Genomic DNA, 506,219 nt, shown 5'->3' on the forward strand with positions numbered 1-506,219 from the left:
TTTAGGGACTGTTTGAGTTTGAGTTTTGCTTTTTTATTTTAATATCGTGGGAACCCTTTTCTAACAGCTCAACAAATGCACTTGATAATTCTTTCTAATCTTAAGAGAATTGCTTGTAAACATAATGTATCACATCTGTTTGGAGTCTTTGGGACCCCAGAGGTAAGACACCTATGTACTGGATCTGACAGTGATGCTGACGGCAGTTTTTACCCTAAAATCAGTGTTTGGATTTCAGGTATGGAACAGTTTGAGGTCAACAGGAAGTTAGACCTCAAACATGCTGTATGTAGGATAACACATTTCTCTGTCTCTGAATGAGTTTTGGCAAATTTATTGTTAACATGCAGCTCAGCTCACGTAAAACAACATATTTACTTATTCGGTGTAGTAACAGCGCTGTATGGTCATTTCTGTTTTGCAGGTATTATTTTTATTAGCTGTGCTACAGATATGACTTGAGGGATTGCACTGTCAAACCTTTGGTCAGTCCACCACTTTGTTCTAATCTGAAAAACCAGCGGCTAAATTGTCAAAATATTTTGTACAAGCATTCATGGTCCCAGGAGATGAAGCCTTGTAATTTTAGTGCTTGTAACTTTTGAGTGACACCACTGTTTCAACTTATCAGAGAAATAACCAACATCCATGATGGATTGAAATTCTGTGCAGATATTCATGGTTCTCAGAGGATGAATCCTACTGATTTTGGTGGTTCACTGACTTTTATTTAGTGCTGCCATAAAGACGACTTTTTTTAAATGCTGAAATTTGGTACAGACATCGATTGTCCCCAGATGATGAACCGTAATAACTTTCATTTCTAACCTTTCCTCTGTCACCATCACCTGGTCAAAACATTATTGTCTATTACTTTGACAAAATACGTGCAAAACTAAGCACATTCACATCAGCCTTATTTGTGTTTGCCAACTAAACATCAACATGTCAGCATGCTGACACTGGCATTTAGCTCAAAGCACGACTGTGCCAAAGTAGAGCCGAACGAAGCCGCCAGCATGAGTGTGGACTCTCAGTCTGGTTTTAACATCAACATCTTTTGTGAAATTATTTGTGACACCAGTCAAATCATAGGGTCACCACCTCAACACTTTTTTGGGGTTTTAAGGAGGTCAGAAGGAAAGAAAACCACATGTAGGGGAAATGCCATCAGAATCCAAACGTTGATTCAAGATATTGAGTCCAACTGAACATCCAGTCCAGAGAACTTCTCTTTTCACAAAGTAAGGTAACATTTAGGACCAATTTTCAGCAAAAAAAGATAGCCCAGCCTTTGCATGGGAGCCCAAACCTGCAAGGGAGATGTCTCCGGATGATTACCCTGGAATAACATGCACAGTGGGAGAGCAGGAGGGGTGAACCTTTTCAAAACCTTCATGTAGGACAAGCTTACAGGGGCCTTACAACTGATTAACAGTTATTTTTACAGCCTGAAAAAAGGGGCTGTCATTGAGCTGCATGCGCTTCGGGTGGTGACGCGGCGGAGGAGGTCTAACCAGCGGCACCCTCTCTGCTTCCTGTCGGGGAGAGGCAGAGAGGCTGAGAGGCTGAGAGGCAGGGAGGCAGGGGACCCTCCTCATATATCCAGGACACTGCAGCTCTGTTCAGACGCATCTTCCAGTCGAAGCTCCGGAGAGAAACAGCCGTCGCTTCTGCTGCGCCCTGCACGCTTCTCCGCAAGGATCCGCTCCAGAGAACCGCGTTAACAGCCACCGGGCCGGGTGAGGAGACTCAGGGGTTCCCCCAAAGATGGTGGAGCTTTCTCTGTGTCATGTTTCTTTTAGATGACAGATATTTGAAGGAAATAATCATTTTTTTGACTTTGGAAGAAGTGGCTGCTCAGCGAAAACGGATAGCCATATTCATTAGAGATTAAAACAATACGTTTTAACCTGAGAGAAATATGGTTTATAGATTCATTATAGTTTACATTTTCATTCATTTTAGGAGAAATAACTAAAGCAATCGTGTGAAGAAAGGGGTCAAGTGCCACAGAGAACATGAGAGAGCCTCAGTGGGAGATAAAATAGATCCTTACGTTTAATGAAGTTATATAAAGGAATAAAGAGGAGAAAAACATCAATCGATTTATTATTGAATCAATATAAATATATCATAAATCCATTGATGATTTTGTAGACTGACCCTAGCCCATAGCAGACAAAGCCTACCTAACACACAGGACACAGGGCACAAGACACTGCTTGCCCTGGCTGACTGATGAGTAAGTGTTAATTTGGTTGGATAAAAGCTTGTACAGCCTGAGGCTAAAGGCTTTATGATGTGGTGCAGTGAAAATCAAGTGATGCAGAAATCTCACTAAAGAGATCAATGGTTAACTGTGTGAGCAAGAGCCAGAATATCATTTGATCTGAGGACATGTCCGCGTTATTTAAACAGCTGTTCTGTCTCATCAGCGCTGGAAAGACTTGAAATGAATGAAAGGTTCATTTTGGTGACTCATTTATCATTTGAAGTCATTTATTAAGCAGAAATGAAAAAAAAAACATTTGCAGGTCAAAGGCTCAAACATGAGGGACTTGAGGCTTTGATTGATATTCACCATGAATTCCTGCAGTATCTGTAAGGATGTGTTGTTTTATTGTGACATATCTGTGTGTGGAGCAGCGTGGATTCTGTTTAGGGCACTTGATTTGAGGAGTTTCATGGAGTTGATGAGATATAAGTGAAGACAGAGGAGAGCAGACCCAGATTACAACCACCACCCAGGGGTGATGACACTATGAAGTTGCTTATGTTGGTTCTTTGGGGTGTACACGGCTGCAGGGGGATAACTTTCCTCACGATAGGGGCATTTGGTGGCCATGGCTAACAGGTCAGAGGTGTGTTGGCAGCTTCAGCCCCCCGCCCTGCAGGAAACCCTCCATTTGTCCTGGAAAAAAACAAACAAACAGCTTCTCCACATGCAACAAAAGATCCATTTTTAGGCCAGTTAAGCAATTAAGTGATGAGTTACAGATTTTCAGGTTTTAGTTGATTTAGTGCTGCAAGCAACATTTATTTTCATTATCAATTAATCTGCTGATTATTTTCCCAATTAATCAATTTATTGTTTAGTCTAAGAGACAGGGAATGGAGAAAAGTCCACGATCACGGCTTCAAATGTCTTGTTTTGTGTGAGCAACAGCCCAAAGATATTCAGTTCACTGTCACAGGAAGATAACATAATCAGCATCTATAAACACTTGAGACACTGAAACTAGTAAGTTTTTGGCATTTTTGCATTAAAAAAAAAGTTAAATAAGAAAAAATAAAATTCAAAACTGTAGCTGATTATTTTCTCTAGACTGATAAATTGATTTATCGACTGATCACTTGCTCCTCTGTGGATCAAAATAAAATCTGCAAACCTCTATGTAAACTCAGAATCAGATTAACCAATGCTGCGGCTGAGGAGTTTTTCCTCTGACACAGACTTCACTAACTAGAGCCACAGAGGCAGATCCAGCTGCTGATCATCTGCTGTGGTTGGTGGCTGCAAGCCAAACCACAGAACAAGCTGTTGCACCAGTTATCGTACGTTTAGTCTGATGATCGGTGCCCGAAGATCGACAATAAATCATCCCCACACACTGTTTTATACACTTGGAAACGTTTTAGGAAATGCTGCAGGGCAACAACACACAGATGTTTACAGCCTCTCAGCCAGAACTGAAGCTGATGCCTTTTTTCATTATTGTGTTTTGGTCAGGGACCGCTTGCTGTCTCTTTCTGCCACTATAGATCTTTTCTGTATATGTTGGCTTGTGTCTCACATCAATTACTGTTTCCACTCTCGTTGCCCTGGCTTGTTTCTGGAAAAGTTGCTCAATGTGTAATAGCCTCCATTAGTCACAGTGACTAACTCTGGATGTCTTTTCTTTTTTTTTTCCCAGGGAACAATGAAGATGCTCCTGACTCTGGTAATCCTGCAGCTGCTCTTGGCTCCAGCGCTCACGGTAAACTCCCAGTGGATCCACTGAAAATTAATACTCCAATAAAAAATAATGAAAGTTGCGTGCAAAGTCCCCTTCCACCAGAAGCTCAGACTTCAGTCCCTTTATAGGATTACGTTTTCTGAAGTGTATCTAAATTCCCTTGATGTCCTTTAAATCCGTGCAGTGTGTACAGTATTTAAAGGTTGTGTAAACCAGATTTTAAACAATAATATAAAGCAGTAATGGCGTCCTGAGCAGAGGACGAAGCCACACACCCCTGTTTGAGTTGTAATCTGAGTTCCTGAGTTCTTTGGTTTGGTATCTGGCCCCGCCCCTGCATTTATAAGCACACAGGGCCCGCCCACACACAGGTGGCACAGTGCAGTAGGAGTAGTTCAGGTGAAAGTGACCCTCCAGAATTTTCTCCACCAAAGAAACCATGATTTTGTCTAAAAAGAACAGATAAGACCAGAACACAAGCGGACTGGCCGTAGGGGCCACTGGCTCAAATCCTGGACAGCTGGTGGACCTCAAAACATCCATGATGTTTCTACCAGCTCGCCCCCGCTCTTTACTACCGGACTCTGCCATTGTCCTTCGTGCAGCCTGGTCCCAGCAGATAAAACCAAGGCTGCATTTCTGTCCTAGTCCGACCGTGGAGCTAATGCTGGTCTGGCTTTACCAAGATGCTGAGCCCTGCGAGCTGGTCAACGGCTCCATCCAGACTCAGAACTGACGCTTCTTCTCCTCCGTGTGCAACTTCATGGCTACAGATGTTACATGTTATGAATGTGTTTGGCAAATGTTGCTATAGCTAGCTGGCAGCATTACTGTGGAGCATAGCATGGCAATGCTAGCATAAGCTAACAGCTGTGGTTATGTTGTTTTGTTGTTGGCTGACTTGACTCAGCTGTGCTTCTTGCCTGTTTAATGGCCACTGTCACTGAGCTTCTTCTCTTTGCTAACTGAGATCATGGAGGGAGCGGAGAGGGGGAACCCGGAAGTGGAAGCGTCTGTTTTGGTCTGATGCTGGTGGCCTAGTGTGACGTCTAATGGTAGTGACGATCATTTACAGAACCTCTAAGGTGTAACGTACAGCTGCAGTGATTAGTTGCTCAACAGTATTTATTTATTTATGATATTTTTTGGGGCCTTTGTGCCTTTATTTGATAGCACAGTGGAGATTGACAGGAAAGGGGCAGAGAAAGCCGGATGGATGAAACCAGACATAAAATGGCATCATCTTTGGCTCATTCTGACGTTCACACTTCAATTCATTTGTTTTCCGATGTTTTATTGACATTAATGAAATTAAATTATTTAAATAAATAACCATTTCTTCTAGCCCTAGAGTAATGATGACATTACATAACAGCAACAAAAGTGTTATTGCAAATTACGTGTAAGTGACATTTTGGCTCAAGCATACAGCAGTTGTATATTTAAGAGAACTGGTGATGTTGTTCAAAAGATAAGGAAACAAAGGACTCACTTATTTCACAAATAAGTTTCACAAATTTCTCTGTGTCGTTTCAGATAAGCAAAATGCTTCCAAAATAAGATTTATCTGAATCTAACCCGTAACCAGTGTTTGAATTGGTCTGAAAGCAAAGAAAACAACAAACAAAAGAGGTTAGAGTAGATTTTTCCAATGTGATGTGGTGTATAAACTGCTGTTGTGTGTGCAGGGGCCCAGTGGGGATTACTGGGACTCTTGGGGTCCCTATGGAGAATGCAGTCGCAGCTGTGGCAGCGGTGTGACCATGAGGACCAGACGTTGTATCACTCACAGGTAATTTATCTAGTCTTCATCTACACATCTGCGAAGGTGTACAAACAAACACACTGCTCCTGAACTCACAGCCACTCTTTCTTTCACAAACCCGGCTCATTGTGAGGCGCTGAATACACACACACACACACACACACACACACACACACACACACACACACACACACACACACACACAGTTTTTTATCCTGTGTGAATAAAGCTAATTGTGAGGTTCACGGGCACAGACTGTATCTTGATGGGAAAAGAATGCCTTGAAGTCACAGGGACGTGGGCTTGTCTTACATCCAGAGCGGACTACAGGGAGGGGCCCTTTAACATTAAAAGGACTTCTCTGTAATGGGTGTTGGCTGCTGGAGAAGCTCGGATGGGGAGTGAACATTTCTATCAGAGCTTTTTTGGCCTAAAAGACTTTAAAAGTGGTTTTAAAAAAAATCAACATCAGTTTGTCTTGTTTCTTTAATGCAGATGTTTTAGTTTTTTAAAGAATCATTTTGTCTAAAAATGGTTTGTCTCCCCTCTAACATCACAGGACACACTGAGCCGTCATAAAGTGCTGTTGCTGTCAGCTTACATTGTGAATGCTCTGTTCATATCTGTCATTGCTGGAATCCAGCCGACATGTTGCCTCATGTAACACATAAAGAGATCTGTATTAATGAGGTGAGCAGTGGTGTCTTATTTTGATAAGTATTCAGATCCTTTCAGGTACCAATATATTGATGTAAAAATACTCAATTAGAAGTTAAGGTACTAAAAAGGGCCTGAAATGTCCCTGTGAGTGATATATTGTTATATTTTACATTATGAGATAGTTCATTCTGATGCATTGGTGTGTAAGCAGCATTTTAATGTTGTAGCTGTTTGAAACTGAACTATAATTTTAACTGCTTCATATACAGTTCAGTAGTCCAGTCCAGTGGTTCCCAGTCTAAGGTTTGGGCCTCTCCAAAGGGTCGCGAGATAAATCTGCTTTATATTTATATATATATTTATTTATTTATTTATTTATTTTTATTTTTTTAACTTTTCTCTAGTGTTTTTTTGTTTGTTTGTTTGTTTGTTTTTTATGAAATGTTGAAAATTATTGTTGAACAGTTATTGAAATGAAACCATCTGTAGTTTAAGGGAGAGCTGTGTCTTTGGTGGAACTGATAACATCTTATCGACACCTTAAATGTGACAGGGGCCCAGACTAGACACTGATCTTTTTTTTTAAATAAAGGGTCAGACATTGGGAAACAGTTTTAATTTTTAAAAGTGTGCAGTGTTTTATAAGTGAATCACATGTTTTTTTGATGGAAACTCTGTTTCTGTAGAGTAACTATAGTTTTCAGATAAAATGAGAAGTGCAGTATTTCTCTTAAAGTACCTAAAGTACCTCAGAAGTGTTCTTAATCACTGCCCTGAATGTCTAATTAAAGGTCACTGCAGCTGTGATTTCTTCCTAAACTTTTAAAATAATTATATTATTTTCTACTTAAGGTCTATGTCATTCATCATCATCATCATGCATTTGCTGTGTTTGCAGACCTTCTTGCCATAAACTGCTGAGCAGAATGTAGGTGTGCCTCATTCATTGGGCAATAACTCAGATGGAATTTGATAAAAAAGGACATCTTCTTCTTTTTGGGAAGGAAGATGTCCACCAGACAGAACATGTCTATAATAATATTTCCCTGACATGTCCAAACAGTTTTCTGATTCACCTTGTCTGATATTTATGTGACGGCAAACTGTTGGAAAATGTAGTTTTTTACATTAAACATTGTTAGAAAGGAAACAGTGTGTGCAGAACAAGGTACCAGCAGCTCTTTCCTGTTTGATCTTTTCCATGGATCCAGTTACCCGTGCTGTATTAGATGCTGCCTTTAACATGTCCATGCAGCCAGTCAGTGGGGCAGACAGTCTGCTAGTGAATCTGTTTCCCCTCTCCAGCTAAATGATGAATAATAGGCAAGAAGTCCTGCTCACTGCTACCTAATTGGATGAACTCTGTCATATCTTGCCTGCTAGGTTTCCCTGAATTACACCTTTTAAATACTATGATTCAACAGGCTGAATCACTGTGTGCTTTACAGGAACTCCTGTTTCACCATGTATTCACGTCAGCATAAAATTACCTGATCTCCATCCAGAGGCCTCACACTCGAGGGCGTTGCAAGTGGTTGTTATTGAATTAAGCTTGTCATTTTGTCTTTGTAAATATCTGTCACTTTTTCCTCCATCTTGTTATGTGATATTTTAAACCTAATGTACCAAATGTTTCATTTTGATTCCCAGGTGAAAAGTTGAGGGCTGGATGTTGTGAACGACTGTTTCGACATGTTTTCGTTTCAGTTTTGGCGTGCTGACAGGAGCGTGTCTTGTTTTAAGGCTTAAGGGCAGGTACTTTTTGGAGGTGACTTAATCATGAGTTATCAGCATGGCTGGAAGGGAGGGTGGCAAAACAATCTGCCGTTTCAAGGTTCACTGCTGTGCAAGTGCGCCGATGTTTGTGCAAGAGTCTGAGTTCAGCAGTGTTGATGGTGAGGCTTCGGCTGTGCTGAGAAGTCAGTTTTTTATAGGCACAGATTAAAGAGGAATGCCACTTAATGTCAGAGCTGTAACTGGTTATTTCTGAACTCCCAGACAGGCTGTATTTGCATATGTGTGCTGCAGTCTCACCTAGTCATTAACCGCTTCTGTGTCACAGGGATGATACATAAAGTTTTAATGCAACTTAAGTCAGAAAATATGCAGAGCTGGTTTTTATAGCACCCATGGAGGTGATAAAGAAATGTATTTGTAGCCTAAAGGAAGGCTCCACTGACACATGAAGCTCTCTCAGTTGTCAGGAGGCCACACAGAGAACTACTCAGTCTGTGATAACAATTGTATAATGTCCTCTGTGGCTCTGAGGATCTTTCCAAAGTTTGGAAAGGTAAATCTGATGGTTCATGAGCATTATCTCAGCTTAAACCTGCATCACAACCCAGAGGTGTTAGTGGGTATTTAGGAGATATAAGGGAGGTCGGGGTCTGATGAAAGAGGCTGTCTTGTTGTATTGTGGGAAATGCAATGTTTTTTGTGCTTGAACTAAACACCAGAATACCTCACTTTGCTGCATTGATTTGGTCCATTCCTCTTTTCATCATCTGTCTTCCACAAGTCCTCCAACTTTATTTAAAGTACAGTGCTGAATCACTGGAGTGCCCCTGTAAAAATCTGAGGATAATACTACAACATGTGTGGCTTATTTTACTGAGGCAGTCGGCTCTTGTAGCTTTAGAAAGATGAAAACATCAGTCAGTGGTGTCTCATATTCATGCTCCATTTCCTGCACACAGGACTGATGGAGGACACAACTGTGTGGGACCAGATAAGTCGTACCGCTCCTGCAACATCCAGGTGAGCAAACAAAACTTTCACATGTTTGAGAGCCAGCGTACGGCCTGTAAACGTGCTTATGGCTGAATGACAACCAACATCAGTGAAGTAGATTAAAGCATGTACATCCTCCCTAATTAGACGAACCAGATATGTTATTTTAGACAAATTCTCTATTGGATGTTTAACTTTGAAGTCTTTTTTTGGCTTAAATGACCTTTGACCTCTCTGACTGTTCTCTCAGGACTGTCCAGAGGGATCCAGGGATTTCCGTGAGGAGCAGTGCTCCCAGTTTGATGGGACTGACTTCCAGGGGAAACAACACAAGTGGCTCCCATATTATGGAGGTCAGAGTGGAGTGGAGGGTCTGGGCTGTTAGTTTAGGACTTTATAAAAATGGGCAACACAAACTAGCCGAGATACATGTACAATACTCAGGCCCAATGACTGTAGAGCATAGAATAATAGATATAAAATGATTGTATTAATTGAAAGATTTGACCTTCATTCTAAAATGAGTCTCGTCTCCCTGACAGCTGAGAACCCCTGTGAGCTGAACTGCATGCCAAGAGGAGAAAACTTTTACTATCGTCACCGCAGCGCCGTGGTCGACGGTACGCCCTGTCACCCAGGACGGAGGGATGTTTGTGTGGACGGAGTCTGCAAGGTAGGCGGTGCAGAAAATGAAAACACAAGTAATATCTGATAAAATACCACGAAATAAAAAGTGAAAAAACTGCAAGAAGAAAAAAAATCAGGGAGGCAAAGAGAAGGTTTCACTACTAGTAGTTAAGCCTTAATGGGCAAAATGAATTATCCCCAAATGCGACTATAATAACTTCCTGCAGTCTCTACTCATTTCTTGCCAAAATCTTAGAGCCAAGAAATAGTTCAGCACATAAGCCCCTTTGGTTTTTGTAACGGATTAAACAAATGAGACATGACCTTAATTAGTTAGCTTTGGAAAGGCTGTTTGTTGGATTTTGATACTGCACAAATAACCACAAAGGCTAGACGGTGAGAGATGAGAGAGGTATCGACCTTCTCATCTAACTCTCTGCCAGAAAACGAAATGTCCCAAAATACCAAGTAATTCCTTTGAAGGGGAAGGAGCAAAAAAGAAAGAGGCACCTCTGCCCTTAGCCCTAAGTTCAAAATATCACTGTACCTGAGTTACCCAAAGAGGCAGTGAGGCTTCTTAAACCCTGAACCTGGTCTTCCAGATGGAGTTTCCCACATATACATTATATGTGCACTACAGAGCTGCCATCCATTTACATTTCATTAGTCTCAACATTTCCTTTCTTGACTTCTCCTCAACTTCTTTTAAATACAGATGAATCCTCTAATAACTCAAGTGAGTTGTGCATGACCCTTGATCAATGATTTAATGATTAAATAAACTCACATGCAAGGTTTTCTTACTCAGTCTTTTGGGCTTTGTTTGTCATTATCAACAGTTTTTTAATTATTAGACCTGAATAAATCCCGTTTAAAATGTTCTGTTCCACCCTCTGCTGTACAAGTGGCCTCTGGTATGAAACGCTGAGGAGAGGTGAACAAATCATGTTCAAGTACAGTGAATAAGTGTGGAGATAGAAGAATATTAAAAAAAAAAAAATCAACCAGTTTCCAAAATGCTGTTGCAGTTGTATTGATTGACGTGATGAGTCCGTCCATTCATATTCTTATAGTAAATCAAAGTCACAGGAGTAAAATGTCTCAGCATGGCTTCATTAATCAGAGTGGACACAGTCAGAGGAGCTGAGCTGCAGGGTAAAAGATTAGTTTCACTCTGTGCTAATGTCAAACACGTCTCCTGTTCTAACTCTGCTTTTATGTAATTATTTCAGCAACCTGTTGACCTTGTCCTCATCAAACACCTCATCTATTTAACCTCTGACCTCGAGTCTTCAACACCTCCTCTGTAGAGAGCATCCGTCTGAAATCCACCCTCTTCCCTAGATGTATTTTTGAACGTTACTGTTCATATATTTTAAAAAAACGTTCACAACCTCCAGCTCCAGGTTTTTGACGCCTGGTTTTAGGAGTGGTGCTTTCACTGACGCTCCGTGTTCCCACACACATTTTATTCTTATCTTTTTAAATCAGGTCTTGTGTTGGTTTTGGCCCTTGACCCTGCAATTCAGTGATTTTACTGTTGCATTTTGGAGGGTTTATGTAGTAAAGCTGACTCGACACCCACTGGACAACTTTTATTCTTGTGTGAATAATCTTAACTTTGCCAACTTGTTTTGATTCTTTTCTCTTTTACAAAAATCTGTTGAAAGTTTTTTGCTTACTGGAATAAAGTGATGATGCTGCTGCGTTTCTTAAAGCCAACATCAACATCAATAAACTGTCTTTGACTCTAATTAAAGAGAGTAATTAAACACTTTTGAGACAAGCCACAGCTGATGATTTGAGATAAAATATGAAGTTTGGAGGTTTAAAATGAAGACTTAACAGCTGTGAGACTGAAATGTTTCTGGTTTTTCCTTCTCCAGCGTCTGGGCTGTGACAACATGCTGGAATCTCCTCAGCAGGAGGACCCCTGCCTGCAGTGTGGGGGCAACGGACAGTCCTGCCACCGCGTCCAGAACAGATTCTCTGTACGAGACCTGCCAACCGGTAAGATGCACACTCTTTACTTTACCACCTGTTATCAATCATAAAATCTGTCACCACTTATTCTAAACCTTGCGTCGGTGTATGAGTTTGCAGCCTCTGTAGTTTGTATGTGTGAGAGTTTAAGGGTTATGTCTTATTTTCATGTCAGGCTACAACCAGATGTTCATCATCCCTGTTGGAGCCACCACCATCAGCATCAGAGAAACGGTGGCTTCACGCAACTACCTCGGTAAAAGTCTTTGACTTTTTAGAAAACAACTAAAGATTCAGAAAAAAACAGTACGTTAGAGTCTGTGCAGGAACGGACTGACTTTAACTGCTCTGCTTGTCCAGCTATCAAGAACCTGCGTGGGGAGTACTACCTCAATGGCCACTGGGTAATTGAGTTTTCCAGGGCAACACCCATCGCTGGCACCATGCTGTACTACCAGCGAGGTGCTGAGGGTGACAACGTCCCTGAAACCATCATCGGCCGCGGCCCCACCACTGAACCCCTTGTTGTTGAGGTAAGATCACATACAGCTGAGACCTGACTGCTTTTGTCTACCATATATTAATGCCAATGTCCCATAAAGGCAACAACGTTCATTGCAGCCCACATTTTAAAATATTGAACAACATATTGATTACTTTTTTTTTTTATATTACCATGGATATTTTGTGTAGAAGTGAGAATTTGAGTCTTATAATTGGACTTCCAGAGTTTAGAAACACCAAAAATATTAGGACTCTACCTCTAGGGAGCATGAACATCCACAGATATTTCACAGAAGAGTGTTCAGATATATTATCAGGGGTAAAATGTTCATTTCAAGGAAAGATCAGAACAACAGAAGGGTTCATCCTCTGAGGATCACGACTCTGAACCCATGACTGTGGCTGGTTGGTCAATTGATCAATTGATTATTAATCTTCATGTACAACTTTCTTCTCTCAGCTGATCAGCCAGGAGCCAAACCAGGGGGTGGAGTATGAATATTACCTTCCCAATGGACGCTCCAGAGATGGCTACTATTGGAGCTTTGGATCCTGGTCTGCCTGCAGCAAAGAGTGTGGATCAGGTCAGAGTCTCACAGAGACACTACTTGAAATCCTTATGTATTTCTCTTGTTTGAATCTTTATAATCCTGCAAATAAACAACTCAGTTCTCTTATCTTTTTCTTCGTTAGGCTACCAGTCTCGGCTGGTCTTCTGCACCATTGATAACGAGGCCTATCCTGACTATCTCTGTGCATCTCTGCCAAGGCCCCAGTCCAACCGTACATGCAACCCGCATGCATGCCCACAAACCCGCAGGTAAGTTACAGCCAGAATTCCTCTGAACTGATAAACTGTGTGATTTTAGAAGATTTTGGCAGCATCCACAGTTCATTTCTCTTCCATTTTAAGTAAACAGACAGAAGATGAGCCGTTTTGTTTGTGCGCTTAAATTTTCTCAACTGCCAAAAGAAACTTCCAGAGCAGTTTTTGACTGTTGTTGGTGTGTTATGACTGTCTGAAAGGATGGCGTACCTGTATCCGCCACAGTTGTGGACATCCTCAGAAAGACCCAGAGCCCGTGTGTTCAGGTAACCCAGGGTGTGTAGCTGTAGTGGTAGTTTTAGGTGACTGCAAACACAGTGGGAGATCTGAATCACCAAGCCAGTAGTTCTCACTGATCACTGCTGATTTCCTGAGCGCGCACTGAGATCGTGGTAAATCTCTTAATTAGAATCCACGCACAATATTTTTAGCTATTTGCCTCTAAAAGTGCTGGAATAGTCAAAAATGATTCAGAAGTGTAATAAATGTTGATTAAAATGTCCTTCAGATGTGTTTGTCTGTGTTTAGTACAAAGCCTGTTCCTCCACGTTGGGTGAGAACGGAGGCGTGGGGCAACTGTCAAGCTCAGAGATCTCCTTTCAACTTTTTAATGATGCTCATTTGTCTTCGACACATTTACCGTCTCTCCCCCAGGGAGACCCAACAGTGATTTGATGCCAGATTTCCACCTCCCCCCTCTTTAACCTCCCAACCTGTGGCCCCTGTACCTGATCCCTGAGCTGGGCTGCTGCCTGCTTTCGCAAACTGCTAAACTCTGTCCCCGTCTGTTAATGTAGCCGATGTGCTGTGAGGTGTTCGTAGGTTAAAGGTCATCGTGCAGGGGGGTGTTGGGGACTGTGTACATATGAATGGGACACAGCAGCAGTGGTGTGGTGGTAAATAGCCAGGGCTTCACTCAGTGACTCTCTGGTATTTCCTGCTTCTTGTCTTTGATGCTGCTGCAGCTCAGAAACCTGAGATGTTTATGAAGCTCGGGTGACGCTAACTGCACCTCATTAACCCTCAATTTAAAGATGTGCTGCATGGAAGAGCAGAGACAGTAGATGTTCACCTCAAATGTGAGCTTGTTTTTTGTTTTAGCAGCGCTTTCCAGTAATTACTGCTTCTAGTAAATACTAGTAATTAGTAAAACTAACCAGGAGATGAAAAACTACTTTGTGTCTTCAACTGGGAGCAACTGGTGGCTGGGCTTCCTGGATTTTCTGCAACGCTGCAATCTCCAAAAGGATGTGTTGCTTTTAACATAATGATGTGCTCAGTAGTTTTTTAGCAGCTGAGGATCAGTTTGATTAAAACGATGCATCCTTTTAAAAGCTTATGCATTTGTTTCATTCCAAAACACTGATTTATATCTGAACGAGTAGTTAGCAAACATTTGTCCCTTAAGTTAAAATCTAATTACTGCTTAGGTGATTAGTCAAAAAAAAAAAAATCAATGAATCGATTTGTCTATTGACATAAAAAATAAAAATTCCAGCTTCTCACATGTGAAGACTTTCTGCTTTTCTCTGTTGTAAATTGAAGATCTCTGTGTTTTGAAACAAGCAACTCAAAGACGTCACCTGGGCTCTGGGAAACTGTGATTATTGCACTTTCACTTTTATTTGATGTATCACAGATGAAATGATTGATACACTGAGCAGTAATGAAAATAATCTCCAGTTGTAGCCTTTTATTCAACACAAATCTGTACTTTAATGAGTTTATATGTTAAAAAATTCCCAAGTGACTCTGAGTGACAGTCTTCCCTCATTGAGATGCTGCAGATTCTCCTAAACTTTCTGAGGGAAATTCCCATATTTTGTATTGATGCTGCTCAGAGATATTTACCTGCCAGAGAAAGTGACAATGTAAGCACCAAACCCAAACAGAGTTGCATCTGTCGTCTCTCTCTCATCAGAAGAAAACATATTTTTCTGATTTTTGGAATGAAACTCCTCCCAGCATCTCTTGACCACATCAGTCCTAACCTCTGTCTCCCGTCTTTCCTCCCTCCTGGTGGGCTTCCCAGCTGGACGACCGGGGAGTGGAACGCCTGCTCGGTTACCTGTGGCGGAGGCTCCCAGGTTCGCAGCGTGCAGTGCGTCTCCCATGATGCCTCAGGGCCCCGCGTGGTGGATGATGCCATTTGTGCTGCCTACGCTGAGGCACCTCCATCTCTGCAGACCTGCAACATGCAAAAGTGTGCAGAGTATCAAGTGACCAGATGGAGTGCGGTGAGTGAACCGAGCTGCTGCAGGCGATCACAGAGAGGTGGAGCTGAATGAAATGATATACACCAGCTGGCCAAAGCATCTGTCTTACACCAGCTATATCAAATAATGATGTAAAATCTTCTCAGTGTCCAAAAAACTACCTTTTTCAAACTTGAAACCGTCATAGCTGGAGTTACATGGTTTTAACTGAAAAGATGAAATAACTGAAGATAAGAATAATGGAGATTCATGAACCTCATAATAAATGAGTCATCCAAGAGAAGCAATGAGAGAGGGGGACTTTGCTATTGTATTTTTTTGCTGAATAAAAGATGAGAAAACTGTTTATAGAACAAGTCAAAAATCATCTTTATAGAGCAGCAAAGTGAATAATCTTGGAAAACTCTTCAAAGTAGTAGAACGTGTTGTCAAAGGAGCTGTGGGCTTTCCTAGAGTTTGTGTTTATTTATTTTTTAAATGGAAATTCTCAGCTTCTCTGACTCAAGCATAGTCACCAATGCAGGAGTCTTAAATGTAAAACCAATAATTACACATGAAGCTAAACTGAGGCTTGAAAAACTGAGCCTAAAGCACAACTCTAGATGTAAGGTGGGGAAATTACAGACTCTTAAAGCACAAGCTGCAGATTGGAGTCCAGATTTGTCTTCATATGTTTCCCACCTTTGTAAATAAACTATGGTTTTAAATTTAGCAAATACATTTTCTTCACTTAACTGAAATTACAGACATGGCCCCAAAGTGTTTACATCCCTACACCTCAAGCAAACAAAGCTCTGTTCTTTCGTCACGCACCTGCAAGCTGTAAGTTTGCATAGAATAAAACAAAGACGCTGTGAAAAGAGCAGTGATATTTAAAGCAGACTGTTGGCTTCAGTGAGAATCACAGGTGTCTTCCATCCTAAAATCAGTCATTCAGTCTATTTAAGTGGAGAAAAGGTGAGATTACCTTAAAAAGGTGCACTACAAAATATTAGGTTAAGTGTCCCAATAGTTTTGGCCACGTCTGTAAATGACACAATATAACTTTAAGCCTCGACATTCAAGAGGAGGAGGTGTGACCTGCTGTTGTGTGTGCAGTGCTCTGTGACCTGCGGTTCAGGCGAGCAGACCAGAGACGTGACCTGTGTGGGTTCAGGTGGGATGAGGCTGGAGGAAACATCCTGCAGCGCTTTGCACCGCCCGCTTGCCGTCCGACCCTGTCAGATGGCCGCCTGCCCGAGACAGATCAGCTGGCACGTTGGGGAGTGGGGGCTGGTGAGTTGGATGGCAAACAACGAACACAGACAACACAGAGCGGTTACTGTGGCTGAATCAGAGATATTATGTCATCACCTCTGTTGAGTCATGTTTTTTCCTGTCACACCAGTTGTGCTTTGAGTTGGATAGTTTTCATTGGTTAAAGTTTCTCTCCATTTTTGCTCCAGTGCTCTATGAGCTGTGGCTCTGGATCTAGAGAGCGTCAGGTGATCTGCTCAGACCAAGAGAGGAACCTCTACCCTGGGGACCAATGCAGGGCCCACCCCAAACCCTCCACTGTGGAGCGCTGCAACACTCAGCCCTGCTACAGCCCCCAGGGTGAGTATCAGCTGACTTGGCTCTATTGCTGTCTATTTTTCTTTTACACTTTTTGGAAAGCGTGCATTTCATCTTGCAGAATAATGTGTTTCACATAATTTTTTTATTTTCATGTTATCACCCGTGCAGCTCCACGAACACATAAATTCAAATGTTGATAAAAGCAAAGTAGTAAGCGGTCACATTTACTGAACAGACAGAAAAAGAAAAAGCATCAACAAAAAGCTGAAGGATAAACAGATAACAGCATCATAGTCAGTGTCACTGTCAGACTGCACCAAGATAATCCATCTACATGATGGACTGAGCTCCTATTGGTTTGTGTTTGCTCTGTATGTAGCTGTCCCCAGTGTCCAGGACCCACGAGGACATGACAACACTCAGACCGGCTTCCAGCCCTACGTCCCCGATCATGCAACAGGTTGGTCCCCATCTCAGTGTTTGTCTGTTGATTGGAAACAGTGTCATTTAAAGGGTCTATGAGTCTGAAGAAGGTGATGTACAGACGGTGATCTGTCCTGGGTGCACCCCACCTCTCGCCCAGTGTCAGCTGGGATTGGCTCTTCAAAAGGATGATGGGTGATAGATAAACCCCTGTATCTATCTAATATTTCAATTAACCACAGAGCAAAAAGGGTCTGACTGATGTTTGTATCTCTGTTAACTTTGTGTCCCCAGACAAGTTCATCATCCTTCTGCATGAATTAATAGTGGATTTGTGCAACATGTGAAACCATGTATCATTAATTACTTAAGGGTAGCTACGTTGGGAAAAATCATCTCTACCACTTTGCTTGTGAAAGTTGTTTTTCTGCCTCCTTTGTTTTTAACAGCTTTTTTAGAAAGTGAAGTTTTCTGCTCGTGGTTTGGACCAAAGAAAACTAAATGCATGTGTGTGGCTGCACCTTAATCATTTCTACCCTCCTGTTCTCCTGCACCCCTCCTTCCTCTCTGCTAATATACCACCTGTCACTTTGTCCCCATCAGCACCCCCTCCTCCTCCGTGCCCCCACCACTGTCCCCATGCACTCCCTGTCCCAGCACTAATTATCCGGGCCTGATTGACATGTTTTCAGGGGTCCATGGGCATTTTGTCAGCCTGATTAAAATATTTCCGAGGCACTGAAGTGTGCTAGTGCTGGCTGTGGTGTTTCTGGTATTTTCTGGCACTTTTCAGTCCAGTGTGCTCACAGTGTTCACCTTCTGTGACATTATTTATGATGAATGCTTGTAGGTCTTGTCCTGGTGTAACCTCCACTGTTTTTCTGCCTGATCTTCCCATAAACAAATAGGTTGGTGAAGTTTTAATGTGTGTTCCCGTTTGGTTTCTTTTGTGTTTCGGCTCCCTGTGGAACCTCCCTGTGTGGCCTCAACCACAATAGCTCAGACTCTGTTGTAAATTTGTGAAGCTATGTGTGAACTTCTCTGTTGCTTTGTGTCATCTTGTCTGTTTAAATCACATGAACTGTGGGGTCTCGTCTGCGTGTGTGTGATGTGTGAATTCACCCCCCGGTTTGGTTTCATCTCAGTCCACAGGCCAGAGACAGATCCAACCCAGACCAACACAGTCCACGACCCTCACAGCTCCGTCCCCGCCCTCCACTGCAGCCAGTCATATTATGGCTGCTGCCCAGATGGACGCACTTCAGCTGGAGGCCCCCAGGGTCTGGGCTGCCCACAGGCCCCAGCTGCCACTCCCGTCCAGCCATCCTGCATTCAGACCAGGTATCCAGCTCCAACCTGTCATTACACTGTGGCTGAGGTTTGAGTCTGTTTGAGTCTTTGCCTGGGTGTCACTTTAATGGCGTTAACCAGGGACTGTTTTGCATTATGCATGACCACAGTGACGACCACTAAATGACCAGGCTGAGGTCGAGGTTTTCTTGGAAATGTCAAAGTTGCACATTTTCTGTTATTTTAGGCACAAACGTTCAGTACAGCCTGTTTTATTGTTTGTACCTACTCTCATCTTGTCCTATGTGTCAGTTACGGCTGCTGCCAAGACGGCATGAAGGCTGCTCAGGGCCCCAACAAGGAGGGCTGTGCCGAGTTTGTGGCCCCTGCACCCACTGTAAGCAAGCGCACATGTCATTCTTACAAGTTTATGTGCCTGACCATCTATAATAGAGAGAGTAAAAATTTGTAAAAAACAAAAAAAAAGTATGAAGAGTATGAACAATTCTTTCATGCACGTTGTGTCTTTTGTGCATTATTATACTTAAATGATATTTTCCAGGTTGTTTTATAGCTTCATTAGACAGTGACAGTAGAGAGATGACAGCATTTGCATCAAAGGTCCTGGCTGGACATGAACCTGGGATGGTACAGCTCAGATCAGTGACAAAAAGGAGAAAACAAAAGTAGATCAAATAAAAACTGATTTTCATTCTCAATTTGTTTTAGTGGACATATTTTCTGCTTTATTAATGAGATGATTTTTTCCCCCTATAATCTGTTATGGCATGTTTCCTCAGGTTGCTCCTTCCCTCCCTGCTGAGAATGCAGTGCAGTGCCGAACCACCACCTACGGGTGCTGTTACGACCGCACCACACCTGCAGGAGGACCCAACGGGGAGGGCTGCCCTAACCCACCGAACCACAGTAAGAGACTGAAGGAGCAAGTAACACACCACCACACAACATCTGTCTCTGTCTTGTTAAACTCCTGTTTGTGCAGGGACGCTTTTGTTACTTCTGTCCTCAGCTTCACATTAATTAACCAGCTCAGTACAAACAGAGTCTTCTGCTTCAGTCATTGAGAAGTTCAGAGGTTAAGTGTGGTGCTCATGTATTCTTCTTCTATTATTCTTCTATTGTTCTTTCCAGGTGATCTGGAGTCTTTAACCTCTGATCACATGGATGTGATGAATCGATCAAAAATTCTTTTATATTTATTTTTGGGTCAGTAACTGTACAAAGATGAGGTGAAATAAAAGAGAGAGGGAGAGATGGGGAATGACAAGCAGCAAAGGTCTCTAACTGGATGCGACTCAGGGATGCTGCTACACAGTTAACCCCTTGGCTGCCAGAGTGTCCTACTTTAACTTTTGTGAGGGCGTTGACACCTTGGCAGTGACACAAATACTAATAATAAACTAACTTGTGGCACCAGAGAACTGTTACTAACATTCATGCAATCTAAAGAAAGATGGAGAACAAATATATGATGTTTTATCTTTCCTCATTGAATGCACAGTGCAATTGTACAAGACAAAGCCTCCTTAAGATAAACTGAGTGATACAGTTGAGCCTCTGATCTGGAGTCAGCTGGTAACTCGCCTGCTCTGTGTCTCTGCTGTAGTTGAGCGCTCGATCTGCTCCCTGCCTCGTGCAGCCGGCTCGTGCAGCCGCTGGGTATCACGCTACCACTATGATGTCATCACCTCCAGGTGTGTGCACTTCTGGTATGGTAGTTGCCACGGCAACAGCAACAACTTTATGACCCGGGCAGAGTGCCAGCGGGCGTGTCAGGTGCCTGCGCCGGGCCAGCAGGGCCCAGGGCCGGTCTCTCCCGCCGGAGAGCCAACTTCTAGAAGAGAATCCACCCCTGCAAGGACCTCATCTGGAGCTGGCACCTCATCTGGAGGAGGATCTAGAGCTGGGGGGTCAACAGGTGGGCAGTCGCGCAACATGGGGAGGATTTTCACGGTCCATGGAGGTTCGACCGGCAGCACCAACAGACAGGCCACAAGTGCCGCCACACACGCCCACAGAGGCAGAGTCTACCTGCGGGGGCGCCGGCCTTCCCCAGTCACCGCTGCACAGCACAGCGGCCCAGCTGCGAGGTAAGACCCTGAAGACCTGGGGAGCACAGCGAACAGCTCACTCCCTGCTCCAGCCCCCCCCCACCCCCCCGCTGAAGGAGCCCCACTCCAGCTGCCCCACTCTGATTCTGAGCAGGACCAAAGATTGAGCTCGCCGGCCAAAGACAAATTATGTGCATCATTCACTCACAACATGAAAAAACCAGATCTAGGGTGCAACACAAATATTTTTAAATAATACAACAAAGTTAAAATAAGGATACAGATCTCAGTCAGACTTTTAGATGTCTTCAGTCAAATTTACCAGTGAAGCTGTTTTTGTAAATCTTAGCCTCTTTTTAACTTAAAGAGAAAAACTTATCACCTCCTGAAAAGCTTATTTTTTCTGACCTCTGGTGGTTTAATGTCTCACCCTGTTGGAGTGATGTCACAGTGTACTCCACAATGTGTCAATACACTGTGACATCACTGCTGGCGGTCGTTAAAGGTACAACAAAGCACGCCCAACCTGTGTGTGGTCCGTTTTCCAGACCGGTGTTGAGTTACTCTTTGTGCTGTATTTCATGCAACATGCTCTTCATGTAGACACACATCATTGTTGTGATGCTAAGCTAATCGAAACTCTTGCTTAGTAAACACACTGCAGCTGCTTCCAGCTCCACAGACTCTCACTTTCACGCCTGCTTTAGCAACAAACGTCATGAGAAGTCGAGGACCTCACAGCGACCCCACATGGACACCTCTTCTCTTTCATGCTCCTGGGACTCTTCACTGTCTGTCTCCAGTTAATGTCAGTCACCCTGTGCTTACCTGTGCCTGCTATGTCACTGTGTCAGTCCGCGCCACCTTTGGGCTTTGTGTCCTAACCTTGATGTCATTAGATCAAACTAATAAAGGTTCTGCTGTGAAGCTTCATGTCACTGTATATGTGTCGTCACTCAATCCCGTCCTTTCCCACCTTACATTTGTGTAATTGTAGTTGTGTGTTAGCTACATCCATGGATTAAGCTTTCTTTGGGGCCATTGTTAGTCCACTTCTTGCTGGGAACTTACTCTGGGTTTTATCTGGTAAAGAGAACATTTAAAAATCTCCTTGTGTGTCAACATCACTGTTGATTTTTAACATCTGTCGGTTGGTTGTGTCTAAACTTGTTGCTTTGAGGGGGAGGTTTGTCTCTTTGTCTGTTTGTCTGTTTGTCCCGTGACTTTTCACATTGCATGGGCCTTTTGTTTGTGGCGGAGCTGGTCTCTTTTCTGTCTTTTATCTCTGAGCTTTCTCTGACAAACATCTGAAGCCAGGTTATGGGCGCTCTTTATGCCTGCTTTGGTGACTGCTAATAAAAGAACCAACAGTGGAGCATAAAGTGACTCTTCCTCCTCGTTTTCCTCCCTTCAATCCTCACTTTCTTTGTTTTCCAACTTTGTTCCTCCCTGTTCCTTCCTCCTCTATTTCCTTCCTTCCTTCTGTCCTTGTATCCCCTCATGTCTCCTCAGTCTGATCCTGGGAGGAGTGACCATCGATAAGACAGACCCCTCCACAGTGGAAGCTTTAGTCGGCCAGACAGTTGTGCTGCCCTGCAGAGTCAGCCCGCCCCCGTCCTCCACCGTCATCGTGGAGTGGAGGAGAGATGGCATCCCTCTGTCCACTCATAGGTCAGTAGCACACACACACACTCAGTGGCTTAATACACATTTAATTTATCTTCCTGACAATGTTTATGATTATTCTCTTTGTATTTATTGATATTTTCTTCAGGCATCACCAGCAGCCCAATGGGTCCCTGTTAGCTGGTCCTCTCACTAAGTCAGACTCTGGCTGGTTTTTATGTGTGGCCACTCGGGAGCGGGAGAGAGACCACCGCTACATTTACCTCTCTGTCTCAGGTAAGGTCCTGCATCTGCACTTATTGAATAAATACATTTAATAAAGGAAGTAGATTCACTATAGAACATTTCCTCTAAAGGAATCACTCTACACAGACATCTTAAAACATCTTTTGATTAAAGAGCCATTTAAGTTTATTTTTATTCATGTAATTAAAAGAGTTATTCCGTTAAATTCATGGTCAGAATTTTTTTGAAACAACTACAGATGTGTTACTCTCAGGACATAAATATATTTTTATCATTTTCTTTTATCATCAGTTTACAATTTCTTATCAGTTTTTATTCAGTCAATAGTTAACAGGTTGGTTAAGAGTTAATAAAAAAATAAATATCCACAGAGTCGATAGTTCAGGTTGTGTCTATAAAGATTAGAGCACTTAAGGAAAGCTTGTGAAAACACTTTCACTCGTTAACAATCAGCTAATTGGGGCCAGATTCGGTCAAAACCATAATTTGACCGACTTCAACCCCAATTAGTTCGTCACATGAAAACCCCAAAGACTTTGGTGAAGCCCTGATGTCACAGATGATGTAAGAACATGATGTGTTACTGTGACATTATGTAAGTGAATTATAACAGGAGCACTCAGTTCAATTGTGTGTGTGTGTGTGTGTGTGTGTGTGTGTGTGTGTGTGTGTGTGTGTGTGTGTGTGTGTCTCACAGAGGGACCATCTCCCATGATTCCTACCTCACTCCCCAGAGATGGTCCATTCCCTCGGTAAGATGCGTCTCTGTCTCTCCACACATAAAGAGTTAATTAACTCTTCCCTCTATGGAAGAGAAAGATTATCCACACAAACACCTTAAGATGCATCCAGTATCAGTGAGCTGTAACTGATGAAATGGTCATTGGCACCATTTCTCTCAGGTTCAGTATCGACCGCTCAAGCTCATCTTCGCTGGAAATGCGAGCGGGACAAACTGCCCGGCTGCCCTGCACCATTGTCCCTCCCTCAGCTCTGCAGTCTGTCACCATACAGTGGACAAAGGATGGACAGACCCTCAGTGACTCCAGGTAATTCTCATTCTGCTCTAATTCATCATGTCAAAGGCAAAGTGTCAAAGCCAAGAGAAAAGTGAAAGTAGATTTTTAGAATGTGCAAGATAAACAGATGGCAAAAAGCTGCTCTTATGATCAGAGGAGGGTTACAGGCAGGTTTCAGTATATACACTCTTAGCGTATCATTACACAAAAATCTCAACAGCTCTAATTCTATTCCAGATGTGAAGTTCATATTTGTGGTTTCAGTGAAATGTCTCAACACCTATTGAATGAATTGGCATTAAATTTGGTTCAGACATTCATGTTCTCATCAGGATGAATTGTTATAAGTTTGGTAAGTATTCATCTGACCTGAGTGTGGACAGGGGTCCTGACTGACTGCTGTGTTGCAGGTTCACCCAGCACCCAGATGGCACCCTGATCGTCGGCGCTCTGAAGTCTGATGACTCTGGTGTCTACACATGTACGGCCTCCGGTCCTCAGCAGCTGGAGCAGAGACAGCTGCAGCTCAGAGTCCAAGGTGTGTTTCAGTAAAACATCCAGTCAGTACATGATGTCCGTTATGATTGGCTGAGAGTACGGCCTGAACTGCTGAACTCCAGAGCTCCACTGATGTAGAAGTTTCACACAGTAACCAGAGGGTGGCAGTAAAGGTCAGAAAGGATTCATTATGAGTGACAGTGTTAGTCACCCCCCCAGGTAACACCCAGAATAATAATGTAGGAACTTCAACATGGTGCAACTATTTTTAAATATACAATTTTTAATTTAATGTTTTGTTTTTTTTCTCTGGTTTCACTGTCCAGCGGAACTGAAGATCACCACAGCTCCTACCAACATCCAGGTGTCTGAAGGCAGCACAGCTCAGCTCCCCTGTGTGGTGTCAGGAGACAACATTAATATCGGCTGGTCCAGGTAAAGTGAACATTATGTTGCTGGAGCAGTTTTCTTATCAGACCTCATGTTGAAATGATGCTTCATTCTGAGCCCAAAAATATCAGCACAGCATCGACCAACACTGGAGAGTTTGGTTTCAGAGTAAGACATCTAACAACTGTAAAAGTGACACAAATAGAATAATGAAACTATAAAGGACATTTAACCTTCGAGGGTCTATATGATCCAGTTTATTCAGGTGATATTAGTCTTCCAAAATACAAAATTAATTTTATTTCTAACTTTTAAACATGTACATGATCACAAAGTTTGCAACTCAAAGTCCAGTTATAAACATAAGACAGGAGAAGCTTGACCTTGCAAAAGATTATCGTCTTCTGTGGAGAAACTAAAATGTTTTATTAAACATGAATTTTAAAAAGTTGAAATGAGTCTTTTTCTTCAGATGAGGTTGATTTCAAAGCTGCTATTAAACAACAGCAGTTACAGAAGCTACGAGAAGCTCATGGGCCTTAATTGACTTTTCTTTTTATTCTCTTCTTACGACAGAAATGGCGTTCCGGTGCGTCCGGATGGTCGTAAAATCCTGGTGTCATCTGATGGCAGCCTGATCCTAAATAATGTGAAGCCATCAGATGAGGGAACCTACACCTGTAACGCTTACACTGGCATCTACTCAGTGAGCGCCCAGGCTGTAGTGAGCATCATTAAAGACACACAACAAGGTGAGGATGATAATCTAACTCAGCCGTCCTGATGTTTTTCTGATCACATCTGCAACAAGTGCACATGTAGAAAAAAAATATATGCATATATGCCTTCACACAAACATGACAAACATGTAGCTTTCATATATGGAAAAAAATGGATTTAGTGTATGGTTTATCAGAAAAGAGAACAACTCTCTACATTAGAAAGTGATGGCACAAGCTGCTGATGGCCGAGGCCTGATGATCAGACTGCACTGTCCTTTTATTTCACCTCATTATTCTGAATACTACTATTTGAATTACTGAAAACAAACTGGAGATGTGTGCAGTGATTCAGAGGTCTGCAGCCAGGATAACAAAGCTCCTGCTGTTTAGATGATGTTGGAAATAAAAAAATGAATCTTTTCCTGACAACTCATCAATTAAAAGGTCAGATCTGTGCAGATGCAGAAGCACAAACAAGGAGAAATAAAGATGGCGATTCACCTGCTTGATTCATCATTAATTTACTCTACAGAAGCACCACACCATGTTCTGTGCACTGCTGTGATTTTATGAGGCACAAAAAAAGCCATTAAGAGGGACTGTCTTTCATTACTGCTGCTGCAGGTGGTGGTGATCCTCTGGAGTGCGTGGACCAGCCTGAGCTTGCCAACTGCGAGCTGATAGTTTTCGCCCGACTTTGCTCCAACTCGTACTACTCCAGCTTCTGCTGTGCCAGCTGTGCCAGGCACTCACAGGGAAAGACAGGTTTGGTCGGCTAGGCTTAACCCCCAGAGGTAGGGAGGGAGGTAGGGAGGTAGGGAGGGAGGGAAGGATGGTGGGGTGGGGGTTGTGGTGTGAGGCCGTTTGTGTCTTGGAGGACTGCGTTTTTAAAACCTGGACTTTCAACTCTGAACTGCTGCATTTGCCAAAAGGACTAAAAACACTCACATCTGAGCAGGTTGTGCAGAACCATAATTGCAGATTGCAATAAAAAAAAAAGGGACTGATGGAGGAGTTGTTCCACAGTGAGCGCTTTGTTCAGGGAGTCTGTGCCTTAAAATGTAGGGACCATATCATCCTGTAAAGTCTGTTGAATGTGATGAGGCAAAGCTCAGACCTTCTCTGTCGTTCTTCTGTCACAATTTTTTAATTAAGTTATTACTCACTGGACATACTGTACATGTTCTCTGTTTTTAAGAGAATCATAGCTTTTCCTTTGAGGTCATTAAAAAGATTGAACATATTGTGAAACTACTTTATATCTGCTGTAGTTTTGGCCACTACTCTTTTTTTTAAGCGTCTATTGATACAGGAATCTACTTGTTGTGTAATATACAATGAGCTCCGACCAGACTGTGTTTATTTTTATGTAATTATTTGATAATAAAAATAATATTTTGATAAAACCTCCGGGTGGACATGACTTGTCTTCCCAGTTGGCATCACAAGGGGTCGCTCAACATGAACTGTCTCTTTCAGCTGCTGGAAGCTGAACACGTGGGGAGAGCATTTCTCTTCGAGCCTGTCTGCTGAAGTGTGTTACCTTAAAATAATCAATAATATCTATTAGATAACATGACATTCGTATCATCTAGTAGATATTAGTTAGATAAAGTTTTCAGTTTTACTTTAGAGACATCACTGGGAGGTCGAGATCTCGAGGTAATAAATGTGCCAGATGATTTCTGATCAGCAGCAATAGACGCACTCAACCATTTAACAACTGAATTTATTTCAAAGGTTTAAGGCCTTTATCAAAGAGGGGTTTGTACGTTATATGTTAATGGAAACTGCCTCTTTAAGGAGATTATTGTCCACCAGTTTTCTTTTGACAGTTTACAGAATAGAGAGGAACAGGAAACGAGCGCAGAGAGAGAGAGAGGCATGAAATCTGTATCAAGTTTATCAATTTGAGTATAAAGACAAACACAGTGAAAAGGAAATGTTGTGTGTAACAATCAGCATGTGAAGCATAATACAGCATCAGCATCATTAAAGATGTGTGTAAGAGCTCCGGAGAGAAATGGAGCCCAGACAAAGAGATGAAGAAATATTTAAAATAATCCAATACAACAATATAAGACCAGTAAGTAAATTATATTCAAATAATACATCAGTCACATTACAATGCTTACACATGGTTTTAAGGTGAAACTGGACTCTTTGAAGCCCTTTAACTGGTTTGTTAGGGGTTAAATGTCCCCTATGTGTTTTCTCAGGGTGTGTGTTTCTGTTTCTGACAGAAAACCTTATTTGAATTGAAAACCTGCCGCATTGAGTTTGTTGCTGTGTTTATCTTCCAGTTGGTTTGGTTGGTTTAAAAAAAGCCTGGTGTAATTGTAAGCAGTCAGATTCTCTTAGCACCACAGCTGCCTATGAATCTCCTACACATCTTTCATGACATTTCCAATCAAGGTCAAGGAGAAGAGGTATCAAAATAAGATTTTTTGTCTTTACTTTTCAACCACAGCCAAAATGTCTGCTGTGGAAAAGTCTGCTGATGTCACAGGTGTAGACACAGATAATTTGCTCCACTAATAATTATATCAACCACTTCATTTCTTTTGAAGGTTTCAGGCAAGTATCCAAGTAGGTATTTATTAATGGAAAATGCCTCCTTTAAGAGCTATAATGTCCCAGTGTTGGCTTTAATCTGACAACTGTAGTTTGAAGATGAAGATGTTCACTTTCAACACTAAACATGGCTGCCTTTATTTCAACTCTCCCAGTGGATGAATATCAGTGTGACCTCTCTTTTTTTGCATTTAATCATTTTTCATGACAACAGCATCTGGATGTTGTAGTGAGGCTGATATTTAGCATTAAAGTTCTTGAGGTTTTGTCCGGGACTCTGCTGGTTTGGCTCAGAGCATGTGGCTGCGTAAAGTCCAGGAAGTTGCAGCCTTGCTCCATTAACTGTATCTCAGGCTCCATATTTCTCACTGTTTTTACATCCTAAATTATGGTTCATCAAAAATATTGGGTGACAATTTGCACTGGCTTCCTGTTGTCCTGTTATTATGAATTGATAATATAATAATCTTTAATGTACTTGTGTTTTTACCTTCATGACACAGTTTGCAGTTTCACCCTAGGTTTGAAAACGCACTCATGTGCCTCTTTCAGCAGTGCATGACACAGATGCTGCTTTTTCTGTGAGTTTGAAATAACCACACACTCTTATTTGGAACATGATTCTGTTTTGTAACAGAAGTGGAAACAGCAGCTTATACAGTGATCTGAAGGTCAGGGTTTGCGGGAGGAGATACCATCATCTAGATACAACATGTTTCTGTTGCTGTATCACGCGCTGTTTCCTGTTTATGTGACTGCAGAGAGCACAAACATGTTTTTCAAGGTAACAAATGGAGGAAGGAGAACGTGGTCTTCGTCAGTTTGAGTCCCACTGGAGGTTTTACGGGTCAAAAATAAATGTACAGTTAGATGAGTGACTGTTTGGACAGAAGCATTTAGTGTATGATCAGTTATGTTTCAAATATACAGAATAGTATGTGATTATTGTGGCTGACATGAAAATGGGACAGACTCTTCTTAAATGAACTTAACCTCATAATGTTTTAACCTCTGTGATTGCAGCAAAATACATTTTTCCACATGTCTTATTTACTGCAAATGTGTGCACCAGATCACAGTAAACAGCTGTTGTATATAATACAACACATCCTGAAGTTGATTCTGTAGCTTCAGTTGACACAGAGATGGAAGTTTTCCCAGCTGTTTGCTCAGAGATGTGCAGTGTGGGTGTGAGTTGGTGCAGAGATGCAGGTGCGGCCTGTGAGCCGGAGGTTGTGGTGAAGTGGAAGTTTGCGCCTCTGTCATTTCTCAGCACAGAGAACGATCTGCAGGCTGCTGTGTGACCACATCCTCTCCTCTGCTCTCGCTCTCTGCTTCTGCACAGTTTCAAGCACCAGTCTGTCTTCTCACCAACACCAGCTTTGACCTTCTTTTGTACACGGAGGAGAATGTTGATTTCCTGTTGCTATGTGGTAGACTCACACTCTTAACATTTACTTTGCTTCTGACAGTGTTTGAACTAAGGGAAGAATTTCTTTATTCATGAAGAGAATACAAACGGTTACAAACACTACTTATGTTCTTACAAAGTGGAAAAACGAGATATGACTCAAATAAACCCACATGAATAGGTTCAAATAATTTCACAAAAAGAAAAAACAATACAGATAAGTTGATGGAATTTAATTTATCTGTTACGAAACCTGAGTCACTTTTCAGTTTGTTTGCTGGAAAAACCTGTTATGGACCAAATGAACCTGCCTGTGAAGTTTTCCTGAGCTGAGATGTCTCAACTTATGTAGGTGGAAGATTTCTGAGAAAACAGGCTGGTTGGTGAGCTGCTGAAAACACCTCACACCATCAGTGATGAGATGAGATGTGAGATAAGTGAGGGGGCGATGGTAACTATCTGACTATCAGCGACAATTTGGAGCAACTGACAGAGGTTGTAGTTGATCTTTCTAAACCTTTCATATTCAAACGAGCCACGGGGCATGAACGGTGTCTGATATGAAGATTGACCCATGTCCATTTCTGTGTTGGATACCTGTACATACTGAATGTAAATAAAGTTTTACTGCATGAAGATGAATGGTTTTCAGGACAAGTCACTCAGGACAAACCTTTAAAGAAAAACTAAAGGGCACGTTTGTCAAGATTCCCCAAAATACTTTTATTAAGAAGAAACTTAAGCAAACAACCACCAAATTACAAAATTACACCAAACTATTTGCCTGCGAGTTATAGCGTTAGCAGTGTAACAAGAATAAGCATAGAACTGATAATCTACTGTGTGCAGAATTTCAGTGGCTGCATATACAGAGGACATGCAGATGCACCGTTACATTAAGCTTTATAGAAATATAACTACTATGTTTTCAATTCTAAAAATTTATTTACAGAAAGAATCCATCTCTCAGAATTCTGCCGCAGCTCAGCTCTCAGTGCTTCTGCTTTCCAGTTGAACCCTGAAACAGACAAAAAAAACAAAACAAAACACAACGTCTTAATGTCTTGAGCTCTTTTTGTGAACTGTTTGTTCACATAGTAAAATACATGGAACCAGTTTGTCAAGGACAGTCAATGAAAAGTGTTTGGTTTGACAAACCTGAAGTTTCCACACCACAAACGCCACAAAGGCTCCATAGATGGTGCTCTTGATGATAAAAATACCGTAGGAGAGTTTGGCACTCTGTGTGATCCTCAGATAGTTGTCTGCACAAAGTTCAAACATTCAGATGAGTTACATGGTTCAAAGAGGAAATATCCAGAGCACTTTATATATGTAGCTACTCTTGGTTTATATGTAGATGTGCTAATAGTTCTACATGAGCGTATTTCTTTTCATTTACGTAGGACACTAGTTCTGGTAGAATTGATGCAGTGAAGTGCCCAGAACCACAGGATGATATATTTACCTCTTATCATGACACCCTTAGTTTGAGCTGATGGAAAAATAAGAAATGGATTAGACAAGAACAGATGATTGTTCACATGTACGTCCAACAATAAAATGATCAGGTTTATTTCTTCAGTCAACAAAAACATACCTTCAACACCGCGAATTGAATTTTGGTAATGGGTAGTATCAGTCCCACTGAAGAAGCTGATGATGCAGGTGAATTCATTCTTAGGGTTGTTCCAGTCATCGGCAGGGACCCTCAACCTACTGGTGATTCTGTAGAATTTTCGAGAACTATCAGTCCACTGGGCAGCGTTGTCAGTGGCCACACCTTTGGTCTTATTCTTCCCGTTAACCTGCCAGAACACACTGACATGGTCTGGGTAGAATCCACTGACCACACAAAGTAAGGTCTTCTTCCTCTCATCGTCTTTCAGGTTGCGACACTCGAATGATGAAGGTCCAAACACTTTCACACTTTCATTTGTTGGTGGGGTGACTTCACGGCCTTTTTCTACAAGAACGAAGGAAATAAATCACTAAATTAAAGCTGCCTGTAGATCTACAACAAACACCTGACTGTAAAGAACACAGGAATCTCAACACCAGCATTTAGACATGAAAACAGGGGGACAACAAAACACCAGAGAACTTTTTCACACTGAAAATTACCATCAAATACAACATGATCATTACAGTTCACATAACTCACACTGAGAGGCATCAATATTTCATTTCTTCAGAGAAATGTTTTTTTAAGTTAGTGCAATAATCTTACCAAGAACTGTTAGTTTGGTTCCTTCTCCAAAATAAGCAGGATAGCTTCCAGAGCACGCTGCTGACTTACATGTGAAAAACTGACAAAGGTCTGCAGTATAGGAGCTGCACGAACCTCCAACTACCTCTAACTGTTCTTTACTGCACGTTTCTCACAAGCCAGTCCATACACCATTCACTAAATCATATATATATATCTCACTTATGAACTCATTGTTATTTTTCCCTTAACTTTTTAATGCAAAGAAAGAAATCTTCTGAATGCCAATTTTTAACATAGTATTAACTATACCAGTGATTTTGGGGTCTGAACTGAATAAAGCCTTTCAGCCCATAGATTTATCTTTTGTATTTAGTTGATAGATTTTACATTTTCTTTTGCAGTTTTGGTTGCAAACTTAACTTAACTCAACAATAATGTTGCACGTTTAGATTAAATGAATCACTGAAAAACATTCATGCACATGATTTTTAAAAATCATTTTCTTACCCAATACTGTCAGTTTGGTGCCACTGCCAAAGTAAACTGGGTCATAGTTGTTCACATTGATACGAGGCTACAGAAAAAACTGCTCAACCATTCAGCGCTGAAAGCTGTGGACTGTCTTTGTGCTCTTTTTACAGATCAACCAAAAACTAAAAACCTTTTTGCACACAGACATGTAGAAATACAACATAATCATACATGCATGAGATTAGATACTAACAGCATTTGAATTTAGATTTAAAGTCAGTTTCAGAGGAGAAGATCAAAAACAACCCTCAGCTCTAACCTTGAAGATCAAACCCAACTAGTTTGCAAATAGATTCTATGGAATATTACATTTGCTTTTATTATTTTTACTTTTAATTGTTTCCATCCTCTTACCTAAAACGGTGAGTTTAGTTCCAGCTCCAAAGTAAGCCTCTGACTGGAAACTCACAGTATTTCACAGAGCTGATAAGAACTCACTGAGAGACTGATGCTCTGGGCATAGAGCCAAACGTTTTACTGCCACACTACTTTTACTGCAGAACGAACACTTGTTTTTGGTGGATTGTTCTTCACCGCAACTGTTTTTTGCACTTTTTAAAAAGAAAATACTTTGTTCAATAGAGTAAAATAAAGTAAGGTATTTAAGTATATTTTTAAGACTGGCTATTTATTTAATTCTCACTTACAACAAACAAGCTGTGAAACAATCCAAGGTTATTTTTTGCAGGTTTTCTTACCTAAAACAGTGAGTTTAGTTCCAGCTCCAAAGTAAGCCTCAGTGTTGGAGCACGGAGACTTTGAACTGTAACAAAAACTCTTCCCATTGCCTCTCTTTATCTGTGCCGCATTGAAATTATTCCCACTTTTTCACTCTGTGACAAGTAAAAACTTCCACTTTTATACTTTGAGACAATCATCCTCGACTTATTTTCACCAGGTAAACATCTAGTCGTGTTTTTGAGGGTGTTTTTATGATGATTAATCCTGGTAATGGACATAAACATTAGTGTTGAGGATGTGTTTGAGCCTTAGAGTATCTTTACATTATCAAAACCATCTGAATGAAACTATGAATAAACTTTAAAATGTTTTCTTACCTAAAACAGTTAACTTTGTTCCTCCACCAAAGTAAGCCTCAAGACCACCAGAGTCACAGTGAACTTGATCAGTGCTCAAAACAGCCCAAGATGCTGCTTCTACTTTACTTCTGTACTTTTTAGTTTTATAATCAGTGTAACTGTCCTTTAAAACCAACACCTTCATCCTGTTTTTAAAGTTGGATACAGTACAAACCTCATTTACCAGCCGGTTGGGCTCCGTTTTAACTGCACTACTACAGTCAGTTTTGTGTCTTGGCTGAAATAAGCTTTACACAAACACACTGTTTAAGCTCAAGAAAAAAAACTGTGTGACAGCAAAGAAACATTACAATCACAATGCTGTTTTCAAGTAGTTCTGTTTTCTTACCTAAAACAGTTAACTTAGTTCCTCCACCAAAGTAAGCTTCTGCAGTACCGGAGTCACAGTGAACTTGATCAGTGCTCAAAACAGCTCAAGATGCTGCTTCTACTTTACTTCTGTACTTTTTAGTTTTATAATCAGTGTAACTGTCCTTTAAAACCAGCACCTCCATCCTGTTTTCAAAGTTGGATACAGTACAAACCTCATTCCCCAGCCTGTTGGGCTCCGTTTTAACTAAGACACAGTTTTGTGTCTTGGCTGAAATAAGCTTCATATTGACAGTGTTTAAGCTCAAGAAGGAAAAAAAGCACTTGAGTGTTGTACTACAGTAAAGAAACATTACAATCACAATGCTGTTTTCAAAATGTTGTGTTTCTTACCTAAAACAGTTAACTTAGTTCCTCCACCAAAGTAAGCCTCTGTGCCAGCACCACCAGAGTCACAGTGAACTTGATCTGTGCTCAAAACAGCCCAAGATGCTGCTTCTACTTTACTTTTACAGAAAACTTTTCAGTGTAACTGTTCTTTGAAACCAGCACCTCCATCCTGTTTTTTTAAAAGTTGGATACAGTACAAACCTCATTTACCAGCCTGTTGGGCTCCGTTTTAACTGCACTACTACAGTCAGTTTTGTGTCTTGGTTGAATTAAGCTTCACACAAACACACTGTTTAAGCTCAAGAGCAAAACACTCATTACAATGACAGAATTATTCTCATTTCTTACCTAAAACAGTTAACTTTGTTCCTCCACCAAAGTAAGCTTCACCAACACCACCAGAGTCACAGTGAACCTGATCAGTGCTCAAAACGATGCTGCTTCTACTTTACTTCTTCAGTTTCTAGTTGCTTTAAATGTATTTTATTATCTTAAAATCCCAAAAATCTCATTTGCTGCATTCCAGTCTGGTTTTAGGTTTTAAGGATTTGTGTAACACAAACATTTCTTCCCAGACAACAGACCTGCTTCAGCTTGTTTTGCTTTGTTTTACAGGAAGATTTATGAGATGAAGTTTGACGTCTTACTTACCAAGAACAGTCAGTTTTGTTCCCTGTCCGAAATAAGCTTCGTTCTGACACAGTGTTTAAGCTGAAGAACAAAAAGCTCTGAGCTGAAGTTAAACCACACAGAGCTTGAAAACAGTAACTGTCTTCCTTCAAATACAAGGTTTTTTCTCTGTTTTGTTTTTTAAAATTTAACATTTGATTTCTCACGATAGACCTTATCTTAAACTGTATATTCAACATATGCTTCTTACCTAATACAGTTAACTTTGTTCCTCCACCGAAGGACGGTTCGTAACCAGAGTCACAGTGAACTTGATCAGTGCTCAAAACAGCCCAAGATGCTGCTTCTACTTCTCTTCTTTACTTTCAGTTGCTTTAAAATGTATTTTATTGTCTTAAAACTCAGTTTTAAGACTAAGTCTTGTGTAACACAAACGTTTCTCCTCAGACAACAGACCTGCTTCAGCCGGTTTTGCTTTGTTTTACAGGAAAATTCATGAGATGAAGTTTTGCTCTCTGTGTGAAATAAGCTTCATACAGTGTTTAAGGTCAAGAACACAACACTCTGGGCCAAACTCAAACTAAACTTGAGAGCTTTACTACTTAAAAAAGCATAACGATTACAATGCTGTGATCCATTTGTTCTGATTTCTTACCTAAAACAGTTAATTTTGTGCCTCCTCCGAAGTAAGCTTCACCACCACCAGTGTCACAGTGAACTCGAACAGTGCTCAAAACAACCAAACATGCTGCTTTTACTTTGCTTCTTCACTTTTTAGTTGCCTTTAAATATATCTTATTGTCTTAAATCTCTCTTTTCTTTAAATCCAACAACCATAATTTGCTGCATTACAGTTTGGTTTTAAGTTTGGTTTTAAGGATTTGTGTAACACATATTTCTTCCCAGACAACAGACCTGCTTCAGCTTGTTTTGCTTTGTTTTACAGGAAGATTTATGAGATGAAGTTTGACGTCTTACTTACCAAGAACAGTCAGTTTTGTTCCCTGTCCGAAATAAGCTTCATACTGACACAGTGTTTAAGCTGAAGAACAAAAAGCTCTGAGCTGAAGTTAAACCACACAGAGCTTGAAAACAGTAACTGTCTTCCTTCAAATACAAGGTTTTTTTTTCTGTTTGTTGACATTTGTTCTGATTTCTTAACAAAGACCTTATCACAGACTGTGTGTACAATATATGTTTCTTACCTAAAACAGTTAACTTTGTTCCTCCGCCAAAGTAAGGTTCAAATCCACCAGAGTCACAGTGAACTTGATCAGTGCTCAAAACAGCCCAAGATGCTGCTTTTGTTTTGATTATTTACTTTTAGTTGCTTTTAAAATTTAGTTTATTGTCTTAAATCTGACTTTTCTTTAAATTGAAAACGTTTGTTGACCTGTCTATTTTTTACAAGTTTTATGCAACAAAAACATTTTTCCTCAAACAGCAGGCCTCCTTTAACTCATTTTACTTATTTTAGCGCTGAAATCATGAGAAGAAAGTTGGATGTTTTACTTACCGAGAACAGTCAGTTTTGTTCCCTGGCCGAAATAAGGTTCATTATTGGCACAGCGTTCAAGCTTATCATCAAAAAGTACTGAGCTAAACTTGAACCGAAGTACATTAGGACTCTGAATGCACCACTTCTTTTATAAAACCTACTGCATTTGTTCCATTTTAATCAGTCCTGACTTACCCAAAACAGTCAGTTTTGTTCCTTTTCCAAAGTACGCCTCGTTGATGTTGTCACAGTGCAAAAACACTGAGCATTAAACTCCTGTGTCTTTTTCTACCAGAATTATCTTTGTAAAGTTTTTACTAACACTTCAGTTTCTGATAAGACTCTAAACCAATGTGAAATTTACAAAAATACAGAAATATTTACCTAAAACCGTCAGTTTGGTTCCTGGGCCAAAGTAAGCAGGCTGAGAGCTGGTCACAGTGTTTTCTGTTCAGCTCAATATTTTCATAACAGTTTTTCCTTCACCTTCAAACCAGCATTTGTTATTTTTTTCAAGTTAGTTTCAGTGAAGTGAAGTTGTGAGAGCTCTGACTTACCTAAGACAGTGAGTTTTGTTCCTTTTCCAAAGTAAGCTTCATAAGCATTGTCACAGTGCAAAAATACTGAGCATTAAACTCTTGTGTCTTTTTCTACCAGAATTCTGTTATGTAATGTTTTTACTAACACTTCAGTTTATACTCTGAGTCTAAAGCAACATGAAATTTAAAAAAATACAGTAATAAACAGAAATATTTACCTAATACTGTAAGTTTGGTTCCTGGGCCAAAGTAAGCAGGCTGAGTGTTGGTCACAGTGTTTTCTGTTCAGCTCAATATTTCAGCTTTTTCATAACAGTTTTTCCTTCACCTTCAAACCAGCATTTGCTATTTTTTCCAAGTTAGTTTCAGTGAAGTGAAGTTGTGAGAGCTCTGACTTACCTAAGACAGTGAGTTTTGTTCCTTTTCCAAAGTAAGCTTCATTAGCATTGTCACAGTGCAAAAATACTGAGCATGAAACTCTTGTGTCTTTTTCTACCAGAATTCTGTTATGTAATGTTTTTACTAACACTTCAGTTTATACTCGGAGTCTAAAGCAACATAAAATTCACAAAAACACAGTAATAAACAGAAATATTTACCTAAAACCGTCAGTTTGGTTCCTGGGCCAAAGTAAGCAGGCTCAGTGTAGGTCACAGTGTTCTCTGTTCAGCTCAATATTTCTCCTTTTTCATAACAACAGTTTTTCTTTCACCTTCAATCCAGCATTTCTGTTTTTTAATTTGATTTCAGTGAAGTGAAGTTGTGAGAGCTCTGACTTACCCAAGACAGTGAGTTTTGTTCCTTTTCCAAAGTAAGCTTCACTTCCAGTGTCACACTGACTGTCTCCTCTAGCAAAAAGTTACAAAACTTTCCATAATCAGCATGTTCAGACACAGTCTAATAATCCAGAGAATGGAGAAAGTTTAACCATGCAAGATGGGCTCCATGATGTCCAGAGTTTTTTGTGTGTGTCAAGATGAGTAAAAGAAAAATCCAAATACTCTGAATATAATTTTTCAAACTTTTTTCTGACATATTTCTGTATAGAAATGTGTCAAAGTGACCTGCCATCATACACACCTTCAGGATATTGATGTTTTCTGCTCTAACAAGTGTTACAAGTTGCATGTAGCCGTCTTTACAATGGGTGTTAATGGGAGGAGGTTTTTGTACAGCGGCTCTATAGGATTGTATCACCGTGGCCCCCTGTCCCCACGATGAAAAAGCATCATACAAAAACCTGATGCATTTCTTGTTTTCTCCTCTCTCCTTCCCCCACCCAGCTTCTCTGTATCTCAGTCTCCATCTCTCTCTGTTAGAGCAGCTGCACAGGTTGGGCTGACTGACACTGTTGCTATTTCAGTGTCAACTAAGAAAAGAAGCAAGAACGGAGGGAAGGAAATGAGAGACTGTTTTAGTGTTTGTTTGTAGCTGTTCAGAGGAAGTGACATCTCTCATGGTCACACCTCTTTATCCTCCCAGTTATCAGTGAACGAAGGAGACTCACATTTCCTAAGTACTTTGCATGAAAGAAAAAAAATGGCATAAAATAAATTCAATGTGAAACAACTATTGACCATATAATATAGAAGTTATACCTTTAGAACTGACAAATTTAAAACATGTTATACACTTATGACTTAAGGAATTGTGTTGCAATATTACATTTTTGAAGAGCTCATTACATAAACATTGATGTATATCCACTTAAATTAATATCATCATCACCATCATAAATTAATAATACCAGTGTACAAATACAAGTGAAAAAGCTACAAGTAAAAGTTAGACATCCAGAATTTTAAGTAAAAGTCTAAGCATCAAAATACAATATAGGAAAAGCACAACTCTATATGTCACATATACATTACATAATTATTGATGCATCAGCAGAGAAGGTGGCGCTAAGTTTAATTACTTTATAGACTGCTGGTCTATAATACACCATAATTTATTTGTTGATTATATTTTATATAAATAATGTGAATCTGCAAAGAAACTAAAGCTACCAAATAAAAATCATGGAGTAAAAAACATGATGCTCTGGTCTGAAATGTAGCACAGCAGAAGCAGAAAGTAGCAGAAAGTACATAAACAGTGAATAAACTGAGTGTATAATGTTACATTTCACCACTACAAGTCAGCTTAGGGTATAAATACTATAAAATGTGACATTAGTATATTTAATGAATATCTGTGTTTATATTTGTTCCTATAAAATAAACATTAAAGTAAATATATTGAATATTTTGTTATTATCACATATCAATCTGTCTGTTGAGGTGTTACATTGTAAATTTCTGGTATTAATATAATGATTATTTAACTCAATGATTGGTACAACAGCCAGTGTGTGCTCATACTTAAAATGAAACCTTTTACATTCTTTTATATTTGCTTGATTGAGATGCATAATAAGCATTTCCATGATTTTATGTTATAGTTATGCTGTTGCACTTATATTTCATTTTTCATGTGTAAATTACACCTTTTTGCCAGACTACTTCTTTACAATATTGCCATTTTGTAAACACTTCATTATTTGACTGGCTATTGTTAACTTGCAAAAGCACAAGATGTGTAATCCCACTTGAACCCTGCAGAGGGCACTGTGTGACAACCTCTTAAATCTGAAGTACTCGATTCTTGTCAGGCTGCTCACAGAATTATAGTAAAATAAAACAGCAGAGACTTAATAAGAGTGTGACGCAGATGAGAAACTGTTCAGGACAATAATAGTGAATGTGACAAATAATCTTAACCATGTTAACACCTGCTCACTTATCTGAGCTGATCAGCTCTGTGGTGGTGCAGAATCATCACTGTAACTGCAGAGGAGCAGTTGTTTCAGCTTTAATTAATGAATTAAAGCTCATCAATCAGTTTTTGGAACAACTTTTCTTCCATATATTCCTGTCATTCGATCGAGTCTGTTGTCATGTGATGTCAGCAAAATCCTGACTTCAACACAGTAACCCTTCCCACTCATCCCACCTCCCGGTCATCTCTTCCTGGTGAGGTTGTTGTTTAGCTGCTGAGGCTCTCTGAACCACTGTGCTCTACTAGAAGCACAGTAATACACAGCTGAGTCTCCAGCCTCAACAGAGTGTATCTGGAGAGAGGAGCTGAGCACCGCAGGCCGGGACATGGTGTACTTGGATTCGCTGAAAGGAGCTTCAGTGCTCACAGTATCTTTATTGGCAGAATATGCTACCAGCTCCATTTTTTTACTGCTGCTTTGTCTGTACCAGTACATGTAGTAATATTGACTGTCATCTTGCTCACACTGCAAAGTTACAGTCGGGTCTCCCTTATGACTGAATGCAAGTGGAGTCTGGTGAACTTTTACACAGAAGGAGAAATCTGGAAAACAAGAAAACAGAAGAACAAGTAAATTAAAATCTTCAATTAGGACATTTGTAAAGAAAAAAACACATCACAGTTTTCTATCAGCAGAATTCAAATGTTCTCACCTGTGGAGATTAGAACTGCAACCAGGAGCAGCTTCATTTTCACGGTGATCATATGCTTAAAAGTAACAAAAATCAGACCCATCTGCACAGTCACAGTCACAACTCTGTCTTCAGGCTGAACAGTTGCAAGCGTAACTTAATGAACTGTTAATATAATGTTCTGTACTCTGATCCTCCTCCTCTCTGTTTCTCAGTACAGCTACAGTCTCCTAGTGGCCACCGAGCAGTAACTGCAGCATCAGTGCCTTCTTCAAGCACTGTGTTACAGATGTTAGAGTAATTGTTGCTTCTACAACAGAGATTACTGCAACAGAGACAAACATCAGAGTGTTAAACATGAATTTCTCTCAAGTCTTTTCTGCTGCATCAGACAAACCAGCAACTGTTACGGTACCATAATATGTTTGTACTTTCTGTAAGAGCAAGCAAAATTTTCCAAGTGATCACAGTGGGTGAAACTGTTGATCTTTGAGGCCGTCCCCACAGCAAGGATAGGATTATCAATTGTCGGTTGGTCCACATTTGGGCTAGACTGAAATATCTCAACAACTATTGAATAGATTGGCATTCAATTTTGAGCCGACAATGAATATCACTGATTCTGGTGAACCCCATAGTTTTTCTTCTTTGCTGCCATTTGTGCCAGGTGAGATGTTTTGAGAACTACTTGATGGTTTCCCTGTTTTCCACAAACTGTCATAACTTTGGTGATTACCTGACCAGTGTGTGACATGATGATCAGGTCAAAATTTTGATTTGCCCAATACTTTGGTTAAAGACCAGAACAGTCACAACTGATTTCATAAATTAAGCTCAGCCTCATTTGTGATTCCTGTGTAGTGCTCATCATCAGACTAACATGTTATCGTGCTGAAATAAAGTGGTAAAATAATAGTATACCTGATAAACATTATGAGCATGTGATCAAGGAGCTAACGTCTCTGTTTGGTTTCTATCATGTATTTTTTTCTGGATGATTAACCCTTGATGTTGTGGGTATGTAACACCCACTGAGTCACTGTACGAAAATATTGACCTTTACAAATGAACTTGACATTCAAAGGATTCTGTTCCTATCCCCCACCCCAAATTACTACATGGTCCAAACTCTCTGCTTTTGATGTTTGCTTGCACTCATATTTATCAGCTGATCAGATCCAAATAAAATAACCAATTAAAAGATGTGACAACACAATGTTTTTGACACAGCTTAATGTTTCCTCTGTAAATTTAGCATCAAACCAAACAAACCACAGCTCCTTCCTGCCTTCATATCTATCTGTGACAATCAGACCTGTTATTTGTATGACTGCCTGGTGTGTGTGCATCACTGTGACTGGCAGCACAGTAGTATCTGTTGGTGTCATTGGGAAACACTCCAGTGATTTGAAGAGAGAAGTTGTTTTTGGCTCCATCGATAGACAACTGAAAGTGCCCCTCAGACTTGTCATACTCGTTTAGAAGGAACTCCACTGGAGCTCCGTAGTGTTTTTGTCGGTACCAGAGCATGGTGTAGCTGCTCATGCTGAACCCAGTACCCATACTGCACTCCAGCATCAGTGTGACTCCCGGCTGAGACAGTCGATCTCCAGACTGCAGAACAACAACAGTGAGACCTGCAGCACATGAAGAATAATATTTGTGTCTCACCTCAATATAGTGAATTCACCCAGATATGTAAATGTGATTTGAGCCTTCAAGTGCTGCTTAACTACCCTTTATCCATTATGAGATAATACATAAAAACTCACCTGAGTTTAAAAGAAGTGACAGATACAGGACTGTGACAAGCATGTTAGCAGAGATCTGTCTTCCAGCTGAATGATGCAGAGTCACACTTTCTTCAGCACAGAGGAAACACGAAGTCACATGCTCCCATGATCACATGATTGGAGGGTAAGCTGATTGTCAACTGGCACTTTGCATGGAAGCACATCTCTGATGAGGTTCAGAATTACCTATACTAAATATGATATTTTATTTAATGGAGGAAGCCAGAGTTGTGCTGTGAAATTTCATTTCTGCCATGGAGAAAAGCGTCATTTATTCCATCAGAATACACTAAAACTCTACAATTGTTAGTATTTTAGGTGGAGTGTCATCTCAGGTGCTCTGAAACTGAGGGATATAAATGCCTTTCATTAAATATTTTATTTTAAACAAGTAATAGACCATCAAAAGTCTGAGTAAAATTAGAAAAAGTTCCATTACATGTGAAAAATGACTAATTAACCACTATTATATTATTAGCAAATGCAATTTTGAAACTTTTAGGAGGAATACGCAACAGCTCTCATGATGTCTCTATTGTTAGTTAATGTAATTTAGAAGCTTTAGGACGTAATTAATATACAATAGAGCCCAAAAGTCTGAGACTACTTTCCCAGAATTTATATTTTTTTTATTAAACTGATTATTTACAGTGATATAAACATGATTACAGATTGGTACATGAGTAAATTTATGATGTTATTAAAAAATATCACAATTCTTGCCATACAAGCAGTAGTAAAAGTTACATGTTCAGTTCCTCTATTGTACAATAAATAATTAAAGGCCACACCAATTTGTTACAACACACTGACCAAATCCCAATAAACAGTATAATATGTTTAAAACTCAAATTACTGAAACTGTCAGGAGCTGCCATTAGTTTACCATTGGGGGTTTTTAGTGCAGCAGTGGTATTAAACCACATCAGTGTGTACTAGCAGCACAGAAATACACAGCTGAGTTTGAGGAATCCACTGTGAGAATGATCAGAGAGCCTCTCGTTCTGTCTTCTCTTTTTATCAGGAACTTGTTTCCAGACTGGCCCTCGTAGACCGGGTTACCCTGGAGGACTGTGTACCCAATGAGGCTCATAGACCGACTGCTCTGTTTGTGTTGGTACCACAGCATTGTTTGAAGGTTGCTGTCATCATGGCTGCAGCTAATCGTGAGCCCCTCAGTCGCTTCCTTCACAATCTGAGACGAGGACTGTTCAAAGTTAACACTCTCCACTTTTCCTGTGGAAAAAAAAAAAATCTATAAAGTTTGAATTCATATTTGATTCTTAAAACAATACCAAAGTTTTACCATAACCACACAGTGCTACTCCATTATATTCAGAGAAACGATATATAACGATATATAAAATTAAATCTGACTTACGTGTAAGCATGAACAATAAAAATCCAAATGAGTGTAAAGCTGGAGACATCCTGAAAACTGAACTTAAAGCAAGACCTGTGCAATAAAGACAGATAACAAAAATAACTTTACAACTGTATGCAGCATGTGTTGAAAGCCATTGTCAGAGGTGGAGCGTTTGCATGTTGCTCTAAAGTGTGACGTCTTGCAGATCAAATGAGAGTTGAGTATCTCATCATACATCATACCTCCTTTCTCCCACCTTCTTCCTCTGATCACAGCTAAACTTAACAAAACAAAACAAAACAAAAAACCCTGAAAAACATGTAGATTTTGAACTACAACACTACAGTTATTTCATAGTAATTTTTGTTTACATAATCTATATTTCTGTGTATAGCCTACTACCTCTAAGTCAGTTTTAAGTCAGATTTATAAATACAATTGGTAAAAAAGTTCAAGCAAACAACTCCAATGTAGCGCACCTTCACAGTTCAGCTAAGCAGGCTTTCATTTCCACCAGAAACTAGCAGAATTATCAGATATTTATAATAAAATGAGTTTGAACATCGTTTTCATGTCACAAATTTTTTTTTTTACCGTTTTGGAAAGATATTCATAGCTGGCTATTGCTGAAGATTGACAGCTAACCTTCCTTTAATTGATCTGACATACTTGATTACATGAAGTATCTTTATGCAACTGTATTATTGATGATGGGTATGATTGTGGCGGCACAGTGGATCGGTGGTTAGCGCTGTCGCCTCACAGCAGGAAGGTGGGTTCGAATCCCGGGCCTTTCTCTCATGTTCTGCCCATGTCTTTGTGAGTTTCCCACAGATATGATATATCCAAAGATATGCAGGTTAGGTTGATTTGTGACTTTAAATTGCCCATAGGTGTGTGTGTGGTTGTTTATCCATATGTGTCAGCCCTGCGGAGGACTGGCGACCTGTCCTGGGTGACCTGTCCTGGATGACCTGTCCTGGGTGACCTGTCCTGGGCGACCTGTCCTGGGTGACCTGTCCTGACCTGTCCTGGATGACCTGTCCTGTCCTGGGTGACCTGTCCTGTCCTGGATGACCTGTCCTGGGTGACCTGTCCTGGTGACCTGTCCTGGGTGACCTGTCCTGACCTGTCCTGGATGACCTGTCCTGGATGACCTGTCCTGGATGACCTGTCCTGTCCTGGGTGACCTGTCCTGTCCTGGGTGACCTGTCCTGGATGACCTGTCCTGGATGACCTGTCCTGGATGACCTGTCCTGGGTGACCTGTCCTGGTGACCTGTCCTGACCTGTCCTGGTGACCTGTCCTGGGTGACCTGTCCTGGTGACCTGTCCTGACCTGTCCTGGATGACCTGTCCTGGTGACCTGTCCTGACCTGTCCTGGTGACCTGTCCTGGGTGACCTGTCCTGGGTGACCTGTCCTGTCCTGGGTGACCTGTCCTGTCCTGGATGACCTGTCCTGGGTGACCTGTCCTGGATGACCTGTCCTGGGTGACCTGTCCTGGGTGACCTGTCCTGGGTGACCTGTCCTGGGTGTACCCCGCCCTCGCCCAATGTCAGATATCCGGATAAGCGGTCTAGTGTGCTAATATGTTCAGGTAAATAAATAAAAAAAACACATTTTAGTTAATACATTAGAACGTATTTGTCCGACTGATAAAGATGAACTCAAAAACCAAAGTTGTAGAATTTGAATATTTGAATATTTGAATATTGGGCCTGCTTGAACATGATTGGTCACCGCCTGATTGACAGTCTTTTTAAACGGACAACGCCCCGCCCACTCGCTTGACCGTTATTTTTGATAATTCCAAATCGAGTGCAAGCTACCGGCTGTCAGCTAATAATTAGCTTAATAATTAGCAATTAGCCAGATAGTTTGTGTAGTTTTTACAACAAGAGAAGGACGGGCACAAACACTCGCATGTCAAAAGAGGACTTAACTACCAGCGTTTTGAGGACGAGCTGAGAGGAATTATGATGCCTCTCTCTCAGCTGGGGACCGGGTCGGTTCGACTCACCAACTAGCCGCAAATGGTTGGACTCAAATTCTCACTCTTGCCCTGTGTTTGGCAGCATGGGACTCACTGAAAAAGTTTACTCTTCTCTGAAATGCCAGGAATCACAGCTTCCCCTCACCAAGGTAAGACTGTCCTGCTACATGTTGTTAGCTAACAGCAACAGTTTTTAGTCACATCAACCAGCAACGGTTGTTCTGAATCCTCTCACTGTAAACAGTGGTAGGGTCAAGATTAGGTTAAGTTAAATATAATCATCTTGTTATAGTTAGGACAAAGTTAGGTTCAGGTTAAGCATTTAAGACAAGAGTGGTTAGTGCTAAATTTAGGTTCAGGTTGGGGTAATACCATTTGACCTTGGAGACAGGCCTCACCCTCACACCACAACAGTCGACCACTAGTGGGTTCCTCCATTTTAGGATTAGGGTTGGGACTCTTTCAAAAGGTTTACTGTTTACTGGGGAAGCCATGAATTACATATTAACTTCACCAATTAAGCATTTGCTGCTTGTGCATACATTTATATTATGTGATGCCTTTATTTGGTTGTTTTTGCCTGTTTAAAGTTAAAGGGATACTGACAATTTTTTTGCCACCAATTACCCAGTTTTTGGTTCACTTGTGTGAAAGGGTGTATGACATCCTAGGTAAAGCATCAAGGCTGTTTAAACCTTCTGAAACCTTAATTATATTTGTTAAGTGTTGATTCCAATTATTTTTATTTCCAGCTGTTGTAAAAGGTCTTGAATGCTTTTAAATATACATGACCATTTGCGGCTCCCTGACTGACTGACTGTAATGTGATCACTTTAGCCTCCAATGTGAGGAATCATATTATTTTCTTTCTGGAGAGTTTCACTCACTCTCTGTTATTAATGTCAGTTTTGAGGTTAATTCCACCAGCCTGCCTCTTAGGATTTTGAAAGAGAAAAAGAGAACAGGGTTTTTAGTGATGGGGTGACATTAAACCACAACACTGTGTACTGGCAGCACAGAAATACACAGCTGAGTCTGATAGAGTCACTTTGCCAGTTTTTAGAGCTCCTGTTTGGATATCCTTTCTTGTGATCTCAAACTGATTGTTGAACTGCGTCTCATATTTGGGGTCATTTCCAAAGTTGCTGTATCCTATCAAACTCATCAAACCTCCCTCTTTTTGCTGGTACCAGAGCATTACATAGAGGTTGGTATCATCATGACTGCATGTAATTTCCACGCTGTCGGTTTCCTTGACTATTCTTGGATTAGATGGCTGAAAGGTCACACTCTTTGTTAGATCTGTGGGGAAAAAACACAGATTTTAAAGGTAGTTCATACAGAAGTCACAGTGAAAAAAAACATTTGTATCATTGCTGTATAAAATTGACACCACGCTGGCTGTGTTTTTAGTTAATTTAATTACATGGAAGCAAGATGAGAAGAAATCCAATCACAGCTGGAGACATCCTCCAGGCTTGTGCTGCTGCTGCAGGAGAAAATGAGCGTCCTCCAATGAGAATCTGTTAAAAGAGAGACATTCCTTCTTGTGCAAATGCACACATCTCATTTACAGGAAGAAGATCAGGGCTTTTAGTGGGGGAGTGGCATTAAACCACATCACTGTGTACTGGCAGCGCAGAAATAAACAGCAGAGTCTGACGGGTTTGCTTTATAGATCATAAGCGTTCCTGTTGTTGAGGCTTCTCGTGTGAGCTTGAATTGTCCTTCAAACTGCCCTTCATAGCTGGGGGTGTTTTTTTCATATCCATATGCAATCAGGGTCATAGACAGACTGTCCTTTCTTTGTTGATACCAGAGCATTAATAGAAGGCTGTTATCGTTGTGACTGCAGTTAATCTGAATTTCAGTGCCCTCCTTCACTAACTGGGGAGGAGATTGCTGAAATGTAACAGCGCTCACCTGACCTGTGGAGAAAGCAGATTTACAAAATGTTAATTATTTAGACCATAAACAAGAAGAAAATCTTTTTTTCAACATGATTTTTCAGCAAAATAACATATATAATTAGGACTAGAATTCATGTAATTCAGGATGAAATTTGATTTGACAACTTACAATAGAATGTAGTGCAGATGTAAAGAAAACCAAATGTTTGCATTGATGAAGACATTGTGAGGCACTGATGTGAGAAAAGTATTGCTCTGAGGAAAAATAAGACTCAGGTTGAGGAGGTGGGGTGTTTCTGTGTGTCAGTTAATTCATCACCACATCCTCCTGATAAAAGCTGTATATTATGTGCTCTGCCTCCATCTATTGGTTGAATCTGTTCTTTGGGTTCCTGCTTTACTGTATTTTGCATTCACAATTATAAATAACTCAGTTTTAGCAGACTTTACAGGGCCAGGCGAGTCTGTCATTGTTCATGACATGAGTTTCATTTGCAGTCATCAATTGCATTACATCAGAGAAAATGAATAAAACCATAACATACAGTTAAGTGGTTGGTTAGTCTCTTGGCTACTGTTCTGATAATCAATTCTGATTATTATTGTCAGTTTCTCACCTGTGATGATTTGCTGCCTACCTTTGTCGTATGTGATAGTATTTCTATGGCATTTCTGATAACTTGAGAAGGAAGACTGAAGGAAGCCTACCATTAGTGTAACTGTACTCTGTAAGTGCATAGTGCGTGCAAAACATCCTTGATTTATTTATTATGTTCACTGAATGACAAAGTAGAATTTATCAATGCTCTGCCAGTGAGCATACATTGTTTTGCCCTCACTGCAAAAGGAAATATAACTGAGGACAAGGTTAATGAATGTTGCAGAGCAGTCATAAACTATGTGGTGAAGGCCTCTATAGTCCCGCGGCCCAGCTATTCTATTCCTGTCAGTGTCATTCTTGTCTGCTGATTGGCCCCTGAATCACTGTTAAAATGACCAATTGTGGTATTAATGCGACTAGAAGGAGGTGTTTTTTTATATGTGAAATTATATGATTCATTACACAAAAATTTAATTTTTTTTTAACATTTGTGTTACGGCATCACTACAAAAAAACCTTTTAATCCTTTTCATAAAACTCTTTATATTCAGCTGTTACTTATTCAAAATGCAATAATAATATAACTATTTTCATGACCTTTTTAATTGGCTTTGACTTAGTAAATGTTTGCAGTGCTTTGGCATAAAAGGAACAAAAATTCATATTTTAATGAACAAACATTCATAAGGAAGACTGTGTTTTTTAAAGCTTTGGTGCTGTGTCACATGATGCCATTGGTTTCCTGTTGGTGTCCTGTTATCTGCTACGTCATTATTGAGGTTTTTGAATGACAGCGTCACTGTTTTTATCACTGTGCATACTTGCTGCCCCAAAATATTCTCCGCTGTCTTCAGGGTGACTGAGGCTTTTGATGTGAAGAAAAGCAGTTCCCTCTCCATCTCCACTTACACTGAAGCGGCTCTGAAATGATGTCTCAACACTGGGATTTGTATAATACATATAGCCAATCAGCTTTAGGGAAGTATCTCCTGCTGGGCGCTGATACCAGAGTATTGTGTTATAGCTCGGGATTTTATGAGTAAACTTTAGGTTGACTTCATGATTTGGGTTCTCCAACAGGTCAGCTGGACTCTGAAACACTTGTTTTTCTTTCCTGAGGTAAACTCCTATTAAAAAAAAAAAAAATTGAAGAAACAATATTAAATTTGGTCTGATTTCTTGCTGCGCGCTTGGATTAAATTACTGGGAAACAGCAGTAAGAAATACACAATCAGTGAAAGTGGATATAAATATTATACCTCAGTTCCTCCAAATGGAAATGGAAAAAAGTGGCTTAATGAATGAATAATACCTTTAATCCAGAACACAGTGATGATGCACGTGATGAGAAGATATGGTGCCATGTTGAATATGGAGAACCAACTCGAGCCTCTGCTGTGCTTTGTAGATCAGAGGGAGGGGCAGGAAGTGATGTAGAGAAATCAGAACCTAAGTTGACTTTTCTTTCACTTAGTTTGTTTGCCTTTCCCTTGAATGCAAGAAAACTCTACCTTTCTTAATGTTAATTACAATAATTACCCTCAAGGGTAATTACAGAGCATATGCACTAGGCAATCACACCATTGAACAAATAAAACTTAACTTAATTTGGTTTCTGCTTCATTGTGGTTACTACATAACCATATAGAGACTGACCTCTCAGCAACATTCAGGTATGGCCGCACATAATGATTGTCATCTAGCTGAAATTTTGGTGTTGACTGACAGGTTACCTTGTGTACTGATGCACTAATTTAGTTACAAATAAGTAGACAGTTGACAGGCAAGCAGAAAGTGTTGTGATAAATGCAGCACTGACAAAATATATACTTTTTACAAATTGAGCAGCTAATTTCACTGTTGTTTAGTTCAAGCTGTGAATATATTCTCAGCTAGTTAACCTGAAACTTGTCTGTGGACTGCTACTTCACATTAGTAACATTACCATTACCTCTCTGAGGATCCTGAGGATTAATGTTAACATTAACACCACTGGCACAGCTGTTTATGCTAGTCCTTTTGGGTTTCTTTGTTTTTTTTCTGAGTGGGTTCCACTTAAGATGATGTACAGTTACGTTTTAGCCAGTGATCCATGTTTGCATGTATTCAGTTTCATATCATTGAAACATGTCTGTATATGCTAGCGAGAGGTGCTGCAACAGCAGAGGGCACGCTAGGTGTGTTGTCCAGGACGAAGATTGGTTCGTCTGATGCAGTGCTTCCAGGATCTTCCAGATAGCCCAGATTCTGCATCAATGCAAACATTGGCTGAGCATTATTAGACATTGAGAATACAAAGTACAAAAGTACAAACCTGTTGATTCAGAGAAAAGGCCACATTGCCTTTAAGATGACAAGAGACTAAAAAAACCTTAAGTAATTTTGATTCTTCGTTGCATGGAGATTTAATTCTCTGTAAAAAGGTGATGATGTTTGTGAGACTACTCATGCTATATGACTGGACTGAATATGACAAAACCCAGCAGACATATATGGAAATGATGCAGAAATTGCATGTGAGAGACCTTGACTTGAGCTGGCTGGTGAAGGTCTTTCCAAGACTTTACTCAAAACCAGATGGCTTTTAGTTTTTGTGTTGTTCAAAGGAGATCTTCCTCAATGTGCATATCGAGCTGCGAATTAGTACATTGGGCTGTGCTCGAACTCTTTTAGATCCACTAGAAACAGAACCGTTCTTCACTTTCAGCACTTTTCAGCACAGATCGGGGCAAATTCTTTTAGCAACATTCGTAATTTTGTTTTCCTCCTAAAAATAAAGGAATTGTTCAAAACCCTTACATGATATGTCAGAATACATACAACAAGAGTTTTGCAGATGTAAGCTGCTGAGATGTCTCATGTCACAGTGACTGTGGTACTGTTTAGCGATGGAGATTAAACTGATGCTGGACTTTCAAGAGGAAAAGAAAGTGATAAAGAGGCTGCATTGTACATAAGCTGGCAAAGATGAATGCTTCAAAGAAAATGCAGCTGAATGGGAGGGGTCTGTTTGAGGTCTAATTTAAAACCATAAATTGTGATAAGGGTTAGTAGTTTTTGTATAAAGGGGAAAGAAACTAGAGTCATTGTGCATACCTGGCTGCACAGTAGTAAACAGCACTGTGCTCAAGTCCACTTATCTGGACTTTAAGAGAGCCATTCTTTGCAGCATCTCCACCCAAATCTCCAGTGATATTGAAATGTTTTTTATATGGCTCTTCAATTGTGACACTTTGGTACCAGTACATGAGCCTGTAGTCAGTTTTATCATGGCTGCAGAAAATCTGCACTCGTTCACCAGGTTGTGTGATGAAATCAGCGGGAGACTGATGGACCTCAAGACCCAGGCAAACCTAGAAAAAGAGAGAATCAATAATCAATGCATTTAATTATTCATCAATCAATCATTTATAATCAGTCATCAGTTCAAGTGGTATTCCTGAAGGGTGAACGTGATTACCAATGAACCAAAATAAAATGAATAATGCTGGCATGTTGACTTCCTGTCTGAATGAACACAGAACCCTCAATAGCTCTGTTTGCTGTAGACTATTAAAGTCCTCTTATCAATTCTGCATCAGCTACATCATATTTTATAGCTCTGTGTGTGTTAAGCTGAAGTGTATTTCTTGAGCCTTAATGCCACCTACTGGAAGATCTAAAAGTCAAAACACACGCCAAAGTTTTTGTTCAGCTGCTAATACTTACCACATCACTGTGTTTGCCGACAGCACAAAAATACACACCACTGTCCTCAAGATGCAGGTTTGTCACAGTAAGAGCCCCTCTCTATGTTATCTTTGATTACTGAATATTTATATTAAATGTTTTACTCTGTCTGGGTATTATGGAGGTTCTCTGCTGCCACGTCAATAAATACATTTTCCAAATTAAAATGAAAATCTCTTACACTGTGAGGAAATAAATTCAAATCTGTATTCTTGTACCTTGAGGCACCAGAGATGAGAATACAAATGTGATGAGAACTTGAGTCTTCATAGTGATGCTGTTAACATGAGACGCAGCCGCAGAAAACATGATGAAAATCTGAGAGATGTTAAATACTGAATTGCTCCACAGAGGTAACCTCCCATTAAAATCTCACCCTAGGAGGAGTAGTGATATGTGGCACTGCCATTTAGAATGTTTCTTTCAACTGTCTTTATCTGCACTCTCATCTATCTAACAGTTGATTTTGTTTTCTGCTGGTTTGTTGTGCATATCAGCTGGAGTCATGTGGACTTTGTCATCAAGTGATAAACTTGTGGAAAAAGCATCAGCAAAACCACACACAAATATACCCATAGAAAGTGCTACCAAATGAATTAGATTTTAATGACATAAAACCTTGTATTTTTCTCAAGTCTTGGAGAAAAAGTTTCAGCTTCTTTCATTTCAAAATCTACATTTCAGAGCATATATCATGCTGCAACCATGTCAAATGTCAGCAACCTGAATTTTTGCAAAATAACTGGTGATGCTTGTTAAAGTAAATGTTTATTCTGCACAAGTAAAACCTGTATTGATTAATTAATAAAGCTCATGTAGTATGTGAATTCAGACAGATGGTCAGTCCTGCCTTTAAAGCTTATTTACAATATTACGAAGATTAATACTTTGACATTTTGAGCTATATTCAACACCATTGACACTCATTAAGTGGATCTGAAATATATAAGTTTTTCATAGCTGCATGTAAGGAACCTCCCATCAAAGTCTCTGATCTGGTTTAGAGTGAAGACCAACGTTGGTCAGAATGGGTTAATACAGGTGCAACAGGCTGTGAGCTGCAATACAGAGAGGTACAGAGGTTTTTGTACTGAGGAGCAGTGATATGTAGCACTGTGGTAACAAGCAGCACAGAAGTACACTGCACTGCTGTTCAGGTTGAGCGGTTCAATTGTTAATGTGCAGTTCTGGCCTTTACTTGCACTCCCTTCCATTGTCACTTTCACTCCAGCTTCAGGATTTATACCAGTCAAATATACATATCCAAGGAGCTGCATCTGTTTGTTCTTTAATTGCTTGTACCAAAGGATTTGGTTGTAGCTCTGAACACTGTGTGAACAACGGATTGTGGCTTTTTCTCCTGGTTTGTTGAAAATGTCAGCTGGAGTCTGGTGGACTTGGGCACCGAGAGAGGAATCTGTTGAGAAGACATACACGTAAGACAAAGCACAAAATATGATGTAAGAATGACCACCGGTAATTTTACCAATGTATTCAGGTAAAATGTAATGTAATTCAGTTACAGCTAAAATAGCAGTACTGTATATTCCTGGTTTCACACAGTTAAAATGGTAAAAGATGTTTGTTAAAATGTCTTAAAACATTGATGACATTACCTGAAACCAGGACAGTGTTAAATACAATGCTTAGCAGTAAGATGTTCATGTTTGGTTATTTTAGTTGTTGCTATGAAAGATATTCTCTGTTTATCAGCGATTATACTGATTTATTTCCAACCTCCCCTTTGAGTAAACCCTGTCAGCAAAACAAATTGGAGCACTGTAGTTGGGCGGTGTCGAGGTTTATCCTCAGCTAGTCATCATTCTCATCATGACAGCTACCACTACACACTACTATCACAGTATAAAGGTCTGACTGAAGATATACCGCCACCTTCTGAAAAGAAGGAATACAGGTGCAAGGGGCTGTGAGCTGTAACACTGAGATATCTTATCACCTCCTTATCTGAGGAAACGCTCCAATCAGAAAAGCGGGAAGAAATCTTTGAAAGTGGGAGGTTTCATGGTGGTACCTCCACTTCTAAACATTAAAATCAGCTCGTCCCTCGTTTCCCTTTTGAAAAGAAGCAAAACAACAATGACTATATTGCAAACAATAAGTAAAAACGGTCATGTTATTATTTCTAGGCTGCCGGCATGAAATTCACTTTGACGTTTCATTTCTCTGCTGTCTCCCTCTCACAGATAACACACTCCACACACATCTGGAAGACTCCTGGGTGCGTGTGTGTTGTAGGTGAGATGTTTTATGTCTTTGTATGTGGAGTGGAGGGAACAGGAGTGGGCAAAAGAAGTGATTTCCTCCTTTTTGCATGGAAATTTCAAATTGTTCCAATAGAAATCACTAATGAATATACATTAAACAAGAATGTTTTAATACGAACAAATGCTTCAGGAACTAGAATCATCATATTGGTGGGATTTTATGCATCAAAGGTTTAAATCATGCATTTATGAAGTGCTCTAGAGGAGATTTCAAGATAATGAGACACTCACCGGCCACTTTATGAGATACACCTTGATAGTACTGGGTTGGACCCCCTTTTGCCTTCAGAACTGCCCTAGTTCTGATTGAGATCTAGTGACTGTGTGGGCCATTTGAGTACAGTCTTAAACCAGTTTGAGATGATTCGATTTTTTTGACAGGGCGCGTTATCCTGCTGGAAGCAGCCATCAGTAGATGGGTACACTGTGGGCATAAAGGGAGTGATATGGTCAGCCACAATACTCAGGTAGGCTGTGGTGTTTAAACGATGCTCTGGTGGCACTAAGGGGCCTAAAGTGTGTCAAGAAAATATCCCCAACACAATTACACCACCACCAGCCTGAACTGTTGATACAAGGCAGGATGGATCCATGCTTTCATGTTGTTGATGCCAAATTGTGACTGAAACATCCACCATAAATGTAAGACAAAGCACAAAATATGATGTAAGAATGACCACTGATAAATCCAGCAATATAATGAGATAATAAGATATTCAGTTACAGCTAAAATATCAGCATGTATGCTCCTGGTTGTACACAAATAATATGGTAAAATATGCTGTTAAAAATGTCATATTACCTGAAACTAGCACAGCATAAATTGCAATGCTTAGTAATAAGATGTTCATGTTGTCTTTTGTCTTTTGTGGTGTTGGTGGTGGTTTTGTTTGGTAATCATTTTACTGTTGCTATGGAAGATATTCTCTGTCAGTGGTAATACTGATTTATTTACCTCCTCTTTGAGTAAACCTTGTCAACAAAATAAACCTGAGCACTGTAGGTGGGCAGTGTCATAATCTATCCTCAGTTTGTCATCGTTCTCATTATGCCAGGTACCAGCACACATCACTAGGTCAGTATAAAGATCAGATACAATGAGCAAAAGATCTGTGGTGAACCTGTCCTCTGATTGACTTAACTTTGGAATATGAAGACATATCCCGGTCCTATTCCGCTCACATTATAATTGTCTTTGGATGCATAGCCAGCTAAAACCATGTAATTTTTTCTAGCTGACTGTTTGTACCATTGGATCATATCAAAATTCGTGTTTGAATGCAGTTTATGAGGATAACTTCTCCTCAATGTTTGATCTTGGCAGTGGGATTCTGAAGAACACTATTTTTTAATAGCACTGTGGAAAAGAATATGCAACAAATAACTTCAGTGATGAAAATAAACTTCCTATCCTAGTGTGTGGGTTAACACAGGAAGAGACATTTTAATGCTGATATCAGTGGTGATTTCCTGCTTCAAGTGGTAGTTACATACAGGTGTGCTCTTCTTCAGTGTGAATTTGTGTGGTGGATTATCAGAGAGGGTTTTTGTAGAGGCAAGAAGGTAACTGAGCTGCTGTGCTTACTAGCTGCGCAGTAATACATGCCACTGTCTTCTGGCTGTCTGAGTTTTAGCACATGAAGCTGAGATTTTTTTGAGCCATCTCCTGTCACATTGAAATGCTGTTCGAATTGCTTCTCAAAGGTTGGGTTAGTATATAGAATATATCCAATGAGCTTAAGGGCAGAGTCACCCGTTGGCTGCTGGTACCACAATATTGTAGTGTATGAACTGACTGAATGGCTGCAGCTGATTATTTCCGAACCATGAGGACCTCCTACTATTGATGATGGATCCTGATGGACTTGAGAGTTCAGTGAACAACCTGTGTTGAAGGAGAAAAAACATTAATAAAACAGATGAGGACAAAAATGTAACTTTTAGTGAACAGTTTGAATTCAAACCTACGGGAAAGCCAGAGAAGCAGCACAGTGATCCTGCTGAGGGTTCTGATCATGATGTCTATTACTTTCCTGTCTCTGCATTGACTGACAGACTGAACAGACATTATGGGATCAAGGTAGGGGGGAGGAGATACATTGTGATTTTGTGAGCAATCCTCTTGTTGCTCTCATTATGTGGTTTAGAAGTTCAGTTTATAAAAACCATCCTAATCTTGGTTTCAGTATGTCTCCCCCTGTTGGTGTAAAAAAATACTGTACGTGCAATCAATAAGTAAAGGCTGTGTGAGGTAGGGCCATGACTTTTCAGTTACAAAACAATAGCTGATAGCACCTTCAGATGAGTGCAGCAGCTTGCAGGACTGTCACATGTTTATGAAACCTCAGAAATCTCCCACCAATGATGTTAATATTCATAACTGCAGACTTGATGGAGTTATAAACTATGCCCCATTAAATTATATTAAATTCCTCTTCTATTCATATGTCTGAATGTGATTCAGGGACATGTATCATGCATGACCTTGTTTGTCCTCCCAGAGCAGGGAGGGAAAAATCTACAGCAGCTGAAATATGCTTCTGTGTGAAAACAGATGTTTGCCACTCAAATAAAAATGTCACTTGTGTATCAAGTGGTTTTACGTTGATACAGGTGCGTGTTTGAAACTATAGGCCACCAGCTTTTTGTAAAGGAGCCAGAGGAGTTGAAACACTGTGCTGACTCGCTGCACAGAAGTACTCTGCAGTGTCAGCTGTGTTTATGTTGGAGATTACAAGTCGGGCTTTGCTCTTTGAATGGCCTGTTATATTGAAATGTACTTCAAAGTTCTTCTCAAGGTTTGGTTTTTCATAATGAAGCAGTCCGATGAGGTCCATTGCCCTTTGGCCTCCTGCTGCTGACTTGTACCGGTACCAAAGCATGTAGGGATAGTTGTTGTCTCCGTGGTAACATTCAAGATGAGTCTCTTCACGTCCAGCTTTTATTAGAAGATTTGCTGGTAATTGTTGGATCACAAGCGATGATAACACAATATCTAGAGGACATAAAGGAAGACTGAGGGTAATAAGAAAGATCCTGTTAGTGTCATGAGAAATTATACACAACTCATTACTTACCTGTGAGCAAAAACAGAAAAAAAAGCAAAATGACAAAAAATTTTAACATTTTTTTAAATGGATACAGAAAACCCTCATCTAGCCTTACTGTTAGTAGTGGTTCAAATCTGAACTGTGACTTGGAGAAATGCAGATGAATGAAAAAGTTGAAAACTAATATGTTGCTGGGAAATCAGCCTTGATTGTGAATGCGTAATGAGGAGGGAGGAGCTTATAACTATCTTTTTGTCAAACACTGCTCTCTGCTGTTAAGTGCTTTAATTGTGATTCATACAGAACAGATCAGACATTTGTGTGACTTATCTGAGAGAAACATTAACACACTGCTTTGATAGTGAAATAACATGATATATCCTTGTGAGTCAAAGTCACTGTGATCTCACAAAAACTTTTGGCCGTAACTCAAGAGTACATACACTAATTATGACAAAATTTAATTTAACAGAGAAATACCTGTTGTAAACAGAGTTTGACAGATTATTAATATAAGATTTAATTGAAATTTAAATGAGGTGCCTTACTTTACAGTGAAGCAGTTGTGAGCAAAAAAGATCGAATCATCATGTAGAAATCTCAGTGTCATGGATGTAATACAGCATCAGTTCATTGATGACAGGGTGTCTGTTCTTAGTGGTTTCTCACATTTAAGTGATGCAGGAAGAAGGCGTGGCTTTATTTAGTTGCATTTCAAACTGAGTTCTATATATATGCTCTTTATTTTCACCTGATTCCCCCTCAAAGAGGTTGGATTTTTTTGTGACAGATATTGTTATATTTTAGAGAACAGAACAGAAATAGAAACACAGTTACATTAGCTAATGATGTGATTGCATCAAACTAAAATACAACCACAAGAGCAGGTGTCTGGGAGCAGTTTATTGTGTGTCTTATTCAAGACCACTGATGATAAAAGATTGTGCAGGGTTTTTGTTAAGTTGAGCAGGAATTTTTGTCAGCGTGCTTTGCTGGCTGCACAGTAATAAACTGCACTGTGCTCTTGTGCTAGATGTTTGAATATGAGAGAGCCATTCTTTGCCTTATCCCCACCCAAATCCCCAGAGATATTAAAGTCATTCTTAAATGACTCTTCCATATTGACAGCTTTGAAGTTCAAATATCCCATAAGTTTCATAGCTGTGTCTCCAGGTGAGCGCTGGTACCAGAACATCATCCTGTAGTCAGTTTTATCATGGCTGCAGAAAATCTGCAGTTTTCCATCATGTTGTGTGATGAGGTCAGAGGGAGACTGACGGACCTCAAGACCCAGACAAAGACCTGTAAAAAGAAAGAAGAATTTATTTAAAATTAGAACCATTTTCACATTCATAGGGACTAATTGTATTTGAATAAGTTATTACCTGCAAGACAACTGGAGAAGAGAAAACATATCATTTTGGCTTCCTCAACATAACACAACAAAAAACATTTGCTCACAAGTATTAAGATAACATGCCAATCTGTGTCTTACAGTTCCAAGGATTTAAGTTGCTAGACTCTGACATCAGATCACATCGACTCTCAACTTTAGCAACAGAAATCAACTGATGTCTGACATTGAGCAGACTGAGTATGGAACTGAAAAGGGTGGTTGTTAAACAACACTCTTATTGTGCATCCTGTCAAATCAGGAGCAGCTGGTTGGGAGGGGCATGTTCAAGTTTTAGTTCAAAATTATAGATGGCGGTAACAGATTAGTTTTTGTATTTCTAGCTCCACCTACTGGAAAGATGTAAACATCAAAATTTGGCTTCTAAGAGACCAAATTTATTGGCAAGCAGTTTTTGTTCAGCTGCTCAAACTTCTCACATCACTGTGTTTGCTGACGGCACAAAAATACACACCACTGTCCTCCAGCTGCAAGTTTTTCACAGTAAGAGCCCCGCTCTCTATGTTCTCTTTGATAGCTGAATATTTGTCTTGAGAGGACCCCCCATAGTCTGGCTGCACCCCACTACGTGTGTAGACAATGAGGGTCATGGTCTCCCCTGGACGCTGCCTGTACCAGTACATCTGGCTATGACTAGCATCTTTGTTGTGGCTGCAGTTCATCTCTGCAGATTTGGACACGTAATTCCAGCTGATATCTGGGTATTGGGTCACATCCTGGCAGTGAACTGTGTGGAGAAAATACAACATTCAAACATGATTTGTTTTCCTTTTGGGGGAAAAAGTTCATTCCAACAAATTAGATTTTTATTCATTTATGTTGCATAATATTTAAATGTTTTTAACCCTTGAATTTTTATTTTCCTGCACTGAATATTTTTGAATTTACAGTAATTTGCTCTGTGTATCACATGTAGACATTTGAAAAGATTAAAACATTACAACATTAAAACATTACATAGGAGACTCCATCAGCATATTTCCATCTTAAATTCACAAAATAACAATAAACCATACACTCTCTCACACTGAGGAAAAATAAATTTTTTGTTCTTGTACCTTGAAGCCACAGAGACGAGACTGCAAATATAATGAGTATTGGAGCCATCATAATGATTCTGATGAGATGTGAGGCAGCCACAGCAGACATACTGAATGTCTAAGGCTGCTTTTTATAATGGGAGGTGTGTGTCAACAGCATTGGTCCACAGAAAGGACCTCCCATTATAATCTGTGATTTTAATCAGAAGAAAGAGCAACATTAGTTAGGATGGCTTGTTCCAGGTGTTTAGGGGCTGTGAGCTGTAATACTGAGATGAAAACAGGTTTTTGTACTGAGGAGCAGTGATGTGTGGCACTGTGGTAACTAGCAGCACAGAAGTACACTGCACTGCTGCTTAGACTGAGTCCATTAACTGTTAATGTACATGTGTCGCCTTTATTTGCACCCCCCTCTATCTTTACATCCAGTCCAGTCTCAGGGTTTCCATTGGTTCCTAACATGTGTCCCAGGAACTGTAGTTGTCTGTTTGACTGTTTGTACCAGAGGATTTGGTTGTAATTCTGATCATTGTGTGAACAGGTGATTGAAAGTATCAAAGTGTCAAACAAAATACAACATGAGCTTAAACACTCAACTGAAAACACAACACGAGGAAAGAATAAAGAGTAACAGAAAACGTTAGAAAATGTAGTAACAGCTGAAATAGCAGCAGTACGGAAGGCTGGCTGTGCACATGTAAATCTATACTTTTTTAAAAATGTTCTCAAAATAATTTTGATGACATTGCCTGAAACCAGAATAGCGTTGCTTAGGAAAAACAAAAATAGGACAACCATTTTGTGTTCTTGAGTTTTTGTTTAAACTTTGTTCCTACGAATCATTGTTTTCTTCAGGGTATCAGCAGTTATACTGATTATTTCCAACCATCAGCCAAACAGATATGATCTCTGCAGGTGGGTGGTGTTGTAGTGTTTCCTCTTCTTCACATTATAGCCATCATGTCAACTGCCACTATACACCACTGGTTCAGTATAAAGGTCTGAGTAATGATATACTGACACCTAATGAGAGGAAGGAACACAGCTGCACAGGCTGTGAGCTGTAATATGGAGATAAAAACTGTGATGTGCAGGTTTTTGTACTGAGGAGCAGTGATATGTAGCACTGTGGTAACGAGCAGCACAGAAGTACACTGCACTGCTGCTTAGACTGAGTCCTTTAATTGTTAACGTGCAGGTCTTGCCTTTATCTGCACTGCCATCCATTGTGACATTCAGTCCTTGCTCTGGATATGCTTTGTCTGAATACATGTATCCCAGGAGCTGCAGTTTTTTATTCTTTGATTGCTGGTACCAGAGGATTTGATCATAGCTGTTGATACTGTGTGAACAGCTGATTTTGGCTGTTCCTGTTACATTGTTGATGATATCAGCTGGACTCTGGTGGACTTGGTCACTGAGTGAGGAACCTGTAGAAAAACCACACAACACACAGTCATGGATGATGGTAAACCTGATGATGGTAAACCTTCATAGATGTAAAACTAAAAGAATGGGCTCAACAGGAGTCTTAGATTAATCTGAAAAAAACCCCAAACATTTTCTTACATTACCTGAAACCAGTAGGATATTAAAGCTTATGAAGAAAACAATGGTCATCTTGTTGTGTTTCAGGACTGACTTTAAGAACATCCTTCTTATTGATACTGTGTTTTCATCAGTGTACGTGCTGTTCTACTGAATATTCACGCCTCTGTTTATTCACACCTCTGTCCCATCAGGAAGACTTTTTTTAGGTGGGTGGTGTCATAATGCATCATCCTCTTCCTGGACTGCCACTACACATTACAGACATATGGTACTACTACCTTATGAATGGAAACAAAATAACACACATCTGAAATGAACACTGAAACCCTGGTATAGCATTACAGTGGAGTATCTTATATTTGTTTGTTGCAAGTCCAACTCTTAAGTCTGAATTTTGCAGTTGGGTTTTAATAGAAGAAGCAGTGTATTTGTTTTTTAAAGTCCAATCAGTTTGTTATTTTGAGTGTGTTACATTTTTAACTCAAAATACACAGTCTAAATCATAATGTGTTGTTTATAGTGCTAAAAGCATTTTGTGAGAGCTCCAATCAGTTATGGAATAAAAAAAATAAAAAAAATGCATCCATACCTTATGCATGTTTTACTACATAGATATATAGAAGATACTGACTTATCGGCATGAACTAAGCACTTCTGCTTAGTAACAATATTTAGATCTTTAATTTATAGCATGAGAAAGCATATGTAACTTAGACTTAGTGGCTGTCCAGTGTTGGCCTGTGTCTTAAACACAGCTTGGATGTTTTCCTTTTGTAACCTTTGTCATACATAAACATGGTTTATTACACTACAAAATGGTGCAAAAACGATCGTTGTTTTGACATGCTGTATGTTAGCTTGTGACAGATGCACTCTTGAATAAATCTTACATGTAAATCTTATATCAGATGTGTTCTTGAAATCTTACCTTTTACCCAGAGAACAGTTTTAAAAAGCTTCGCATACCATGTTTTACAAGAACCATTCATTTGGACCTCAGAGACTGCAACTGGTCTAATATAACTGTTAGCATAGTTAGAGATCTAAAAATGTGTAAGTAGGTGTGTCATAGCTGTGATGTTCTGTGATCCTGTTGGCTCTTATATCAAAACCTACATGATGTAACTGGGAGAATCTGTGGTACTTGACGTCCCCCTACAGTAGGAGATACTTGTAACAGTTGTGCCAAGATTGCACTGAGGTTTTTGTTCATCTTTCACATGTGTCTGTGTCACTGTGTTGACTCACAGCGCAAAAATACAAGCCATTATCTTCAGTCACCAGATTCTTCACTGTGAATGTCCCATTCTGATCATTAGGCTTAGTGGCTGAAAACTTCTCTCTGCTGAAACCTCCAAAGTCATGATCTTGGCTGACTGTTGTGAACACAACTAGTTTCATTGTTTGTCCAGGCAGCTGTCTGTACCAGTACATCTGGAAGTAGCCAGCACCCTTGGTGTGGCTGCATTCTATTGTTGCATTGGCCCCCTTTTTCCCCCACAGTGTTGAAGTCTGATGGACATCACTTCCATCAGTCAGACCTGTGTGTGCGAGAGTAAACATTCCCATAAGTCAACATTTAATCTTTCATCCATGAGACTATTTCAAAGCTCTTGTCAGCTTCTGATGGCTGAAATAAAGTTGCTGATCTTACTACTTCACCTTTTATCCAGAGCACAAATACCAACAAGCTGAGGAGACTCTGTTTGATAATGTCCATGTTCCAAAACTTATTCTCATATATAATCTGTCAGTGTGGTTACTGAGCTATGAAGAGTTGCAGGTAGGTGTGTCTCAGCAGAGTGTTACGATCTCTGCTCTTGTTAGCTGCTGTATAAAAACCGAAACTGTCAGTCAAATGCAGATGGGCTATAAGTACAGATGGGGTTAAAAGGGGCCCTTGAGGTCCCCTTATAGTCAGATCAGTAACACTGTCAAATGGAGGAGGTCAGTTTGATGATTTGTAATGTGTTGAAAGCAGTGGAGGATAATGGCAGAGCGTTCTTGACTGTGGTTGATTCCAGGTGCTATTCACTTTCTTTGGCATTATACACAGAAGTGATGGTGGTTTATAGATTATCATGTTTCATTTTCAATATTTAGGCACTTATAGTTGTTGAGCCTGTCACAGGGTTGGGCCTTAAATAAGAACATGTAAGAGAAGACCAACTTCATTTTTTCAATGTTAAGTAAAATTCAGTCTGAAATACATGTAGACAACAAACAGTGAAGCAGGAAAATGAACAAAACCATTAAAATACAAGATGCAAGTTTACACACATTTAAAAAGAATGAATCTTGACACATGAATTAAAGTAAAGCATTAATTTAATTTGTATTGTAGAAAGAAGTCATGCAAGTGAAACTCTCAAACAAAAAAGAGGATACAACAACAGAACTGTAATATGATGAAAATAAAATGGAATTATGTTTCCTCATTTCTCAAAAATTACAGTTGTAAGTGGGATCCCTGCTTATTTGCTATTGTTTTAATTTGAATCTTTTTAAGACAGTTTCTTGTGCATAGGGAGGAATAAGTTAGCATAATAGTCATAATGCAGAGTTACACAGAAAAAAAAAATCAAATAAAATGTAAACCAAAGCATTAAAAGTCAAGGGTTAATATTTAGTTCCTTTTGGTCTAAAGAGAATTGTAACAATTTGTGTAAAGTTCCCTCTACAGTTCATTAAAGGGATTGCTGACTTCTATTCACCATGACACACAGTCGGGTATTTGTGCAGCTGTCTAAGTCACCTGTATCACTGTGTTGACTCACAGCACAAAAATACACTCCACTGTCCCCAAGCAACAGCTTCTCCACAGTCAAAGATCCAGTCTCAGTATTGTTCTTTGTTGCTGGAAACTTGTCTTTACTGAAGCCGCTTTCATATACATGGGGGCTGTATGCAGTTGTGAAAACTATTTGTTTCATTTCCTCCCCTGGCAGCTGTCTGTACCAGTACATCTCTCGATATGCACTGCCCTTACTGTGGCTGCACTTCATTGTGGCAGACTGACCCTCGTTCTGCCACAGCTTAGGAGTCTGGGTGACATCACTCCCATCAGTTAGGCCTGTAGGAGGAAAAAAATCTTGTCATGTTACAGGACCACCAGTTTCGCCTAAATCATGCAAACATGGTCAATATCAAATAATATTTTTAAAATTTCAGAAAAATCAGAAGTATCATGACAGAAGTGTAATTTTTTCCCCTGAGTCCTCAGCATCTTAATGTACAGTACCTACAATACAGAGCAGAGCTGCAGAGAGTTTGATCAGACCAGCTCTGATCATCATTGTGTTCTGAGCAAAGTTAACCAGAGCCACTGACAGTTTGTATGATGGGAGGTGTGATGATTAAACACCAAGATAAAGGGTTGCATATGGGAGTGACAGTAACATATGATGTTCTGTGATTGTGCTTGAAGTCCCCCTACTGTGCAGGAGATAAAATTGTGCTGAGAGTGCACTGTGGTGTTTGTTCAGGTTTCACATGTGTCTAAATCACTGTCTTGACTAACGGCACAGAAATACAAGCCTTTCTGGCTCCAGATTCTTCACTGTGAATGTTGATGGCTGAGAATTTCTCTTTGCTGAAGTCGTTTTTTTTTTTTCGGTTGTTGTTTTTTTGGCGCACTGCCACAGAATGGAGACCAACCGCCACAGAATGATTCTGTTTTTTTTCCCCCCCGTTGTTGTTGTTGTTTTCCCTCTCGTCTATGCTCTCAACGTAATATCGTTCCGTTCATTCATCTCCGCTTAGCACTCTTTCTCTGTCATTCTCCGACACACACGGACACACACACGCACACACACACAGACAAGCGCGCATATGCCAGCGGTGCGCGGGAAAATCAACCAGCGCATCACTGGTGCATTCCCCCAACGGTGTCAGTGGAGCGCCACAAACTGCTACCTGGTCTGTGGGAAACACTGCATCACATGGTCACATCACGTCCGTCTGGTAGACAAATAAAGGATTTTGTATTGACTTGAGGGGAATCTGCAGTACACCTGTGATTTAATGACAGATTAGAAATGGTGAAGCTTGAATGTTTTTAGCCATCTCCGTCAAAGCTGATTTTTCATTTCACATTCACAGATAATGCGATCATATTTTGTTATGCAGTGTGAACAGTTGCTCTCCTTGGTAACTGATTCACCAGCTTTCTTGATGATGAAAGGAGGTCTGTGGAGAAAAACAAACAGTTCAAATTAGCAAAGTCATTACCTGTGCACCATCTTAACTTTTTGGAATACTTTTCTCTTACCCATAATCCACAGCAGATTAAAGCAAAATCTTTGTTTCATTAGGTGCGTGTCTCCCCCTGTTGGTATGAAAAATACTGTAGGTGCATTCAATAAGTTAAGGCTTTGTGACGTTGTGTCATGATTTTTCAATTTACAAAAACGATAGCTTATAGTAACTTCAGATGAGTGCAGCAGGAATAACCTGCAAATTATGTCATAGCTATTAACAACTGAAGTCTTGATGTAGCTTTAGATGTTTTGCCCTATTACGTGATATCAAATTCTTCTTCTACTCTTATGTTTGAATGTGATTCAAAGACATTATGTGTGAAATCAAGTTTCAGAGGTTTGCATCTTGATTGTACTATAGCTCTGGACTCACTGCTGTGTTTCAGGTTTATCCAGCAGATGGCAGCCTGACAGTCGGCCAGCTGAAGTCTACAGACTCTAGTGTCAACAGATGTTGAACCCCCACGCAGGAGCAGCTGGAAAAAGACATATTAGAATCCATGGTGAGTTCTAGTTATGTCTAAACTTTTTTCCCACTTAAATCTTTCTTTATCTTTTAAAATCAACAATACTAAACAGCGTCAGCAACATAAAACAAACAATGCTTGGGAGATGCGGTCCTATAGATGCCTGTTGACGTTGGTAGTTTGAGTCTTGTATACTGTCTATTTCCTCCATTTTTCATCCAATTATGCTTTTTGTTGGCCCAATACGTGTCAGTTTTTCCATTGAGAAAATCTCTTCAACGATCGACAGTCACTGGTCCTTAGTAGAACACATGATGAACTTAACATCTATTATACAAATGCATGGTGAATGTGAGCATGTTTACATCCAGTAGTGGTCAACATTCATGAGTCTGAACCTCACTGGTGGTAAAAATGTAGGAAAGTTGTCAAAATTCTCTCCACTTTTCTTGTTTTTTGGCTTCTAGTGTGTAAGTACCATCACACCTTCCTTAAGAGTGAGACATGCATAAAGGATTATGAGATGTCATTAACACACTTATATAATATTTTTGATAAAATCTGAGATGGCTTGAATTCCACTTTGTGAATCCTACATGACTTGATGTTCAGTTTGCACCAGTAGGGGTCGTTAAACATGTCAAGTGAAATTCAGCTGGTTGAAACAGAACATGTTGGTTCAGCTTTTATGTGTCTTGTTGCTGAAGTCTGTTAACCTACCATTTGAAAACATTGCAGTCTCCCAGACTTCATTACATGTGTTTCCTGGTGCATTTTATCAGCGATGTTCCAGTCCAGACTTGGCCTGCACGATAGGAGGAAAATTTGCAATGTGCCAAAACAGTGTTCAATATTGCAACAAGAATATGACTTGCGATACATAAACAAATAATCCAGACATAAAGTTGAATATGCATGTTAAATAGAAAACAGTCCAGTATTTCACTTCTAAAAATATTGTGTGGTTAATGATGGAGGCACGTTTGCTGCTTCAAATTTTCACTTTCACTCTAAAACCATCAACAGGAGGTGGAGTTTTTGGTTTCTAATAATGTTTATCCAGGTGAGCCAGATGACTGCTTGGTAGTATCAGTCAGACTGATGTCATTAGAAATGTTGATATTCAGCCATATAAATGATTATACGCAGCCATCAGCACATAAGCCTCATGTCAATATGTTCTCACCTTTTTTCCCTCGAAACCTTCCTGACCATTATTAGAGGATTTTATATCTATATCCACCTATTTCAGTATTAATGAGTATTGTCTAAAATATAATTGGAATAATAAGAATTTCAAATGAAATCAGAAATCTGAAGCTGAAAACACATCTCCTCAGTTTGGGTGTTTTGTAGAGGGTCTACAAAACACCCAAACTTTAAATGTGGTATCATGTCAACTTTCCCTTGCATTTACTTTGACCTTCTATTATGAACTCGTAAGGTGATAGTATTGAAGTTTCCTGTTGTTTTTTGAATTTTCTGAGACTTTAAAAATAATGCAGAGCAAGAGTATTGAAGGCCGTTTCCTAACAATTGGATGGAAAGTTTTTGAAAATTGGCCACAGATGTCAGACCATCCATGTTTCTGTTGCCACACACACTTTTTCCTGTTTATCTGACCTGAATAAGCACAAACATGTTTTTGAAGGAAACAAATGGAGAAAGTAGAAAGTGGTCTTCCTCAGTTTCAGTCCCACTGGATTCTTTACTAATGCAAATCAAATTTAGCTGGAGCACAGTTTATTTATTAAAGTATTTACTAAATGACTATAATATGTTTCAAATACAGTCATATTGCATCTTAATGTGTTTGGTAATTCACATAAAGATGATTTACAGAGGAGGTGACAATGATCATTACTGCTGATAGTCTTTAGTCTGCGAGTACAGCAAAATACATTTTACATGTGTCTTATTTACTGCAACTTAAAAGCTTCAAATGCAAATGTGTGCACTAGATCAGCTGTTGTATATAATACAACACATCCTGAAGTTGATTCTGTAGCTTCAGTTGACACAGAGATGGAAGTTTTCCCAGCTGTTTGCTCAGAGATGTGCAGTGTGGGTGTGAGTTGGTGCAGAGATGCAGGTGCGGCCTGTGAGCCGGAGGTTGTGGTGAAGTGGAAGTTTGCGCCTCTGTCATTTCTCAGCACAGAGAACGATCTGCAGGCTGCTGTGTGACCACATCCTCTCCTCTGCTCTCGCTCTCTGCTTCTGCACAGTTTCAAGCACCAGTCTGTCTTCTCACCAACACCAGCTTTGACCTTCTTTTGTACACGGAGGAGAACGTTGATTTCCTGTTGCTATGTGGTAGACTCACACTCTTAACATTTACTTTGCTTCTGACAGTGTTTGAACTAAGGGAAGAATTTCTTTATTCATGAAGAGAATACAAACGGTTACAAACACTACTTATGTTCTTACAAAGTAGAAAAACGAGATATGACTCAAATAAACCCACATGAATAGGTTCAAATAATTTCACAAAAAGAAAAAATGGGAAATGAAATTTAACCTAAAATTAAATCTACTGGTGAAACCTGAGTCACTTTTCAGTTATTTCATTGGAAAAAACCTGTTATGAACCAAATGAATCTGCTTGTGAAGTTTTCCTGAGCTGAGATGTTTCAACTTGTGTAGGTGGAAAATAGTTGATTTCTCAGAAAACAGGCTGGTTGGTGTGCTGCTAAAAATACCTCACACTATCTCTGGAAAATGTGATGTTCATTGTAGAATGAGATGTGAGAGAAACTGACATATGTTAATAAATCCTTATTATATCAACAATGTCTGATAAGCAGATTTATCCATGTCCTTTTCTGATTTAGATACTGAATGTAAATGACGTCTTACTGTTTGGAGATGAGAATGATGAAACTAACAATTCTAGAGAATTTAAAGTACATGATTGACAAGATCCCCTGAAATATTTTATTAAGAAGAAACTTAAGCAAACAACCACCAAATTACAAAATTACACCAAACTATTTGCCTGTGAGTTATAGCATTAGCAGTGTAACAAGAATAAGCACAGAACTGTTAATCTACTGTGTGCAGAATTTCAGTGGCTCATTGATATACAAGTGCAGATGCACTGCAACAACAGTTTTATGACTACTAAATAACTACTATGCTTTTATATTGTATTTACAGAAAGCAAGAGAATCCATCTCTCAGAATTCTGCCGCAGCTCAGCTCTCAGTGGTTCTGCTTTCCAGTTGAACCCTGAAACAGACAAAAAAAACAAAACAAAACACAACGTCTTAATGTCTTGAGCTCTTTTTGTGAACTGTTTGTTCACATAGTAAAATACATGGAACCAGTTTGTCAAGGACAGTCAATGAAAAGTGTTTGGTTTGACAAACCTGAAGTTTCCACACCACAAGTGCCACAAAGGCTCCATAGATGGTGCTCTTGATGATAAAAATACCGTAGGAGAGTTTGGCACTCTGTGTGATCCTCAGATAGTTGTCTGCACAAAGTTCAAACATTCAGATGAGTTACATGGTTCAAAGAGGAAATATCCAGAGCACTTTATATATGTAGCTACTCTTGGTTTATATGTAGATGTGCTAATAGTTCTACATGAGCGTATTTCATTTACGTAGGACACTAGTTTCAGTTTGGTGATAACCCTGGTAGAATTGATGCAGTGAAGTGCCCAGAACCACAGGATGATATATTTACCTCTTGTCATGACACCCTTAGTTTGAGCTGATGGAAAAATAAGAAGTGGATTAGACAAGAACAGATGATTGTTCACATGTACGTCCAACAATAAAATGATCAGGTTTATTTCTTCAGTCAACAAAAACATACCTTCAACACCGCGAATTGAATTTTGGTAATGGGTAGTATCAGTCCCACTGAAGAAGCTGATGATGCAGGTGAATTCATTCTTAGGGTTGTTCCAGTCATCGGCAGGGACCCTCAACCTACTGGTGATTCTGTAGAATTCTGTAGAACTATCAGTCCACTGGGCAGCGTTGTCAGTGGCCACACCTTTGGTCTTATTCTTCCCGTTAACCTGCCAGAACACACTGACATGGTCTGGGTAGAATCCACTGACCACACAGAGTAAGGTCTTCTTCCTCTCATCGTCTTTCGGTTTGCGACACTCGAATGATGAAGGTCCAAACACTTTCACATTTTCATTTGTTGGTGGGGTGACTTCACGGCCTTTTTCTACAAGAACGAAGGAAATAAATCACTAAATTAAAGCTGCCTGTAGATCTACAACAAACACCTGACTGTAAAGAACACAGGAATCTCAACAGCAGCATTTAGACATGAAAACAGGGGGACAACAAAACACCAGAGAACTTTTTCACACTGAAAATTACCATCAAATACAACATGATCATTACAGTTCACATAACTCACACTGAGAGGCATCAATATTTAATTTCTTCAGAGAAATGTTTTTTTAAGTTAGTGCAATAATCTTACCAAGAACTGTTAGTTTGGTTCCTTCTCCAAAATAAGCAGGATAGCTTCCAGAGCACGCTGCTGACTTACATGTGAAAAACTGACAGCCCTGAAGGTTTGAACCTCTAATATATTCAGTTTCTTTCTGTGTGTGTTTTTCACTAACTAATACTCATATAATACTGTCAAAATATTGCCATTATCTTTAAGTATTAATTTGCATAATTGTATAACTACCTATAATTACTTAATTATATATTATATATATATTTTAACTTTCTCCCATCACTTATCGACTAATGCAAGTAAACAAACAACGGAATTTTACTTTTTCTTTTTGGCAAATGTGACAATGATACCTATAATGAATACTTTGTGTTTGTGCCGAATTTCACAGTTTGAAGATAACAAGTTCACTGTAACCATAGCTGAGTGTAATTTTTTGGCAGTTTATACAACAGACCTACACAGCACTTTCTAAATAAGACACTATATATATATATATATATATATATATATATATATATATATATATATATATACACACACACACAGTATATCTATAATTTTATATTAACTATAATTTTGCACATTTAGGTAAGTGAAGCTCAGAAAACGAACATTCATGCACATGATTTTTCTCATTTTCTTACCCAGCACTGTCAGTTTGGTGCCATTGCCAAAGTCAGCTGGTTGGTAGTTGTTCACACTGATGCATGGCTACAGAAAAAACTGCTCAACCATTCAGCACTGAAAGCTGTGGACTGTCTTTGTGCTCTTTTTTCAGATCAACTAAAAACTCTTGAAGACATGCTTGACCCAATCACATCAATGTAAACTTATCTAAAACTGTGAGTTTAGTTCCAGTTCCAAAATAAGCCTCTGACTGGGAACTCAAGGTATTTCATAGAGCTCATGAACACTCATTGAGAGGATGATACTCCGGGCATAGGGCCAATTGTTTTATTGCCACACTACTTTTACTGGAGAACGTAGGCAACATTTGTTTTTTGTGGATTATCCTTCACCACAATTTCTTCTGCACTTTTTAAAAAAACAATACTTGTACTATACTATACTATACTATACTATACAATACTATACTATTCTATTCTATTATACTATTATGCTATATACTAAACTTGCCATTTATTTAATTATCACTTACAGAAAACAAGCTGTGAATCAATCTGAGTTCATTTTAGCAAGATTTCTTACCTAAAACAGTGAGTTTAGTTCCAGCTCCAAAGTAAGCCTCTGTGTACGAGCACAGAGACTTTGAACTGGAACAAAAACTCTTCCTATTGCTTCTCTTCATCTGTGCCACAGATTATTCCAACTTTTTCACTATTTGACATGCAGAAACTTTGACTTTAATCCACTTTAGGCTGCGAAAGAGTCAAATCTTCCTCCAAGAACTTTTACCATTTAAACATCCTTATCTTTTTGTGACTATTTTCTTATTATTTAGCCCAGTAATCATGGTTTAATCATGATATGGTTCGGAGGCAGTCAGAATTAATCTACACTGTCAGAAACATTTTAAGAAAAATTCAAACACGAATATTTAATGACCTTAAAATGTTTTCTTACCTAAAATGGTTAACTTTGTTCCTCCACCAAAGTAAGCCTCTGCAGTACCAGAGTCACAGTGAATCTGATCAGTGCTCAGAATAGCCCAAGATGCTGCTTTTACTGCGCTTCTTCGTGTGACAGTTTTATAGTAAATGTAACTCTCCTTTAAGTTAAACTCCAACAGCTGCAGTGCTATAGTTTCTCTAAAAGTAACCTGTTTGGCTTTTATATATTTTGGTTCTCTTCTAAGTGGATTCATGAGATGAAGTTTGACGTCTTACTTACCAAGAACAGTCAGTTTTGTTCCCTGTCCAAAATAAATAAGCTTCGTACTGACACAGTGTTTTAAGCTGAAGAACAAAAATCTCTGAGCTGAAGTTAAACTATGATGAGATTTTTTACTATAAACCATCTTAATTATATGTACAATATATGTTTCTTACCTAAAACAGTTAACTTTGTTCCTCCACCAAAGTAAGGTTCAAATCCACCAGAGTCACAGTGAACTTGATCAGTGCTCAAAACAGCCCAAGATGCTGCTTTTGTTTTGATAATTTACTTTTTAATTTACTTTAAATGTTTCTTGTTTTAACTCTCACTTTTCTTACAATCTAAAAAATCACATTTGTTTCAATAGTATCTCTTTTACACATTTTATGTAAGACAGAGCTTTTTACCCAAACAACTCATTTTACTTCTTTTACAGCTCAGTTAATGAGTTGGAAGTTTTACTTACCAAGAACAGTCAGTTTTGTTCCCTGGCCGAAATGAGCTTCATAATTGGCACAGCGTTCAAGCTTATCATCAAAAAGTACTGAGCTAAACTTGAACCGAAGTACATTCGGACTCTGAATGCACCACTTCTTTTACAAAACGTACTGCATTTGTTCCATTTTAATCAGGCCTGACTTACCCAAAACAGTCAGTTTTGTTCCTTTTCCGAAGTATGCCTCGTTGATGTTGTCACAGTGCAAAAACACTGAGCATTAAACTCCTGTGTCTTTTTCTACCAGAATTATCTTTGTAAAGTTTTTACTAACACTTCAGTTTCTGATAAGACTCTAAACCAATGTGAAATTTACAAAAATACAGAAATATTTACCTAAAACCGTCAGTTTGGTTCCTGGGCCAAAGTAAGCAGGCTGAGAGCTGGTCACAGTGTTTTCTGTTCAGCTCAATATTTTCATAACAGTTTTTCCTTCACCTTCAAACCAGCATTTGTTATTTTTGTTAGTTTCAGTGAAGTGAAGTTGTGAGAGCTCTGACTTACCTAAGACAGTGAGTTTTGTTCCTTTTCCAAAGTAAGCTTCACTTCCAGTGTCACACTGACTGTCTCCTCTAGCAAAAAGTTACAAAACTTTCCATAATCAGCATGTTCAGACACAGTCTAATAATCCAGAGAATGGAGAAAGTTTAACCATGCAAGATGGGCTCCATGATGTCCAAAGTTTTTTGTGTGTGTCAAGATGAGTAAAAGAAAAACCCAAATACTCTGAATATGATTTGAAAGTAATCATTGAAACTTTTTTCTGACACATTTCTGCATATAAATTGACTTTTCAGTGTCAAAGGGACTTGCCATCATACACACCTTCAGGATATTGATGTTTTCTGCTTATTAAGTGTTTACAGTTGCGTGTAGCCTTCTTCACAATGGGTGTTAATGGGAGGAGGTTTTTGTACAGCGGCTCTATAGGATTGTATCACCGTGGCCCCCTGTCCCCACGGTGAAAAAGCATCACACAAAAACCTGAAGTCTTTCTCGTTTTCTCCTCTCTCCTTCCCCCACCCAGCTTCTCTGTATCTCAGTCTCCATCTCTCTCTGTTAGAGCAGCTGCACAGGTTGGGCTGACTGACACTGTTGCTATTTCAGTGTCAACTAAGAAAAGAAGCAAGAATGGAGGGAAGGAAACGAGAGACTGTTTTAGTGTTTGTTTGTAGCTGTTCAGAGGAAGTGACATCTCTCATGGTCACACCTCTTCATCCTCCCAGTTATCAGTGAAGAGACACATTAACCGAGGAACATTTACTGACGGATGTGACTGTAGTGAAACTTAAATTGCTAATTTTATAATCTAATTTGGAGCTTTCATATTGACACAGCAGGAAGTGTCTGTTTAGTGAGTACTAATTGCAAAAAGCTATTTAAGCTTAAAGCTGCACTCATCAGATAGATAATTTTAACAATAGCTCATAGAACTACATATAATGTGAAAGTTGTCAGATGTACAGATGTTCCCACAGATAGTTAATATCTCTCTCTGCTGCCCCCCTCAGCTCTGTGAAGCATTTCAGGATCTTTGATTTCATTGTTTTTGTTCTATGACTGTAACTTTATTATTGTGGTCTGTCTCTGCTCTCAGAGGCAGCTCCTGGACAAAATAAACCCTGATAAACACACTGTAAACCACAAAGTTTGCATCCACCTGGTAAACATAGTGGAGCCAAAGAACCACATATTTCCCTCAGGAACTGGTAGAGACCAAAAGCTCAATTTGTACATTATTGGAGGAAAAAGACAATTTAGGCATGACATGCAAAAAAAAAAAAAAAGCACCTGTGATTTGGGTTTTGTACTTGGGCATATTGCAATTTCAGTTATATTTTGATTAATTGTGCAGCCCCACTTAGTTTTACTTTTACATGTAACAACATACTCTGACCCCTATGAAACTATGTAGCTCAGTTTAATGATTTTACTGGATACTAGTTTTACATACAGTACTGAACTTTCATTTCAACAACCACATCTATGTGTAATCTCACATGAGCCCTGTAGAGGTCAGTGTGTACTATCTGTATTATCCTCTTAAACTTGATATTCTTTATTATTGTCAGCCTGCACACACCCAATCAAATTATATGAGAAGTTGCAGAGTTGAGGACAGAGTGACACAGTCGAGACACTGTACAGGGCAAAAATGTTGTATTTGATTTATCAACCTCACCACGTTTTCACCTGCTCACTTATCTGAACTGATCAGCTTTGTGGTGTTACAGAAACAACACTGAACTTAGAAGAGGCAGTTCTTGAACCTTCCAATGAACAAGTTTTCTTCTTTAAGTTGATTCTCTTACTCTAATTTCTCATGTCACATTCACATCGGTGATAGGTTATTGATTAATCTCTTGATTGTTTTCTTAATTAATCTGTTAACTGTCTGGTCTGTAAACTGTCAGAATTTAGTGAAAAATGCCAAATGACATTTTTTTATTTCTAGTTTGTCCCTAAGAAAAAGAAAAAGTTTGATCAGAATTGAGAAACCAGAACCAGTATTTTTTGGCCTGTTTTAATTGGAAAATTATTTAGATAAGTAATCGATTATAAAAACATTAACAATGTTATGTCCCACGCCATTTTTTGTGCCACTATAGTGAACACTGAGCAGCAGCTGTTGTTTTCTAGTTCCTTGCTTAAGAGCACTGTGCCAGCAGTGTTTAGAGCTCTTTTAACCACTTTTATTAGGAGATCATGATGAGTCCTGCATTAGTTACACATCAATTACACATGAATGGTATAATATAAAGTATCTGCAAACTCAACCATAGTTAGATTGTGACCTTTATCATAGTTATGGTTAATGACACGAGCAAATACTCTGTTAGGTTTAGTGTAGTGTAGTGTTCACTCACTGAGCACTTAATTAGGAAAAAATACTCCTGCTTATTCATATACTTTTCCAATCAGCCAATTAGGTGGCAGCAGTCCAATGCACAAAATCCTGCAGATACAGTCAGGAGCTTCATCAATGTTCACATCGGAATGGGGAAAAATTTGATCTTAGGCATTTCTGTTCAGTTCTGGACTTTTTGTTGGTGCCAGTTGGGCTGAATAGTGAAGATAAATACATCTTGTTGATGAGATAGGTCAGAGGAGAATGGCGAGACTGGTTGGAGCTGACAGAAAAGCTATGGTAACTTAGATAACAACTCTGAACAACTGTGGTGAGCAAAAATTAATCTCAATGATCAACATGTCCAGCTTTGAGGCAGATGGGCTATGACGCAGAGGACCTTGTTGGGTTCCACTCCTGTCAGCCAAGAACAGAAATCTGAGGCTGCAGTGGGCACAGCTTCACCAAAGTTGGACCGTTGAAGACTGGAAAAACTTAGCCTGGTCTGATGAATCTGGATTTCAGCTGAGCCACGCAGATGACTGGGTCAGAATTTGGCATCAACAACATGAATCCATGAATCCAAAATTCCTTATGTCAGTGTGTAACATGTTTGAAAGTAAAGGGAGGCCCTACCCAGTATTGGTTTGGTGTTCTGATAGTGTTTGGTAAATTGTAGTGTGGTATTGTGTAATATATTTTGTATTTGTACTAAGTGGCCACTTTATTAGGTACATCGGTACAATCTATTGCAATTCAATAGAAATTTTCCACCATCTGATCTTATTATACTTGTGACACTGTTATAAAGATGTTAATTCAGTTATATAGTTTGTTAGTATATGTGAGTATATTTACCTAAAAGGCCAATGTTGTCCCAGTGTGTCTCCACCTATTTTTGACACAAAACATTCTTTATTGTATAAAAACCAAACAAGCCACAGCTCCTTCCTGCCTGCATATCATGTGTTACAGACAGACTTGGTATTTGTATGACTGTCTGGTCTGTGTGCATCACTGTGACTGGCAGCACAGTAGTAAGTACTGGTGTCATTCAGGAGCAGCTCAGTAATTTGAAGAGAGAAGCTGTTTTTGGATGTATCAATAGACGACTGAAAGTGCCCCACAGTTGTGTCGTACTCTTTGCTGAGAAATTCCACAGGAGCTCCGTGGTGGTTTTGTCGGTACCAGTACATGGTGTGGCTGCCCATGCTGAGCCCTTGACCCATGCTGCACTCCAGAGTCACTGTGATACCTTTGTGAGTCACTTGATCTCCAGACTGAAGAATGACAACAGCGAGACCTGCAACACATGAAGAATAATATTTAATTGTCTGCCTTTGATGTATAGAACTGTAGATTCACACAAACATTCAGATGCTGGTTAGATGGTACAGCCATTTTGAGATAGAACATAAAACCCACCTGAGTGTAAAATAAGTGACAGATGAAGGACTGTGATGAGCATGTTGGTGATGAGCCTTCTTCCTACTGAATGGTAGTCACACATCACTTTGTTCAGCACAAAAGAAACATGAGGTCACATGATCATACCACTGGAATCCAAGACTGACTGTTATTTTCATTTGCTGTTAAAGAAATTAAACTTTGAAGCACAGGAAAGATGAATTAAGGTTCTCCCTAACTCATAAGGATGTATTTTTTATTTTTTTTTTGAGACTTGCGAATGTCAAAATATTTTTGCATCAGCTTCCCCATGAGGAATTCTGTTTTTGTTTTTTTTTTTAATCAATATGAATTTAATATAAAAAAAAAAGTGATTGTAAATTGTAATGATAGATTATGTGATAGTTTACTAACTTAATGATAATATGCACCTTTTTGGGTGTATGCATCCTGTCAGCAACCATCATTGAAATTAATTGGGTACATCCATAATTTTTCCAACCCCATTTAGATGAAGCCATGCCCTCTTCTGTATGGTGAAAGGCTTGATCTTAACCACATACAAATGTGGGCAGTGTTTGATTTAGTGATTCCCTTCAAATTATTTAATCTCAAGCTAATGGTGCCATGTCATTGCCTGGTTTGTTGAACGCTAACCTTGGATCAGACCCTAACCAACAGCCACATTTTTGCACATGTCCATAACAAATCTGGTGTCCGGTGTGGCTTGGGCAGCCGCAGTGCACTCTGTTAATATGTTCATGATGAATACATTTTGAGTCTTTGGCCATGGTGGAACATGATTGGGCATCCCTAAACTGGTTGGTAACAATGCTCCATCCACTCTTTTATGGTTTTCATTTAAACAGTACTGCACGCTCAACTTCTCATTGGGACAAGTAAAGGAAAAATTCAGTTTTCTAAACCTCTAGTAAGATTGCCTCTGCGCTGCATTTCATAAGTGTTGGTTGTTACTCACACCAACAGTTGGTCAAAGTTTAAGTCCTAAACAACTTGAGTTTTCCTTTGAAGCTGATTGGTGATGACTACCTTTTAGAATTTCCTGAAGCCCAACCTGATGTCTCTGATGGCTTGTTTTCTCCAATAAATGATCCAAAAGTGATTCATCATATCACAATAGATATTTCTATGTGTGTGTATATAATAGTTTTGTATCCTTATGTAAATTGTGAATTTTGAGACCTACTGAGTGTGTCATCACACTTGGGTAATAAGTATTCTACATTTAGGCAAGCTCTGCCGGCCTGCCTCTCAGGATCCTGAACAACAGAGAGCAGGGTTTTTAGTGATGGGTTGACATCAAACCACATCACTGTGTGCTGGCAGCACAGAAATACACAGCTGAGTCTGATAGATTCACACTCTGAATAATCAGAGCTCCTGTTTGGATGTTTTTTCTTGTGATCTTAAACCGATGTTCAAACGGCTTCTCATAGTTGGGTTCACTGCCAATGTAGCTGTATCCAATTAAATTCATCAGACCGCTCTCTGTTTGCTGGTACCAGAGCATGACATTAAGTCCGTTGTCATCGTGACTGCAATTAAAATCCACTCCATCTGTTTTGCTGACTATTCTTGGATGAGACGGCTGAAACGTCACACACTTTGTTTGATCTGTGGGTAAAACAGAGTTTTAGTAAAACAGCTAATATAGAAGCCATCGTGCAGAAACAACTGTATAAATGCTTAAAAAATTAACAGCAAGATTGAATAGTTTTTTTGTGGTTAATTCCATTACATGGAAGAAAGATGAGAAGAAATCCAATCACAGCTGGAGACATCCTCCAGGTTTATTCTGCTATAGGAGAAACACAACTACCTCAAGTGAGAGTCTGTATAAACTGAGATGCTGCCTCATCTGCAAGTGTCTCAATAGCAGGAAACAGATCAGGGTTTTTGTGAGGGAGTGGCATTAAATCACATTACTGTGCACTAGCAGCGCAGAAATAAACAGCCGAGTGTGACAGGTTTGTTCTCTGTATAGTAAGAGATCCTTTCACTGTGCTTTGTCTTGTCAGAGTAAATTGCTCTTCAAACTGCCCCTCATAGTTTTGGGATGTTTCATACCCATATCCAATGAGAGTCATAGACGAACTGTCCTTTCTTTGCTGATACCAGAGCATTACTACAAGGGTAGTATCATCATGGCTGCAGTTAATCTTGACCTCTCTGCTCTCCTTCACTATCTGGGGAGGAGATTGGTGAAATGTTACAGCGTTCACCTGACCTGTGGAGAAAGCAGCAGCAGCAGACAAGGAGTCAGTACATTGTAGTTAAAGTGATTGTTCAGCAAGTTTAACACAGTTAATGTTGAGTTTCATGTAAATCAGGATGAAATGTGAGATCTCACATGAAAACCAGATGACAAGAAAACCAAATGTTTGCATAGGTGTAGACATCGTGAAGCACTGATGTGAGGAAAGTGAGGCTCGGGCTGAAAAGGGAGGGTGTTGTGTCTGTGTCGGTGAATTCATCACCACATTCTGGTGATGAAAGCTTCATGCCATGTGCTGTGCCTCCATCTATTGGTTGAATCAATTCAGGACAGTCATTTTTATGACTGCAGCACAACTGATGCTTGTCAGAAAAAGACAAACGTAGATCATTTTAAGTGTTTTAACAAATGACCAATAATATATTTTCTAATTTCAGAGAGCAGTTCATTCCATATTCACTTTCTTCTTTCCTAACTTCCATAAATGAAATGACATGTGCAGTAGAGGTCACTAATATCATCTTCTCCACAGTGGTTTGTTTCTTTCCTTCATTTGATTAGTATAGGTGTCAGAACAATAAACAACCTCTCGGCTGTATGTTCTTGTCACAGATCTGAGGTCTGCCATAGCACTGTGTAGACTGGCACACAGATAAACAGCTTCATCTTTCTTCTGAACGCTGGTTACTGTCAGAGACCACTGCTTCTCCTTTGATGTCACGACCTGAAAACCAGATTTGAGTCCTTCTTCAGAGTTTGCAGTGCCAGCTACTAAATAAACCACTAACTGAATATCTTTTCCTCTCAGCTGCCTGTACCAGTACAGATATTGATAGTCAGTGTCATTCTGGTAGCAGTGCATCTCTGCTGAGCCACGGGGAAGCCTGGACATGTCGCGGGGCCACTGAGTGATCAACACAGACAGAATAGCTATTACCCGCATGATAAACACGTCTACTAAGTCAATAATATTAGCTGTATCTTTACTTGTTTTGAAAATACATTAAACACAGGTGAAAGCAAAAGTTCACTTCAGAGCTACATATGATTAAAATGTAGGAATATTTTCATCCAAACTTCAATGAGAAGAGCTTTTAGTTTTGTAGATATTAACTTTACCTGCAGCCCAGAGTATGAAGAAAGTCAAGGTGGTGATGCCTGGGATCATTTTGACTTTGGAGAAGGAAATAAAATGACTGAAAATACAATGAACACTTGAGATCTGAAGGGAGGAAATGACACCAGAATCTCTACGTGTTAAATACACCAAAGAGAAGACCTACAGCAGAGAGTCAACAAGGCTCTTTAGCAATGGAGAGTCATGGGGGCAGTGACTGCAGACGTGACATCATGACATACAGTATATGTCCAGTCTGTATCTTGTTGTATTCATGCATGATTTGGACATGTTTGTCTACATCTCAAGGTCTTGTTTTTATGCCTCCAAGCATTTATTTAATTTTTATTTAGGTTTGCTGGTGATTGTTGGATCATAAGTGAGGTTGACACAATGTCTAGAGGGCATAAAGGAAGACTGAAGGTAAACAGACCTGTTAGTGTCATGAGACATGACTCTTACCTGTGAGCAAAAACAGAAATGTTCATATTATATGGAAACCTTCATCTCCAATTAATTTTACATTTTGTGAATATTTAATCATTCATTTTCTTTTACTTCCTAAATGCACATAGTAAAATGAAACATCCTAATGAAGCAACTGTTATAATGAGGACTTTGCCACATGGTTTCAGTGGCTTCCTGTGGGTGTGCTGTTATCTGCTCCATCATTGTGGAGGTTTTTGTATGAGAGAGTCACTGTCTTTATTACTGTGCATACTTGCTGCTCCAAAGTATTCTCCGCTGTCTTCAGGGTGTGTCAGGTTGAGGATGTGAAGAAAAGCTGTTTTCTGTCCGTCTCCAGTCACTTTAAAGTGTCCTTCAAATTGTGTCTCAACCTTTGGAGTTGTATAACTTATATAGCCAATCAGCTTTAGAGAAGTGTTGCCTGGTGAACGCTGATACCAGAGAATTGTGTCATAGCTTGAGATAAGATGTGTTAAATTCAGGACGACTACACTGTTAGGTTCCTCTACCAGGTCACGTGGAGTCTGAAACACTTGTTTTTCTTTACTCAGGTAAACACCTGTAAAGAGAATATAAAAAACAATGTTAGGTAGTAAGAAAAGTTTATTTGGATTAAAAAGCTAAAGTGTAAAAGGATCAAAGAAAGAAGACATAGATATTCTTCATTCCTTGTTGTTCCTCTATCTGAAAGTATTTTTCAGAGTTTCAAGTGGCTTCATGAATATACAATACCTTTAATCCAGATCAGAGTAATGAGGGATATGATGAGACAAGATGGTGTCATGTTGAATGTGAAGATCCAACCAGAGTCTCTGCTGTGCTTTGTGGATCAAGAGGTGCAGGACGTGATGCAGGGAAATCAGAGCACAGGTTGACAGACAGACTGTTGTAGAGCAGTTCATGGTGTCCTGACAGTGTTCGTTGTGTAGAAACACTTCCTGCTTCATTCAAGAATAAGAAGGGTGGTGCCACTCTTACATCACTGCTTCACAGTAAAGATAGAGGTTTTCAACCAGCTAAATAAATCAGCATTTAACAGGTAGAATTAAGAAGCTTTCGAAAATGTATGATTCTGTGTTTAAAGTGCAGTTGTATTCATCATTACTTTCCCTGAGCTGATCAGCTAGAAACTATCTTCATTTTCACTTTCATTGAGTGATATTCCAGCAGAGAATACAATTGATTTTCTCTTGGAATGCCATGATCACCAAATTACCTTAAGCGTTCAAGGCTTTGGCCTTTAGGAATATTACTAAACTTTGATCAGATGTTTAATGCAGAAAAGAGAGGTGATTGTAATTGAAGCTCTGTTCATGTCAAGTGTCACAACTATTGACTGACTAACATCCAGCTTTTGACGTGTCTAAAGCAGGAAAGGGAAGTGAAATTAGTTAATGATAAACAAAGATGATGAGTTGGTAAATCAGTCAAAGCACAAAGTTCATTGAGGGATAATTGAATCTATTTTCTGAGGGGAGAGGGGAAGAGGTTTTTGTAAAGAGCAGATGGGGGGTTGATGTACTGTGGCTTACTAGCTGCACAGAAGTATGTTGCGGTGTGTTGAAGTGCCTTCAGTTTAGTTATGGAAAGTGAACCATTTTTTGTTTTGTCTCCACTCAAATCTCCAGCTAATTTGAAATGTTCTCTAAACGGTTGTTCCACGCTGTCGTTGTTGAACTGTGCATTTCCATATCCAAGAAGTTTGAGGGCTTTGTCCCCGGGTGACTGCTGGTACCACAACATCACTCTGTAGTCAGTTTGTCCATGTGTGCAGAAAAGTTGTACCTCATCACCAGCCTTTCTGATGAGGGCAGAAGGAGACTGATGGACCTGAACCCCCTGAGAAATACCTGCTGTAAGCAGAGTAGGGCACATTATTGATTTAAGATGTAAATGTAAATACGGTACTTCTTACTTCACAATGAAACAGTTGTTACCTGTGAGGAAATAGCAAAAGAGAAATGTAACCATCATGGAGAGATCTGAACGTCATGGATGTAATGCAGCATCAGTTCATTGATGACAGGGTGTCTGTTCTTAGTGGTTTCTCACATTTAAGGAGGAATGAAGGTGATGCAGGAAGAAGGCGTGGCTTTATTTAGTTGCATTTCACACTAAGTTCTATATATATGCTCTTTCTTTCACCTGATTCCCCTTCAGAGAGGTTGGATTTTTTGTGACAGATATTGTTATATTTTAGAGAACAGAACAGAAATAGAAACACAGTTACATTAGCTAATGATGTGATTGCATCAAACTAAAATACAACCACAAGAGCAGGTGTCTGGGAGCAGTTTATTGTGTGTCTTATTCAAAACCACTGATGATAAAGATTGTGCAGGGTTTTTGTTAAGTTGAGCAGGAATTTTTGTCAGCGTGCTTTGCTGGCTGCACAGTAATAAACTGCACTGTGCTGTTGTGTTAGATGTTTGAATATGAGAGAGCCTTTCTTTGCTGTATTAACAGTCAAATCCCCAGAGATATTAAAGTCATTCTTATATGACTCTTCCATTGTGACTTGTTTGTAGTTCAAATATCCAATGAGTTTCATAGCTGTGTCTCCAGGTGAGCGCTGGTACCAGAGCATTACATAGTAGTCAGTTTTATCATGGCTGCAGAAAATCTGCAGTTTTCCATCAGGTTGTGTGATGAGATCAGAGGGAGACTGACGGACTTCAAGACTCAGACAAAGACCTAGAAAGAGAGAAAATGAATGAACCATGTAGAAAGCACAGATGAAGTGGTATTCCTGAATGATAAAAGTGATTACCAATGAGCCAAGATAAAAAGATGAATGTTGGCATGTTGTCCTCCTGCCTGAATGGACACAGTACTGACAGACTGCATAATCATTTCACTATGCACTCTTTTGTTAACACACTCCCCTCTGAAATGAGTACATGATGTGTCATTGCTGCGTGTGGAGCTGAAGAGTTTCAGGAGTTCCAGCTCCACCTACTGGGAAGTCAAGTCAACATTTGGCTTCTTAGAGACCAAATTTATTGGCAAGCAGTTTTTGTTCAGCTGCTCAAACTTCTCACATCACTGTGTTTGCTGACGGCACAAAAATACACACCACTGTCCTCCAGCTGCAAGTTTTTCACAGTAAGAGCCCCGCTCTCTATGTTCTCTTTGATAGCTAAATATTTGCCTTGAGGGGACCCCCCATAGTCTGGCTGTCCTCTATAAACTGTGTAGACAAAGAGGGTCATGGTCTCCCCTGGACGCTGCCTGTACCAGTACATCTGGCTATGACCAGAATCTTTGTTGTGGCTGCAGTTAATCTCTGCAGATTTGGACACGTAATTCCAGCTGATATCTGGGTATTGGGTCACATCCTGGCAGTGAACTGTGTGGAGAAAATACAAAATTCAAACATGATTTGTTTCATTCAAACAAGTTAGATTTTTATTCATTTATGTTCTGTTACATTACAGTGTTTTAACTATTGTGATTATTTTCCTGCACTGATTTTCATCACAGTAATTTGCTCTGTGTATCACATGTAGACATTTGAAAAGATTAAAACATTACAACATTAAAACATTACATAGGAGACTCCATCAGCATATTTCCATCTTAAATTCACAAAATAACAATAAACCATACACTCTCTCACACTGCAGAAAAATAATTTTTTGTTCTTGTACCTTGAAGCCACAGAGATGAGACTGCAAATATAATGAGTATTGGAGCCGTCATAATGATTCTGATGAGATGTGAGGCAGCCACAGCAGACATACTGAATGTCGAAGGCTGCTTTTTATAATGGGAGGTGTGTGTGAACAGCATTGGTCTACAGAAAGGACCTCCCATTATAATCTGTGATCTTAATCAGAAGAAAGAGCAACATTGGTTAGAATGGCTTGTTCCAGGTGTTTAGGGGCTGTGAGCTGTAATACTGAGATGAAAACAGGTTTTTGTAGTGAGGAGCAGTGATGTGTGGCACTGTGGTAACTAGCAGCACAGAAGTACACTGCACTGCTGCTTAGACTGAGTCCATTAACTGTTAATGTACATGTGTCGCCTTTATTTGCACCCCCCTCTATCTTTACATCCAGTCCAGTCTCAGGGTTTCCTCTGGTTCCAAGCATGTATCCCAGGAACTGTAGTTGTCTGTTTGACTGTTTGTACCAGAGGATTTGGTCATAGTTGTCAACATTGTGTGAACAGGTGATATTGGCTGTTTCTTCTGGTTTCTTGTACATGTCAGCTGGAGTCTGGTGGACTTTGTCACCCAGAGAGGAAACTGTGGAAAAAGTATCAAAGTATCAACAAAATACAACATGAGCTTAAACACTCAACTGAAAACACAACACGAGGAAAGAATATAGAGTTACAGAAAACGTTAGAAAATGTAGTAACAGCTGAAATAGCAGCAGTGTGGGAGGCTGGCTGTGCACATGTAAATCTATACTTTTTTTAAACTTTGAAAATGTTCTCAAAATAATTTTGATGACATTACCTGAAACCAGAATAGCGTTGCTTAGAAAAAAAGAAAATAAGACAAGCATTTTAGTTGAAACCTTGTTGCTATGAATCGTCGTGTTATCTTCAGGATATCAGCAGTTACACTGATTATATCCAACCATCAGCCAAACAGATGTGATCTCTGCAGGTGGTTGCTGTCATAGTGCTTCCTCCTCCTACTCTTACACACTCGACACACTCTCACATACACTACACACCACTGGTTCAGTATTAAGGTCTGAGTAGTGACACACTGCCACCTAATATGAGGAAGGAACACAGGTGTGCAGGCTGTGAGCTGTAATAGAGAGATGAAATCTGTGTGATGTGCAGGTTTTTGTACTGAGGAGCAGTGATATGTAGCACTGTGGTAACGAGCAGCACAGAAGTACACTGCACTGCTGTTCAGTCTTTCAGTTGTTAATGTGCAGGTCTCGCCTTGATTTGCACTCCCATCAATCTTTACATCCAGTCCTTGCTCTGGATAGCCATCCTTTGCATACATATATCCTAGAAGCTGCAGTTGTCTGTCCTTCATTTGTTTGTACCACAAGATTCGGTTGTAACTCTGAATATTGTGTGAACAGTTGATTTGGACTTTTTCTCCAGGGTTGCTGTACATGTCGGCTGGACTCTGGTGGACTTGGTCACTGAGAGAGGAGCCTGTGGGAAAGGGATAATAGAAGCATCTGAGTAAAATATGAGTATAAACACTGGTAACTTGAAAATAGAATAGTAGAAAATGTAAAATAATGCAAACCCAGACTGAAATAACTGTATATAGGATTTTGTTAAAACTAAAAAAAAAAACGAATTAACTAGCCAACTAATTTTGATGATATTACCTGAAACCATAATATTGTTGGTTAGAAAAAAATGAAACAGAACAATCATTTTGTGTTTTCTGAGTTATTGGTTATACTGAAGAAAATGAGATCATCAATTTGTTGCAGCAATGATTGAAGCAGCTATACTGAGCATTTCCAATCTTCTATTTGAGTAAGTCTTTTCAAGTTGGTGGGTGGTGTCATAGTGCACCCTCCTCTTCTAAAAAGTGTAACGAACATGTAAACCACCCCTACACATCACTGGCACAGTATAAAGATCTGAGTAATGATGCACTCAGGAAGGATTACAGGTGTAAGGGGATGTGAGCTGTAAAAAGCCAAAAATAGAATTTAACAACAGTATAAAACCAATAGGTGGCTAAATAATTACAACAAAATCAAGCAGCAACTCTTTCAATGTCCAGTGAAAGTACAGTGTTGATGTCATTTCATGTATACTGTAACATCACTCATGTACCAGTGTACCATGTACCATGTACCAGTATAGATATTGATAGTCAGTGTCATTCTGGTAGCAGTGCATCTCTGCTGAGCCACGGGGAAGCCTGGAGATGTCGCGGGGCCACTGAGTGATCAACACAGACTGAGAAACACCTGAAACAGAAAACAGAATAGCTATTGCCAGCATGATAAACATGTCTACTAAGTCAATGATATCAGCTGTATCTTTACTTGTTTTGAAAATACATTAAACACAGGTGAAAGCAAAAGTTCACTTCAGAACGACATATGATTAAAATGTTTTCATCCAAACTTCAATGAGAAGAGCTTTTAGTTTTGTAGATATTAACTTTACCTGCAGCCCAGAGTATGAAGAAAGTCAAGGTGGTGATGCCTGGGATCATTTTGACTTTGGAGGAGGAAATAAAATGACTGAAAATACAATGAGCCAACACTTGAGATCTGAAGGGAGGAAATGATATCAGAATCTGTACGTGTTAAATACACCAAAGAGAAGACCTACAGCAGAGAGTCAACAAGGCTCTTTAGCAATGGAGAGTCATGGGGACAGTGACTGCAGTTGTGACATCATGACATACAGTATATGTCCAGTCTGTATCCTGTTGTATTCATACAGCATGATTTGGACATGTTTGTCTACTTAACCTTTTGTCTGTTTGGACATTTCTTTCATTCCTTGTTTGTCCTCTCAGAGCAGGGAGAACACTGTGCTAACTCGCTGCACAGTGTCAGCTGGGTTTAGGTTTGAGATTAAAAGCTGGTCTTTGCTCTGTGAATGGCCTGTTAAATGTTGTGCTGTGGCTCTAGGCATTATGTTTTTGAGTTGTCGATCCGTCCGTCCCATTCTTGTGAAGGTTTGAGGTCTGTGGGTGATTGTTGGATCATAAAGTGATGTTGACACAATGTCAAGAGAACGTAAAGAAAGACTGAAGGTAAACAGACAGTCCTGTTAGTGTCATGAGACATGACTCTTACCTTTGAGCAAAAACAGAAATGTTCATATTATATGGAAACCTTCATCTCCAATTAACGTTACATTTTGTGAATATTTAATCATTCATTTTCTTTTACTTCCTAAATGCACATAGTAAAATGAAACATCCTAATGAAGCAACTGTTATAATGAGGACTTTGTCACATGGTTTTTTAGTGGCTTCCTGTGGGTGTGCTGTTATCTGCTCCATCATTGTGGAGGTTTTTGTATGAGAGAGTCACTGTCTTTATTACTGTGCATACTTGCTGCTCCAAAGTATTCTCCGCTGTCTTCAGGGTGTGTCAGGTTGAGGATGTGAAGAAAAGCTGTTTTCTCTCCGTCTCCACTCACATTAAATCGTCCTTCAAATTGTGTCTCAACCTTTGGAGTTTTATACCTCATATAGCCAATCAGCTTTAGAGAAGTGTTGCCTGGTGAACGCTGATACCAGAGAATTGTGTCATAGCTTGAGATAAGATGTGTTAAATTCAGGACGACTACACTGTTAGGTTCCTCTACCAGGTCACGTGGAGTCTGAAACACTTGTTTTTCTTTACTCAGGTAAACACCTGTAAAGAGAATATAAAAAACAATGTTAGGTAGTAAGAAAAGTTTATTTGGATTAAAAAGCTAAAGTGTAAAAGGATCAAAGAAAGAAGACATATATATTCTTCATTCCTTGTTGTTCCTCTATCTGAAAGTATTTTTCAGAGTTCCAAGTGGCTTCATGAATATACAATACCTTTAATCCAGATCAGAGTAATGAGGGATATGATGAGACAAGATGGTGTCATGTTGAATGTGAAGATCCAACCAGAGTCTCTGCTGTGCTTTGTGGATCAAGAGGTGCAGGACGTGATGCAGGGAAATCAGAGCACAGGTTGACAGACAGACTGTTGTAGAGCAGTTCATGGTGTACTGACAGTGTTTGTTGTGTAGAAACACTTCCTGCTTCATTCAAGAATAAGAAGGGTGGTGCCACTCTTACATCACTGCTTCACAGTAAAGATAGAGGTTTTCAACCAGCTAATGTATGATGTATGTATGATGCTGTGTTTAAAGTGCAGTTGTATTCATTTATCCAGAAAAGAGAGGTGATTATAATTGAAGCTCTGTTCATGTCAAGTGTCACAACTATTGACTGACTAACAACCAGCTTGTGACGTGTCTAAAGCAGGAAAGGGAAGTGAAATTAGTTAATGATAAACAAAAATGATGAGTTGGTAAATCAGTCAAAGCACAAAGTTCATTGAGGGATAATTGAATCTATTTTCTGAGGGGAGAGGGGAAGAGGTTTTTGTAAAGAGCAGATGGAGGGTTGATGTACTGTGGCTTACGAGCTGCACAGAAGTACGTTGCGGTGTGTTGAAGTGCCTTCAGTTTAGTTATGGAAAGTGAACCATGTTTTGTTTTGTCTCCACTCAAATCTCCAGCTAATTTGAAATGTTCTCTAAACGGTTGTTCCACGCTGTCGTTGTTGAACTGTGCATTTCCATATCCAAGAAGTTTGAGGGCTTTGTCCCCGGGTGACTGCTGGTACCACAACATCACTCTGTAGTCAGTTTGTCCATGTGTGCAGAAAAGTTGTACCTCATCACCAGCCTTTCTGATGAGGGCAGAAGGAGACTGATGGACCTGAACCCCCTGAGAAATACCTGCTGTAAGCAGAGTAGGGCACATTATTGATTTAAGATGTAAATGTAAATACGGTACCTCTTACTTCACAATGAAACAGTTGTTACCTGTGAGGAAATAGCAAAAGAGAAATGTAATCATCATGTAGAGATCTGAACGTCATGGATGTAATGCAGCATCAGTTCATTGATGACAGGGTGTCTGTTCTTAGTGGTTTCTCACATTTAAGGAGGAATGAAGGTGATGCAGGAAGAAGGCGTGGCTTTATTTATTTGCATTTCAAACTAAGTTCTATATATATGCTCTTTCCTTCACTCTCTTTGATTCCCCCTCAAAGAGGTTGGATTTTTTGTGACAGATATTGTTATATTTTAGAGAACAGAACAGAAATAGAAACACAGTTACATTAGCTAATGATGTGATTGCATCAAACTAAAATACAACCACAAGAGCAGGTGTCTGGGAGCAGTTTATTGTGTGTCTTATTCAAAACCACTGATGATAAAGATTGTGGAGGGTTTTTGTTAAGTTGAGCAGGAATTTTTGTCAGCGTGCTTTGCTGGCTGCACAGTAATAAACTGCACTGTGCTGTTGTGTTAGATGTTTGAATATGAGAGAGCCTTTCTTTGCTGTATCCCCACCCAAATCCCCAGAGATATTAAAGTCATTCTTATATGACTCTTCCATTGTGACTTGTTTGTAGTTCAAATATCCAATGAGTTTCATAGCTGTGTCTCCAGGTGAGCGCTGGTACCAGAGCATTAAATAGTAGTCAGTTATATCATGGCTGCAGAAAATCTGTAGAGTTCCATCAGGTTGTGTGATGAGATCAGAGGGAGACTGAAGGACTTCAAGACTCAGACAAAGACCTAGAAAGAGAGAAAATGAATGAACCATGTAGAAAGCACAGATGAAGTGGTATTCCTGAATGATAAAAGTGATTACCAATGAGCCAAGATAAAAAGATGAATGTTGGCATGTTGTCCTCCTGCCTGAATGGACACAGTACTGACAGACTGCATAATCATCTCACTATACACTCTTTTATTAACACACTCCCCTCTGAAATGAGTACATGATGTGTCATTGCTGCGTGTGGAGCTGAAGAGTTTCAGGAGTTCCAGCTCCACCTACTGGGAAGTCAAGTCAACATTTGGCTTCTTAGAGACCAAATTTATTGGCAAGCAGTTTTTGTTCAGCTGCTCAAACTTCTCACATCACTGTGTTTGCTGATGGCACAAAAATACACACCACTGTCCTCCAGCTGCAAGTTTTTCACAGTAAGAGCCCCGCTCTCTGTGTTCTCTTTGATAGCTGAATATTTGCCTTGAGAGGACCCCCCATAGTCTGGCTGCACCCCACTACGTGTGTAGACAATGAGGGTCATGGTCTCCCCTGGACGCTGCCTGTACCAGTACATCTGGCTATAAGTAATATCTTTGTTGTGGCTGCAGTTCATCTCTGCAGATTTGGACACGTAATTCCAGCTGATATCTGGGTATTGGGTCACATCCTGGCAGTGAACTGTGTGGAGAAAATACAACATTCAAACATGATTTGTTTCATTCAAACAAGTTAGATTTTTATTCATTTATGTTCTGTTACATTACAGTGTTTTAACTATTGTGATTATTTTCCTGCACTGATTTTCATCACAGTAATTTGCTCTGTGTATCACATGTAGACATTTGAAAAGATTAAAACATTACAGCATTAAAACATTACATAGGAGACTCCATCAGCATATTTCCATCTTAAATTCACAAAATAACAATAAACCATACACTCTCTCACACTGCAGAAAAATAATTTTTTGTTCTTGTACCTTGAAGCCACAGAGACGAGACTGCAAATATAATGAGTATTGGAGCCGTCATAATGATTCTGATGAGATGTGAGGCAGCCACAGCAGACATACTGAATGTCTAAGGCTGCTTTTTATAATGGGAGGTGTGTGTGAACAGCATTGGTCCACAGAAAGGACCTCCCATTATAATCTGTGATCTTAATCAGAAGAAAGAGCAACATTGGTATGAATGGCTTGTTCCAGGTGTTTAGGGGCTGTGAGCTGTAATACTGAGATGAAAACAGGTTTTTGTAGTGAGGAGCCGTGATGTGTGGCACTGTGGTAACGAGCAGCACAGAAGTACACTGCACTGCTGTTCAGGATGAGTGGTTCAGTTGTTAATGTGCAGGTCTTGCCTTTATTTGCATCCCCCCCTATCTTTACATCCAGTCCAGTCTCAGGGTTTCCAAGGTTTGTTAACATGTATCCCAGGAACTGTAGTTGTCTGTTTGACTGTTTGTACCAGAGGATTCGATCATAGTTGTCGATACTGTGTGAACAGGTGATATTGGCTCTTTGTCCTTGTTGGACGTAAATTTCAGCTGGACTCTGGTGGACTTTGTCACTGAGAGAGGAACCTGTGGAAAAAGTATCAACAAAGCATCAAACAAAATATAACATTAGTTTAAACACTCAACTCAAGAGTAACACAAAAACGTTATAAATGTAGTTAGAGCTAATTAGCAGCATGTTATGTTATTTTTATGGCATTACCTGAAACCAGAATAGTGTCACTTAGAAAAAACAAAAATAGGACAATCATTTTGTGTTCTCTGAGTTTTTGTTTAAACCTTGTTCCTATGAATCATTCAGTTTTCTTCAGTGCATCAGCAGTTATACTGATTATTTCCAACCTCTTTTCTGAGTTAATCTCATATTCACCAAATCAACATCAGGTCTGGTGGTGGGTGGTGTCATACTGCTTCCTCCTCCTCCCAAAATCATAATCATCATATCAGCTGCCACCAAAAACCACTGGTTCAGTATTATGGAATATAGATGTAGTATCACCTCATGAGAGGAAGGAACACAGGTGTAAGGGGCTGTGAGGTGATGAAAAAATAAGATGTGCAGGTTTTTGTACTGAGGAGCAGTGATGTGTGGCACTGTGGTAACTAGCAGCACAGAAGTACACTGCACTGCTGCTTAGACTGAGTCCATTAACTGTTAATGTACATGTGTCGCCTTTATCTGCACCCCCCTCTATCTTGACATCCAGTCCAGTCTCAGGGTTTCCACTGGTTCCAAACATGTATCCCAGGAACTGTAGTTGTCTGTTTGACTGTTTGTACCAGAGGATTTGATTATAGCTGTCGATACTGTGTGAACAGGTGATTTTGGCTGTTCCTGTTAGATTGTTGATGATATCAGCTGGACTCTGGTGGACTTTGTCACTGAGTGAGGAACCTGTAGAAAAACCACACAACACACAGTCATGGAACATGATCATGGTAAACCTTCATAGATGTAAAACGAAAGGAACGGGCTCAACAGGAGTCTTAGATTAATCTGAAAAAAACATTTTCTTACATTACCTGAAACCAGTAGGATATTAAAGCTTATGAAGAAGACAGTGATCATCTTGTTGTGTTTCAGGACTGACTTTAAGAACATCCTTCTTATTGATACTGTGTTTTCATCAGTGTAATTGCTGTTCTACTGAATATTCACAGCTCTGTTTTTGGTAACTCGCCCCATCAGGAAGTCCCCCTCCTGGACTGCACCTACACATTACAGACGTACGACACTGCCACCCTATGAACAGAAACAAAATATCACATGAATCCTACATGTCTGGTATAACATTACAGTGGAGTATATTATATTTGTTTGTTGCCAGTCCAGCTCTGAGTCTGAATTTTGCAGTTGAATTTTAATGGAAGAAGCAGTGTATTTGTTTTTTTTTTGTTTTTTGTGAGAATGTTACTTTCACCCGATCAATCAATCTGTGCTTTAAGTTACCTTTATTAATAATTTTCGACCATATACTGTATAGACTAATGTATGCATACATATCCAGGAGAATGTGGCTTTTTGACCTAAACTAGCGATTTTTATTTTTCTCCAGTGGTAATAATTCAAAATGTTGGCCTGTTTAACCTTTCAAGCCATAGGCATTTTTTTCCATTGCTGTCTGAAAAAACACCCCATTCAGTTGGTGATAGTTTCTCAACTTCAAGGCCACAATGTAGAACAACTGTAGGCTCTATGTATAAAGCACACTTGTTAGAATTTTGAAACACAGTAAGTTTCCCTGTCTCCAGAGTGAGATTTGTCTCTAAATCAGAAATTTTAATTCTTTCTCCTGCTTAATGAAAATTGGTCCCTGTTCTGGGATCACTAGGGTGGATTAACCCCTGCATGTAGGAATATCACTAACATAAAATGACCTTTAACAGCACAAGACATATGCATCACTTAGACTAAGTTGCTGCCTAATGTTAGTCTGTCTATTAAATAACCTCAATTAAGCCACTCTGTTTCCCTCTTGTCACATTTGATGGACATTAACAAGCTCACATAATGGTGCACATCTTTGCAATGTGATGAATGTAGTTGTGGTTTGCTGTATATTAGCCTGTAACAAATGCATTCATATAAACAATTTTATCTCAATACATGTTTTGTAATGTTTGAACACTATTACAGAAGGGTTATGTAAATGTGACAATAATCTTATCTCCACTTATTAGCAGTTTTTTATGGAGCTTTCAACTATATGTTAAGGTCTTTGGTAAGTGTACTGAGGGTCCAGTAAGAAGCCCCTCAAGAAGCCATTCTAACATTGGTTAGAATGGCTTGTTCCAGGTGTTTAGGGGCTGTGAGCTGTAATACTGAGATCAAAACAGGTTTTTGTAGTGAGGAGCCGTGATGTGTGGCACTGTGGTAACTAGCAGCACAGAAGTACACTGCACTGCTGTTCAGGATGAGTGGTTCAGTTGTTAATGTGCAGGTCTTGCCTTTATTTGCATCCCCCCCTATCTTTACATCCAGTCCAGTCTCAGGTTTTCCACTGGTTCCAAACATATATCCTAGGAACTGTAGTTGTCTGTTTGACTGTTTGTACCAGAGGATTCGATCATAGCTGTTGATACTGTGTGAACAGGTGATATTGGCTCTTTGTCCTTGTTGGATGTAAATTTCAGCTGGACTCTGGTGGACTTGGTCACTGAGAGAGGAACCTGTGGAAAAAGTATCAACAAAGCATCAAACAAAATATAACATTAGTTTAAACACTCAACTCATGAGTAACACAAAAATGTTATAAATGTAGTAAAAGCTAAATAGCAGCAGTATGGAAAACTGGCTGGACATGCGAAAATATATATATATATTATTTATTATTATTATTTTTTTTAAATGGCATTACCTGAAACCAGAATAGTGTTGCTTAGAAAAAACAAAAATAGGACAATCATTTTGTGTTCTCTGAGTTTTTGTTTCAACCTTGTTCCTATAAATCATTGAGTTTTCTTCAGTGCATCAGCAGTTACACTGATTATTTCCAACCTCTTTTCTGAGTTAATCTCATATTCACCAAATCAACATCAGGTCTGGTGGTGGGTGGTGTCATACTGCTTCCTCCTCCTCCCAAAATCATAATCATCATATCAGCTGCCACAAAAAACCACTGGTTCAGTATAATGGAATATAGATGTAGTATCACCTCATGAGAGGAAGGAACACAGGTGTAAGGGGCTGTGAGGTGATGAAAAAATAAGATGTGCAGGTTTTTGTACTGAGGAGCAGTGATGTGTGGCACTGTGGTAACTAGCAGCACAGAGGTACACTGCACTGCTGCTTAGACTGAGTCCTTTAACTGTTAATGTACATGTGTCGCCTTTATCTGCACCCCCCTCTATCTTGACATCCAGTCCAGTCTCAGGGTTTCCACTGGTTCCAAACATGTATCCCAGGAACTGTAGTTGTCTGTTGGCCTGTTTGTACCAGAGGATTCGATCGTAATTCTAATCATTGTGTGAGCAGGTGATTTTGGCTGTTTCTTCTGGTTTCTTGTACATGTCAGCTGGAGTCTGGTGGACTTTGTCACCCAGAGAGGAAACTGTGGAAAAAGTATCAAAGTGTCAAACAAAATACAACATGAGCTTAAACACTCAACTGAAAACACAACACGAGGAAAGAATAAAGAGTAACAGAAAACGTTAGAAAATGTAGTAACAGCTGAAATAGCAGCAGTATGGAAGGCTGGCTGTGCACATGTAAATCTATACTGTTTTTAAACTTTGAAAATGTTCTCAAAATAATTTTGATGACATTACCTGAAACCAGAATAGTGCTGCTTAGAAGAAAATACAATAGGACAATCATTTTGCTACGTTGCTATGAATCGTTGTGTTATGTTCAGGGCATCAGCAGTTACACTGATTATATCCAACCATCAGCCAAACAGATGTGATCTCTGCAGGTGGTTGCTGTCATAGTGCTTCCTCCTCCTACTCTTACACACTCGACACACTCTCACATACTCTACACACCACTGGTTCAGTATTAAGGTCTGAGTAGTGACACACTGCCACCTAATGTGAGGAAGGAACACAGGTGTGCAGGCTGTGAGCTGTAACAGAGAGATGAAATCTGTGTGATGTGCAGGTTTTTGTACTGAGGAGCAGTGATATGTAGCACTGTGGAAACGAGCAGCACAGAAGTACACTGCACTGCTGTTCAGTCTTTCAATTGTTAATGTGCAGGTCTCGCCTTGATTTGCACTCCCATCAATCTTTACATCCAGTCCTGGCTCTGGATAGCCATCCTTTGCATACATGTATCCTAGAAGCTGCAGTTGTCTGTCCTTCATTTGCTTGTACCACAAGATTTGGTTGTAACTCTGAATATTGTGTGAACAGTTGATTTGGACTTTTACTCCAGGGTTCCTGTACATGTCGGCTGGACTCTGGTGGACTTGGTCACTGAGAGAGGAGCCTGTGGGAAAGGGATCATAGAAGCATCTGAGTAAAATATGAGTATAAACACTGGTAGCTTGAAAATAGAATCGTAGAAAATGTAAAATAATGCAAACCCAGACTGAAATCACTGTATATAGGATTTTGTTAAAAGTAAAAAAAAAAAAAAACCGAATTAACTAGCCAACTAATTTTGATGATATTACCTGAAACCAGAATATTGTTGGTTAGCAAAAAAGAAAACAGAACAATCATTTTGTGTTTTCTGAGTTTTTGGTTATACTGAAGAAAATGAGATCATCAATTTGTTGCAGCAATGATTGAAGCAGCTATACTGAGCATTTCCAATCTTCTATTTGAGTAAGTCTTTACGAGTTGGTGGGTGGTGTCATAGTGCACCCTCCTCTTGTAAAGAGTGTAACGAACATGTAAACCACCCCTACACATCACTGGCACAGTATAAAGATCTGAGTAATGATGCACTCAGGAAGGATTACAGGTGTAAGGGGATGTGAGCTGTAAAAAGCCAAAAATAGAATTTAACAACAGTATTAAACCAATAGGTGGCTAAATAATTACAACAAAATCAAGCAGCAACTCTTTAAATGTCCAGTGAAAGTACAGTGTTGATGATGCAATTCCTGTATTCACTGCCTGTCATTTCATGTATACTGTAACATCACTCATGTAAAAGGACATTTCTGTACCTCATATTGAAACACCGGAACTTAGAATCACACAACAGGTATTAAAAAAAATACTGAATAATAACAAAAATCTTTAAGTGCAATTAGAAATACTCAGTCTAGAGCTCCCTCTGTAGTCCATCAAAAAAGCCGTTATCTTCTATTCACTGACTCCAGTTGCTGGGTATTTGTACAGCTGTCTAAGTCACCTGTGTCACTGTGTTGACTCAGAACAAAAATACACTCCACTGTCCCCAGGCAGCAGCTTCTCCACCGTCAAAGATCCAGTTTGAGCATCACTCTTCTTTGCTGGAAATTTGTCCTCACTGAAGCTGCTTTCATATTTATGTGGGGGAGTTGTGGTTGTGAAAACTATTTGTTTCATTCCCTCCCCTGGCAGCTGTCTGTACCAGTACATCTGGGAAAATCTTGCATCCTTTGTGTGGCTGCAGTTGATTGTGGCAGACTGACCCTCGACCGTCCACCGCAGAGGAGTCTGGGTGACATCACTCAGTCATGCAGACAGAATGATAATTAATCATTAATGTTTATTACTGCTGATTTATATCTGCTCCAAGAAAAGTAAGAAATCTCCAGCTAATTTGAAGTGTTCTCTAAACGGTTGTTCCACGCTGTCGTTGTTGAACTGTGTATTTCCAAGAAGTTTGAGGGCTTTGTCCCCGGGTGACTGCTGGTACCACAACATCACTCTGTAGTCAGTTTGTCCATGTGTGCAGAAAAGTTGTACCTCATCACCAGCCTTTCTGATGAGGGCAGAGGGAGACTGATGGACCTGAACCACCTGAGAAATACCTGCTGTAAGCAGAGTAGAGCACATTATTGATTTAAGATGTAAATGTAAATACGGTACCTCTTACTTCACAATGAAACAGTTGTTACCTGTGAGGAAATAGCAAAAGAGAAATGTAACCATCATGGAGAGATCTGAACGTCATGGATGTAATGCAGCATCAGTTCATTGATGACAGGGTGTCTGTTCTTAGTGGTTTCTCACATTTAAGGAGGAATGAAGGTGATGCAGGAAGAAGGCGTGGCTTTATTTATTTGCATTTCAAAATAAGTTCTATATATATGCTCTTTCCTTCACTCTCTTTGATTCCCCCTCAAAGAGGTTGGATTTTGTTATATTTTAGAGAACAGAACAGAAATAGAAACACAGTTACATTAGCTAATGATGTGATTGCATCAAACTAAAATACAACCACAAGAGCAGGTGTCTGGGAGCAGTTTATTGTGTGTCTTATTCAAAACCACTGATGATAAAGATTGTGCAGGGTTTTTGTTAAGTTGAGCAGGAATTTTTGTCAGCGTGCTTTGCTGGCTGAACAGTAATAAACTGCACTGTGCTCTTGTGCTAGATGTTTGAATATGAGAGAGCCTTTCTTTGCCTTATCCCCACCCAAATCCCCAGAGATATTAAAGTCATTCTTATATGACTCTTCCATTGTGACTTGTTTGTAGTACAAATATCCAATGAGTTTCATAGCTGTGTCTCCAGGTGAGCGCTGGTACCAGAGCATTAAATAGTAGTCAGTTTTATCATGGCTGCAGAAAATCTGTAGAGTTCCATCAGGTTGTGTGATGAGATCAGAGGGAGACTGACGGACTTCAAGACCCAGACAAAGACCTAGAAAGAGAGAAAATGAATGAACCATGTAGAAAGCACAGATGAAGTGGTATTCCTGAATGATAAAAGTGATTACCAATGAGCCAAGATAAAAAGATGAATGTTGGCATGTTGTCCTCCTGCCTGAATGAACACAGTACTGACAGACTGCATAATCATCTCACTATACACTCTTTTATTAACACACTCCCCTCTGAAATGAGTACATGATGTGTCATTGCTGCGTGGAACTGAAGAGTTTCAGGAGTTCCAGCTCCACCTACTGGGAAGTCAAGTCAACATTTGGCTTCTAAGAGACCAAATTTATTGGCGAGCAGTTTTTGTTCAGCTGCTCAAACTTCTCACATCACTGTGTTTGCTGACGGCACAAAAATACACACCACTGTCCTCCAGCTGCAAGTTTTTCACAGTAAGAGCCCCGCTCTCTATGTTCTCTTTGATAGCTGAATATTTGTCTTGAGGGGACCCCCCATAGTCTGGCTGTCCTCCATAAACTGTGTAGACAATGAGGGTCATGGTCTCCCCTGGACGCTGCCTGTACCAGTACATCTGGCTATGACCAGAATCTTTGTTGTGGCTGCAGTTCATCTCTGCAGATTTGGACACGTAATTCCAGCTGATATCTGGGTATTGGGTCACATCCTGGCAGTGAACTGTGTGGAGAAAATACAACATTCAAACATGATTTGTTTTCCTTTTGGGGGAAATTCATTCAAACAAATTAGATTTTTATGAATTTTTTTTCCTGTTATTTTTCAGTGATTATTTTCCTGCACTGATTTTTTTAAATTATCACAGTAATTTTCTTTAGTGTATCATATTTAGACATTTGAAAAGATCACATTAGAGACTCCATCAGCATATTTCCATCTTAAATTCACAAAATAACAATAAACCATACACTCTCTCACACTGCAGAAAAATATTTTTTTGTTCTTGTACCTTGAAGCCACAGAGACGAGACTGCAAATATAATGAGTATTGGAGCCGTCATAATGATTCTGATGAGATGTGAGGCAGCCACAGCAGACATACCGAATGTCTGAGGCTGCTTTTTATAATGGGAGGTGTGTGTGAACAGCATTGGTCCACAGAAAGGACCTCCCATTATAATCTGTGATCTTAATCAGAAGAAAGAGCAACATTGGTTAGAATGGCTTGTTCCAGGTGTTTAGGGGCTGTGAGCTGTAATACTGAGATCAAAACAGGTTTTTGTACTGAGGAGCCGTGATGTGTGGCACTGTGGTAACTAGCAGCACAGAAGTACACTGCACTGCTGTTCAGGATGAGTGGTTCAGTTGTTAATGTGCAGGTCTTGCCTTTATTTGCATCCCCCCCTATCTTTACATCCAGTCCAGTCTCAGGGTTTCCACTGGTTCCTAACATGTATCCCAAGAACTGTAGTTGTCTGTTTGACTGTTTGTACCAGAGGATTTGATTATAGCTGTCGATACTGTGTGCACAGCTGATTTTGGCTCTTTGTCCTTGTTGGATGTAAATTTCAGCTGGACTCTGGTGGACTTGGTCACTGAGAGAGGAACCTGTGGAAAAAGTATCAACAAAGCATTAAACAAAATGTAACATTAGTTTAAATACTCAACTAAAGAGTAACACAAAAACGTTATAAATGTAGTAAAAGCTAAATAGCAGCAGTATGGAAAACTGGCTGGACATGCGAAAATAGGTAATGCCATAAAAATAACATTTAAAAAAAAAAAAAAAAAAAAAATATATATATATATATATATATATATAATTTATTTATTTATTTATTTATTATACCTGAAACCAGAATAGTGTTGCTTAGAAAAAACAAAAATAGGACAATCATTTTGTCTTCTCTGAGTTTTTGTTTAAACCTTGTTCCTATGAATCATTGAGTTTTCTTCAGTGCATCAGCAGTTACACTGATTATTTCCAACCTCTTTTCTGAGTTAATCTCATATTCACCAAATCAACATCAGGTCTGGTGGTGGGTGGTGTCATACTGCTTCCTCCTCCTCCCAAAATCATAATCATCATATCAGCTGCCACCAAAAACCACTGGTTCAGTATTATGGAATATAGATGTAGTATCACCTCATGAGAGGAAGGAACACAGGTGTAAGGGGCTGTGAGGTGATGAAAAAATAAGATGTGCAGGTTTTTGTACTGAGGAGCAGTGATGTGTGGCACTGTGCAGCATCATCATCATGATCTGAACGTCATGGATGTAATGCAGCATCAGTTCATTGATGACAGGGTGTCTGTTCTTAGTGGTTTCTCACATTTAAGAAAGAATGAAGGTGATGCAGGAAGAAGGCGTGGCTTTATTTAGTTGCATTTCAAAATAAGTTCTATATATATGCTCTTTCTTTCACTCTCTTTGATTCCCCCTCAAAGAGGTTGGATTTTGTTATATTTTAGAGAACAGAACAGAAATAGAAACACAGTTACATTAGCTAATGATGTGATTGCATCAAACTAAAATACAACCACAAGAGCAGGTGTCTGGGAGCAGTTTATTGTGTGTCTTATTCAAAACCACTGATGATAAAGATTGTGCAGGGTTTTTGTTAAGTTGAGCAGGAATTTTTGTCAGCGTGCTTTGCTGGCTGCACAGTAATAAACTGCACTGTGCTGTTGTGTTAGATGTTTGAATATGAGAGAGCCTTTCTTTGCTGTATTAACAGTCAAATCCCCAGAGATATTAAAGTCATTCTTATATGACTCTTCCATTGTGACTTGTTTGTTGTACAAATATCCAATGAGTTTCATAGCTGTGTCTCCAGGTGAGCGCTGGTACCAGAGCATTATCCTGTAGTCAGTTTTATCATGGCTGCAGAAAATCTGTAGAGTTCCATCAGGTTGTGTGATGAAATCAGAGGGAGACTGACGGACTTCAAGACCCAGACAAAGACCTAGAAAGAGAGAAAATGAATGAACCATGTAGAAAGCACAGATGAAGTGGTATTCCTGAATGATAAAAGTGATTACCAATGAGCCAAGATAAAAAGATGAATGTTGGCATGTTGTCCTCCTGCCTGAATGGACACAGTACTGACAGACTGCATAATCATCTCACTATACACTCTTTTATTAACACACTCCCCTCTGAAATGAGTACATGATGTGTCATTGCTGCGTGTGGAGCTGACGCGTTTCAGGAGTTCCAGCTCCACCTACTGGGAAGTCAAGTCAACATTTGGCTTCTTAGACACCAAATTTATTGGCAAGCAGTTTTTGTTCAGCTGCTCAAACTTCTCACATCACTGTGTTTGCTGACGGCACAAAAATACACACCACTGTCCTCCAGCTGCAAGTTTTTCACAGTAAGAGCCCCGCTCTCTATGTTCTCTTTGATAGCTGAATATTTGTCTTGAGGGGACCCCCCATAGTCTGGCTGTCCTCCATAAACTGTGTAGACAATGAGGGTCATGGTCTCCCCTGGACGCTGCCTGTACCAGTACATCTGGTTATGACCAGAATCTTTGTTGTGGCTGCAGTTCATCTCTGCAGATTTGGACACGTAATTCCAGCTGATATTTGGGTATTGGGTCACATCCTGGCAGTGAACTGTGTGGAGAAAATACAACATTCAAACATGATTTGTTTTCCTTTTGGGGGAAATTCATTCAAACAAATTAGATTTTTATGAATTTTTTTTCCTGTTATTTTTCAGTGATTATTTTCCTGCACTGTTTTTTTTTAAATTATCACAGTAATTTTCTTTAGTGTATCATATTTAGACATTTGAAAAGATCACATTAGAGACTCCATCAGCATATTTCCATCTTAAATTCACAAAATAACAATAAACCATACACTCTCTCACACTGCAGAAAAATAATTTTTTGTTCTTGTACCTTGAAGCCACAGAGACGAGACTGCAAATATAATGAGTATTGGAGCCGTCATAATGATTCTGATGAGATGTGAGGCAGCCACAGCAGACATACTGAATGTCTGAGGCTGCTTTTTATAATGGGAGGTGTGTGTGAACAGCATTGGTCCACAGAAAGGACCTCCCATTATAATCTGTGATCTTAATCAGAAGAAAGAGCAACATTGGTATGAATGGCTTGTTCCAGGTGTTTAGGGGCTGTGAGCTGTAATACAGAGATGAAAACAGGTTTTTGTACTGAGGAGCCGTGATGTGTGGCACTGTGGTAACGAGCAGCACAGAAGTACACTGCACTGCTGTTCAGGATGAGTGGTTCAGTTGTTAATGTGCAGGTCTTGCCTTTATTTGCATCCCCCCCTATCTTTACATCCAGTCCAGTCTCAGGGTTTCCAAGGTTTGTTAACATGTATCCCAGGAACTGTAGTTGTCTGTTTGACTGTTTGTACCAGAGGATTCGATCATAGTTGTCGATACTGTGTGAACAGGTGATATTGGCTCTTTGTCCTTGTTGGATGTAAATTTCAGCTGGACTCTGGTGGACTTGGACCTCTTGTCACTGAGAGAGGAACCTGTGGAAAAAGTATCAACAAAGCATCAAACAAAATATAACATTAGTTTAAATACTCAACTAAAGAGTAACACAAAAACGTTATAAATGTAGTTAGAGCTAATTAGCAGCATGTTATGTTATTTTTATGGCATTACCTGAAACCAGAATAGTGTCGCTTAGAAAAAACAAAAATAGGACAATCATTTTGTCTTCTCTGAGTTTTTGTTTAAACCTTGTTCCTATGAATCATTGAGTTTTCTTCAGTGCATCAGCAGTTATACTGATTATTTCCAACCTCATTTCTGAGTTAATCTCATATTCACCAAATCAACATCAGGTCTGGTGGTGGGTGGTGTCATACTGCTTCCTCCTCCTCCCAAAATCATAATCATCATATCAGCTGCCACCAAAAACCACTGGTTCAGTATTATGGAATATAGATGTAGTATCACCTCATGAGAGGAAGGAACACAGGTGTAAGGGGCTGTGAGGTGATGAAAAAATAAGATGTGCAGGTTTTTGTACTGAGGAGCAGTGATGTGTGGCACTGTGCAGCAGCATCATCATCATGATCTGAACGTCATGGATGTAATGCAGCATCAGTTCATTGATGACAGGGTGTCTGTTCTTAGTGGTTTCTCACATTTAAGAAAGAATGAAGGTGATGCAGAGTCCTTTAACTGTTATACATGTGTCGCTTTTATTTGCACCCCCCTCTATCTTTACATTCACTCCAGACTCAGAGTTTCCACTGGACTCAGAACAAAAATACACTCCACTGTCCTCAGGCAGCAGCTTCTCCACCGTCAAAGATCCAGTCTGAGCATCACTCTTCTTTGCTGGAAATTTGTCCTCACTGAAGCCGCTTTCATATTTATGTGGGGGAGTTGTGGTTGTGAAAACTATTTATTTAATTCCCTCCCCTGGCAGCTGTCTGTACCAGTACATCTGGAAAAGGCAGAGGAGTCTGGGTGACATCACTCCCTTCAATTTACACCTGTGGGGAAAGAATTTTGAATAACCACCAGTGACGCAGTTTAGTCATGTCGACAGAATGATAATTAATCGTTACAGTACCTTTACAGTACCTACTGTACAGAGCAGAGCTGCAGAGAGTTTAATCAGAGGTCACTAATATCATCTTCTCCACATTGTGGTTAAGTTTCTTTCCTTCATTTGATTATTATTAATGTGAGTCAGGTGTCAGAACAATCAACAACCTCTCGGCTGTATGTTTTTGTCACAGACCTGAGGTCTGCCACAGCACTGTGTAGACTGGCAGCACACAGATAAACAGCTTCATCTTTCTTCTGAACACTGGTTACTGTCAGAGACCACTGCTTCTCGTCTGATGTCACTGCCTGAAAACCAGATTTGAATCCTTCTTCAAAGTTTGCAGTGCCAGCTACTAAATAAATCACTAACTGAATATCTTTTCCTCTCAGCTGCCTGTACCAGTACAGATATTGATAGTCAGTGTCATTCTGGTAGCAGTGCATCTCTGCTGAGCCACGGGGAAGCCTGGAGATGTCGCGGGGCCACTGAGTGATCAACACAGACTGAGAAACACCTGAAACAGAAAACAAAATCGCTATTACCCGCATGATAAACATGTCTACTAAGTCAATGATATCAGCTGTATCTTTACTTGTTTTGAAAATACATTAAACACAGGTGAAAGCAAAAGTTCACTTCAGAGCTACATATGATTAAAATGTAGGAATATTTTCATCCAAACTTCAATGAGAAGAGCTTTTAGTTTTGTAGATATTAACTTTACCTGCAGCCCAGAGTATGAAGAAAGTCAAGGTGGTGATGCCTGGGATCATTTTGTCATGAGAAACTGCACACGTCTCAGGACTCTTAACTGTGAGCAAAAGGAAATGTTCACATTATATGGAAACCTGGTTGGTTACATTTTGTAAATATTTAATCGTTCATTTTCTTTTACTTCCTAAATGCACATAGTAAAATGAAACATCCTAATGAAGCAACTGTTATAATGAGGACTTTGCCACATGGTTTCAGTGGCTTCCTGTGGGTGTGCTGTTATCTGCTCCATCATTGTGGAGGTTTTTGTATGAGAGAGTCACTGTCTTTATTACTGTGCATACTTGCTGCTCCAAAGTATTCTCCGCTGTCTTCAGGGTGTGTCAGGTTGAGGATGTGAAGAAAAGCTGTTTTCTCTCCATCTCCACTCACATTAAATCGTCCTTCAAATTGTGTCTCAACCTTTGGAGTTTTATACCACATATAGCCAATCAGCTTTAGAGAAGTGTCGCCTGGTGAACGCTGATACCAGAGAATTGTGTCATAGCTTGAGATAAGATGTGTTAAATTCAGGACGACTACACTGTTAGGTTCCTCTACCAGGTCACGTGGAGTCTGAAACACTTGTTTTTCTTTACTCAGGTAAACACCTGTAAAGAGAATATAAAAAACAATGTTAGGTAGTAAGAAAAGTTTATTTGGATTAAAAAGCTGAAGTGTAAAAGGATCAAAGAAAGAGGACATAGATATTCTTCATTCCTTGTTGTTCCTCTATCTGAAAGTATTTTTCAGAGTTTCAAGTGGCTTCATGAATATACAATACCCTTAATCCAGATCAGAGTAATGAGGGATATGATGAGACAAGATGGTGTCATGTTGAATGTGAAGAACCAACCAGAGTCTCTGCTGTGCTTTGTGGATCAAGAGGTGCAGGACGTGATGCAGGGAAATCAGAGCACAGGTTGACAGACAGACTGTTGTAGAGCAGTTCATGGTGTCCTGACAGTGTTTGTTGTGTAGAAACACTTCCTGCTTCATTCAAGAATAAGAAGGGTGGTGCCACTCTTACATCACTGCTTCACAGTAAAGATAGAGGTTTTCAACCAGCTAAATGAATCAGCATTTAACAGGTAGAATTAAGAAGCTTTCGAAAATGTATGATGCTGTGTTTAAAGTGCAGTTGTATTCATCATTACTTTCCCTGAGCTGATCAGCTAAAAACTATCTTCATTTTTACTTTTATTGAGTGATATTCCTGCAGAGAATACAATTGATTTTCTCTTGGAATGCCATCAGAATCAGAATCAGAATCAGGTTTATTGCCAAGTATGTTTTCACGTACAAGGAATTTGTTCTAGTGAATGGTGCAGAGCGCACCAAAACACCGAGGCAGCCATCTGCGGCGCCATTTAAAAAGGAGGAATGGGGAAAAACAAGTGGAGAGGAGAGGAGAAAAAAATAACAGAACCCAAACTATACTCCTGGGGGGGGGGGCAACATAGGCATATATAAACAAACACATCTTACAACACAGTGACTCAAGACAATTTGCTCCAGGGGAGGGGGTAGAGGGGGGAGGAGGTGATTCTAGTGCAGACAGGCAGCCAGCCGCAGCCGCTGCCATTAAGGCGCAGCTATCGGACCCCGCCCGCCGCGCTGGATGGGAGGAAGCGGCGAAGGCGTGGGATGGGGTTGGGTTGTGAGTTGCATATGTACATGTAAGAGGTGTCCGTGAATGTGTGTGTGTGCATAGGCCTGGGGAGTCGCTTCGTCTAGTTCACAATCAGTGCCTCAGTTCGCAGGGTGTCATCGCGATAACACAGCAAGTTGCCATGGAGACATCCTTGATCGGTTCCTGGACGGAGTCAACAATCCACAGGTGTCCGTGGAGGAGGGGGGGGGGTAGGAGTAGAAGCGTCTCACTGCAGCGATCTCGTGGGGGAGTTGTTCCAGCACCGGTCTTGGCCAAGGCCGGTGCTGCGGGGGCCGGAACGCAGATTAGATTATGATTGTTTGGGTTAGGGCGAGCAGTCGTATTTCAATAGACACGGCTTACTCTGTTAGTCCATTCTGGTCATCTCCATCCATTCTCCTTTCCAAAGCTGCAAGCTTCTCCAAGATGTGACCCATGTTGCGATTTATGACCACAGTCTGAGCATTAACAGCTCTATCTGTTACCACAGAGAGGGTGTTGACAGCTCCTTCCAAGGTGGTTCCCAAGTTGCGGTTCACAATCACAGTCTGAGTGCTTACAGCTTTACTCACTCCATCAATTATGTCGGGCAGCGTGGGGATTGGGACTGCTGTCACCGTCTTCCGAATTTTCCGATACACCAGGGCAATGCCTAATTCAATCAGCAGAAAGCCTGATATCACAGTTCCGAATATATAGAGATCTTCGATGTCCTCAACGGAAAGACTCGCCAGGCACACGACCCTCCAGTCCTCCCAGGAGTCCCTCATGTAGCCAGCGGGGTACGTTCCGCCAGGGCAGACAGGTTCCCCCGAACCTGGGCTTCTCGTCGAGAAGATCCTGTCAATTGCGTTGAGAGACCAAATTACCTTAAACGTTCAAGGCTTTGGCCTTTAGGAATATTACTAAACTTTGATCAGATGTTTAATCCAGAAAAGAGAGGTGATTGTAATTGAAGCTCTGTTCATGTCAAGTGTCACAACTGTTGACTGACTAACAACCAGCTTGTGACGTGTCTAAAGCAGGAAAGGGAAGTGAAATGGAGTTAATGACAAACAAAGATGATGAGTTGGTAAATCAGTCAAAGCACAAAGTTCATTGAGGGATAATTGAATCTATTTTCTGAGGGGAGAGGGGAAGAGGTTTTTGTAAAGAGCAGATGGGGGGTTGATGTACTGTGGCTTACGAGCTGCACAGAAGTACGTTGCGGTGTGTTGAAGTGCCTTCAGTTTAGTTATGGAAAGTGAACCATTTTTTGTTTTGTCTCCACTCAAATCTCCAGCTAATTTGAAATGTTCTCTAAACGGTTGTTCCACGCTGTCGTTGTTGAACTGTGTATATCCATATCCAAGAAGTTTGAGGGCTTTGTCCCCGGGTGACTGCTGGTACCACAACATCACTCTGTAGTCAGTTTGTCCATGTGTGCAGAAAAGTTGTACCTCATCACCAGCCTTTCTGATGAGGGCAGAGGGAGACTGATGGACCTGAACCCCCTGAGAAATACCTGCTGTAAGCAGAGTAGAGCACATTATTGATTTAGGATGTAAATGTAAATACGGTACCTCTTACTTCACAATGAAACAGTTGTTACCTGTGAGGAAATAGCAAAAGAGAAATGTAACCATCATGGAGAGATCTGAACGTCATGGATGTAATACAGCATCAATTCATTGATGACAGGGTGTCTGTTCTTAGTGGTTTCTCACATTTAAGGAGGAATAAAGGTGATGCAGGAAGAAGGCGTGGCTTTATTTAGTTGCATTTCAAACTAAGTTCTATATATATGCTCTTTCTTTCACCTGATTCCCCCTCAAAGAGGTTGGATTTTTTGTGACAGATATTGTTATATTTTAGAGAACAGAACAGAAATAGAAACATAGTTACATTAGCTAATGATGTGATTGCATCAAACTAAAATACAACCACAAGAGCAGGTGTCTGGGAGCAGTTTATTGTGTGTCTTATTCAAAACCACTGATGATAAAGATTGTGCAGGGTTTTTGTTAAGTTGAGCAGGAATTTTTGTCAATGTGTTTCTCTAGCTGCACAGTAATAAACTGCACTGTGCTGTTGTGTTAGATGTTTGAATATGAGAGAGCCATTCTTTGCTGTATCCCCACCCAAATCCCCAGAGATATTAAAGTCATTCTTGTATAACTCTTCCATTGTGACTTGTTTGAAGTACAAATATCCAATGAGTTTCATAGCTGTGTCTCCAGGTGAGCGCTGGTACCAGAGCATTACCCTGTAGTCAGTTTTATCATGGCTGCAGAAAATCTGTAGAGTTCCATCAGGTTGTGTGATGAAATCAGAGGGAGACTGACGGACTTCAAGACCCAGACAAAGACCTAGAAAGAGAGAAAATGAATGAACCATGTAGAAAGCACAGATGAAGTGGTATTCCTGAATGATAAAAGTGATTACCAATGAGCCAAGATAAAAAGATGAATGTTGGCATGTTGTCCTCCTGCCTGAATGAACACAGTACTGACAGACTGCATAATCATCTCACTATACACTCTTTTATTAACACACTCCCCTCTGAAATGAGTACATGATGTGTCATTGCTGCGTGTGGAGCTGAAGAGTTTCAGGAGTTCCAGCTCCACCTACTGGGAAGTCAAGTCAACATTTGGCTTCTTAGAGACCAAATTTATTGGCAAGCAGTTTTTGTTGCTGCTCAAACTTCTCACATCACTGTGTTTGCTGACGGCACAAAAATACACACCACTGTCCTCCAGCTGCAAGTTTTTCACAGTAAGAGCCCCGCTCTCTGTGTTCTCTTTGATAGCTGAATATTTGCCTTGAGGGGACCCCCCATAGTCTGGCTGTCCTCCATAAACTGTGTAGACAATGAGGGTCATGGTCTCCCCTGGACGCTGCCTGTACCAGTACATCTGGCTATAAGTAATATCTTTGTTGTGGCTGCAGTTCATCTCTGCAGATTTGGACACGTAATTCCAGCTGATATTTGGGTATTGGGTCACGTCCTGGCAGTGAACTGTGTGGAGAAAATACAAAATTCAAACATGATTTGTTTTCCTTTTGGGGGAAAGCAAATGTCAATTCAAATAAATTTGATTTATATTCATTTATGTTCTGTTATATTTCATTGTTTTAACTGCTGAGTGATTATTTTCCTGCACTAATTTTTTATTCTTATTTTAATTATCACAGTAATTTTCTTTTGTGTATAACATTTAGACATTTGAAAAGATGAAAAACATCACTTTAGAGACTTCGTCAGCATGTTTCCAAAATAACAATAAACCATACACTCTCTCACACTGCAGAAAAATAATTTTTTGTTCTTGTACCTTGAAGCCACAGAGACGAGACTGCAAATATAATGAGTATTGGAGCCGTCATAATGATTCTGATGAGATGTGAGGCAGCCACAGCAGACATACTGAATGTCTGAGGCTGCTTTTTATAATGGGAGGTGTGTGTGAACAGCATTGGTCCACAAAAAGGACCTCCCATTATAATCTGTGATCTTAATCAGAAGAAAGAGCAACATCGGTTAGAATGGCTTGTTCCAGGTGTTTAGGGGCTGTGAGCTGTAATACTGAGATGAAAACAGGTTTTTGTAGTGAGGAGCCGTGATGTGTGGCACTGTGGTAACTAGCAGCACAGAAGTACACTGCACTGCTGTTCAGACTGAGTCCATTAACTGTTAATGTACATGTGTCGCCTTTATTTGCACCCCCCTCTATCTTTACATCCAGTCCCGTCTCAGACTTTCCATTGGTTCCATACATATATCCCAGGAACTGTAGTTGTCTGTTTGACTGTTTGTACCAGAGGATTTGGTTGTAATTCTGATCATTGTGTGAACAGGTGATTTTGGCTGTTTCTTCTGGTTTCTTGTACATGTCAGCTGGAGTCTGGTGGACTTTGTCACCCAGAGAGGAAACTGTGGAAAAAGTATCAAAGTGTCAAACAAAATACAACATGAACTTAAACGCTCAACTGAAAACACAACACGAGGAAAGAATAAAGTAACACAAAACATTAGAAAATGTAGTAACAGCTGAAATAGCAGCAGTATGGAAGGCTGGCTGTGCACATGTAAATCTATACTTTTTTTAAACTTTGTTCTCAAAATAATTTTGATGACATTACCTGAAACCAGAATAGCGTTGCTTAGAAAAAAAGAAAAAAGGACAATCATTTTAGCTGAAACCTCGTTGCTATGAATCGTTGTGTTATGTTCAGGGTATCAGCAGTTACACTGATTATATCCAACCATCAGCCAAACAGATGTGATCTCTGCAGGTGGTTGCTGTCATAGTGCTTCCTCCTCCTACTCTTACACACTCGACACACTCTCACATACTCTACACACCACTGGTTCAATTCAGTTCAGTATTAAGGTCTGAGTAGTGACACACTGCCACCTAATGTGAGGAAGGAACACAGGTGTACAGGCTGTGAGCTGTAACAGAGAGATGAAATCTGTGTGATGTGCAGGTTTTTTGTACTGAGGAGCAGTGATATGTAGCACTGTGGTAACGAGCAGCACAGAAGTACACTGCACTGCTGTTCAGTCTTTCAGTTGTTAATGTGCAGGTCTCGCCTTTAGTTGCACTCCCATCAATCTTTACATCCAGTCCTGGCTCTGGAAATCCATTTTTTACTGTCATGTATCCCAGGAACTGCAGCTGTCTGTTTTTTAATTGCTTGTACCAGCGGATTTGATCATAGCTGTTGATACTGTGTGAACAGGTGATATTGGCCCTTTGTCCTTGTTGGATGCAAATTTCAGCTGGACTCTGGTGGACTTGGTCACTGAGAGAGGAACCTGTGGAAAAAAGATGATAGAAGGTTTAGAAATAATATAACATGAACATAAACACAATGAAAAACTGAATACAAAAAAAATATACAGCTGAAATAGCAGCAGCACAGGAGACTGGCTGCACACAAGCAAATCTCAAAACAGCATTTATTGGAAACTTGAATAAAAATTTCTTTAAATTACCTTCAATCAGAATAGAATTAAATGTGATGCAAATGAATAGGATTATCATTTTGTGTTTTATGATTGTTTGGTTATATTGAAGAAAATAAGATTATCATTCTGTTCCAGCAACGAGTGAAGCAGTTATTTCTGCTTTAGTCTTTTTGAGTAAACCCTCCCATTTCATTATGTGGGTGGTGTCATTGTGCAGCTTCCTCTTCTACACAATCGTACCCATCACATCAACTGCTATTACACCCTGTGTGAGCTGTAATACAGAGAAAAAAACTGTGATGGTGAGGTTTTTGTACTGAGGAGCAGTGATATGTAGTACTGTGGTAACTAGCAGCACAGAAGTACACTGCACTGCTGTTCAGGATGAGCCTTTCAATTGTTAATGTGCAGGTCTTGCCTTGATTTGCACTCCCATCAATCTTTACATCCAGTCCTGGTTCTGGATACCCAGTTACATACATGTATCCTAGAAGCTGCAGTTGTCTGTCCTTCATTTGCTTGTACCACAAGATTTGGTTGTAATTCTGAATATTGTGTGAACAGTTGATTTGGACTTTTTCTCCAGGGTTCCTGTACATGTCGGCTGGACTCTGGTGGACTTGGTCACTGAGAGAGGAGCCTGTGGGAAAGGGATCATAGAAGCATCTGAGTAAAATATAATATGAGGAACCTGAAAATTGAATAGTAGAAAATGTAAAATAATGCAAACCCAGACTGAAATAACTGTATATAGGATTTTGTTAAAACTAAAAAAGAAAACGAATTAACTAGCCAACTAGTTTTGATGATATTACCTGAAACCAGAATATTGTTGGTTAGCAAAAAAGAAAACAGAACAATCATTTTGTGTTTTCTGAGTTATTGGTTATACTGAAGAAAATGAGATCATCAATTTGTTGCAGCAATGATTGAAGCAGCTATACTGAGCATTTCCAATCTTCTATTTGAGTAAGTCTTTTCGAGTTGGTGGGTGGTGTCATAGTGCACCCTCCTCTTCTAAAAAGTATAACTAACATGTAAACCACCCCTACACATCACTGACACAGTATAAAGATCTGAGTACGGTAATGATACACTCGGGAAGGATTACAGGTGTAAGGGGCTGTGAGCTGTAACAGAGAAAAAACTATGGTGTGATGTGAAGGTTTTTGTACTGAGGAGCAGTGATACGCAACACTGTGGAGTTTTTGATGACCTCAGTTAAGCCACTCTAGATGTTTCCCTCTTGTCACATTTGATGCACATTAACAAGCTCACATAATGCTGCACATCTTTGCAATGTGATGAATGTAGTTGTGGTTTGCTGTATATTAGCCTGTAACAAATGCATTCATATAAACAGTTTTATCTCAATACATGTTTTGTAATGTTTGAACACTATTACAGAAGGGTTATGTAAATGTGACAATAATCTTATCTCCACTTATTCCTGTATTCACTGCCTGTCATTTCATGTATACTGTAACATCACTCATGTAAAAGGACATTTCTCTACCACATATTGAAACACCAGAACTTACAATCACACAACAGGCATTAAAAGAAATACTGAACAATCACAAAAATCTTTAAGTGCAATTAGAAATACTCAGTCTAGAGCTCCCTCTGTAGTCCATCAAAGAGACTATTATCTTCTATTCACTGACTCCAGTTGCTGGGTATTTGTACAGCTGTCTAAGTCACCTGTGCCACTGTGTTGACTCACAGAACAAAAATACACTCCACTGTCCCCAAGCAGCAGCTTCTCCACAGTCAAAGATCCAGTCTGAGCATCACTCTTCTTTGCTGGAAATTTGTCCTCACTGAAGCTGCTTTCATATTTATGTGGGGGAGTTGTGGTTGTGAAAACTATTTGTTTCATTCCCTCCCCTGGCAGCTGTCTGTACCAGTACATCTGGGAAAATCTTGCATCCTTTGTGTGGCTGCAGTTGATTGTGGCAGACTGACCCTCGACCATCCACAGCAGAGGAGTCTGGGTGACATCGCTCCCTTCAATTAGACCTGTGGGGAAAAAATGTTGAATAACCACCAGTGACTCCTCTTTTCATGCACACAGAACAATCATAATTACTGCAGATTTATATCTGCTACAAAAGACTAAAAGGGACAATTTTACTAATGTACAGTACCTACAATACAGAGCAGAGCTGCAGAGAGTTTGATCAGACCAGCTGTGATCATCATTCTGCTCTGATCAAAATGAACTTAGAGACCAGAGTCACTGTCAGATCGTTTGATGGGAGGCGTGATGTTACAACAGAGAAATGAAGGGTTGCATATGAGAAAGTCACTACTGTTTGATGTTCTGATTGTGCTCGAGGTCCCCCTACTGTACAGGAGTTTTAGAGGTTTTTGTTCAGCTTTCACATGTGTCTGTATCACTGTGTTTACTGACAGCACAGAAATACAAGCCTTTATCTTCTGGCTCCAGATTCTTGACTGTGAATGTCCCACTCTGAGCATCAGGCTTAGTGGCCGAGAATTTCTCTGTGCTGAAATCTCCAAAGTCGTGATCTTGTTTGGCTGTTGTTGTGAACACAATGAGTTTCATTGTTTGTCCAGGCAGCTGTCTGTACCAGTACATCTGGAAAAAAGTAGCATCCTTTGTGTGGCTGCAGTTGATTGTGGCAGACTGACCCTCGACCATCCACAGCAGAGGAGTCTGGGTGACATCGCTCCCTTCAATTAGACCTGCGGGGAAAAAATGTTGAAAAACCACCAGTGACTCCTCTTTTCATGCACACAGTCAATCATAATTACTGCAGATTTATATCTGCTACAAAAGACTAAAAGGGACAATTTTACTAATGTACAGTACCTACAATACAGAGCAGAGCTGCAGAGAGTTTGATCAGACCAGCTGTGATCATCATTCTGCTCTGAGCAAAATGAACTTAGAGACCAGAGTCACTGTCAGATCGTTTGATGGGAGGCGTGATGTTACAACAGAGAAATGAAGGGTTGCACATGAGAAAGTCACTACTGTTTGATGTTCTGATTGTGCTCGAGGTCCCCCTACTGTACAGGAGTTTTAGAGGTTTTTGTTCAGCTTTCACATGTATCTGTATCACTGTGTTTACTGACAGCACAGAAATACAAGCCTTTATCTTCTGGCTCCAGATTCTTCACTGTGAATGTCCCACTCTGAGCATCAGGCTTAGTGGCTGAGAATTTCTCTGTGCTGAAATCTCCAAAGTCGTGATCTTGTTTGGCTGTCGTTGTGAACACAATGAGTTTCATTGTTTGTCCAGGCAGCTGTCTGTACCAGTACATCTGGTTGTAGTCGATACCCTTGGTGTGGCTACAGTGTATCTCTGCATTTTCACCCTTGTTTTTCCACAGTATGGGTGTCTGGATGACATCACTCCCATCAATAAAACCTGCGTGTATAACAGTTAGATTAACAGTGAAAATTTTTAAATGAGACCACTTTACAACCATCCTCATCCTCTTTTATCATCCCTAAAAAAAAAAAAAAGTTAACTCTGTGAAGCAACAAGTTTTTATTGTAACTTACCTTCAATCCAAAGCAGTAATATCAACAAGCTGAGGGGACCATGTTTGATTATGTCCATGTCATCAGAGTCTGAGTCTCATACAAACTGTCATGTTCTTCACAGAGATATAAAGAGTTGTTGGTGGGAGTGTCACTGTAGTATGTCATGTCTGATCCTGCAGCTGTAACAAGAGCCTTGTAGTGAATCAGGTTGTAGCTGGGAGTATTTGTGGTACTTGAGGTCCCCCTACAGTACAGGAGAGAGAGGGACAAAGGTGTGCTTGCATTGCACTTGGGTTTTTGTTCATCTACCAAGTATGTCTATATCACTGTGTTCACTGACGGCACAGAAATACAAGCCTTTATCTTCTGGCACCAGATTCTTCACTGTTAATGTCCCACTGTGAGCATCAGGCTTAGTGGCAGGGAATTTCTCCTCTTTGAAGTCAGGTTCATATTCAGTTTTTTTTTCATAAATAAACAGTATTTGTTTCATTGTTTCTCCAGGCAGCTGTCTATACCAGTACATCTGGTAATAGGTAGCACCCTTGGTGTGGCTGCAGTGTATCTCTGCATTTTCACCCTTGTTTTTCCATAGTATGGGGATCTGGTTGACATCATTGCCATCAGGAAAACCTGTGAGTTTAACAGTCAAAGTTAATAATTGTAAACTAAAATAATTTAGATGTGGTCGTTATCAAAGATAACTTCCAATAAAATAACTATCAACTATAATATCATGAAAAACATGAAACAAAAACACTTCAATTTGTTATGAATTACCTGTAGTCCACAGCAAAAAGACTGACAATATGAGGAAGTCTTTGATGATGATGATGATGATACCCATGTTCTAACACAAACACTGCCTGAGTCTCATATATATACAGAGACATGAGGAGTTGAAAGTGGGAGTGTCACAACATTAGGATTATCTGCATGTATGGTCATATAAGTGGTGCTTTAGGTCCCCCTACAGTTCATCAATACCACAACAAAATATGTAATTCAGATCAATAACATTGACCAGGCTGAGGAAGACAGATTTTATTATCTGATGTATTTTGTGATGATCTTAAAGACAGAAAATGGAAGATATTTCTGTAGTGACATGGCAGCACTAGAATATGAGTAAAAATCTACCTTATGATCAAGTCTGATTTTGAGATTCTTGACATAGATGTTTGTTTATCAATAGGCAGACCTGATGAGTTAATATCACAAACATTATGTTCTGCACATCCGAGAATTGTCATGACTACATATTGTTGAACTGTGGGCCTACATCATGACCTCAGAGGGGGTCAGAATTGTGTGAAAAACCGTTGATAAAATCTTCAAAGGCTTGGTTTAGAGGGAGGCTGGCTGCAGGTGTTGAAGTGAACATCTTGTCTGTCTGGTGTTGGGTATTGACTTGAGGGTTTTTGTATTGACTTGAGGAGAATCTGCAGCATTGTGCTGACTGGCAGCACAGAAATACACACCACTGTCATTTAACAAAACATTAGAAATAGTGAGGTCTGAATGTTTACTGCCATCTCCTTTGAAGCTGATTTTTCCTTCCACGTCCTTCTCAGGGGCTGGGAACTGCAGATTTAGATATCCCAGGAACTTTAGCACTTTGTGTTCATCTTGTTTGTACCAGAGAATGCGTTCATAACTTGCGATGCTGTGTGAACATTTGATCTCACTGTCAACAGATTGACCAGTTCTCTTAATGATGAAAGGAGGTGTTTGATCAACATGTTTGGTGTCAGAGGCTCCTGTGGAAAAAGAAGAGATGAGATTTTAAATACAGGAATTCTTATCTGTGTGCAGCTTCTTCCTCTGCTTGTAAAACTCACCCTTATTTCCTGGCAGATAAAGGAAACAAAACACAAAGACCATGAAGATCATGTTGAGCACATTTAGAAGAGAGACTCTAGTAGCAGCCTTCTTGTCCTGTCAGTTGAGCTCCTGTGGTCGAGAGCACATCACTGTTACAGTATAACAAACAGGGAGGTGTCAGATATCTACATCACAGATTTCCACTTCAGAGCTCTATGATATTGTGATTTCTGGGAGTGTGCAGTACATTTTGAAAACTCACTTCATTAGCTGAGGTTTGTCCCCCCCTGCTGGAGTGAAAATACTGTCAGTGCTTTCAGCAAGTAAAGATTTTGTGAACCTGGGTCCATTCTTCCAATTCTCAGAAAAGTACTGACTCTAGGTCTGATAGTAATTTCAGTTCAGTGTTTAGAGTCTTTCAGTGATGTCCTTTACTAATATATATGAGATACAGAGACACATGAAAACAAAACCTGTAACTAAGTTTCCCTCTCTATATTTAGTTATAAAATGTAACTTTTCTACATTAAATGTATAAAGACGAGTAGACCTGTGTTATATATTTTTTATTTTTTATATTTTTTGAGTCGTGTATTTAAATTATGTCTGTCAGTGACGTCATACATGACTGTTGTCATACATGACGTCATTGACAGGCAAACAAATGAAACTGACCGTTAACATGAATAAAATCACATATTTCTCTTGGTTTGAGAATTGCTGCAAACATTTGCCGCGTCATATCCACGAGGACTTCATTAACAGGCGACCAAATGAAAGTGATCTGGTCGGCAACCACAACCAGGCAATGAGGTTGCCTGTCAGAAGCTCAAAATGGACTTTTATTCAGTTTTTAACTAAAAAAATGTAAGATACATTTTTCACACCTTGGTTTCCAACTATATATACTAACTGGATGAAGGATTTTAGTCTGATAAAAGGTGCAGCACCGTCTGTACTGTCACTATCTTCCACGTCTGTAGCTTTCAGTGTCTCTATCCTCCACGTCTCTGTCTTTCACAGTTTTTATCTTTCACAGTCTATCTTTTACTTTCTTCCTTACAATCTCTGTCTATCACTATCTCCACCAATCTATCTGTTCCATAGAGCACAGAACCAACTCTGTGACATCACAGGTTATAGTGCAGCAAGATGGCGGCGCCCTTGAACAAAACATAAAACGGAGCTACTTTTTTTTTTTTTTTTTTATATATTTACATTTGTCATGCTTATTATATAATTGTTGAGTAGAGTGGATATCCATTTAGTGAATAATGTTAATTTGATTGACTGTTTCATATCCACTTTAAGATGTTATCATTCATGTAGGAGAGGAAAACCATAACCACAAAGTCAATTGCTAAAACAAACTTTATTTCAAGCATCACAGATAGTGTGGTGTCAGAGGAGGTCAAAATCGAGTCAGAACAGTTGATCAAATCTTCAAAGACTTGGTTCAGATGGAGGCTGGCTGCAGGTGTTGAAGTGAACATCTTGCCTGTCTGGTGTTGGGTATTGACTTGAGGGTTTTTGTATTGACTTGAGGAGAATCTGCAGCATTGTGCTGACTGGCAGCACAGAAATACACACCACTGTCACTTAAGGAAAGATTGGAAATGGTGAGGCTTGACTGTTTCTGGCCATCTCCATCAAAGCTGATTTTTCCTATCACGTCCTTCTCAGGGTTTGGGGACTGCACATTTAGATATCCCAGGAACTTTAGCACCTTGTGTTCATCTTGTTTGTACCAGAGAATTTGGTTATAACCTGTTATGCTGTGTGAACATTTGATCTCACTGTCAACAGATTGACCAGTTCTCTTAATGATGAAAGGAGGTGTTTGATCAACACGTTTGGTGTCAGAGGCTCCTGTGGAAAAAGAATAGATGAGATTTTAAATACAGGAATTCTTATCTGTGTGCAGCTTCTTCCTCTGCTTGTAAAACTCACCCTTATTTCCTGGCAGATAAAGGAAACAAAACACAAAGACCATGAAGATCATGTTGAGCACATTTAGAAGAGAGACTCTAGTAGCAGCCTTCTTGTCCTGTCAGTTGAGCTCCTGTGGTCGAGAGCACATCACTGTTACAGTATAACAAACAGGGAGGTGTCAGATATCTACATCACAGATTCCCACTTCAGAGCTCTATGATATTGTGATTTCTGGGAGTGTGCAGTACATTTTGAAAACTCACTTCATTAGCTGAGGTTTGTCCCCCCCCTGCTGGAGTGAAAAATACTGTCAGTGCTTTCAGCAAGTAAAGATTTTGTGAACCTGGGTCCATTCTTCCAATTCTCAGAAAAGTACTGACTCTAGGTCTGATAGTAATTTCAGTTCAGTGTTTAGAGTCTTTCAGTGATGTCCTTTACTAACATATATGAGATACAGAGACACATGAAAACAAAACCTGTAACTAAGTTTCCCTCTCTATATTTAGTTATAAAATGTAACTTTTCTACATTAAATGTATAAAGATGGAGTAGACCTGTGTTATATATATATTTTTTTTTTATATATATATTTTTTGAGTCGTGTATTTAAATTATGCCTGTCAGTGACAGTGACTGTTGTCATACATGACGTCATTGACAGGCAAACAAATGAAACTGACCGTTAACATGAATAAAATCACATATTTCTCTTGGTTTGAGAATTGCTGCAAACATTTGCCGCGTCATATCCACGAGGACTTCATTAACAGGCGACCAAATGAAAGTGATCTGGTCGGCAACCACAACCAGGCAATGAGGTTGCCTGTCAGAAGCTCAAAATGGACTTTTATTCAGTTTTTAACTAAAAAATGTAAGATACATTTTTCACACCTTGGTTTCCAACTATATATACTAACTGGATGAAGGATTTTAGTCTTCAGACATCTGGATCTTAAGTTATCGTATTTTATTAAGCATTACTCACACTATGGCTGATAGTTATTTCACTCCTGTGTTGCAGTTTGTAGGAGTGATTTTGGATTGGTCTCTTCTATACTTAAATATCTTTGGCCAGTATTTGTAATATTTAATTCAATAATCAGATGACAGCGTGTCCCTGACCACAGACACAAAGAAAGAGAACCTGTCCCATTCAGTCCCATGAAGGATGAGCCTTTTCAATAATTGGTTACATGAGTTCATACTGTGTGTTAGCTGTTCTCTATCAACTCATATTGTTTCAATAGTCCATACACATCACTTTGTCACAAGTAACAGTGATTTATCATTTAATTAGCACAACAGTCAAATTGAGAAAGTAAAGTGAAACTCGTGATGATACCTAAAAAAGAAAAGAACTGATAAAACTAAATGAACTATGTCAACAATCTCAACTTACATGTTATTATGCAGTTTCAGTGATAAATGTGTTGCCATGGAATTACACAACATTTAGAGAAACTCTAGATCAGAGGTTTTTGTTCAGCTTTGACATGTGTCTGTGTCACTGTGTTGACTCACAGCACAGAAATACAAGCCTTTATCTTCTGGTTCCAGATTCTTGACTGTGAATGTCCCACTGTGAGCATCAGGTTTGGTGACTGAGAATTTTTCTTTGCTGAAATCTTTGCTGAAGTCGTGATCTTTTCCGGTTGTTGTGAAAACTACTAGTTTCATTGTTTGTCCTGGCAACTGTCTGTACCAGTACATCTGGAAGTAGCCAGCACCTTTGGTGTGGCTGCACTGTATTGTTGCATTGTCTCCTGTTTTCTCCCACAGTATTGAAGTTTGATGGACATCACTCCCATCAGTTAGACCTGTGTGTAAAACAGTAAAGGTTTTCAGTTGAAGGATTTTGTCTTTCTCATACAGCAAAACATTTTCAGTGAACTTTTCTTGTTATCCCTCTAATAGAAGCTTATTTCAGTAATGCAGTGTGCTGATGTTTTTGTACTTTACCTTTTATCCAGAGCAGAAATAGTAGCAAGCTGAGGAGACCATGTTTGATAATGTCCATGTTCAGAAAGTCAGTCGACATAACTGTCAGTGTAATCACAGAGATATGAGGAGTTGCAGGTGTGAGTGTCATATATTATGTAGCATGTGATCAAAGTGTAACTGGGAGAATTTGTGGTACTCGAGGTCCCCCTAGAGTACATGAGATTAATAGTTTTAGAAACAGTCATGCAAGTAGTGCACTGGGGTTTTTGTTCAGCTTTCACATGTGTCTGTGTCACTGTGTTGACTCACAGCACAGAAATACAAGCCTTTATCTTCTGGCTCCAGATTCTTGACTGTGAATGTCCCACTCTGAGCATCAGGTTTGGTGGCTGAGAATTTCTCTTCAGTGAAACCTTTGCTGAAGTCACGTTTGGTTGTTATTGTGAACACAACTAGTTTCATTGTTTCTCCAGGCAGCTGTCTGTACCAGTACATCTGGTTGTAGTCAACACTCTTGGTGTGACTGCAGTTTATTGTTGCACTGTCACCCTTGTTTTTCCACAGTATGGGGGTCTGGTCGACATCACTTCCATCAGTTAGACCTGTGTGTATAACAGTAGAGGTGACCACATGTAAACGCTCATATTCACATAGTTTGGACTCACTTCCAATTCATTTCATCACTTCCATTTCAAATGATAAACTGTAATGAATTATTAGAGCAACAACCTGAAAAAATAAGTGTATTTCAACTTTTATCCTCAGTTGATTTTATTATTAATTACCTGAAGTCCACAGCAAACAGACTGATAATCTGAGGAGGCCTTGTTTCATGATGATATTATCCATGTTCTGTCAGGCAGAAACTAACACCGTCTCATACAGTTACACAAATATGAAGAGCTGCAGGTGGGAGTGTCACTTCTTTGGGTGATGTGATGTGGTTTATAGTCAGTGGTACTTGAAGTTCCTCCTTCAGTCCATCACTCCCATCCCATGAACTGTAACGCTGATTGTCAGAGATATTTCTTATTTAATCAAGAAAAAATGTAACATCTGATAAAGTTTGACAAGACTGTGTTTTCACACTCAAACCTCAAGAGTCTAAGAATCTGACACTTTTGAAGTTTCTGTGTTTTGTCATGAAGCAATATTGAGAGATGGTATGACAGTATGGTCTACAAAAGCTGAGCTCTTTGAGGTCACTAACCTAAAGAAACTGCCGGTACTGCCAGTAATAAGACACTCATCTCCACAGCGACATACTGTTCACATTCACTGTCATAAATTTACTGTCTTCTCTCAAGTTCAACAGCTGCTAGTGGTAACTTCAACAAAATGTCAGTTTCCTCTTTGAGTCTGACTGCTGTGCAGCTCACTGAAGGTGACCGCTCTCACTCACTGAGTGTAGCTGAAAGTGAGACAGATGGCTACAGATTTACAGAGCTGTGTTGGTGACTGAAGTAAAAGCACTGAAAGCTACTTCTGCTTTGATATAAGTTGCTAAATTTGTTTTGTTCAGCTTTCACATGTGTCTGTGTCACTGTGTCGACTCACAGCACAGAAATACAAGCCTTTTTCTTCTGGTTCCAGGTTCTTGACTGTGAATGTCCCACTGTGAGCATCAGGTTTGGTGGCTGAGAATTTCTCTTTGGTGAAATCTCCAAAGTCGTGTTTGGTTGTTGTTGTGAACGCAAGTAGTTTCATTGTTTGTCCTGGCAGCTGTCTGTCTAACACTCTAGATGAATGGATAATGAAAATAATCCCCAGTTGCAGCCCTGTTTAAGATTTTATATTTCATGTAGGAGAGGAAAATCATAACCACAAAGTCAATTGCTAAATCAAACTTTATTTCAAGCATCACAGATAGTGTGGTGTCAGAGGAGGTCAAAATCGAGTCAGAACAGTTGATCAAATCTTCAAAGGCTTGGTTCAGATGGATGCTGGCTGCAGGTGTTGAAGTGAACATCTTGTCTGTCTGTTGTTGGGTATTGACTTGAGGGTTTTTGTATTGACTTGAAGAGAATCTGCAGCATTGTGCTGACTGGCAGCACAGAAATACACACCACTGTCACTTAAGGAAAGACTGGAAATGGTGAGGTTTGACTGTTTCCGGCCATCTCCATCAAAGCTGATTTTTCCTTCCACGTCCTTCTCAGGGTTTGCGGACTGCTGATATAGATATCCCAGGAACTTTAGCACTTTGTGTTCATCTTGTTTGTACCAGAGAATTTGGTTATAATTTGTTATACTGTGTGAACATTTGATCTCACTGTCAACAGATTGACCAGTTTTCTTAATGATGAAAGGAGGTGTTTGATCAACACGTTTGGTGTCAGAGGCTCCTGTGGAAAAAGAAGAGATGAGATTTTAAATACAGGAATTCTTATCTGTGTGCAGCTTCTTCCTCTGCTTGTAAAACTCACCCTTATTTCCTGGCAGATAAAGGAAACAAAACACAAAGACCATGAAGATCATGTTGAGCACATTTAGAAGAGAGACTCTAGTAGCAGCCTTCTTGTCCTGTCAGTTGAGCTCCTGTGGTCGAGAGCACATCACTGTTACAGTATAACAAACAGGGAGGTGTCAGATATGTACATCACAGATTTCCACTTCAGAGCTCTATGATATTGTGATTTCTGGGAGTGTGCAGTACATTTTGAAAACCCACTTTATTGGCTGAGGTTTGTCCCCCCCCTGCTGGAGTGATTACAATCTAGGTGTGATAGTAATTTCAGTTCAGTGGAGCAGTTTGCAGGAGTCTGTCACTGATGTCCTTTACTAATATATGTGACATTCAGAGGCCAACACACATATAAAAATAAAACCTGCATCTAAGTTTATCTCTCTAAAAATAATTGATGTATTTTATGGTGCTGCTTAAATGAATGAGGGAAACTTGGGGGAAAGTTAATTGGCAGAAGTGAAAGTTTACAGCAGAGAAAGCTATGCTAAGAGATGCCCCAGCCACATTTAAGTCAAAAGTCTGGGCCCACTTTGGCTTTTATAACATCGACAGAACAAACAAAATTGACAAAGACTATGCGATATGCAAAAACTGTCTCGTAAAAGTTAAGTACAGGGGCAACACCACGAACATGCAGAGCCACTTACAACGCCACCACCCCGACCTCCTCGGTGAGAAAGCGGCTAATGATAACGTTGTAACGTTAAGGCAACCTGCAGCCCTAGATGCAATGTTTAAAGCCATGCTTCCTTTCACGTCTCCGAGGGCTCCTAACATTACAAAATCCATCGCTGGGTTTATTTGTAAGGACCTCCGCCCCCACAGCAAATTTGTTTCCACAGTTGTTCTATAGTTCTGTAATTTTAATCAACAAACTGAAAAACTTGTTCTGCTGCAGAACTGCACTGTTTTCTTACAGTTTGGAATTTTGCCAGTCTGATGGCACATTTTGACATTGACCAGTTACGGTGTGTTTGTAAAACATGGACTCTGCTACTAAGACTTTGTGTGCTGTTTGTTCAGCATTTCATCTCAGTTAGTGTCAAATATTGTGAAACTGACACATGAATAAACTGAAAAGTCCTGCACTTAAACTTTTCACAGGAGTTTCATTTTCATCAGGTAGACAGATATCGTGATGTGTTGCTATATGATTGTCTTGAAGTATATCGATTATCGCAGAATCGTTGTATCATGATATTATCTGTGTCGTGGGTCATGTATCACGTATCGTATCGTGAGGTACCCTGTGATTCCCACCCCTACAACATACATATAAAAATAAAACCTGCAACTAAGTTTATCTCTCTATAAATAATTGATGTATTTTATTTTTATGATGTTTGACTTGAGTTAATCAGTGGATGTTTTATTGTACCATGATGGACTAGTGTATAAATATTATAAAAGTTCTTGAGGTTCGATCCCTGAATGTCAGTGTAGTCACAGATATACAAAGAGTTGCAGGTGGGTGTGTCAGAATTTTGTGTGGCGTTCTCTGATCCTGTTTGCTGCTGTATAAAAATTGACACCATGAATCAAAGTGTAACTGGGAGTATGTTTGGTGTTTGAGGTCCCCCTACAGTACATGAGATGATTAGTCTCGGTGACTGTTGTACTAACTGCACACAGGGGTTTTTGTTCAGCTTTCACATGTGTCTGTGTCACTGTGTTGACTCACAGCACAGAAATACAAGCCTTTATCTTCTGGCTCCAGATTCTTGACTGTGAATGTCCCACTGTGAGGATCAGGTTTGGTGGCTGAGAATTTCTCTTTGCTGAAATCTTTGCTGAAGTCGTGATCTTTTCCGGTTGTTGTGAAAACTACTAGTTTCATTGTTTGTCCAGGCAGCTGTCTGTACCAGTACATCTGGAAGTAAAGATCACCCTTGGTGTGGTTGCAGTGTATTGTTGCATTGTCACTCTTGTTTTTCCACAGTATGGAGGTCTGGGTGACATCACTTCCATCAATAAAAGCTGTGTACAATATAGACAAAGTTACCTCAGCAAATGATTTTAAATGTATACAATATTCTCTGACATCACCTCCACAATCTTGAAATGTAACCCTGAGTCCACAGTAGAGTTTATGGTTAATTACCTGTTGTCCACAGCAAAAAGACTGACCATCTGAAGAGGCCTCGTTTAGTGATGATCAGATCCATGTTCTGACCAAAACTGCCAGAGTCTCATGTAGTTCCAGAGATATGAATATCTGCAGGTGGGCGTGTCACTGCAAGGTATGAAGGGATCCTGTCAGCTGCCTTAAATCTACACTGACATTTCTAGTGAAGTGGAAGTGGAAGTGGAGTTCCCCCTACAGTTCATCTCTCCCCTGTACATGACTTGTACTTAAGATCAGTAACAATGACTAAAGAGGCCAGATTTGATGCAACAGTGTATTCAATGATAAAGATATTCTTAAAACAGAAGATGGACGATCATCCTGTGTTCATGACAAACCAGTGAGGAAGAATTATGATGTGACCAAGTCAGATCTGAATTTCTGGACAAGAATTTTTCTCAGTCAGTAGGTACATCTACATCTCACTTGACTGAAAATTAATTGGCAAGTATTTTTGATTAATTTCAAGCACATGTGGCAAAACACAGGCCTTCACTTTCACAAATGTGAATATTTTCTGGTTCTCTTTGTCTTCTGTGGCAGTAAACTGAGTATCTTTGACCCTTTGAAATGAGATGAAATAAGACATTTGAAAACATCCTAACACTTTGGATGAAATGATAATGAAAATAATCCCCTGTTTAAGATTTTATATTTCATGTAGGAGAGGAAAACCATAACCACAAAGTCAATTGCTAAAACAAACTTTATTTCAAGCATCACAGATAGTGTGGTGTCAGAGGAGGTCAAAATCGAGTCAGAACAGTTGATCAAATCTTCAGAGGCTTGGTTCAGATGGAGGCTGGCTGCAGGTGTTGAAGTGAACATCTTGCCTGTCTGGTGTTGGGTATTGACTCAAGGGTTTTTGTATTGACTTGAGGAGAATCTGCAGCATTGTGCTGACTGGCAGCACAGAAATACACACCACTGTCACTTAAGGAAAGACTGGAAATGGTGAGGCTTGACTGTTTCCGGCCATCTCCATCAAAGCTGATTTTTCCTTCCACGTCCTTCTCAGGTTTTGGGGACTGCTGATTTAGATATCCCAGGAACTTTATCACTTTGTGTTCATCTTGTTTGTACCAGAGAATGCGTTCATAACTTGCTATGCTGTGTGAACATTTGATCTCACTGTCAACAGATTGACCAGTTCTCTTAATGATGAAAGGAGGTGTTTGATCAACACGTTTGGTGTCAGAGGCTCCTGTGGAAAAAGAAGAGATGAGATTTTAAATACAGGAATTCTTATCTGTGTGCAGCTTCTTCCTCTGCTTGTAAAACTCACCCTTATTTCCTGGCAGATAAAGGAAACAAAACACAAAGACCATGAAGATCATGTTGAGCACATTTAGAAGAGAGACTCTAGTAGCAGCCTTCTTGTCTTGTCAGTTGAGCTCCTGTGGTCGAGAGCACATCACTGTTACAGTATAACAAACAGGGAGGTGTCAGATATGTACATCACAGATTCCCACTTCAGAGCTCTATGATATTGTGATTTCTGGGAGTGTGCAGTACATTTTGAAAACTCATTTCATTAGCTGAGGTTTGTCCCCCCCTGCTGGAGTGAAAAATACTGTCAGTGCTTTCAGCAAGTAAAGATTTTGTGAACCTGGGTCCATTCTTCCAATTCTCAGAAAAGTACTGACTCTAGGTCTGATAGTCATTTCAGTTCAGTGTTTAGAGTCTTTCAGTGATGTCCTTTACTAATATATATGAGATACAGAGACACATGAAAACAAAACCTGTAACTAAGTTTCCCTCTCTATATTTAGTTATAAAATGTAACTTTTCTACATTAAATGTATAAAGACGAGTAGACCTGTGTTATATATTTTTTATTTTTTATATTTTTTGAGTCGTGTATTTAAATTATGTCTGTCAGTGACGTCATACATGATTGTTGTCATACATGACGTCATTGACAGGCAAACAAATGAAACTGACCGTTAACATGAATAAAATCACATATTTCTCTTGGTTCGAGAATTGCTGCAAACATTTGCCGCGTCATATCCACGAGCACTTCATTAACAAGCGACCAAATGAAAGTGATCTGGTCGGCAACCACAACCAGGCAATGAGGTTGCCTGTCAGAAGCTCAAAATGGACTTTTATTCAGTTTTTAACTAAAAAATGTAAGATACATTTTTCACACCTTGGTTTCCAACTATATATACTAACTGGATGAAGGATTTTAGTCTTCATACATCTGGATCTTAAGTTATCTTAAGTTATTGAGCATTACTCACACTATGGCACTCCTGTGTTGCAGTTTGTAGGAGTGATTTTGGATTGTTCTCTTCTATACTTAAATATCTTTGGCCAGTATTTGTAATATTTAATTCAATAATCAGATGACAGCGTGTCCCTGACCACAGACACAAAGAAAGAGAACCTGTCCCATTCAGTCCCATGAAGGATGAGCCTTTTCAATAATTGGTTACATGAGTTCATACTGTGTGTTAGCTGTTCTCTATCAACTCATATTGTTTCAATAGTCCATACACATCACTTTGTCACAAGTAACAGTGGTTTATCATTTCATTAGCACAACAGTCAAATTGAGAAAGTAAAGTGAAACTCGTGATGATACCTAAAAAAGAAAAGAACTGATAAAACTAAATGAACTATGTCAACAATCTCAACTTACATGTTATTATGCAGTTTCAGTGATAAATGTGTTGCCATGGAATTACACAACATTTAGAGAAACTCTAGATCAGAGGTTTTTGTTCAGCTTTGACATGTGTCTGTGTCACTGTGTTGACTCACAGCACAGAAATACAAGCCTTTATCTTCTGGCTCCAGATTCTTGACTGTGAATGTCCCACTGTGAGCATCAGGTTTGGTGGCTGAGAATTTCTCTTGGCTGAAATCTTTGCTGAAGTCGTTTTTGGTTGTTGTTGTGAACACAACTAGTTTCATTGTTTCTCCAGGCAGCTGTCTGTACCAGTACATCTGGTTGTATTCAACAGCCTTGGTGTGACTGCAGTTTATTGTTGCACTGTCACCCTTGTTTTTCCACAGTATGGGGGTCTGGTCGACATCACTTCCATCAGTTAGACCTGTGTGTATAACAGTAGAGGTGACCACATGTAAACGCTCATATTCACATAGTTTGGACTCACTTCCAATTCATTTCATCACTTCCATTTCAAATGATAAACTGTAATGAATTATTAGAGCAACAACCTGAAAAAATAAGTGTATTTCAACTTTTATCCTCAGTTGATTTTATTATTCATTACCTGAAGTCCACAGCAAACAGACTGATAATCTGAGGAGGCCTTGTTTAATGATGATATTATCCATGTTCTGTCAGGCAGAAACTAACACCGTCTCATACAGTTACACAAATATGAAGAGCTGCAGGTGGGAGTGTCACTTCTTTGGGTGATGTGATGTGGTGTATAGTCAGTGGTACTTGAAGTTCCTCCTTCAGTCCATCACTCCCATCCCATGAACTGTAACGCTGATTGTCAGAGATATTTCTTATTTAATCAAGAGAAAATGTAACATCTGATAAAGTTTGACAAGACTGTGTATTCACACTTAAACCTGAAGATTATAAGAATCTGACACTTTTGAAGTTTCTGTGTTTTGTCATGAAGCAATATTGAGAGATAGTATGACAGTATGGTCTACAAAAGCTGAGCCCTTTGAGGTCACTAACCAAAAGAAAGAACATTTTATCCGTCTTTCGACTAAATGAACTGCTGGTACTGCCAGTAATAAGACCCTCATCTCCACAGCGACATACTGTTCACATTCACTGTCATAAATTTACTGTCTTCTTTCAAGGTCAACAGCTGCTCGTGGTAACTTCAACAAAACGTCAGTTTCCTCTTTGAGTCTGACTGCTGTGCAGCTCAGGATAATGCAGGATAATGAAAATAATCCCCAGTTGCAGACTTGTTTAAAGGGGAAATGTAACGCGCTATGAAACATGCTAGAAAAAACACCTTGAAAAAACATGCTAGAAAAAACACCTTGGCAAAAAAAAAAATTCCAAAAGTTGTTAAAACCACAGATATGTTAAATTTATTTGTATAATTTCTACCTAGCGATTTAGCTAGCCAGTCGCCATTTTGGAATGACGCGATTTCTTACGTCACGGGGTTGGTTGGTTCCGTTGGTCTGCTAAGACAGTTAAGTGTTACTGAACCTGCTAAAAACAAAAAAAAACTAAAAAAGGTGCAGCACCGTCTGTACTGTCACTATCTTCCACGTCTGTAGCTTTTAATGTCTCTATCCTCCACGTCTCTGTCTTTCACAGTTTTTATCTTTCACTATCTATCTTTAACTTTCTTCCTTACAATCTCTGTCTATCACTATCTCCACCAATCTATCTGTTCCATAGAGCACAGAACCAACTCTGTGACATCACAGGTTATAGTGCAGCAAGATGGCGGCGCCCTTGAACAAAACATAAAACGGAGCTACTTTTTTTTTTTTATATATATATTTACATTTGTCATGCTTATTATATAATTGTTGAGTAGAGTGGATGTCCATTTAGTGAATAATGTTAATTTGATTGACTGTTTCATATCCACTTTAAGATGTTATCATTCATGTAGGAGAAGAAAATCATAACCACAAAGTCAGTTGCTAAAACAAACTTTATTTCAAGCATCACAGATAGTGTGGTGTCAGAGGAGGTCAAAATCGAGTCAAAACAGTTGATCAAATCTTCAAAGGCTTGGTTTAGATGGAGGCTGGCTGCAGGTGTTGAAGTGAACATCTTGCCTGTCTGGTGTTGGGTATTGACTTGAGGGTTTTTGTATTGACTTGAGGAGAATCTGCAGCATTGTGCTGACTGGCAGCACAGAAATACACACCACTGTCACTTAAGGAAAGACTGGAAATGGTGAGGCTTGACTGTTTCTGGCCATCTCCATCAAAGCTGATTTTTCCTTCCACGTCCTTCTCAGGTTTTGGGGACTGCTGATTTAGATATCCCAGGAACTTTATCACTTTGTGTTCATCTTGTTTGTACCAGAGAATTTGGTAATAATCTGTTATACTGTGTGAACATTTGATCTCACTGTCAACAGATTGACCAGTTCTCTTAATGATGAAAGGAGGTGTTTGATCAACACGTTTGGTGTCAGAGGCTCCTGTGGAAAAAGAAGAGATGAGATTTTAAATACAGGAATTCTTAGCTGTGTGCAGCTTCTTCCTCTGCTTGTAAAACTCACCCTTATTTCCTGGCAGATAAAGGAAACAAAACACAAAGACCATGAAGATCATGTTGAGCACATTTAGAAGAGAGACTCTAGTAGCAGCCTTCTTGTCTTGTCAGTTGAGCTCCTGTGGTCGAGAGCACATCACTGTTACAGTATAACAAACAGGGAGGTGTCAGATATCTACATCACAGATTCCCACTTCAGAGCTCTATGATATTGTGATTTCTGGGAGTGTGCAGTACATTTTGAAAACTCACTTCATTGGCTGAGGTTTGTCCCCCCCCTGCTGGAGTGATTACAATCTAGGTGTGATAGTAATTTCAGTTCAGTGGAGCAGTTTGCAGGAGTCTGTCACTGAAGTCCTTTACTAACATATGTGACATTCAGAGCACAACACACATATAAAAATAAAACCTGCGACTAAGTTTATCTCTTTATAAATTATTGATGTATTTTATTTTTATGTTGTTTGACTTGAGTTAATCAGTGGGATGTTTTATTGTACCATGATGGACTAGTGTATAAATACTTCCAGAGTATAAATACTTACAGAGGCCTGTCAATGAATGTTTTTGAATGTTAGTAATTGAGGTCACGTGTGAACTGTTCTCCATCATATCATATTTATGTGGATGGTCCATACATGCCTCCGCTTTCAAACCATTGCCAACTTCTGCCGTCGTCCCTGAAATAACAGTAGTTGCAGACTGTAATGCAGTGAGATACTTTTCCTCTACTTTAGTATATATACTAACTGGATGAAGGATTTTAGTCTTCAGACATCTGGATCTTAAGTTATCTTAAGTTATTAAGCATTACTCACACTATAGCTGATAGTTATTTCACTCCTGTGTTGCAGTTTGTAGGAGTGATTTTGGATTGTTCTCTTCTATACTTAAATATCTTTGGTCAGTATTTGTAATATTTAATTCAATAATCAGATGACAGCATGTCCCTGACCACAGACACAAAGAAAGAGAACCTGTCCCATTCAGTCCCATGAAGGATGAGCCTTTTCAATAATTGGTTACATGAGTTCATACTGTGTGTTAGCTGTTCTCTGTCAACTCATATTGTTTCAATAGTCCATACACATCTCTTTCAGATACAAATACAAGCCTTTATCTTCTGGCTCCAGATTCTTGACTGTGAATGTCCCACTGTGAGCATCAGGTTTGGTGGCTGAGAATTTCTCTTTGCTGAAATCTTTGCTGAAGTCGTGATCTTTTCCGGTTGTTGTAAACACAACTAGTTTCATTGTTTCTCCAGGCAGCTGTCTGTACCAGTACATCTGGAAGTAGCCAGCACCTTTGGTGTGGCTGCACTGTATTGTTGCATTGTCTCCCTTTTTCTCCCACAGTATTGAAGTTTGATTGACATCACTCCCATCAGTTAGACCTGTGTGTAAAACAGTAAAGGTTTTCAGTTGAAGGATTTTGTCTTTCTCCTACAGCAAAACATTTACAGTGAACTTTTCTTGTTATCCCTCTAATAGAAGCTTATGTCAGTAATGCAGTGCGCTGATGTTTTTGTACTGCAGAAATAGTAGCAAGCTGAGGAGACCTGAGATGTTTGATAATGTCCATGTTCAGAAAGTCAGTCGACATAACTGTCAGTGTCGTCACAGAGATATGAGGAGTTGCAGGTGTGAGTGTCATATATTATGTAGCATGTGATCAAAGTGTAACTGGGAGAATTTGAGGTCTTTTATTGTATTTTATGGTGCTGCTTAAATGAATGAGGGAAACTTGGGGGAAAGTTAATTGGCAGAAGTGAAAGTTTACAGCAGAGAAAGCTATGCTAAGAGATGCCCCAGCCACATTTAAGTCAAAAGTCTGGGCCTACTTTGGCTTTTATAACATCGACAGAACAAACAAAATTGACAAAGACTATGCGATATGCAAAAACTGTCTCGTAAAAGTTAAGTACAGGGCAACACCACGAACATGCAAAGCCACTTACAACGCCACCACCCCGACCTCCTCGGTGAGAAAGCGGCTAATGATAACGTTGTAACGTTAAGGCAACCTGCAGCCCTAGATGCAATGTTTAAAGCCAAGCTTCCTTTCACGTCTCCGTGGGCTGCTAACATTACAAAATCCATCGCTGGGTTTATCTGTAAGGACCTCCGCCCCCACAGCGTACAGTATGTTGTGCAATAAAGCACTAACTTTTTTATGTGCCTTTCATAAAGAGATGTGTATTTTTTTTACACAAATTTGTTTCCACAGTTGTTCTATAGTTCTGTAATTTTAATCTACAAACTGAAAAACTTGTTCTGCTGCAGAACTGCACTGTTTTCTTACAGTTTGGAATTTTGCCAGTCTGATGGCACATTTTGACATTGACCAGTTACGGTGTGTTTGTAAAACATGGACTCTGCTACTAAGACTTTGTGTGCTGTTTGTTCAGCATTTCATCTCAGTTAGTGTCAAATATTGTGAAACTGACACATGAATAAACTGAAAAATCCTGCACTTAAACTTTTCACAGGAGTTTCATTTTCATCAGGTAGACAGATATCGTGATGTGTTGCTATATGATTGTCTTGAAGTATATCGATTATCGCAGAATCGTTGTATTGTGATATTATCGGTGTCGTGGGTCATGTATCACGTATCGTATCGTATCGTGAGGTACCCTGTGATTCCCACCCCTACAACACACATATAAAAATAAAACCTGCAACTAAGTTTATCTCTCTATAAATAATTGATGTATTTTATTTTTATGATGTTTGACTTGAGTTAATCAGTGGGATGTTTTATTGTACCATGATGGACTATCCTGTTTGCTGCTGTATAAAAATTGACACCATGAATCAAAGTGTTTACTGGGAGTATGTGTTGTGTTTGAGGTCCCCCTACAGTACATGAGATGATTAGTCTTGGTGACTGTTGTACTAACTGCACACAGGGGTTTTTGTTCAGCTTTCACATGTGTCTGTGTCACTGTGTTGACTCACAGCACAGAAATACAAGCCTTTATCTTCTGGCTCCAGATTCTTGACTGTGAATGTCCCACTGTGAGGATCAGGTTTGGTGGCTGAGAATTTCTCTTTAGTGAAATCTTTGCTGAAGTCGTGATCTTTTCCGGTTGTTGTGAAAACTACTAGTTTCATTGTTTGTCCAGGCAGCTGTCTGTACCAGTACATCTCGTAGTAAAGATAACCCTTGGTGTGGTTGCAGTGTATTGTTGCATTGTCACCCTTGTTTTTCCACAGTATGGAGGTCTGGGTGACATCACTTCCATCAATAAAACCTGTGTACAATATAGACAAAGTTACCTGAGCAAATGATTTTAAATGTATACAATATTCTCTGACATCACCTCCACAATCTTGAAATGTAACCCTGAGTCCACAGTAGAGTTTATGGTTTATTACCTGTTGTCCACAGCAAAAAGACTGACCATCTGAAGAGGCCTCGTTTAGTGATGATCAGATCCATGTTCTGACCAAAACTGCCAGAGTCTCATGTAGTTCCAGAGATATGAATATCTGCAGGTGGGCGTGTCACTGCAAGATATGAAGGGATCCTGTCAGCTGCCTTAAATCTACACTGACATTTCTAGTGAAGTGGAAGTGGAAGTGGAGTTCCCCCTACAGTTCATCTCTCCCCTGTACATGACTTGTACTTAAGATCAGTAACAATGACTAAAGAGGCCAGATTTGATGCAACAGTGTATTCAATGATAAAGATATTCTTAAAACAGAAGATGGACGATCATCCTGTGTTCATGACAAACCAGTGAGGAAGAATTATGATGTGACCAAGTCAGATCTGAATTTCTGGACAAGAATTTTTCTCAGTCAGTAGGTACATCTACATCTCACGTGACTGAAAATTAATTGGCAAGTATTTTTGATTAATTTCAAGCACATGTGGCAAAACACAGGCCTTCACTTTCACAAATGTGAATATTTTCTGGTTCTCTTTGTCTTCTGTGGCAGTAAACTGAGTATCTTTGACCCTTTGAAATGAGAATAAATAAGACATTTGAAAACATCCTAACAATCTAGATGAATGGATAATGAAAATAATCCCCAGTTGCAGCCCTGTTTAAGATGTTATCATTCATGTAGGAGAGGAAAACCATAACCACAAAGTCAATTGCTAAAACAAACTTTATTTCAAGCATCACAGATAGTGTGGTGTCAGAGGAGGTCAAAATCGAGTCAGAACAGTTGATCAAATCTTCAAAGACTTGGTTTAGATGGAGGCTGACTGCAGGTGTTGAAGTGAACATCTTGCCTGTCTGGTGTTGGGTATTGACTTGAGGGTTTTTGTATTGACGTGAGGAGAATCTGCAGCATTGTGCTGACTGGCAGCACAGAAATACACACCACTGTCACTTAAGGAAAGACTGGAAATGGTGAGGCTTGACTGTTTCTGGCCATCTCCATCAAAGCTGATTTTTCCTTCCAAGTCCTTCTCAGGGTTTGCGGACTGCAGATTTAGATATCCCAGGAACTTTAGCACTTTGTGTTCATCTTGTTTGTACCAGAGAATTTGGGTATAACTTGCTATGCTGTGTGAACATTTGATCTCACTGTCAACAGATTGACCAGTTTTCTTAATGATGAAAGGAGGTGTTTGATCAACACGTTTGGTGTCAGAGGCTCCTGTGGAAAAAGAAGAGATGAGATTTTAAATACAGGAATTCTTATCTGTGTGCAGCTTCTTCCTCTGCTTGTAAAACTCACCCTTATTTCCTGGCAGATAAAGGAAACAAAACACAAAGACCATGAAGATCATGTTGAGCACATTTAGAAGAGAGACTCTAGTAGCAGCCTTCTTGTCCTGTCAGTTGAGCTCCTGTGGTCGAGAGCACATCACTGTTACAGTATAACAAACAGGGAGGTGTCAGATATCTACATCACAGATTCCCACTTCAGAGCTCTATGATATTGTGATTTCTGGGAGTGTGCAGTACATTTTGAAAACTCATTTAATTGGCTGAGGTTTGTCCCCCCCCTGCTGGAGTGATTACTATCTAGGTGTGATAGTAATTTCAGTTCAGTGGAGCAGTTTGCAGGAGTCTGTCACTGATGTCCTTTACTAATATATGTGACATTCAGAGCACAACACACATATAAAAATAAAACCTGCAACTAAGTGTATCTCTTTATAAATAATTGATGTATTTTATTTTTATGTTGTTTGACTTGAGTTAATCAGTGGGATGTTTTATTGTACCATGATGGACCAGTTTATAAATACTTAGAGTATAAATACTTACAGAGGCCTGTCAATGAATGTTAGTAATTGAGGTCACGTGTGAACTGATCTTCATCATATCATATTCATGTGGAGGGTCCATACATGCCTCCATTTTCAAACCATTGCCAACTTCTGCTGTCATCCCTGAAATAACAGTAGTTGCAGACTGTAATGCAGTGAGATACTTTTCTTCTACTTTACCTGTTTTCCAAAACAAAAACAAAAATGAGATGAGGAGATCTTGATTGATGTCCATGTTCTGAAGGTTCGATCCCTGAATGTCAGTCACAGATATACAAATAGTTGCAGGTGGGCGTGTCAGAATTTTGTGTGACATTCTCTGATCCTGTTTGCTGCTGTATAAAAATTGACACGATCAATCAAAGTGTAACTGGGATTATGTGTGGTGTTTGAGGTCCCCCTACAGTACATGAGATGATTAGTCTTGGTGACTGTTGTACTAACTGCATACAGGGGTTTTTGTTCAGCTTTCACATGTGTCTGTGTCCTTGTGTTCACTCACAGCACAGAAATACAAGCCTTTATCTTCTGGCTCCAGATTCTTGACTGTGAATGTCCCACTGTGAGCATCAGGTTTGGTGGCTGAGAATTTCTCTTTGGTGAAATCTCCAAAGTCGTGATCTTTACCAAGTGTTGTAAACACAACTAGTTTCATTGTTTGTCCAGGCAGCTGTCTGTACCAGTACATCTGGAAGTAGCTGCCACCCTTGGTGTGGCTGCACTGTATTGTTGCATTGTCTCCCTTTTTCTCCCACAGTAGTGAAGTTTGATGGACATCACTCCCATCAGTTAGACCTGTGTGTAAAACAGTAAAGGTTTTCAGTTGAAGGATTTTGTCTTTCTCCTACAGCAAAACATTTCCAGTGAACTTTTCTTGTTATCCCTCTAATAGAAGCTTATTTCAGTCATGTAGTGCGCTGATGTTTTTGTACTTTACCTTTTATCCAGAGCAGAAATAGTAGCAAGCTGAGGAGACCATGTTTGATAATGTCCATGTTCAGAAAGTCAGTCGACATAACTGTCAGTGTAGTCACAGAGATATGAGGAGTTGCAGGTGTGAGTGTCATATATTATGTAGCATGTGATCAAAGTGTAACTGGGAGAATTTGTGGTACTCGAGGTCCCCCTAGAGTACATGAGATTAATAGTTTTGGAAACAGACATACAAGTAGTGCACTGGGGTTTTTGTTCAGCTTTCACATGTGTCTGTGTCACTGTGTTGACTCACAGCACAGAAATACAAGCCTTTATCTTCTGGCTCCAGATTCTTGACTGTGAATGTCCCACTGTGAGCATCAGGTTTGGTGGCTGAGAATTTCTCTTGGCTGAAATCTTTGCTGAAGTCGCGTTTGGTTGTTGTTGTGAACACAACTAGTTTCATTGTTTCTCCAGGCAGCTGTCTGTACCAGTACATCTGGTTGTAGTTAACACCCTTGGTGTGACTGCAGTTTATTGTTGCACTGTCACCCTTGTTTTTCCACAGTATGGGGGCCTGGTCGACATCACTTCCATCAATTAGACCTGTGTGTATAACAGTAGAGGTGACCACATGTAAACGCTCATATTCACATAGTTTGGACTCACTTCCAATTCATTTCATCACTTCCATTTCAAATGATTCAACTTTTATCCTCAGTTGATTTTATTATTCATTACCTGAAGTCCACAGCAAACAGACTGATAATCTGAGGAGGCCTTGTTTAATGATGATATTATCCATGTTCTGTCAGGCAGAAACTAACACCGTCTCATACAGTTACACAAATATGAAGAGCTGCAGGTGGGAGTGTCACTTCTTTGGGTGATGTGATGTGGTGTATAGTCAGTGGTACTTGAAGTTCCTCCTTCAGTCCATCACTCCCATCCCATGAACTGTAATGCTGATTGTCAGAGATATTTCTTATTTAATCAAGAAAAAATGTAACATCTGATAAAGTTTGACAAGACTGTGTATTCACTCTTAAACCTGAAGATTATAAGAATCTGACACTTTTGAGGTTTCTGTGTTTTGTCATGAAGCGATATTGAGAGATGGTATGACACTATGGTCTACAAAAGCTGAGCTCTTTGAGATCACAAACCTAAAGAAAGAACATTTTATTTGTCTTTCAACTAAATGAACTGCTGGTACTGCCAGTAATAAGACACTCATCTCCACAGCGACATACTGTTCACATTCACTGTCATAAATTTACTGTCTTCTCTCAAGTTCAACAGCTGCTAGTGGTAACTTCAACAAAACATTATTTTCCTCTTTGAGTCTGACTGCTGTGTAGCTCACTGAAGGTGTCCGCTCTCACTCACTGAGTGTAGCTGAAAGTGAGACAGATGGCTACAGATTTACAGAGCTGTGTTGGTGACTCAAGTAAAAGCACTGAAAGCTACTTCTGCTTTGATATAAGTTGCTAAATTTGTTTTGTTCAGCTTTCACATGTGTCTGTGTCACTGTGTCGACTCACAGCACAGAAATACAAGCCTTTATCTTCTGGTTCCAGGTTCTTGACTGTGCATGTCCCACTCTGAGCATCAGGTTTGGTGGCTGAGAATTTCTCTTTGCTGAAATCTCCAAAGTCATGTTTGGTTGTTGTGAACACAATGAGTTTCATTGTTTGTCCTGGCAGCTGTCTGTCTAACACTCTAGATCAGGGGTCTGCAACCTTTATTATCAAAAGAGCCATTTTGCCCCCTCTTCTGCCAAAGAAAAATAGTCTGGAGCCGCAAAAAATAAGAGAACTTATAAACTTTAAAAAGTTTTAATCTTTTTTTAAAAATTTTACCTGTTACAACCACGGAATACAACAAATAGAAGTGCACTGTGCATGTGTAGGCCTACTTTGAAATACATTAAACTGTGAACTATGCAATAAAAACTAGCCCACTTTAATATAAATAAAACATTTAGCTGCAGCTTAACAGCTTTTAAAAAGTAAACATAAAATTAGGAACGTCTGTGACAAGTCCATTTCAGTGTGCTCTCATACTCTTCGGGTTTTTTTCTCAGCCAGCAATCAACTGAAGCACTTGAACATACAAAAAAACCTACATCAGCTCCGGGTCTGAAATAAATGTCTCTTTTTCCAGAAAAATAATAGCCTATTAAATGCTATTGTTCCTACCTGTTTAATGTGATTTCTGTTTCTGACGTTCGCTGCAGATCTTCCCTATGTCGGGGCTGTAAGATGTGACTTTGATCTTCACACAGGACTGTAGGCTCTCATTTGTCAGGCGGGAGCGATATTTGGACTTTATGAAGTTCATGCTTGAGAAAACCTGCTCGCATAAGTATGTTGAGCCAAAGATGGACAGGACTCCAAATGCATACTTTTTCATGTTCATATACGTGTCAGGAATGGCACTCCAAGTTTCAAAAACAAGTTTGTCGGGTTTGGGGAGTTTTTTAATACCACTCCATTTGTGCTCTTTAGCGAGGGTAGCCTTCTGACGGGCGACTTCTTCAAGATCCGCTGTCAGGCATTTGAACTTGGTAACCCATAAATCTTTATCCGTTATGTCAGCCAGTTCAATTTCTAGATCGGGCTTACTTACTCCTGTGAATGTGGATTTGTTCAGCAGGGATGGGTTGATGTCCAGGGGTGTGGCAGGGAAAGAGAGAGTGTTTTTTTCCTTTCTGAACTCACTGAATCTTTCTCCAAATGCAGCTTGCATTGCAATAATGGCACGGTGGAAATAATCACAATTTATGTGATTGTTCGCTTCTTGGAACTCTCTCAGGGAGGGGAAGTGAGAGAGCGTAGCTTTCTGTGCATCTCTGGCGAACACTGTCATCTTGCGCTCAAACGCCAAAACATCCTCCATCATCTGCAGGGCCGTGCTTCCCTTTCCTTGGAGATTTTTATTCAGCGTGTTTAAGTGACTTGTCATATCCACCATGAAGTAAAACTTTTCCAGCCAATGGAGGTCTCCCAGTTCGGGATAGCTGAGGCCTTTGCTTTCCAAGAAGGTTTTCGCATGCTCCAGAGCGCGAAGCGTTTCAAAAGCCCCCCCCTGGACAGCCACCGGACTCTGTTGTGCAGCAGGAGATCCGAATATGCGTTATCGACTTCTTCTAACAATGAACAAAACTGTCGGTGGCTGAACCCGTTTGCAATTATTTTGTTCACTATCTTGATAACGAGGTTCATCACTTCCACACATTCAGGGGGGAATGTTTGAGTGCACAGTGCTTCTTGCTGGAGGATGCAGTGAAACCTCATCAGCTCTCGATCCAGTGACTTTTGAAGTAAATTCACAAAGCCCTTCTGTGCTCCTCTCATACTGGGTGCCCCATCAGTAGACACTGACATCAGGTGAGTGGTGTTTATTCCTTTTGCTTGTAGACAACTCACAACAGCCTCACAAATGTCCTGTCCCCGCGTTTGGCCCTTTAGCTGTATGAGTTCAGTCAGTTCTTCCTGTGGTCCATCAGAGTTCACTTATCTGTATAACAGTGCTGTCTGCTCAATATCGTTTACATCACTTGACTCATCACAGGCAATTGAAAATGCTTGAGCTGAATTGATGTCATCAATTTGCTTGCTGGTGATGTTTGTTGCCATTTTAATGGTCCTGTCCTTGACTGTCTTTGCAGAGAGAGGCATTTCTCTAATTTTCTGAACAATTTCCTGTTTGTTCTTAAAGTCGGAGAATAGATGCTCTGATATTTTTATGAACGATTCTTTCATGTATTCTCCGTCTGTGAACGGCTTCCCCCTCCTTACGATCTCCTGAGCTGCCACAAAACTAGCAGCTGTAGTTGACTGTGGAGAGGTGATCCACTTCTTGAAAGTATGTTTGCTCTGCTCACCTTTTCGTTGCAGTTCCGAAATTGCTCTCTTTCGCTCATCTTCAGTTGGGTATCTTTCAGCGAATGCTAAGTACTTGTTTTGAAAATGTCTTTCAACGTTACATTTTTTGTTGTTCGATAATTTCTCGCCACATATCAAGCACACAGGTAAGCCAGCGTCGTTGGCAGTGAAGGCAAATGAATCTGTCCACACAGAATTAAACTCTATTTTCTTCTGAGACTTTTCTTTTTTGGGCTTTATTCATGGTTAGTGCAGGGGTCGCACACTCCAAAAGCCGCCAGCAGGTAAAGGCGAGGGCTATAGATGTTGCTGTGAGGTATATTTGAGTTGACAAATTATAAAGAAAAAAAACTTTTTAAAAATTAGATGTTAAAGTATGACCTCGAACTCCAAGATAACTGTGCAACAAAGTAAACAATAAAAGAATAATATATAAATAAAAATTAAATTAAGAAATAACCGTTATTTATTTTCATGTTTTTTTTTTTGTCAAGGCCAAAGGGAGCCACTACAAGGAGGCTGAAGAGCCGCATGCGGCTCCGGAGCTGCAGGTTGCCGACCCCTGCTCTAGATGAATGGATAATGAAAAAAATCCCCAGTTGCAGCCCTGTTTAAGATGTTATCATTCATGTAGGAAAAGAAAATCATAACCACAAAGTCAATTGCTAAAACAAACTTTATTTCAAGCATCACAGATAGTGTGGTGTCAGAGGAGGTCAAAATCGAGTCAGAACAGTTGATCAAATCTTCAAAGGCTTGGTTTCGATGGAGGCTGGCTGCAGGTGTTGAAGTGAACATCTTGCCTGTCTGGTGTTGACTTGAGGGTTTTTGTATTGACTTGAAGAGAATCTGCAGCATTGTGCTAACTGGCAGCACAGAGATACACACCACTGTCATTTAAGAAAAGACTGGAAATGGTGAGGTTTGACTGTTTCCGACCGTCTCCATCAAAGCTGATTTTTCCTTCCACGTCCTTCTCAGGTTTTGGGGACTGCTGATATAGATATCCCAGGAACTTTAGCACTTTGTGTTCATCTTGTTTGTACCAGAGAATTTGGTTATAACTTGTTATACTGTGTGAACATTTGATCTCACTGTCAACAGATTGACCAATTTTCTTAATGATGAAAGGAGGTGTTTGATCAACACGTTTGGTGTCAGAGGCTCCTGTGGAAAAAGAAGAGATGAGATTTTAAATACAGGAATTCTTATCTGTGTGCAGCTTCTTCCTCTGCTTGTAAAACTCACCCTTATTTCCTGGCAGATGAAGGAAACAAAACACAAAGACCATGAAGATCATGTTGAGCACATTTAGAAGAGAGACTCTAGTAGCAGCCTTCTTGTCCTGTCAGTTGAGCTCCTGTGGTCGAGAGCACGTCACTGTTACAGTATAACAAACAGGGAGGTGTCAGATATCTACATCACAGATTCCCACTTCAGAGCTCTATGATATTGTGATTTCTGGGAGTGTGCAGTACATTTTGAAAACTCACTTCATTGGCTGAGGTTTGCCCCCCCCCTGCTGGAGTGATTACTATCTAGGTGTGATAGTAATTTCAGTTCAGTGGAGCAGTTTGCAGGAGTCTGTCACTGATGTCCTCTACTAATATATGTGACATTCAGAGCACAACACATATGTAAAAATAAAACCTGCATCTAAGTTTATCTCTCTAAAAATAATTGATGTATTTTATTTTTATGTTGTTTGACTTGAGTTAATCAGTGGGATGTTTTATAGTACCATGATGGACTAGTGTATAAATACTTACAGAGGCCTGTCAATGAATGTTAGTAATTGAGGTCACATGTGAACTGTTCTTCATCATATCATATTCATGCGGAGGGTCCATACATGCCTCCACTTTCAAACCATTGCCAACTTCTGCTGTCATCCCTGAAATAACAGTAGTTGCAGACTGTAATGCAGTGAGATACTTTTCCTCTACTTTAGTATATATACTAACTGGATGAAGGATTTTAGTCTTCAGACATCTGGATCTTAAGTTATCGTATTTTATTAAGCATTACTCACACTATGGCTGATAGTTATTTCACTCCTGTGTTGCAGTTTGTAGGAGTGATTTTGGATTGTTCTCTTCTATACTTAAATATCTTTGGCCAGTATTTGTAATATTTAATTCAATAATCAGATGACAGCATGTCACTGACCACAGACACAAGAAAGACAACAAGTCCCATTCAGTCCCATGAAGGATGAGCCTTTTCAATAATTGGTTACATGAGTTCATACTGTGTGTTAGCTGTTCTCTATCAACTCATATTGTTTCAATAGTCCATACACATCTCTTTCAGAGGTTTTTGTTCAGCTTTCACATGTGTCTGTGTCACTGTGTTCACTCACAGCATAGAAATACAAGCCTTTATCTTCTGGCTCAAGATTCTTGACTGTGAATGTCCCACTCTGAGCATCAGGTTTGGTGGCTGAGAATTTCTCTTTGGTGAAATCTCCAAAGTCGTGATCTTTACCAAGTGTTGTAAACACAACTAGTTTCATTGTTTGTCCAGGCAGCTGTCTGTACCAGTACATCTGGAAGTAGCTATCATCCTTGGTGTGGCTGCACTGTATTGTTGCATTGTCTTCCTTTTTCTCCCACAGTAGTGAAGTTTGATGGACATCACTCCCATCAGTTAGACCTGTGTGTAAAACAGTAAAGGTTTTCAGTTGAAGGATTTTTTCTTTCTCCTACAGCAAAACATTTTCAGTGAACTTTTCTTGTTATCCCTCTAATAGAAGCTTATGTCAGTAATGCAGTGTGCTGTTGTTTTTGTACTTTACCTTTTATCCAGAGCAGAAATAGTAGCAAGCTGAGGAGACCATGTTTGATAATGTCCATGTTCAGAAAGTCAGTCGACATAACTGTCAGTGTCGTCACAGAGATATGAGGAGTTGCAGGTGTGAGTGTCATATATTATGTAGCATGTGATCAAAGTGTAACTGGGAGAATTTGTGGTACTCGAGGTCCCCCTAGAGTACATGAGATTAATAGTTTTGGAAATAGTCGTGCAAGTAGTGCACTGGGGTTTTTGTTCAGCTTTCACATGTGTCTGTGTCACTGTGTTGACTCACAGCACAGAAATACAAGCCTTTATCTTCTGGCTCCAGATTCTTGACTGTGAATGTCCCACTGTGAGCATCAGGTTTGGTGGCTGAGAATTTCTCTTCGGTGAAACCTTTGCTGAAGTCGTGTTTGGTTGTTGTTGTTGTTGTGAACACAACTAGTTTCATTGTTTCTCCAGGCAGCTGTCTGTACCAGTACATCTGGTAGTAGCTATCACCCTTGGTGTGACTGCAGTTTATTGTTGCACTGTCACCCTTGTTTTTCCACAGTATGGGGGTCTGGTCGACATCACTTCCATCAGTTAGACCTGTGTGTATAACAGTAGAGGTGACCACATGTAAACGCTCATATTCACATAGTTTGGACTCACTTCCAATTCATTTCATCACTTCCATTTCAAATGATAAACTGTAATGAATTATTAGAGCAACAACCTGAAAAAATAAGTGTATTTCAACTTTTATCCGCAGTTGATTTTATTATTCATTACCTGAAATCCACAGCAAACAGACTGATAATCTGAGGAGGCCTTGTTTAATGATGATATTATCCATGTTCTGTCAGGCAGAAACTAACACCGTCTCATACAGTTACACAAATATGAAGAGCTGCAGGTGGGAGTGTCACTTCTTTGGGTGATGTGATGTGGTGTATAGTCAGTGGTACTTGAAGTTCCTCCTTCAGTCCATCACTCCCATCCCATGAACTGTAACGCTGATTATCAGAGATATTTCTTATTTAATCAAGAGAAAATGCAACATCTGATAGTTTGACAAGACTGTGTATTCAGTCTTAAACCTCAAGAGTCTAAGAATCTGACACTTTTGAAGTTTCTGTGTTTTGTCATGAAGCAATATTGAGAGATGGTATGACAGTATGGTCTACAAAAGCTGAGCTCTTTGAGGTCACTAACCTAAAGAAACTGCCGGTACTGCCAGTAATAAGACACTCATCTCCACAGCGACATACTGTTCACATTCACTGTCATAAATTTACTGTCTTCTTTCAAGTTCAACAGCTGCTAGTGGTAACTTCAACAAAACGTCAGTTTCCTCTTTGAGTCTGACTGCTGTGCAGCTCACTGAAGGTGACCGCTCTCACTCACTGAGTGTAGCTGAAAGTGAGAAAGATGGCTACAGATTTACAGAGCTGTGTTGGTGACTCAAGTAAAAGCACTGAAAGCTACTTCTGCTTTGATATAAGTTGCTAAATTTGTTTTGTTCAGCTTTCACATGTGTCTGTGTCACTGTGTCGACTCACAGCACAGAAATACAAGCCTTTTTCTTCTGGTTCCAGGTTCTTGACTGTGAATATCCCACTCTGAGCATCAGGTTTGGTGGCTGAGAATTTCTCTTTGGTGAAATCTCCAAAGTCGTGTTTGGTTGTTGTTGTGAACGCAAGTAGTTTCATTGTTTGTCCTGGCAGCTGTCTGTCTAACACTCTAGATGAATGGATAATGAAAATAATCCCCAGTTGCAGCCCTGTTTAAGATTTTATATTTCATGTAGGAGAGGAAAACCATAACCACAAAGTCAATTGCTAAATCAAACTTTATTTCAAGCATCACAGATAGTGTGGTGTCAGAGGAGGTCAAAATCGAGTCAGAACAGTTGATCAAATCTTCAAAGGCTTGGTTTAGATGGAGGCTGGCTGCAGGTGTTGAAGTGAACATCTTGTCTGTCTGGTGTTGGGTATTGACTTGAGGGTTTTTGTATTGACTTGAAGAGAATCTGCAGCATTGTGCTGACTGGCAGAACAGAAATACACACCACTGTCATTTAAGAAAAGACTGGAAATGGTGAGGTTTGACTGTTTCCGGCCATCTCCATCAAAGCTGATTTTTCCTTCCACGTCCTTCTCAGGGTTTGGGAACTGCAGATTTAGATATCCCAGGAACTTTAGCACTTTGTGTTCATCTTGTTTGTACCAGAGAATTTGGTAATAATCTGTTATACTGTGTGAACATTTGATCTCACTGTCAACAGATTGACCAGTTCTCTTAATGATGAAAGGAGGTGTTTGATCAACACGTTTGGTGTCAGAGGCTCCTGTGGAAAAAGAAGAGATGAGATTTTAAATACAGGAATTCTTATCTGTGTGCAGCTTCTTCCTCTGCTTGTAAAACTCACCCTTATTTCCTGGCAGATAAAGGAAACAAAACACAAAGACCATGAAGATCATGTTGAGCACATTTAGAAGAGAGACTCTAGTAGCAGCCTTCTTGTCCTGTCAGTTGAGCTCCTGTGGTCGAGAGCACATCACTGTTACAGTATAACAAACAGGGAGGTGTCAGATATGTACATCACAGATTTCCACTTCAGAGCTCTATGATATTGTGATTTCTGGGAGTGTGCAGTACATTTTGAAAACCCACTTCATTGGCTGAGGTTTGCCCCCCCCCCCTGCTGGAGTGATTACAATCTAGGTGTGATAGTAATTTCAGTTCAGTGGAGCAGTTTGCAGGAGTCTGTCACTGATGTCCTTTACTAATATATGTGACATTCAGAGCACAACACACATATAAAAATAAAACCTGCATCTAAGTTTATCTCTCTAAAAATAATTGATGTATTTTATGGTGCTGCTTAAATGAATGAGGGAAACTTGGGGGAAAGTTAATTGGCAGAAGTGAAAGTTTACAGCAGAGAAAGCTATGCTAAGAGATGCCCCAGCCACATTTAAGTCAAAAGTCTGGGCCTACTTTGGCTTTTATAACATCGACAGAACAAACAAAATTGACAAAGACTATGCGATATGCAAAAACTGTCTCGTAAAAGTTAAGTACAGGGGCAACACCACGAACATGCAGAGCCACTTACAACGCCACCACCCCGACCTCCTCGGTGAGAAAGCGGCTAATGATAACGTTGTAACGTTAAGGCAACCTGCAGCCCTAGATGCAATGTTTAAAGCCAAGCTTCCTTTCACGTCTCCGAGGGCTCCTAACATTACAAAATCCATCGCTGGGTTTATTTGTAAGGACCTCTGCCCGTACAGCGTACAGTATGTTGTGCAATAAAGCACTAACTTTTTTTATGTGCCTTTCATAAAGAGATGTGTATTTTTTTTACACAAATTTGTTTCCACAGTTGTTCTATAGTTCTGTAATTTTAATCAACAAACTGAAAAATTTGTTCTGCTGCAGAACTGCACTGTTTTCTTACAGTTTGGAATTTTGCCAGTCTGATGGCACATTTTGACATTGACCAGTTACGGTGTGTTTGTAAAACATGGACTCTGCTACTAAGACTTTGTGTGCTGTTTGTTCAGCATTTCATCTCAGTTAGTGTCAAATATTGTGAAACTGACACATGAATAAACTGAAAAATCCTGCACTTCAACTTTTCACAGGAGTTTCATTTTCATCAGGTAGACAGATATCGTGATGTGTTGCTATATGATTGTCTTGAAGTATATCGATTATCGCGGAATCGTTGTATTGTGATATTATCGGTGTCGTGGGTCATGTATCACGTATCGTATCGTATCGTATCGTATCGTGAGGTACCCTGTGATTCCCACCCCTACAACACACATATAAAAATAAAACCTGCAACTAAGTTTATCTCTCTATAAATAATTGATGTATTTTATTTTTATGATGTTTGACTTGAGTTAATCAGTGGGATGTTTTATTGTACCATGATGGACTATCCTGTTTGCTGCTGTATAAAAATTGACACCATGAATCAAAGTGTTTACTGGGAGTATGTGTTGTGTTTGAGGTCCCCCTACAGTACATGAGATGATTAGTCTTGGTGACTGTTGTACTAACTGCACACAGGGGTTTTTGTTCAGCTTTCACATGTGTCTGTGTCACTGTGTTGACTCACAGCACAGAAATACAAGCCTTTATCTTCTGGTTCCAAGTTCTTGACTGTGAATGTCCCACTGTGAGCATCAGGTTTGGTGGCTGAGAATTTCTCTTTGCTGAAATCTTTGCTGAAGTCGTGATCTTTTCTGGTTCTTGTGAAAACTACTAGTTTCATTGTTTGTCCAGGCAGCTGTCTGTACCAGTACATCTGGAAGTAAAGATCACCCTTGGTGTGGTTGCAGTGTATTGTTGCATCGTCACCCTTGTTTTTCCACAGTATGGAGGTCTGGGTGACATCACTTCCATCAATAAAAGCTGTGTACAATATAGACAAAGTTACCTCAGCAAATGATTTTAAATGTATACAATATTCTCTGACATCACCTCCACAATCTTGAAATGTAACCCTGAGTCCACAGTTGAGTTTATGGTTAATTACCTGTTGTCCACAGCAAAAAGACTGACCATCTGAAGAGGCCTCGTTTAGTGATGATCAGATCCATGTTCTGACCAAAACTGCCAGAGTCTCATGTAGTTCCAGAGATATGAATATCTGCAGGTGGGAGTGTCACTGCAAGGTATGAAGGGATCCTGTCAGCTGCCTTAAATCTACACTGACATTTCTAGTGTAGTGGAAGTGGAGTTCCCCCTACAGTTCATCTCTCCCCTGTAGATGACTTGTACTTAAGATCAGTAACAATGACTAAAGAGGCCAGATTTGATGCAACAGTGTATTCAATGATAAAGATATTCTTAAAACAGAAGATGTGACCAAGTCAGATCTGAATTTCTGGACAAGAATTTTTCTCAGTCAGTAGGTACATCTACATCTCACGTGACTGAAAATTAATTGGCAAGTATTTTTGATTAATTTCAAGCACATGTGGCAAAACACAGGCCTTCACTTTCACAAATGTGAATATTTTCTGGTTCTCTTTGTCTTCTGTGGCAGTAAACTGAGTATCTTTGACCCTTTGAAATGAGAATAAATAAGACATTTGAAAACATCCTAACACTTTGGAAGAAATGATAATGAAAATAATCCCCTGTTTAAGATGTTATCATTCATGTAGGAGAGGAAAACCATAACCACAAAGTCAATTGCTAAAACAAACTTTATTTCAAGCATCACAGATAGTGTGGTGTCAGAGGAGGTCAAAATCGAGTCAAAACAGTTGATCAAATCTTCAAAGGCTTGGTTTCGATGGAGGCTGGCTGCAGGTGTTGAAGTGAACATCTTGCCTGTCTGGTGTTGGGTATTGACTTGAGGGTTTTTGTATTGACGTGAGGAGAATCTGCAGCATTGTGCTGACTGGCAGCACAGAAATACACACCACTGTCACTTAAGGAAAGACTGGAAATGGTGAGGCTTGACTGTTTCCGGCCATCTCCATCAAAGCTGATTTTTCCTATCACGTCCTTCTCAGGGTTTGCGGACTCCACATTTAGATATCCCAGGAACTTTAGCACTTTGTGTTCATCTTGTTTGTACCAGAGAATTTGGTTATAACTTGTTATACTGTGTGAACATTTGATCTCACTGTCAACAGATTGACCAGTTCTCTTAATGATGAAAGGAGGTGTTTGATCAACACGTTTGGTGTCAGAGGCTCCTGTGGAAAAAGAAGAGATGAGATTTTAAATACAGGAATTCTTATCTGTGTGCGGCTTCTTCCTCTGCTTGTAAAACTCACCCTTATTTCCTGGCAGATAAAGGAAACAAAACACAAAGACCATGAAGATCATGTTGAGCACATTTAGAAGAGAGACTCTAGTAGCAGCCTTCTTGTCCTGTCAGTTGAGCTCCTGTGGTCGAGAGCACATCACTGTTACAGTATAACAAACAGGGAGGTGTCAGATATCTACATCACAGATTTCCACTTCAGAGCTCTATGATATTGTGATTTCTGGGAGTGTGCAGTACATTTTGAAAACTCATTTCATTAGCTGTGGTTTGTCCCCCCCTGCTGGAGTGAAAAATACTGTCAGTGCTTTCAGCAAGTAAAGATTTTGTGAACCTGGGTCCATTCTTCCAATTCTCAGAAAAGTACTGACTCTAGGTCTGATAGTCATTTCAGTTCAGTGTTTAGAGTCTTTCAGTGATGTCCTTTACTAACATATATGAGATACAGAGACACATCAAAACAAAACCTGTACCTAAGTTTCCCTCTCTATATTTAGTTATAAAATGTAACTTTTCTACATTAAATGTATAAAGACGAGTAGACCTGTGTTATATATATATATATATATATATATATATATATATATATATATATATATATATATATATATATATTTATTATATTTTTTGAGTCGTGTATTTAAATGATGCCTGTCAGTGACGTCATACATGACTGTTGTCATACATGACGTCATTGACAGGCAAACAAATGAAACTGACCGTTAACATGAATAAAATCACATATTTCTCTTGGTTTGAGAATTGCTGCAAACATTTGCAGTTCATATCCACGAGGACTTCATTAACAGGCGACCAAATGAAAGTGATCTGGTCGGCAACCACAACCAGGCAATGAGGTTGCCTGTCAGAAGCTCAAAATGGACTTTTATTCAGTTTTTAACTAAAAAATGTAAGATACATTTTTCACACCTTGGTTTCCAACTATATATACTAACTGGATGAAGGATTTTAGTCTTTAGACATCTGGATCTTAAGTTATCGTAAGTTATTGAGCATTACTCACACTATGGTTGATAGTTATTTCACTCCTGTGTTGCAGTTTGTAGGAGTGATTTTGGATTGTTCTCTTCTATACTTAAATATCTTTGGCCAGTATTTGTAATATTTAATTAAATAATCAGATGACAGCGTGTCCCTGACCACAGACACAAAGAAAGAGAACCTGTCCCATTCAGTCCCATGAAGGATGAGCCTTTTCAATAATTGGTTACATGAGTTCATACTGTGTGTTAGCTGTTCTCTGTCAACTCATATTGTTTCAATAGTCCATACATATCACTTTGTCACAAGTAACAGTGGTTTATCATTTCATTAGCACAACAGTCAAATTGAGAAAGTAAAGTGAAACTCGTGATGATACCTAAAAAAGAAAAGAACTGATAAAACTAAATGAACTATGTCAACAATCTCAACTTACATGTTATTATGCAGTTTCAGTGATAAATGTGTTGCCATGGAATTACACAACATTTAGAGAAACTCTAGATCAGAGGTTTTTGTTCAGCTTTGACATGTGTCTGTGTCACTGTGTTCACTCACAGCACAGAAATACAAGCCTTTATCTTCTGGTTCCAGGTTCTTGGCTGTGAATGTCCCACTGTGAGCATCAGGTTTGGTGGCTGAGAATTTCTCTTTGCTGAAATCTTTGCTGAAGTCGTGATCTTTTCCGGTTGTTGTGAAAACTACTAGTTTCATTGTTTGTCCAGGCAGCTGTCTGTACCAGTACATCTGGAAGTAGCTATCATCCTTGGTGTGGCTGCACTGTATTGTTGCATTGTCTCCCTTTTTCTCCCACAGTATTGAAGTTTGATGGACATCACTCCCATCAGTTAGACCTGTGTGTAAAACAGTAAAGGTTTTCAGTTGAAGGATTTTGTCTTTCTCCTACAGCAAAACATTTTCAGTGAACTTTTTCTGTTATCCCTCTAATAGAAGCTTATGTCAGTAATGCAGTGTGCTGTTGTTTTTGTACTTTACCTTTTATCCAGAGCAGAAATAGTAGCAAGCTGAGGAGACCATGTTTGATAATGTCCATGTTCAGAAAGTCAGTCGACATAACTGTCAGTGTCGTCACAGAGATATGAGGAGTTGCAGGTGTGAGTGTCATATATTATGTAGCATGTGATCAAAGTGTAACTGGGAGAATTTGTGGTACTCGAGGTCCCCCTAGAGTACATGAGATTAATAGTTTTGGAAACAGTCATGCAAGTAGTGCACTGGGGTTTTTGTTCAGCTTTCACATGTGTCTGTGTCACTGTGTTGACTCACAGCACAGAAATACAAGCCTTTATCTTCTGGCTCCAGATTCTTGACTGTGAATGTCCCAGTCTGAACATCAGGTTTGGTGGCTGAGAATTTCTCTTGGCTGAAATCTTTGCTGAAGTCGTTTTTGGTTGTTGTTGTGAACACAACTAGTTCAATTGTTTCTCCAGGCAGCTGTCTGTACCAGTACATCTGGTTGTATTGAGCACCCTTGGTGTGACTGCAGTTTATTGTTGCACTGTCACCCTTGTTTTTCCACAGTATGGGGGTCTGGTCGACATCACTTCCATCAGTTAGACCTGTGTGTATAACAGTAGAGGTGACCACATGTAAACGCTCATATTCACATAGTTTGGACTCACTTCCAATTCATTTCATCACTTCCATTTCAAATGATAAACTGTAATGAATTATTAGAGCAACAACCTGAAAAAATAAGTGTATTTCAACTTTTATCCTCAGTTGATTTTATTATTCATTACCTGAAGTCCACAGCAAACAGACTGATAATCTGAGCAGGCCTTGTTTAATGATGATATTATCCATGTTCTGTCAGGCAGAAACTAACACCGTCTCATACAGTTACACAAATATGAAGAGCTGCAGGTGGGAGTGTCACTTCTTTGGGTGATGTGATGTGGTGTATAGTCAGTGGTACTTGAAGTTCCTCCTTCAGTCCATCACTCCCATCCCATGAATTGTAACGCTGATTGTCAGAGATATTTCTTATTTAATCAAGAGAAAATGTAACATCTGATAAAGTTTGACAAGACTGTGTATTCAGTCTTAAACCTGAAGAGTCTAAGAATCTGACACTTTTGAAGTTTCTGTGTTTTGTCATGAGGCAATATTGAGAGATGGTATGACAGTATGGTCTACAAAAGCTGAGCTCTTTGAGGTCACTAACCTAAAGAAACTGCCGGTACTGCCAGTAATAAGACACTCATCTCCACAGCGACATACTGTTCACATTCACTGTCATAAATTTACTGTCTTCTCTCAAGTTCAACAGCTGCTAGTGGTAACTTCAACAAAATGTCAGTTTCCTCTTTGAGTCTGACTGCTGTGCAGCTCACTGAAGGTGACCGCTCTCACTCACTGAGTGTAGCTGAAAGTGAGAAAGATGGCTACAGATTTACAGAGCTGTGTTGGTGACTCAAGTAAAAGCACTGAAAGCTACTTCTGCTTTGACATAAGTTGCTAAATTTTTTGCTGTTTGTTTAACTGTTCTTGCTGCAAGGGAGAAATCCACTGTACAGTTTGGTCCAGTAGGTGGCAGCCTTTTCATACTTTTGCAGACATATTCCAAAAGAAATGAAATAAGATAAAGAAGAACCATTCTTCTGAATTGTCCAGACTTAGACTGTGTGTCGTGAGTTATTAGAAGCAGGCTTTGAAAGCACAAGTACAGTCATTTACATTTAAATTTAATTCTGCCCCCTGGTGTTTTAAAGCCCCAACATGTCCTCTGATCTCCTGGCTCCTCTCCCTTTGCGGTTTCTGCAAGTCACTGTAGATCATATTGGACGCAATATTTATTCACACAGCTGTGGTTGGTTTTCGCAGACATCTTACAAGTGTTCACTGTTCAGAGATATGTGAGATTTCACAAACCAATAATGAACAGGAAGGCTGCTGGGTCTGTGCAGCAGGAAGCCCGGACTGTTTGTTGGTGAGACTGGTTCGAGGGGGAATCGGGAACAGCTGTTGTCTTCACCTGACGCTCACCTGGTACATTTATGTGCACACTTACTATATGATTCACTTTAATATGATCAAGTGCAGATACACTGTTCAGATCACTCTGTCATCTCAATCATAAAAACAACATAAAAAAAAAAATCATGACACTCAGTCAATCAATTAAAGTGTTTTTTCCTTCATCTGATATGATTCAGTTTTATAAAACGTCAGGAAAGATCTTGGACCATGTGACGTAACAGAATATTTATTTACAAAAATGACAGTGATGTGATGTGGTCATGACATAACCCAGGAATGGCTCCAAAGCTATTTCTTCCACTGAACCCAGTGAGACAAATGACTATCCTCAGGATTTCGGATGAAAATTATGACACATGGAAAATGTTCCATGGTGTTGTGGTGTGTGCGTCATAAGACTATGTGTGTAAAAAACAAAGCCAGCTGTCAAATAAACCTTTGCAAACTTGGTTTCTCGGGAAAGAACAAATCCAAATTTAGTCCTCATAAACTAAATGAAGTAAATTATTGTGAGCCCCTCAGTGATGCAGACTTTCACTGTTTAACTGTTGTAAAGTGTCTGCTGTCTGCCCCTGAAAAGGTCCTTATGCTGTACAAAATAACAATACAATGGATACAAAATGCCTCATCTCATCTGATAATCATAATAATGTTGGAGAACCTAATTAACTGAGGCCATGACGGTGTCTTCATGACACACACAGCCCTTTCTTGTGACTCACTGGTACCATCGAAGTAAAACAGCAGTTTGTCCTTTGCAATCTCCATTAGGAAGGTTAAAGGGTCAGTTCACCCATATTACTGAGTGGAATTTCGTTTTTGGTGCACTGAGCTTTAAAAATGTCCTTCTAGAAACAATATTGCCATTTGGCACAGTAACTGTAAAACTGTATTCAGGACAGTTATTGTCATTTTTAAGCTTAATACAATAGTGACAGGCAGCACAAACAAAATTCAAAAGTTAAGCAAATAAAAGCAAAAACTATTTGGTGGCATATCACTAATACTTGGTCAAACATTTTAGCTGTTAATTGTGTGAACTGACCCTTTAACAACATGACTATGACCAGATTCAGTAAGGGTTGAAAGGTCTGTCAGGTGAAGGTGTTGAATCCACTTTTATTGTGCAAAGGAATGCCCTCTGCTCCTCTGAACTCCTCTGCAATGTCGTCGAATGTGCGACCCTTTGTCTCAGGGAGGCGAATCCAGGTGAAGGTGAAGGCGAGCAGAGCCATGGCCATGAAGAGGAGGTAGACATACTCACCACAGATTTTCTGTTCGGAGAGACAGACCAAGAATTTGTTTAATCAGGGTATTTGACCTTTATATAACAGAGAATAGTCTCTTGAGATGTAAATTCTGGCCCAAATTGCAGCATAATTGCACCATGTGAAACAACATAGACTCAACGTTCACAAAAAGAAAAGTAAGAGGTTTTAAAATAAGATGAAGAGGAGAAGGAAGAGAGAAGAGGATGGAGAAAAGAAAGAGAAAGAAGAGCTTTAAAACAAGAAAGGAGAAAAACAACAAGGTTGTTTTATTTGGTTCATTGGTCATAGTTTCAGGTTGGCTGCTGCCTCTGCTATTCAAACAGACGTTTCCCTGGTTAACTGTTAATTTACTCACTATTATTTAAACCTCATTTTAAAGAATATAGCTACAGATTTATATATATTTAACACTGAACAGATTTATGTCTCTTTTTACAGTCGATTCATATGTTTATAACAGATTGAACAGATTTATAGTTTGTATTCAACAGTCGTGTCTCTAAGGTGCAAGCAAACTGGCAAAAGCAAACAGGAAATCCACCTCTAAAGTTTCCCCGGACCCTCAGCGCGGTCATACAGCATGCAGGCCAACATTATAAACCCACCAGTAATGGAGGAAAGAGGAGCGCCAGAACAAACTTCCCTCCCCAGTTGAGCATGCTGGTGAAGGCCATGGCGATGGGTCTGCCAGGCTGGTCGAACAGCTCAGCTGCGATGAACCATGATATGGGGCCAGGGCCCAGCTCATAGGCTGAAATCAGGCAGAAAACCAGCAGGACCTGCAGGCTCCGCAGCTCTGGGGCCAGGTGCTGCTCAGCGGATAGACAAGTAACTCTTGGATGGATGGTTATGGGTTCGTCATTGCAAATATTAATTGAGGAAAATTAGACAGGTATAATAAATTATATTGCCTTATTTCTTATTTAAATCAAATTTTCTGTTGTCTGTTTTCATTTCAATACATTTATTTGAAAACTATTGTCTTATCATTCAGACAAGCAGGGACTTGAGGTTCAAACCGTTCTCAGAAAGCTACCATAGTTTATTGCAAATTACTTGAACATCAAAAGTTGGATATCTTTTCCATATCCAATAATAGAATAGAACTTTTCCTGCACAAATGAAAAAACCATCGCACTGAATAAAATGATCTCACCAGGACAGAATCGACTATAGTCATGAGTAAGTTGCACACTGCTATGGAGATGAAACCAGTCAGGAGCAATCTCCTCCTCCCTGCCCTTTCCATCAGGAAGAACTGGAGAGGAAAAAACAACACAGCGGTGACTCTGCTCACATTTCTTTTTAAATTAAAATGCAACGTTATCCTGTTGTGGTTCAGGCTGTAAAACCATTCAAGAGGAAACCTTGACAACACTTTATCTTTAGTCCAAAATTTGGGTTCAGCTTGTTGGAAAATCAACAAAATATGACTCAGACAATATTTTAGGTGGATCTAACATTTATTGATTCACGTTTACATTCATGAGTTTATGTTGAGCTACCTTTATAATAATGATATAAATCATATTGTTACACTTACATATAAAGGGGATGTGAAGCTGAAATTATAAAGGCTCACCACTTGATTTTGTACTTACTGCTACTAAAGTGAAGGTCACATTGACAGCCCCCACGCCCAGAGTCAGGTATTTGGCCTCGTCAAACTTGGCCTGGAACATTCTGGTGGAATAATTAATGATCTGGAAGAAAAGAGCAGAAATGTGCTTAAGTGGGATTCTGGGATATCTTTCTGTGTTTTTAAGAGAAGGAGGTACTTTACTGATACACTGCCTCAGAATCTGAGTGGGAGCTGGGGAGAAGTGCTGAGGTTTAATAATTTATAGATCAAATACCACAGAGCTGTGGCTGAATATTCATCAGAGAGTAAGCAAGCCATGCAAAAAACTGAGCTTCACTTTGAGTGTGTCTTTGTTTTATTTGTTTTACATTATCATAAAGTCTCAGCATTCAAATTCATGTCTTACCAGTAGAACCTTTGCCTTTTGTGAAACTTCTCACACATTCATTTCATGCGACTCACCGCGTTGAATCCGGACAGCTGGCTGCCTAAGTTGATGATAAGGACGATGATGATCGGCTGCTTGTAGCTGCGTTTCTTGAAGAATTCGTGGGTGGTGACACCAGTCTGAGTGTGGGCGGCCTCTTCCTTCATCTCTTGCAGCTCAGCAACCAACTTCTCTGCTCTGCCTCTCAGTCTCAGCAGGGCTGCAGGGTTAAAACAACATCTTCTATAAAGGAGCTGTTGTAGTGTGTCCACAAAGCTGAGATACTGGAGTGCATTAAAAGCATTTCCATGTTTGATTCGGCCATGAATCAAAAGCGGGTAATAAAGGTCATCCCTGCAGTTCCATGCAGGAACTCTCTCTCTCTTCTCAATAATCGATGGACATATAACTGTGGCATGATGGAGCTCCAGTTTAATGATTAAAGTGAAATGATGTGACCAGTGATGGGAAAAGTTTTATAAACTCCAGAGACAGTGGTACCCACCGGCCTCTGCCTTGCTCTCCTCCCCCCGGTTGATGAGCAGGTATCGAGGGCTCTCGGGACAGAAAGGCAGGACCAAGTACTGTGTCAAGGCCGGAATGAGAGACAGGGACAGCATCATGGCCCAGTAATGCTCTGTACCCAACACTGTCTCCAGACCAGCCACCTGCAGCAAACAAAAACAGGATTGTTTACCAGTTTAACTTTCTATGCAGGTGTTTACCTGTAATATTATTTGGCCAGAAAAGACTTTAACTATCTGTCAGGAAACAAAATGAGAAACAAATTTTGTGAGATATAATTACTGAAACAAATGTAGGTTATCTAGCTTTGCCTGCACCTTCAAATGTAACCATCATGTATGCAAGACAAAACTCACAAGAAAACTTCATTAGGACTAGAAAATAGGAGGAAACTGGAGCGACACCAGTTAGAGAGAGAGATAACTGACCACGACAGCAGAGTCACCAGCAACTGTGTGTCTTTGTTAGATAAACCTCTGGGATCTTTTTCTGTCCCTGTCTTGTTGTCTTTTGTTGTCACACTTAAAATTATATTAAAACTACATACAGTGCATTATATATTCCATGTCCTGCCCTGCACTCTATCTATCATAACCCTGGCGGACAGTAAACTTCAACCTCACAACGATTTTTTCATTTGAAACTAAAGTTCGGACTCAGTCCTCACCATCCCCACCAGGATGCCAGTGGCAAACGACACCTGGTTGAGTGTAGCAAAGGCCCCTCTCAGATTGGTAGGGGACACTTCCTGGATGTACAGCGGGTTCAGACTCATCACCAGACCGCAGAACAGACCAAACACCAGCCGTCCCAGGATGAGAACTTCAAATGACTCGCAGACTTTGGATGCAGACATCAGACATGCTCCCACCACGGACAGACAGTTCACTATTAGAATAGAGTTACGTCTGGAGGGCAAGACATGTGAATTGAAGGCAACAAAAAAAGTAAAAATATGATGAAAGTATTTTTTTTTATGTCTCTCTTACCTTCCGTAAGAATCTGCCACATATTTGACTCCCAGGGAACCAAGCAAGGCTCCAAAGTCCTTAATGCTGACAGAGAGGGACCACAGCAGAGTCAGACTGTGATCTGGCATCGACTGGTTGTGTCTGGCTCTCCAGGTGTGGTTGAAGAACTCCTCGATGATCTAAACAACAATTGTAAAGAAAGGCAATCTGCATCACTAAATACAGGATTAACAGTTCTTCAACAATGAAAATTAAATTCATTCATTAAGTTAAAAATCTTTTAGCGCCACTGAATATCACACTAATTATTTCAGACAGAATGTTTTGGGGCTTATTGAAGTATTGTGAGAAATGTAGTAATCTGAAGGTTGGAATAAGACTATATTCAAATAAAAGTGAATAAAAAACAGGAATAAAAAATCTAAATTGCAAAAGTTTAGTCTAGAAAATCTGTGAAAAATCGAAACTTTACCAGGCCTGGAGCTGAGCTGGAGAGTTTCAGAGATTAAGTTTATTCAGTGTTTTATTGAGGCCGTGAGATGTTCGTTTGGCAATCAGCAGGTTTTTCAGCCTTCCCCTCTTTATGAATGATAGCTTGGCCTACAGAATATCTTCAAGAATGTGTTGTCCACTGTGATCATCTATATGATGGTTCAATGCAGCGGTTCTATACTTGATTTGTTTTTAAAGACTGTTGCTCTCTGAGACCACCAGGAGTCTTGATGAATACGTAAACATATTTAGAATTTGTATTTTTTTCAGATATTCATCGATTTCTTGTCTGAATGGGTGCTAATGTACAGCTGTATTGTAGTCGAGTCACTAAACCTCGAGTCTGAGTCGAGTGTCGAGTCCCCAGTGTTTGAGACCAAGTCTAAGTTATCAAGGTGGAGTCTGAGTCGAGTTCAAAGACTGGTTCCAGTGCTCCACTCTGGCACAAAGAGCTGACATTGAAATAAAAAAAAAAAAAGCTCTACCTTAAACGCAAATGACACAGCTGTCCCATTTCAAAGGGAGTTTATTTAATGTGCGTGACACAATAGCCAAACAAATACACTTGCACTCAGGAGTCCTTGTCTCCAGCTTCCAAATCCAAATCAGTCAATGATCGAGTCTAAGTTCAAGTCCAACACATCAGTGTTGAAGTGCCTCGGACTTGGGTCCGACTCGAGGCACTACAACTCTGATGTACAGTATATTCATGAAGACAACTGTAACACTAAAAATACAAAAAAAAAGGAGAGAAATTTGAAGCCGATTATTGTTATTAGTATCAATCAACATCATGTCTGTGTCCCCCTTAGCTCCTGACTGTCCTGCTCACCTTGGCTGGTGCATTGACGTTGCCGGTGTGGTAGCCGATCTGCAGGGAGCCCAGCACCGCCGCCAGGATGGAGATTAGGAGCGTGGCTGTCAGATGGCTCTGTGTAGTAACAGTGTTGGGGTGAGTGGCATTTATTTCTTCAGTTTTTAACTTATTTTTTAGTTGAAAAGAGTTAACCCTCATTTAAGTATTCTTATTTATATCAAACAGATTCAAGACACTTTTTTTCAGTAGCAGGAGTTTTCCCAGATACCCTTAAATTTTCACCACTGTCTCATTTCTATTTGCACAACAAAATTAAACCACCTAAAGCAAAATGAAGAGTAGCTACAATCAATTACACCTTTTTTTCCACTCAACACAAAGACAGATGCTCACTGACCCCTCGTGGTTCTCCCAACATAGCAACCCTTTGACTACTTATAAAGGTCAAGGGTGGTAGGAACCACAGTATTGTAACACACTGGCAAGATATCCAGAATTTTAATTACCACAAGTGAGTGTTAGTGCTCCTTCTGTCAGACTATGTTCATTTCCAGAAAAATGGCTAAAACTAACAAACCTCCTGGGACGCCATTTGTTTGGGTGAGTGTCACTCCCTCGAGATGTAGGTGCATTTATTTTCTTCTGACTTTTTCTGTTTCAAAAAACCCCAATGATACCAAAATTAGAATGCATAAAATGACAAAGATACTGTACATGTGATAATATAGCAAGGAGATTTCACACACATATTAAATATTTTATAGACTTGTGCAAAGTTATGTAAAATCTTGTTTCTTGTTTGTTTTTTTTTTTGTTTTAAAAATGCAATTTTATGATAGTCTCTGAGCAGCATTAGACCAAACTTTAAATGCATGAAGAAGTCAAATAAATGAGTGAAATTATATACTTATATAATCTGCAGTTATTCTTCTTCATCTCAACTTACCTGTGGTGTGGAGTAAAGCAGATTGCTCGTCTTGTCCAAAATATAAATTAAAAAAGTGATCCAAGAAATCCAGTTAGTTGTCACTGTGAGGACAATGTGCATGTAACTTGCAGACTCTAACATCAACACGGAGATCAAATTAAAGGTATGGTTAAACTTGATGTGTAAACACAATGTGAGGAGGTTTTCTCCATATGTACCTAGTCTGATCAGAGTATTTGAAAATGGACATCATGATAGGTTTATTCTCATACTTGTCCATTTGGAAAGTCTTACAATCACCAAAAAAATAAGATATTTGAAAACATTACAGCTTTGGTCAAATCCTCTTGTATATTGCAGTATATAGTAACACCTTTACTGACTGGTATCTACATTAAGATCCATATCTATATAAACAAGTTCTCACCACTGTTCCTCAGCGTCATATGTTGATCCCTTCTTCATCCCTTAGCTTCAAATATGACTGTAAATTTTCCTGACTGAACATGCAAACACCACCACTGGAAACTACACACACACACACACACACACACACACACACACACACATTGGACCAGTGAGTCCAGTGATGAAGTCACACCCAGCTGGTGAATTTGGGACAGGCCTGACAGAATGGCAGCTGCGGGCCTCCTCTGGTTCTCATGGACCAGTTCTCACTGACTGAGGATCAGTTTACCAGCTACAGCCAAACATTAAATTAACTCTGTTAACACGACTGTTCCCAGGCCACGGCTAAATGGGGACTCACTTCCATTTGCAGATTGAATAGGGATTTTGGCAATAACACAGCCACGTGCTTTAGCTGACTGTGTGTGTGTGTGTGTGTGTGTGTGTGTGTGTGCGTGTGCGTGTGTGCTTGTGTGTGCGTGTGTGTGCGTGTGTGCGTGCGCGCAGTTGTGGGTAACTTTGTCTGTGTGCTGTGATGATGCTCACTAAAATGAAAAATTCAAGAGTGTCTGGCGACCTTACACCTTCAAGTGTCTTTTAGGAACTAACTAAAAACGGTTTAAGATTGTACCATGCTTTTCTTATTATATTTTATATATATATATATTAAATATAGTTATATATCTTATATAACTAATGATGAGATCATTTTATTAACCCCAGACCTCATGGAACTCTTCAAACCTATTAAAGAGTACAGAATCCTTCAACTAAAGAGAAAATGTGAAATTCAAACATCAAAGTTCTGTAATCACTCAAAAACCAGATGTGTTTTGTAGCTTTCAATCTCATGAAACAGTTTCTAATCATCTTTGAAAGATAAAAAAACACTTATTCATTACAATGTAGAATTTTTAATTTTTAGAAGAGCCAACTTGCTATATAATATAATCTATAACTTGAGAGGAATTAAATCATACCTACAGAGAGAACAGCAGCATACTTAAGTGCACATTGTGGGTCATTTTCGCTGACAGAGACACTGTGTGGTGCTTTCAAGGACAGTATTAAAAGACAACACCCATCACACAATGCTGTGACAATTTAGAGCCTGTACATGTGTGTGTGTGTGTGTGTGTGTGTGTGTGTGTGTGTGTGTGTGTGTGTGTGTGTGTGTGTGTGTGTGTGTGTGTGTGTGTGTGTGTGTGTGTGTGTGTGTGTGTGTGTGTGTGTGTGTGTGTGTACACTTCTCTCTTTTCTTCCACCTTCTCCTGTGACATTGATCCTAGTATTGGCCTAAAACACTCCCTGATATCTGTCAGCCTGTCTGTATATATGGAAGCTTTGGTTGTGTCCATTTTTAAAACCCACATACATGAGGGACAAAGATGTAGCACTAAGGGTTGAGTCCTCATTTGTTTGTATATTTATCATAATCTGATAATTTATGTTTATAATAGTAAGGGTGATTATATGTGTTTATGTTAGTGCATGTGTTTGCATGCAGATTTGTACATTGGCCTGTGGGTGTTTTGTGTTTGTATAGTCACTGAATATTTGTTCAAGTTGATTATCCATATATCTTATGTTGGTAATATAAATTTCCCATCTATGAAGTCATACAGTACTTAAAATCTTAAATCTCATTACCTCACTTTTATGGTTTTCATGCTTTAGTTTCAGCTGATGAACTGCGTGGCCTTACTGGAATAGCGTTTCTTTGTTCACTTCTTCACATGGATCACTGAAGTTTAATCCGATCCAGTCTTATCACATGACTGTTACGCGTCATAGTTACGCGTGTGTTTTTGTTTATGTGCGTGTTTGTATGCTTGAATGTGCAAACACATATCGCTCCATAGGTTTTATGTGTGTACATGAGGTATATACACTTGTAAAAATACACATTATAAGTGACTTTGCAAAATAAAATCATGATGTTACACACACACACACACACACACACACAGTCAGACCTGACCCTGACTAAATCCAAATGGGCAGCACAGCTTTTCACTGCGAGATGCACAAGCCAAATAAATGAAAGATGAACTTAATAATAATGTTGGGTGAGGAAACCCCAGCCTCACCACAAACCACCTCATTTGTGCTTGAAAATAATCTTTATTATAAAAGTGAAATATGTACAAATTAAATATAAAGTGGGGCCTGATGGCTGGAAGTGATGAAAAGCAGATCATTTCAATCCACAGAAAAAAATGTGTTGCACTGACTCATATGTGAAATACTTGAGTTGTGTTGAAGACAGGAAACAAAAGTCCTTCCTTGTAACTTTATATTTGAAAACCAGTGCAAGTTTCACATGTCAAATATTTGTTTCTTATTAAATGTGTACTGTAAATTATGCGTAGCTTTTTCCAAATTGCTGCAGGATGTCATATTTTTCAAATATATTATTTTGTACTTTTTTGTAAATTTTTTTTGTAATTTATTGTCAGACCTTAGAGAACAAAAAATTGTGTGCTTTTAAATCACCTATAATAAAGCTGAATCTGGCTGTAGTCTAAAGTAAATGAGAAATACAATCCCTCTTTATTTCCATTTTATAGAACTGAAATTCTCACAACAGTTTCAGCAAACAGGGTTTTATTCTGGCTGTACTTGCTGTACTTGTCACAGGACTATATTTAAAACAAGCCCTCAAGCTAATCAGATGTTCTAGTACATTAGAGTAAAAAAGACAGGAAGGTCTAGTTAGCATTAGGGGGTTAAATGCATTGTCCACCTGCAAGCTCTGTTCTTGCAGCTGAGTTCTCAATTAGCATGTGGATACGCCTGTCTGGAACATGACCTTTGACCCCTGAGCTCTGGCCTTCTGGCAGGCAACCCCCTGACCCTGTGCTCAGGCTGCTGGGCAGGTGCTGCTGCAGGCGCCGAGGGCATCAGGCACAAATGGTGAGCAGTGTATACTATCATCCCCCCACCACTAATGTTTAGCTATCACACAAACTAATGGTCCTTCCTAATTACCTGTAATGGTGTTTGATCTGTTTCTAAGTGTTTCAGTGCACACAGAGGAGGGAGAAAACCACAGAAAATTACTCACCACTACCAAAATGTGGGGAATGTAAAAGAGTAGGTCATTGTACTGGGGAACCCCTACACAGACCTGTATCTCACACTTACCCATACGATCCCTGTTAAAGATTTAGATTTTGGTGTGAGAAAAGACTTTAGCCATTAAATTGTCAGTGAAACTGATTCCAAATGGCTCACCGTGTATTAATTTCTTACTAATGTATTTATTTATAATTATGGACTCTTTTGTTTGAAATGCATCTTTAAAATGCATTTTTAAAAGTAAAACATTTACCTAAACTCTATGAGGACTACAACTGCTTTTCAGCAGATTTTCTTTAACCATTTAACTGTTGATTGCTATTGTTATGTTTAAAAGATTTGTTAAGTCTCTAAAATGTCTGAAGTAAAAAAACTGCAAAATCCTCATTATATGAGATGAATTGTATATTAGTCTAATTATTGTTTCACCACTAAACTAAACTTTTACAATCTAATTAATGGTTGGACAGTATAGGACTATAAACAGGTAGAGCAGGTGATACAAACTAGTTATCTTCTATTATTTTCTTTATGTAGACATGGTGAATATATTTATTTATTTTTTAATAGGTAAAAAGTTCTTTAGAGTAAGATCTGTCAATAATAACACAAAAAGTAATTTCAATCATCCCCATCTGAATATTAGAAAAAATAAAGTCAACATCATGCAGCACCTGCACTGCCTGCATGTCACTTTCAAACCCCAAAATTCCACTCTTTACCTATGAAACTTTGCAGGCCCACCTACCCTCCACCCACCTTCAACAAAGGAGAAAACACACACACACACACACACACACACACACACACACACACACACACACGCTCTCTCTGAAACACACACACATGCACATGCATCCCTAAGCAGCTGCGTCATTATAAAACTCTTTTGAACTTCACACTGGAAGTCAAATGCCACATGTGTCAGTACAAGACAGATGTACTGCAGCTGCCTGTTGGCTCCAATTTCATCTGTGATACAACCCTCTCTCCCCTCACTTCCAAACCACCCCCATCACCAGCGACCTCACCCTGAAGCCCTCCGCCTCCCATCATGCTCTGACAACATCCGCACCTTTGAAGTCTCATCACTAAATCAGAACATCTCCCACCACACACAAATCAACAGGCCAAACAGAGTGCATCTCTGTAGTCAGGTTTTGACATTCAAACAAGGGGTTAATTAACCTCAACTATTTACAGAGCAACCACAGAGTCCATTTTTAATAATTGTTTACATGTTACCTGCCAATTTCCTGTCACTTTCCATGCTATACTAAAAATAACTCACACATCAAAAAGTGGCATGTGCAGCCCCAGTGAGGTTAAGAAAGTTACAACACATAACCTTTTCTTTAAAAATATTTATTGTCAGTTCTTGAGACCCAAATGGCTTGGCTGTGTAGTATGTATACCTGGCTATCGGGTTCAGTGTGTGAAATTGCAGCCTGCAGAGAACTATCCTCACCGTTAGGGGTCAGTGTCGAACTCATTCTCTCCCCCCCAGACAGCTTGTCCTCTCCTCCAGCTCTAAATGCTTTCCCACTGCACAAGAAGTTCAGACTGAGCATAGTTTGAATAGATGTGGTATAAAACAGCATCAGGATCAGTTCCATATTATTGTTGCATTTGTTGTTGTTTGCTAGCATTAGTGAACCACATGTACAAGTATAACTATGATGGTTTAATAGAAATGGGAAGAGAGGAGAAACACTGTAGTTCTGTGGAAGAAAAATCCACCTGAACATCTTTCTAGTTTAAAAATTAACAATCTTGTAAAAGTACTTCAACATTTGTAGTATTGCCAACTTGAGTCAAAAAAGAGAAAATTATTTAAAATAGTGTAGAGGGGCCCTTTCATTCTCCTCATATGCCTTTGCAAGAGGTAAATGGCCTCATCCAAGATTTAGTTGATCTCATTTTTTGAGTCCTCTCTATTGTTCTGTCTTGCATGTGTCCATTGTGACACAAGCTCAAATAGATCAGGAATTAAGGCCTATATTACAATGGACAAGCATTTTAGCTGTTGTTGCAGAGCCAAACAGCTGCACCTCAAGCCACATAATTTACATTGACCAATTTCACCCAAAGACAACACGCCTCAGTGTTTTGTTTTCCAACAGATCTAATTTCTTCAGCCCTGAATAAGAAATACTGTGAAAACATCTTGCAGTGGAAAAGTGGCCGGTGAGGAGCAAGACTGTCTTGGCTTCTTGCTGTCAGGCTGACAATCATCTGTAAGCCTCCTTCGCTTTATGTTCCCCATCGTGATTAGCAGTGATTACTAGCCTGTTAGGTTGTTTTAGATCTTGCATGTAATCTGCAGGTCTACAGCGTCTGGAAGCATTTCAGCAGACACACACAAGCCTAGTGTTCAAACCTGGTTTGGAACAGGCACTCAGGAGAGACTGCACAGCCCTCTAAGAAAGACAGGTTTCTTTTCTCATTCTTGGCATAACTGTCCAACTCAAATTAGATGCAACTGGACTTGTGATTGTAGTGGATTAAGCACCAGATACTGTATACATTCTTGACCTTGTATAGTGACGATGACAGGAATTATAAAACACAAGCTGAAAAAGTCAAATAACCCCACCAGAGATAAAATAAACACTGCTCTGAGCTGATAACATACAGTCTGGTCTAAGCATTTCAATGTTGTGAATTAGCTACTGTAATAGCCTAATGTTTGACATGATGTAAACAGAGAAGTATATATTTTTTTTTACAATAAGCCAGAATGACAGTGAAGTAAGTGAACACCCATATGCCCCACAACGCAATTTAGTAAAACAAACAAACAAACAAAGGTTATTGTACATATTTACAATAGGAGCCTTTTTTGTCTCGCACTCATGAGTCACTGCAATGACTCTTGGGAATATGGTAAGAAATACACAACTCAAAACAAATACACAAGCATTCAGACCACAATAGCAACTTGCAATTCTCCTTTCTCAAAACTCAATTGTTCCCAAATGTGAGAAAGAAATTTTATTTTTCACATTCTAAAACTTGTTCATAAGGTCTTTTTCTTGTCTTTTCTCCCTTTGCTCAGTCACTTTCCTATTCATCAGACACTCTCGGGGGTATTTTAGACTTAATGCACTGTCTTCCATAAGGTGGCAAAGCTCCAAGTATGTGTGGTGGTAAATGTTTCACAGAGCAGGGCTGACATCAACTGTTGGAGGACAGACAATGAATGTACTTACATACACAGAATGTACTCTGATATTATTGGGCAGACTCAAATATTTATTTTAGGAACTGGCATTTGTACTTGCCACATCTTGTTTACAATAATAGGGATAAACGTGAATATGACAGCTGAAACGAGCTGATATTAATGGGGTACTGGCCCATGTAAACATCTTACTGGTTGGGTTCAGTCACGTCTTTCTCCTGGTAGTATTAAGAAATCATTTAAAACTCATTTTCTAGACTGTAATCTGTTCTGGAAAAGCTGTTGTCATTTGTAATGGTAACCATTAGAAGCTGTTGAACTCTTGATCACTTCACACAAAATTCAATTGCATATGGTAGTCATCATTAACATGCTGGAAATACTAGGCCCTCTCCCAGTTGTACAGAAAAAGAATAGTAACATTAACTTAGTAGAGGGTGAATACTAGTCACAATGGGTTGTAACGTGACATAAAACTACATAACAGCGTGACACGCTGTGTAAGATGTGTAAACCAATGGCCTTCATTGTGGTTTGAACTTAAAGCTGCATTAATCAACCTCTTTCAGTCAACTTCATTGTTTTTATCGCAGCTTTGCTGTATAGTTCAGTCTCAGTGCTCTCATCAAGCTGCAAAATAAACCCACTGTACACTAAATGCTTGCCACCAAAAACCAGAGAAAATTAGCTACTAGCTAGTGGACATAGTGGAGCCTTTAGCAGCTAATGAGTCAGGTATTTTTCCCAGGAGTTGGTGGAACCCAAAACAGAGCTAAAAGGAAAGTGAATATTAGACTCAGGGTGGGATGATAATGTTGTTCTGTGTTGGCTGCATCTTTAAGAAGGCAACATTTTGCAAACATGTTAGCCATCATAATTTTATAAGGCAATATTTCAGGGTTGTTTTGGAGTGTCTCTCCTAAGCTTTGAAGTGTTTTTAATATGTTCATACTGCCACACGCATGTAAACATATAAAATGTTTCGTCTGCTGGGTGCTACAGTGTAGAGCAGCATTAGTATACTGCTAGGATTTTTATATACGCTACCAGTATTATGAGGAGAAGATTGGGCATTACGATCAAAGTACTCTTACTACTTTTGTTATTACTGGTAGCTGCTTAAAGTTTTCCAATTCTCGCCATCTGTTAAACTTGCTTTTCTAATAGTGTTTCAACTATAATTTATTTCCAACATTGGTATTTAGTGAACAAAAAACATAACACACATCAGATTTTGTTTAACGAACATCTGATTCTTGAGCCAAAATGTTAATGTTTCTAAAAAGTTCTTTACAGTGCAAGGGGATTCATACAGCTAATTCTGTGCAGATAAATTGGACTTTGTGATCACAGTCTAATTCTAATGCATCTGTTTCATTTAATATTGCATGTTCACATACAACATGAACACATACATTTTGAACACTTTTGAACTGGTCTGTTTGTATCAAGCATTATTTGGACTGAATGAATGTAAGCTCCTCTTTAGTGGACTGCCACTGTCTGCATGCTACTATAGGTAACAAGGGACAGGTATGTTTTATTTGCTAACCACTAAATGCTGCAGACTGATCACATGGGGCGATGTGGTAACATGAACATATTCGTTCTTCCAGTGGTGAGCAGGTCTTCTCTTTACAAATATATTCTCATTCTTACCTAGACCTTTTTAGTCACTACGGGAGAAAAACAACACGTACAAACAGATAAAATACCAAACATAGGGAGGAGAAAGTGCAAATATTTTGGCGCTGCTTCATTTTCTTTTCTTGTTTTTCTGTTCATTTTTTTTTTTTTAACTTAGGAACTTCTTAATTTTTCTGCTCCATCTTTCTCTTTCCTGTCAGCAAGCGTACAGATGCCTTCCCTCTGTGCCCTCTGTTCACGTCTCAGCTTCTGGATCCTTCTCTTCTCACACCAGACGACCTACTGGGAACAGAGCGACAGGCAGACGAGGGAGGGAAGGAGAAAGTCAGTTTCAGTGTCCAGGCTGGAGATGTGCTATTGCATGACAGGACAATGGTATCCCTCAACAAGCATAAGCCTTCTTGGACAGACCAACGCAAACTTTAAATAATGTTTGTAACATCTAAAATACATTTTAAGAAATATGATTTTCTTAAAAACTATTATTAGTGGAAAGCAGATCCATCCTCTGTAGCTGATGATGTTCCTCGTCTATTAAAACCATCACCTTTCCTTCACACTTTGCATTTTGCATTTTTATTTGCCTCACTGTTTTCTCTCTCTTTGCTTACATTAAAAGTAACTAGTTGTGAGTAAACACTGTTTCAAGTAACTAGTTAAAATCTTAGCACAGCAACATGGTTTGTGCTTCCAACAGTGTTAGATAGATAAGTAGATTACCTTTGACTTTGTTCTTATTTAACAATACAGTAAAAGAAGATTTAGATTCCTATAGATTGACTGCTACACCACCAAACAGTCCATGTGTACTATCACATGTACTGATGGTATGTTACAACTATATCTCAGCAGCTCTCTGAAGTTGTGTTGTGTTGCCTTCATGCTGAAACTGCATGGGACAGTTGGTGTGCAGCACAAGAGATCGACTGCTCACTCATCAGCCAGCCAGTGGTTGAGGGGCAGGCAGAGGGGGAGAAGGAGAGAGACTGAAAGAAAGAAGGAAAGGCCTGGGAGAAGAAGAGATGGGTAAAGAGCTTAGATTGCTTACAGATGGCTGCGAGAGGGGAGCAGAGGTCCTCCTGAGCACTGTGAGAGTTCAGGTTGTGTGTGTGTGCGTTTGTGTGTTTGTGTGTGTGTGTGTGTGTGTGTGTGTAAGTTTGTATGCACCTCTGTATATTTGTATCTGTTTGTGTGTACGCTTGCATGTGTCAGAGCATGTGGAAATGTGTTTGTGTCTATGTGAATACTATCTCTGTCTTTATAAATCTGCACGTCCCATGTGTGCAAGGTTGTCTTTACAAGTTTGTGTACATGCTGTAGATGTGTGTGTGTGTGTGTGTTTAGACTCTTAACCAGCCTATATGAGAGTGTGTGTGTCTGTGAGAGTGCAGCAGCCTGTGGGGGTGGGGATTTGCAGGTGCAGTCGATGTCGGTGCTGGTTATGTTAGCCATGAAATTGAAGTCCAGCTGATTTCACTACGCTCTCTGGAAGCTTCTGTAGTCTGAGGAAAAACATTTACTCCAGAGTCAAGTATTCTGCTCAAACTTTAAAGCGTCATAATCTCTCCACGGCTCCATAAATCACTGGTTACAATACACATGAGTAAGTCAAGTAGTGAATGTTTTCACCTATACTTTAAGCGCTCAGGATAAAGCTAAGAATAAAATATTACGGCCACCTATTTACTGTGACTGGTTGGATCCAGTGACTACTGTATATGTTCGTTGCAAATACACAACACTGAATCCCCCTGTATCAGCACAGTGCAGAAGAGCTTTCACATTATCTACTGTAAACATAAACATGTAAAATCCTTAAAGGTCAGCTCCAGCATCATCAGTTGGTTTGGCATAAACATATAACTGTCTGAACTTTAACTTTGACATTTTGTGTCAAAGGGTGAATGGATAAAATCTCTTGGGAGTGTTTAATATTGAGAGCATGTAGGGGGCATGGGAATGCTCAACAAACTTAGTCACAATCTGCACATTAGATTTAGACATTTTTCATACACAAGTGGAAGTTTTGGCCTATACTATCTGCGTTATGTTTCTATTTTGTGGTAATCTTGCCACTGCTTGTTGGGATGTCATGCTCTGAACAATATTGTTGGACAGACAGAGAGACCAACTAACATCTATAGGCCCGACCATCAGCTGGTCAATGACATTAGTTTAGGTGAAAATGGGACATAATGAATACAGTTTGGCAACTCTAAAGTTAATGGATTTTTAAGTGAAGGAGCAGCTCATATCAGTAACTGTAGTACCTTGTATATTCAGTGTGATTTAGATGTCATAACCCTGGCAACATTAGTGACAGGTTTCACCTGTTGGGCTATGCAGTGCCACAGTATTTCCTGATGCCTCTTTCCAGTGAAGTAATGCTGGTCCTCTCTTTAGCTCAGATAAATGTCTCTGTTGTAAGGAGCCGGGCTACAGTGGTGCTGATGAATCGGCTTTGCAATTACCAGGCTCCAGAGCAGCGAATGGTCCTCTCCCCCCTTTTCACCCAGTCACTGAGGACACTGTCTGTGCCATTAACAACACAAAGCTCCCCAGCCTCTCCCTGGACACCTTGGCCCCACTTGTGATAAAGAGCTGAAAGCAGATCCTGTCTAGAAGTGAATCGCCTCGACTCACCTGGGACTGGCCAATGAAGAGCCTTGGCTCAGGAGCTGGGAATCATGGTATACCTGTGTATACCTGTACATGGTGGCAGCTGGGGGAAAAGGACAAGGCTAACGATACACAGACTTGAGTTTACTGTTAGCTTTGTAGAGCAGCCCATGAAATAAGGATTTCTGTAGCAAACTCATCACCAAAATTACAGGTAGTGATGGTGAGCAAAGCAATGCTTATCTAACTGTCGCCATCCTCTCTGTTGACCTCTGTTACCTTTAACAGTACAGTGTGTCGAGCTGATGTCACAGTAATTAAAACACAAGTGGTGTGGGTAATTGCTGCTGGCTCTGAGAGGACAGGGCTCTGGGCTCTCTAATGGCCCTGCAGCCCTGGTGCCAGGCCTGCCTCATAATGCCCTCCTTTCATTCCTGCCTAATGACAGACACAGCCAGGACAAACAGGAGAAGAGAGGAGAGCAGGAAAGGAGACGAGGGAGGACGAGCCGAGAGGAGTTTGACATAAAACAGCAGACAGGACACAAAAAGCGTAACGCCATCTGCACATGTGACTGTTTTTGTCAACGTCAGCCTCACCTACAGTTTCAAATGGTCTTTGTCGGGTGAAATAAGCTTATATTCAATATTCCTTATATTCCCTCTGAGTCATTGGTCCTTAATGATGTCAGATTGCTATTTATATGTTCATAAACTCACCATTACACTGGCTCATGGAGATATGCTGTATGCTCATGTTACTACCCTTAAACCACTGGACGCCATTTACCCCAGTGCCCTTTGAGTCACTTCAAGAAAGCTCACCACTGTGAGATATATGAAAATACTGGATGTTCATCTGTGACATCTAAGAAGCAGCATATATGTGTTTGATTTGTGAGGCCTTTCTGTCTAAGTTGCTGATACATTTTACAACCTCGGTTGAGTTCAGAGTGAACAAACATGACACCAGATCCCTGGATCAGTTACTCATACCAAGTAACCTGGGGTAGACTGGTCTCTGGTACTGTGTACCTCACTACTGGAAACAACTGCAACACAGCTTTAGGTCTCACTCCTCATTCCTCCGAGAGATTATAAACTAATGTTTACTGATGTGTTTCATAAGACTTAACTGTCTTGTGATGCAGTATCTACTATGTAAATTGTTCACAAGTCCTGTAAAAAGATCTTGATCTCAATGAGACATCATGAATAAATGAAGCTTAACTAACTTTGTAACTGTTTATTTTAATTTTTATTTATTTATTTATTATTTTTAAGGGTAGCCAACAGTTCTATCATCCAGGCTACAAGAGCACTGTCCATTATTGTTCATAATGAACCTCTATATAAAGGAATGGCTTTTAGTCCCTGTAAATGTGAATGCTGCAACTGCATAACAACATAAACTGTTTCCTACAGGAAACACGAGGCACCTGGTTATGAAATACACAACTACTTATACTCAACAACAGCTGATGTCTTCTGCAACATAAACCCTTTGTCTAAGAAGGGTTCATGTTACCTCTTTAGGCTCATAATAGATCCTCTAATATCTTATTATTGTGCGTGCCCATGTTCCGTGTGTTTTTGTGCATGTGAGCAATTTATACATGCACACCCACATGTGTTTGTACTTATTCAAAAGTGTGTTTACGCCTCTCTAAATAAAATTAAGACTTCTGAAAAGAGCAACATGAACCTGCTGCCAAAGCCCAGTGCAGGAAGTTTAACAGTGAAACATTTTTGTATTTTTCTCATCGCAGTGAACGAGACAAAATCCACATGAACTACCAGACCTGCTGCTCAGCCACGACCTCTCTGTGAGAAGGCTTTACAGAGAAAATCACTGCCCTGGGCTCCTGCTACATATCTCATCTATAATGAGATTTCCAGTCTCTTCACAGGATGGATGCCACCCTCTCCAGCACTTCAAAACTCACACAAGGTATTCAGATGTTTTCCTTTGCTGTTTCCAACGTGTCGGGAGTGAGGAGCCTCATACAGATGAGCTCCACACTGCCCCACATGCTCACTATCCTTCACTAAGAGCACGTACTGTAAACTGTAAATATGTCCAACAACACTCCGGCGACGATCCAAAGCCGCGACAGAGCATGATAAGATTTAATGCCTGGCAAAGGCAGCTTGACTTAAAGGGATCCAGGCCATTAAGGATCAGCTAAGCATACCTGAACACAATGGCCGTCTATCTTTGTCAAGGCAGAACGCTGCCATATGTTCTCACAGACTCCTGCTCCTTTCTCGCAGGCTTTCTGTCTCTCTCTTTCTCTTTTTACATAGCTCACTTTGTCCACAGTCATCACTAGCTCAGAGTGCCTGAGTGGCAGTATAAGAAGCCATATAAAGCTGTCAGGCCATTTAACTCAAGCTCTTAAGCATGAAGGTGAGAGATTCAGTGACTACAGGGAAAACAACCGGCCGAGGCTCCTTCTCTGCTCCTCCAATACCGGAGCTGTTTATCCTGGCAACTGTGCCCAGGGTCCGAGAGGCCTGACGTTATGCCCGCTCTGAGCCACTGTTCTCCAGACACAGCGGAGCAGCGCCAGGGTAAACACATGACCTCAGTGCTTTGTGGCGCTGAACCAGCTGAGTGGCCAGAGTCAATAGCATCAGTGGGACCAATAATGGCTCGATGGGGGGAATCAGATCAAAAAAAAAAAAAAAAAGATCAGGATGAGAAGGAGACAGACTGAAAAAGAGGGAGACAGACAAAATAGTATGATAACCTCTTTGTAACATCTGTTGGCTCTTAATAATTTCAGACTTGCTCAACCAATATCTTGTTGTCCAAGTCAAAGTAGGAAAAAGGCAAAGATGGCACAGAAGTTAAGAGCTGAAATGATTAATTTATTTTTTACTGACAGAAAATGAATCAGCAACAATTTTGATTGTTTGAATTGATCATTGAAATGTTTCAGTAATTTTACAAGCAAACATTCTCTGATATCAGCTTCTCAAATGTGAGTATTTGCTGCTTTTCTTTGTCAAACACGATGATTAACTAAATATCTTTGAGTTTGGGACTGTTGGTCAGATAAATTAAAAACTGATCTGATAACACCTTGGACCTTAACAATTTTTGGGCATTTTTCACTGTTTTCCGATAACATGTCATTTAAGAGTCGGCTTTATGGTCATAATGTCACTCACTGGAGACAAAGTCTGACTCATACTGGGCCACAATCTGAAATATCCGCAGAGCAGCTGACATGAACACACACACCACACACTTCACAAAGCGCCTGCATACAGGTATCCCAGAAACAGAACTCAAACTGAAGTGTTCAGCACAAATCACTCAAAGCTTTGCATGTAAACCAAATGCTGCTGTGCCGAACGGCTGGAACTGCTCCAGACGAACACATTTCACCAAAGTGCAGGTTAATGGATTACACAGTAAGCCAACTACAGCACTCAAAGCCAGAGGCGGGTTAGTGGAAGCGTATTAGTTTGCCTTACTGAACAAATTTGTCCCTTGCCTTGTCCCTTGGCTGCCACTTGTTGTTGAGCTACCTGCAAAAGAGAAAAAGCAAAAATGGTTAAATGTGATGGAGGCAGATGTTTTGTTGCTTAAGTCACTAAAGAAATTATTATAGTAGGTTTAGAGTGACTATATCAGAGTGTTTCATTAATTAAACACTTATAACTGGACATTTTTCTGCTTGAATTTAAAGTTAACCCTGTCATTTATATGTTTAATGTGCTTCATGACTTCTGGCATTTTTCAAACCAGTTTAAAACCTTATTTCAAAACCTGTCAGTAAGAACATCCTTTCTCTCTGCTGGATGAAATGTGGATTGTAGCTGGCAGCAGCCTCTCACTGTAAGCTCCTTTGACAGTTGTTACTGATCTATATTAGGGCCAGTCTGTAAACTCATGATGAGTAGTTACAGTTTTCCGGTCCAGACGGTGTCTAGGATCCACGACTACATTAGTCTTGTCTAAATATTCATCAGTGAGTGCTGAGTGGAGCAGTGCACCTTATTTAGACTGCCAACACATCTGTTTGTCACATGCACCACACTTACTTCACCCTCTTCTCTAAATGTCTGACTGTGACTGACTTTATTTAAAACCTTGACATGATGAAGATATTAGTCAAATCTAATGTGGGAGTAAATGGAAATGTCATCATAACACAAACAAGGACCACTTTTATTCTCATACATCCTAAATTTGGCATTTGTAATTATAGTATTAAAACCTCTCCACTGGTTTAAGCTTTACCAGATCTGAACCATCAGAAGGCTCTTTTAACTCATTTAACTGTAGAAAATGAGTGATGTGTCTGTACAGTAACTAGCTGTTGAAGGAGTCTCTATGTCCCAATTTTCCCAGCTGGCCTGAGGTTCATACCAGGGTCAACCAACCAACCAACCCACAGCCATTCCCCAGCTTCCCTCTTCCTCTCTTACCCTCCTTGCTGACGCCCAGACAGCCTTTCAGCTCCTGCAGAGAAATGGCCCTGTCCTTATTCAGGTCACAGTAGTCGATGAACTTGCGGGAGCATTTCTTGGGTTTGGCTTTCTTCTTCAGGTACTTCTTGAAAGGTTTAAGTTCCTTCTTGTTTATGTCGTGGCTGCCGTTGTTATCCAACTGGGCAAAGTACCAGTGCACCACCCGCTCCTCTAAAGTGTGACTGGGGTCAGGCTCAACAAACCTGGTGAAGGTCAGAGGAACAAATAGGAGAAAAAAACGTGGATGTGACAAACCCATAATAATTGAGATAAAGGGAAGTGGGAAAAATCTCAAAAAAGGCAGTAATACCTATTTAACTGTTAATCATAACAACAATATTGAATACAGACCAGGCCAGAATAAACTGGGAATACAGAGGAGATAAATACAGTAAAGATAACATGTTGAGATGGGCTGATACACATTTCTTTATCCTGTGTAACACACTAGTATTTGATACATGATCACATCAATTCTCAATCAAAAAGAATGGACCATTGTGGTTATAATAATGAAATGAAATCGCAACATCCTTGAAACTGGCAACTTGTTTTATCGCAGTTCAGCTTGCATTAGAATTATTTAACATCAAATTTCTGTGTTGCTTTGCAGAAAGAATTCTCTTTTTCAGGCAATAACTCAGCCGGCTCAATCTACATTGACATCTTCCATGATATAGACAGCTGTACTCCAAAGCACCTTTCAGTCCCATCTGTGTATATGGTTCTAACATTGATGGAAAGCGAACACTAAAGCCTGTCAGTGTCTGTGCCAAAATCTGTGCATTGCATGTCAGAGAAAAAATATTAGCATGCAATTTGAGAAAAACCAGAAGAGGTGGAAGTTTTCCACGAAAAATCAGTCATGAGGTATCTTACTCACGTACAGTACAGTAGACTCCTGAGTCTGCTGGGGTACGTGACACCACTTACCTCCCACCACCAGAGGGGGCTGGTGAGTTTATGGCTTGCACCATGTCTGTGGTGAGGGCATCTAACAAGCTTGTAATGAATTCCACTTTTTTCCCCTCTGGGCAGCCTGGCACAAATCAGAGACAAAAATACACCAGAATTACCTTCCACAACTAATTTGAGTCATTATGGCACAGTGAAGCTCAAGAGCCTCTAAAGCGTCGGCTCCAGTGAACCAGTATGACAGATGTCAAACAGAGAACGGCTGTTACACAGTAAAAAGAAGAATGCAAGGCTTAGTGACAAACCAGGTGTATCTGTTAAATGGCCTGCGTTCACAATTACTGATGAATCATTATGGATACATTTTCAGCAGAGGTGAAATACATAGTTTGGCTGTTTTGTAAGACTTGAGAAAAACAGAGCTGAGGCACATGGCGAGAGGTGGAACAGAAGTGTGTGGTGATGAGAGAGCTTTGTTGAGCAGTGCAGACCTGTTAACTTTTATGACACAATTTTGAACACCTTGGGTAGCTCTTTTTAATTGCCCAGATGTATGGTTTTAATAGCACGCTAAACCAGTGCAAATTTTTCCCTCCTAATTGTGTCTCTTAAAGAGAAACTTCAAACACAGCTGCATAGTAAACTAATCTTCTCATTCTGTCTTTTTTTTCAGTCTCTCCCTCTTTCTCAAGCTTTCTGAGTCAATCCCCTCCTCCTCTTCCTCTCAGCGTTTGTGGCCTCCTTGTCCTCTGCTCTGTTCACTTCTTTTCATTCCCTTTGTGCTGGCTCAGGACGTTCTGTGGGAGGTGGTCCGCTGCCCTGCCAGGTGAATCCAATTAGCATTTCGTACGACATGACAAGCTCGGAGAAGCACTGCCTTGCTGTGCCTTAATCCAAGTGTTAAATTGGGGTGTTATGAAGCGCAAACCGTTGTGTTGTATGGAGTCTATGTGGCAAGATGTCAAGGGCACAGTGTGGTGCAGGGCCACTGGCAGTGTCAACAGGCTCTGGGCCACTGAGATTTGATCTGAAGACTTAAAAACACATTAAAGCGTCAACAAATGAGTTAAAAATACACACATCTTATCAGGGGTAGACGGAGGGTTCACAGTAACTAAGCATTTCCCATTGTGCCTATATTGAGATCCCCAATCACTAGTTACCCACTTATTTGACTAGTAAACCCTTAAAACTAAGCAATAATCACCTGCAGCACCTTGTCACAGTTTGCATGTCCGTAAACTATGTGTAGTTCAAAGAAAAAGAGATGGGAGCCTCAGGATTTGCTTATATTTCCAAACTAAACTCTGGAAGTTCAGACTTTTCCACCTACAGTAAGTGAGGAATAAAAAAGAATTGACATTTTGCTCAACAGCAGTGAGTCAGACATCTGCCCAGAAAAAGCTGGTTTACCAGTATTAGATCTTTTGTCTCTTTGGTATAAATTGATCACAGAGCAGCTGTTGAATCAACATTACATCCTATTACTTTATTACTTTAAACCGACGTGGACAGAGAGCAGGGTGCACAGTGGGCACCCACTCAGTTCTGCTCATACTGCACTGGGTGTCTGCAAATGTGGTGTCTCACATCTTGTACAGTTGGTGAGTTTGCAGCCACAGAAATCAGCAGAAGGCCAAATAAACATCACTCTGACCCTTAGGACTTCACAGATGGGGAAAATGTAATTTGAGCTTTAGTGTGTGGTACAGTTTGCTATTACTACATTACAAAACTTACATTTGCTAAATTTATTTCCAGCCCCCCACCCCCCACCCCCCCCCCCCCACCCCCACCCCACCCCACCACCACCACTGCAAAGATCAGCTTTAAGCATACAAAAAGCAGCAATAAAATCTGAGCCTGTATTTCTATTAGTGTTACGACAGGACAGTGCTTTAATGTTAAATTGTTTGTTGATTGACTAGATAAGACCGAACTATTGCCAATGGTTTTTATGTTAGAGGTTTTGAACAAAATCCAGTTCCTAAGCTGACTGAACTGAACAGATCCCAGCCTTTGGTCTCAGGGGAAGAGCTCTTGTCTGCTCTTGACAGAGGTGGTATTGTGGCATTTTGTGTACAGTGAGATTGAACCTGTTGCTGCATGCTGTTAACAGACTGCCCTCTCAAACATTCTTTTCTACTCCTACATTGATGTGATGGCCATGAAATACCATGCTTTGTTGTGGCGGTTCAGAACATCCCTATACAGTACATAAAAATATCTTCACTCAGCATCACCCCCAACAGCCCCCCACAACCTCACCACTGCACCCCGCAACACTCACACCTTCCATAAAACATGCCACACATCTGCTGCACAGTCAGGAGTCATGCTTGACTCTGTAAACTCACCAGATGGGGAATTAAATAAGAGTTACAATGCAACCTTAAATGATGGGGAAACAGAGGAGCAACAAAAGTAAGTGAGCAGTAACAAGGGCAGAGGAGTATGAGCCGAGGTTACGACCTCCAGGTTAGAGGAGAGTCTCTGATCTTTGCTGCCAGGGAATCCAACACCTCCAAGTGCGCTTTGGTTGATTATTAATCAAAACCCTCTATCTGGCCAGTTCACATTAAGGTGAAGAAAGAATTGTATGTACTGTAAGAACTCATTGAGATCTGTTCTGTAGAGTATCTCCCTGAAGAGACTGTCCAATCATATCTTAGCAACCAAGTAAGCATAGTCTAATGCTAATGTAAGTTATAATGTGCAGCTAACCAGATTACTACCTACAATGGTAACATATCTTGTGGTCAATAAGCCTCTTCCTGAACAGTTGAACTATTGTAATACTACGCAAAGCACAACTACAGCATGCACAGTATTACTCTGCAGATCAGCTGTTTGATTTCGACAGAGCTAAGTGTAGGTGTGGTTGTGCATAGGAATATGGTTCAACATCAAGAAAAACAGTGAAAATATTATATAATATATATAAAATATAAAATTTTATAATAGAATATAGCAGATCTGAATCTACTGCAGGTAATACACTGACTATAGATAACTACCTCACACAACTCCATGTCAAATAACCCAAACTATCACTTTAAAATTAGCAATATTTTTGAAAAAAGCACTAGGGAATATTTTTGCCTCCTCTTTTGTTAAAAATAAATGTTGTTAAGACTTTAAACATCTGCAATCCCAAACCAAAAGGTGGATTTAACCTGTCAGGTCTCTGCCCTGGAAGGGATCTTCTGTGTCTGAGACGCGAGATCGTGCAGCACTGTCGCACTCCGGCTTCTGGTACCTGTTACACAGAGGGGAGAGGACAGCAGGAACATGGCTGCATGAGACAAAAACAGAAGAAGGAAACAATAAATCTGACCCAGCAATGTTTGAAAAACCTGAAACATTCGAGGAGCCACTAGTCCATGTTGAAAGATTTGTTCAACCACAGAAAATAAAAGAAATCAAATATGGTCTGTGACCGAACACTCAACAACACAAAAGATTTTCCTGGTTTCCTTCCAGGCCTAAAAACAATCTGAGGTGGAGCTTAAAACCAGGAGATGTTATTGGTGCAGGAGAAATACTGTACTGATTTAAACCATCAAGATCTTTGTCATGATCACATGCAGCCTGCTTAATCTCAAAGCTGCAGTCTACAACCTGTTGCTCTTTGGTTTAAATCTGCACGTCCACTGTCGATCTGTACAGAATTATTGTTACAGTGATTTATCTTTCTTTTTATGAACACTTAATCAATAAATTTGATTTGACATGCACAAAGCTTTGTTTCAGAGCCATAACAAACTGTTTGGCATTATGTGTGGCATGACTCGTTTTCTCCTGGCTATTGTATCAGTGCTTCTTGGAAAATTGAGCATGTGTGTCTCATTTGGCTTTTTGTTTTTTTCAAAGTAAAATCAAGTTGTCATTTCTCTTTTCACAGTCTGCATGGCCACTGATCCAAAATGGGATGTCTAATGCATGACTCTGCACATTGCTGTCCAGGGGAAAGAAACTGGGATGAATGACATAAGGTCTGGTCCAAGATGCAGCAAATTCTTATGTGAAGAAATAATTGCCTCAGGGTTGTCACTCAATATCTCTAAAATGCAGATCATTTTGTCTGCAAGATTAACTTCTGTGCATGTGTTTTAATTTTTGTATGGGTTGTTGATCATTTTGATTTGGCTTCAGAAGAAAGTATTAAAGTATTAACTTGAAAACTGAACTATCTCTCCAAGACACACGACCTGTGTTATTCTGAATGCAAATAGAATTAAGGCCAAAAACCAAGTAATTTTTTCCTGATTTGAGAAAAGTCCGTACCTCATCCTGTAAAACATAAACTCTCTAGTAGAGAGAAAATGATGATGCCCCTTTAGGACAGAGACCAGTTCATCAATTTACCGGTTAGTTTTTCAAACATCCAATCTCTTTATCTTTGTCTAGCACTTTGTTTCACTTCACAATACTCGTGTTCTAGATACAAATCATAAAACCCTTTTAAACAACCAAAACATGAGCAATGTGCATCATTTATTTAACCTTTTCTATGTTGCTTCATCTCCATCCCTCTGACACACTGCTCTTACAAAAACCCATTGTGTCTCTTCCATCTCCCTGAAGGCAATATAAACAGTAGCAACTGCACTGAAAACAAATGTCATACCAAACACTGATTGTTTATGACAAGCTAAATGATATTCCCATCAGGGCTTGAAGCTATTTTTTTTTTTTGCCAAATTAACTGGCAACAGCAACTTGGATCCAAAGTTCCTTGAGAAGTTTAAGGTCTGTGCAGCAAAAGTAGCTTTAAGCCATTGGCTCTAGGGATGGTAGTGTTGATCTGTCAGTTGATGGGTTGATCCACCTCTTTGTTCCAGATTGAAATACAACAGCAAGTATTTGATTGACTGCCATGAAATTTGCTACAGACGTTCATTCCCAAAGGATGTATCCTAATGACTTTAGTGATCCTTTGACTTTTCTTCTAGCGCCACCATGAGGTTTACATTTGTGGTTTTGAGTGAAATGTCTCTTGGATGGATGGCCTTTAAATTTGGTTCATACATTCAGGTCTCCCTCAGGATTAATTCACATAACTTTTGCGATCCCTGAACTTGAGCTCCATCATCATCAAAATTTCACTTTGTCCAGTACTTTTGTTTTATGACTAATAGAACTAAAGACATTCCCATCAGCTTCAGTTGTACTTTGTGTTTAGTGCTAAATAATCAGCGTGCTAACACACTAAACTGAGATGCTGTATGTTGTAAATAATTATACCTGCTAAACTTCAGCAGGTTAGCATTGTCATTTTGGGCATGTTAGCATGCTGACACTAGCATTTAGATTGAAACAACATTGTCTTAAGTACAGCATCACAGAGCTGCTAGCATGGATGTAGACCCTTAAGTCTTAAAAATCACACTCACAGACTTTACTGCCACAGACACCTCACAACAAGCTACTGTATGTATGTTGTAACAGCACTTCTCATTAAAAGTATGGAGCCTGGCTTGTGCTTGCAAGTGTGTTTCCCAGCTCTGGTACTAACAAAGCTGGACGGAGATTATGTATTTGTGCCTCTGTCCTGCTGACAGGATATCAGATAATCATGCCCGCACTGGCAGACAAATGAAGTAGCCATTAAATGATAAAGAGTAAAAAAACAATCAGGTTATATTTTCCAGTGGACACCTGAATGTCACTAAAGCAAAGTATCAGAAAGCAAACTACAGTGAGCATTTGAAGGTGCAAAATCACAGTGTTACTACTATAAAAAAACAGGACTGAGTTAAGTGCTAATTCTTATATTTATCTTACCTGGTGGAGGTTCCAGGAATGGGACGTCCCGTGTCCACCAGAACACACCAGCAGTAGCCTGTGGACTGGTGGCACTGGACCGGTTTGTAAAGGCCTCCTGGTCCACAGTCGGGGATGAATATGGCCTCACGAGGGTTCTGCCGATCCTCGTCCAGAGCGCTCTGTCTCTCCTGGTCACAAGAGGGAACTTTCTCTAAAACCATGAGAAACACACTCAGTACAGAGAGACACAATTTGGAAACCAGACACACATTGCACACGGACAAAAAAATATGAAGCATCTGTCACAAGCTTAAAAGGTGACATCAGAATGATCATGTGACTCATCATCAATCCAGAGCTGACAATTTATTGTCATTTCAAGTTTTATATATAATACAATACTTTCATGTGTTATTTGGTATATGTCAGAATTTGGAGGCTGTCGATCTGGCTGTCAATCAACCACCTTCAATTAGAACTGGCCAGCTACCAGTTGATGGGTGGTGCTATCTCTGTGGACCAGCTGTTGTAGGTTTAGGACCTGCTGCCTGCCTTTGTTGTGCCTTTGTCTGTCTGAATTTGAGTTAACCAATCACAATCTATATCTATGGCAGAAAAGTGTGAGTGTGTGGATAGAAGGGCAACACAGATTGTTGTGAGAATAGAAACAGGGAACAGGATTATGAGGTTGTAATTATTGTTCTTTTTTTCATCCCATGGGCATAAGCAAGTAAATGTCAAGCATCTTGTCTTCTATGATATTTGAAGCTTGAATGTTTAGTATTGACCTTTAAAATAGGAGACGCAGACCTTTTTGAGCTTTTATAAAAATTTTGACAACCAACTGTTTTCAAGTGGCAGAAATTCAATACTGATGTTGTTATGTGATGACAACTGAACCATCTCCATGACAACTAAGTTAAACATCTGCTGATGACTGTGAGATGTGGTGAATGCTCCAGAGAAACCAACTTAAGTGGATCTTCATGTAAGATTGTTTTTGTCAGGTCAGTTTGTGATGGTACCATTTCTTGTTCTCATCAAAAGTTGTTTGGGTTCCAAGTACAAAGCTTTTTAAAAATGTCCCTTCAGAAACCTTTGTATTAAAACATGCTGCTGCTGTATGTCCATGTTCCTATGAAGTTTATGGATCCATCACAGATAGAGTGTAAACAAACAAAGCACACCAAGCTGTATCAACTTAATCTGTATCCAGCAACATGTTGGGCTGGTCCGGCTTCATGCAGTTTGACTTCAACATGAAGGACTGCTGCCATAAAACCCTTACCAGTCCTTCCTCAGGTTGTATTAGGAATTCTTTTCCCACCATGATTTCTCATATTTATCTGTTCAGAAACAGCCACTTAGCCCTTGAGAGATGCTCCTGCAGCACCTTGTCCCACAACACTGTATTTATATTCACATCCATTTAGTCCATTGCTCACTCTTAAGCCAAGTACAACAGAGCTGCATGCTAAGCTTGTTACCATGGTGATGAAGTGTGCTTTTACTACCCCTGATCCATTCCTCATTTTACATTCAAGTGCACTATGAGGCATTAAGCTACAATAACAGGGTCACACTAACCGTTTGGAGAGTTTTCTAGGGTGGTGACATGTGGTATTTTCACATTGTGGAGCTTATTAGTGCCACAGCGGTGCCGGTAGTCTCAGCTCACACAGTTCCAGTAACCAAAGCATAATTAGAACAATACGGCACAGTCACTGTCTGGTTCAAGTCAACATCAGGGAAGGAAGCTTGTGAAATTCAATATGGAACTTCTCCTCTTGTACAGAGTTTTGAGCATATTCTCTACCCCAAGACAAAGATAGAAGTAGTATTCACATCCTTTACCCTTTAAAATCACCAGTCAACATTTTTATATCAGTAATAGACGAGATGATGTGAGAAGGAGTTGCTTGTAGTGACAATCCCACTGAGAATCATCAACAGACTCTGCAGTACCTCTCAGCTCTGCAGAGACATTGTGTGTTTTTGGTCGTTTTTTTGGTTTGACAGCCCACAACTTTACTGTTTTGGTTCAGTCTCACCGCTCTCATCAACCTTGTTTCCAGACGCAGCAAGCAGCTGCTTTAGGAAACCAAACCACAGCATGGCACATGCCACAAATGGCAGACAAAGTTAGCAGCTCTGTGCTAAACCAAGTAGAACATTTAGCCGCTAAAGAGAGTATTTTTCTCAGGAAGTGGTGGAGAGCAAAACTGAACTGGAAGAGAGTGAGTATTGGTCTTAGATGCACAAATGTGTGAATAGGCAACTGTTTCCTGGCACGTTTGCCATTAAAGCACTGTGAGGTGCGCTGCCCTGAAGGGGTCAAAAAGTCAATGAATGCAAGTTTAATTAGGAATACCAACATTCAAAAATCACTGCATTAGCTGAACAAAAGTAAATCTGCATCTTACTTTGCTTTTGTCAAAATGAACTTAGTCCATGGTACATGCTGGTGTTACCAAAACCAGTTCACAGTTCACATGAGCACAGTGCTAATTGTTTTCATATCTGATTTTGAAACATTAAATCTGTCCTCCTTTAAATGGGGCTTTTCAGCAGAAGTGGTAGGCAGCAGGTTCAGCAGCGGACTTGAGGCCTGGCTGAGGAGGGTGGGATGTGTGTGTGGGGGGTGTTCATGTTTCCTGAGCATGGCTGCCAACATAAAACTAAACGTGTCCCCGCACCAGTGAACTTTTTCTTCTGTGAAGACTCACACTCAAGTGTTCTTAGCGCTGTGCTGGGGCTCTGGTCCCCGCCAAGGTTTCTTCACATCCAAATTATTTAGCACTGTTTATTATACAGAGGTTATACTGGCGCCAGGAGCTAGGATTCCCAAAAGAAAATTGTTTTCATACATATAAATGGAAAAAGGCTGGACGCTTGCAATGTAATCCTCTGTTTTGTGTGGATTTGAAATTCAATCTACAGCTTCTTTGCCTGCCTTGGATATCTGCATTTCTGCTCTATTTATTTTTTGTTTTTGTTTCTTTTTCAATTTCATTTCTCTTCCTCTTCCGAGAACTGAGTGATGAGAAACACAAACCCTCAGAAAACAAATATTGTCCTGAGAAAACATTAAAAAAGCAAAAAAAACACACACACAAGTGGTTGTCAGGAACATTTGTAACAATTTGCTCGATGTTTTGGTGATTTTCTTCAGGGCCGGCTGATAATGGACACGAGACGACCATCTGCAGTATCTTTGATGAGAAATGGCCCGCTCCATTTTATGCCTTTCAGTTTGGCCCTTGTCCTCCACGCTTCAAGTGAAACTATTTTCAAATCCTTTTCCACTTTCCTTATTTCTCCGTTTCTCTTTTCCCTCATTTATCAAACAACCTCCGGCTCTCACTCAATCCCTTCCTCCCACCTCTATAAGCCTCTCATTCCTTCACTTTCCTTTTCTCTCTCTCTGCCTCCCTCCATCCTAATACCTCTCTCCCTTCCCCCACCCACCCAACGTTCTCTCCTCTTCACTTCATCCCAATGGTTTTCAGCTGTGGAGTAATCACTGCAATATTGTCTCTACCAAGCCTTCTCTGCAGTTAAAATAGCGGAAATGTCAGTAATAGGGGAACTCTGTGTGGAGGTATGTAGGTGCATGTGTTTGTCTTTATGACCCAGAGAGCATCAAAGCCAGAGAGATGATGGAGAGTTCACTCATAAAATGGATATGTAATTCTTAACACAATTGGTACTTTTCCACACATCATTTTAATAGTGTGTTTGGTCACAACGAGTTACTGTTGTCACTTATTGTGCTGAAAAGTAAAACACAAGTGCACGCTCCCTCAAACTAGACATACAAATGTGATTAAAAGAAACAAAATCCCCTTTTAAGACAGCAGATTTTTATATAAAAATCATGCCCTTCGTTGACACGACTGCATTATATTCTTTCAACATTTTGTTTTTCTGTTGTCTGGCTCAAGGGAGAAGTGGTGGTTTGTGAGTTTCTGGTTCTCTACACATTTATAAATGAAATGCATGACAGAGTGCTTCCCCCTCCTTGCAACTCTGGAACAACAGCACGTCAAAGTCTGGCAACAAAGCATCTGTGTGAAAAATGGAGTCCGCTTTGCTTTGCCTAAGCAAACAGGTTTCACTAACACAATCTCCGCATCACCTTAAATCATAATTATGGGGTATCCAGAGACAGAGAGCCAGTAAATGAATAATGAAGTTTATGTGCACACAGGAGGGCTACTTTGTGAGCACTCAGGTTTTCCAGCATACAGGGAGAGAAAGACAGAGAGGGTCTGATTGTGAGGAGTTTAAATATTGAGCACTTGTTGCACCAAATCTCTAGCAAAGAATGAAGACAGAAAGCAAACTCTGTGTATTGATCTCTCCACTTGACTGCTTGCAGTTTCAGGCTGTATGAATTTTGGCAAACACAAACTCACACACTAAGTATTCAAGTCCTTCACTTTAGTGAAAATAATTCTATGCTACAAGCAAAAGTCCTGCATTTAAACATTTACTTAAATATATTTTTCCAAATAACAATGTATGGAAAAACAATGTCAGAGGGGTCATCCATAGTGATGAACCTACAGAGGATCATCACCCCTCAGCTTTACTGCATATATAACAACTTTCAACTTATTGTTTAGCTATCAGGCCTACATCTTAACTCAGGAGCTGGTAGAGACCAAAAACAGAGCTAAAAGAGAGCAGATATTAAATTAGCATTCACCAAATAACATGAAACATGACTCCAAATGATTATGGTGCTGTGTAACTGCTGAATGTGTAAATAAGCAACTAGTTCATCATATCAACGTAAAAGGTGATTTTCTTTCTGCTGCCCCCAAGTGACCAAAAATATCAGTTGGGGCAGTGACAGTATAAATGTAGGGCTACAACTAATGATTATTTTTATTATTGATTAATCTGAGAGTTATTTTTAATTGATCGTTTTGTCAATAAAATGCTAGAAAGTCGTGACCAACAGTCCAAAGCTCCAATGGTTCAGTTTACTGTCATTTACAGACAAGCATCAAATTCTCACATTTCAGAAGCTGGAACCAAAATAGTTTTGGCATTTTTGCTCAAAAAAACAATGAGAGAGAGAGAGACTAAAACAATTAATCTTTTGTCCCATTGACCATTAATGTTCTGTTGATTAATTAATTGACTAATAATTTTAGCTTCAGATGAATATATCAATGAATGAAGTATCAGAAGTCAAAGTACTGGCTTTTGAGAAGGGTTGGGTCATGTTGGCTCAAGTTTTCAGGTGTAAAATCTAACTACAGCTCTCATTTACATTTACATTTACATTTAGTCATTTAGCAGACGCTTTTATCCAAAGCGACTTACTTAGCTCTCATAGTGAAGTGAAGCAAAACAGTATTTATTTCTGAAATGTCGTGGAGAAAGAGAAGGCAGGTCTAAATAATTAAGTACAGACCCTTTCAGCTGTATTTAGGTACAGTACAGTTGTTACACAAACACTAACACAGTTTTCATGGACATATCCATATTCAGACACACATTCTCTCACAATCACTCGCAAATATTCACACAGTCACAGAAACAGACATACAGTCTTTTCCTTTTTTGATATGCACATCCACAAACACCAACACACAATCACATACAGATGCACTGGCACGCACACACACACACACACACCACTCATGTCTCAAATGTGATGACCCCTCTCTCAGTTGGACTTGTTGCTTGTCCTTTGATGACACCGGATGCTAATTGGAAACAGGAAGCTGGCGTTCCCACAGGAGTTTCAAAGAGCTGTCACAGCGAATCTCTCTCAGCTACAATACAATCCAAAATGCTGCTCTGACCACAGTTTCCCCTGCCACATCACCATCATTCAAAAGAAACCTTATATTACAATCAACTGTTTGTGTGCTCTATTGTGTGGGAGTCTAGCCTGTACATAAGTGCGAGCTGAATCTGAAGCAGTAAAAGACAGTGATGGCAGTTTGAGCCCTGTCATAACATGCATACAGTCAAAGTGGGCATTCACATTTATATGCTACGTATATGTTCTAAATATTAATACATAATACACACTGATATAACTGTGGAGGATTTAAAATGACTAAATTGAAATAAATCAAACAACTAAAGTGAAATATGTGCAATATGTATTTCTTTCTATGTATGCAGTGTTACCACTGCAGTGTAAAAACTATTTTATAATCTTTTCAGGGTGTCCGTCGCATGATCAGCACCTTTATTTGATATTTTTCTTTACACTTTCTACTTGTAAAGTACATTTCTCATCAATGTCTGAGACATAAAATCTGCTTTTTAACATCTGTGTACTTAGCATCAAATGTTGTGAGCCTAAATCTTGAGACATGAACCATCTTCACTGTATCTTTTCAGCGACAACGCAGAAGGCCTCACTGACACAAAAATGCATCATTTTGAGACTATTAAATAAACATTAATGACATGTATCAGCTAGCCAATATATCCATCCAACACTTACACACACACATACTCACAACCCCCACCACATTCACTCCTTGACTTGTTGCAGCGGCGTCAAAGGCGTCCAGCTGCCCAGAGGGTACTGAACATGTTGAGGCGTAATTGAAAAGGAGACAGAGAAAACTAAACAAATTACACCAAAGGAAAGAAACCAAGAAACATAATCCTGGCAGTGCAGGGCTGTCTCCAAACTGGAAGTGTTGTACATTTCATCTCAGACTGGTGGCTTTGAAACCGGGTAACACCGGACACAAGTTGATGTACACTTTATTTAGGGTTCAGGCGTCTTCCCTGGTATAGTTTTCATAGTCATCTTAAGATCAGTGTGTGGCTAATACGTGTATCCTGAAAACAGTGGGTGGTGCTATTTGAGGAGGTGTTTACACTGGGAGGAGAGGGTGGCGTATTAGTGGTATATTCAAGAACATGATCCCTCACTGGCTTCCCACAAACCTCCAAAAATGTATTTTGATGTGGCACTGTGTTAGTGCTGTACTATATCATATTTATTAGGAACTCTTGACTGCTACTGCAACACCTTCTTGTTTTAAACATATCAAACCTTAATTTACTGTACATCTGTAGACTGAATGTATGAGTGTCAGAATAAGGAGGTGTTTCTTTCTCTCACCTTGCTTCCTGGAAGTGGAGCTGTTCTGCTTAACCAGCTGTTTTATCCACAGCGTTGGAGCAGTTATCTCTGCAGTAGTAGGAGGACAGAGGAAAGATCAATAGCTGTCACACTTTACTGAACCTCGTCAGCTGTGCCAACAGCACCAGTAGCTACATATTTCAGACACAATTTGTACAGCCAAGCTTTGCCCACAAAACCAAAATTAAAAGTCCATCCAGGATTCCATTATTTCCAAAGAATATCAAATATGTCATCTAGTATTTCTGACATCTGGACTTTTCCATTTGATGTAATGGTGCATTTTTAAGAAATAGCATATTGGGTTTCAGTCTTAAATTCATGAAATACTGTAGCTTCACTAAAGTCTTGGAAGAAGTTGTGGACCAACAGCCTAAAAGTCCACAACAGAAATAGGATGACATGCAGTAAATGTGAGCCAGCTTTTTAAATCATGACGGTTAGCATAAATTCACAGTTTGGACCTTAGCTAACGAAGTGACCATATCACCACTGTGTTACAGGTGGAGAAGCAGTTAGAGGAGACTTACCATCACCCTCAGGGGGGACATGAGTCTCCATGGTGGGTGTGGGCTTGGAGCCATCATCTGGGTTAAGGGTGAGAAAGAAACGGAAAGAGACTACCATTATTGAGGTTAATACAATCTACTCTCCAGAACTGTTGAATGGTTGGGATTTGCACATGGCCCGGCCAAGACAGATAGAAAAACAGACAGGAAGACAGATTGAATAATACAAAAACAGAACATGACCACCCACATGGGGCTCTACATCACACACACACACACACACACACGCACACACACACACACACACACACACACACATCAGTAAATCAACTTCTCACACTGGCATTCTTACACTTACACAATCAGCCTGCACATTTAACACACTCCTTCACGATCACACTGCAAACAACACACACATACACAGACATACACTCACTTGAGGAGACCAGCCCCCCACCTCGGTACCCACATGATTGCAGTGCAGGTGTAGGATGTGTCAGGACAGAAAGGCCTACTCATAACTATCCAAACACAGAGGTGAACAAACCTCTGACCAATAATGAACTTCATTATCCTTGATTGTCACAATAAGACGATTTGTTGATGTTGGTCCGGTCAGTCGATCAACTGGCTGGTCCCCCCTGAAAACGCTGGTCCAGAGTGCGTCTCAGCAAGTAGACAGACTGCATAGTGATATGATAGTGATGCTTTCCGGAGGATCATTTTAAATGACGCTGACAATGGTCTGACCATTGCTCTAACGCCATCGTCACATCAAGAACTGTCCTTTACTCATGGCTTGGTCCACAAGAAGGAGATTTTATAGTGTCCAGATTTTACAGAAATTGTAGTGGATATTCATGACATTCAAAGGATTAAATTATAGTATTTAGCCACAATCAGCCTGAAATCTCAGCCATTTGTGCTTCATTTTTCCATTTGTACAGAAGAAATATGAAAACTTTATCCTGCCAGATGAGATGTTAATGCTGTAGGACTTAATGATCCCATGGCCTTTCATGTAGCATCACTCAGGATAAACTTTGTTTGTTTCTAGTACACGTAACACTTGATGAATAATGGCTTCTGACTCTGTAAAAAAAGCACTAACAAGCGTTCTGGCAGCACCTTTGTGGCGTTAGTTGTATTTGTACTTTGCCAGCTGAAGATCACTATCTCCATAATTCATGAAGATTCATCATTTTAAAACTTTGTTAAGTCTCTCTAAAGTTTGGTCTTGTTTCTAAGCTGCAGGCTGGATAAACAGTCACTATCCTTTTCTCATCCTGTTTTCTTTCCCACTGTTGGGGAAAATGTTTCATGGTTAAGTATTTCAAATTATAGAGTGTTCTGCATGAATGTTCTCACTTTGGCAACCAAACAGTCATTTACTACATGGTAACAAGTGACATGAAGTTTTGTGTGAACTGGCACTTAGCCAAAACTGTGTATTCCCACTGTGTTGTCCATGCCTTGCAACAGCTATAATACTATGTGATAGCAGAATATCTATCTAGAAACAGATTTCAAATATAATTGATTGTACTCTCAGATACAATTTGTTACCACAAGTGGTGGTAGTGGTGGTAAAGTGTCCTTAACTAAACAATGAATAAATTGCCATCAGTCGTATGTAATGCTTTGGATTTGAGCTGCCTAGAATACTCACCCATGTGCAGTTTTGTCGCATCTGGAAAATCCCTTTGAAAATAATTTAGTCAAAAGCAAACCATACAAAGCCATTCTACAAACACTACAGTAAGTCATTCTGCAAGCACTACAGTCCTGAAATCAGATGACATGTCAGTATGTTGGAACATTGGAGGTCAAACTGACCTGAGCTGGTCAAACTGTAAATATAATACAATGGTTACTTGACTGATGTCAGACAAGTGCAAACCTGGGTCAAACACTAGTCAGAAATACCAGTATTTCTGGCAGCCGTCTGCAGATATGGTTCAGATTTCTTTTTGACCACTGACAATATATCGTGAGCACATTAAAACAACTTGTAACTTACAGTATTTCTCAATTACTGTTTGATCCAGGTCTGGACTGTGGGCTACAAGCTGTGAGGGGGGAAAACAGTTAATGTAATGCGTGTATGTTTCTGCTCTTTACTCATACAGTATGGACTTTGAACTGATCACATGGAACAAAATCAGGTCAAAAGACATTTTGAACTCATGCTCTCCTTCTGTCTCTCATACAAACAAAAAACGCTCACACATACACACTCACACAACATGCAGCAGATCTCAGCTCACCTTTTCTACCAGAGTTCGGTGGCCCAGGTGGTTTATCAGTTACTGACCCTGTGAGGGGGGGGGGAAAAAAATACAACATGTACAAAGCAAAGAAAGCTGCTCTGGAGCTTTGAAGAATTTGATTCCAAAATGCTGTTTATCCATTTCAGAAACCAAAAAAATGTAATATAATTTACCATCCAACTGAAAATAAATAATATTGCAAGAGCTTGAGTCACTTAATAGCTTTCTTATGATTTTGAATTGAATTTGATTGTTTCAACTGAACACAGGACACACACGAACAGACAACATCACCGATTACCCAACCCACCGACGTCTTGTCTTAGAATTAGATGCTGAGGTTTGACGAGTACATTCTGTTAGTACTTCATAGGCACACATTGAAACATTTGACTTGTTGCATTATCTTAGTGTTGACTAATGCAAACCTGAGTCATTTAATACATCTGTGGGAAATTATCAAAAAAATGAGGTTGCACATTTCCAAAATATCATTCTCGTTCGGTGCATGCAGATAGTTGGTGTCATGCATGGATGCATGGAGAAAAAGAGCAAATTAGACTGTGCAGCCAATTACAATAGAAGGACAAAGGGGAGAAATTTTGAGTGAAGGCAACTAGAAGGAAATTTACTACCTGACAATCCACTTGTCGCAGCATGAGTTCCCATAAATTCATGGAAGTTTCCTGCAAATGTATGTGAGATGATTGATTTGGGTCATAGTGTACAGGGGCGTCTGAGCATGTCAGTAAAGGTTATTTGCTTTCAGCTGAGAGGGAAGGGATTGTAAGGAAAGAGGAGTTGGGCATGTTGGACTGTAGCAGCTGTATATCAGGTTTATTTTGCCCAGATTCTTGTTCCAGTATCATACATACCTTTGCAAGAAACAATGAAGATATTGGATCTTATGCGGGACAGAAAGGAGACTGCTAGAGATTGTGTTATGCCACCAAATATATTTCGGTATTTCATAAAGATGTTATTCAATCCTGTACAACTGAAAATATTTACTCCATTGAGCGCTGGTAGGATGTAGGAAAAGTCAAAGTTGTAGAAGTTCAAATTCCCCACACATGAGTTTAAGAATCATTTCTGCGTGAGAATTTATCAAACCTCTTATCAAACCTCTCCACAGTTTTCTGTAGATTTCAGCTACAGTAAACTTACAGTTAACTTCACAGTGCTTCACGGTTAAAGTGAATAAACTATTGTATCAGGTAATTCCAACAATCTAATTTCATATAGTCCTGCTAGACAGTAGATACAAATCTCACAATTAAAGGTGCCCTGGGGACTTTTCTTGTAGACAAAATGTGTGTTTACATTCAGTTTTTCTTGTTGCAACTTGTTCAACATGTCCAGTGCGTTTTCTTTCTCATAAAACATTTTCAAAGCTGATTTTTATTAAATGAGATTTTGCATTGTTTACATTTATGTTTTTGCTGACTACCAGTCTTTTTGTTCATCACTGTGGTCTGCTGCTGATTAGTGGAATAGTGTGAAACCATCAGAAGGGCTATGAATCACGTTGCCATGTGGATATGTGTCTTAGCAAAATACAAACAAATCAGGATCCATCCATAAAAGCATTGCTCCCACCAGCGAAAGTGATCAAAACTCTGCAGGGTAACTTTAACAGCATGAAGTTACTGTCCAGTTAGCAACACAGAGGGCATGCAGTCAACAGGATTTCATCAGTACTTATTTCAGTTTATTGCCACACTCCTGAACTGCGCCAGTCTTGAGATCATTTTTTGAAGATTTTGAAAATCTCTGAGCACATTATTCACAAGCTGCCTGGTATTTTTTTCTCTTGAACCTTTTGAACAGAAATGAATAATAACTTGAGATCTGTTTTTCTAAATATGAAAAGTTATGTGGTTTCCTGGTATGAATGGACAGGCTGCAAGAAATGTGCATGATTCTCTTGGAGGGGCTAAAACACAGCAGTTGCTGAGGGCAGCCATATAGGTGATTAGTGGCACGAGTGGGAATTGCAGAGAAAAGAGAAGGATCAGAAGATTGAGGCAGAGAGAAAGATAAAGAAATTGAGAGCGAGGAAAAGACGGAGAGAGCAGGAAGCCTCTGGCCGTCTGCTGAACAGCTTCAGAAGGGCATGCGACCATTCTCACCACACTCTCCATACAAAATTTGCACCATATGCTCTAGTGACTGCGCAATCCAATTCTGGCAAACACCCCCGTGTATTATCTTCTGAGGGAAAATGATGGTGATTATCATAAAGTGTTCCCATCCAAGATGAGTTTGCAGAGGCCTGCGCTCTCTCCTCCAGCCTGCTGAGAGCACTTAAACAAGTGGAGGGGGGTGGAAAGACTGAGAGGCCCCTGGATCTATGGCCATTAGCTGTCTCGTTGACCCTGCACCTGCTATATGCCACATGACATGTAATACACATGTGCCCATAGTATGGCAAGACAGGCCCTCTTTAACTGTACCCCAAAGGCTGTGCTCACTCTTTATCTTTCACCAGCACAGTCAGGGTTCCTGAAAGTCATTAATTTCAGATGTAGGGTCAGTTCACTGATAATTTACTGAATTGAAGTTCTGCCCTGGATTTACGAACTGTACTAATATAACCCATCCATTCTTAATCTTGTCTTTGATAGGGAACTGCTATAAATTATTTCCAGTTGCCTTTGAATTCTGAAGTGACTGAAAGTTAATTGGTCCAAACCCCAGTCACTTGGCTTCCAAACACTCGTGGCCCCAAGATCCTACAAATATAACCACCACTGAAAATTTTACATGCTTGTTATACTGTTTCTCAACCCTAATAAAGAATTTCCAGGGAACATCCTACCATAGTTTTAGTCATACAACCTGTTACACATTACTCTGAAGTAGAACTGCTCCAGTTGCAGAAATAACTAAGTTTTAAATGCAACCTTGTATGGGACAAAGAATCTTTGTAAAACTCTGGATATTTCATCCACAGGTTTCCAGGTTGTTTGCCCCCCAGTACCTGAGCACACCGGGGTCCGGTTTTGCACAGAGGAGCCACTCACTGGCTTGCCGTCACTGGTGACACACCAGCAGTAACCTGTCAGAGTATGGCACTGGACCTGCAAAGGCAAAAAGGTAAATCACACCAAAAATGACCATAGCTATGTAATATACATGATTTGGTTCGTATATTTGAGAGTAAATACAGCAGAAGAATTGAAGAGTTTGGTCAAATATTTCTGTCAGTGAAGAGACTGAGGGAAAGTAGACAAGCGAGTGAAAGTAATAGAAAGATGAAGAGAGAAAAACATGAAGGAAAAGAAATCTGTGGAGGTAGAGACAGACCTGGGCAAACGTTCCATCTTCGTTGCATTCTGGGATAAACATGGACTCCTGAGGTCTCCTGGCTTGTTCCAAAGCCTGGTTCCTCTCAACACGACACTTGGACTGACCTGCATCTGTAACATATTGACAGGACGGTCTGTTCTCAAACACTGCACACAAACCTCCAGCACTACTGTTGTTTTTAACTGAAGACCCATGGTCTTTGTCAACACCACCCTGTTCACACCTGGGAGCAGATCAGCACAACCACAATTTACTACTGCTGGCCACTGAGCTCCATCTGACAGCTCAATGTCTTGCTCAAGGGCACATTCTGATAGTTGTACAGGGGAGAAAGATCATTACTTTCTCCACTCTGTTTTTTTTCAATCAAGACTTTTGGACCATTTTTCTAACCTCTAGGCTTCCACCACTATTTTTCTTTTCTAATAACAATCAGCTGTCAAAGTAATCTTATTTAATTTTCTATGAATGTGAGAATATGAGTCTGCCATTCAAGCCCTGGATTCAGATACCACTATTATACCTATGCATACCTACACTGTGAATTGTTAGGTTGCATTGTAAACAGATGAACCATTTACTCCTCTGTTGTATTTCTGATAAAATAAAGAGTGGTGCTTGCAGTATTAAACTGCACTTGCTGTTACAATAATAACCACAGTTGTTGGATTAAGGATTACAACTTTAACAAGCTTTTACCACAGGACTACCTGCAGGGATGGTTGCTCATGATTCTGAAAATAAAACCTCTCCATCCACACTGGTTTTAAAACCCTTTACACTGCAGATACATGAAGCACAGACAAGTCAGAGACCTTTTATTACACCATTCCAAAATACTAAAACAACACATTCCCCGACAAATTACACTGCCATTGACCACTACTAGTGCCAGAGCCAGGCTGTGAGCCACACATTGTTAGGAGCACTCTACATTGATATTTTTGAAATGTCAGTGGAAACTGAGCTTGTGTTTCTGCAGCTCCGATGAGCCAGACCTGCTCTCAGGGGACAGGGATGGAAGTGGCTGAAAGGTCATAGAATTAAGTGGGCTCCACAGCAGCTGGTCACTGGTTCAAAATCCCATCAGTGACTATTGTTTTTATTGCATCACAGCTCCTGTGGAGTCGAGCTTCATGTTTGACTGTACATGTATACATATTCACATCAGGAAGCTGACCTGTGGAACCACAGTCCTCCACTCCTGGCAAACCTACTCCACCTTCTCCCCAGATAAATAAAAGCTCTATGTCATATCTGGACCTGAGTGGAGACAGACATGTTGTCTCCTTCAGAGTCAAATACTGGCAGAGCCACAACTGGGTGATGATGTCAACGACGACAGACATGGTTACATGAATATATAAACATGGACTGTGACTGAGTATATTTAGTCTTTGGAAACAAGGCTGATTAAATATTGTAGTGCTCATGTCAGTCCAAAGTCCTACTGGAGACCCCAGCTTCTTATTTAAATAAGTCAGATTTATGGAAATGCAAAAACAACTTAATGATCAGAGGTCCTTTGCAGTTCCTTCATCAGGTCTTGCCTTATGTTTGTCTGTGCATATTAATTGTTAGCAGCAATGTCCCACATCCAAAGGTTTGCTTCTTTTGATGTAAAGGACATCGCTTCATTTTAGAGATTTGGAATAATGAGCTGTTTCATGATGTGTTGATTTTCCCCATGTTTTTGTATTCCTGGCTAAATAATGGATAAACAGCCCTGTTGTAATAGCCATAGTTTTGTGTTTGTGGTTGGTTGTGGTTGTTTGTTGTACCTGTTAACAATTTATATGCCCTGTAGTCAAATTTATCTTTTGTGTTTGATCTGAATCTCACGCACACCTCAGTAAGCCCTTGCCAGGCTGTGCCATTGTAAACAAGGATTGGTTCATGAACTGCCTGCTTAAATAAAGCTGCCATTTCATTACAACAAAACAGGCCTGACGCATCTGCAAAGACTGAGTGAGCTTTGCCCGGCTTTCCTATCCTTGGCACACCACTGACATTATGAAACAAAACAACGTATTACCATACAGAGGGAACAAAATTCACTCCAAAAATGGATTTGGTTGGGACTGCTGTTTTCCTGATGGACAGAGGGGCTGAAAAAAGGGGGGGAAATGCCAAGTTCCAACCTTGACTCCAGGCCTATCAATCTCTGCTGTTGTTGAGTGGCTGGCATCCAGAGACTGAGGAAGTGTGTGATCCTGGTCTGTAAAAACTTACACGCCTACAGAGAGGCGGAAAATGAAAGCCACCTTCTCATCCAGTTCCAGTTTCCCAAACTTTCTGTTGTTGTCTGCAGCTTCCAACTGCAACATCTTAAACACACTTATTGCTTTGTAAGTTTATAGGACATAGTCTCCCAGAGAAGATTGGGTTATGATTATGTACAGATTTATTTTAGCATGTCTTAGGTTTCCCAGTCCTTACCTTTGAGCTCCAGGTCTCTCCCCTCAGATGTGGAGGTTGGTGCTGGAGCTACTGGCAACTGATCGATTTTCACCCAGTTTTTACCTAAAAGATGAAAAAGTCACATCAACCTCTGTGTGTATACTTTACAGTATCAAGTATACAGTGTCAAAAAACATCCTTTCCTTTCTTAGCTTGCAAACTGGCAACAGTGATAATAATAATATGTTATATCAAAACCATCCAGGAGGCAGGGGCAGGCAAAATATACAGTGAGACAATATATATTTCTCAACTATCAGAGACTTTGACATATCATTTATCCCTTTAATGTCTGTGTATGTATTAGGCTATTGTGAATAATTTCAGCGGACAGGACTGCCTTAGTTTCAGTACTGGACTTTGCAATGAAGTGCTTAGATTTTTCAGGTATTAGCAGAATTAGCCACAAACACAAATTCCGATCTTGTGATTCTGTCCAAATTGATTCTCCAGAAAATGTCATTCTATCACAGAATATATTACTAGTGTGATATAAAATCACCAACATATTTTATCCATATTGTTCACCCCTACCCCACCATGCTGTGAAAGACTAGGTTATCGTGTTTTATCTCTCACAGTAATATTACTGTCACATAGCAATGGGGTTGAGCACAGGCTGCTGGGGAAATCCTTGTTGATGCACTCATGGAAATTTCTGCTGACAAGATTGTATGGAAATAAGACAAACAATGTGCAAACATGCACTTAATGAAAATGCTAATGTGAATCTCTCAATTTCTTGCATTAAAAACTGTCAGATGAATCATGGATCTGAGTTTCCCTGACAGATCACTCACTGCAAAAAAAAGTTCATGTATCTGCAGGTAGATTTTCTCAGGATACTGGCACAGATTTAAGACTTCAGCACTTACCTCGACATCGGCCGCGGTGCGCCAGTGTGAGCGTCTTATCTTTGCAGCGCGCCCTCTGCAGTTCACAGCCGGTCTCATGCCCATCCGAGCCGCACACCGGCTTCCCCTGTGTCCGTGTGCAGATGACCCCACAGTGACTGTCTCTGTCTCCAATCAGCCACTGCAGTGAGAAATACAACAACATGTTGGCAAAACAATGATGCAATACATGAGAAATTTAACTGGCATCAGGTTTCACATCACATCACAGATACATTTTAAGATTACAGAATTTCAAACTTTTTTCTTATTCCTTGAATATCAGTTTGTTCTTTCTTTTTGGCTCCTTTTCTTTCTAGTTTCCCTGTGTTTAAACAAAGGCTGCATTCAGCTGAATCTGAGATTATGCCAAACTAATGTACAAATTGGACTCATGGGTCATTTGCCCATTTTACTCAAAACATTTCTGCATTCCTCAAACACTTGTCGGCTGCTGCCTTCCTTTGTTTAGGCTACTGTAACAAGAGTGTGAGCTACACCGAACTGAAGCTCAGCCTAGAAGCTAATTTGTCTAATTGGTCTTTGGCTGAAGACAGGTTGAACCTTGATTAAGTTTCAAAGGAGCCAAACCACACTCAGAGCAATGGGAATCCTTGTCCCACTCTCCCTAGATCTTTACTCATGATCTATTAGTGAGTCGATTCTACTCTACTGTTGGATGACGGCCTTCTCTCTGACAGCAGTAATGGTTCTTGGCTTCACAGCTGCCTCAAATATATTTAAGGTCTAAAGGATTTCAGGGAAGCACAAACTCTGCCAAAAAGATGGAGTTGTGTGTTAGTGAGGAGAGAGAGTAGGTGCGCACTGAGCAGCACCAGAATCCAACATACCTGTGCCAACTCTTGCTGAAAAGGTTTCAACTATTAAAAAAAAAAAACACACACACACACAAAGAACACTTGATTTGCCTTATCTCGTAAGTGATGATTAAACTTTTGTGGCGGCTAAAACACCTGTTTCATAAAAGACCAAAAAGGAAAATCAAGCAATTCTCAAGTAGGAAAATACTGCATGGGAAAACTTTCTCATTTTTCACCAAAGGTCTGTCAAGCAATTACCAGAGTGCTGGTTGGAGCACTGAGTTCGACACAGGAGATCTCATTAAGGGCAGGTACGGAGGGAAGAAGGTGATGGAAAATGAGACGCAGCCAGAAACAAAGGGCACAGTTTCCACCCTTCATTTGCCAACTCCTATCAGATGATCTGAGGCCATTTTCAAAATAGCCCCTGTAGAAATGCATGTGTGCATTGAGCTTGCATGAACACAAGCACAAATTCTCTCTTTGTCATTCTCCAACTCCCTGCTTATCACACACACACACACACACACACAAACACACAAAACAAAAAAAAAACCTATTTTGAAAAACATCAAAAATGTTGCTTGGAGACAGATTTTCCCAGAACATATAAAGAGCAATCAGACAAAGTGTAGATGGTAATGAAGCCAAGCCACTGATGTCATGAATGAGCTGGCGCACAACTGGATCTCATATACAAATGAATCACCAGGAATTTTCATCTAACATGCTCGGAACAGATTAACTGACTGGCATTACTGTGCATCTGTCTTTGCCTATGCATTGGTATTACTATTAATATCAGGGTGCCAGGCTGCTCCAGAAACCTTAACAATCATCATATCTGAATTCTTTGTCTTTCAACCCATTCTGCCCTGTAAAAATGGCCAATAAAATCATACTTTAAATATTTGCCAGTGACACTGTTTTCCTGGAATACTTGACTTTATTAGATCAGTGGCCTCTCGCTCTATAATCTGTTCTTTACTGAAAGAGTTCAGCTTAGTGTTTACACTATCTGGAAATCCTGCTTTTACATTTGAAAATGAGTGGCATGGGGCATGTTAATGAGCATGTTGCACAGAGAAATAACATAATTCTGAATGTTGCATACTACAAATTATCAAGACAAAGTTTTGATGTGGAGAAAATGCTTAAAAAAACAAGACTAAGCTATAATAGCAGCTCTGTAAGGCTGTACTTAGGCAAATCATTGCTTTGAGCCAAATGCTACCATCAAAATGCTAACACTCTCTCAGTGACAATGCTAATATGCTGGTGTTTAGCAATTATAACAGGCTAACATATACACTTAGCTCTAAACCCAGAGTACAGCTGAGGTTGATGGGAATGTCATTACTTTAGCAGTTGGTTAAAAAAAGTATTGAACAAATTCAGCTTGTGGTCGTAGAGGAAAAGTCAGGAGATCACTAAAGTCATAACAATTAATCCTGTGGGGAACATTTATGTCTACAAAAAATGTCAATCTATCAAATATACAGTGACCAGACGTCCTGGTTTGTCCAGGATTGTCACAGTTTCAAGTTAGCTGTCCTGAGTCCTGACAAATATCTGTAAAACAACATTCAACATTCATTACCAAATTGCTGCGGTTTTCGCCACAATTTAAATAACAGTTATAATATTACACTCTCTGTCAGTGCTTACACAGAAATTTATCATAATACATAATTACCTAGCTCAGTATAAAAACTTAAACATTGCATCATGTGTCTGAATTCAACATTGACTGGTCTTAATGTGTATCAGTCAATCAATGTGTCGATGTCAAGGCTGTCGCTAGCCTATGAGTCAAAGGCTAGTGTCATGGGCTATGATGCTGGTGGCTCCGTCTGACAGAAACTGTATGCTAACAGTTGGCTGTCACGGCGAAGAGACCGTTGGTCTTTTCTAAAGAGTTACAGGAGGCTTACTCTGTCCTTCATAAAGCACCCAGCAACAAAAATGCTGCGTTCATGACGTCCATGGTGTTGAAAGGTGCACTTGGTAGGTGTGCTAGGGGCTGACTTCATTGTCCCCTATAAGCACATACCTGTGTGCATACATGAACATGCAGTACACTTAGTGGTCCCAGTTTAGGGATTCGAAAATATGGTCGCCGTAAACAAATAGTTGTTGAGACATTTCACTCACTAGATGAAAAGTCAGAGGATCACAGGCTACACCCTCTGAAGGTCTGTGCAAAATTTCATGGAAATCCATCCAATAGTTGTTTAAATATTTCAGTTGAGACCAAAGAGGTGGACTAACCAACATAGCCATTCCTTGAGCCACGCTGCCAGTTTGGCTAGAAAAGTGATGAAGATTCATTCAGCCACAGTGGCAGCATACTCTTACTACTTGATTTTTATATTTGTTGTCATATTCTGGCTAATATCTCTCTCAGACGACCTGGAAACTACACAGAAATTCAAACTTGTTATAGTACGAATTACATGTCCAAAATGTGGTGAGGAAAATGAGACGCAGGTCAGAAAATAATCTATTTACAGTTCTCTGTGGTTTTTGTACTTTACAGATACCAAACTGTTTCTGCCAGTGCTGACAGTTATGACAGTCATGAACATTAATTTCTAAATCTCAGCAATTTAATCAAGTCCAAAATTCAAAAAATGAAAAATCTGCCAGTTGCTGAGCTAATATTAAATGTGTCCAATGCAAATGAACTGGTTTCAAGACTTTCTTTGGATCATTTTCTTCATACTAGTGAAAAGAGCTGCCTATTTCTGGCTTGTTTTAATACTTTTACGGAAACAGATGAAACCTCATTTGGAAAAAATGTGAAATAATTTCACCCCATAGGAAGGATATTTTAACTGTGTCTGAAAACTGAGATTTTAACAACTAATTACAACATTAAGGAGACAGTTTGTGAAGTGTTTTGCAAAGGGGAAATTATCATGGTAATTATCATGGCTGTCACAGCTGTCAGAACAGGCAGATTCTCCTTATCTGTAAAGAGCAAATAGAGATGAGGCTCTTCCTGAAATAGACAAAGATACTGGAGCTTAAGTATCTCCAGATAAAATCGGGTGAGGTAACAGGGTTGCATGGTGGTCCAGAGTTTAAGAAAGTGTTCTGGATCTGCAGGGTCACAGGTTAAATCCCCATATAAAACAATGTATCTGTTAAAATATCCAAGTTCTGAACACAGAGAGACAGTTTCCTCCAAGGAATTGTCAACACTTTCCCTCAATAGATTCAAAAAACCCTCGTACAACAAGGTGAAAGGAAGTTTAGACAAAAGGGGAATAATACTTTACAGGATATAATGGGACACATCCAACTCGCCTTGCTGCAACAATATGTCCAGATCAAGCCACACGCTTTAATGTGATTTCAGTCTTGGCATTGAAGCACAGCAGAAAAGCTCTTGTCAGACAGCTCAGAGTAAAAGTAAATCATGATGTACCTCTTTATGAGGACGTGCAGACAGGGAGGAAAACACACCACACCATTTCAATTTTAACTCGTGTGTCGTCCTCTTGGCTTCAGTGAAGGACAGGAATAATTCAGTAGTAGGAAAAAGCATGTATCAGCATCGTACCCATTATTCTTGTGAGAAGAAATAACCATGTGGCTATTTTGTTATTTCTTTCATAATACAGACCGTGCCACCAGTTAAACTTTAAGCTCATGTGTAAGACAAGAAAATAGAAGTTACATGTGTCTTCCAGCAGAAGTGGTTTAAAAGAGTGGACAAGACTGAGCCAAAGTACTGTGGATGGAAAGCAGTTTGTCTATGTGATGAACTGTTAAATCGGTAAAAACGTATCCAAAGAAAGCTATTCTATAAAAGTGATTTAGGTCTATTCAGCTACTCCTCCAGGTTAAGAGCCACAGTGTCTGGCCTCAGCCCACAGACTGACCTGTGCTCCCCATCCCTGACTCACAACCTTAATGGATGCAGCCTCTCTACCTCCGCTGTCATAATAAAGCATTAAATCACAGATTTTGAGACGGCATTGTCCGGTAAGTAGAAATAAACACTCTTACCAAGTCTCCCACATGTAGTCATTTCTTAGTCATACTGTCCCACCCACAGACTCGTCTCCCATAAAGGTGAAACCAGAGACTCTGGCATAAGAAAGAGTTTCTTTTTCTTGAACTGAAGATTAAAATTACTTTTAAAAGGCAGAAAAATGTGACTTCAAAAACATTTTGAAACATGTTTAACTTTGAATATGTTGATGGTGAGCATCCCATAGTGTCATTAGCACTAAGATGTGTATTTAAAAGCATGCAGATTTATTACTTCAGTAAACATGAAGCTACAGCCAGCAGATAGTTAGCTTAGCTTAGTATAAAGACTGGAATTGGGGTCAAACTGCTGGGCCTGGCTCTGTCAAAGAGTAACAACATCTACCGACACCTCTAAAACTCGCCGATTATCATGTTAAATCCCATCTATTTAATCCACACTTTAAATGAGAACTTGTGGTTTTACGGGGAGGTACGTGCTGGACTATGTCTTGGGGAAAACCACAATTTGTTGTTTCACTATTTGGTTTTTCTATGGTTTGAACAAGCAGGATATAATGTGTTAATTAGCTTTAGAGGTGCTGGTAGATGAAGGATTTTACCTTTTTGACAGAGCCAAATTAGCAGTTTCCCCCCCGTTTCCCGTCTTAATGCTAAGCTAACAGGCTGCTGGCTGTAGCTTCATATTTGACACAGCGTGGTAGTGACTTCTCATCCAAGTCTCTGTAACAAAGCAAACAAGCATATTTACTATTCCCTTAGGAGTTGCTGCTAATAGCAATTGGCCAGTGACTGATAAAATCTTTACACGGAGCTGTATAACTCATTGTGTGTAATTTCAAACAAATATCGATGCATCATCTTTTAAACCTCTTTTGCTTGGGTAATTGCCAGAGAACAGTTTTAGATTATGACAACAGTGGCAAAAACTAAAAACGAGTGTAACTTAATTCATGGAGACACTTACTAAACTGTGTCCAATCTAATCTGCTGAATCAGACTCACTGCAACACAGCTACGTCTCAGGTCTGATCGAGTGTCACAACAGTTTCTATGGGGCCATTGCTTTACAATAATTCCTCACTCTAACAAATGTGCATGTGGTTCACATTTAAATACTGCCAAGATAAAGTTCACTCACACCAGCGTCTGGATCACATGGTATCTGACTCTTAACCAGCAGGGGCAACCAGATGAGTGAGGTTTGTCTTGCACCGGGGCAGTTTGTGGGCAATCAGCAAACATTTGACAACATTCTTACACTTTTCTGTGGTTTCCAGCTCACCAAATGCTATCTGAATTGTGCTGATGTGGTAAACCCCACCCATCTGGCAACTTAAGAAGTTTAAAACAAACACGAAGAGTTATTTCCAGTTACTGTCTGACCTGGGTCTGTTTGACAGCAATCAGCTGCTATAGTATTAGCCAGGATGACGGGACCTGGCATTATCTCCTGAGGAAAAACAGCCGCCCCTCCTGTTAGGACAATAATGCCTGAGGTTGAGACCCACCCTACATCCCATAATCAAAATCAAACAAACACATCCAAATTAAGCAGACTAACATGTAACAGGAGCTATTGCTGGATCAGCTGAGGAACACGCGCTGCTCAAAATAACATTAATTAACTAAACTCGCTCATACTCCCTTGTTGAAGATCATTATGCAAAGTTTTACATCATAGTAGAACAGGCAGCACATCAAAGCTTTACACAGGCCAGAGCGCCAAACAACATAATGGAGTATTGAATGGACCCCTAAGGGAATAATCTTACTTTAACAACGGCTTATCGGCCCTTTCTTTTATTTTCAAAGAGGAAAACAAGAAGAATTTTTTTTTTCTATCTTTAATTGACAGAGAGGCAGCTCAGATATAAATCCTCTATAACATTATGAGGACATGGTAACCTCCTCGGCCCGATGGCCCACCAATAGAGATGAAATCAAAGATGAGCTGACGGTAAAACACCAGGGGAGTAACACGATGGTTTGGTACTGATACCTTGACCGGGAAACAATGAGCACCGAGATTCTCACATTTAACAAGCCAAATTCCCCCAACACACACAAATACACACAATCTCACATACACATCTCAGCCAGAAGCACACAGAGCCCTGAGCTCTCTCTCCACCACTCATAAAATAAGTGAAACGCAACCCCCATTGTGCAACCATTACAGCATTAGCAAAATGGTCTTTTTTTTACCATCACTGGCAGGGAATCTGTTCCAGCCCGAGCCACAGCAGTGAAGCAAGAAGAAAGAATATGATTAGAAAATAATCATTTTTATATATGCATGCTTAATGGGCTGACGGGGGGAAAAAAGCAGGCTATGAGAAACGGAACAAAGGTAGTAAATAAACAAACCTGTGGATTACATCTACTATAGTAAATGCAATTACAGTAAACTCTCCAACTGGTTTTATGTGTGTAGGGTAGAGCTCACGTCTTTGGACAGAGACAGTATACAAACAAACATATAACACAATATAAACAGTTGATCCCATTGTCACTTTTATTACACTTATCAGCGCTTGCTTTAGTAGGAAACAGGCTCGCTAAAGTATTGCTTAACAACATATTAGCTGATGTATACACCAGATACACCACAGATGTAGTGACAAGAATAATAAGACTGTGGACAATTACAAGGCTGACAAAACTATGGCCCATTTCTGGGGTGAACGCAAGGCAAGCATCAATTTTTTTCTCTCCAACCAACCATGTCTCAAATGCTGCCATGACACAGTTGTGCAAACTATGCTGTTGTGTTTTACAGAAGCGAATCTACTTCCAGCCAGTCATTGGTTTTCATATTTTTCCATGTGGTATTAAAATCTATTAGCAGACTTTTGAAACTTGCTCAAGTTGTGTAATTCACCACCATGAAAACCAAGTCAATTTTATGTCATGTAACACTAAAATGATGAGGTAATGTAGTGTAGACTTCTTAAATCAATCTGCCTGAAATATGCATTGCCAGCACATTCAAGATAATAGACTGGAGAGAGTGGATTCATATTGCACCAAAATTCATTGATTTTTATACACACAGACATGAATGGAAACAACTGGGTGTTTGGTATAGTAGGTAGAAAATGCACTCCGAAACTATATTACCTGCTTTTGAAAATGTCGAGCAAATATGTAAAGTCTACATGATTTGTAGCTGAGGAGCTAAAACCTGCAAACCCGCATCTGTGGTTCTTTTGATTTAGCATTTGGTGATGTTAGTAAGTACAGCTGTGGTAGCAGAGGCGGGCTTGACATAAGCTAACAATGAGTCGTAATGTTTTTTCTGTGTTTCTTTCTGTCACATAGAAGGCTGTATAAAAAGTCAGCTGTGCCGTTGGAATGATGAACAATACTGTTTATGAGCTGCAAAGAGAGATAAAGTTTCAAACCTGCAGTCAGGCCTTCCAGTGATCTAGATGGTGGACTTGAGGCTGATGTTGCATTTGGAAATCACTGGCTGTACTGCTGTCACTGTTAAAACTCAAAATTACAGGGTGCTAGTCCGCAGGCATTACAGTTAATTTAATACTTCTGCTTAGTTGTAAAATCTTACTGTCAGACCTCTGAGTTTGAGGTTACTGTGACTGAAGCATCTTCATTACTCAATAATTACTCAGATTTAATCTGTGCTTCACAGAAAAGTTTCCTTTGTTAATTAGAAATAATATTTTTGATGAGCTGTCTGTCCTGTTAGAGGTCACATGTCTGATTTAAAAATACTGTAGGCATTTTGCTGTGTGCAGAACAATACAAGTACAGGTCGCAATATGTTTGTTATTATGAAGCGAAATGGTCCAAAATTTGCCATTGATTCTCCTGGTGCACACAACATTTAGTTGGAGAAACCCAGCGCAATGACAACCCTCTCCACTCTAACAAGGGTCGACTTAAGCTATTACTCTGACTTGATTATCACAATAATTGGTTCAATCAGATCCTGTGTAGTTGGAAAAAAAAAAAAATGTCTGTTCCACTTAACGAACAGGAACATGCACCTTGACATGAATGACATCACTGCTACGAAGGAAAAGGCACAGATGGAGATTCATTACAGGCTGGACTACATCAGTGTGTGTGAGACAGAGGCAGAGCTCTGTGTGCCAGCTCCACAATAACGTGTGATGGGCTCATTATCCCCTTTAGGCTCAACAGCAACAAACAATGCAACAACACCAGCACATACATAAATACATACATATATGGCCATCTAATGCAACCCTGTGCCATTAATCACCAGGCATTTTTGGCATTCCGACTAGCCAACAAGTAGATTAGTCAAATAGAGGAATAGGAGGATAAAAGTGAGCCAACCACAGAGGTAACAAGCCAATGAAAGTTGTCCACCAAAGTCAGGGCTAATTGTGTGCTGTTGTATGCTTTTAACAGGCCGAGTTAATCACTTTTGTCTGATAATTAGCATTTAGTTTTCAGGAAATCTATAAAGCGAATGCCATCCCTCATGCTGTTTCAATTAACACACTTTACTTAACCGTGTTATAAAAAAAAGTGGAGAAAATAAAAAGGAATGTATTAAAAGTTGTGCCCTTCTTCTCCTCCCTTTTAAAATTCTAATTGGGTTTTGTCTTAAAACAGAAACCTGTAATTTAAGATTTTCAAAGTAACCCTTAAAACACAGTTCTCGCATGTTGTGAACCGGCAAGCGCAAAAGGAGTTAGACAACTTTCACACAGGAGGTGCAAAGTGTGTGTGCCACTGGCAGCAGGAGGGCAGAGACTGGGCTCAAAGCAAAGTGTAGTCCCCTACTCCACCATCTCTTTTAATTTGACCTCTTAATGTAATTACTGTCATGTTTCAGTAGATAAAGTTTTGGCAAAGTAGTTCTTTAAGGTGACTTGTGGAGAAAGTGTAAAGCAATAACCTTTTGTGTTGTATTCTTCCATCTCTCCTGCTGGGCTGAATCTACTCAGAGATGAATGGCTGCAAAGATCTGAGCTTCCATTTCAAAAAATATAACTTTTGTAACTTAAACTTAACTAAAGTGTCTGTCAGTGTGTTGTTGACTCTGCAGATTGAAACACAACCTCTGACAATTATATATTAAGTTATATTATGATTCTATACTGTATATTTGTACAAAAATGTAATGGCGTCATTATTCCTTAAAAGATTTTGTGGCCACTCGGGGGCAGCAGAAACAAGCTGTAAACACAAGACTGACATATTAACTTTTAAGTTTATACAGTGATTGTAGTAACACACAGACACAGAGCAAAAGTAGCAGTCATTTTGAGCGGTGTTTGTGTTCACCTGGTTTTACCTCTACTTTCGGTCGCCGCCAACTCCTGAGTGAAATATCTGTCAAACATTGAGCTGAAAGACACGAACAGACTGTGTAAAGCTGTGAGGAACCGCAGAGTCATCTGGGCTCAACGCTACAAACGACCTCTTTCACATTACACATTCATTTGATTTACTGTTAACAAATGTTGATTTTAGCAGCGCTAATATATTGTTAGTTAGTTATGGTCATAAACTCAAGCAGATTTAATACATCTGATAAAGAGTTGATGAAAAACATTCTCACACCATGCTGAAATCAGATTTTCTCTTTAGATGATGGTCAGGAGATTAAATATGAGGATAATGAGAAGGATTACTTCCCTATTTTCCTTTTTGAAGTGGTGTAAAAAAAATCAAAATGAAAGTGTGAGTAAGGGGAGGGAGGGGTGTTCTTCCTTTTCGGAAATGGCTCTAAATCTGATTAACAACATTCCTTGTTTGTCACTAATGCTACATCCTGGCTACAGAACAGTCGACTGTCTCTGCTGTTCCCAGGAAGTGTGGAAGTGTGTGTGTGTGTGTGTTTGTGTGTGTGTCCATCACACATTACAATAGATTCCATACCACCATTGCACACTTAAGCTGAGACCACACTCTCCCATATCAAAGGAAATGATTAAACATGTGGCAGAGCAGAGGCTAATCTGCTGAGCTAGTTTGACAGGAAAGAGGAAGTGTTTCTGCCGTCGTGATAATCTGATGGATTACAGAGAGCCATAACTCTTTCAGCAGGCAGTATTCCTCTCAAACAAGAGCCTGTGTGTGTCACATACACACTGAATTTACATAGAGCAAGTTCCCATAGTGCACTAGACAATTACATAAATGCAAAGGCACCCTGTAAAGCACGACTATCAGGAGGATCTGCAGGCAAAATAAAGGTTGAGTGAAGTAGCGATGATCCATGTGTGGAGCTCACTGGCCTTAAATACCAGAGCTGGACTTTGACTGCATTTCATTACACTGATTAGAAAACCCCACAATTGAGCATGAAATGCATTGGCTAATCTCGCATTCATCAGAGGGAACTGACATATGTAAGCAATTTGATTGGTTGCTTGTGGAGTCACCCTTAAAGCCAACTGTCAGTGTCCTGTGAAATAAAAGTGGAGTCTAGGTGTCTACTCGTGTAAAGCCTTGGCTTGAGAACCAGTGTGTTTCAGACTATTGTTTTCTGTTGAGGGAAATAAATTTGTTGACATTTAAATAATTCAGCAGTTATTTAGGGGGAGGGGTTACATTTTCATTTAGTTTCTTAGCATTCCCTATACCCTCAACTTGTCTCATTTATTCTGCTTCTCCCAGAAATTTCCAAAGTTTCCCAGAGGCCACAACAGAATGGATGTTTGATTGTGTGACGCTGGGGCAAAATGTGAGACGAACAAGATTAGCTTTGTCAGACAGTACCGACCATTGTAAAGAAAACCAAGCTGCTTGATAGATAAACCAAGGTAATGGACAAATGCCATCAAATTGCATTGTAATCCATCCATCAGTTGTTGATGTTTCAGTCTGGACCAAAGTGGTGGACCCACCAACTAACCTAAATTGCCATTTATATAACCCTGTGACTTGCACGGTTAAAAAGAAGTTCTTGCTCTTTGATGGTAAAATCAAAAAGATCGATTTTTACCATTGCTGTTTCACATTATCTATGTTTGACAATTTATTGTCTTTCAATCCAATGTTTTAAAATACCTGGATTGCCACAAACTCTTGTATAAACATCCCCAGAGGATGATTCCTAATTTGTTTGCTTACTGTCACCTTTTGTCTTGTGTTACTTTCAGGTCAAAATACAGATCCTCTTGAACAGGGCTTTTGCTTGTTTTAAAAAATAATGGATGGACTTGGCTGTGGTTATTTATGGTCCCCAGAGGAAAAATCTCTACGTTTCAGTGAATCCTAAAGCTTTCCTCTAGCACCATCAGCGGCCCCCAGAGGATAAAAAGTAGAAATTTGGCAATTCTGTGTCTATTTTTTTCTCACACCGCTATTACATGTAATTTCCACATGCACATGCAATAGGCTGATTATGGAGCACATTCACAATCCCCAGAGGAAGAATCCTTTTGAATTTTCTGTTTCCGTCAATAAAACTATTCTTAACTAGGAGGTTCTAAAAACAGCAGAACCATGCGTATGTATTTTGTCAGTGTACAGAATCTCATCACCAGACAACAAAGGAACCCAGAACCTCAAGCTTCATCACCAATAACTCTTTTTAGGGTTTTTCCCTTAAGTGCCTAATCAGAAACTGCTGCTGAACAAAAAGTCAGGACAAAGTTAATCTAAAAGGTTTGTATTTCATGACTCCTCACAGAAGACGGTGATGCCAAACTATGACCTTATCACTTTGCCAAGAATGTTTTTCCCCATAAAGACTAAATGGAGAAATGTGTACTGCACATCTGCGTGATTATGGTCAACAGCTCTTCTTCTAAGCATGTCAGTGGTTTGATGGTTACTGGACAAAATTTTTCACCCTGACCTCTTTTATTCCTCCCCATTTCATGTAAAGTAGATCGTTGCCAAAGTACTGTACTCTGCTTCTAATGAAAAGTTACTGATTACGAAGAAGCCTACATAATATAATGTCATGATAAAATCAGCTTTTAACCTCTCTTCTCTCATAAGATCTGTAAGAGGGATTTCCTATTAAGGCAAGATGGTTTGTTGGTTGAGGGCCTTTCCACGCTGACTACATGTAGCTGTTACTCTGAATATCTTCACTTTTACCCTTTCGTGTATCAAAATTGTTCTGGAGCGCTGTCATTTGAGCAGCTGTCCCAGATACTGACAAGCACATTCCCAGCACATTGCGGGAATGGTTAGGATTCCTTAAAAGTCCAGTCCATTTGTTGCATTTCTTCATCATTGTTTTATTCTGTTGCTGTTCAGCCTGTTGATTGCAGATTGGCAACATAACTGCTGAGTTGACAGTTTTGTCAAATGCATCAGATGTAGGGATCAACCCAGTGAATTTTCTATAACTAAATAAATAATATTCTCTGGTCTGTTGAGATAATAGAACAAAAAGGGGCACTTCACCAGTTTACTCGCCATGAGGGGGACTACACAGCCTGAAAAAGAGTTGTGTAGCGTCGTCTGTGGCTCTAGAGGAGCTTTCTCTTGTCTGAAAAAATAACCCTCCTGTTGTCATTTGGGTTATCTCGACTTGAGCTTGGCAACTAAAATATATAACAGAAAGGTTGCTTTACAAACGGAGGAAAAGAGTTTGAAGGAGATAGTCTTTTAACAGGAAGGGAGGTTGAAACGTAATGATGTTATTGCTTGCACTGCGGGAAATGTGAGATCCACTGGATGAAACACTGAATTTTTCAGCCTCTGCTGCTTCAGTTTTGACCATTTTTCAGTTGTTCTCTGAGTCTCCCAACTTGCCTTATTGTGGTTTTTATTGTGCTTTTATATTTTTTGTTTTTAAGCTGCCTTGCTGCAAAAATAATTTCTTCTCCAGCAAAATAAAGATCTAAAGTTAACTTGATGTAAGTGCAACTACGCTAAACTCCCCTATGATTAACATTATACAATATTTATATCAGTGTCTCGTCAACGAACATTCAAAGAAAATTTATAAACTCCATGAATTTGAAGTGTTTTGATGTTTAACTTGAGTGGTGTACCTATTTTCTCTAAATCTGCCTTATCTGCTCAGTTTCTGATCCCTGACATTTTCCCGTATTCTTTTTGACAATCAGCAGGTAACAAATGTGAACTTGTTTTTTTCTATTTCTTTCAAGTCCAGGGGAAAACAGAAAGTGATATGGGTTTATCAGTCTGGAAAAATACATTGTATCCCGCAGCTAATGGAAAGTGAAAGCTGATATCTCTGCTGCTTTTTTAGTTTTTCTTCTATATGATTCCTCCCACAAGTCACCAAAACCTGACTGAGTGTTTACTGTTGACAAATTGGCCAGTATGGCATAGACCTAACACTAATACCTGTTTAGAACTTTACACATGACACTTCCCCTTAACATCACTCAGTCCAGGCCTGACCTTTGTGCACTGTAAGCATAATTAAGAGTCACTGGCTGACCATGCAACAATCCCCCACAGGCACGTGCATCCATACCTTACATGCAGACCTCTCACACCTGCACTGTGGCTGTGATCTACCTCACACCAATAAAAAGGCTTTCCTGCCTTTGGACCAGAGCTCCACTTTCCCATGCTGAAGGTATGCAGTCTTGGCTGCTTCACCACTCAGGCCTGGCTGTTTGTTTGTTTTTCAATGACTTTATGAGTCTTCACTGATGCTGTCTCTTAAGTATGCAGGTTGACTGATCATCACATCCCAACACTGGCACTAACAGGTTGATTTGATGAGGGGGATTTAGGATAGATGGGTAAATGTGGATGGCAGTCTTGTTTGTTAGCCTCGGTCTGTGAACACACATGCCCCCTGGGAAACAGATTTCTCAGTGAAAAAAATGTAGTGGAAATGAAACTTTGCCTGCCTGTCCACCACCTGCCTCATTAGACAGATCATGCCTGGTAATACGACCAGAAAAACAGCAAAATATCTTGTTGCAGTCGTTAAGAAGTGCAAATAGACATGAACCTTAATCTCCCTGGACTCCGAAGAAAGCATCATTTTGGATCAAAATTTATAAGAAGTTTGGTTTTTTTTTTGGTGAGATCATGTTTTTTCTTCACTGCCATTTCATCTAACTAAATAATTAGCCTGTGTCTTTACCATGGCAGGTTATGCAGAGACATAGTTGCACTTCCATCATCTGCGATCGCCATCCTTAACCATCATCACACATCCTTATCATCAGAGTGGGGCTGTCCTCCCACTAGCTGATGAACAAATGACTAAAACAGTAAAGGATGAAGGCAGTGTGGACAGGACACACTTATCTGAACTACACAAACAGCAACAATCACAAGGCAAAACAGTTTGAACTGTCTAAAGCTTAGTTAGTTTACCTATTACTCGTATTACCCAGCTCTGAGAAATGTTGGACTTGTGCACCTATTGCATCAGTGAGCCTCAGGGGAAATGAGAAAGGAGAAGTGCTATGCAGTGAAGTTAGCTCAGGCTTTCACCCCTGATATCAACGTGGAAAGTGGGGGTGTGAATTCTGGTATTACAGCAGCTGTGAGCAATGTTAAAAGTATCTACTGTGGTGTGAGTGGGGGTGTGTAACGGGCTGTGTGACTTTTCTTCCTCGGTGCCTAATCCAAGCCAGGAGGAGGATGAAGTGGATGCAGAGAGTTTAATTTGACCGGGATAAAATTGATAGAGATGCTGTGATTGTTCAGTGAGCCTTGGAGAAAAGTTCAGCCTTTCATTGCTACTCTAGTGAAAAGCTTTTGTCTGTAAAGTGTTATGTTATTGAGCACTAAAAAGCCGTCTTTTGACCGCTCTGTATTTTGGAGTTTATCCATTGTGGTTTTGAAAGGGTTTCCTTAGACAGAGGGTGATAGTTTTTCAGCCTGCAGAGGAGCATGAAATCCTTTAGCAGGAAGAAAGTTAAAATGTTCACTACATCTCTTATTGATCAGTCCAATAAGTCACATTTCAAATATCTTTCTTCTGATTCCCTAAACATCCTAGCATTTGTATCCAGTGTGGCTAGCCACAGATCTGCCACCTGAATCAGCCACACCAGATGCACTTTCATGACAGTGAAACCACACACGCCACTTGGATTTCTTCATGATTTGGCCAGGAGGATTACGCAAACTATAAATTCCTTGTGACTCTCTCCATATACAACAGTCTTGACCACAGTGTTGTGGGGGTGGGGGGCTTAAAGACATTGTGAAATAGTTCCAGTATGTGAGGCGATATTACATATTCAACCCCCAACCCCCCCGTGACCACAAATAATATTACTGTGAACTGAAACAATGCTGTTCCCCTCTGCTTCGCATCACTTCTTTCCCTCTCCGCCTGGACAGTGCTATGGATGGTTGTAAGAAAGCTCGAACAAGAGAGAGAACAAATAAAGCAGTGTGTGTGAGAGAGGAGAGAGAGTTTAAAAAAAAAGAGATGGAGAGACGTGACAACGACAAAGACCTGTCCTAGAAAAGAAGAGGGGACTAGAGCAGTGATGCTGTGGAGGAGGAAATGCTGGGTAGACTCTAGTCAGTGGTCACAGTGAAAAGAATAAGAATAATTTATATTCCATATCTTTGTAAAGAGCCTGTTATAATGTCTTATAATGTGATTCAATTTAAATTTGTGCAACCAAAAGTTAAGAACATGGATCTAGGTGGGTTGCATCTAACCCACCTGGAGAAGCACAGCACTCTGGCCCGGAGTCTTTGTCTCTAATGAGTCCATGAGCTCATGAAAAATTGTTGGAACAGGTCAAAAATGACAAAACAACCAAAATGCTCAAGGACAGCGGCTCAGTGAGTAACTGAAAGTACGAGTCAGAGGCATTTTCTGTAATATATACACAATACAATACAGACCTTGAAAAGTCCTTGAAAGTTTGTTGGTCATAGTTTGTGGTTTCAAGTCTTTCAAAATGAACAAACTGGATTGTCAACATTATCATTCATTGCTTATAGCAGCAGCAGGACGTCTTTATTTGACAGGTTCATCGGTAATAAATGGTTGATTTCATTTGTGTACTGGCCGAGTTTACTCAGGTCTCACCCCCATAACATGTTATGTTTGAGTCCTGGAGTTTCAGTCTGGAAAGACCTTGAATCTGATACCAGTTGTTGACTTCATTGATTTCTTTGAAGGACTCGTTATGCAGCAGACTCACCGATTAAGGTCCATTATTTACCCCCCCCCCCCCCCCCCCCCCCCCCCCCCCCGTTTACACCTGGTCTCGTTAATTGCATAATATTGTGTATTTATTTCATGATCTACGTATTTCTGCACTTTCCCTCTCAGGCAGGCTGCAGTGTAACATCAGAGGGTTGCCTGAGGTCTGCTTCATTCAGCACAGCCATGCATCATGCAGCCATACACCGCCTGGGAGCCAGTATTTTTGAAAGGTTTAGTTTGGTGCTAATCTGTGCAGGTTGATTAATGACGCGGGATAAGACCGGGGACAGTAGGCTGTATCTAAAACAGTGTGGAGACTGATCCAGCAGACACACAGGTCGGCCTGTGTACTCACCCGTGGAGGCTTCTGTGCGGAGACATGAGGCAGGTAACAGAGAAGCAGAGGCGCCCAAAAGTGAGGAAAGGTGAAGATAAGAAAACTCGACAATAACATCATTGAGCGTCGGTGAGCGCAGAGCAGGGAGCGGCAGGTAGGATGAGCGCTCAGGGTCCCTCTGTCACACTGATGATCAACAGGTCCAAACCGGGGGGGGATTCCTCCAAAAACACTCCTTCACTCTCTCCACTCTGTTTTCCTTTGTCTGCTTCTCCAACAACTCTTCACGGTGCCCTGCGTGGGGTGAGAAATCATGACTTGGCGGTGACCATTGTGATTGGTTTTATCCACTGCGGGAGGATCAGCTGTTCATCGCGGCTTCCACAGGTTGAGTCGCGCCTGTATCCATTGCAACTTCATTTAAAAGCAAAGGCGTGAGCAGCAGCGCTGATTGACACTTCAGCTGTCCAATAACGGCGAGGTTGAGCGTTAAAGTCACGCCCACCTTAAACTGGTCCAAGATTTAACTCCACAGAGGAGAAAAGGCTGCTCTGGTCAGTGCAGAGAGAGGAGCAGGAGACTCGGCAGCTGCAGGGACACTCAGTGTATTATCACCAGTCTTTGAGAGCAGGGACAATGGCTGAGCAATTGTGAGGTCAAATTTTAGGTTCTCATCCCCATTCAGAGACATATAATGCACTATAATAGCCTAGTATCCTGCTGCCTTGACATTTAGCCTGTGTACTTGGGGTACAATGGAAAACATCTATTGAGTAAAGTCAATAGCTGTCACGAACACTGCAGGGGGTCAGCCTGTGTTTGTAGATTTGGGTGTGTGTGTGGGTGTGTGTGTGTAGGAAGAGGATTCAGTGGTTGACTGGCTGTGGCACTTTATTTGTAATTACTGTTAATATTTTGAAGGCATTTTTAAGACTAGACCTCATTATCTGTAGGAGTAAGGCCACTGATCACAGTGGAAACCCCAGTATGGAGGCGTTTTTTCAAAACAAACTTTTAAAAGTTATTCTAACATACAAACACATTATTATATCTTGTATAAATTTCTTGATTTAAACAGATCGGTGATAATATTAAAATAATAGTAATAACACATTTATCCTTGATAGTTGCTGGATATTGGCCAACATGGTTTTTCAGAAATATACAAATACCCACATTTGCTTAGGATCCACTATAAATGAAAGTATGATTGAGTGATAAGGCTCAAATTAATATTAGCTGCATTTTTAATATTTAATTGAATAATAAAGAAAGCATGTGAGAAATTACATCTAAAATAATCAAATTGATGAGTTTTTTGACCATTATGTATTAAATCAGGCAAGGCAAATTTATTTGTACAGCAAGACAATTCAGATTGATTTGCATAAAACATAAAGGGCATTAAGACAAGATGTAAGAGCAACGTAAGACAATACAAAAAAGCATTAAGATATAAATTTAAAAAATGAAAAAGAAAATTAAAAAAAGAAATACAAGAGTAGAAGTTACAGTGCAATGTAAGAAATAAGCAGTTATCTGATTTTTTAAAAAAGCTGTGGCAAACTTGATTTACATAAACCTCTTCTCTTAGTAAAACAAACATCTTATCAACTTATTTTGTAAATTAATAACAAAATTATTTTAAAACAATAAGAAAGTATGATTTTTATCATACAAATTTAAAATATAAAAGGCACCAAAATGTGTTATACTCTGTAGTGAAATGTAACTAAGTGCAAGTGTAGATGAACATTCCCATTTCATGTTATTTAACACTTTTACATTTCTGGGGAAATTATTGTAATTTTTTTCTCTTTTTACACATTTATTCATTGACGAACCAACAGCATATTAAATAGTTTAAACAACTACAAAAATAAAATGCTAATTAAACATTAACACATCAATAATAATAATCCAATAATAGGCTATAATATATAATAATATATAACATGGGAACCATTTTCTGCTTTATGGGTACTTTTACTTTTGTTCCTTTATGTACATTTTGAGAATAATCTTTTACATACTTGCATACTACTTCAATTACTTTTACTTGTAATGAAGTATTTTTATACTGCAGTACTGCCACTTTTTCTCAAGTAAAGGATCTGAAAATGTCTCCACCACTGATCATGCTGCATTAATGTGTCTCTTATGTAAGGCTCAGCCTTTCATAAAAGCAGACTGAATGAACTCCTACCACCGGTCCCACACTGTAGTCATCCTACGAACTCTCAACTTCTGGCTCCCACGTCCTCTTTCCCTCTGTTTCCCTCTGTGCTCTCTCTCTTTCTCCAACTTTTCCCTTTCAGATAAATTGTGTAGCCCATTGAGAGCGAGTTAAAAAGAAGGAGGAGACACCGGAGAGGGTGAGTGAGGGAAGCAGTTTAGTGCAGGTGTCCTGCTTCAGTTCAGCAACCCCTCAATCCACAGAAACTGGGCTTTTAAGAGCTGAAAAGGGCCATCCGGTCAGCCTTTGCAGGAATGGGTAACAACCCCCCCCCCCAAAATCCTTTTTTCTCAGTCTTTGTCCCCATAGATATTTTTTAATTGTTAGCTATGACAGTTCAGCGGCTTTTTGAGTGCCTCAGTGAAGAGCCTTGTAATTAGAGCTATTGAGCTGCTGGAATTGGCACAATTAGGGTCAGCATTAATGATTTCTGTGAGCACCAGGCGGTTTCAGTAAAGCTATTTTCTCAGAGAGGATGGAGAGAATTCGTGAAGAGGGTCAGGCTGAATTGGAGAGAAGAAAAAGGAAGGGGCAGCTGGATATAAAGGGAGAAAAACTGAGGCCTAAACAAACTCCAGACAGTGAATTATCTGGATTCTTATTTATTAGACCACTGTAGAGACACAGCGAAGCATCCATGTAGTATCAATACCAGAGCTGTGAGAGGTGGGTTGCACCTCCCTTTGGTGCTGTTTCTCACCCCAGAGGCTACATCTCCCCCCTTCTCCTCTCCTCTCTGTGCCAGCCAGTCCACTCATTTCTCGGTGTGAGAGGAGAAATGCTGTGGGAGGTGAGGATGAGGAGCAGAGAGGGGGAACAGGAGTGTCTCTTGGAATGTTAACGAGACCAGTTAATATCTGCTCTTCCCTCTCGCTTCAACCCTCCACCTCTAACAAAGAAGACAAAGTTTTCTGGGGTGTAAAGCTGTTGTAGGGAAAGCATGGCTCGACACTTTAATTCTGTTGTCATTTGGCCAAGCATGAAAGAAAACCTCTGACAACAAAAACAAAGAAGGAATGAATGGGCATGCTGAAAGGAAATGTACTTCCCAATTACTGCAGCGGCTCTTCCAAAGCCGCCCCAGCCGCTGTCCCCCCGCCGGCTTACACCAACTACATACGGCCGAAAATTAGCAGGTGTCTGTAGACACAGAAACAGACAGAGCAGGACAGAGGCCACCCAGAGATGTGACGGCCGGGGGGGGGGGGGGGGGGGGGGGGGGGTTAGCACAGATGTTCAACCATGATGTCACATGTACAAAAAGTACAATTTAGACACACACACAGAGTTCAGATGTGGTGTGCTGCATGTTGTGGGTGATAGTAGAGGTGCAAACTAGTTGTATAACTAATTCACAGTGTAATACTTAATTAACTACATTCTTTTCAAAATAAAAGCTGCACATATCTTTTTCCCGTGTTTTATTGCGTTCTTGTTCAGTTGTGAGAAACCCTGTGATCATTTTAATGTAATGTCTATTGTGCTGCTGAGGACAGAGGAAACTTCTGCAGAGTTGTTCTGTAAGTTCTACTCACAATTTAGAGATATTTGTACTTTACTTTCCATTTTCTGTAACTTTATACTTCAACTCAACTATATTTTAGAGGGTAATGTACTTTTTACTGGACTACATTTATTTTAAAACTATAGTTAATTGTTAATGCAACTGTCTTTAAACATCTTTAATATACAGTTTAATACACAAAAGCACATTGTAGTTGTAATTATATTTGCTCAAACTGTACTGAATATACAATTATTTTGTGCTTCAAGTGAGTATTTAAATTTTGTGACTTCATATTTCTAATCCACTTTATTTCTGAGAGACTGTATTAACTCCACTACATTATTTTACAGGTGTAGTTACTAGTTAGTTTTCAAATTAAGATTTTTTAAATATTTTCAAATAAACAACCCTATAGATATAAAGAGGTTAGAATTAGCTCTACTTTGACCAGCTATGGTATGAAATGCAGTTTACATGTTGACTCATCAATGATAAATTATCCCATAATAATCCCATAAAAATAATAATATAACTGAAATAGGCCACGAAAAGCAATGCTGTTGCATTTTGATTCTTTAACTTTCTGTTTCCACTCCACAACATTTCAGAAGGAAATACAGTATTTTTCACTCCACTCCATTTATCTGACAATGGAGTCACTGGTTAGATTTTGAGATTAAAAGTTCACATGCAAAACATATAAACAGTTTTGTTATTGGTTAAAGTACCTTACTGTACATAAAGTGGTTAAAATTAGCTCAATATGTCAGGTTCAATCATTGAAATCCTGCTTATATGTTAATGCATCCAGTTATATAGAAAGATATATTAATACATACACACTGCATGATGTGTCCTTTCATTTTAGATTGTTGAAGTGTATTTTGCTTATAACTCTTCTGTACTTTCACATTAGTAAAACTTTAAATGCAGGACTCTGTAATGAAGTACTTTTATCCTGAGGTATTGCTATGTTCACTACCAAAGTACTGCATCTACATCTTTCCTCCACCACTGCAGTGCTCTAATGTGTGTGATAACTCTTGAAAAGTTAGTATTGTCAAACATGACCAAACACAATCACAGCCCTGAATGAAAGACAGACAGTGGGAGGGGGGCTGGGTGGTGTGCTGAATGGAAAAATCGGAGGTCAGATAGAAAGCCCTCTCCTTTTTAAGTGTCATCTGGATTTCATTTCATAAATTCCACATATTTTACATGTACTGGCCGCAATTTTCACTAGCTCCTGAAAACGAGGAGCTGTGTATAGCCCTTGACTGGCCAGCAGTTGTGGACATCAGAAACCTGGCCTCTTATTACCCTCTTCAAACACACACTCGTACATAAACACACACACACACACACACACAGACTGAAGCTGGTGTAGAAACATGCCTGGTGACGGAAACGCACAGCAACAAATAAATAAGCCCACAAAGCCGAATTATCCATGACATTAATCAGAGATGTGAGGGATTTTTACATAGTGAGAGAATGAAAGAGAAAGTGGCAACAGAGAGCCACGGGTGTTAAAAGGGCTATTGAGTCTGGACTGGGGTGTCCCGCACCTGCGCTGTCTATTCACCCCACTGTTTACACACTGTCATCCACAATTAATACCTCCTGGGGACTGGGCTGCCTGCCCTCTACAGGGCCCCTGGACCCATCCAGGGCCCTTATGGATGCCTAATTGAGCATACCGCTCTGCTGATTGAATTAACAGCTCTGTCTCTGGGACCTTTTCCCCTTGCACTGAGGAGGGGGACTATTCCACACCCGCATGGAACCCCTGTACCATCCCACAGAAGACAGAGCAGAGGGAGGGGGTCGGTGGCTGGAGAAAGCAAAGGGTCAGAAGGGGGAGTTGTTGAAACTGTCCAAAAAACGTGTCCCTTTCTGTTGGCAAACCAAGGCTGGAAATGTGAACGGGGGGCAACGAAAGGTCTCAGTCTTCACAGGACCAGTGAGTTCCAGCAGGGGCAGCGAGTGTGCAGGACAGGGAGAGTAAAAAGACTGGATTGTTGAGAACAAACACAACATCAGCACAAAGTACTGTACACTCACATTTGAGTGCTTATGTGGTGCTAACTTTCTCACAATCCATATCCGTACAGTGATATTGTAGTTTATTTTCCTGTCTGGTTGCTGTGCCGATATGAAAGACTGAAATAGGCAATATTAAGCTCCAGTAATCCAGTGCTCTCCAGCCTTTTTGCAGTGGTGGAGGAGGCGTTCATATATCTTCATTAAAGAAGCAGTGCCATACTATAAAAAATATCCCATTACAAGTAGAATCCTGCATTGACAGTAAATCTACATAATATTACCATTAAAATGTAATGTAGTAGCAAAAATAAGAGTTCTCAATGTAAAAAAAAAAAAAAAAAACTCTCCTATGAGTGATATACTATTGTATATTATTCCCATTTTTTGCTGTTGTATTAATGTATAAGTAGCATTTTAAGGGTTTAGGTGATCAACTTTGAGTTAATCTTATCTATTTAATATGATATTGGGCAATTTCATCTATAAATACATTTGTAAAATAACTAAATAACTACTAAATACAGCTGTAAATGAAACGTCATGAGTAAAAAGTATAAAGTAACATGAAGTACAGTAGCTGCCTTTTTGGCTTGTAACCTTTTTAAAATTAAAATTCATTACATATATGGTTACTTGGTTCTGACTAACTTAATTAAAGAGAGACTTTTTTCACCTTGAATAATTCTCAACGATAAAATTCTCCTGTAATGCACAAGAAAATCTGCTGAAATTAGAGAAAACGTCAACGAAATAAACATTTGGTTTAGTACAAGTATGTATTTTAGCATTACTATTGTGTTAATCATCATCCAGTACATGCATCCTTCAAATAAAGAATTAATCACAAATATTTTTAATCAATTAAGTAATTTAAAGAGAAAATAGTGAAAGAATATCATATTTAATTGCAAGTTATAGATCCTGTTGTGCTCTCTTTATGGTCTGGTGAAAATTTACATCATATGAGAAGTGAATGACCAATGATTAATATTAAATCAAAGGCAGATATCACTTGACAAAATATGTAAAAGAAATCACATGAATATGACTGTAAGTCAAAAGTACCAGGAATATCATCACATTTGGTTAGCTGAGCTTGTCTGAACAGCATTATACACTCACTAAAAATGTTCCACTCTGAGCAAACACCCCTGCAGTGTCCTCTTGGCATGATCCACTTACAATAGTAGTAAAATATAATAATGTGGAAAATCAGAAGCCCTCTGAAGAGGTGGAAATGCACTGAGACCGACTGTATCCTCTTTATTTCCAGCTCTGTTTGCCATGTCGTTATCCGTTCTTGTCAAAATTCAACACGCATGCAGAGCTGAAAATCAGATCTGCCTCTTAAAGAGAAATGAAATGGGTGAATTCATCTCAGCTGAGGCTGCTGACTGCCGGGGTCATTCAGCCAAAAGTGGTTTTGTCTGAGTTTCTCTCTGTCTGTAATCTCTTGACTGGACTCATGCTTTGCCTCTGTGTAAAAATTGGCTTTCTGAAGTGGAGTGAACGGCACATAGATCTTCCAAACTGCTCTGATACTGCCCCAACTTTGTTATTCTAACCACAGACTTCTTAATCAATCATTTGCTGGTGGATCTCTCAGTCCTTGAACAGATTTTCCAACATAGGAGATCAGTTTATAGCCCAAGGGCATGATTAATGATGTCTCTGAAAAACCATGCATGACAGTTATCATGCATGAAAAAATTATGACTTTTAATGATGATGGGCATGAGTACATTGTACATCTTTATTATCTCAGAGACAGTAGGTAAGTGGATGGAGCCAGTTCTCCTTTTATTTTAATATTTTATGACTGTGTTTTACAGTTAGTACTATCTTAAAGTATATTTGCGCATGTAGTTTCCAAAATGGCAAACTACCAGTGGTCATAAGTAATAAGTAAGTAAATAAAATGGTAAGAACTGAGAGGAGAAGACAGACAGAGGTACAAAAAAAATAAAAACAAAAGTTCAATAAGCAAATCAAAAAATATTTCTGCCCCGACAATGACCACATACATTCAAAGACAAATCTTTTGTATCAGGAGATGGCACCTGTAGACTGGTTCCCAGTACAAAACCAGCAGATGAGTGAATGCTCCAGGCCCTCGCAATGCAGCCGGCTGCTGCAGTGGTCTCTATGACTGCACCGAGCAGCTCACCTCTCGATGAACCCCCAGTCCAGTTTTAGTGGTGGGGAGCATGCCCTACCAAAAACAAAAACAAAAACACTAAAATTCTGTCGAGCATACCCCTGCACCAGTGAACTGTGCAGCAACCAGACCATGCCCCACTCCCCTTTGGCCCCCCTCACAGACCCCATGCCCCCGGTTAACAAGCCAGCCAGCACGTTCCCTGTTGTCACTTGTTACCCACTGTCCTCCTGATACGGCTCACGGGCGGGGCCAATTAAACTCGCACTGTTCCCCACACCGGGTCAGGAGTTTAGTGGGTCATCCTCACTGCGATTTTCACCCAGAGTTATCTAATCCTGATTCATCCGCTCTGACTGGACCAAACCAGACCAGTCCGTCTTCTTTAAGTGGTTTTCAACCAAGACACGACATTTACTCATGTAGTGGTTGTGTGTAGTCAGAGACAGGTCACAGAAATACACAACAGAGGAAACTTTTACTGTTATAAACTCTAGTAGTAATACTAGACCTGATAAAACTTATTCTAACAATAACTGCACTTGCTGCTTCTACCTCTTCTGCTACTAACATGTAGATGCAGTAATAGTATAAGTAGTAGTAAGTTCTGTAAAAGTGTTAGAGGCACTACAGCAGCAGTAGTACTGGTTGTTAGTATTATAGAGGCTGTATTAATGGCAGCAGTGGTAGTAAAAGCTGTAGTAGTGAAAATACAATAGTAATAGCAGTGGAAATAGTAACAACCATTAGCTTTTAAAGTTTGGATTTAAGATGGCAGAAGTAGACTGAAGGGAGAAGAGTCTGGATTATTGCTGCTGTCCTGTCCCCGACCTTTCATGTTTATTAAATAACACGTCAACTTTTTTAGTTTATTCCGATTCAGAGTCAGTGGAGTCTGGGGCTGTATTAGACCTGTGGAAACCAAGTACCTCTGAAATCTTGTATATCTTGTCTTCTATCTTCAATGGAAATAATTCATAAATTTAGGAAACTGTATTTAGACTTAAAGAAATCAGCACGTCTTTACCGTAAGGCTCCATATTCAGCATTTATAAAGTATATAAACATTCAATTTCTAATTTGATTTATATTCATTTAATTAATAATACTCTATAATGTAGTTGTAAGATGATATACGTGTTTGTGTTTGACAGCATCCATAAGTGCATGCTGGTGTATCAACTAGTGATGAATGACAAAATAACAAAACACTCATGTAATGATATAGAATATGTCTTTATAGGAGAAGTTATAATCCTTAAAAATGCTGTAAATCTGCTTACAACTACAATAAAACAATTATGACCAATTTATCAATTGTTTATGTACCGCTTATAAATGCTAAACAGGCCCAATAACAATAAATAGACAATCACATATGATCTGATGGAAGTTTGGAGCCTCTGCTCTGTCTGAGATGAATGTCTTTGACAACAGGCCTTTCTCACAGCAGAGTAGGAAATGTATTTATTGCTATTTGGAATACATAGAGGACAATTAGTTCCCCCGTATATATGATGTGTATCTGATGTATTTACGTGTGTGCGTTTATCCAGAGTTCTGTGAGGAGTGTGTCCGTGCAGCAGAGATTGAGACTCCAGAGATAAAGAAGAACACTGTGTATCTCCACAAAGCTTGAACCCAGAGGAGACCAGACACCCCTGGTGTAAGTCTGTACATCACACACACTAACGATCACAGCGTGTACAAAGTAGGATCATGTACATTTTATAACTGAATCCAAGTTTAAAAATGTCTTCTGCAAAAAGGGCCCATCATGCAGAAAACATGCCTTAAGGTGGATTATTCACTTACACACAGACACACACTACTGAGAATCACATGTTCAGTACTGTCAAGGTGTAACAGAGTTAAGATACAACTGTGGCTTTTCAATAGAAATAAAAATAAAAACAAGAAAGTGTGAAAATAGAAGTGGAGTCAAGACAGCTGCATTAAAAACGTTTTAAGAACTGAAGCATGAAGTTGTGTAGATGTTTGTGTGCTGTTGTTGATAACCTTCATCTCAACAATAAAACCTGTTGCTGGTGTTCAGCCGCTGAAGCCAAATCATTTATAGATCAGTGATATTACAGTGTCCTCTAGTGGCTGTTCTGAGTGGTTACAGCCTCTCTGATCTGCAGCTGTGATGTGACTGGTGATTTTTAAAGATGCTCTTTACTTTCATACAATGTGTTTGACATTTTATAGATTTTTTTTTTTACTACTTCGCATTCAAAACAAATTCTAAAGTGTTAAATAATTTAGTAAACTGACTAAAATAATTATGAAGACACTCTCACCTTTATAGGCATATCCATGTCTCTGACAGGAGACGGGCCTACAGGAGGGACTTGCTTCAGGCTAACCCGGCCGGCTCCATCAGGCCTGTGTTTGGTTGTAGCAGCGGGCGGAGCTACGGAGGCTGAGATGGAGGGATGCTGCTGAATGGCAGGTGGAGACCGCGGATGTTTACGGGATGCGCTTTGCTGAGGGAGTAACTGAGGAAGCTGGTTAGGAGACTTCCACCGCTGCGGAGTAAATCTCACCCAGGGGTCGGTTCTGTGTGTGATTTCAGTCGGGGAGGGGGCAGATCTGAGCTCCGCTGCTCGGTCGACTGACGGGCTGCGAAAGGCTCCGTCTGCGTCTGTCGTGTCGCTGGAGGTTGCGACGATGTGATGCTCCATCGCTGGGTCGACGGCCGAAGCCTTCTCCCCTGAAGCCTGGTATTATGCAGGGAGCAAGGGGGGCTGGACGGATTAAAGGGGAACAAAGCACCGGTTTAGAAAACGTTTTGCAAACTGGCAGGTGAGCGGATGTTTGTTTTGTAGTGCGACGCCGTATGAAATGCAGCCACACCACAGGATCAAAGAGCAGTAATTCATGTCTTTGTAACACCACAGCAAACAGCAGCTACACATGTAACACAATCTGATGGGATCTGTTGGACCTAGAGTCATTTTTCATAAGAGTGTATATGTTTTTTTTTAGCACCAGTCCCGCTGATACACTGTAGAAGAGTCCAGGCCTTCACCGTGTGTGAGGTGTGAGTCCATGTTATTGAGCAGGGAGAATAATGATGTGTTCAGGGCTTGTTTGTCACATAGAGTCTCATGCAGGTTTTTTACATCAAGCTTTGACTATCAGCTGGGAAAGACTATATGTTGCAGGACCTGGTATGATTTGTAGGTTGATTGTGTGATGTAGAGTGAAAAATATTACTATGAGTAATCAAATTCTCTCAGCCCAGTAACTCTGCCAAAAATAGATTCTCTATTAAAGGACAGTGGTGTTTTTTCATCTGTTATGTCACTTCCCTAAAGGGAAAAAGTATCATCTGGTGTAAAATCATTGAGTGCATGAATATGTGTTCATGCATGCATGCAGCTCTAAACCTGCATTATGACCCTCCCCCACAGACTGCATCTCTCTTAAGCTCTGGACTGAATGCAATAATCCTCTAATTGAAACCTTTTTCCACTTCCCCTCCTGTATCATACAACCCCCACCCCCACCCCTCCACTCTCTCTCTCTACCTGCAGTACTAGCCAACTATGGTTGACCCCTCGGAGCCTGAGGAGCAGAATAAGTGTAAAGGTCCACAGCTCGACACACCAACTGTGGCCACCGAAGACCCTCGACTGCCACAAGAAGCCGATGGCACAACAACAGAGGAGGATGGGGATGCCGGTTTTGAAACGCCACCCACCGGCAGCTCTGAGCCGAGTCCCTGCCACGCTGCATCCCCGATGGGGCCAGACGCTGCCTCTCAGGGGGCAGCACCTCAGCAACCACAGACTCAGACAGATCCGCCGCCCAGGTTGCATCTGGACCTGTACAACTTTGACTCACCCGCTGCAGAGGGCAGTCGCTATGTGCTAACAAGCCCCCGCTCTTTAGAGGCGTGTGCTCGATGTGGGGTCAAACCTGTGGAACTGCTGCCCCGCCCACTTGCTGACTTCGCCCGGGAGGCTCCTGGACGCTCCATGCGCGTCGCTACAGGGTTGTTTGAAGTGTTTGAGAGGGACAGGCACGCCAAACTGAGGCAGTGCAGAGAGGAGCGGGAGAGGATTGTCAGGGAGGAGAAAAGGAGGATTATGCAGGCGACAGTCAATGGCAGTAGCAGTGCATCATCCTCGTCTGTGGACAAAGCCCCTTCTGGCTCCAGTCAGCCTCCTAAATCTGCACCAGTGACCTCCAGCTCTGCCCCTGATGTTGGAGCGTCCTCTAGAGCCACAGCATCAGCTCCAACCTCTAAAACAGGTACAGCTGTTTTATCTAAAGCTCCTGCCTCCAGTCTTAGTAGCTCCCCTAAATCTGCAGGATCTCCTCAGTCATCAAAAACTGGTTCTACAACCTCCACACCACCCTCCAAGAGTGGTTTCCAAGGATCTGCCAAGCATCCTTTGACCTCATCAGCTGAGCATGGAAAAACCACACGGCCGCTCTCATCTGGCCCTCCGCCAGTAGTCAGGAAGTCCTCTATTGGTAAATCTTCAAACACTTTCCCCAGGTCAACGCCAAAACCACCTGCCTTCCCCAGAGCCAATACCACATTAACATCATCAGTGTCAAAGCCTGCAGTTCAGAGCTCTGGGACGCCTCTGAACGGTGTGACAGGAGGACCATTCTCTCAGCACAATGGAAATCTTGGATTTCATTCCAAGGTGAGAGGAAAAAGCCATTCGCTGGAGTCCTTACAGAGAAGGATGGATCCCGTCTGCTCGTCCACCTCCACCACCACAACTACCACCACATGCACTTCATCAGAGTCAGGTGCTTCCTCTTCTTACAGCTGGGATGGTGCACGAGATCACTGGGCTAAATTCTCCAGCCCCCGAGCTCGCACCATGGCTACTTTCAACTCCCTGATGGGCCGCAGCCTCAGCCTTGGCGACCTGAGCCACTCCCCTCAGACGACACAGAAGGTGGAGCGCATAGTGAAGGAGGTGAAACGCAGAGGCCTGAAGGCCGTGTCCGAGCGTGACCGCAAAATTGCAGCTTTGATGCTCGCTCGATATCAGGAGGAAGACATCATGAGTCAGACCCGCTATGTGGCTCATCTTCAGTGGGACAGTGAGCGCAGAATGGAGGAGCTGCGGCGAGAGCAGGAGGACAGAGAGAAGCAGCGTGCAGTGCTCCAGTGCCAGCGAGTGTGGCAGACACAAGTGTCAATACGTCAGCGAAGACTGAGCCAGCAGGAGCGGGAATCAGCAGCTGCCAAAATGCGTCAAGCTGAGGAGAACGAGGAGCGATGGAGGGAGCTTTCAGAGCAGCAGGAGCGCAGCCGTCTGTTGAGGCTGCAGCAGGCAGCACGAGAGGAGAAGCATAAGAAGGCGCTTCAGGAACAGAACCTGAAGGCTCTGGAGGAGGAGAGGGCGGCCATGCTGGAGCAGGAGAGGCTGCTGCTGAAAGAGAAGCTCACCATGGCTGAGCTGAAGAGGCAAGAGAAGGAGCACCAGGCCCAAGAGGAGAGACGGGGTCTGAACAAAGCAGAGAAGAGACGTCACGCTGCCCTGATACAGGAAATTGCTCGCAGAGAGCAGGAGGAGCGGGAGGAGGCCAGGAGGGCAGCAGAGGAGAAGCTCAGCCGCTCCCTGGAGAATTATGAACAGATAGTCGAGCGTCGAGGGCAGGAGCTGAAAGAAAAGGCGAAACGTGAGGAGAAGCAGATCCAGAAAGCTCGCAGGGCAGCAGAGAAGCGTGAGAAGCAGCAGCAGCAGCAGCTGGAGGCTCGTGTCAAGGAGGCTGAGAAACGAGCCCAACAGGCAGCTTTAGTGGCCGAGGAGAAGGCCAAAGAGAAAGCTCAGCGGGCCATCCAGAGCCGACAGGAGAAGGAAAGACTCCAGAAACTCAACAGGCAGCGCGTGGAGGAGGAGGAGAAGCAGAGGCGCCTGGAGCTGCTCCAGTCCATCGAGAGAAAGCTGGAGAAGAGCGAACAGATCTTCAGAGAAAAGAGGGCGGTGCTGGAGAGCGCTCGCTCTGTGGCCCGAGCCTCTTTTCATGTGCGAGACAAGGTGCGGGAGGAGACCAACATGCGTACTTTTGATAAAATGGCCCTGGAAGCACAGCTGAAAGCCAGCCTGGATGAGAAATAAACCCACAGCTTAGCTGTGAGCTCTCCACTTGTGGTCATGTGCTTGGCTCTTGCCTTCGTTATGGCCCCCATCACTCAAAGCTTTACCCCTCCTCTCATGAACACCCAGTGTTATTTTGTCCTTATGTCTTTACCCATCAGCTGGTTTGGTTACATTTTGACCATTTTTATTCTGAAGCAAACCAAATCATTTTGTATCATGGATGTAATGAGACTACAAACTATATCATCAGCTGTTGTAAATCAACAGTAAAGCCTGTGTGGGACTCCAGTAGACTTCATATTAGATGAGAGTGTAGAGAGAGCTGCCTTGTGCAGCAACACAACCCCACCACTCTCTCTCTCTCTCTCTCTCTCTCTGCCCCCTGCTCCATCTGTCTCAGCTACTGGACTGAAAGCTGTGCTGGAATGAAAAGAGTCATTGTTTACCAGGAAGCACAACTCCATGACAACTGCAGAGGCTTTTAAGGGAGCTCTGCTGCAAGGGAAAATTAAGCATAAGATGAAGAAATCAAAAGCAGAATGCAAATGGTTTTCGATCCCCAAAGCAAATGAGGGATCCTTTTGTACACACACTGTGACACAGCTAGATATAGCATGGAAGTAAAGCCCCGGGCTGGACGCTTGACTGTACCTAACTGCTGTCACTGCAGCACAGGAGGGCCGTGTGCACGAGCCCTGTGCTGATGAAGCACCAGAGGACGGCGTCTCCTGCAGCAGAGCCATTCTTCCTCCTCTCATCTTCTTCAAAGACTCCCTCTGTCTGTCCTCCTCATGTCAGTGTACAATAAACAGTGAAGTTCTCTGAGAGACAGCCGCCTCTTGACTCCCCCACAGTCAATCTGCTACCAGCACAGCAGCCTGGGGACCCTGCCAAGGTCAACAGGTACGAGTTTTTATTGCTTTACACGTTATGCAATGCCTTCTGTTTTGTTTTGTGCTGTTGCCTTTAAGCTCTTGCAATTAAAAAAAAAACACAACAACAACCCTTGGTCACACTGACCTCAACTAGACAGTGCAGAGAAAAAAAGATGCGTCTACTCCTGAGCCAACATGCAAGCCAACAGCAGGCTCCAAAGGCCTCTGGCTGCGCTAATCCTACAATCTTTCAGATTTAAAAAAAAGAAATGGTGATACACGTTTTTTTCCTTCTGATGTAGCTGTTGCCATAGCGATAGAAATCGGGATAGAGCAGCAGGCGGTGAATGACTGAGCAGAGAGAGACTGCGTGGGAGTATGAGGGGGCTTCCTGCAGGGAGCTGGCTCTCTGGTGGCTCGTTCTGGCTGTTTCTTTGCAGGGCGTTATTAGGAAGAAACCAGCAGTTTGTTACATTTGCTTCTGTGTGAGGCAGAGAAATTATCCTTTAAACCCTTTAACCTCAGTCCCTGTAGCACATCTGTGGCCAGGAAGCAGACGAGAATGAGCATTTCAGACAGTCATGTGTCTGATACCTGCTCACCACTGGGATAAAAGCCAGACTGAATTTGAAATGCAGAATTAAAGCAGCAGAGGACCGACAGGCTTATGTCACTGACTGAGCCATGCTGTCCCCAGCAGATAATCAGGGGGAGGTGATGTAAGGTTAACGGATGAGACGGCAGATTTGTAGGTGCTTATGATGGTGACTGAAAAGATGAAGTCACCAATGTAGAAAAGGTCATTAACATGAAGTAACATAATAAAAGCCCCTGAGTTAATGACATGTTTGCAGGTAGAGCTCCTAATGAAGAAGAAAACAGTGGTAGATCTGAGAGGAGCAGATAACCTGCTGACTTTTAGAGTTAGGACAGAAAATCTGATTTTAACCCCCTGTTGTTGCACAGACTTGACAGCTACTGAAAGGTCAGGTGAGGGGAGTGATTCAGCATTTCTAATTTGGGAAACTCAGAGCTCCCCTGAAAACCAGAGAAAATATGGCAGTCCTCTCTGAATCTAAAAAAAAAACAATCCAAGAACTACATATCTGACCAGCCTATTGTTATAAATATAATCTTATCTCTAGTCAGTAAAAATTACTCTGGCACAAGCTGTATAACCTAATGTAAAATGTAGTTTAAGTTTATATTTTGCATTGAGTAAATAGATTTTGCTTCAAGTGGTTCACCGCTTTTATAAATGACGCTGGTCATTGGTCACATTGGCATTAAAAAAATATAGACAAAATATAGACTTTCATTTGTTAATTTCAAACATACACAAACAACAACATAAAGTCATAATTCACGGACCTTATTTTACTGCCAGCAAAAATATAAATTCCCCAAAATCCTTATACAGTCTGATTTTTACATACACATGACACTAACTCATCCTTTCAGATTTCAGAAGCTCTGGACAAAATTGTTTTTGAACAGTAGGTAAAAGTGAAGTGTTGACTCAGTGTTGTGTTCATAAGATGTTTTAACTACATACAGAACGTGCCCATCAGACATTAACTTTGCTGTTTTGCTTATTTTATTTTAACCTACGTAGTTTATAGAGCCTTAATAGATGGTTTATAACACACTGTAATGGAGTTGTAAGCAGATTCAGGAACTTTAAAGTGTTTATGAAGATATTTATCAACACCTATAATTCTCATATGAAACATGTTTATCACGTAACATGACGTAAACCATTTTTACACAGATTCACATATATAATTATACACATGAACATGAAATTTGGACGCACTTCTTTATTTCGACTGTTTCCTACATTGCAGCCTCCTTTTACCTTGAAGACAGCTGCACAATGAAATAATCACAACCTCCTGAAGCTGGTTAAGATGATGCCAATACTGTGAGGAGCTGTCATCAGGGTAAATGGTGGCTACTTTGAAGAAGTTAATAGGGGCTTTGAAACGACTTGTAAATGCTAAATAGGGAGGTTAGAAGACAGTGTTGCCCATATCACTTGTGCATGTGACAAAAAAAACTGAATTCTTGAAATGAGGTGAAGAAGTTTGTGTTTTATTGAGGTGAATAGTCTCCTGTTGTGCTGTTGAAACCTACATCCATCTTTGTTTTCTGTGCTGCAGGTCCTGGTAACGAACAGGAGCTGGTGATGTAATCTACAGTCCTCCCCAGCAGAACCTTTCTTCCTCCCACACTGAGCTTTGTAAGTGTACAACAAACAAGTCTCTCCTCTGGTGGAAAAGCATCCATATCAAAGTTTTTGTATTTCCTTTCAACTAGTGACAGTGCCATCTATTGTGCTGCTGAGAACGAGAACTGAGAACGCTAACCCAGATATGAACCTACAGCCTTTTACCTGCATTAATGAAATGACATTTACAAGGTTCAAACACAGCTTTATTAGCATCAAGGCATGTTGTTCAGTCCATTATATGTTCCTTCTCACCTTACTGTGACATGTTGGCTCTTTTCTGTATCATTTCTGGTTTTCAGTTACTTAACATTTGTAGATTATCATGATTTGCTTGCTCCTGTGAATTACATTGAGTTGCTTCGTCAAGAACAGATTTTCAGATGTAGCAATAATGAAATGGTCAAGGTTAATATCAGACACATCTGTGAGCTCACTGTTTTCATCAACCCTCTGTTAAAGAAAAGGACACAATCAGAGCAAACAATCAAAACCAGAAAAATAAAAACAACAATTTTTCAATGTGGGTTTGAATTGTCTTTGCTATCAGCTAAAAATACTGCAAATCTTTTAAAGTAGTACTCACGATAGAAGGCTGCAGTCACACAGATTGTTGTTAAAACATCGCTGTAAAAATCTCATGTGTTGCAGCGTCTTAACATCCAGTAATTACAACACTACTACGAGTTCCAAATGCTCGGTGGTGAGAGAAGTTCTTCTCTTTACGTCAGTTAGAGTAGTTTTTATTTTAAGTGTCAGTTTGTATCAAACATCTTCCCGTCAGAGCTGAAGCTATTTTGAACAACTTTATACACAGTCTTCAGTTGGTTCTTCTAGATCAGTGGTTCCCAACCTCAACGGGTCACCAGGTAAATCTGAGGGGTCCTGAGATGATTAAAAGGGCAGGAAAGAGGGAAAAAAATCTGCAACATAAATTTGTTTTTGTTTTTTTTTTTCTTTCATGTAAAATATCTAATGTGTAATGTTTGGAGTGGAAATCTTGGTTTTTGCCCAAACAAGACACTGCTTTTTTGGAAGTCCACAAGCCAAAAAGGTTGGGAACCACTGGTTTAATCTTTGAAGACATAACATTTTATAAACTTCTCATATGTTCTTAACCTGAAGAGTAACTAGTGAAAACAGCTCTCAAAGGAAGTACCTCAAAATTGTATTTAAGCATAAATCTTGAGTAAATGTACTTCGTTACTTTCCACCACTGCAGATGTTCAAATATTCAGTAGTTTGATCAGTTACTAATGTAGGACACTGGATTTGAGTTGATGTTATTATCACTCTTTGGCTCCAGCAGCCACAGAACCACAGGAACTAAAACTCAGTAGGTTTTGAAGAGTTCAGAATCTCAGGCTGTGTTTCTACCAGAGAAACCAGAGACTGAGAGCCGACGGTCGCTGCTTCAGTTTGTGTACAGGTTAATCCACAAACTAATTGATTCCAGTACCAACATTAATAAGAGAGGTAGACTTCACATGCTGTTTGTTAATGCTAACAACAAAGCTTAACTTTGTTGTTAGCATAGCAGTGCAGTGCTTTACTGTTCCACACTTCAAGCGCTCGGAGGTTTCAGACCCAGGTGAATGTGAGGAAAACCAAACAGGTGCATTCTGCAGATTATTGGAGCTGTTTGAAATTTGCTGGAATAGTATTCAAACTAGTAAATATGTAAATTGTTATTTTTTAGTACATTTACTGAAATATATAAATTAGCATAACTTAAGAGACTTTTACTTCCTGTGGTTCTTTAGTTCCTGGAACAAACCAGTGCTGTTACACACTGTATGTTCAGGTTGTGATGGGTTCAGTCATTGTCTGTTAAACTTCCACCAAACTGATTTCTGTGCACATTCATCTACAAAACTTTAATGGTGGGTTTGGGTTCAGGATCTCTACATCACTCCCAGCGTGACCTGAGGTAAAGCTAAGGACCATTTCTCCTCTGTTACCTCGCTCGCTCTCAGTCCTCCATTTTGTTTGTGGCGTCCTTGCGAGCGATGATCTTGTACACGCTCTCTCTGAAGCTGCTGTCAGAGGTCAGTCGTCGGGCCGTCTCCCTCAGATCCTCCATGCTGCTGCTGTCAGTGTTTGCCACAGCGAAGGACTTTGAGGGTTTCACTGCAGAGAGACAGAGACATTTAATGAAGTTCTTAGGACTGTAACAGGGAATGAATTATCTACTAATCAGTTCACATTAATCTCAGTCAATCAACAGAAAATTCAAAGACAGCAATTCATCAATCATGGTTTTGATGATGATAATTTCCATATTCAATAAATAGTTTGAGTCATTTATTGACAAAATTTGTCACTATTTTCTGGCACTTTATAAATTTAATGATTCATAATAATAAGAATTATCCTAATTTGCAGCCCTATTGATTACAAATTGATGATATACTGTGTCACTAACACTCCTTATCTATATACTACCAGTGCAGTTACTACAACGGTACCACAACTACTGCTACTATAACCAAGCCTAGTACTACTACATCTACTGCCAGTAATGCTACTATTAATATTTTTTTCTATAGCACAGTTCATATATAAAATACAACACAACATGTCTTCACTAACAACAAATGATCCTGACATTCACAATAAAACAATCAAATTGGACTAATTCAAAATAAAATCTAGATAAAAGAATTTGGCAGAACAAACACTAGTACTAATCCACCTGGGTTCACTAGTTAAGATTTCTACACTTTGTATATGAGCAGTGCACTGAAAAACTTTTATCCAAGTGCTCTAAAATATGTACATTTAGCTGGAAGTGTTTAGTTGGACTCAGTGATAACATGAATGTTATCAGTGTGTGTTTGTTGTGATCAGTGTGTGTGATGTGCAGACTTACACCAGTGGCGTCTGGAGGCTCTCCTCTGTATCCGGCAGCTTTTGATTCTGCGAGCAGCAGCTTTGTGGAGATAAACAGCGTTCTTCATAATCGCAGGAAGCTTCGCCTCGATCTCTGCTGCACAGATACACTCCTCAAAAAACTCTGGATAAACACACACACACACACACGATACACATCATATATACAGAGTGCTCTTTATCCTTTAACATTTGTATGTAATTCAATCCCAGGTAGCTACAAATTGAACCACATGTTGACATGTCACTGTAGGAAACACACAGGTGTAAATCATAAAATGAACAAGGGCTGAATTCCATTTAGCTGCCTCAGGTTCAGCGTCCTCTGACACATGAATTGAACTGTTATTATCGCTGTTATTAGTAAAATCTGTGCTTCTTCTTCTATGACGAGTCCCACTGAGGTTAAATATTGGTTACGTTTTTAAAAGAACAAAATAAGCAAGATTTTGCTGACAAATCAACCTGCTATCATTCACATGCAGTGAACCACTATTTATCAATTCAATTACAGGGACAGACGATAAATGATTATATTAAGTTGACCAGAGTTGGCCATTTTTTCTAAAAAATATAATTTTGTGTTTTGTCTTCTGGAAGCTGAAGGATCCCTCACAACAAACATGAACACACACACTGATGCACATCATCCTGACTGAGTCAAGTGTGAAGGTAAACATGTAATACATGTTGTATCCAGAGGGAGGCAGTCACACAGGAGTTAACGTGACAAATCAGATTATACACCACAAATCTCCACTGCGTATGTGTTTAAGTGTGTTTACATCTGGCTGCACATCTGTTAGAGTATTATGTGATATATAAATGTGCTGTAGTATATCAGTAGGAGTGTGTTTGACTGGGAGACACTGATAATAATCTGTACAGGAGCCAACATTACACCAGACTCCATACATTATTCTGCCAAATAAAAGTGTGATTTTTTTTCCTCCCAGTGAACCAGATACAATCTCACAGCACATACTGAGCTGACCACACTCAGACATGAGGGTGTCAGTGCACTCACTCCTCAGCTGAGTCACATCCCCCTTCATCTTCTCGTCTCTCTCTTTGGTTCGTTCCACTGAGTTCAGGCCTTTCTCCAGGTCCTGCAGGGCCTCCTCTGCCTGCTTCAGCCTCTTCTCCAGCGCCACACGAGACTCTATCTCCGCCTGAGACACACAGGGAACACACACAATGTTTGTTTACAAAAAAAAAAACTTTTTAAGATGGGAAGACTAAAGATAAGGTCAATATAATGTGTCTGTCTGTGGTCATTTTGGTTGTTTCATCTGTTCTTAAGTCGTAGTGTCACATGACGAACTGAAAGCAGCTCGACAGGTTTTTCCAGGCTGAAAAGAACAATGTGTTCAGGGAAACACCGAAAAAAATGGATTTAAATATCACGAAGTTGAATTCAATTTGACAGAATAAATATTATTAGTCGTTGACTTAAGTCCAAATATATCATTATCAATATTAGTCTGTAACACCCTACTAAGAGAACATTATTTACAGTATTGGCCTGAAGACACAGCTCAGAGAAAGTGCTCGAGATGGCTGGTACAACCAGTCTGTTGAGGTTTGGGTATTTTGCTCTAGGGCACTTCAACACTACGGGAGTTTGTATCTGAAGATACTTGTCTGTATGGATGCGAGGCAAAGAGGAAACAGCTCATTTCATACGGAGAAACTCTTGTTTTTGTTCCTGCCTAAGCTTTAACGTGACATCAGCTCTTATTGCCAGAGACTGAGCTCAGTGGAGGAGGAGGAGGATCTGCTGCTGAGCCGCTGAAGGCATCTGTTCAATTCAGTTTTGTTTGTATACTGCAAAAAAATCATGACACACATCATCTCAAGGTACTCTACAGGGTAAGATCAAGAGAGAAAGCATTTAAGGATTTCTATTTCAACCTGTAGAAGTCAAATTTACAAAGAATCTAATTCAGAAGTTAAATTTCAAAATAAAAAATGTTAAATTACACTAATTAAAAAAACATTTAAATACCTTCTGTTTTGTGTCAGGTCTAAATACTTTATGAAGTAGGTCTGTGTTTGGGAGCTCAGTGTCTCTAAATTCAGGCCACTAAACACTGACTCCAGCCAGGGGGAATATTGTTACTGTTATTTACCTCCAGTATAATCTGCCTTGACTATATGTCACAGTAAAAACATGTTATTAATGCACCAACTTTGAAAATCACTTTAATTAAGCAACTGTCATTACAATAAAATTTTGGAAGTAAATTACAAAGCACGGTGACCAAGTTCCTTCAGTCACTGTTCAGGAGGTTGCACTCAGGCTTATTCAGTTGGTTTTGCTCATTAAGCCTCTGCTCAGGTCGAACGTTGTGGACAAAGCCGCGCTGGGGATTACATGAGGTCACAGACCTCTCGTACTGATGAGTGTAATCACAGTGTGATCAGTTGCAACAAGCTAACATGACAGTCTGGGAGATGTCACACAGAGCTGACTGGAGGTCTAATCAACCCAAATAAAGGAACTCGTCTGTGTGGGTTTTCCATGATGACCTTGTGTTTACTTCTACTTTTCTATCTGCATGAAGAACAATCCTCTGAAACTCTGACAACACAGCCCTGGCAGCTGGTTAATGTGCCGACCTTACCGCTGACTTTGAGCAGCGCTGTGTGTCTGTGTGGCTGCAGGCTGAGAGCAGCTGAGTCATGCTGTGTTACCTTGAGCTCGGCTTCGGTCTGCTGCTTGTCTACAGTCAGCTGAGAGAGCGACTGCTGCAGTGTCCGGGCCTGAGACGAGTAGAACTCCCTCTCCTGCTGCAGGACTTTAGCGCGCTGCTCGTTCTCCCTGAGCCTGGACGACAGAAACACAGTCAGACAGAGGAAAGACCACACACACACACACACACACACACACACACACACACACACACACACACACACACACACACACACACACACACACACACACACACACACACACACACACACACACACACACACACACACACACACACACACACACACACACACACACACACACACACACAACATCGTGCTAATTCTCTGCATGGGAACATCTACAATTTTGGATGGTTTTAATGTTTCAACTCCTTTGGCCTGTTTTAAACCCTTTTACAAAGATTAAAATGATGCTGTGTTGTTGCAGAAAAACACAGTGATTTTCAGACACTGCTTCACTGACAGGACAACATACAGGAGAGTGGGTCTGAACTGAGCTCACTGAGCTGTACAGGACACAGATGAATGCACACAAACACACAGAACTTTTGGTTTTTTTGTTTTTGTTTTTTTTCTGTTAATACAGTGACTTGTCATTTTTACGCTTTTATATGAATTTAACAAAATGAAATATAACATGTTAGTAAGCTTTAGTGGCGCTGGTGGGAGGATTCTGTTGTTTTGCCAGCTGTTTCCCCCTGTTTCCAGTCTTTATGCTAAGCTAAGCTAACAGGCTGCTGACTGTAGCTTCATATTTAACTGACAGACAGGAGAGAGGTATTGATCCTCTTTTTCAACTCTGCCTGAAAGCCAATAAGTGTATTTCCAAAATGTTGAAGTACTGCTTTAACTTTGACTTTGATCCAGTGTTTGCCACATGTGTGTCATCGTTTTATGTTGTTCTTCTGTGAACATGTCGAAGGAAACTGAAGACAGAGCTCTCGGAAACATAACGCTATGAGTCCTATATGTCAGTGATTGCAGCAGAACATTAGTGCAGCACAGTCGATACCAGCTGCCTGTAATATTCCACTTACTGGTGCTGATTAATGGGCTGGCTGTTTAGCGATCAATACACATTTCCACTAGTAGTTACATCGTCTGTGCCATTAGCACAGAAGTTCACTGGAAAGGCCAGAGTGTTTGACCCTTTGGATGCCGAAACACAGTGGCAGACTGAAGCTCTCACAGTTTTACTCTCCAGTCTAATACAATAATCACGTGAACCTGGACGTTCTGGACAAAGGTTCAACAGAGTTTCTAACTGGTTTTCATCCTGATGACGACTTATTTCTAAAATATCCTGCTTTTTTGGAAGGAACCATGTAACCTATGAAGTGATGTACATCAGTGCTCTAGACTGAACTGAAGTCACTCACTTGTCGTCAGCCTGCTCCTTCTCCCCCAGCAGGACCTTCATTTGCTCCTCGATGTGTCGCAGGTCCTGCAGCAGCTCCCCGTCTGCGAGCTCCTTGCCGTCGTCTGGCTTCCTGCAGGTCGACGCTGAGGTCTCCTGCGCCGCCTTCTCCCCCTGCTCCTTCACCCCGAGCAGCTCAAGGGTTCGCTGCTTCTCCTGCGAGAGCTCCTGAGGAACAGAGCAGGAGATTCAGATTCAGATTCAGATCCCACTGAATTTTCTCTGGGAAGTATAGTGCTACAAATTACAAGTATAATGTCATAATACCTCATGTTTAATTAATCACATTTACAGGAAGTTGAGTTACAATCTTAACTTAAAGGTCCACTTATTGGCTGTACTGTTGAGAGCTCCTGAAAAAGCTGTAAGTGGACCTTTACATTAAAAGATTTTGAGTTTTGGGGAAACACACTTATAGTTAGAAAGGATCAATACCTCTCATGTCTGAGTGTTAAATGTGTCCACAGAAATAAAATCTGCCTTCCAGCAGCTCTAAAGCTCAGGAATTAACGCATTATATCTCTTAATCTTTATAAAACCAACATTTAAAAAAAAAAAGCAATTTATAGTTTTAGGGTTGGGGGGCCTCATTTAACTCTTGGTAAGAGAGCAAATAAGCGTATGCCCCAAAATGTCAAACTATTCCTTTAATACTTGACATTTGTTGTGATTATAATGTGAGAATTCTGTTTTTTCTCTCAGTGCTTTGTGACTGAAGTTATTCCACCTGGATGTTATCCCACAGTTCCATCATTGTCCGATTGCAGTGATAATATTATAGGATAACATAACTTATTGAATCAGCAGCTGCAACATTACATGATATGAAGCAGGGGTCATTGATGACTCATCAATAAATTACCCTCGTTACTCTGGCTGCTCACTTTCAGTGTCTGCATGAAGGTGACTCTGGGTTTTTTTCATACCTCGATGGATTTCTGCAGCATCACCGTTAAGTTGCTCAGTTCTTCTTTTTCACTCTCAACACCTTTCAGGGACTGAGCTGTGCCGTCCAGGTCTCTGCCATCAACACACAACAGAGAACAAGTCACATGACCTCACAGTCCTGTGCACCGGCATCAGTGCTGGTCAACACAAACAGATAAAAGCTGAGTTTTACAGTTTGATTTGCTCCTGTTCCGCCTTCAGCTCCAGCACCACCTCCTCAAACTTCATCTTCTCCTCCTCCAGAACCTGGTTCAGACGCTCCAGCTCCTACACACACACACACAAAGAGAGAGAGCAACATAACTGAATTATGATCTTTCTTCAAAAGAGCATTGTGAAGGGTCCTTAATTTTAATAATAATAATAAGAAGAAGAAGAAAATCCAGAAGAATAATCACTAAAAATAATAATTGCTTACATACATATAATAATAAAGTACGTCTAAAGTTCATGATGATTAAATGCCAGGATTAAAAATGTCTCGTGTCCAGTCCACAACAGGCTGTTGCTGTTGTGTGATGAAACCAGAGGAGTGAACGTGTCTCACCTCTCTCTGGGCCCTCTGATGACTGAGCTCCTCCGTCTCTTCCATCAGTTTATCTGCAGACAGAAAACCATTTCACATCACCTGCTGCAGCTCGTTAAAAAGCTCATTTATTCAGGTGCTCAGGTGACGTCCTGCGTGTTTACCCAGGTACTCCTGCTTCTCCTTCGCCAGCTGCAGCCCCTGGGCCTCCAGGCTCTCGATCATGGCCTCCCCCAGCTGGGCGTTCTTCCACGTGCTGTTGGTCCAACACAGACACAGATTATTAACAAAACCAAGTAAAATTAAAACAGTGAGCATGTTGCCATGATTTTTAAAAAGCTGTAGCTGAGGAATTCTTGTTTTGGCTGTGACAGAGCTGATACTGTTTTACATTAAATTATATTTCTACAAACAGAAACCATATAGAAGAAGTCACTACACTGCACACAGGGAGTTTAAGACTCATGTCTTGTGCTGTATGTTTATTTTTCACTCACACTTTCCCTGACTCCTGGAGCATCTCCATCCACTGCACCTGCTCCCCCTCAGACTCAGCAGCTAGGACAATGGTCCCCTGGGGGGCAGATATCATATATTTTACATCAGCATCTTGTCAGTAATGGACTCAGGCTGTAAACAGACAATAGATTTCTATCATTGAGCTGCTGGGAAAGTAGAAGGGGATGTAACTCAGTCGTGTCCCAGCGGGCAGTTAAATTCACTCCATTATGTGTCTATTTCTGGCAGGATTACACTGATTCCTCTCATTATTACAGCTTCAAAAGTACAATTTATAAAGAGCCACTTCAGTTTGGTGCTGCAGGACTGTTGCCTCTGAGCTATCATACAGTCAGTTGGGACTTTCTGTTAATATGATGCATTTTTGCATTAATTTGCTGCTCAGTGTTGTGTGTTTTCTAATCTGTGCCCACATCTGTCTTCAAAATGAACCGTTAAACCTCTGGAAAGCTGATAAGTGATGATTTTCTTACAGTGAAATCTTCCAGGTTGATCACGATGGCGAAGGGCATCCCCATGTCTTCATTAGCTGACACCACACATCCTCCCAAGGGAATCACTCCCTGACAGAAACACATCCATTACTCATATTGTTGTAATGATCCCGCTCATTTCTGTATAATAACCTCCGGTTCAATCTCTCTGTTTACAACAACAGTAAGTTACTGAAACACAATTATTCATGTACATTCCCGACACGCTCATGTGCAGACAGCCATCTTTCTTCTTCATGTACGTGCAGAGAAGACGCAGCCGCTCACCTTGGGGTGGATGTTGAAGAACCTGTTGGTTTCAAAGTTTTTCTTCTCGCTCTCTGCATAGTAGAGCAAGAAGCTGTCTTTGATGATGAAGAATCTTTGTACCGAGGAAGACAATAAAGCAGCAGTGAGTCAATCCTGTGGGGCTGAAAGGAACCAACGTCTGCTGATGTTCTCAATACAAATGTGATGAGCACAGAACTAGTATAATAATCTGTTACTGCAGTGAACACACCACTGAAGTCCACCTTAGTCTATGATAAGACAATATTTAAACATTCCTGCTCAACAACACAACAGAATCTGATTTTTGTTGAGACACAACAGCTGATTTTTTTTAAATTCTTAACAATGTCTGAGCACAGTAAATAACAACCGACCTGTGCAGTTCAACCTGTGAATAAGCTGCTTTTTACTGCATCTGCTGCTACAGCTGGATTTTGTGGAGATCTGATGAATCATTTAAATGATTTAACATGAATGAACGAGTCCTTATTCCTATGTGTAAAATGTAAAAACAAACAGTAACATTTAATGAAATGACACAGAGCCTCACTGATATATTGAGCAATATCTGGTTATTGCAGATATTATATATAATATACATGAGATAATTTAGACTACAAACTTTTTTGTCCAAAGACAAGTGTATTTGGGAGCAGAGTCTGACTAAACTGTTTCTTTATGAGACAAACTGGTTGAGTGAACCTTTAATTTCGGTCCAAACAGACTTGATTTCTTTTCTAAGCTGGTGACGACAACAACAAACAACCAGCACTAAACCACTGAGCTCAACCGTCTCTGGTTTGGCACCGAAAACCAAATGAGCAAAATCAAATTTTGACCTTTATGACACAAGCAAACGGGGAAGGTTGGAAAGAGTGTGCAGCAAATGGACTCTCTGGACTGGACCCGCCATGTATTCTCGTTTTAACTGTTATATAAACTAAGAGCATTATCATGACATAAGGTACCAATCCAGGCATTTTACCATCCAAATATACGCTCCCGTCAGGATATAGTGACAGTGGGATGTGAAGTGGATAAGTATATCCTGTCATTATGTAAAACAATCCTCTAATACACAACATGTCAACAGTTTGGTTTTAAAACATTGTCCATTTAAGGAAAAAGATGTTCATCATTCAACATCAGAAACAGAGTCGGCAAAGTGTCGATCGATCAGGAACTTCAGCTGCTGCTGTATAAAAAGATTTTCTGTCATTTGTGATGAAGAGGAAAATCACTACAGATGTTTGTAACTGCGGCTGTAAAACAAAAAATGTGTTTGCTCTCAGATCAGTGGGATAATGCTTTTTTATACTGTCCTGACAAAGAATTGGTCAATTTAAAAATTCTAAACTCTCATCAAATAATTCACAGAAGATAACTTTTTAGTTTAGTCTCTGACGCCGACTGAGAATAACCAACACTGTTGCTGTCAGAGGAAAAACTGCAAACTTCTTTTAAGAACTAAAGACAAATCTGATCCTGATTCCGAGAGTTTTTAAAAGGTCTAAACTCTGTGAAGACAGAATTTTACCCCCACCAGCAGAAGTGACGACACGAGGCTCTATGTGATGTTCAAATAAGATAAAAATGACTCAGAAGTCAGAGGTCACGCCTCACCCTCACCTGCGGGACCACTTAGCGGACGGCCGTCCAAAGGGCCTCTTCCACAGCACGCCGTGCAGCTGCACCTTGGTACTGATGTCCAGCACTTCAGAGTCCGACTGCTCCATGGACGTCCAGGGCGAGAACAGAGAGTTTCTGGACGAAGACGAGAACATCCTCTCTGGCTTCCCTCGCCCTGGGAGGTGGTGAAAGTTAAAAAAATAAACCACAATATAGTCAGTCAATAACAATTAGCCCAGCAGCATCCAATAACACACACATATAGAGGTGCATGTACGGCTGCAGGGACAGCTTCAATACAAAACAGGAAAAGTAGCAAACAAATCCCAATAACTCAGCAGGGTGGAATGATGCAGCTGCCAATACGCTCATCAGCTGGAGGCAGACTGACTGCAGAGTACAGCCCAGATGAAATCAGGGATGACAGAGAGAAAGAGGGAGGGAGGGAGGATACTGGGAGGTGACGGGGGAGGGAGGGAAGCTTTAGGACCGAGTTGCTAAATCTGAAGTCAATACATTCCAGCCAGTAAAAGCTGTTACTCAGATTACTGTCCTCGCAGAAAGCACCAGTCTCCAGCTCTTGGCAGGTATGGACCCTCTGGTCTGTCTGTCCGTCCATCTATTCATCGGCAGTGAATTGGGAGAACATCTGTGGCAGAGGCGCGGCTGCACAGCTCTCTAGTAAAGAGGATGGAGAGTCAGAGCGGTTGACATGCAGCTTCAGCATCGTGAGTATCAGATTAATTTACAGAACATGTGTCAGAGTGGATGGACAGCAGATTATAAAGATATTGACAGCTCAGCCTCAACAGAGAAATGCATGAGCGTGCCGGCTTTTTTTTTTTCCCAGTTTGCATTAGTGAAACATCCTGTCAGGGTCGGAAAAGCCTCTGAAATAACATTTAAACATTTAATTCAAAAGTAAACATTAACACATGAATTCTTACCTCAATTAATACAAGACAAATACTTCACGTATATGAACAACTGCTGTCTACAAACCTAACAACATAAAGTGCATTTAAAACAACTATTTAAGTGATGATGTTCAGGCTCAGGTCCTCCTGTTGAAATCTGGGGTAAATACTAAAACAGACATGTAAATGACCTGCTGCATTTCTAACAGTAAACACGTCTAAATCATCAAAATACAGCCCAACATTATCACCAGTTAAAAAAACTTTAATTTAGTCGTCATAAAACACATTGCTTTACAACTGATTTTCACAATCAGAAATATGGAAATAAGGCAGACTCATTCTGGAATGACAGAAAATAAAAACAAAATAAAGACACACCCTCCCCGGCTAAAACTATTACAAATATGAACCTGATCCTAAAACTCTCCTGATTCAGAGTGGCACCTCCAAACAGCCCCAGTATGTGCCGTCATCTCCTCCTGTGTGTGCAAGAGTCGGTCCTGTTACAACTTCACCTTTCAGTTTAAAGAGCTTCTGATGTACGTTTTCTTATTTATATACGCGTGTGATTGAAGATGTGACATGTGGGGACAGTCAAAATGTAAACGTGACGGTTACTGCATTTGATATTCATACTAACACTATGGACTTGATTATAATGGGTCAAATGAAAAAATAAAAAATCTTATTTATTATAGATATTTGACCCATATTGCAAATTTTGCTCTGAGCAGGTTTCTGAGAGTTGGTGCTGTTAGCCAATCAGAGTCCAGTATTTTGAGTGTCCAGGAAGTGAGGATGCATCTTTAAATTCTTTCAATAAAAACAACTTTAACTATGTTAGTAAACCAGACTAAACATTAAGATCATTATTTCTGTCCTGAAACATTAGAGACTAAACTGTACAAACTCTGTCACTGTCCTGTGAAAACCATGTATCTCCAAAACATGAATTTCTTGAGCTAAGGAAACTCTGTTTCAGCTTGGTGATACATTCACCAGATAATCCACATGAGTTTTATTTATGTAGTTAGTACATTTATTAATTAAGTAATTTAACAGGCCTAGAAAATCTTGTTTTTGTAAGAGAAGCTTAACTCCAGTAGTTAAACTTCTCACCTTGCTGCAGTGATGTACAGGTGTAGTCCAGGACCCTGTGACATCACTGGTGATCTTGTACTCTGAGAACGAGTAGTGTAACATTCTCCACCAAAAAACACTTCACTGGACAGCTGGACTCTATGCATGATAACTTACCAAACGACACTTTAATTTGAATTCATATCATTGTTCGACTTTTATAACTAGTTTACCCCGTTGTTCCTTCATCTTCCCCAGAAGAAGAAATGTGACCAACATGAATGAACTTTAAAGGCCCTGAAACTTTCTGTTTGTGTCTGTGTCCGTCTCAGTGGTTTGAAGTGAGGCTGTTTGCTCATTTTACCAGCGTCTCCATCAAATCTGATCAAACTGCACCCACACCATCCTAATACTTAAGATCTGAAACCAAGTCTTCAAGCCTGACATGTTCCCACATAAATGCAGTTTGGTTCATCATGCATAACATATAAGAGTGACAGAAAATAAACCAGCAACAATTTTGCTATTGATTAATTGTAATAATAAAAGTAATTTCTCAGCTTGAAATGTGAGAATTGTCCTGTTTTCTCAGACAGTAAACTGGATATCTTTGGGTTTTTGGACTGTTGGTTGAAGAAAGTAAGACATTCAAAAACGTCACGTTGGTCTCTGAGAATTTGTGATGGACATTTCTAGACCAAACAATTAACTGAGAAAATACTCAGCAGGTTCATAAATAATGTTTAAACACATAAACCAGTAAACCCTGAATTCATCTCATTTTCTTCTAAGGGTGTAAAACATGTAAAGACCAGATCTCAGCAAGGATTCTGATGCAACGTTGTTAAGAAAGATGAAATTGCACATAATGGGGCTGTTTGCCAACATGCCCGGGCGTAGAGCAACACAATGGTGTGTTTTTCCCTTTTGTATTACATATACATGTCCCGTAAAAAATAAAACAGTCATGCAGCTGCTGGTCTGCATGCGACCCACCACTGTATCTCACAGTCACCCAGGGAAGCAGAAACATCACGGCCACTTTCTTCTGGTCACAGAAGTTGGAATAAACAACAGGTCGAGTGTAGAACTTAAAACAGAGAGTGTCTGCAGCCTTTTGTGTCTGAGCTGAAAAGAAGAGTCCGTCCATGTCCAAAAAAACTAAATAAAAAATAAAACATGTATTTGTGAGTAAGCAGTTCCATCTGTGGTGATTGTGGAAGAAGTTTCTCTGTACAACATACATATACATACACGTGAGCTCTGCCGTGCACAGGCACAGTGATACAGAAACACTCACGATATCCATGTGTCCTGATAGAAGAGGGAGCAGCCTACTTAGATTTTAATCCATCAACCGTTAACGTTCTAATGGAGCAGAGACGGGGACGTCGGGGCAGGGCTGCATTCAAGAGCATCTATCTGACAGAGCTTGATATGTGAATCACATAACAAGCACTTTGAAGGTGAAGGCGAACCCTCTGTACCCATGTCAGACTCGGCTGCACACCCAGTTTCACACCCTTTTTTTTGTTTGTTTTTTTCTTTACAATTATTGCTCAGGTATAATTAATTGAGGAGCAAACTTTAAAAAATGGGTTTGTTCAGAATTCTCACAAAACCTGTAATGTGCCCGTCCTCCTGAGCCGTTGGTCCCTACATCAGTTCATCCAGTTAAAGACCTCCAGAGGACAAGTCATTCATTCAGAGCTGCTGAAATAACCCTCCACCTCTAAATAAGCTTTACTAACACTCCATAGTCAGAGTCACTTAAGACAATTCTACACAGATTTTTCCTGCAATCTCTAGAATTACTCTCCAGGAAAAACAGAACAGAAATTAGCATCCAAAAAAGTGACTCATGGAAATGCGGCTCGTCCTTACGCAGAACTCTGGTTTTAGCAGACTGGACCACAAACCTAAGCATGTGGTTTAAAAGGAAACACACTATCAGTAGCCATCACACCTCAGCCTCCCATCAGGCCAAGAAACAGCTTGTCACAACTGATTTTTCTAACAGGATAAACCTCCACTTGGTTGACGAACTAACCGAAGCAAGAACTGTTGGCTGCGTCTGGCTGGTTAATCGGCCTGATCCGTCATCACACCTGGCTGTGAGAACAACATCTGTCGCTAAGAAAAATAAGAAAGGAACGTCCTCTACAAACTTACGGCGCCGTTTCTTCAGGGGTTTGCTTCAAAATTCGCTAATATGGCACTTGAAAATCAGTTCAAATCAGTCTGGATTGTTGCTAAGAGATCTGTGCAATTATATTAAAAAAGTTTGCTTTCTCGATATGACAAGCTTGATCAAGACTCTAAATCTCACTGTGCAACTGCCACCCAGCAAAACATCACTGTCATGAGATCAGGGTTGGTTCTTTTGACTTTGGACAAGCACAATAATGCAACACTGAAAACTCCACAGTGATCTAGATAAACTGAGCTAACTGTCCTCTGGCCTCTGAGAAAAAGATCAATATATCTGGTGGCATTAATGGACACATACAGTAGCTGTACCATGTTTCGTCATCAGTGTCAGGAGGGAAAAAAACATTGTTGTGTGCCTTGGTCGTCACTGCAACAAATCTGATTTCCCCAACATCATTCGTTCCCTGTTTCAACTTCAGTTTTGAGTCATGAGATGTCCCCGCAACGAGCACCGGTCTGGTCCACGAGGTCCATCAGTAGACAAGCAATAAGACATTTAAATCCACAATGTTTGAAGTCTCTGTTTCTGCTTCTTTCCCCTGTACACCCGTCTTAAATCCGTCCTGAGCTGTGGGTCTAATGGTGGTGACCAACGGACAGCACCAGAGGGATGAGGCAGCCCAGCACCAGAGCTCCCACCTCCACTTTGCTGAGTCCTTTCCCGCTGTTCCCTCCCGCGGGAGCATGGCTGTGACCGCCGCCACCCACCTCAGGGAGGACGTGGACGGTGGCCACGTAGAGGAAGGTGCCGGCAGAGAAGAGCATGGCGACACCAGTGGCGTTGATGTCTGACAGGGCCTCTTTGCTGCTCTGAGGGTCAAAGAAACAACAACATGAGGTAAAATGTCTGGCTACAAATGTGTCTCACCAAGAAACACGTCCTCTCAGACGGATCGAATGTTGATGAAATGCTTTTGTTGCACCATCTCATTTTTTTTTTTTTACAGCTTAAGAAATTTAACTTGTAAATGGCTCCTGAGAGAATCCTGAAGTCTTACCAGCCAAACTGGTTTACTGTAATATTTACCTGACTGAGGCCTAAAAATGTGAGCATGGCGAGGACAGGTGCTGCCAGGGCGAAGACCAGGAGATGTTTGCGGATCCGGTTTCTCTCAAGACCAGCATGCATCAGGAAAGAGACCAGGCCAAACGCTGCCGGGGCCTGCACACAACACAGCAGTAGAGTTCAGGTGGTTTCACAGTTATACTTTACAGCTGCAAAGGGCCACAAATACTCGTTATTTTTATTATTGACTGAATGGCAGGTTATTTTCTCAATTAATTTTTTGTGTGTAATTAGTGAAAAGTGCTCAATACTAAATCCTGAAATGGTTAGATAACTAATCACATAAGCTCATGTAAGCTGCTCCTACATGGGTTTAATCTGTAAATACATAAATGCAAACTATGAAACAGGATGATGAAAAACAAAGATTTACTGTACATGTTATGAACCATTATTACCTTATGCAGCATGATAGCTACGAAGACAATGAGCTGAACGCTGGTCTGAGAGGTAGAGGCAGCAGCTCCGAGCGCCACGCCATCAGCTGGAGACAGAGTTAATGAGAACATTAACAAAGTCCTGGTTATTATATTGTAAAAAAAAACAAAAACAAGACAGTGAATGTCTGAGATTTCTAACAAGCAGTAGAAAATCTGAGTAATTGTTAAGACAATGTCAAACAACATTTATCTGATCACATTTGCATTTTGTGGGAGTAAAGCAGGGAGTACTGTGATTAACACAGATAAGACTGATTTGAACAGAAGCCTGAACCTTGACCGACCTGCAGCGTGGACCACAAGACCCAGGGTGGTGGTGATTTTTGAAGAGGTGACTCTCGCTGACTCTGGATCTAAACCAGACAAAAACAACCAGACAGAAAACATTTTCAATTACCATTTTATATGTTTAAGAAATATATAGAAGTAGAACAATGCAGTGATTAAAGATCAGCATCTCCACACTGAGTAAGAACTGTGTGTTGTCACATGTTGGCAGACTCGGTTTGTGGAGTATTAGCTACTTAAACAAAAGCACTGAGCTTGTTCTGTGGTGAGCGTGGGTGCATCTGGGAAAACAGAATTTGCAGAAGAGCATCTGTGGGTGGTTTGGATTTAATTCAACTAAATAATTGTCTTCTGTAGAATATTAGCACTAGATGAGGCTAATGACAAAGCTGCTGTCTCCACAAAGACATTACAGACCTGCATACTGTGAGTTTCTAAGACACAAGCCCTTTGGATGCTGTAATCTTTGCATTTGTTGTCCCTTGCAACACTGACCTTCAGTGTTGTGCACATGAGAACTGCCTATCTGGTCCACCAGCAGCATAAAGACGAAGCCCAGGACCAGAGACACTCCGATGCAGGCGTGAAGCTGCTCGTGACTGTGTTCATGTTTCCCACTGGCACCGAGGGCAGCTTCTTCAACCTTTGTCTCGGACACCTCCACCACTCCATCCTGGCCGTGACTGTGGTGTCCACCTGCAGACACGCAGGTCAGGAGAGAGCAGAGAGAGACACACAGACTGTTACACAAATATGGTTTGATGCATTGATAACAAGAGTGATTCAAATTCAGAGCTCTTACACTGCTGAGCACAGAGACCATCACAAACCCATGCACCATTCCTCATCTGTGTTGGACAAAGTGTGTTATGTAACAGAAAGAGAGGTCAACTGGTGGCCCTTTACCTCTCGCAGAACTTTGCTCCGTTTGAATGTGATTCACAGTGTACATAGGCAAATGTTGACATTATATGTCTTCACTAACTGAGCACTTTATACTAATGCTGGGGGGGGGGTGGAGAAGTGTTCCTAATAAAGTGCTCAGCAAGTGTATAGGCTCTATTCTCAGTTTTCCTCTGATGCCTTTCTGGCCTGTGGCAATCCTGAAGTTGTCTACAGCTCCAACAAAGAGCGTTTTGTCTGTTTTAGGTCACATACAGTAGAAAACTGACAGAAAGTGGAAAAAGAGGATTTTAGTTACATGATCTGTGTCTTTAACCTCAAGGCCACCAGGAAACCAATCCTCTAATAATTCTAAACACAGGAGAGGACCCGCAAACCAATGCTGAAATCAGCAAAGAGTTAACTTTTCCAACAGGTTGGCACTAATAGCTGCATTCAAGATCATCCTTCAGTGTTAGTGTGGCATTACCTGGAATGGACTGATCTACAAGGAAAAATTGATTTATAGGCTTTCGAATTGACACCTGGACATTGTAACTCGAGCTACAGAAGGTGCAAACTCTTCCTATGCTTTGAACTACTTAAATTGTCTTGTAGTTTGTTTTTAATTAATTTAATTAATAAAAAACAGAAAATCAATAAGAAAACATTTTTGTTATCAAATAAATATTTAATGAGTTAAAAATCACACAATAAAGCCAAGTGTTCTCTTGATTCGCAGCAGTATGTCCACGTGTAAATCGAAAATCTTTTCATTTAATCTTGGACTGTTGGTCAGACATAAATAGCAGCTTGAAGACATCACCTTGGGCTTTACAAAACTGCAAAAGAGGTAAAAACTCCAGCAACACTTGTAGAATAAAGAGCAACTCTGCTGTCAAAGAATGTACCTCTTCACTTTTTATACTTTTTCATGCCCCTTTAAAGAAGGTGAAGCTGTGCAAGAAATCCCTTCTTTGCAGACTTCATTCACCGCTCTCCGATGTGTCACAGACTAAACAGCTAACCAGAAAATAGTGACACTAAAACTGACTTTCACCCATTTGTGCTGGAGAAGGGAAGAAACTCTGGTTACTCTCTATAGAAATTCTCTCAGGTAACTCTACCTTCAAGGATTTCCTCATAAAGAGCATGGACCCCTTCAGGAATGATGACAGCAAGTGCGGTGCCACAGAGCAGCCCTGCTCCCAGCACAGTGATCAGCTTCAGCTTTTCCTGGAGAAACAAGAAGAGCCACAAACCTTCAGCGCAGGGGAATCTCATTGTTTTTAGTACTATCAATCAAAAAATGTCGACTGATAACATTAAACGGCTCATGATGCAATCAATCTCTAAACATAGGAATGGAGCAATTGAGAAAGTTAGCTTAACAGTACACGCTTTCAGCAAGCACTTGTAAAGAGCTTTGCATGTTGGAAACTTACCTCTGAAAAGTTGACTGCTAAAGGTATTGTCCCGGCCACATAACATCCCACCAACATCGCAAGAGACAGCAGGCTGATCGAGCTAAAATCGTCCATGGCTGCACTTTTCTGTTCGGCTAATCTCCTGCAAAGATACACCTACACTTTTAACACGGACTTTTGTTCGTGCTCGTCGAGTTAAACAGCATGCCCCGGACAGTAGCTGTTAGTTAACGACAGTTGTTAGTTTAGTTCAGTCTACTGCCAAACCTCCACGTTAACTTAACAGAGACGATACAGCCTCCGGCCTCGATAGCGTTAGCAAAGCTAAGCTAACTAGCTTCGGTAATTTTCCGGCTCTCAAATTTCACAAATTAAGAACCCTGACTCGTTAACGTTCACTTGCAAACAACCGACAACCCGCATCGTTTCTTCAAGATTCAGCTGTCACACATAATATTGCAACTTCCCGACTAGGTTAGCAGCTAACAAAGTGGCTAACGTAACATCTTCTTGTTTGGTGCCGACGGAAACTGCTTCCGGGTCACAGTTCATCCCGTCAGCCAGCTGCCACGTCTCCGTGAGACCCGCTGGAGACAGAGGAGGTGTCCCTGAATACTCCTCATCACAACAGACCAAGTTTTATGTGATTGGGTTGAAAAACCAAACTCATTATCTTAATTAAATCAATATTTTCTGGATTTCATCACATTAAATTATACTTTTAATTAATGTGATCACATGTTACTTACTGTATTTTATTATGTATTTATAATGTTAACACAATTACCCTCAAACTTTCCTTATTTCATAAACAAGGATTACTGGCATGGACATTGATTTACAAGTATTACTATTTTTTCATATGGAACAATAAAATCTACTGTGTACATTATGCATGTTATAAATAGATGTGTCAAAAACAACTCAGTTAACATGATATTTGGGGGAAAATACAGTTTTAGTTTTAAAGTTTTATATTGTAACAAAAGAACATAAGTTCTGTATAACTCAAAAGGAGACCATGGCAGTTTATAAGCAAAAACTTAAGTGGCTAATAAAATATAATTTTTAATAATTTTTTTTTTTTTGGTACAAAGTTGTTCTTAGTAAGGAACTTCTGGGGAAGGATGTGTGTAAAACCATATGAATACTGTAGGATCTGAAAAAAGCGACAAAGAATATTTTTTTAAAAGCTGTTTGTCAGTCATAACTGCATTTAAAACCAAAGAAAGTAAAATCTTTCAACAGAGTATTAAAGACAGACAACGCTTTCTAAAAAAAGCATATTTATTAGTTCACACAATGGAGCAGTGCCTCGACATGACAACAGTAAATCAAAGCAGAGTGTGTCCAACTTATTGCAGAACAGATGGGTAAAATGTTTTTTGCCTTAATATTTTCAACAAAGGAAAAAATACAACCAAAGTTTTATCATGCAGTATGTTTGTGCAAACCCTTTCTGTTCACAGCTCAGACTTTCCCGTCCAAACACACACACACATACACACACATACAAGGCAGCAGCTCCTTGCTGAAGGAATGGAGGGGTGTTATGGGCACATGTTTACAGTCTGCTGGACCAGAAAACTGCAGGCAGCAGAACTGTGAGCTAAGGAAGTCAGTCAGAGAGACATGTGGTCTTTATTTCACCAGTCCAATCTTCTTGGCCTCTGTTTCATATATCAACAGCCTCCACATTTTTACTATGAATACTTCTGCTTCTTCATCGAGAACCTAAAGACAAACAGGCTGGTTAGACAAACTTTTTTAGACAAACTTTATATCAAACAGCTCAAAAACCTATGCAATAAATCCTACTTGTTACATGAGTAACAGGGATTACTTAGGAGCAACTGTAAATTTACTGTTCCAGTTAATCTGTTCACCTATTACAACTGCTTCACCTTACATGAGAGAGTCTATAGTCATTCTATTAGCTCTGTAAGACGGTACTTAGGGACAGCTGTACATTGAGCTAAATACTGCCACTGGCATGCTAACATGCTCACAATGATGACACTTAACAGATGTTAAGCAGGTATTATGTTAACCGTGTTCACCGTCTTAGCATGTTAGCATGCTAACATTTGCTAATTAAAGCACCAAATACAAAGTACAGCTGAGGCCAACAGGTTTTGTTTTGCAGGTATCTGGTTATAGATCAAAATGTTGGACAGCTTTACAGTTTGACCTGATGATGGAGTTAGAGGAAAAGTTAAAAGACCAGACATTTCTCTCAAAACCACAAATGTGAACCTCATGGTGGCGCTAGAGAAGAAGTCAACAGATCACCTAATCCATTAAGATTCGCTGACTGGCAACCATGAATGTCTGCACAAAATTTCATGTCCGTCTATCCAATAGTTGTTCAGATATTTCAGTCTGAACCAAAGAGGTGGACTGACCGACTATCACGCAGACAGAACAACATTGCCTTCACTAGAGCCATGCTGCCAGTGTGGCTAAAACTGACACAGGTATTGGAAATATACTGAGAGGTGAAGTCTCAGCCATTTAAAAGTCACTGAAGGCAAAATGAAAATTGATCAAAACCAATAAATTTATTCTTTAATGTAGGATTGGTGTCTTTGATTATATGTTGACTATGTGATTTTAGTACAAATTCTATCAACCAAACTTCACCAGAGGAAAAGTGTAAACTGAAATTAGTTTGAACAAGTGATCACATCAGGTGAAAATAACCAATAACCGGACTTAGGTTTGAGATCCAGAATCAATTTCAACTTACCATAGCAACATCATCAAGAATACCCTGAGGGGTGCTGTGTGCCATGACCTGGGGAGGACAAAAAAACATTACAGTGAGCAACACACCCAACACTGCACCACCAAAACCTAACAGGGCAGAAAAAAGACTTACTACTCAGCATAATTATAGAAAAATTCAGAATAATAGTTTGCCTGATATGAAGTTATTCCAGTTTTCTGTTCAGAGTTTCACAGAATAATCACTAACCTTTGAACAGACAAAATCAACAAGAGTGGGTTCCTCCTCGCCAATGTATTCAATAATCTTCTTATTAATCCACGGTCTGATGCGTCGATCCATCAGAGTCTGCAGAAGCAACAGTCAGAACACCTCGTGATTTCATGTTCAGTTACTGATCACACAATGACAGCAAATAAGACAATGACCGGTGAATGTAGCTGTAGCTTAGATCACTCTACCATTCAATCAGTACTACAAATCATAGTTAGATCAATAAAATCAAACCTATTACCGAGTCAACCATAGCCCAGTCCAGAGGGTAGGAGAACAACTCAGGCCTGGCAGTGGGGATCTTCTCAATAAGGCTCTTTATGTGCTTGCGTTTCTCCTCTGTGTTGATGCTGCCTTTGGCTCCTGAAATTTCGGCACCGTCCAACCCCAGACTCTTGTCGTCATCGCCGTAGTCTAGTGGAACCAGTTTCCTTTTGCGAGGCTGCTCATCCGCCTCCTCGTCATCAAACTTGTTGAAAACACTTTCCACGGTCGCCAGCTTCTTTCGCTTTCCTACGTTGAGCTGGCTGGGACTGTTGGTGGCACCTGGAAGAGAAAAACAGGAGGAACACCGGTTTATTCTGGCACAAAGCGGCGAATTTAGAGAAATAGATCCTCCGCATCCTTTTGCTACTGTACTCACCCAGTTTGAGACTGAGACCTATCTTGGGCCGATGTTCCTCCGGAGGTTGGACCTCAGGAGTGTTCTCTCCGGGAATGATGATGCCACAGGGAGATTCGTTGCCGGGTGTGTTTGGAGTCGCATTCCCGCTGGCAGAGGACACTGAGGGAGCAGTAGTGATTGGTCGCATGACGGGTTTGAGTTGTGGCTTGGCTTCTTGTGAATCCTCGCCGTCGTGGTAGTCATCCTCCTCCCCTTCCTCCACATCATCGTCCGAATGCTGCTGAGGGCCTCGGGGCGCTGGCTCCACGGGTCTTCCTGACCCCCTCTTCTCCCGATCCCGATCCCTCTGAGCCTTCTCCTGGTTCACGTCCTCCTCAGGTTCAAGTTTCAGTGGGGGCTGTCGTCTGCGCTCTGCCTCCTCCTCCATCTACACAGATATATGTTACACATGAACAATGACCTCTCTTGCATATTTCATGTAGTCTGTGAAGACTGGTGGCATTCTGACGACAGACGCGCTAACGTCATTACACACTATAAAACAGGGGAACTTTCGGTCAGAAAAAGACTAGTTTAGATGTGATTAAAATCCTATAGAACCTATAATGACAAACATCATGAAAGACGGATAGAACAAAAAGCTTTCTGCTTCAAATAAGAAAAAAGACCTGCATTTAATAGATAATATATTTTTGAAAAAAATAAAAAATAAAAATAAAGTCCCACGTGGACTCACCCTCTGCAGCTCAGCATCAGGGTCTGGGTGACCCTCGGCGAGAAGTCTCTGTCTGATCTCCTCCAGCTCCTCTTTCTCCCTCTTTCGGTCTCGCTCGTCCAGCTCCGTCTCCTTTTCTCGGTCACGGAGTCGCTTTTGCAAGGCGCTGCCCCTGACGATGACAGAGACAACAAGTGAAGTAATCTCAAAAGCAAGAAAGTGTGCCCCACCATCCTGCATGTGCATATAGACACAGATACCTGTAGTATTTTGGGTCGTCTCTGTCGTCGTCGTAATCTTCAAGGAATTCTTTCAGCCTCTTGGCTTCTTTCATCTGATTTTAAACAGACAGTGAACAGTGTATGTACATAAATCCAGCATATCTGACATAATAAACTGTCCAGTGGGTGGCCATAACTATCTGCAATAACCATTTTAATCCGGTGTGTTATGCATTTATGTATACCATTTCACGACGCCGCTCGTCCTCCCTCTCTGTTTCTTTGCTGTAGTCACGAGATTTTTTCCTCTCACGGATCTCCCAGTTTTTCAGACGCTTTAAAAAGTAAAAAAAAAAAATAATTGAACTGAGTTAGAGTCATAAATTCGACAGTCATTTATTTCTTTATGTGCAATCATTTAAACTTATGTTTAATCAATCATAATCAAAATTACAAGAGATTAATATACGTACCTCTTGGTAAGCGGCCTCCTTGTCTCGAAGCCTCCTCTCCAGTCTCCTCCGCTCGTAAACGTCCTCCTCGTCATCTTCACGTTCTCGTTTTTTATCTTCTCGAGCCCTCTCTCTGTGGAACACACATCACTGCTGTTAGTCTCCTTTTAATGTTCTATTCAAGTTAAAACGAGAGGGGAAAATAACAGGACTGGAAAAAGTCATGCACTTATTTCATTTATGGTCAGTGTTCCTTTGGCCTTTGCACAAACTCCTAAAGCAGAACAACATTTTGTCAGAGTTAAATAAATCTCCACACTTGCTGCCAAAGGCTTTTGCTACATTTAATGTAATCCAGTACAACAGCCCTGCAATATATATTTCAAAGTTATTTTTTCACCCTGGAAAACAGATCAAAACAGCTTATGAAAAGCTCTCGAACCACTTCTGAATGGACCTTGAGGTGAATTATGAAGACTATCATACACACATTTTATTGAGATTGTGTCAGAGGACACTGATTGAACTCTGGACACTGTAATTTAAAGTGGTTCTGTTGTTGTTGTGTCTGCAATTTTTGTGTTGTAGGATGGCTTCATAAATTTTATAAAAAAGGAAATTCGATTTTCTATTGGACTGCACTGCAACTAATAAAGTGCTGACTCGATATAACATCAAAAACGACTCATATGCTTGAACTGCATGGAGAAGGATACTGAGAATCTAGTTTGTCATCACTGGCCTCTCACTGACCTCGATCTGCTGCGATCTTCGCTGACATCTCGGCTCCTCTCCCTCTCCCGCTCCCTCTCTCGCTCCTTCGTCCTCTCTCGTTCGCGATCTCTCTCACGTTCACGGTCACGGTCACGATCTCGGTCGCGTTCTCTGTCACGCTCCTTGTCCCTCTCCCTCTCCCTTTCCTTCTCTTTCTCGCGGTCGCGGCGCTCCCTCTCGCGCTCCCGCTCTTTGTCCCTCTCTCTCCTTTCCCTCTCGAGCTCCAGCCGCTCCTTCTCTTTCTTGCCTTTTTCCTCCTCCAGTTTCTGCAGGAGCCCAACAGGAAGAAAGGGGGAGAATGTGTTACTAGATTCAAAACACTAAAAAGACCATCATACTACTATAATACATAAATATCAACAGGTTAACAGCAGATGATACTGAAAAATGGTTCAGACTCCCTGGGCCACACATGCTCACATACTACCATGACTCATTGCCTTGGAGAGGCTGGCTTCTGCGACTGAGGAAGTCCTCTTAGCCCTGACGTTTCCTCCTGGAAGAGCGGTCCACTGCTTGAGCAGGTTTAATGCGGATACTGCTCAATTCACGACACACTTGCATAAAACCATAAATTGCAGTTCATTGTTGAAAGACACCAACAGAATTAAGGTAATTTGTGCTTATATGAGGGGTTGCAGCAGGAGTGGAAGCTAAGACTATCCACCAGTAAACGTTCCTGGTGTTTTATCAGCACTTTTCAACTTTAAGCGTTTACTTTATTGTATTTTTGTTAGATCTGAGCGTAGTAGAGAGATCACTTCCTGTCCCGGCTCCAGGATTCAGTGCACCCCTTTATCACATACCGTAATATTGAATGATTTTTTTCACATATGTAACAGGTCAACTTGTCCTCTGCAGTAACTATGTGCTCTATGGTGATCTGAGATTATGTTCTGATGTAATAAACCATTCCAATATAAATTCAGCTGTAGGCAAATAGGTATTGGTCAAGCGCACATCCGCTCACTTTCCGAATCAATGTGCACTCAGGCAACTGCAGAAGAGTGATAGATCAGACCTGATGTAAGAGATACTCTGTACATATACTCACTGCTGAGGAGATTTGTCATATATTGAGTCTGAACACTCGGCTTTACATATTTCCTTGAGTTCAAGGATTTCATTAGAATTGGGGCTTCTCATGCTTCAGACACACTCATGGAAACACAAAGCACTTAAGATTAAAGTGCCAAGTTACCATTGAACCATAAGGTCAACAAGTGCACAGAGTACAAACTATATACTTCTAAATAATGCCTTGGTTTGGTCTTATCTATGTGTGCCAAGTGGATTAAAACGAGCCTTGGCTTAACATGGCAAACAGCCCAACTAAGTGAATTACATAATCAGCTCCCATGTGTTTTCTACATGGTCATTTGAGATGCAGGGGAGCAGTGGCAGACTGCAATGCAAGTGCTCCCCTGCAGCAGTGTGGGAGTTTGAGTATAGAGCTGAATGACAGGACCAGAATTAGTCTACATTATACTGCAGGACCTTTTTAAAAATATTTATATTGTGATGTTTGTGGTAAATATAATAATTCCAATACATATGGAAGTTTTTAGCATTTAAAAAAGTTACATGGAATCAAAGGAATGATGATACCACTAATAAGGCGAATACTAATCTTTTTCTGTAGATCCTGTAGCGTATTGAATACCTTGAGCACCTCCCTCAGGACAAAAACTGTAAACTCTGAGTACAGGAAGTTTCCAATAGTAATACAAGCGAATCTGAATAAACACAAACAGCAAACCATTTGTCCACATTCTCACTTGCTGACAGAAAAATCGTGGCTTTTTCTACAGACCGTTTTGGAGCTACTGGCGTGCAACTTACAGGTGATGAACTACAGTTTCAGCGCCTCTCTGCCCCTACACATCCTACAGGCTACGTGTGGGAGGAAAAGCAGGTCAAGTGCAAAGTCAAAATCATGAAAAACATCCAAATGACACCTGTGAAGCTGTTTATCTACAGTTCATTCACACGAATAACATCTATAACAACTGGTTTTAAATTCATGGTTGAAACAGATCAGAAACTGTATTCCATTTGGCACAAGGAAATGAGTGAAGCAGTCTTACCTGTAGGCCGTCCTCTGGTGTCTCTTTGGCCTCTGCAGCCCAACAAATGATGTAACAAATCCTTAACAGAATCAGACCCACTGTTCAAACAGTCCTCTAACTGATTTAAGTGCCTCACAGTGCTGTTCATCATGGCTGGTTTACAATATTCAAAGAACACTGTTGGAAATGCGGGTCTGATAGCTGTTAAGTGATGTACAAAAACAAAAGGAGGAAAAGGAGGAAAGGATGAAAGAGGTCTGAACTATCTGACGTACATGAGCTAACCAGTGTGCTCTGCACTGTTAAGTAGTTAAATTAGTATTTGTAAACCATGTTTAACACAATGGACAAATCACAAGGTTTATTCTCTGGCTCTTATTCTATAGTCTGGTGCTGTAATCTCTTCTCATCCCAAAACTTACCTCTTGTTTTAATATTCCATTGTGAAAAAATGGCTGATTTTGTCACTTATACTGTATTTACGTAACTAATATGCAATTGCAAACACACAGAGAGGTGGGTTATATTTGAATAATTTCCAGTTAGCAGTAGTGGTCAAGATCCCACCTCCTATATATGGTCTTTAACAGTATACTCATCAATTCACCTTACATGTGTCATATCCTTGTTGACGGAGTGTGTGAAAGAGTTCACAGATGATGGAAAGGACATCCTTTACTACAGTAGCTGAAAATTTTGCTAATTAATGCTCATCCTAATACGCCCCACCTCTGTAGTGTTTGAGGTTGTGATTACGATGCAAGTTCAATGGTAAAGTCCAGTTCCATGTTCCATGAGTGTATGACTTTGTCTGTCCATGTGTAGTAGCTAAATAACCCTGCAGCTCTGTCCTTTTCATTCAAGCTCACTCTTTTGTTCCCTGCTTCTCTTGTTGTTTAAATGTGGGTTGGGGGGTGGAGTTACCAAGAAGTCACAGAAGTGAAGAAAGAAAACGGTTGAAATCAAAATTAAAGAAACATGAGAAGACTTAAAAAACAACACAACAAGGACTTACCTCGTTAGTCTTCAGACCACAGAGTGCTGTGGAGGGGCGCTCCCTCCTTTAGTAATACTACAGGCTGCAGTTCAAACTACTGCAGTGGTTAGGCTCGTTCAGTTCAGTTCTGTGTGCTCTTCAGACACATCAATCATCATCTGAGGACCTGCAGGGGTTCACTGAGCTGCCCGGCCTTCTAAAGCCTGACTGAGTGTGAGTTCAACACACTTGCTGAGGAACTCTTCTATAACTAGCTGCAGCACTGATTAAGAGGTGCTTTTTTTCTGTCAAAATCCAAGAACATTTCATGACCTTGTGGACCTCATTTTCTGTTTTCTAAACACTTGTGTTTCCCAAATAAAAATGATGTTAAGTGAATTCAGAGCCAGTTGCCCCTCTGCAAACCCTCCAGAAGGGAGCGCCCAGGATGAGTAAAGAAGAAAAGAAAGATCATACTTACATCCTATCCTCGCAACTTTTTCCAAAGCTGAGATTCTGAGATTCATCTTGCTCTAGTCACCAAATGAACTCTACCATATTGGTGGGGTTTAATCAATAGATTAGCTTTAGATGGAATTTCACATTGTGTCCATGCACTCTGTGTGATGAATTTAGCTTGTGCAGAGCTAAAACTTTTAGTCTCAAATCAGTATTATGAATAATAATAACAACTTGTGCCCAATTTGTAAATACTGACAGATACTAAAAGGCCATTTGAGTGTCTGTAGTAGTAATTGAATACTTTATGCCTTTAATAGATAATATAAAATATCTGAATCAACATTAACGACTTTCTATTCCTTTCATGTTTGAATTTGGATAACTAAACGTTGTGTTAAAAGACTACCTCCATAGTACGGCTGACAGTGACAGAATGAGGAATTACCTCCATTAATTATATATATTGTAGCTCCATTTGATGTTGAGGAATTTCTACAGAATAACAAACAGCAGTTTGATACATTACCTTGTGTGTGTCCCGGAATTTGCTGATCTCTCTGGATATCAGGTCTCTCTTGTCATCTTCCATCTCCATAGCATTGATATCCTCCTTGCACAAAGGACAGAGAGAGGAAACAAACACACTAAGCATTCTCCAGTTACTACAAATGAGCTACAAGTCACAGCATCAGAAAAGAAAATGTTGCTCCAGCCTTTGTTTACATTTACATCATGCAAACGCTACCTCCTCTTTCTTCTCTTTCCGCTTCTTGTTGCGAGGTTGACTGTCAGGATCCTGCGAGGGAGCGTTGAGCTCACTTGCATACTCTCGGATGAGGACGTCAATCGCCCCCTTCACGACCTGGTCCCGACGCAAGGTTTCGTCATCAAGAACCTCCTCCTCATCTTCGTCCCCGTTCTTTGACCCACCACTGGCTCCCTATATGTTCAAGCCAGAAAAATTGGAGAAACAAACTTACAAACCCAATTTAAACAAAATAATCAACCTGACATAAATATTCAATTTATCCTTTACTCAACAGGTGGACAGCCTACCCCATTGGCACTTCTCTTCTTGGCCTTCCACTCATCCAGCTGGGCCTTGGTCTTGGCATCTACCTTGACCAACAGCTTCTTATCGCCTAAGAGCAACTCGTGCAGAAGTCTGAGGGCTCGCAGTGTAGATTCAGGCTCCTTATACTCACAGAATCCAAAAGCTTCAAGGAGAAAACAAAAGTTCCACAAATGTTAATAACAAAATATCTTACCTTTAATTTTTATTTTCATTAGTTTCCAAAATTATTATCAGTTTGATATTATCAAAGAGTCTATTTCAGTTACATGAGAAGTAATTTAATGCAGTAAAAAGTCTAGTGAATACTTTGTGATACCAATTACAGTAACTCTTGGGTGGAGTTTTTGAAGTCTCAAGCATCCCCTGAATAACATGCATTTCCATAAAGAGAGGATAAATAAGGACTGGTTTAAAGTGCTTCGTCCTGTTTTGTTTTTACCTTGAAGTTTCCCGGAGGCACCTTGGACCCTTTTCCAACTTAGAACAATACCACATTTCTATATCAAAAGAGAACAGAGAAAAGAAATTATATATTTTGACATTACAGATCCTACTGATTCATCAATGACGCATTAATCACTGATAAGGAAGTTGGTGCAAAAGTATCTAAGTTTCCCTGAGACATTAGTTCCCAGGTATTTGTCAGTAGTTACCAGAGACAAACCATGAGCAGCTATGATCAAAACCTGTGATGCAGACACTGTGCAAGTGGTATTCTGTAAAAACCTGACTGATATGATAGAAGCAGCATTTCTGCCCATTATTTTACTCATCTGAAATACTTCTAACTTGAACATCGTTTGAGTATTTCCTGAATGAGAGCAGGTCGATTGACTACAAGATAAGCAATCCTGATTGTCTGGGTTTTTTTTTTAATTTTGTGTACAGTCAACTCACCGCTAGAAGCTGCCTGACCAACATGTCAGATGCCTTTTCAGAGATGTTTCCTACAAATACAGTGGTGGTGGGGCCACCGCTGTCCTCTGCATCCTTGGCTCTGATGGTGCCGGACTCCTTCTTTGGAATCATCGGCTTCTGTGCTACAGCAACTGTGGTCGGGACAAGAACCTGCAATATCCAGTTACATTTTAGTCATCCAAGTGCCACTCTTATTTCACAAACATGAAATGCAACCAGTAATAGGCGTGTGGGTCAGACTGCTTTGGCTCGAGTTGCACACTTTCCAAAAACAAACTGGGTGAACTGAATTGAACTTAAAACGTGTAAGAAATATGCATTTAATGGAAGGTCATTCAGAGCAGCTTATGCTTTGATTGGCATGCAGTAAGTAGGAACTCCTGATTCTAACTCACTGTGGGTGTGGGGGTCACTACACCCATATGCACTGGGATCATGGGAGTACCTGCAGATAGAAACAAAAAATAATATTCAAACCATGTATTGAGGCATACAACCACACACACAACCACTCTGATATGATACTGTAAGTCAGACATCAATTCAAAATGTGAGACCAATAGCCACGACTTTGTCTGAAAAAGTTCTGCCTCTGCACTCTCACTGTCACTGTCACTGTCACTGTCGCAGCACCACTCTGAGTTGTTGATCTACAGGAAAACAAAGTCTCTCAGTACTTCAAAATGTACTTAACCCTCAGGTTCTACGCGTGTTTACCTTTACAAAAATCACACCAAGGGACCCGGAGCCTGATTTACGAAACACACAGCTGTTACAGATTACGTTACCAGGCCGGTATTCAGTACCTGGCGGGACTGCTGTGGCAAACCCTCCGTACTGTGGAGGTGGGATCCTCGGGGGTAGCTGCGGGATGCCAATCTGCTGGCGGTTGAGCGGAGGAGGGTACGACATCCTTAAATTTACGGAACCCTATGGAAGAGAGAGACGGTTCAACTGAAGACCAAGGGAACATTGTTTTCGGGAATGAACTGAGTCGCATCAAGCTCATCACAATATCACATTTTGGAAAAAAAAACAGCCATTCTCCACGTTTAACGTCCACTAGCTAATTAGCCCAAGGAAGCTAACGCGTACTCCGTGGCCTTGCTAGTTCACGTTAGCTGCAGCGGTCATTTACGAAAGCTACTCACCTGCAGTCAAGAGTGAGATAAAAACCAGTGTCTAACAGTACTATGGGCTGTCCAAATAAGATCCCATTAAACACGGCAAACAGAAAAAAACCAAACGTTAGCGATTAGCGTTATAATTTTCACCGGTGCGGTACGGGAACCCCTATGGATACAAATAACTAGGACCTATTCTTTTCGCAATGGATCATGGGATAGCACAGAAGTGAACTTGGGTTTTTTGCCCTGGATTCGGTCTCTTAGGCAAGAACTCACTCCTTGCAGGAATGGACCAATGAATAATTTTGCCCTACAATGTTCTCAGCTATGTATTTTTGTATTTTTGATCCCAAACAGTTACTGGTGTCCATTCACTGCAGTATGGTATGAAAATTGACTTGCAGAGAATATACTAGTTTAGAGATACTGAACTGCTGCCTTTAACTGTTTGATTGGTTGGAAAATAACTTACAATAATGTAGATAATGGGCAAAGTATCTAATTTTTTCTGTTTTATATCATCACATATTAAATAATATCTCAATTTTGCACTGTTTATGCACAAAATCATGCATCCTTGAAGACATTTCCTGAAAAATGATGAAAGACTTTTTTCCTTTTGTATTCATTGCCTTCATTACTGCGTGATAATAAACAGTAACATATTTTGCATTGCAAAATTGGACCACCTCGTCCATCATAGTGGAAGAAATGAAAACCAATCCTTGCAAACGAGGGTGTGCATTCTGGGAGAAGCTTTTTCCTGACAGGCTGTACTCAGGGCAACTAAATCCTTTTTACCATCATAAATACTCTGCATCCCCCATGTTTAAACGCTTGGTGGAGCCAATTGGCTTACTTTAATTTGCAGTGGCTGCCTGTCAGCACTCATCTGCTTCCCGATGTGTATATACCATTTATATGAGTAGTTGTGTTGAGGCGGCTGCGTCGTGCCACAGAAATGTGCGCTGATGAAACCTTGTGTTTTTTGATGTTGTTCAGTAACTAGTGAGTTCAGATGGTTCAACAACTGCTGGGAAGAGTAAACAACTGTTTTCAGTTCTGTTCGTATTTTAATGAACAATTTTATTTTCTGCCTGTGCATCTGTGTTTTTGTGTTGTTTATGTGTATGTTAACAAAACAGACCTATGAGTAAGACTTTACATTAAAGAAATAAGAGGGAACACACACTGAATGAATGTTCAGTACTGCACAGGGGTATAATAGCCTATTATGATACTTGTACTATAGTTGAGTGTTTTCATTCTCTGATACTTTTGTCCTCTTAATTCATATGACAGCTATAATGTAATAGTGTAAATTACTTTACAGATGAGGATCACATGCAAAACATAAGAGCTCTGAAAACAACCCACTGCTATAAACAACCCGAGTCTCTAATGTTCAAATTAACTTAAATCCTACTTAAACATGAATGCATCAATGATAATAATCTAACATATACAAATATTTTTTTTAAATGTGTATAATGGGTATATTTTACTTTTAATATATTTTGCTGATACAGTTTTTTCCCTTAAGACTTTGGTTGTAAAACTTTTATTTGTAATGGACTTTTTTTTTTTTTTTTATAGCTAATAATCAGGACAAATGTTTGAATGCTTATCATACATGACGGCGGTGCCACCTGTTACTATAGCCTAGATAATATGTTGAAAGATGTGAAGCTGGTGATGTGTTTTCCTCTCGACCTGAAATCCGATGCGTTTGGCCGCAGTTCTGTGGACACACAATCTGGCTAAATGCTCTAATGTAAACAAGCCTATCACGCCCCGCTTGGCTGCGTCTGTGGAAATTTCCACAGAGATGAGACTGCAGCAAAGCGCTTCACAACAAACACTTCAAAAGAGCTGTGGCCACGCCCCCCGGAACGAACCCACTCATTTCGCCATCTCCCATTGGCTAACCCGAAGGTGTGTCATTCAACCTGACGTCATCGCTATATAAGGGACAGCATGTACGGTTAATAATAAACCTTAATAACACGTTATAAACGCGTAACATCACTGATAATTTCGAACAACAAAAAAGAAATCTTTGTGTTGCTATGAATAAATTAGGGTGTGATAATCTCCACCATTCACCCCAGCCCGGCTGCGCTCCGGCTCATGAATATTAATTAGATCCAGGGGCAATAAGAACTGCCCCTTGCAGCAACGCGGCAGCATCCACCGGGGCAACATCTCACGGCTCTTTCGTCAGACTCGACTGGTCGGTGTGTGGAGTCGGATCCGTTTGGACTGGGCTCTTTCTGACTCTGGAAAAGAAGCATGGCTTTGAGAGGACCCCTCTCCCGTCTTCTCAGGACCAATCTCAGCCACACCTGCCAACACAGCAGGGCTCAGTCCGTGGCTGTGCTCGGCGCTCCCTTCTCGAGAGGACAGGTAAGAAAAGCTCTTTGTGAATATGACTTTTTTTTTCTTTTTTTTTGGATTTTTAATCTTAGTTTTAAAACAGACCAACATCTTCAACATTCACCTAACTCCTCTCTGTTGGTTTTCTGACAGAAAAGGAGAGGTGTGGAGCATGGTCCTAAAGTCATCCGAGATGCGGGGCTCATCGACAGGCTCTCCGCTTTAGGTAGGTGCGGGGATAATCACGCAGCGTCCGGTGCCGCTGCGTTATGTAACCTGAATTTAGACAGATTTCATTTGCTCGTCCGGTCTTCAGCCAGCCTGTTACATCACCACATGATGTGTTTAAACAGGATTAAATCGTTCCGTGTATATGTGACAAACGAACCAAAGCCCAAACCAGACTCAATGAAAAACCTGCACTGAAATCGTATCATGATGTAAAACCCTGTCGAAATATGATGATGACCAGGCGACTCATAGGAACCAGCCACTGAAACCATGCCATACAAGGCGAGGACAGGCATCCAGCACCACAGACTTAACAGAGGACACTGTGAAACTCTGCACCACGCAAGGTGACTTCTTCTTCTTCTTCTTCTTCTTTCTTTCGGGTTGCCACATGTCTCGTTTTGTCATTCTGGTCCCCACCACATGCTCGGAAGGGCGCAGGAAGAGGACGGCTGATTTATTTCCACTGTGGCGTCACTGCAGGCTGAGTCACACGCACTGTTTAACGCTGCTTGTGGTCTCAGTGGAAACGCCTACATTATCCTCAGAAGGCTTCTCTGCAGATGAAACAGGACACCTCAGCTGGGTGGCATTGTGCTTGGAGTGAGAATGACCCACAGCGGATCCCAGGAGGCACGGCAGGGGTTATGTAAAACGCTCTGCTGCAGGAGGTTGAACTGTACCGCTTGCTATGATAAGGTCACTAAATAGTCAGCCTAGGCTACTTACAGTCTATCTGTGGTCTAGACACTGAGGCACCAAGGACAATGTAGATTAATATGGTGCCATAGCAGATATAAAACCATTCAGTCCACAAGGCTTCAACTGAGCAATTAATTAATAATTAATCAATTTCAATTGATTGTGATCATTAAAATATTAACAATGTTACTCCAAAGGGATATTTACCTTGCCAAAAAAAAAAAACAAAACTAGTAGTCAGGCCTCTAAACTTACAACTGCAGGCAGGAGTATTATATAAAACAGTATAATCATTCCAAAGAAAAGAAAAATACCATAGGCTATGAAGAGGTCACGATAAATGCAAGGGTGTCTGTTTCCTTCTAAAGGTTAAAGCTAGGCTACCATATGTATGATAATGCTGCTATAAATACATGCGCCATAGAAAACACCACCACACACGAAGTATAAGCCTACTACCACACGCTCACCAAGCTCCACATGGTGGTACATTATGTATGTGTTCAAACAATGGATAATCTAGGTGTGTGGCAGGTAAGGGCATAAGTGCCTGTTCCTGTGTCGGAACCAGTTAAATAAATCCAGAGAGTTAAAGTATTTTCAGGGTAATCCTGGCATCTGTCACTCAGCTGTAAACATTAGGTGTTGTGCAACAGGCTCAGCCCTGCCCGTCGTCATCACACATTCCATACATGGGACATCATTATTTTGTCTTCTGAAACTGACACACAGTCACTAATGCATGCAGTTGTTATTTTACTGAAGTTTTAAATAGGACAACAGCATTTAATATGTTAAAATATTATTATATAAATCTAGAGTTAGGTTCAATGTGTTTAAACTTGAAACAGTAAAGAAAATACAAAAAATGTGTTTCCATTGTTAATAACTCAGTTTGTTCTATAGAAGAATGTAGTTTTCCTTCCTAGGCAAAGGAAACCTAGAATTGTGATCATTCTTTTTTATCATTGAGATAATTATTATTATTATTATTAATCTCAGATGGGAAACCAAATACTGTTTCTACTTGTTTGTTTGATTTCAAATATAATTTTCTTAAACCCCTTTTATGATAGATGACTCTGCTTTTCAAAAAAATAGGTTAGAATAAAAAGATTGTAACATTACTATAACCTACATTTGTGGGGGTTTAACGTTAAATGTTCTAATAAAAAATGTTCAAGTCAAATTCAGAGATTGTAGAAATGATAGAAGTCTACTGAAGGTGGGGGCAACGACTTGGTGTGGAGTCATTTTCCAGGTGCCCTGATGTAAAATTGGCAGCAGTGAAAAAAGATATATGGTGGCAGCTATGCCACTAACTGAGCCCAACACATGAAACCGAACTCTAACTGCACGAAGTACCATGCCGTCTCGAGATCTTTACACTCTCAGGGTTAGTGTCAGTTTGTGCAAACTATTTCAGTAAAACATTAATTGATATAACCACACCCGTAATCACTGGGAGTTAAGTACAGTAAACACTTTGTGCACGTAGCAGCTGTAAATATGAATTTCACAGTAGTAGTAGAGGCAGAGCTCGCAGCTTGTCACTGCTATAACAGACTCTTTGAATTGTCCTGCAATAGAGGCAACAAGACAAGGGCTATTCCTGTCCCATCTACAGATGGCAATGAACCGCACTGGTTCCCCTTAGATCAGCAGAGTAACACTACACTGCCATCAAGGCTCACATTGCCAGATGAAACCCCAATATGGATCACATCACTTGTTTACTTCACAGTCTGTGTCCCAAACTAAGTGGACATTTTTCAGTCTTAAACCTCTGCAGCCACCAAGCACAGGGTGACCGGCAGCAACTGAAACCTGAGCTGAAGTGGGTAATGAATGGAAAGTGCCCCGTCACTAATGTTCCACCGGCATTGAATGACTCAGCCTCATCAGACTGCAGGGTCAGACAGATGCATGTTAAGTCAGGCTATAGAAGCTCGAGATTAGGCAGGCTTGTCAACTCAGAGCGACACTGACCGTCTTCAAAATACAAATGTTTTCTCTCAAAACAGAAATCAGGCCTGTTAGAGATTGTCAAGAAAAGATCTGATTACAGGTTCCCTCTACTCAACAGCTGGTGTGTGTCCATAAACAGTGTCCCGGGCTGAAACAGCGAACCCCTGCTGAGTCATTGTAAACAACACTAAAAGGGTGACTCTGCATAGATGCCTTCATTTCATTTCAGCCTGTTGTTGGTTCCTCAGATTACTCTGTCCACGACTTTGGCGACCTCAACTTTCGCCACCTCGAGAAGGACGAACCCTACATGAATGTGAAGTTTCCTCGCAATGTGGGCGCAGCAAATAAGATGCTGTCCGGTGCCGTCAGCAGAGCTATCGGTGCTGGGCACACTCTCGTCATGCTTGGAGGTGACCACAGGTAATGATCTCAGAATATGAAATGTACAGAGTACTGAATGTACTGCGTGTCAAGAGCCAGAAATGATGCAGTTTAACCACTATAGTATTACAGGGCTACCGTATATGATTTAACCATATGTTACTGCTACGACTGTACTGCAAAGACACACCCTGTCTCTGAATTTGACAAATGCAAACACCAGATATTAAGAAGACTGTCCTTGTTCTTTCACAGCCTTGCTATTGGATCAGTGAGTGGCCACGCCCAGCAGTGTCCTGACCTGTGTGTCATCTGGGTCGATGCTCATGCAGATGTGAACACGCCCATGACATCTCCATCAGGAAACCTCCACGGCCAGCCTGTGGCATTCATGCTCAAAGAGCTGCAAGATAAGGTGAGGAGAAATGTTAGGCTTCATAAAAACAAAATGTTAATGCATTTCAACAACATGCCCCCCCCCCCAACCCCACCCTCACCCCAACACAGCACCTTCTTTTCTGACTGAATTACTCAAAACAAAGCCTCTGGCCAAGGGGCCTGTGCCCTGTAGACTCTTTCATTGCATTTAGAAGGCCAGTGACTTAGGGCACCATCCTCTATCACTAAGGAATAAAAATGTATAAATGCATTAAGTGCACAGCAAAAGTATTCAGTAGTTTCCCGTTAATTTTCTACAGTTATTTTCTGTTTTACCATCAAGCAGAAAAAAAATCCTAATATCTAATTTCTGTCATCTGTTTAAAGTCTAGATACTAAAAATAACCTTTGTGTAAATTATGGGCCAACATTAAAAATACATATAGACATCACCCATTGCTATGCATTTTTTTCTATCCCCACATTTATATAAATATAAATCTCTGCCTCCCACAGATGCCAGATATCCCGGGTTTCTCCTGGACAAAGCCGTTCCTCAACTCAAGGGACCTGGTCTACATTGGCCTGCGGGACGTCGACCCCGGGGAGCAGTAAGTAGACACTACAACCTATAAAACTTCTACCAAATGTGGCTGATTTGAACTTCATTTTCCAACATGTAAGCACTGTGAGAATTGATCCGGATGTTTTTTAATTTTGCTTTTTGCAGCCACATCCTGAAGAACCTGGGTATCCAGTACTTCACCATGAGGGATATTGACAGACTAGGCATCCAAAGAGTGATGGAGGTCACCTTTGACCACCTTTTGTCAAGGTAAGTCTAAGTGTTACCTGTGATGTTAGGTGATATTCCCATACTGTTAAACATCTAATATGATTGTATGTTTATTTTTAAGGTTTATTATACTTAACATTTAGTGAAAATCAATAGTTTGTTTCTTTGATAAAGCCAAATGATTGCCCATGTCTGAAGAGAGGTGAACTTTAACTTTCTCTCCTCCTTGAACAGGAAGCAGAGGCCGATCCACTTGAGCTTTGACATCGATGCATTTGACCCGTCTCTGGCCCCCGCCACAGGAACGCCAGTGAATGGAGGTTTGACCTACAGGGAGGGAATCTACATCACAGAGGAAATCCACAACACAGGTACAAATGACTACAAATAGATAGTTGCAACAGCTTAAAAATACAGCATCATGCTGCCTTAACAGATGAGATTTTCTGTCCTTATAAGACTTTTATCGTCAGGTTTTAGTTTCTAACTTGTGAATGTGTTGATGGGCAGGCCTGCTGTCAGCCATGGACCTGGTAGAAGTAAATCCCGTGCTGGGGGCCAGCCCTGAAGCCGTGGAGGCCACCGCCTCTTTAGCGGTTGACGTCATTGCATCGTCTCTTGGACAGACGAGAGAAGGAGCTCACGTGTCCATCGATGAGATTCCGTCTGCGAAGGACGACACAGAGCAGCTCCGCCTCTGAGAGCATAACGCAAAGCTATGAACTTTATCAACATCATCCCTGAGCATTCCGCAATTTTCAATACAAAACTGCAAAGACTCAATCTAATAGTAGCTCAAGTTTTGAACTTTTTGTTCTCATCTCTTTTGCTGTTTAGTGTAATGTTAAACCATGAAAAATGTGTCTTGATTTATAAAACCTGTGAGGGGGCTTCACAGATTTGTGGAGAAAAAATTATTCCAGGTCAAAAGCCTTGGACATAATTTAGAAACTACTACACTTTATGACGGGATTACCACTCATTTTAACAGCGACACTAACTTATTTTGCTACTTTATGTCCAGTAATAAGTCAAGTGTTAGTGGACACAGCCGCCACATGTTTATGTTGTGGTCGGTTTACAAGAGAACGAACCTGCCTCAGAGGTATGATAAATCAAGTCTGACATAGTTTGAAGTCCACAGTCTGATATGGACTCTCAAAACTGTTTTGTGCCAGTTAGTAAAAACTAGTAATGATGTGTTTGCACTTTCGGACCAGGTGTGGTTACTGTATTTTCTTTAGAGTTTACTTTTGTATGAACCTACTAGTACAGAATACAGCACAGTACAGTACAGTACAGTACAGAACCTGCTTGTACTAGAATTACCGCGTGTACAAATATTTACTGACTTCATCAGTATTAATTGGCTTGAAAACTGGAATATCCAGGTGTGCTCACAAATGCAGGCAAAAAAACTAAACCAAAAAGCAATCGTTTGCATAATTCAGCCTGAATTGATCTAATGCCTGGTTTGTATTTGGCTTGGTGTGGCCGCTGAATGACTTGTCCTTGTAACAGAGTTTATATTTTGGTCTTCCATAAATGTGATTGCATTTTTTGTTCATGTGTACAGGCGTCTTATTTCCTTTCTTGTTTGATGCATTTCTACATATTTGAAAAAGACTATAGCCACACTAACTAGCTCTGTGGGGCTGTACATTTGAAGGCCCCCCTAAAAAAGCAGAGCCTTCAAATGTTCAAGGGGAAATCACCATGTTGTCCTGTTTTAAAATAAAACATCAACAACCTGTAGTGTTAGCCATGTTAGTTTAGCATATTAACATGTTAGCATTTGCTTATTAGCACGAAACACTAAGTAAACTGGGAACATTAGGAGATGAAGTGGGAGTGCCAGTTTTTACAATTCATCCTGAGGGGAACATGAAATCTACCCAACAGCTGGCAAGATATTTCACTAAAAACTACAAATGTCAGCCTCATGGTGGTGCCGCAGGAACATTCGGGGGATCACCAAAGTCTTTAGTATAGTTGAACCATGAATGTCAGTCTAAAAATTTGTGCCAATCCATCAGCAGATGTTGATAAGTGAAAACTTTGAGCAGATGATAGCGCTAGGAGAAAAGTAAGAGGATCACGTAATTCATTAGGTTGCATCTTCTCAGGACCATGACGGTCTGCACAAAATGTCATGGCAGTCCATTCAGTAGATGTACAGGGGAGGAGACAACAGTCATCTCAATAAATATCAGCCAATATGCAGATTTTCTGGTGAGTAACAATTTCAAGGTATTTCTCTCATAATATTCATTTTAAGTCCTCACCAGTCATTAGTTGTAAACAACATTGTTTCTAATATGGACAAAAGGAAACATTCTGATGCTGTTTTCATCGATTTGTCAAAAGCTTTTGATACAGTCAACCACTGTCTGCTTTTTAAGACACTATGAAGGTCTGATTCAGTTGCTTGTAGATGGTTTTTTTTTTTAAAGTGTCAAAAAAGTGTCTGAGAGCCAGAAACACCTGATCCAATTTTTCCCAGTGACAAAGGTGTCCCACAGGGATCAGTTCTGGGCCCTGTGTTGTCTACAATTTAGTAATAATATTGTCTCTTCTCAAACCAACTGTACACTGATCACACTAGTCTACATTGTTTTGACTCTGTGCAACTTGCTGCTGAGAACCTACAAATCTCTTATGGTGCTATTCAAAATGCATTTATCAACCTAAAGCTGGTCCTTAAGGCAAGCAAAACTGAGTTAATGCTTTTCTCTAAAGCAAGAGATACTGATTTTAACAGTCTACATCTATCCACACTACATGCCAGCAACACTGAAAGAGTCACAGAGTATAAATGTGTAGGTATTTGGTTTAACGAACCATTTACATTTCCACTCTCAAGCTCCTAGACTCAGTTTATCATTCCCTAAATCTATGCTGGACTGGATCACAGAACCAAACCGAACTCAATCTACTAACTGTCTTACGCTTCAAGTCCTGTGGGTTTACTGCCTTTAGTATCTTGAAATCATTGCAATGAGCCAAACCTCAATGATCTTCGAGATTTAAATAAAGGAAAATGAGAAATGTTGAGATATTTCAGTTTGGACTGAGTGACTTCTATCCACAGAGCCGTGCTGCAAGTATGGCTGAAAAAAATCATGGCCATTGTTTGAATTTTTATATCACCTGTTATTATTGTCGCTAGCAACATAGTTATATAATGATAAGTTGCATTAATAAAATATTGTGTAATTTTCAACTAAGTATTAACCTTTGTACTTAGGAACAGAAAAACAGGTGTGTTTTCTGTTACGTCTTTTAAGGGAACGTAAAGGCATATTTCAGATTAAAGCAATAAATAAATAAATAAATTATATATATATATATATATTTTTTATTTTTTTATTTTTTCCCCCAACCCCCACTCTTCACTCCATCCACACAACCAGGTTACCAAACATGTTGTTGTCACTCCAGGAAGGCATGATATCTGCGGAAGAAAAACATTGTGGCAGGTGTGTCACTTCAAGAACACATCCCTAAAAATAACCTTATCACCCACTATTTCAGGATTAATTCCATAGTAACAGATGCTGTGTACCTAGCACTAACCTGGCCTGGCCTGGTCTGGGGCTTTAGGCTGTAAATAATATTGGTGATGTCAGCTCTACAGTGTTTGTTTTTAACTTTGGCCTGCTTGGCTGCCTTCCCCGGAAATATCAAGAAGCAAACTGAGGTTAAAGATTAGCTTTAATGATGTGTAGACTGTCAGATAAAGAACACTGAAGTGATTTTTGTTTTACACAGAGTTTACATAACGATATCAACTGTTAAGAACATTGCATCTGTATTAAGAGTTCCACCCACTTTTTCCACATTCACACCTCCGACTTCCTCAGGTGGTCACAGTACTCAGAATTGGAAATATGAGCCCAATACAACCACCTGGATTTTGTGCATGAAGACACTAAAAAAATAGATCGCTGGTGTCATTTCATCACATACTGTTAGTTTTACCAAGATAATCAACAATACAATTGTGTTGAATACTAACAGTAAAGTATCCCAATCTGAGAATTTATAAACCTCATAAAACTGCTGTGTCAGTATCATTTCACAGAGTCTTCACATGTGGGAGTAAGTAGACCGACTCTTGACTAAAACCATACAGAGAATCATCTCTGTGATCTGTAGCAGCCAGCACACGGGTCAGGGAAATCCTCATGACTGGAATTAACAGTCAGAGCAAACAGTGCAAATCTGAGTTCACAGTTTGTCCATGGAGCTCCTGTAGGTTTGGTCCATTAACAATAATATGTTCCTTTTTCAGCAATCTAATTCTTGTCAAATGGACTTCACCCACCCATGGACAGAACATTCTCTCAATAAAGGTTCACTTTAAGACTGGATCATCTCATTGTCCTTGTTTGCACTCACAGAAACAGTTGGCTGAATACAGCAGAACAGCATTATTGCTAGAGGATAGTCAATGGAGACAGATGGAGAGAATCTGGGTTTGCCCTGGATCCAGAGCGTTGAGTCTTTTCAGGGGGTGTAGTTTGATCATCGTCTGAAAAACTTCAGGTAAACTACAGCACCCAGGATGGCCAGCTCCATTAAAATGATCACACCTAAAAGCAACTTGTTCGTCATCAACCTACAAGACAGAAAATAAAAGCAGAGGCTCTGGTCATTGTCCCACGAGCGTTTACAAGATACACGATCAATCACATAGACCATAAGATACATCAGATTCATGAAACAGAAATTAACCATTCATTCATTTCCTGCATTGATAAAAATAAATGTAACAAGATGAATTAATCTTACAACCTCCTCAGGGGTGGCACTTACCGCCGTGACATGGCACGAAGAATTTTTCGACTTCGACTGAGGTTCTCTCCTGTATTCGCCAACTACACAAAAATAAAAGACAGAAGAGCGTTAACAAAACCAACCAAACCATTTCAGTCTGATTACAACATATGTAAACAGCTTCTCCCGATACTGATGTAATGACAACACAACTAGTCTAAATCACACTAACCCAACCCTTAGTTACGCCATAATAAGTAAATCAAATGAATCAGATGAGCACACATTACACACAACACATAATAAGGCTGAAGCTATTCAAACTAACACAGCACCACAACCTCATCCCACACAATGATTCACAGCTCACTCTGTTCCTGGTGCGGTCCAGCTGCTCCCGCTGCTCTCCCAGCTCCTCAATGATGTCTGTACCAATCTGGTCCGTCTCTGCAGCGATGCGTTGGCTTCGTTCAATACTCTGGCTGGCACTGTTCAGAGACTCCGTGCCCTGGAGCAGCAGGGCTCTCTGGGACTGCACGTGTGTCTGTATAAGGGGGCAATGTGACAACCGGGATAGAAAATATTTATTATGACAACAAGAACAACAAAACATTTTCAGATTCTCCTACTCCCATTAGATATCAATTAATTTTGTTAAATTAAATACATTCCAGGAGTTACCTCTGACTTTAATCTTAACGTGCTGACTTTCCCTTAAATGTTCATAATTATACTTCTACATAATCAATTTATGGATTTCCTACATTTCCTTGTCAGAGACACTGGAAATGTCTCTGTACAATCAGCCACTATAACTGTAACTGTGTTTTGACCTAATTACAGTGTTCACACACCATTAATAGTGCAATATTGCAACTAATCACACAGACACATAAAAACTGTCATGATGAAATGCTACCACGCTCAAGCAGCATTTATAACATATGAGAGTCTTCAGCCCCACACTCACACTTTGCTGATTTTGTGATGAATAGATGCCATGATGACTTCCTCCCACTGACTGGGAAGAGGAGCCGAAGCTGGGAGCAGAATTTTTCATGTCCCTCTGAAGCTTGCCCATATCCCGGCGGTACAGGTGCAGCTTTGTGCTCATAGCATTTCGATAAGAAGAAGGGGCAGCACGCAGCTCTTCTTCCATTCCTTGTAACTGGAGACGGATAAGAAAATTTAAATCTTTCTCTTAAGTATTCAAGTAAAAGTACATATAAAGCAAGTCAAATACTCCATTAAATCCTACTTAAGTAAACGGACACAAATATTAGCAGCAAAATGTAGTTAACCTCTGATTGATCTAATATTACATATGACATCAGTAGATGATTAATACTGAAGCATCAGTGTGTAAGCAGCATGTTACTGTTGTAGCTGGTTTGAAGTACTTTACATACAGTTTTATAAACAGGGACAATTTTTGCGCTTCCAGTGTAGGAGATGAGGGACAAAATCCAAAAATACATTTCAGTGTTTATATGGAGTTACTATAATACTCCAGTGGTCTGAGTAAATCAAATCAAGTGGGTATCTTCCAAAGTTGTGAGGTCTTTTAGGAGCAAAATTCCCTCTTGGTGTTTTCCTCTTGATCTGCAGTGGAAGGATATCAACAGGAAGACAGTAACTTTGGAGGAGATCTCTCTAATTTGTCTACCTGTGGATGCTTAAGCCTCATATTAACTACAGATAAACTTTGCAATGTATTTTTCCATAAAAGAGGGCTGTGAATTTTGTCACTTACATCACAATCCCATTAGAAAGGGATTTTTTTTTAATAGATATCCAGTGTGAACAGGAGGAATAATAACACCGAGTGAAACCTTCAATCTAAACGGTTTTGTTAATGAATTCTTGCAAAATAAAGAAGTTTACCTTAATAACAGCCAATATTACACACAGTTTTAATTAAACTTGCACTAGCAAGCAAGTAAACTTAAGACAACACATCCAAAACAAGGCGAACAGAGCAGCTCACCACTTCCTCAGCCTCCCCATGCCTCTCATCGAAGGCCCTCACCAGCCTCTTCCTCTCCTCTGCGGTTACAACACAAGTTTCACTTAAACAGCACACAACACATCTTCTGAAGCTTGTCACGATGTTTAATTAGGAGGTAAGACAACAACACGGACTGTTTACCTCCGTGGCTCCTCAGGGCTCTCTCTGGGATTAGCTTGAGCTCTTCGTACAGAGATCGGTAGATTTCGTGCAATTTCTCGAACTCCTCCGACGACATTTTGCTTTTACTGTTCGGTCCCCTTTCTTCAGAAACCACTCAGTCTTTTGTTGTAAAATAAACCAGTAACAACAGTCACACCAGTGAAAGAATCCAGTGGTTTTGGTTTGATGATAATCAGATCCCCGCGACTCTTCCGCATGATGGGCCTTGTGACCGAGCGCCTGAGACGCCAGAGCAGAAATAAAACACCCAGATTTTGGTATTATTTTACTAAAAAAATAAACAGGCTATATCTTACATGCAAAAGGTCAGGAAAAATAATGCCGAACCTAAGTGAAACTATGCAGAAACCACTCCAATAGAGTTTTTATTCAGGCGCGACGCAAACAGCTTTCACGGGCACCTTCTGGGAAATGTAGTTTTCAAACAACAATCTTAACAGCAACAATGCAAAGACCCGAGAAGAAAAAACAAAAACCAGAGCAGGACAATGATGATCATGAACAAAACAAGCACATAAATGAACAAAAAGTACATGTTCAAAATTGGTAAATGAATAAAAACGAAACAAGTTCACAAAAATCAGGTTTCTCCTCAAAATTAAATGACTACAATTAATTGTAATTAATTAATTGTTTAGATTAGATAGTTCGTAGTAGCTGTAATAAGACCTCTTCAACAGGTTTAAACACTCATCAATACATGAATTATCAAGCAGAAACCAAAATACTATTTTTCCCAGAATGCATTCCTAAAAACATTTGTGTTGTAAAGCCAAATAAAATTTATATTATTCAATAAATTATATTGATACCCTATTTGCTTGGGATAACTGGGGATGTCTTGACGTGTTGAAACAAATCAAATGATCACAGTTAAAATTCAAACTTCAAAATAAAAAGATCCAAGTGCCAAGTTAAATAAGGCTCATTTCAATTAAGCGTTCTTTTATGGTCAGGCTGTAAAAACTACAATCCCATGATTCCATTCGCGGCGTGTCCGTCTCCCCCGCTGCGCCCCGTCATGATTTCACATCAGCTGATCCGCCTCCGGAGCAGCGGCTTCTTGCTGGGGGAGACGGAGGAGCGATGCTGCTGTTGTTAATTATCGCCGGCCTCGGAGTCGTGACGCTGCTGGTGATTTTATTTGCGCCACATATACGGTAAGTAGAAACTGACCCCCCCGCTCAGGCTGGTGCGGACACGGCTGTGACTCGGTTGACGGGGCAGTGCATTGCCCTGATGTAATTATCACGATGAGCTGCACTGACATTTTAAGACACTGTGTGCCTGCTGAACCCAGATCGGCATTTTTAAGGTGTTTTTTTTTTTTCCATTAACTGTTATTACGACGCTGCCTGATTTTCTGAGCAGATAATCAATAAAGCAACGATGGAGCAGTGGGAGTTTCTGCACAGAGATGAAGCGGGTGTCTTCCATCTGAGCTGCCCGGCCTATCAGGAGGCTCAGCGTGGGAGGAGTTATATTTGTATGCATTTCACTGACAGAGCTATTGGTTATGGGACGTCCCTGCTCAGTGGCGTGGTGTTCACTATCCAAGTTTCTCCAGGAATAATTAAGCCATATGTCCATATGTCCAACCTTAACCAGGACACAGTTCATACTGACTGTAGAAGGAGAGGAGGGGGGGGGGGGTACTACTGTCTGCTGTGGTTCATGATCTTTCAGTGTTGATCAGTGATCATTGTGTATCAACAGAAAATATGCAGCAGGAGGAGTGTGCATGTCCACAGCTCGGCTGGATGGGAGGACAGTCCTCATCACTGGAGCCAACACAGGGATTGGGAAGGAGACTGCGCGGGACTTAGCAATCCGAGGTGACTTTTTAGTTTTGCCCTCCAAAATACTGTACAGCAGTACAGGGCGCCTCTTTACATCCTTAATGTACCCTTGACAGCAAGACAAAACTGTTGTCTCACATAGGGTCAGGCAGGTTGATTCAAATCATATTAAGTATTTTCTGATATCAGGATATATCACAATATGCCAAATGTGTACACAATTATGTAATCATTGTTGTATTTCTCTTCCATCATTGAGTAACATCAGAAAAAAGTTTTAGGACTAAATCTCCATAATTGTAATGTTGATTTATAGCCAGTCCCATCTCTTTTCTATTTGATATTACTTAAGGTGTTACATTAAATGTTTGTTAGATACATTTAGAACTGACCAGTATTTTATGTTTAACAATAAGATATGTTTTAAGGCTCTTTTATTGTCCACTAAAGTACATGTAAAACCATGTTTTGTGTAGTTTTGTTTGTGAATGACTCCCAGGTGAAGACCACATAAACACCTGAAAATACCAGGAAAATGTACGAAGAAAGTTTCAGTGGTGTGACCACTTCTTACGTCCTCCAAAGCGTGAAAGAACGAGCCATGTTTACAAAAAGCTGTCCAATGTTTTACTTAAGTGACATAAAATATGGTTCAACTGTAAGAAATGCTTTTCCCCATCACTGACCAACAAGTGTAAACCAGAGAGCACATTCCATAAAAGCCTCCACACAGCAAAACCCAAAAGAAGCTTCCTGTATTCGCTTTTCTAGGAAGTAATGTTGTTTCTGTTTTGTTCATGGCTTAGCTTACGGTTATTTCATTCACATGACAGGGGCTCGGGTGATTATGGCATGCCGGGATGTGGAAAAGGGCGAGGAGACTGCGGCCAGTATACGAGCTGCATACCCCAAAGCGGAGGTGGAGGTTCGAGAGCTCGATTTAGCAGATACCTGCTCCATACGTGCCTTTGCACAGAAATTCCTGAGAGGTAAGAACCGGGAAGCTGTTTAATACTCACGTCTACCTGCAGGGCCCTGGTGTATTGTTACTTAACAGGTTTCACAGCAGCTGTGTTTCCTTTTCTGTGCCGTTCTCTTCCTCAGAGGTCAACCACCTTCACATCCTCATCAACAACGCCGGGGTGATGATGTGCCCTTACACAAAAACCATCGATGGCTTTGAGATGCACATAGGAGTCAATCACTTGGGTAAGACCTCACAGAAATTTAGTGGAATCAATCACTCAAAATAATAATAATTCACCCAGTGGATATGATTTTCAGAATAATATTTCATGCACAATGAATCAGCCAAATCAATAAAAATGAATGTTTAGGCTACTGATCCTAACGTTATGTTTACCCTACATGTAGGGACTTAATAGTCATGTAGCTAGTAGTTTTAGATACACGTTTCTTCAGCATAATCATAGGTCTGCTTAATATTTTTTTTTTTGTTGTTTATTTTTTTAAAGATGGGCATGTAGTATATGGTTAACTATGATGAAATTTGAAGTCTTGTTTTTTTGCAGTTGGGATTGATATCAGAGATTATCTGATTGAATTAAGGTTAAATATACACAATCAGGATCAGTACAATGAATATTAACACTGTTAAGCATATGTGTGTCTTACCTGTGGCAGGTCACTTCCTGTTGACATCCCTCCTTATCGGGCTGCTGAAACGCAGCGCCCCGGCCCGAATCATTGTGGTCTCCTCTCTGGCACACAACTTCGGCTGGGTCCGTTTCCATGACCTTCACAGCCAGGGCAGCTACAACAGCGGATTAGCCTACTGCCAAAGCAAACTGGCAAATGTGCTCTTTGCCAGAGAGTTGGCCCGCAGACTCAAAGGTGCACAAACACACATGTATGAACAAACACACAAAACATGGGAGAATGGACAGATGATGTGCTCTGCTCTGGTAAACAGAGTCGTAAAGGAGAGAGGATTAGTGATGCTTCGTGCCCAGAGTAGAAGTGAAGAGATAAAAACTAAATATGAATCAACAACACATGGCCTTGTTTAGCCCTTTGTTGACCATGTAGTACACACAAATTTCTTTCTTTCTAAATTGTTATACGCAAATCAATTTTGCCTGGGAATGTGAGCATGTTTGTTTGATACAGTGAGAAGTGACTGAACTTATTTAAAAGAAGACTTTTTTCCTTAACTGTCAGATTTCTCTCAAGTCTCTGCAAGAAGATGCAAAGGGAGTACCAAAGGACTCTAGTTAGGTTCAGTTTCAGGCAAATTCTAATACAATTGCAGTTTAACAATGTTTATAAGCAGTGCACATAAACAACAGTGCATTGAGCAAGAAACTACAGATGAGAAACCAATAATCTCTCCCATAGTGACCCTGATTTGTTGTTCTCACAGATACCAATGTGACAGTGAACTCGGTCCATCCAGGGACGGTGAACTCTGACCTGACCAGACACTCGACCCTCATGATGATATTTATGACAGTCCTTTCCATGTTTGTGAAAACCCCACGGGAAGGAGCACAGACCAGCATCTACTGTGCTGTAGCAGAGGAGCTGCACTCTGTCTCTGGGAAACACTTCAGGTAGGTGGCACCAAGCTAGAAATGTGTTCACATCAAAGACCATACTGTGAGCATGGCAACACGTTCACACTGACAACGCTAACAGGCTAATGTTTAGCATCATTACATTTGCAGGTATTTGGTCATAAACCAAAGTACTGGACAAATTCAAACTTTGAGCTGGTGATGGCACTAGATGAGGAGTCGAGGAACAGTTCATCCTGAGGAGAACATGAATATCTGCACCAAATTTCATGGCAACGCATCCAGTAGCTGTCAGGACATTTCGGTTCAGAAGAAAAGTTGGGATCACCAAAGCAATTAGGGTCTATCCTGTGTGGACCATGCATGTCTGTTTCAAATTGGCATGACAATCCACTCATCCACCCAAGACCAAAGTGGTGGACCAACCAAGCGATCAGCATTTCCATATAGCATGGCTGAAAAAATTTTAGTTAAAAAAATGTTAAACTTTTATTTATTGGGGTTTTCTGAAATGACTTGAGGAAATTACCCTTTGGAACCTGAGCCATAGAAAATCGGGGCAGGTTAGTCATTTTATTAGTTCCTTGTAATTTTGTGAAAAATGCAATGTAGCTTGATTTTGCTATCTTACCAGCACAGCTTTCCTCCCATTTTTCTCCCTTTAAAGTACCTCTTTTATAAAATCAAGTGTGTATCTTCAAGAGCTCAAACATGTAAAGCAGTTCCTCGTTTCCGTTTATGTCCTGGTCTGTTTTACAAAAAAAGGGTTGACAGATAAAATAAATTATGATACCAAATGTTATTATCATTGACAAGGTCAAAGGGAAATGAAATCACTGCACCACGAAAGATGAATCACACCATCATTGGTCCTTATATAATAATCATTCCCCCTCCTTTCATTTCAGTGACTGCGCCCCTGCCTTTGTAGCCCCACAGGGAAGGAATGAGGAGACAGCGAGGAGACTGTGGGATGTCAGCTGTGAGCTTCTCGGAATTGAGTGGGACTGATTTAACTTTTAACCATCATCTATCTCAGTTCTCTAAGAAGTCCTTATCCTTTCTGTTATCATTCTTTCATTTGTTTCATTATGGTTTTGATGTTCCGTACTTTGAATGATTCTTACCTAATAGGCAGTCAGGTAATTATGTAAGAGGTACTATAATGTGAAGTTGCTATTTTGTGAAATAATGCAGTAAATACATAATAATAACTTTGATATTTTGATGCTCTACAACAGCTCCACTAAGCTGTGTTATCATGTAACCACAAATGACCTTTTGACCCTATATTTTTGTGACACAATGTGACTACAGTGTCAATGTGACTACAGGCAAAAAAGCAACTTGATGTATTGTAATGCTGTAGGATACTGTGAGGGGTCAAGCCAGGGTATAAGACCAGCATCTTTATCCAATATTGTGTTTTTTGATTTCTCTGGAATTTGCAGCTGAACTGCTTGACTTCTGTGCCAGCATTTCTAAACAAGTGCAGGGTTTCTTACAGTGTTTCCAGGTTGATTAATAAAAATTAGTAAACTACTGAAGATCAGCGTTGGTCTGAGCCACGATTATCGCCTGAATTGCATAAATGTATTTTCTGATAACTGTAGAACATATAGGCTTTAAGAACGTTTTTTTTTCTATTTTAACCAAATCAGAGTTAGAATCATGTCACTGCAATACCTGCAGAGATTTTCTTTCCATTTGCATTGCCAAAAACTACACATTCCTGGAGGAACTACAGTTTTGCATTTATAACGATCTCCCTGCTCATGTCTCCTTCTCAGCATTCACAAACAAGGTTGCCAAGAGTTTACATTCTGTTTTATACAAGTGAAACATGCCTTTTACTACACTTACATTCATGTTAAGAGTTGAATGTTTACATTTGATGTAAATAAACGGAAATATTACTATAAAAAGTGCAGTGTCATTCCTTTGAAATAATCATCCAATGCCGTCAGCAAAGAATGGATTAGCAGAAATGTTAAGCCAACAAATGCTGGATAAAGATGAATCATCAGCAGGAACCAATGTGTCAATTTGATCACAGTGTGACTGACAAACAATCTGAAAAGGAAAATATTAAGGAAAGTTGTACAATTTGAGAAATATGCTTATTCACTTTCTTGCTTAAGTTAGAAGATTGACACCAACCTTATATCTGTTCACTAAATGTGTAGCTAAAGCTAGTAGTGGGCTAACTTCTTCTCCATGAAGTTACTGATCCTGACCAAGAAACAGTCCAACATATAACTCCCTGTAAAGTGGTGATTTTTCCCTTTAATGTGTCATTTTATTTGGACAAATTAAACAGAGAAGATAAAATTGTTCAATCAGGATGAGTTTTGCTACCTCTGGGGGGCGCCAGGTTAACTGTTTCCCCTTATTTTCAGTCCTTATGCTAAGCTAACTCAGCAGTAGCTTCATGTTTAGCAAACAGAGCTGTATAAGTCACCTCATCTAACTGCTGGCAAGAAAGCAAATAAGAATATTTTCCAAACTACTGAACATTTCCTTTAATTTCAAGAAACCGGGCAGCTTTAAGCTCAGTATTTTTTTAATACATTTTTTTATTATTTTATTTTACAAGTGATGGCGAAATCAATTACATTTCACAATCATTTGTCCCTGCATCGGTAGAGCAGTTACTTTATTACATTATTTCAAATTTTTTTCCCAAAGAAGTTTTTTTTTTTTTTTTTAAAGTCACTAACATAAAGTGCGGCAGTGATGAGACAACAGTCCAAGTTAAGGAGGATTAGAGTGCAAGAATGTTGAATGCGTGCATCTCAAAAGTCTACACTGACTTCTTTCCATCTCTTGCCGATCACCTCTCATTATCACAGGAAGATCTGTCAGTCTCAGTTTTCAGAATAGTGCAGCAGAGGGAAGCAAGGCAAAGGGACAACACAGTGTCTCCTCTAAAGAAAGACGTACTTCTTGACCATGTGATCAGAGTAGCTCCGAAATACACATTCTTGACAAGGCAGCTTCAGCAACGTGGGTGATTGTCATGTAAGTTAATTAATAGATATGGTTTATGGTGTCACTACATTTTGCGCTGTAATCCTGTTTTCACCAGGTTGTAGGTTTGTGAAAAAAGCAGGGAAAAACAACAATGACAGACAACATGTGGCCACAGTTAAATCCCTTTTTTGAAGCATTATTTGACTCATCATCTGTGTAAGTGAATCATTATGGATTTATATAGTTCTATGTGGGTCAAGTCTTGCATAAGAACAAAGCAAAAAAGTATTATTTAAAATTAGAGTTACTCTGAGTAATTATTACCCAAACACAAAATGAGATAGAATGAGACATAAAAACTAACCATTCAGAGACAAAACTAATTTTCTGCAAAATGAATGAATCCTGATCTATAAGTGGGTCCCTTTCTGTATCCAACCTAAAACCTTTATGTTTTTATAAATTTCTCAACAACATCTTAAATGCCCTTAAATACTTCAAATTGTTTGATATTAATTTCCCTTATCAAAAAGGGAATGAATGCTGAAAGCTGGCCAGAAAATGTGTTATACAATGTAAAACAGGTAAACAGCTTCATCGGGATTACAAAAACAAGATGACATTTTTCAGTTTCTTCAGGTTTGAACATGTACTGTTCTTGGTGTAGTTTTTTTTCGTCTAAATAAGAACCTTATCCACACACAGGCACAATAAGGACATACAAAAGGAAAAAAACAGGACCTACACATAACACATTTATCAGAGGCTTTCCAGTCACTTCAAGATATTTTCCCTTCAGGTTGAGGTAGGAGACAAATCTTAGTCAAATACTGAGTTACTATATAGATATATTGTGTAAGAGCGACTGTATCTATTTACACTGCATTTAGCAGTTCTATTATGTAAGAGTTGTCACTCCAGTGCAGTAACATTGTTCCCTCTCAAACACTGTACAGATGAGAGATATTTCCGGATTGGAAACAAAGCACGGCGGTGATTCGTAGTCAGGAATAGTCAGGAAGCCGCACAAATGAAGAGAGAGGGATCGTCAGGGTTCCTTGGTGTTTCCATTAAAATAGTAACTTAACACCAGGATGAAATCAGTGTTTCACTGCCCCCTCTGGGTCAAAGTTTTGTTTGTCAGTCTGTTCTTTTGCACAGATAACCAGGCCTAACAGTGATGTGACAGGGGCCCGGAGTACACCTGTACATCACTGTCGCCAGGTGAGACTTAAAACCAATGGAGGTCAGAAAAAAAACAGGGGATGTAAAGTTACACTTTAAAATTACACACAAAGGACCGTAAATCTTCCAGTTAACTTGACAATTTGGTCAATTTTCACATAGACACCAAAACCATACATTTTGACCCCAGTGCCACATTCTAGCTCTTCAGCACATGCTGTGATACTGTGGGATTTAGCAGTATCAAAATCATTCAAAGCTAAATATCAAGCTAGATCTGGTACTTTTGTGTAATATGTTATTACATTTCACAAATAATACACAAGTACTGCTGAAGCAACATTGGTTGGTAAGAGAACTCTTCTGTAAAGTAAATGTGAAGTGGATGAGAACATGGCCGCCCACTAGAAATTAGTTTTTAAAATTCCAGTATATAATACAAAATATTAAAAACTGTAGGGTTAGTCCTCTTACTCTGGTTAATGGGGAGCATTAACCAGCTCCACTTGGAGCTGCAATCTGATTCATCATTTACCAACCACACATTTCTACAACTGTGTTACATCAGAAACCCTGGATCCTCTTATTTGTGCTTCATTTGCGGCTCATCTCTTTTTGAGTTTAAGTGCTCTGTGTAATCCCTTGTCGTGCCGACTGTGCCTTTACCTGGCATTGGTTCGGCCCTGGCGCTGCTGAGACGACTTGTTGTGATGTTCAGACAGCCACTGCCGACAGATATTTTGCATCACTGAGTCCTGTGCAGTCTCTGCGGCCTGAAGGACGTCCTGGACCAACGGGCCGGCTCGGCTCGGGTCCAGCTTGACCGCTAGCAGGTACGCTGGCCGCAGCTTACTACACAGCAGGTAGGCTTTGATCTGCAGACACAGGGATGATGTGATGAGAATTAGATGGATTTCTGATGATACCATTTTTTCTTGAGCAGGTCACTGTAGTCCGGTGGAGCTAATGATGAGAACTGAGAATGACAAGATTAGTAGAATAACAGGAAAACAAAGTGATATTGCTGGTGAGGGGGAAGGACAGGAGGAACAGGGTCAGGGTCCTTGTGATTTCTACATTTGTAAAAGACGGAAAAACAATGATGGTGAAGGGCAGAGGAGAATAACACATGTTGCAGTGAGTTTCACACTACCTTGCTTTCTGTACTCTTGGTTTCCAGAATGAGACTATCCAGCTCCTTCGCCTAAATCAGATAAAGGACAACAGAAGTCTTTGTGATAAGAACAAACAACACGGAGCCAAGTCATGGTCATGCTTTGTTATCATAATACACTCAATTTCTTATCCTTATCTATCTTCGTTTTACAGGTCTAAAGAGACCTCTGTCACTCACATCAGCTGGCCCCTTATCTGCGATGGAGACGCAGCTCAGGATGAGGGTGTCACAGTCGTTTTTGGTGGCAGTGCCTGATTCACCGACACATTTGAGCAGCTGCCGTACGGCTCCATACTGCCTCTGTCTGACAAGCCTGTGGCCGGCCCGCGTGTAGACAGCCTGGGCCTCCAGCTGGAAGTCCTGCGGCGGGAAGAAATGTTGTTTACATTTTGAGGTAAATTTGCATTTGTGATTTTGGCCAATATAAATAAAATTCACTTGACTATATATCATCATTGTATCAGATTTTTGCTGTTGCTGTTTTGCATTTTTGTTACATTGAGTTAATCAGTTACTGACTCATGATGTTATATCTGTCCAATTGAAAGTGAAAAAGAATTACTTCTACCAATACAGGTGAACATTTTTTTTTTTTGTTTTTTTTTTTAAGAAGTGAAAAAGCATGTGTATTGTGTTTGCATAAATATGCAGCATTCAAGATCAAGGTCAAAGAAAAAATAGTCTTGGATTAAAGAAATACAGTTTTAAAAGAAGAATAAGTAGTTACTCATCTCATGCATGAACGTACCTGTATGACTCTGTAAGCAATGCCAAACCCCTCCTCTATGTTTTTCCCTCCGAGCATGACCTGCAAATAAAGGAATATTACTGGATTTTAAACAAAATGTTCATTTTCCCCTAATAGAGCAAAACACAGTCTCAACCAACTATTTAACGTTTTATATTACTTATACAGACAGTATACTGTATTCTTATTGAGTTCAACTTGAACATATTCAACAATGTTAATTTTCATAACTCATATCTTGGTTATCACTTATATCTTCCCATTATCAGAACAAAACATGTTCCTTTAAGCCCTAAAATGCATGTAAACTGATCTTTCCCTCACATACAAGGCACAGCTCTTCCATCAATGTTCATTACTATTTCAAATAAACCACATCCCTAATCCAGGGTTTTAACACATCGTTGAAGTCAGTCAGGGGGTAGTGGGACATTTTAACAATCTTAAGGGCCTCATTGATTGTTCAGTACATGAAAGTTATGTTATGGGATAATCACAATTTAACCCCACCTTGCAGGCGACCTCAACCTTCATGGGGCTCCCACCAAACAGTGTAGGTGGTGAACTGGCTGCAGAGGTCTTGGCGGAAGGAGTACTGGTCTGTGGAGCCTTGGAGGAGGCAGCAGTCTCACAGCGGTGGAGGAAACGGGTCACCTCCAGCTGCAGCTCAATGGTGTTCATGTGCCTTATGAAAATGAGACAGCAGAGTTACATACTACATACAAAACAAGACCACAAAGTCTATTTGACAAGTAGCAAAGATGTATGAAGCAAAAGTGAAGCTCACAAGATTAAATCACACTTTATCACAGTTCTGCTAAATTCACAAAAGTGTTGATTTATTTCAATCCCATTAAATTTAAATAAAGATATATTGAATAACCTGGACACATCGCTGGACGACATCATCTTCCTTAATGAGTTGACCTGAGATTTTCTCCTCCCAGCGCCCCGACCTTGCTGCTCCTGCAGGTACGTCCTCAGGTGCTCTTTGGCTCTGACCAACCAGCGCTGCACAAAGTCGAGGTCAGGTACAAGGTCAAAGGCAGGGCACACTTTCTCAAAGGAGCAGGGACATTTATAAAAGTTCTGCCAACTGCATAACTGGGCAAAAGAGACGTACCTGCTGTTCTCCCAGCTGTAGGTATGAACTGGCTCCATGTGTGAAGAACCGGATACAGGTCATGGCCGCGCGCACATGATCCTGTCCAGGTAAAGAACATTTTTGTTAAATTGTTGTACAATGCAAAGTTATAAACTTACAACAAATGTAAATTCTTTTCATCCTGTTTTTTTGGGACTTCTTGTTAGCATATTTTCTGTTATTAGACTGACTGATATTACGGGGCACTGGTTCACAACCTGAGGGTCAGGACCCCTCCAAACAGTCACAGGTTGAAGCTAATGTGTTGCAACATGATCACTGTGGCACAAAATAAGAAAACCAAAGTCCTGCAACATAAAATTAACATTTTTTTCAAACTTTTCTCATTTTCTTCCAAAATACTGCACACTTTGAACTCCTCAGGACTCAGACACTGCTTTGTTTTTTAGGAGTATCACTGGTTTAATGTATAATCTACTAATATATGGTACAAGTCTTAACCACTAGGCCACCAGGACACAACTGTATGGACAATCATATGGAAATATGAAGGCCTGACTGACTGGAAAAACAAAGAGTGACTTTTTTTTCTAGGTTTGCTAATGTTCAGTTGGCTGAGGTACAGCTCCTTAAACTTTGATTTCCTGTATTTGAAATGAGTCAGAAAAGTTGTGTTCTTCCTTCTTTGCTCTCTCAGCAGTCTTTCTTTTCACTTTCAAATGATAATTCAAATCTTAAGTGATCACAAACAATCTAACAAAGAAGGAGGGAGATTGAAAAAAACATCAAAAGACTCTAACCATCATGAACTGTTGGAGCTGGTATAGAGTGTTAAAGTATCCACGCCGCTGCAGGAACTGGCAGGAGGCGATGAGGTAGCGGCTGCATGTTTCCAGGCCAGGGTCCAGTTTTTCTAGTATCCCCTGCAGAGTGCCAAGACGCCCCCGCTCCAGACTGGGCTGCAACACACCCTCTAGAAACACCTCCTCTGGGCAATCCTGAGCCGTGATAAAGTAAAAAAAAAACTTATTTCAAACATGGGGGAAAATAAAAGACAAGTGACATCGACTACATCAAACAAATTAAAGTCTATAGAGAAGGAGATGCAGATGTATTTGGTTACCTACAGCTTCGTTTTTGGACCAAAACAGTGCACTTTTTTTGACCAATCTCAAATGAACCAGGGTGAATAAACTCACTTTAATATGCCTGGACTTGCATGCACCGTGTTAACCATACAGAGCTTGTGTAACTTGACAACCTGCCAGATCTGAGATTTTAGAAAGGGAGGAGAGCCAAAACAAATCTTAAGTTGGCTCAGACTGCCTGCTGACTCCAGACATGAAAGCCATAATAAAGTCTCACCTTGTTGAGCAGGTATGTCAGGGCCTCTGTCATGCAGTCGTGACGCATATAGAAGCTGATCAGTGCCAGGTGAGTGCCGTATGCGTTCAGGTAGTACAGACACTCCTGGTGGAGGTTGCTGCTCTGCGTCTGTCCCTCCGGTCGCTCAACAGGACCTGCGTCACTCAGGACCTCCTCCAGCTCCCGCAGGGACGCCAAGATGTCCTCACCAAAAGACTGACACAAACACAGGACAGAAAACACACAGTCAAACAAAGGGTCATGAATTTATAATGTACATGCACATGAGTAAGTATGAAAGCACACATATATAATTCATTCTAATTCAACATTACACAAGATAAAGCTGAGTGTAGTGGTGCTTTTATTCAAAGCACAGTATAATAAGGTCAGATAGAACAGGTGTCACTGAACTGCAGTCTCTGAAGAATACACACAAGCTCAGCAAAGCTCCCTCACTGGAAACTCCCACATTAATCCAGGCCAGCAGACAACACTCAAGCTATAATGCACGGGCTTCCTCTCGATGTGTCAAAGCCAGCTACCCCCGCACCCCCCCAACCCCCATCCCACCTGGCACCAAATGATATGTGGGAGATTCCTATGGTATCATGTACCAGGCGCAGGGGGGTGAACTAGTATTGCTCCTTATGTACAGTGCATCCGGAAAGTATTCACAGCGCTTCACTTTTTCCACATTTTGTTATGTTACAGCCTTATTCCAAAGTGGATTAAATTCATTTTTTACCTCACAATTCTACACACAATACCCCATAATGGCAAAGTGAAAAAAGTTTGCTTGAAACTTCCGCAAATTTATGAAAAATAAAAAACAAAAATATAACATGTACATAAGTATTCACAGCCTTTGCTCAATGCTTTGTTGAAGCACCTTTGGCAGCAATTACAGCCTCAAGTCTTTTTGAGTATGATGCTATGAGCTTGGCACACCTATTTTTGGGCAGTTTCTCCCATTCTTCTTTGCAGAACCTCTCAAGCTCCATCAGGTTGGATGGGGAGCGTCGGTGCACAGCTGTTTTCAGATCTCTCCAGAGATGTTCAGTCGGGTTCAAGTCTGGGCTCTGGCTGGGCCACTCAAGGACATTCACAGAGTTGTCCTGAAGCCACTCCTTTGTTATCTTGGCTGTGTGCTTAGGGTCGTTGTCCTGTTGGAAGATGAACCTTCGCCCCAGTCCGAGGTCCAGAGCACTCTGGAGCAGGTTATCATCGAAGATGTCTCTGTACATTGCTGCATTCATCTTTCCCATCTTTCCCTAGGAAGAGTCCTGGTGGTTCCAAACTTCCAAATTTTTCTGTACCCTTCCCCAGATCTGTGCCTCAATACAATCCCGTCTCGGAGGTCTGCAGACAATTTCTTGGACTTCATGGCTTGGTTTGTGCTCTGACATGCACTGTCAACTATGGGACCTTATATAGACAGGTGTGTGCCTTTCCAAATCACGTCCAATCAAATGACTTTACCACAGGTGGACTCCAATCAAGTTGTAGAAACATCTGAAGGCTTATCAGTGGAAACAGGATGTATATGAGCTCAATTTTGAGTATCATGGAAAAGGCTGTGAATACTTATGTACATGTGATTTTTTTTGTTTTTTATTTTTAATATATTTGCAAAAATTTCAAGCAAACTTTTTTCACTTTGTCATTATGGGACATTGTGTGTAGAATGTTGAGGTAAAAATGAATTTAATCCACTTTGGAATAAGGCTGTAACATAACAAAATGTGGAAAAACTGAAGCGCTGTGAATACTTTCCGGATGCACTCTACTCCTCTACTATACGTTACTTTACATTTTACTTTCCCATTTTTATAAACAGACAAAAATGGAAATAGTCAAAGATCTTTTCATGGTTATATTTTTTAGATGAATTTGGGGTTGTTTTTTTTTATTTTATTCTGCCTTTTGGGTTTGTTGTTGTCCTTTTGTCAGGACAAAAAAAAATTCTATACTTTGCAGATGCATCAGTTCTAGTTGTTGTTGTGAAAATTACAGTCATTATTAAAATCCCCAGCTACTCCTGCATGCTTGCGTCACTAAAACTGCACTACAAATCATTTTGAAGGTGGAGGTATTTGGCAAGCGTACAGTTCTCTTTGCAAATGTCAGAGTGTATTCATTGTTTTTTTTTGCATCTGTATTCATCGATAATTTGATTGCTGGCTGTATGATAGTCATCAAGCTTGTGTTGATTATACATCAGCATTTGAGAATATCAGTGTGGCAGCTGGGAGATGTCGAACATGTTAATAGCACTCATGCAAGATAAATTACAGTAATTACTTATGGAGAGCAAGATACACAACCACATATCTTCTCCCTCTCTATGGGCTGCAGTGGAGGCCTTAGACAGCAGCGTGCCTAACACTGCAGCAGTAATGAAGATTAACACTACAGTAAGGCAACAATGCGAGTGTCTTCCTACCGTGGTGAGAGTGGGTCGTACGGTGGTCTCCAGGTGCTGGACAATCTCCTGCAGCAGTAAGGGACCCAGGTTGAGCTGGTTGCGGTCCACTGGAGCCTTCAGACAGCGGGAGAACTTCTCCCTCGCCCCTGAAAGGTTTCCTGCCTTCAGAGAGGCCATCCCCCATGCCTGCCACACACCACCAGGGTCCAGGCCACTCTTGGTAGACACCTAGCACAGAAGCCAAACAACCACACAATGAGAACAGGCATGGAGTTTAATTTTCTTGAAGCTGTCGTTTATCTGATTTAATCATTAAATAGGTTTAGTGGGTTAATGCTGCCTGACTAGAGGTTTTCCCCACCACAATTGCTGTTTTAGAGACTTTTCCACAGTAAAATTATAATAAATTAAGGGCAAAAATAATCCTGAATAACAGTACAAAATATCTGTATATAAAGTATTAAAAAAAAGTTTGGTATCTGGGTTTAAAATCAAATTGCCAAACTACAACACTTGTGTTACATAATTTCTTCTACTACAGTATCTTACAAAGACCTTTCTGACAACCCTGAGCTGAACTAATGTTCTGTTTATCTGAACAGCAACAAGGATACCGGTCTGCTTGCTAATAAAAAAGTTCCTGGCACACATCGATGCTCAATGCACTGATCATGCCAATAACAGAGGTGGGGTGTATAAACTTTGAGAAACACAGGGTTGCGAAATTCAAGGTTTCAACAGCCAATGAAAAATCTTGGCAGGCACAACACACTTAAATAGAGGTTATTTAAATTCAGTTCATCCTCACGCCATAGCTGCATGCAAAAACATAACCAGGGAGTGAAGGGCATTTATATGGCCTAAGCTCACATGCTCATGATCAAAATGAACTATGTGCCTCACCTCCACTGCTAACTGATAATGCTCGGCTTCCAGCAGCTGATTACGAAGGCGTGCGACAGCAGAAGTTTCCAGAATGTCATCAAGAGAAGGAATATATTTGTAGTTGGCCGTCACTAGGATCTTAAGCACGTCTACTTTACTGATGTAACTGTGGACAAAAGAGAAGGCAAAACCAGTGTGTCAGACAAATGGAGGAAGACAGCCAGACAGTCACAGTCACCTACGTCCATACTTGCAACAGTGAACGAAATAAACACGGGATCATGCAATGACGGCAAGTTTAGATCTGTTGGTGACAACTTCCTGTGGTTGACAACTCAACTGATTTGCTCAATATTTCTTAGAACAACCATGACTCAAAAAGACTGGGTGTCTGCGTGACAGGGGTCACTCTTATCAGTCTACAGTGATCATCTACTTCTGCAGCTCTATGGAGCAGTTTGGCCTCTTTTACCTCATTGTTTTGGTTCTATGGCCACTAGATAAACATCCACTCAGCTAAAGAGCCACATATTTTTCTGAGGAACTGGTAGAGAACAAACCAGAACTAAAAAGCAAGCATGTCCATCATTCTCAATATGACCACAAACACAACTACTATGCTATGGTGAGATCTTTTCTCAGGGCTGTACAGCATGGTGTGACGGACAGCTCCCTCCCTCTCCTGTTGATTTTGCTGCACCTGTTAGGGCGGGACAACTCAGTCTAACTTGACTGTAATTAGTTCACAGAAATTGGTGGCATCACATAATTCTCAGAATACCTGCGCCCAATGTTAACATAACTAGATGTCTGATAATCACAGTAACAGTCAAGTGTTTATGGTCCAGGCTCTGAAACCTGATTGGTCCTACCACAGCCACAGATGACAGTGTCCTTACAAAACACACAAACCTTCCACAATGTTTACATCACAGTAACGCAGAGTTACATCTCACCTGTCACACAAGGCCAGGTCCTGGCTGCGGCCGACCTTGACAAACATCAGCTTGGCACTGAAGAGCAGCTGGCGCATGATGTCGGTAAGGAGGCAGGCGTCCACCTCCGGGTTGGTCAGCTTACAAGACAGAGAGCGGCAGTGGACGATGAGCTGGTGTCCACAGGCTGTTTGGTCACTGTGCAGAGACAAAATGGCCACGCAGAGGTACGCACTGGGAGCCTAGAGGGTTGTATTTAAAAAAAAAACACTATTAATCTTACTGTGTTCACTGGGCTAATTGGAACAACTGCATAACAATAAAGATGCTGGAAACATGCAGAAAAATAACCTCAACTTCAAGCTTGCTATACCACACTCAAAGGTAGATTCTATTTACTGTTTAAGACAAGGACAATAACAGGAACAGTGTCACCATCTAAAAGCTGAAAATGATAAAGGTGTAAAGGGAACCTTCGCACAGATCAGTCACATCCCATCTTGTGCAATAATAAATGTTCAAATCCAGACCTGTTCGTAGTAGAACTCGCTCCGCTGCAGCTGGTTCTCTGCAGGGTTTGTGCTGAGTTGAATGTGTCGATGGACCACTTCAGGCAGATGGAGCATCCCGTCCAAAGCCTCCTCTGTCACCACAGGGCTCCCAGCCACTGCACCAAAACACACAAAGAGGAGCACAAAAGTTCATCCTTATGCCCTCTTTACATTACTTACTGCATGTTTCAGCTGTACTTTTTCTGAATGCATGTATCAAGATTTTATACAAGATCAATCCTTCATCCTGCTTTTAGTGATAATTTTTTTCTTTCTGTAGTACACTAAGGAGAAAATTGTTCACATGAAACCAGCAGCATAACGTTTCTGATGTTGTTTCATTTACCTTCAGCTGGTTCCAGCTCATCGTCAGAACTGCAAAAAGAAAAAAGCATAAAATAAATTTCAAATCACATTAATTGCGCCTGTTTTATATCTATCTAGACCGTTCCTTAATGGCTTCCCACTACACTCCTGTAGTAAAATTGCATGATTTTTCGATAACAAAGATCAACCATTTTGTCCTGTTGTTTATCAGGCCAGACATTTCAAATATGGTGAAAGGTCGTCTGGCTCCCAGTACAGCTGGATTTATTCCAGGCCATTGCATGAGCAGAATCTATCGTCAAATGCTCTAAATGTACAAGACAAATTATAAAATAAAACCTGCTTTATGCTTTTGAAATCACACTGCAAAGTTCCTATGAATTTTGTGTCCTTTCTAGATCATGTCACTCCAAATACTATTATACTCAAAGCCTTGTGTGAGGACTGATGCACTTAAATCTACAGGATCTTACTCTGGGTGAAAGTAGGCGTAACACTGGTCACAGACTCTGACTTCATCTCCTGGGCATCCTTCTAGAGGCATCTTACGCTCAGAACATGCGTTACAAACCAGACGCCCACACCTCCGACAGTGATGCCGTCTGTTGAACTAAAGGACGATAGTTTATGTCATTATTTTCAAAGTTCATTATTTCTTACATGATACAAAACATTTTATGTCACTTTTTAATTAATTAAAATACCAGTGAGTGTCAGACTGTTTCATCCACTCACCATGGTGAACCTCTCACGCTGGCAGACCATGCACACATGCTGATGGGTGTCAGGGACCCAGTCTTTACGGGCTGGGGGTTGTTCTGGAGGCTGGAACTTGGCAGACGAGCGGTGTTTTTTCCCTGCTGAGCTCCGATCCCTCTCTGTGCTGTTTGAGGAGGAGGTGTGTGTCGGGGTGCTGCCTGTAATGAAGAAGACACAGTTTAAACCAGAAACTTCAAGCAGCAGTGGTGACCTAACACTGATTTCACACCACAGGCATAAAAACCAAAACAAACCTTCTGAATTTCTTAAGATTTTGAGGTTATTCATCTACAAATGTCCATCAACTGTGAAAAAACAAACTGCTGGGTGCCCTTGACCAAGAACACATCAACTCCAGCAGTGCTATTTTGTGGCTGATTACATAGAAGGAAATTCCCTTGAGAGGTTAAATTAGTATCATATTATTGTTTTATCACTATTAAACATGTGGAAGTGCCTCACTTGCAGAGGGTGTTGGAGATTCAATTCGACTGGATGATAGGGAGCCGCTGTCTTGGGCAGGACACTGCATCAGCGCATCTTGGAGGCTGATTACAGAGTCTGGAAAATAAAATGTCAAATATTTAAACACGTGGCTGCATTAAAACAACATGCACAAGCACATGTTTTATCTTTGGTTTTCAGAAGAAGCTTAACCCAGTGTATGGGTGTTATTGTCACTGTGTGTTGTGCACTCAGGACTGACCAGATCTGGACCTCTCTCTGGGGGCACAGGAGAAGTTGAGGGCCTTGCAGGCATAGTCTGCCAGAAGCTTATCGATGTCCTGGGCACCAAAGCCAGCCTCCTGACCAACCAGGAGGCTCCGCAGGGTTCGCACCGCCACGTCTACCCAGTCCACCTTCAGGTTCATCAGAAGCTGCTCGAGCATCAGCAGAGGCTCTGACAGCAGGGGGAAATAGTCCTGCCTGGCTGCTGGGGGCAGAGTCAGCAACACCTGCAGGAGGAGACACAGTCACTAATATTAACACAAGCTGAAGAAATGAAGCAATTCAGCTGCAGTTGGAGAACAGCGCTTTAATGGTATAAAACAAATGGAATTTACCATATTCACTCATAGATAAAAATATTATTAATCCTTGATGTTTAAAACAGCCTCAGTGTTGCCTAAGAATCACTGATACAACACTATTTAAAACCCCATCTTGTCAATTGTGAACAGTGGAAGAATTTATATTCGGAGAACATGATTTTCAGCTCATCACTTTGTATCAGAAGAATATTCTCTATGACTTCATATTCTCCAGCAGGTGAAAAGGAAGAGCTCAATATTTCCTGTGCATTTTTCCTGTGCACTCAACTCTTTCGCTTGTTGTTACTTGACTGGATGTTTGATCGTTTGACTGTCAGTGTGGAATGATTTAAGTTCAGAGGATCGTTTTCCAATTCATCTGCTGAAGGAACAAAGTTTTCTTTGCTCACCTTAAATCTGAGTTTAACACGTGGACACACAAACATGATTTGTCACATCACAACTAGTCCAGAAGCCAATTTTGGTCCAATAAAGCACTTATATAAGTGTAATGATGAAACTTGAATTAAAACTTAAATATTAATGCACATCTTAAAACATGCCTGGAGGAAGCCAGAGTTCATGGAAGCAGGCAAGTTTTGGCATGTAACTGAGTTTCAAGAAAGGAAATTCTCAGCAAAAGAAAGTGCGGTTACTGGGAACATAAAAAAGACATAAAGCATGTTCACAAGCTAAATTTCCTGTGCTTTGACAGGAGAGTTATATCAGCGCACATCTTCACATTCACAAACCTTAGAGCCCAGATGAAGGGCGTGGATGTGTCGTCGCCGGGCTGGAGACACCTGCCTCTGAAAATGCAGGGTGAGGTAGTCAGCCAGGAAGTGGCAGGAAGCCAGTCCGGGGCAGCGGTCCAGAGCACGCTCGCAAATGTCCAGGCCAGCCACGAAATCAGAGAGACTCTCGAGTAACTAAAGAAATAAGTAACAGGGAAAAATGCTCCTTAACATTAAAGAACTTCTATACATAGTAGATCCCAATTACTAGAGTTTTCTTGAATATAAATACAATTGAGTACTTGTTACTGTCAAGTACTGTCAGTAGTAAACATCACATTAGATCAAATTAGTGACTTGATGACTTCCTGGTAGCTTCTCTAACAAATGCTTGAAGAATGCATTGAAAAGCCAGTTTAACCAGAGGTTGAGTGGTATACCTGGAAAGCCTCGTCTGTCTGTCCCTTCTCCAGCAGATGAAGTAAATGTTCAGTCTTTAGCTGCAGTCTCTGCTGGTCAGACACAGGATACAGCTCTACCCACTGTGTACAAAGAGCAAACTCCTGCAAAAAAAAAGAACCATATTATTTGTATAAATAATTTAATTTAACTCAGGGTTATTTGTTTGACATTCTACCGGCAATGTGTGTTTATTTACTAAACTGCTGCAGGTTTGCTGCACCTACTTTTGCCTCGATCATCATGGACAACATGGACTCAGAGTTTGTCCTAGACTGAGTCCTCAGCTCCTGCCAGGTAGTCCAGGGCAACGGAGGCTGTAAAGTCAACATCTGTGGGAAGAGGAGGAGGCACAAACACTTGGCAGGTCACAATGGGAATCTAATCACTGAATGTAATGTATAATTATGCCAAGCGAAGACATGATTTTATAAGACATGAAAAACAGATACTGCAAACTGGAGTCAAACCCAACATCCCCCAGGTGCATAGCATAGACTGAAGTTGATACTGAGAAAACCCGTACTGACAAGCTCACTGAAAGAGTGGTAGCAGGGATTTGTTACTTAAGCTTGATAACAACTTACTCATATTTCATTTCAACCTTAATGCTTCTATTTCTTGTGCTTTTGTCTGACAGGATTTCCATGACCACTTTGCTTTGCTATGACATACACACTGCATTTTTCTTTGGGGTTAATGAAATGAATCTCATCTTAAGTCTAGGAATTACCCAGCGATAGATGTCCAGTTCTTTCTTCTTCAGCTCTAAGTCTGTTCTCAGTGAGGCCTCCGTGTCCGGGTCATTGAGGCAGAACTCGAGCAGCTCCAGGCAGGCTGACAGAGGCCACCGCTCCAGAGCCTGGAGGGCAACACGGGCGCGTAGGTTTGCGTCCTGTACGCGGAACAGCTGACCTGTACCTTCACCTCCCTCTGAACACGGACAACCAGATAAACGACAAACATTTGTTACACTGGAAACAACTGCTGCATTCAATTTATGTTATTTACATGTTTGTTTAGTTTCCTGTTACATAATTACTCCAGCATGTTGGCTGGGATCTGTTTGACATCAAAAGATTATTATTGTAAATAAAGACTGGAGAGAGAAATGTTTATAAACTATATGACTAAACTGATGGTTATTTTTATTATTGAACAATCTGTTTATTATTTATCTTATTGTTTGATTAATCATTTGTCAATCAAATGTCACAAAACAGTGACTTCCCCAGAGCCAAATGTTTCCCAAATACCTTCCCAAAATGTTTGTTTTAAAGAAACTCAATTTATAAAAAAAATTAAACAGAGAAAAGCTTCAAATTCTAACATTTGAGAAGCTGAAACCAACAAATGTTTTGTATGTTTGTGTCATAAATGACTTAAGATGAAGATTACTGAATATCTGTACATGTAGGTGCTTGTAGCAAGGTAAAGGCTGAGAAATTATCACATCATAACATCATATATTAAAAGTATGCAAGTGCCAACATAAACTTCAGTGAGCTGCTTTTCATCAAAAAGCATCTATCAGCAAACTCCACCTTCTAAAGCAGCACAGGCGAGCAGCTGGTCTCTTAGCGCCGCCTCCTGGCTGCAGCCTTGTCCATACAGCTCCAGCAGGCTGAGAGCTCGGCCCAAGTCTCTGGAGGAAAGAGCCTTCTGGAAGGCCTCAGCAGCCACAGCCTGGGCAACGTCCTCCTGTGGTCCAGACAGCAGGAGAGTGACGAGAGGTTTCCCACAAACAACAGCCCCAAGTCCAGCAGAGCCTTCATCGCCCTCACTTAACGTTGTGTCCAGCACTGGTTCAGCCATGGTGTGGAGGTAGGCCCAGAGAATGGGGAAGTCTTTCAGGAGGGTGTCAGCTTCACGAGAAATCTGCTCACCGTCTAGGACAACTTCTTTACGTCCACTGCGGAAATACCCCGACCATCCGGAGGACTGTGTGCGGGCAGTTTCTCCTTTACATGCACTCAGACACGCCAGTGTGGCCAGTAAGGGGGAGCGAGACTTCAGGAAAGATAGCGCCGATGGTGTGAGGAGAAAAGAGTTTGAGGAAGAGGGGGAGGAGGAGGATGACTGAGAAGGTGGCGAGGTGGAGAGGGTGGTGGGTGTAGCAGAGTGGTCTTCCACTGAGGCCTCAGACTCAGAGCTCGCATCAGACTGAGGCTCTGTGATTCCCAGAGTTGGCATGTGCTCCTGAGCGTGCTGTTGGAGCAGGGCCGACAAACTGGCGACGCCGAACACTCCATCATCTTTTTTGGCCTGACCGGAGTCTCTTTCAGCACCCGGACATGAGAACCACATGGGCAAAGTCTCACAGCATCGCTGGACAATCACCTGCTGGACGCTCAGTCGCAGGCCCTCCTGCTTTAGCAAGGACAGCACTCTGTAGATCAAAGGGAGGGAAAGGTAAGTAAGGTAGACTGTTGCCTTAACACCATGTAATAGTTGATGTAGTGTGTGTGTGTGTGTGTGTGTGTGTGTGTGTGTGTGTGTGTGTGTGTATATTCAACCATCAATCAATTCAATTTAACTTAGAGTTATGAGCAACACACCTCAGCTGCAGTTCAGATAACAAGGTGAGCAGCAGACTACCTGCTTATGTGTGCTGTTCATACAGATGGGGTTAAACCAATGTGCGTACCTGTCAGGAGACACCTGTCTGTCAAATAGCAGGTGGGAGAGAAGCTGAAATGGGGCTTGAAGCAAAATCAGCAGTGGATTCCCAAGCTTCACTTCACTGCTCTGGTCTACAAGAAGCAGCAAGAGATGTAAATCAGAACAAAACCAGGTGTAAGAAGGAAAACAGCCTCAGATGGCCCCCAGAAAAGTCACTAACTAGGTAGAATGATTGTACAGTAGCTTTGTATAAATGCAAGCTTATTACCAAGTGCTTGCTGATTTAATTCCCAGAACCAACTGGGATAGTGTAGGTTGGGGAAGTGAGTGTTAAGAAGTTATGACTGAGACAGCAAAAAATTTTTAATAAGCACTACGAATTTAAACTACATAGATTTTAAAGAGTTGTTGATAGAGGCTGCCACTACCAAATACATAAGGCAAAAGAATCTAAAAATTGCTACTTGTCTTTTTAGATCAGCAACCCTTCAACAAAGGGACATAAAAAACACATCATCTCTTCTCAGTGACAAATTATTTTACCTTCTGAGCCAAGGCTGCGCACCAGCACAGACGCCAGGGTGTTGACGTAGTCGAGGAAACTCCGCACATAATCCGGTCTGGCAAGGTCTCCATCTGGCTCAAAGGGGCAGAGCTGGTCCAGAGAACGAAGCAGCTGTTTCATGCTGGAGCGCACAGGGTGAGCGTCTAAATCCGACTGCTTCAGATTGGCCTGTTCAACCAGGAGAGCCAGGAGAGCGCTGCCGGCACTGCCCTCTGTCATGACAGGCAACATCAGACATAGAAACATTCAGACCTGCTCACAGTAAGCTAAAAACACTACAGCTGGTACAACCGCTATTTTGAAGTTATCAGAATTACATCTAACATAAAACAAGATGCGCAAAATAATCCTTACACATTCCTGGCACAGACATCTACCTGTTTGAAAATACTTTTATTGATAGGAATGGGTTAATTGTATCGATCAGCACGATTCTGACTTTGACGAACAAAACAAAGAAAACGTTTAATGCATCTAAAAAGCTGTGCCGACCTGTGCTGTTTGTGGCAGTGCTCAGAGTGTGCAGGGTGGTCTCCAAGCGTTGAGCCAGGCTGAGCCGAGCAGCGATGGACTCCTCACTCAGTGATGGGTGGCAGCACAGGAGCACTTCTTGAATGCAGCAACCAAATGGGCTGGCAAACACTTGGTCCTCTCCTACAGCGTCTATGGATCAGTAACTAATCAGTGTATTCAGTTCATTTTTTATATTAAATATCTAGACAGAAGAGCAGTTTGGAATCTGCAGGTTTTTATCTGATAGGCCATTTCCAGGCCCAATAGACTTAATTCTTAATTACTATAATTAAATGTGTAAAAATGGCTGGTGGGGCAAAAAAAATCAACTCATTCTCAACCCTTCAAATGAAAAAACTGCTAATAACAATTTCCCTAATGAAAAGGTTTGAACATTTGCATTCACCTGTTTTGACCGAGCCTTTATTAGTAGCAGAGTGGTTGAGGATCTTGCTGATCTGTTGTAACACCATGGGAAATCCACAGATCCCCTCAGAATGAGGGACCTTGGGGTCAACTCTTACTCCTGGGAGGGAGACAGGGATTTAAGAGGAAAACCAAAATTACTACTTCTGTAAAACCTCTAATAAACATATTAAATTGTTTTGTTCCAATTTCCATTTTAGAATAAATCTGTGCTGTAGTCATCATCATCATTCCTAAAAATTCTTCCAAAAAAGTCCCAAAATTTCAGGCTGCATACCCCGAGCCTCCAGGCTGCTGTTGAGCCTGCGCTCCGCTGTGTCCAGCAGCTGTCGGGACGTCTTCCAAAGCTGACAGTGGCAGCAGGCCAGGTCAAAGGCCGCCATAGCTGCTGGACTGAGCTCCTCCAGCAATGTGTAAAGCAGGCCAGAGGGGTCTGAGGAGCAGCAGCTCAGCCAGTAGCCTTCCTCCAGTGAAGGCATCGGGTGAGCGGGGGTGCTGAGGAGACGGTCTGCTATGTCTGAGATGGAGTAGAAAGCCACACCTGCAGGGAAACACACGCCAAGTCAGACCTTTCTACAAGTCATCTACTACACATGGTATATTTCTTTGTCAATAGAAAATACAGTAAATATTTTCAGAAGGAATTTGGTAACATATTCAAATATGTACAATAAATATGACAATAAAACAATCTTAAACTGTTCACATCACATTACAGAATCAATCAATGACCAAAGCAGTAAAGCTCAGTTAGATGTCACAGATCAAAGGAAAAATCACTGGTAAACAATCCTAACACTCTATATTAGATAACATTTCCAGCATAGCCAATGTAATTTTCTCTGGCAAAAAGTAAATGTTATTGTCTGCACCTCAGAGGCAAGAAGAACATTTTCTACTAAAGATTCATAATTTAGAACAAATGTTTAACAAATAGAAAAAGAGGCACAAATCGTTTTCTCCACCTTTAGGAGAGGAGCTCAACTTTTTCTGGCTCAAACTCAAATTTTTATTCTTGCACTAACTACATGTCTCTTCCATAACTGTCTAAAACAGCTTCAGGTTTCACTTCCAGGTATTGTTTAAAGAAATTCTGCTATAAATATTATCAGAACAGGTGAAATTAGAGCTGCAAGCAGGTGCACCTGGGTCCAGGAACACAGTGCTGGGTGAGCTGATTTAAGGCAATGAGGAGGACAGGGCAGCAAAGAACAGGCCTTAAACAAATAGTTTACTAAGCATTTTATTCCTTCACCTAACTATAGTAACATAGTTAATATCAAGTGATGAGTGGTAGGAGTAAAAAAGTAAAAAGTAAAGCAGAACGTCAAACCCGCAGCAGCAGCACTTCCGATGGCCTGCAGCGTCGACCGCCCACTGCTGCCTAGCCGAGCCCTCCCCGTGCCTGACGCAGCTGTTGACCCCAACCCCTCTGAGGAGGATGACGATGAAGACATAGACTGGCTCTCCATCTTCTGCTCCACCCGCCCCAACTCCACCAGGACTTCTTTGTAGCGCTCCATGAACACCAACTCACCGCAACAGGCAGACGCCCCCATATCGAACACCAGAGACACCTGCAGAGGAGCCGGCAAACACACAGGACTAAGCTCAACTCTCACACTGTCCATAACTAACAGCTACTAATTTTGTATGTAGTCATAACTTAAAAGCACATAAACAATACTGATGTATAATTTGAAGACAGTGAGGGAGAACATTTCTAAATTACAATGTGTTTAGTCAATGTACCATATAAAATAAAGTAATGTAATAATCAGAATAAGTGGAAGTTGCAGTAGTAGTAATGATATAGGCAGTAACATTAAGAATGGTGATATTAGTGGTAGTAATTTGTATTTGTAGTAACAACACAAGTAGATGAGGAGTGATCACAATAAGGAGCATTAACTGGTTTCCTGGACAAGTGAAATAATTATTACACAAACACATGAACAGTTCTTCGAGTCCAGTTTGCCAAACTGACCTGACGCGCCTCCATGAAGTTCCCTCTGCGGATGCAGGACATCAGCAGAGACTCTGGAGGGGACAACATAGCAGGCACCAGCCAGCTGTGGGGGCCTCCGCACGGACAAACCTCCAGTTCCACACAACCTGTCGCTGTCCCTCCTCCACCATCTAAAAGGACAAACACATGAAACTGTAAATATGTATCTTCAAAAAAGTTCTCCTGGAGGACAAGGGTACAGACTGGAGTCATTACAATGAAGCACAATCTTCAAAAAACTGAATTCACCTCCCTAAAAACTATTCCACATCTTTTCTCATGGAAGATAAAAGCAAACACAAACACACAGCTCATATAATTTCTCACATCTGCAATTTTCATAATAAATTGTAATAAATTGTTTGGGATCTCCAGTTTCTTCTGTAAAATAAAAATTAATTGGTGCAAAACAAAAATGATTCAGTGAGACTTTAACACACCAGATCAGTACGAATGGCTTACCTGATGCACTCGTGCTAACTTCTCCGTTGTGTTTCTCTACGGAGGTTTGTCTCTCTGTAGCATGTCTCCCTGGTCTCCTCCTCCTCCTCAGACTCGAGCTCTTGCTGCGTCCCAAAGAAATGGCACCGCAGCTGACAGCGGACATCTGGAGAGGGCTTTCTGAGCCTGCAAGTGAATTTACCATCAAGACTCAAAGAGTTCACACCTGACCTAACATCTGTCTGGACTCCATTCACCTCTAATGCCAAGACAGGCATGAACACAGTCACATTTGGTAGACAAGATATTAAGACAAGCCATGAGTCAATTGTTTCGGAATTTTAGTTGTCGTTGATTTACCTTTGTTACTGTGTGTTTTGCATTAAGAAAGGTAAATCAAAAAACTACAGGAAATATCCTCAGCTTGTGCATCTCACCACCTCCGCTGCTCCACTGGTTGCTGGAGATGATCTGCAGCCTCCACTGAGCCTCCGCAGTGCGTTTGGACAACCTTTGCAGACGAGCCCCGAATGTCTCAGCCGTCACTGAGCAGCCAAGACTCTCCGCCGCCTCAGCCTCCCGCTGCAGTGCTCTTCCCGCCTCCTGCCCCTCCTGCTGACCCACCACGCACATGCCCTCCAACCCTTCTTTCAGCAGCTTCAGAATACCCTCTACAGCTGTCACATCCACCACAAAACCCCTGCAGCCCTGGATGAAGTGTCCCAGGTCCAGCAGGCTACAGTGGGATGCTGTTAGTGAACTTGCACGCAGCTTCTGGTTCTCTCTCCTGCTGTGATCAGTCTCATCTGTCTTTGCTTTGGTTCCTAATTCTACATTTGTGTGTCTTGTATCTGATAAACAGGCTTGACTGAAATTCTCAGAGTTCAGATTTGAGTTTGTGTCTTTTTGAATCTGCTGCGCAAAGTCAGTGGTGGACAGAAAGAGGAGGGAGAAGATGTTCTCCAGGAGCTCCAGGCGGAACATGGCCGGCACAGCCTCCAGGTAGAGCTGACACTCTGACAGGTAGTGCTGGAACTGCAAATGGTAACCTGGGCAAGGCAAAAAACAGAGAGGAACACGGTCAGAACAAAATTTGCTCCTATAATAGGAAAAAAAAGATCAATAAACAAGACAAGCTTGTTAACTTTAAACAAACAAAACATTAAAACATTAAAACAAAAGCTTTTTTGATTTGTGTGTAGGTGCTGTGATCGGTTTTGTGTCTCTTTAGACGTCTCAGCTATGAAGAGATGATTTTAATGAATGTTATTTTTGAAGTTTAGAAATTGTAGATGAAAAAAAATCTTTTTTGTTACATGAATTATATGGTTTTTTTGCTCCAAGTTCTGGTTTAATTTTACCTACACAGGAAATTGCCTGTATTTTTCTTGCTTGTTTCTAGGTTTAGTAATACAGTATATTTTCATTCTGTGTTTTCTTTTAGTGTAGCACTATGATTTAACAGAGCCAAAACAAACTGCTTAGACATTAAAACCATCAACCCACAACATCACTGTCCACTTTCTGTAAGCAAGCTTATAATCAGCTAAAATTAGCAGACAGGAAACTGTTTTATTATCTGTCATCAAACTGAAACTTCACTGCAGAGCAGACAGACAGCGTCCATACCTTCTGCAGAAGACGAGGCTTGATTTTGGTCTGTTTCTGTGTCAGTTGACTGGTGCTGTTGCTGCTGCATGGACTCACACTTGGTGCAGTTGGAGTATTTATGTGCATTTACACAGAGAGCATAGATGGCATACTTCATGGCACAGAAGCCCTGGAACAAAACTATGTTCCTCTGTACACCAGGGCTGAGAGTACTGACAGCCTCAGAGTCCTCTGCAGGAAAAACAACAAGAACCAAATTGATTTATGACTATGAAACATCAAGTCCATTATTCCTCTGGAAAACATGCCAGACGCCACTGGACAAACAAGTGAATGATGTAACCTGCTCCTGGTGAATTTGGCAGTTGCTGCAGCAGATCCAGAATCCTGCACTCTTCAAACTGAGGCAAAGGAGTCAGAGAATGCAGAATATAGAGAGCTGAATGGTTGTCCAGAGTGTGAAGCTGTGTCAGCAGGGCCTCCATGGAAATATCTCTGCACAGGAAGAAACAACATACAAGAGAAGAATATATATTAAAAAAAAATAATGATTGAGATGGAATTAAATGCAAGTGAAACTTCAAAAGGAAAAATTCTTACGGATTGTTGTTTTTACACCATTCAAGTATCCCAAGCTGAGAGGACAAAAGATTGGCAAACTCCTGCAGAACAGAGTCACTGGCTGATGCCTGCAAAGATAATAAACAGTATCAGAAAATTACTTCGCTTGAATCAGTTTATTACACTTAAATAGATGTAGAGGAGTTAGGTACGTGTAGATGTCTGGACAGCTGCACAGTTTCACTGCTGACCTGGTCTCTGTGAAGGATTCGGAGCAGCGCTTGAGCTGAGCTCAGACTGCGACACTGAGTCCATCCCAGCAGCAGCAGCAGACGAGACAGTGGCTGGAACTCCAGCTGCAGTAAGTCTTTCAGCTGAGAGAACTCCTCGTGTTTAATCAGGTCAAGTGCAGTAACCTACAGGAAGGAACCAATCTTATTACTTTATTGAATTTCATCACATGCGGTTCCTTTACTTAACAACTTTACTTGACCATTAGGATCTTGTACTAATTACAAAAAATGTAGAATTAGAAAGATACAGACAGAGGACTGTCTAACCTTACTACTTCCTGTTAGAATTTGAATCTGGTCAAAAAACTGACTCAAAACACCTGAAACATACATTTAAGTCAGTATTGACATTTTTCCAGTGGTCCTGGTACACTTACCAAGACCTGCTCCAGGAAGTGCTTCCCACTACTAAGGCACTCAAAATAGATGGTCTTCCATATGGATGGACGATCCTTGTGGCAGCATAAACCAAGAGCCAGCTTCTCTGCTTCAGGGAGTTCCACTACGAGGGTAATAAAAAAAAAAGTGTTGGAAACATGCCAAACAAAAAATGTCCCAAATAGACTATGCTGTAATTTTAAAACAATGATAGCATTGCAAAGAAATGTAAGGTAATGTGTGAGTGAATTCATAAAAAGAAGAAGGCAGTGGAAAACCATTGTTGCATTAGAAAACATATGGGAGACGCTCAGGGACAAACTACAGCCAAACTAACATCATTAACATTGTATGTCATTCTTTCTCTACCTTTTTACCTGATATATAATGTGATCTATCTGTGTCATTGGTAAAATATACCTGGTTGGACCAAGAATCAGAGATGCTGATATGTATAGACTGAACCATAAATCACCCATCAATCACCACTGGTCTTATGCCACATTATGAACAAATATAGTCTCAATGTGGTGCAATAAAATGATCACAAGAAAATGAAAGCAAGCGTGTGCAAACACTGACAAAACAAGCCATCACGTGGACATTTTCACCAAACTCAGTAAAAACTGCTGCAGCTTCACAGCTACAGAAGCAGAAGTGTGAGTAAAAGAGGAAAAGGTTTATGCCAACATTTCCCCTCTAAGGCTGTGACGGTGAAATCGGACACTGTTAACATCTTATCAGTATCGTTAATACAACACAAAACTTAAACTGACCACAAAAACTGCTCAGAAGAGGAACTGATTCACAGGAACATACTGGGGTTAACCAGATTGAGGGACATGAAAATCGATTACAGTAAATGGCCACTTCACATACAAACTTTCTTAAATGCACTGAGCTGTTCAGACTCAGACTACCTTGCGTGTCAGGGGTGCTCCTCAGCAGATGATCCCTCTGCAGCCTCAGAGCAGTGGAGCAGTAGACGGAGACCAGAGCATCACACTGAGGGCGGAGCAGCGAGCTCAGGATCCTCTCCTCCTTCAGGGGTCCGTCTCTGGCTGCCCACAGCGCTTCACACAGCGCCTCAAGCTGCCCATCGCCTCTGCGAGAACTCCAAGGCATCACGGCCAACACTGCATATATCTCCTCCACCCACTCCTCCACCTTCTCTGGCTTCCTCTCTGGCTTCCCCAGTTTCTTCGTCAGGTACTGGATGAATGTGTGCTGCAGAGTGTGGTCTTCTGTGGATGACTGGTCCTGCAGGAGATGAGGGAAAAGAAGGAAAATGGAGTTTGTAGAGCTGAAACGAGGAAGAGCAGACATTTTAATAGCTGATCCATTGTAATTTCATATTATGTTCTTTCTATACATTCAACTTAGCTCTAGGAGAAAACAGTAATTATATATTTTTTTAAGAAATTCCAACTCTACCAGGTAGACTACTGTTTAGATTGTGATGTCATGTTTTGCCTATATAAATAATATATCCATGTGCCCACACTTTTCTTTTTACATTTTTGTATTGTACTTCATAATAATTTTTTTAGTCATGATACTCAGTGTTTGACTCTACCTGTAAGAAATGTGCTAAAGACTGCGCCAGTCTGGGCTTCTTTTTCTCCAACAAGGTTCGAAGGCAAGACTCGACAGCAGCATCTGTTGTCCTCGAACCTCCTGCAGCCTCCTGGTCGGGCTGGGTGTCCAGGAAGGCCTGGTGCAACTCCTGCTGAAAGGTAATTTATCTCAGTCCTGTATTCTGTCTACTAACAAGGCAGTAACAACATGAAATAAAGCAGAGCAGATAGAGATAATCATTCTTGATCTGTGTGAATGTTTTTGTTTGCACAGGTCAAAAGATGATTTTAACCATGTCGTTAGTTGAAGAGTAAAGAACTTATTTAGTTTTTATCATAACCTGCAGGTTTGATTGATTCTGACAAGAGTAAAAAAAAACAGTAACCTTGAGAACAGTCTCTGTTATGCCCTCTGACCCCAGTTCCTCCAGGAGCAGTAGGAACTCCAACTCTCTTCTGATGTTGGGAGAAATCTGACGTGGAGAGCAAAAAGTGTTATTACAGTATGTCACACTGTCATTTAAGTACAATAAAGTTGATTCTTCATACTCTCACCTTCTCTTCTGTCCATTTCTCCAAAACCTGAAGCCAAAACCAAGCCAGTTTGTGTGGACTGCCCACAGACTCCCATCTATGAAATAAACAGTCATTAAATGCACGTGATAAATATATTGGTTTCTCCGACAGTTAACATTTTACATGTAAATGTAAAATTTTACATGTGTTACTTGTGCTACTCACTTTAAATTGTGAGGATGGGAGACAATAGCTTTGATTATGTCTCGTAGGTTTTCTGAAAGTGTGGAGTTAACCAGCTGTGGCACACAGGAACTGGCCAGCTCCCACTCTCCATGCTGCAGGCACCTCTTGAAATATTTAAACAGGTCCTGAAGTGAAGTCTCTGCCTCACAGCCAATTGGATACATGACCTCTTTCAAAGGTGACACTCCTCTGCTCAGTGGTCACAACTGGTGAGGCACCTTTACTGACATGTGGCCAAGGAGCACCTTTGAGCTGTTTCCACCTGAAACACAAAGAGATTTTATATAGTTTCACAAAACAAAGAAACACATATGTTATTTGAAACAAACAGAATATGGTGATTGTCTGTTATTGAAATTTTTGAAGTGAAATATATTTCTTCCTGTAAATTATTATTCAAACAATTTGGGATAAAAGAGTAAAAAAGAAAGTTTCTTGAGGCCAAAAAGGTGTAAGCTGAAGCTGCAGCTTCCCATTTTACAAAACACTATTTGATTATTGATTATTGATATGTGATGTCAAGAGTAACATTAAATGACATTTAAAAACTACCCCTACTATATTATGCCTATACACCATTCTGGTCATACATTTATACATTTTAAAGCAGTTTTGAAAATTACAAAATGTGCTACACCTTCTCAGTTTCTCACTGGAATTGTTCCACAAATCCACCTCTTTACCAGAAATCACATTAATTTTTCACATCTGCGCTGTTTTGAAATCGTAATGTCTAATCCATTAATATAAGAATCTGTGGGTTATTTGTGTCCCTATAACCTTGTCTATTTTAAATTCTTACACCTCCTTTTTTTTTTTTTTTTTTTTAAATGCATTTCTTTTTCAATGCAGTTCCACACAGTGAGTCATGTAATGGCAATAAACAGTAAGTGTACAATACAAAGTGAAGAATGAAGCTTGATTAAAAAAGTATTTATTATAATATTTATTTCAGTATTTATTTATTTACAATTCTGCCAAAAAAAAAAGAAGAATCTAACAATGACGTTATTTAAATGGTTTTCACCAAAATGTATTATCTGTAGTGACTCAGAAGAATTGATTTCAGGCGCTCTTTCAATTTCAACATCACATAAGACAAGTCTGCTTTATAAATTACCACGATTACCAAGAATCAACACATTCACCAATTAACACAATTAGCAAAGCTGGTGAATTTAGTTAACATTTCACAGCCTTTAATCCGTGCCTAATTATTTTACCTTGCTTATTTACACCACGCCATTCACAAGCAGGATATTCAGACTGAAGATGTGAAATGTTACACAATGTATTTCTGCCATCTGTGCCTTTAATTGTGTGTACAAACCAACCCGTCACGTTGAGACAGACACATGGAAGAAAAACAGCTGTCAGCAGCCAGAAACGCCTTTCAACAGGCTTTCAAACGCTTGTCTCCAAACGCTTTAAACCGTTTGTCTCTTCTCAGACTTGACAGCTATCTTAATGTAAAGTTAGCGTTAGCATTAGCTACAATAGTGCTGACTTGCTGTAGCTGAAACATCACGTTAATTAGCTAATATACGTGACAGTCACACACATAAAGCGGTTAGAAATTAACAAAGTTACTTACTCATTTCTTGGCGCTGTAACTGGGGATTATTTACACTCCTAGCTGCTGCTTTCTGTTGACCTGTTATGCTAGGCGGCTAGCTGCATGTTAACCGAGGTCATGTGACAAAATCAGCTGATTCTCCAACGCTGGTTGGTCAAAGGTTGACATGAGGTGGGCGTTCTATGCTGCCTTCAGGTGCTGTCGGAAATATGAAAGAAACGGAAATTAGTTTAAAACAGTATTATACACCTTTATACTGAGATTAAACGTACACATCTGGTTAAAATCATAACACAAACAGCATTTCACAAACAACAAATAAAAAACAAAGTGTGGCAATGCATGTCTCCAATATGATATTTAAGAATAAAAAAAAAAGAGATGGATCTTTAAAGATATCAGTGAAAGGGAAAGATTTAATGGTGGAATAGTCAGTGGCAAGCTATTTATTATATACGAAGCTTAAAATCTGCCTATTAAATATGACACATCGTTACAACATAAAAAGTAGTTCATTAACAATCAATTCTGCTTACATATCAATGCATCTGTAATAACAATCCAGTAGGCCTAATATTAATGTAACACGGACAAGAACCATTTTGTTGACAAATAAATAGGCCTACTTATGTTGTTGAGTATTTTTGAATTAAGGTGATTCTGATATTGTTTTTTATCCATTTAATGCAGCCCTGTGGGTAAAAACACAGAAGATGAAGATGAATTTACATTTTTTGACTTTCCCACTACACACCAGAGGCAAGCATTCAGAGAAGATATGATATATTATTAAGGACTGATTGAATTGAAGTGAACCAAATACAGAAACACACCACAAAGACAGAAAACAACCAAATACAGAAACACACTGCAAAGACAGAAACACACTGCAAAGACAGAAAACAACCAAATACAGAAACACACCGCAAATAGGGAAAACACAACCAAATATAGAGATATAGAAAGTATCAGAATACAACGGAAATGTCTCCGGGGACACATGAGCACATCTGGAACAGGCTTGTTGTTGCCATGGTGACTCATCAGGTCATAGCCTATGGTGGTTTAAACCCAGTGTTGTCAGAAAAAATTTAAATGTAAGTTTGTTTTGTTTTCCTTTCTTTACACATTCTGATCCCATGAGTCAGGTTCCCATGAAATCTAAGCGCTAACCCTGCAGCGTTTCTGTATTAGGCTGTGTTTGTGGTATTTTTCCTAAATGCTGCGCTGCAGATGTTTTCTTATTTTGCTTCTGTTGTCTCTGTTTGCGATTGTTTAGGTAAGTTGCAGCGCGCTGAGCCCCCAGGGCCACCGTAGGAGGGATATAACGTGTACTTTATCATAAAAGTGAGACGCAGACTTACTGCACTTCAAATACAGAAGCTGAATAATGAGCATCAGACATCGGCTGCAGACAGGTGTGCGCAGACACAGGTGGGCTGAGATGACAAGCACGTCCACAGATTCATCCAAAATAATATAAATAAATAAATAAATACAACTTTTATCCAAATCATTAAGTGACTTATATGTCTCCATTCAAGCTGAATGAGACCCCTCCTCTCTCTCTCTGCCTGACTCCCACCATCATCACTGTCAGTGCGGGAGCCTGTCTCTATGACAACGTAGTACAGGCGGGGTTTGCCAGCTGGAGGCAGAGTCTGTCGGTCCTCAGTTGGCATCACAGCTCGAAGCCTCCACGCTGCATCACGCCCTGAGTGGAATGGAAGAAAAGGACAAGAAAGAAAATGTATGTACCCGTCTTTTTGTCTGTTTGACACCGCATTGCTTTGGAGCATTTGGTGATTTCTCTCAGAATATTTAACCCTTGTGCACGGTGAGACAAAAATCCAGGAGCAGAGTTTGTGCAGCTGAGTCACAGATTGTTTTAAGACCCGCATCAATCAGGCTATTGTTCCCATCGGTGCCATAGGTTGCAGCGCACCGCAGACTGCGTGATGAGGGACTGGCGGTAATGTCCTGAAATGATGGACTGTGTTGTCCTGTTGAGCGGTAGGCCTCGTCCTGTGTGACGGCTCATCTGTACCTACACACATCTCTATTGTTTCACAGGGGGAGTATATCGGAGAGATAAAGGGTGGGCTGCGGCCTTCAATGAAACTGGTTGTTATGGGAATTATTGACAAAAAACCAAAAAGGTAAGTGCAAACACCTGTTTTCAATCTGCAATAAAGAGCGAATTATTCATTGTTAATGTACTGTTGCGCACATGACGTGGCAGCCAATGAAAGTCAGTGAGAAAGATGCACTGGCTTACAATAAAACAGATCTTTTAAAGCAGATACAGCTGCTGTCTGTGTTCGAGGGCACATGCCAACCACGCAGCAAGGACCCGTTTTGGGAAAATATCTTTGTGCGTTTCCTAATTATAGGTTAGTCTGTGAATGTGCGTGGGAGAGCTGCAAATCCCATGAAATCTAAAGAGTCACTGTGGAAATTCTTCGGTTGATAATATCATCGGGCTGTTTATTCAGTCAGTCATCAATTATGTGGAGTAAAACATCACAATTAGGCTGTACATACACAAAAAACATACACTGCAAAAATAAACTTTTTTTTTATGTCAAGAAACTTATTTTTGGCTGCAGAAACATTGGGAGGGTTTTTAAGGACAAACGCTCTCTAAGGGCCATTTTCCTAGATACTGAATGCAACAGGACAGTGTTTATTTTAGAAATTTCCATTTTCATTTTATTTCTGTGTTGTTCACCGGATACCAAATCCACTATTAATTTTACCCAAAAATGTCCTGCCAAGTTTTTTGTCATTTTGGTGCTCAGACTGGATTCAAATAAAATGCAGTTGAAACAAAAACCGTAATAATGCAACAACCAAAGCCAAAACTACATAATTCCCTGGAAAATGGAAGAGTTAGCTCTGCGTGTAATCAGGGCCAAGGGTAGGGCTCTGTGTGCAGAAGTATTCAATTTATTTACTTAAGTAAAAGTAATAATACCACATTGTAAAAATATAATCACAAGAAAAGGTTCAGGATTCAACATGTTACTTAAGTAAAAATACAAAAGAATATTAGAATATCAATAGTAAAAGTTGACATTATGCAGAATGGCTTTTGTTAATGTTATAGTCTTCTACTTTTGGATCATTATTATAGAAGTTTAATGTAAGAAGTACTTTACAATGAAGGTAATCTTGATGAGTTATTTTATTTGAAGGCTGAATACACATTAATGAATAACTTTAGAGTCAATAATTTGCCTATTCCACCGTGCTGTGACCAACTATACTCTGCTGCCTGCATGTTTCACAGCACAGTCACAGGAGCCGTTTAACTTGATGACATGTTGGAGGTTTGCAGGTTCTGTCCATAAAGAACCAGTTCAATTCTGTAATTCCATATTTTAATGAACTCAGTGACGTCTCAACATTAAAAATACTTGTGGGAAAAGTACCTGAGTACCTGAGGAAGCTCAGTGTTGACTGTGAACCTTTTTGGATGAGCCGTTCTCACAACTTGTGACATCACACCAGCATTCCTGCCTGGTTCTCAGAACCACAATAAGAATCACAGAATCTCACATAAAAGCTTCAGACACACAAGAGGCGACACACTGAGTGACTCGACCACAACTGGAAACACAAAAGCTAAACTGAGATCAATACTCAATTACTTGAAGAAGTCTTGGTCTCAGGTAAGATGGCAGGAAAGTGCGACATGCAGGAGAAAGTGAGTGAACTCTCCCGTCTGCTCCAAAAGGAAAAAGAGCTGCGTGTCAAGGAGCAGCAGAGGGCCACAGAGAGAGAAAAGGCCCTTCGTTCAGAGATGGAGAATATAATACAAACAATAAACAACCAGAATGTCATCAAGATCAAGGCCCTGGAGAGGGAAAGGGATATATTGAAAGAAATCCACCTTAAAACGAACAATTCCACTGTCAGTGATCTCACTGACGAGTGCACAGCTTCATTTATTCCCAAACTCCAAGCCTTGGTGAAGCAGAACAAGGCCCTCAGGGCTCATATAGAGCTACTTGAAATGAGCTGCAAAGACAATAACCTGACTCTCAAAGATTTGTCCCAAAAGGACGGAGCTGAGAACAAAGACAAAGTGACTGAGTTTCATCAAGAAACATCATCACCAGAAGGAAATGAGGCGTGTGATCAGGAGGACCCCAAGAACTCAGAGGGCATAAAGGTCCTCGATCAAGAAACCTTGGTAAACTTGGCAAAGAAGATCCAGACCAAGGTTTCTGAAACACTCGAAGCTCTGGACACACAGGTCAAGGTCTTGAACAATGACTTAAACCATCTGAAAATGAGCTTTGAGTGTGTGGCTCAAAAATACAGGGCACAGACAACAGAAAACAAGGCCCTGCTAAATGTGGTTGAGGACCTTAACATCAAGCTGCAGAGGGAGAAGGCCACCGACAAAGAAACAGCCTGGGAGACGGAGAAGGCAGCCTACCTTAAACAGATAGAAGACCTGAATCTGATCTGTGAAGGGAAAAGTTTAAGAGTCGAAGAACTGTTGAGGAAGTTAAAGGAAGAAAAAGCTCACACAGAGGCCATCAAGGAAGACGGCTTCAAGAGAATCCAGGCCCTCAACATTAAGAACAGACAGCTACTGGATTCCAGCGCCCAGCAGAAGCTGAAGGCCTCTGAAAGGGAGAATGTCCTTTCCCTCAAAGTGCAGGAGCTGGAACAGAAGATCTCAGACTATGAGAAAGAGGCTCCCCCAAACCTCCCTGCCACGTCCACCTCAGAGAACGAAGAACCCCAGCCTGAATCTTCAGGGGAGAAGAAAAAACGTAAAGGGTGGAAAAATTTTTTTCACTACGCCTAACCTTGGAATTGGGGTGAAAAGGTGTAGGACTTCGGTAACACTTTGACATTCTGGGAATATGTCTGTGAAGGTTCTCAGTCATCCAGGTCACAGCTTCTTGGATGACCGAGAGTCTTCACATCTTCTCCCCGTGCTTGCATGGGTTTTCTCTGGGTTCTCCAGATTCTCCCACAAATAAGATAAAATAAAAAAAATCAGCATTTAAATTTTTGTTGTGCTTCTCTCATCATTTACTGTCAACAGTGCTGCTAGTTCCTTTATTCAGGTCAGAGACAAAATGTGCAGAGAACAGTGTAGAAGGTAACAAACACACACTTCAGTCTGAGGTCATTTGTTTTTACATCATTGTTTTTATGTTTTTACTGTGTGTGTATATGTATATATATATATATATATATAGCTGTTAAATAAATGTAGGCAAGTGGAGTGTTAAAGTACAATATTTACCTTTGAAATGTGGTGCATGAATATAAATTACTATACAGTGGAAATACTAAAGTAAAGTACAGGTACCTCAAACTTATACTTCATGGTCAGTAGTGTGTGAAAATTCACTAACACTGATGAAAATCATTTAATATTCAGTCTTCATTACTTTCCTCATTACTATGTTACAATCACTAAAACCAGAAGATGTCACTGTTCTCTCAAATAATCTCGAAAGGAAGATAAATCTGTCTATTCCTGAAAGAAAGAAAGAAAGAAAGAAAGACTAAAAGACTAAATGTCAGTCTTTATGTTTTGTATTCTGCACCACTTTGTCTGTCCCTGATGTCTGTGTGTGTTTTCCCAGCATTGAGGTCATTGTGTCCACGAAGCCCCAGGAGGAGGATACAGAGGGCGATGTGGGTCTTCAGCTAAAGGTCAGCTTCATGGACAAGGCTGTCCAACGCAACGCCCGCCTGGCTGGAAAGTGGGGCCCATCTGAAAATACCCTCTCCTTCTTTCCTTTTGCACCTGGAGAATCCTTCAAGGTACTTACAAATTCTCTGACATTTTTTTGCACATTTCAGCATTGAGGTGACACTGACTGGAACAGCTGAATAACCTCGAACATACATTACAACATTTCAACAACACAAATGTTTTACTATTACTGTTGTCTTAGTGTTTGTATTTACACTCACTGTGAATCACCCTGTGACACAGTCAGCTTTAAAGCCGCACTAAGCAACTTTTCATGTCTGGTTGCCCTAGTGATAATCTATTGTTTATTGTTGTTTCTCTAAGGCTCGAGAGGATATAAGTGATAGAGATGATTATCCACTGTGTTTCTGTTTATCCTCTATCTCGAGACAGATAGACGGAAGATATTTCTATCCCGTAAATTTGAAAGGTCCCCTGTGAAGTTTTCTTTTAAACAAAGTCACATTTGCATTCAATGTTTTGTGTCTAACAAATATGTTTAGTGTGGCTGTCGGCCTGTGTGACCACTGGACCGTTCATATTTCCTGCCTCATAAAATATTTACAAAGCTGATTTGGCAAAAAATAAATAAATAAATACTGTTTGCTAGCTTGTGGTCTTCCTCTTCCCTGCCTTTGCTAGTGCATTACTAGGTTTCTTGGTGCCTTCATACCAAGACCATTAATTAGTGCAAATCACTCGGAAAGAAAACATATTCTGTTGCTGCATGTTCGTGCATGTGGATGACATGAAAACAAAAACAGGGATACTGTCATGAAAACATTGCTAATAGTAGCCTAAAACTTCACAGGGTACCTTTAAGTTGTGTAAATATGTTTTGGCAATCTCCAAACTGCAAAGGCAAATAAAACAAACCCATGACTTCATATGAAGTATGACTGGGACTCCACATGTTGACTTCCCTGTTGCAGCCTCAGCTTGTGAGTTAGGCTGATACAATATGTATATTAAAGTTTTCAATCTAAAACATTTGCTCTCTGACTCTTAGATGGAGATTGTGTGCGAGCACCAGCAGTTTCGTATCTTGGTGGACGGACAGCCTCTGTGTGGCTTCACCCACCGGCTCCCCAAGCTCGCCTCCCTCACCTCCTTACGAGTCTTTGGAGATCTACAGCTCACCAAGGTGGCCTAACACCAGCAACTCACCTGCAGATAAACAACATGAGGATGTCCTGGGACAGTATACAATACATACGATTAGAGTAGAGCTACTTCTTGAGTGAATGAATTGACCCATGATGGGGATGTTGTGTTTCTGGTTCCAAACAAAGTTATACCTGCCTCGTAATCACGTGTTAAGACGAAGTGCCTTCACTAGATTACCTGTTTGGAGACTTGAAGATACTGACTGAATGTAACAGTCATCAATGTCTTAAATCAACTGAGGAATGTGATTTGAACTGAAGCGAATTAAGTTTTAAACAATGTGGTCTGAGCTAGAATATTTTCCCTTGATGAACATTTGTACAAACAAGATGTGTCACAAAAAAAGAGTGCTGCATCAGTCTTTGTGTACTGAAATGAGATTTCAGATGGTTTGTCTTTAATTTCTCTGAAGTTAACCTTTGAAAGCACTTACGTTTACGAGCGCCTGCATGAAGATGAATGTTTCTGAAATCAGCTGATTGTCATTCTGTGGCCAACTAAGTACTGTAACAGGTGTAATAATGTAAAAGGATTTAAATAGCCTACATTAGTGCATGTCAGTATTATACACAATATGTTTCATTCCTCCGAGTTCGCCTCCAGATTACACACAAAGCCGGAAGGATTAGGTTATCCTGTCACACTTTCTGTTTTTGTACTATTATCAACTTAAGCTTTGAAAAGCTACTAACCCCCACTGGTTTCTGTACTTTTCATTTACCACTAGCACTTTTTATGTGAATGTTACATATTGACTTTACTCCACTGCAATAAATCACTTTTGTTGTTATTTGTTGTTGCTGTTTTTCACTTTGTGGTCATGTAACTCCTACTTGGACTTCTTCCAAAACCCACAGTGTAGCATTATATTTCATATCAGGTATTGTGTCACCTGTGATTTCACTGGAATAAGGCCCTAAACCAACTCCAGCTCAGCCTGAGTCATTCAGATAAAGGCTGGACTCAGCTTGCTGAGTGGGAGTGCTTGTCTGTGATTGCAGGGAGCGCCTCCAGCAGCACTAAAACTTGATGACTGTGATGCCTACCTCCTGAGGCTTTTCTTGTCTCAACTTGCACTTCCTCTTGCTATCACAGCCTTTACTTAAAGGTAAAAGTACCATATAAAACCATAAAAAGCACTACACCCAGGGTTTCTGCAGGGTTCAAGATTTTTCCTGAAGAAATACTGTGAGGGAAAATTCCTGCAGTAAAAATCCTACTTAATTAAAAGTACATAAGTCTTATCAGGAAAATGCACCTGAAGAATCAAAAGCAAAGGTATGACACAGAAATTGTTCCTGCAAGTGAAATATTTTATATATAGCACTGCACCACAAGGTTGTTCATACTAATGCACGAACATGCAAGCAGCATTTTACTGTTACTGTTACTAGGTTAGGTTAGTTTGGTTTAGTATTAGTTGAGTTCAGTGGTTCCCAACTTATGGGTTGGCCCACCTTTAAAGGGTCAAGATAAATGTGGGAAATATTGGATAATTTCACATACTTGCATCTCAATATTTAAATAAACCAGTTTTTGAATTTAGAGAGGAAACGTCTCTCACAGACATCTGAGAGCTGACAAAGGGCTCTGACGACACATTGTTTCTGGGTAAAAAAAAAAAAAAAGTTGTTTAACAGTGTCTTGTACTTTATAGGTTTATCACATATATTATTTTAGATCAAAATCTTCATCTGAAGAGAAATGAATAACTACAGCTGCTATGTGTAGCTTAGAATGGAGAACTTGAGTAAATGTACTTTGCACCACTAGTGTGTGGAGTTGTATAAAGAAATCAGCTTGGAGAATAAAGTTGAAATAGTTATATTTAATATTGAAAAAAAATCTTGTATAATACATGAAAAACGTTTAACTTAAACTAAATGATCACAAGAGAAATGCTACAGTTGTCAGTCTTTTAAAAGCTTTTAAATCCTCGTTGTATAAACTTTAAAAAACTGAATAATCAGGCTGAAAAGTTGTTGTTTTTTCCATTTCTAATTTTCCTTTTTGGAGATTAGATGAACAGAAATGTTTTGTAACCACCAATACTTTCATTTAGATTGCAGTCTGTTGAATGCAGTACATTCATGGAATGTGTAAATCCATTCTTCTTCATTACAGGTTAAACGGTGGAGCTGATGTGTCAAACAGTTTGTGCTGCTTTACGTCTGCTCTCTGATCGCATCTATCCAGTCCATCTTCTCCTGGTTCGTCGGAGCCTGGATGAAGTAATGTGTGTCTGACTGAGTGATGATTTTAAACAGGTTTCCCTGAATGTTGCCTTTCACACCTGTGTAGAAGTATAAATCAGGATGGGGATGTGGTCAGTAAAGTACAACTGGATAAAGGTAATTATCTATAAAACTTGACTTAACAAGGATGAGAAGTGGGTGGAAAACAAATTAAAATGGAAAAAACAAGATCAAAGAAAATAAGAAAAAGACTTATAGTTAAATGGATTTTACACTAATGTCAGTATCTCCCTGACATTATTTTCATTACTCCTCATCACCATCCTGTCTTGCAACTATTTGTTTGAAAACCATGTTTAGAAGTGAAGACGTCGCTGGAGTTAGAGACGGTGACTCACCTGAGGGAACTCCGTTATCGTTCAGAGACGACACCAGACAGCCGCGCAGTGAGAAGCCGCCCGCGGGGCTGAGGTCATCCTGACAAGTGACATAAGACAGGAAGTGGATCAGACTGACTCAGGACTGTGGAGGAGAATTACTGAGAATTATGGGTATTATTATGAGTGATGACTTATCCAGTCTGAGGCATAGGTAAAACAAAACAACAGCTTTGTTCATGTTTGTCATCATTCAAGTGTTAATTTGGGTCATGAAATCTTATGTCTTTGAGCTGTTTATATATTTTCTTTGTCCATAAATAAAATACTCCTTTCAGGTTCATTTTAGGTTTAACCAGATATTAATTTACTTTATGTAAGTGATTGAAGTTTATTGCCTGGTGCTTCAGAGCATGGCCTGCACACTCACCTTAGTGGGATCATAGTAGTGAAGGAAAGCAGGCTCTGAACGCAGCACAAACAGTCGCACCTTCCAGTTCTTCCTCCTGTGTCCCTGCGTTTAGTGTCAGTTTGACAAGTTCATTCAAACATGACATCAGCAAATAGAAACAATGATTTTGAGTGGCAATGAACATGAGCTAAACAATTTACTAATGATTTATAGATCAGTTATCAGCCATTAATAAGAACAAATGTTGGGTTGCCAGGTTGTGAAAAACCTCACTGGCTGGTGTTTGTCCTTTCTTCTTGGTAATAATGTTATTATATATGTTATTAATCAATTTACTAAAGGGTTTCTCACCTTGTAATAAGCCTTTTTGTTGTAAATGTTAGTAAATTGTCTATAAATGGATATTGTCAACTCGACAAAAATGTGTTTGCTCTTACATAGCAATCAAAAAGCTGTTGTTATTAACGGATCTATTAACAACCATTAATTATGCCATTAGTTATAACTTATTTGGAACTGGTACTAAATATTAACTCAGGGCTGTTGTGTGTTTACCTGTTTAAGAAGAAATCCTCTCTTCATCACTTTTCCACTCAGCTCCACTGCAGACAGTGATGTCTCTGCCTTCACGCTGCCCTTCTTCTTTAAATTTTCAGACTGTGATGAAACAGAAGCACATTGAAAACAAAGCAGAACTACAATTGGATTAGACTGAACACAGAAAATGTGGCATTAACCAGCACTGAGGTGTCAATCCACTTAAACTCAGTGCTACTCACAAAGCTGTACAGCGCAGTGGAGTCGTCCATGAACTGCTCACTGAGCCCGGCAGTACGGAGGGCCTCCACACTCTTCATGCCGACTGTCCGCAGGAAACCCTCCTCCAGCAGGGCTGAGGCCAGCGTCACGGCCTCCACACGGGTCAGAGCCAGCTGCATGAACACCAGCCAGTCCACCACGGCTGAACCTGCAAGGACAACACATGTTTATGCATGATACAAATAAACCCAGTAGACAGATGTGCATTCGTGTAGTTCTGGATATTTAAATAGAAACTCTGTACATATATAGTAGATACAGATATGCGCAGAGAAAATCTATATATTTACTGTACATGTGGATATACATAAATATATAGTTGTTTACATAGCCTGGCACTGATACAGACACACAGTAGGTATAAACAGGTTTGCATAAATATAGAAATGTAGGTACATACAGTCTGGTTCACTTTAAATTAAATGCAGGTCAACTCAGTTTTCTTTAGCTTAATTAAGAGACAAACTGCCAAAGTAGCTGTAAAAAAATGCATTGTATTATTTCTTATTTACTGTATCTCAAGTTGTATAAGTGTATAAAGGGTAGCACACACGTAAACTTGCATTGCCTTCAATTCAATCATATCATTCCAAGCATAACTTAGGCTAATCATTGCTAATGATGCAACGGTCCCAGCTACAAATGATAACACCATCCTACAGGTTATGGATGGTTGGTTTAAAATGTGCAGATCGGATCAGATGAGACCTGGAATGTAAAAGAATAAAGATGCTGATGTTTCAGAGGCTCACCTGAGAAACAGTTGCTGTAAGTGCTGCCCTGCTCCACATGATTGCTCATCTTGATTCCACTGTGGATGTCATACATGGAGTCCAGCACTTTGCTTTAAGAAAGAGGAAAGAACAGAGATATAGATACAGTCATAAACAAACAGGGCGAGGCAGTGAAAACACCACAAGGTTTAACTTGTGACCAGAGCTGTGGAGTCTCTGGTTGATGTTTTGTTTACCTGAGATCGACGTTGTGTAACTGGGAAGCAGGTTCCTCTTGGTTCGTCATCTTCCCACCATCAGGCGTCCGCAGCTTGGCCACTGCAGTGGTGATGTCAGCTGCCCACTCATCCCGCTTCTCTCGGGAACAAGCCTCCAGAAAATGATCCACTCCATTTACTGTCTGGAGCTTGAACACCAGCTATCGAAAAATCAGGAAGGCAGATTGATGTTCAGTTTTTTTTTTTCATTAGTGCCAGAGGACATTTAAACATCTGCAGAAAATGACTTAAATTATCCTCCAAAGTAGATGATGGAAATCAGGTCCTGACAAAACATTAACCTGAGGCGACGTATTGTCTCATCAAACAAGGTGTGAAAGGATCAGAGAGCCTCAGATTATGAGGAGGCCCCTCCCTCACTGTGGTTTCTACCCATTAAAACATAAACAAAGGAAAACACTGAATGCTACATTGACTACATCCACGTTATAGACCACAGCCAGGACCTGCCAAAACATACAGCTGTCTATGTAGCTACGATTTCACCGCAAGTCTGTCTTCATGTTTACTGTATATTAGTACTGAATCAATTATTTTACACAATTAAAGAATCAGATTATGAAGGTATATTAATTAACTCGGTATTTGGTGATGACTTCTATCAAATGTTTTTTAATAATAGAGTGAAAAATGTTTTATTTCTCTCCTATGACATGAAAGTTCATTATGTTTTTTTGCCCCCTTTGTGTTTACCTGCTGATTTCCTAAATGAAGACGTCAGACAGAAAGCCACCTGTAGATGTCTGTACTGAAGTGTTTTAAGCAGCAAAGACACAGCACAGAATACTTGAATTTAAATCAGTATAATTCATAAGGGAATTGGGGGAACTACTAACTAATCACACTGACTGTTTCTACAATGTTTAAATGAAAAGTATTTTCATCAGTTAAGAACTCACCGGCCGATTTTCACACTCCAGAAAAGGACAAGTTAGCACACAGTCCTTCAGCAGGATTTTCCCTCGCTGACACGAGTCCCTTTTACCTCCCTCGTATTTGTAATACAGCAGCTTGTCTGGCATCAGCACAAACCAGCGTGCCTTCCAGTTGTGTACAACATGACCCTGGAATCAGACAAGATACAACAGTTATAAAAACTGGCTGCTGGGATTTTAGAGAAGAAGCTAAAACTCTATCTGGATGAGTTTATTCTCAGCTACATCCACTACCACACGCCACACTGACTCAGCTTTTGAATATTGATATATTTCACAAAAACCTCTTACCCTTTTCACCAGGAATCCCTCTCTGAGAATCGAGGTCTTCTTGTCTGTATCCATACTGTTCAGTGTGATCTGAGCAAATGAGCCTTGCCTGTCCCTGCCTGCTCAGGTTTGAATGTTAAGGGGAGGTTTTTGTTTTTTTTTCCTCACTAAATTCGTCACCCTGTTCACACCCAAACACACTCATACCTTGCTCAACACCGAATCAGCTATCCAATCCTGCAGTTTCTGGCCACGATCACACGAGGGCGCACTGACTCCTTCAGAGTGAGTGAGGATGTTTTGGTTAAGACTCATGATTCCTGGAATGTTTTCACTCCACAACAACTTAATTCTTCATCCTGGAGATGAAGCAGAAAAACCTCGAGCCAGATGAGAGATGTTTTATCCCATATAGATGAGAAAGCAGCAGCTGGTGGTCGACCACAACCTTCCTCCCCAGCAGGAACACAGCTGCTGGGTTCAGGTCTCATTCAAATGCTAATTCCTGCAAAGTGCACAGATACCTGCTTAATGAGAATACCGGGGATGTTGTGCATGAAAGAGGATTGTTACCGAGACTCCTGCTTCTGCAGCCACATGTGGCCCCGCAGGGTTTTTCTCTTTGCTCCGTCTCCTTTTCCTGGTTCCTGGTTCTCAGAAAAGAAAGAAGAGAATAAGGAAGAGGACACAGTCTTTACTTTCAGCATCATTCCTGGAAACGACTCAGTCGCTCTAACTTTCTGTTTCATTTACAGAGAGTCGGTTTTAATTTACTCTGCTGAAAACATGTTGTGCAGGATCAACATCCAGTGAAAGAAACAACAGCATTCACTTGATGTAGGTTAAATTTATTGTGTGTTTGCATTTCAAACTAATGGTACTCTAGCACACTAGCCTCATATCGTCAAACCTGAAGTGGTCATAGTTTATGATGACACCTGAACCAGCTTCATCGGCCTGTGCGTGAGAAAACATTCTGACATGTCACATATGTAAATAATAACATGAATAATGGCTGAATTCTATTTATCCACTTTATTTTACAGGACTGTGGTATGGTGCATGTTGGCGCACTGTCACGCTGCCATGTTTTACTGGGACACATGAACAGAACCAAGTTATATTTTATTACACCTGCTCTTTCCTCAATATGACAAGTAAAGTAATAAGTGAAAAAAGCCTGTTTCTGTTGTTTTGTTTTGGAGTTTGAACAACTGATATGTCTAATATATAATCTCTTCTCTGGATTTTAAATAAAATTACTTTTAAACTGAAAAGACTTCAAACTCCTGCAGGATTCTTCTATGCATTATCTTCCTAGAGGAATCTATGTGAAAACATTCATGCAAAAATAAAGTTTGCATTCCTCTAGAGCAAGACTGATAAATTGGCCCAGCTGCCATATTGTCAACATTAGCTTATTGCAGACATATCTGTAATTGACAGCCAGTACGTAAGAATAAACTGCAGTATAGAAATATCAGTAAAAGATGTTGGCGGTAGGTTCCACTCAGTAGGCTACCAAAATCATGGGGAAAAGTGATTATGGGCTGATAAAAATCAGTGTCTTTCTTCTGCAGTATACTTTCAGAAGATTTCAGAAAAGATGTCTTGATTATTTTTCTTCAAGGACTTTGAGCTTTTCCCAACAGCTTGTCGGCTAGTCTTAATAAGCTTACAGCATCATATAACCCTTTATTCTGGATGAGAACCAGAGGAAGGGCCTACATAAGAAGAGAGAGGCATGCAGCTCTCCTCACAGCTGCAGACTCCTCACAGCTCTCCACTGCGTCTCCACAGCAAAGGAGCCTGCCCAGCAAGCATGCACTTATGAGACAATGGGAATGTGTCAGCCGAACTGAGTGTCAGGAAAAGAATCTGTTAAACACATAACGGAAACAATAAACCCAAATCCTGCTTCTGACACTCAAGCACCTCTCTTGAGTTGAAGTCAAACAAACTCCTCTGAGCTGAGAGCTGAGTGTTAAGTCAGGTAACAGGTTGAGGTGTGTCTGGAATGCCCTCTGTGTAACATTAACCATAAATCAAACATTAATTACGTAAAAAAAAAAAAAAGATGGTGTTTTGGCACGCCAGGATATGAAGGGCTCTGACGCAGGTCCGCTCACGTGGAGCGCCCGGTTGTCCTGGTCACACACACTTAAAACACAAACACCCGCCGGACTCTGTTTTCTTGGTCCACAGACTTATTGTTCGCTGGGTATGTGTTTGCGTGTCCTCATCCACAGCTGGTTACACAGAATGTTGCTGGTCAGTCTCACCCTTTATGAGAGTGAAATGGAGACAGGAATCCCTCTGGGATCATAAACCTAAAGGATTTTATTTGCAAATAGCACTAATTTGCCTGTTTAAAATATCATGTTATGTTCAAAATTAATTCTTTGTAAAGCAAAGATGGTAAAAAAAAAAAAAAAAAAAAAAAACACACAAAAATTTGCATTTGCTGGAAGTAAAGAATTCAATTCCACTCATGTCCTCATTTCAATTTGCTTTTCAAATGGCTGCAGTTGAAAAATAGTTTTGATCTTTCTCCAGTCAAATTTTCTATCATCACTCCACAAACGTTGAGGATGAGAGTGCCCATCGTTACATTAGATTGCCTTTAAATTGAAAAGTGAAATGGAAAAACAAGATGTTCCAGGGTGAGGAGCAGAAACACAGTGTCAGATTCTCTTGCTGTTTGCTCTGACATTTCTCAATCTGTGGCCCCTTCAATAAAAAGGGACAAATGACAGAGGGGTTTATGGATGTTGACCTATTTTACAAGTGCTGCAGACTGTTTGTCATGTACATGCTGAAGACAATCTTGGCCTGTTTTCCTTCCATGAGCCACTTTGCCACAAACCAGACACTTAAACAAGACCACGCATCTTGTTTAAATTCAAATTCTCTTGTTTATTGGATCTATTGAAAACCAAAGAGCATCTACAGACTCCTACTCAAACATTTTACTTCACATTAGCCCTCTCCGTCTTTTAATAAATACACAAACTAACTTGATATTTTCAGACGACACCTGCTTTTAATCACTAGACTCTCAACATTAAACATTAAACACATAGAAAAAATTAAAGTGCTTTTTGTCAAAAGCGTACAGCTAAGGTTTGATACATCTGCTGCAGTGTTATACAGTAACATGACATCCTATTAAGTTAAAGTTAAAGTTCAGTGTAAGGGAAAACCTTCTAGCTCACTTTCTAGAAAAGGGATAACTCTGCTGATTTTCCATATTTCTTACTGTCAGTGAGCCCCATGAAAAGACTAAAACCAAGTCTGTCTAAAAAACCTGATGTAGCTCCTGTATTCCATAGAAGTCCATTTCCAGTTCCCTTATTATAAAGACCGTGGTTCTTTGTAATGTAATAAAGAACCAAATGTGTATGAATTTAGATGTGAAAATAGTCATAAAAAATACAATGTTTACTTCCATTTAAGTAATATTTGCCAAAAGACTACAATCCCAAGCTGTTTTAGAAAGTTATTAGCCTGTTTTAAGAATTAAAGTATATATTCATGACCCAGTTGAACCCATTTAAAGATTCATATTTTCAGTAAGAACCACTGTGGTTAGGCTGAGAGTGAGAGACAGGGAAGGAAAGTATCGAGAAATAGATGAGTATAGTGTTGGTTTTAGTCTTTTTATGGGTCTGTTGACAATAAGAAAAATATAGAATTGACAGCATTATCCTTCAAGATGGGATTTATTTACAGACTGATAACATGGTAGTTTTAATACAGTACATTTGGCTTCTTCGTCACTTTCTCTACTTGTAAACTGAAACAAAGTGACAAGGTTTTCACTGAGAAGCAGTTATATACACAAGGCTTACAAAATAAAGCATTATATACAGCTAAATGCTATGCGGCTCAATTATAGTTAATTAAGCAAAAGCTCTATTTTTATTTAAATAAAATCCTTAATTTCTGCACAAAAACTGCATGAAAACCTTTTCCAGCACCTACACTTTGTTCAAAACCCCTGTTTACAAACGATCACTGACCACCTGAAGCATCTCTGTGGAAAACAGCTCTCCCAGGGCATCCAGAGCACGGTCAGTAGTTTACAGTCCGGTCCATCAGAGCCAACCGTGTGTCAGCCTACAGGACTGTGGCCGGCCAACTGGAAAAGCAAGCAGGCACAGCTGGGCCTGTGGCATGAAAGCTTGACATCCGCAGTGTGTAAAGAGGAAGTCGGGAGAAGAGGTTTAGGAAGCGCTCAGCCTGTGCCACGCTGCCACCACTTTCTCCGGGTGAGCCATTATGTCCTTCCACTGCTCCACAGCCTCTGGGACGGGGCTGTCAAATCCCAGCTGAACCTGAGAGAAACATTGAGAAGATGCTTTCCTCAGTTTGTATCACTCCCCCTCAACACCCTTCAAACTTTTCTCAAGTTGATTTCACAACATTTTCTTCTATAGATATGGAGGCTGAGGTGTCCTTTTAAAGGCAGAACGTCTAATTTTTGAAAGAAGAATTATCAATCTTCTTAGAAATGAAAAGGTAAATTCACAAACAATAAAACCCATTCTTGCTTAATTCAATAAACTCTTTTGCTGTTGCAGCCCTGTTTGGTCTGGTATGAACAGCCACTCATGGACAACATTAGCTAATGTTAGCAAACCTTGGATATAATTTGGCTACTGACATTATCGAGTCATATTTCTGACTTTAGGATACTTTGCTACTTCCTTCCATTACACTTTGTTTTAGGATGTCACATATAAACCAATAACACAAAAGAGAATTAAAGAAAATACAGTGAACCATTGTCCTGTGATCGCCACAGCGATCAGTTTGCTAGTTACACTGCTGGGAGCCTACTTTGTGCTGATGTTCAAAATCTTATCTTTCCACTTTAATGCCAGGAAGTTAGTGAGTTTGTTTCAGGAGTACTCCATTTGTTCTGGGATGGAGAAGTTTTTAAAACAGATTAAAATAATGAGATACTTTCAAGCACATTAGCAGCCAAGTAGCACGAAAACTTTATATATCATTGCTTTATGAGGATGTCCTTTACCAAATTGACAGTATTTTACAATCAGATGAATGATTAAAGTGAAAATTGCAGATTTACAGAATTCTCTTAGTTAGTCTCTTGGTTATTTTTATGCTATTTGTAAATAGCAAACTCAACATTAGCTGAAGCTCTCTGCACGCCTGGTAAGTAAACAGCTGTTAATGCTAACGTTGGGTCTGTAGCAATAGTAAAACTTACAACTAGCTCCTTTAAGATGTTAGTTTTTAAAGTGCTCATTAAAAAATGGAAATTTAAATATCTGCATTTCCATGCATCTCCGGATGAAGATCATGTGACATGATCAAAAGCACAACTACTTAATGGTCTTCCAGGTGAGCCCAGGGTCATTAAGTAGTTAATGAGTAGCTACTGGCAACAGGAACTATTTAACTTTGGTCCTCTACCTTCAGCTGTAATGAGGACCCACCTTTATTACGAAATATAAGCTTAAGTACATCAAGACTGGGTTTTATTTCTTCCTGTAAAAGGTGGTGTCGGGTGAACTCACCTGTCCGAGACACTGTTTCCTCCTCACTGAGCTGCGACTGTAGAGTTTGACAGACAGCGAGAAGGCGTGGTCTAAAGCAGCCAATGGGAAGTGAAAAGTCTCCGCCCAGTGACACTGACCCCCTGAGGCCTTCGTCACCCGAGTCTTCTTCTTCATCACCATGTGCCCCATCTGGTGCATCTCCGCCTTCACAAAAAACGCTTCAGAAGGTGGAAGAAAGTAGTGACAGTAGTTACTAACACAGGCCACACAGTGACTCATTTTAGTTGTAAGACATTCAAGACCATTTACCAGTGATACCTACCTTGGGCGAGTGGTGAGGAGGATGCTGGGAGGTTTTGGGCAGCGAGAATCTGAAGCTGGATGCGCCCGTTGACTGGCTGAAAGCAGGTGGTGAGATGCAGCTCAGAGTGGCACACCTGAAAGAACATATTCAGTTAGTATCTTGATTTGTGCATTTCTTTGGATTTTTCACAATACAAAAATCTCTTTCTCTTTCTCTCTACCCAAATTCAGAAAGCTTTTATTTTGGTATTTTTCCCTTGAATGCATTTCCTTTACTGACAGGTGTAGCTAATCTGTAGAAACCATGGATGTATTATTCGAACTTATTATTGTGCTGGCTTTGAAAAACATCTTTCATCTTTGAAAAAAACTAAATTATAAAGGGAAGAAGACGGTGAAAGGTACCTGTACAAGGAAACAGTAAGTGTATCTCCATTTGGGAATTATCATATTATATATGGAATATTATTTCCCTATTGGTACATAGGAACAAGGACAGTGTTGTCTGCATGGTTGTGTTTGCCTCTGGAATAAACAGACTTCAAAATGGACAACAATTGCCAGCATCAAGTAAACATTTATCTTCCAAGATGCATCATCTATAATCGAGTTTTATCAAAACTGGTCCAGCACTGTAGCAGCTACAGGTGTTCAGAGTTTTGACCTTTAATCACACCTCTCCCTTCAGGACAATGAGTGTAAATTGTCAGGATGGTTGTTTGGTGTCAAATGGGAGCTACACTGTAGGAGTTTGTGACCTTAAAGCTTCAACAGAGTGACCTTTAATTAAAAGCCAAAAAGATGTAATTATTTTCAAAGGCCAGAAGAATGTACAAAGTGCATCAACTGTCCATGTTTTGTCATCAAACATACAGTTTGAGGTGTTTAATATTTTGACCTTTAAGCTCAGGAACCCCACCAGGCCGGTTATTTAACACCACAACAAGGTGGAGAAATGTGTGTCTCAGTGTGGATAACACTGGTGATGTCTGCGGTATTACAGTTGACCTTTAAAATAGCTCATTACACTTGAATACGTCTTTCTGGTGAGATTCAGATTTAAAACTTAAGCATTACACAATTTTTTTGTCTGTATTTTCTAATTATATTTCATATCACATTATACAGAGCAGATTAACACCGTGCTAATCCTACTGCATTTATGGAATATTGTTTTTAGCCATGCTAGCTCAGTGGCTCTTGGTCTGTTGGCTGGTGCACTACTTTGGTCCAGACTTAAATATCTCCACAAAATTGTGCATTTTGTTATTTTCTGATATTCACGCACATCTCATTGAAACGTATCTACTTTGATGAGCCTCTGATTTTTTTTATCTAGCATCATGTGGTCAGAATTTTAATCTGTCCTATTTTGGTTTATGACCAAATATTTGCAAATCTAATGACTTTCCCAAGAGCCACAAATGTAATTTTGTGTTTTGTTCATATTAGCAAATATTATATCTGCAAACATTGTACCTGCTATACATCAGTAAAATAGCATTGTCATTGTAAGCATGTTAGCATGCTAATTTTAACTTTAAGCACCACACCAAAGTACAGCAGCCTCACAGAGGTGCTAGCACTGCTGTGGACTGGTAGTCTTGTATGATTCATCGTACACCACCAGCTGCACTGCTTCTTCTCAAAATGCTGCTGATATTTTTCTGGTAATAGACTTCCACAAGTTCAGCTGTCTTGGCCCTTAAGAGCCTCTTCTGAGTGATAGTGATTTGGACAATTTGGGTCTTTTGTGTCGACCAGATGGGTAAAATCACTGACTGAATGAAGCTTTCCCTCTGAGAGCTTAATGGCAATTCACTGCCTGATCCCCTAAGTGCAGAAACAGTTCACATTTTACTCTCACTGGCCAGACATGCATCAATTTATCAACAGAGCCGCTCTCTGCTGTGGAAATGGTTTGACCTACTTTCCAGGTCATACATTTCCAGAATCCACACTCTGGTTTCTTTCTCCAATAAAAGCCTGTTTCCCAATTTCTCTTAATAATGAATCCTCTTTCTCTTTTTCCTGTGATTATGCAACAACATAAGGTCGGTACAGTACATGCCACTGGGCTGCAATGCATCATGGGGACAGTTTTATGAGGCACACACAGTGCTTTGTTCTTATTTACTGTGCACATACAAAGTGGTGATAAAAGACAGAAGCCAACAGAGGAAATGGTGGAGAATAAGTAGTAAAAGTCTGGAATATTCCCACACAGAGTTTTTCCTCTTGGCCTCAACAGCTGGACAGCGGGTACAATAATATCAGCTGCTACAGCCGAGAATATATTAGGCAGGGAGCCATCATGAACACTGGACACCAAACTGAGCACTGATTATTTAGACTGCTTGACTCAGACTGCGTGGGTCAGCAAACATCATCTGCATTTATTTCTTACTGTTAGTTGTCATGTTGCCATAAACGCAAATTCTGAAGATCAACATCCAAGATCAAGATCGGGACTAAACTGGGACAAAACAGTTTAAGACTAAGGCCAGAGGAACCTAAAGCCACTGTGTGTGTATTTTAAGCCATGCTAGCAGCATAGGTGGCAGTGTTGGTTGTCTGTTGGTCCACATCCATTAACCAGAATTACCGCCTCACGGTTCTACGCCTCTGCCAACGAGTCACATTGCAGTTTACTTCCATGTCTGTCCAGACTCACGTAGTGAAGACTTTGAAGGAATTTAGTCAAAGTTATCGAACATTATGTTGCAGTGAAGTTGACCTTCGGATATAAAATATTATTGCTTCATCATTTTATCCCATTAGACATTTGAGTAAAATTGTGTTATAATTAGCATATGAATTCTTGAGTTATAGCCAAAAACATGTTTCAATTTTGACCTTTTACAAATCAGTCCATCCTTGAGTCCAAATAAACATTTGTGCCAAATTTGAAGAAATTCCCTGAACACATTCCCAAGATATCATGTTTACGAGAAGGGGAATAACAACTCTTATGTGTATATGTCCTCAATCATTCTGAAAAGCCTGAAGTAAACTTCCCCAGTAACCACAACTGAGTGGCTGCGCCGACTTAAAATAATGTTGGCGAGACTGAAACATCATTCATTACTGATTGATTGAGGCAAAACAAAACATGATAACTTCTCCCAAACAGACACAGGCTACTATGAAAAATGTCAGGCATAATAAATGAAAAATAAATAAACCCGAGTTTCCAGCACACCAGTATCAGATCACCATTACCAAAAAACTAAGAAATCTTGAACTACATGTGACATTGAGGTAAACCAAGTTAAATGTTGCTATTTGGCAAGTGCTGAGCTGAACTAATGATTATACTGATATGAAGCCAAAATAAATTCCCTTTTACAAATTGCTTCTGGGCTGAGATAATAATTCTTTAATTCCTGGTAATCTTGTAAAAACTATTTCACCATTTGAAACATAAGTGGCAGAAAAACAAGATGATGGAAACAAAAACCAAACATCGGACTTAACACCTAAAAACAGACGGCCTGACTCATGACATGAAGGAAACACTCACGGAGGATTTGGATGGAGGGTTGAGGTCGAGCCAGTGGTCCGTCTCCTGAGGACCGAGCTGTCGTAGGGAGAGGACGCACTCCGCCACCGTACGCTTCCTGGGGTTGTGCGTCTGCAGCCGCAGCACTAAAGCACTGCAGCGCAGCTGATGAAGACGAAGCGCAAACACAAAGGTCTCCATGAAGCACACGTCCTAAAGGGCAGGAGCAACAGAAAGTAAAGATTAGACAGTTTCTTCCACAAGTCAGTCAGGAATCGTAAAACCATCTAATGAAACCCAGCAAAGTTTCACTCCCAAAGGAAAAGTTAGTTTAATTTCACTCTGAGAAATAAGTAGATAATAAGACTATAGAGTGTCTGTACACAAGGGTACAGACAGTTTCCCACCGGGTTTTGTGTATCACGTTTAGAGAATGCCATTACCTGAGAGTACTCCTTAACTGAGCTCTTGAACTGAATGGGTTTGGGGATGGTGATGATCCCTTTAAATCCAATCTTTTGTTGTTCCACTCCATCCGGGGGAAGGTTGAGGTCTGAACACTGATAAGAAAAGAGGAAAAATTTAATGTTAGTTCAGGCAGGTCAAACTTATTTATAGTCTAAAGTACTCTTAGGCAAGCAGGTCTGGGACAAACTGCTCTACTTGGCAAAAAGGTCATAAATACAGATATGAAAAGAATCCAAAACAACAAGATATCTGTAATTTGTTCATGTGAACATGTGAGCATAAATGTTTTATTTTTACTGTCTTTAATATTGTTAGAAACAAAAGGCTGCTTTAATGTTTAGAGTGCCCTTTTTATGTGTGTGCTCAATTTTTGCCCAAGGAAAGGCTCAATGTTCTGACCTAATGTGTGACCCCAATGCCCTGTGTTCATACAAATGTCCCACTTGAAAGTTCAAGTGCCACACTGAAATGATCCCTTGTCAAAACCAAAATCTGAATCATTTTTGGGCCCCTGTTTCAGGAGGAATTGGAGCATGGCTCTGCATTAAACACTGCACAAAGATGTAATGTACAATGCATCCTGTGATGGCTGTATCCACCGCCACACAACTGAAACACAAATATGGTAATACTCATAAAGCCTCGCCGAACTCAACATACAAATCCAAAGACAGGTATAAGGTTTCAAGTACTTGCCCACATCATTACCACAGTTAGTTTGTTCTCTTTGCTGTCACTTCTAGTTACATAAAACATAATCACTGTTTGTTTGACTGTGGATTTTGTATTATTACCACACTCTATTATTCTAAATGTGGTGTAAACATCTGGTTTATATTGTTCTGTCAGTATCAGTTTGGATAAGCTGAATTAATTACCTTCTCTGTCTTTAAGTTACTATGTCTGCTGTGCGAGTCCTCCTTCCTGGTTTGGCCAAAAGAGGTGGTGGAGGGTGGAGCCAGCTTAAATACAGAGGCCCAAGAAATGGACCAGACCAAGGGCTGTGTCAGTATGGGGGGGGGGGTGTTGCTTCTTTCTATCGAGTTTTAGTTATTGTCTGTGTTGTTTTCCCCCTTTTGTTTCTAATGGGCTGATCAGCCAGTATATATGTCTCCCTCCTGCCTGTTTGGTCAATTAGTTGAAATTAAGGCCCTATTTTCTTAGCAGTAGTTTTTTTGAGTAGATTTTTGTTTGTTTGACCCTTTTTTAAGGACCTAGCTATTCACCAAATGAGCTTATTTTCATTTATTTGTACTTTTGACATATTTTTGGGTGAAATAAAACCCATTTCTTGACAAGACTGTACCATACACATCACACACAGACTGTAAGTGTTGCCTTGTCAGCGACTGCACACTGCCTCAGCTACACTGTGGACAGTTCTGCTCCTTAAAAATCAACCTTTTCCTCCTGACTGTCTGAGCCAAGTTTAATAGAGCAATGAGAGACCTGTATTCTGTACAAAGGGGCCATTGAGAAGTGTTACAGAAGAGCACAATGGAGGTTTTTGTCCCTCTTTACTCCCCTGTCCTCTCGGCGTGTAACCTTACCTGGACCAGAGTGATCCACACCTGCTCCAAAGCCTCCTGGTAGCTCAGTCGGACGCATACCTTCCCCAGCTCACGTTCATCCCCAGACAGAGTGATGGATTCTGTAATGTTTGGGAATCCAGAGGACAACATGAACAAAGAAAAACTTTCGACAAACTCTGCTAAACCAAGACAACTACATCTGATTCTACATGTTATCATTACATTATTGCATGGTATATATGTTTACATAGGTTTGCATGTTCATAATAAAAGTGGCAGGACCTTCTGGAAGCACCAAAATCAAAAGAAAAAACTTTATCTTCATACAGACTATTGAATTATTATGATAACAAAGCTGATTGTCATCATTGAATAATACAGTCTTTATGTAAGAAGGCTTATCTCTGATTTTGAATGATGGACTATAGTGAACACATTTGGAAGTGATTAGTGTGGCTGCCCTTTCAGGTTTGCACAAAGCAGAGTGATCTTAATCAGACTTAGTCATGTAGAGGTGTGGGGGGATAAGAGGCCTTTTTTTCCTCACCAAGAAGAGGAGGCTGGTTAACAGAGCAGATCCAAAGGGAAAGTTTGAAAAGGAAAATGTTGTGGAGAAAAAAGTGGAGATAACTCAGTATTTCAGTTACCCAGGCTGCTTTCCATGGAGCCCATCATTGAGGACGTGCTGCTGAGGACACTGGAGACGGAGTCAAAGCGCTGCAGATGAAACCAAACACACACAGAGAAAGTCAGGACGGTATCACAGGCTCATTCCTTTTTTTCCCACCTACACTCAAAACGTTATCATTTAATAAGACTGAGAGTCTAGAGTGAGACACAGCAGTGTTTTCAAGCTAAATGATAACTTCAGAACGCTAACATGCTGATGTTAAGTAGGTATCTTAGTTTGGGATCCAAAGTATTGCTGGAAAGTCAGAGGATCACTAAAGTTATTATGATTCATCCTGAGGAGGACTTTAATATCTGCAGCATGCCAGAACAGTTGTGGAGACATTTTAATTCAAAACAACAAATGTGAACCACAGATTGGCACTTAAAGAAAAGTCAGAGGATCACCAAAGTCATCAGGATTCATCCTCTTGAAATCACAAATGTCTGTACAAAATGTTGCGCCAATCCATCAAATAGTTGTTGAGAAATTTCAATCTGGACCAAATGCTGGACCAGCTGACATTTCCATCTGTACAGCCTAACAGGTGCAAGTGAGACTAATAAAAACCACTAAACTCTTCTCTTGTTTCCTCCTCAAATCTGCCACAACTTTGAAAACTGTCAAACATCTCTCCCTGATTCTTAAGCTTCTCTTTTCATTTCTCATCTTCATTCTGGGAACCCCAGTTTATTTGTTTACTATTAAATCTATTGCCAAGGTGCTGTACCTTCAGTGCTTTCATTACTTACTACTGTTTGCCCATGATGTTGCCAAACTAAACATTTGAGCTAATTGAACTGTAATTGTACAGCCACTGCACGTTGCTGCGGATGAGGAAGGCATCAGCAGATGTGAAAAGTGAACAGAAATACTGTGGATCCATGTTAGTTCAGAGCATGCAAAACATGAGGTGTAATGTTTATTGAGGTTCTGGACCAGGCATTGGATTGATTGTTTGTGACACAGCCTCAGCTACTCGTGTTAAGTAATAATGAATAGTTGACAGATATGCAGCACCACATCCTTTATATGACAAAGAAACACGCCCAAACTTACTCATTGTTTTCCTTAGTGTAATACTGATTAAATACCACTTCGCCCAAGACAATCAACCTTCCTAATCAGAAAAGATGGAGCTGAATCATATGCGGCAAACAGAAAACATTCAGGAATAGACGCTTAACTGGAAGAACAAGTGCTGAAGCTGGAATTAATCAGAAGTCACCTTATCATCATTTTCTAAATTGATTTAATCACTTTCATATAGAACCTCAATGAGACATAAAGCAGAGATTAACATCATGACAAATTGTATGACTGAACAAATTTATTGATGACTAACTGCATCAATACATTACAGTTATATGATTAAAACTGAGCGTTGACAAAAGCATTATTCTGTCAAACTCAGATCACACTGTAAAAAGTAAAAAAAAACTTTCAAATTTAACTTATCCACTTATTTTTAAAGGAATAGTTCAACATTTTTGGGCTGTACAGTAAATATGAAGCTACAGCTAGCAGCTAGTTAGCTTAGCTTAGCATAACGACTGGAAGCAGGGGGAAACAGCTAGACCTAATTCTGTCTTAAAGTATCAAAATCCATCATGTAGCACCTCTAAAACTCACTAACTACCACATTATGTCTCGTTTGTTTCATCCATAAAGGGACAAGTGTAATAAAAAGCATTGGAATGATATGTTGTGGTTTTATGAGGCTTTATGTGCCGAAGTATTGGTGGCTCATAAAACCACAGCACATCATTTTTACACATTTTTAAAAAATAAACAATAAATACTTTGTTAATTACCGAGCTTCAGAGGTGCATGCTTTTCTTTTTCTTTTTTTTTTCCATCTACTACTTTTAGTGATGAAGGAAAAACAAATCAACACCTGATTTATTTCACTTAAAATGTTTCAACCCCTAAGTTTTTTTTTATTTTGGGTCTTAGTACAGTAGATTATTTACTTAATTATTCCATATTTTACCAATTTTTAATTTTCCTCAGCATTTGTAGTTTTCCCACCTTCTGCTTTATGTCACATTTGGGCCTCCATACAGCCTCTATGCTGTAATAGTAACATATTGTATCAACATTACCTTGTTTTTTTGTGGTATTCAAAGTTTTTACTGTAAACGAATAATAATATACGAATGTCACTTTGCCCCTTAAATCAAAATACCGGTTCATTCAGCTTGTTTGCAGTTTTCCACGATGCTGCTGAGGAGAGTGGAAACTATAAAACTATATTTAGTCTTGGTTGACACAGGGTGAGAAACGCTGTGTGAATACAGATTAGATAGAGAACAGTCTCACCTGCATGTGACTCTGAGGGCTGGACAGATCAAACATGGAGCTGCTCAGGCGCTGCTGGTCGCCCGGCTTCAGAGTCCAACCTGGGAATAAACCAGCAGTTTATATGAAGATGGTTTCATCAAGTTCTGTCATTCATGATTTTGTTTGTTGATTTTTTCATATTTGGCATCTCAAACATTTACATTTTTATATTGTCGTAACATCTTTTAAAAATGAAAATAAAGTTAAAAAGTAAGACAGAGTCCCACATTGTGACATCCAGGAACAGGTCTGCAAGTTTCTTCTGTGACCAATTTTATCAATATGCAAGATATTTGTTGCTATTTCGGTCCAAAGTATCTCTCATTATAATACAGATAATACATTTACAATACATTTAATTCAGATTACATAACTAAAGACTAGTCACCTCCAGTATTCCTTTACAGCTCAATCCTGAATATGTTCCCTTTGGAAAATCAATTTCTTCTAACTTTTTTTTAACTGTTAAAATAATTTTGTTTCGCAGCCTGAGAAGTATGGATGAAGTTGTGGTTGCTGTGTGCAAATGGTCTGCTCTACCTGAGCTTTGTGGACTGGAGTTTCTGTTCTTCAGTATGTCGCGGCGGGTCGAGCCGGGGGAGATGTATTCAACCATCTGACCCTGATGGAAGCCGGACTCTGGGCTGTAGGTGAAGTGACTAGCGCTCAAAAGCTCTGCCTTCCTCTCTGCATATGTACACCGGGCTGAACCTGCAGACAAAAAGCAGGGCTGAAGGTTAGCAGGCTTCTGTCAAACAAACAGAGCAGGGAGGTAGGTCAGTAGGTACATACTCTGCAGCCCGGACTGTAAATTGGGGAAGCGGGAGCCTCTGGGCTGGATGTAGGAGGCCCTGAAGGTCGGCAGGACAAACGGCACCTCTCTGCCATCAGGGGGCAGCTTGGACAGGAGGTAATCTTCTGAGACCCCCCTCCTCCCCTCATCTGACTCCTGTCCTGAGGCCACTGCCTTGTTAGGCGGCATCTTCAGTTTGATCACTTGAAAGCACAGGAAAGTGCACAATCAGAAACAAAACAGCCTGTCTAAGCTTTCTGATACGCAGCTGTGCAGGGCAGCAGTTTACCTTGGGTCTCCTGCTCTTTCCCCTTTTTCTTCATGAAGTTCTTGCAGCAGTTTTTCAGGCACTCCATGGCTGCAACTGGAAACATTTCAGTGTTGGAATAGTAAGTGGAAACTACAGTTCTGGGGACTTAATCAGGAGGTGATAACACTTCGAATACCAAAATTTGCTATAACGCCCCCAAAACAAGTCAACTGATATAATCTCTAATTTTCTTCCAGTGGTCGCCAATGGTCCTACAGAAATGTGTTGATGTCAATGAAGCAGTAAAACTTTGTGTTTGTTCCCCAAAACCCTAAAAATTGAAAGTACCTTCAAAATGTATAATTTGATGTGAAGCCCAAATGTTTCTATAATTTCTCTAAATGCAAAAGAAATTGCTAGGGCTTCAAATATGTGCTGAAATAATCTCCAAATTTGTTCTACTTACCCTCAAATTTGTTGTAGTGTTCAAATAATTTGTTGTTAAAATCCTAAAAATTGTTACTATGCCTCCAAAACCTCAGATTTGCCCCCTAAAGATTTCATTTCATGCAATCCCGAACTTTATTACAATGTGTTTAAATATGGTTGACAGCCCAAAATGTTTTGCTATGATCCTCATCAGTGCTAAAGTTTGCCCAGATTCCACGGATTTGTTAATATAAAATGTGCTGATGAAATTCTCGATTTTGTTCAATTTATCCCAAATCCTAAAATTTGTAGTTTTAAAATTTGATACAATCTCCTAAATCCCCCAAGTTAGGTTCAGAGCCCACAAAATGTGTTCATCCTACAACAAAGATATATTGTCAGGCTGCTGGTCTCATACATCCTAAAAATGTACATATATATACATTTATTATAGAGCCCCCATGTAACTATAATTGGAACAACCCCCAAAATATGCTCTTCAGAAAAGCTGTTGCAGCTCGCAACACACACATCTGACCTTGTAAGACTTGTTTCTGCCTCGTGCCAGAAAGCTTTGGAACCTGCCTACAGTCAGAGAACAGCAGATCATCAGATGTTACTCCACGGTACAGGTGAAACACTCACCTGCACGACGTCTTCACTCAGAGAGAAGAAACTTTGTTCATCCAGCGGAGAGGTTCATTCTCACAGCCCGACCGAGGAGAAATGCCACTGAGCTCAGGTTTACTGTGCACTTCAGTTACAGGTCTCTCTCTCTCTCTCTCTATCTCTCTCTCTCTCTCTCTCTCTCTCTCACCCCTCCCTCCCTGTCTCTCTAATTCCCGGACAAACAGCCAATGTTTAACGTCAGTGTGTGCTCGCTGTTGTCCTGTTCTCTTCCTCCTTCATCGATGTCCCAGCATCATCCCGGTAGAAACTAGACCCTCACACAGGTCCAACACATCTTTATTTTCTGACCTGACTCACTGACACCTTCTTCATCAGATTTTAAAAAAAATGTAAAAATCAAAAACAAGAATCAAGCACAGGGATAATTGTGTGGTGAGGACACACAAATCTGGTCTGTCCACCCCAAAGTTTGCCAATTGTTAGGACCCCAATTATTTCAGTTTTCCCTAAACAATTAACTGATGTTATCTCATAAGCCTCACTCATAAGTTGCTTTGGATAAAAGCCCGTCTGCCAAATAAGTAAATGTAAATGTAAATTTCCTGCACTGCTCACTGTAGTGCTTCAAAAATGAGTTTACGTAACCCCTAAATTTTTTTCCCCATTCATCCTAAAACTACAAAATCTACAATCTGGTACAGCCCCTAAATTTGTTCGTGCACCCAAATCCAAATTTCCATTTTTAATGCTCAAAAATCTTTTGCTATCAGCCTTAAAAATGTTATTGATTGCCCCAAATCACCCAAATTTGCTATATTGACCCCAAAGTTTGTTTGTTAATTAGTATGACCCCAAAATCTTTTAGTTTATTTAAATCCCCCAAATCCAGTATTCCCCAAATCTTTTTGATTTAATTTGATCCAACATTTATTTTACCAAAATATGACTTTATAATCCCCAAATTTGCTGCAGCTGGAAGAGTTCAGGAGCCCGCTCATGCCAGGGACAGTTGTGTGGTAAAGACATTTATTGGTCTAAAAGAAACTGTGATCAATAATTCAGTTAATGACTGACTGTTACATCATTTCAAATATTTCCACTCCAAATGCACAATTACACTTCAGCTCAGATGACCTGCTCTCCTCCTGTCTCATAAAACAACAACAAAACAGAAAAAAAAAACATTGCTCAGAGGGCGTTCATGATTCAATGACAGCTCTTGAATTCAGGCACATTCACAGCTTATCTGAAGGGATGATGATTCACAGACAACTGGGGAAACTGTAGAGAGGATACACTGGGTTTCAGTCGGCGTAATCTCCATCATTTTCAGGTCATTTTCTAAATAGAGGACGTCAGAAATTGTACACCATAAATATCCCCCTGTGTCGAAAGTACATATCGCAGCCATAAAAGCTCAGTGTCCATTAAACCAGGGTGGGGATTCGAGCAGAGGGAGGCTTTCCCATCAGCAGAACCTGGCTGAGTCTTTATCGGACGTGTCTTTATTGAGGATGACATAACATTTAAAAAAAAGTGATGAGCTGTCTCAAACAACAAAGCATTACATCAGCTGCAGTTGAGTGCAACTTGATTCTCTGGGGCGATGGAAGTTCATTAGGGACCCTCAGAACGGGTGCTCCGATACAAATATCGTCAGACGTATGATGGAGCTGCCTCTGAAGTTGATGACGTTGTTGACGGTAACCATCTCCAAATCCAGCACCACCTCCTTCGGCCCCTTGATTGGCCGTGACAGGACCAGAGTGGCGCTCACATTACTGGTTTGCTGTGAGACAAAGAGGACAGATGCAGAGGAGGAATGTGAGGAATGAAGAACAGGAAACAGCGAAATGTGACAGCTGCACATTCATGGCTCAGTGCCTCGTTCTATCATTTCCAGCTTGTAAACACTAAAGCACAAAGTCAGTGAAAGTTAATGTGCTTTCCATAGAGCAGGGGGTCAGATTAGGGCTCGTTGAAACAGAGATAACAGAGAGGAAGTTACTGTATAACTGTGTGTCAGTACTGTGTTTTTATATTTTATCACACAACAAGGAATAATTACACTTTACACTCCGCTGTGTTGGTATTTAACTGCAAAACCAAGCTTCCACAAACATTACACACAGTTATTGCTCCATCTTCTGGCTGCTCACTGCACTGAAAGCTCATGTTCCACATCTTTACAGTCATCGAGTCCGATGTATATATGTATGTACTGTGTTTACTCGATGTATATAGGCTTGTTTTTATTTACAGCATTTTGACTTGTCATTACAGGATAACAATTATTAACAATGTTAACAAGTGTCCCAGTGATTCAGTCATTATTTTTTATTATTAATCCCTGTGCTTGTCCTACTGTCTCATGTCCTCTGTGGAAAGGGCCTATGGGTATATCAGCTAATGACACTACAGCTGAATTATTTATGTTTCCATGGCTGTTTCCAATCTGTTCATACTCACATCTTTAACAAAGTGATCTGGCTCAAACTTGGACTTAGGATCTAATAATTGCAATCTTTTATTTTGTATGTGAGCTTTATAAACTCAAATGTACATGTTTACATCAGAGAAGTCATAGCACAGAGCAGACGTTAGATGCATTACGCATTATCATTATTTATCTAGTATTTACAAAGATGTGACTCCAAATACATAAACCTGTTCATAGTTGTGTGTTTGGATTATGACCCTTTGATGACAGATTAGCAGGGCAGAAGAGTAAAACCGAAACCTTTTAAAACATTTATTTAACATCCCCTGAAGATGAAGGTGAGTCACAGTGAAGTGACGCTGTGCTGTGTGGCCACAGGTGAAACACGCACACGTCTGACCACACCTCAGAGGTGAAACAGATTTAAACTTTCAACTACAGAGGGCAGCAAAGCTCTGCTCTCAACCTGGAGTTAAACAGTTGTTTAAAGAGGGACTTTTAATGTTTTTTTATGGTTTTCCTGTTTTTCTTATTCACCACAAAACTAATTTTTTTCTCTCCAGAGTGAGTGAAACTGTTCAGTCAGAACATAAAACCATTACTTTGATAACATTTTACTTTAACTACTTTCAAGCAGATATAAAGGTACTTAAAGGTGTATTAATGTACACTGTTTGTCAGCCATTAAAACCCTCCTGTGTATAAAAGACATGTTTTATATTATCACAACTGTGTTTTACTTTATTGTCCTTTATAATCTGTTTTTACAGCAGCCTCCACACATAGGCTCCCACAGGAGGATTTACAGTTGTTGACAAATGCATTAATAAACACTCACATATATCAGCTACAACTATGCAGCTTAAAACTACATTACAGTGTGTTATAAACTGTTTATTAAACATCGGTTTGTTGCTTATAAATGGCAAATAGAGGAACTTAAAGTAATTTGTTACCCACGAGAATGACTCATTTAATTCCTGTGAGGTGTTAACATCTACTTGTGATATTATCACTGCTTCATGTTAGATCACCTTCATATCTGCAGGTTAGTGGAATGTCCACTCACCCTCATGTAAAACTCGCGTCCATCGTTGCCCGACTTTATCTGGAAGATGTAGAAGGCGCCCGGGTAGCGCGTGGTGGCCTGCATCTGGAAGATGTCTGCAGGCACACTGCGCCCCGACGACAAGTCCATGTGTCGGTACAGAATGGTGAAGGGCTTGTCCCTGCAGGCAGGGTTCTCAGCTGAACACATGCACTGACTGCACAGGAGGAGACACAGGGAGAGTTCACTGACCAAATGCAACTCTGTGCTGTTTATGGCAGAGTGACAATAAACATAAATGTAACTGAGCAGAGATGAAGATGCTTTCACAGGATTGAAAACAGTTGGGGGACATGAGTGGGAAAAACTCACTTGTCACTAACTTCGATGTAAGGAGAGACGCACTGTAAAGGATCCAGGCAGGTATAACCTCCCTGGAAATTGAAACATACTTGTGCTGTTGTACAGGTGTTGTTACCAGTGTCACATTCATTGATATCTTCAAAATCAAACACACAACAGTCAGAGTCAGTTAAAACATCATCATCATCATCATCATCATCATCATCATCATCATCATCATCATCATCATCAGAGAAACAACATTTATAAAACATCAACAATAAGATGAGTGAGAATGACAACAGAGAAAGCAAATCATAAAAAGGCGACATTGGTTTTAAACATTAGCTGATATAAACACTGATCAGTAAAGATGATCTACACATGTGCAGCTGGTCTAAATACAAGCTTCACTTTCGTTAAATATTGTCAGTGCATCATTGGAGGTGCAGATGTGCTATTTTAACCAAATAAAAAACTTAAATAAGACATATTTGTAAAATATTCAGGGCAAAACAGATCAAGGTAAAACAGGATTCAATTATGTTCAAAACTTTCCTCATTAAAAAAAAAAAAAAAGACTATATGCAACACAATTCACAGCAGCTTTATGGGTAATTTGTCCTGCATCTAAACTGCTGCTGTTAAATTGACATTAAAAATGAGCAGTGAATCAGCTCAGTCACTGTACAGCAGTAATTATCTTCTCCCCTGAACTTTACCTTCACAACTCCTGCCGTCCTCATACACATAATAACCGGGCGGACAGATGCAGGAGAAAGAGCCGGGTGTGTTCACACATCTGTGCTGACACAGAAACTCAGAGAAGCTGCACTCATCCAAGTCTGCAGGGAATGAAAAAGATGGATTAACACTCATCAGAGAAAGACTGTGAGGATCACTCAGTGCTCAGAACTACTGCCTGAGAGCAACAGGGTCTTGGGTTTTTTTCTGTGTGGATTTCCTCTGGGTGCTCTGGTTACCTCCCACAGTCCACAGACACGTGTTGTTCAGTCTGAATGAGTCAGCCCGTGATACACTGGGACTGACTCAATCGCACTGTGATGCTGCACAGGATAAGCAGTTATAGAGGATAGATGAAATGATAGACAGTGTTAATGTAATAACTATATTATCAAAGAAAACACTGACCCTATGTGTTTAAAAATATATCAAGATATCAAATGTGCATTTTCACTTCATCAGAGGGACATTATATAACAGCGGTGTAATTTTAATAATAATTATATATGCAGGAAAATGTGAATTTGAACAGAATATATCTGTTTTACTCCACTGGTTAATGCTTGGTGCATGGAAACTGAGGACAGACTGAATGAAAGTCATACTCAAAATACAAAAAAACCCCCTAAACTTCTCTTCTTACCAATGCATGAGGTACCATCCGATGCCAACTCAAATCCCTCGTCACAGTTGCACATAAAGGAGCCGTAGGTGTTGAAGCAGCCGTGACTGCAGGGTTCATCTTCACACTCGTCCACATCTGAGGGAAACACAGTAGTTAACACAACACTGGACCAGATCCTGGGAGTTTGTGTGTGTTTCCTCTGTGAGAATGAAACTATGTGTTTGCATATGTTTGTTCGTGGGTGAAACTGACTGTGTACTGAAGCCTGTGCATTTGTTCTCTTTGCACTGGGCATTTATTTTGCCTCTGTGTTGCTCTCTCTCTCTCCCTCTCTCTCTCTCTCTCTCTCTCTCTCTCTCTCTCTCTCTGTGTGTATACCTTGACAGGTCCTGCTGTCGGGGTTCAGGATGAAGCCTGGGTTACAGGAACAGGAGTAAGAACCAGGGACGTTGGCACACAGCTGTTGGCAGTAACCATAGCGACATTCATCAATATCTGGTCAAAAAGAAAAAGACAAACTGGTTATGGACCAAAAAATATGAGTATATATATCTCTGCATATAAACATGTATATATCTTTACTGTTATATTGTCATCTTGATAATGTATTGGTTTGATTTGGCTAAGACTTCTGCTGAGCTGCTTTACTACTCAACACCTGAAGAGGGAACTGTTCCTCTAGAGGAGAGCAAAAGCAGTCAGAGGTCACTGTGGCATTTTGTCAACAAAGACAATTATAGATTATCCAACAGTGGTTACAAGAAATATGCTATTCATTGCACTGACATCCCATATTCAGCCATGGTTGCAGTTGTTTACAGTGATTAAACCAAAGTGTAATGGACCACTTTAGTGGTTTTGCATGGTTTGGGCCATTAACCATAAATCATGTATAAACTACTTGAGTGCCAGAAACATTTTGCAGCATCAAGGCAGCCATTACATCATTACAGTTTAAAAAATCAATTTGCAAACACTATAAACCTGCTTGACAGAGATAAACCATCTCAATGAATAAATTACTCCAAGTCATTTTTATGTCATTTACTTTATTGTCAGCAGGTCATGAAACTGCCACCAGGGGGAGTTATGATGACTCTTTCTTGTTGCTGGTTTTAAGGGAAACATCACAAACTATTGACTAAATTCACATTATCACTTCACACATCCATGTTTTTTCACTGTTTTCCATCTAAATTCAATTTCCAAACAACAACGCTTCTGATGCCTTTTTGCAACAAATGCTTGATTTTCAAATGTCAGAGCTTCCTTAAACGCCCCACAGTTTGAGGGGTTTTCAACAGTTGCTTTAAGTAACTGGTACAACAACAATGGATTAGCTTCCTCAAGCACAAATCTCTACAAGCTGATTTCCACAGTGTTTTGATAAACTGACTCAGAAGTTAACTGGCCGAACTCCTCCTTCACAGTTAATTTAACAACTCTATGCAAATGTTTAAACTGGAAACAGTTCACTCACCCTGGCATTGTCCACCAATGAGCCAGTATCCCTCAGTGCAGGAGCAGGTGTAGCCACCTGATGTGTTGATGCAGACCTGGGTGGGGTTACAGTGATGAGAGTTTGTCTCACATTCATCAATGTCTGCAACAGAGAAGAGGAGATGTTATTATTGATCATTTTCTTTCTGTCTTTATTTTGCAAAAAACAGTTAATTCCTGAGTGGAGATTCACTCAGCAGAAAGGTCAGAGGTCAAGAAATAAGTGATAATATTATGACGAATATCTTTAATTAATGTATGTCACTAATATTAACCTAAATTAACTAAATCAGTACCAGAAAGTGAATTAAAACTTTAAACACTAGAACCATAAATTACTACATACAGTGGGATCCAACAGTCTGACACCACTTGCCAATTCACTTCAGTGTGTTTCAGTGTGATTATATTAGATTGTACACATGGTTTTTAAGTTGAAAGGACTGGTCGACAGTTAGCAACAAACAGAGTCTTGTGTAATTCTTTCATAAATGCATGAGTGAAAGGATGAGGTGGAAACACACAAAGGCCACATTGATTTCCATGTTGGTTTGATGCTTCACTTCTTTGTCTCTTTTCTTTTTCACTTTCATTCTTAGCACCAACAAAATAAAAAAAGTACCAACTCACAGCTAACTTGTTCCCAGTTCTTCCTTAATTCTGCATGGAATGATATTATAATATTATGGTTATCCAGCACCTACAAAACTTTGTGGATGCACATTTGTTTCAGTCCTGTATTTTGGTTGACCGCCAGCAGCAGCAAATGAGGTTTAGGCGCCCTGTTCTAATGATCATCCACCAGACGTGAAGTTTTCCTGCTGGCGTGGGCAGTGCACCGACAAATGTCTTGTCAAAAGTTTGTTTCTCCAGCACTCAGGTTTTCACCACCTTGTGTTTTAAAAACTCTAAACACAACACTGAACATATCAATACATTATCAACTTACAATTGTTATTGCACAGGATTAGAGATTTCTCTGATTACAACCTGAATTCCTCCAACGCCCCTGGAGCAGCTCACACACTTCATCATAATAGCCACATTTCCTTATGAGGATATGACATATCAAAAATTCCAGCCTCTGTTTATGGTTCTCAGACCATGAAGTCACCAATCTGCAGAAAACCGGTGGGGGAAGTGGGTGGGGGCCTGGCTTTTTGTTTGAACAGGCAGTTATGATAAGCGATAACGTCTGTCGGTGGGACTATTGCCCTTTGTGCCAACTTAGACCACTGGTCCTTCACGGGGGTGGAGGAGGCCCAGAGCATTCGGCCAGGGGCCAACAGCTACACGGCCCCGGCACCTGCTTGCCGTTACCAGTCAAAACCTCTCAGAGTGGCCCTCATCTGCACCCCTGGTGCAGCCTTACTGCTGATTTCCAACATACACACACAAACTGCAGGACTGTTTCAGTTCACCTCCTTATATAGACTGTTTCATGAGCTGCTCACAAGCTTTAGGGTCGCTGCTGACAATCCTGATCAGCTGCAGGAAGACAAGACAGACGGGTTTGTTTGAAATGCCTGAATGTCGGTCACAAGTAGGAGAACTGAGAAAACTTAGCAACTGAAAGATTTTGACACCAAATTTTTACACAGTCTGATTCAAACTAATCTGCAGTGGCTTTAAATGAGACAGAGCCAGCTCCTCTTGGTTACAAAGAAGATTAAAAGCACTGAGGAATATATTACAAACAGTCTTGTTTTCAGAGCGACTATCATGCATTTTTGAGTTTATCCGATAAGTTTTATAAGCCCACGAGGTTGGAAATTTTTCTTCAGCCACAGAGGAGCATGTAATCCTTCAACTCAAATAAAAACATGAAAATACCCCAAACTGAAGTTATGAGCGGAAATGAATATTATGGTCCCGTGGGAAATGAAAAACACAAGACAAGATAGTATCTGTACTCTTCAGGCATCATGTGTGAGTGTGGCTGAGTGATCCATCTCCTGCTGAAAGGAGGAAAAGCATGGCTCTGTGAGGCTGCACTTAGCCCTAAATGCTAACCTCAGCATGCTAACATACTTTTGACAATGACAATGCTACCACGCTAATGTAGCAGGTATAAAGTTTAACATTCACCCACATCTTCGTTTAGCATGTTAGCATGCTAACATTTGCTCGGCACAGTTGGGGCTAATGGAAATTTGAAAAAAAAAATTTAGACAAAATCAAATTTTTCCCCTGACAATGTTGCTGGATGAAAAGTTTATTGAGCTAAAAACGATTATTGCAATTCATCCTGAGAGAGGGCATGAATCAATGTACCAAATCATCCGGCAGTTTCTGATAGATGTCTTCTGATAGTTCATTCTGGAGCAAAGTCCACACTACAGGTGCATGGCTTAAAAAAAAAACTCGACAACAACATTTCTTTCCCGAAACTGTGTCATTTCACTGATCCAACAACTTTGGCATAAACTCCGACGCCAACTGCAAGCCACATCTTATCACCAACATCAGTGGCCAACCTCACAAATTCTCTTGTGGCTGAATGGGAAAAGATCCCAGCAGTCAGGCTAAGAAATATCTTGTGAAAGGTCTTCCCAGAAGAGTGGAGTTTATAGTTTATCTGCACAGCTTGAAACCACTAAGAGAAGTTAAAAATATGTATATGTCTTTTTATAATTTGGGCAAACTGCTGCAAGGTTGAATTACAGGGGATGAAACTTCAACACACCATAAAAGTGATTATAAACTGCAACTGCAGTACGATCTGGCCTTATAAAAGCAAAGCCACAGATGCATAAACATATACCCATGGGCTAATTTCTTCTATTGTTCTTCCAGACTGGTGCAATTAGTGACACTGATGGAGCATAATGCCATTAATGTAGAGACAAAGCCATGTTTGTTAAACGTTCAGACGGGAAGTCGCAGTCTGTAGTTTCTGCTTCAACGCTGCATCAATCAACAGCCCATTACATCATCACGCACACACACTCACACACACAGCAGCCTTCAGGGGTGTAAGGACTCATTACTATTGGCCCCCACAGAGGCATGCCTGTTCTCCAGGCCCAGCTCGGGCACAGATTTGGCAACAAATGACCTCATCTTTGGCGTTCTGATGGTGTAGTTTACCCAAACAAGGTTGTGAGCGATTCCCTGACAGGCCGTCTCCCCTACAAAGAGAAACAGTCCGTATTTGTGCATGACCTAAACTCTAAAGCTCTCTGTAGAGGGAGAAACTGTTCTGTATGTGTGCATTTTTCCAATCATTACAGAGTAACGGCTGATTTATGCAAAATGACGGACACCAAATGGACTTTAAAGGGGCCATTTTCAACAGCTCGTCTCTGCTGGACTCACTGGGGAAATTCTATTAAGATGTATTTAAGACATCTGGGGGGAGCATCAGACATTTATGTGCTTATCTGACAGCTGGGATCTCTTCTGGCTGTGAAATGCAACTTAATCAATAAGAGAGCACACATTCCCTCACTTTGAGGAGTCGAAGGCCCCCGTGCTCCGGCAGGGAGACGGCAGACCGGCCACTGCACCGAGCGTCAGAAAACATCTGTCCCTGAGAGCTGATGGATTCCTGCGTTCTCCTGGAATTCAGCCACAGTGTTTAATCACTTGCACTGAATTTCTGGCCTTTTTTTCTGGTCCATCTAGTTTCACTGTAACATCTGATAAACAGCGGGAGGTGGCAGATGTCGGGGCCGTCTCTCTCAGAACATGCACTTCTTTCAAGTGGAGTCGCTGCAGAGATTCAGCAAAGAGGCTGGAAACTGCAAACAGCTGCAGCAGAGGACAGATACCTTCCACCTTTACATCTATTGCCACTGGCCAGTAAGAAAGTTTAGCTGAGCAGAAAGAAATCTATTTCTGTTACACACGGGTTAGGTTTATATTTTAGCCATGGTAGCAGAATGGCAGTGTCAGTCTGTTTAGTCCAAACAGAAATATCATGGTCCCCAGAGGAGGGCCCTTGATGGCTTTGGTAGCCCCCTGACTTTTCCTCCAGTGCCACCATGAAGCTGACATTTGAAGTTTTCTGTGAAATATCTTATTATCAGATGGTTTACTGTGACATTTACAGACATTAACGTTTCATGTTCCCCTCAGGATGATTTGTATTAACTTTCATCCTCTGACTTTTCATCTAGAGCCATCATCTGCTCAAAGGTAGAGTCCAGTCCTTTGTTTATGACAAAATAAACTAATAACTAATCAACTTCTAACATTCCCATCTGTGCTAAGTGATAATTAGCAAGCCTGCAGACATGATGGATAAAGATGGTGAGCAGCGTGTTAGCATTTTGCTCTGACACTGTTATGTCTATGTACAGCCTGACAGAGCTGCTAGCGTGTCTGTAGACCCTTCATCTTATCGTCCTTGCAAATTTTCTCATGAACCTTTGGATATTTTTTACATCACCTAAAAGTAAAATAAAATAATGTGAGACAGAAAAAAACTAGTCACCAACTGGTGACATGCAAAAAGGTTGCTAAGCAGACACAGATTAATTTTAAGAGGTCACGGTCCCACTCTGCAGCCACTGTGGCCTCAGAATGATCAAACTGACCTCAGGCTCATTGCATTCATCGGCTGTGATGAATGGGAGTACAAGCTGACCCAGTGTCGACATCCAAACAAGGTCTTTGTGAGGCTGGCATCAGCAAACAAGTGGAAACAATGAGCAGGACTTTTGGAAAAGCTTTTAACGAATAAGACCAACAGACTTGAAGACAAGAAAAGTGAAGTCTGCAACACGACAGGATGTAATGAGCGTTTGTGCGTTAGTCTTATGTCACTGACATTTTATCTGCATCTATATGAACTGTCCTGAAGCAGCAGACCAGCACCATAAAGGACATCCAGACATCCAGACAGTGACTATGTACATTGAATTTACTTAAGTACTACATGTAGTTTTTTTTTTTCCATTTTAAGCTACTTAATACATCTATAGCACAACATTCAAGATTCAAGAAAACTTCTTACTGCACAACATTTATCTGGCAGCTGGAGTTACTGGTTACTTTAAAGATTTTACATTAAAAACATATTATATGCCTATAAAACAATGCAATGCATTGTTCAAAAATGAATCCAGCTGTTCCCAACCTTTCTGGCTTGTCACCCCTTACAAGGGTCTAGTTGGGGCTCCTTGTCATGATACAGATGTCTATGGGTTGTAAGCAGTTGCATCATGGAGATAATTCTTCTCTAAACTTTTTCAGATGGTTTCACTTCACTGCCTTTGTGGCCCAACACAGTAAAATGACCTTATTAAGCAGAATACAAAGACAGATGTTAATTTTTCTATCAGAACTTTGTTTTTTCTTCTTTCCTTCCCCATTAATCATGTTAGGACCCCATCAATTAATCGGGTGACCCTTTGGAAGGGACCCAAACCCTAAGTTTGGAGCTGCTACATTAAACTACTGCACTGTGTTCAGTATAAATCAGAGTATAAATCAAAAAAGAGCCCTCTGGATCTTTAAGTGCATTTTGCTGATAATAATAATAATAATAATAATAATAATAATAATAATAATAATAATAATAATAATAATAATAATAATGATGATGATGATGATGATGATGCACTTTTACTTAAGTAGGATTTGAAAACATTGCTTATATTTACATTGTTATTTTTATTCATCCACCACTGAAATCAGAGGCCATGTCTGCAGACTCTGACTCACCATTACAGGTGCCATCCTCTGCAGGAGTATATCCCAGGAGGCACTGCGCGGTGCCCCTGACTCTGGGGTAGCTGGGCTCCACAGATCTGGGGCCGGCAGGGAGGAAGGTGTCTGAAAATCCCACGGATGTGTCCGGGTAGGCTGGCTCAGGCAGCACCGGGGGGTCCGGTCTGTAGGGCTGGTTGTACAAGCTCCTCGGGATGCACAGGTAGCCTCCGTTCTGGTTCACACAGCGCATGTCTCCGCGGCAAGCATCTGGCAGGGTCCGACATTCATCCACATCTGGAACACAGAGCGGCGCACTGATAAGGACATTCCTGCATCCACAACATCTGCGGGCTTGTGATTCATTTGCTTCACACTGCTGCTTTTGGAAAGTTGATCCACTTCACACTCCCCCCCCCCCCCCCTCCTCCAGATACGATTTCTGATAACACACTCAGAATGCTGCATCACTTACCTATACACTGTCTTGCCCTGCGGTCATAAGCGAAACCTTCTGTGCAGGTCTGTGGAGAGATGATCGAGAGCTGGTTTGACTGCTCCATGTTTGATCCCTGTTATCTGGGGTTATATTCACGCAGTATAATTATCTACAAGTTCCATCTGTTGCACTCTGCCAAGCATGTCCTCCTCTGTTTGCATTTAGACTTTCTGACAGTTTGATCACAGTCTACTATCACTAAAGCTGCTGACTACATGACAAGCAGATGGCACAACAACATTTGCAGACCGTGACCATGACCTTTGTCTATTTGGATGGAATCCCTGGAAACGTGACTTCAGGGAAAGGAAGCTGTTGTGTTACCTGACCGTGTCCAGGCTGGATACAGAGCAGAATAAATACCAGAGCTGCCAACATCCTGCAAAGAGGGAATTTCAAGTTTTTAAACTCTTGTCAGAGACAGTGTCGCTAAAGAACCAGGAACTCTGTGCCTATTCATTCAAACACACAACTAAAGCAAAAACAGCTCCACTAAGTGCGTTACGCAAAGGATTAAGGGAAAAACGAAAGATTACTGACCTTGCAGATGAGGAAAACCTGAAGCCACGTCTTTCAAAAAGCATGGTTTATAGTCTCTATTGAGCTCTCAAAGGAAAGATTTAAACGACCCGTAAATTCTCCCCGATTCCCCTCGCCACGACCCAGCAGGGCTCTCACTACCCCCCAACTATGCGCCTTTACGCGAAAGCCGACACCAGGTTCTCATTAACCGCTGTCTGGACGCGCCGGAGCTCCGGTACATGGACCAAGTGTTGCAGGAATGCCTTTTCAAAATGGACTGTGCCGTTTCTGCCCCACTCTGTCGGCTCTACAGATTATTTAGCAATGCAAATTGACGGGCCCCTTCCGAGCACTTCCACAACAGCTGGATTCAATCAGGGGAGAGCCAGCCCCCTCCAGTCAGAGCGCACGCAGACAGCGGCCCCACAGCGGCGCACTCACTCCGACAGGCGGCTGCTCCTGTGGCTGTTGGGGGGCAAAAAGGCATAAAGCATACACAGCGACACTGTCTGTTTTCCAAAGAAATAAACAGCCCCCCACCCCCCACCTCCTCCCCCTCCTCCCCCTCACAACTCCTTCCCATACAACTGAATAACTCTGAACATCTGGCGGAGTCAACGCAGGCTACCCACGCAGTAGTAGCCACATCTGGTTTGCATGAATGCGCGTCGCGGAAAGAAATGACCAGATGAACACCAGTGAGGGGTCAGCAGTGCCTTTATTTGATTCGAAATTCCAATTAAGTCACGGGTACTAACCTCGGCTAAAGATAATCCAAGTTCAGGGTAATCCAACTCCTGTTTGACACCTCTGAGGTTCAGATTTTACATCTACAAAAATTCTTTTACAGTGAGGATTTACAGTCTATACATGTTATCAGTACACCTGGAGAAACCCTGTAACATTCCTTCTGCACCGGCTGATTGATGTCTATACAAAAATGTAGAGCAGCTCAACCTCAATGCCGGCCAGCTCTGGTCAGGTAAAACTTTTTAAATGTGCATTTTTTACATTTTGTAAATATATATATTTATATTAATCATTTACAATCCTGATTATACAACTATCTAATTAGCAAAAATGCAGGCACTTTACTTCCAGAACTTCCTTAGTGCCTATAAATAGGAAAAACGCCACCCATTTACATATATATAACTATATAATAGTACTGTACTTAAACATAGGAGCAGTCTCTAGCCTCTGATCAGCCACAGTCAGCAGTTACAGCCATAATTACAACGCTTGTTGCATATCACAGTCTGGCTGTCTGGAGAAGACAAGATTTAGCAAAAATGTCGTTATGGTTTTAACAGATGTACTGAACCACATAAATCTCTACACAGGCTGCTGCCAGAGAGTTTTTAGGAAAGTCCTGGATCAGAAACAGTTGACTGCATTGTTGAAAAGAATTAAAAAAAAAATAAGACAAGAAAATACAATGAAATGAAAGGATGAAAACTGAGGGACATGAGATGTTTCCTCTTGCAAACAGAGGTGATGGTTCAACTCAACTCACATGTATTGAACTGCACACAGTGAGTTTACAAGGTCACTTGTGTTCAGAACTGGTGCGATGAATAAAAATGTACGAAGTAGCTCATAATCAACAGGACAGTTTCTAGAAAGATCTACTGTGTTGCTCTCGCTCTGAATGACCTACATCTTGAAAATGTTCTCATCCCGCGTCTTTGATCGTCATCGACCATTTCCAACTTTTGGTTTAACACCTAATAATAATGCTGAATAGGAAACACTTTTACTGATGTGTAAAGGGAGACTCTGTTGCATAGAACAGTAATTGCAATTACAACTGATTCTAAAAAAACTAAAGTTTCAATCCCGTCCCAAAAAAGGGAATATTAAGCCTTTATGAATTGTCTGACCATTTATTTTGGCAAGAATAAAAAAAAAAAAAAAAAAAAAAAAGAGCAGCAATTAAGTAGCAGACCTGCTCAAATATCTCAGTCTGTGTAGTGTAAAACTCATGTTGGATGAATTAAGACGTCTGACTGGCCCTCGGCCGATCACTGCTTCAACAAGTCTTTGAGCACGGCTCCGGCACTGGCCTCAGCTGAGACTGGCACAGGTGTGAAGGAGGGCAGGGCGTCAGAGATGGGCTTCATCAGCAGGTGACCTCCCGAGCCGCCAGAGCTGGAACCAGCAAGCAGAGGCACCGCTGCCGAGCGAGGGGCCAGGAAAGGATTGGACTCGCCGGCTCGCTTACTGGCTGCTGCAGCGCCTGAGAGGAGAGAGGCTTCAATTTAAATAAAGTTTGATGTGTTTGGGAATTTAAGAGAACAACAACTCCCGTCTGACATGACTCATTAAACACGAGAGAGACATCCTGGTGGTGGTGTATTCTCGAAGGGATCGTTTACCTGCAGTGGTGCTGGAAGCAGCGCTGCCAGTTCTTCTCGAAGGCGGGGCGCTCAGAGGCTTGATGTCATGGACCGGAAGCCTTGGTGCTGGCAGCGTGGGGGTGGACTCCATCTCCAGGAACTTCACAAACATCTCTGAGAAGGACTGCGACAACAAAGCACACAGCAGTGTGTTGTGCTGAATTAGTCACATGTCTTACTGATCCAAGCAGCATTAATATCTTCCCAGCCCTAAACTGTGACTCCAGAGTGAAGAGTGCAGCTTCACATTAGCGTCCCGGCACAAAATCAGTGTCCTGCTCAAGGATAACTCAGCACAGCACATTTTACCAGTGGAAGTGGTTTCTAAACAGCTTCTCTGCTGCAATAAATGTGTATCCCTGAATGAATTCAAACTCTGTGTGTCATGTAGTGTGTAGTTGTTGCTGCCTTTTTGAAATTTACTTTAATATGTGTAAATTCCTGTAAAACCACATGGAGAGTGAGAGCAGACTTTTATCTTGAAGGATAGAAATTAACATATAAACTGTGCCATAGTTCCTGTGTTTTTTATTTTTCCTAAAGTGTTAATACATTTTTAAAGACGTCAATATGTTGCAATTTAGAATTCATATGCGTTTCCTATAATAGGAAATGTTTTGTTTTGACAGGAAGTGTAGTGCTTGTTTTATTTTATAAATTGTTTCATTGTGTTATACTTCTCCAAGTTTTACATGCATTTTCGTTCTGGGCTCTTTGGAAAGACGTGTATTTTCTTCACTTTCACACTTAAGCTACTTTAAACGAGTGCATGTTCTCATATACATTCTTATATACAATTGTTAGCGTTCGTGCATTTTATTCATGTTGTTCTCTCTTCTCTTTTCATTGTGGACTTTCCCTGAGAAACCATAGAGACCCTGTAAATACTTCGCTCCTCTGTAATTGTGGGGAAGTTATGCCAGTGCCATGTCCGGTGCCTTGGCTGCTGAAAGACAGTCCTGGGAAGTGATGATTGCACATGATACAACACAAAGCAGAGTTAGACCCACTACATGTTCCTCTGAGTTCTACTGTCCAGGTTAGAATATACACAACATAAACTGTGTCTCTGTGATGAAAGAACTTCATGTGGTGTATTCTTGTTACCGAGTTGAGCCCTTGGCCGCTGGTGGGCCTCTGCGGAGTGTTTGGGACACTTTGCGCTCCTCTGCCTCCCAGCAAGCTCGACATCCACCCGGTAACACCGTGCCGTCCGTCCTCCTCCAACATCTGCACAGACAAAGACAGGACAGGTTAGGGAATTCTCAGAGTCTCTGACACACATCTCACATCTCAGACTCCTAATATTCTATGACAAAATTACACAACAGGAGTTATTTATCCTCTTTCACCAAAAAAAGTTCATGGTTCTGTCTCCTACTATTCATCCAGGCTCTTTTTGAAGAGTAGATTTTCATCTTTTTTCAGAATAGTGGTTGGATTGTTTCAGTTTTAATTGCTCTTGGTTTCCTTTCTGCTTGCCACAGCTTTCTGGAAAATTATTTTGTGGACCCGCTCTCTGGTTAAACTCATGTACAGGCCCTCTGATTCATTGCTGACAGCCCACACTCCTAGAAGAAACTTGTGGCCTTATTATTCACTGCCATTCATACTCCCTAATCATCAGCGTCATTTGCTTGGCAGGACCCAGCCAGATGGATAGCATATATAGAGAGTATGGATCACAGCTTTGGGCTTAAAAAGGCACAAGAAGGAGGATACAAGCTGCTCCACAGAGGCTGATTCTGAAAAGACGGCTGCTTTTGTAGGACACTTGGCTGCTGTGAACACGAGTTGAGTGGAAAATTTAAATAGCATTAACAGGAGATGAGGGCAAGATGAAAAAAAAAAAAAAGTGGAACTACCTCCAACACAATAAAAAATTGGTCTTATGATGAGCTGTAATCGCATTTGCCCCTCACCCTGTATCTGTTTTCCTTTAAGAGTGTTGGGTAATTTACTTTGCAATCGCTGGCAGGAGTCCCACAGGGCTCCTGCCAGAAGATCTGCTCAAGGAAATGCTTTCTTTTTCAGGGCAAGCAGGACTGATTTTCAGGGGCTGCTTGAGTTGAAAGTAACTGCTGGACAGTGAGTTTTGTAGTTGACTGTCTCTCAAGGACATGTTTAACTAATTAAACATTTCAAAAACTAAAAAAAAAAGAAAAAAAGTCTTAATGTCAGAAGCGGTCTGCGGTGTCCAGAGTATGGGAATGTTAAACTAGATAAAAACTATACTTACTGTACTGGTAGGTGGTGGAAATCCTCTATCCTAAAGTACTTTAATGGTCATTGTGTCATGTGACTGACATAAATCCCAACGTTGTGAAGCTCCTGATGCTGGTTTCACTTTTTGTTATGACTGTACCACAGCAGTGTTAATTTAGCTCTAAGGCTACTCCTTTATTTTAGCAGGAGAGCTGTAAACCTGAGGTTTGGACTCAAGTCAGACTTACTGTAACAAATCTGACAATATTTTCCGTGAGGATGAATATGAACAGTCCAGAACATAGTCGCCTGTAAAACCACAACTTGACACTCATGATTTTACAGGATCTAAGAAGATATAATGTGTGAATTAGTGAACTTTAGAGGTGCTGGTATTTTTAGCTTCAGACAGAGGCAGGCTCACTGTTTTCCCCTGGAACTTCAGTCTTTATGCTATGCTAAATTAAGCTAAGCTAACCAGACAATCACACAAGTGGCATCAATCTTCTCACCCAACGGTCAGCAAGAAAGTGAATAAGCAGATCTCCCAACTTACTTGAGACTTGACTTGCTAAACAGCTGATTAGACTTAAAGTAAAAAACATGCAGGTCTCAACTCTTGGCCTGGTAAATATAAGACACCAACTGACAAACTCACTAATCTAACACAGCTGTGAAAGGAAAATATTCACATACTTAATGATCAACATTCAGAGAGAAAGACTTGAAGACCTGCAAACTACTCACGACTTGACTTGGACTGGAAGTCACAAAGAGTTAAACACAGCTGTGTATCATGTTGAATGTTTCTCTGTCAGCTTCAGCCTGTCACTGTTGTTGCTCTTTACACAGTTTGTCTGTGCCGCATGATTTTGACAGAACTAAACCAACATACTGACTAATATGAGCTTATTGCAGACACATTAGTACTGGCGTGAATGTACGGTGGCTGAGAGGTAATAAAAAACTGTTGGAGAGAAATCCAGAGATTGTTGCCATCACACAGACTGTCCAAGATGTAATTGCCTGATAATATTGTTATTGGATTTTTTATCCCCTCAAATATTGATATCAGCCTCAAAACTCCTGTAAAAGTCAAACTATACCTTTTCACAGTTTTGCCCTTTGTTGCCTCAAACAAATGCTGAAAACCTGCAAAAAATGACTACTGTTTTATAGTATACAGTTTGTTTGTTTTTTTAAACAGCCTTTTAACACTGTGTTTCCATTAATTTGTCCACCCCCTGTACTTCTGGGTAAATTAGTACATCGTCTTGGGCAGTTATATATACCCTAAGCGCCTAAAAAAAAAATGAAAAAATGAATGAGTATATCAATAAAATAGTAATATAAATTCTTTACAGCTCAAATTAAGATGCTGGTAAGATAATTAGAAAAAAACACTACTACAAAAACTACTTTTTTCACGAGTATTTGAGTGTTACAACACAGCTGATTTGAGGCAGGGGCTGTTCTTTTGTACTATTAGTCTGGTGATAAATCCTGCATTTATTCCCAAAATGGAACAATGCCACAGACACAGCTCACTGAGAGTTCAAGACTTCACACTACAATCAGAAACTGTGTCATTTCTAACAACTGCTGCAGAAACACAGAATCATTTCCCTTTGAATATGAGTCAAGACACCTCTCACCTTATCGACGTCTTCTCGGCTCAGGCCCAGAACACTTCCCATGAGCCTCAGCACATCGGCACGCTTGGTCTTAGGTGTGTGGAAGTATCCCAAGAACAGGTTACGCATCAGGACTCTGGAAAGAGAACAACATGAATAACAAGCTGTGATGTAATCCAATGTTCGATCCAGTTTTTAACACAAGCTGCATAAATAAGCTGAAAATGTATGAATCTGAATATGTGCTTATCTTTGTTTCTCCTTGGAAGGAGGCACGTAAGATTCATTTCTAGCTATTCCAACACTTGACAGCAGTTACTTATGGATGGGAGGGTTCATCTCTCTCTTGCCTCTGTACTGTGAAAACCATGTATCTCTAGAATGATTTTTCATGAGCCAAGAAACACAGAATTGATCTCAGCTTTGTGACAATGCATTCATCTGGTAATCCAAGGGCGGTTTCAATGCTTTACGCAGCTAATGATGTAGGAACAATGACTCAACCAATAAAGGAGTAATGGAACACTTAATCCTTCAGTTTATCTGGAAAAAAAAAATCACTAAATTAAGAGACACATAGTTTTCATTGGAAAGCAACAGACTGCATAAGTTTGCTCAGCTCAGTGCTTTGATGATGAGACTGGATCACATTTCTGTTTGCATGTAACTTTTTTTTAATCCCTTGAAATTGTGGGAGATTTATTTTAGAAATATATGAGAACCACAGGAGCTTTTAATCATAATCTCATTTGTCTGAATAAAGAGGTGTATGATTTAACCCCAACAGGAATTAACTCACTTGTCTATTTTCCCCTCAGTGCTGTTCAGAAGGTTCATCAGTTTCCTCTGCGCCTCCTCCAACATCTCCTGTCTCACATCCACTGAAAAACACACACAGAGGCACAATGATGAGATGTTTTTGTAACCTTTAGTTTGTGCCTCTAAGGTATTAACATTAAGACATGGGAACAACCGATTTCATGAACGATAAGATCTTTGAATAACTCTGAAGGTCATTTGACTACACTCATCTTGTTTGAAGGCATTTTCCAAAATCCTCAAAGGCTCTTCAAATCAGTTGGATTAAAAAATACACTCTTTTTGTAAAAAAAGCTAAATATTAACACTAAACTTTGTATGAAAACATAACATTAGAATGCATCAGTGCATCAATATATACCAATATAAATCATTATCAAATCCTTAATTCTTGATCACTTTGTAGAATTTAAGATAAAAGATAAGTGATAGAAGATAAAAGATTAAATATATATATTTTGTTTTGGCTTTTCAGCTTTTTTTATTTTTATAGGATATAAGAGGTGGACAGGAATGTCAGGGGAGAGAGAGAGAAGGGATGGAAGGCAGCAAAGGGCCTGGGCCGGACCTGAACCTGGGCAGCTGCAATAAGGACTCAGCTACCAGGGCACTGCAGTGGTAACACAACGTTAGCTTCTTATTGCTAAGACTTAGTTCAGCACATTCTAACAGTTAATCAACTATTCATAGACCCAATGTAAATTCTCCATAAGTGACTGAGTGAGTAAGAAAATATAAGGCCTCATATCAGCTTTAAACAAATGTCTGAAAATCAGCCAGATACGTCTGAGAATTTGCTGTGATGTAATGTACGTATCTGAGAGTGATAAGAGAGGAGTGCTGAGTGTCACACTAAAAATAATACAGGAGACTGTAACCAGTGAAGTTTCAGGGGGGGTTACAGCTTCACTTATTATGCCTGCTAATCAGCCTGTGATAAGAACACTAAAATAGAAATACGACTCTGGGAGAAAGGAAAAGACATCCATGTTTAAAAGCTGTCAAGCCAGAGAAAACGAGAAAGAACAGCAGAAGTCTCCATAATGTCTGAAATAAATGTTGTAGAGCAGAGTTCAAAGAAATTTACTTTATTACAGCCTCATGATGACACCTTTATTTTGCTGTAAAACTGGAAATCTCAAGTTTATAAGGATTACTCTATAATAATCAAATCATTGCCATTCAACACATGGAGAAAAAAACAAAACTGGAAACATAGAAGTTGGCTCACCTTGTTTTTTCAGCTCTTCGATCTGCTCCTCCTTCAGATCCAGCTGATCAGTGAGGCGAGACGCTGAATCTAGAGCAGCGTTGGCCTCGTCCAGGTTCATCTGTCAGAGAACACAGACCCATTAAAGAACAGCTCTCACTCAACTGCCATATAAACTGTCATCAAGAAAATATGTAGGAATAAATTCACTTCCAGGCCTCGCTGTTGACAGCAAATGTTGAATATAAATAAAAAGAATGTACTATTAAATCAGTTATTGATTATTGGTTTACCTGAAGGGCAGATGCTTGGTCTTCCAGGTTCACAGCTTTTCTTCTCCACTCCTCCTTCTCCCTCTTGTGCTTTTCAAGCTCTGCTGAGTACATGGCTTTCTCTTCTGATGGTGCAAAGAGAGAATAAAACAACTAATAATACAATAAAACAAAAATGCTACAAAAAAACAAAACAAGATAATATTAGATTGCTGGAATCTGCAAAATGTGCATTGCACAAGCAAAGAATGAAAGAGTTGAAGCCTGCAGACTCGCCTTGTTGAAACTGCTCTAGCACCATCTGCAGGTTTGAGAGCGACACTGCATACTGGTTGACCTGCTCCTGGGAAGTCCGGAGTTGCACAAGCGCTTCATCCCTCTGCTTCACCACTCCGCTCAGCTGCTCCTGCAGAGACTCCACCTGCATGGTCGCCTGTTGGCTGCAGGCAGCAGACAGACGAGGAGAAACACAGGAGGAATGAAAATAACAATGAAACAACATACTGAGATCTAGTGGACAGATATGAACCAATAAGAAGCCACACCACTGACGCCGGGAACATTTTTCAAATGGTTCATCATGATATCATTGCTCAAGGAAAGCAAAGCAAAGAGAGTGAGCAAAGATGCAGCTCTATTTCTAAGATTTCCAATTAATGATCACACCAAAAATTCATGTGAAGGAAAACTGTGACATTTAATGTAATTCTATTATTCCCAACTGAATATGACAGAGAAACCCTGTGTTTTATCTACACCACAGACTTCTATTTAAAGTGAAACTGTCGTATTTCAGCATCATATCTATTACACGTGCTGCAGTTTCAGTTTATGCTAACCTGGCATTCTCCACTGCATTTGAGGAGGTAGCCAGTTTCTCATCCAGCATTGCCACCCTCCTTCTCAGTTCGGTCTCCCTGTCCTCTGCAGCGAGGGCTTCTCTCGTGTACGAGTCCTCGATCTCCAAGAGGTGATTGCGCAACCTTTCCAGCTCCAAGTTGAGCCGCTGTTCTTTATCCCTCATGTGTTGAAGCTGTGAAGAAAATATCACAGCAAGTTTGATTCCTGGACAGTAATTCATACTTTCAACAGACCTAAATGTATTGAAGATTATACAGTGTGATTTAAGCAGCTAGATCACATGATAAATCATCATCACCTGCTACCAGTTAACTAGAAGTATGTGTTCTATGAAGTCTCCTTCTGAAAAATGGACATTTGGAAATCAATAAATCTTTCATATTTTCACTGAACATTCACTTCACATTCTGCAAGTAGAAAAAAAAGTAATGTCAGCCCTGTTTTATTTTCATACTGGCATGGTGGAAACATGACATAATAAATGATCCTATAATAACATAACTATTTATGTAATATAATGCAGAGTAATGTGTGGTACCTCGGTCTGTACCGCAGTGGTCTCCATTTGTTTCTGCTTGAGCGCCATCATCACCTGATCCCTCTCCTGCTGGAACGCCACAGCTTTCTCCTGCATGGACTTCAGCTCATTCAGGAGCTGATTCAGCTCCCCGGACTTACCCTGTGTCACATCAAGAGAATAAATCACAAATCTATAAAACTATTTGAGCAATAAGGAACAGCAGAAAAGCAGTTCACCGTTTAAAGTGACATGATGGATTCAGGAAAAACAAAAGAAATAAGTGTGAAGTGTGAAGTCTAAGGCTGAAGAACTGACCTGCTCTTTGTCCTTGAGCATCCTCTCCACAGTTGCAGCCTTCTCACTCATTGCACTCAGTTCAAACTCCTTCTCCCTGAGGAGGAGGGAAACCTGCATGTTGGTTTCCTGCAGCGCTCTGAACTCCGACTCTTTTTCTCGAGAGCGTGCGGCTACGAGCTCGTTCTCCTCCTTCAGCTTCTTCACATCCATTTCCAGAATGAGAGCGCGCTCTTTCAGGTTGGTGACAGCCTGCTTCAGCACCTCGTTGTCATTCTCACGGTTGCGTAGTGCCTCGCTGACCTGGATTAGCTGGTCTCCTTTGGTTTTGATGAGCAGGTCCTTCTCCCTCACTGATCTCTGCTGAGCGTCTAGCCTCTCTCTGATCTGCCGAACCTCCTCAGCCTGACTTCTCTGCTCGTTCTCTGAGGCCGATGCTGAGTTGGAGAGCCGGTGGTTGTTCTCCTGGAGAGTCCTGATCATGTTCTCCTTCTCGGCCAGCTGTCCCCGCAATCGTCCAAGTTCTTCCGGCAGTTTCTCATTGTGTACAGGTGAAGCTGTCTGGTGGCTGGGAGCATCAGCTGAGAGAGAAGATTCACTAGACTGAGCAGCTACAACTTCAGGAGTCTGTGCCACGCTGTCCAGTTTACCCAACAGGACATCCTTGGTGGAGCTGAGCTGGGTGATGGTCTGCTGCACCTGTGCGAGCTCCTGACTCAGATTTCCCAGCCTCCTCTCCTTCTGCTCGTAGCTCTGGATCAGTCGAGCGTAGTCCACCGACAGCTTGGAGCTGCAGTCGCTGTCAGCGGAGACCTGACCCTGCAGCTTGATCAGCTCCTCCTGCAGCTGGGCCGACTCGTGCTGCATGTTCTTGACCGTTGTAATCACTTGCTGCTTCCACTCCTCCATCTTCTTCACCTGCTGCTTCAGTGTGTCCCTCTCCTGCAGCAGCTCCTCAAACTGGTTGCTGCTGACGCCTCCAGAGCCGGGGCCAGACTCTCCTCCCGAGGACTGCAGGACGGTCACCAGGGTTTGGCACTTCTGCGTCAACGCATCGATCTCTATGTCCTTCTCCCTGATGATGCGTGACAGGTTCTGGATGGTCTCCTTGAACATCTCGTGGCTTCCTGACGGGTCACTCATGTTGGAGAGGCGCTGATTCTCCTGCTGAAGCTTCAACAGAGCTGCCTCCTTCCCCGCCATGATATCCATGAGGCGGTGGTAGTCGGAGCGAAGCTGGCTGTTCTCTCTGGTCTTCTCATTGAGCACGGCTAACACTTGCTCTCTCTCCACAGCGTACGCCTGCACCTGCTGCTGCAGGAACATGATGTCCTGGCTGTGGCCGCCACCTCCGCCCATGGAGACTCTGGCGTGAAGTGCCTGGATCTCCAGATCCTTCTGGAGGATCATCTGGGAGAGTTTACCCACTTCATCCCGAGACACCACCAGCTGATCCAGCTGTTTGGTCAACGAGAGGTTCTTCTCGTTCAGCTGGCTGATCTCAGTCTCTTTCTCCTTGATGCCTCTCACCAGTTTCTCTATCTCTACCTTAGACAGGTCGTGTTTCTCGTTGCCATTCTCCTGATTGAGAGTCTGGGTCTTGTCCTCCTGCAGGATGACCTCACCCTGCACAGGTGGAGAGTCAGCACGGCCCTGACTCACGCTGAGCCGATCTACCGTCTGCTGGAGGCGAGCTATCTCCTCATCTCTGGCGTGTATGAGTGTGTCGTAGTTAAGAGTGGTCTGCTGATGGCGAGCGTGAGCCTGCTCAAGCTCACTCTGTTGGGCCTGGAGGGACTCGTGCGACCGCAGGAGAGAGGCCTGCTGCTCCTCCATGGTTCTCCTCAGAGTCTGGACCTCTTCTTCTAGGCCGTTCCTGGACGACTTGAGCTGGGTGATCTCTGTCTCCAGCTCTGTGATAATGTCCAGGGTCCTGGGCTCAGCCAGAGGTTGAGGTCTGCTCTGCTGATCTCTGAGGCGATCAATCTCTTCTTTCAAATGGCTGTTCTCCTCCTTCATACCCCCCAGCTGTTTATCCTTGTCCTCCAGCGCCTGCCTGAGAGCTTCGGCTTCTTTGGTCGCAACTGAGATACTGTTCTCCATTTCCGCCTGCAGATCCGCAGCATTTTGCTTTAAAGTGTCCATGAAGACATCCTTCTCTTGCAGCAGATCCGTCAGCTGCTTCTGTCCCGCAACTGTGATCGAAAGCATCTCATTGGTGTCTCTGTGGTCAGATGCCAACTGCTCCACGTCTCTCTTCAGCTGAGCTATCTCCAAGTCTTTCTCCTGGTTGAGCTTGATGGCGCGTTCATGCTCCATCTGTAAAGCCGAGGCGTCCATGGAGCGAGCTCGGGTCAGCTCCTCAATCGTCTGCTGGTACTGTTTCGTCTGTTCAGCCACTGTTTTCTCGCTCTGCCTCAATTCACCATCCAGCTGATTTTTCTCCAGCTTCAGGGCTTCAATACGAGTGTCCTTTTCTCTTACTGTCCTATTCAGAGCAGCCTGGCTTTCCTTCATCTGCTTGGTTAGTTCCTCTACTTTACCCAGAGCCTCCTCACTCTCCACCTTCAACCTCCTGTTCTCCATCTTTAACTCATAGTCTGCAGACATCACCTTCTCCTGAGAGCTCCTCATCTCGTCCAAATCTGTCCTGAGGTCTGACAACTCCCTCTCCTTCCTTGCCAGCTCCTCTATAGTTCCCTGTGCTTCAGTTCCTCTCTCCCCTGCCTGATCCAGCTGTGCTTTAGCAGCAGATAACCGCTCCTCCTTCTCCTGCAAAGCCTTCTTCAGCTCTGTGATTTCTCTACGTGCCTCCCTGCTCTGCTCCTGTGCATGTCCCAGTTTGTCTTTCAGCTCCTTCGCTGTCCGTTCCAGCTGTTGTTTACCCATATGGAGGTCGTTCAGGTTGAAAGCACTCTGGCTCACTTTCTCCTTTTGGGTTTCCACCTCTTGCTCCAGTGTCCTTTTCTGGTCTTTGGTTGTGTTGAGCTCTGCAGTCAGTCTTGTCAGCTCGGCCTCCACTTCCCTCAGCTGTCCAGAGAGCTGCTCCTTCACTGAGATCATATGCTAGTGACAAAGAAAAGGTAGAAACAAAACCCAAAGTCAATAAAGTGTTACATTCTCTCTCTCTCTCTGATGTGAGGAGTTTCTTCACATATTCCTTTAAAATTTCTTACTTTTTGTAAACCTTGATTTAAAAGGCTTGATCATTTTTGATCAGTGTGAAGTTACCACAATGTGTGCGATCACAGTGGGGTTGAAACCATAGAAAATGTGGAACCACATCTCCTGCAATATATGTGGAGAGACCTTAGACCTATATGTGAACCTTAGAATAACAAACAGAGTGAGCCACCGTCATCAGTCAGACCTGTGTTGCCTCCTGGTTTTGCCGGTCTAGTTCTTCCAGCTCAGACATCAGAGTGTCCCGCTCCTCCTCGGTGGCTCTCAGGGCCTTTTCTCTCCTCTCCAGCTCGACCCTCAGATCCTCCAGTGACTCAGATTCTCCAGAATCGGCTCCATTATTGCTAACTATTTGTTCCTCTGCCACTTTGAGTCTTTCTTGCAGATTGCACTGTAAAAAAAAAAAAAGAAGAAAGAATTACTTCAGGACTTGATAAAATCCAACTGATTTCAATCATCTAGACTGTGTTCTTTTCATATCACATTATTAGATGAGGAGCCAGCAAGTGTAACTAAACTAATCAAGAAATTAAAAAAGACTTATGTTTCCCCTTTTACAAGTGACACATTTACTTAATTACATATAGACATTCAGTACAGACATTAATTACAATTATAGAGCAATTATTTAAGGCAGACATCTTAATTTTCTGGATCATTAACAAACCTTCTCTTGTTCTAGGACCTCCTTTTCTTGTCTCAACACTCCAATGATGGTGTTCAGTTCTAAGATGTCTGCATGCTCAACTTCTTCCTTTGGTTCTGCCTGAAGTAAAAAAAATAATTTTAAAAAACATTAAACTTGGGATACTAATCATAAAAACCCATTTTAGTTAATGTTTTATATTCCAACTTACTTCAGTCTGGTTTTTCAGTCTCTCTATTTCTTTTTCTGCAGCTGTAAAGAAGAAATTTTAGTTAATACACAGGTTTAATTATGTCGGAAAACACTTTATAGTTTATAGTAAGGAGTCAGTTAAATTAAAGCTTTAATGAAGCAGATGAGAAACAGCAGCATTCAGTAGTTGTCTTCGACATGAGTCTAAATAATGACAGTGTACCTGTGAGGTTTTGTCTCAGCACTTGGATCTCGTGGTCTAGCTGAGCTTTCTGCACAGCCTTCCCCTCCTGCTCTTGCACTCGTGTCTGGAGCTCGGCGACAGACGCCTGCAGCCGCATGTAATTCTGCAGCAGCCCGGCGTTTTCTTCCTGGGCCTCATCCTTCTCCACCTGCAGCTCGGCCTGCTTCTTCTGTGCCTCCTCAAGGCTGGCAGACAGCTCGGCCAGCTGCTTCTCCCGCTGCTCTGCCACTTCCTGCAGCGAGCGAATGCTTTTCTGGAGTTCAGGCAGCTTGGAGGCGTCTGATGAGGAACTGGTTTGACCACCTGGAGACAAGGACGTGGAGGAGGGAGTTCATTTTGTGTGTTGTACCTGAGCAGAAACACTGAGCTGGACTGTAATGGAGGCAGAGTAAAAAGTTACACTCAACTGCATTTGACAAAACTGCCACGTTATAATATTTTTTTCTTGCAATCTTGCTTACAGCCGACCTTTGTTAGAATAAAAGTTCTAAAAAAATATTTGGTATCGAATCTACAATTAAATCAGTAAATCACTGCCACAACTAAAGTCACAATAACGAATGTGAGGCTGACCACTCTGAATCTGCTCCTCCAGCTCCTCTATCCTCTCCTCGTACTCTGCTAGCTCCTCCCTGTGTCGCCGGGTGATGTCGGCCATCTTCTGCCGCTGGGCGTCCTGCAGAGCCGTCAGTTCATGCTGGTGTTCGTCCACCTCGCGACTCATCTCCTCCCGCAGCTCCTGTTCCACGGCAGCAATGACGTCGCGGTTAGAGTCTCAGTGTCATTACTATGTTCTGCTCTCACAGTATTTGAAGATTTACATCCTACTTTATAATATGATTTATAATGACAACAACAGGAAGCTTTAATAATTACCTTAATAGTCCTCTGAAGCTTGAGAATCTCTCCCTGGTCGCCATTACCAGCTCCTGCTGCTGTTGATGCCTGGAATAAAGATGTAGACATGTGACCCCGGGTGCTATAAACTGAATACATTTGTTGACATGAAAACAGGCCTGACTCAGTGAGTGTTTCTTGGCATTTGTTTTGAACTTGCTTGGTGTGACACAAAGATCACCGCACTGAAAATCTATAAAAAAATTTCTTTCCAGAAACAATGTCCTTTACTAAGATTAGTTTTCATAGGGGTAATGTAGATCCCATGGAAACTGCTCACACTGAGGTCTGTGGTGTAACCTGGGGACTGTTTTTGGAAAGGAGGGTTGTTGAATATTTTAAATGTTACATTTTCATTGTTTCGAGCACCACAAACACAATTTACTTCATAGATCAATGTCCCAAAATCTGGGTTGTTACTTATTGCAAAATACGACTGGAGTTAATTTGAAATATTCTCTTCCGATTGTCTACATGATTTGTATCTCTCATGCTGCAACCTTCATACATCAGGCATCTAAAACCAAATAACTGCATGTGTGCAAAACAATACATTTGCTTGTCCCTGATAAATAATAACTTCTTTATATGCTTTGTTTTCAGGGCATCCCGATGACCCAGGACGCAGCTCTGTATCAGAAACCATCTAACCATCTGCTAAATCAATAAATTCTAATTGTTTTTACCTGAGACATTCTCCTCCAGTGAGCCACCTCCGCCTCCAGACGCATGACCTCTGTCGACAGCCGGTTGATCTCCTGCTGTGACCAGATGACGTCGCTGAGGTCCATTTCGTCGCCGTGGAACCCCTGGTTGGCCCCTGAGGGCCGTGACAGGTAAGACGAAGCAGAAGAGGAGGTAGTGGTGGAGGAAGTAGTGGTTACAGGCAGCACTGCGGTGCCGACGGAGGCAGACTGGGCCGACTGCTGCAGCTTCTGGACTTCCTCCTGGAGTCCACTCTGCCGAGCTTTCAGGTGACTGATCTCCACCTGGGAGGACACAAACAGACTTCAGGACCATTTTATACCTGGTGCTAATGAATCTTTAATAACATGGATGTTTACATTCCAGATATGGCTTTAATTCTAAAGACAAAAGTACGTACATCTTTCTGTTGCAGAAGGGTTCTGTATTCTGCAGACTGCCGTTTATTCTGGATCTCTGAAGCCTCCAGCTTCTCCTCGAGCTCTGCATGGAGCTTTCTTAATCTGTCATACTGCAGCAAAGAGAGAGGAACAAAGAATATGCAAAAAAATTACATTTATCTTGTCTGCTTTGCAGAAAGGAGCTCAAGGCCTGTGGTTATACCTCTGACTCTGAGGATGTGAAAAAAGATCTAACCTCAGATTTCTGAGTGGCAAAGGAGGCCTCGACTTCAGCCAGCTTGGAATTGGACACATGCAGTTCTGTGGCAGCATCTGTGGTTACATGGAAAAAAAATAGCATTAAAAATATGACAAACAGGCATTAGGACAGTGAGAATATTACATACGCTTGAATAATATTCTGAAGAAAAAAAAAATATAAACACAGATAAAAGAGGTGTTATTTTATTTTTAATTGATTGATTTTTGTGTTTTCAGATTTCTGATAACATGAAGTTTAAAATCAGAAATGTTCTCCAGGTTTATCTACCATGGCTCAAAGCACATTCAAGAGATAGTAACTTGTGACTGGTCTCTATCTTAGTCTCTCTCTCTCTCACACACACACACACACACACACACACAGATCTGTTTAGCTCTTCTCACATGACAAACAAACATGCACAGCTGAGCAGGGCAGCATTTCTGAGCTATGTGATCCTGACAACTGGACAAGGCTCAGCCCACATTTAACATTCATTACTACACAGACTGAAAAGCAAACACACAAGTACGTCCACAGCCAGTTAATGTCCTCTCTTTTAAAAACTTTACTTAAAAGATGGGTCTAAGGCCTGGTTTGTGGAGGGCTGCACAGCTGGCTCAGTGCTCCCTGCACAGTGATAAGAATTCATACTTGTGTTTTTTTGACTGGAGCTGTGAGCTGGAGATGTGCGGCCAAAGTTCTCTTTGCGTCAATGCTTTATCGCTGATCGTGTGTTTACTTTAGGGTGATGGTGGTTTATGGGTTGAATTGGACAAATATAATGGAGAACTTTTGATATAAACTCTATATTTGTGGCATCTTGATTTCATAAAACAGTAGAATCAAAACAAGATACTTAACCAAAATAAAAACAACAAAAAAAAAACAAAATAAAATCAAGACATACTGTATCACTGAATGAATAAATTTCCATCATGCAACAGCATTTAAAGAGAATATAATGAAAGAATTCAGTCATATCTGACCATGAGCGACTCTCTGTCTCAAAACATCATCAGTCAAACATCATCTGTAATCTGTGTCACCATCAGACTGTTATAACATCTCTGCTGTTACCTGCTGCTCTGCTGACGATGAATGAGTGAATGCAAATACTCAGAATGTTTGCTTGACATTTCACAACCAAATGAACTTTTATTCAACTTCTACTTCAAAGGGAAATTATGCTATAGATGAAAATATCAGACATATATATTTAAAAAAAAAGAAACCTACAACAGACTGTTGTTATTTCAAATGTTGAAATATAATTTGGAAATTTCAAAGTATGTGGATGAAACTGACATATTGTTGGAATCAGAGGTAACAGCTGCACATTGGGGTTACAGTTGTAGCCACGCTACAAGAGGCTGCATATGCATGAGAATAACAGCAAACAGAAACACACTGAGAAGCACAAACAATACCACTAAAAACGAAAGCAGCTGGTGTTTCTGTGCGTCCTTGTACGAGCATCTTAACACTGCTGACCCAGTGTCTTCGGCCTGTGTTCATAATTCATTCTCTGGCGCTGCACAGTAAAGTGACCGACACTGGAAAACATTGTGGAACACTAATGTGGTGTAACAGACTTGGAAATATTGAAATATAAGGATACACAGGCCTTCAGTGGGAGAGCACATTATAATTAAGAAATGATTCATAATTATGTCTGTTCAGTTAGCTTGAAGCACAACTAACTGAGAATGTGTGGTCTTCCTATTTACACGTCTACAGTGTGAATCAAAGGCTGAGTGTGACATGTGGTGCAGGATGGAAAAGGCAGAGTGTTGATTCAGCTGTATGGACAATTATACGCTGTAGTTTCTGGAGCTTCTGAAATATATAGTGCTATACTGAGCCGTGTTTCTAATACTCAGCCCACCCTCACTGATACAGTGTTACAGAGCTGAAACAATCAGCTGGTAGTTGATCGACAAAAGATTAAATTAACTAATTTCTTTGAACAAAAATTGCAAAAATCCACCATTTCCACTTTCCAGTACTGCTTTTTGTTTTTAGTTTTCTTTGATAGCAAACTTCATATTTTTGGGTTTGAGACTGTTGGTCACACAAAACAGGACATTTAAATATGTCATCTTGGGCTTAAGGAAATTGCACAGGTAATTTTTCACTATTTTCTGACATTAACAGATTAAATAATTAAGGGGACGAATCATCAAAATAATCTGCAGTTTAGTCTATATGGAAAATTATTGTTAGCTGGACCATAAAGTTAAACCAACACCTCTTTAAAACAAGTTAACAAACACTTTAACAAAAACTCAACACTGCAGGACTGTTTTAACTAGTTCTACCTAAACTGTGTCTAAGTATTATTTCTTTCACAATCTCCCTGTTCATAACATCATTTAGAGCAGGTCAGCCAGATATTTTTGGAGGTTCCCTTGTTTCCAGATGCCTGTTGACAGATAACCACCCACTCTAATATTTGACTAAATGCTGATTTCTCTAGAGGACAGTCTAGTGTCTAGTTTTGTGATGACATCTGCCTCACATGATGAGAGCTGAATATCAAACCCAGTTCCTTAAAAACCAAATATTGGTATTTCCTGATCCACTAATTGGCAAAATCTTAAAGCCAACACACACACACAGGATGTCTTATGAATATGGGATTGTCTCTATTTATTAATCATTTATATATTTGTAAGTTCCCAGGTTTCATGCTGTCATTTGCTTTTCATCTTCTTAAAAACCAAAACTCTTATTGTAGAGCTTGCTCCAAAGGTTCACAGCAACTAATCGCCCAGCCAATGCATGTGTTCACAAAATACAATCCAGGTGTAACTGATGATGTGGATTAAAACACGAACACAAACTCACCTCCGACTTCTTCCACCCCTTCCAGTAACATGTCTTTGGTAAAGGTTGATATCTGTCCGGTGAAAGACGACAGGCTCCCGCTGACCTGGCCCAGAGACTGGCCCAGGCCGGAGCCCAGTCCGCCCAGCCACGATGACATCTTTCAGGAGGGGTAAAAAAAACAAAACAAAACAAAACAAAGCAGGGCCGAGGAGGACGATAGGGAGTTAGCCTAGCTTTGACTCGAAAGGTGCTAAAGTCAGCTTGGTCATCGAGTTCAGCCGTAAACTGTAAACCACAGAGAGGCGGTCAACTTCAAAATCCACTTTTAATCTTCAGCAGCAAAGTCGCTTTCCGGGCTGAGGGACGCTCATTTAGCTCGGACCCGGCTAACAACAGCTGACGGTTTGCCTGGAGGAATTCGTCGAGACGAGCAGCCGAAGCGACATTATATCCCGGTCAAACAGCTCAAACCGGAGACGACGGGCTCGAAGCTGAAGTCTGTTCCGTCCGCTGCGGATGTGAGAGGTGTTTACAGCAGTTTGTTGTGAGTCCAAACAACACGGAGCCCAGAAAGTGCCACCTCAACTGCAGCCATTATCAGCTCGGCGGCGGCGATGGCTGTCAGGTTTGACGTGGACACGGAGCGGGGCAGTGGTGCATTGTGGGATACTGGAGGACCAACAAAATCAAGGTGCGTTCAATAGCTTCAGCTGAGAGTCAGGAGTGCTCTCCATCTACAATCATAATACCATCTATATTTATATTTTAGATTTAATCATATCTATAATTAGTTTAAAACCGTTTACGTTTAAACGTACTTCATTATAGTTACGTAGAATTTTGAAGAGTATTTCCATCTTCTACTAGTTTATACTTCTATGCTACAGTTCGGGGGCGAATATTGTACTTTTTTCACTCCACTACATTTATTTCATAACATAAGTTCATATTTACTTTGCAGATTCGGATTATTAAAACAAATAAAATGTACAAATACATCAATCAGTATTGCTCACCACAGAAAAGATACCTGGCAGTATGTGAAGTAACTGAAATAAGTCTAGCTGCATGAATGCAACAATATTTATAATGCAGTAATATTATAAATGCAAAATGCAAAATAAGTATTTTTACTTTAGGTACAAGAATATTTGGGTTATAATACTTTTACTTAAGTAACATTTCATTACATCAAATAACATTGTTCTTAGGTAATTTAATTTTTTACTTAAGTAAAAGCCTTTAGTACTTCTTCCACTCGTCTTCTTTTCATTGAGTATGATGCAGCTATTGTGGATTAATATTTATAATTAGCTGACACCAGTCGTTCCAACCCTCACCCTTCTGATTTCCAGAAATTATGATTTTTTAATCTTGCAATATCACAATATCATATTAAGAGTGTATGTATTTTTAGAGCTGTAACATTTTTGTCAGATTTGGAAAACATATGCCATGTTAGGCTTGGAGTCAGTGTATTTTGTCTTGTATATGCAGATCTTTCCTCACATAAATGAAAACAGTACAAAAAAAGTTTCTAAATGACATAGAAACTGACTTTTTTTGTGTAAAAGCACTTAAGTTCCTCTTCATGTTGGTTTATGGCCCAGAAAATCTAAAAAATGCCAGGCTGTTTCGTTTCTCCTAACTTGTTTATTAAAAGATAATTTTTTACATAGTGTTACAATCTCTTCAGAGAACAGATGTCTGAAAGCAGGTGAACAGATGTGAGATCATGTTTGATTTAATGTCCTCTCAGTAGACCAACAATATAATATATCACTCTGTAATTATTTTAAAACTCAATGCAGCTGTCAGCTTTCAATCTTCAGTTGGAAAGGATAAAGAAAGAAGAATCTTTAATTTATAGCATATCTGTGCAAAACAGGGAGAGTCAGGTCCCAGAGCCCATGTTCCAGCAGCTTGTACCATCCTTACATCGAAGGCAACAGAACGAACATCTTTAAAAACCCAGCTGTACAGTTCAAGCCTTCTATCTTCCATCAGGGTGACCATGGTGCATTTCCGGTGTGTAAGTCAGAAGAACAATCATGACCCACAGGTGCAGTACTGCCTGTAAAAAAATGTTGTTAATTTCTTTTATTAAGCACTGCTCATCAAGATGGGAAATTAGCATCATCCTGATATTTCTCACATAAATACTCACCATGTACAGGATAACGAAAACTCTGGCCATTGGGTAGCGCCTCAAGAAGATTCCCAGTCTGATGCTGAAAGGACAAGATTTTTATTTATCACTGGGGAAATGTTTCACAATAGAAAACAATGCAATTACAGTGTAATGATGATAAAAAAAGAGTTTAATCTTACCTGAAACGGTCAATGGTGCTGGCTGCCTTACGTACTTTGCCATACACTCCTGGACTGTCCTGGTCACTGAAGAGGACTGGTGTGTTTCTTTGCCGTGCTCCTGAAATTACAACATACAGGAAAGGCATCATGAGTAAAGAAATCAGTGGCGTCAGAAAGCTGAAAAAAAACCAAAACAAAAAAAACATGCCTTATGCTTGAAAGAAAAATAAACAAACAAAAATCCCCACTGGATTTTATATTAATAACTTGGTACATTCCATTGTTTTTGGAGTCCATATTAAGCAGAATGTAAGTTTGAACAGAGATGCTTGCAAATAACTGGATTAACTGGATCAACTGTTTTAACATGATAAATAAACTGCTCTGATCTGATTATTACAAGTTCGGCAAAACTCTGAATTCTCTAATTAGTCTTTTATTTTTTCATCAAATGTGTCCTGCACACTGAAATGTCACCTTCAGGGGGCTAATAACTTCATAGAGATACTGAAAATGAAAATACTCTCTAAGTATTGAAAGGGAAAATTGTAGTTTCATTATGACATGAAACTCGTGATCACATATTATCAACTAAAAATCAGTACTCCTGTGAGGGAATTTTGATAAAACTGCCCCCATATCACTGGTCATGAAAACACCAATCATTTTGATCCTGACCTCCAAGTTGCCCACCTGGTCCCTCTAAGCCGCTCATGTTGATGGTGGGCCCTCCACTCTGCCCTCCCTGAGCGTTCTTCAGCTGCTGCTCCAGACGCTCCAGCTGGAAGACCAGGGAGCTTTTTTCTGTGCCCAGAGCCTCCAGCATCGTCTGCTTCTGGATCAGTGTCTCAGTCAGCTGGTGGAGACGATTCTCCAGCTCTGTTTGGCTGCTGCTGCTGAGAGTCTTGTTTGTCAACTGGAAGAGTAAATACATACCAGGATATGGATCATATAATCACAGACGAAAGGTGTGGCAATAAAAAAAATGTTGCCACCCTGAGATGGCAATAAAAGGAAGCATTAACTTTTTGGGGGAAGTGTTTGTCTCACACAAACATTCTTCAAACAAATTTTTCCTAAAGACCATTTATTATAAAACAAGCTCTCACAGAGAAGATGTTGTCCAAGCTCTGGCCCAGGAAGTGGGCTATGCTTTTACATACCTATACAGTTATAAAGTGACTGACCTGGTTCCTGAGTTTTTGGATTTCATCTTCTCTGTCTTTGATTCGACTTTGCAGAGTAGTTTTGGCTCTGTGGTGCTCCTCCTCCAGGTACTGCAGCTCCTGGGATTTAAAAAAAATTACAAAGACATAAAACAATTATGAATTATGAAAATATATCTAAAACAATTTGTTTTTTTTAACTGCTATTTGAAGACATTTTTACTCCCCCTTACCTGTTTATAGCGCTCAGCCTCAGCCTCCACCTCCTGTTTAACCCTGTTCTGTAAAGCCTGTTGCTCCTGTAACTGCACCTGCTGCTCCCGCCACGCCTCTGCCTCCGTCAAGGCCTGATTCTCCAAATCCTGAGAGAGAAAAACATGGTTCACTTGAGAAACTGATTCATCAACATCAAAAATACAACAGACAAATGCATTTACACCTGGTATACATCCCAGTGAAGCCATCATCTAAGATTATCCACATAGGACCAGTATAATTTTTCTTTTCTGGCCTTTTCCAGCGTCTCACCTGTATTTCTGTTCGAAGTGTGTGCACTTGCCCCTGCAGTTTTTGGATCTCCTCCTTCTGCAACTCCTTCTCATGACGCAGATCCTCCAGCTCCAAAACCATGGCCCCGCTGCCGTCCAGTGTGTCCAGACCAGATCCCTCCTTCAGACTGCTGATCAGCTTCTCTTTGGACTAGAAAAAAACATTTACAAGATTATTAAAAACAGTTCTGACAAAAAAAAGTTAATCACAAACAAGAAATCGAGTGAGAACAAAAAAAAAAAGTAATCCAAGTACATATTTGTATATAATAAGAAAATGCAAAGCTTGATTATGATGATAAAACACTCTTGGCCACAGACTAAATTTTGGCCTGGAGAAATTTGAAAATGAACATTTTGGGGAGGGCCTCGGCAAATCTTACTTGTAGGATGCGTGAAGCTTTGTGCTTGTAGTCTTGTAACTCCTGCTTGGCAGACTCAGCTGCAGCTTTGGCACTTTTCAGTTGCTGTTGGAAGTCATCAACCCTGAGCTTCTCTTCTGCAGCTCGTCGCTCTGCTGCAGTAACCGTCTCTGCAAGAGTCTGCCTCTCAGCCTCCAGCTTAGACAGTCGACCGGAATACTCACTCTACACAAGACAAGAGGATTCATATTTTACATCTGATAACTAAAGGCAGAGCCGACAGGGATTTTCTTACCTATCAATCATATACATAGCAGAGCAAATGGCATCATACTGTATATACCTGCATCTGCCTGTAACTGTCCTGTTCCCTCCTGAGAGCCAGTTCAGCCTCTCGCAGCCTCTCCTGTATCGTCTCCAGAGCTTGGGACTGCATGCTGCTCCCTTCTGTGTGGTCTTGCACAATTCTAAAAAGCATAATAGTAACATGTCATCTCTTCTCTGTATTTATAAGATCAATCTGACCTCTGCTCCTAAGGGTGATCACAAGCATGTACCTTGACCTTTCCTTCTGTGCCTCCTCTAGTGCGGCACTGCGGGACTTCAGCAGCTGATCAGCTTCATCAAGTCTGATTTTCAGCACTGCGAGTTGACCGTCTTTGGCTGAAAGAGCCTCCGTCAGGTCATCAACATGTGACCTAAGTTCCCGTAACGTACGGTCAGTGTGAGACTGCTCCGAGTTCCATTTGTCTGCACGTAGTCTGGCCTGGTTCAATTCTACAATAGTAGAGAACAACTTAGTCAATACAGGGGCAGATGTGCAGAAATGTAGGTCATCATTGTTCCTCATTTATCTTTTGTTTTACCATCTTGCAAGTCTTTTGCCCTCTGGATGACTGAAGCCATCTCCTGGTTGAGGGAGGCCACTTCACTGCGCAGGAGCTGGTTCTCCAGACGCAGACTGGACAGAATCTGGCTCTGTGGCTCCTCTGTGGGGGGAGGAGGCTCCTGCCTGCTGGACTCCTGAGGGACAGGCAAGCCGGAGTCTGAACTCTCAGATGTGTCTGTCGTGGCCAGGTAAGGGTGAAGAGAGAACACACACAAAAATATCATATATAAATGCCTGAAAAGAACTAGGCTATAAACTCTCTGGTTTCAGTTTCTCAAATGAGAGGATTTGCAATTTTTCTTGCAAGTTGAATATCTTTGGGTTTTGGACTGTTGGTCAGACAAAATATGCAAACTGGAGAGATCATCAGGATCCATGAGAAATGTTCCACTCTTTAATAATTCAAATTTTAATCAAATAATAGAGGAACATGGAAAAAAAGACAAACAGCCAACATTCAGAAAGCTCAATTAAAAAAGTTTTCTTATATTTGTTGCTTAAATATTTACAATCTAAAATAGGAAAATTTTGCTCTTACTGGAGAAATACTCCATCTCAGTATCTCTACTCCTTTAAAAATAAAGATGCATACTGCTTTTTTCATTGCGCACAGAAAATGATAAGATAACAACTGTAACATGTAGGGTCTTGTTCATCATACCTTGACCCTGCTCTTTAGCAGAGCTCTCCTCTGAAGTTTTGACGCTATGAGCAGACAGCGAGCTCATGCTTGAGGCCCTGGATACGCCGCGGGTTGAGGGGGGTGTGGACGGGGCTGAGGGGATTGCATGAGGAGTAGTGGAAGGGGGAGGTGTTGGGTTTTGGGCCTCAGTAACTGGAACTGCCACTTTCACAAGATCCCTTCTTGAGTCCCTCCTGTTGCTGGCTGGAGGGTCCGAGCTGTTCAGAAAGTCAAAGAGCATGTCATCATCCACATCCTGGTCGCTCTTCTTGGGCCTCACAAAGCCAGATGACGCCTTGGAAGAGTTGGGCGCGCTGCTGCCAGAACCAGGGGGTGTACCAGCCATATTGGCTGTGCCAGCGAGCAAAGTTGCATTAGATTTCTTGATGTTGCCGGCTGCTGCAGAGATGTAGCTTAGTGCATCATGAGAGGATGCATAGTTGTGATGTGTCACAGCTGTGTCGGTCTTGTACCCTGCAGTGTTGTACTCAGGCTTGACAGTGGATTCTCCTTCATAGGGTGACGAAAAGGAGGATGATCTTTCCTGGTTTTTGAGGGCAGTGGCAGCTCCCTGGTCCACTTTATTCAGGAAGTCTTCAGCTTTCCCAGCCAAGTCAGCAAACCAAGACATTTTGAATCCTAGTGGCAGAAACAACAGCACAATTTAAGGATGATATGGCCCGTTTTGTGAAATCTCATTCCACACAAGTTCACCAAGATTCCCTTAATTTCTAACTGCTCAAGTGGAACTACTCAAAGGCCATCAGATCAGACTGTGGCTGCACTGGGTAACTTGCAACTGTGTGTGTGTGATCAGGGTGTTCTTCGCAAACAGAACTTGGCTGTCAGGGAAACTACCCTGAATAAATAAAGGTTGTAATGCAAAGAAAGACAGGCTGCAGGTTCTTTTGTGCACATTCCTGTAGAATATACAGTGTATGTCCATTGAGTCATGATGCAAGCATGCATATAACCCTTCAAATCTGTTCTCCGTTCGTCTAATTGTATATTACTTTAACTGGCATATACTTCTATCCAAAGCCAACAGAAAAACGTCGGAGCAAGGGTTTGCAACAGCAGAGTGTAGCCCTGTTATCCCCTTTAAATAAACAGCATGACAACAGACAGTTAAGGTTAAGATTATATTACAGCCATTGTTAAACTTATCTTCCAGTCATTATGAGCAGCCTGAGAGACTCCACTCAGGACTGAAAACTCCCCTGTAAATTCACAATGTCTGCACAGCTACAATGCTAACACGATCACTCAACAGGGTCAAAGCAGGCTAGTTATAGTTTATATACCAAGACCGTATTGTTTCTGACACAGATACATGGAAATAAAGGAGTTATCACAGGAGCTACGAGTAGCTGGGCTCCAGCCATCAGTAAACAAATGTAAACACAGTTGGCTCATCATGAACTCCATCATCGCTAAAGCTAACGAGCTAGCTGGTTACCGGAGGCAAGCCTCTAACGAACCGTTTGAAACGACGTCCAAGTCTCAGAATGTCTCCGGTCACCTGGCTATCGCCGAGGTTTAACGGGCGAACATGAAAAAGAAAACCAGTTTTGATAATCACAGTCAAATGTCATTATCTGTCAGAGAGGATGTTGGTAATCTTTTCGATACGTGGACCAGGAAGCTATGCTAAGAAGGACCCCACAACAGAGCGTCCTCAGGAATGCCTGATCAAAAATGAACCAACGCTCCCGTCTGCTGCTTGTTCATCTTCTCCTATGAGTAAAAATAATCAAGTATTGCACTCAAGTACAGTTGTAAAGTACTTTTACATTATTTACATTTTATGCTACTTTACACTTTTACTCCACTACATTTATTTGACTTCAACTTTAGTTACTTTGCAGATTCTGATTAATCAAACAATATGTAATCAAATAAACTAATAAACTATGATGAATTATGGCATTATGATGTATTACAGGTCAAAAGAAGACTTAATTGAGTTTAGGGAATTTTCCAAACTACCCTGCAACAGTGACGGAATAGGTACTAGACCTTCTCTATTGTAGTTCACCTACTTTTATTTTAGAAATGCCTAAAATATACTTCAATAATAATAGTTATTCCTTTAGAGTTCAAGCAACATGATCTTCAGTGGAAAAGCTGGAAATTTTAAAATAAAGTCTACAAAGTAAAACCAGAGAACTTTATTTTCTTCACTGATGAATAGTAAACGTCTCCACACATTCAGTTTGTGATGCTTATGAAACTAAGTCTTATATTGCAATAATGGATGCAACCTTACCTGTAATGAAGTAAAACTAAACTTAAAAAATCCCAAATGTAAACAGAAACATCCACAAAAAGCTACTTGATCACACTTAAATGAGAAAATAAAATTAGGTAGTTTCAGTCTAGTTAATTATATTCCATGCTACCATGTTAAAAAGATAAATAACATCTTAAGCAGGTGACTTGCATTTATGCAATCTCACTTTTAGATTAGAAAAGTGAAAAAAAATGACACGTTAGTTATGAAACAGTGCCTCTTTATTTTTTCCGCACTCACTCCAAAATGCATATTTACATGGCATGCCACATCAATACAGGAACTTACTATGGACACAATCGATAACATGTAGAGTCTGATCGGGAAGTTAAGGGCAAGGGAATTATCCCATGAACAACCAACCAAGAGATAACAGAAATGAAGCAACACTTCTATAACCAGGCCAGCCATAGAAAAGGGTTCCTCTTAAATCAGGTTTTTTTTCAAAGACTTAAAAAGTGATAAATGTCCAGTTTCACGTTGGTCATGGAGAGTTGGCGTCACTGTCGAGTCAGGGATGGTGATCATCCACAATCCGCAAAAATACGTGAGGCTGTTCAAATTTAAGATGGACTGCAAGGGCAGATGATCACACATTTTGTTGGGGGAGGGGGACATTTACAACAGTAATTCGTTGCTGGTTAACTTCAACTCCATTAGTCCAGCGTCAACAATCTAAGTCTTCTAAAATAGTGCCCTCCTTGTTCAAAGTAATAATCCACAAGCACCGTGTCCTTTCGAGAGAGAAAAAAAAAACAAAAACAGGAGTGGACTCCAGGAGATCAAAAAAAGGGGGGAGAGGAGTTAAATACATAAAAAACACAACTCAGTATACGAGTTTGTGCGTGATAATGCGAAAATAACAAAACAACAAGTATCGGTTTCTTCTCAGGGAGATCCTTTGAGAAAAATGTTGTCTTCGCTCAATCAGTATTTCCTCTGTGTTCGGATAGACAGTCTGTTGTATCAACATTCAAACACACATCCTCCCAGACTCATTCATACACACACACACACACTCTCTCTCAGCCACACACACACACAAACAAACACACACACACACTCTCTCACTCTCTCTCAGCCACACACACACACACACACACACACACACACACACACACACACACACACACACACACACACACACTCTGTCTCTCACTCTCTCTCAGCCACACACACACACAAACACACTCTCTCTCTCACAGCCAATTACACATGCAATGTGGTTTCTGGATGACGGACTGGCCACTTAGATCAGCCCCCTCCTCTTCTTATAATCTTCCAGGTTGAGGGACCTGCGGGGAGCGCCGTCCTTCACCGGCAGAGCGTTGGAGCTGACGGACAGAGACTTTGCCTCTGCAGAACACAAAAGCAAAATCAAGACATCTGTGCTAAGTTGCTGTGATTGACTATAATAACCATTTTGTGCTGCAACAAAGTAGAACTTCCTTCCATCTTAATATCTTCTGAAGCACAACGTAAATGGAAGAATCATCTCACCTGCATTGGGAACCTGTAGGTCGATCTTAACGTCAAAATCATGAACTTTAAACAAGTCCTCTGAGAGGTCAGTGGTTGGCTTAGGGATATCTTTGTCTTTTGGGCTGGCTTGTCCCTAAAAACAAACAAAAAACAGATATTTGAACTCCTCGGGGTAAAGACCTACAAATCAAGTCAATCTTAGTGTCAGTGCTAATCACTGTTGAATCATTTCCTTCAGCAAAATGAGTAAATTGTTTAACCTTTGCACATGTTTAACACCATAAAGTAAAACTCATTATAATTTGTTTTCCCCCATTAACTTAAAAGTGACAGTCTGTCAGTCATCCAGCCAAAAATTTTTTTTTTTTCGACCTACACTGCAGTGGCAACTGTGGCTTACTCTTCCAAAAAAAAGGTCACTGACAGAATTTAGCAGACAGATTCTTAAACAGTCTTCCCATTTTCTGAAAATGCATAATGTGTCACAGCTGAAGAAACAGCACGTTTCATTTGAACAGGACTACAACAAGGATTTAGCATCATTTCCACTTCCCCAAATAAACTCAAGTAAAGGAAGTGAACATGTGAGAATTCACTCTCTAAACATTTTTACTGTGAGAGTACAGAGTGTGTCCTGCTGAGCTTACCAGTTTGTTCTTCTCTGCACTGGAAGGATCTGGTGTTGACCCAGAGCCGTACTTCTGGTTGAGATGAGCAAGAATAGCTGCATGGACTGACGGGTCTCTGGCCTATAGAACCAGGAACAGCAAAATAACAGATTAGATGAACAAACATAGGATCAACAGATTTTAATTACATAATGCAAACAAAAATGATGCATGGAATAATTATAGAAATCGTACATTTGACACCATGGTGGGTTTGCACTGTCTTCGCGTGAAAGGGTCCATTTGTTGATTTTTGGAATTTTGTCCTTCAGCCTGTGAGAGAACAGGGAATTAAAAAGTGGGTTATTTCAACAGCTTTGTTTATAAAAACCAAAACTGCAGTAAAATAGACAGGTGAAGTACATTTGTCCCATAGACTGAACAGGTGACAGGTTTGAACCCTGTGGCGCTCTTGGACAATGTTATGGGAACATACATGAACTTGTGTTACTGTGAGACGCAGAACTCTCATCTCCTCACATACACTGCTGAGAGAGGCCTGAAGTGCTCCAGTGTGACCAAACACTGTCACACTGGAGCACTGCCACATCAGGAAAACTTTTCAGCCATCCAAGAAGTTAGCATATCATTTGAGACTGTTGTTATCTGAAAACACAACTGATTCAGTAACATTTCTGTTGTACCTGCGCCACACCTTCAGCTGCAAACACACACTACAGGATGTGAACAGGATGCAGCATGGATGTTTTCAACAAATGGGTTTTCAAACACTTCCACGTGCCAATATGTAACCAATAATTTTCCATTCAATTCCTAGACTTTTTTTCCTCATCACAGTCTTTATATCAAAACGTATCAGTCAACCAAGCAGATACAGGTGTCAGAGAAGGTGGACACTTACCACGAGAGCTTTCTCTGATTCAACGATATTCCAGCTTCTGTTCCTCTGGTTAATGTAGCTGGATAATAATAGATTTAAAAGAAATTCTGTCACAACAAACAACGACCTTCAAAACCAACAGGGATGTTGTTAAGGACTGTGTATTCTAAATCATAATACAACCAAACGTCTATGTTTCATTCATTATATTCAGCAGCACGAAAAGAATCCACATAATCTGCCTTTAGTGCATAAAACTGAAGCCATAAACCATCACATTTTATAGATGAGTAGCTGTAGTAGTTTAAGAAGATAAAATTGAAGCTTGTGTACCTGATGGCAGAGATGTTCTTGGTCCTCTGTCTGTCAAGTGCTTCTGCCCTTTCCTCAAGCTCGTTCAGCTCGTCCTGGATCACTTTCACTTTCTCACCATCTCCGCTCTCCTCTGCCATGGCCTTCAATCAAAACACATGAGAACAACAATGAGAGCCTGACAGACAGAAACTGAAGGCTGGATTTTTAGAGCTGTTACACATTCTAGGGAAAATCAATCATTTGCTCATAGTTCAAGTGAATTAATTAACTATCTTGACAGTCAAAACAATATCAAACAACATCTTTTATACATCACTTTTTCGGGGCCTGAAAATACCACAACTCCTCTGATTTTTTTTACCTTATCTTTGAGTAACTGCGTTTTCTTCATGGCGTAATTCGGTGGTGCTTTTCGGAATCTGTCCTTCTCTTTAACAATCTGCAGGAAGCAAAGATAAAAAAAGATTTTCTTCCTCTGTGTAATGCACGAGTCTTACAGAACCAGTGAACACGTTTAAAGAAACAGACTTACATCCTCTATGTCTTTGTCATTGAACTTGTAGTTCAGAGCTTCTTTGATGGACTGCTCCTTTTTGGTGATTTCATCAAGAGTTGGGACTTGCATCCCAGCGACCATCATCTGCAAAGGACAAAATCAGAACACAAAATTTTTACTTCACATCCTGAACAGATGGTTCCTGTTCCCTCTTAATCAGACGTTATTGATTACATGCTGTGCTTGTTTATTTTCCCTCTTTTTAAATCCACTTACCGCCTCTTTCCACTTCATGAACTCGCTTTCTGTAAACTCCTGATTTGATACGAATTCAAGCCTGAAAACCCGTGTGTCCCCGCCATGCCTGAGGGAGGATACATTTTTAAGAAGCAGGGACAATTGAAGAGACGGTTACTGAACCGATTCTTGATGAACTACATCAATAAGTATTTATAACTGTATAATTACCTTAATTGTAATCCTTTGTTTGTTCGCGTCGATCCAAGTTGGTAAACCTTCGCTGTCTCCACCACATCCACAATTTCAGCAACCTTTCAATAACAAGAGAAGGGCTAAAATTAAAAACTCCACTCATCAGTCTTTATTTAACTAAATCTATTTCTACACAGTCCCAGAACTTCACTCTCACTAATGAGACGAGAGCACATTGCTGTCCGCTATTGAACGCCGTAAAAGAAACTTCACCCAGAAGCCAAGCTCACCCGATAAACTGGTTTACTGCTGCTGTTGCCGATCCCTATCCTCACAAAGCAGCCGGTCACGGTCTTAGCAAAGAAGGGCATGTGGCACCAGCGCTCCAGCTTGTTTCTGGACAGGCGGACCCTGTTGAGCTCATCTGGTAGCGAAACAGGCTGCGACTTTGGTGGAGTCTCCTCTTTCCTATGAGCAGAAACACAACAAAAAGAGTTTACATGGAAGCAATGGAAAGGGGGGGTCTCATGATTAATATTTTATCGCTTAATTACTATATAAGAGAACGATAACATACTCATCATCATCATAAGACGATGAGCGCGAACTCCGATCACTTTTGACTGACGACTTGTCATCGTCTTCCTCCTCTTCCTCCTCATCATCAGAATAAACCTCGCTCGTCTTCAGGGGCTGACGCTTGGCCAGCAGCTCCGCTGCAGAGCAGACAGATGAAACATCAGCGTTTAGATCTGACTAAATTCTCACAACACAAAACTTCAGGAACCAGTTCAAACACCCACCTGTTTTGTTTTTCTTCTTCTCACGTTCAGCTTTTAGTTCTTCCATGGCCTGCGACTTCTTGTCAAGTTTTTCATCACGTTTGGATCGTCTCTCCTTGTTGTGTGACATAACCTGAGAGAGGGGGGCACATTGCAATCGCACACAAAGACATCAACAAAAACTGAAGTCAATAATAGTCATAAAGAAATCTGAACATAACCGGAAACTCTGACAAAATAGTTTTCTGCAGACAATTGTATATTAGCATTTATTCTTTATTTTGATTTAAAAATGTCCACATTATTGTCGTACATGTCCAGTATGTTTTAAAATATCCATGAACGTGAACTCACCACTTGTGTGTCTTGAACCTGAGATTGCTTCCTTTTCTCTTGTTCTTCCTCCTGCTTCTTTTTCTTCTCCTCTTTCTCTTTCTTCTTTGCTGTCTTCAGTTTCTTCTTAATTTCAAACCTGTCAAAACAGACGTTGTCTTGAGTGAATAAGCAGTGAGCCCGCACACCGCAGTGTGAAAACGCCACACTCTGCCCAGTGCGTGAGTGTTTTTTTGCATTTTATTGCGACTCTGTTGTTGAGAAAAGTGATGAGGGGAAATGCTGAGGGTTGTTTTCAAATGAATTCAAAATCCTGTTTGATGTTTTCTTTTGGTTTAGTTCGTACATTCCGTTGTTTGTTCTCTTTTTGTCCAAACTCTCTGTTTACATCTCTTTGGTATTTGACTAAAAACAACAACAAAAGAAAAAAAATATTTCTGCTATGTACCATTTTTTTGGTTCTTCCTCCTGCATCATCACCACTCACCTTCGCTTTAGCACCTCTCTTTTCTCGATTCTGTTGAACAGCTCTTGCTCTCTCTCCTTCTCTGTCATCTGCTCCAGACGAGCTCTGTCCTCCGCGTCTCCCATCAAGTCGTCGTCGTAACCATCCCTGAACACCTCGTCCTCGGAGGAGTCCGAGTCTGAGCTGGAGGACGAACTGTTGCTCTCTGAATCGGACACCTCGCCTGACAAAGAGCAATTCATTGACACAAACAGGAATCAATCGGCTGAAAGTAAGGAAAACACACTTTTTTTATTGATCAGTATTGGCTACATGAAGCCAAACCACAATCTATTCCTTTATTTTATCCCACTGAGATCTCTCTACACAAATTGTCTCCTAAAAGACTGTGTGCACAGCTTTTGGCAGTGAGGAATGTGTTTTAAGAACTTAACAGGTGGCTGAAATGGGAATGTCATAGTATTGCTTTTAAACAGGAAAATGAAGGCAGCCTAGCAGCTACTTGTGATGGTTACAATGTCCAAGTAGGGCTGGGTGTCGAACTTTGATACTTTTATGAACTGAACGAATTGGTTTGATTCTATCAGGGATCAAAAAAGGCCTTGTCATTTGACAACTAAGGAGTGAATGAGTAAATCTGATCAGCATCAATGAGCCAATCAGCATGCGGCATGCATAGACCAAGATCTAAAAATGCTGGCGACGAACAAGAACTTTTTAAAATGTGTAAAGAGATTGATCTTAAAAATAAAACTTAAGTAAAATTAAAATTCCTACTGTAATGTGTATTGTAATTTTAAAGAATCGTAGAGTTTTTCTATACTTTGCAGAGCTACTCATATTCAAGACTTTGTTTCTTCTGCTAAACTTAATGAAAGCCGTTAAAGAGACGCTGTGATGCAGGTTGTTTCTTTTTGTTGCCAAGCAAATCTTAATCATCTTGATACATGAACTGGACTTCGACCAGATTTCTGAAACCTTCCCCCGAAGACATTTCCTGTTTTTCCATAACCACGTGGACCCAGTGCAGGACGATGTAACACAAATAAACAAACAACAGCTCAGATGCTAGACAGTGTACCAGCCGGGATAAAGGGGATGAGTGAGTGAGTGAATGAGTGAGTCACCTAATCCCAGCCACCTAAAATATCTGAGGACGTGGCACCCTGTGATGTGTGTACTCTACAGGTCAGAATGTGTCTGGCCACTCTGCTTTGCACTTTCTGTAAGACGCCATTAACATGAGGACATGTGTGTCACTTTGTTGTGTGAAACTGAGCTGCCAGTTGACATCTGCACAATTTCCACCACAATGAGTTCCCAAACCTTTGATCATACATGCTCACTGAAGCACATGAAGCCCCTGTGGTTTTTAGAAGATAAAAGGATTCATATTGTAGTTCCTTCAAGAAGCTTGTGAAGACGAAAAAAAAATCTTGCTTTTAAAGTATAAAGACGCCCCCCCAATCCCCCGTGTACAGTGCAGACACATACCCTCCTCAGGTGCAGAGCTCTCAGCTGAGCTGTCTCCATCAGAGCTGCCAGACGCTGTTGCTTTATTAACCTTCTTCTTTGTAGCATTCTTCTTCTCAGACCCTTTGCCTGGCTTAACCTTCTTTTTGCCTTTGGTGCCTCCGACAGTCCACTGGACAAAGGAATGGAAAAAAAAAAAAATCACTTGTGGTCATCAAATAACTGTAACTGGCCAAGAACTGAGGTCTATTCTCTTGTGCCTGGTAACAACAAAACACTCATATTTATTTTGACATTTTTTTACGTACTAAACTAAACAACTACCAAACCAAAAACAATAACCCAGACTGTCATACCTCATCATCGCTGTCAGATGTCTCAGAGTCTGTAGAAGCAGCAGGTTTGCTAACTGGTTCTTCCTGCTCACCTGAGTCAACCCTCTTCCTCTTCGCCAACGACAACAGCTCCTGAAATTGAGAGCACAGTGTTGTGGTTCAGAAAGAAGATCACAAAGTTGTGAAAAGTGTGAGAATGCAACTAATGTCTGATAACTGTAGCCCTGCTCATATGCATCATGAGTGAATATCTTTAATTACAGGTGTGAATAAATACAAACTACATGGAGGACCCAATACCACAAGCCGCATTCAGAAGTGAGATGCATAGAGTGAATGTGTCCCTGGTCATATTTAAGGACTGACTTATCCAACTTTACAATGTGCATATACCAAATCAAACCCCCTACACACAGGTGATATACTAAGACTTCTAAGGGTCTTAAGGATGTACTTCTGTCAAGTTTCCAAATCACACCACAACTCTTCCCGACAGGCGGTACAGACAAGAGCAAACGTGTGCTTTTGTTTTAGCAGCAGTGAGTTTCCCACAGGTAAAAATTACATGAGACCAAGGAAGCAAAGTTATATCACAAGTGATCATCAAAACACTTTCTGAGGATGGTGTGAGCAGCAATCAGTCTCAAGTGGATTTCTACAGAACTCTGAAGAGGACACTACCTCTGAGCAGGGCCTGAACGCATTTTAAGCAAAAAAAAGCGAGAATGGGAAGCTGCATCCTTCTCTGCTCCGAGAAAAAAATACTGATCCAGTGTGCTGTATTGTATCAGCACTGATACCGGCCTTATTGAGCTAATTGAGTATCGGCTTTGATGTAACTAATTCATTCTCTGCCTATTTTCTTATAAAATTCTGTGTATATGCTATGTGAAACACTGAATGTTGGGGTGCTGGTTCAGTCTGAGTGCCACAGCAATCCATGTTACCTTTCATTAGTTCCACATAGTGAGGTTTACAGATTTTAGATTTGGGAAAAAGTGAGAACTGATATTGGACAGGTACTCTGTATGAGTGGTGCAGAGTTGCAGCACTGGAATCTGGGAAAGTTTCTGATCAGATATATGACATGTTAGGTTAGGATCCCTAACATATGAACATTTAATACTGCAAACAGCTAACATGCACTTCATCAAGGTGAACTCAAAACACAACTGTAGAGAACTGACCAGCTCTTAAAACACAAAAAACCTGCTCGTGGTTGGAGCATGTTCTAGTCATCTGTTATTCACTACATGTGCTTGTGTTGTCTCTGAACATCAACTCTTTGGACGTGAACTGTCAGGTAACGGACATGAAAGTTTGCTGACGATCAGAGGACCAAAAAAAAAACAACCAAAAAAAACAAACAACTGATGAGAAACCATGGCTGACTGGACTTTTCTCATCTTTTCTGGTCATCTGTTATTCACTGAACTGTATGTGTGAGTTGTCTCTGAGTGTCAATTACTTGGCTGTGTACAGTCAGGTAACGGATACGGGAATTTAGTGGTGATGAGAGGACCAAGAAAACCCACTGATGATTTTAGAAACCAAGGCTGGCTTCTCTCATCTCTGCCAGCGACCTGTTATTCACTTTATGTCTGAATTGTCTCTGTACAGTCAGGTCATGGACATGTGGGTTTAGGGGCGATCAGAGCCACTGAAGCAGCGGTCCTGTGCCTCTTCGGGCTGAAATGTTAGACTGTGAAGCTCCTCAGTCAACTCGCCAGCGCTTGTTTGACAACAACACCGAAATAGCAGTGCAGCTAATTGACGTCATTCAGGAGATAAGATACGAGCTAAATCAAGTGCGGCTCCACTACGGCTTCGGTTTGTGCAAACATGTCCCATTCTCAGCAAACTAATCCCTCAAACAGCGCCAACCAGCTCACTACTGGAAAACAGGAAAATGGCCAATGGCGCGGTGTTTTCGTGACAACATAATACTGCATGAGTACTAGCGTTGAGTGCATCTCTCGGAATGTAACCTTACCATTAGCACAACTTAGCTGCCTGATGCTACGACACTGTTTTCTGTGCTACCTCAGGCATTTTACTCAGTGCTGAATGCCTCACAGAAATACTCGAGAAAACCCCAACAATTAATTTGTCTTTAAGAACGACCTGTTTACTCAGAAAGAAGGAAAATGTGGTGAACAAGACGGGCCCTGATCTCAGCGAGGCCAAACACAGCGCAGTCAGTTAGCATACATTAGCTTCACCAAAGTGCTGGCAACTTAAGACGCGATCACTCGTATCAAAATCAGAAAATGCGCACCTACCTGATCTAAATTATCGTCGCTAGCACTGTCTTCGGAGTCAGAGTCAATCACGACTCGACCTTTCCGCTTCTTTACATTCACCATGATTAGCTGCACAGCTAACCTGCTAGCTACCTCTGTGTCGTCTAAATGTTTAAGGCTAGCCGTTCTTGCTACCTAGCTAGTTGGCTCCGCAGTCAGGCACACAAAGGCGCTACTGAGCATGCGCGCCCTTATTGATATTCTGTTTACCGCTCGATTTTACACCTCTGACAGTGAAATAAAAATCTAATTTATGACTGTGTCCCTCATGTTATTTTATCAGTTGGTTGAAATAGTGAAAACAAGGGAATCACAGCGATAGTTAGCCGAGATGGGAACTGCATATGTAAAGTGATTGGCGAGTCAGGACACCAATCTTTGGTGCACTAGAGCTACATTCAAGACACACGACGATTCAACCTTTAACTGTTGTGCAGCTGTGTCTTCCTGCCCTCGCTGTGTTTGCATGTCTGTGAGATTGTGTGCTGAACGCAGCCCAAGAACCTCAGATGGGTTTCCTGTGTGGAGCCGGACAACCTTGGATTTCTAAGCGACTGTACAGGAGCAGTTTTTTTAAGTAGTTTGTAATTTATAAAGCGCTTTACAGAGATATCTTCATGGTGTAGTCAACCTTAAACACGAACAAATCCCGCAACCCGGGGAAGCATGGCCAGAGTAAGTGGAATCAGATTATACCCGCCGTGTATATACGTGTGTCAGAATAATATAAATCCTATTCATCTTCATGTATGGATAACACAGGCTATGTATTTAAGCCTCTTCAAAACGTTTCTGCTCCTAAACAGGCTCGAACTAACAAATGTTTCATTATTGTTATCCTATAATTGTGTAATTCATTTATTCAACAGAGGTGTCAGAGTTAAGATACATCCCGTTCAAAAGCGAGCAGCCTTCAGATTTACATTATCACAAGTTTTTCAGCAAATACATACAAAGATAATTTAATTTATCACCACAGGGGAGGCTTGCACAATAAACAGCAAAGAGACACAAGTCAGACACACAGTAGATGCGAATAAAGACCTAACACATATTTCAAGAGGACACTGGTGTAGCTAAAGAACATGGCAAGTCAAAAAGTATAACAATAAATGCAAGTGACCATTTACTACATAGTTGATGCACCTGATCAATAAAATGATCAAAACACAGATCATATTGATGTCAGTTTATGAAGTCTAGAATACACGTTTCCTTCATTTTAATCTCCTCTTAAATGAAGGAAACATAATGTTGATTATTCATTATCATCCTGTAACTCAAGTGTGATGACACCACTTTCCTATGTGATGTATCCCAGCAGTAAATCATCCAGATCCACACTGAAATGTCTCTGCCAAAGATCACCCGTCTCCCTTCACTGAGGCTGCTGAGCTCCATCCACCACCAGCAGCGGCTCCTCCCCTCCATCACCCCTCTCACTGTGCCCAGAAGAGCTGTGATCCAGGGTGAATACAGACGGCCCGGCCAGCCCAAAGAAGACAAGTTTCCATGGCAGAAGATTAAAATTGACTTTGGGAAGGGTTTGGAGGGAATAAAGAAGCATTTCACGCTGCTGAAAAATGAGTTTTCTGACCGCTGGGTCGGTCCAGAGGGCAAACCACTTCTTGAACACATGCTGGAGCAGAACAGAGTGGTATGGGAGTTCAGAGGTCCGGAGAGCCTGGAGCAATGGACTGTGTCCTCAGATCATGAGATTGGAGGCCAAAGTGAAGTTTATCTGAAGCTTGGCAAAAACAATACCTGTTTTCTGTATGGGACTCTGAGCTCAGCTCCCCCAAAGGATGGAGAAACACGCTACAGTGGTTACTGCACCATGCGTTCAAAACAACCACTGGTTAGTACCATTTTTCTTTCTACATATTGTGGAGTAACACATTAACTTCTAATCAGGGTGGGAAATTAATAGTAACCAGGGCCATAGCTATCATGAGGACTCTGAGCTCTCTCATGTTCTCAGTATTTTCTCTGGAAATTTTTACACCAACTGAATTTACAGACTAGTTCTTCTTCCTCCTTTGTGCATGGTTTATTGGTGTTAAGTTTGGATTGGAATGAAAACCTGCTGACACCCAGGGTCTGGAAATTCTCACCTGTCCTTAAATTCATATTTGTGGTAGTAAGATGACGACTACAGCTGTACTAAACCTTTTGTCTCTCCCAGGGTTCGCTTGATAGGAAGGTGTACCACGATTGGTCCAGTTTCAACACCCTGCATTTGCGTGTTCGTGGTGATGGCCGCCCTTGGATGATCAACATCGCAACAGAAATGTACTACTCTCACCAGAAGGACGACATATACAGTTACTTTTTGTATACCAGAGGAGGACCCTACTGGCAAGACGTCAAGGTATAAAGTCTTGACCAAAAAACATTTTAAAGCCTCTAAAAAATGTTATAAATGACTTCTACTGAGAAGATGTGCATGAAGAAACGTTTCAGAATTTGGAGCAGTGTTACTGCAAATGCTGCATCTTTTACTTTTAGGAATTAGTTGTCATTCTAATACTTATGTTACTGATTGACAGATACCTTTCTCCAAGTTCTTCCTTACACATCGTGGGAGGATACAAGATGATCAGCATCCTCTCTGGCTGGACAAGGTAGAGCTAAGCAGAAGCTGTAAAACTGCATCCTACATATACTGTGAATAACCTACATCTAGATATATTAAACCCGTAACTGTAGCATTCTAATACATTTTGTTGTTTCTGTTTAGTTTTTATTTACTACATCTGTTTGTATTTACAGATTAACACCATTGGATTTACCTTGGGAGATAAAGCAGATGGCCCGTTCCAGCTGGAGATTGATTTCATTGGCATCTGCAAAGATTATGCACACACTGAGGAGTTTGCCTATGAGGTGTACAAGAGGAATCCGGAAGTTTGAACGCAGCCAGTACAATAGTGAAGATGTGCTACCACTGAACTGAGCTGCACTCCTCTGATACTGTAAATATTTAGATTGTAGGCTTGTTGAAGGAGAATAAATCAGTCTTAGGACAGGACATTAACTGAGACACTTGCTGCTCTTTCCAGAACAAAATCAAGTTGTTTCCAAGTCTTGTATGTACATGTTCCAATAATAATAAAATATTTTCAAAGTGGTTTCTGCAATTTTTTGTGCCATGAATTCTGTTAAAACACTACATTTTGGATAACTGTAATGGCAAATTTATTTGGAGAATGCAGACAAGGAAATCTTTTGCATCAGGTTCTTTCCCAAAAGGAATAAAAAACAAAAACAAAGCATATCAAATCTTTAAGAACAAAATGACAAATGTCAAATGTAGCAAAACAAGGACATCAATTCTCTACACATTAAAGTACACTATACAGATCTAAAAAGTGTTTCAATTAATGCATGAGTCGAATCTAAAAACACCTGCCCAGTAGATTGGATAGAATAATGAGGGAGCTTGACTTTTGTAACAGAAGAATAAAAGAGAGCAGAAATTAGTGTCAGCTGCAGACAACAAATATTTACAGTGGAACAACAAGCTGTACAAATGTCTACAAACAAGCGCAATATTTTTACATCATGACGAGGCCTCTTCTTGCCCCAAGCATATTCTCTTTCTTCTGCTTCCGGTCTTCCACGCGTTTTGCTCTCCTGTCCTCCCTGAAATAAGACACAGAAACATGCAGAAGAAACAGATGTTGTAAGAGTTTAACTGTCATGGAGACATATCGATAGACTACGGATGTTTTGAATTTTAGACATACCTTGTTTGGACTTGGTGCTGTTTATAATTTTTCTGATGCGAGTTGGAGATGACAGACTTGTTTGCTGCTGTTGTTGTGTTTTCTTTGACCTCTCCAAACGGCTTCAGTTTGCCTAAAAATTAAAACAGTAACAATTAAAAGACAAATATCAGGGGTTTTTCTGTCTGTTACTACAGTACATTTGAGTGAAAAAGGTAAACTGAAAACCATTTGTACCTTTATGAGGCTTGTAGCTGAGGGGACGAGACAGACTCGCCTTCAGATCGAAATTTGGCTTCTTCTGTGTTCCGGGGGTTGCTGAAGTGCTTGTGTTGCCAGTGAAAACGAATGGCCCTTTGAATTCAGAACATTTTTTTGTGTGAATAACTTAATTAAATATATACAGGGCTCTGTGTGTTAACTCAGATATGCCTGCAAGGATTTAAGGTAAAGGTACCTGGAGTTTTTGTGGCAGAGAAGGCTGAAGTCTTGACATTGTTGGTCTTTACTGCATCAGTGGTCTCTCTTTGTGGGGTGCTCGAGGTCACACAGGGTGACATGCGTGCCGGTGTCTTCATTAAGGACCTCTTAAACTCATTGTCACGAGTGGCCTCTGAGAACCTGCACACATACACATTTGGACACATTAAGCATGAATCTTGAAGGAAAGCAACAATTTCACAATTAACTAGAGTAAATAAAACTTTACCAGCCTGTCAGTACAACATGACAAAGTCAGTAGGCAAAACAAAAATGGCTGTTTACATGCAGTACACTTTCATAATGTAACAGTACTTGGCTTCTCCTAGAAAAACCCTGAGGAAGAAAGGGTTGCTCACCGAACATTGATCCTGCGAGTGGAAAGGACAGACGGTCTGAAGGGTGCATCTTCCTTCCCAGCAGGTTTATTCTGAGGCACTTTACTCGCTGAGAGCAAAGTGTGTCTGCGTTTGTCATCAGCTGATTTCTTATTTACTGGAACAGGACTGAACATGGAAGCATGACTCTGACCTGCTTTCTGTAGAATAGATGCATATGTATCATTAACTTCCCTTCACTCTGGAGTGGTCAATATACTGCAGCTGTAGTGTCTGTACAGTTATGATGTTACATGCACAATATGTCATTTTCTGCCATTAGGGCTCTCTCAATCAAAACGATAATAAAAGACAGATCTTGGTGATATTATGCAGTATGAGTGGGATCATGGGAGTTGTTGTCTTCACTACTACCAATTAGGATTATTTCACTGTCACTGAAAAGTTACATGTGACACCTTTAAACAGGGGATGATACTCACTTGGGTTTTGTCATCAACTTGCTGCAGTTTAGTTTTGTCTGAAAGCGTCTAAAAAAGGAAATGGAGAGAATATAAGAACAAAACCAACTAACAAAAAACAAGTCCACTTACAGTTTAAATTGAACGTTTTCTGAATAAAGACTGGGTAGAAGCTTCTGAGTACCTTCAGTTCTTTAACCGAATTTCTGAAGAGCTCCATCTGCTTGTTCTTCCGCTGGACATACGTGTCAATGGACTCCATCTTGTTAAAATGTGCCTCATGAAGTTTTTTGAAGTCTACAAAAAATAGAATTTACAAAATATATTTAAATGGATTGTGGAGGAAAAGCACATCAAGGAGAGTGTAGGGGACAAAAAAACAACAACAAAAAAACAATACTAAAAAAAAAAAAAACAACTTACTAGGCGTGACGGGCTTCAACAACTGCTTTTTCTTCTGCTGGAGGCCTTGGTGACGAGGGATTTTACCAGCTTTGGCCACCCGTTTTGCTTTTTCTGGACACAGATATGTAAAATATATGTAAACAGAAGAAGGCTTGATCATAATTTCGTGGTAAAGTCAAGAATCCCTGAAGAAAGACAGCAGCACATTTACCTCAAGAGGTAACAGGCTATTCAGCAGTAGAAATAAACAGTTAAAGGTTTGTATGCTCTTTCCTCAACCATGATACTAACCTGTATCACCATGCACAGGTGCTTCATCCCTGATGTCAGCTTGCTGCTGCTGCTGCTGCTCACTGCCAGTGGCCTGGGGCTCCTTGGGAAGTTCGGTTTCAGAAGCATCTTTGACAGAAGACACTTTTCTCTTCTTTGAACCCCTAGCACCAGTGGACGCAGCCACTTCAGTGTCACCCTTTAAAGGAACAACAGTCTTTTAAGTCTTCAACCCTCCTGAATATAAGGAATTGATGATGCAACACAGTAACCCTGTGCATGGGGATGCTAGTGCCAACTTTGCATCTGTACCACTGAGGCGTGGGGGTGCATATGCACAAAAACATACACTAGAATACAACCTGGATTTTTTTTTTTTTTTTTTTTTTCTTGTGCCTGTCAGATGCCATTTGGTTGTTACTATCATGGAGTTGTGTTGGGTATGGTATGATGTGTAATACCTCTGCAGCACTTGGAGCTAGCTTGGCATCACACTCAGCCTCTGCTGCAGTATCAGAGATCTTTCTCTTGGTACCGTTTCCTTTGCCTCGACGTGTGTTCACAAACACAGCGGTGCTGGAAACTTCTTTCTTGCAAGTTGCATCTTTATTTTCCTGGGCACTGCCTTGTCCTGCATTCTCGTCTTCTTGGACAGCAACTGCCTCCACCTCTTGTCCCTTCTTTGGAAACAAAGACAGTGTTCATTTAAAAGAAGCCGTTACTTCACATTGATCTTGATGTAAAACAGTGCCATTGACGAAGAAGCTACCTGCTCTTCCTCCTCCTTGTTCTTCTCTTGTTGGTAATGCTGCTTGATCATTTTCAGGAGCTTATCGGCCTGTTTTCGAACAAAAAAAAATGTTTAATTGAGTGAATTCTTCCCAAATACATACACATGTAAACGTTAGCTTACAGTACAGGCCTGAGCCAGCCCCCGTTCACATTAACATACAACTACTGTCAATTCAAATATGTTGTTCCATTACCTTCATGTTTGCTTTAAGTCCGAGCTCCTTGGCGAGGCTTCGCAACTCTGCATATTTCATGGAGTCCAAATCCATCTCGGCGGGTTGGTTTATTCGGTTTAGTGAAGAGAAACCAGCATCCACACGTTTGTTTCTCTCTCTGTTTTAGCCGTGAAGGCGCCGGACCGTTAACTCTTCCTCTAATTCAAAACACAGCAGCTGCAGCACTTTGATTGGCTCCTGCGTGGAGCCGGAAGTGCTTCTCAGCCAATCAGAGCGAACGTGGCTTTTGCAGCGTTTCTCTCATTGTCACGTTTTCGCTTGAGTTTCATTTCAACGTCGTAGATGAAATAATGCTAAAAAAAAACGTGTTTTTGTATAATATTATTTGTTATTCACTTGTTTGATTATATTAGCGGATATTCTTTAGCAGTATAACGGCGTTTCTCACGTCTCTCCAGACAGAGGCAGTGTTACGCCGGGAAAACTACACGCATCCTGCTTTCTGATACAGAGTTCACACCGGTTCAAACTCACAGGCGGGATATCCAGCCAGCCGGACCCCGCAGACTTCAGCAACATGGAGTATGAGGACAGCTTTTTAACGCAACGCACCGACGATGTCAGACTGGCCCCAGAGGCAGCACACGGGCAGCTGGTGACCCTCCACTGCGCGCAGTGCAGCGCTGTTCTGGGGGACTCCCTCGGCGTTTGTGGGGAGATCAAATGTATGGACTCCATCATGTGTCTAAGTAAGTTCACCTTTTATCTCTCACCGATTATTGTCGACTCAGAAAATTATACAAGAATTGTTTGCGAGGTTTGCACTCATGTTGGTGACTTCAGTGAGTTTGCGGTGGCCCTGAGGTGCAGGACACAACATTTGATGAAGCACATTAAGATAGTTTAGAATGGTATTTTGGAAGTTGAATGACAGAATAATGTCAGATAAGACTCAACTCAAGGTCCACCTGTAGGTGATTGATAACACCTAGTGGTCTCCATGACAACTGAGCATGCAAAAAGATGAATAACGACTTAATCATACAGGCAATTATGAAATCTGCTGAAATTTGCATGCTGGCCATACAAGAATACATCATCATATATTTGCATGATGAAAGTATCAACAAAATTCAAAATGTTTTTGTGAGATATGGGATGGCATCTGTGGTAGTGTATTCACAACACAGCAGGAGAATGTATCATGTAGTATTGTTATTATTTCCCCCAGTCCTGCAGTACCTGATACGCACACATGTTGGCACTGCTGTTTGTCCCCCCCCAGGAGTAACCAGTGATGTAGTCATTGGTGATGCAAAGGAGTCAGGACATAAAGGGGAAATGGCTCGTTGGTGAGTGAATCCAGCTATGGTGTGTTGGTTTTTGACAATTTCACAGAGTTTCTATGAACAGGGCACATAGACTGTGGTTGTATGGATCAGTCACGGGATGCCAGAAGTCACATGTAAACATCTGTCCCTCAACATCACCATCACCCAGATGTGACTGCCTGTCATGAAAGAACTTGTTTTTTAATCAGTTTGTTGTACACTCATGATTGAAAGGTATCTGTTAGTGTCCAATCTGTCACCACTCTTGTTTACCTTCAGCATCTACAGCTCTCTAAAATGTCTTGGATGCCGCTGTGCTGTGGGCAGAGTTATCCACTCAGCTCCGTCACGTTTGGCCACGATTCGCTCCCTCTTTCTCCTCTACAAAGCAAACATCAGTTGGTAAGCCCCGCCACTTCTGCTGAGCACACAATATTGACATATTGACTTTTTGTGTACAGGTCTTCTGCTGTCTGGAGAGGCTAAAATAAACAAGTGCCTTGAGAGTGTTTGTCCATGGATTAAATTTTTTTTAAAGCTCAGGTTAGAGATGAAACACAACCACTTTCAGGATTTTGAGAAGGGACTGATTTGCTTTCTGCCACACTGATGGCATGAAACCATTGTAGCCTATGTTAACTGATCCTTCAAAACTCTGTTTTCTTATTCCTTTGTGCAGTTATATCCTCAACAGCAGCTCAATGGTGAAAGCATCCACCCTCACATTTGACATGAAGCCCCTCAGAGAAAACATTAATGAGGTGAGACAAGAAAATCTAATATTGTATTTATCTGCATGCACAACTGCAGCACTTCATTTTGTTCTTATTTTCACATCATAATCTGAGCACTGTCAGTACTGTATATATACAGGTGATAAGCACTTGTTCAAGTTTAATTTAGTCAGCATGATCTGGCCATTTTTATACCACTAATTAAAAAAATTTGGATAATAAAAAGATGATTAAGTTTGAAAGAATGACCTGTGGGTGGCGTAAGGGATCTTTGGCTATAATCTGCCAGACTCAACAGTCCAGTAAATCCAGTTGCCCTGATTTTTTTAAAGTTTAACTGGACAAAGGATAACTGTGTAGAACCTCTACGCAGGAATGATGAATGCTACTGGGAAAAAAAAAAAACCTTCAGTTTTACTGAAAAAACAAAAGTGTTCTTTCCTTTTGACGGCAGGTGAGACAGCAGTTTGAAGCACAGCTGGATCAGATGTCTCGTGTTAAGAGCAGACTGGCCGACAGGAGTGTTGGCAGTGAACTGGACAAGTAGTGTGCACAAGCACTCGAGATGATTCCTTGCCCTGGGATCAGGGATCATGTGCTCTTCAATCTGCTGCCTTCTGTGAGCTAATTTGTATTTTATGTTGTTTTTTTTCCTTCTGTGTTTGGTGTTAAGATGTTTTGATTAAATGGTTTTTGGTGATGCAGACATTAATGTCTCTGTGTATCTCCCTGCAGCTGGCACACTAATCTCTTATTAATCTGTTCAGTTTCCAGCTGGTATTTAAATTACATGTACACGCTGATAGTGGACAATTCCACACAAGCAATTTATGTCAAAATGGGTCTGGTGAAATTCAAACAGCAGTAATACTGCTGATTTCTGATCCCTGATATTTTCTACAGTAATTGTAAAATTTCTCAAAACCTCCTAAATCATCTTTCAACTTTGCCAAACCTGTGAAGGATTGCTGATAACGTTTATATTTTTGGCAGTGGAAGCAGTGTGGCTCTAAGGATGGCCACATACACTGGGTTAATCATTTGGCCCAGTACATTGAAATATCTTGGCATTTTTTGAACAGACATAACATAGAGGACACTTATCGTCCCCAGACTTTGGTGATTCTGTGAGATTAAAACTCATTTTTATCCAACACTTAAGTTTATGGAAATCTTCAAAAGTAAGTTTATTTATTGTATGTACTGTGTGTTCATTGGTAACATGTAGAGGTGATCTTAAGCAACATTTTGAACTGCGATGAGAGCTAGGCTAGCTTTGCTCCTGCTTCCAGTCTTTATGCTAAGCTAGGCTAATTGCCTCCTGCCTCCAGCGGCCTCACACCTTGCATAAAGACATCTTTGCTTAGTGAATATGTGCATTTCCCGAAATGTTGAACTAATCCTTTAATATTAAAATTCAGTTCAGATCAGGGCAAAATGTATTATCTTGATTTATATTCAATATTTGTGTTTTCTGGCTTGTAACAAGTATTACAGCCTCACATGGCTGTTAATGAGGTATTCTCTCCTTACCTTTAACTTTAGACTGGAAGGAAACATCAACACCCAGCCATCCAATTGGCACCATGCTGCATTTTATTGCTGAATTTCTGATACAGATTCATTTTTTTTTAGTAAATACAAAACCAGACAAGAGGCTCACACATAATAAGCATGCCCACTTCCTCCGTCTGGAGTGCATAGTTTCTACACAGCCCACCTCCTCAGTGGAAAAGTTGATCAACAAAGTAATGTCATTAATCTTCTTACCTAGGCTTTTGTGTTTTCTTTTCTTTTTTTTTGTGGGAACAAAGGTTGATCAGTGTTTTTCAGCTGCACTGTGGCAGTACTGCCATTGTCATGACTGACGCAAGAGACAGTGAGAGCAGAAACACTGAAAACTGCTCTCCGGTGCTTCTTTTTTTTTGGTGCTGTTTAGTCTGTAAAAACCACAACTGGTGATCAAAGCTACTTCGACATGCTTGTTGTAGTGTCAAACAACCGTCCCCAAGTTGTCACCTTATCACAGAACATCTGATATGAACATTTCAATATCCTAATTACACTCATTCACATTACAAAGTTGGATTATTGCATGCAATACAAATCATTCATTATTCTGCTAAGTCATGCATATTTTTTAAACCCATATATTCATGTTGCTAGATGCCTACTTGCTTATAAATTGTGATTATAAATCCCCACAAAGAGCATTACAGGGTTTTTAGAACACATTATTCAAGACAGGATGGTGATGATGATGGTGCAAGTCAGTACATAGAGAGAAAGTGCTTTTCAAACAAGTGTCAAGTTCGTTCAGTGAGTACTTTGCAGCCACAGAGCTACTGAAAGCCTATATTTCTAAAGGAAGGGGTGGGTTTTGAGGAAGTAAAATGCTACAAGAGTTGAAATTTAAAGCATCTCTCATGTACTGATTGGTTTGAAAGAATACAAGGCAGGGAAAATAGTCTCTGAAAAATATAAGCATTCTGTTAAATTTGTAATATCGTTATGCTACAGCAGTCCTCACATACACCTTGTTCTGCAGGAAGTATCCCAAACCATCATAAGTGATACTGTTTTCTAAAGCCAAATATTATATGACTCCCCAAAAAAGTGACCAATGGATAGACAGCTACCATAAGCATAAAAGAGAGGGGGGGTTCCTGTTAACACTTACACCCTGGCACTAAACTCATGCATTATTGTAGGTTATTGCTTCTAAAACTAATCAAATACAATTTTTATGGATTGAAATATAACGCTCTGAATCCAAAAAACTATGAGGTATTATGTACAATACGATGTCATGGTGAGAACTTAATTCTAGGACTAAAACACCACGTTGGATCTCTACCAATTAGATCCAAATCTAGGATTAAAGTACTACTCTTAATATAACATCTCTCCAAAGGTTTCTATCATTGTCACGTCTGAGACTTGTCTCTTGGGTGCTTTTTGGCTGTCTTTTAATAACTACCTAATTCTTTGGATGCTTGAGAGTGCATGAATACATTCTTATCTCTTCAGCTTTTTTTTGGAAAAGATAAGAATCCTAAGAACATACAGCAGATCTGTTAGAAAGCACTAACTTATACTGAGAATATATGCCTACGTAAAACGACTTCAATCAATACTTTATAACTGCATATCCTGATTGTGTCATATTTCAATTGTGTTTTCATTACACGACCTAGACATGGAATAAAGGACGAGATCTTGCATTAGTCTAAGATTTTAGGGCACAGCTGTATCTAGATGTGGTGTATTTAAAGGTTTAGTATTTAAGTCTACCACCCTTTAATTTTACTGAAATGGTTTCCACGGTTTCGAGCTCCAGCTTAGTCTAGAAATTGGTTTCATTATTCTTCATGAAGCAAGCATCACTACTGGTCATGCATGGCTACTATAATGTTGGCACCACAGTCCCGCTAAATAAGCTAATGCACGAGTCTATACATATCTTAATGGAAGACATTGGTGATTTTGTTGCTTTCAAACAACTTGTCACTTGTTTATACAATATACAGTTTGGTCAACAACATGACAGTTAAGATCAAATATTGCACAAATCCCGGTAAATGTGATTTTTTTTTTTTTTTTTTTTTTTACAAATTATATAAAAAATGAACAAGGAAAACTGAAAAATGAGACCAGGGCTTCCCTCAGATTAAGACAAATACACTGTGAAATAAAGCTGCTATTATCAGTTTAGAGACAAATCATTTTTTACTTAATTTTTGGGCTATTTTGTCTTGCGGTTCATGAAATAAAAGGAATCAAATGGTCAGTTCTGTCTCTACTGGCATCATGTAAAAAATGGTCTTCATAGATCTCTTGTATGGTTACAAAACATGAGCAAATGAGAGTTAACGTTAAGGGAGAAACATAACAAAATGAGAACATATAGAATAAAAGGATAAAATGAGAATAAATGCGGGAGAAAGACTAATTGAAAGTCTGTGAAAGGGGGAAAAGACAAAGACATAATGAAGATTTTACTAAGAGAGGGAAACTGGACTAGACTTTCATAATAAAAGACCAACTTTAAGTAGTATAAGTTGCCAAATGTTTGGGATCTCAAGGATTAAATCACAAGGGAAATATTGGTAATTCTGTCTCTACCTGCAATTTGTGAATAAACCTGCAGACTTGACAAAGGAGAGCTCTACAAATCCAAAATACTAAAAATGAGAGTTTGGAGCAAAAACACGATCCTGTGACCTTCCTTTAGAACAGAAGCATAGGAGACCATAGTTTTAGTGAGTCAGTGTGGCTGAACTGAAAGTAAATGACACTGTGTTCTGTGCTGCTTGGTCTTCTCCTGTTCACCTGCTGACAACCTCACTTATTAATCCCCCACAACTAAAACCAAATTCATCCAGGAACAACATATAAAACTGCTGTGGTGCTTGACAACTATTAGGCCACTTGTACTGATCACACTCCCTTTCACTCCTGTCGGACTTGTTATGACAATGAGGTAGTGCGGGGGAAAAAAAAAGAAAAGCATCCTATGAGTCTAATTCAATCACAAGCCTTGATCTTTGCTACAGTATCTTGTGTCTTTACTTTCTTCCCAGAAAACAGGAGCAGTCAGTTTGTTCATTATCAAACTGCTTTGATCTTATTACAGCAGAACAGGGTTGGTTTTTTTTTTTTTGTAGTTACTATGTTTACGTGCAGCCTGAAAAGTCTAACCCAAATCTGACTGAAAATGTCTCAATTGTGGAGACTTTCAGACAAATATAACCAGTGCAGAGACTCTTTGGCTCTTCAGCCAGCGGGAGGCTACAAGTAGACATAGTCAGATTGTGTGTGATGGAGGTCAGACCATTCCAAAATCTTGGAAGATGTCCTCATTGATGATCACGCTGCAGAAACAGGCCAGGACAAGATAGGATGCTGTGGAGAGGAGAGAGGGCCAGTGTCCCAGCAACAGCAGGAAGGAGGGCACCCGTGTCCCAAAACCCCAAAAGAGGTCATCTTCTCAATGACTCTTTGTTCTTTACCTCCACAGGTCTGGGTGGTGATGGGAGCGATCTGTCGATGGTGCTCGGGCTGATCTGAAGGGAAACGTTCCTCCAGTCTGGGCTTCAGCTGGTTTCACAACTGCATTTACTGGAAAAGCCATCCTGGAATAAAAATGCATATCGTTCATAAATTATTTTATAGTTCTCTTTTAATTTGTACCTTTGAACTTGTCTTTCACAAGCTGAGCAGGAAGGAGACAAGATTACAGTAAAATGATCATGGCCTCCTTTTTTTTGCTGACCTGATTAAACCTTTGGTCTATGAAGTGTCAGAAAACATGTTGCATTTCCTGAAGCCCAGTGTAAAGTCTGCAAATGACTCATTCTGACCAGACAACAATCCAAAACCCACAGATAATAACTTTACAGTGATATAAAACAGAGGAAAACGACAAATAATTACACCAGAGAGCTGGAGCTGACAATCAGTTCTCAAAATTGTTATAGCAAATTTTCTGTCCACCAGTTAATTCAATAACTGAATAATAAGACAAACCCTGGACCTGCTCCATGGACGCACATGCAAATAACTCCCCAGACAATATGCTGGAGCTCACTATGATTTAAGTGGAATATGGGGACATTCCCATAAACACACTGTAACCCAGTGACATAATAAATTCATCTCTCTGATGCTCTGACTTTCAGCCAAGAGAGAGTTGTCTTGCTTTAGAGATGCAGACTTTAGTCCCGAAAATACCTGAAATAGCTGAAACTGAATGCATGTTCCCAGAGACAAACATTCAGCTCACCGCTGGTTTGAGAGTACAAGGCACTGACCTTGGTGCGAGTTGGTCGGAAATGGTGCAGAGATATTTCGGCAGTGGTCTGAGCTGCAGCTGCACACAATGGTAAACAAAAGCCGGGGGAGGGGGAGGGGGGGGGGTCCCGGACTGGACGTATCCCGGGTTTCATCTGTGAAGAGGGACCGCGTCGGCTGGGGACGCATTTAAAAAAGAGTAAACTAAAGCCTCCGGCCCCTTCTCTCCCCCCTGCGCACCGGAGAGGAGAGAAGACGGTCCCCTCGTCCCCGTCTCCGCACACCCGCCGCTCTACGCCATTTTCGCTCTGCTACTACGAGCTAACGGAACGCTGCGATTGTGTCGGAAACCTGTCAATCAAAAATAACGCCCGCCCCGGAAGTACTTTTTCTTCACTCCGAAAGGTCATCAATCAAAGTGACTGCGACCGGAACTCAAGTGTGACTGAAATGACCAGAAATCCCCGAAATAATGAATCTGATTTAATTAAACAGGGTCGAATTTAAATTAAAATATATTAGAGCTAGTTCTAAAATGTACTTAAGTATTAAAAGAGTAAATTACGTGTATAAAGAAGGCTGTCTATCAGATGCTAGGTGGTCTGGAGCCGCATTCATTTATTATCATGTTGGACTGTTTGTTTAGCATCTTAATATTTACTGACTAAATTAATCAATTAACTATTATGGACAAAAATCATATAAGTTAATGATGGAAATAACTTTTAGTTGGAGCTTTGCTCTAATTTAATCACAGTTCATAAATTAGATTTTCATGTAAAGTAAAAAATCCTTTCCATTATTTAAAATTGTCTCCCTTGTGTTCTCTCACAGAGTAGTAAGTACAACATCTAAAATGGGGTGGCTTGGCTAAAGGTATTGTTATTAGTAGGCCTACTTAAGTACGATATTGTTAGTTTAATTGGTCATTTTTTTCTTTAGTTATGTACTGTGTCCTTTGGAAGCTGAATCTCTCAAATCCACAATAAAAATAACAGATTTGAGTCTTGCCCTTTGACCTGGATCCCACATGTTAAGAGTTCATGCAGTTTATCAACTGGAATAAACCCTGAGACAAAAGTACAAAGTTAAGCAAAAAAACAGGCCCTCACCAATCTACAATACCTTCCCAATAAAAGACACAAAGAAAGCATGGCACTTATTTTATTCAAATCAAATTCATGAATCACTTTGATAATACCTAGACCAACATCACATAACATATGAATCATATCTGATTGATAATCACATAATGATTGACAAAATTGTTGAGCTTAATTTCCTGCACTGCTGGAGGGTGTTCTTGTAATGATTTAACAAATTCACATCAAAAGATTAAAGGGTCAGACATTTCCACTCCAATTCCTTTACACTAGCTGGTACAGAAAATATATATTAATGCATTTGATTCTCTTTTATCATATGAAACTAATCAATGGCAAAAGAAATTGCACGACAAATGCGGAGCAGTGCATAAACAAACTTTGCCACAGGGAGACTAAAGCATAGCAGGTTATTGTGGGATTACCTGATCTAAGTCTAACCCTAACTAACCTGTCCACAGCCCAGTTTTTAAGTTTCAATTGGGTGGGTGGGGGGTGGGGGCATGCCACGGTGGCAGTTAAATCCTTATATTGTTTTGCAAATTAACTATTTTTACTCACAGACTTACATGCTAGCCAAAGAGATGGCAGCATTTTGTGTGAAATGTTTCTTCTTACCACCACAATTTTAGTTATAAATGAATAAGCAGTTCTTTAAATACAATCTTATAAACACAATGAAGCAGAAATGGCTCCAACAGGCCCCAGGTGGTTACTAGCTTTGAAGGAAGGTTAAACTTGCTCTGGTTTTAGTCCAACAATTGAAATAGGTGATTACAATCAACTGGAAGTAGCTAGGTTAACCCATGTGAAAGACAAAACACACTAACATGGCCATTGGTTTGCTGTTGACATAATAACTTATGAAGGAGAACCAAAGCCATGGCACTTCAGTGAGTAATACACAAAAATCTGTGGAGCAGGTCCTGCTTTGCTTCAAGGGACAAACTTAGGGCTGGCTGGTCTGACTTGCTCTGCCACAAGTCAAAGAAAAGGAGTCATAAGTTCATGTTAGCATTAAAAACACTGTCTGTTCTGAAGTGGGATCACGCAGCTTACAAGTTTTACTTTGAACTATTGCATATTTGTACAGACAAAGACACAGCAGTGTGTGCTAATTATCCATGAAACAGTATGAGTAAATATACTCACTGCAATGGCAAAAAGCTTTATCATACCGTGCTATAAATCATATTTATGTGAAAAGTGGAACAGCAGTGATACTAACTGTGACTCTCTACAAGTTTTCTAATAAATAATGTTTCATTACTTGGAAATACATAGTGACATTGCATAAAACAACCCAAGGCACACAACTTTTCCCTTTGTTTACAAAGCAGTGCAAAGGTAGAAACTCAAGATCTATGACATTATCTACGTAATGCTTGGTCTGACAGTGTGTACTCATTGTGTGGGCCACAGCAGCCTGCTGAGAAGCTTGATGAGGTTGTATCCGGACATCAACTGACATGTTAAAGCTCCACTCAAAATAAAAAAATAAAACTTAGTGCAGGAACCGGATGCTCATTTTCTGTTCCACGTCCACCTTTTCCAAGACCTGATAAAACAATTAAAACAGAACAAGTTCAAAAACTAAAAATAACAGTTTGATGTTGTGGTCCTGTAATGTTTAATGGCCATACTGTGGCAATGTCACAGCCAAAAAAATGTACACTGCAAAACATGAGACATGCCCTTTGGAAAACCAGATCTTGGATTAACTCAAAAGAATTCATCCTGTGCATCTTGCTCTCATAGTAACTAACGGGGATACAAGTTCTACTTTGTGCATATGCAAGGTCAAAGGTATCAAATGTGTTCTGTAGGGAAAATACAACAGGGTCTCATTCACTTGAATGGGAAAGTGGTCTCAGAGTTTTGGTCTCACTGTATTTTTTTCATTCCTGGTCTCTGGTCTTAGTCCCACTGGAGCGTCCGATGCTAAAAATGTACAGTAAGTACTCATGGTATTGGTACATGGTCAGAGCTTTGTTGAAAAGCACACTTCACATAGCATTTATTATGTAGTCACTAGTTCAGTACAAACACTGCATTGTTTCGCTTAAAAAGTAAAGCATGCAGTAGCATAAGTAAGTTCAGAAGAGAGCTGTATATGTGGGGTGACAGACGCCCTCTGACCACTACACTTACTTTGATGAATTCGTTGAAGGAAATGGAGCTATCTCCGTTTGTGTCAGCCTCCTGGATGGTCCTATCAGCAATGCTGCCAAGCTGTTCGTCTGAGATGTTTACACCAACCATCATCCTTAGGACCTGGAAAGAATGAAGAGGAAGTCCCTTTATGGTTAATGAACAGTTCATGAAATACTAATCATGATGTTTGCCCAAACAATATGGTGAATTGTTTTGAAAACAATGTTAATACTACAGGTATTTAAGCACTGCACAAGATAATTTGTAGGTATTTCAGTTAAATGGCAAGCAAACAGCAGAAGCACTCTACAGTAGGAATTACATGAAGATAAATAACAGTGAACACATATTTCCTGAAAAACAGGCAAACAAACATTATTTTGAGTTGCATGATTCGAGTCTTACAGGCTTGTGCATCACATGAAGCAGGCGACACAAATGTTTTGCACAAAACAAGAGATCTGTCTGAGTCATTTAACCCTGAGCTTATAGCAATTACAGGTCACACAATGTCACTGAAACCAAGATGGCTTCACAGAGGGACAACAAATAACACGGAAACTAATACAGGATATTAGACTGTCTGGGAAAATCATCCTGTGGTTAAGGAGAGAGATCACATCATTATCAGCACAAGGGCAAAGTCTTGTCATTGACATCGAAATACTTCCCTCTGTGGAGAACTTTGAAATAGATATTGCATAATAGCATTTGTTCTCTTGTCAGGCACAGAATGAATAGAAAATATTGTCAGAGGTAATAATGCATTTTCATGAAGAAAAGACATCCTTGAAATCTAATTATTCACCATCTTGCTGATTTACTTATTGTGTGAAGCAACCATTTCCAAAAACAGTGCTGTGACTCAGCGCCTTATTTACATGACAAACCCATTCCACTCACCTGCAGCAGCTCATCCCGAGAGATTTTGTCATCTCTGTCCAGGTCATACAGACGGAAAGCAACTGTAAAAATAAAAAATATGCAAGTCATTACAGACACAGTAAGCCCACATTATGAAATCCCCTGAATGTTCATGATAGTGGTCACCAGCTCCACCCTGTGTGACCGAGCTCAACACTCACAGAGCAGTTTGTTTGTCCTGCTATTGAGTGGCTCGCTGGCAGCAGGGTTCTTGTTCTTTTCATTGTCCTCAATTGGTCTGAAGTGAGCCAAGGTCCGCATGAAGCCCCTGAAGTTTACCTGGTCCTCTCTAAAAATCACAGACACAAAAAAAAAAAAAAAAAAAAAAAAAAATCACATGAGATAGAGAATTTACTTCCTGGATCTGGAACAGACACAAACTATCACTGATTCTTTTGTGCTGGCTCAGGTTACCATTATGCTCGAAATAAACATTAGCTGTGTGAGAAACAATGAAAACTCGAACTGGTCGTAAGCTAACACCGTTTCACCAAGTCAAACACTCTGCATCACTATTCTCAAGTTCCTGTGAAGCAAACAAGCCAGAACCAGAGCAACAAGAACAAATCTGAAACCATTAAAAGCCACGGCTAAAATTACAACGCCTACACGTCTGACTTTTTGGGATTTTAATGATACATCTGCAAACATCTGGTTTTCAGCTTCCAGACTGATAAAACAGGCAAACAACTGCCAAATATACATATAGAACCTGCGGTGCACAAAAACCCCAGCTGACTTTTTTTTTCTACACAGAACTGGCAGAAAAGACTGAGCTTCTTGAGCCTGCAGTCGAGCAGCCACTGCTGAAAAGCATGATGGTCTGGTTCAGCTTTGTGGTCGCTGTGACTCAAACACAACCTGCGCAAAACAAGATCTCTCAAAGACCACGGACCAATGACAGGGACGACTCACCCCTCAGGGAAGAAAGCATTGATGATTCTGTCTCCCAGAGGATTAATGGCCAACTCTGGGATCCTCTGGAAATCTTCTCGACTGCAGACATCAGGAGATAGAATGAAAAGTGAGAAGGCAACATAATATTTTTTTAGGCAGGAAATTAAAAGACAATTGTCTTTAAAAATTTACAATTTACCAAAGGCCATAGACTGTTCTCAACTTTAAAAAGCCCTGCCTTCATTATTATTTAAACTCAGATTTGATTCGACTGCAAATATGAGAGCAGGAAAAGATGAAAGGAGAAAAAAAGAAGATGGCAGTTAAATAATTTTGATGTTGAAATGAGTTCTGGCTGGGAAAAAAAATCACATGATTAAATTCTGGAATTTGAAAACATTTCTTGGTCCATCAGTAGAACTGGAAGTTTCTCTCCAGATATAGATATTAAATCTGATTGTTGTGGCAACTAATGGATGGTAAGAAAGTCACCTTGGACATAAATGAGGCTGTTCCTGACTATGTGCTGTGGCTGAAAGCACTGGATCGAGACCAAGAGGAGACAGGAACTTGTTATGTGTAAACACGACATCTTTCAAAAGAATGAGCTCTGTGAAACTGCACAGAGATTTTTTCTATCCTTGAGGGAATGATTTGCAAATGACTCCTCCTTGCCAAATCAATGACCTGTGTGTTTTAGCAACTTTAAGAATGATTACCCATTTCTTCAGCTATTGCTTGTTCTGCCCAGATTGTGAGAAGAGTTAACTAGATGTTAATCAACCACAAAAGAAATCACACTGAATCCTTTCAGACTTGCTATGAGACCCATTTCTTAATGAATATCTTTATCTAATGACAATACATAGTCTCCAATCTAATAAATTTTTATTCAAACAAAACAAAACTGCCCAAATTCAAATTAGTACAATCTGTTAACAATTTCCAATTCCAGTCCTTCCATTCCAGACAAGTTCTGCACTAGAAAATGATTGTGAAAACAACTTTTGCCAAGTGAAAACAAGACAGTGAAAGTAGACGTGAACTGCTGCCACTCACAAAGCTGATTTACTAATGTCTTCATAATAATAATAATAATAATAATAATACATCTACTACTGCGAGAAGACTCTTTGGTTCAGTACCCAAAAAAGCGAGGCCAGAACTAGTGAATCCGACCTGTGTAACGGGAAATGTCCTGTGAGCTATGACTGGTTACCTGCCAAAATGGTGGGTAAAGGAACCAAACTAATCAGCCACATTTCCTGGCTGGTATTTAATGGGTTTATTCACACAGTGGTGGTTTTGTCATTGCTTACCTGAGGGTTCCGTTTTCACCTTTATCCAGACTGGTGAAGCGGCTGTACAGGCGAGTTATTTGACTGTGGGAGACTGTGGGCAAAACAGGCAGACATTTCACTACCAAATGATGATAAGATAACAGATACACAACGCCTCAGGCCAAATCACTTTTCTCCAAAATACTAGACCACATTACACCACCAGAAGTCACCGGTAATAACATGAATTAGCACAGGTTGTATGAGTGGACTCTTACCCACAGTGGTGGAGGAGGAACTCAGATATTTTAAATCAACATCCAAAACATTATAAGCGTATTAAAGGATTTACTGCGGGGCTGTTGTATGGAGCTGCATCAACTTTAAACTCTAATAAACTGCCAACTGAGTGTATGTATGTCACACATGTAGATGAGTAGAAAGTACAATATTACCCTCTGAAATGTAAAGGAGTATAAGTATAAAGTAACAGAAGATGGAAATACTCAAAGTACAAGAGCTCAAAATGTACTTAAGTGGTGACAGAGCAGGGAGAGAAGTGATAAAAGACACAATCAACGCCATTAACGCAACTTCCTTAATATGTAATTTGGAGATTTTACAGAGGAAACGACAGTTGTTAATCACTGGTTAACTGCAATGAATGGCAATGCTGTTGTGTGTACAGGAGCTGATGTTTCGGACTCTACTTACAGCCGGTCTCCTTCTTAATTTCCTCAATTTCCTCTTCTCTGAGTAACGTAGACGCCCTGGATCCCATGATGAAACGTTAACGGGGGGTTTAAACCGAGCAGAGTTGCGCGAACCTGGACCAGCTGTAGGAGAATCTCGCCCCGGACCGACGTTGAAGTTAGCAAAGAGGCTAACTAGCGAGCTAAAAACCTGCTCCGTTCGCTGCGGCAGCTCCGATGTGAAGAGCCGAGAACTAACCAGCCGTTTTCTGTCCGAGTGTCTGTAACTCAGCGGGTACTCTCTGTGCTCTTCACGCTTTGCCTTGATATGTCGTGTTTACATGTTACCGAGACTGCTATCGGTCAGGTGGTCTTCCTGCTTTATGAAATGGGTGGGCTGAACAAGGCCGCCTCCCTGCCAGGACCCTCCCCCGTCAAATTAGGCAGCAGAGTTTCCTGCCTGCTCAAAATTCAAAGATCATTTTTGTACGTATTTATATCTCATATCAAAATACCACATTATTAACTCCATTTAGCAAATAAACCTACTGCTTATAATTATATATTAAAAAAATAACGAACATTTATTAGAAATGAACAGATTCCCTTCAGTCATGCTTCAGAAAAAACTAGCTAGCGTCTACCCGGAGGGGGACCATCCTGCTAGGGACACCATCTCAACCATAACACTGGGTTAGAGGTTGAAAATATAAAAAAATCACCTAGAGCTCCAAAACCAAGTTAAAAGCTGAAAAAATATTGTAATTAGATTAATCAGATAATTAATAATTAGTGTTGTATGTCAGTATTTTCTACTCCAATACGTTAATCATCACATTTAAGAATAAAAATCTGAAATATTTAAAGACTACAATGAATGCGCGTAACATCAAAAATAATAAATAATCACAGCTAATAGTAAAACAAGAAACATCAAAAAATAAATATTAACAGTAAATCATGAAAAATAATATCAAATCATTTGTTTATATTCAATAATGAAGCCAAACACCAATTTACAAAAACACATGCAATAAATTCAAAGCTAAACATTATACAGGTACGAGGTAATATATTACAACGAGATTTATCAAATAAGAAAAGACATTCACTCCAACTAAATGCTATTTAAAACCGTGCCATACTTTTATTTATTTTTATTTTAAGATGTAAGCCACATTTTCCCCACAAGATGTCATAATTTCATTATTTCATATTGGTTATATTCCTTACTTGACAATGAAAGTTTGTCTGAAGTGTGTTCTACACCTGTCAAATAACAAACCTCCACCCTTAGTCAGTCAGACAAATCTGTGGCACAGAGGCTAAACAAAGTATAGCTGCAGAGGCTCATGGGAACCTCATCAGTTTTGCAGATTTCTGTCTGACCTACATCCACTGCTTTGCATGAAAGGAAAGGTCAGTAAATCCAGAGATGTTTTGATTCATTATTCCTTTAGCGCCATCATGAGGCCAACATTTCTCTTGGCTCAATACTTAGATCTATAACCACCCCTGCAAAACCAATGGCATTTCTATTAGCTGCTGCTGTACTTTGTGCTTAGCACGAATAAGTAATCACATATAAGTTAAATGAAACCCTTTTAATATTAATACTATTTAATATCATTCATATTCTGGTGATTATACATCTCACCACTACTTGAAACTAAAGTCTTTCATTAAACTTTGATAAAACGCAATGTCTCATTTGTCTTGTCTGCGATTTGAAACAGTGCCTTGTTTTACACAGACGTTTCTTGCTAATATTTAATTAAGAGGATATTCTTAATGGGGTAAAGTCCCAAAGCATGATTCGGTGTCTTGAGTTGGGTCAGGCACTAAACATGCCAACTCTCATCCTGTTAAATGTGTGAATGAGCTCACAGGGAGATCAAAATCCCCGAAAAGCTGACGCAGGTTAAGTAAAAGAGGATTCATGCGGGTGTAACTGTTTGTCAGGCAGAGGATTGCACACTTACAAAGCATTTTTGATCATAGGAAAATAGGCCAAGATAGAATTATGTAGCCAACATACAAATTCCCTTCTGTAGACTAGCCACTGTTAATGAGTACTACTATGTAAAAAAACTATTTCAGAAATGTTTCATTTTGATATTAAGGACGAATAAAAACCTGCACAACAAATCCACAAGTACGAGTCATTTTTTTTTAGCAGTTTTGGTCTGTCAGGTTTTATTTCAAGACCCCTGTGTTACAACAAAGTCTCTTGAGGCCCAACAAACATTCAATTTAGTGGTATGTCCTTTACATGTCAATGAAATATTCATGCCAGGCCTTTTACACCACAAATAAAGCTGAGAGCAGAACAAATTTACATGAATTCCGTGTTATAATTGTCTATCCTATGTGCTTAAAAAAAAAAAAATCAGTAAAACACAAAATCATCCAAAAACCTTCTACAGCAATAGTGCAATTCATCATAAAACAAGTTTAAAATTCATAGTAAAATCAAAAAACATCACAGGTTTAAAGTCTTATAGCGTGTTGATAAAACAATAACGTCAACTCCACTTCAGATTGATTCAGTGCAAAGAGAAGCATCATCTTCTCAGGCTTTCTCATGTGGAAGAAACAGTCTGATCTGAGACTTCATGGATTTGTAGAAAGCCTTTCACTTGCTGAAATGACACACTGAGTCCATGGCCAGCAGGATGCTGAAGAGAGAGACAACAAAATGACAAAGACATTTTTTAAAAATAAAACAGGGGACAGTCCATTTGTTTAACTTGGGTTAAACTGATATTGTGGTTAAAAAAAAATAATGGATAATAATGAAGCTCTATAGCATAGAGGAATATAATATATATGGCTTTGTTCACACATACACTTATCCTTGACAAATAACATAAACTAAAAAAAAAAAAAAAAAAAAAATCAAATACATTTTATAAAGATGAAACTAAATGTGTAAAGTCTGGTTAGAAAGCATCTTAATTAGGTGGGAAGTGGACCATACCTGTCTGCAGGGTATCCTCTCTCACACAGGTTCACCAGAGCGTACAGATGTCTCAGAGCGTATTCATACTGAAACACAAGAGGGCATCACGTGTCAGAAGCATCACCACAGTCTGAGCTTCACACTATGTGACCATTTAAATGTTTGTTTCCCCCTACTGTGTTTATGGCAACTTAAATGTCAAATAGTTCCCATGAGAAGGGAATATTTTCTGAACAAACCCATACAGCTGTGTGAAAGTATCTGGGAAAATACAGTGTTTTGTTTTATACAGAATTTAAAAAAGAAACAAAAAAAAAAAAAAAAAAAAAAAAACGCCCAACATTTAAATACAACTTCCTGTTCTGGTCAGAAACTCAGAGCTACTCTCAGGTGTTTACGTCATCATACAGTCTGAGCTTATCTTATTTTGGTTTTACACACATCTCTAGGTCTGCCTTGTCTTATCTTGTTACAGTAAGCTGCTCCTGGTATCTCTTTGATGAGGGCAACCTCGATGAACAGAGCAATAACAACACCTTCCTGTGTGACATTTATTTATGTGTCTAATCTAATCGCTTTTTGATACAGGACTTTCAATTATTTCCATTTAAATACAAAATCCGCCAATTATTTTCTTGATTAACTGATCAATCGTTTGATCTATAACATGTCAGGAAATAATGAAAATAGTTGTCACACTATCTGAAAACTGATATAACATTTTCCAACAACAGTCTAAACCCCAAAGATATTCAATTTAAAAGCAGCTCTGATGTTTTTCGTTTGACAAAATGTTGAACAATAAATCAAAATAATTCACACATCACATAAATTGATTGAGTAAATTATAATGAATATCGTCCATTTCTGACTGTGTCCTGATCGACATCCTTCAGCATCCTTACTGTCAACATTTCTGACATGATCATGTTGAGTAACAACTGGCCTCATGTTTTACAGAGACCTTTTTTAACAGTTTACTTAATGTCAAACTATTCCCTCCTCATTTCTGTCAGGGAACAGCGCTGCTAATATTTTCTTTTTGTTTCACATCCCCTGAAACAAAGGTTTTGTGAATTCAATTTAAAGTGAGACACCTGAGGAGAACAAGCCACTGTTAATGTGTCAGTAACACATGTGCTTCTCCACACTATGACGTCTATGGCTGCCTATAGAGAACAACAGGCAGCTGTACTATATATGGGAATTTGTGGGCGTTGTTTATGCTAGTCATTCATTCACCTCCTCATGAACAGGTGCTATTTATCAGGTTGAAACAAACAGTTTATGAAACACAAATTTGTGCAGCGTGTGAGTGTGTAGAGTAAACCTCACAGAAAAAGTTTAGAATAAAAATCCAAAAATGTTTTTAGATGAGGCCTAATGTTTTAAAAAAATAACACTTTGGAATATAGTTTCAATAATTTCATTATCTAAGAATTCAAGCTTATTCTGTTCTTGCTGGTTACTGCCAGTCTAGATTAGCGTCAGCTGAATATAAACTCTAACATGTACTTATAAATGGCACGTGAAACACAACTGGTGTTTCCCCTTTTAAAGCAGAACCAGACTTGATGTGAGCAAGTTTCAACAATTAGCTACAGATGAATCCTGTCAAACTATGACTAATCACTGATTTCAGTAACCATCAGCAGTCTGTGACTTGGGGCAGAACATCCTCAGCCTGAAATAAGCACAAAGCAGCAGCTGTGCAGCTCTACCTCGGTTTTGTGCCAGTTGAAGCAGGTGTGTTTGTAGTGGCTGACTGATGCCTTGTAGCACTGATGCTGGGACAGCTCTGCTCTCTCGTTGAAAACCTCGTCAGCCTCGAGCTTGTTACCGGTCACCCTCTCCACCACTTGGTGCATAGTCTCAGCCAGCGTCTCCCTGACCTGAACACACACACACATGTTCACACACGGTTAGACATCTGTAACTTGGGAACCGTCATGGTGAATGTTCAGTTTGTGAAATTAAATCATCACAATAAATCTGATTTGCATGGCATACTTGAGCAGTCATCCACAGAGGACCTGAAACATGCAGCGTTCTGCAGACAGCCAAAACACCAGTGGGCTTTGTGTCTCTTTACCTTGAGGTGGGTGTTCATCTCCATCAGCAGGCCCCTTGCAACTCTGATATCATTGGAGGCCATCAACTTCCTCTTGAGGATGGCCAGAGGAACGTCAGGGCTTGGGGTCAGATCCAGATTTGTAACTGGTGGCAGGGTCATTGGAGAGGGGGATGACAGGTTTGCTTTGTTGTTACCCTGAAACTTTATGACCTTCATGTGGGCCATTGTCTGTACAGAAAGTAAGAAACATAAGATGAGTAATGGTAAAGGGCAGGAAACATACATGTTTTCTCACTCACAGTTTCCCTCCATCATCACGCTTCTGCCAGTAATCGAGGTTTAAAATAAAACCGTATGTTTCTTAGTTAGATGATTTATTTGTATTTGGTTCATGTTCCTCTCACCTTGTTCCCGTACTGCTGGACGTGGCTGGTGTTTGTGTGGCTCTTCACAATCTTGAACTGCTTCAGCAAAGTTTCTTTTGACAGGTCCTCCTGGAAACACAATGTCAGACAAAAAAAACAAAACAACATATCATCACAGACAGAACTACAAAGACATTTCCAAAAAACCAAACAGTAAAATCACAAATTGAACACTGTGGTTGGTACTTTTTGTTTCCTTCAGGTTTCAGTTTTGGGATGCTCATATATATATTGTAAACCCACAGGTGCTATTACATGTGTATGCAAACCACCCAGGTCTTATTCTGCTGCTGAAAAACAAACCACTGTTGCTGCTGATGGAAATGTTCACCACTTCCTTTTCCTGCCTATTTGACATCAGGTGTTTGGAACAGTGAATAAACATATAATAGACTAGATATAGTCAGAGTTACTATTGCAGTGTTTAATATCAGGCAGCGAGTGGTAAAGTTACCAGTATATGTTTTGAAAACAAAGCTTTTCTGAGGGAAATTGAATTTGCTCACTTATGCAGTAAACTGTACGTGTAAGAAGTTTTCACAGGTTAAAATGTTTTATCTTTGCATGCAAAATGTGTGGGAAAGCAGCTGGTGTGTCAGTTGAAGATGAAGCACTAATTGCAGAAAGGATTTCAAATTTAGTTTCATGTTTAAGCCCAGGGCTGAATTGCTGAATTGTAGTTTGTAAACACTGAAAAGAGTTGAAGTGACACTGGCAGCAGATGAAATACCAGTCGGTGTCTGAGCCATAAAAGCAACTGAAGTCTCAGGTGAAATGTACAAGATGAAAGCAGGAGTTTGATGTTTTCGAAAATGTGCTTATTTGCTTCCTTGTTTCTTTAATCTGTACTAGAACCTTTAAACTTAAATTTTTACACATCATTTTCTGTACAAATTAAACAAACAAGATATAACGTGTTAATTAATGAGGTGCTGATGGGCGAATTTTGTTACTGCTGGACAGAGCCACACTAGAGGCTTGCCTCTATTTTCAGTCTTTATGTTAGGCTAAGCTAACTGGGAGCTAACTGTAGTAAAGAGAGACAAGGTGGTATCCATTTCCTCATTTAAATCTCAGCCAGAGTGCAAAAAAGCACATTTCTCAAAATGCCCAACAATTCCTTTAAACTGTTATATAAGAAACTAAAACACTTGAAAGAAATAAAATGCAAATGGTGAGAGAAAATGAAATTTCATCTGAAGTTGAGTCATTGTAAAATATGTTACTTTACACCAACTGAATATTCATCAAGATGAACAAGAATAAGTTTCTGTGTAACGATACACAGTAATATTTCATGATTTGGATACAGCAGGGGAAACAGCACCCACCACATCAGAGTCCTCCATCCAGTTGACGCTGTACCAGTCGCCCAGGTATGTGTCCCTCTTCTCGTCATAGTAGCAGGCATAAGAGGATTCATGATCATTGGCTGCTGTGGTGGCGTACACTGAAACATACAGAGACATCCTCGTGTTAGTGAGCGTAATAATTTGCTGGAAAATTTTCCATGAAGCAAACCTGAACATGACTCATGAAAACTTGGCAAAACACTTCAAAGACAACACCTGAGGCTCTTAACGAGAGTCTGGTAAAAGGTAAATGCAAGTTAAAAAGTCAAGACTCAATCCCCAAGGTTGTCACTGAGACCACAGATGGATGAGTGTAAAAAAAAAAAAAAAAAAAACATTAGATGTAAAAAACATCTTTAGTTGCACACGATAAAAAGAGAACTTTGATCATTGTCCTGGGCAGGTCCTGCTCATCACATGAGAACAAGCACATGACTGTGTGTGACAGAGGCTCACAAATTACCACAAGAAATCACGCTGAGCTCAGTGTTTTACTCGACACGACAGAGAACCAGGAATGACAAGACTGAAGTGAAGTCCACAGACCACAGTGCTGGACTCAGTCTGCTCTACTCATTACAACGATGTAAAAAAAACACTTATTATTCGAAAACACACACATTTTTTACTATTGATTATTGGCAGAGTCTCGGTCTCTTCGTTGTTTAAAACTCAAAGTCAAGTTCATGTTGTTGAGAGTTTAAGTGGTTCATCGATTGAAGCTTTTTATTATTGATCTGTTGGTTCATTATCTCTTGGTTTTACTGGGAAATTAATCTGATGAGGTAAAGTTCAACTCACCGTTAATGTTCGCAGGCAGATGGGTCATCATTGACCCAGACTCACATGCCTCAATGTAGAACACCATCTGTAAACGTGTGTGTGTGTGTGTGTGTGTGTGTGTGTGTGTGTGTGTGTGTGTGTGTGTGGAAGGGGTTTCATGGCAGAAAGAAAAGACAAAAAACAAGTGTCACGGTCTGATCTTCCAGCACAGCTACATCATCTGATCACTGGATGATGATGATGGTTTTAATCATTGACCTGCATACCACTAGGCATGTTTACACATGTAGGCTTGAAAATTGCACAACAGCATGTTGCTGCGTACCTGTTTGTATTTCTTGTTTTCGTGCATGTATTTAATGGTTTCCTGGAGATCTTCAACGTGGAGCTGGAGAGAGAAGGAAGAGCATTTTACTCTTAATTTGTAGTAGTTATAATAGATCTTATAGTAGTCTCTGTTTAGGGATTTGACAGGCTGGTAAACTGAGCACATATAAACAGTACTGTCCATACATATGTATGGATGGACAACCTGAAAACAATATCCTGCTGGCCCTGGCTGTCACTGGCACACAGGCATAAAAAGGAGTTTTGTAGAAATCCATATTTCCATTTTTCAAAGTAAGGTGCTACAAAAGGTTTAATTCTGGTATTTATGTCTCATTGAAATTCATGGTGAAGCACTGAAAAAATCTCAAACGATAACCAGCCCTACATTCAGTGTGATGTTTCAAAGACTGTGTGGTTCTTGACTGCTGCAAATGCACTAAGCTGAGCATGAGTGAACATAAGTGAGAGCAGGAAGTAAAAAGTGCTCACATCATCATCAGGGAAAGCCAGAATACCAGGTGCCCCGTGGTCGGTGAAATACACAAACACATGATCATTGGGACCACTGCCAAGACAAAGAGAGCAAGGTTAGAAAAAACACGATAAACCAGGTTGTGTGCTGCTCTCGTGTTCTTGTGCTGTCTGGTGTCAGGTTCAATACTCCACCTCTTGTTTTTTTTTTTGTTTATCACTTGCCTCTTCAATACTTTTCCTGAGCCACCTTTGATTTTCGAGGAGTCACCCTTCAGAACTGCTAGGAAGTTTTCTGGGGTCACAGCCTGCAGAAAAACAACCAATCAGAAGCCAGAAGTCATTAAGTTTGCTTTTAACATTAATGTTTCTGTGTGAATGTCAAGAGCACTGCAAAATACTGATTCAACAGCACACATTTGAACTCTTGTATAAATATTTGCACTGAAGCACTCACTTCCCCAGTGTAATCTTTAGGAACTCCCTTGTACACATCTGTGCCATTCGGCCTGTTGATCAATATCCCAGGGGTGGGGTTACTGGAAACAGAAACATGACTTAGATTTATAGAAGGAAGTGCAAAGGGCTGACCAAACACTTTGACAGGATGACAGGGCAACATGTGTATGATTCACTGATCAGATGACAGTCCCAGAAGCTGAACTCCAAGGTTCACTTCAGGTTTTCCCTCTTTCTTGGCAGAATTGCTTTCTGTAACTCTCAACAACAAGAAGGCCCTTCACGTCAACACAGCTGCAGTGCTACAGTATTATCAACATCTGTTACATAAAAGAAGAAAATGCAGGGAATCTGTGAAAATGGGAAAAAAATAACTTCCGCTATCAGAGGGAATTGATTTGTACAGCCTTTATGAGACACTAGGCAACCTGCACTATTGTTTGCAATGTTAGAATAAAAGTTATTTATTAACCACAGTAGATGCTGATAGTAATGTTGGTCACACAAGAGCAGGGTATGGATATAAAACAATCAATGTTGCATAACTTCTCTAAAACTTGACCTACATTATGCCCAGGGATTTCAAGACACGGAAACATCAGCCGGTACTGAAGTGTAGAGACAGTTGATAACCACTCACCTCAACCTATCATTGATTATTACAACTGCATTAACCTGCAGCTTCAATAAGCTTTTACCTTTTATCCTCTCTTTACCCTTCGGACTCATCTAAAAAGATATTAGTACCATGTTTGTATTTTTTTTGCTTATCACAAAGTCATAACGTAAAGCTGGCCAGAGCTAAAAGCTAATGATGGCTATAGTGCTGAAACAATTTACAATTAATTGATTAGTCAATGATGATAATATTATTATAATAATCAATAATTTGGCGAAGTAATTTGTCAAGCAAAAAACGGTGTCCATTTTTCTTTGTCGGACAACAGATGCCAGCTTGGGCTCTGAGAACTATTGGTAAGCATTTTTCACTACTGATTAATCAAAAGCTAATTAACAGATTAATCAATGATGAAAATAACTGTTAGTTGCAGCCCTAGTTAAGCATTTAGAGCTGAGTTTCAATTTTCTTCTTCTTTTGCTCCTAAATTCCTCTGGAGTCTTGATCCATATAAACAATTAAACTATATATTTGAGCAGGTTTTGATGATTTCAGTGAAACTTGAGCGCTAACATACAGAAGCGAAGTGAAATACAGAATAAAACGTTGTGGGCCAAGACTGGATTAGTCAAACTGGGCCACTAGAGGACAAATCAACACTGAACCAAACAACCATTGTTGTGTTTTATTGTATGTCCCAGTGTGTAACAATGATCCTACCGCTGCCTGAAACTGATGGATCTGCTTTCACGACTGCTCCTCTAGTCACCAGTCACCATTTCAGTAATTTAACTCCGAGTCAAAGCCCTGAAGAAGCACTAAAATTAGTTCCTTGTGACTCCTCTCAGTGAGTCTCTTTAGCTTAGCCTGTTTATAATGCTGCTGCTCCGGCAATGTACGACACAGGGCCGACATGCCACAGCGATACAAGAAATACCAACATGTGTGTGTGATTACTCTGTGGCTCACAGATGTGACTGCTAATTATTATTATATCATCATGGATTACGTGCCAGTTATTCTCTCCACTGTTGGTCTAGTTTCATCAACTTTAGGGCTTTGTTCTATAAGGAAGTGTGGAAATCTTTAACAGTAAAAAAAAAACTTGTAAGTAGGTACCAAGGTTGGGTGGAGCTGAAACAAAAAGTCAATTAATGAAATCGTTCCAGATGCTCAAACAGCAGGATTTGCTGCTCATCTTTGTCATATTTTATAGTGACCTGAACACCTTCAAGTTTTGGACTTTGGATCAGACAGAATAAGACATTTGAAAACGTCGCCTTAGAGTCTGTGAAGATATGATTCATATTTTTTCCACTACCTTATTCACACAGCCCTAAAGTTACACATTAAAATTCTGTAATCGCTCTGTGAACTTAAACATGCAGTATAGCATTTAGCAAACTTTTGTATTTTATGTCACATTTAGAAACAGTGTTCAGCATAACTACGGCTGATATTCATTGATACATTCTACAAACTCGATGATAGGAAAGAATGAAGGGCAAAAACTAACACAAGTAAAGTGCAATGGGTGTTTTTTTTTTTTTTATAACACTTTTGGGGAAAGAAGAAGTAATTGTATCATAAAGATCTGCTTCACAGAAACAAAAGAGCCAACTCACTCTTGACTCTGAGCCAAGTCATCGTACATCATGACCACTATCTGCTCGTCTGGGATGCCATTTCTGTGGACAATCTGGTAAGCATGGCAAGCATCGGCCTGAGAGAAGGAGAACAACAAGTAAATGTCAGCTGCACATTATCACAGAGCCTAAAAGCCTTTTAAGAGGCCGGAACTCTAGGATTTCATGCACTTAGAAGGAGAAGTGACTTGTGGGTAAAGTGGATCTCATCAAAAACCAATGCAGAGTCATGCAGAGTTTTCTGACACTGTGGCAGCAGTTTCATGCAGGTCCCTGTTTGACACCTCTCACCTGGTGTCTGTAGTTGTACCAGCCATTGGAGCCAGCCACGATTACCACCCAGTTCTTCCCATTCTCCGGCTGCTGGGAGGGAAATGCGGTCACCAGCCCGACACTCAGGCCGAGCAGGGCGAGGAGGGCTGTCTGACACATTTCCTCCTGGAGGGGATGAGAGGGGGAATAAAACCTCTGTTAAACAAATCCACTCTTTGAATGAAGTCGGGTTTTACGGGCTCGACTGCGAGGAGGCACCGAGCAACGACAACTCATCATAAAAATATCACAAACATGCCACCTGATGTTGTGGATGTCACATGACGGTGATATTCATCCTTGTTAACCTCGCTAGCTGTTAGCACAACAAGCTAACAAGACCAGTGACTATCCAACAGCAGACAAGGTGTCAAAACTGTAGAAACACACTTTAAATAAATGTAAACGGAATTAAAAACGGATAAAGACAATAGGTTTGTTGTTTCCTTACCTTTTTTTTGTGGTGTTGGACGAAGGAGACAGCGGTGAAGGGGCTACACAAACATCCCGAGCAGGAGTCAGCGGGACATTTATATGTGACGTCGGGAAAAACCGTAATAGGAATTCTGCCGCAGCAGCCAATCAGAGGGCGAGGGGGGCGGGGCCTTACTGTAGGCTGTCATGTGATTTGAGGAGAAACAACATGTGTGAACTTGTCTGTTTACTGGCGATGCTGACTATATTCAAGGGAATTAAAGTAAACCTCATTCACTCGACTTCCAGTGAATTATGATTTAAGTGAATTCCGCCTTCATGAAGGTTGTAATGTTCAGTCTTTACTGAAACTCTTTCAGAGAGGTTGATTTAACTGTATTATTATTGTGGAGGTTTTAGTTTGTGGTGCTGTTGAACTGCATTACATTGTACAGAGATGTACTGTTACTGTTGGTCTACCCTCAATTAATGTAAATGAGGTGTACAAAATATATTCAATCAATAATAATAATAATAATAATAAAGTATTTAATTATTTGTAGACATCTGCCACCCTCAGCTCTTGGTTGTTCCATCTCCTCACCCTGAAAAGCTCTTTGGTTTTGTTGGCTGTATGTTTATCAGAATCAGAATCAGAATCAATTTTATTGCCAAGTATGTTTCACATACAAGGAATTTGTTCTGGTGATTGGTGCAGTTGGAGGTTCTTGTAAACAACAGGTTTACACAGTTTTAGTTTCTGCCTGTATGTGGGAATCAGAGTGGCCCAGTGCAGCCCGGGGAACGGCGGGATAACAGTGGTCCAGAGTGTTCCCCTCTCTGGTTGGACAATTAACAAACTGTCTGTATTTGGGCAGTTCGTGGTTGAGGTTACCTTTGTTAAAGTCACCAAGGACAATAACTAAGGAGTTAATTGTTATCCCACTGCATGATGCAATGTCATCCAATGAGTTTTGATGCATTTGGCTGAATCTGAGCACAGAACGCTCCTTTACACTTCTGCATTCATCCTGTTGCTTCTATCAGCAGTGAAGAGCCAGTCAAAAGAGAAACCAGCTCCATGTTTGACAGATAAGGGAATGCACTTTTTTCTTCTTCATATTTTCTCATCATTTTTGATGGAGGTTGATTTATGTTTCATCGGAGCTGCAACCTGGCTTTTCTGTTTTTGAGGTGTACCAGTGGGATCGCATCTTGTGGTGAATCATCTGATGCTATATTATGAAGTCTTCTCTTGATCGTTGACAAGGAGACAAGCACACCTACAACCTGGAGAACATTCTTCACTTGCTGTGCAGACATGAAGGTGTTTTTCTCCACTACGAATACAATTTTCTGCTCATCAATTTTTTTTTTCAGAATTTACCCAACTGTTGATTTTGGTAAAAACTACCATTGATAGATTTTTGCTCTTTTGAGCCTCATTATTATTTTCTTCACTTGCACAACTCCACCTCAGTTTAAATGGAAATGTCATGTGTGAGCTCTTGTGTGCATGACCTAATGTTGAAATGACACAGGGCTGCCAAGGAAACATTTTGCAGCCAAGTGTCCAATTACTTTTGAACCCTTGCAATTTGGATACTATGTGTTTGGTACACAGGCAGTACCTCACAAAGTTCTTTTAATATTAACATAAACCTGTAACACAGAAAAATCTCTGTCTGGTATATCTCATATTTATGGAATGTTATATCAGTCAAAAAATGCACAAATATATTTCTAGTACCCAAGTGTAATAACTTCTAACAATGGGAAAGTGTGGGTTTAGATTTGTTTGTAACTTAATGCTGTTGTCATAACATTAAATCTAAATTGTAATCTGCTTAAAGCAATGATGTGCTGCATGTGAATGTGAATATTTGTTCAGATGAACAGATTCTTCACATGTGACCAGTGTTCAGCACCAGTTTTTCAGCCTGTTATGTCATAGCTTTTCTTTATAAGCGATTAAAGTGGCAACAATACAGAACTGTCACATGGTTTACTCTGCCATAAACATATCTTATAAACCACAGAAAAGAAAATATTAAAAAAATCCCTTATCACCTCATTGCACCTGCTAATCACGAGTTTCACTTTAAAGTTTTTCCATCTTGCAAAGTTTTGTTCATTTACAAGCCCCTGTAGATGACTCAGCTTATTCTTCAACTGTAAACTCAAGCTCAGATGCTGACGAACACAACAGCAGCCTGTGTTTTCTTTAGTTTAGTCTGTTAGAAATCAAAAATGACTTGGATGGATCAATGAAAAAAAGATACAGAAACAACCAGAGGAGGCGTCTTAAAGATGTCAGCAATAAATCAAACTTTTATTTCTCCATATAGAAAAGAATTAAGTTAAATAGTGAAACAGTCCATCAAAAATCTGGCATCTTGTTTTCAACCAATGGTCCTTAATACATTTACCTTTGTCCCAAAATGAAAAAAAAAAAAAAAAAAAAAAAAAAAAAGATGTAACAAAGTGTAAATACCATGTTCACAGTAATAAATATCGAAAACAAAATCTTTTTATACATTTACATTATATATATATATTTGTGTAAATATATATATATATATTATATATAGATATAGATATAATCATATACAGTAAAAAGTTATTTTCAAGTTTATCAAACATAAAATTGTAAAATAAAAATGGCTGAAAACAGAATGATGATTGCATTTTTTTTCATTCCCAAGGCATCGGTAACCATGGCCATTCAGAGTCTGTAATAAATAAAATGTGATATTATCTAAAGATTGTAGTGCATCACTGTAAATTAAACAACAAAAATTGTAGTGCAAGTTTTTTTTTCTTTGCGCAAAGTAATCTTGCGAATTTCAAACTAATTGAAACGGAATGACAACAATGAAACGGAGAAGTTTTGATGAGCACAGCACCGTCACGTCTCTGACTTCAATCTGTTCTGCACCACAAATTTCTCTGTCGTCTTGGCAGCGAAAAAAAAAGCTTTCACATGTATGAAACCATGGCAGATATTCAATACCAGGCTTATTTGGCAAATTATTTAAAGACAAACAAAACAAACACACACAAAAGAAAATCTCCAAACACTCGATACACTCAACTCTGTCAGAATTGCCAACAAAATAGTCAATGAAATGCATAGAAATTAATTACCAGTAGCAAGAACTAACTTAACTTAAGGGTTGTTTACTGTCATGCAGCATTTCTGAGACGCAAAGCAAGGCAGATATTGTGGCTGTGTGTTGATGCAGTAAAGGATGCTGGATGAATGTAGGCTCTGCCTCTGCTTGCACTTTTCCCTGGCTTCCTTTCCCCCTCAGTGATAAGGAACGGGGGAGGGGGGAGGGCTCCCATTTCCTGTTTGTCTGCAGGCTCCTGTGTCCTGCTGAAAGCCAGGGACCTCTGGCTTTGTGTGTGTGTGTGTGTGTGTGTGTGTGTGTGTGTGTGCTTGCTTGTCTCAAACCTCTGCACCCAACTCAATGATCCCAGTCTCAATAATGGGCACTAGCTTATCTTCCACCTGTACCAGCAGGATGGTCTTGTCGATATGGGAGCGATTGGCTGGGTCTCGGCTACAAGGCACCCACCGGTGAATCACCTGCAGAGGGCAACAGAGGAGGGAGCTTTGTCAAAGGAAGCATCCAATCAAATGTATGACGCGTTTATTACAGAGCAAGTAGGTCACAGAGGTGTGACAGGCCAAAAAATAGGACACAGGTACAAACAAGATAATCACAGCAATATCACATTTACAGCATTAGAGGTCGGAGACTGTGTGACTATGTGTGTGTGCATGAATTCAACCCATTTATCTATGCGCTACGAGAAAACCTGGTGATACTGATGTGTCAACATCTGTCAGGAAGGACTCACATGTCCTTCCATGCCCTCTAAAGGGCTCCAGTCCCTCCAGCAGGTCCGCCCTGCCCTCAGTCTCATGGTCTCATCAGGCCACTGCAGCTCCTTCCGCTTCGATAAGTTGATGTTCTCCAGCACCTGACTCACGTCCACAATCTGGACGAGATTATGGAACCACAACAGTTAACATCACAGACAGGACCGATGTACAGATGTGTGTCGTAAGGCCAGATTCTGAGGCGTGGATGCAAGTGCACATGGTTCGTCCATTTGCACTGGTGAAGTTAAAAACTTCATTTCAGAGCATCCCTGTAGCCTTGTGATTAAGATGACAGGCACACAAGACGACAGGGTAGAGTGAAAGTTCCACCTCTTATTTATTCATTTCTTATTATTTCAATAAAGTAGTAGTGTAATTTATATACAAGGAGGATGTACTATAATGACACAAATGGCCTATATTTAGATGTAATGGATAAAAATAATCTTAGTTATATCGTTAGTTCAGTTCTTTTTGTTTGTTTGTTTACTGACTATATCTTAATTTTGTTAGTGATAAGTCACAAAATCCTTTTTAAGTATCTGTCACTGAGGTGAACATCTGAGACGAGCAGACTGAGCTGAATGAGAAAGATTCTCTGGACATGATTTCACTGCAGCTGATTTTTTACCATAACATGTACAAACCTGAACTCTGTAGGAGATGTCATCTCTGCGCACGGTGGAGACGGTGGGGTTGTGCTGTTGCGGGTGATGATGGTGATGATGGTGGTGATGCTGGCTGAGCGGGTCTGTCACAGTGCTGCACAGGCCATCGTTGCCCAGGAGCCCCACCAGCGTGTGGCGTTTGCAGGGAGGGATGCTGTGGCTGGACAGGGAGACGGAAGGGCCGGCGGGGTCAGAGGTGGAGCCTAGTCGGAGCTGCAGGGAGGTGGGGAGTGTGCGCAGAGACAGCTGGCTGGTGGAGGAACGTCGGCAGGGCTCCAAGCCTGTGGTGGAGGTACGCAGGGAGGAGTGACGGCTGCTGCTGTAGCGGTAAGAGGATGACTGGCTGGCAACAGAGGCTCGGGCAGGAGAGTGTCGTACCAAACCAGACTGAACAGACTGGGAACTCTGACTGGTGCCTGACCACAGGGGGGAGAAGTCAGACGCAGACCGTAGGAATTTAGACTCAAAGTTTGGAGACTTTACAAGAAAGAGATTTAGAAAAGAAGAGTCAAAAGAGCCAAAATTGTTGCAGAGGGTGAGATCATGTGGATTTCAGTCCCTAGTATGGGTCCAGCTCACAAAAGACTGGATCCTACATTTCAGTCTTTTTTTCACCCACATGACAAAAAAAATCTGCTACATCCTGTCTGAAAAAGATGCAGAAAAACTAGTTCATGCATTTATTATTTCCAGGCTTATACTTCCTTATCATCAGGCTGCCCCAACACGTCTCTAGAGACTTTCCAGCTGATCCAGAATGCTGCTGCACGTGTACTGACAAGAACTAGGGAAAGAGATCAGATTTCTCCCATATTAGCTTCTCTGCACTGGGTCCCTGTCAAATCCAGAATAGAATTTAAAATCCTCCTCCACACACATTCAAAGCCCTGAATGGTCAGGCACCATCATGTCTTAAAGGGCTCGTGGAACCCATTATCCCACCAGAATACAGGGTTCCTGTTATTAGTGGTGATCAGAGAGAGTAGTTCTTACCCAGAGGGTGTGGCTGGTATGAGTACGGAGGTGCAGGTCCAGAGGTCCCACCCTGTGAGACTGAGCTCTGCTGGGAGTCCCCCCCTGTGCCGTTCACACTGCCACAGGACATCCCCCCTGCATCTGAATCCTCAATGTTCCCTCCACTGTTACAGCCGGCGCCACAGCCTTTACGTAACCTACGCAGGGAAATAAAAATAGAATATTTTAACTAGAGTCAGATAAATCAAACAGGGTAAATCTACATTAAATTTACAGCAGGACCTGACCAAGGATGAAAATGTCCATTACCACTTGTTTTTGTGAGCAGCACACTTCACCTGCTGAAGTATACTGAGCTACAAACCTGTGCCAGGTGCTGACAACAAAGTTGCGGATATTCCCGATGCTGATGGGGCCTCCCAGGATGTGTCCGAGCTGGGGGTGCGAGTTGCAGTAGGAGGTTGTCAGTGGAGATACGTAGATTGGATAACCGATGGGCTGGTCACATGAAGAGTTGATCATGTTGCGTAGAGCCTGCTTGGCGTTCTGGATGCTCCCGCGTTCCGGGTTTCTGTTTCGCAGGAACACCAGCTCCTGCTGCTGCCCCGCCCAAAGACCTCGGACACATTCTTTATTCACCTGCAGCACAGGAGGGAAGTTGTCTTAGAACTAGTGAAAAAATCAAAGGATCAGACTTTAATAATTTTTAAAAAATCTGTTGTAGTGCCCACCTTGATGACACGGAAGCTGAGGTATCGTCGATTGAGCATAATGATTTTGTACTCGTTGGTGCCTTCGTCCAGGACGTGGCGCAGGGCGAGGAGCGAGGGAGCGTTGGACAACACGGCGCTCCTCCAGGCTGGGTCGCCCTCATGAGCGATGACTAGGTTCTGCTGGTGGGAGGAGATGGCCTCGAAAAGAACCGCCGGCTCATCGTACTCATCGGGGGATGTGAAGTGATCCTAACAAAGAGCGGACGTGAAGCTTTTAGTTACAGATCAAGGTTAAGCCTGAATGGAACGAGGCTGAAGGTAACGCCCTGTGGTACTGACACAGCGACACCTGCAGAGTCTCACCTGGTGTAATTTGAGAGACATTCGGATTCCAGGCACCACTACTTTCCTGAGCAGTTCCATGTCTGCGAAGATCCACTCATCTCTTACTGAAGAGATGCGGAAATCTCCCTTAAATAATGCATGAAGTCCATAAAGGAAAGACTCCAGATTGCTGTGATGGAAATAAAAGAGCAAAAACATATAATCATTACTCTAAATGTTACTCAAACAATTTATCCAGCCTTTCTTCATGACTTATTTGTATAATATACTTTTGAAAGTTAAAAATGAAACATTAAAGGCATGAATATAGTAATATAGAGTCCTGTCTCTGTTCTATGTCATGTTTCCTTCTCTGGCCTATATAAGTGAACTCTCTTAACACCTAAAGTACTGTGAAGGTTGACTTATTATAAGAAAGATTACTAAATGACCTGGACATGTGATGTGCTGCTGTTCCCAGAGCTCTCCTTCCCAGCACGCACAGGCCGAAGCAGAGCAGCACCAGAGCCGAGTCTTTCTCACTGTCCAGTGGCTGCGAAGAAGCAGAGGCGACAAAGACTCATGAAACACACATCACATCTTTCCAGTACTGCGAACATGTAGTTTCTATGGTTTGTAGTTTGGTTCTGACACTTTTGTCAACTGTCTTGCTTCATTAAAACATGTCATCAAATAACAAACAATACAAGAATGGCATCCTTTAGGGGAGGTAACATGCATCATCCTTTAAGTCTGATTAAAAAGCTACTGTCAGAACTGGACCAGCGGAGTCAGGGACATCAAGTAAGTGATCATACTTTGACATTTTTTATTTATACCATCCATTATAATTCAGACTGTATACCTGGCTGAATGAGTGCTGTCTGTTTTAGCTTCAGTTAAAGATACTCCAGCTTTACCTTGGCCCTTTGAGAATTGCAGTACTGGATCCAGCCCAGGTAGACCCCGCAGAAACTGTCCCTGGAGATGCCTGCGAGCCGATGGTCGTAGTCCTCGTCGATGTTGGGATTGAAGGTGGGATCCAGGTCGACGTAGTTCCTCTCACCACATCCTCGCAGGCCTTCTTTCATGGTCTCATTGGCAAGCCACTCTTCCAGTTTAGGGGAGGCGATCACATAGTAGATAATCCCCTGACACCAGAGAGGGACGATGCATTTTCGTCATATATAAATGATCTAAACATGAATTTAAAGACTCTTACACAGTCCAGTGATGCCCCACTGACCTTGACATAGTAGGTGGTGAGGATGCGTCGCAGGTCGAACACCTGCAGCATGGAGGCGGCGCTGTTGTCAGTGATGCTGTAGCCCTCCAGCACATATTTGGTGACCAGCACCTCCCAGGCCAGCCAGCGCTGCCCGAAGGCAGCGTTAAAGGACAGAATGTGAGGGAGGTGGCCCGGCTCGCAGCAGCAGCAGCCCTCATCTTCCTCCACCCCCTCAGTGATGGCCTCCACTTCCCTCTGCTGGCAGTAAGTTCCTGAGGAGGAGAGATCAACAGGTTCACGCTACAATACTGCTCCTGTTTTCTCTAAACTGTGGACTTTATCAAAACTGGCAAACAGACATGTGAAAGGAGTGAACCTAAATTCATTATGTTTCATGCTGACAGACACAGAAACAATAAAAAAGATAGTTTTTACATTTACAGTTGCATTTACAGTGAAAACAATGAAGTTACTGACAGACTGCTGATCATGTGTCACGTGTGTCTCCACTTCTGCAAAAAGTTCACACTGTGTCAGGTTTGTTGTGAAGCAGCACTCCTGGCTGAACTACACGAGGTAAAGCTGATAAAGCACGCACAGGAGTGTTTCACAGGAAGATAAAGCATGACTACACTGGCTTCTATGGTGGAATGCTCGTTTCAGAAATGGAAAATGCTGATGTTAATAATCCTCATTCATTCCATCTTCTATAACCAGAACTAGGTCTAATACTTGGCAAACAATTCTTGTGGTTTGGTTAAACCTGCTGGGAAAACATTAACAAATAAGATGATGATAAGACCTCTCCCATTAACACCTGTTTCATTTCCCTTTTTTTTGCCTACATATCTTTGGCTGCCACACATTCATTAATCAGTAATCTAAAGGGCTCTGGTGGGAATACAAACATCTGACAGTTTTGGTGCTGTGTTCTTCCATCTGTGTCCCCCCGTGCTCCCCTCTCACCTCTGAACTCCAGCCCTCGCAGCTGAAAGGTGACGAGGCCGTTGCCGATCTCTATGAGGTGCACCAGCGCGTTCAGGTAGTCGGAGGCCAGGATGAAACAATCCCCGGTGCTGAAGTTTCCCCAGCGGCCCAGCAGCAGGTCTCCACACAGGCTGTGCTGCAGGGAGCGAGTAAGGTGCTCATAGAAGATGGAGTTCAAATTGTTGTCATCAGAGCCTGGAGAAGGAAAGAAAAAAAAAAAAAAGACAAAAATGCATGACTGTATGTTTAGTTACTGACTCCACTGGGACAGAGAGAGGGATTAAAGCTGTCTCTGGTAAAAACACATTTGATCTTTGAGCTCATATCATCCTTCGAGCAGGATCTAGATAAGAGCAGTGATTCTCCCAAATTTCCTAAATAATACACAAATAAAGAGTAACAGTGTGAAGACAGAAGGAAAATCACTTGAATATCATGTCCTCACCTGGATTTCTGTCCAGCTGAGAGGCCAGTCGAGTGTTCGAGTGATCCACTCTCTTGGTACTGCAGAAAAAAAAAAAAAAAATTCAGAGGCATAGTCACAGAAACTGTTTTAGATTTGAACATGGAATAGTATTTGAATTTTTTTCCCTACTTGTAGTCTCTCTCCCAGAACTTGACGGGACGGACATATGAAGTGATGAAGATGGCACTGCCCAGGAAGGGGTTGAGGGGGGTGGAGAAGACAGCTGACACTACAGCCTGGACAAACAGCATGGCAGAGTCTGGAGGGGCTCAGGTCAAGGATCACTTGAAATACATGCCTGCTCTGCTTCTTATATTGTAGTATTGTTTGCATGTATTGTAGTATTATACATTTAGATAATCTTACAATACCATTTCCTTTACATTTCATTACAGTCTAATCTAATCAAACAGCATACATGACATAAAAATCTACCTGAGAGTTGAATCAGCACCTCCCTGAAACAGTGTCAACACAAACACTTTTCATTACCCGCTGCACAAAGGATTTACACCAGTGCTGTTGAGCAGGTGTACATATGAAGTTGGTGACTCACTGTACAGTTTATATTGCGATAAAAGGCTGCGGTGGAAGGATACGAGGCACAGCGAAGGGCTGAGCAAAGGCGTGGAATGCTGAGCCCCATGTGATCTGCCAGGGGGCGATGTAGGTGTAGACAAAGTGCAGCTTGTAGAAAAGCTCCCACAGCTGTAAAAAAAGAAAGCAACAGTACACATCCTTTGACTGCATAATAAAAACACTGTCAGAATTTGCCCTGGCAGGTACAAAAATAACTGGGCTGTATGAATTATTTGCATTATAATGAGTATTACAATAATTAAGATGACTTATAATATATGCATAATGTCTCCTGTACAGAATCAGAACCGTGCAGGTTGTATAGCGCGTTACTTATTGTTCTCACCTTGCTGAAAATAATGGACATGAAGAAAAGGTCGAGCAGCAGCGTCTCAGACAGATGACGGTAGTCGAAGGTGAAGAAGAGGACGGTGAAGAGGATGGTCACGTACTGGTAGGTAGGACTGCTGTAAGAGGAGCGCAGCAGCTTCAGGCCTGCCACTGTGATCATCAAAGCGCCGACCCTGGAGGACGTTTTCAAACAGAGGGACGTCCAGAGACCAACATCAGTGCGTGGGAATTCATTAAACATGTGAATGTGCAGAACAGTAAAATCATAATATATTATAAACTATTCCTAACTATTTACATGGTGGTTATAAGCTACATGTCAATTAAATGAATTACTCGTAAACATTTGGGAATAGGGATGATTTGTTTTCTTGCAGGGTCAGATGAGAAGATCAAAACCACCGTCATGTCCATGCTGTGAATAAATGTCTTTAGCTTAGCATTCAGACTGGAAACTGGGGGAAACAGCTGGTCTGACTCTGTCCAAAAGTAACAACATCTGCCTGCCAGTACCTCTGAAGCTCCCTAATTAACACTTCATCTCTTGTTTGTTTAATTTGTTCCAAAACCAAAGTGCAAAATCGACATATCTGGTTTTATGAGTGTTAGTTTCCAGGCAACCAGTGGAACCTTTGACTACTTCTCCCAGTGAAGATATTTTATCATCCTCAGAGAGAAGCAGGAGCTAAGTTAACTGGCTGCTGGTTTTAGCTTCATATTAAACTAAAATTTTTATGCATCTCTTTGCTAGAGAGCAAATGAATGTATTTACCAAAATACCAAGCTATTCCTTTAAATGTTTCAAAGGTTAACCAGCTCTTATATGTAAAAGAGAAATGAAACAATGTGCTTTACAGCTTCTGGGTTATAAAATAAAAAGGTAAGAATATTTTATGCTAGAAAAGAACATGATGATCAACCTCTTCAGTTTATAATAAGTTATACATGTGGAGAAAACACAAGAATAAGAGAAATATTAGTAATGGGATGAAAAGATGTTGGGAAACAGGAAGAGGTCTCACTCTGTATCAAGCCTCTTCGGGCTGGCGAGCTCTCTGGCGCTGCCGCTCAGCTCGTTGAGGATGACGAGAGGATAGAGGACGTTCTTTTCCACAAACAGCAGCCACACATGCAGCTTTTCAAACCACATCACATGAGCCGCATCTGACAAGACAGACAGGTGACGCAATGAGAAACGCACTGTCATTACTCAACGTCCAGTCAAAATCAATAGAAGGAACAGGAAAGAGACAGAAGCAGTCAACAAACAAAGACAGACAGAAAAACATTGACCACATTTTCAAACTGCATTTGCTCTGTTCATTTCAATGACTTAAAACAACACCAAGAGAATTGTTCCAATTTTCATTTGAAAGTCTAAACACACGGTGATGCATTATATATGTGATTCCTCATGCAGCACAGCCACTTTGGCTGAGCAAAGACAAAAGACATAGTGAGAAATTGCTTTTAAATTTCTTTATGAGTCAATTAGAGACAAAGCAGAGAGGCTGAGAGCCAAGTTTCTGATGTACTTACCTCTGACTTCAAACTGATAGTACTCCTTAGTTTTGAGCAGAGGGTGAGAGAAGCAGTACCAGGGCAACTGCTTGCGGACCTGAGGCAGTAGGTAGTGGGTGAGCAGCCCCACCGTCCCCAACAGAGCATACAGGACGTAACTGAGGAAAGGCTGAGGGTCACAGAGACAGTGGAAATCAATCCTTATATACACACCGAGTGTCTTTCTACATGCACAAGACTACCCTCAAAGATCTGACCGTCTTATATGAAAAATGAGACTGGGCTTTTCAATGATGAGAAAATATTTCCTATACCTGCAGTACAATGAAGACTGTGCTGACATGGATGGCAAAGTAAAGGACAGCGATGACCACACAGACGATCAGGTCAGACTGCAGACGCTCGTTCTATAAAAGGAAACACTGGGCATCAGATCAGCTTTGACAACGGTAATTGTGCATCTGATAATCTTAAATGACCGTTCTCCTTCCAGTAATTATCCCGTCCTGGTTTTAATTAGACGAAGGAGGAAGGTCAACTCACCACCGAGGCCCTGAGCTTGTCAGGTAGAGGGTCCTGTACTTCTGACAAAGGGTCCTCTGGGTTTTTGTCTTTTAAATTGGGCAAAATCTTGGACTGTATCAGCGAGCTGTAACACAAGAAGGAAAAAAAATGTGAGCTGGTTCACATACCATGAATCTCCCGCGGGTGATTGATCTCAGAGGGAATGTGCAATCACTCGCTGTTAACACTACAACCACTGTGTGAAACGGTTTCAAGCTATTTGAACTGAAGGAGAGATAATCCACAGCATATGTACGAGCAGGAAAGTCACAGGCTATTCTTTAATAAGGCTTTCTCTCTGGCAGTCATGGGTCACGCAGTTAATGGAAAATACTTTTGGTTTTTGCCTACTCGAGCGCCAGATGGGCAGGTTCGACACATATGACCTGCTCAGGCAAGTATTCGAAACTCTCTTTAATGTCTATTCCTCTGTGAGACACCACAGCTGAGATCCTACGAAGACGCCCCGACCGAGGTCTGTAAACTTACATGAGGACAGACGGGTCGCTGCTTTGCCGGCTCAGGTGGTAAGACACTGCCACCAAGAGGCCGCAGAAGACAGAAAATAACACTGGGATGTGATGAGGCTCCCAAGTCTCCTGAAACAAAGAGAATGACAAGGTTTAAATAGATTTTTTTTTCTTTGTTTTTCCCACCAACTGCAAAAAATATAGAAATCTGTCATGCTGATGGCATGTGTGTTATGATACATGGTTAGTTTCCAGAGCATCTCCCTGCATATTCACACACTAAACATAGGAAAAAAAGCTTCATAAATGTAAAAATGGATGATGCAAGATACAGAAATGTCCACAGGAGCTGCCATACTATGACTTAGTGTCTCTCAAGTTTCCTGAAGGGAGAAGATCCCTTTTGGAGACGTGTTCAAGATTTTGTTTTCAACTCTTTTATCAGCCACAGCTATGAGTGGGTTGATCCATCAATTTGGTCCCAACTGCAGTATTTTCAATACTACTGGATGGATTATATACGGACATTCATGGTTCCCAGATGATGTATTTTTATGACTTTTCCTCTTGTGCCACCAACAGGTTCACATTCATGGTTTAAAGTGCAACATTTCTGACAGCAGCTGGAGGAACTGTCATCCATGTCAAACTCCGATCCTCTCACTTTTCATTTAGCACCATCATCAGGTCAAAATATCAATTTGTCCAATAGTTTGATCCATCCTCAGCTGTAGTTTGTGTTTAGAGCTTATTATGCAACTTGAGCATGATATCATCCTCAACTAAGACAGTGAACAGCTTGAAGCACCTTCTTACTCTTAGTCATGTTTACATTTTTTGGGAAACAGTGGTTTCTAAAAATAAACAGAAAAGCTGAGCTTTTGTTTGCCTCCACAAAACAGAAATTTATATTAAAGTAGATATTGTTGGTTAGCAGATATTAAAGGTTTACTGCAATGTGTTGCTAATTAAGTGTTGGTAACACTCAAAAGAACAAAAAACAAAGGGAATTAATAGATAAAAAAAACCCATCTCATTCTATGCCAAGAATATTTCTTAGCGACAAGTTTCTTCTCCAGTATTAAAGCAACAATACTGACGCACCTGTGCTGTGTTTTGCTGTCTTCAAACATTTGAATTTTTAATGCAGCTATAATGCTGAGCTCCTCTAATTTCAAACTGAAGTGGTGATTAAAGTAGAGTTCTGTTTACTGGCTGTAGAGGACACAGTTTACAGTACTATTAGACAGTATTCCTGTCATCAAAGGGAATTTTCGAAAACAGTTAGGTGATATCTAGATTAGATTTGGACGCTGTGTTGGCTTTGCTCTCACCTTCAGAGCTCCGTAGCAGAAGCCATAAAGCAGAGCGACGGTGACAATGCTGCGCAGGGTGCTGTAGAGCGCTGACAGAAGGCTTGTGGAGGCTGCAGAGAGCACAGAGAGGATGTCAGCAATGAGAACACTCAACCTGACAGGCACTGGGCCAGGCAGAATGCAAATCAGCACTCTGGCCTCTTATGAAACCTTCCATATCATAATATATAAGGCGTAACAGTGTCTATGAGCATCTGCAGAGGTCGGAGTCACTTCCGCAGAGAAGCTGTGCATCTAAAAGTCACTCACCATTGCCCCCGAACACATGGATGTCCAGCTGCTCAAAGAGATACATGACGAATGTGTTGACTTGTGGCAGCAGCCCCACGAAGAAGATGATGGGAAAACACAGAGTGAAGACTGCAGGGAGACACACACAAGGTGACAGCGTGATTAAACATGAAACACAGGTCCGTTTAAACATTTTTTAATATGAACATTTCCCAGACATCAGGTTGGAGATTATACAGATGGCAGTGACTTGGTGTTTATTGTTCTGCATCTTTGACTGTGAGCCACAAATATTATTGCTTCATTGGTGCAGAGTGGCATGTCGCCAGGGGCAACTGCAGCAATTACTGCTGATTGTTTGATGAAAGGCAGTGTTGATATTCTCTGGACAAATAAACACTGCTTTTTTAGAGAGACTGTGGCTCATATGCAGTTTGCAGCCATGTTGGTGGATGCTCTACTGATCGTGAAAACAGAACTCGATTGTTGAGCATCTTACTTCTGATATTTTGTTAATAAAGAAGTACAGTTCTGTTTCTACCAACTTTAAAAACAGAACATTTTTATCATTCTCTGGGTTTGACAGTAATTAAGCAGATTGCACATTTGTGTCAGGGCCCCCCAAACTCCGCAACAGCCCTCCTGTTGAATTGAAATTTGTCCTTCCTACTTCAATATTCAGTTTTCATTAACTAAAGATTCAATGAAAAATGTATTGTTATTCCTCTTATATACAATAATCAGTTTATTTGGGGACAAGACTAGTACATTCAGTGCTACAGTGTGGACAACAGGAAGAGATACAATAAAACAGAAAAAACAAGTACAAAGACAGTTAAAGCACAAGTTGCATTAAGTTAAAGCACAATGAACACAAAAAGCTGTCAAATAAGAATGTTTGAAAAAAAATTAAATTTAAAAATTAAATAAATAAAATGTTCTTAAAATTTCCTGCTTGACGTGATCTTTCTGAGTTCTGCCATTTTGAATAATTATTTTTGTTATTTTATTGTTTTGCTGTGTTTTTTTCCCCTGTTCTTCTGTGAAGAAGTACGTTTGTTTTCAAAAGTGTTAAACAAACTATGAATGACATTACCATTAACATCACTGCACATATAGGCCACAGGGGAATACAGCTGCTGCATTACCTATGACAAGGTCCCGGGCAGAGGCGAGGACCAGGGAGCTGCTGAGTGCGACTCCGTAAAGGGTGAAGCGGGGTGAAGTGGTCCTCAGACTGCCGTAGTGGAGCAGCCAAATGAGGCCACAGCACAGGCAGAAGTAGACAGGCCGGCTGTACGCTATGATACGATTATGGCCCTGCAGGGACAAGGGTATGATGATATAAATGGTTCATTGTGGTCCAGTGCAGCTCAGTATTCAGAACATATACCCTGTATATTAAAAAGGAAAAAGGGGAAAACTGCAAACAGTATTTCTTTTCTTCAAGTATATTGTACTTTCTTTTTTTTTTTTTTTTTTTTTTTTTAAGAGAGAGAGAGAGAGAGAGAGAGAGAGAGAGAGAGAGAGAGAGAGAGAGAGAGAGAGAGAGAGAGAGAGAGAGAGAGAGAGAGAGAGAGAGAGAGAGAGAGAGAGAGAGAGAGAGAGAGAGAGAGAGAGAGAGAGACTTTCCCCACCAAGCCCTACTATACTAAAAATGTGTGCCCTCACTGTTGATAAAGGCACGAAACTAATTATATTAAGTGCATAATTCATTAAAATGATCATTCTAACAAGACATTACTCTTGAAGAAATCCAGTAGTATCAGTGCCATATGAGCCCCAGGGACAGTGACACAGGTATGACCAGAAATAGCACCAAGTGTAAGGTTTCACAGGAGGGAGAATGCAGGTCTGCTGGGAGAAGGTTTCAGTCCGAGTGGCTATGAGCTGGCCTGCTTTTTCACCGGAGGGAGCACTGACAGTTTACGCACCAACAATCAGAATAAATACACCAGGTTTTTTCAAAACAATGTTGTGGAAGCGGAAGGCGAAGAAGTCCTCGAGGTGAGATGAGGTGAAGGAAAAGAGGATGACATGGGGATGGGGGGGGGGGTGGGGGGGAGAAACAAACAAAGAGCAAGAGAGCGAGATTTGGTCTAAACTCTGGCCAGCTATTTAAAGCTTGTGTCTGCAGCTGAGAAGGAGCTGCATTAATAAAAGACACCGTTTCAGAGCAGGGGAGGGGGGAACACACAGACTCGCAGGGGAGAGGCAACATGATCTTTCAAGAACCACGACAGAGAAAGAAAAACATGCTGAATAACTAGAGGCCATATTATTGTATTTCTCTATTTGTCCACCCTCCCTCTTACATTAAGGTGTAAAAGCCATTTCTTTTTTTGTTGTCTAATGCTTTTTTTTTTTTTTTTTTTTGCAACCCTGAACCCTGAGCATCAACTTTAAATTCCCCCAAATTTGGATACTTCAATGGCACCAAAAGCATCAGAATGAATAATGATTTATGAGCAGGAATCACTTACATGTCGAGGGGAAGAGGAGTCTGGTTGGACGCTCTGCCAATAAATGAAGAGAAAGGTGAATTCACTATAATGTCAGAAAACAGAACTGGATCACAACTTTATTGCAGAGAGTTCAGCTGAAGCGAAGCATTAAATCATCTCGCATTAAGAATTCCCTCAAAGGCACACCACACTTTGATAAACTGCTATCATGTGTTTCAGCACGTCAGTAAGAAAATTCAATTGCTTCTTTGTAACAATGGCTCTCTGTTTCACTTCCTAACAAAGTTGTGCAGTTCACTCAAATGTTCACCTTTAGTAAGGAATACTGGCAACTTGCAATGACGAGGCAGAACTGAAAGACCCAGATGTCAGTGAAGAAGCCGTGGACAAGCAGCACTGAACCCAGGAAGGCCACCAGGACAGCGAGCAGCACTGCCAGCACGTTCTCTAAGACCTCACGGTTCCTGTAACAACAGAGGAGAAGAGTCAGTTCTTCAACACAAGGCTCGAGTTCCCTGATGATTTCAGTCAGGTTAGGTTTGAAAAACAACAGCTGTCCTACAGAGGACAGACAGAAGAAAATAACAGAGGCTGCACATACTCCTTTGATAATACAGGCAGCATATTAGGAAGGATGTGTTTGTGATAACTTTTGCAAAGACTCAAATGTTTGTCTAAAAATGGGTGTTAATAGTACAACATGCAGGATTTTTTCTAAAATAAAATGTGAGTGGCTACACCCACTACCCTGTATTTTCTTGTGTTTGGGATATTTTGGGGCTGCAGCCTGTGGGCAGTGGGTGTGTAGCCCCCAGCCAATAACAGCACACAGGGTTTCAGGGACTCTATAAAAACGTAGCGACCAGGTTACATCGTTGTCTCTCTCTCTGTTCTGGCTGTATAAAGAGCTGCAGGTCTGCATGTCTGTTTGACTGAGCTGCATTCACAGAAAATCCGGCAATGCGGCACCTTACTGCAGGGTTGTGTGGAGGTGTGCAGAGGTGTAACTGCTGTGAAACAATCAGAAAGTTACATTTTATTTCTCTCATTCACTGCTTTATTCTCCCCAACACTGCTTCTCTCTCTCTCTCTCTCTCTCTCTCTCTCTCTCTGAGCTGGGGAGGAGGAGCCAAGTTTGAATGACGTGTTTAAAAACAGCAACAAATCCTGCATATTGTGCCTTTAAGTCTGGATTTACAAATGTCAATAAAGGGGGAGGATTAATGAAGCACAAACTGATCCAGAGTCTGGGAAGAACTATGAAAAATGCTCGGTCATTCTTGGACTTCAGCAGGAAACATGTAGGGATTGGTCCGTATGTTTGACAGGCTGGAAGGAGAAGAAGAACTGAAGAGGTCTGAGATATAAACTGGCACCAGCCCCTGCAAAAGAATCTTAAAATCAATGCTCTGCTTCTCTTGTTGTTATGTTCTTTCTTCTTGGTGCCAGCGTGGAGCCTTGCAGCTGCATTTTGAATGAGCTGCAGGCGAGACGAGGCTAACTGGGTGACTGACTCCCACGTAAAGACAATTACAGTAATCAAGTTTGGAAGAGATAAAAACAGGGTTTCAGAAAACCCTTAATAAGAGGAATGATTTTAATTTTGCAATAGAACTAAAAACAGGGTAGATCTGCAGTGAATGCTGCGTCAAATGTTGAGCCAGAAAGAAAAATGACACCAACATTTCTTCTATTGATATTTTCTATTAACATTTGACACCCAGGTAATGTTGGCTAATGTGCTGCCAGAATCTGTGGAGCCACACTGCTGCACACTACATGTCTTGTGCAACTGTCTGTACTGTAGCTACAAAAGTAGTGTAACAGAAAGGGGGGGGGGCATATCTTATAACTGTATAACTCATAATAAATATAATTAAAAGGGGCCTTGGATAGACCCTGTGGTGTTCCCCAGGAGATTAGTGCTGATGAAAACTCATTTGTCATTTTAGGCAAGAGGCACAGCATTAACCTGACTGCATTAACATGCATTAGAAACAGCAGACAGAGCTCCTCCAAAACACATGTTCATGCTTGTAAGTTTCAAATACATACAGGTAATACCCATAATTCAGACAGAGGAAGGACAGTATAATACCAAGAGTGATTTGTGTTAAATCTCCCCTAGATGTTTTTAAATCTCAGACACAAGTAGATTCAAAAGCCTACATTATCCCATCCACCTAAAGTGTTAAAGTGTGATTTGTTCATGTTTTGTTGCTGTCTCATACTCCCGTTTCTCTTGCTGTTTATCCGTCTGTTACTGTGCTGCAGCCGTTCTGGCCTGTCCTTGATTTCAGTGGGACTGACCTGATTAAATAAATGGTTAATGCTGTGCTGGGCAGAGTTTAATCAGTAGATACACCTGTGTTATTAGTCTAAAATAAACTGGGGAGAGAAAATAGCGTCTCATCTCAGGCTTACAGAGCCAGTGACATGTTTTAAATCACTTTTCAAAATGTATCTTTATTAAAATGTTTTTTAATCATGCTAGCACACTGTTCTATTTCCAACATGACCTATCTGTTTCATGACTGCTGTTTTGATCTTATATTTTTGTTGAGCGTTTTATACCATTTTACCTTGGTATAAATGGTATAATTGTCTACTTTTGTTTGCCTCATCGCAGATTTTGAAAAGTGCAGCATAAATAAAGTTTATTTTCATTGTTATGTTTTCATCATTAACCAAACAAGACTAGATAACTTGTTGCAACTTGCTAATTACAAGAAGCCTGTAAAGGATTTTTTTAGTTACAATATCTCCCGGTTTTTGTCATCAACTGCAACATGTTGACACAGGCACCAAACACAGGAGTAAATACACTTATACACAGTTGCACACTTACAGAGATGAGATGTTACCCATACAGCATATGAACGATATAAAGACAGAAGTTAAAATGTATTGAAATAAGATGATGATGATAATGGCTAGCTGCGAAGTCCTACCTGTCAAACAGTGCTAGCAGTGTGAGCCGGTCAAAATGAAGGCCGACCCAAAGGTAAGGGAGAAGCCACAAGCGGTAGTACTGCCTGGCTTTGTCGGCGGCAGAGGTGGCTACAGGGTCCTCTTGGGCCAGTGGTGCATCCTGGAGCTCTGGGCTCAGATCTCCATCCTGCTGCTCCAGCAGCTCCGGGTCCATTGTCAGCAGACGGTTCAGACGGATCTGAGGGAGGGAGATCTGTCTCACGGTCAGTCAAACTTATTATTATTAATTAAACTGCATTTTGACCAATGACACAAGTCACTTCAACAAACATGATGACACATAAATATTGAAACAGAGGCATAAACAGAGAGTCAATACAAACAAAAAAATGAGCATAAAATGTTTTCTTTCAATAAAATTTGACTTGAGCTGCTACACAGAGTAAGGACTGGACCACAGCCACCCCACCCACTCCGAGCCATCTGGATTCTCATTGCAGAAATGGTCAAAAAGCCGGAACAAGATGATCGAAAGCATCTTTCCTCTCATATAAAACCATTTTATCAATTATGTTCTTGATTATATCAAATCAAGAACATAGGTACCAGGGGTAAAGGGTTTTGAAATCCAATAAATCATTTAGCAAATTGGTTCAGGAGCAAATTGGAAGCCAGTGGAGTGATTTCAAAATTGGTGTAATATGATTTGTTTTTGGTCTGAGGTACCGAGAAAGAGAGAGAGAAAGGAGACAGGAAACTGACACAACAAGGCAACTGGTCAAACTGATAAGCATGAATGCCAAAAATATTATAACATTGCAGAGATATGCAAAGCAGACATGTGGAATTGAAAAGACAATGTTTTTCTTTGTCTCTGTATGTCCCCTGTTTCTGTCTGTCAGTCTTCTGTCTTTCCCTGCAAGTCTAGCCATTCCCTCACACACACACACACACACACACACACACACACACACACACACACAAATGTTTGTACAGCTATCTTTTTGGGGACACTCAATTGACATTATGCATTCCCTAGTCCCTTAGCACAACCTTAACCATCACAACTAAATGCCTAACCTCAACCTTTAACCCCAACCTAAACCTAGTTCTAACCCTAAACCTTAAACCAAGTCTTAACCCTTAAACTAGTGGGGTTTTGGTCACCAAGAGGCACCCAAGACCCCACAAATATAGTAAGACAAGCACACACACACACACACACACACACACACACACACACACACACAGACACACACACACACACACACACACAGACACACAGACACGCAGACACACAGACACACACACACACACACACAATAACAACAGCTCACTGGTTGGGTACTCACCAGGTCATGAGGATAGAAGCGAACTGAGGTAGAACTGGAGAGGTGGGAGTCGGTGTCCCTGCAGGGCATTGAACAAAATGAGAACACTGATGAGAGAAAAGCATCTGCTGCACTGACTGTATTTAATCATGATTCATTTCCTGGTGACCTCAAACTAAATAGCCTCTTTAGCCAATAGGCTCTTTTCTTTGCTTTGTACTGTATATTTTTTTTTATATCTTTAAATTAGAGGTCTGTAAAAAAGACACGTCTCTCAGCCATGTCACACACAAGTGGAGCCAGAGCAGAACTAAAAGATCAAGTATTGTACCGAACTGGACAAAACGGATTAAGGAAGTTTACTGAACATTTTTTATCAATTTAAGTCAAGTCAATTTGTTTATAGAGCACATTTAAAAACAACAAATGTTGACCAAGCTGTGAATCATCTGTTGATGTTGTATTTTCTAAAAATAGAACCCAAAGGAAGCATGTTTAATAAAAATGAAATGGCAACTAATACGGAACCTTGTGGTTCTTCCAAGGGTGTAGAGGGGGAATGAAAGAGTATAGCTAAAAGGTTCAGTACATGGAAATAAATGGTTAACAGAAATGGTTAACCAACTGGCAAGCAGACTAATTCAACTGAGTAACTAACTGTGTATGGAACCTCTAGCAATGCTGCTATCCTACTATGTGCATCATGTGACATCCCTGACATACTTCTGTAACAACGACAGGATACTGTGCTTTATTCTCCACTCTAGAAATTGGACACCCTCTCAACACAACAATCAGATTATCTGTTCTCAAGTCAAGTCGAGAACAATGTACGACTTAAACACTGTTTCACATTTTGCAGAAAGAGAAAACACACCAGGCTCATAACAGCAGCAAGAGGAGTATTTAAGCATCAAACAAATCCGATGATTTATCACTTTGACACTAACCATACGTTATTGGAGGCTCGTCTGGTTGCAGGTTCAAAATTGACCAGTGACATGTCACATCCACCAGCCTCATATAAGGAGGGAGTGAGCTTTCCTGGAAAAAAAGAGAAATGCACAGTCAGTCCACTGAAATCACTTGACATCATCAGTGGGAATAATTTCATTAAACTACATGTTTACATGCAGGGCCTGTGACGGCTTTGGCAACATTGCTGTGTTAACCTGAGCTAATGGGATTATTGAGTAATTGTGCCCCCCTCCCAAAGAGGCTATAAGCAAGTCAGTCATTTCCTGCTTGTCTTGAAAAGCAGTTCGGTTGGTCTCATTGTATTTCTGTTGGTTCTGTGGAGATTTATTGCTGATTTACTGGAGGTTTATTATCCTGTGATAAGCTATGAAAACGGGATATAAATGTGGATGCCACGAGGCTCCAGAAAAAACCTTAATAGGAAGGCTTATTTCAAGAGTGTCCACAAATCCTACTCACACTATCTCACAGATTACAAGAGCCTAGTTGGACAGAACTTCTTTTTTTGACTTCTTGTGTCATCTTTTCTTTCCAAACAAATTTATTAATAGATTTTGACTTTTAACTTTAACTCCCCAAACTCTCCTCACTTACTTGCTCCTGACAGTCAAGGAGGATATATGGAAGTTGCTATGGTAACACCATTCCTGCTCAGGTTAATGTAACCTTGGTTGCAATCCAAACTCTTAATGTTGTTTGTGTTTTTAATAGCATGGTTATTAAAAAATGATGAAATCAGACAAAAAAAGGTGAAACTATAACTGTTGCTAGATGGATAAATAAACCTAGAGAAAATATGTTGTAATGCCAAGTATGACCCAAAAATATTGTCCAGTCTGATGTAACAAATATGGCAAGAGGAAACGGACAGAAAACGTGTCCAAGGGGTCTGTCTCAAATATTCTTTTTGGTACATTTTCCTCTTGTTTGTCAGTTCGGGAAATGACGTTTGTTCCCTTATTTTTGTTGCTAGGGAGGTTTGCGCAACAAAAATAAACTTTCAAGAATTTGTTCGAGCACTTTCTATTTATTTAAGGACATTTGATAAGGCTTGACCCATTGTGCAATGCATTTCCTATGAGGAAATCTTCAGAGAACTACAAAGGAAAACATTTTCTTAAGAAGCTTTATGCAATTGGGAATAGGTGTTCAGCAAAGCCATGTTCTCATAATCACATGGACATTAGTGCTGCATGAAAAGTTAGACTCTATCAAAAAAAAAAAGTGAAATCATTGACAAGAATTATTAATGCACTGAGATTACAATCACAGAAACACACACTCAGACCAGCAAGTGTCTCATAACAACAATCCGCTCCAGGTCAAATTATAAATAGGAGCTATAAACCATTTACCACTGGTTCAGAGGAAGGAGGTCACACACGTCTTACAAAACCTGGACTTTTTCACAATCAGTCCTAGGGGGTATCAGCGCAACATGTTTATGTGTATGCATCGCCAGCAATCAGTAACACTCTGGAGTCAGCGCTGGGTGTAGGAATGCTGCAACCGAAGGGTAACATCCCCGTCCAAGTGAGGTCAAGTATTGGCTACAGACACAATATCACAGACAAAGATAAATGGAGCATGGATGATTGTGCTTGGCTTTAACTGATTGCGACAGTCCACCGACCGTGGATAATAGTGCTCTGCTGTGACTGACTGCAACAGTCATATCTGTGACCAGCTCTCCTCAAGCAATTCCAAACCATCAAAGCCACTGAAGCAACTTTCTACCCAAAGCATAAAAAACCAGAACAACACAACCAAAACAAGAGTTGTGCGTTAAGACTTTCAAATCTGCCATATGGATCCACCTGCCCACCAACTACTCCATGAGAAAGTCCTCCATCTTAACACCTCAGCTCTCTTCGTGCGCTCCCTACCGAAGTCGTCCTGCAAGCTGGTAGCGCCAACGGTCGAGGCCTTGTCCTGAGAACCCTCCAGGTGTGTGCTTCCATTCCTGGCCAGCAGGGAGGCGCTTGTGCTCAGCACTGTCACCTGGGACGGGGTTCTGGATGGCTGACTTTTCACCTGGGAAGTAGAAGGCTGGGAGGCCTGGCTGAGAGCCTCCTGAAGACTGTTGGAGGAGAAGGGAGAAGGGGAGGACATGAGAAGTGGTGGAGGCCCAGGAGGTGGGGGTGGGGGTACTGCTTCTCTACAACATCATCACAGGAGGGAGGGAGATGAGACAGGTAATTTCAGAGTAGAGGGATTTCAGGTGGCTGGTTGCCATAGTGGAGGTCCCTGACTCAGGAGCAAAAATAGCTTTATTGTCTTTAAAGTTTGATTCTTGAACTTTCACAGACATTATGGCCAATTTCGGATTCCTGACAACACATTTATGATCTTGTCACTTTCACTTATCATGTTGTTTGTTTCTAATCATCACCATCTTGCTTTAAATAGTTAGTGTTCACATTAACTGCACTTTTAAGTGACCTGTAGCAGAGGCTTAAGGCTACAGACATGATATTTTTCTAAGTAAGAGAGACTAAAGTTACACCATAACCATTTTTAATCACTTTTGTTTCTGTCTCATGTTGTACATGAAACCATTCATTCTGAGCTGCAGAGAGACCTCCATGATGGCACCAGATATAGATGAGATTTGTGACACTGAGAGTAAATACTTCTAAAAAGCTATTAAGAAAATATAAAGTGGTGCAAAAGTGACTTAGCTCTTGATACTTGTGAGTGTGCGTGTGTGTATCCCCTCAAATTTTATATGGAGCTAATCCTCAGTGATGCTGATGAGTTCCATCACTACTGGATCAGTGAATTCAGTGGACTCGCTGAAAAACTGTGTGACAAAGCTTAAGGTGTCCAGTGCACTACTGAGAAGGTCAGAAAAGTTTAAGGAGTGAAGGGACAGGGTGGGGAGATTGGTAGAGGAGGGAACGATTTTGCATTTTGCAACTTTATTGACCCCTGGCAGGCTGTGCATTTGTTCTTCTTGCTTAAAATTTTCCAGGCTCAGCATTTAGAAATGTGACCTTGTGAGATACATGCAGGAAAACGCAGAGCCTTGGCTGGAGATGAGTAGCTGTTGGCAGTTGTGCAACAGAACTGGAGGAGTTATACAGACCTGAGAGGGAGACGTACATCCACAGCACAAGTCCAGTGGAACATAAACAGTGAGCTTTATGTATTTATTTACAGTGAGTACGTGTGTGGGGTTTTTTGTGATAAAACCAAGACATCTTTCCTAAATTCACTGGAGGGGACACACACAAGCTGTTGCCTGTGACCTTCCAGTTCTGACATGGTCTCTCTAATCAGGCTACAACCTCAGGGGTGGCAGTTCATTTTATGCACTCTGCAGTGCAGTAGTCAGTCATGTTAGGTCAGTGTCATCCTGGACAACAAAGACTGAAACACAGTTTCAGTTTGGATTTCAAAGTTAGAGCTGACATAAGTTAGTTAGAGGACTAATATCAGGCACTACACTAAACTGGTTTAGTGAGGTATTAACATAACATTAGAATGACAGGAGAACTAATTTGGGGAAATTTTATATTACAGAAAAACATTCGGCTCTCAAAATCTCCTGAAGAGCAGCTAGGGACTGTCACAGTTCAAAACAACAAAAAAACACAGTAAATTCTTGTTGGGGAGGAGTGTGGCATTAAACCTTTGATTTTTAAAATGATCAATATCATCTTCATCTCTCGTCTTAGTAAGGTCGCTCTAAAGGGCAGAGCAATGTGATACAGCTGGATGTCTGTATTATTGAACGAATCACGCACAGTTCTGAGAGGACACGGTATGTCAGCCAAGCAGATTAGTCAGACCTTGTGCTTTTGAGTTTGTAAGGACTCCATTCTTTGATCCATGCCCACAATGTGGAATTTAAAAGATCAGATGATATGATAACAGGATGAAAAGAGGGAGGTCTTGAGAAAAGGAGGACCAGAGACATCACATGCAGAGTGGAGACACCCATCCAGTGACAGATGATGTCTTGCTTGATGTCATGCACAGCGGAAAGACGCTGATGTGGGGCAGGAAAGAGTGCCACCTGGTAACATGCTCATACCAGGCAACACAACGACAGAAATGACTCCCTGCTCCATGCACGGCGTACCTGAGAGGAGATCCAATGAGAGAGGTGGGTGGGGTGGGGTTACTCCCTGCGTTGTGTCGCCGCCGCACTGCCTGCCGACGAAACGTGCTACGCTCACGCCGAAATATGACCGTCTCCTCGCTCCCTGGGGCTGTTATGGTGAGAGACATCATTGGCCAGTCAGACTGGATATTTCCTTTTTTTGAGAGCTTTATGTGGACAATAGTAGGACGTGATATTTCCATATGCTCTGCTGGGGTTCAGCTACATTTCACAAGCTAAGCAACAACAATGACAAAATCTGCTGCTTGAACTTCAGACTACTAGTGAAGAGTTTCACTCCAAAATGAGGGCAACCATTTAAAAATAAGAGATCCGCTACAACACGACAGACAGAACAACACTGAAATGTGGTGCTGGGGACCTTTGTTGCATATCTTGCCCCTCCCTCTCTCCGTTTATTGCCTGTTACTATCTCTACAGCAAACTTGTGCAATGTAACTTTTGCAGAACAGCAAGTGGATCTTGGATAATGTCGCCCTGAATTTCCCCACAAGATTCTCTTGAGTCAGTTAAGAAATCACACATGCCTCCTCATATGAACAACAAGTTGAATTCAGAAGCATTGAAACACAGTCTTGCTCAGTTCTTTACAGCTTCACTTGGTCTGGTATGACCAGTAGGCCATGGTGGGTTAAGAAGGAGCGATTCGTAAGTTTTGCTATTGCTACATAGCCAGCATCAGGATTAGCAGCTGTTTACTTACCAGAGGAAACACTGCAAGTTCAGTATCAAACTCCGTTACCCACCAGGAGCTGTCTCCCACAGTGGAAAGCAACGCAAATATTAACTTTCTATCACTTCTTCTACTGAAGTTAGCATGCTAGCCCCAGCCCAGCAGGACCGTCTCGTCACTACAGGGTCCAGTCTGCCCTGAAGAAGTCTCACTTCTCAGAAGATGTATAATACGCACATAAGCTATGATGCCTAAAGCTCTTGGCAGGCAACCATCACCAGCTGCTACCCCCCCCCCCCCCCTCAGAAGAATAGCCCATTTAAAAGAGCTACTGCTGCATATAAGCCATTAATGAATACTGACTTTATGACTCTTCTCTACTTCTGTTATGCCAGATTTGATCATTATCATAATAACGTCACTGTGACTTGTGGCCACAGTGGCTGGTGTTGGATAGGCTCACTGTAAGAGGAGCTGGTGAAATACGACTGGAAGCAGAGGAAAAACAAACATATCTGCTGTGTTTACTTCTTATTTCATTCTTCAGATAAAACCATGCTAAAATGCAGGGTAGGAGTAGCACAAATACAGGACTATTAAAAGGCCCCAGTCTGTAGCTACATTTTGCTAAACTTGACTGTGTGTCAACAAGTGAGACCAAAGTGACAAAACCTAAATAAGTGTACTCAATAAGGACGGGGTGAATTTTCTTACCAATCTTATTTTGTATGAGAAGGAATGTGCTGTTTATTCACTGAGAAGTTACTGCTGCAATAAATTAACTCTTCAGTCCTAACTAGTTTAAGAATGAGTATACAAACATTTTCCAAAAAATTCCCACCGACAACTTCAGGTCGATGAGACTTTCTACCAACAAAGTAATGCCACGCTAGATTTTAATGTCAGTGAATGCACCCACATGTGTGACCCAGCTGCCACATACGTGGGTTGATAAATAAATGAATAAATAAAATCAAGCAAGACAGCAGTGATCCAAGACCAATAAATGACTAACTATGAAATGTTTCTGGACAGTTGCCATGTCCAGACGTATCCTGCCTCTATAACTGCATCTCTCAAAGTACACTCCAGACGGCTCAGAAACATTAAGCACCAAAAGCTGTTCTCAACATACAGAAGCCGAAGAGCAAGAACCAAGACAGACAAGAGCTCCGTAAAAATAAAATATATTAGCCTGCAAGTTTGAAGAATGTGGGGGAGGGAGGGAATGTCTATTAGACTCAGTGTGTATGACACTAATAAGAGAGCTGCTGTTTGTCTAACCTCAGCACAAAGCACACACTGTGCCATCATGCTAATAGTGATCTACACAGGGAACACTATGCTTGGGTCAGGATTGTCACTCCATGGAAACTCACCATGGTTACACTGAATGAGCAAGGCAGACAACATCACTTATGCAGGCAGGCGCGCGCGCACACACACACACACACACACACACACACACACACACACACACACACACACACACACACACACACACACACACACACACACACACACACACACACACACACACACACACGGTCAATAATGAGCAAAGTCTAATGTCCAGAGAAGTACACCCAAAACATTTTATCAATTCTATCATTATGTTCCTGTTAGGGCCAGAAAGCAGCCATCCAGTAAAGTGAGCGTGATACACGGTATCACGGTAACAAGCATCCGAAGCATCATTCAGTTATAAACAATCCCAATCTGAAAAAAAAGCAGACTAATAATAATGCCTAGATTCTGTCATGCACCAAAAACAGCGCATGTCTAACCAAGTGCAGTAATCAGTGGCTTTAAATGTGGATTGGGTTAACACAACCTTTCTTGTGATTCATGTCACTGACAACATGAACTGTAGCCTAGTCATCAAACACTAGTAATAAACCAGACAGGATGCAATGTGTACAGTACGTTAGAGCGCTGTGTGTGGTACGTACCCCGCAGGGAAGCAGCAGTTGCATCCTGAGGCTCGGTGAAAGCTGCCTGGTTGGGCAGACTGTTTCTGGAGCGGGTCACAGACTCCAGCTGGGAGGCCCGGCCCAGCAGGGATGCCGCATCAAGGACTTCCCCTTCTTTGGCTTCCAGGTCCGACTTGGAGGTGGTAAGTGGCCGAGGCCCAGCTGGAGCTCCTAGCCGGCTGGGATCATTAAGGCAGGCAGCCGTACCACTGTCCAAACTCAACACTCTGGCATGCGTTTTGGCACTGCCTGTGCTGGGGGTACGACGGGAGTTGCGTCGTTTCCCTCCGGTTCGAACTCCTGCCTCAGATCCTGCCGCAGCTTTGACTTTGGAGGAGGAGGAGGAGGCGGCTGCAGTGTGCTTGGCTTTCAGGGCCCTGTAGCGGCCCTCTGGTGAGTGGCAGGAGCGGGAAGTGGTACTAGATGAGCTGTCTGTGCTTAGGTGGTGGGTGGAGTGGAGACTGGAGGCACAGCTGAGTTCGCTCTGATCACTGGAGTCCTCCTCTCCACCCCCAGTAAACACAGCACTACAAGGCTTGGCCAGGCCTCGTAAAGACATGTAGTCCCGGTGACGGCTGGCATCGAAGCTGCTTGCCCTTTTCTTGCCAGTCCGCCGGCGTCCGCTGCGCCCTGTTGACAGGGAAGAAGTCCTCTGAACAATGTTGGCTGACTTTGGTTGAACGTCGACTTTCACCTGCTCCGTGGCAGCTACATCTGTTGAGCCATCGGCACTGGTCCTGATACCAGGCTCGTCCTGGCACCTACCAGGCTCTACCAGCTCTTGGGTTGCAGAAGAGGGTGTGTCCACAGGTTGTTTAGCAGTCAGCTCATTGGCGTGAGGGTTTTTATTGGCCTCCCTGGAGGGAAGGTTACTGAGACCTCGGGAGCTAACACTGCCGAGGCTCGTAGTCCTGCCATCTGCAGGAGCAGATACAGCATCTCCTCTGTTCCGTGCACGTTCATCCCCTGAAAGTGAGAGCAGGCTCTCCACATGTGTAGAGCTGGTCTGCTCACTGTGAAAGCTGCTAACAGTGCTGTTGGTGTCCCTGTCTGTACCACTGCAGTAGCTCTCAGTGGAGCCACTACTGCGAGTACTCAGGCTCCTCAGGCTATCAGCACTGCGCTCCCCTGCCTGGGACTTTCCTCCTCCACCAGAGCCTTTCCCACCACTACCCACCTCCACCTGGTACAGTCCTGAGCTACCTTCCCCTGCCTCCCTTGAGGCTGAGCGAGCAACTCTGCGCTGTTCTTTGTGTCTGTAACACTCCATTCCAGAGGTGGATGGCACAGCTTGGTCCTGCTGGTACAGCCGCTCCGCCCCCTCTCTGTCACACACCCCTGATCTGTGTGGCCTGGCAGTCTCCAGCTCACACACAGGGTCAAGGCCTCCTCTTCTGGGTGGGGGGTACAGAGCAAAGTCTGGTAGACATGGGTCAGGGAAAGCGGAACCTGCCGAGCTAGAGGTCCGAGGCAGGCCCCGAGAGCGGAGCTCCTTCCTAAAGGTCTGAGATTGCGTGGATGTTTGAGTGGTCACCTCTGTGTCACAGGAGGAATGTGACAAGCTGAAGTGATAAGCAGCAGAGTTACAGATATCAGCAGGCTCCCTGGACAGCTCTGAAGGACACAAGGAGGTTGATGGCTGCAAGGAGGCGAAGGAGTCATTGGGAACAAGGCAGTACATCTTCGCGTCTGACAGCAAATCTACACGGACAGCAAGAAATTAAACAGTAAGGGCAGTGCTGAAATATCAAGTCACTAATGCAACAGTGTTTTTCTTATATGTGAACGCTCCGCATATTTACCATGATCATGACTGCAGCTCTCAACCAGAGTCAAACTGATGTCGTCTGAGGTCTTTCCCACATCTCCTGCAAAGATGGAAAGAAAGCAATCAAGAGATGACACGTTCAATCAATTATTAATACATTCACAAGCACTATAGCTGGGCACCAACACATAACTGGCCTCTACAGAGGATAAAGAAATAGATACTCCTGTCGTCTTCTAAGAAATACTACATCTGAGACGCAACCTGAGTTGGATACTTTGAACAACCAAATATGATGGAGCTATGAGCCGTTCTCAATAGATGCCTTCAATGCCCTAACGACTGTACGAGATAATCTTTGAACAAAGATGTGGGTCTTTAGATTAATCTTTGCTGTCAGCGTCTCTCAAATCCTGCAAGTCTGTGAGACTGCTCATACTTCCTGGGAGTTTGTGATGGACAGTCTGAGTAGATGGAACCCGTGACGGGAAGGAGATTAAAAGGCTAAACCCAAGCAGATCCCTTGTCCCATTTCAGACCACTTCCTGTCATCACAACTGCCAGATAATTAGAATGGCATTGAACAGACTCACTGAATTATTCAGACTACGCAGGCGCCTCACACTAACACTCGCTATGATGGAGCCAAAACAAAGCTACAAGTTCATTTACTGCCTTTTCCTCAGCAGTCCGATGAAGAGCTCCTGGAGAATGACTGCCATGCTTCGTCTTATGTGTCTTTCTCTTTTTTTTTTTTCCACACTCAGCATTGCCCGTCTAAAGCTTCCTCATCTTGGTGTGAGTGTTGAGGTCACGGTAATGCTGAGTCAGACTACATCTCCTGGGCAGCTGGGGTGATCATGGTCAGAGATGTGGTGATTCGGATAATAGAGAATGTACCATGGGGTTACAAAGAAGATGTGTAACGTGGCTGTAACTGTTCTTTTCACTTTAAAATGTAGCGGGTTTCAGAGGCACAGAGATCTATGATTTGGAAATGATTTTAGTAAAAAAGAAAAAGGTGGTGTAGTCATAGTTACCTTTGGCAACTGTTGCTCTTCCATGGCTGGATGCAATCTGTAATTTGAATAAAAAAAGATAAGTCAGCCATATTTATTTATCTATGACCCAGATATCAAAAGCTGATTTCTGGAGCAAAATGTTCATGAAAGCAAACTGATGAGGTGTGTGATCTTTAAAGAATACAACATGAAGAAGACACTGTTCGTGTTATAACAAACAGCCGGCGCCTCATCACTGTCATCACAGAGAAAAGTTTTGGCTTCCTTTTCTTCTCCATACACAGCAGCTGAGCAGACCATGCTGGATGATTAGCAACTCAAGGACACAAAGCACAAAGACACAGCACCCACAGGGATTCAGAGGTTAAATATATCTCACTGGATAAAAACAGCAAAATAACTTTGAATATTAACAAGGAGATATCTGCCGACAACAAACTATGTGAGGATCATACCTGATGAAAACACACACACACGCACGCGCATCGCCTTCCTCCACTTACAATTATAAAAGTCAAATCATCTTAAACTTCGCCTTTTACTCTTATGGTTTCTCTTGGCTATGTGTGTGCACATTTGATGTGTAACAGTAAACACAGAGTGCGTGACACTTAAATGAGAGGTGCTTTAAAAGCCGTCAGAACTCCGGACATGATGCTTGTTTGTGGGAAGATTAAACACTGTTCCCAGTTCAAATGTAGAAACTATTTTCCTTTTTTTTGTTTTTTTTTAATTAGCATTCAGCATCAATCACATATTTCCATACAATGTACCTTAGATTTCAAACTGAATGTATATCACATCTACTGGAAACAATTTTCATCAATAGCAAAGACACAGTAATTTGAATTACAGTATGTATGGAGTTAAGTCAAGTCAGTTTTATTGACACAAACCTATCTCACAGATCCTGAAACCTGCAACTATTTTCTTCTAATCTTCCATTGATAAATAACTAAAATGATTTATTGATCATTTACACTGTTACCTTCTGATGAGCAACTCATTACTTAATTGACTGATCATTTCAGCGCTATATTAAAGGTATCAACAGGTGGCAGTAATGGTCCAAGAAATGCAGCCATGCACCAACAACGGCAAAGAAGAAGAAGAAGAAGAAGAAGAAGAAGAAGAGCGCCAGCTAATAAACATGAATGTAAACAATGCTGGATTCCAACATTTCAGGAAAAAAAAAATCTGCTTTGCAAAGGTTTTAGGAGGAAGGAAATGCACTCGACACATTTATTAGACCTGAAATATACACACAATTCATTTTGGTGAGTAACACCGAATGTAAATCATGACTTCTGTTTGTTTACAAGGAAATTTCAGCGGGGGCCTTCCACAGACAATTTTGGACACAAACTCACAAGGTACAAGCCAAAACATTCCAGGACCTCACTTTTAGTTGAGATGTACTGTTTGACAGTGAACTAAACAGTACACGGACAGTTGAACGCTCGATTATGTTATGATTATAGCAAGAAATGAATGTCAACACTCTCACCCCTCGCTCTGCTTGTCTCTCTTTATCTGGATCTCCAGTTAACACACTAAAGAGCTGGTTAATGCTGATTCTGTTTCAGATTAGTTAGTGGAATTAGGAACACTAGTTTGCTAATAGTTTGGCATGTTTGCTGTATTTTATTTTAAAAGATGTTATTTTTAGTTTGACCTACTTATATTTATGTATATTTGCCTGAGGGGGTGGGTCTTATAATCAGGGCATGTTATATTCAGCCCAGTATGGTATGCAGCATGCAGCAAACCAGTGCTCTGCGTACCTGCTGGTTAGACTCCATCCCAATATAGGAGTTCCTGGAACTGCAGTCCACTGGCGGAGTCTCTTGCCTGATGAAGTCTGCCATCTCAATGCCCCCTCCAGGGTCCCTGTTCAGACACACAAACACATGCACACACTTGTATTACAGTGCACTCCCTCCCTTCAATCTGAATGTGTCATTCATCCTGCTCAGATCGTCGGTGCTTCCTGTTACACGTCATTTATCTCCTTCTCTGCAATCAGTTAAACTGACTCAGTTTTAGGACTTTATTAAACAGGCCTCTACTTTACATCCTTTAAATGGGGTTTAAAACTCAGCTGAAGGAGCAAAAACAGATGAAAGCATCCTTGCAGATTCTCTCCAAGCCTATATTTAGCCCGGACGTGCTTGTTTAACCAGTTGGTATGTTGAAACAAATAACTTGCCAGGGATCGTCTATAAATCATTTCCATATGCCAAAAAATGTTCCATATCGAGTCAAACCACAACACAAACACTCCAAGTAATGAACTGCAACACGTAGCATGGATGAGCGGAGACTGGAAAAAGGACCAGCGAGGGGAAAATGAGTGGGCGGTGGTGCAAAAAAACACCTTCATCAACTTCACCTCGGCTTGTCTGCTCTACTGTAAACTCAAACAACCTGGAATGTAACTCCAGATGTGTGGGCAAAGCTGCGACAGTGACTGCTCCTGTGGTCAGGAGCTCTCATTTTTCTTGTTGTCTTTCCCCTCTCTCAGCGTCCTGCTTAGCACTCCCTCTGGAATGTGAGTATGAGTCACCTCTCTGAGCCATGGGCAGTAAAAGGCCTGAACCTCACTGGCTTTTGTTCCTTCTGAATGTGAGCTAAACATCTCCATTTAAAAAAAAAAAAAAAAAAAAAAAGACATGAGACTGACATTTAGAGTTGGGTCACTGTATGGTTTTGTACAGTTTCATGGTGACTAATGACATTATCAAAGTAAATGACTTTTTCAGCTGGTGTAATTCATTATTAGCTGTTTGTGTCATATTGTTTCATTTTGTGAGATTTAACAGGAGGCGCCGGAGCTACACTGAGTCCTGCAAAACACTGGCCCTACTAAACATAACCCTCATACAAATTAGGTCATTAACTACCCTAATTAAGGCGTTAATTAGCACATATGTCACTGTCAACACACTTGTCTTTTAAAATAAATGGATTGCATATTGAACTCTGTATCTTTGTGCATTAAGAATATTTTGGGGTTTAAGAAAATCAAGTGACTAAAAGAAGAATATTGTAAATTTGATTCTTATAGTTGCAAATTAGCTGATGAGCACACATTTACATCGATACTGTTAAATTCAAGAGTCATCTGCTCTATAAAAGAACCTGTGCTAGTAGAGGTATAACAAGGTCTATGTCTGAGTTCATATTCATGTTCATATTCATTTGTGTCATGTGTATTCATACACATGACACAAATCACACAAATGGCACTCAGGGTGTTGTTATACAACAAGATGGTGCTGGATGAAAATCCAGCACCATCTTGGGCGGAGAGCACAGCTACAACTGGAAGGAGAATTAACTTAAAGGTCCTCTGTGGCGTTTTTGACCACTAGTAGCACTCAGTAGCAGCCATGTTTTTGTGGGTGGGTTTGTTATTGTGCACAGGCACGTGGGTGATGCAGTACATGTTCCTGCCAAGGGTTTTGCACCACAGTAAATCGCTGGTCTACAGGTGGTGGTGACACACTGAGAAACAAAGCAATGGGCAAGAAAGTGTTTTAAGGGGAAGGAAATGCATTTGTTAGGCACAGTATGTGTTTCGGTGAAAAACACTGACTGTAAACAGTGCTTTTGTTTGCTTACAAGAGAACCCCACAGGGCGTAATCCTGCAATGTACTTTAAAACAAAGCTCGACAACACACTCCTCGGCATAAGCCATAGAGAGGACAAATTATATGTAATTTAACAAGTAAATAACTGATTACTTTTAAAGTAATTTTCCCTGAGGTAAAATGTATGCTACATTTGATGCCTCTCTCTGTGTTAAAGGCAAAAAGTAGCCTAATTCAAAATCTGACCAAAGTTGCTTGGCCCATCATTACTGCTGCTGTTACAGCTGGGCGTGACTTGCCCTATCTGGACACTTTCAAAGCAATAAATTGGTTTTCCTTGAAGCAGCCTATGTCTTTTCACACATCAGCACCAGATCAATAGACCTTTGACCTCAGCTCTGATAGACAACTCCAGATTACATCACCTTTAAATGACTCGATTCACTCCACAACCACGCTCCATGTGATCACTGATCAGGAAGGATGACGTTCTCTACCTACTACACAATACTCCTACATAGTATTTCCAGAGCACTTTGTCTGCTTCATCATCTGAGCAGCTTAGTCACACACCAGGAGCGTCTTCGTCCTACATCTCCACGATATCAAATGCACCGTCAGGCTGTGTGAGATGTGACCTTACCCTGGGCCGTTGCTGTCCTCCCGACGCGTGGCACCTCCATCATTAGCCCCCTCAGTGCCAGCTCTGGTGCCCTGACTCTCCTTGGCCTGGTGCTCCACCACCTCCCCCTCATCCAGGGCATGGTGGAGGCGGTAATTCACCGTCTTCAGCAGCAGAAACATGGCAGCTATAACACCACAGTAGATTCCCACTATCACCATGGTTGGCGGTAGGGCCTGGGTTTAGAGAAAGAAGCAGAAATGAACTTTTACTGGATACTTTACACTGTGGAGGGAACAGGTTCGTGGTTTTATTGTGCTGTAATTGTTTTACTCTTCGTGCCGTGTTTTATGTTTATTTTCCTTTCTTTATGTAACTCTTGGGCCAAGGAATATCATTGTAATATCAAATTATTATTATCCAAAGTTGTGTTTTGATTATTTTGTTCCTCTTAAAAATGACAATAACAGTAGAAATTCATTTTAAAAAGGCTATGAGTTTTTTTACGAATGTTTTTATCCAAGATGACAATAGGACAAGATAATAATGTCATGCTGAAGGACATTCAGCCATAATGAGCGACAGCCACCATATCAACCATATGCTACACATCATTTAATTAAACAGTTTATTGTCAGAAAAATAATATGCAACTATAGTGATAAATATTTAATCACCTTTCAAGCAAGTATTGTGAAAACAGCCATATATTTTCTGATTCTAGCCTCCCAAAGGAGAGGATTTGCTGCTATTCTTTGCCATATATCAATGTAAATTCAATTTTGGGGGGGGTTGGGTTTTTGTTTTGTTTTTTGTTTTTTACTTTTGGTGAAACAAAATAAGACATTTAAAAACGTCACCTTCAGCTCAGCAAATATTTTATGACCAGAAGATTAATCAATAATGAAAAGAATCACTAGTAGCTGCTGTAGTGCTACCAGGAACTGAACCTGTGAACTGTGACCAACTACTGCACACACAAACACAGCTGAAAACAGATGACAGCACCTCTAACTGATTGTTTATGACTCCTACTGACAGTGTTTTAAGAACTGATGCGTTCAATAGTCATTCCAACATCTCTTTTTATGGAGCAGGTGCCAGGGAAGCTCTCAGCAGACACCTGGATGTCCCCCACAAGGTGTCTGAGCTGCGTCTCTGTTGTCCTTCAGACACCCCCCAGCCCCAGCATCTGTCTGCAGTTACGACAAACAGCAGCACCACTCTAACCTGTGGCTCAATATAAACCACAGGCCTGACCGACGTATTTCCACTTCAGGAATAGAAAGGAAACCACAAACCGATATGAAACATCAGCTTCTCGAAACAGAAGTCAGTGTGAGAGCATCCACAGACTTGTATCTGAGAAACACTGATGATATGAACCCCTGACATTTGGACCTGGTGTGTAGCCCATCTGCAGAAAGTGTTGAAATCATCTGACAGTCAGTGCATGATGTGTGAAGCTTTTTTAGAGGGTAAAAGTCAACACAGCCTTTAGAAAACAAACAGACATGAAGTGCAGAAATGAGCAGCCAGTGTTTTGAGACACTACAACCGCCAGGCTGCTGTCACATCCTCGCTAGCTGTGCTCTCAGCTGGCAGCTTCTGAAAACCGGTGATACCGCAAATCACAACCGACAGGAGAAAAACAAGCAGATAACAAGCAGATAACAAGGGGGATGGGGAGTTCAATGAACCGGCTACAGCCCGGCTCTGTGCGGCCGACTGCTGATGTCCTCACCTGGCGGGTCTGAACTGTTAACACTGATAAACACTGACTTTGAACAAAAGAGCTAGCTAGTTGGTGGACGGCACACTTAACGGGGAGGCGTTTAAATGTTATTCTGTTTCGCCTGAATAAGGTTCATTTACTCACAAATCCAATTTTTTTTTTTTTTTTTTTTAATATTTCGAGTGTAATAAAGACATCCCGTTACTTTAAAGAGACCTTACATTGTCTTCCCGCTCCAGAGAATAGACAGGGACCGACCGTTGGTGTCTTGAGGGAGCTAACCTAACGGACACTCGGTTCGCTAACTTACGTTGTTGGGAACAGTTAAAGGACGAAAAACATCCACATAAAAAGGCGATAAAGAAAAAAAAAAAACATCCGCAGCGCTCACCATGTAGAGTGTAAAGGGGAAACACAGCAGAAAGAGCCAGATGTAGAGATGTAAAGCGTTGACGAATGTATTCTGATCGGGGTCGTAGTACCATCCGCCTGTGACCGAAGCCCAGACCCCCTGCCTCAGGATCTGTAGAGTCTGCGACCCCATGTTGTTTTCTCCCCTCCGACGAATCCGAGCGGAACCGACCCACGGAACAACCGGGGTGACACGCTGGCTAGTGGTCGCCGAACATGACCAGCGGCGGGTTGTTTTCAGACACTGGCCTGAAAATCCCCTGTGCAGCCATCTTCTCTGCAGCTAGCCAGCCAGCTGGGGCACTGTTTCCAGTCCTCCACTGAGGAGACTCCTATCCCACCACGCCCTGCGAGAAAGTTCTTCTTCGTGGCTTCGGTAGGGTGGCAGCCATGGATGCAGCTGTCTGCGCTAAAAACACACGGCGCTGCTCTGCGCTTTAAGCCATTTTACTGTCCCCGCCTTGGTGAAAACGCACATTTCCTGAGTGACTGTGCACGTCTGACCTGAACATGAGTCAACACGGTGATGGCAGGGGGCGAGAATGCATGAAGGGACATGTACGGAGGGGCTCATGTGCCAAATGTGACCAAAGGGCGACACCTGCTGACGAAACTCTCCCACTTTAAACTTCATTTGCTGTTTGCATGAGGACCATTACCCCAGTGCCATCAGTGGTGGTGAAGGTAAAGGTAAAACTAGCAGAAAAAATATCAATCTATGGCTGATAATATGCAGTATTACAGAATATTACTGTGGTACCTTTATTCTGAAGTGGAACTAATTTTAACCACTTTTTATATTAAATTTGGTAGTTTATTCCAGTGGTTCTCAACCCAGGGGTCAAGCCCCCCCCCCCCAATAGTGCAGGAAGGAGTCAAAATCAAAGTCTATTTTTCTTCTACTCTTGCTTATCTTATCTCTGCTTTGTGTAAATTATGTTATTTGAAATTTAGATGGGAAAAACCACCACAGACATCTGAAACATGAAAAAACATCACAAGCCAATAAGGTTGGGAACCACTGGATTAAGTCTTACAAACTTGTCAAGTGCTCTTTTTAATGTGAAATGTATTAGTATTAGGTATTAAGATTAGGATAACTATGAACAAAAGCTGTGGCACCTTTAACTGTTGTTAAAAGAAAAAAACATATATATATAATAAATGCTGTGAGTTGTGAGTTCTTGATCATGGGTCAGGATCACAATAAGTTCCCTCATAACAGGAAACAGATCAAACAAGACAACTGTCATCAATTCAACACACCAGGATACAATAGCTGATACATTTTAATACAAAAAAACACAAAAAAACAGAGCATTTCTTTCACAAACAGATGAAAGTGACAGTAATTAAAGAGAGGTGAATGCAGATTGCTTTTCAGATGAGATGATGCATTATGACATCTCCCTGTGAAGCAGACAAGAAATTAAACCATCCTCTGAAGTCACTAAAAACAAACATTATGATGATGTCAACAGTAAGATGAGACTGATGCTTATGTCAGCACATCATCAAAAAACCTCATCCACTGTGAAATGCCTGCTGACATCAAAAAGTTCACCCATATTCGTAGTACAGCTGCCTGAAATGTCCACGATTGCCAAACCTATCACGTGTACAAGACTAAGGTTACAGTGCAAAAGTAGTCCTGGCACTGGGGCCAGAAACTGACACTTTTTGTGCCAGTTCATTCTTAGCATCTGTAAACTGAGCAAACGAGTAGAGTGGCAGACCATCTCGCAGTTTTGGAAGGGGAACAGAAACGCTGCCAGTCTTGAACTGTTTTCCACTTAGTACTGTTGGACATTTCGCTGCATTGCTCCATCTTCACAGAGTATGAGAGGTATGGCTGTCACTGTAGCCTTGCTCTCTTCTCAGGAGGAGGTTTGCTTGGTGGAGCTGGGGCGGAGGACTTTGTTGCTGGTTCCCTCTCCTCTTGTTTTACAGTTTCTGTGGGAGGTTCTGGCTCCTTTTTCACCTCCACTGCAACACAAGAACATATGATCATGGGAAAGCTCATGGACTTTGTGGATATTAGGCTTGTGGCTTCACTGCATCTACAATAAAACCTGAATACTATATTACATTTTAGATGTCATATTTATATTAATTCACACTTGTTCAGCTAATATTCTAATAGTAAAGCCAGTTGTATGTAGACCCATGGTAGAGCGTTAACATTCCCACAAAAAGCACATAATAAAATCACAATACCACAGAACGACTAGAGAATATCAGGACCAGGGGAAAATAAGTTACTTTAACCTGTTGTGTTTTTATCCTGTGTCATTCTTTGATTTTATGCACAATACCTTTTGTTTTATTTGTTATTTATAATTTGCCTTTTTGTTTCATGCTGTGAGTCTGCATGTTCATGTCAGATTGAATTCATATCTTTTTGTTTGGTGAATATCAGAATAAGTGTGAGCAAGTTGCTTTATGACAGAACTAAACCAACTTGAATCTTATTTGCATCCATTTCAGTGATAAGCAAGTGACTGATGTCCACACACTGGCACTATTTATCATGTAGCTTTAGGATCTAAATATAAGGATCTCATACCTGGAATAGGCTTCTCACCAGGCTTAGGCTGAAATTGCAGAAATAACAAAATTATATTACTTGGATGCTGTCATGTTATCATGTAATAATTCTTATTGCAGGGAAATTTAAATGAAAAGACCAAAGTGATTCTACTTTCATAGCTGTTTAGAGTTAGTGTAACTGTACCTGGTAAAACGTTGGTGGAAATTTTGACCTGAGGTCCAGAAGGAGTGTGTCCACACGGTGCCTCTGAAACAATGAACTCGGTTCTTCTTTCTTCTTTGACTTAGGTTTGGCTTTTTCTGTAATAAAGTGTGTTCTTAATCAGCTTTTGCATGAGTGAAACCTTTAAACATTCTGGAGACACATGAGTGTTATTAGAGCATCATAGCTTGTCCTCTTTTTACTCCACTTGTTGTTTTAAATGTCTGTGATCTTGTTACAGGAACTATTCCACAGCTAATAAGAGCAGCAAAACTGCACCCTAAACTGGAAAATTTTCATGACTTGTCAAAGCCTAACCTCTCTCCTCTTGGTCCTTGAAGTGCCACCAGTATCCTTTGGATGGGTGGTAACGGCAATATGACATGGCCTCATCAAACGCTGACTGGATTCCATGGACTGCAGAAAGCTAAAATAGATGTGATTCATGTCACTCACAGTAAAAACCTTATCAATCATAAAAACTGAAATCCTCCACCAACAGCCTCTGCAATACACACTTCCAAGGTTATTTTAGAGGATTGTGTTAGAAATCCTCACCGCTCTGGAGCTGATCACTGTTCCCAGGTCTGGGGCCTGATACACCACCCCTGCTATGATGTAGTAGTCAGCCAAAGGTATCACTGGAGAAGTAGAAATGGAAATTAAATCTACATATGGGGCCTTAAATGCGAGACTGTGTATATAAACATGTTTTATTTTAATGCAAGTCATGAGTTTAAAACCATCTAATAATGGCATTTAAATCAAATACAAATTACGGTTGTTTTAGCTTGTCCAGATATTATTATAGGTCCAGACACTGGAGAGTGTTTTGTTATCAGTGACTTATGCAGCTGGTAATGATAAACACATTTACACACATTCAGTTAATACTCATCTTCAGAAGGTACTTTTAAGTAAATTTACCCTTTTACATCAGTAAAACGCTCTACACAGCATAATGACATACACAATAAAACCACACCATCACAAATATACACAGTGCACGTTGTCCGCTGACTCACCAACGCGGTCATTCACAATTTAAATAGGCGCTCGATACTGACCTTGTGTTGGTGACTGCCTCTGCTGTTTACGGATTATATAAAGAATTGGCTCCTGAGCATGAAGAAGAATGTACTCCACTCCCACCATCTGACTGAAAAAGGAGAGAAACAATGATTTTTGCTTTTATATTCACAAATGTCACTTAATATGACATCTCAGCAGCTGTGTAGTGACAATGCATTAATAATCTATTGTATCTTGATCGACAGTAAACAGAGATTATCCCTCAACTCCTAGTTATACTTTGTTTCATCTGGTTCATTGGTGTCCAACTACTGGTTAGGTAACACCAAATCAAACTGCGTGGGATGAACTTACTTTAGATGTTCCAGAGTGAGCCGCTGCATCTTCACTACCTCATTATTACAGGTCCGGTCATAGAAAGGATTGCTTCTCTCAGAGAAATAGTCCAGCACATTTCCAGGATTAAGAATGGGCACCCAGCCGCTGTCCACCCAGGATATCCCGAGGAGGTTATCTGCAGATTGAACGAAAAATGTAACGTCATGTAACGTTCAAGGCTGAAGGCTGGTCAGTTTTCAGACTCAGGTTTTGATGTCCAGCTGTGTTATTATACACCTTCAATCGGGGCTACAGTTACTACAAACTACGCAGCAATCACAAACACAACTTAACTTAAAAAAGTATAAGGAGATTACAAGGAGGTCTAATAATTTTTAGTTTCGGAACTTTCACTGACTATAACTTTAACTAAATCGGATGTTTAATCATAGCGGAGGGTATGCTAATCGTCGCTAACATTAGCCTCGAAGGAAGCACTAACAAATAGCTGCCAACACCGAATTTACATGGCAGCTTTATCTCAAGGCTTTAGCTACAACACGCTAATGTTTGACTTGTTAAATATCACTACAGAGAAAAAAGCACTGGAAAATATCTCCTAACAAAAATAAAACCTTTATTTAGCTACCTCTGAAATCCACCGCCGACATGATGTCAACAAAATGTCTCAGAAAGAATACGTCATCACTATGCCTCAGGTCGTAGGTTGATGACGTTGTCTTGACCGTCTTAACTTGTATAATTGAAAAGAGTGTATAAAGTACAATAGACACTATAAGAGACACTGAATACGAAACGAGAAACACTTCTGTTATTATTATAGCTCATTATTTTATTATGGTTCTTAACGGTGGTGTAACTAAGTACATTTACTCGAGTACTCTGTGAAGTTTGAGTTACTTATTTCCATTTTATGCTCTGTAATACTTATAACCCATTACATTTGGCAGGGGGGTATTTTGGGTTTTGTATTTGTCCTTTGTATTGCATTACATTACTGTAATATTTGACAGCTACTTTACAAACATGTTTACATAGAAAATATAAGAACAATGTAGCTTAATGTATAATAATTTACATTTATTTGTTGATTATATTTTCTATAAATAATATGACTTTGCAAAGTAACTTGTAACTAAAGCTTTGAAGGAATGTACAAAATACTATATTTATCTAAATATAACATAGCAAAAAATATAAATATTCAAGTAAGGTACAGATGCCTTAAGATTGTACTTAAGAGTACTGTACTCTAGTACATTTACAGTTAGTCTGCACCACCTTCTGCAAGTTTCAACCAGATATAAAACATGTAACAGTGAATTTACTGTTCAGACGACCATCATGGTAGAAGTTAGGAATGCAGAACATTTTTTCTGTGAAAATATTTTATGTTTCATACAGGCTTCAGAACTGTTGCCCATCCTGCTGTGGTCCTGATGTGACATAAATGTGAAGGTATCACATTTATGTATGTGAGAGGTTTCACTGACCAATAATGTGAACAGCTGGATTATAGTGCTGTCTAGTGGTGATGCAGGGTAAGGCTCCACACATTCGACATGAGTTTGATGATTTGGTCACTAGCAGGGTGGTTTCTAACCATGGATGTATTATAAGACAGTGGTACATTTAATCTCCTTGGTTTGTTCTCCCACCATTATATATTTAAAGCGATAATGTATGTACTGATTTTGATTTAGAATTGTTTGTTGATTTATTCAAGATAAAGTGATAGAATTTGACCTGTGTGTTCGCTTTCTTTCATTTGTAGACATGTAACCACTCACACCCGACTGACTGCAAGCAAAAGATTAAATATCTTCAGATGGAACCTGCTTGTCCTGCTTTGCTCACATTCATTCAGTCCAGTGTTTTATCCTAGAACACACACATGTGTCAGAAATCTCAATTCTATCATGGATTTTTTTTCAGTTTCAAGTTTATATGATAATTCTACTGAAGTCTTCTATAGGCCTTTGTAATGAGCTTAATGTTTATAATTGAGTCTGTTATTTTTCTGCAGCAGATGCTTTGAGGACAGACCACTATAATCATGGATTGGACGCTACTATCATAATCAGGATTGTGCATTTAAAGGAGAACCCGACCCTCTGACAGAACTCACTGTTCTTATTCCTGCGCCTCAGAACAGTTCGGTTAATATCTGTGAACATGCAGCTCTTCACTGAAGTTAGAAACCAAAGAGAGAACATTAATGTTCGATGTCGACCCGGTTTGCTCTTTAACAGTGAACAGGGCTCTGATGCTGTGAGGCCATAAAGTGTTTATATCATTTCTTGGCCCGAAATCAGATTCAAATTTCAAACTTTGTGCCCAATTTAAAGCCAAATGAGACACAACACAGCTGCTGTAGATTATAGGGTCAGCAAGAGCAGAACCAGAGCTAATGTCACCAGCCAATGAGACGCCTGCGGTAAAGGCGGCACACAGGAGGCGTGGCAGCTGGTTAGCAGCTGGTTAGCGGCTGGTTAGCAGCTAGTTAGCAGCGACTTCACTTTCAAATCAAAGCGCTTATAACACCTCATAAATAACTGCGCTGTCCAAAAGAATCCTCCATATGAGCTCAGAGAGAAATGTGATTGGCTGTGGCACAGTTTGTACATGTAAGACTTATTTATGTTTAATGTTCTGCTTGTTTGTCTGTTTAACCAGAACGTTGTGTTATTGTAGTTGGAGGGAGGGTTTCTGTTTCTGTGGCCTAAATGTTCAAAGAGATGTAATAATGTCAGTGTCTGATTTTGAAGAACTTCATCACAAATGAACATTTTCTGGTCAAAACCTCAGATTTCTTTGTTTTCAGATCTGCTCTCTGTAGCTAACAGCCTCTGGAGCCTGATACAATCTGTAGGTACTGAAGCTGACACTGAACTCCATTCAAAAAACACTGAATTATGAGAGAACTGCTGCTGAAACAGGCAAAAATAAGACAAACATCAACACAAAGAGCTTTTCTGAACAGTCAGATGCTGCTGTTGATTTTGGTAGAACACAATTGAAAGAAAAATAATTTCATTAAGGTGGAAAGTACCTCCGTAAATTTCCTTATGTACTTGACTTGAGTAGAAGTTTGAGGTATTTGTATTTTTCTTTTTTCTCATCCCTCTTCATGTTTCTACTTCACAGTAATATTGTGTTTTTTACTGCTCCATATTTATCTGAGAGATTTACTTTTTTCTGACTTTACAAAATAAGGGTTTTGCAAACAGAAACTAAACAGAGCTGCTGCACCAAATGTTTCCAGCAATGAATCAACCTGTGTTACAGGAGAAGCAGCAGCTTTTATCAGAGGTTTGACAAAGCTCCACCTCTCATCTGACTCACACGAGACAAACCAGGAAACATTTTGCACTTTGTCACTAAAGAGACACAGAGTGAAGAAGAGACGATCAGATTCACCTTCAGACCAAACCAACAACTTCCTGTGAGTGAGTCCAGCTACAGGAGAGAAAAGAGGAAAACTACAACACTGCTGCTTCAACCTGCTGACGCTCCACACACTGAAGGTGAGTTTGACCAAAACCAGGACTCAGAGTCAAAGTGACCTTCAGTGAAGTTAGTAGAGGGGGGAGGGGAGCCATGACTGACTGGACTTTGTGTCTGCTGTGTTTTCAGCTTCACTCACAGACTAAATGGCTTCCAGATCAGAGGAGGATCTCTGCTGTCCGGTCTGTCATCAGGTCTTTACAGATCCTGTTGTTCTGTCATGTAGCCACAGCTTCTGTAAAGACTGTCTGAAGAGCTGGTGGAGACAGAAACCACAACGACTGTGTCCAGTTTGTAAGAGAAGAGCTTCAAAAGAATATCCACCTTGTAACCTGGTGTTAAAGAACCTGTGTGAGTCCTTCTTACAGGAGAGAGATCAGAGATCTTCAGAGGCTCTCTGCAGTCTGCACTCTGAGAAACTCAAACTCTTCTGTCTGGACCATCAGCAGCCAGTGTGTGTCATCTGCAGAGATTCAGAAAAACACACAAGGCACACAATCAGACCCATCGATGAAGCTGCTCGACAACACAAGAAGGAACTTCAGGAAACTCTGGAGCCCTTAAAGGAGAAGTTAAAGGGTTTTGAACAAGTTAAAGTCAAGTTTGATCAAACAGCAGAACACATTAAGGTCCAGGCCCGACACACAGAGAGGCAGATTAAGGAGCAGTTTAAGAAGCTTCACCAGTTTCTAGAAGAGGAAGAGGAGGCCAGGATGGCTGCACTGAGGGAGGAAGAGGAGCAGAAGAGTCAGATGATGAAGGAGAAGATGGAGGCTCTGAGCAGAGAGATAGCAGCTCTTTCAGACACAGTCAGAGCCACAGAGGACGAGCTGAGAGCTGAAGACGTCTCATTCCTGCTCAACTACAAGGCTGCAGTGGACAGAGTCCAGCAGCGCCCCCTGCTGGATGATCCCCAGCTGGGCTCAGGAGCTCTGATAGACCAGGCCAAACACCTGGGCAACCTGACCTTCAACATCTGGAGCAAGATGAAGGACATGGTCTCCTACAGTCCTGTGGTTCTGGACCCAAACACTGCTCATCCAGGACTCATCCTGTCTGAAGATCTGACCAGTGTGAGACCAGGACAGAAACAGCAGCTTCCTGACAATCCAGAGAGGTTTGGTTCTTACTACTGTGTCCTGGGCTCTGAGGGTTTTAACTCAGGGACTCACAGCTGGGATGTTGAGGTTGGAGACAATACAGACTGGATACTGGGTGTGTTAGCAGAGTCTGTGACGAGGAAGGGATACTTCATAGAGTCTGGATTATGGGGAATATTGTTCATTGGAGGTAAATACTTAGCACGGTCACCATCAGCTCCAGTCACTTTTCTCTCAGTGCAGAAGAAGCTCCAGAGGATCAGAGTGAATCTGGACTGGAACAGAGGAAAACTGTCGTTCTCTGATCCTGATACTAACACACACATACACACCTTCACACACACTTTCACTCACAAGATGTTTCCACACATTTACACTAGGGATAAACTCCCAGTGAAGATGTTTCCTCTGAAGGTCTCTGTGACAGTGGAACAGAGCAGTTAGAGATAAAGAGGATGATTATATTTATAATGTGGTTTATTTCTTAAAGGGAAAAGTCAGTGAACTGAACCTGTTAAACTGCACCTGTCCTCCTGCTGCCTCATTATTCCAAAGCTTCATTTATTTCTCTTTCACTTCTCACTGCTTTTTATTTCCTTTTTCTTCTTCTGTGGTTTAACAATCTGATTTTCTTTCTGTTGTCGACCTTTTCATATGTGTAAAATGATTTCACTCATTTACTGATCTTTACATTTGCTTTGTTTTCATTGATACTGAGTCATTTCACATTATTGTTGTGTTTTTATTATTGTGACTTTGTGTGGAGCCATGAAGACCAGAAAACATAAATTTATCAATAACTACATGTTTGATCAGCTGATCATTGATTGTATTCAACAAACTTTATTTTCAGTTCTGGTCCAGATGATCAAGTTTCAGACATGAAAAGTGATTCATGTTTAATTACAGATGTGAAATTATCCAAAATATATGAATAATTTTCTCTGATGTGATGAAGCCAAGATGATTCTGTGTGTAAAAGAGTTTTCATTCATTCAACATCCTCGACAACAACAACAACAACAACAACAATTATGTTTTTCATCAACATAATTAAATATCGTCTTGACTTGTTGTCATGTTGTGTTTTTCTGCTTCATGTTTAAACTCCATTGTCCACTGAACTCCATTCAAAAAACACTGAACTATGAAAAAACTGCTGCTGAAACAGACAAAAATAAAGACAAACATCAACACAAAGAGCTTTTCTGAACAGTCGGATGTTGCTCTTTATTTTGGTGGAACACAGTTCATCTTCTCATCCCTCTTCATGTTTCTGCTTCACAGTAATATTGTGTTTTTTACTGCTCCACATTTATCTGACACATTTAGTTTCTTCTGACTTTACAAAGATTTTCACAAACAGAAACTAAACAGAGCTGCTGCAACAAATATTTCCAGCAATGAGCAATGAGCAATGAGCATTAGCATTAGCATTGGCATTAGTATTAGCTGGCATTGGCATTGGCATTGGCATTGGCATTAGCATTAGCATTAGCATTAGCATTAGCGTTAGCATTAACTGGCATTGGCATTACCATTAGCATTAGCAATAGCATTATCTAACATGGGCATTAGCTGGCATTGGCATTAGCATTAGCTAACATTAGCATTAGCCTTAGCATTAACTGGCATTGGCATTACCATTAGCATTAGCTGGTACTGGTATTGCCATTACCATTACCATTAGCTAACATTAGCATTAGCATTAGCATTAGCATTAGCTGGTATTGGTATTGGTATTACTATTACCATTACAATTAGCTAACATTAGCATTAGAATTAGCACTAGAATTAGCATTGGGGGGGCAGTTTGACCTCTGCGGGGGCCATGCGCCCAGCCATCAAGCTCAGACACCTCTGGAGGCGGTTTTCTTCCCCGACTTACTTCGTGGTAAATAAGTCCACATCTCAATAGTTCATTTAATAGTAGGATCCAGCTGCAGGATCCAGCTGTTGTGACTGAATCCAGCTGCAGGATCCAACATGTCCTCCTACCCACCACCACAGCTGGAGAGTGATTCTCACAATAGATCGATACAATGATCTTATATCTTGGACCATCTTACTTTGGTATATGATCTACTTTTCAGATGAATCTCACAGATCGCCTCATTGAAAAGGTTCAATACTTAGATGTTTCATTTTGTAGTTCAATGGCTGTGAAGCGGCCCGTTGTTAGCTGTCAGAGAGCTAGCCCGCTAACTGGAGCTGGAGGCCGCAGTCCTTGTTCTGCTCTGCAGCCTCCATGAGTTCAGCGCAGCGACACATGTAGCAATTCTCCACCGGAGCAGAACAAGAACCAAGTCACCGGCTGCGGTCCAAGATGGTGGAGTTACACTGTCTGAGACCAGAGACCCGCCTGCGGGCAGGGAAACAGGAAGCAGGAGTCTGAGGAAGTGGTTCGCAGTGACTGGACTTTCAAATTAAAACACTTACATATATCAACCCACAGATAAATAATGGTGCTGTCCAAACAAATACTCCACATGAAGTACGTAAACAGTTTGACTGGTTGTGACAATTTGTGAACAGAAGACAGCACTGAGAGTGAGAAAGGCAGGGAGCAGACAAACAACCGAAAACAGCCTCTCAGCTGCTGAAACATTTGAATCACAACTTTGCCCGGTCAGGACCATGGATTTATTGTAAGACCTGGATGATGGATCTAAAAATGGCGCCATTCAGTTCAATACAAGTTGCTCGCCTGGCGCATACGCCGAAAAAGTTTCTGGCTTCCGGGTTACTTCCGCGTTATGCGGCCCATAGAGACTGCGCAGTAGTGTCTCTCCCATCATGCCTTTGGGCAATGAGAACGCGCGAAAAACGTTCTCGATCTGGCGCTTTGATTTATCAGTCAAACTGTTGCTGAGTGACTCTCAGTGCTGCAACATGGAGACAACAAACATGTTTACAAGGTCTTTCACCTGCATTTATTTAGGTTTGTTATTCTGAGTTTACTGTGTGTGCAACCACCACTGGAAGTGATCAAACACTCATCAACCTCATATCATTGTACAGGCTTTATATCTGAGATGAATTCAAGATCTTGCTGACTGAGAAGAAGAGTGCATTGAGGTGAGGGATCAAGGTGGAGCTGCGGAGGGAGCAGACTCTGGAGATTCACGCCCACAGATAAATTCTTTAAATCATGTGTCTGGTAATTTCCATTGAGTTGTATTGATATAAGACACAGATGGGTAAAACAAGCTGCTGCCACTGCCCCAGACAAAGTGACGAGAGACGAGGAAGTGACGTCCTCACTGATGAGATGAGACTGTCTCTCAGCATCTTATCACTTATTGTAATACATTTAAAAATCTTTAAATCTCATCTCTGGTCATTTCCTCACAGGGAACAAGTTACAACCACTGCCCCAGTGACAGAAACATTACAAGTGACAAGGAAGTGACGTCCTCACTGATGACCTGCCTCAATGAGAGGACTGAGTGCATTTTCATCTTGACCCCTAAAGAGCACAGTGACATGTAAATGTAAATGCAGTGGCCTGAGGGCTGTTTGTTCATTATGTTTAAATACTGTCACTGCAGAGCAGGTTCAGTCTTTGAAGATCATCATTTTAATGTGTTTGTAGCTGAGTACACACATGAGTATGTGAAAATGAAAATGCAAAATGGAGTACTGCATTTTCTTTTTAAATGATACTTAAAGCATCCTGTGGGAAGTGGGGTCACATGACTGCTGGGCTGAGGAGCACAGGTGGAGAACTGGGCAGCTCACACAGGTGTCCTGAGTTTTCTTTGTTCTGTGTCCTGAGCTCATTCTGTTTGTCCTTCAGCTGAGCTGCTCTCACCTTTGTTCCTGAGTGTGTCGAGTGAGTTGTTTATTTCATTATATTTCCTCAAGTCATGTGTGTTTTGTTGTTCAGTGGTACATTTAATCTCCTTGGTTTGTTCTCCCACGATTATATATTTAAAGCGATAATGTATGTACTGATTTTGATTTAGAATTGTTTGTTGATTTATTCAAGATAAAGTGATAGAATTTGACCTGTGTGTTCGCTTTCTTTCATTTGTAGACATGAACCACTCACACCTGACTGACTGCAAGCAAAAGATTAAATACCTTCAAATGGAACCTGCTTGTCCTGCTTTGCTCACATTCATTCAGTCCAGTGTTTTATCCTCGAACACACACGTGTCAGAAATCTCAATTCTATCATGGATTTTGCTGTGGGATGGAGTCATGTGCATGACTTACCATTTCTTGCTGGTTACAGGGGACCATCAGGTGTGGCACTGGTCTGAGGTGGATCCTGGCCTCCCTATGAAAACATAATGGTAACCATGTTAAAGTGGCTTTTGGAGGGCAAACAAGGACATTTTAAGCAGCTCTTCTTTTGACCATGAAATGTTTAAGTATTCTGAAGACTAAAGACATGACTAAAAACATGAAAGCAAAGCAACCATACATTTTAACCCCATTTAGCATATGCTGTAAGTACCAAGAATGAAAATTGCCTAATATAAATTTACTAGTTAAAGAGACAACCGGCAAGTGACATTTGTTAGCAACAGTTAACAACAGTTAGTTTTTTAAAATGTCTGCTGCTAACCTAACATACAAGTGTTCACCCCACATCCTTCAGCATGAAACAGGCTATGTCAAAGCTTAAAATGCTCAGTTGTGGTTTAAGTGGTATTTCACAGTTTTCAGAGCTTTGATCAGTAAAGTGATAAATCACTGGTCATTTGTTGCTCATTTTAAGGAAAAATATAATGTAAACTAAAGGCAAAACACATCGGGTCACATCTGGGTGCTCCTTCACTCATGCATTGTAGCCTGGATGTTGTCTACAGTCCTGTGGAGGTTGTAGTTAGTGATAGTATCTACTGCCATATGTCAGCTGCCAGGAAACTGCATCTTCATTTCCCACTGCTAGACTCTTATTAGACTTTCTTACAGAGTAATTTGCGATATTACAAGAGAACTATATCACAGACTGAGGTGAAATCCGTCAGCATATTGTGCTTGTTTTTACAGTTGTATAGCTTCAGAGACAGAAAATTCCCAAACAAGTATTTTGATCATAATATTCAAGCCACATACATATTAATAATCATATCTACATTATTTTTTATTTTCTGATGGATTAGTAATGATGACAACTTAACAAAAATAGGTGTAATAAACAATAATTCATCTGATCTGTGTGGAAAGGCAGCTGCACAAGCTGTTTTCAAATAAAAAACATATTTTATAAAAGTAATTTGTACTTTGCAATTGCCTTCACACACATCCACGGTTAAATGTTTGAGGAATTATTATATTCTAAACTACACTTTTAAGTTTTTGTCATCACTAAAGCATCAGAAAATAAAGTGGATCTGATTATTCATATTTATATGTGGCTTGATTATTATGATCAAAATACTTGTTATTTGAATCGTTTGTTGGTTCTACAGTTTACTTGTTTCATGCTGTTGTTCATATGACTCTGGCAGAGACTCGGCCAAATGATTCGGTTTTCTGACGAGTTTTGCCGCTTTGTCTCATGGAAGAGTAAGCCAGCAAACGTGAAGTCCAGAAAAAAAAAAAAAAAAAAAGCTGTGACGAAAAACTTCAGGTGCAAGTGAAGGAATGTTCAAAATTCATAAGCTACAGCACAAATCCAGCACAAAAACAAACATTCTTAGATATATAGTTCATTCATTTGAAAGCATTTAACTAGATAAAAGTCTTGTCGCGTGCTCCTCCTTTGCCCAAGGACATGTCTGTATTATCTGTCCTAAAGCTAGAGGTCAGAGACACATCAGGACGCTCCATAGATTAACACAAGGGGGCACTGACTTTGTGAATTATCAGCCGTTGTGTATCCCATTAAAATATAGATTAAATGTCAAATGAAAATGTGGAATGCAGGAATTTGCATCAGTCTTCAATTGAACCCACACATTAAGAGCTATTGACTGCAAATGATGAACTTAGAGTGGAAAATCATTCTGGAAGTATAGACTTGCTTGCAAATGTCTGAAAGTCAAGGGCTTGCTCTCATCAGTCAGGTTCCTGAAGTTATACAGCTGACATTACTTGGGGGAAATGAGTAACCTCACTCACCCCATAATCTACAGTTGCTGCATAGTGAACGCCCTAACAGGTCTCATCCACATTTTTAATTGGATATAAAGTTTAAGATTAGAAACACTACTTCTGGTGTGAGAAATTACACAAACATTTTATGGCCTCGCCGCATCAGAGCCCCATTCATTCATCAAGGTTCTCCCTTTGGTTTCTAACTCTAGAGGAGAGAGCTTGTTCAAACTGTTCTGGGGCACAGGAATAACAAATGTGAATTCTTAAAAAGGGTTGAATTCTCCTTTAAATGCACAATAAATGAGTATAATATAGCATTTAATCCTCAAAACATCTGTTTCAGAAAAATAACAGACTAAAATTATAAATGTTAAGGTCATTATAGAAGCTTCAAGGGGACAATTGATCATTTTATTCAAATGATCATGTAAACTCAAAAATGAAAGTCATTTTTCACACGTATGTGTTCTACGATTACACTGGACTTGACTTAATAAGGAGACAAAGCAGGAGAAGCAGTCAACAAGTTCCCTTTGAGGTTTTTAACCTTTTGCAGGTGTGAGTAGTTACAGATGACTGGTTATGTTCATACAAATGAAAGAAAGCGTACACACAGGTCAATACATTCTTACTTTAAATATATAATCATATAAACAACACAAGCAGATGTACTATATGATGGAGGGAAGCAGCGCAACTGAAGGACAAAGAGAATGAGCTCAGGACACAAAGAAAACTCAAGGCACCTTTGTGAGCTGCCCCTCAGCTCCCTGTGCTGTTCAGGCCAGCAGTTATGAGTTATTTAAGTAAAAGTTGAAGAGAAAATGCAGTAATCCAGTTGGCATTTTCGTTTTCACATCCTCATGTGGGCGTTCTGTGACCTTATTAAAATGAAAATTGAAAAGCTGTTTGACAGTTTCATCTTCAGAGAATTCACCTGCTCTACGGTGATGATATTCAGAGACAATAAGAAGCAGCGCCCTCAGTCTATTGCATCTGCAGCTACATGTCACCATGCTCTGTTGGACCAGAATGAAAATGAAAATGCAGTCGGTCAGTCCTCTCATCCAAGGTCATGTCACTTCCTTGTCACTTTACTTATGAGTTGATGCAACTCAAATGAAATTACCAGAGGTAAGATTTAAAGAAGACTGGAGTCTGGTCGTTATTCTGATCCCAGATCCAAGCAGAGATGCGAAGATTTTGCATCTATTTATCTATGTAATGATTTGCTTCAAGTTTACAAACCAAACGGACTGATTAATCAAGAAAGGCCTACATGTGTAGCTACGTCTTTCTTGACAACAACTGTTCATCTGGGACAGTGACACTGGAAACAAGCATCCGTTAAAGCAACCAGTCGCGCTTCAGAGCTTTCATGGTTCATGGTTTTTATTTTTGATCAGCAGCATTTGCTCTGGAGAGCTGAAATTCCAGAGACACGCCCGGACAGCTGAGTCCACTGCCCTGAGTGTGTGAGGACAGATGCATCTGTAGGCATGGAGGCTAAACAAGCTCACACACACTCAGTGTCGTCCACACAAAGACAGTCAAAACGAGAGACTAGTGTCAGAGCACAGGGGACGAGCTCATTCATCACCTGATAACCTGGCTTCCGCCCCAGTCACAATGACCGGTAACACCATTACCCTGCACAGACCCCGGTTAGGATGACATCATCGCCTGTCATGAGTCTGTGCACAGAGGCTGCGCAGTGAACGAGCAGTCAGGGAGAGAGGCAGGCAGATGATCCAGGCTATCTGATTCATCTGAGCAGAGATGGCTGCATTCCTCCAATCTGTGATAACAGCGAGGCTGAAAGGAAGATTTCAGGAGGGGGGGGGGGGGGGGGGCTCTTCATACTGTAATTTAGCCCAGGCCTTTTTAAGGAGGCTGAAATACCGGGACTTCCAAAGCATTTGCATGAATGGTCCAGAGAGACGGAGATAAATCTGATAAAGAGTCACTATCAATAATCAGATACAATCTTTTAGTTAAAACAGGTTTATTACTTTTATTTTGTTATAAGACAAAGTAACGCAAGGCAGTAACACAATATACTGAGGTCAACTGAGACTGGGTTTAAAAAAACAAAAAAAACAAAAACAACACTCTGACCTTTATGTCAATTACAAACAAAGCGCACGGTTGAAATGTCCCTTTGTGAATAAATCACCCACATTATCACCACAGAAAGCGTTTTAACCAGAGCCGTGTGTTCACTTTGCAAACAAACTGATGATGAAATTATCTCCAAAGAAACAGATAATGAAATCAAACCTCTCCTCTTCCTGCTAGACTGGACCACTGGCCCCGCATGTGTCGACCAATCGGCTGGTCGGAGGGGAGACCTGCCAGAACAGGCTCCAGCGCGCATCGCGCACGGTTGCGCACAGAGGACGTAGCTGCGACGCTGGCGAGGCGAAGACGCGACACGGCCGAGAGATGCAGTGAAGGAGCCTCCGTTCCCAGCTAATTCACCGCCGGGCGTCAGGGCAGCTAGAGAAACAGAACGTCGAAATGAGCGTGATCCAGGCCGGGCACGACGGCAGGGTGGACGGCGGCAGAGGCAGCCTCACCGACGGCGGCGGCGGCGGCGGCTCCCCGAGGCACCAGCAGTGCGCTCAGCCTCCCAACAGCGGCAGCGGCCGGACCAAAGATGCCAGATACCAGCAGCAGCTCCAGCAGCAGCAGCAGCAGCAGCAGCTCCAGCAGCAGAGGCATCATGGTGGGTCGATGTGGAAACAGCCATCCCACAACGAGCCAGCCGACGTCGTGAGGCGGGCGCTGGACTTCAAGAGCCAGGGAACCCAGTGCTACAAGGATAAGAAGTACCGGGAGGCGATCGGCAAGTACCACCGCGCTCTGCTGGAGATCAAGGGGCTGTGCAGGGTGCTGGGGGATCCGGACACCAGCTCCAAGTCCCCGTCCTCCCTCCTGCCGACCATCAGCAAGTCCACCACGCTGACAGATGAGCAGAAGGGGGCCATGGAGAATGCAGAGCTGGAGTGTTACAACAGCTTGGCCGGTGAGCGAGGTTTCTCTCTCTCTCTCACACACACACACACACACACACACACACACACACACACACACACACACACACACACACACTACACTTATCTGTTCCCTTTTCAGCAGGGAAAGATTCTGGGAATCCTCCAGAGCTCATGAATGATTCATAATGAGTATGAGTCATTCTTAGGCTTACCCCACTGTCCCCCTCACTTTCCTGATTTTCACTTTGTGTAGATGGTTTATATTCACCCCATGGCAAATTAATCATCATGTTATTATGTTGTATATTAAAGATTTAACCAAAGAATCCATTGTAGTTTTGATTGGACGCATTAGTACGTCTGTTATTTGACTGAATCGAAACATTGGCTCATTGAGTGTCATCACTAACTTCTTCCTCTCTCTCTCTCTCTCTCGTCTTTTCCCAATCCAGCCTGTCTTTTACAAATGGAGCTGGTGAACTATGAGCGCGTGAAGGAATACTGTCTGAAAGTGCTGCACAAGGAAGGAAAGAACTTCAAAGCTCTTTACCGATCTGGAGTGGCCTATTACCACCTAGGAGACTTCCAGAAGGCCCTGCACTACCTGAAGGAGTCACACAAACAGGAGCCGTCAGGTCAGGACGACACGCTGGCACTGAGCTCCAGCATCTGAATAGTCTTCTTGGCTTCACAGCGCTGATTGTTGTTTCATAGCAAACATGCACAGCTATAAGTCTGGAGCCACAGACTCCACATTGTAATAATCTGCTCTGTTTGTGCAGCTTGTTGACAATTAGATTATTAATTTATTGGTAGTAAACAACCTCTAGATGTATTTGCATGTTCATTTATAAAGTAACAAGACTACAGCCATGCTAGCGGCTCTGTGAGGCTATAATTATAACCTAACATGCTCATAATGATCATGCAAGCATGATGGTGTTTAGCAGGTATAATAGCGTGTTAGCATGCTGACATTTGCTAATTAAGACTGAGGCGCTACCATCAGCTGAGGCCTGTGGGAATAACACTGGGTTTGCAGATCATAAACCTAAGTATTAGATAATCAGAGATTTTGACCTGATGATGGCACTAAATGAAAAGTCAGGGATCAATGTTTTTAGAAATCATTGTTCGAGGACCAAACTTTATGGCAATCCATCCAGTGGTAACTGAGTTATTTCAGCGAAATAGCAACAATGTCAACTTCAGAGAGGAAAAGTCAGGGAATCACCAGAGTCAAAAGAATACATCATCATGAATGTTGATAAAAAAAATCTGATGCCAATCCATTGCTCTTTGAGATATTTCACTTTTGAATAAGTTAAAAATTTGACCTGCTGGTGGCGCTGAAGCAAGGTTGGAAGGATTTATCCTCTGTGCACCATAAATGTCTGTTCCGCACCAAATTTCATGACAATTAATCAAATAGTTGTTGAGATATTTCAGTCTTGACTAAAACGATGAACAGGCCAACCAATCTCTGTTGGTATGAGAGCCATGAGCTCCCACTGATCTGACTTGGGGATAGTGAGATGACTAGGCTGAAAGAAACACATCAGCTGATCCAAATTTTCAAGAGACAAAACCTCCACACATTTAGCTGAAGGAAAAATAAATGAAACTAAAATTGCAGCCCAGTCTCGTACCTGTGTTGAAGGAAGAAGCAGTGTTGAGCAGGTGAATATAAAGGCTCAGGGCTCAGGTGAAGCTGTGCTGTTTCTGCTGTGACATATAAGACAAATATAGGCCCATATACTGGGGAGCTAACTAGCAGATTGGAAACAGGTGTATGGGTGATCGTAAAAGTCAGGTAATGAGTGATGCTGGGAAACACTGGGGACCACTGCAGGAGGGGCAGGTTAGCGCCACGCAGGAAAAAATGTGCAAATATAGAGTTAGTTGCAGCTGGTCATTCTTCTTCTTCTGCTGCTGTAATGTGGAGAATGGTATTAAACTATTTTCTATTAAAGCCTATTAAACCCCTCAAAGGCCTCATTTTTGGAGCCATAGTAATGAGACACAGTCGGACTATGCTGGTCACTTTCACTGCATTTGTGATTTAAATTAGTTTAAATTCAGGGTTCATGCAAACTCAAGGCTTTGGAACGTATCCCACAATCCTCTTCAGCTCTTACCTTGAAATGGTTCATTTCTTTGCAATGAGCACTTTGCTGTTGTCATATAAATACATAATAACTGCAGATTTGTTAATTTTCATGTTTCACTTGATTGATAATATAATTGTCGGTCCTGTAGGGTCATTTCAAAACACAACAGGGGAAGCTAAAAAAAAGGCATGGTTCACCATGTGGAAACAAAAACATGTTGGTTTTTTTGAGTCCCTAAAAAATATTTCCAAAAATTAATTCCTGTGGCCACTTTACTATGTCATGCTGAGTCCAGTTTTAGTGGGAGATTTATGCACCATTTCCTGTCTGAGCAGGAAATAAATCAGCCTTTTCCTGTCTTTGTTTTCCAGACACCAATGTCATCCGCTACATCCAGCTGACAGAGATGAAGATTCGCCGGAATGCCCAAAGGGAAAAGAAAGAGGCGACATAAGCACTTGTTGTCTCATGACTTCTTCCCCGTCATAAATTTCAGCCCTACTATGTGCCACCCAGACCTTACACACCATGAGTCAGAGGTCTTGGTGTGAAGCGATGTTATGTTTGCTTTTGCTTTGCACAGCATCTGGTTGCCAGTTACGTGATTGAGCTTCCCCGTTGTGTGCTTGAAGCATTTTTTTAAAGAATTGTATCAGATATTGAGTTTCTGTTCCCAAACCGCCAAAACTTATCTAGTATGAATCAATCCCGAGTATGTTTTAACCATTACAAACTGATGCACTGCCAGTCCAAACATTGCACATACAGGCCAACACTTGTGATAGAGACAGGAGCAACAAGGTCCATAGAGGGAATCCAGCGTGTCTGCAGGCAAGTGTAACTGTAAATTAGCACCTGCCCTCGCACAAGATGTCTTTTGAATGGCATGGAGCAAGTGAGTAACAACCACCTACACTTGTGTCACCATACTTTGATTTTGAAAGTACTACAAAAGATCAAGATTTTTTTTATACTTTCAACTATATCTGAATAAAAAGGTGCTTTCACTAAGTGGGTTTCTACTTTAAAATGCACAGGGAGGGACATCAAGAGCACATGGTTGCTAATTGCAGTATGAATTTAAGAGACATATCACAAAATGTAAATAGGCTACTTTATAGAAATCACAAGAAAATATTATGGAGAGGCAAGCTACGTGTGTTTATTAATGCCAAAATGAAGCACTTCATTCACAGCATTTACTGTATCAACAAATACTGTATGTTTACTGTAAAGGTATGCGTAATAAATGTGTCTATCGATTGAAATATTTTTTTTTGTGGTACAGCGGTGGATTTCCTTTCAATTTTTAATTTTCATTTTGCCTATATTCCTCACAAGCTAAAATAGCTCAATGGAGAGATGCTGGTGAAAGCACACGTGTAAATAAACAAGTGAACCGAAGCCGATTGAAATGATTTTATGCCTCTTTGTCTCTGCAGTTGCCATGGTGAGGCCTTGGTAATAAGTTGGGTCATGGTGTTGATTTTTCAGGACATTATATTATGAGGCATGACGCAGAAAAACATCCTGATATAACAGGCAATCACCAGAAGTGGAGGGATAACTGATACTTTTAAGTTGCTATAACTGATTTCTTTTGGCCACTTGGAGGAAGCGGAAACAAGCTGTGATTATCACACGGACGTATTATCACGTTTTAGGTTCACATGGGGAACTTGTTGGCAAACCTTTGCAGCATGCAGCAGACACTGAGCAACATTAGCATTCAGTTGCTGGCATATTTCTAGTAAATCCAATATTTATGCTCCTTTTAGTTTGGTTTTTGGTCTCCACCAGTTCCTGAGGGAAACATGAAGCTGTGTTCACCAGCTAACTGCTAACTCTCTGCCTGCTGTTTGGTGCTGTGTGGCCCCAGTTTGTTCCTCTCATGTTTTAGCTTTAGCTACATTCAAGTCACACAAAAATGATTAACTGAAAATGTTTAAAAATCCCTGAAAATGATTTAACAATACTAATATAAAAAAAAAGATTTTTAACTATTTCCTAATCCAAACAAAGATGGCAGCCAGCCAGTTATCCAGAAAGGAAACAGAAACTGGTTTAAAAATCTTCATCGACTGAAAATGTTTTCATCCAAATGGTTGAAGATAATGAAAATATCTTTTGAACCGCAGTAACGCTTGTTAAATCAACCTAAAGGGTTTTTCAAACATTGGCATTTGTCACTGGTAATTGTCTTTCAGAAAAATGGATGCTTAGCTCTGAATGTAATGAATGCTAATGCTAATACACTGTTGCCAGTCTCCAGTGTGTTGGATGATAAATCCTCTCTAGGTTCACAACGACGAGTGACAGCTTTCACATTACACAGTCATTTGATCCATTGTTATCATAAACATATTGATTATTGCTTCTACGACCCCAATACACTTTCATTTATTCCAGAAACACTCGCCTTGTAAAAGAATGTGTGACCCCGTGAGATTGTTTACTATGATTTTACTCAAATCAGTGTGTTCCAGTGCAAATACAAGTCAGTCAATAACAGTATTATTATTCCCAACCTGAACAATGTCCATCAGCAACACTAAGATCAGCTTATTCGTGGTAACATTTCAGACAGATAATGACGCCTTGGCTACACCGCAGAGGGAGAGCTTTGTTTCAACTGACACCCTTAGTTGAAACACCGCGTGTGTACATTGAGCATGATCACATTCTGCACATCCTCAGAGAAAAAGCATTCACATTTACATGTACATACACTTAGGATAAAGACAGATCAAATCTCAGAGGATGTGGTCCTCCAGGCTGAGAGGTCACTTGACATTTGAAAATAAAATGAGAGAAACAGGCATTAAGATCAGAGTCAGATAGTGTCTCTATAAATTATTTTTCAAATAATTGATTCATTAGCTCCTTTTTCCTGCTATTTTGACAGTTTACAAGTAGGACATACCACCTCTTTCTCTAATTCCTTAATAATATGAATTTGCCTGTCTAGCAGGTTGAAACAAAGGATAAAAATTATTTCAAAATAATATTTAACCCCACTCTGATCGAGACAAACCCAACTAAATGTAGAGACTAAATGAAATTGATGTGCAGAACCCAGTTTGCATGCATTTAGCTCAATTAAATACCTTTTTTTCCACAGTTTTTCCTCATGATTTTGTCAGTTATTTTCTCAAAAAAAAAAATGCCTGTCACAGTTTCCTAAAGCCCAACTTGTCTTGAACTTGATTGTTTTTCCTGAACATTAGTCCAAAACAAACAAAAAAAAAAAATCAATTTACTGTCAAACAAAATACAGAAAAGCAACACATTCTCACAACTGAGATTAGGGAATTTTTGGCATTTTTACTTAAAAAATGACTTCAACCGTTAATCAACTCTCAAAATATCGATTACCCACCAATTGTTTCAGCTCTGGTTCTCCAGTTGGATCGAAACTACTCGCACGCTGGCTGAAGTTACTGAAAAACCCAGAAGAAGAAACACAGTAGATAATTCAATATGCAGTGAAACAGACTGAAATGAATATAAAGCAAGTCGACGTGGCTGCAGTCATGAAGTCTACTGAGTGTTGCACTTTCAGAATCAACTGAAGTTCTGCGCAAACACTCAAAAACACTAAAAACATTCAAGAACAACATTAACGAGTGTCAAAAATCAAGGCAAATACAACGGATTATAAAAAATAAACCATCAGATAAATTAGTCAATAAATAAAATCAAACAAAGCAATACAAGTATAAATAATGAGGAATGAACTTTCACATGCCACCAGGGCCTGTTTCACCTGTGCGCCATTCAACACTCATGCAGTTTTGTCGCTTATATCCTTCATCCTTTCTTGATGAACTATTTATGAGGCAGACAATTTACAGAATTACAAACACAAAGTTCCCTTTTTTCAACTGGTGGCTCGGGATCCAAGGAAGCTTCTCTGACAGGGCCACAAACAAACAATGAGGAATTAATGAGTTCCTTGATATATTGATATATTGTGACCTCCTGGCAGTCAGTCCCAATTCAAACCCGAGCATTAGTGACATTCTTTTTTTCTATAGTACAGTTCACAGTACAGAGCTGGAGACAATGTCAGACATTCGACTGACACCGTTTTTTCCAGACTGTGGGTTGCTAATGCAAAGAAGTGCTCATATTATACAACAGTGTACCCCATCCCTGGGATATCACTCTGCAGAGGTGGATGGTGATGATGGGTGCTCAGTACAAAACAAGAATTCATCAGCTACTAGCAAAGGAGATAAAGATTAATTCAAATAACACAATTTTAACAAACAAATTACAAATAATCAGAAACGATTTTTTTTTTTTTTTTGGAAAAAACCTGAAGCTTTACATTCATGATGCTTTCCAAAAGTGCACTTCATTAAATGCACAATCTTTCAACTCAAGTTTAAAATTAGGAAAAGTATGTAAAGCTTTGTGAATCTGTCAATGCCATTCTGCTACAAAGCCTTCCATCTGTTCATTCCCCACAGAGAAAAAAACATCCTGAATGACAAATGACAAGGTTAAGAAAAATGGTTATTCTGCCCTTCTAATGCATTAACAACCAGACCTGGGTCAAATTATATTTTCAAATACTTCCCATGGTTTGTTTTTGTAATTTCAGATGCCAAATTAGAGGATTTTTGTCACAAATGGCGATACAACAAAAGTCAGAAAGGTTAAATATTCACAGTTAATGTTTACCTGTAATTTACTGACAGTATTGTAGATGAAGAAAGATGAACCACCCTCATTAGGTACCAATTAAAGCTAAAAATGACTCAATTTTTAAATACTAATTGACCCAGACCTGTAACAGTCCGAAGGCCAACAGCAAGGACAGTCCCCTCCTTGTGTTGGACCAGTGAAGGGCTGGGGCCGAGTTAGGACCAGAACCCAGGTCTGTAGCGGTAAGGTGAGTCTTTGGGAAAGCTGATCTCTGGTTTGCAGAGTGGGACGGTTCCATCCCGGTACTGTCCCTCATCCTGCTGATCCAACAGGTTTTCATTTCTTCGGGGGGAGTAGGGCGTCGGGGCCTCCATGGGGGTGGGCAGCACTGCTGGGTCTCTCCCGAACTCTACAGTGGGGGGAGTCTCTGTGCTGGAGGTGTGGGCGGGGGACTCGCCGTTTCCCAGGTTTTGTCCATTTCCCCTGGGCCTTGCCTCCGGCCAAAACACATCGCAGCGCGCCCGAGGTGAAGGCCGAGGCCGGGCTACAAAGTCCAGGGTTTTGGGGCGTTCAGGAGCACAGCGACGACGAGGCGTTGGAGGAAACACAACATTGGGATCAGGGAGCCGAGGGACCTCGTGACAGTCTTCTTTTAAACCTCTGAAGCCACCTGTTGTGGGAAAAGGAGAAGGAAAATAAAAGAGAAAAGCCAACATCATATGTCTAGTAAACACAGCATTAATACTTTGATTGAGGTTGTGGAGAGTTTTGATTACCCAAGACAGTGTGAATGCAGTTTCTTTCATTCTGTCAGAGAAAAACAACAGACTAAGAGCAATAAATGAAGAGTCCACAGCCATGCGAGCAGCTCTGCCAGGCTGTACTTATGCACAGCGGAGCTTTGAGCTAAATACCAGCATTAGCATGCTAACATGCTCACAATTTCAATTCTAACATGCAGATGTTTACCTGGTATAATGTTCATCATGTTCACCCTTTTAGTTTAACATAACAGCATGCTAACATTTGCTAACTAACACCTAACACAAAGTACAGCAGGCGCTGGTGGGAATGTCATTTATTTGGTCATAAACCAAAGTATTGACAAATTTAAACATTAACCTGATGATGGATCACCAGATGTTCTGGAGGGAAACATGAAAGTCTGTCTGAATATTTGTACCAAATTTCATGGAAATCCACCCAATAGTTGTCAAAACATTTCACTTAAACCAGAAATGTGACCCTTGTGATGGTGCTACAGAAAAGTCAGAGGATCACCAGTGTCCTTAAGATTCATCATCTGGGACCTTGACTGTCTCTACCAAATTTCATGACAATCTATCCAGTGGTTGCTGAGATATTTTGGTCTGGACCAGTTAGACATGCTGAAACCTAAAGAACCCAATAACAGAGACTTTACCTGGGTTCTGTAACGCTGTTTTTTCTGGCAATGGTTCTAGATTATTAGGTGGGCAGCTTTTCTTGATGGCTCCGTCTGACGGTGTTCGATGCAGGCTACGTGAGGAACTTGGACCGTAGGGTAAATGTGTGGGTGTGAGAGACTGGCGGGGGTTACGCTTGAAGCTCTCGAGGTGGGTGTTGACCAGCGGGTTGACAGGGGTGTGGATGGCCCGATGTTGTAGTTGGACAGAGGGCTGTGCGGGCGGCGAGGCAGGGCGGCAGACCAACAACTCCTCACTGTCGGAGCGCAGCAGGGAGCGGGTGGAGTTGCAGTCAGACACTGATGATAAGGACAGCAGTGTATATGAAGAGGGTAGACCTCGCTCTGGTAACGAGGGCGCTGAGGGCTTCAGCGGGCTTTCCCGCCGGAACAGTCTGCGAGTCGGGGGGCTGGTGCTTCGCCTCTGCCCCCCTGTTCTGTGGAAGAAGCCCTCCCATCGTGGTTTAATGCTTTCCTCCGGTTGAGCCATAGTTAACAGATTGCAGCCCAGTCCGACGGCTGCCAGGAGAGCTCCACAGCCGAGCAGCACCAGCTCAGAGCGCCGCCCCCCTGCTGGGCTCTTCCTGCACGGTGGTGTTTCTGGCACCTGGCCACTGGGGCAGTACTCATCTCCATCACTGTCAGCGGTAGCAGCTGAGTGACCCTCCTTGTGGAAGGGAATGCAGAGGTAGGACTGACCAGGAGCTGCTCCTGGCTCAGTAGTGAAGCAGCAATCTTCATTTTCTGTAAACAGGATCATTCACATGTCAATATCAGTTTGGTCGACGCATAAAGCTTCTACACTCATGCACATATCAAACCAGTGGAGTATTTGTGAACACACACATCCCTTTGTCTTACTATGTTCTCGGGGCTCTCCTTGACATAATGCATTCCCCTTATTCTAACCTTTACCATCAAAGCTGAATGCCTACTCCAACCATTTCCCTAACCCCAACTTAAACCCCAATTTTAACCCTAAAACAAAGTATTAACCCTGAAACAGCCATTTAAACACGTAGGCTCCAGCACTTGGGTCCCCACAAAGCTGTCTGACCCCACAAGAACAGTGGGTTCCTGGTTTTCAGACCCCATTAATATAGTAGCCCCCCCCCCCCCCCCCCCCCCCACACACACACACACACACACACACACAACCAGCAGTTCTCACACATGAAGAAGCCTGAATTCCATCCGTCCAAGTTCGGTTTGCTGAGCGCGCAAGATCCTTTTTCAGCAACGGCCTGTTTACGCTCATGCAGCTGCAAACATGCACATCTGTGAGTTTCCCACATCAACCACTAAGAGCCATGTGGGAGTGAAGCATCTTACGCACTCACTTTCCTTCCTCCCATGTTTTTCCAGCCAGTCTGCCACCTCTTTAACCTTAAGCTCATCATGCAGCGTGTTTCTACGCCAGACAAAACAGACCCGCTAAACTGGTCCTGCTTACCCATCTCCACAAGGCTTGGCACTCCAGGCACCGCTGGGCTGTGTCTCGGGGATCTGCGAAGGTTTGGGGCGCTGCAGGACCGCTGCCTGCTGCCCTCGTGGGGCGGCTTCACGCTATCAGGGAGATTCATCAAAACCAAGCTCAGATTTTTTTTCCAGTGACATTTTTTCATTCCAATATGTGATCTGACCTGTTACATTAAAACATTAGATTAATGTTATCTAAGAAAGTGGAGTGATAACATCTCCAGTCCTCTCACCTGGCATCAGCGCTGTGCTCCCTGTACTGGCCACACCCACGGGCTCTGCCTTTCTTCCTGGACCCCTTCCTCTCACCCTCTTCATCATCCTGCTGAAAACCTGTGTTGCGACCCCAGGCTGTACACCCCTCCCCCGGAGTGACTGCAAAACAAGAGATTAGTGCAGGGAACCATTAGACAACTGAGATCAAAGGGCAAAGGTTAAATGGTTAATGATGAATAATAACAGCACAAAAAAAGAAGACACAAACTCTGTGCTCCATGGTAATAATGATTAATAAAACTCAGATGTTAAATATTAGATGCTTACGCTGGATGGCTCTCAGGCGGGGCAGGATCGGTGGACTGGTTGGAGGGCTGGAACCGCTGCTGAGCAAACTCCTCCGCCGGTCATGGGAGGGAGATGCCTGCACTGTGATTTTATGCTGAAAATCTAAAAAAAAAAATAAATTTTATTTTTCCAAGAAAATGTAAGCTAACTCTTTGCAAATTGCAAACTGTATATTATACAATATATACAGGCAGTGACCCTGTGTGAATATGCAGATATCTCCAGTGAAGAGACGTCATAGCAACAAGATAGAGTACCGTAATAAGAGAAACAGTAAAGCAAAGCTAAACATGAGTCACATGACATCTGCCCAAAACAGACCACTGACATTGATTTTGTTTATTTTCTTTATTAATAAAAAGGACAACAACAATTTCTGACAAGTTGTGAGGTCAGCTGGTCAGTCTAATTTTCATTTGTCCTGCATTCACAGCATCTAGTGGACACACAGCTGATCTCGATGAATTGTTGGATTGAGTTTATATTTACATTTATAAAAATATCAGGACTATCTGACCCTTTAAGATCCTGCAAAGGCAACATTTAGAGTAAAACCTGCTTATGAGAACCAATATCTTGTCACAATATCCCAGCTTTAAGTTGGGCTCAGACTGAAAACCCATGAATACCGACACACACTGAAGCACCACAGCTTGTTTGCACTACCTGAGGGCAGGCTGATCCTGTTCCCATCCTTGAGTTTAAGGCGGTTGCGGCGGAACTTGCCCTGCCTGCTCTCCACGTGAGGCTTCTCCTGGTAGAGCTGGTGAATGATGATGTTGAGCTCTCGCTCCAGGATGTGGATCTCCCGCTCGGCCAGTTCCTGCTCGCGCCTCCTCAGCGCCTCCTCCTGACACTTCTGCTGCAGCGCCGCCCGGGTCAGCTCCTCCTCCCACGATCGCAGCTCCTGGGGAAACGAGGAAAAAACAGCTGAAACCTGTAAAACACCTGCATTCATCTTCCAACTTTAAACTTCTTAATGCACATAGATTATAATATGCATGTCATCACAGAAGAGCCGGAGGTTTAATTACATAAAGTCAACCTCTCATCTTTACCTTTTCCTTGGTCCTCAGCTGATCAAACATCTCCTGGATCTCCAGTTTCCAGTCATCCTGCAGAGAGTGGAAGGACTCTGCTGGCATTTCAAAGAAACCCGACTCCTCAATGGTCGTCAGATGGTCCAAAACAGACGTGAACTGTGGGCGGGAGTGAGGGTCTGAGCTCCAGCAGTCTGTGGCAAAAGATTAGAATCAGGCTCAGGCCAACTTCTCCTCAAGCAAAAATTATTTTTGGCACTTCAAATGGCTCCAGAAAGTAATCAAATATTCTGTTTGGTTTTTTGATGCAAGTCATTTTTCATATTTCAGAGGTTTTTCTTGCCGCAGTGGATGAACACAAAATAATCTTGTGGTTACACATCTCAATTTTTAATAATAAATGTTCAATGGTATCTTTTTGGCTCATACATAACATGTTTGGACACAGTCTTGCAGAAGTTGCAAGTTTGGAGGATAATAACTTATTGAGCTGCAAATATTGATATTTATCTGTCTCTTTCTTACCCTCCATGAGACGTGCAAAGGGTTCAGGACAAGTAGAGGGAATGGGCAGAGCAAGTTTGTTCATTGCCACTCCATAAGCCACCGCGAGACCATCGATACCACGAAATGGAACTTCTCCAGTCAGCAGCTCCCACAACAGCACGCCGTAACTTTATAGTTAAAAAAAAAACAAAAAACAAAAAAAGAAACAAACCAAATGATTATAATAAATAATTCAGTCATATTGGATATATATCTTCAAATAGTGTGCCTCCAATGATGCTACAATATCCCACTGAGACAAGAGGTTTGATATAAGTGCAAAGTTACTTACTGCATAATATCTGACAATCTGTTATAAAGGTAAATGTGTGTATGAATATATGAATGTCAAGCAGGATGTTTGCTGACGAAGAGAGTGAATGTTCAGCAGATCTACTGTATTTGAATAAATGTCAGACACGGATTAGAATGGCTCTATTTTGGGCTCTAATTGTTTAAATACCACGGCGAGACAGGAAAGGTTCAAGTAAGAAAATGCCAACAGAGAAGTGCAGTAGCTGACAGATTCATGAGTAATGCCAAAGCCACTCATCGATGAGCTTCGGTAAATGAGGAGAAATCAAACAAATCTGGGCTGAATGTCACAGATTCTGTGTGCGCAGTTGTTCTGCTGTCATATAAAAATCATTATCCAAAATCTGGCAAATGTGGCCGATCAGACGACAGACCTGGATCAAAGAGCACATGGAAATAATTCTTATAAAAATAAGGTTCAAATGCTCTGATGTGACTGTCTGCACTTCATGGTGTACATGGGATTCTTTTATGCAAAACTCATGAAAAAATGATTTAGGGTTGTTTTTTGACCAAGGTTTACTCTACACTACTGTAGCAGAATTGACTGGGGAGACAAAGTAGTCCCTCCTCCCTGGTTAGCACATCCACCTTCCTGTCATGACTGTTTCAATGCACAGCTGCCTTCTCTCGGCTCTCACTGATCACTTTAATCCTGTTTTAGAGGGAAACCCCACATTCAGTCAGCAACAGCCAGGCTGGGCCACTGGTGCTGCTGCATGTGTAAGAAAAATGGCACATGGCATAAAAGCATCAAATTATGTATCTCAGAGCATCACTGGAGTGTGCAACTGAAGCACATTTGCATTACATACCTACATCAGACAGCGAGTAAGTAAGTGGTTTTACAACAGATACATTATGAGGTTGATTTGCAGCATAAAGGCTGTTTGGCTCAAACTTATCGAAAGCAGGTTTAACTTGCATTGAACTTAACAGTTATTAATATTGTTGATTAGCCTGCCATTAATTCTCTTGTTTAATCCACAAAGTGTCAGGTCTATAAAAGAAAATGCACATCACAGTTCCTCAGAGCCCACGGTGACGTCTTCAGATTGCTTGGGTAGTACGACCAACAGAACTAAAACCAAAGACATAGGATTCTGCTGCTATAATGTAAAACAATGATAAACAGCAAAACTTCACAATTAAGAAGCTAAAACCATCAAAGGTTTAAAAGATTATGAGGTTTTGTGGATTAACTTCCTGTTTGTTGACTAATCGATGAATCTACCAGTCTTCTCAGCTGCAGTAATAACACGAGACTGAATCTTTAACAAATCACATCACAATTGACACACAGAACATGAAAATGATGAATCAATGTGTACATCTGTGTAGTTATGAGCATCACCTCTGCAGAAATTATGTTGACTTATACATTATATTTAATTGAAACTGCCCTCCATTAATCCCTTGCAGCTTTGCTGTAGTGTTTTATGTACATGAGCTGCTGGACACAATAATTTCCCTGCAGGATAAATAAAGTATCTATCTATCATTTTACATTTTTGCATACTAGCCTTTGTTAGCACAGCCTCAGGAGCATACTGCCTTGAATTCACTGCATATATTACACAAGCATGTGACAAATAAAACCTCTGCATATTAAAATAGACAAAGAAGTGCATTAAAATATCCTGTTTAACACAATAGATTGTATCTGGCTGTGATTTAAATCAAGCAGATTCTCCATGCTGACTCCTCCTGCTGCCTGTGTTCATAAACCTGATGTTCAGTGTAGTATATTTATAGTTAATGCACTCTTTAGCCTACTCTAGTTTTGTACTCATCACATAAAACGCAACACTCTGTCCTGCTCTGTGTCTCTGCTTTGTTGCTATGGAAACTGCTGCCGGAGCTGAACTTTTTTCCTGTGCCTGGTGGATAAACTGCTTGTCTTTTTTGGCTCGGTTTTCAGACCACTTCTACAAGCTGGTGCAGTGTGTTTGCTGCATAAACCCCCCTCCTCTGCCCACCTCCAAACGTCGCTACCCTTGGAGAACGTAGACGAGCGGATGACTTCAGGAGCCATCCAGGCGTAGGTGCCGGCGGCGCTCATCTTGGTGGTGCGGTGCCACTCTCGGGCCAAGCCAAAGTCTGTGATCTTCAGGGTCTTGTTGCTGAGGTCTTCCATCTCAACCCTCTCGAGGATTAGGACTGGAGCGGATATGTGGGTCGGCAATGGTGGAGGGGGAAGTGATAGGAGGTGGGAGGTGGGGAGGTGGGAGTGGAGGGGGGATTTCAGTTGGGGGATGAGGAGGAGGTTGGAGGATGTGGGGGGAATTTGTGTAAATTTGCAGGAGCGTTGACGGTAAAATAAAAAGGTTTCAGATAATCATCACCGGGATTGAAATGTTGGGGAAGGCAGCAGCAGGAGTCCCACGATAAAAACACAATGCATGTTGAAACGCAAATATCAGACACATGGTGGGTGAACAAAACAGGGTGCGGTTGGTGGGAGGCCGTGATGAAAGCAGTGGAAGGATAAAAGCAGAGTAGAGAAAAAGAGAGAACAGAGAAACCAAGAAACAGTGAGCCACTACAACACAGGGAAGCAGAGATGAAAAACACCGACCTTGATCGATGCTAATGATCTCACTGCGTATTTTTACAAGAGAACATCCCAAACAAACACTGATACTACAGTTAAACTTCAGAAAAAACCGACTACAACACACCCATTCACTCTAAAACACAACCCATTCCCAAATTGCGCAAGCAAAGCCGGGCTCCTCCTAACCACATGCTCTCTCTCTCTCTCTCTCTCTCTCTCTCTCTCCCCCCATTCAGCCCTACAATGCTGGGCCATCTGCTGTGGCTGTGCCCAGTGGAGAGGGTGTGTCTGCAGGCTGCGGTGCACATCAAGCGCCCCTTCATCTGCTGCTCTGTTGCTACTGAGGCAAACATGTGGCTAAAGTAAATCCTGCTCCTGTGTAGCTCAAGAGTTGCAGCATGGAACAAACACAGCTGATTCCCCCTGAGGCCAATCATGCTCCAAATGTATGCACTCACTGTAATGCACAGTGCTTTTGATAAGAGCATCTGCCAAATGGCATGTTACTTGAATAGGATGCAGCAGAGATTGTTTAAAAGGCTGAAGGTGAGCTATCTCTTCACGGTACAAACAAAACTGTAGAGGATTAACTGATTAGGCCCGCTACATGACGAACTGCTGGGTGGGACACAAATAAAAACTGAGAAAGAGAAGACAGAATTATTTGGTTGGTTTCCAAAACAAATTTCTATTTTTGAAGCATAAATTACAGAAAAGCCACAGGATTTACAGCAAGGATTTACACTTTAAAAGAGAGCTAAAAAGTTCATTTTAGTTGCCATTTTTAAGCTTAAGTCATAAAATTAAGTAAATACAAATACATTTTAAGTAAACTTCAAAAGTGGATATAAAGTAAACATAAGTATTAATAGTTATTTATGATTAGTTTTCTCAGCGTAATCGGTTTCCTCATTTTTTTTTCTCTCCTAGTAAGATCAACTTGTCAGATCTTTAACCAAAAAAAAAAAAAAAAAAAAAAAAGACACTAGCATGCATTAAATCATATTTCGATCAAATGGCTGAGGCGTGTTGTGCAGCCATGCTTTCAGATTAGGTGCATATAGCAGCAAAACTGAGTCTGCAGCTGTCCCAGTGGCTCTGTGGCAGCACTCAGGCTCAAATGCTAGCATTAGCATGCTAACATGCTTCAAATAGCAACACCAACACGCTGATATTTATAATGTTTTTCACATTCATCATCTTAGTTTAGTACATGGTAAACATTCAACCCCTAACTAAATAAACTACATTCAGTCAGTAGTTTTATGCTGTTTGATGGATATTTATTTCAGGTGTTAGTAGTCGGTGTTACATGATTTGGATGGGTGCACTGTAATTTCAGTGATTTTACGATTAAATTGACCTTGAATCTAATATTTGTTAATTAGAACTAAACACAAAATACAGATGATTGGAACGTTTTTAGTTTTGAAGGCATTTGGTCCAAAACATTAAAATTCGCCCTGAAGATGAAAACTCAAGGGTTCGCTGAGGTTTTTACAGTTCATCCTGAGGGTGAAATGAATATCTGTACTAAATTACACAGCAGGTTTTTTCCTCTGGGAATCATGAATGTCTGTATAGAATTTCATGACAATCCATCCAAAGATTATTGTGAAATTTCACTCTGGACCACGTGGTTGACTGATATTGCCATCCCCAGACCCACAACACCAGCACGGCTATGAATGAAACTGTTAAGTGGGTAAATATCTGTTTATGAGCATTTGAGAAAAGATTCAAAGATGCAAGAAAGAAATCTTTTTTTAGGGACTTAGTTTTCTAAAACTGCCACCAACCACTTCACTACCACAGTGATGCATCACAGGGTGGGGTCTCAGTAAACCCACATCCTCCTCCTGACAGTACACATATGTCCTGAACAAATTCTGTAACCACTGATTAAAGCAGAGTTTCTCAAGTACAGGGTCTGGTCCCCATAAGGACCTGCTTGCTTAATATTAAAATGTAGGTCATGGGAGATTTCCTAAACTGATGCAAATCAAACAGATGTGAAATATATCCCTTTTTCATATAATGCATTAACAGCTCCCACAATGCTGCAGAACAGAAAAGCAACCTCTTCCAGTATAACCTATATATGGTGTAACAGACGAGAAAGGAAAGCAACCCTGTGGATTAGACACTTGCATGAGTCGACTGGCATGCTGCACTGTCCTGCACCGTGAAGAGGGCATGGGTTTTCCCCACAGAGCCCAGGATGGCAACTAGTTAGACCGACTTAACACTTTTAAAGCAGCCTATTGGAAGTGAAGTGGCTGAGCTGATCACCAGAGAACGGGCCAATGGCAGGAGAGAGGCTGGCTGTATGTATTGGCGGAGCCTCCAGTAGCGAGGCTGCTGGGGCAGAGCGTTGGGCAAATCCTCAGTAATAGGCTTGGGATTTAGGGGATCCAGTTGGGTAAAATGCAAGATTACAGCTGCTCCACAAACATACATGCAAACTCCTTTTCCTTTCTGCTCTCATTTCTGAATTATATATAGTCAGTGCAAATCACAACTAGTTTAACATGGTCAGAGCATCATGTGATACATTTCAATATAGTTTATATTATATATTAAAGGTGCATGAAGTCATTTTGACTGTCCCACAGCCCAAAATGACCATGATTTATCTGTGCAAGGTTTTCTGTTTCAAAAAACGATTTGGTTCGGAGTTGATCTTCCTCCCTGCATTAAACTACAGAAGCACTAAAAACACTAAAGACTGGGCAACAAGCATTAATATTACTGATCAATCAGGTTATAATTTACCTTATACAAAAATAGCAACAAATGGCCACCAAACATTGCTAGAAACCACAATGATGTTTCAAAATTGTTTCTTCATGTCTGACTAAATACCCACAGTAAATCGACAATGATGCAAAACAGAGAATAACACGCAACTAAAGCTGAAATAACCAGGTCATAAATCCATCCAGTTAATTGGTGACTCTTCTGATGACTGATTTACCTTGTCAAACAGCTTCTCAAATGTGAGGCTTCGTAGCTTTTCTCTGTTTTATACCATTGAAAATTAAATATCTTTGGACTGTTGGTGGGACAGGACATCACCATGGTCTTTAGGAAAGTGTGATGGATATTTTTTTGCTATTTTGCTGCTTATTTTTACACAAAAATCAAGAAAACAATCACAAAATTAAAAGATTATGAAATCATTGAAACTGGAACTGACTCATGTTCTGTTGATCCTGATATAAATTCACAAAGAACGTTACCTCTGAGATAAAGCGTTTTCTTCCACTGCTGAAATAACCACGTGATGTCAACAACACACAGAGAGGAGGGACTCTTACTGTTGCTGGACTTGAGGTCCCGGTGAATAATGGGGACGATGGCCTGGCTGTGGAGGTAGTGCATGCCCCGGGCGATCTGCACGGCCCAGTCCACCAGCGTGCAGGGAGGGATGCGTTTCCCAGCGAGGGCCCGGTTGAGGGGGCCGCCCCGGGCGAACTCCATGACCAGGCACAGGTTGGGCTCCTGCAGACACACCCCCAGCAGAGCCATGATGTTGGGATGGTTGAGCATGGCGAAGAGCTTGGCCTCCTGACGCACGCTCTCCAGAGTTTGCTCCGGGTCCTCATCGGGGTCCCGTCGTGCTGCCTTCACTGCCACCTCTGAGCCCCGCCACACTGCACGGTAGACTTTCCCAAAACCGCCCACCCCGATGATTTCCTCCAGGGTCAGCTCTGAGAAATCGATCTCCAGGACTGAGGAGAGACGACAGAGTGAATTACAGACAGAGCTGACATCATTTTCATCTTTAAAGTGCAGTTCCAGTTTTGCTTCAAAGACATTAGAGGTCAGAGCCAAGAATTCACTGTTTTCTCATCAGCAGGGCAAGTGCCTGCTAACAAGGATCCCAAAACCAGGTCATTCGGTTGAAGGATGCTCTAAGCAGCCCTGCTGCCCCAAATTCAGAATCTGGTGGAACTGCTATTACACAAGGCTGAGCAACTGTCCTGAAATCTGGCTGGGGATGTTTGGAGAGGTAAAAAAGGACGAGTGGAAAAGACGACAATCCTTTGTGATGATGTGAACAGGAGCCACTGTGAGACTTGTGTTTATACTGTTGCTACAAATGTTCTTGTTGTGGATTCCTAACAGTCTGTTCAGCAGACTGACCTTGATGAATATTTCAGGTGGGATGGTATGTGAAAGTAGGCCAGCTGCCTCTGAAGACATGAAAGCCGACAAAGACAGTGGTCCACCCAAAAAAGTGAAACGCTGTTAGAAGCCTGTCTATGCTTAAATGTACATGAAAGATGTTGTTTCTGCAGAGCATCATTTTCTCACACAAAAAGCAGTAAGAAGAGTGAGTGTTCTCACTCTGGCCTTCACAGCACAGTCTGCTGGCATGAAGGTGCGTTTCATTCTGCTTACTGAATCTCTCTGAGGCCTTGGCCGCACATTAAGCTGCAGATGCTGTTTCTCACAAGCACTATTAGATATTTCCTTCTCTCTTGCAGCACAATCATGATGCAATCACTATAACTCACCATAAATGAATGCAGGCCAAGCTAATCCTTTCCTTAGAGAGCATAACACAGATCCCTGCTATGTCTAATGACAAGAGGCTGTGCTCTGTGCAGGACTTGCAGGTAGTCTACGTGTCCAGTTCCTGCTGAGGAGGCCCGCACACATTGTGCATTGTAATTTGAGCCCTGAGGCGGGGTGACCGCGGCTGCCTGTTTGTTTGACAGGCGGTGTGATGAATAATGGTCCTGAGGCTGCGAGGATGCTTGGACCAGCCTGTTTCTAGGCCAACAGGAGAGCGCTGCGCCTGCCATGACACAGCATCTCAGCATGGGTTTCTGTGGCCTTCTCACAAAAGACAAGGGAGGCCAGCTACCCTGTGCTGTTTTAGTGATAGCACACTCATTTCATTAGTACTGTTATGAGGCACAATGGGATACTCACGGTGCAGAGGAGGCACCGGGTACTGCTGCTCCGAGGTGTCCCGGATTTCCTCCGGAATGCCGTTCCCTCTGCTCACATAATTAGACGGGAAAATGCCAACCCGGTCTGCTATCATACCGGTCCACCAGCCCTCATCTCCCGACACCAGGGAGTCCTTGGACAGGACCTCCACCAGGTCCCCCCTCCTGAGGCTGAGCTCGTCGTCCGCAGTCGCTTCATAGTCGAACACGGCCGTCCAGAAGCCCTGCGCGGCGGGTCCCGCATCCCGCGCCGCGCTGAGCCCATTCTGCGGCGCCGGCCAGCGAAACACATCTGCCTCTGCTTCCTCCGAGGAGGACACACACGCCTTGGGACTCAAACTATCGTCCAAAGCGGGTTTGAAGACATCCATGGACGCGATCCATAGGGGCGACCTGGATCACTGCAGGCGCATCCACCTGACGCGGCCGGCGGGGCAGGCGGCTCGGAGCGCCCCGCGTCCGCGCACACACACACACACACACACACACACACACACACACACACACACACACACACAGCTAAGCAGCCGCTAATCCCGCACACAGACCCCGCAGGAAACTGGAGGCACCGTTCTGCCGCATCAGCCGCCTTTCAGTCACCGCTGGCCGCCATCGAGCGCACAGCACCGGCCGCACGGTCCTCAGCGCGCAGCCCGACACCCAGTCAGCGCCGGAGCTCCATCGGACGCAGTCGTCTTTATTTTAAGCCAATTGTGCCAACGTGCGAATCTTCCCCGGCTTCCCATTGGTCCACAGACACGTCAGCAACAGCTTATCTCCCGCCCTCCCCTCAGCGTCAAATGCTGCTCACCCTCCACGCAGCGTGAACCTGCTCCACGCCAATTAAACACGACCACGGCAGCTGTTTCTTTTCTTCAAATTGTCTCATTTATTTAGTTACAGACCCCCCCACCTCAAAAAAACAGAAAAACAACAGAACAAAACAAATAAAACATAACAAAATATTCAACTCAAGGTTAAACTTCATGCACAACTCCCTGAAATAAAAACAGAATTCATAGCAAAGAGTAAAAACAGTCCACATAAACATCAGATGAACAGTTTCCCACAGATCTGGTGATGAGGGGATAAGGTGTGTGTGTGTGTGTGTGTGTGTGTGTGTGTGTGTGTGTGTGTGTGTGTGTCCCTCAGTGCTTGAACAGAATCTCAAATGATTTGTTTTTACTTGACTGATTAAATTTCAACTTTGTTCATGAAAAAAACAAGATTAAGTCCAAATGTTGTGTTGTAAGACACCAGACATCCAGACAGTGGAGATGCACTAACAGTGTTTCACATGTTCAGCCTGTGTGAAGCAGCAGAGCATGTGTGACGTCAGCCAGGACCCCACTGTCACTACAGTCCAGATACTGACACGTTTCACAGGGATCTGTTTGCACATGTGGCATCTGTGTGTGCATGAATACCGGCTGTTATCTCCATGTCCGTGGACACATACAGAGGTGGTGAATCTATTATGTATTTGGGAAGACGGTGACAGACGAGATTAAATGTATGGAAGCCCATTTCTGCCAGGAAAAGGAAAATAGATGAAAATTTAGCCATAATGAAAACAAAACTGCTCAGAGTAAGTCATACCGAGTAAAAATGATATATTATTAAGTGAAAATGAAGAAATATTGGGTCAGTTTTGATTTAAGTGATAAAATAGTCAAAATTATGAGATAAGTTTACTAGAAAGAAAATTTTGAGTTACTAAGATTAAATTTAGCTTGAATCTCTAAACTAAACTAAAACGATAGTAGTAGTAAGTCATCATTTAGCATAATAGGTCAAAACTATGAAATAGTAAGTCAAAAATATTAGTAAACTTTTTGCTTACTGAATGAAAACAATGACAGTAATTCAATATAATATAATATAATACAATATAATATAATATAATATTGACCTAAATTTGACCTTTGACCATTTTTATGATTTTTCTGGAAGGAATGTGCTCCTATATATGTCACATCTGAGGGTTTATTTTGCTTTTCCTTTGAATCTTACTGTAAAGCTCTTTTTTTAGACAACAGCATGATGGAGGCACCAAATAAATACCTCTGATCTCGTGAGTGTGAGAGAGAGAGAAAAGAGTGTATTAGAGTGAGAAAGACAGGAAAGAAAGGCTGGAAAATACCCCGTGATGCAGATTAAGCTTTAATGTGGCTAACTGTAAAAATGCCTCAGAAATATCAACAAAAACATTCATCTAAAGTTACGTTTCTGCAGTTTACAGCATCATTGCCTCAGTGCTCAGTGCTGGAGATTTGCAGTGAAGTGCATTCAACAGACATGGAGATAATAGTGATATAAGGGTATGAGATAGGCAGTGGACTGGTTTCACAGGGATGGAGTGACATGTAGCTGCAAGCTGAGAAAAATGATCCCTTCCCTTGGCTTCTGGACTGGATGAGAACAGGAAAACGAAAAACAGGAATCAGGGGTCGTTTCTGAATAAACATTTCTCTAGAATATGTATTCTAAAAAGAAATGCACGCCCTCAGTTTGGGCTGTCACACTTGTGCTTTTTCACCGCAGCATACAACATTTTAATAGCAGCATGTTCCGCCACATCCCTGTTGTTATATGAAACTCCCACTAAAGACAGTTTTGCAGATTATTTTGTGTCCGGGTTTGTTTGTGAGGACAATGAATCTGCTTTCCTAAATTCCTGAAAAGTTAATTCTGTGACAGCGGCAATATGATATTATTAACACACCATGTCTGCGAGGAGACACACAGAGTTAAAGACACAGGCTTGAGTTAAGTCAGTGAAACCAGTGTTTGCTTATGAACCAGAAAGTTGCTTTTATTCCACAGTAAAAGAACAAAACGGGTTGATCTCAAAACATCGTCAGCTTTGGAAATTTGCTTTTTTATTTTGACATCTCGTTGCAGGCCAGGAAAAAACATACCCATCCATTAAAATGTGCCCCTTATTCTGTTACACTCACACACACACACACACACACACACACAAAAAAACAAAGTTAAAAGAACAGTATTCACCTCATCACTGAAGCTTTCCTCACTGTCTCACAACATCAGCAACCACAAGTCTAACTACTGTACGGTGACATTTCACTTCCATCCTGCAGGCTGAGGAGACAAGAGAGAAAAAAATAAAAAATAAAGCAGACTGGTGCCTTGAGAAGTGATGTGTGTGGTAAATCATTTTTTTCTTTTACAGAATCAAGATATGTATTTTAAAGACAGAGTGACAGAACCAATTCAGAGTCGTGCCCTCGTGAAGACCAACAACAACACCGCCTGTGCACACGAGTGCGAGGAGGACGCACAGCCTGGCTTCAGCAGGCGACATGCACAGCACACACACACACACACACACACACACACACACACACACACACACACACACACACACACACACACACACACACACACACACACACACACACACACACACTGGCCGTCACTCAGCTCAACACAAATCCCGGCAGATTAAATCAAAAACACAACCAAATAAACGATACAATTAGCCACTGTAGGCAAAGATAACATTAAGAACACTGGCACTTCCTCGTCGTTGTAAATACCTGCTGAACTCAAGACCGAAAATATTTTCTGTCGCAGGATTTTAACAAAGGAAAGGGTGAAATAATGAGCCTCAGTGACTCCAAAAATAGGATTAAAAACTTGAGAACTTCACACTTTCCACTGACACTGGCTCAGATGAAGCGACTGCAGATAACCTGTAGATGAGACGTGAGAGTTGTGTTGACATGCTCCCCCCCCCGCCCCCCCAGGACACCTATACTGTGTCTATGTAAACATACACTGAAAAAATTATGTACATAATGTGGGTTTGTGTTGCCTCTGAATGGGACAGTCAGCCGTCTAACTGCCCTCCCTCCTGTGCAGCAGTGGACCCGTTGCTCTACTCTGAATGTGAGTGTGTTTATATATAAGAGAGAGAGAGCCAGAGAGAGAGAGAGAGAGAGAGAGAGAGAGAGAGAGAGAGAGAGAGAGAGAGAGAGAGAGAGAGAGAGAGAGAGGTGAGGTGAGCAGGTGTGGTCCAGGGCCGGGGAAAGAGCACCCGATTCAGCCACGAGACGTATTTACAACGCTGCTCACCACAGAGGAAGAACACTGAGGAAGAGGAGGAGGAGTGCTCGTAGAGAGGGAGAAGAAGGGACGACCACAGGGACTGGAGATTCACATCCCCCTTGTGGAAATACAGTGTCACTGCCACTCACTGTCATCTCTTTTTTTTTTTTTTCTCTTTGCTTTTTCTTTTTTCTTTTTTTAAAACAGATGTTGCGTCCCACCTCTTTGGTAATCTTGGGTGATTTTTAAATTAGCCAAGAACTGACTGATTATATACTAATATACACTTTATGCAAATTAAGTAATAAACACTTTTTTTTTTAAACTGCTCTTGGGATTTCAAACGTTTTTTTTCTCTCATTTTAAAAACAAAGCACCAGTCATGTGTTAAACAGCATTCAGCATCAATATCAGGCTACTTTCAGATTCTACCTGGAGCTACCTGCTGC

General features: G+C 40.7%; 31 protein-coding genes, 5 long non-coding RNA genes, 1 pseudogene and 1 gene segment (V, D, J or C); 9 read left to right on the top strand and 29 right to left on the bottom strand.

The window, feature by feature from the left end:
* Positions 1-1,200: 1,200 nt before the first annotated feature.
* paplna (papilin a, proteoglycan-like sulfated glycoprotein) lies at positions 1,201-25,913 on the top strand. 2 transcript variants are annotated; one of them, XM_071497850.1, is made up of 27 exons: positions 1,201-1,742; positions 3,918-3,980; positions 5,648-5,751; positions 9,081-9,141; positions 9,365-9,467; positions 9,657-9,787; positions 11,628-11,751; positions 11,900-11,980; positions 12,085-12,257; positions 12,689-12,812; positions 12,922-13,048; positions 15,087-15,291; positions 16,369-16,545; positions 16,716-16,866; positions 17,207-17,287; positions 18,396-18,591; positions 18,853-18,937; positions 19,341-19,467; positions 20,168-20,651; positions 22,125-22,283; positions 22,387-22,514; positions 23,182-23,236; positions 23,387-23,533; positions 23,914-24,041; positions 24,328-24,436; positions 24,968-25,143; positions 25,738-25,913. In XM_071497850.1, exons 2-27 carry the CDS (start codon positions 3,924-3,926, stop codon positions 25,890-25,892), a joined length of 3,648 nt encoding a protein of 1,215 aa, XP_071353951.1. In that variant the 5' UTR covers positions 1,201-1,742; positions 3,918-3,923; the 3' UTR covers positions 25,893-25,913. The 2 variants fall into 2 exon arrangements, with proteins under 2 accessions (XP_071353951.1, XP_071353953.1); XM_071497852.1 differs by lacking the exons at positions 1,201-1,742; positions 3,918-3,980; positions 5,648-5,751 and adding an exon at positions 6,297-6,414.
* A 3,883-nt stretch (positions 25,914-29,796) lies between these two features.
* LOC139633056 (M1-specific T cell receptor beta chain-like) lies at positions 29,797-59,491 on the bottom strand. 2 transcript variants are annotated; one of them, XM_071498452.1, is made up of 7 exons: positions 58,960-59,491; positions 58,339-58,628; positions 36,907-36,967; positions 30,699-31,064; positions 30,567-30,593; positions 30,257-30,363; positions 29,797-30,116 (listed from the first exon to the last, which is right to left on the bottom strand). In XM_071498452.1, exons 1-7 carry the CDS (start codon positions 59,048-59,050, stop codon positions 30,090-30,092), a joined length of 969 nt encoding a protein of 322 aa, XP_071354553.1. In that variant the 5' UTR covers positions 59,051-59,491; the 3' UTR covers positions 29,797-30,089. The 2 variants fall into 2 exon arrangements, with proteins under 2 accessions (XP_071354553.1, XP_071354554.1); XM_071498453.1 differs by lacking the exons at positions 36,907-36,967; positions 58,339-58,628; positions 58,960-59,491 and adding exons at positions 36,153-36,215; positions 46,544-46,840; positions 46,992-47,960 and having other exon boundaries at positions 29,980-30,116.
* On the bottom strand, positions 42,649-44,166 carry LOC139633063 (uncharacterized). Its single transcript, XR_011693676.1, has 3 exons — positions 43,978-44,166; positions 42,934-43,892; positions 42,649-42,788 (listed from the first exon to the last, which is right to left on the bottom strand). It is a non-coding gene; the product is annotated as an uncharacterized lncRNA (long non-coding RNA).
* On the bottom strand, positions 50,670-53,348 carry LOC139633323 (T cell receptor beta variable 16-like). The segment is given in 3 exon segments: positions 50,670-51,208; positions 52,192-52,569; positions 52,769-53,348. Coding segments are annotated over 3 exon segments (522 nt in total).
* Positions 59,492-63,518: 4,027 nt separating the features above from the next.
* On the bottom strand, positions 63,519-78,151 carry LOC139633344 (T cell receptor beta chain MC.7.G5-like). The gene is made up of 8 exons (XM_071498939.1): positions 76,264-78,151; positions 75,820-76,141; positions 72,495-72,562; positions 69,041-69,406; positions 68,909-68,935; positions 68,587-68,693; positions 65,164-68,446; positions 63,519-65,025 (listed from the first exon to the last, which is right to left on the bottom strand). Exons 1-7 carry the CDS (start codon positions 76,346-76,348, stop codon positions 68,420-68,422), a joined length of 1,002 nt encoding a protein of 333 aa, XP_071355040.1. The 5' UTR covers positions 76,349-78,151; the 3' UTR covers positions 63,519-65,025; positions 65,164-68,419.
* A 4,469-nt stretch (positions 78,152-82,620) lies between these two features.
* On the bottom strand, positions 82,621-84,723 carry LOC139633060 (uncharacterized; annotated as a pseudogene).
* Positions 84,724-93,357: 8,634 nt separating this feature from the next.
* LOC139633061 (uncharacterized) lies at positions 93,358-97,229 on the bottom strand. Its single transcript, XR_011693673.1, has 3 exons — positions 96,183-97,229; positions 95,429-96,065; positions 93,358-95,241 (listed from the first exon to the last, which is right to left on the bottom strand). It is a non-coding gene; the product is annotated as an uncharacterized lncRNA (long non-coding RNA).
* Positions 97,230-97,597: 368 nt separating this feature from the next.
* On the bottom strand, positions 97,598-101,569 carry LOC139633062 (uncharacterized). Of its 2 annotated transcripts, none has more exons than XR_011693675.1 (3): positions 100,533-101,569; positions 99,339-100,456; positions 97,598-99,097 (listed from the first exon to the last, which is right to left on the bottom strand). It is a non-coding gene; the product is annotated as an uncharacterized lncRNA (long non-coding RNA). The 2 variants fall into 2 exon arrangements; XR_011693674.1 differs by having other exon boundaries at positions 97,598-98,209; positions 98,499-99,097; positions 99,339-101,569.
* A 277-nt stretch (positions 101,570-101,846) lies between these two features.
* On the bottom strand, positions 101,847-105,239 carry LOC139633058 (uncharacterized). The gene is made up of 4 exons (XM_071498455.1): positions 104,583-105,239; positions 104,104-104,409; positions 103,770-103,856; positions 101,847-103,559 (listed from the first exon to the last, which is right to left on the bottom strand). Exons 1-4 carry the CDS (start codon positions 104,632-104,634, stop codon positions 103,186-103,188), a joined length of 819 nt encoding a protein of 272 aa, XP_071354556.1. The 5' UTR covers positions 104,635-105,239; the 3' UTR covers positions 101,847-103,185.
* A 45,280-nt stretch (positions 105,240-150,519) lies between these two features.
* LOC139633053 (solute carrier family 2, facilitated glucose transporter member 1) lies at positions 150,520-163,743 on the bottom strand. Of its 3 annotated transcripts, XM_071498438.1 has the most exons (11): positions 159,070-163,743; positions 158,701-158,775; positions 158,139-158,237; positions 156,833-156,993; positions 156,511-156,751; positions 155,824-155,986; positions 155,354-155,538; positions 154,911-155,012; positions 154,466-154,567; positions 153,915-154,118; positions 150,520-153,312 (listed from the first exon to the last, which is right to left on the bottom strand). In XM_071498438.1, the coding sequence occupies exons 2-11, from the start codon at positions 158,713-158,715 to the stop codon at positions 153,133-153,135; spliced, it is 1,452 nt and encodes a 483-aa protein (XP_071354539.1). In that variant the 5' UTR covers positions 158,716-158,775; positions 159,070-163,743; the 3' UTR covers positions 150,520-153,132. The 3 variants fall into 3 exon arrangements, with proteins under 3 accessions (XP_071354539.1, XP_071354538.1, XP_071354537.1); XM_071498437.1 differs by having other exon boundaries at positions 158,701-163,743; XM_071498436.1 differs by lacking the exons at positions 158,701-158,775; positions 159,070-163,743 and having other exon boundaries at positions 158,139-158,685.
* A 2,031-nt stretch (positions 163,744-165,774) lies between these two features.
* Positions 165,775-215,365, bottom strand: smoc1 (SPARC related modular calcium binding 1). 12 transcript variants are annotated; one of them, XM_071498445.1, is made up of 15 exons: positions 214,992-215,365; positions 197,717-197,876; positions 196,821-196,904; positions 194,379-194,491; positions 194,053-194,152; positions 191,705-191,755; positions 191,067-191,114; positions 188,821-188,877; positions 188,270-188,338; positions 181,177-181,369; positions 178,566-178,648; positions 175,408-175,513; positions 174,433-174,677; positions 173,496-173,529; positions 165,775-167,650 (listed from the first exon to the last, which is right to left on the bottom strand). In XM_071498445.1, the coding sequence occupies exons 1-15, from the start codon at positions 215,091-215,093 to the stop codon at positions 167,614-167,616; spliced, it is 1,482 nt and encodes a 493-aa protein (XP_071354546.1). In that variant the 5' UTR covers positions 215,094-215,365; the 3' UTR covers positions 165,775-167,613. The 12 variants fall into 12 exon arrangements, with proteins under 12 accessions (XP_071354546.1, XP_071354544.1, XP_071354548.1 ...); XM_071498443.1 differs by having other exon boundaries at positions 165,775-167,653; XM_071498447.1 differs by having other exon boundaries at positions 173,476-173,529.
* On the top strand, positions 194,027-232,627 carry ccdc177 (coiled-coil domain containing 177). Of its 5 annotated transcripts, none has more exons than XM_071498430.1 (4): positions 194,027-194,168; positions 224,477-224,594; positions 226,463-229,903; positions 232,038-232,627. In XM_071498430.1, the coding sequence occupies exon 3, from the start codon at positions 226,475-226,477 to the stop codon at positions 229,016-229,018; it is 2,544 nt and encodes an 847-aa protein (XP_071354531.1). In that variant the 5' UTR covers positions 194,027-194,168; positions 224,477-224,594; positions 226,463-226,474; the 3' UTR covers positions 229,019-229,903; positions 232,038-232,627. The 5 variants fall into 5 exon arrangements, with proteins under 5 accessions (XP_071354531.1, XP_071354530.1, XP_071354529.1 ...); XM_071498429.1 differs by having other exon boundaries at positions 224,477-224,586; XM_071498428.1 differs by lacking the exons at positions 194,027-194,168; positions 224,477-224,594 and adding exons at positions 225,589-225,728; positions 225,912-225,964.
* On the bottom strand, positions 231,949-247,800 carry plekhd1 (pleckstrin homology domain containing, family D (with coiled-coil domains) member 1). Of its 2 annotated transcripts, XM_071498435.1 has the most exons (16): positions 247,691-247,800; positions 244,059-244,196; positions 243,519-243,693; positions 241,887-241,980; positions 241,599-241,688; positions 241,104-241,180; positions 240,771-240,862; positions 240,628-240,680; positions 240,253-240,347; positions 240,059-240,152; positions 239,095-239,300; positions 237,695-237,827; positions 236,025-236,169; positions 234,978-235,121; positions 234,067-234,235; positions 231,949-232,990 (listed from the first exon to the last, which is right to left on the bottom strand). In XM_071498435.1, the coding sequence occupies exons 2-15, from the start codon at positions 244,135-244,137 to the stop codon at positions 234,078-234,080; spliced, it is 1,635 nt and encodes a 544-aa protein (XP_071354536.1). In that variant the 5' UTR covers positions 244,138-244,196; positions 247,691-247,800; the 3' UTR covers positions 231,949-232,990; positions 234,067-234,077. The 2 variants fall into 2 exon arrangements, with proteins under 2 accessions (XP_071354536.1, XP_071354535.1); XM_071498434.1 differs by having other exon boundaries at positions 231,949-234,235.
* Positions 244,686-252,386, bottom strand: slc39a9 (solute carrier family 39 member 9). The gene is made up of 7 exons (XM_071498454.1): positions 251,851-252,386; positions 251,533-251,641; positions 250,019-250,219; positions 249,520-249,588; positions 249,194-249,279; positions 248,757-248,891; positions 244,686-248,539 (listed from the first exon to the last, which is right to left on the bottom strand). Exons 1-7 carry the CDS (start codon positions 251,944-251,946, stop codon positions 248,306-248,308), a joined length of 930 nt encoding a protein of 309 aa, XP_071354555.1. The 5' UTR covers positions 251,947-252,386; the 3' UTR covers positions 244,686-248,305.
* A 715-nt stretch (positions 252,387-253,101) lies between these two features.
* rbm25a (RNA binding motif protein 25a) lies at positions 253,102-264,454 on the bottom strand. Of its 2 annotated transcripts, none has more exons than XM_071498433.1 (18): positions 264,272-264,454; positions 263,927-264,050; positions 263,516-263,565; positions 263,100-263,270; positions 262,642-262,699; positions 262,184-262,344; positions 261,873-262,067; positions 261,654-261,734; positions 257,600-257,886; positions 256,868-256,979; positions 256,640-256,729; positions 256,434-256,507; positions 256,195-256,345; positions 255,477-255,885; positions 255,075-255,379; positions 254,810-254,908; positions 254,582-254,629; positions 253,102-253,566 (listed from the first exon to the last, which is right to left on the bottom strand). In XM_071498433.1, the coding sequence occupies exons 2-18, from the start codon at positions 264,030-264,032 to the stop codon at positions 253,474-253,476; spliced, it is 2,490 nt and encodes an 829-aa protein (XP_071354534.1). In that variant the 5' UTR covers positions 264,033-264,050; positions 264,272-264,454; the 3' UTR covers positions 253,102-253,473. The 2 variants fall into 2 exon arrangements, with proteins under 2 accessions (XP_071354534.1, XP_071354533.1); XM_071498432.1 differs by having other exon boundaries at positions 261,654-261,737.
* A 1,841-nt stretch (positions 264,455-266,295) lies between these two features.
* On the top strand, positions 266,296-272,643 carry arg2 (arginase 2). The gene is made up of 8 exons (XM_071498820.1): positions 266,296-266,653; positions 266,777-266,849; positions 269,773-269,947; positions 270,164-270,323; positions 270,803-270,897; positions 271,017-271,121; positions 271,317-271,453; positions 271,593-272,643. The coding sequence occupies exons 1-8, from the start codon at positions 266,540-266,542 to the stop codon at positions 271,781-271,783; spliced, it is 1,050 nt and encodes a 349-aa protein (XP_071354921.1). The 5' UTR covers positions 266,296-266,539; the 3' UTR covers positions 271,784-272,643.
* Positions 272,644-274,778: 2,135 nt separating this feature from the next.
* On the bottom strand, positions 274,779-278,292 carry vti1b (vesicle transport through interaction with t-SNAREs 1B). The gene is made up of 6 exons (XM_071498822.1): positions 278,011-278,292; positions 277,849-277,907; positions 276,832-277,029; positions 276,232-276,405; positions 275,901-275,962; positions 274,779-275,703 (listed from the first exon to the last, which is right to left on the bottom strand). Exons 1-6 carry the CDS (start codon positions 278,105-278,107, stop codon positions 275,610-275,612), a joined length of 684 nt encoding a protein of 227 aa, XP_071354923.1. The 5' UTR covers positions 278,108-278,292; the 3' UTR covers positions 274,779-275,609.
* Positions 278,293-279,045: 753 nt separating this feature from the next.
* On the top strand, positions 279,046-284,313 carry rdh12 (retinol dehydrogenase 12). The gene is made up of 7 exons (XM_071498821.1): positions 279,046-279,212; positions 279,769-279,887; positions 280,685-280,840; positions 280,956-281,060; positions 281,496-281,705; positions 282,235-282,424; positions 283,297-284,313. Exons 1-7 carry the CDS (start codon positions 279,139-279,141, stop codon positions 283,397-283,399), a joined length of 957 nt encoding a protein of 318 aa, XP_071354922.1. The 5' UTR covers positions 279,046-279,138; the 3' UTR covers positions 283,400-284,313.
* Positions 284,314-284,933: 620 nt separating this feature from the next.
* zfyve26 (zinc finger, FYVE domain containing 26) lies at positions 284,934-312,544 on the bottom strand. 3 transcript variants are annotated; one of them, XM_071498818.1, is made up of 43 exons: positions 312,402-312,544; positions 310,787-311,069; positions 310,601-310,676; positions 310,432-310,518; positions 310,045-310,194; positions 309,389-309,728; positions 308,468-308,592; positions 308,049-308,213; positions 307,837-307,925; positions 307,580-307,731; positions 307,255-307,467; positions 306,066-306,674; positions 305,647-305,811; positions 305,164-305,315; positions 304,510-304,753; positions 303,454-303,717; positions 303,157-303,276; positions 302,730-302,900; positions 302,216-302,449; positions 301,698-301,803; positions 300,595-301,439; positions 299,784-299,983; positions 299,278-299,382; positions 299,032-299,154; positions 298,610-298,786; positions 297,533-297,782; positions 297,289-297,387; positions 296,803-296,984; positions 296,541-296,677; positions 296,087-296,115; positions 295,720-295,856; positions 295,211-295,431; positions 294,273-294,420; positions 293,388-293,597; positions 290,942-291,157; positions 290,377-290,574; positions 289,595-289,675; positions 289,355-289,482; positions 288,982-289,156; positions 288,472-288,531; positions 287,901-288,083; positions 287,700-287,750; positions 284,934-287,421 (listed from the first exon to the last, which is right to left on the bottom strand). In XM_071498818.1, the coding sequence occupies exons 2-43, from the start codon at positions 310,969-310,971 to the stop codon at positions 287,209-287,211; spliced, it is 7,815 nt and encodes a 2,604-aa protein (XP_071354919.1). In that variant the 5' UTR covers positions 310,972-311,069; positions 312,402-312,544; the 3' UTR covers positions 284,934-287,208. The 3 variants fall into 3 exon arrangements, with proteins under 3 accessions (XP_071354919.1, XP_071354920.1, XP_071354918.1); XM_071498819.1 differs by having other exon boundaries at positions 302,730-302,891; positions 306,063-306,674; XM_071498817.1 differs by having other exon boundaries at positions 306,063-306,674.
* A 1,442-nt stretch (positions 312,545-313,986) lies between these two features.
* LOC139633212 (galectin-related protein B) lies at positions 313,987-320,071 on the top strand. The gene is made up of 4 exons (XM_071498748.1): positions 313,987-314,133; positions 314,457-314,542; positions 318,002-318,182; positions 319,124-320,071. Exons 1-4 carry the CDS (start codon positions 314,107-314,109, stop codon positions 319,265-319,267), a joined length of 438 nt encoding a protein of 145 aa, XP_071354849.1. The 5' UTR covers positions 313,987-314,106; the 3' UTR covers positions 319,268-320,071.
* A 1,018-nt stretch (positions 320,072-321,089) lies between these two features.
* plek2 (pleckstrin 2) lies at positions 321,090-325,874 on the bottom strand. The gene is made up of 9 exons (XM_071498139.1): positions 325,323-325,874; positions 324,996-325,160; positions 324,055-324,236; positions 323,837-323,928; positions 323,045-323,232; positions 322,821-322,922; positions 322,284-322,367; positions 321,875-321,953; positions 321,090-321,574 (listed from the first exon to the last, which is right to left on the bottom strand). The coding sequence occupies exons 1-9, from the start codon at positions 325,374-325,376 to the stop codon at positions 321,447-321,449; spliced, it is 1,074 nt and encodes a 357-aa protein (XP_071354240.1). The 5' UTR covers positions 325,377-325,874; the 3' UTR covers positions 321,090-321,446.
* A 3,130-nt stretch (positions 325,875-329,004) lies between these two features.
* On the bottom strand, positions 329,005-341,867 carry LOC139633194 (tandem C2 domains nuclear protein). Of its 2 annotated transcripts, none has more exons than XM_071498716.1 (12): positions 341,765-341,845; positions 340,730-340,798; positions 340,440-340,643; positions 340,188-340,358; positions 339,627-339,706; positions 337,282-337,351; positions 336,653-336,753; positions 335,078-335,194; positions 334,656-334,847; positions 331,152-331,266; positions 330,848-331,047; positions 329,005-329,638 (listed from the first exon to the last, which is right to left on the bottom strand). In XM_071498716.1, the coding sequence occupies exons 2-12, from the start codon at positions 340,794-340,796 to the stop codon at positions 329,528-329,530; spliced, it is 1,428 nt and encodes a 475-aa protein (XP_071354817.1). In that variant the 5' UTR covers positions 340,797-340,798; positions 341,765-341,845; the 3' UTR covers positions 329,005-329,527. The 2 variants fall into 2 exon arrangements, with proteins under 2 accessions (XP_071354817.1, XP_071354816.1); XM_071498715.1 differs by having other exon boundaries at positions 329,385-329,638; positions 340,730-340,804; positions 341,765-341,867.
* Positions 341,868-342,758: 891 nt separating this feature from the next.
* fbln5 (fibulin 5) lies at positions 342,759-355,575 on the bottom strand. The gene is made up of 11 exons (XM_071499036.1): positions 355,143-355,575; positions 354,927-354,981; positions 354,579-354,627; positions 354,119-354,400; positions 348,429-348,551; positions 347,327-347,443; positions 346,967-347,083; positions 346,302-346,424; positions 345,610-345,736; positions 345,259-345,454; positions 342,759-343,538 (listed from the first exon to the last, which is right to left on the bottom strand). The coding sequence occupies exons 1-11, from the start codon at positions 355,184-355,186 to the stop codon at positions 343,377-343,379; spliced, it is 1,395 nt and encodes a 464-aa protein (XP_071355137.1). The 5' UTR covers positions 355,187-355,575; the 3' UTR covers positions 342,759-343,376.
* Positions 355,576-355,823: 248 nt separating this feature from the next.
* trip11 (thyroid hormone receptor interactor 11) lies at positions 355,824-375,288 on the bottom strand. The gene is made up of 21 exons (XM_071499032.1): positions 374,698-375,288; positions 371,842-371,918; positions 371,606-371,716; positions 371,187-371,489; positions 370,480-370,548; positions 370,177-370,342; positions 369,583-369,906; positions 369,379-369,419; positions 369,189-369,287; positions 368,709-368,912; positions 365,360-368,404; positions 365,063-365,203; positions 364,503-364,696; positions 363,940-364,103; positions 363,685-363,788; positions 363,413-363,512; positions 362,162-362,243; positions 361,384-361,498; positions 358,631-358,753; positions 357,503-357,647; positions 355,824-357,363 (listed from the first exon to the last, which is right to left on the bottom strand). Exons 1-21 carry the CDS (start codon positions 374,834-374,836, stop codon positions 357,149-357,151), a joined length of 5,961 nt encoding a protein of 1,986 aa, XP_071355133.1. The 5' UTR covers positions 374,837-375,288; the 3' UTR covers positions 355,824-357,148.
* Positions 375,289-376,312: 1,024 nt separating this feature from the next.
* Positions 376,313-382,303, bottom strand: golga5 (golgin A5). Of its 2 annotated transcripts, none has more exons than XM_071499035.1 (13): positions 382,121-382,303; positions 380,619-381,278; positions 379,935-380,132; positions 379,626-379,845; positions 379,412-379,535; positions 379,090-379,293; positions 378,687-378,857; positions 378,392-378,520; positions 378,180-378,278; positions 377,686-377,908; positions 377,011-377,110; positions 376,847-376,910; positions 376,313-376,753 (listed from the first exon to the last, which is right to left on the bottom strand). In XM_071499035.1, exons 2-13 carry the CDS (start codon positions 381,268-381,270, stop codon positions 376,673-376,675), a joined length of 2,265 nt encoding a protein of 754 aa, XP_071355136.1. In that variant the 5' UTR covers positions 381,271-381,278; positions 382,121-382,303; the 3' UTR covers positions 376,313-376,672. The 2 variants fall into 2 exon arrangements, with proteins under 2 accessions (XP_071355136.1, XP_071355134.1); XM_071499033.1 differs by having other exon boundaries at positions 377,671-377,908; positions 382,121-382,291.
* An 832-nt stretch (positions 382,304-383,135) lies between these two features.
* Positions 383,136-392,994, bottom strand: rtf1 (RTF1 homolog, Paf1/RNA polymerase II complex component). The gene is made up of 18 exons (XM_071497664.1): positions 392,838-392,994; positions 390,577-390,687; positions 390,242-390,392; positions 388,769-388,970; positions 388,303-388,420; positions 387,970-388,081; positions 387,744-387,882; positions 387,457-387,634; positions 387,203-387,285; positions 387,011-387,098; positions 386,771-386,878; positions 386,600-386,677; positions 386,257-386,378; positions 385,945-386,002; positions 385,278-385,355; positions 385,062-385,163; positions 384,433-384,547; positions 383,136-384,288 (listed from the first exon to the last, which is right to left on the bottom strand). The coding sequence occupies exons 1-18, from the start codon at positions 392,919-392,921 to the stop codon at positions 384,182-384,184; spliced, it is 2,034 nt and encodes a 677-aa protein (XP_071353765.1). The 5' UTR covers positions 392,922-392,994; the 3' UTR covers positions 383,136-384,181.
* Positions 392,995-393,039: 45 nt separating this feature from the next.
* Positions 393,040-395,998, top strand: ndufaf1 (NADH:ubiquinone oxidoreductase complex assembly factor 1). Of its 2 annotated transcripts, none has more exons than XM_071497667.1 (5): positions 393,040-393,533; positions 394,180-394,716; positions 395,044-395,229; positions 395,408-395,482; positions 395,631-395,998. In XM_071497667.1, exons 2-5 carry the CDS (start codon positions 394,207-394,209, stop codon positions 395,769-395,771), a joined length of 912 nt encoding a protein of 303 aa, XP_071353768.1. In that variant the 5' UTR covers positions 393,040-393,533; positions 394,180-394,206; the 3' UTR covers positions 395,772-395,998. The 2 variants fall into 2 exon arrangements, with proteins under 2 accessions (XP_071353768.1, XP_071353769.1); XM_071497668.1 differs by having other exon boundaries at positions 393,290-393,533; positions 394,183-394,716.
* Positions 395,999-396,039: 41 nt separating this feature from the next.
* On the bottom strand, positions 396,040-399,717 carry nusap1 (nucleolar and spindle associated protein 1). The gene is made up of 12 exons (XM_071497665.1): positions 399,527-399,717; positions 399,310-399,378; positions 399,002-399,217; positions 398,562-398,739; positions 398,289-398,381; positions 398,050-398,162; positions 397,887-397,934; positions 397,426-397,604; positions 397,044-397,207; positions 396,824-396,940; positions 396,608-396,719; positions 396,040-396,503 (listed from the first exon to the last, which is right to left on the bottom strand). The coding sequence occupies exons 1-12, from the start codon at positions 399,599-399,601 to the stop codon at positions 396,416-396,418; spliced, it is 1,452 nt and encodes a 483-aa protein (XP_071353766.1). The 5' UTR covers positions 399,602-399,717; the 3' UTR covers positions 396,040-396,415.
* Positions 399,718-399,934: 217 nt separating this feature from the next.
* Positions 399,935-402,281, top strand: oip5 (opa interacting protein 5). Of its 2 annotated transcripts, none has more exons than XM_071497669.1 (5): positions 399,935-400,257; positions 400,740-400,860; positions 401,119-401,241; positions 401,519-401,600; positions 402,028-402,281. In XM_071497669.1, exons 1-5 carry the CDS (start codon positions 400,086-400,088, stop codon positions 402,118-402,120), a joined length of 591 nt encoding a protein of 196 aa, XP_071353770.1. In that variant the 5' UTR covers positions 399,935-400,085; the 3' UTR covers positions 402,121-402,281. The 2 variants fall into 2 exon arrangements, with proteins under 2 accessions (XP_071353770.1, XP_071353771.1); XM_071497670.1 differs by having other exon boundaries at positions 400,794-400,860.
* Positions 402,282-403,146: 865 nt separating this feature from the next.
* Positions 403,147-407,702, bottom strand: LOC139632624 (uncharacterized). The gene is made up of 2 exons (XR_011693601.1): positions 407,387-407,702; positions 403,147-406,708 (listed from the first exon to the last, which is right to left on the bottom strand). It is a non-coding gene; the product is annotated as an uncharacterized lncRNA (long non-coding RNA).
* Positions 407,703-408,513: 811 nt separating this feature from the next.
* On the bottom strand, positions 408,514-414,799 carry chp1 (calcineurin-like EF-hand protein 1). The gene is made up of 7 exons (XM_071498379.1): positions 414,439-414,799; positions 413,764-413,836; positions 412,463-412,543; positions 411,709-411,836; positions 411,527-411,588; positions 410,621-410,743; positions 408,514-410,027 (listed from the first exon to the last, which is right to left on the bottom strand). The coding sequence occupies exons 1-7, from the start codon at positions 414,503-414,505 to the stop codon at positions 409,974-409,976; spliced, it is 588 nt and encodes a 195-aa protein (XP_071354480.1). The 5' UTR covers positions 414,506-414,799; the 3' UTR covers positions 408,514-409,973.
* Positions 414,800-416,581: 1,782 nt separating this feature from the next.
* On the bottom strand, positions 416,582-426,392 carry lgmn (legumain). Its single transcript, XM_071498803.1, has 14 exons — positions 426,301-426,392; positions 425,829-425,975; positions 425,517-425,614; positions 423,271-423,352; positions 423,039-423,121; positions 422,832-422,907; positions 422,338-422,400; positions 422,031-422,097; positions 421,209-421,327; positions 419,857-419,946; positions 419,471-419,680; positions 419,100-419,270; positions 417,397-417,464; positions 416,582-417,094 (listed from the first exon to the last, which is right to left on the bottom strand). The coding sequence occupies exons 2-14, from the start codon at positions 425,967-425,969 to the stop codon at positions 417,052-417,054; spliced, it is 1,311 nt and encodes a 436-aa protein (XP_071354904.1). The 5' UTR covers positions 425,970-425,975; positions 426,301-426,392; the 3' UTR covers positions 416,582-417,051.
* Positions 426,393-428,567: 2,175 nt separating this feature from the next.
* Positions 428,568-464,785, bottom strand: pcnx1 (pecanex 1). Of its 6 annotated transcripts, none has more exons than XM_071498797.1 (36): positions 464,221-464,784; positions 462,116-462,330; positions 459,663-459,768; positions 457,897-457,933; positions 456,891-456,956; positions 455,068-456,789; positions 452,401-452,530; positions 450,200-450,393; positions 448,286-448,379; positions 447,357-447,414; positions 446,025-446,242; positions 443,384-443,537; positions 443,092-443,124; positions 441,757-441,928; positions 440,627-440,737; positions 440,336-440,427; positions 439,021-439,130; positions 438,511-438,616; positions 438,282-438,374; positions 437,986-438,136; positions 437,469-437,610; positions 436,442-436,619; positions 436,116-436,224; positions 435,646-435,775; positions 435,496-435,554; positions 435,030-435,245; positions 434,082-434,335; positions 433,756-433,986; positions 433,288-433,388; positions 432,875-433,025; positions 432,530-432,760; positions 432,163-432,437; positions 431,817-431,995; positions 430,803-431,239; positions 430,131-430,271; positions 428,568-429,855 (listed from the first exon to the last, which is right to left on the bottom strand). In XM_071498797.1, exons 1-36 carry the CDS (start codon positions 464,371-464,373, stop codon positions 429,715-429,717), a joined length of 6,990 nt encoding a protein of 2,329 aa, XP_071354898.1. In that variant the 5' UTR covers positions 464,374-464,784; the 3' UTR covers positions 428,568-429,714. The 6 variants fall into 6 exon arrangements, with proteins under 6 accessions (XP_071354898.1, XP_071354899.1, XP_071354897.1 ...); XM_071498798.1 differs by having other exon boundaries at positions 430,803-431,104; positions 446,025-446,257; XM_071498796.1 differs by having other exon boundaries at positions 446,025-446,257.
* A 721-nt stretch (positions 464,786-465,506) lies between these two features.
* med6 (mediator complex subunit 6) lies at positions 465,507-469,107 on the bottom strand. The gene is made up of 8 exons (XM_071498805.1): positions 468,992-469,107; positions 468,379-468,538; positions 468,060-468,151; positions 467,551-467,633; positions 467,311-467,419; positions 466,975-467,090; positions 466,807-466,834; positions 465,507-466,226 (listed from the first exon to the last, which is right to left on the bottom strand). Exons 1-8 carry the CDS (start codon positions 469,011-469,013, stop codon positions 466,096-466,098), a joined length of 741 nt encoding a protein of 246 aa, XP_071354906.1. The 5' UTR covers positions 469,014-469,107; the 3' UTR covers positions 465,507-466,095.
* A 2,613-nt stretch (positions 469,108-471,720) lies between these two features.
* Positions 471,721-474,218, top strand: LOC139633246 (nuclear factor 7, brain-like). Its single transcript, XM_071498802.1, has 2 exons — positions 471,721-471,890; positions 472,000-474,218. The coding sequence occupies exon 2, from the start codon at positions 472,017-472,019 to the stop codon at positions 473,412-473,414; it is 1,398 nt and encodes a 465-aa protein (XP_071354903.1). The 5' UTR covers positions 471,721-471,890; positions 472,000-472,016; the 3' UTR covers positions 473,415-474,218.
* LOC139633251 (uncharacterized) lies at positions 473,829-483,765 on the bottom strand. The gene is made up of 3 exons (XR_011693715.1): positions 483,673-483,765; positions 477,192-477,255; positions 473,829-473,939 (listed from the first exon to the last, which is right to left on the bottom strand). It is a non-coding gene; the product is annotated as an uncharacterized lncRNA (long non-coding RNA).
* LOC139633249 (tetratricopeptide repeat protein 9A) lies at positions 481,345-485,543 on the top strand. The gene is made up of 3 exons (XM_071498804.1): positions 481,345-482,052; positions 482,476-482,658; positions 484,506-485,543. The coding sequence occupies exons 1-3, from the start codon at positions 481,545-481,547 to the stop codon at positions 484,586-484,588; spliced, it is 774 nt and encodes a 257-aa protein (XP_071354905.1). The 5' UTR covers positions 481,345-481,544; the 3' UTR covers positions 484,589-485,543.
* A 2,887-nt stretch (positions 485,544-488,430) lies between these two features.
* Positions 488,431-502,354, bottom strand: map3k9 (mitogen-activated protein kinase kinase kinase 9). Its single transcript, XM_071498477.1, has 11 exons — positions 501,677-502,354; positions 500,053-500,466; positions 496,155-496,335; positions 493,840-493,988; positions 493,333-493,508; positions 492,941-493,181; positions 492,254-492,376; positions 491,944-492,085; positions 491,685-491,797; positions 490,211-490,975; positions 488,431-489,457 (listed from the first exon to the last, which is right to left on the bottom strand). Exons 1-11 carry the CDS (start codon positions 502,065-502,067, stop codon positions 489,003-489,005), a joined length of 3,150 nt encoding a protein of 1,049 aa, XP_071354578.1. The 5' UTR covers positions 502,068-502,354; the 3' UTR covers positions 488,431-489,002.
* Between the last annotated feature and the right edge of the window lie 3,865 nt (positions 502,355-506,219).

The sequence above is a fragment of the Trachinotus anak genome, unplaced genomic scaffold (genome assembly GCF_046630095.1).
Source record: "Trachinotus anak isolate AG129_WGS33_773 ecotype Australia unplaced genomic scaffold, CSIRO_AGI_Tana_v1 ptg000015l, whole genome shotgun sequence".
In the NCBI taxonomy this organism is placed as follows: domain Eukaryota; kingdom Metazoa; phylum Chordata; class Actinopteri; order Carangiformes; family Carangidae; genus Trachinotus; species Trachinotus anak.

What these genes read in the sequence shown, in the direction of transcription:
- oip5 (XM_071497669.1), top strand. Translation starts at nt 400,086, where the DNA reads ATGGAGTATGAGGACAGCTTTTTAACGCAACGCACCGACGATGTCAGA. An exon ending in AAAGGGGAAATGGCTCGTTG is followed by an intron (nt 400,861 to 401,118) that starts GTGAGTGAATCC and finishes GTTTACCTTCAG; the next exon opens with CATCTACAGCTCTCTAAAAT. An exon ending in TACAAAGCAAACATCAGTTG is followed by an intron (nt 401,242 to 401,518) that starts GTAAGCCCCGCC and finishes TCCTTTGTGCAG; the next exon opens with TTATATCCTCAACAGCAGCT.
- paplna (XM_071497850.1), top strand. Translation starts at nt 3,924, where the DNA reads ATGAAGATGCTCCTGACTCTGGTAATCCTGCAGCTGCTCTTGGCTCCA. An exon ending in ACCGCTCCTGCAACATCCAG is followed by an intron (nt 9,142 to 9,364) that starts GTGAGCAAACAA and finishes CTGTTCTCTCAG; the next exon opens with GACTGTCCAGAGGGATCCAG. An exon ending in ATTAATATCGGCTGGTCCAG is followed by an intron (nt 24,437 to 24,967) that starts GTAAAGTGAACA and finishes TTCTTACGACAG; the next exon opens with AAATGGCGTTCCGGTGCGTC.
- slc39a9 (XM_071498454.1), bottom strand. Translation starts at nt 251,946, where the DNA reads ATGGACGATTTTAGCTCGATCAGCCTGCTGTCTCTTGCGATGTTGGTG. An exon ending in TCATGTGCACAACACTGAAG is followed by an intron (nt 249,589 to 250,018) that starts GTCAGTGTTGCA and finishes TGTCTGGTTTAG; the next exon opens with ATCCAGAGTCAGCGAGAGTC. An exon ending in TCTTGTGGTCCACGCTGCAG is followed by an intron (nt 249,280 to 249,519) that starts GTCGGTCAAGGT and finishes CTCTGTCTCCAG; the next exon opens with CTGATGGCGTGGCGCTCGGA.
- plek2 (XM_071498139.1), bottom strand. Translation starts at nt 325,376, where the DNA reads ATGGATACAGACAAGAAGACCTCGATTCTCAGAGAGGGATTCCTGGTG. An exon ending in AGGGATTCCTGGTGAAAAGG is followed by an intron (nt 325,161 to 325,322) that starts GTAAGAGGTTTT and finishes GTCTGATTCCAG; the next exon opens with GGTCATGTTGTACACAACTG. An exon ending in ACTACTATGATCCCACTAAG is followed by an intron (nt 321,954 to 322,283) that starts GTGAGTGTGCAG and finishes GTCACTTGTCAG; the next exon opens with GATGACCTCAGCCCCGCGGG.
- LOC139633212 (XM_071498748.1), top strand. Translation starts at nt 314,107, where the DNA reads ATGGAAGAAAAGGACAAGAAAGAAAAT. An exon ending in ATTGACAAAAAACCAAAAAG is followed by an intron (nt 314,543 to 318,001) that starts GTAAGTGCAAAC and finishes GTGTTTTCCCAG; the next exon opens with CATTGAGGTCATTGTGTCCA. An exon ending in CACCTGGAGAATCCTTCAAG is followed by an intron (nt 318,183 to 319,123) that starts GTACTTACAAAT and finishes TCTGACTCTTAG; the next exon opens with ATGGAGATTGTGTGCGAGCA.
- LOC139633344 (XM_071498939.1), bottom strand. Translation starts at nt 76,348, where the DNA reads ATGTGTGACTACCATTCAGTAGGAAGAAGGCTCATCACCAACATGCTC. An exon ending in GTCACTTATTTTACACTCAG is followed by an intron (nt 76,142 to 76,263) that starts GTGGGTTTTATG and finishes CATGTGTTGCAG; the next exon opens with GTCTCGCTGTTGTCATTCTT. An exon ending in TTCAATTCGCGGTGTTGAAG is followed by an intron (nt 68,936 to 69,040) that starts GTATGTTTTTGT and finishes TTTTTCCATCAG; the next exon opens with CTCAAACTAAGGGTGTCATG.
- LOC139633246 (XM_071498802.1), top strand. Translation starts at nt 472,017, where the DNA reads ATGGCTTCCAGATCAGAGGAGGATCTCTGCTGTCCGGTCTGTCATCAG.
- med6 (XM_071498805.1), bottom strand. Translation starts at nt 469,013, where the DNA reads ATGTCGGCGGTGGATTTCAGAG. An exon ending in CAGTGATCAGCTCCAGAGCG is followed by an intron (nt 467,420 to 467,550) that starts GTGAGGATTTCT and finishes CATCTATTTTAG; the next exon opens with CTTTCTGCAGTCCATGGAAT. An exon ending in CAAGGACCAAGAGGAGAGAG is followed by an intron (nt 467,091 to 467,310) that starts GTTAGGCTTTGA and finishes ACTTTATTACAG; the next exon opens with AAAAAGCCAAACCTAAGTCA.
- rdh12 (XM_071498821.1), top strand. Translation starts at nt 279,139, where the DNA reads ATGCTGCTGTTGTTAATTATCGCCGGCCTCGGAGTCGTGACGCTGCTG. An exon ending in GTTGGCCCGCAGACTCAAAG is followed by an intron (nt 281,706 to 282,234) that starts GTGCACAAACAC and finishes TTGTTCTCACAG; the next exon opens with ATACCAATGTGACAGTGAAC. An exon ending in GTCTCTGGGAAACACTTCAG is followed by an intron (nt 282,425 to 283,296) that starts GTAGGTGGCACC and finishes CTTTCATTTCAG; the next exon opens with TGACTGCGCCCCTGCCTTTG.
- rbm25a (XM_071498432.1), bottom strand. Translation starts at nt 264,032, where the DNA reads ATGTCGTACCCTCCTCCGCTCAACCGCCAGCAGATTGGCATCCCGCAG. An exon ending in TAGTGACCCCCACACCCACA is followed by an intron (nt 263,271 to 263,515) that starts GTGAGTTAGAAT and finishes TGGATATTGCAG; the next exon opens with GTTCTTGTCCCGACCACAGT. An exon ending in CTGATGCTGAGCTGCAGAGG is followed by an intron (nt 255,886 to 256,194) that starts GTGAGTCCACGT and finishes ATATCTGTGTAG; the next exon opens with ATGGAGGAGGAGGCAGAGCG.
- trip11 (XM_071499032.1), bottom strand. Translation starts at nt 374,836, where the DNA reads ATGTCATCGTGGCTGGGCGGACTGGGCTCCGGCCTGGGCCAGTCTCTG. An exon ending in GCTAGAGCAGTTTCAACAAG is followed by an intron (nt 363,789 to 363,939) that starts GCGAGTCTGCAG and finishes TTGCACCATCAG; the next exon opens with AAGAGAAAGCCATGTACTCA. An exon ending in GCGGCCAAGGGCTCAACTCG is followed by an intron (nt 357,648 to 358,630) that starts GTAACAAGAATA and finishes TTGTTGTCGCAG; the next exon opens with TCCTTCTCAGAGATGTTTGT.
- nusap1 (XM_071497665.1), bottom strand. Translation starts at nt 399,601, where the DNA reads ATGGATTTGGACTCCATGAAATATGCAGAGTTGCGAAGCCTCGCCAAG. An exon ending in ACAAGGAGGAGGAAGAGCAG is followed by an intron (nt 399,218 to 399,309) that starts GTAGCTTCTTCG and finishes TTTCCAAAGAAG; the next exon opens with GGACAAGAGGTGGAGGCAGT. An exon ending in CAGCTACAAGCCTCATAAAG is followed by an intron (nt 396,720 to 396,823) that starts GTACAAATGGTT and finishes TTTAATTTTTAG; the next exon opens with GCAAACTGAAGCCGTTTGGA.
- lgmn (XM_071498803.1), bottom strand. Translation starts at nt 425,969, where the DNA reads ATGTGTCAGACAGCCCTCCTCGCCCTGCTCGGCCTGAGTGTCGGGCTG. An exon ending in GACTTGGCTCAGAGTCAAGA is followed by an intron (nt 423,353 to 425,516) that starts GTGAGTTGGCTC and finishes TTCTGTTTCCAG; the next exon opens with TAACCCCACCCCTGGGATAT. An exon ending in GGATGGAGGACTCTGATGTG is followed by an intron (nt 419,947 to 421,208) that starts GTGGGTGCTGTT and finishes TTGTGTTTCCAG; the next exon opens with GAGGACCTGTCAAAAGAAAC.
- ccdc177 (XM_071498430.1), top strand. Translation starts at nt 226,475, where the DNA reads ATGGTTGACCCCTCGGAGCCTGAGGAGCAGAATAAGTGTAAAGGTCCA.
- LOC139633194 (XM_071498716.1), bottom strand. Translation starts at nt 340,796, where the DNA reads ATGGAGTGCCTGAAAAACTGCTGCAAGAACTTCATGAAGAAAAAGGGG. An exon ending in CAGTTAAGGAGTACTCTCAG is followed by an intron (nt 334,848 to 335,077) that starts GTAATGGCATTC and finishes CCTGCCCTTTAG; the next exon opens with GACGTGTGCTTCATGGAGAC. An exon ending in GGAAACAGTGTCTCGGACAG is followed by an intron (nt 329,639 to 330,847) that starts GTGAGTTCACCC and finishes TGTTTCTCTCAG; the next exon opens with GTTCAGCTGGGATTTGACAG.
- rtf1 (XM_071497664.1), bottom strand. Translation starts at nt 392,921, where the DNA reads ATGGTGAATGTAAAGAAGCGGAAAGGTCGAGTCGTGATTGACTCTGAC. An exon ending in CATCTGACAGCGATGATGAG is followed by an intron (nt 390,393 to 390,576) that starts GTATGACAGTCT and finishes TCCTTTGTCCAG; the next exon opens with TGGACTGTCGGAGGCACCAA. An exon ending in AATCAGAGAAAGCTCTCGTG is followed by an intron (nt 385,356 to 385,944) that starts GTAAGTGTCCAC and finishes GTTCTCTCACAG; the next exon opens with GCTGAAGGACAAAATTCCAA.
- LOC139633056 (XM_071498452.1), bottom strand. Translation starts at nt 59,050, where the DNA reads ATGTCTGCTGTGGCTGCCTCACATCTCATCAGAATCATTATGATGGCT. An exon ending in CTCGTCTCTGTGGCTTCAAG is followed by an intron (nt 58,629 to 58,959) that starts GTACAAGAACAA and finishes TTCTCCACACAG; the next exon opens with TTCACTGCCAGGATGTGACC. An exon ending in AACCAAACTGACGGTTTTAG is followed by an intron (nt 31,065 to 36,906) that starts GTAAATATTTCT and finishes TCGTTCTTGTAG; the next exon opens with AAAAAGGCCGTGAAGTCACC.
- plekhd1 (XM_071498435.1), bottom strand. Translation starts at nt 244,137, where the DNA reads ATGGACGGACAGACAGACCAGAGGGTCCATACCTGCCAAGAGCTGGAG. An exon ending in CTCCAGGAGTCAGGGAAAGT is followed by an intron (nt 240,863 to 241,103) that starts GTGAGTGAAAAA and finishes TTGGACCAACAG; the next exon opens with CACGTGGAAGAACGCCCAGC. An exon ending in TGCTGCAGAAATCCATCGAG is followed by an intron (nt 239,301 to 240,058) that starts GTATGAAAAAAA and finishes TCTGTTCCTCAG; the next exon opens with GAGCTCTCGCAGGAGAAGCA.
- ndufaf1 (XM_071497667.1), top strand. Translation starts at nt 394,207, where the DNA reads ATGTCTCTGCCAAAGATCACCCGTCTCCCTTCACTGAGGCTGCTGAGC. An exon ending in TGCGTTCAAAACAACCACTG is followed by an intron (nt 394,717 to 395,043) that starts GTTAGTACCATT and finishes TGTCTCTCCCAG; the next exon opens with GGTTCGCTTGATAGGAAGGT. An exon ending in CCTACTGGCAAGACGTCAAG is followed by an intron (nt 395,230 to 395,407) that starts GTATAAAGTCTT and finishes ACTGATTGACAG; the next exon opens with ATACCTTTCTCCAAGTTCTT.
- smoc1 (XM_071498439.1), bottom strand. Translation starts at nt 215,093, where the DNA reads ATGATGTTATTGTCGAGTTTTCTTATCTTCACCTTTCCTCACTTTTGG. An exon ending in CCAGGGCAGAGACCTGACAG is followed by an intron (nt 175,514 to 178,565) that starts GTTAAATCCACC and finishes GATTTGTGCCAG; the next exon opens with GCTGCCCAGAGGGGAAAAAA. An exon ending in AGTGGCAGCCAAGGGACAAG is followed by an intron (nt 167,654 to 173,495) that starts GCAAGGGACAAA and finishes CTCTGTTCCCAG; the next exon opens with TAGGTCGTCTGGTGTGAGAA.
- pcnx1 (XM_071498796.1), bottom strand. Translation starts at nt 464,373, where the DNA reads ATGGGGTCGCAGACTCTACAGATCCTGAGGCAGGGGGTCTGGGCTTCG. An exon ending in GCGAGGGCTGGAGTTCAGAG is followed by an intron (nt 434,336 to 435,029) that starts GTGAGAGGGGAG and finishes TCTCCTCCTCAG; the next exon opens with GAACTTACTGCCAGCAGAGG. An exon ending in ATACCAGCCACACCCTCTGG is followed by an intron (nt 431,240 to 431,816) that starts GTAAGAACTACT and finishes CCCTGTGGTCAG; the next exon opens with GCACCAGTCAGAGTTCCCAG.
- LOC139633058 (XM_071498455.1), bottom strand. Translation starts at nt 104,634, where the DNA reads ATGACACCATCTTGTCTCATCATATCCCTCATTACTCTGATCTGGATT. An exon ending in TACTCTGATCTGGATTAAGG is followed by an intron (nt 104,410 to 104,582) that starts GTATTGTATATT and finishes TTCTCTTTACAG; the next exon opens with GTGTTTACCTGAGTAAAGAA. An exon ending in AGAATACTTTGGAGCAGCAA is followed by an intron (nt 103,857 to 104,103) that starts GTATGCACAGTA and finishes TTTTGCTCACAG; the next exon opens with TTAAGAGTCCTGAGACGTGT.
- map3k9 (XM_071498477.1), bottom strand. Translation starts at nt 502,067, where the DNA reads ATGGATGTCTTCAAACCCGCTTTGGACGATAGTTTGAGTCCCAAGGCG. An exon ending in GAGCACAGCGCTGATGCCAG is followed by an intron (nt 491,798 to 491,943) that starts GTGAGAGGACTG and finishes TCTCCCTGATAG; the next exon opens with CGTGAAGCCGCCCCACGAGG. An exon ending in GCCAAGCCTTGTGGAGATGG is followed by an intron (nt 490,976 to 491,684) that starts GTAAGCAGGACC and finishes TCCTGTTTACAG; the next exon opens with AAAATGAAGATTGCTGCTTC.
- vti1b (XM_071498822.1), bottom strand. Translation starts at nt 278,107, where the DNA reads ATGTCGTCGGAGGAGTTCGAGAAATTGCACGAAATCTACCGATCTCTG. An exon ending in CATCACAAAATCAGCAAAGT is followed by an intron (nt 276,406 to 276,831) that starts GTGAGTGTGGGG and finishes CCCCTTATACAG; the next exon opens with ACACACGTGCAGTCCCAGAG. An exon ending in CTTCGTGCCATGTCACGGCG is followed by an intron (nt 275,704 to 275,900) that starts GTAAGTGCCACC and finishes TCTGTCTTGTAG; the next exon opens with GTTGATGACGAACAAGTTGC.
- zfyve26 (XM_071498817.1), bottom strand. Translation starts at nt 310,971, where the DNA reads ATGTATCCAATTGGCTGTGAGGCAGAGACTTCACTTCAGGACCTGTTT. An exon ending in ATTATCAGTTAGCAGTGGAG is followed by an intron (nt 293,598 to 294,272) that starts GTGAGGCACATA and finishes CTTCTGTGCTAG; the next exon opens with GTGTCTACCAAGAGTGGCCT. An exon ending in TCGTCCAGCGATGTGTCCAG is followed by an intron (nt 289,157 to 289,354) that starts GTTATTCAATAT and finishes CATTTTCATAAG; the next exon opens with GCACATGAACACCATTGAGC.
- fbln5 (XM_071499036.1), bottom strand. Translation starts at nt 355,186, where the DNA reads ATGCTTTTTGAAAGACGTGGCTTCAGGTTTTCCTCATCTGCAAG. An exon ending in GGACGGCAGGAGTTGTGAAG is followed by an intron (nt 345,737 to 346,301) that starts GTAAAGTTCAGG and finishes TTGATTTTGAAG; the next exon opens with ATATCAATGAATGTGACACT. An exon ending in TACATCGAAGTTAGTGACAA is followed by an intron (nt 345,455 to 345,609) that starts GTGAGTTTTTCC and finishes CCTCCTGTGCAG; the next exon opens with TCAGTGCATGTGTTCAGCTG.
- chp1 (XM_071498379.1), bottom strand. Translation starts at nt 414,505, where the DNA reads ATGGGATCCAGGGCGTCTACGTTACTCAGAGAAGAGGAAATTGAGGAA. An exon ending in AATGCTTTCTTCCCTGAGGG is followed by an intron (nt 411,837 to 412,462) that starts GTGAGTCGTCCC and finishes TGTGATTTTTAG; the next exon opens with AGAGGACCAGGTAAACTTCA. An exon ending in CTCGGGATGAGCTGCTGCAG is followed by an intron (nt 410,744 to 411,526) that starts GTGAGTGGAATG and finishes CATTCTTTCCAG; the next exon opens with GTCCTAAGGATGATGGTTGG.
- golga5 (XM_071499033.1), bottom strand. Translation starts at nt 381,270, where the DNA reads ATGTCTTGGTTTGCTGACTTGGCTGGGAAAGCTGAAGACTTCCTGAAT. An exon ending in GCACAGAAGGAAAGGTCAAG is followed by an intron (nt 379,536 to 379,625) that starts GTACATGCTTGT and finishes TATGCTTTTTAG; the next exon opens with AATTGTGCAAGACCACACAG. An exon ending in AAGCTTCACGCATCCTACAA is followed by an intron (nt 378,858 to 379,089) that starts GTAAGATTTGCC and finishes GTTTTTTTCTAG; the next exon opens with TCCAAAGAGAAGCTGATCAG.
- LOC139633249 (XM_071498804.1), top strand. Translation starts at nt 481,545, where the DNA reads ATGAGCGTGATCCAGGCCGGGCACGACGGCAGGGTGGACGGCGGCAGA. An exon ending in GTGTTACAACAGCTTGGCCG is followed by an intron (nt 482,053 to 482,475) that starts GTGAGCGAGGTT and finishes TTCCCAATCCAG; the next exon opens with CCTGTCTTTTACAAATGGAG. An exon ending in ACACAAACAGGAGCCGTCAG is followed by an intron (nt 482,659 to 484,505) that starts GTCAGGACGACA and finishes TTTGTTTTCCAG; the next exon opens with ACACCAATGTCATCCGCTAC.
- LOC139633053 (XM_071498436.1), bottom strand. Translation starts at nt 158,321, where the DNA reads ATGAGGGTTAACTCTTTTCAACTAAAAAATAAGTTAAAAACTGAAGAA. An exon ending in AGCTGTCCGGATTCAACGCG is followed by an intron (nt 155,013 to 155,353) that starts GTGAGTCGCATG and finishes CTTTTCTTCCAG; the next exon opens with ATCATTAATTATTCCACCAG. An exon ending in TCCTCTTTCCTCCATTACTG is followed by an intron (nt 153,313 to 153,914) that starts GTGGGTTTATAA and finishes CTCTCCGAACAG; the next exon opens with AAAATCTGTGGTGAGTATGT.
- arg2 (XM_071498820.1), top strand. Translation starts at nt 266,540, where the DNA reads ATGGCTTTGAGAGGACCCCTCTCCCGTCTTCTCAGGACCAATCTCAGC. An exon ending in GACGTCGACCCCGGGGAGCA is followed by an intron (nt 270,898 to 271,016) that starts GTAAGTAGACAC and finishes TGCTTTTTGCAG; the next exon opens with CCACATCCTGAAGAACCTGG. An exon ending in AGAGGAAATCCACAACACAG is followed by an intron (nt 271,454 to 271,592) that starts GTACAAATGACT and finishes GTTGATGGGCAG; the next exon opens with GCCTGCTGTCAGCCATGGAC.